The sequence below is a fragment of the Sarcophilus harrisii genome, chromosome 5 (genome assembly GCF_902635505.1).
Source record: "Sarcophilus harrisii chromosome 5, mSarHar1.11, whole genome shotgun sequence".
NCBI lineage: Eukaryota > Metazoa > Chordata > Mammalia > Dasyuromorphia > Dasyuridae > Sarcophilus > Sarcophilus harrisii.
Genome location: NC_045430.1, coordinates 76,044,435 through 76,578,927, shown reverse-complemented (window position 1 = coordinate 76,578,927; position 534,493 = coordinate 76,044,435). Strand labels below are relative to the sequence as shown.

The 534,493-nt window shown below is 37.0% G+C and overlaps 1 protein-coding gene across 1 annotated transcript; it reads right to left on the bottom strand.

Annotated features, from left to right (window-relative positions):
* Positions 1–49,939: 49,939 nt before the first annotated feature.
* PPM1H (protein phosphatase, Mg2+/Mn2+ dependent 1H) lies at positions 49,940–354,387 on the bottom strand. The gene is made up of 10 exons (XM_031940929.1): positions 353,425–354,387; positions 248,435–248,603; positions 219,541–219,885; positions 202,781–202,893; positions 142,929–143,013; positions 123,282–123,400; positions 98,005–98,068; positions 91,894–92,001; positions 68,583–68,734; positions 49,940–53,765 (listed from the first exon to the last, which is right to left on the bottom strand). The coding sequence occupies exons 1-10, from the start codon at positions 353,682–353,684 to the stop codon at positions 53,618–53,620; spliced, it is 1,563 nt and encodes a 520-aa protein (XP_031796789.1). The 5' UTR covers positions 353,685–354,387; the 3' UTR covers positions 49,940–53,617.
* Positions 354,388–534,493: the final 180,106 nt, after the last annotated feature.

Genomic DNA, 534,493 nt, shown 5'->3' with positions numbered 1-534,493 from the left:
TCCAAATACCATGCTACAATCTGTGACAAGAAGTAAATGTTACTGCTCTCCCATCTTGGAAGCTGCTATGATGCAGACATTTAATTATATCTATACATACAAAATGTACATATATACATATACATTGAAATTATTCCTGTTCTTTTTATTTTCAGTTTTGATTATTTCAGTAATAATACATAAATAATATTTCAAAATTACTGTCTTCTGAATCTTTGTTTATATAGTAATTGTAATAGTTTTCCTACATTGTAAATTTGTTTTATATTGTAAATGGCAGTGTCCATCATGAATCATACCGATGGATTTGGAGACAAGACCTGGATTCAAATCCCACTTCAAAAGTCACTTAACCCTAAACAAGTCCACTCTGAATCTTTTTCCTTATATAAAATGAAGATTAAAAAGTACTTAGCTCACAGGGTGGTTATGGGAATAGATACATACTGCATTGATAATGCATAATGCAATTTGCAAGCCTTCAAATGGGAACTATCCAAGCCAGATTATATGTGACTGGCTCCATGATTGTGTTAATACACAATCAAAAATTAACTCTCAACTCATAACTTATTTCACAGAAGTGACAAACCATTTTTGGACCGTGTTATCACGAGCCTATGATTCTTTATATTGGTAACTTCATAAAAAAAAAAAAATCACGTTTGGAGACTCAATCAGCTACTAAACTAAGTTCATGTGAATGACTTGTCAAATTATTTCCTGAATATATATCTGCTAATGATGGGCTTCAATGAAGATTAAAAAAAAAAAAACAGTAGAAACTCAAATCCCCATTGTTTAGAAAATGACTATACAGATTACAGCATATTCATTTCATGAAAATTCACACCATAAGATGTGACTATGGTCACAGTGTTACCTTTTTACCTTCCACAATGAATATTGGTAAATAAGCAATAATTAATTTTATGGTACTCTTTTTTTTAAACAAATACTTATGTAAGACATTTAGATTCATGCTAGTCTTTTTTTTTAAACAAATACTTTACTTATATAAGGTACTATGTGGGACAGTGACTATGAGGGATTCAGCAGGTATATGGGAAGACATTAAATCAGAGTGAAAAAAGATGAAAAGATAAATAGGATACACAATGACTAAGACAATGAATGAAAAATAAAGTGAAACTAAACATTGTGTAATTATAATGACTAGTTAGAACTGTACAAGAGGTGAGGAAATATATCTCTAGACTGTAGACTTTTATATTATGTGATTATGGGGAGATGTGATTGGTTTTGTTTAATTACTTTTTCCTCATTGTTGCAAGGGAAGACTCACTTGGGGAAGGTAGAGAAGGATAAGAGATGAATCCTGAAATGTCTTATATAAAAACAAAAGGCATTAATAAAACTTTAAAAAGCAAAAAAGGAAATTATAATAAAGATTTTGTAGGCCTATTGTTTGTAATTACTAAGACCTAAGAAGGTTAAGAGGATATTTTCCTTTGTTTAATAGATAAAATAGATTTTAAGGAACAGGAAATATGTAGAACAGGAAATAGAGTAAATTATGTGGCCTCCAAAAAGTCTTACTAATCAGGATAAGGAAACAACTCAGCTTTGTGAAAAACTATACCATTAGGATACAAACACTGAAATCCTACAGTATTGGGAAAGTGAACATGATCCTCACAACAGATCAAGTCTAACTTTCAAGAACCTGCCTAGTTAAGTATGTAGAAGCTTATCAGTTGGTGATGAATTGATTCTTTAGCTATGACAACCCACCAAACAAAGAAAAATGCAAAATGGCATGCAGTCCTGGGGTGCTTTCTGCTTCTACAGTGATGGAGGTATAATGGCTGAAAAAGTCAGATAATGCTGAGACTCATTGTTCTTAGATCATCTACAAGCTTTAACTTGGCTTCTGGTACTCTAGATGTAATATTCTTATCCAGTGATCAACCATTAGACTCAAAAAGAAAGAAGTCACGGTTGAGTGAAAATATGCCTCACAGAAACTTCTTGGGAAGCAAATGAGGGAGTGAATGAAGTTGGCTTTATCATGTGTCTTAAGGCAATTGCAATTTCTTGGGATATTTGGTCACTTTATACCTCAGTAATCATGGAATATATTAGTTCTTGTAATGGGTACCTGCAGTACAGCACCTCACACTTCTCACAGAGGGCATATACAAACTTATTCATTGGCTTGCTCAACCTAGTAGGCTAAGGTTACCACAGAAGGACTTACATCAAATTTTCTCAAGGTCCTAGGGATGACTGTGTAAAGGAAGGTATACCACCTACCTACCAGTACTACTCTTGAACCCTTACCTGCATGCTCCATAGACCCAAAACCAACTACTCATACATACTAATGGCACCTTTGGATTTTAAACATAACCGTTTTATTAACAGTAGAACAAAAACAATTTCAAATACTCAAAAAGCAAATGCAGGAATAATAAATACATCCCCAATACACACATGCACATGTGCAAGCACATGTGACAAGGAGAAAAATAAATGAAGAAGACTTATATACTCTGGACAGCTTACAATTCCAGTAGGATATTCTCTTTTTGTCTCAGGAATTTTCTATAAAAGTTATTTGATGAACATAGCTTCTGTATTAAAGAGAAGCTTACAATGTTAAACGGGGCTGTGTTTGGGCATGATGTCTCAGGTAAATTAGTTAATCTGATGGGTGCCTGCTCTAAACTATTCTAAATTATTCTTTTCAGTTGGATTTCCTGAGAAACAACTAGTATCCATTTATCTTCCATTCATTTTGCTAGATCTGGAACTGACCCTTCCACTACACCTTAATTTATGGTTAGTAACTAAATTTTCATCTGAGTATAATCAGATAAATTACACTTTCACATAAAGATAAACCATATCTGGTATCCATATACTACATCTTGTTATGTTGCAAAAGAAAAGAAACTCAGAACTCTGAATCAGAATAATTATTTCTCTCAGAACTCTGAGTAGACAACTCTACAACAAACTTCCATTTAAAAGAACAGTATCATAAAGGGATAGTACCTTATATAAGTAAAGTATTTGTTTAAAAAAAAAGACTAGCATGAATCTAAATGTCTTACATAAGTATTTGTTTAAAAAAAAGAGTACCATAAAATTAATTATTGCTTATTTACCAATATTCATTGTGGAAGGTAAAAAGGTAAAAAAAATTCTACAAAGAGGTAGAGAAATTCTAAGGTAAGTCAGTAATTAGGTAATTAGAAAATATGGGAATAAATGAGGAAGGTTAGAAATATAATATTGGAAGATAGATCAGGATTCAAAAATGAGAGGTTAAAGACTTGTAAATTATGTAAAAGCTTCATAAATATACATAGTAGCCATACATGTATGTATGTGTGTGTGTATACACACATATAATTTTTCTTCAAGAATCAGCTTGACCTATAGATAGTACCAACTAACATCACCAAAAAATTAAATTGATTAAATTTTAACAGGCAAGAAGTGACTCATCATTAATGTGAGAGTCATTCCTGAGCTATCTATATACAGTCAGATCACTGGCTTATTAGAAAAAAGAATGAAAGTGAGCAAGGACTTCAAATAAATTCTTCTGCCCTCCTGCCCCATACTCAAAGTAGAGAAAAGCTGGCATAGAAGCTGAAAAAAGGCCCTTTCCAGCTTCCTCACACTCCACCCAGCGTGAAGGCATTTGGTGATGGCACAACTAAGAGGCAGCTGACCTTTTTCTTTTCTACTGTCCTACATAATCTTGTCTAGCACTGCTGATTATTGCCTCAAAAAAAAATCACCCCATAGAGAATAATAAAAAAAAAAATTAATTCTGATGCATTCTGGGAGCATCATTGAATAGGTCAGAAATTTCCAGGCTTTCCATATTTCCTCTACAAACAGACAGAAAATCACCACAAAATGAATGTAGAGCAACCAAAAATAAAGAGGTAAAGCAGTTGTCCTCCTAAGATAACTTGAGAGGACCTCAGAAAAGACAGGACCTTCAGGGGCTGAGCTTTGGCCTGAGTCACTCCACTGAATCAACAAACAGCAAACCCCGAGAGAGTTCTTTTTTTGGAAGCAGGGTAGATCTCAAGAAATTTCATCTCATGAACTTTTGTCTCACAAACTTTCATATATGGAATAGTAGACAGCTGAGTAGGGAATCAATTTCATTAATGAATATGGATGCAAAAAATCCTAACTAAAACAATAGCTAAAAGATTCTAAGACTTCATTACAAAGATTATATACATTATGATCAAATGGGATTTATACCGGGAATTCAGGAAAGGTTTAATTATTGGAACTTTAGGTTTAACTAAAGGAAAACGATAAACATAATTGATTATATCAGTAATAAAAGTTCAAAAAGTCATGATATATCAATAGATGCAGAAGAAAGCTTTTGATAAAGTACAACACTCATTTCTATTAAAAAATACTTGAAAATATTGGTATAAATGGATCTTTTTCTTAAATTGATAAAAGGAAATTAAAATGATTAACAAGCATTATTTATAATGGGGCTAAGCTAAAAACCTTTCCAGTAACATTAGGTGTGAAACAAGGAGGCCCACTATCATCAATATTATTCAGTATTGTATTGGAAATCGTAGGAATAGCAATAAGAAAAGAAAAAGAAATAAAAGGAACCAGGATAGGGAATGAGATAAAGCTGCTATTTCTTATTGCAGAACAATATGAATGGTTGGAAGACTCTAAGGACAACTAAAAAGTTAGTTAACATAATAATTTTAGCAAAGTAGCAGGACGTAAAATAAATCCACATGGGGCACAGTAGAGAAATCACTGGTCCTGGAGTCAGGAGGACCTTAGTTTAAAGCCAGCCTCAAACAATTGACCCAGCTGTGTGACCCTGAGCAAGATACCTAACTGACTATCTCCACAAAATAAACAAATAAAGTAAATCCACATAAATCATCAGCATTCTTATGTATAACAAACAAAACCTCACAAGAAGAGATAGTAAAAGATTAATTTAAAATTACTCTAGACAATATAAAATACCTAGGAATACCTGCCAAAACACATCCCGGGGAGGGAAGATTCTGGGAAGATGGTGGAGTAGGTCAGTAAATTTCAGACTCCACAGATTTCTCCCACAAATAGAACAAATTTGTGCCTCAGGGAGAACATAGACTGATGAAAAATCAAAAAGACTCAGGCAGAACAGGGGTCTTTTGGGGATAGTCCAAGAAGATCCAAAGAAAGAAAAAAAGACCCTGAGTCGGGGATTAACTAGTGTGAAATGCAAACATCTCCAGGTTAGCTCCACTGAAACACCAGGTGGAGATCCCTGGGGCCAGCTGGGTTTGACTGCATCCTCAGCAGGAACTGGAGGAACTTTTACCTCCTGTTCTACATACAGAGTGAACCTGGGTTGACTGGGAATGTCAGGCTTTAGAATGTCAGGATTAGAGTTGCTTATACTAATACTTCTCATTTAAAAAAAAATTAACCAGCAAAGAAGAACCCAACTATTGAAACTTACAAAAAATTAAAAAAAAAAAAAAAAGAAACTTACTATGGAACCAGGGAAAACTGGGGTTCATCTTCACAGGAGGACACTGAATCAAAAAGCCAAACAAGCAAACAAAAACCTCTTCTACTCCAAAAAGTTACATTAAATGACTCCTGCCCAGAGAGAGTTTATAGAACTCAAAAAAGAATTAAAAAATCAAATGGAAGACATTGAGGGAAAATAAAAAATAAAAACTATCCAAGATAAACAAGATTATGAAAAAAATTAACAAATTAGAAAAAGAGATACAGTCTTAAAGACAAAAATAATTCTTTGAAAATTAGAATTGGGGAAGTCAGTGAAGGTATAAGAGACCAAGAAATAACAAAACAGATTATAAAAAAATGAGAAAACAGAATGTGAAAGATCTTATTAAACAACAACAACAACAACAACAACAACAGACCTGGAGAACAGATCAAGAAAAGAAAATACAAGAATAATTGGATTACCTGAAAGCTGTGACCAAAAAAAGAACCTTCACATAATAGTTCAAGAAATAATTCAAGAAAATTTCCTGCAGTGATAGAACATGAGGGGAAACTAGAAATAGAAAAATGTCCACTAATCACCACTTCAAAGAGGTCCTTTGTAGAAAACACATAGGAATAATATTGAAACCTCCAGATCAAAGAAAAATTTTTGCAAGAAACAAGGAAAAAACTATTCAAATATGCTGGAGTCACAATCAGAATTGTAGAGGAATTAGTAGCAGCCACAATAAAATACCACAGGTCCTAGAATCATATACCATTAATCAAAAGAACTAGGCCTGTGGCCAAAAATAATATTCAACAAAATTATCCATAACATTGAATGAAAAAAAAATGGACATTCAACAAACCTGGAGATTTTTGAAACTTTCAATCAAACCGGAACTCAATAGAAAATTTAACATATATGGAACAAGAGGTTTGGCAATTGTTAATGCTGTAAAGTTACCCATACATATAACTTGTAAATAAAAGGCTATTAAATTTAAAAAAAAAAAAAGAAAATTTAACATATAAAAGCCAATATCAAAGATTAATCTCAACAAATTTTATATGAACAAATTGTTTATGTCTTTTACATACATAAATGTATGCCATATATTTAAGATAGACATCAGCAATTGGGTAGGTTCAAAAGAAAGACTGGGGCAGACTTAAGTATGGTCTGACTCTAAAAATAAAACTGTCTAGGAAAAGGTAAAATAGTAATTATGTTATACAAATCAGATACAGAAAAAGAATAGATACAGAGGCATTAGATGGGGGGAGAGGGCTCATAGTTTTTAAATCTACTCACTTAGGGAATGGGTTAAATAGGTAACAATACATATATATCACATAGGATATAGTACCCTCCAAAATCTATAGAGAAATAAGCGGGGAGGGGTGGGGGAGGAAGAAGGAAAAGGTGGGGAAGAAGACAAGGGAGGAATCCATAGGTGGGGAGAAATTAAGTAAGTGCAAGGCAAGTTAAGGAGAAGAATTAAAGCAGAAGAGTTAGCAGAGATAGGAAAGAAGAGATATTTACAAACACTACAACAAGGCTTAGGAGTAGAATTTATTAGGAAAAAAAGTGCAGCTAGTAATCATTGATCTCAGATTCAAGAGAGAAATCTACATTATATGTCAGCCATAATAATATTGTTCTAGATGCAGGTTTACATATGGGAAAATGCGTGTATATATGTGTGTGTGTGTGTATGAGCATATGTAGATATGTGTGTGGGTCTGTAGGTAAGATAGGTGTAAATGTATGTGTGTGTGTGTGTGTCTGTAGAAAATATATGGGGGTGTATGTATAGATCTACATATGTATATATAATTACATCTGTGTTTGACCATAGCCTGCTTGAGGGAGTTGGGGGACAGGAAATGAAAGGAGAAAAAAAGAATAAAGTAAAAAAAGATGGACACTCATATAAATTGACATATAAAATGACTACCTCTGCAAAATAAACAAATAAAGTAAATCCACATAAATTATCAGCATTCTTATGTATAACAAACAAAACCTCACAAGAAGAGATAGTAAAATACATTTATGAGTGTCCATCTTTTTTTTACTTTATTTTTTTTCTGCAGCGAACTGAAAATTTATTGTTCTGCATTTCAAATCCTCCCTGATGTTCTGCTGGACACATGACAATGTTCTGTTTTGTTTTGTTTTATTTTCCTTTCCTTTTTTTCTTTTTTTCTATTTTTAAAAAATAAACAGAAACTAAAATTTTAAAAAATCCAGAAACTGCATAAACAAAATTATAGAGACTTATTATACAAACAAAATCAGATTTAAAAACTGGAAAAATATTGTTTATGTGCAGGCAGGGACAAAACAATAAAAATGGTATTTTTACCAAAATTCATTTATATATTCAGTGCCATCCCAATTAAAAGTAAAAACAATCATGGAATAAGAAGATATCCTAAAGGTTATTTAAAACTAAGAGAGAAACAAAACAAGTACAAATAGGCCAACTGGGTTGACCACAATGACTATGAGAATCACAAGAAAAACTGAAGAAATAAAGAAGTGACATTAGAGCTGTAGAAGAAAAAAATGTAAGAAGAACAAATGATTTAGAAGAGAATGTGAAAAACCTTATCCAGGAGTAGACTTTAGAAAACAGAATAGAGAAAACAAAACTCAAAGATTTCATGAAATGAAAAAATATTAGAAGTGAAAAAATGGAAAAATAAGAAAGTTACACTCATACAATCAAAAAACAGCTGAGCTGAAAAACAGGTTGATAAAAGATAATCTAGAAATCATTAGATGCCCTGAAAACTATAACCAAATAAACAAAAAACAAAAAATCTCTGGATACCATATTTCACAATATTATGAAAGAAAGCTGCCCATACTATTAAAATTAGAGGACAAAGTGAGAAAGAATCTACTGATTACCTCTTGAAATCAAATCACCTAAATCAAAAACTCTGAAAAAAAATTTCAAGAAGCAAGAAGGAAATGTTAGTTCAAGTTCCCTAAAATCAATCAGGATCACACAAGACTATGCTGCACCTTTTAAGGAAAGAAAATCTGGAAATAGCATATTCCCAAAGTCAGAGCCAAATGCTTAGAAGTAAAAATGATTCACCCTAAAAAAAAAAAACAAAACTGGGCATAAATCTATGGGAGTGAGGACTTTTAATTGAATGGTGAACTTTCAAACAGTCTTAATGAAAAGATGAGATTTGAGCAGAAACTCTGAATCGCAAAATCGAAGCCAAGAGAAAAGTAACATACAAGCACAAGGACAGGATGTGGTTTTGTTATTTTGTTGACGCATTAAAAAATGGGGGTGGGGAGGATAAAAACAAGGAATAAATGCAGAATGGATGAAGTCAGGGCAAAAATTATAATTGGGATACTTGAGAGGAAGAGTATTAAAATAAAGAAAAGGGTAGGGGGAGGTGCCACTTCATGAAATTCAATCCCAGTTGTACAAAGAAAAGGAGGATGGAACACACATGGAGAATTTGGTATGGAAACATGTTTAACTTAGTAGGAAGAGAGAAGTTTCAGAGGAAATAGTCACAAATAACAAACATGTGTATGTTAAAAGGGATTGAAAGGAGAAAGATAATGTAAAAATCAGAGATTGGGGTCTTAGTTTGCTGAAGAGAGGAGTAGGAATATAACACTTCAGTAATAGATTACTAGTACTGGTCAATTTTCTTCTTTTTTTCCAACTATAACTATTATGGTGGGGAATATAAACTTAACAGTCAACTGAATGTGAATGGGATAAAAATCATCAAATAAGTGGAGAAGGCTAATAGGATGGAATGTTTTGTTTACAAGAAACACAAGATATAAAGATTTACAATGAATTAAAAAATTAGAATCTAGAGCAGAATTTATTATGTTACAGGAGAATTAAAAAAACAGGGATAACAAACAATTTTCTCTAAGGTATCAGTAAACATAGATATGGCTGAAAACAATATTATGCTTAAAATAGTAGAGAGAGTTAAATTATATCACTATATAATACATATATATACATGTATACACACACATTAAAGCTCAAAGTATTTAAGTACTTAAAGTTCTTAGAGAAATAGCATAACCATAATTGTGGAGATCTCTATGTTTACTTTTTAAAACTAGACAAATCTAACAAAATAATAATCAAGAAAAAATGTAAGGACCTAAGGAGAATTTTTAAAAATCTGGATGTAATAGGTCTCTGGAAATCATTGACTGAAAACAGAAAACAATATATTTAATGCTCAAATCCATATGGTACCATTTCAAAAGTATGTTAAGTCAGAGACTCTTTATCAATGGTTCGTGAACTTGTTTTGCTTTCAAGATAATGCTTTCCTTTATAATACTATGCATTTTATTTTATGAATTTAAAGAATTCTGAGAAAGGACCCATAGGTTTCATTAGATTATTAAAAGTAGGACACAGAAACTTCAAACAAATGCATAAAAGTAGAAATAAAAAAATATATCTCTTATTGTTCACACCACAATTAAACTATAATAAAAGGATATTTGTAGAAAGAATTCAAGTTTAAATGGGGACATTGTAATTTAACACATAGCCCCCATGTGGGTCAAAGAAAAAATCATAAAGCAATAGATAATTAATTCATCAAAGAAAATTACAAAAATGAGACAATATGCCTAAATTTTGGAGATAGAACTAAAAAATCAAGGAGAATTTTTAAAATGAATGAAATGAGCTTAAAACGGAAAAACTAGAATAATTTTAAATAGATTAACCCCAATCAAACATATAAATTGAAAATTTTAAATCAAAGAAGGGATAAACAAAATAGAAGTCAAACTAAGAACTCTTAAAAATGAATAAAATAAACTATTAGCTAATTGATTCTTGTAAAAAAAAAAAAGAGTAAACCAAATTACCAAGACAAAAATTTAAATAATTCAAAAATTAAGAAGGAAATAATTAAGAAACTATTTGCCCAATTATATTCCTACAAAATTGATTATTTAAATGAAATGGATGAATATTTACAAAATTAAAAAATATCCATAATGGAAAAATAAATTGAAACTTTAAATGAAAAAATCATAGAAAAACAAAATGGACAAGATACAGATACACTCCCAAAGAAAAGGGACACACTACTAGCTAGATTTACCAGTAAAGTCTATCAAATATTTAAAGAGCAATAAATTCCAGTTTTACAGAAAGTTTGAAAGATAAAAAAGGCATCCTACAAAGACTTGATTTCTATTCTATGAAGCTTGATACATAAATCAGAGAGAGAAAAAAGATAAAACTATAGATTACTTTAATGACTATCAAAGTAAAAATATTTAAAAATTAACAAAGAGACTACAACAAAATCTTTAAAGATTACATACAATGACCATGTTGGATTTATATGAAGGATTGAGTCAATATTAGAAAAACTATAAATATAATGGACCACATAAAGATGGTCTTCTCAAACCTATACTCCCCACTTTCTCTCCCAGGCCCCAGGTCTTCATCCTAAAGTTCATTCATTTCTGCCCTGGAATTCACACATGAGAAGTATTTTCACTTTGACCTGTCTCCTCATTTGAGTTACTCCTCTGAGAACCACTATTTAAAGAGATAGACCAGTCATATCTCAATTTTTTCTAGGTTATACTCTGGATTTCCTCCCAGTATTCCTCCCAGTACCTTTGTTACCCAGTCCCCCTTTTCAGTTTCCTTTTGAAGATAAGCTCCTTGAAGGCAAGAACTCTCTCTTCTTATTTCTTTTTGTATTCCTAGCCCAAACTAGGTCATTTGGTTATTATTTGGCAAAGATGATGATAAAGGAAAGTGATCATTGTTGGAGGGGCTGTCAGGACAGGGACAAAAGAACATACATTTAGAACTGGAAGAGTAGAGTATTATCTATTTATCTAAACTCACAATCTCTCACTACAATTCCAGAATTCTTTCTTTCTACTACACTATACTGATTCTCCTACAGGCACCTTACTGTGCTGATTTGGTACTATTCCCCAAAAGTCATTAAACTGGGAAAATACAACTAGTAAGGAAATATAACAAAGAGATGAAAGAAAATGAGAAAGTATATACCCAGATGCACCCAAATATTTTAAAAAAACCTTTTTGTTAAAAAAAATTGAGAAAAAGTGTTTGTACATTTATTGGGGAATCATAACATGAATATAATGACATGTTATTTTAAAGAAAGAGGAAGTAATACCAATTATAACAGGAGTGGAATAATATATTATTGTAATATGAGAAATGACAAAAGACCTGAAAAGACTTCTATTGATGAAAACTGGAATGAGAAAAATCAAGAAAAAAGTCACTACAATGACCACATTATTTTAAAGGAAAACAAATATGAAAGACTTTTTAAAAAATGTATTTAATTAAAATTTATCAGAAATGAGAAAAAAAGAAAAACAAAAAACAAAGAAAACTGTCATGTGTTCAGTAGAACATGCGGAGGATTCAAAATAGATAACAACAAATTTCCAATTTAAGAAAGCATAAATAATAATGTGACTTTGGATTCATAACTGTCCATCTTTTTTTCTTCTTCTTTAAAGGTTTTCTTTTCTTCTCTGCTGTGCACTTTTTACTTTATTCTTTTTTTTCCTCCTTTCTTCACTATCCATCTTCCTCAAGCAGGCTGCAGTTAAGCATGGATACATATGTGTGTATGTGCATGTATGTGCACACCTGCGCAACACACATACATATATATACATGCACACATAAACAATACCTACACACACATGCATATACATGTATCTAAAACAATATTAATGTGGCTGACATATAATATAGACTTCTCTCAATAGGATCTTTTTTAAAAGTTGGACTTTGTCTGAGACTACTACCCCTAATACTTTTTTCTAATAAATTCTAATCCTGACCATAATTATTATTATGTTGTATTTTCTCTTCTTGATCTGTCCTCCAGATCTGTTCTTTTTCTTTTAACATGTTTTACATTCTCTTCTATTCTTTTATTCTTTATATTTTGTTTTGTTATTTATTGGTCTCTTACAACTTTACTATCTTCCCCTTGCCCAATTCTAAGAGTCATTTCCTTTCCTTTTCTAGTTGATTGTCTTTCATTTCATAATCTTCTTATCTTTCTTGGATGGCTCTTACTTTATTTTATTTTTAATTTTCCCCAGTCTCTCATTTGATTTTTAAAGTCTTTTCTGAGATCTTCTATAAATTATTTTTTGGCAGATAACCATTTAATATTACTCTTGTAATTACTTTTTTTTACTCATTTAACATTACTCTTAGGGTAGGAGAGGCTTTTTTTAAACTCCAGTATCCTCCTCTGAATATAAACCCTGGTTTTTCCTATTCCCATAGTAACTTTCTATGGTTGGATTCTTTCTCCTTTGCCTGCTTTCTTCTTCTTCTTTTTTTTTTTTTTAAATAAGAACTTAATAATGTAATCACCTCTAGTCCTGGGCTTGGGGAGGGGGAAGTTCCCTCTGGCAGGTGTTCCCTCAATTCTCCCCTCTGACCTGGAAGCCCAAACCAAGAACTTGACCCTTCCTAAGTGCCAGAAGCCAGAAGCTACCTTGCCCCGCTGATTCTGTAGTCCTGGGTATGCGGGCTCCTTCTTGCCCAAGGCAGCATCTCAGCAGCACAGCAGGACATGACTGAAGTTCCTTATCAGCCGAGATTCTCTAGAGGTATATTGACATTTCATACTGGTTAAATCCTCTGTCGTGGAGTCTTTCTTCAAAGCTTCTCTGTTTGGCCTAGAAGGACTCCTGTTCAGCCCCAAGTATTATTTATTTTTCACCCATCTATGTTCACCCTGAGGTGCCATTTTTTGTGGGGGAGGGGCAGAATCTGGAGAGCTTGGAATTTTCTGACCTATTCTTCCCAAATGCTCCCCCTTGTGAAGGTCTTAAGAACCATCAATGCTATGTCTGCTCATAACTCCAGAAGACTGATGAAGAATCACATGAATTTTTTCTTATGTAATCAGACATGGCGAATACATAGATTTTTTTTCTTTGAATACTTCTTTGTTCTGAGATCTTTTTGTTAGTGTGTATGTGTGTGTTGAAGGGCATACTTAATGACAATGAGAACAAAAAAACAAGAAAGAAAAAAGCTATAGAAATTTTAAAAATACATAGAGGAAAGCAGAATAAAATTCAGAAAGGGACAGAGAAAAGTAGAGTAGTGTAAGAAATAACTTGTTTAATTTAATATTGTACTTTTAAAAACCAAGTTATATGTAACAGATTTTAATGGTATCATACAAAACTCTTTTCCCCCTTTTCTTTATGTAGCACCCCCTTAGAATTACTTCTCTCAGTTTAGCAGTCATAGATTTTCAGATATGGACCCATAAGAGGCAACTATTACCATAAATTCTAGGATACCCTCTGTAGAAAATTAGCTCAAAGCAAAGGCCTTTATTGAGATGAAATAAGTAAAAATAGTGGGTACAACATTTTGTTGGTGCTGAGTCAATTCTGAATCTAACTTGTGACTCCATCTGGAATTTTCTTGTAGAAGTGGTTTGCCATTTCCTTCTCCAGCTCATTTTACAGACTAGGAAATTGAGGCAAACAGGGTTAAGTGACTTGCCCAGGGTCACACAGTTCGGAAATCTGAGGCCAGTTTTGAAGTCATGAAAATGAGTCTTCCTGACTTCAGATTTAGTGTTCTACCCACTGTCTTGTCCAGGTGCTTCGGAGATACAAAATATTCCCCCATAAGTTTAGGTTTCACTTTCCTACAAATATATTCATTTGCTGTGGGAAGAATCAGCACAAACTTAAAAGTACAGTGGCATTCTAAGGCACCTGTGTAAGGAATATGTGGCCAAGGCTAGTCACTTCTCTAGTGTTGCAGGGCCTGAAAGTAAATTTTTTTCCTTAAAGACTATTTTTGGGGCAGATAGTTGGTGCAGTGGATAGAGTATCTGCCCTGCAATCAGGAGGACTTGAGTTCAAATGCAGCTCAGACATTTAATATTAGCTGTGTGATTCTGAGCAAGTCATTTAACCCCAATTAAAGAATTTTTAAAATAGCCCAACTTGAACATCAATTTGCTTTTCTATCCCCAACTTTCTTCTACACTCCTGGAAGTAACTCTTTCTCAACAGACCACTTTTTTCCTACAATGTGAGTCTCTTTTCCTGCTGGTTATAGTGTCTGCTGCTCACTGAGTAAGTTAGTTTTAAAGTGATATGGCTCATACAGATGAACTGATAAACTCATGCAACTATTTAAGGCCCTAGAAAACCATGACCAATTTTTGCTCATCCAATGAAGTTGTTTCTTGTAATTATGGCAGAGAAAGGTGTTCACACTCCTTAAATGGGTCTCAGGCCATTAACACCTTGTTAATTTATAAATATCTCATTACCTCTATTATCTACTCTTTACTAATTTCCTTCATTAACTATGAGGGAAAAGGAGTAGGATTGGGACCCAAATATTCCCTCTTATATTTACATAAGGAAATGTTTGTATTTTTCAAGTTCATAATAATAAAAAATGAAAAATAAAAAAAGAACAAGATCATATTTTCATCTTCTTTTACAACAAGGCTACTAGACTGGTAGATGAAAACAATGGAAACATAATATTCCTGGATTTCAGCAATAATTCCATCCCCTGATTCCCAGATCCTCTGGGACCCCCAGCCCAGAGAGGAAGAGAGCTGGAGCTGTCATTCCTGTAGTTGCTGCAATGGTCTTATCCTCCTACCTGTTACCTCCTACCTGGGTAGTGACAGCAGCAACTGAGGAGAAGAAAAAGGATTATTACAACTCAGTGCAGGTAGGAAATAAGGCTGTCATATCTACCAGCCATTTTTTGGAAATATTCCTTGATAATTTGGGGTCTTTTGAAGTAATATATTTCAATTGTTGATAAGCCTGATAAAGTTTCCTTGGTCCCCAAAAGCAGTCATTGCCTGAACTGCAACTCTCTCCCACTGAGCTGTATGATGGGGCTCCCACCTGCCATTGGCAATGTCCTTCATGGGTAACAATTTCCTGTGTTTCTGCAGTGGCACTAATTAGCTGCCAATAAATTCTGCTTTAGTCTCCTTTTAGTCTTCTGGCTTTAGCTGCCACAGAATAGCTGCCATTCAGGCTTGGCCCACTACTGCCATTATAGTCATTCCCTACTTACTGACAGGATGACAGACTACCACTCAACGTAATTCTTGATAGGTGACAGTTGCCTGGATGTCCACAACAGTATCAATCAACTGCTGATACAAGACTTCTTAGGTGAATATACATCCGTGCTATGTAATGCGGGAAAGGGAGAGTTAATAATGTCAAAAGAAACAGACAAGAAAGCCAAATTCTGAGGCATTATAGACAATTAAAACAATTACATATATACATATGTGTGTGGAAATACCAAAAAAGACTTAGCATCTATGTTGTTAAAAGAAAAGCTAGACAAATTGCAACAACAAAAATGATAATAAAATTATAGGAGACATTAAAATTCTCTTCTTAGAACTGGTAATATTGATAAAAAGTGGGAAGAAAAGAGATCTAACAGTATCAGACCTCAAATTATATACTAGTAGGTAATAGTAAGACTATCTGGTACTAGTTAAAAAATAAAAAATGTAGGACACAATAGCATTATGTTCATTGAACCCAAAGATACTATCTTTTAGACAAAGATTGCCGGGAGAGCTGGAAATCAATGTGCTAGAAATTGGCTTTAAACCAACAGTTATACTATATTCCATGATTAGTTTCAAATAGAACAAGACTTAGATATAAAATGTCACAATATAAATAAATTAGAGAAGCAAACAGATTCTTTCCAGAACTACAGATAGAGGAATAATTTTGATCAAACAAGCATTGGAGGGAATCAAGGAGATCAAATGAATTATTTTGATTACACAGAAATGACAATTTTTTGCAAACAAAATCAATGCAGTTAGAATAAGAAAAGAAATAGGTAACTGGGAAAAAATCTTTGCCAAAAATTTCTCTAATAAATGTCAGATATCAAAAATATATAAGCAAAAGAGACATTGTCCAATAAGTGCTCAAAGGACATGTATAGGAAGGGCTCAAAAGAAGAAAAGTAACTGATCAAATTGATATAAAATCGCTAGTTATATTGGTAGAGCTATGTTGATCAAGCCATTTCAAAAATTAATTTGGGACTATAACCCAAATCCACCAATTTTTGCATGGCTTTTGAACCAGTCCATTACTGGGTTCATACCGAAAAGAGGTTAAAAAAAAAAAGACCCATATGTACAAAAACATTCAGGAGACCAATGATGAACCGTGCTATCCACTTCCTGACAGAGAGGTTATAGACCCAAGACACAGAAAGAAACATATTTTTTATTTTTTTCTTCTCAGTAGTATTTTATTTTTCCAAATGCATGTAAAGATAATTTTCAACATACATTTTTTTGAAAGATTTTTTTGTTCCAAATTTTTTCTCCCTTTCTTCCTTCTGTCCCTCCTCCCCAAGATAGCAGGCAATCTGATATAGGTTATACGTGTACAATCCCTTTAAATACATTTCCATATTTGTCATGTTGTACAAGAAAAATCAGACCAAAAGAGAAAAAAAAAAACACGAGAAAAAAGCAAACAAACAAAAATAGGTGAAAATACAATGCTTCAATCCACATTCAGTTTTCATAGTTCTCTCTTTGGATGCAGATGGCATTTTCCATTCTAAGTCTATTGGAATTGAGATATATATTTTAGACATAGTTGATGCAAGAATTTGGTTTTCTAAAAAAAAATTTTTTTTTGTTTTTTTTTTTTATTTAATAGCCTTTTATTTACTGGATATATGCATGGGTAACTTTACAGCATTAACAATTGCCAAACCTCTTGTTCCAATTTTTCACCTCTTACCCCCCCCCACCCCCTCCCCTAGATGGCAGGATGACCAGTAGATGTTAAATATATTAAAATATAAATTAGATACACAATAAGTATACATGACCAAAACGTTATTTTGCTGTACAAAAAGAATCAGACTCTGAAATATTGTACAATTAGCTTGTGAAGGAAATCAAAAATGCAGGTGGGCATAAATATAGGGATTGGGAATTCAATGTAATGGTTTTTAGTCATCTCCCAGAGTTCTTTTTCTGGGCATAGCTAGTTCAGTTCATTACTGCTCCATTAGAAATGATTTGGTTGATCTCGTTGCTGAGGATGGCCTGATCCATCAGAACTGGTCATCATCTAGTATTGTTGTTGAAGTATATAATGATCTCCTGGTCCTGCTCATTTCACTCAGCATCAGTTCGTGTAAGTCTCTCCAGGCCTTTCTGAAATCATCCTGTTGGTCATTTCTTACAGAACAGTAATATTCCATAATATTCATATACCACAATTTATTCAGCCATTCTCCAACTGATGGACATCCATTCAGTTTCCAGTTTTTAGCCACTACAAAAAGGGCTGCCACAAACATTCGTGCACATACAGGTCCCTTTCCCTTCTTTATAATCTCTTTGGGATATAATCCCAGTAGTAACACTGCTGGATCAAAGGGTATGCACAGTTTGATAACTTTCTAAGCATAGTTCCAAACTACTCTCCAAAATGGTTGGATTCGTTCACAACTCCACCAACAATGCATCAATGTCCCAGTTTTCCCGCATCCCCTCCAACAATCATCATTATTTAAAAAAAAAAATTGTTACAAGGGTTTCATTTTTCTTTTAAAATCATGTACTTTTGTGCTAAGGTGACTACTTGAAAAGGAGATGGGATGACCTGTGCTGGAATAGGAGGTGGTTAGAAAGCAAAGGGGAAATGGGATCTTTGAGCTAGGGCAGAGAGATGTTGGCGGAATTGACTTAAATTTACAGAATATTTTAAGGTCTTCAAAGCACTTTATATTTGCAATCTCATTTGATTCTCACAAACTGATGAGATATCTTGTGCACAAAGTTCAGAGTTGCTTGTACCATAAAGCAAAGACTCAAATCCTAGGGATTCAAACTCAGTCCAACTCTGCTACCATATACTATATACTCTCACAATTCTGCAGAATAAAAGAGAGAAAAAGTACAGAGGGCTTTTGCCAGTGAAAATGACTGTCTTCAGAAGCTCAAATTCTAATTAGGGAAAACAAAACATATGAAGGATTTCAGCTTCATGTTGGATAGAGAGATTCTATGGTCCTTAAGGTACAGTAGCAAAGCAGATGTTCAAGTCTCTTCTATAATGTCATTATTTATTGACATTTACCCTAAGGCTCCCAGGACCAGGCTCCTGGGCTGTCCCTGTCAGGGTCTGAGGGGAGTTAACAATAGAGGGGGTGGGTGGTTCAATGCACCTGGCCTCCACTGCCTCAGCCTTTCCTTCAGGATGTCGGGTTGGCTTGCTGATTGGCAATGGGGGATACAGCCCTCTGGGTCTCCACAAGAGTTGTCTCTCTGGATGATGGCTAGGAGGGCTTCCTAGAAGCAGGAATAGAGCTCACGGTCGCTGCCAGGGTCTGTCTCCTGGTTGGGGGAAGTCGGTTGAAGGTAGTGGGAAGGGGATGATTTCTCCCCTCAGCGATGCTGTGGAGGTTGGGTCAGAAGCCTGGTGAGTCAGGGACAATGCCATTCTCCAGGCTCTCAGGTTCAAGGTTGTGCCCAGCAGATGGAGAGTACTTGTACTGATGGGTGTAGGTGGCCAGAGATGGGGAATTAAATATTCTAACCAGGAGAGGATCATATGCTCAGAGCCAGAAAGAACCTCAAAACCCCTCTAGTTCTCATTTTACAGATGCCTCAAGGAACTGAGAGATAATTCAGTTTATGGCTGGGAATAGATGTAATAAGAACAGGAATCCCAAGGGAGGGATTGTTGTTGCTGTCTGTCTTTTGTTCTCAACATGACATCGGGAAGGTGATGTCATGACTTGCAAGTGGACTGGATTTAAGTAAGGGGGGTGGGCTGAGCAAGATCTCCTGCCTCACCTTCCCCTCCAGAGCCCTCTGGGTCTAGTGGCAAGATAGTGACCAGGATGGCTGGAGATGATCCTGGATGCACTTGGAGACCTTGGCCTTTGTAAGCTACAATCTTCACTAGGTTTCATTTTGAATGGGGAAACATCCATTCAGTGATTAAGACCTACAGGTTGAAAGGAGGAGGCACCAAGCCAGTTGGGTCATCTCTCCCTACATACACCTTCTCCAACGATTTTCCCCTTCAGTAATGGTTGTGGGGGCTGGGTCAGAAATATGACTGGTAGTTTGGGGAACACCATATTTAGGACATTTCAGTTGGATAGGAAATGAGAGGTTATGGTGAAATAGCACAGAATTTAGTAAATTATACATTAGTACAATAATTAGTATATTATACTAATGTACATTAGTACATTATAGTAAATATTAGTTTGAGAATATAAATTGATCTTTTATATGAAAGTACAGTGAATAATAATTATTGGTATTTACATAGAACTCTAATGTTAGCATAGCCTCTGGGAAGCTGTGTCCATTGTCATACTGCTAGGAAAAATCAGAAGCAAGTTTTGAAACTCACCTGACTTTAAGTTCTATACTTTTGGGGCTATGTCATCATTCTTTGAATTGCCTTTAGAGAAGAGGAGAAAATGAGGGAAAGGATATGGTTGAGATATTTAGAGGAAAATCTCCCTTCCTTTCCACCTTGCCCTGGCCCATTCATATTGTGCAAGTGACCACTTTATGGAGGTCTTTGAGCAGAGACAGCTGGACCAAGACATTCTTTTTTTTTAAAATTAATAGCTTTTATTTTCAAAATATATGCAAAGAAAATTTTTAACAATTACCCATGCAAAACCTCGTGTTCCAGATTTTTCTCCCTTTCTTCTCCCTACCCTCTAAGCAGTAAGTAATCTAATATAGTTAAATATGTGTAATTCTTCTAAAACAAATTTCCACCTTTATCATGCTGCATAAGAAAAATCAGAAAAGAAAAAATGAGAAAGGAAAAAAACCAAGTAAACAAGAAAAAGGTAAAAATACTATGTTGTGATCCACATTTCAGTCCCTATAATCCTCTCTCTGGATGCAGATGGGTCTCTCTATCAAAAGATCATTGGGACTGATCTGAATCACCTCACTGTTGAAAAGAGGCACGTCCATCTTGTTGCACGTCCAGTCTTGTTGCTATGCACAATGATCTCCCGGTTCTGCTGATTTCACTTAGCATTGATTCATGTAAGTCTCTCCAGGTTTTTTCTGAAATCATCCTGCTGGTCATTTCTTACTTTCCCAACATTCCTATATCATCACTTATTCACTATTCCCCAATTGATGGGCATCCACTCAGTTTCCAGTTTCTGGCCACTACAAAGAGGGCTGCCACAAACATTTTTGCACATGTGGCTCCCTTTCCCTTTTTTATGATCTCTTTGGGATACAGACCCAGTAGAAACACTGCTGGATCGAAGGGTGTGGATCAAGGCATTCTTAACAACAGGATAGTTAGTTATTTGTATGCTGCTGGTTCCTATTTCTTTCCATAAGCAAATATTATCAGGTAGAAAGCTATAACAAATTCTTTTAACCTCTTTTAGTCATGGACTATATCAGGGCCATTTTTTCTTGTGGGGAAAGTCATACTATAAGGTCTTGTTATGTCGCACATGCAACATTTTTAGGCAGATGAAATTCATTGATCAATTCAACAAACATGAATATGTGTAAGATTATGAAGTCAGGACAAAGTGGATTCAAGTCCTCCATGTCCTCCCTCGGTGATGAAAGCAATGATCTAAAACTGAGTTACAAAGAGTTGCAAACCTGGATTGGTAGGGGATGGGGAAGTGGTTCGGGGAACGGGTGGACCTGGATGTGGGGTGGTTTCCACCCTAGCAATTTTCCATAGTGATGAAATCATAGGTTGAGGGTCCCTCTCTATCCTAATCCTCAAATGTACAAAGCACTCAGCTAGGAGCTAAGAAAATAAATGCAGTTAGCCCTTCTACATCCAGACTCTTCATATCATGGTTTCAATATATCACCATAAGAAATGAATGGGAATCTGGGTGGATTTTGGCAGCAGCAGCAGATGATGTGCAAAGGCCAGAAGATGACATAGGAAAAGGTTTTTTTTATATAATATTTTTCCTTAACATTGTCCTACATATAGCCTATGACCAAACATTTAACATAAATTTTACAATAAAGTACTGTGAAACACTCCATAAAAGGCAAAGAAAAAAATTCAGACTTTTTCTCTGGTATGAAGGGGCAAGGAGCAAAAAACTTTACATATTTTCTAGATTGTGGGGGTACCACGCTCCTAACCACTGAGATACGGAAGGGATAACTGTATAAAAACTAACAATCCCTGCCCTCAAGGAGCTTACGTTCTGTTGGTGTTGGGTGATGGGTGGAGAGAAATGATGTATATGTGTCCAGAGAAAGGACAAATTGAAGCCTGGTGTAGGGCCTGAGAAGGCCGAGGGGGTTGGGGTGGGGGCAGCAGGGGTAAAGAGCCCTCCTCAGTTTCTCTGGTAACTCTAGGGGAGTGAGAGCTAGCTCTCCAAAGCTTGGTGCCCAGATCTGTTGTGGAATTTGCCATAACCTGAAAGCTTCTCTGACTGCCCAGACTGGCTACACTTCTTACTGCTGGACAGAGTCACCTTTCTATTCTAATACTTGAAATCAAGATACTGTCCTCCCAGGAAAACCGAGTCTTAGGAACAGTTTACTTCTGTAAAAGGCAATCTTGCACAGACCAGAAATTGTGGAGGATGGCGCAGCATGTTAAAAAGGAAACAAGTTTATTCTTTGCTGAATTTAACCTATAATGAAATTTTTTTTTCAAGTTTGAAGCTCTGTTGGATTTTTATTTACTTATTTTGAGACACTGTTAGCTTATATTCTGTCTCTTTTTGGTTTGCTCTACATTGAATTATAGTTCAAAGATGCATTTCCTTGGAGAGGGAAGTAAGTCTAGTAAAAGCCAGGGAATGGAAGTCTATAAAGGCCATGTAAGTAATGGAACATCAGGGCTTAATAGTTTCCAAGTTTCTGCTGAGCAAATTCTCACTAAGTATTTCCATGGTGGATAATAAGTGTGCTTTCTTCAATCTCCCCAGGAGGAACAAATTTCCTATAAATGAGGTTCCTATTTTCTTACCCAGATGAGTATGGAATGATCTGATTTAGAGTTGTTCTACCTTATGCATGCACTTTTCTCCCTTCCTCCTTCCCTCCTTCTCTCTTTTCTTCCTTTTCTCTCTTCCTTCCTCTTTCTTTTTCTTCCTTCCTCCTTTCCCTCCCTTTCCTTCCTTCCTCCCTCCCTCCCTTCTTTCTTCTTCCTTCCTTCCTTTCTTCTCTCTCTCTCTCTCTCTCTCTCTCTCTCTCTCTCTCTCTCTCTCTCTCTTTCTTTCCCCTCCTTCCTGACTCAGTAGTGTAATACTCTCTCAAGAAGAAATGATGTAGTTCTGAAGGGAAAAGCCTAGAATCCATGAGGCTGAGAGTTATGACCTTTGTCCTGCTGAAACACTATAGGACTCTGGGCAAGTTACTAATCAAGAAATCAAGAGACAAATTTAACTCCCTAATCAGAGGGTGATTGACAATGAAAGGACCTAAATCTAAAATCTCCCAAATGCCAGGTCTCAATTGCTATTGAGAACAACTGATTTAGGACTATTGTCTCCAAACAGCCTCTGAACAGCAGTCAGATCTTGTGAATGTTTGACTATTCACAGATGGTTACTCAACTTGTAAATATCCCGACCCATTACTGCTTCCTTCAACTTTGCCTCCTCTCCATCATCTTCATTAGCAACTAACTTCACCATGCAAAGACAGCTGAGATGAAACTTGGATTCTTCAATTGCAAAGGTGAATCTGCGGCTTGTAAAACTTTACCTTTTAAAGTAAATTTACTATAATTGTATTGGGTTTTTTTAGCCCACTATTTTTAAAGTATTATTAAAATAAAGTATTACTAAGCAAAATGAAACAATCTATTTCATTTGTGTTTCTGCCACATAGGAAAACAATTATATTTCCTTCTATTTTGTACATATTTCATAGTGTAGCATTTTGGGCTTTCTTTGTATTCCCTCAGCTTGCAGGTGGGTTTCCAAAATGAGGCTATCCTAGCTTCAAAGTATTTTGTCAGTATATATCCACTAAAAAAACCTATAACTCACGAGCCCCCATCTATGTGCTTCCCTTTAGTAATCAGGTTGATGACTCAGGTAATTCAAAGCAAAAGTTTTGAATAATTGAAATAGCACAGTAAGAAAAGTAGAGATAAAACAGTTCTTCAACCTGGAGTATATTTTCCTACAAATACACATATTAATTGGGGGGAAATAGATACAAAAAGGGAATACAAATGGAAAGAATCACATATAAACAATATTTGTGATCAAAACACATGCATAGAAAAAGGTATACCAGAAGGTTACAGAGTATATGAAGTCTCCCCTAAATACTGCTCCACTAGACATTTAGTCTCTGATGTCCACTTCCAGGCATGATTTCACTGAGCATGTGATTGCGGTGCTTCTCTTTGGTTCCAATTGTATATTTCAGTTGAAATCCTTGGATAAAATGTCATTTCTTTCCTTATGAGAAGACTGTGCTCTGCCATGTTCTTTCAGTTCAAAACCTAAAGAATTTTTATGACCCTTTTAGAAAAGTAGCAGCTTCAGCCACGAACCAGCAAAAGGTAAAGCAAACAAATGGAATTTTTCAACATATTCTCCACTGGAATATATCTATCTTTTTCACTTCAGAGTCTGGGTTTGAAAGCCTTTCATTTTCAGATCTAGTAGTGAATTTTATTATCCCTTCTATGATATGGAGTAATCTATAACAAAATTTCTTCACATGTCTTTAAAGGGTTAACTGTTTTCTTGAGTTTTTGTCAAAAGTTTATAGTGGAGAGCTAAGCCTCTGAAACTCACCTTCCCCATATCACCAGCTGTGTTTTATAGAGAATTTAATATACTGTGGAACACATTTATCAAGACCCCACTGAGTTGCAAACTGCATTCTAGGTGTGTTCAAGTCCTCCTGCTTCCTCATCCTACCTCGCAATGATGTCTCCCTTCTCTGGCATTTTATTGTTTTTATCATACTTTTTGCTGTTTTGTTATGTATATTGAGGATTTATGATTTCATGTTGTTTTCTTGACAAGGTTTGCAAACATACTATATTCTTAGTGGATGGATTTTGGGAGTTGTTGCTTAAAAAAAAATTCCTTGTCCAGTGACTGACTTTTTAGTAATAAACTTCTCTGAACTGAGCTGGCTCAATCCTTGGATGACAGACACTGACCTTTTCAAGAGAGAAGAACCTACCACCCATGAGTTTCATCAGCACAGCCTTTGAAAGTCCAGGATCACCACCATGCTACAATGAGACATCTAAGTGAGCCCCAAGGTAACAAGCAAACATTTACTAAGACTTAGTATCCAGGCCACTGTGTTTAAGTCTGGGGACTACAATAAAAGCAAAGACAAAGATAGTCCTGAACTTAAAAAGCTTACATTCTAATAGGGGAACATAACAAGGAAGCTGGAAAATAAGGGTGGAGGGGAGAAAGGAAAAGGAAGACAGTATTGGTCTGGAGAAGAATGTTAGTGAAATATTTTTAAAAATTATTTTGTTTCAAGTAATAATACCTAACCTCTCTGTCTCTCTGTTTCTGTGTGTGTGTGTGTGTGTGTGTGTGTGTGTGTGTGTCTCATTTATCTCTCTATTAGGGTGTGTGTGTATGTATAATACTATGTGTTAGACATTGTACCAAACCCTTTAATTATTATTTCATTTGCTCCTCACAAGAATCCTGGGAGGCAGGTGCTGTTTTATGGTTTTATATAGTCACTATTAAGTGACTATCACCTTAAACACACCTAAAAGCTAGTTGAAATAAAAGGGACCTCTGAGGCCATTCATCTATTTTAATCTCTACCCAAAAAGGAATCTTCTCTACAGCATTCTCAACTACTGTCTTCGAAATCTAGAGCTGGAAGGAACCCCAGAGACCATCTAATCTAACCCTCTCATATAGATGAAGAAACTTCATTTGTTGTTGTTCCAGGCCTGTCTTATTCCCTTTGACCCCAGCTGAAATTTTCTTGGCAAAGATACTGGACTAGTTGGCCATTTCCTTCTTCAGCTCATTTTACTGATGAGGAAACTGAGGCAAACAGGATTAAGTGAGTTAATCAGCTAGTGAGTGTCTGAGGCTGGATCTGAACTCAGATTCTCCGGACTCCAAGACCAGCGCTCTATCCACAGTGTCACCATTGCCAGCAGGCTCAGGCAGGTTAGTTGGAGTGCCCAAGGTCACCTTGGTTGTAGAGTCCAGTCTCCACTTGAAAGAAGGCACAGTGGAAAAAGCCCTGGACCTGTTGTCAGGAAACATGGAATTCAGATCTAGCCTCAGGCGCTTCTGGCTATGTCACCCTGAGCTAATGGCAAGCTCTGTCTTCTGTCCATAAAATAAAGAGAATGATAACTCGTCTTCCTGAGTCATTGTTGAAGATGAAATGAGATAATAATCCTAACTCTGCCAGTCCTAAAGTGCTATAAAATGCTGACCCATATTTATTACGAAGCTTATGTACAGGCTTGGGCAATGTTACCTGGTAGGTCCCAGGATTTCTGTAAGTAAAACCCACAAAATGCCACGTGGGAAAATTTGTTTTCTTTATAAACTGACATATTGTGTAGTTCTTAGTTATGAGAATGTAATGAATAGGGGGGCTGGGGGAAGTAGGAAGGATGAGATGATTGTAGTTGTTGGGATTAATGTCGTAGGTTTTATTGAGTTATTGTAGCATTGTATTTTGGAGTTGTTAGTAGAGGGGAATATGGTAAGGCTAGATGCATAATAAGGCTAGTACAGATTGCATATTGGGACCAGTCATGTAAAAGACCAGTAAATTATGATTATTCAAATATAAAATTTGCAACAAATTAAAAAAAACTGACATCTTTTGCATTTAATCATACAATGGGATTTAATTAGAAGACCTTGGTTTGAATTTTCACCCCGCTATTTACTAGCTATGTTGAGTTTCTTTGGACCTGTTTCTTAATCTATCAAACAAGGAGGTTAAATTAGATGATCTCTTAGAAGGGTTTGGTCCAGCTCTAAATCCCACAAATCTATGTTTTCTGTCTTCTCCGACTGATTTTTCCAGTTTGTTTTGACCACTGTACATTTTTAAAAGGAAGCAAAAATACTTAAAAGAAATATTTGTTGGTGTTCTTTGAGTTTTTCATTATTTTCTCATTTTAAAAACATTCACAGGAGATGCATTCTTTTAACTGACTTTTCCCTGGCATCTTGTAAACATTGAGCTTCATGGAAGATACACACCACAAATTTGACCACACGCACCCAGGGAGCCCTTTAGATGTTACAGAGCTACTCATGGCAGCTTTAAGGGAGAATCCACAGGGCCAGCATGTGCTTATATCCGAACTTAAACTTCGGATTTTCCTCTTACTTCATTTTTCTAAAAGGCAGAATCCGCCTCCTGCATCACTTTGCCCTTGGAATGGGAATAAATGGACCACCTTAGTCTGTGGCCAGGTTGGGTTGGATGGGGACAGTTTATGATGACAGGAGGCCCTCATCCCCTACCGAGCCCATTCCCACAGCAGGATCGCTCTTCCCCATCTTTCTAGGGGGCAGAACAATTACTGATCAGCTCCTAGACCCGCTTCAAAGCTGGGTCTAACCTGGCAGTGAATGAAATGTGCAACCTTCCAACTCAATGACATTTAAGCCAAGCACTCATCAGTTCAGGCAGCAAAATAAATTGGTACTCAGCTGCTCCCAGTCTATTTTTCTGGTTAGAGCTATAAATAAAAGAAATGATAGTGCTTCTGTGTGTGTGACACCAGCCTGCCCCCTGGCTCTCTCCACCCCCAGTCTCTCTTATCCTTTCTCTTTCTCTGCCCCCTTTCTCTCTCCTGTACCCCTCTCTTTCTCCCCCTTTCTTTTTCCTCTGTTCTCTGTCTCTATTTCTTTCTCTCTTTCTCACTGTCTCTCTTTTCTTTTTCTTTCCTTTTTTTTCTCTCACACACATCCTGTCCTGCTTTTGTTCTTCCTGAGAAACAGGTTGATGGGTTTCTATTTGAATGTTGCCCAACAGCCAAATACCCATATTTGGGAAAGCCATACACACATAGAAATATATATAAAAGCAGAGAGACACTATTTATAGATAAACACCAGTACAATATACATACATAATTTGGGAAAGTGTTTTCCACTGAATGCTGTAAATCATCCCCTCCCCACCCCTCATTCCCCTTTCCTTTTAAGAATTCTTTTTTTTTTTTTTTTTTTTTTTTTTATGCAACCGGGTCCCATTACTCAGTAGTGATATTAAAATGACAGGTACTATAGAAGGCAAAAGCAATGACCTCCTGAAATGTGGTGCATTGGTAATTTACCAAATGATTTATACCCTCGATTGTGACGGAGAAGGCCCCAATGTAGAGAACTAGAGCTGTGCAAAGACCTTTTCCCACATAAATTGCTGTAACTTATAGGGACACCTCTGTACCTCCCAATCTTTTCCCTTCTGGGTAATGTTACTGTTTCTGTTGTTTGTGGAATATCTTTCTGCCTGCTTTGCCATTCCAAGACACCAATATCTTTGCTCTACTACCAGAAAAGAAAAAAAAGAAAAGAAAGAGAACTCCAGGAGTCTGGCCATTTGAATGATCAACTAAACTGCCTTTAATGAGGATGTTTTCCCCTTTCTCTACTCAGCAGCATAAACAATTATTCTTTTAGAGAAGGCCCTTCGTAATCTTTTTTGTTTCATGGATCTCTCTGTCAGGAGCCTGTAGATTCCTCAGGATAATTTTTTTAAATGCATCACCTCTATGGAGTTACAAAGGAAACCAATGAGATTGAAACATAGTGATTGAAATGTTAAAAATAAAAAATAAAAAAAATCAAGTTTATGGATCCCGAGTTAAGAACCCCTGCTTGAGAATTTCAGCAAAAACTAAACCTCTCCCAGCCCCAAACTCCCTCTTCGACCCAGAGCAGTCGCCAAGTTGATCTCACTGTCTCAGTCGAGAAACCCTGCTGGAGAGAGTCCTGGAGCCAGAGCCAGAGCCCCTGTTCTAAATTAATAAGGCCAATCAGAGATGCGCAAGGCCTCCGATGACCGGCCATTCTTCTGGCAGCCCCTGCCCTCTCTGCCTCTGCAGCGATGAAATCAATGGCCATAAATTAGGGGGCCTGTCCTCCCGGCCCCTCTGGAGGGAAGTCGGCTTGGCATCAGGCCGAGAGACGGATACCTTGGGCCGGCTCGGGTCCCAAAAACAAGGGGAGGGGGAGTTTTACCTCCCCCTCCCCTCTTTTTGGCAGGGTGAAGGGGGAGAGGGACGGAGGGTGGTGGGGGTGGGGAAGGAGAACCGAGTTATTTGTCTTTACATAATACGCTAGATGGAATTCCTCAGCCTATCCCAGATAATTCATGTTTCAATTGGTCCCAGCTGTTTAAATTGCACGGCTCCAAGATTGCCTTGATCCTCAGGTGCTGGTACTCCATCTGCGCGGCTCGGAGAGACTATTTACAGCAGAGGTTAGGCCAGTGATTGCTGGGATGGAAAACTCATTTCTCAGCCTGGCTTTTATTTACACTCTTATTAAAGATCCTTTCACTCATGTTGGAATGGCAGCTAGTGGCTGCAGCGAGCATTTGGCCCCGCGCCAAGCAGCAAAATTACCATGTCGCTGAAAGATAGCCCGCTTCCATTTTAACCTTTCACTGTTCTCCCCTTTCCACCTATATTTGCATGAAGAAGAATGATTATTTAAAGAGAGAAGGGGACAAAAGGATGAGAGAGACCTTGTCGGAAGAGTCCCGCGAGAGAAGAACCCCACCCCCCAACAAATGAACCTTTAATTTTCTAGCCATTTGGAGAAGTTTAATTGCATTATGGATGGATTTCTTCTTTTTATTATTAGTTCCACTTTGGCTCCTTCTCCTTGCCCTTGTAATTCACTGCTTCCTTTTGTGAACATTGATTCATTCACTCGTTCATTCACTGATTCATTCACTCCTTCATTCATTTATTCACTCAACAAACAATGAACAATGGCTGAGAGAAAAAAAAACAACAACTGAGTGGCTATTTTAACCTCAGCACAAATAAAAAGCCAAGGCGCAATCCTATCCTGAAACACTTTGGAAAAACCCCAAACCATCCGTGGATCGCTTCTTTGATTCGTTTCCCCAGACACTGGGACACTTATTTGTCAGTCTTCTCTTTGCCCCATCCTCCTAATGTACCCCCCTCCCATTTATCCTGTCTATTAGCTGCTCCTCGGGTCTCTCCAGCTTCTCCCAGCACTGACAGAGACTGAGGAAGACTTTGCTGGCTTGTGGGTGTGGGTGTGCATGTGTGCATGAGCACACAGACTTAAAAATTATCCAGAAATCTCAGCACATCTGTTTCTAGTAACCATATACAATTGCTGAAAAGTAATAAAAGCCAGATCAGCTGTTTCCAGACAATGAACAATGTTCTAGAGGGAGAGCCAAGTTCAAGTTCAACAAAATGAAGTCCGTGTTGACCCTTCTGTCCCCTTAATACTCCCCCACCAAAAACGATCAATTCTAAAAACGATGGAATTCCATTTTATTCCTAAAAAAAGTAAAGAAAATGGGGAGCAGTTTTGCTGTAAGGAGGAAAGCAATATTTATGATTCCCTGCTGCTTTGGGAAATTAAGATTTGCTTCTGGTTTCTTGCTCTGCCCCTCCCCTGGCTCTCCTCAACTTTTGGAGGACAGAAGAGGGGAGACCAGGCTTCTCTCTGTCTTTTCTTAATAATTTGTGTGTTTCCCCTGCTCCTTTCACGTTTATCCCCTCTCCTGGAAACATCTTTAGTTCTATGTTCCCCTTTCCAGGAGGATCTTCTGTACTGATCCACTATAAAATCACTATCAGATTTGAAGTCAGGAGATATGAATTCACCCAATGCTCATCTGCTTATTATCTCAGTGACCTTGGGTGAGTGACTTTCCCGAGAAAGCCCTGATCTATAGCATGAGGGCCGGCCAGGGGCTTATTTAGCTTTGGTCTGATCCCATGGTCTCCTTTTCTTTCTTCAAAACAATGTGTCTTCTGCTGCTCCCCCAGGTTGTCATGGCCAGGATAAGGGGCTGAAATAGTCCTTTCTGTGTCTTCTAAAGCCTGATCTTTTCCTGTCTTTCCAGTGTTCTTTCATCTCATCCCTTTCCACTCAACATCAGTCTTCTTGCTATTTATTTCTCCTACATGGTGGGGCTTCTGTCCCTCTGTATTGACTGAGTCTCTATGCTTGCAATACCCTCCCCCTTCCCCTTCACTCCTGGCTTCCCTGGAGCCTCAGCTCAAACCCTGCAGCACTGCTCCTGGTTCCCGTTCTCCTCCTTTCCCGCTCTTGTGTCTTCCCTCTGCCATTCCCTCCACGTTACTCTGCATGTGAACATACACAATGTCTCCCCGTTAGAATGTGATCTCTTGGAAGGCAAGGACTGTATTTTTGCTTATCTTTGTATCCCAGGTCTTAGCACAGAGCCCGACACAAAGGAAGCCTTTCTAAGCTGCCTAAAAGACTTCAGTGGGTTAGCTGGGAATTTGCCCTGGCTCACCAGAGCTGGACCAAGGTTTGGTCTCTTAAGGGAGTTTGGTCTCCTTGGATCAGGAAGCAAAGCAGTGACTTTCCTAGGTTTCCTCAGTTCCTAGGACGATGGCAACTATCGGGCCCAAAACTCTACCAGAGCAAAGGAAGTTTATGCTCGGAGTTCCTGTGACCCACCCATCTCTGGGAAAACCTGTGATTTCCTCTTCCTTTGTGTAAAAAGGCTCAGGTGATGTAGTTTTCAACCAATTCCTGTTCAGAAAATATTTGTCAAGTATCATTCTGAGGCATTTTTTGGTGTTTGGATTCTTATCGGGTTAAATGAGATATTTGTAAAGATCCTACACTGTGCCAGGGACATAGGATGCAGGCTATAAATGCTAGTTGTTGTACTATGTCAACCTGAGTTTCTGAAGCACTTCCTATATGACAGGGCAGGTAAGAGTATGGTGGAGAAAATTGGGAAAGTCATGAGTGGAACCTGAAGAGGAATGAAGCATAAGGGGTCTGGACATTTTTCTTGGATAGAATTCTGGGAGAAACTGAATGATCAGCGGGAGGGGTTATGGAGGCAAAGTCTACTTCTAGGATGAGGGGGCTGCTATACCGTGGTGGAAACAATCCTAGGAGTCAGAAATGGAGCCTGGAGAGGAATGTCTGTTGAAGCCAGAATAAAGTTTTCAATGCATAAAAATTAAAATACACAGAATCACAAAGGAAATCAGTTATACTGAAATACAATTTTATATATATATATATATATATATATATTAATAAAACCAAGGTGATAGACCACAGATTAAGAGCCCCGGTGCTAATTCTCTGTGTGATATGAATGTGATCCTAGGTTCTCAGATTGTTCAGAAGAATACAAGCTCTGACAGGGTTTTGCAAGGAGGAAAGAGCTGGTGACTATCTACAGACATATCTGTCACAGAAGGACCAGTCTGTGTTCAGAGATGTTCCTCACTGCAAATCTAGTCAATGGATGATCCATCTTTTTTCAGACTCAGCAGCAATCCAAGTTAATTTGAGGTGAGGAGGTTTTTCTCCCCCCCCCCCCAATAGTATTTTATTTTTCCAAATACATGTAAAGATAGTTTTTTTGTAAGACTTTGTGTTCTAACTTTTGCTTCTTTCCTCCTTTACCTCTCCTCTCCCCAAGACAGCAAGAAATCTGATATAGGTTAAACATGTGTAATTCTTTTAAACACATTTCCATATCTGTCATGTTGTGCAAGAAAATTCAGACCAAAAGAGGGGAAAAAACACAAGAAAACAAACAAAAAAGGTGAAAATACTATACTGTGATCTACATTCAGTCTCATAGTTCTCTCTTTGGATACAGATGACATTTTTCATCCCAGGTCTATTAGAATTGCCTTGAATCAATGCATTGTTGAGAAGAGCCAAGTCCACAGGTGATCATCACATAATCTTGCTGATACAATGTTCTCTTCATTCTGCTCACTTCACTCAGCATTAGTTGATGTAAGTCTCTCCAGGCCTTTCTGAAATCCTCCTGTTGATCGTTTCCATAATATTCCATAATATTTTGGAACAATAATATTCCATAAAATTCATATACCACAATTTATTCAGCCATTCTCCAGTTGATGGGCATTCACTCAGTTTCCAGTTCCTTGCCACTACAAAGAGGGATGCCACAAACATTTTTGCACATGTGAGGCCTTTTCCCTCTTTTTTATGATCTCTTTGGGATATAGACCCAGTAGTGAAACTGCTGAATCAAAAAGCAAGTGTTTTTTTTTTTTTTTTTTTTTTTTTTTTTTTTTTTTTTTTTTTTTTTTTTTTTTATAGCCCTTGGGCCCATTGTGGAGGTTTTAATCTGTACCCATGGTGGAGACATTCACTCTGATGACAATCTCTGACCTTTGAAGTATGAATAATAACATTCCCATAGCACTTTACATAGATATCATCTGGTGTGCACAATAACTCTGGAGCTAGCGGTGATTATAATCCCCATTTTCCAAATGAAGAAATTTGAGGCAAATGGAAGTTAAGTGATTTTAAACAGGATTCAAAATCAGTTCTTCCTGATCAAAATCCAGTGCTCTATTCCCTATATCAAGGTTTCTTAAACTTTTTCCACTTGCAACCCCTTTTTGTTCAAGAAATTTTTTCCTTGATGAGCAGGATTCTCTCAGGAAAAAAACAAACAAACCAGAAAGTCCTCCATGAACAAAGTGAAATATACTGTATACAAAGTAACGGCAATGTTCTGGGATGACCAGCTGTGAATGACTTTGTTATTCTCAATAGTACAATCATCTACAACTACTCTGAAGAACTTATAATGAAAAATCCTATCCATATCCAGAGAAGGAACTGATTTGATCTGAAAACAGATTGAAGCTTTCTCTATATCTCCCTCTATCTCTTTCTTTTTTCTTAACTTTTCTTGAGGGTTTTTATTTTTATTAGGGTGAGAGATCTGTTTTCTTTCACAATTTGACTTTCTGGAAATGTTTTGCATAACTTCGCATGTGGTTTCCTAATTGTGGGTGGGGATATGGGAGAGAACCTAGAACTCAAAAATCTTAAAAGGAAACATAAAAAAAATTGTTTTGAATGTAACTGGGAAAATATTAAATAAATAAATTTAAAGAAAAATTTTTTTTCTGATGCTGGGTATGTAGGTATATAAAAATAAGTATATAAACCAATCATTTATTGATAATAAATCATGATTTCACAATTCCCACATTCTGGGCTGTTTACCTCAATTTCCCCATATGTAAAATGGGGATAATCATAGCACCTTTCTCTCAGGGTTGTTGCAAGGAGCAAATGAAATAATTTTTGTATATTAAAAAAAAGTGCTTAATATAGTATTTGCATTAAAAGAGTAAGTACTCTATAAATGTTAGCCATTATTATTATGCAAGAGGACATGTTGGCTTTGCTGCTGCTGCTGCTTTGGGACTTTTCCTCAACCTTAGAATTCATCTTTTCCCTAAAGGCTGCTTCTTGGAGCTCAGTCAGACATCTGTTAGGTGATCAAGAAAGATGCTGATTAATGTTGGTCAGTCGGATGTGATTCTTTTACGTCGCCAGAATTGCCTTTACAAGACAAGATTTGACAGTTTTACAGAAAACTGCAGAAAACCTGAGATTGTGCAATAAAGGGCATCAAGTATCCTAGGAAAAGATTTATCTTTTAGCTTTATTTAATCCAATAGTATAAGAGGCAGCATTTGGTGGCTAGAGAGCCAGCTTTGAAGTTAGGAAGAGTTGGATTCAAACTCTGCTCTGGGCAAGTCTTGACATTCTAGACAACTTTCTAGGACTGATTTGCAGAGAAGTGCCCATTTAACAGGAGGAACTACAGTTGGTTCAAAGATTTAGGAGACTGCAACCACTCCCTTCTCAAAGAGGGGACCTAATGCTTTGGACCCAAGCCCACTACCCAGACTAAATTCGGTTTGGGGGAGCCTCTGTACTGTCCAAACAAATTCTCAGTCCATGTGTCCTTCCAATATAGGTCAGGGATTTGCCCCATCCTTCTGCCTAAGGGGTAATTTTTTGATAAATTTCCCTCTCAGCTCAATCTAATGGACTCTAAGACCTCTCAAAATCAAAAGTTCTCTCTAAGCCTGGATATACATTTTGAGAATGATGTTCAGTCACCTGAATTAAAGAGAATGACTAAATCATTCATAGTTGATCATCACACACTATTGCTATCAATCACTGTATCCAGTGCTCCCCTGATTTTGTTTACTTTACTTTGCACAGGTTTTTCTGAAAGAATCCTTCTCATCATTTCTTAGAGTACTGTAATATTCCATCACAATCATACATCACAACTTGTTCAGTCATTCCCCAACTGATGGACATCCCCTTGATTACCATTTTTTAGTCATCACAAAAAAGGTGCTATAAATATTTTTTGTACATATAGGTCCTTTTCCTTTTGTTTCTCATCTATTTTGGATACACTTAATAGTGTTGTTGCTGGATCAAAGGATATACAGTTTTATAGACTGTTGGGCATAGTTTCAAATTGCTCTCAAGAATGGTTGGATCAGTTCACAACTTCACCAACAGAATATTAGTTTTTCTATTTTTCCACATTCCCTTCAATATTTGTCATTTTCCTTTTCTGTCACATTAGCCAGTCTGGTATAAGATGATAATCCAGAGTTGTTTTAATTTGCATTTCTCTATCAATAGTGATTTAGAATCTTTTTTCAAATGACTAGAGACAGCTTTGATTTCTTCATCTGACAACTGCCTATTTATATCTCTGAGGATCATTTGAAGCAGGACTTATTTTTATAAATGTGACTCAGTTCTTTATATATTTCAGAAATTAAGCAATTATCAAAGAAACTTGCCACAAACTCCTTGACCCCCAATTTTTTGCTTTCCTTTGAATCTTGGATGCATTGATTTTTTTTTGTGTAATACTCTTAATTTGTTGTAATCAGAATTATCCATTTTACATCTCATAATGCTCCCTAACTTTTGTTTGGTCATAAATTCTTCTGTTCTCTATAAATTTGACTATGCTCCCCTAATTTGCTTTATAGACACAAATCATGTACCCATTTTGATCTTTTTTTTTTTTTTTTTTTTTTTTTTTTTTTTGGTATATGGTATGAGATGTTGGTCTATGCCTAGTTTCTGCCACACAATTTTCCAGTTTTCCCAGAAGTTTTTGGCAAGTAGGGAGTTCTTGTCCCAGGTTGATTGTCTTTGGAAAGAGTGAGAAAGGGAGCATTGCCCATCTTCCCATCCCTTTCATGGTTGAAATCCAATGAATCCATATCCAAATATATAATGATCCAAATAATCCAAATAATCCAAATGATCCAAATAAATCCAAATAATCCAAATAATGATCCAAAGTTTGAAAGCTCTACTGAGTCCCTGGCTAATAAGAGATGCTTCATCATCTTAAGGGGAGAAGAATGCTAACTCATAGGGAGCCGACAGGAAGCAGCCAGGGAGACGTGGGAGCCAGCACATGTGGCCAGAGTCAGGAAGTATGGCTTTACATATTCCCGGTTCAAGACCCAGTTGCACTTATATTCAGGCCAGTGCTCAAGAATGCAACATTAGTTTTAAAAGTACTTCCAGCTTAAGTGGAATTTGGATGCAATTTTGGTCAGTTCTTCCAAATCCGGAAGAGCTCTCTTCCTTCAATTATTAATTGCCATGTCCAGAGAGTTAAGTTTCTTGTTGCCAAGGACCCCTTAGTGAATTCAGAGTCTCTGGTATACAAGCATGTAGAGTAACAATACTCCATCACTCCATCTCCCAGTTCCATGACTTTGCAGTCCCCATCTCTAAGTTCCTATGCCTGAAATAAACTTCCCCTTACGCTGTAGTTTTATTCCTTTAAAATACAGATTATACAGCATCTTCCAGATGTCATCTTTCTTGATTGTCTGCCAATTGCTGATTCCATCCCTTCCATAGTACTTTGTATGTAACTACATTTTGCATTTATGTATTTATTAACTTTATATTTATGTTGTATTTATTTTCATGTGTACTTGCTTTCCCCATTAGAATGTTACTGAAGAATCGTCACTTTCATTCTTTGTACTTATTTCCCCAAGACATAATTCAGTGTCTGGCACACAGTAGGCTGCAGTTGATACTTGATTGATTGATTATTGATGGTTCATTATTTATAGTTTTTGATAGTTGATCAATAGAACTAATATCCCCTGGGAAATATAGTGGTTAAATGATGAGACTCAGAAGACCAAAACTAGACCTTATTAGCTGTGGGATTGCAAGCCAATCAGTCTCTTAACATCTCAGACTCTCAGTTTCCTCACTTGTAAAATGAGAATAATTAATGCTTACACTACCTACTTTATAGAGTTAGGAGATGAGTTTTGCCAACCTTAAAATGCTTTGTAAATGTGAGACGTTATTATTTCAGTCTTTTGCTCAATGTCACCTTGTAAAAAGCCTACTTCCTATGGCCAAGGTAATGCTAGAAAAACTTTCTAGTTAAGTAAGACTGAATCAGAGAATTCTGGTAAAAAACCAGCACTATGTCTTATGGAAATCAGTGTGGGAGGGTTGGCAGACTACATTTCTGGAGTTTTTTGGAAGACTCCAAAGCTTGGAAATGAGGTCGGAACTTTGCAGCCAAATAGTGTTGAAAAAAGTTAAATGCTATACAAATGAAGACAAGGTTATGATAGTCAGGTTGCTGCTCTGATTAGGTTGCACAGGGACCAGAAGCTATAAGTTCAAATTCTCTTATAGACACTACTAGCCATGTGACACTGGACAATGATAGACAGTTTCCAAAATACTGTTTTCTGCTAGAAATCTATTTCCCTTTTACATCATTGGAAAGTAACTCTAAGCATTTCCTTAGCTTCTACCTAGTGAGATGCCCTCTCCCCTTTCACCTCTGCCTGCTGACTTCATTCAATTATTGTCTCTGGGATCAAATATGAAATCCTCCTTTGGCTATTAAAGCCCTCCATAACCTGGTTTCTTCCTATTTTTCCAAGGTGTTTCCTTCAACCTTATCTCCTTTGTGTGATCCGATGACAGCTCTCTTTGCTGGTCCTCACCCAGGGCTCTCCATCTCCTCAATTTGATTATTTTCCCATGTCTGGAACTCTGTCTCACCTCCACCTTCAGCTTCCTTTAAGTTCTGGCCAAAATCCCACCTTTTGCAAGATGGCTCTAGGATTTTAAGCCTGGGTGACCGAAAGAAGATTTTCAGTGGAAATCAGGAACTTAAGTATTGAGGATGAGTTCAGTCTTTGGACAGATTGAGTTTGAGATACAACGAGGAAAAGGAAGGTAATGTCCAGCAGGCAGTTGGGGATGCTCCAGGGAAAGACCAAAGCTAGAGATCTGCATCGAGGCGATAACTGAATGCAAAAAAAGTCAGCAAGAGAGAAAGCATAGAAAACAGAATATAGAAGCCAGAAGGATCATAGGGCCAGAGCTGGACTTAGAACCCCTTTCTTTCAGCTTTGGAATTAAGGTCAGGAGATCTGGTCCAGCAGGATTTGAACCAGGTCCTGCCCTCAAATCTTGCTCACTCCCCAGTGTTCCACACTGCCTCTCCCATGTTTGGGGGCTGGTCGGGGATGGCAAAGAGGAAATGGGGACTGGGGAAAAGATCATGAAATGGGCAATTATGAGGCACCAGGATGGGAATCTGCTTAGTTGAACATATTTGTTATCATGGTTTTCTTCCTTCTTTTAGTGAGAGGGAGGAAAAAACTGCTTGGCAAGCCGAGTGTGGCAGAGAAACCGGATGACAGACCCGGCCGGGACAAGGGGCAGGGCACTGACCAGCAGCAGCAAACAGTTCCCTGGCTTGGCCTTGGCCACGCCAGGACCGATGCTGAGCTTTGCCTGGCCGGGAGACTTGTTGGCAGTGGTAATTGCAAACACCTGGCTTGGCCATGGAGTTAGATGTGGGGGTAGGAGCAGACACAGTTCTTTGCCAGAGGCATTTGCCTGACACCCACATGTTGCCTTAAAAATAAAAATAAAAAAATTAATCCTATTTCTTAGAGTTGCTGGTGCTGGAGGGCAGAAAACAGCTGTATTCAAGGAAGAAAGTACCTTTTTCAATCTTGTCTCAGGTCCAAGAGCTTTTGTTGTCCTATGAGTAATGCTTTCGAGTTTTGTGACCCTGTGAGATTGGCTAGATGTATAAAAAGGAGTATTGCAATGTGTATTTTTTTCCTTATGAAATATGGTTTATTGAAACATACAACCAACATTCTAGCCAAGAGATATTCCTATCTTATGTTACTCTTCTGACCAAAAGGCTGAATCATCACTGTGCTCAAGAGTCCCTAAGTTTTTAAAAGGTCATTATCTCTACAATATTGCTTTTACTGTACAAATTGTTCTGGTTCACTTCACTTTGTATCAGTTTATATAAGTTTTCCCGAGCTCCCCATCCCCTTCATCATTTCTTATAACATGATACTATTCCATTACATTCATAGACCATAATTTATTCAGCCATTCCCCAATTGATGGACATATTCCTTAACTTCCATTATTTTGCCAGCATGAGAATTGCTACAAATATTTTTGTTATGTAGGGTCATCTTTTTTTAATCTCTTTGGGGTACAGACCAAGTAGCATCTTTGGGGTGTATCAGGGTAGGATTGAGTTGTCCCTTTCTCTAGCTTCATTCTATGATTTGCCTAGAAAGGGCTTTAAAGAGAAGGACCAAGTAGATGAATCAGGTGACCTAAGGGCAAACTTCCTCTCTGCAACCAGCTAATTGTGTGATACTGGGGAAAGTCACCATTTTGGGGTTCAGTTTCCTCATCTTAAATTGGCAAGTCAGACTCTTTGATGCTATGACTTGCAATGAATTGAAGTGAGGAAGGGCTGTCCAAAGTCCCCAGCTTCACTTTTCCCTCCAGAACCATCTGGATCCAGTGGTTAAATATTCTAGGAATACTGGAAGATGGCTCTAGATGGGAGAACTTGGTCTTTTTAAGCTCAAGTCTTAAATAGGTTTCATTTTGACTGAGACAACACCCATTCAGCACTCCAAATGCTTGATGGAAGCCTGGTTACTTTAACAGGATAATTTTAGGAAGGGCTTGGCCCTTGTCTAGAGTTTTCCAGGGACTCTTTGGAAAAGGCATGTGGTAAGAGCACAGGGGTCACATGAGGAACTGGGGATGTAGCTCAGAGACCGGGATGTATGGTAGGAGGGGTGGAGCATGATGGCCATCTTCAACACCAAGGAAGGGCTTCTTGCATATACTTCTTAGCCTCAGTGTATAAATCTCACACCCATGGTAGAGGAAGATTTCAACTCAATAAGAAAGGTATCCCGAAGTATATTGTACCCATTCAGGAGATGGAAGAACAAAAGGAAGATAGAAGAGGGAGGGAGAAAAGGAAAGAAACAAATATTCATTAAGCACCAGGTACTGTAGAAACATTTTTACCACGTACCACCTAGGTATTGTTTGAGGGGCTACTGAACAGGTATTTTATATTTTACCTCAAGTCTGCACTGTTCAAATAAAATCCAGCTCTCTGTCTTCTGGCTGGGACTGATGCAGGGACTGCCCTTCCCTATCATTCATTTCTGGTAAGGGAATAAATAATCCAAATTTCTTGAATTTACCAATTGTATGCAATGAATATATTCATCTTAGGGTCACTGTTCAGTCACCAATACTAAGAAAATAAGTAAAAACCAGGCTCACCTAAGTGCATGCACATGGTTTAGCTACTATATGCTTGTTTATTTCTGCCAGAGGAGGGGGGAACATCAGTCCCATGCCCATCCTTCCGGAGAGAAGCTCTAAGATTCTTATTATATGTATAAGATGGGAAAACATGAGACAGAGGATAGAAACTCCCTCAAAACTACCTGCCATCTGGGGAGGGGGTAGGGAGAAGGAGGGGAAGGTTTTGCAAGGGTCAATGCTGAAAAATTTCTCCCCTCCTGTGGTGTTCTGTATTACAAATTCTGACTATATGCTGATAAACGCTGCTTGAATTTTTTTTTAATCCCGTTTTTTACACAAGGAAGTCAGTCAACCTGTGTCAATACTTTCATGTAGAAACAATCATTAATGGGAGCATAAAGCACATCTAAAACTAGGACTTTAAGATTTGCAAAGTCTTTGATATCTCTTCTTAGATCATCACAGTAACCCCGGCAGGTGGATGCTATTATCATCAGCACTCCCATTTTACAGATGGGGAAAGTAAAGCCCTGTTAAGTGACTTGCCTAGGATCACAATCACCCCGCTCCCCACTGTTCTGCCTCTCCATGAGACCTCTATCTGAAGAAAATGAGAGGGACACTTCAGGGACCTTGTCCTTCCTTAAATCTCCACCTGAATAGCCGACTTCTGGTGATAAACCTTTCTGAAATCTGGGCAATGGGCACGATGCACGGGGAGATCACACTCAAGCCCTTGAGAGTTTGGCAGCTTTTACTCGCCAGAGAACAGAATTCCTCTGCCTTTGGAAGCTGGGGATTGCGCTGATCAGCTGGGACAACCAGGAGGGTTTTTTAGCCAAGTCTATGTTGTTTGGGATTTCGGTCAGAGGACCTGGGCTCAAATCCCGGCTCCCACCCGGGCCCCCGGGGGGACTGGACAACTCTCAGGGCGGGATTTTCTCAGCTGTAAGCGGATGGGCCGGGCTGGAGGTCTTCGATGTTCTCCATCTCTACGACCATCATCGGGATCTATCGGCTCATCCCAAGGAACGATGAATCGGTTATAACGGGCGTGGAATCAACATCACCTGAGGTTGTTAATCTTTGACCAGTGCGAGCAGATGACCAGACGTACCCCTGGTTCTGTTATCCACTAAGGGTGCTTGTCAGGCGTCCCCTGCCTAGTTTTTACGGCCTCTAGGGACGGAAAAACTCATTACCAGCTAGGACGGGGAGAACGGAGGCTACCTGGGGAGCCGAGGCCCCCTTGCTTTTTCCACACTGTGTAAACTCACCATGAAAACGATTTCTACTCTAAAGTCAACACAGGAGAGGCCACAAAGCCCTGGTCAAATACCACGTCCCTCGCTGTCAAACTAAAGGACACATTCGTCCTTCTGCTGACAATCAGTAAACTGGTTTTTGGGAGGAATGTGCTCTCTATGGGGGAACTATTTGACTTTTTTTTTTTTTTTTTTTTTTTAAGAAATGTCTGTGGTGTGGAAATAAAATCTGTTTGTTTGTTTTTTTTAAATGTGACTTATTTGTAGAGAGTGATTTGCAATTGGGGAAATAAGACAAAGGTATCCATCTTTTCAGCCAACTCCAACCTGTGCAGAACTTGTGAGTTTGCATAAAACAGAGAAGCTTGGGGCAGGGGGGATGTTGGGGAGGGGGACGATAGAGAGCCTGAGATAGAGACAGAGACACAAACACACAGAAGGTAAGAGACAGACGAAGCGAGAACACAAGCAGCCTCCTTCCTCCATGTTTCATTTGGTTACTTTCAGTTGGAGGGGACAGAGCTCTGAGAGTCCTCTCAGCCACAACGTTTATCAGTCACAAATGCCTTCAGTAAGTGCCTGCAATGTATTGGATTCAGTACTAACATAAGGAATACAAAGAAATGCAAGACAACCTCTGCTCTGGAGGAGTTCAGTTTAATCTGGGAGATAACAGCAACACAATTGTAAAACCAAGGTAATTTGGAGAAAATTAATAGAACTATACTAGCATTAATGGGGCATCTGAAAAGGCTTCCTATAGAAGATGAGATTTTTTATCTACATCTTGAAGGAAGCCAGGTGACAACACCGAATATTTAGATAGTGCTGGGAGATGGATACTATTCTTTCTCCTCCCTCTCCCTCCCTCCCTCTTTTTCTCTTCCTTTCCCCTCTCTGCCTCTCTCCTCCCTCTTCCCTTTCCTTCTTCCTCTTCCTGTTTCTTCCTCCCCCTTTTTCCTCTCCTGTCTCCTTCTCTCCCTCCCCCCTTTGTTTCTCCCTCCCTCCCTCTTTCCTTTCTCCCTGTCTCTCCTCCCTTTCCCTTCCCCCATCTCTGTCTCTCCTCCTTCTCTCTCTTTTCCTCTTTCCCTTTCCTTCTCCCTCTCCCTTCCCCCCCCCCCAGTCTTTCCCTCTCCCTAGAAGAGATAACTCAGGCAAACAGGACCCCCGTGCCCAGGGTCACAATCCTGGTATACAAGGCACATTTTTTCAGGCTTCCAGGACCAGGACTTCCAACCTAGGAAGAGATGAGGGAGAGAATTCCAGGTACGTACAACAGCCAGTAACCATGCATGGATCTGGGAGACAGTGGAAGAGCAGAGCCCCCCATGCCACTGGACCATAGAAGAGGGAGGAGGTGCAAGAAAGCTGCACTTATGAGGGTCTCCAGGCCATAAAGGGGCTGCGATGCCAGAGGAGCTCACGTTTGGTGCTGGACATTTCAGGGAGCCAATGGAGTTTGGGTGGTGGGGTGTGTGACACGGCGAGACTGGCCCTTTAGGAGGATTAATTTGCCTGCTGAACGGAAGCTGGTCTGTGGTGGAGTGAGCCTGATGCGGGGAGACCAACCAGCAGGATACAGGAGATGCTCGGGACCTGCAAGGGGTGCTGGGGAGGTCCGAGGAGAGAGGAGAGGGATACAAGATATTGTGAAGGGAAAATTTGCAGGACTTGGGAGAACGGTGAGATCCTTAACAGCAACAGGGAAGTTTGGGGGGGAAAAAGAGAAAGGTTTTTTTTTGAGAAATAATGCATTCGGTTTTGTGTATGTTGAGTTGAAGATGTCAATGGAATAACCAGTTGGAGACATCCAAGAGACATCTATTTTCTAATTCTGTATTCTAATAGAGATGAATACTTTCTAACAGAAAGTCAAGGTCACAGGTTAGAAGCCCTGGTTCCAGCCAACTGGGCAGATACAAGAATCACCAAGAAAGCCATGACTGGCAAAGTCTACAGGAGCAGATGAGATTGGTAAGAGAAAGGGTGTTGAGGAAGCAGAGAAGGGAGCCCCAGACAGCCCAGGGGACACTGAAGATCCGGCAGCGGAGACTGGGGAACGGTCCAACAGGAGCAGAGCCCATGTCCCCAAACGGAGAGAGAGGAGCATCGGGGACAAGGGAGATTGGTGGCACAGGCTGCGGAGAATTAAGTAACAGCCAGTGCTGAGAAAAGGCCATTGGGATCCGCAATTAAAAGATCATCGGTAACTGAAGGCAGGTGAATGATGAGCTTGGAATAGACTGAAGAGTCAAAGCGAGGAAGAGAGGAAGGGAAATGGAGGTCCTGCTTCCGGATGACCTTCCCAAGGAGTTTAGCCACCAGGAGGAGAGAGTGGATTGATGGACATGGATGGATCAAGTCAGTTTTTTGGGAGGGGAAGACACCCAATTTTAAGAAATTACTTAATTATTATGTGTAATATAATATACATATTAATTATTTATTAATAGTTTGTAGAATACTACTGGAGAAGCCATTGGAGAGACTGAAGATTAGTGAGTGGAAGCTCAGGAAGGGCAAGTGCTGGGGCTGGGATGGACCAGAATCCTTTGTGCACAGAGAGGGAAGGAGCCATCACATGTGAGATGGGTGAAGGAGCATCTGAATCTTGTGATGTGTGAAGGGGAGAAGGGGGAGCTCTCAGCCATGGACACAATTGCTGCCCCCCCCCCCCCAGCTCCTCAGCAAATATAAGGCAAGGTTCTCTGCAAGAAGGAAATCCAAAGAGAGGATGAAGAGAGGGAAAAGCCGCTGTCATCAGATACGGGGCAGGTATGTTAGAAAGGTTGCTTGGTCCAGTTGAGACTGTGCAGCATAATGTGGGCCCAGTTGGCGTGGTTCCGTGGTTCCCTCCAGCTTTATCCATCGGGATAAGGAGAAGCAGAGGAACAAATTATTTATCAATCATTTGGTCCTTACAACAACCCTTGAGGTAGGTGCTATTAGTGTGCCATTTTATAGATAAGAAAACCGAGGAAGATGTTCACACAGCCAGCGTCTAAGGCAGGATTTGAACTCAGTTTTTCCTGAGAATGAGTCCAGTGCTCTAACCGTCCAGCCACCAGAGACAAGAATCCTGGGGGTCTTCATTCATTGTTTTACCTAAAACCGAACTGCTCCACGGCCACCTCGAGGCCCTATTTAGTTCCTGGTGAGAACTAAAGCTTCCCAGCAGAACTTGGGACTCCACGGGTCCATCTGCGGGAAGCCAAAGTTGCTTCTGTGTCACAAAGCAGACAGAGATGCAGCCTCCATTTTTGTCATCTCCCATCTCGCATCATCTTTTTCCAGGTATGATCGTAGGAAGGATGATGGAGGGATTTCAAAGGTCAGCCTGACCCCCATCTGGGATTCCTGAAGTCTATGAACTTCAAAAAATATCCTGATTTTATTTTGATCTGATTTCTTTGTATGCCATTCTGTTATTTTATATACTTAAAAACACAATATTGAGGGGTCAAAGGGCATTGCCAGGCCCCAGAGGGCTCTGTTACAAATGAAAGGTTGACTCTGACATGGGGGCAGCCGGGGGACAGAGAAGCAGCCATGAAGTTAGGAGGATCCAAGCCAAATTTGGCTCCAGATACCCCGGGCAAGTCCCCGAGTCCTGACTCTGCCTCTGTAAAAAATCGAACAAATAACCCCAAGCTACCACCTGGACAAGCGGCTTCTGTTTGATGACCACGTGACTTCCTAAGGCAGCCTTTTACCTTTGGATAATTCTCATTTTTCCCTAAGTGAACGAAAATCTCCTGCTCTAGCTAGTCTTTCTCTCTAGGGCCAACTAAGTCTCACATCTCTTTCATGTCACAACCTTTCAAACATGGAGATGATGCGCCCCATGCCCCTTTTCCTAAGCTAACTTCATTGGTCCGCCCTGATAGGGCACGGATCTGAATCCCTTTGCCATTGTGTCCACTTTGCCGGACGCTCATTTCTTCCTGAAATGCTGAGCTCAGAATTAAATGTCCTGTTCTCCACGCTATCCGACTGTCACCACATGGAATGGGACGATGACCTCCCTTAAATGCAGCTTATCATGGAAAGAACAACGGGCTTGGAAGTCAGGACCTACAGCTGTATGAGAAGTGGACAAGTCGCATCTTTTTAAACTTCCGTTTTTTTCTTCTGTAAAATGGGATATTTACCTACTTCAAGGATGAAGAGAATCAGTATCTACATGCACTTTAAATGCATTCTAAGTTGTGTCTGTCTGTCTATATAACGCTGCTGACTTGGTTACAATTCTATAAATCCTCGAGCCCTTTTCCACATAATAACTTACTTTTAATGGAACCTACTGGGCTATGCTAAACACGTTACAATTATCTCTTTTTGGTCCTATCTGGGAGGTACGTTATTACCATCCTCATTTTACAGACAAGGAAACTAAGGTGGAGGTGAATGACTAGCCCAGGATTACGCAGGCCATATTTGGACTCAGAACTGACTCCAGGTCCAGTGCTCTGTCTACTGCACCACTGAGCTGCCTCAGTGAACCGACTCTAGCCACGGCTTCTCCATTCGATCCTTGTCCATCCTGCACATTCATCTATATTTTATTTCATCTTTCAGTAGCCTAACCCAACCAGCAAGTATAGACTCTATGCGAGGGACTTTACCAAGTGCCGATTGGATGCTAAATGCTTTATGGATATCTCATCTGAGCTTTACAATTAACTCTGGGAAGTAGGTGCTTTTATGCCCAATATACAGATGAAGAAACGGAGGTGGACAATGGACAATGTGTAGGCTCACAGAGCTAGTAAGTGTCTGAGGCTGCATTTGAACTCAGGTCTTCCTGATTTGAGGTCCTACTTTTTATCTACTATACCATCTAGCTACCTCTACTCTCTCTCTAGAGGAGACAGACCAAAAAAAGGTCCCTGCTCTTACAAAACTTTTGTGATTTTCAGATTAAACCTATCATTCCAGTCTGTGGAGAATTCTTATAGATTCTAATTCTGTTACTTTACTTTTTAAATTAAGCTTTTTATTTTCAAAACATATACGTGGATCATTTTTCAACATAAATTCTTGCAAAACCTTGCGTTCCAATTCCCCTTCCTTCCCCCATCCCCTCCCCTAGATGGAAAATAATTTGATCTAGGTTAAATCCAATATATGCATACAGATTTATACACTTATCTTGCTGCACAAGAAAAATCTAATTCTGTTATTTTAGAACATCCATGTTTGAATTTTGGTTATTGATGAAGTCATTAAAAATCTCAATCTGTTCTATCTGTAAAATGGGAATAAATATTTGAATTTCTGGTACTAATCTGTCACTTCACCTTTTATAAACTTCAGTTTTCTTGTTTGGAAAACGGGCTATTTACCCACTTCAAAGATTATGAGAATCAAACGGGATGAAGTATCTACACATGCTCTAAATGTCATTCTTAGTTTAGTTCTTTTTTTGGGGGGGAGGGCTGCTGCCCACTGCTGATGAGTCAGTCTCTCAGTTACATAAGGTCCCATTTACAACACAGGGTTATTGAGAAGAAAAGTATTTTGTGAACTTTAAATGAGTTACAAATAAGGGACATATGGGATTTGTAAAAGTCAGCTTCAGAGGGGAAATGGGGCACAGTGGGATATCATGAACCCCTAGAATAAAATCAAAGTTTTCCTCAGCAACAGCTGGCACCAAGTTTGGGATTTTTGGCAGCAGTGAGGCGGGTCCCCTCCCTCCCTGGGAGCCGCTGGTGATCTCGGGGCAGGCCCTCCTCCAGGAACTGCCACATGGGCAAGTTTTCGGGGACCCTGCGAAGGAAACATTTATGATCACCTTTCTCTCCTTCAGGGCTGGCTGGGCTGCCTCGGGACTAGGTAATAGTCGCACTATTTCCACCTTGGGCCAAACAACTGACTCACACTGCAGAGCTCCAAGCCGAGCCCGGGTCTCGCTCAGCCAATCGATCAAGCAGCTTGGGGATGGAAGCCCAGTCTGGGCTGACAGCGGTGAGATGTATTGAGTGAGCAGCAGGGCTTTTTTTTCCTCTAGGATTCTAATTACGGAAAAGCAATTAAAAAAGGCAGACTAATTGCTAGGATACCTAATTCACTCTTTGGGCTGTCATTTAGTTAATGGAAGAGACTGCAATGGCAGCAAGCATGAATTTTTAAAGGTGGGAGGAGAGGATGTCCCAAGGAACGCCTGAGCTCCACACGTCTGGGACGGCTCGGACAAGGGATGGCACCTGCGACACGGTTCCCCATTTTGTGATCTTTTTGACTCATTGCACGGAAAGGATTCCCAGCCTTCAGTGTTAAAATCCAGCTGATGGGTGTACGTGGGTTACAGCCCATTTCTAAGGCCCTCAAGCTTTCACCACTTCTGCAATACCCAATGTCTCCCGAGATCAACTAGGGAATCCCAAGGGTCAGGGCCACCTTACCATAAACAAGGAATGAGGTCATCAGTTCATAGGGCTGCAGCTAGAAGGTCCCCGGGGGCACAGGGTCCAGATGTTTCATTCTGCAGGTAGGGAAAAGGGGACCCAGAGAAATGACCATTGGGTCAGTCGGGAGACCGCGGGCAGAAAAGACCGGCTTTAATTGGAGTGTCTTTGTTTTCATGTCCACGGAAGCCCATCATCTCAGAGAAATCCGACGGAGGTAATTTTGTGTTTATGGATGTTCTTCTAGAGCCACTGGAGAAATGGTATTAAGGCAGCTAAGTGGGGCAGTGGAGGTGAGCATTGGGCCCGGGGAACCCAATCCAGCCTCAGACACTTACTAATTAAGTAACTATGGACAAGTCACTTAATCCTATTTGCTTTGGTTTCCCCATCTGTAAAATGAGCTGGAAAAAGAAACGGCAAACTACTGTATCTCTGCCAACAAATCCCACATAGGGGCACGAAGAGCTGGACTTGATTGAAATGACTGAACAACAACAATTAAGGGGGGGAATCTGACATCTTAAGTGGCCCTCCATGTTTCATAGTTTAGAGCTGAAAGTTTAGAGCGTTCCTCTCTTTTTCACAGGTTAGGGAACCAAAGCCAGAGAGGCTGGGGTTGTGTCTAGTCCTTTGCAAATGTTAAAACTCATTTGAAATAAAAACACTCTGTTCATGGACCAGGTGGGTTGCTATCACTTTCATTTTTTGATGAGAAAAATAAGGCGTTAGAGAGTTGACTCAGATTTTTGAGAACAGAGGCCATTCTCCAACTGATAAATGGTCAAAGGATATGGACGATTTTCCGATGAAGAAATTAAAACCATTTCTAGTCATATGAAAAAACTGCTCAGTCACTACTGAAATACAAATTAAGATGATTCTGAGGTACTCCCTCACACCTGTCAGACTGGCTAAGATGGCAAGAAAGGACAATGACGTGTGTTGGAAGGGATGTGGGAAAACTGGGACACTAATACATTATTACTGGAGTTGTGAACACATCCAGCCATTCTGGAGAGCAGTTTGGAACTATGCTCAAAAAGTTATCAAACTGTGCATACCCTTTGATCCACCAGGGTTACTACTGGGCTTATATCCCAAAGAGATGTTAAAGAAGGGAAAGGAACCTGTATGTGCACGAATGTTTGTGGCAGCCCTTTTTGTAGTGACTAGAAACTGGAAACTGGGTGGATGCCCATCAGTTGGAGAATGGCTGAATAAATTGTGGTATATGAATGTTATGGAATATTATTGTTCTGTAAGAAACGACCAGCAGGAGGATTTCAGAAAAACTGGAGACTTATATGAACTGATGTTAAGTGAAACGAGCAGGACCAGATCATTGTCCACGACAAGACTATACGATGATCACCTCTGAGGGACGTGGCTCTCTTCAACAATGAGGTGATTCAGCCAATTCTAAGAGACTTGTGACATAGAGACGTTGTGTGGATCATAACATAGTATTTTTACTTGTTTTGTAGTTTGCGTTTTGTTGTTTGTGCACTTAAGCCCCTCACGGACCAACCAATCCCCTCGAATCCCAGCTCTTTTCTGTTCTATCATAAGCAAGACTCAAACAGCCCACCCTCTCTCTTACCTGAGAGAATGTCTCTTCGCCATTATTCCATCTCCATATCTGGCTTCTAGGTGAACATTTTTAAGGGTCCCAGCCTCTCTGGACACTTGTGCCATCTCTGCAGGCTTAGAACACTGGCTTCATTTTCTCATTGTTGCATTTGCTTTATAGTCAAAGGAAGTATTTAATCCCTGTCGTACTGGAGCATGGAGAACTTTCTCCAGTTGGGTGATCTCAAACTGAGGATCCAGGCTTTGGAATTGCAAAGAACCCTCCTCCCCCCCCCCCCCCCCCAATGACCCTTGGACCACTCTTTCCCTCAGAGGCTAGAAAACTGAGGCAATTGCAATCATAGTCAGAGACAAAAACTCAGCCTTGATGAAGGTTCCTATGTACATATATATAATCTTTTTATTTTAAAATGTCAATGAGCATATACATTTCTCCTTAGCTTCTCCCTTGGGACATTGCACTTCAAGTTTTCAAAATACACACAATAAATCCTTTGTACTAAACAGTTTTTGTTTGGGTGGAGGTGCCTTACAAAAGTCAACACAGTTGAAAAAAGCAGAAAAGTATATTGTTCCGAAAACCATTTTTCTGACAGGCTCTTCTCCCTCTTCGTTGTGCAAGGGTCCTTGTGGGGGGAAAGAGACCCAAAACGATCACACAGCCTTGAAAATGCCATTTCATTTGCTGGATCCCAGCTGAACCAAAAAAATAGCAACAAACCAAGGGGACTGGAAAAGAGTAACCCTCAAAAAGTCCCTGAAAATAGAAATGACAACAAAACCCCCCAAACAGACGGCGACAAACACAAAGTACTTATGGAAGGATAAAAGGGTGGAGGTCCCGGAGGCTCCCCGTCCTTCAAGTACGTCACAGGTAGAAATTGGCAGCACAAGGACAGTCTCATTTGGTCGCTGTCTACGTGGTAGCTACATAAACACATCTTCCTCTACGACAAAGGGAAAAACAAAGAGTGAAGCTATTTACACAAGAGCACGCGGGGGTCGAGACGGTCGCCCCGTCCCAGGGGCACCCCGATCCGATCGGGCCTCCTCTTGCATGGGGCGTCCATCTGCACGCCCTGTCACCGGCCCCCCACGGCCTGGGCCGGGGCAGCACCGCGGGCATTCCGTGCTCTCACTTTTCCAGTGTAGAAACTCTGTCCAGTGGCCCGAGGCCTTCTCTGTTTGTAAAAGCTTTTGGGGGGTCAGCCTGGCTCCTTTTTGTGAAAATCTCACTGCTCACTCGCGCTCTCTCCCTGACTGTCCTGTAAGGGGCTGCTTATGTGGAAACAATCCCATTAAGGCTTTATTATTATTCCTTGAGGGAAAGAGTATGGAGCTGCCTGGGAAGCCGAAGGGAAGGCCATATACCTGGTGACGTAAAACCCCTTCCCCTGATTAATAAGAGCCCGACTGCATGGAGGGGAAAGGCTGAGAGAAATTGAGACTTAATAGCAAATTATTATCAAAACAGACCCCTTCTCAGAGGGTTCCGGCATTGGGACCCAAGCCAGTGGTTCTGACATCCCTCCCCACTGCCACAAGGAAAGCTGGGATGAAGGGGAGCACTGAAGCCGAGGGAAGGAAGGGGGGGCTTCAGGAGGGAGAGCTGTAAAGCCTTGGGGCTTCCCCTGCCTCTGTCCCCCCAGACGCAGGCGAGTGGAGTGTGGGGGAGGAAGCTCAGGGGCCCACTCCCCCCTTATCACAGAGGGGTCTCCCTGCAGCAGCCTGGTTCTGGGCACTCGCTCACGAGGACCCTTGGCCACGGATCTGGGGACCCTGGCTCGGGAGGGGAGGACGGGCTTGTGGGCACTTTCCCCGAGCGGGCCCTTCCAGGAAAACGGTGTTGACAAAGCACAGCACTGGTTGGGGCCAGAGAGTGGAAAGAGGCATCTGAGTTAGACAAGTGGGTAACTAAGGTGGGGGACTCACTCAGAAAAACAAGACAAAAAGAATCCCCAAACCTGGGATAACGGGGATGACCTAATTGGGAAATGAAAAGGGAGATTCCTCTGGGACGGCTACACGGAGATCTGGCTCAGAGACAGACGCCTAGGACTCGGTGGCATCCAAGCAGCGGCATTGGGAGCAGAAGCCTCCTGGGCCCAGGGAAGGCGGCACAAAACCTGGTGTGGTCGGGGCCCCGGCCACGGGGTCTGGGCGAGGAAGGCGGCACGCAGCAGGCTCGGCTCCACCAGGTTACTTCTGTCCCTTTTGGTTTGCCCCCAAGGGCCCGGCGACAAGGCGCTGCTCCTCCCGCGGGGCACGCGCTCTCCCTAGGGCTTGTGAGCAGGATTTCTGAGACAGCGACCGGGGAAAACTCCAGGGGCCTGACTGGGGGCCGCGCTGACCACTCCCGGGGGGGCCGAGCGCCGAGGCAGGAAGTCTGGACCAGGGGCAGGGAACTCCAGACACCCACAAAGAGGAGGGCATGGGGAAGGGGGGGGCAGGGGCTGGGACTGGGGGTGTGAAAGGCCCCAGACAGACGGCTTTCTGCATCACCACTCAGCCTTGGAGCGAAGGCAAGGCAGAAAGGGAACGGTCTCCCCGAGCTTGCAGGACCCCTGCACTTCCTCGTCCGCAGCACCACAGGCATCAGCACGGAAACCACACTGGTAAAAGCAGGCCCCCGCCCCCGTCTCAGCATCAGACTCGAGGAAGGAAGTGGGGACCTCGATGGGGCCCCCGCAGGTGGAACAGCCGGGCCCGGGTGCAACCCCCGGCAGCCCCTCGGCACCGAGAGGCCCCTGGCGGGCGCCCAGCACACAGACCCGGAGCAGCCCCTGAGCAGAGAAGGCCCCCAGCTGATCTCCGCGCCTCCAGGCCCGTGGGAGACGTGGGGCCCAGGGAGATGCGGCCCCAGGGGGAGGGATTCAGACACATGGGAAACGCGGGGGGCCGGCGGGCGCTTTTCAGTCCCACCGACCCCCTCCCCCTCGTCTCCGGCCCACAGGGAGCAGCAGGTGTGGCGAGGGCACCCTGAGCTCCGGGCCCACGCCCCTGGATCCAGGCCCCACACAGCGAGCAAGGGACCACCCGGCAGTCACGGCAGATTTGCCTCATTTTGAATCTTTTTAGGGAAAAAAAGGTGCCAGGGTGGGATGGGGGGTATGGAAGCGGGTGCTTTGGTGTGTGAACAGCCACGTGAAATCCTATCTAGGGTGAAAGGAGGAAGCAGACAGTACTGGGGGGAAGAGACCGGGAAGTCCGGTGGGTCCGAGGAGAGCACGGGGCGCGTTTGGGGGGAGAACCACCGCCTGGGATGGGGGGAGAACCACCGCCTGGGATGGGGGGAGGGGGGGCTCCTTAAAGGAGCTTTGGCCAATGCAAGAAGCTTCCCAGACACCCCGGCTGCTAAATGCTAACAGGTCTCCACGTACACAGTGATCCCTTAAACAGGACGGGCGATAGGAGGAAAGAGGGAGGCGGCCGTTTCGACAAATGGAAATCCCTATTTCCAGGGTCGGGCCCTGACAGGAAAGATCAGTGAGGATAATGGCGGGCACCGGGAAGGTGGAGAGAGAAAATGACCCAGACGACACAATGGGTGCTGTCACCAGGACCCTGTTCCACGCGCCGCTGCAAACCGCATTCTTCTGCGAGGAGCCGTGAAATTCCAGGCCTGGGAGACGGGGATGCAAGGACCGCAAACCCCGCAAAGGCCGCCCCCGAGCTCTCCCCCTAACAGGCTGACTCCGGCCTCCCCTCCAGAGACCCGACACCTGGCTGGGCCGCCCTCCCAGCTGGGGCGTACGGGAAAAGGCCCCGCCACTCTGGAACAAAATAAATACGCGGCGGCCCCGGGGGCAGCTGGGCCTGGGCGGCCGACGGAAGGAAGCGGAGACCCGAGGCACACGGAGAAGCCTTTGCTGCGTGCCCAAGTCCCACGGAGACGGGAGAAGGTAGAACCCAAGGGATACCTGAAGCGTTGTAGAATAGAGGCGTGGGGGGCCCTGCCCCGCGGACGGCGACCTCCTCCCCCCGCTGGCGCGGACCTCCCTGCGCAAAGCCAGGGGCCGCTCTCTCCTCCAGAACCCTCCCAGTCCCTGCCGCCGCCGTCTCAGGAGAGCTTGTTCCCGTGTATTAACGGAATGACGTAGACGGAGATGTCGTCTCCCGAGCCCAGCCGGTCGTTGGATATCCGCCAGCCCCTGTCCTTCAGCACGCCTCGGGCTCGTATGACCAGGTCCTGGGCCGCCAGCGTGTACCTGGGCAGGAAGGAGCGGGAACAACCGTCAGTCAGCGGGCACTTATGAAGCACTTGCTGTGTGCCGGGCACCGGGCTAAGCAAGGAAAATGGGGATACCGAGAGAGGCACAAAGGCCGTCCCCTGCCTTCGGAGACTGCACATCATCACTGAAAAAGTGTCTACACGAGACACAGGGAGCATGGAGAGGAAAGGAGAGGATGGGCCACTTTCAGGATCTGGGGATCAAAAGGGGCAGGAAGCTGTCCCGTTGTACGAACCCCATCCGGACCATGGGAATTCTGGGTAACCTGCAGCTCGGAGACTGGTCGAGCTGACGTTTCTCCCTCCTCCCCTGCAGTTGTGTCCTTACCAGGTCTTGCTTATAAAGTCGCCGATTCCCACAGAACTGAATTCCCATAGAAACCACACAAGGAAATACAAAACAGGAGCCCGACAACTATCATATAGTTGTCGATACTTTCAAGGGCCTCGGCCCGGCCGGTTTGAGGCCGGACAATTTCTTTTCTGGGTCTGGGCCCACGGGCCACTGCTTAGTTTCATGGCTCAATTAAACGACATGTGCCGTTGGTGCCGGCGTCCTCCTAGTGCAGGGGTTTAACCTCCTTGTTGGATCCCTGTTGCCTTCAGCAACCTCGCAGCGCCAAATGCCCCCTTCTCAGAACGCGTCAGAGAGAAGGCAGAGACTCACAGAGAAAAGCGGTGGCGCCGGATACAGTCACGGACACATTTTTCAGAAATCTAGTTTGTGGATCCGAGGTTAAGAACTGCCCAGTAACGAGCGGGAGAGCGGGGTAACTACCAGAATCCTTGTAATTGGGAATGTTCAGAATTCATCACCAACTGAGACCTTCTCTGCGGGGACGGTTAGATCTAAGCTTCCTTGAGGAGACTCGCTCTTAAATGAGCTGAAGTTGAAGAAAAGAATTCTGATTCTTTTATTCCCTCCTGCCTTCCCCAAAAAGAGAAAAAAAAGCAATTTTTTTTTTTTTTTAGTTCACATACTATCGTAATGAGGCAAACCAAATAAATGATCTGATAGGTTTTGAACCAGATTTATAATTACTTACCGTAGTTAGGTTTACAAAAATTTACCTAGGAATCATTCTGATAATTTTCAGTAATGATCTTATCACTCCCCTGTGCCCCACCAAAGCATTTGGGGCCACTGCCTTTAGGGTGATGCTGGGCAGTATCATTTTCTAAATTTAGCAGTGGGAATCTTTATTTCCTCTTTTAGAAATAAAAAAAAAAAAAAAAAAGTTAAAACATGGCCTGACTGTGCTAAAAATAAATACAAAATTTAAAAGCACAGTAACACTATCGTTAACACCTAATTAAAAATTTTTTTTCCAATTTACAATACTATACTGTAAAACCAAACAACTTGAATTCTAATTGACATAATGACCAATAATAATTCCAGAATATCCTACGTGCTTCCTGGTGAGAGATTACAAGTTCAGGAGATGGAATGAGGGAATGTGGCTAACATGAAATTTTGTTTTTCTGGATTACGCATATTTACCGACACACTCTCATCGGCCACTGGAGTGGAGCCGTGGATAGAGCGCTAAGCTTGAAGGCAGGAAAACTTGAGTTCAAATGCAGCCTCAGACAGCCTCTGTGATCCCGCAGGCAAAACACTTGTCCTGGTTGTCTCAATTTCCCCAACCATAGAATGGGAATAATCATAATACCTACTTCCCTGAGTAAAATGAAATAATATCTGTAAAGGGCTTAATGAAGTGCCTGGCATACACTAAGTGTTATATAAATGCTAGCTATTTATTATTATATTTGTTTAAAAAAAGTTTTTTTTTTAAAAATTCAACAGTGGGATAGGGAGTGGGAAACAGAGAAAACTGATTTTTGCTAATTGAAAAAGATAAATTTAATCTAGCGTTAAAAAGATACCCACATTTCAAAAAATCAATTTCAAATTGCTTTCCAGAATGGTTGCCCAATTCACAGCTGTAACAATAGTATATTAGCACAGCTGCCTTTCTTTTTTTCCCTCCTACATCTGCCTTTCTTAAAAGACTCCAATGCTGTTTTTTTCATTTCTGTCAATTTGCTGGGTGTGAGGGAAAACTTCAGAATTGTTTTAATTTGCATTTTTCTTGAAGTGACTTGGAATAATTTTTCATATAGTTGTCGATACTTCGTGATTTTTCTGAGAACTGTTTGTTTATATCTTTTAACCACTGATGAATGGTAATTGGTCTTGTATATATGTACATATATACATACACATATGTATATACACAAATATATACTTTAGATAAATGTACAAAATATATAGTTTTGAATATACACATAGACACACACACACACACATATATATATATATATATATATATATATATATTCCCTATAAATCTCAGATATTCTGTACTTTTACCAAAGATGTCTTTACAACATCTACCAACTAAATTTAATTTTGTCCTCCAGAGCCAAACAGAACGATTGTAATTTCTTTCTCTATATTGAAGGCAGTTCCTCCCCAATCTCTTCTTCTTCAAGTTAAAATACCCTTTGGGTTTTTTTGTTTTTTTTTTAACTAACCTTCACAGAGCCTAATCTTTGAGGTCTGTCCTACATATCTAACCTCGGCACTTCTGTAAATATGGCGCCTAGAATTAAAGACATTATTTCAGACACACAAAATGCAATGTCTCTGAGAACAAGGACTGTTTTGTTTGTTGCTCCACTCCATACACTGGCAGGGTCATCACATAGTAGGCACTTCATAAATGATTGCTGACTGGTCAGATTAGTGCAGATTCCCATGAAGGCTACTTCAGTTTGAAGATCACAGGGCTTTCTTAAGTGCCTCACCACACATTCAGAGAATTTATATTTATATTTGGGTTTGGGGAAGGGGGGAAACAACAAAAAAACATTAAAATAATGAAAAGGCAAACCCCTCTAGTAACTCTGCCACGAAAACCCCAAATGGAACAACAGCAAGAAGAAAAACTCCACTAGACACTGTCTGGGAAGATGACATAATACAACTATTAATAGCTACTTTTGGGATATAGATATTCAACCAGATGCAGAATCCAACTAATTTTGACTGTCAGACACACATCTTTTTTTCTTTTTGATTAAAGCTATCTATTTTCAAAACATATACATAATTTTCATCTTTCACTTTTGCAAAACTTTGTGTTCCCAAATTTTTTTCTTTCCCTTTTTCTACTCCCTCCCCTAGATAGCAAAGAATCCAATAGGTACACATCTTTGTAGTCCATTAAATGCTTGCCTAAAATCGAGGTCAACTGTATTCCCCAGATTTACCACTTTCATAAATGTCCAAAAAGCAAAAGAGGGTTGTTGCCTTGTTACTGACAAGACCATGCTGGTTTTAACTAGATATTTCTTTTTACTATTTGTTTAAATTATACGAGGACTCTTAACTTGGGTCCCGGAACTGGTTTTCAAAATATTTTGCTGTCATTCAATATAATTGGTTTTCTTCATAATCCCATGTGTTTTGGTTTATGCTTTTTAAAACATTATACTGAACGGGGCTCCTGTGAATCTCTCCAGACCCCTTGATTAATAAGTATGTTCTAGAATTTTGCCAGGATTTGAAGTTAAGCTCTTTGACCTTTAGTTTTCCAACCCCATTAATTCTGTTTTTTTAATAAAAGTTTTCTATAATAAATGAATAGCAAAGCATTTTGTTTAAAACACAAAAACAAAAAAGCAAAATTTTTACCTCTTTTCCAAATCACTTAAATATGGTTCCATTTATGAATAAAAATCAACTTTCTAAATAAATTTTTTAAAGTATGAGTTATTTTAGATAATTTCTTTATCAATATGCTGTTTTCTCTCTTTACCTCTCCCATCCATGTACCTTTAGAAATGTGTTACTTAGACCCTGAATAAAAGGAGGTAGTGTATGGAGATTTTTAATCTCTTTTTGAAAATACGTCCCCATATCCAGGTAGGGTAAGAGTGTGTGTGAGAATGGGGGGCATTTCTTACTGAGTGGATTCTGGTGACATAATTAGGAAAACATTAATATCTCTTTTCTTAACACAGTTCTTAAGAATCACCTTGTAGGTTGCCTTAAAATAGTTGTCTTTCACGTCAAATCTCCTTAACAGGAGGACTCGAGAAGAAAAGCAAAGGGAATGGGGTCCAGGTCTTGGTTTTAGGAACGGCCCAATGGGGTGGGAGAGAAAGCCCAAACTGGTTTCTTAGCATGTAGTTCAAGTCACCCACATGGCATCCAGTGAATAGATCCTGAGTAAGACGCAACATCCAATGAGGATACTTCATTGGAACCCTACCCTAAACCAGCCTGAGAGACCCCAATCGCTCTTCTCCCGGCAAATCCCACGTTTCTGTGTTTTGCGGGTCCATCCCCATTACTCTGCAAGACACTGTTTTGAATACTGAGTCTGAAGCTATCATCTCCTCTCCACTACTATGATCCTTTGTGACTCATTAATATAAAAGCTGACTTGCCTGTGATGATGGGTTATGTTCAAGAGTGCTCTAAATTATGCTGGTTTTTGAGTCAATTCAATAAGCATTTACTACACACCTCCCGTGTGCAAGATACTGTGTTAGACTTTGGAGGAACAAAGTAACATGTGCCTGGAGACAGTCCCTGCCCACAAAGAACTTTCGCTCTGCTGTGAGACACAGAGCACAGGCAGGTAAGGGGAACCCCGACTGTGGGTGCTGAAGACTAAGAAAAAGCAGCAGCTACCACCGGGGAGGGGCAACACAAACGTTTTGTACTTTAATCACTTCCTTATTGCCCCCTCTTTTCTTTCTACCTCCAAACATCCATCGATTTGAGAAGTTCACTGTTCCAATCCCAGAGCTATTACGTGGAACTTTATACATTATAAATTGATGTATAAGGATGCTTTGAAAGTGCTTAAAATTGAATAGATTAGGACTTGGCAAGATGAGAATTCTCTTTTTACAAGGCCTACCTTAATAGGTAAGATGTTAGAGGCAGATGTTTCTCTAAGTAATAGGGCTTTTTACGTGGGGGGCTGGGATCTGGCGTGGGGGGAGAACCTAGCCAATATACACCTTTCCCAGAGGTAGAGTCTGTTTTTCCCCACTTAGGGGAATTAAATAATAAAATATGACCACCACACCCACAAAAAAGTATAGCAGTAGAGAAATCTGAGCAGATCCTGAAAAGGAATGGGAAAATCATTCAGCCCGATACCGGAGAGGGGCAGAGACTCTGCTGCTGAGTCTGGCCCGGACCGTGATGGGGTGGGAGTGGGGGGTGGCGGTTCCCAGGAGTTGTAGATGAATAGCAGTTGTGGGTCCATTATTGACCGTGTTTATTCACTAATGCAGCGGATTTCAGATTCAGCTGTCAGGACGGCATCAGAGAACTGCTGAAGTAGTTGTAAAGCAGCTACTTTCTCCTAATGAGGAGTCTGACCGGAATGCAACTTTTGTATTTTGAGAACATTCTTCTTCTCCGGCTGAAGCTTTCAATATTGATCAGCGAAGCTCTGCAGAATGGAGGAGCTGCTGAGGAGGGAATGGGCTTGGCAAACCTCATGCGGCTTGGCCGACAGCCTTCCCTGGGCTGGGGGGAGGAGGAGAAAGGGAAAACAGCAAAGGCCGCCAGATGGATGCCTGGGAGCCGGGGTAAGGAGCCTCGCCGCTGAGACTGGCCGGCAGGGAAAGCAGCAGCTTGGGGGGGGGGGGGGGGGGGCGGGCGGCGGGGGCCGGGGACGCTTCGCTATGGATGGACAAGAAACAGCGCTCTGTCCCAGACTTCCGGATAAAGGGTGCAGACGGGTTATTTCCCATTGTAAATTTTAACTGGCCTAGCATCAATCAACAAGCACTTTCTTTGTGCCTGACACTGGGTTAAGCACTGGGGATGTCCTCAGAAAGAGTGAAACAATCCCAACTCACAGGGCACCGGACCTGAAGTCCAGGTCAACTCCTGCCTCAGACATTTACCAGCTGGGTGTCTGGGCAGGTCAAAATTAAGCACTTTCAGCCTTAGTTTCCTTAACTGTAAAAAGGGCATGGTGATAATAGTATTTCACAGGTATGCTATGAGACTCAAATGAATAATATAGGTAAAACATTTTGTAAACCTCAAAAGTGCTACATAGAGGTTAGCTTAAGATATATGAATGCAACAGAATAATACTATGATGCATGATATGAAGAAGGGAATGATTTTTAGAAAAATCTGAGAAGATTTGTATGATCTAATGCAGAATAACATTAGCAAACCCAGAAAAATCTATACTATAACAACACTGTAAAAAAGACAAATTTAAAAGACTTAAAATCTACGCAATGATCAAGCACAGTCTGGCGGACTTCATGTTACCCAAATCCTTACAGAGAAGAATTGGAACTAAATATGTGGAATGAGATATATTTATGGATGTAGCCAACATGGGAATTTGTTTCAAGACTGCTTATCTGTTACAAGAGTTTTTTTTTCCCTTTCTTTTCTTTTCCCTTTTTTTTTTTCTGGTGGGGGGAAGAAGAATAGAGAACATAAATGCTTGACAATTGAAAAAAATTAGCTATTATTTTTTCTTACCACTATTGCCACCACTACTGCTGCTTCTACTACCACCATCACCACCACATGATCTTCTTCTTCCCCCCTCCTTTTCCTCCTCTTCCTTCTTCACCATCACTCTCATCTTCATCTGTTGTTGTCTTCATGTTTGTTGTTTTTGTCATTGTCTTCATCATCTTCCTTGTCTGTTGTCTTCTTTAGCTTGACAATCTTCCTCGTCTTTGCTATTATCTTCTTTGTCTTCCTCATCTTTACCATCATCTTCTGGTGGGTCGTCTTCATCTTCGTCTTCCTCATCTTTTCCGTCTTCCCCGTCATCTTCTCCACGTTTGTTGTCGTCTTTGTCTTCTCCTTTGATGTTACCTTCTTTCCTCCTCCCCCTCCCACCACATAATTACCCACCACTACCACCACCATGCGATTATTCACCCCTCCTCTCCTCCTCTTACAACATGATTATCATTAACTAGAACGTTGGTTGACTCCAGCACCCCTCCCCCCCCAATAACTCTCTGCGGCTGATGGGTACAGATTTCAGATTGCCTTTTTGACCGCAGAGGATATAGGATTAGGAACAGAAAGCAGAGAATTAATGGATTGAATCTATCTGTACATAAAGAACAGAACGCCCTGTAGGAATACAGTTAGTTGGAAAAGCGAAGGAACTTTCATTTTTATAAATAGACATTTTGGATTTAAAAAGTAGGAGGAATCACCCTCTAGATTCTAGAAGGATATGGGGGTAATTACATGTAACAACTGCTTCTTCCTATAGCATTTCCTATCCTAGCCCAAGAAATGGAAGCCGGTCCTTCCTCAGTTCATGAGTTGTAAGGTTAGTATTGGAGGGTGACAGGAAGGAGGAGGGCTCCCATTAGCATTCCCAGTTAGTCTTACAGTTCTCTGAGATGGTGTTGGGTTAGTCTGAAATTCCCCAAAGCATTGTTTCAGTAAGAGAAAGTCAAGCAGGATGTTATAAGGATTGAGCTTTTTTTTCCCCAAGGGGGAAAGGAAGTAGGAGGGAGAGAAAATAAATGCTTGTTAATTGAAAAAAAAATTAATTAAGAAAGTCAAGCAAACTGTTCTTTTAACAGGCTTGTCATCCAGCATTGGCCAAGCCCTGCAAAACGTTCTGATGTTCCAACAAAATAACAGCCCCATTGCTACTCTGTCTACATAAATATCCCAAAGAAAGTGGGGGATGTCCACTGCCGAAAGGGTCCCAGGCAAAAACTGACCAGTTTACGTCTCCTATGCTCTATCAGCTGGTGCTAAGTTACTTGAAAGAAACAAATCAATCTGCCTCTTATCTATTCATCAAACACCAGATCCCACACTAATGAGTTTGTTCTAAAACTTGTAATAGCCAGCAAGAAAAACCACAAATAAACCCTCCTTTTGCTTTTAGAGCTCAGTCTCTGGAAAACCATATGGCCCTGCCAGTAAACAGTTCAGCCCAAGGGTTTAATAAAAGGAGATTTCATTTCCTTTGCCAAAATAAATGGAATGCTATAGAGGTTTTTGAAAGCCAACATTTAATGATAAAATCCACTACCTGGCATGGTAGGTGTTTTCATGTCAAACTTGTGCTAACTGAGTCCTTCCTTAGGAAGGTCCCTGCACTTCTGGGATGGGGAGGTGGAGACAGGACAAATTTCAGCCTGCAGGAGGCTTCCTTGGCTCTGACCTGTGATGCAGCTGAGCTCGAGGGCCCTTCTTCTTTGACTGTCACACAGAGTGACTTCTTAGGATCCGGGCTAACATAAACCTGCCCCTTATTCCTGCCTCCCGGCCCCCTGTTCACTCCCAACATCTCCAGATCCCTCCGAGAGGCTTCCGCTCCCACAGCATCTTCAGGCCTGGCAGCCCCCTCTCCCACCAACAAATCAATCTGCCTCTTATCTATTCATCACCAGATGACAACACAGGACACATCCTCGCTATGATGCTGCAGAGGAGAGAGGGAGCAGCTTCTGCCGCCGGGTCAGCTCCACTTCAGGGCAAGCTCCAAGATGGAAGGGGCCAGGGCCTGGCTCCCAAGGCCAGCTTCACACCGCTGTTGAGGGAGCCCCCAAAGCAACGGCACAAAGCTGTACTGGAGCCGGCCAGCTCGTACGGCCCAGTTTTCATCACAGTTCTGCTCGAGAGGGCACTGAGAAGGTCAAAGTGCTACACGTGCACCTTTTTGCTAATGATCCCTTCACCTGGTGATCCACCCCAGCTAGGGAGATGCTGCTTTGCATTCCCTGTTGGTGAGAATGTCACCCAAAGAAAATAATGCTTGCAATTTGTTCTGCAGCCTTTTATCATTTCTAGTCTCCTCCCCTTGTCAGATCCTTAGCTGTCATAGTACTTGATGGTGGGGTACTCATTTCTGCAGGGAAAAATTGAGGTATAACTAACAGAAGTGATAGGCAAGAGGGAAGAGAGAGAGAGAAGATAAAGAGGAAGAGGAGAGGGAGAGAGAGAGAGACTAAGAGGAGACAGAGGGAGAGAGAGGAAGAAGAGAAAGAGGGAGGGAGGGAGAGGGAGAGAGAGAAAAAGAGAGAGAGAGAGAGAGAGAGAGAGAGAGAGAGAGAGAGAGAGAGAGAGAGGAGGGAGAGAGAAAGAGAGACACAAAGAAAGAGAAAGCGAAGGCAGACAAGAAAGAGAGAGAGAGAGGAGACAGAGAAAGAGAGAAGAGAGAAACAGAGGGAGAGAGATGGGAGACAGAGAGAGGAAAGAAAAAGAGAAAAGAAAAACAGAAGAGAGCCAAAGAGAAAGAGAGACACACATCAATATAGAGAGAGACACACAGAGATAGGGAGACACACAAAGACAGACAGAGAGAGACAGGGAAAAGGAGAGGGGGAAGGAAAGGAAAGGAAGGGAAAGAAAGAAAAAAGGGAGAGAGAAGAGAAAGAATGAAAAGAAAGGGAAGGGAGAAAATGGGAAGAGAAAAAAAGGGGAAGGAAAAGGTAAAAAGAAAGGGGGGAGAGAAGAATGAGAGTGAGAGCAAAAGAGAAACCACTTAAAACATTGAAGGCAAGAAGACTGGGATTCTTCTCCCTGCAGTTATCAGTCCTGGCGACTCTCTGGCCCTCTCCTGGTGGGGGGGAGGGGGGCTTTGGAGAACTCTGGGCAGCCCTTTGGCCTCTGAGCATCCACGGGAATTTTCTGCCACCCAGAGAGGCCTCGGAGCCAAGCCCATTGTTCTTGGGGCACAAAGGGCTGAGCGAGCCCTGGGATGACCAACCAAGTAGAAAGGCATGTTGGGGTGGGGGGGCAGGGGAGAGGAGGGAGGAGAAGCTGGTCTCCTTGCCAATGGAGACCTAATGTGTGACTTTCCTTAGGGGGAGTGGGGCTGGTCCGGGCAGCTCTCACATTTTGCTCTGCAAGCCTGGACTGAAGCACAGCCAGAAAAGGGGGGCCGGGCCCTGCCCCTGCTTTCCCCAGTCATTCCTTCACAAAGGTCATTGCAGGAGACGAACAGGCAATCTATTCCTTCCCAGCGGCCGCCCCGGGTTCTCTGGAATCAGAGGGGTCCCCGGATGGAAGGACCCTGGGGCATAAGGATAAGTAGCTCGGAGTATGTATCAGACACGTTTACAATGTTATATTAATTCAGCCACCAAGAGTTTCACATACACACAGCAGGCCCAGGGCAGAGAAGCTGTGCAGGTCTCTGACTTTGAAGTGCACTTTCCTGCTTATTTTGGGAGAGCCACGTCAGCTCTCTGGCCCTCAGTTTCTTCTCTGTAAAAATGAGATGGGTCTAGCTGGTTTCTCAGGTTCCCTGCAGCTTCAAAATCTATGAGGCTATTTATCAGTAGGTTTCTTCTTACCATCTCCTAAGTGTCATCAATAGCAGAGTCTCCTGCTTTTTAATGAGTATATGGTGAACAAACTCTTGCCAAGGAGGAAGAACTGGGAAGGAAGAGGGAGCTGGGGACCTGTAGTATTCAGAGCCATAATGAAAAGGGGTTATAGCAATGACACAGGGTTCATTTCCTTTCTGCAGCAGCAATCATTTTTTAATTCCCCCTCTCCCTAATCCCCACACTGGGAGCTGGACTGTCTTTTGGGACTTTTGCCCTTTCTGCCTCTTTCTCCCCGACTTTTTTAGTCCAGGTGAAAATATTCTTAGTTTGATTCTATTTGTCCAAGTCAAACTGAATCCTGTTTTTCTGAAGTTGCAGTTCTTGAAGTAATTTCTTCGTTTTCCTCCTCTTTTACCTGCTCTTTGTGCCCTTGAGGTAGAAGTCATTGCTGGTAGCTAACATCCTTACCACACAGGACAGACCAGTGTTTTTAGTTTTTTCTTAAAAAGCAGAGAAGCTGCGCTCAAGGACTGGTTGGTGCAGCTCACCAAGAGTGAGAGGACCAAAGACCGCCATCAGCGAACCTTTCGGAGCAGACCTCCTTCTGGGTGGGGATGGGAGTCTTGCTGAACCAGTGTTGTATCTTCATGGAGAATCCTTTCCATACTATTTTTTAAAAGTTTTATTTTGTTAAATACTCCTAGTGTTAATTAAATTTCTTTTTAAGTGCTGGGATGGCGTATCAGTGTCTCATTTCATTCCAATTCTGATCCTGAATTATTACTGTCCCAGTCTGAATTGAGCCTGGCTCCTACCCTTCACCTTTTCCCTTTGCTTTGGGTTCCCTTCTTGTCCAAAAACCAGACTTAAAAGTCTTCACTCATTTTTTTTTTTCTTTAATCTGCCCTACACTTCCTTCTATGGATCTAGGTATCCTCAATTCCCTCTCCGTGACTTTCTTTACGACAGAAGTCCTGTCACAGGGAACCCCTAGTACCGACTCTGCCCACACCAAGACATCCACTGTGGCCTCCCAGGCTGGTCGAATCTTTACTAGCTGATTTGTTGCTATGGAGAAGAGTCCTGATGAATAAGGGCAGGTACACAGCCAAACTGCCAACAAATATTACGTGTAAAAGAGGGCTGGTGTCATTTAGCTCTTATAATTCTCGGTTTCTTGATTCTGACCTTTTGTGTTCATAAATGCAGAAAAGACTGTGGCTTATGAGCTCATATCAACATGAGAATAGTGACAACATAATAACAGGCAGAAAAATATTTAACCGGCAAAAAGAACAATGTGCAAATTGAATCTCTGGACAAGGAAGAACCTGAGGTCATCCTGGAAGATGGTGATCCACCATATTCTGGTTTTTTCCCTCTAATTCTCTTTGTATAATATTAATAATAATAAAATATAATATAAATCCCTCATTTTCTATTATAGACATAATAATAAAAACAAATAATCAAACAGCTATAATGGAAACTCAGCATTTAACAAAGTACAATCAATAAATCAGCTGATAACAAAAGAAAAGACTTTTGTTCCATGTTTTCTTTCAGATTTGTCAAAAATACTGCTTCTTCTAGCTGGTTTTTTGCCCCCTTTGTTTTTGTATTTTTTTTTAATATGGAAGCATGGAGCTTCAGTTGTCCTATTAATATGTGTGTGTGCAGGTGTAAATACATGCACATAACTTATAAAGAATATCCCTTGGTTTATCATGAGCAAGAGAGGGGACCCTTTGACCCTGAGCCTGATGAGGGATGTTTTATTTTTCAGGAAGATTTTTTTTCTTCTTCAAGGTATACCTCTGATAGTTTTATTATTATTGCTCTGTTTGGACAATCAAAAAATGTCTTTATTTTTCTTTGCTATTACTGAATTTTGTCCTTTGCTTCATGATTACTATGAAATTTAAGTCGGAAGCTGCCTGAGCAGAGAGGGAATTCTGATTAGCAGAATGAACTCTGCCAGTCTCTGAATCTATCTCCCAGAGGAAATGCTAGTGCATTAATAAATTGTCCTTGGCAATCTCTGGCTAACATACAGTGGAGAGGGTTTTTCTTTCACGTAAATAGAGTTGCAATCCCCTTGTACCTCTCTCTGTTCAATATTTTGTTTAGGTCTTTCCATGTTTTCTGAAATGTTTCACACTTACAATTTTGTATGAAGCAATAATTATATTCTGTTACATTAACATACTATACTCTTTTTGTATTTTCCACTCTGGGGACATGTTAATTCATAGGAACATAGGTTTAAACCTGGAAGGGGTCTCTAAGTTCACTGGCTCTAAACTTTTCATTTTACAGATGAAGAAACTTGCACAGGATCACATTAACTGCTAAGTGTCTGAGGGAGAATCTGAATTTAGGTTTTCCTGACTCTAAACTCACTATTTTTTATTTCAAATAAAACAGAGAAGAGTATTTTGTGCAAATGGACGATTTCCCCTTTTCTAAAATAAAGTCTTAGAGATGAAATCACTGGGTAAAAATGTTTGCTCAGGTATAGCATACTGCCATGTTCTTCCTCAAAAAGTCTGCACTATCTACACCCTCACCAGCAAGACACAGACTACCCATTTATTCACAGACTTAACAACACTAGATTTTACATGCTATTTTAGTGTGGATTTGTAAAAAAGGTTTTGTTGATGACTTTTGTCTTTATCAGTGATCATCCCTTCTCCCCCACAAACCTCCCTTGTAATAAAGAAAAACGATTAAAGCAAAAATGTCTTTATGGACACCTTGTCCATTAATGTATGGGGTAAAGAGCTGAAAAAGGGACCCTTGGATTTATTAAGTTTTCTTTGCTCACTTGATGAAATTTTAAAATGTTAAGTGGTAGGCAAAGAGTTTTAAGCTCTTAAAGTGGGAAGATGTGTTTACATTTTACTATTTCTTTAAAACAGGGAGCTCCCTAACCTTTTTTTGTGACTTTAACTGGCACTGTGACTTTAACTGGTATCTCTAACTGGCAAACTGATGAAGTCCATTCTCTGAATGTTGTTAACACTCCCTAAAGAATCAGCTGAGACAGAAAGGATGCTCTTCAGAATTCCACAAGGTAGAGGAGGGCATTTTTTTTTCTTCCCTATTCCTCCAAAGTAACATCTGGTGGACAGGAATCCAACGAATTGGCCAGGATTAACTCTGGGGGATGAGATAGTTAGTCCTGGCAGAAGAGCACTGAAATGCAGAGAGGCCAGCTGAGTAACTTATCCAGAACAAACAGTCTAGAAGAGAACAGTATGATATCTGCTATTGTGTTGGGACCTCTGCAGCCCTGCAGGTGGGATTTGTATTGGAAACATGTATTCCCTAAGCATGTGCTTCTCTACTAGTCTGTTAGGAGCTCTGTGTATTTGTAGTGTGCGGAAGGAATGGTTTGTTTTTATTATTTTTATTTTATTATTATTATTAATTATATAAATATATTTATATAATTATAATCAATATACATTATTAATAATGTTATATTATATCATTATTATTTATTTTTCATTTCAGCAAATACCTTTGTTTTGAGTTATGTCAACTAGCCTATTACTTAAAGTAAAACTAGCTGTGGGGGCTCTTGGGCTTTTAAGAAGGAAGATTCATAGAACCCCTTGAATCTGGGATAACTGCTCTCTGAGGGACCCAAAACCTGTCAATTCCTATTGGGTACCAATTATATTCTGGTTACCTTTCTGCTATTAGGAAGGAGTATGCTTCATTTTTCTTTTCTCTAGGACTTCCATTGGTTTTTCTATTACTCAGAGTTCAACCCCTTTCTGTAATTTTTACTGTGGGTCTAAAAAAAGATTCCAAAGAAATATCACCAGGCCAGGTTAAGGATAATGTAGGGGCAGTTCAAGTTATCACTATTGATAAAAGCAAAAGGATGAACTATTGCTGTTCTAACTAGTGGGCAATGAGAACACAAAAACTCTCCTAGAATAAGAGATGCCCCTGATAGACCCGAAAAGGCATAAATACTTATAGGTCTTAGGTTTATCTTAAGACATACTCTTAGCTGCCTGGAGGAACGACCCTGATGAGATATCTCCTTTCTGAGTTATGATGTTTAACCATCCGTGTCAGGCTTTATTACTTCAATATTTCAAGGATCTGAGCTTTGGTTGGGGAGGGTGCTCCCACCACTAATGCATATAACAACTCCCTCAGCACTTTAAAAGGCTGTCTTGCTAAGGTTATGTGGCTGGAAAAGAAATCATTTATCTGGTGGCCAGCCCTCTGGCAATAAACATTTTTATACTTACTTAAGCTGGACCTCAGATGACAAACTCACAGCCTATAATTGGGCACGTAACTATAGGTTTTCTAGCGTGTCAGTATGATCTTGAGCAAACAACAGTTTTTATTACCTTCAACAACCACCACCATATTTCGGCTGCCCTCAGGGCCGCCGGACGACCAACCCCTAAAACCATCATACAAAAACACAAACCTGTGGGGGTCATCAGGATCACAGTTAGGAAGAAATTGTGTGATTGCTTCAGCCACTTCTTCGTTCACTAGAACATCCCAGAGTCCGTCGGTGGCTAAAATCAGCACGTCATCTGCCCCGTGCTCATACTGCGTGAGATCATAGACTCTCACCTGTAACCACAAGCAGAGAGAGGATTATGATGGGTGATGCGTACGGAACTTGCCCCTGGAGCCCTCGTCGGGCGACCTCCACAGCTCTGCCAGCTCCCGTAGCCTTGTTCTCTCGGAGACCTGCTTCACTTACACCCTCTCTAGTTTTAAGAGACTCTACTGGATTAAGTGAAAACTTTAGAGGGCTAAGATTGTGCAAATATAAAAGAGTGTAAATGACTTAAACCAGTGTCCGGTGCCCAACATTTGCTTTCATTTTTATGTTTTACCAAGACTGAACGAGGTATGTTCTTGATAAATATCATTGGACACACAACCCAGATGCATTTCTGATATCGTCATGGCGGGTGATCCTTTCAGATTAAGACTCATCCGTGTCTGTCTGTCTTTCCAACTCTTATAACCCATTACTGGCTAACAAAGAAAGCAATTTTATGATGTGATACTTCCCCAAACTTAAGGAGTTCTTTCAAAAGTCTGAAGCAAAGTACTGGAACATACAGTGAGCGCTTAGTAATGTGGTGAGAATAAATCTGTTACACTTTGACATAACTAACATGACTTTGCATTAGGTCACCTTTTTGAGGTGAAGTATTTTGATTTTTCTCCCATGATTAGTTTTTTAATATTAGGATAAGCATATGTGTGGTACAGGTTCACAAACAACATATGTGTGGTACAGGTTCACAAACAACACATGTGTGGTACAGTTTCATAAACAATTGGTTAACACATGGGACCCCAGAAAGGACAAACCATCAATGGGAAAACATGGTGAACAATTTTAAGGTTATGTGATTGGTTTATCCCCAGACATCAATCAAACTAATTGATAAACAAATTAGGTCACTGGCCATCAACCAGAACCATGGAGTTAACTAGTTAACACTCATGTAGGAGACCCACCGGAGACACGGTAGCCTTCAGCCTGACCTTGCATCGAGACCCAAGCCAGCTCCCGAATTCCCTGCACTGGAGACCGAAGCGTTCCCCATGTTCTCTTGAGGGCGGAGCTCATTAGCTGAGTGGGATTTGCTGACTTGTCAAGCAACCACCTTGAAGCGAGGCACATGGCCCACGCCTGGGATGAAAGGGAGTCTTGCCATTAAGTATCAAGATGAGCCACATATACTGGGAAGCCCGAGGAAATTGGGTTTGTGGTTTGATCCTAGTGAGATGAATGATGGTACTGCCCGACAGAGATAATATAAACTGTTTGCATGCATCTGATTAATAAAGTTTGCTAGCACCGAGAAGCATAAATCTAATTTTCTACTGCACTAGTTAGCATAAGTAATGGTAAATCGATTTTGTGTATGCATCTTCTGTTACAAGTAAGTACATCACTTCAACAAACATGTATTACTTACTATTTATAGGAGGCTAGGTGTCTGGGGCACAAAAATTTCAAAATAAAACATGGCAAAGGTCTGTTTATTTAAGGAGATTGTCCTGTGCTTGGGATGGGGAGGGACAAAGTTAACCAGAATATTTACTTACTCAGACCCCTCTTCTGCAACCATACCAGATAAAATTTCAGATGGAAGTAGCCAAAGGCTAGAGGCAACACTGACACTGCCGGTATATACCAACTACATTACCCTGCGATGGCTAAATCTTCCTAGGTCACAAGCTCCTCATCTAGAAAAATGGGGCTAATAATAGTTGTACGATCTACCCTATTAGGTTCTTTGGGAGTCCAAAGGAGATAAGACACAAAAAGCAAGTGGCAAACTTTGACAGGCAGACTCATGCATTTTCGGGAGTTGTGAACTGAATCACCGGTTCTGGAAAATATTTTGGAAATATGTGAAGGGACTAAAATATCCATATCCTTAGATCTGGGGACAACAATGCTAGGTCTATGGGGGGGGAAATTTACATAAATACCAAAATACTTACAGCAACTCTTCTTGGAGAAACAAAAAACTGGAAATAAAGTAGATGCCCATTGTTTGGCAGATGGCTAAACACGCTGAGGTAACATGAATATAAGAGAATATTACTTTGCAATAAAAAATGACTACAGAGTGACTTAGATGACCTGATGTAAAAGGAAGTAAGAAGAGCTGGACAAAGAACACATATAATGACTAAAACAATGTAAATGGAAAGAACGATAAAACAATAAATATAGAGATTATGATCAAGCTTGACTCCAAATAAAGAATATGAGAAGACCATCACCCTACTGCATGCACTGCCCCTATATTTGCGGAGCTGAGGGTATGTGGAAATGGAACACTCCCCAACATTTAGCCTTTCTGTATGTGTTGGTTGGATTTGCTGTTTTTTTAAAATAATTTGTCATTTTAACACTATGGCATAAGGGATGATGCTGGGAAAATAGGAAGGGATAGAGTGGAAAATATAGGTAATGTAAAAATAAAAGTTATTTATAAAAATTTATTTTAAAAAATCCCACTTTCGGTTCCAGCCCATTGTAGCCTCATCAGTGACGGGAAAGGCATTTTTTATAAATGACTCAAAAAAAAAAAAAAAAAAAAAAAAAAAAAAAAAAAAAAAAAAAAAAAAAAAAAAAAAAAAAAAAAAGGACATTTCTTACAAATGACTCAAGAAAAATCCATGAGGAAAGCTGATACCTGGATGGTTTTTTAAAAATAGACACTCTTGAGAGCAAGACTGCTGTGAAACTATAAAGGTTTTAAGTCTGGACAGTCAGCTGCGTCTTATGAACAAAAGTATTGTCCTAAGGAAAAAACCTCAATTCCTGTGTCCTGGCTTTGCCCCTGACCTTCTGGCTTTTGCCACCTCAGCAGCTTTGCCTGCCTCAGCTGCTGTCACACCTGCACCCTGCCTTAGCACTCAGAGGTTCCTCACCCTGCAATGTTCTCCTGTCAAGTGTTCCTCAAGCTGTCCTCTCTCTCCCCTCCCCCTTCTGTATATTCTTCCCCCCCCCCCATTAGCATGTAAGTCCCTTGAAGGGGCTGTCTTTCTCTTGTATTTGTATCCCCAAATTTAGCACAATGTCAGACACATAATCAATACTGTATTTGTAGTCTGCCAATAATCATTTATTGAGTATCTGTTAGTGTTAGGTACTATGCTAGGCAATAGGATTCAACCTATTAATAAGAATTTATTAATCACCTACTAGATGTCAGACCCATCTCAGAAAGTATGGATATAAAACTGAAATAGCCACTGTCTTCAATGAGTTTATATTAAAATGTGAGTGGGAAGAAGGGGAGATGAATACAGATAATTAAATACAAAATACATAAAAAAGTAAATACAAGGTTATTTCTGGCATGAGATGAGGAATATTAAGAAAGGAGGGGGAGTAAGAGCTCAGGAAAGGCCTTGTGTAGGAGGCTCTAACAGGAAATAATCACAGTCCAATTACAAAAATGCAAGAAGTCTTATCCTTCACTTCCCTAGAAACACATTTCTATTTGCATTCGATATTAGAAGAAAAGTAGGGATTTCATCATGTCTGGCCTTTAATGGGTTCTGAAGGATCCATGCTGAAATTGTCATTCTCAAAGAGGGCCAAAGACATCAGAAAGGTGACGTCTTGACTTAGAATGAACTGGATTGAAGTGAGGTAGGACTGTGCAAAGTCACTAGCCCCATTCTCTCCTCTGGAGTCATCTGAGTTCAGTGGCAAGACACAGTCAGGACGGCCCAAGCCATGTTGCAGTATATGGAGAATTAAGGTTCTCAACCAAAGTCACTGGGAACTTAGCCCTGGATACTCAGCCTCCATGACCACGGGGCTATCTCCCAACTCTCCAATTCTGTGACTCTGGTAGCTCCATACATGAATCCATCACCCTAGGGAGCCCCGGTGACACATCAGCCAAACATCACAACCCTATACTGCTGAGCCGAGAACTTGGTGGGACAAGCATAGTTGGAGAAAGTTCATGAATTCAGTAACAAACACTGTTTGCTCCCTATGAGCACACTCCTGCAGGAAGTTCTTTGATGCTCTGTGCACTGTAGGATGGAAAACGTAATTGTTAAATAAGTGCTTGGATCAACAAGGGGGTCAAGTGACTAATTTCTTTGTTATGGTTTAACAGGAAAAGCCCCTCCTATGCCTCTGAATCTCCATCTGGGTTAATAAGAGCACCTGAATTTAACATTATCAAAGTGTCCCAGTACTGAGGAGGCCAGAGTTTAATTCCAAGCTGTCTTTGGAGAGAAGAAACGCAAAGTCCTGAGCTGCCATTGGCTGTTGCAGCCTGCGGCCTAGCCACTAATAAAAAACTGAGGTCTGGCCACTAAAGAAACAGCAAGAGCCTACATTCTCAGGCTCTAGAGAGGACAGCTTCTCAGGCTAAACCTTCTGACAAATTAAATCCTTTCCCTAATTGCATTGTCCTTTTTGCCACGTGGACCCTATCGAATGCCCCTTCGTGGGCCAAATAGTGGAAGACTCTCCCTGTACAATCCTTCAAGTAATTTATATGTAAATAATAAAAAGCTGGCCCCAACCCTATTCCCCTAGGCACGTCCCAATTAACCTCCTTTTAGCTTTTTACGGTTACCCTTTGTTTCCTATCCTTTAGCCAATTTCCAGAGGACTTTGCCAACTTTCCCCTAATTCCATAGCTCAGTCTTACACATTACCTATGAGGTAGAACATTTTTGTTGAACGCTTTTTGAGAAAACAGACTATCCTTTAAGTCAACCCTCTAAACCTTATCTTTTTCCTTCATTTTATTTTTCAATTAATAAGTACTTATTTTTTCTCTCTCCTATTCCATCCCCATCTCAATTAAAAAAAAGAAAAACCAGAACCCTTGTGACAAATATATAGAGTCAAGCCAGACAGAATTCCATAATGTTCATGTCCACAAATATCTCATTCTGTTACCTCTCTCAAAACAGCAAAGAAGGCTGGGAGTGGCAGCACCCCCTCGCCCAGGCTGCCTGTCTCACTTCTAGCCCATCCTGCCTCCACCCCCAATTGGGGAGACACAAAACCGGACCCCGGAGATGTATACAGATACAGACACACACAATGTATACGAGCGGTCCTCTCTGAAGGGGGGCACCAGCAGGAAGGGTCTCCTGAAGATGGTAGCGTTTGAGCTAAGTCTTGAGGGAGACCAGAGAAGCCAGCAGAACGGAGATACATAATCACTATGTGTCAGAAGAAGGATCTGAAGCCGCAGTCTTCTTGCCCTAGAGGCTGCTCCTCATCCACTCCCGATGCTGCCTATTATCTTAGCTGAAGTAAAAGTCTTTTTTTGCACCGTTTCAGACACACCTGCTGAAGAGCTACATAAAGATAATGGAAAGTAGCTTCCAACATTGTGCCTGCTGACTGAGCTATGTGAGTCCTGGTCTTTCTGGATTTCACCAGTTTAAGTAGATTTCCTGATTTAAGCTTCTGCAATAGTCTATACATGGAGATGTGGGAAGCGTTTACCTAACACTTTTGGGCTGTTAGTTTACCATTCCTCTCATCTTTGCTCAGTTGTTACTTAGGATAGCTTAGTCATCTGTTAGAGTATTTTGTCTTCTAGCTGCCATCTTGATCTTGATGGTAACTTTAAAGAACAAGTCATTAATTTTTCTATTTGCTCCATCTCTGACGCTTCTCCAGAAGGCCTTCCCTGATGCTGGCCATTCCCAACTTCTTCACACACTCAACAAATGCTCCTCACTGCTTCTCTCCTAAACACTTACTCTATTAGAATGAGGATCCCTTAATTCAAGGCTACTCTCTTGTATGATTCTGGTCTCAGATGCTCCTAAGTAGGAGAGAAATCAGTAGAAAGCATCTACCTGTTTTTCTTCCTTCTGTTGCCCCAACTACCTAGCACACATTTCCCTGTAGATATTCCATCTCAAATTTTACATGTGCCAAGGAGAACTCATTCTTTTTTCCCCTTCAAAATCCACGGCCCTTCTGAACCTCTTTGTTGCGGTGGAGGAGAACCAGCACCTTTCCACTTATAAGGAAGGGAAGTTACTCCACTATACTGGGTAGGAGTCAATCAATCACCATAAATGAAGTAATTAATAAAGTGTTCTAAGCCCTGCTGTGTTTTCTCAGGTGGGGACAATTCAAAGGCTTACCTGTGGTTCTTCCATAGAACAGAAGGCCATTTCAGAACCTAATACTTTGTGTATCTGGCTACTTAAGAGTAGTTTTGATCAAAATCTTAAGTGGAAAAGGCTTAGGGGGAGACAGAGAAGACCAGTGTAGAACCTTCCTTCCACATCTCCAGCTTATGACTTTAAGGGTCAGAGGATTTGGCCTTCTCATCAGCACCTTACAGACAGTGGTGACTGATGGTCGTATGCATTAAGAGCCAAGCGCAGAGAACATCACACTTGTACCTTGAGGACTCTGTCAGTAGCAAATTACAGTAAACCTAAGGGAAACTTCCCAGATACAATCCCAAAGTGGGGCTGGAAGAGAGAGAGATTTTGGGAAATTAGGCCCTCTCAGGTTTTTCTTGTTTTCTTTTCAAAGTTTGTTGACAAATAAAACACGTATTTCTGTTAAAAAAAAAAAAAATCCAACACATTACAAAGTATCAGAATAATCGGATTTTTTTTTTTTTTTTTTTTGGCTGAGGCAATTGGGGTTAAGTGATTTGCTCAGGGTCACCCAGCCAAGAAGTGTTAAGTGTCTGAGGCCAAATCTGAACTCCTGACTTCAGGTCTGGTGCTCTATCCACTATACCAACTAGCTGCCCCCTAGTTCTTTTCTTAATATAATAAATATCAACTAAAACTCAAGAGCTAGCATTATTTGTGATGGAAAAATCCTAGTGGTCTTTCCAATAAGATCACAGATAAAACAAGATTTTATATGATCCCTATTATTTGAGATAGTTGTAGAAATGTTAACTATAGCAATAAGAAAAAAAAATAAACCAAGAAGCACAAAGAAGAAACAACATTACTACTTTTTGTGGATATGATGTTCTAAGATAATTCTACAGTTTCATCTAAAAATCGGGGAAATAATCATAGTAAAGTAGCAGAATAAAAAAAAAAATAACCCGTGTAAATGCCTGATTCCCTGCCCCCACCCTCCACCCTGGCTATAACAAAGAAGGAAAAAAGAAAACATGAAATTCCATTCAAAATAACCAAGAATGTATGAACTATTTAGGGTTGTCTTTGTCAAGATACACTTAGGAACTCTATGACCAGAAAAATCTGAAACCATTTTTAGGGCACCTAGGATACATGGTAGATACTCTGTTAAGTCTGGAGTAAGGATGACTCATCTTCTTGAGTTTAAATCTGGTCTTAGACACTTACTAATTGTGTGATCCTTGGCAAGTCACTTCACTGCCTCAGTTTCCTCAACTACAAATGATTTGTAGAAGGAAATGGTAAACCACTCCTGTATCTTTGTCAAGAAACCCCCTCTCCCCAAAAGATGAAAAGTCAGACATGACTGAAAAATGACTAAACACCTGCAACTGCAGAAATAAAGGCCAACCTAAATAAATTCAGAGACAACAACTGCTTATGGTCAAACCCTGCAAACACAATAAAAAAGAAAATATTAAATAACCTGCTACGTGTCAGGCACTATGCTATCCTCTTCACAAATGTTATCTTATTTGATCTTCACAAAAACTCTGGGAGGTAGGTATATTTTATAGTTACGTAAACTGAGAGAGAGAAAGGTTAAATGACTGTGATTTTGTCACAATAACAGTTAAGTATCAAAAGCTGCATTTGAATTTAGGCATTCCTGATTCCAGGTCTAGCACTTGAAGTAAGGACTTACTCTCCAAATTGCTGGGAAAACTAAAAAGCAGTCAGGCAGAAATTACATTTAGATTAATATCTCTCACCACACTCAACAATAAGTTACATACAGATATATAATCTACATACAAAATGTTATATTTAAATAGGAGCAAGGAAGGAGATATTTTTCACATCTATGTATGGAGGAACAGTTCTTGACCAAACATGGGATAGAGAGAATCACAAAAAGATTAATTAAATAATTTTGATGACATACAATTGAAAAGTTCCTGCACAAAACAAAATCAATGCATCTAAAATTGAGAAAGGAAAAAGTTAATGGAGAGGAAATTTAAAAAAAAAAATCTTTGCAGAGGTTTAAATTGTAGGATTATAGGATAGGTCTATCCAGCTCTGGGGCAAATTTAGACATTGCCCACTCCCAATGTGCCCAAGCTGTGGTAGAGCCTTCCCAACTTGTAGTGGTCACATCAGTCACAGTTGGATACCCTGTACCTTGAACCAAATATAATAATGTCATTTGGTCTTCTTTGAGCATGAAGGAAATCAACCAGCAACCAATCCTGTACGTCACGGTGGAATGTTAGGACTCCATAAAAAATGAAGAATCAGACTGATTCAGAGAAAGAAACATGAGAAGATCTGTACACAGTGATAAAGAGTGAAATGAACAGAGCTTGGGGAAATATATAGGAAGCCAACAGTGATGTTAAGGACCCTGACTTTGAAGGACCTCAGAACTCTAATGAAAGCAGTGAACAATCTTCACTCGGCCAAGAAGCATTAAGAAACTCCTTATTACGTTCCAGGCGCTGTGCTAAAACACGAGGGATAGAAAAAAGGAGGCAGCTAATTGGTGCAGTGGACAGAGCATCAGCCCTGAAGTCAGGAGGACCTGAGTTCAAATCTGATCTCAGACACTTAAGCTTCCCAGCTGTGTGACCCTGGGCAAGTCATTTAACCCCAGTTGCCTAAAAAAAAAAAAAAAAAAAAAAAGCTAAAATATGTTTTTTTTTGCTCACAAACACCTCACATTATAGTGTATACATGAGATATGTACAGTGTAAATGGAAGGTAATAGAAAGAAAAAGCACTAGTAAAGATGGGGATGGGGGAAGAACGGGGAAAGGACTCTTAGTTGGAATTTGAGCTGAGTCTTAAAGGGAGCTAAGGAAGCCAGGAGGTGGAAGTGGGAGGGGGAGCATGCCAGGCTTGGGGAATAGCCAGAGAAAATGCTTTGCAGCTGGAGATGCTGTATCACATGGAAGAAACAGAGAGAAAGTCAGTGTCCCTGGATCCATAGAAAGGAGTAAAGTATAATTATACTGGAAAAGTAGGAAGAGGCCAGAGTATGAATGAAGGGCTTTTAAAAGCTAAATAGAAGATTTTTATTTGATTCTGGAGGTAAATGGGAGCCAATGGAGTTTATTGCAGGAGTTTACTGTTGCAGGAGTGACAATCTTTCTGGTGGCTGAGATTCAGAATGCATTCTCAGACAGTCAATACCTTGATTTGTTTTGCTGGACTAGGTGGATGTAATGGGCCTGCTGCCAGCTGCCTGTCTTCCCACCCTGTTTATTGCAAATCCTTGACTCTCTTTCCTGGATGGGGAACAAACAGATCAATTTGGACGATCAGAGCTTTTTATATGCACATCCAGGTTTAGTTTAATTAAAAGACCTCTGTTTGCCACACAATAAGCAGGCAGCTAATAGTTACAGAATACCTATACATACTCTGAAGTTGATGCAGGGAGTGCAAAGTACATCAAGTATGCTAATAAAAACTGGGTTTTCTTTGGATAATCTGTTATAGATCATTAAAAGGAAAGGCTTCTATTTAGAAGTAAGGTGGGAGCTTAATGGATAGGAATAGAATTGTCCAAACAAGCATCAATAAAACATTTTTTAAAATGGACAAGAGAAAAAAAATAAAAAAAGAGGACACCATATTTTTTGGTTAGGATACATACACATGCACATTTTTAAAAGTCCATGCATAGTATATTTATGTGGTTTAAGAAACCCTATGTACATATGTGTGTACATATATGTACAAATATAAATATATATGTATGTATGTATGTGTGTGTGTGTGTGTGTATTTTTCCCCCCTCTGGGACTGTGCCTTCTCATTTTGTTTACTGGCTGAAAGTGCATTAATCACTTGTGGTTCCTGTTCCTGATGCTGATCAGCATGGGATCTTTGACTTGATTCATCTCAACCTGGGCCAATTTGCCTCTCCTTAGGTAGCTTGGTGGTTCTTCCAGACCCAAGCACTCACTGAACCGCTTAGTCTTAATACACATCAGAACTCCCTAACCTGAGAGATCCATCAGCCTGAGCATTCTGGACACTCAGGCATGTACCATCACATTGGGCTTCTATTGTACACCTCAGTTCACATTTTCTGCACAATTTTCCTTGTTCTCTGTACATTACAATGTTTATGTTTGCTGACAACTTAGTTCATACTACAAAAGCAAATTTTAAATTAAAAAAAAAAAAAGAATGATCATTGTTAAAACTAATAAGGAGACTGCTTAATGAGTTGCTAACCCCAGCTAATTGCTCTGTTCAAGTTGTAAGAGGCAGCACTAGCTGGAAAATTAACTGCCTTTATTTTACATAATACCCTTGGGCTCAACCAAACAGCAGTACCCCTGAAGAAATGTGCTTGTACTATTTCTGAATTTGTCACACCCCAATTTTAGCTGCAAAATTTTGATAAATATGTACAGAGAAAGGTTGTGGGTACATGGAAAGAAACTTTCCAAAGTTTCTGATGATATCATCCTGAAAAGCTGAAATAAAACAACCAAATGTTTCAGCAGCATCCCCAAATCCTCCAAAAGTTCAACTCCATGCAACATCTTAGATAAGGACCTAGAATTATGCCTCAGTGTATGTGTGTGACTTCTGAATTTGTCCAATTTTAGCTGCAAAATTTTGTTAAAAATGTATACAGGGAATGGTTGTGGGTATATGGAAAGAAACTTTCCAAAGTTTCTGGTGATGTCATCATGCGAAGCTGAAATAAAACAACCAAATGTTTCAACAGCATCCCAAAGCCCTCCGCAAGTTCAATGATGTGCAACATCTTAGGTAAGGACCTGGAATTACGCCTTGGTGTGTGTCTGCTTGTACGTGCACACACGCATGCTTGTCTGCACAGATGTCAATGGGACGGAAACTCCCCGTCCTGCACGTAGGCCGTGGTCTCTGGGCCTGCCATTTTTCACTCCTACCACTTCTACCTCTGGTTGTCAGAATGAATGACTGAGAAAAACCCTCCAGATCCCCTGGACCTTCTCACCCTGGCAGGACCTCACGGGAGCAGACACTGCACAGGGTGACTCTGGAACATCCTGCTGTGCCTAAGGTGAGCCCAGGTTGCTCATCCCCTGAGGGCTGCGCGGTTTGGATCTGCCCAGGAGGGCCTGAGGCGGCTGCTGGGCCCAGGCGATCCCTCACCGGCCTCCCAACTGCATCGGGAAAAAAGCAGTTGTGCGGAGGATAGTTTATGGAATCACGGGGACTTCAGTCAAAATAAACAGCCCATGTTCAGAGGCAGCTTGTTTTCTTCTTTTCTTCGCCAAGATTAAGAACTACTAAATGTCTGATTGGGATGTTTAATCCCAACCTAATCATCTAAGCAATGGTAACTCTTTCCCTCTCTTTCAAAGAGAAAGTTTTGGCCTCTGACTTCAGAAATGTTGAGCACATGCGTAGACGTGGGCTCCGCTCACAAAACCATTACTTTGTGAGTTGCTAAAAGCAGTTCTTTATTAAAATTAGAGCAAGATTTTTGCAGATGATACTTCTGATGGCTTAGAGAGTCAACTGAAAAACCAGTAAAGTTGCAGCATGTAAAATAAAGGCACGTTAAGTTATCCACATTTTAATAAATTACCAACAAAATCATTATAAATTACACACACACACACACACACACACATAAATTACCAACAAAAAGGAAAAGATGGAGAAATTCCATTTTAAAATAACTACAGGGGCAGCTGGATGGCGCAGTGGATCGAGCACAGGCCCTGAAGTCAGGAGGACCTAAGTTCAAATCTGGTCTCAGACATTTAACAGTTCCTATCCATGTGACCTTGGGCAAGTCACATGACCTCACCTGCCTCAGCAAATAAACAAACAAATAAATAAAAATATAAGTGAAATGACTACAGAAAATATAAGATTCTCGAGAATTTGTCTGCAAGCCACATAAGAACCATATGAACACAATGAGAAAAAAAAAAATTTTTTTAACAGACAGATCCAAATAATCATAGAAACATAAATTGCTCATGGGTAGGAGGCTGAATCAATATAATAAAACTGACAGTATAACCAAAAGAAATTTACTTATTTAATGACATCCTAGACTACTACAAAATTACTTTATAATAGTCAGAAAAAACAAGATTCTGGCTTCTCTCCCTCCGCCCTCCAATCCTTGCCTAAGATTATCTTAACACCAAACATGGAGCAAGCACCAATGGTGAGAAGAGCCAATTATCCACACGTACGCTAATAGTCATTATCTCACAGGGAATAGGTAATTAGCCTTAAGTGCTCAGTGGTCTGATTCAAGCACACCTTTTTGGAGTTTCAGTCCTCTACACTGGAGGCATAAGAAACTAAAAATTTCAAGAGAAATACTGGGGGAAAAAAAAAAAACCAGGAAGAAAGAGGGCCTACAGTACCTGATTTCAAACTACTAATTATTAAAGTCAAGTTGATAATGGTTAAGAAAAAGAGGGTTATCAGTAGATTTCTCTGATAAACCTTTTATTTGGGAGAAATGCAGAAAATGGAGTTAAATTTCTAAGAATTAGAGATGATCCTCAACTGTTAAATGGTCAAAACAATATTCAAAGGAAGAAATCCAAGCTATTACTAGCAATATGAAAAAATGTTCTATACTACTAATAATCACAGAAAAGCAAAGTTTAAAAATTCTGAGGTAACACTTTATATCTATCAGATTGGCAAAATTAACAAGCAATTTGGAACCATGTTTCCAAAGTTATTAATTGAACTGGGTATACTTTTTGACCCAGCAATACTACATAGATCTATTTCCCAAAGATATCGCAGAAAGAAGAGAAGGACTCAGATGTGGGAGAGGTAGGAGATATAGGAGATAGAGCATTAGGGCCTGAACTTAAGAGAAAGTGAGTTTAGATCTAGGCTGAAACATTAACTATGTGATCTTAGGCAAGTCACTTGACCCTGTTTGTTTCAGTTTCCTAATTTGTAAAATGAGCTGGGGAAGAAAATGGTAAATTACTTGAGTGTCTTTGCCAAGAAAACCCCATATGTGGTCATGACTGAAAATGATTAAACAACATATAAAAACATCTATAGCAGTTCTTTTTACATTAAAGAACTGGAAACTGCTCATCAACTGAAGGATAACTAAACAAGTTGTGGTATATGCAAGTGATATAAGAATGATGAAACGATCAGTTTTAAAAACCAAGCCAAAACCTAACAAACCTGGGAAGATTTGTATGAATTGATGTAGAGTGAAGTGAGGAGAACCATATATCTATGGAGAACTATGTATCCCTGGGGTTTAACACAAGATCTGGCATACAATAGGAAATAAATAAATGCTTGTTGGCTGCCAGTGTGCTCATCACTACATACCAAGAAAATTACAACCTCTCAGTTGGTTCCCTCAGCAGTTCCTCACCCCTAATCCAAGCAAAACACTTTTGAGAGATTAGTCAATTTATTAAATTCTAATACTAAATACAGAAGAATCTGTGGTGGTTGTTACCTACTGTATAAAGTTCATACTTGGTATTTTAAGTCTTCCAGATGAGCTGGTCTCATCCTATTGAGCCAGACTTTATTTTTTAATTCATCTCTACCGAACAACTTCCACTTTAATCAGATGGGCCTGCTTCCCATTTCTTTAATTCACGATCACTTTTCTTGCTCCTGTTGCTTCCCTTGCCCAGAATTTCCTTTCTCCCTTCTTACCTAAAGCCTCCTCATGCTTCCCCAGGCAAACAGGGGTCACCTCGAGCTCTTTCCTCAGGATTTTCCCCCGTACTGCAATTTGCCAATTATTTTCTAGTTTGATGACTCTTGACTTTCACTGGATTTTCAGCTCCTTGAGGGCAGGGGCTATGTGCCACACGGCCTTTGTATTCTCCAGGCATATAGTAGGCAATAAATACTTGCTGATAGTATGATAGTAAAAAAGACTAGAAAGATGTGGATGGTTGTGAGAGAAAATAGAAAACAAAATACAGCAAAATATCTGCCTTTCTCTAAAGAGAACTTAGCAAGTAATACTAGACAAGGTCAGGGGAGTTATGTGTTAAGCTGCATTTCCAATATAAAAAGCTCACTGCTGCAATGGATCTCTGAGGTCATCTAGACCAAAGAATCCCTGCTTATGGTACATCCCTGACAAGGGATTATCCTGACATCTCTGTTCATGAATTTGAATTATTTAAAACATTTTAATGAAAAACAGTGATGGTATCTCAAATCAAAAGTGACTGTCCCATAATGTTGAAATGTATCAAATATGTAAAGGAATACATTGCTTTGCCTTAAGAAATGACAAATTCAAAGAATACAGCAAGCTTGGGAAAACTTGTATGGACACATGGAGAGAACTCTGAGAATCAATTGCACATCAAACAACAATGAGTTCAAATCCCAGCTCAGATCAGTTGCGGGATAAGCCACTGGAACTGCCCCCCATTTCCAAATGTAAGGTGCTATGCATCCCACCCCCACCTTTCTCCAGGGCAGCGGGGTGTCGTGGACAGAGAGTAACTATTGGATCAAGACCTGAGCCATGTTAACATGAGAAGCACCATGGTTTCAAACTCCCCATTGCTTCCTATAGGGATGAGGTTTCAGTACATACCTGAACCGCTCACAAGCTAGACTATAATAAACAGTGGGAGAAGATAGCATTGTGAGAGAAATGGTTTTGGAAAAAGCCCCATCTCCAGGGATTCTGTCCATTTTTTCTGCTTTTTAAAAAGTTCTAAATTTAATAAACACTAAAATAAAAGAATTATTTCCACAGGCGAATGAAAAAAAAATGATAAAGTGTGAAACAATTATGTATAGATTGCCTAAGGAAAACAATAAATTTAACATATTACTTTTAAAGCAGTTTCTTCACTTCTCTACATACAAAAAGGTTTCAATGACTCTTCCCCATCCTTTTCTCTTCTTCCCCTCAGTCTTTATGTTTCTCTCTCCTTCCTTCTCTTCCTTCTCCTTTCTGTCTCGACATACAGACACACATACATACAAATACAGCTGGTTCCCCTCTTCTCCCTCACTCACAAATGAAAAAAACAAAAACAAATAAGCGGGCAGCTAGATGGCTCAGTGAATGGAGTGCTGGGCCTGGAGTCAGAAAATCTAATTTAGTCTCATTTACTAGCTGTGCCTGGGCAAGTCACTTAATCCTGTTTGCCTCAGTTTTTCCATCTGTAAAATGAACTGGAAAAGGAAATGGCAAATTTCACTTTAGTATCTCTGCCAACAATTGGGGACATGAAGTGCCGAACAAGACTAACTAAGCAGAGTCAAAGAAAACTGCCCCACACATTCACCATGTCCCAAAGAGTCCATATTCCTCTCTAATTCCTAGGAGTTGATGTTGCTCAGGATTAGATTTCCTGTTTTTAAAAGACTTTTTTCTTTATGATATTGTTGTTTCTGTACAAATCGTTCTCCCGTTTCTGCTCACTTCACTCAGCATCAGATCACACAAGTTCAGACACTATCTTTAGAGAGAAATCTTTCCCCTCCTTCCCTTTGGTCTTGGGTAAACTGACCACAACAAAAGGGTCACCTTCTCATTGACAGAGAGACTTCAGCCAGCCTGGCTGTGGCCCACTTCCCCACAAAACAGAAAGGAGACTCTGCTTTAAGCTAGACAGGCCTGAAAAAGGGACAGAACGTTTCTGAACGTTTGACACTGTCCTCCCAGCAAACTAAAGAGACTAAGGCACCGCTGGGTGCCTCTGAAGGAATTTCAAAACGAGTCAGGAAACCATGGCCCCAGAACGTTGTGGGTTGCATGGGGATAGACAAATCTGGCTGTACTTGGGGTTTGGCAAACAAGCTATTTTTCCAGCGTTTCGTGTTCAGTGAAACCGAAAATGTGTTTGGCCAGAAACCTCTTTCTAATTCTTAAAACCCTGCACATTTTTTTAAAAGGTAAATCTGATCCATATGCTTTTGGTTCATTTACTTTTAACTCATCAGAATGAATTAAGAGCTAAGATGATGAATGGGAACAGCTCCGATTTTCCAAGAAGATTGTTTGAGCCTTTTTTCTTAGAACCCAGGCACACTCTCCCCCTCCCAACCAACCCCAAGCCGTTTAGACAACCCTTGACTGTGCTACATTTAAAACTTAAAATTCAAATGTACAATAAAGATCTAGGCTTGGCAAAGGCAAGGCAGCATGGCGGGGAGAACATTTCCAGGAAATACGCAGCTGGGGGAAAGAGAGGGCAAGTTAGCAAAGTCATGAGGGAGAATGAAGGGACAGCTAGCATTCCTTAGGGCCTTTTAGAGGAATAAATGGGGATTCTGAGGTTCATTGATGACAAAATCCAGCTTAGAGAGAACTTTAACAAAACTTTTAAGGGAACTTTATGTTGGCATTTTTCAGGGAAATGTGATCTTTTCTTGGTACTCACCTCTTCTACCCCCCCCTTTGCCAACACACACACACACACACACACACACACACACACACACACACACACACAAACTCAAGGAATAGTGTTAAGAACACTAGGGTTGTGCTACTTAATGGGGGTGGAACCAAAAGCAAGTTACAACCTCTTTGGAACTCAGTTTCCCTGTTTGTAAAACGAAGGGAGTTGTACTTGATAATCTATAAACTAGCTTCTATTAATGAAATGAAATAAAGAATTCTTGAGCAGCGAGCTATTTAAAACAGAAAATATTCTTTTACAATTGCAAGTACACTATGGATGGAAACTACACATGGAGTAACTCAGTGGTCCATTGTCTTCTGTTATTCAATTCAACTTGGCAGTTTCTCACACATATCAGGTTTTTGTAATCCTTCCTAGTTCCGATTTCTGATTGCTCACCCTTATTTCTTCCTCTTCCTTTGCCTTGGTACAAAGCCAAGGCCCAGACTCCTGATTACCACAGGAGGTTAATTAACCGTCCTCCCCGGCAGCTTCACTTAATCACGTGCCTGTTTCTGGACACGTAGTCACTTGGTTGGCAACCCCGAGCCCCATCTCTTTTCTACACCCCAACTACATGGTTTTTCTAAGACCTCTTTTAGTTTCTTTATAACACAATACACACCCTCTTGGGTGACATGGACCTTCTAAATCCCCCTCCCTCATTTCCCTTCTGTATTCTCCCCCTCTAAGGACTTGTCTTTCAAGATCTATTTTGATCATTCTTTTCATAGAAACAAAAACAACTAAAATACAATTGCTTTGATTTGAGCCATACATGATTTTGAGGGGAACTTTTTTTTCCTTTTGAAAGTAAATTACTGTGTTTTTCACAAATTCATCATGAGTGCCTCTGTGAATACATTATATCCTAATTATAGAACGTAAACTCCCAGAGGTTGTAGACTGTCACTTTTGTTTTCATGTCCCTACCACTTAACAAATAGTAGGTGCTAAATAAACCTTTTCTGATCGATGAGACTTTCCATTTCATCACTGGGCCTCTGCACAACGTTCCCCCATGTCTCCTCCCTGAGGGCTGACTCTCTTGGGCTCACCAGTTGCTAGTGTGTCCCCTTAAAATTACCTTATACAAAGATGCACAATCTATACTGCTCTTATTACCTTCCAGACTAATAGATTAAGTGTACAAGAATCTAGCAGACATTATCTCTAAGGAACTGGCTTGATCTGTAAAGGAAAAATACTAGAAAATAGTTTCTCTAATTGCAGTCTAAACCAAAAGAAGAAGAAATAATGTTCATCTTTCTCTAGTAAATCCTAGCAAATCCATCCAAAGAAGAGCCCTAGATAGAGAATCCCTTTAGAGGATCCATTGAAATGGGGGGGGGGGGAACCAAATATCATAAAGGAAATTCTCCTCTAGGTTAGATCCCTGGAGGGTGGCTGCTAACTTGGATTTTAGGGTGCTGTTTGGGTCTAGGATCTTACTACTATAGATCATAACAATGTGACCCCATTCCCAGTGTGCTTTCCATTAATGGTCTGCCAGTAGACACATTTAAAACTCAGAGCAAAGTCATTTACTAAAAATGGCACAGTAAAAACTGTAGCTACAAAGCATTTTTTCTCTTAATCAGGCAATAAGCATTTTTTAATCATCCACTCTACCCCAGATTATGCTAAGTGCTAGAGAGGCAAAGAAAGGCAAAGCAGTCCTTGCCCTGAAGGAGTTCACAATCTAATGTGAAATCTTACAGTGGAAAACATTCCCAGAAAATACATATGGAGGCCACTAAGTTGTATATACTACCAGCTTAGTGGGTCACACACAGGGAGAATAAAAGTGCCCAAGGCTACCCATTGCTACAGAGAATATGTACTTATTAAAAGCCTATTTGGGGCCAGCCACTGTGCCAAGTACTTCACAAGAATTATATAATTTTTGATTTTCACAACCCTGTAAAGTAGATGATCTATTATGATTCCCATTTTATAGTTGAGGAAAATGAGGCAGAGAGATTAATTAACTTGCCCAGGATCATATACAATGTCTGAAAACTACCCAGTGTGCTACCAAGATACTTTCTGTATCTTTTTTTTTTTTTTAAATAGTACTTTATTTTTTCCAAATACATGCAAAAATAGTTTTAAACATTCACCCCTGCAAAATCTTGCACTCCAAATTTATCTCCATTCTCCAAGATGGCAAGCAATCTGATATAGGTTAAACATGTGCAATTCTTCGAAACATATTTCCATATTCATCATGTGACACAAGAAAAATCAGATTAAAAGGGAAAAACCAAGCAAACAAAAATGACAACAAAAAAGGTGAAAAATACTGTGATTTGATTATCCTTTCTAAAAGCCCTCAATTGCCAAGGCTATCCCTATCATAGCCAGTTTACTTTTCAGCTGCCAAAGGCACTGAACCTCTTAAAGCTGCTTTAACTTATTTTTTCTTTAAATATTTTTATTTAATTCATTAAATATTTCCCAATTACTGCCTGTCATCTAGGGGAGGGGATGAGGGGAAGGAGGGGAAAGGTTGGAACAGAAGGTTTTGCAAGGGTCAATGTTGAAAAATTACCCATACATATATTTTGTCAATAAAAAGCTACAATAATAAAAAATAAATAACTAAATATTTCCCAATCTCATGTAAAAATGTCAACACTAATTTTAAAAAGTTTTGACCTCCAAATTTTCTCCCTTCCTCTTGCCTATAAAATGGTAAACAATTGTTCAATTTTAGAAGTGAAATTATGTAAAAGCTATGTCCATATTAGCCAAATCAAAGCAATCAAAGCTGCTTTTAGCCTCAAGTGTCTGCCTTTCTTTAGGACGTGTCGTGGGTCTCTAGTGCCTCAACTGTACTTCAAGCAGCTGCTGAAGGGGCTGTCTCCTTTGGGGCAAATGGCCATGGATTAGTGGATAGGGAGAGGATAGAAAATCTCTTCTAGATCTCAAATAGGGGAAGAACAGGGCTCTCTGCAGACTTTAGGCTCTCGCCTCCAACTCCTGACTATCTCCTGAAGCTCTCCAGAGTATTTAAGTATTGAAGGGACACAGGTGATTTTCAGCATTGCCTCTCTTAACGCCCCTTCTGACTCAGAGAGCTGTCTATACTTTGCAGAGGGATAACCTCATCTCCTATGTCCAAATCCTAAAACATCAATGGGGATGTTGGGAAGGGAGATCAAATCCCTTCTTCCTCTTACTGCTGTTTTCCCATCTGTGAAAGTTCTTTAAAAGAAGAACTCCATTTTTTATTTCATTAGTGAGTGCTTGCAATAAAAAAAAAATTTTTTTTTTGATTGGTTGGAAACAGTACATCTAATAGCACTTGCACATCTAATGGGAATATATGACATCTCAATTCCTTTCATGAGAGAAAAAAACTCCTCTGGAACAATTATGGTATCAAGTGCTCGGCATTAGGGTGTGAAGGGCGCTGTGATTTATTGCCTTGCTTGGCTTGTGGAAGGCGATGGGATTATGCTCCACAGTAACTCATAGGTCCTGATGTCACTAGTTGGCTCGGCCACCCCAACAGTCAAAGTGTCTTTTGTTAGCAAACACGAAAAGCACTGAAACCCTCTGGGATTGTGGGAGAATTTCCAAATTACTAGAATGAACACTGACTATTTTCCTGAAGGTAGTTCAGGGCTGGATTACTATGTGATTATTGGTAAATCATATGCCCTGGGAGTCGAAATATTCTCAACATACACAGGTTCCCTTTGACAGCAATTTCTATCTAACTAGAGGGATAATAGGGAAGTTTAAGTTCTTTAGGTATTTTCAATGCAAACCACTTCTCTGCAACTGATATTTGCCTGGAACGACTTCAAAGAGGTGGAAGTCTTTTCCTATAGTCACAGTCAACGAACTTATGGTCTTTCCTTCAGCCTGTCCATCCCCCTTTCCTGCTATCAGACTGTCTTTCTGCACGGAGCATAACATGTCTCTCCTTTGCTTAAAACCCTTCCTTCAATTGCTCCCTATTGCCTATTGAGTAAAGCACAGGTCTGGGGGGTGGGTGGGGGAGAGACTTAAAATTACCACAGATTTCAGGAGGAAGAAAACTCAGTTCAAGATCTTGGGCTCCGGTGGAGAGAGAGAATTCACACACAACAGCAGCTAAAGACCAACCCATCATCCTCGGACCTGCCACTTCTTTCTCTGACTTATCGCATGTCAGTCTGCATTAGAATTAGGTCTGTGTGCACCACATCTCCCTCTACAAGCTCCGTGAAGACAAAACCTGTATGCGGATTTAACCTCTGTAACTGAGCCGGTGCCTAGGGCCTGTTCCTTGCTTTGTTTCTGGGTGGGTGGGACACGCCCTTTGGTTAGGATGGGGAGCTGGGGTGGGGGGGGGGGGTTCCCATCAACAAAGCAGATTGGTAATTCAACTGTCACTTAAAGGTTACTCACTCCTGGCCACAAGAGTGAGCCAAGAGATGAACAAGGTTCAACTTAGAGCCAGGGCTTTGTGGGTCTTATCTCACAGTTCTCCCAAAGTGGCGCCCATGGACGGCCCTCAGGTACAGGTGTGTGACAGTCAATTGCAGGGCAGGGAGATGGGCAGCATCCTCCTCTCCCTGAGGCACAGGCCAGTGCTGCAGAGGGAGGGACGCCTTAAGGCGGACTTAAGGCTTGGTATGGTTGGTTCCATCCTACAACAAGGTGTTAACTCAGTGGGACTGATGAGATAATTGGTTCCCTAGTGATATGACTGGCTTATACTCAGTATGCTGCATGGATTTAATTGTAACAAGAGTATTTAAGAGTCAGAGCAGAGACTGAGTCATGCACACTGCTGACTGGCTGAGACTGTTGGCACAGACTGGGAGACCGAGGGCGACAATAAAGACTTTGGTCTTTATTCCCGACCATTCCCAGGTGGCTATTCTGCTGGGACCAAGGCCTAGTTCGGAGGGCCTCCAGAAAGCTAGCCCAGACATTACATTTAGTCAGAAAATTGCACAGCTCCTCACCGACCAAGGAACCCCATCACACCCTTCACAACTTTTGCCACACTGCTCCATTTTTTTGCTCAATATCCCCTTCTGTGCCCAGCATCAATAAGGAGGTGGTTACAACCTTACTGCTGCCACTGCTGTTATCCCCAGTACTGAGCCTGCAGGCAGAAAGACAAAGTTCAAATGTGGGCTTAGATACTTCCCAGGTATGAGACTGAGTAAGTCAGTCTATGTCTGCCTCAGTTTCCCCAATGGCGATCATAATAGTGCCATGGTTGTTGTGAGGATCAAATAAATAATAGTTGTAAAAAGTGCTTAGCACAGGCCTGGTACACAGCAGACATTACATACATATTTATTCCTTCTCTTCCTTCAAAATAAAGGTAATATGTTTTACAACATTTTTATTGATAACTTATTTTTATACTGCCTTCCTTTTCCAACATATTTTTTCACCTTCTCCCTCTCAAAGAACCAGCTTTTGTAACAAAGAATAAAAAAGAGGAAAAACTTTCAGCAATATTAATCAAACCTGAAAAGATTTTTCAGTGTTCTAGTGTTTCCTCCACTCTGTGGAGATGGAAAGGAGACCCATATTCCTAGTTCAAGCATAGTCATTATAATTCTATAGCATTTAGCATTTCTTTTTTTTTCTTTCCATTGATGTTGTTGACAGTCATTTTATATAGTTTTCATAATTCTGCTTATTTCACTTTACATCAGTTTATATGTCTTCTAATACATTCCCATTGTCTTCATCTTCATTGTTTATGGTGCTGTAATATATGCATGTACCACAATTTGTTTAGTCTGCTACTCCCTAATTAGTGGGGGTAATTTTGCATCTAGTTTTTTGCTACTGATATTCTAATACATGTTGGACCCTTCCACGGACCCCAGTCTGTGACCTCCCTCCAGTACATGCCAGATAACAGGATCTCTAGACCAAAGGATATGGAGATTTAAGTCACTGTCTTAGCTGATTAGCACCACCCCCCACCTTGTCCCAGAATGGATGGATCCACCCGCAGCTCCATCAACAGAGTATCAGTGCCAGGCCTTTGCTAAATGCTTCCAACATTGATTATTCCCATCCTGTGTCATCTTTTCCAATTAGCTGGGCATGAAGTAAAAGCTTGCATTTCTCTTACTATCATCTCATAATCTGGAATAATGATTCACATACTTGGTACCCAGTTTACAATTCATCTGTAGGAAACCATTCATACTCTTGGATCAGTTCTCCCCTGGGGAAAGTTTTTGGTGTAACATCTCTTTAATTGATTATTAATTAATTTTCTCTATTTCATGGAAGGTGGAAATTTACTAGCTGAATTCCAACAAAAACCTTTGCATAAAGGGTGAATAGGATTGAAAGATGAGTAAGGATGTAAGAGCAGCTCATGATGTACTTTTTCAAACTAGACTTATGAATCTTTTCCAGCTCTGCTAGTCATCAGAACGAATGACCAGAGCAGACTCTATATGTAAACAATTTATAACAAAACCTAAGTCTCCTGGGAGTGTATTAGATTTTTTAGTTAGGTCATATGTGATGAAAGGTCTCTATCCTATGAGTTCTTTCTGGCTCTTACTTTGCACATGGCAGGAGTTTAATGTCTGTTGAAATGGGTAAGTTCTACTAGCAGAAATGAGAAATGCGCACATTTCTAGAGGACATCTAGTTGAATTTTTCTTTTAAAGGCACAGCCACAAGCCCGACAAAGCCCTTCTTCACCCCCCCCACATCATCTTTTACCTCAGGAGCTGAAGACAGGAATGGTTTGATGTAGATGTTGGAGTCATGCACCTTCAGGTCATGGTCCCCAAGTCCCCGGGTTACACCAATGGTTGCCATCACTCGGGCCTAGGAGGAAGAGAAGTACAGGTCATCTAGAGCACTCCACTGAGACCCTCCACTCTAAAAAAAAAACCCAAAAAACAAACTCTCCCTAATACAACAAAAATCCCACTCAAATAGTAGCTATAACACAGCTGCTAAAAGCAGAAACAGAATGTCCCACTTGTTCCTGTTAATCTCTCTACCTCTTTTGCCATCAACTGTCGTCACCTTCTATCCTTTTCTCTCTGCTGTTTTCAGATGTTCATCTTTTGATTCCTTATCTCTGTGGCTGCTATTTACCCATTTTGCTCAAGGTTCTAATTCTCCAATCAACAACAGCTGCTGTAATCTCTTTACAGCTACTAAAGACCAGAAAAAACAGCTCTTGCTATCAGAGACACTGGAACAGTCAAACAATTTAGCATCATAAACATATGGGATTTTATCAATGGAAACGACTTTAAATGAGATGCATTCCCACCTTCATTTCTAATCTTCCCTAAGAATTGGGGGGTAGGGTGAGGGGGCTTTCTATTTGAATTACAGCTGAAACCCTCTATATGTGCTGTCTCTCCCATTAGGATGTGAGCTACTAGAGAGCAGGGATACAGACTGTGTTTTTTCTGTTTGTATTACAAGTGCTTAGCACTGTGCTTTGCATAAAGTAAGCACTTAAAAATGTGTTTTCATTTATTCATTCATTCAACAATACATTATCTCTCCACCCAAAGTTGTGAATTGTTGGGGAGCAACACCCAAACTGGTACAACAAGATGGCCCAGTGGATACAACACCAGGCCTGGAATCAGGACGATCCGAGTTTAAATCCTCAGATACTAACAAGTCACTTGATCCTTTCCTAATCAGTTTCTTCATCTGTAAAATGAGCCAGGAGAGAAAATGGCAAATTATTCCAGTCTCTTTGGCAAGGGGCCATGGAGAATCAGCCATGACTGAAATGACTTAATACCACCACCCAGAATATTTAGGTTGTAATATAAGTGAGTTTTAAGTATATTTATTATTAAAGTATTTATTAAATTTATTTATTTATATATTATTTATTAAATTATTTATTAAATTGTGTAATGGGACTCCCCTTCTCTCACATCTTAGAAGATATGGATCTATACTCTGAAGGCCAGGTTGGCTACCTGTTAAAGATGGTATAGAAAGGATCCTTACTCAAGGAGGGAGATTAAGCTAAATGATATTCATGGCTTCTTCTAAATGATATTCTGGGATTCTCAGTTTATACTGTTTGACTGAAAAAGTTTCGAGTTAAAAGAAATCTTTGCTGCCTCTACATCATGAGTTGTGCTATAAACAGTACAGACCCTACAAACATAAATTCCTAAAAATTTTAAGAAAAAACAAACAATAACTACCTTTGCATAAATTTTCTGATAAGAAAGAAGGAGGAGGGAGAGAAGAGAGAAGAACAAAACCCTGTAGACTATCTAAGGAAAATTTAAAACTATTTAATTTTAATATTTTTGTATTCAAATCAGAAAACCCAACAATGGGGTGGAGACTATTGGGACTACAGAAAAAAGAACAACGGCAGAAAAAAGAAACCTTGGTGTTTTAAAATGTGATCCCAGAACTATGTCTTACTGAGTTTGCTGGGATTTATGTCAATAATTACTATGTTTGTTTACCACTATGCATTTGCTCTCTGAAAATTACTAAGGGTAAAGCTTTGGGTCAACAAAATGCTCAGTGAATGAATAAAGCTTTTTGAATTTTCTGGTTAAATGAGGAAACATTTTATTTCAACCTTTGTTTTAGAAAATTTTGCCAAAATGTAGGAATGACCACTTTATTGCCTCAGGAAGGAAAGTAAATTAAGCCTACATTTGAACATCTGATGAGAAGAAGCTTTTTTTGTAATCCTTTTTTTCATGTCTAGTGCTATTTATTTATTTAAGTAGCATTTTATATTTCTAAACATGTGCAAAGTTAGTTTTCAACCACCTTTGTAAGATCTTGTGTTTCAAATTTTTCTTCTTCTCCTTCCCCCCAAACTCCCTCCCAAATCAACAAGTGGTCTGATATAGGTTAAACATGTGAAATGCATATTTCCAGAGAAGCTTGTTTCTTTAAAAAGAATTTTATTATGACCTTAATAAACAAACAAGAATATTTTGACATACAAAAAAGAAAAAAATTTAAATAAAATGGTAAATCCCTACCTCTTAAAAAAAGCATATATGAATTTTAACATAATGGTATGGATGTTACCATGACTGTCTTTGTCTTCTTCAAAGCTGTTTTCAATTCTGCATATTTTAAAAATATTTTGTTGGTGCTCTTTTCTTTTTTTTTTTTCCTCATCTTTATTACTACCATTCCCCATAGTTGGCCCTAATCTCCCCTCTCTCTCCAAAAGTCCTCCTTTGTAATAAACTAACTAAAGTCAAGCAAACTGCTCCACACACTGGCTGTGTCATTCAAAATTGTTCTTCTTCACAATATCATAGGAATTATATAGAAAATGTTATCCTGGCTTTCTCTGAATCTATCCTTGGATCCTTTTTTCCCTCCTTATCTATTTTTCTCTTTGTCTTTACAAAGGACATAAGAGAAGAAAAAGAAAAGAAAGAAATCGACAACAGAAGTAATTCACTTCTCTGTCCACCATATTCTCATTTCCACGTGGTTTAGAGTACTTGGATATCAAACTGTTACATTGTGCAACCCCCCTTTATCTAGTTTGGACAAGAGTAAGATTCATGAAATGTCCAATGCCTCCCATTCTTTTCTTCATGTTGTATGTTCTGCTCATGCACCTCAGTTATGAGAAATAGCAAATTTCTTTCCCTTCTTTTGCATTTCTTTCCATATGTGTTTCTCTTTTCCTCTATTTCCTTTCCTCTTTTAAAATCACCGTAACAAAAATCACACCCAGTACTTGGGTTTTATGTTATTTAATGTTATTGCCTTCAAGGATCAAAGAACCATTTTTCTTCTGGAAAAAGCTATTTGGTATTTCAAAATTTCTTCTCTTTTATAGCAACTGAATCATATAGCCTTATGTAATCTATACCGTGGTTCCACAGTACTTGAACCCTTTTCCTTCTGGAAGCTTGCAGTATTTTATTTTATTTTTAACATTGAAGCGTCATAATTTGGTTATGATATCCTGAAATGTTTTTCCATGGGGTTTCTCTGAGGTGACCAGTGAATTTGTTCTATTTTCTTCTCTGATGCTATTAGCTCTAACAGACTTCTTTTCTAATTTCTTGACATACAGTTTCCAGGAGAGCTAGGCGACATAATGAATAGAGCACTGGTCTTAGAGGTTAAAGGAGATTAAAGTAAAAGGAGGACTTGAATCCAAATCTGACCTCAGACACTTACTAATTATCATGAACCTAAATTGCCTCCAAGGAAAAGAAAATAAGGTTTCCAATTCTTAGGGAGTTTACTGATACTGAAATAATCTGTCCTTGACATTTTCCCCTGGATTTTGGTAATGGATACCTAACATTTCCTTCGACTTTTTCAAACTTTTGATTTTGTACCAACATTTCTTGTTGCCTCATGGGATTACTGAGTTCTTACCACACCATTCTATTTTTCATGGAATACAATAATGAAATTTATATAGTGCTTTACTAGGTGCCAGATGCTGTGCTAAGCGCTTTACATAAACTATCTCGTCTGATCCTTACACCAACCCTGGGAGATGGGAGCTGTTACTGACTATTTTACAGATGAGAAAATTGAGGCAGACAGAAAGGAAGTGACTTATAACTTGGATAAAGCTGCCTACTTTCTATGCTTATAGCTATATATTCTCTATTTTTTCTACTCTAGAGTTTTATTTTTTAAAAACAAGCCCCCTTGCTTTAATTCTTCTGGTAACTCTAAAAGTGCACTCTTTTCGCCGGGTTCTCTGCACTGTTTGTAGTTCTTTTCTTCTCAACGATGGCGTTTCTTGACCACGCCTGCTGTTCTGTTCCATTTGCTCATTTCTCGCACCCCAGTTTCTCGGCCTGAGGTCAAGTTCTCTCTCCTCTCTCTCGGGCGGAGGGGACGGGCCTTGTTTCCGCCTCATCTCCCTCGCAGCCTGGGCCCTGTGGTCATGGCTGCCCTTCTCTCCGGGAGCCCCACGTGGGTAACCCTCCTCAGTCAGGAGCTGGTTCCGTCCCCGGCTGGGGCCGGGCCAGGGCTGATCCCAGGGTCACAGAAAGGCCTGATGTCCAGGAATGAGCCGGCCGGCCCTGGGCCTCCGTGCGGCCCCGGGGCTGGCTGTCCCCGGCTGTCGCTCCCCCAGGCTGGGGCTGGGCTGCCACTGGGCAAAGGCCTCCATTACTAGAGTTTGCTCTCCCTGGCTTCCAGTTTTGGGCTGACTTCTGTTGGCCCCTTCACTTGGCACTGACCCACTTTCTGCCATCTTCTGCTATTCTAGACTGGATGGAAGAACTTATTCCCTTTGGTTCCCCTTTGGTCTTTCTGATCACTAATGATCTTGTTGCCCTTTAGGAAGCAGCTGGTGGATGGTGGAGTAGCAGAGAGTCTACTTGGTCTAGAGTCAGGAAGCCCTGAGTCCTAGCCTCAGATGTATTGGTTGTGAGCACTGAGTTTATAACTGCATGACCCGGGGCAAGGCACTGAACTGTCTGCCTCAGTTTCCTCATCTGTAAAATGGGGACAATAAGAGCACTCACCTTTCAGGGTTGTTGAGAGGATCAAATGGGATGTTAGTTTAAAAGAAATGTGCGGGCACTATATAAATGGTTATTTCCTTTTCCCCCTTCCCATTTAGACATAAACTGGGGAACATGGGGGACAGATGGGTTCCTCTATGGTCACTCACATTACCATCTTAATCAGAACTGCCCAGAGCCAGAATCTGAGCCCCAGCGCCCCAGAGGAAGCCGCTGTTTGCTGTTCTGGCACTCCTCTCCTGGAGGCAGGGACACTTTGGGGTGAAGGACCCCTACTCATTAATAGTATTTCTGACACTCATTCTCAGTTATAAAATATGCTGCAGCTGTATCAGGGGTAGTAGAACAGAGATTAAACGCATTTTAACTTAGAACAACATCCTGTAAATTCTTGAAAACAAAACCAAACCCATGTTTTCATCTCTTTAAAACTAAGTGCTTAAAAACACAATTCTGCCTTAGCTCAGGTGTCACTTTACTGAGGGCTTTTCCTGAGTGCCGCTCCATCCGCGTTTCCCCCCAAGTTGTTAGTGTCTGCTCCCGTCTGAAACACGGTCCCTGTTTAATTATTTGGGGAAGTGTTAAATCCCCCCAAAGACCAGGGAGGCTGCGTTTTTGTCTGTCTTCAGTGGCTACCGCTGGGCTTAGCACATAACAGATACAGAGTCGGTAACTACTGAGTAATGTGAATTACTCCGCTTTCTGTAGTCACCCTCCGTCTCTTCTGGCTGTATCCACCATCTCATATAAGGGACCGAACATGCTGGTGCCGGTTCCAAGGAGACGGATGGAGGCGCGGTAAAGAGATGGCGGGCTTCTCACTGAAGCGTGAATTCAGATCTCCCCCTTTCACTCTAGGATTCCAGCCCCGAGTCCTTTGTTTACAGACCATTTTAAGATGCAGAGCCCGAGCAGGGGTCAATACTGGTCGACTAGGTCCTCCCCCACCTAACTGCCTTGAGAGGCCCCAGGCTTTCCTAATAGAGGCTTCCATGTCTGCCTGCACATCAGCAGTAATTAATTTAAGTTAATCTGCTTGTGGCTTAATTACAGCAAAGTCTCGGATTTCGTCTTGTGTGCCGGCTGCTCGTAGAAAACAAAACAAACTCAACAGTTAAGTGACAAAATTTGTTGTAAAATTGATTTTCAATCCATTGTCCTTTCCACTCATCACCAACCATATCTCAATAGAAGAGGCTGATTTATGGCTGATATGCTATTCTTTCAGGCTGTCAAAATGATCAAACAGAGAAATACTGAGTGGAAAACAGAGGCCTGCCATGGGCTAAATATAATGGTAGTGAGCACAGAGTACTTTATCCTTTCAATTCTGTGAAAACACAATGCCTACCTTCTTGCCTTCTCCATATATGAGGGGAAACTTCAGGTCATCATCCTCAATGGTTTTGTATGCCCTGTGGGGGGATAAACAACATTAAAAAAGAGAGGTTTGCACTCAATTAGTGACCCACTGCCCTGACACAGGTGGCTAGGTACTCAATTTTCCTAGAGATTCCATCCTTTTTTTCCCCACTGCCAATCTCTGTTGCTCTATGGAACTATTTTATCCAAAGATTTGTGCTGGTGTTTGGGAAAAAAAAGAAAAGAAAAGAAATGGACAAGCTAGAAAATGACAAGTATTTAAATGTGAAATGAGGCTGTTTCGCTGCAGAAAATAAATGGCTACATTGAAATTAGCTAGAGGTTTTTGTCCAGAGCATTAGGTGTTCAGTAAAATAAAATTACAAAAACCAAGGATTAGATGCCTGCTATTAATCTGAAACTGTGAGAGCGCATAGGTGGATGGAGTGTGAAATGGTTCCAATTTCCAGGCTAGGGGCTGTTTACACAAAAGTCAGCTTCCCCTCAAGGTGGTTTGAGAATAGATATTTAGAACTTATCTGACCTTGAGCATGATGGAATGGAAGAGAAGACTATTAAGCGTTTACTATGTTCAGAGGATTGTGCTAAGTGCTGAGGACAGAGACAGAAAACCCCCGACAGCCTATGCAATTATGGCGCTCATATTCTGATGAGGGGAGAGAACACAGGTAGGAGGGCTCAGCAGCAGCACAGAAGGAAAGGCCCCAGGATCTGGAGGGCATAAAAGCTGAGCAGATGACAAGATCTGGCAGGTCTCTGGAAACAATGGGAGGGCAGATAGATGGTGACTGCCCAGGGATTCACACCTCTTACTGGAAGGGCTATGGCTGGTGACTCTTTACTTTTTTAAGTGGTATAATGGAAAATATTCCTAAGGATTGGAATGACTTGGATAACAGTAGGGGAGTTAAACAGGGTGGAGGGAATGTCAGTGTTCTGCAAGTGGATTTCCAGGGCCTGGCAGGAACTGAATAATGGCTGCTATGGTGGTGGAGATAAAAGGGCTCCCCGTGGATAATTCCTGCCGATTACTCACTGGGATCTGATCAGCTACTGAGGGTGGGAGGCTCTGACCTGGCTGAGATATTCAAGGCTTGAATAAATTTTCTGGCTTGCAATTACTCCAAAGGATATTGGACAGAAAGAGAAGCAAATTTATACTTTGAGGGCAGCAGGTTTAGTTGGAGGGAATGCTGGACTTGAACTCCCAAGTGAAAGCTCTGTCACTGGTGATCTTGGGAAAGTTCTCTCTCTCTCAGCCTCATTACTTATCCAGGACTCTAAGTTACTGAAGATAATAATGCTTGTGCTCTATGTCATCATGCTGCTGTGAGGGAGACAAGGTATAAACTGGAACTGGAAACAAATTCATTCACTGTGCTGCCATCATCACTGGCAGATGGAGTTGGTCAGATACCACCTTCCCCCACTTCTGAGGTAAGGCAATTAAGAAAACCATTCTTGGTCATTTTGCTTGCCACGAAGCAAAAAATGCAAGTAGTTTTAAAGGAGGTGCTCAGAGAATGACCCGGAACTTAGGAATGAATGGAAAGACTCACAAAAGCTGACAACACCCTCATTTCAGGAAATATTGTCTGGTGGATAATTAGAATAAAAGGTAGGACATGAGAACCCTGCTGGAATCAATAAGTAAATGAGCTGCTTGGTCAAAGTTTTTCTTTCTATAAAATGGAGATATCAATGTTTCAGAGATATATCGTGAAGGCTAGTTAAATAATGGGTCCAGTTAGTAAGCTAGCATCTTGGTCTAACTTCTTAGAAGCTTTTCCAAAATTCACTGACTTATTTCATTAAGTCAACAGCGAAAAGTAATTATCCCTAATGGCATTCTGAACTCTACTGCCACCTACCATCAAACATCCCCAGCTTTATAGTTTGCAAAGTGCTTTACATTCATCATTTCGTCTGATCTGGGGGAGGTAACTTGCAATTCAGATTTGTGGAGGTCTCCCTGAATGTGCAAAAGAGAAAGCAGTACACATACTTTAAATTGGGAAATTTACACCTCAAAATTGGGAGAAACCTCTTTCTCTAGCACTGAGCCAAGATTTGCCTTTGGAAGCTCCAAAGAGGAATGTGACAGCATTCTAAGAATCACACCATAATCTAAACGGAAACAGCTCCCATTCTTAGTCAAGCTCCTCAATACTTTGTCCACTTCTCCACTTGTTCACCCCTCAGCACTTTGCATTCTTAACTTCTGTTTTCATCACTTAACTGAAATTTCTCTCTCCAAATTACCAGCAACCTCTTTTCACATCTGATAGTCTTTTTTCCCCCTTTCTACCCCCCCACCCCCCTCTTCATCCTTCTTAAACTGCTTGCTGCATTTTATACTGCTGACCACCTTCTCCGGTTGGCTTTTGTGATACTCCCCTCTCTTGGTTCTCTCTTCCTGTCTGTCTAACCACTTCTCAATTTCCTTTGCTGATTCATAAACCAGATCACTTCCCTTAAGTGTGGGTGTTCATCAAGGCTCTAATCTAGGCCCTTTAATCTTTTCTCTCCACACTCATTAGCTTCCAAGGGTTTCTATGTCAGTGACTCCTGGATCTACATATTCAGCCCTAGTTACCCTCCTGAGCATCAGTTCTGCATTAGCAGCTGACATGTCAAACTGGACAGCCTTGAAACTTAAACTCAGTATGTCCAAAGCAAAACTCACTATCTTTCTCCCCCAATCCTACCACTCTTTCAACCTTCCCTATTTCTGTCAAAGACACCATTATTCTTCCAGGCACCTAGGTTGGAACAAGGACCACAGCTGGCCCGAGAGCCCCAGGAAGAGCTGCCCCTCAAGGCCACTGGCTCTGTTTCTGTTCTCTCCTCTCCTTGTTCCTCCTCCTACACCTGCTGCTGCTCTTTGGAGAGTCTGCCATACGTGTCACCACCAATACCAGTCATGGATAACTGCCAACAACGTGCTCAGGCAAACTGGCTTAACCCAAGCAGCAGCCGTCCCAGGAGGAAGCAATCCTGGTGTGCCGTCCCCAAGAAGCCTACGAACACCCAAATCACCCAAGCCACATGCCCAGATTCTTTCTTAGTCCCTGTGGCCACTGGTTATGGTTCTGTAGCCATGGATATTTAGCAACTACAGCTATTGAAGGCCCAGAAAAGAAAGTGACTAAGCCTCTAAGCCCAAAGACAAAAAAGAAAAGATCCCTTACATTCAACTTTTTTTAATGGGAAAAATTTCCAAAATTCACCCCAAAATGGGAAACTTGGGGAAGCCGTGTTTTTAAGGCTACGCTATATGAGCAGGAGATATATATAGTTAGACCTGCCAGGCTGAAAAGGCTTTGATTTTGGACACACTTACAAACCATGTCACCATACGAGAGCCAGTCGTAGGTTCAGAGGTTCATCACCAAAACTTGGTTTCCAGCTGATGGTTTGTTTTTTGTCTACAATAATTTAGGAAGACCATCAAGTAAAATCACATATGGATTGTGACTTAATCAGTGCAGGTTGTCGCAAATAGACGTAAAATACTGAGGTATCTTATGCTTTGTATCATTAGATATGCACCGTGTAGATGGGGAGAAGGGACAGTGATGGTTCCTATTGTATTCTTGGGTTCAAAACACATATGGAGTATTATGGGTTTCCCTAGAACCACAAGGGCTCTCCTCAGGGGAATCCTTCATAACGGTGGGGAACCTGAAACTCATGAAGGCTTAAGAACTGTCCACTTGGATTATAATTGTCCCATACAGATTCAGAGAGCAGAACTAGTGCAAATAGGTGAAAGTTGCAACATGGTAAATATCAGCTCTGGAAGAACTTTTAACAACCAAAACGGTCTAAAAATGGAATCATAATTGTGCACACCCTTTGATGCAGCAGTGCTACTACTGGGCTTATATCCCAAAGAGATACTAAAGAAGGGAAAGGGACCTGTATGTGCACGAATGTTTGTGGCAGCCCTTTTTGTAGTGGCCAGAAACTGGAAACTGAGTGGTTGCCATTCAATTGGAGAATGGCTGAATAAATTGTGGTATATGAATATTATGGAATATTATTGTTCTATAAGAAACAGTCAGCATCCTTATTTCAGAAAGGCCTGGAGGGACTTACACGAACTGATGCTGAGTGAAATGAGCAGAACCAGGAGATCATTATATACTTCCAACAACAATACTATATGATGATTAATTCTGATGGATGTGGCCATCTTCAGCAATGAGATCAACCAGATCATTTCCAATGGAGCAGTAATGAACTGAACCAGCTACACCCAGGGAAAGAACTCTGAGAGATGACTATGAACCACTACATAGAATTCCCAATCCCTCTATTTTTGTCCGCCTGCATTTTTGATTTCCTTTTGTGCAGCAAAATAACTTTTTGGACATGTATGCATATATTGAATTTAATTTATACTTTAACATATTTAATATGTATTGGTCAACCTGCCATCTGGGGGAAGGGATTGGGAAAAGAGGGGAAAAGTTGGAACAAAAGGATTTGCAACTGTCAATGTTGAAAAATTACCTATGCATATATTTGTAAATAAAAAGCTATATAAAAAATAAAAATAAAAATGGAATCATTACATTTTAGGTGATGTGTTCCCCACTACAAATGGTATAGAAAAATCAGTCAGCAAGCATCATGATGCGCTTACTGTGTGCCATATATACAGCTCCTGCTCACATAGCATAGCCTTAGAAACATTTCCCTAAGTTTCCCATCAAAAAATGAACTGCCACAGGCATTTCTGAGTATAAGGGGTCTTGGGTCTTTTCCCTTTTTCTCTTTGGGCTTAGGAACTAAAGTCACTCTCAGAATGGAGACCTGGTCCTAGGGTTTACTTACTCATTCAAATGAAATGCAATTAAATTTAAGAGGGGCCAGGTAAGGTAGTGGTTAGAGAACCAGACCTGCGGCTAGGAAGACGTGGTTTTAAGTTTAGTCACTCATGCTCACTGAAAATTATTAACAACTCTAAGTTGTAGAGAAGGTGCTGACCTGCATTGAGAGAGGCCCATTTCCTTCTATGAGAGTTCCCTATAGCAATGAAATATGTCTAATTCCTATTCTCTACCTCTATTTCCTTAAAAATTTAACTAGGAACATTAGTGCAACCACCTAACACTGCTTACTGATGATTTATAGTTAATTTCAATGCGTTCACTAACCATTTTCAGTCATTTCCTAAGTCCTCATTAGGATTTTTTGTTTATTCATTTATTTCAATTTGCTTTTCCTCGTGTGCTAGCTTGGAAGCCCTTTATCCCTCTCTGGTTCAGCTTTTTCCTCTTTGCATTATTTCACTAATTTCTTTTCAAATTTCTGTGTATTCCTTTTTCTTGCTTATCTAATGGCATTATAGTATTCCATTAATGGATTTAGATTAATCTGCCATGATTTACTTAACCATCTCCCTTTTGTTGGGCAGTTAGGTTTTTCCAGTCTTACTGTGATCGCACATAATACTATAAAAGTCTTGGAACAGACGGCTTTCTTTTTATTTTTTAAGATAATACTTTCAGGGTTTCCAAGGGTTTGAATGAATTTACAGGCTACATAATCAGCTGGCAGCAATCATACTATTCAACTAACTCACTTAGGCCTCAACTATGTGCCTTAGCCTGTGTAGGATACACACAACACGTCCTTCCCGCTCCCTCCCCGCTTTAGCCCCAGTTACTAACCACTGGGGAATGGTTAAATGACAACACGAGGCTGTCAGTTTGCTTACCCAAATAAGGGATTTGTCCCTGTGAGTTTAGAGAAGGGAGGCAACAATTATGGGCCAGGGTGTAACCCTTCCAGGCGTGCGTGAAGCTTTGGCTGGGTCTGAAGGGAAGATTTGAGATGGAGGAGCTGGTAGCCCGGGTGAAGGGAACGGCACAAGCACTGCCTGCTACTGAGGACGGACGGACTCTGGCCTATTCTAGAACAGAAAGAGACTGGCTTCTCTGGAGGAGAGCAACTTGGAACAGTGGGGAAAAGGGAGAAGAACTGGGTTAAATGCCCAGCTTTGCCAAATGCTGGCTATTGTGATTTTGAGCAAGTTACCTCAAATGGGCTGTGCAGTGATTTGAGAGCTAAATCTGGCAGGAAGGCAATTCAAATCTGGTCCTAGGCTCTTATTAACTGTGTGATGCTGGGCAAGTCATTTAATGTCTGCCTCAGTTTCCTTACACAGGTAAGGGGTAAATTTACACAGGTAAAGTGGGAGTAATAATAGCATCTATTTCCCAGGGAGGTTGTGAGGCTCAAATGGCATAACTGACAAACTTTAATGCATAATATAAATGCTAGCTATCATCAATGTTAATATTTTTTTAGGTTTCATAGACAATGAGGCGGGAGGGTTAACTGGACGATATCTAAGATCTGCCTCATCTAAGTAGCGGACAGCTCTGCAAAGCTGTGTTCTGAAAAAAAAATAATTAAATAACAAAATAAAAATTAAAAAAAAAAAAGCTGTGCTTTGAACTGAAGAGTAGTGGGAAATGAGATTACATAAGAAGGATGAGGAGGTCAGATGACAGAGATCTTGGAAAGTCAGGCAGAGGAATTCAGACTTAATATGATAGGCAATACAGAGTAACTACTGGTTCAATGATTGGGAAATGCTTTGAGCTTCATAGAGACAGGCCTAGAGTAGTTTCAAGCCCTGAAAAATTTCATGAAAACTGTTTTCTGAATAAACTTCTAACCCAGGTAAAGTAAATTAAGTCTCACAGGACGGCAGAACTTCTAGACCACTAATGCAATGTTGCCCTATTTTAAAAATGGAAATTTATGCTGGGGCAAGCTCACAGGTAGGAGGGAACAAGCCAACTGCCAACATCAAATATTATATCTTAGCTTCTGTTACCTGTTCAAGTAGTATGTTTAAAAAAAACAAAAAACCTTGGAAAAGAAGAGTTTTTTCTCGCCATTATCTTTATTTTTTTTCTTCAAAAATAAGCCATACGGCCATCACTCGTCTTAGTGAATCATTATTCAGTATGGAGTAAGTGTGAACAAGTGGGAGAAAGTCCAATACATCTGCTCCCAGAGACTTCTTGGGCTGATGTCACCCAGGCAACACCATTTCTCATGTGTTTTTGAATTCTAAGACTTCCTTTCTTGAGGGTTTTTTTTTTTTAATCTCAAAATTTTAGACCAGATGGTTTGATCACTGAATGAGAGTGAGAAACCAATGGATGGTCTATGTGCTCAACTCTTGGTAAATCATATTAAGAGACTATGGGGAAGATTTCCAAGAATGTTGGGTGTTTTCCCTGCTCTGAATTTAGGGGAAGACATGGGGGAGAATGGCATAGGATGAGCAGCAGCATGAGTGGGATAAGACCTTGATGGGTCAAAGAGAAAAAACCTCATTGATGAGACCTGGAAATGGCTCTGAACTCTGGGATCAGTGCTGTAAAATGCTCAGTGACCAATACCAGCATCTTCAGAGAAGTCCAAACAAACAACTAGGTGCATAAACCTAAAGCTTCAGCAGCCATCTCAGTTTCTGGGCCTCTGGCTAGCTAAGGGCCAGCAATGTCCAAGCTTGTGGGCTGGGCCCTTTAACTCTGCCGGACTGCCATGGTCACGAGTCACCTCACCTTGTCCAGCCCCCCCATATGCATCTCGTTTCAAAGAAGGCTGCCTCTGACCCTCCTGGGTAAGCTTCCTCTCTGCAGTGGCTAAGGAAGCCTCCTTTTAACTGCTGAACGATCTGCAAGCATCTCATTTTGTACATTAAACCTAAGCAGGGATGGGCCCGAGTCAGCTGAGACAGGGACAATGTATTTGATTTTCTTGCTTAACTGCATTTCTTTTATATAAGGGGCTTCCACACTACAGCCATTCAAATATTGGGGGGGGGGGAGAGAAGAGAGACAGAGAGAGAGACAGAGAAGGGCGGGGAGCAGACAGACAAAGGCAGAGAATGTATACATATGTCTGTGATTGTTTCCATCTTCCAAATAGTATGGTATAAACAGCACTCAGGAGCTAAGAGTACCTAAATCTGAATCCCCAATTTAACTTATGCCAAGAAAGTATTTTACTTGCCTAAATTCTGTCACCTATGGAAGAACCAGTAGGCAAATGTTATAAGAAAACAGATTTTGTTTTAGCTTAATCTAAGGAAAAACCTCCCACTGGAACACTGAAAGTGGAATGGGCTATCTCATGAGATTATGAGTTCTCTGTCATGGGGAGTGTTCAAACAGAGACTAGATGATCATTTGTGGAAGGTGTCATAAGCTGGATTCCAGAGTACAAACAGTCCATTAGGCTTAGCAAAAAGAGATTGATTTGAATCTTAGTAACTAAGTCACAACCTTCCAAAGCCTCAATTCCTCATCCGTAATTATATTTCTACCATACTAGCTCAAAGGGATACTGTGAGAAAGATCTGATGTATGTCTTAAAGTGCATCTTTTCTATCCATCTCCTTCTTGACATTTACAGTGCTACAACTCTGGTTCAGCCCTTTATCACCTTATATTTTCCTATATAAGAAGAGTTAAAAAGACTCTGGTCTGCCCAAAGCTGAAGGTACAAGCTAAACTTGTACCTGGCTGGGCCAAAAGCAAACACACTTGTAAATCTCAAGTAGGTGTTTTAAGGTTTTGGAATGATTCATTTTTTAAAATTAGGTAGTTTTTTTTTTTTTCAATGAACAAAAATCCATTTTCTCTCCCTTCTACTTCCCCTCTTGTTTTCCTACTATTGAGAAAATCAAAATAAAAACAAAGTCCTTATGATGAATAGTTGAACATGACAAATTCGCTCATTGGCCACATTCAATATATGTTTCATTCTGCACATCTTTTTATCAGGAGTGGAGTAGGATGCTTTATCTTTATCATGGATCTTCTGGGATCATAGCTGATCATTTTGTTGATTAGAGTTCTCATATCTTTCAAGTTATTAGTCTTTTCCATGCTGTTAATAATAAAAAATGTTTCCTGGTTCCTCTATTATTCTTTGCATCAGGGATGTAAGACCTCCCAGTTTTCTTGGAAATTGTCCCTTTTCAGCATTTTTCACGGCAGTATGATATTCTACTACATCCAGAGAGACTGTCTGCCATTCCCTCAGCTTGACTAAAAGCAAACTTGTGATTGAATGGAAGAGGATCCCTACTACTTCCTTCCAAGATATTATTTGTGCACCAGAAAGTGAGGTCATGACTTGTAAGTGAACTGGACTTAAGTGAGAGAAGGCTGCACAAAGTCACCAGCCTCACTCTCTCCCATGAGCATCCAGTGGCAAGATTTAGGTGCAGACTGTAACCAGGAAGCTAAGAAAAGGGAAGACTACTGCTACATATGGGACTGTCTAAAGGCTTGCCAACAGTGCTCAGTTTGAAGGACTATTGGTTTTACTCCTTTGAGGCAATACAAGTAGACTGTATTTCGTAGGTCTGGCCTAATTTAATTAGTAACAAGAACTGCTCACATTCACATGGCATTTTACAGTTTTTATTAAGAACATTCCTCATTAAAGCCCTCTAAGGTAAGTGGAGCCACTGTTTTTGCGAAGTCATTTTGTTGATTAGAGTTCTCATATATTTCAAGTTATTAGTCTTTTCCATGCTGTTAATAATAAAAATTGTTTCCTGGTTTCTCTAATTATTCTTTGCATCAGGGATGTAAGACTTCCTAGTTTTCTTGGAAACTGTCCCTTTTCAGCATTTTTCACGGCAGTATGATATTCTACTACATCCAGAGACTGTCTGCCATTCCCTCAGCTTGACTAAAAGCAAACTTGTGATTGCTATAATTCAAATCCAGATCTCTTGAATCAAAAGCAAACAAACCTTGCTGCATCTCTAAATTTCTGCTTTGTTGGGGAGAGTCTTTAATAAAGGGATTCTTTAAAAAAATGTTCAAAATCCCTTTTGGATTAAACCTCAACATCCTAGAATGATGGGTAAACTGGATGTTGAATCAGGAGTATGAACAGGGACCAAGTTTATAGCAGACAAGAGGGGGAAAAGGAAATTAACTTGCTTATAAACTAACACCAACCGCCCAAGAATACAATAGCCAAGAAAACATACCTGACTGCCATTTAACTCTGTTGTTTTTGCAGAGACCCATTAATGTGATTATATGTAAGTTAATAAAAAGGCAAAGGGCTGCATAATATACCTGGGAGGACTCTGAATGGCTTAGGGGGCAGAGGCTTGGGATTTCTTTAAGTTTATTACATCAGGTTTTGAAACAGTGGATAGACCACCAGGCTTGGGAGAAAGTCATCTTTCTGACTTCAAATCGCACAGACCCTGGGCAAGTCTAGTCCTGTTTACCTCAGTTTCCTCATCTGTTAAATGAGTGGGAAAAGAAAATGACAAACAGTATCTTTGCCAAGAAAACCCCAAATGGGTTCACAAAGTATTGGATGTGATGACTGAACAGAAACAAAAATAAAATATGCTTGAGGATGATATACTGAATCTGTAATGGGGGTATCATATATGGTTCTTAAGTACTCACTAACAAATGAAATGCTCATGAACACAATTAAGGAAAAGATACTTTAAAAAATTAAATTGATCTTTTAAGTACTATATGTGCCCTTAACATAGGAAGAAAACTGATAAAATCTCCAAATACCAAAACACATAACTAAATTTCTGAATGAAAATGAGGGGAAAAGTTATTTTTGATTTTGAAGAAATTCATAAGCTTTGGAAATTATTCCTATATTCCATTATCTGCTTCATGCACTTTAGCACTTAGAAAATTCATATATTATAATCAATACCATTTAAGCTTCCCTAGTGGGTATGAATGTAAGGTCCTCAGACTATGGGAAACCTAATACTGAAAAGTGTTTTATGTTCTTGAGTAATTCCCCTTTTTTGGGGGGAGGGGAGGTTGTGAGTTGCAGTTTTTCTAGGCCAGGTCACTACGCATAAATTGGGAGGTCCACCAGAAACCAAAAAAATCTTGCCATCCTCAGCACACACAGTGATGGACAGATGAAGACAACGGAAAACAAAGAGGGATCCTGAGGTGCAGTACCAAGCCACCTGTCTCCCCCAGCCAGTGGGAAGACAACAGATTTAAATGGCAGTTAGGGAAGTTACACAAGCATCCGCTGGGCGTCTGCTGTATATGCCTGTACAGCATTGCAGGATGTCCAGGTGGAAAATGGGATTGGCCACTGGCAGCTGAGCGGGGACATGATCGCTATGAATTTTCAGCTAAAAGGGAGAGAAGGTCCTGGGAGCAAAGCGGCGTCCAAGGCTTCTGCCTCTTTACACGAACGGAGGAGTGGTCATTTACTTGCCCGATGCCCCAGACCTCCCAACGGTCTAAGGCCTTGATTCCACATCTCATTGGGATCCTGGGGCAGTTAGGTGGCACAGTGAGTTACAACACTGGGCCTGGAGTCAGGAAGATCAAGAAAGCCAAGGCTCACATCTGAGCACTTATTTCACTTAACCCCTGCCTGCATAAAACTGGAGAAGGAAATAGCAATCTAATCCCCTCCCTCTGCCAAAACTACCCCATGGACAAGTGAGTGAAACGCAACTGAATGAATGAAGAGCAACTAACTTGGTAACATGGAGCACAGATCCCTGCTAGGGCTCTAAAAGGTCATCTAATCAGCCTCCACATTTTATGGAAGGAAAAATTCAAAGTGGTAGTCATAAACATCAGATGAATTTAGCATAGCTCCATTTACAGGAAGATGCTTATTTATCAATTAGTGTAAATCCATGGGCCGGTGGCCCATGGCCCATAGTCTAAGCTTTGGCTTAGAACTCTCTGGGAAATTTCCAGATATGGCTCATGTCCAGATCTCTCTCTCTTTTTTCTCTCTCCTCTCCTCCTCCCTCTCTCCTTCCCCCTTTCTTCTTCTTTCTGTTTCTTTCTCTCCCCTTTTTCCTCCTCTCCCTCTCCTTCAGCCTCTCTCTTCAATAATCTTTAAAAAAAAAATGCATACATTGGTTATGGTGTTGTTCAGTTATCTTCGGTTGTGTTTAACTCTTCATGAACCCATCTGCTATTTTCTTGGTAAAGATGGTGGGTTTCCTATTTTTTTTTCTCCATATCTTTTTACAAGTAAGGAAACTGAGGCAAACAGATTTAAGTGACTTGCCTAGGGTCATGCAGTTAGTAAGGGTCTGAAGCTGGATTTGAATTTGGGAAAATGAATTTTTCTGACTCTAGGCCCAGCACTCTACCCACTACACCACTTAACTGCCTTTGTGTACCAGTTTTATTTTACTCCACAGAAAATTCAGAAAACACACAAAGTACTCTTAGTCATCAATAAACAATTGACAAATTTCTCTTTTATCTCTGATGAATCCTATCTTCTGCCAGGGAACTTAAAAAATTATGGTTTAAATTCTCCCCCAGAATGGACATGACTTTGAAGCTGCCAGGGAAGCAACCACTTAATATTTCTGGGTCCCCTTTTCACTCCATGGATCCATACAGGGATCCCAATTTTTGGTACTATTAAGAACTGACATTTTAGGGTATTCCACATCAAAGACCCATAGAGGAATTTAGCTCTATAGGCCAATTCTGAAGGCAGGTACTCTATTCCTCCGGAAGGAGAATGAAACTGAAGATGCTCAAGTCAATCCCCTCTCCCCCTGCACTGGATTTGGACTATCTGAATAACCCAGTTATTAGTAGAAGTCAAAGTTTGGGTCCTTGCTCTCCCACGTGGCTTCTCAGGTAGTGTTTGGTCAACCCTACCTAGGATCAGGAAATCACATGTGCAATTCTCTTTTTCTCAAGAGGCTAGAACTGACCCAGAGAATCCTCTTTTTCTCACTATAATTACACCATTTGGACAACATGGTTTCTCCTTACGTAGCTGCCACTGGTTGAGAGGCAGAGAGACCACTGCCTGCCTCCAAAGATGGGGCCAATAACTCTCCTAACTAGTCAGCCACATGGATAAAAAAGTATTTTTCCACAGTCCATCATGGACCTATGGCACATGGGAGAAATTACTGGCTCCCCTCCCTATCTTCCTCCTCCATTCTAGTTCCACTTTTCTCATAAGATATCACTAGGTGAAAAAAGGGAAAAGGGGTAAAAACTTACTGATTCCCCTTTTCAGGCTAGTACAATCCACCAGAAACACTGGAAAGCAACCAATCATTTTAGGTTCAGCAACAGACACAGAGATTCAAAAAGAAAATGTCCCTTTCCTGCCACGATTCCTGAAAGGATGCATTCTATGAGGTGGTACCAAAGGGCATGACTCCTAACAAAGCAGGAGGCTCTCTAAAGAACCCCCAAAGCCCCATCTCCCTGGAATCTCGTCATGAGGAGCAGCAAACTATCCTCAGAACAAAACCATTTGTTTGCTTTTGTTCTCTAACCTCTCTCAAGGACATCCCAAAATTCAACATCTTTACAGATGTTCAACCTATTCAACCTATAGCTTTTCCCCCTAAATCCACACCCTTCCTAACCTCCCTGACTGATGGGCCAGAGGTGGACACACATAGCCTAACATCGCAATGTCATTCTGGTTCCTTCAAGAACAAGGGATATAATAACGGACCAACCAACGCCAATGCCAGGTTCAGAGTCTAGGAGTCAGCCAACTTCTCCTCCTCTTCACTCACCCAACCTAACTAATCAGTTCCCAAGACCTGTCAATTCTACCTTCACAACACTGATCATTCCATCTCCATTTCTCTGCCCACATGACTGTCACTCTCCCTTAGGTTCTTATTACCTTTGCTGTGAATTACTGCAATAGCCTAATTTGGGATCCCTGCATCCAGACTTCTCCCTTTACAATTCATGCTCTATACACTTGCCAAACAGTTTCATTTGAGAAGCATTCCAATTCTGCTGCAGAGAGCACAACTCCGTGGGGCTGGCCGGGTTGTTTGAGTGCCAAAGGGTGCTTGCTGAAAAGAGACTGCTCTGGAGAATTTCCACAGGACGAGCGCTCACAAGGTGGTCAGAAAAAACAATACAAGGACACTCCCCAGGTATCTCTTAAGAACTTTAAGACTGATTGTGACATGGGAGGTGCTGGCACAGGATGTCCTGCACGACATGCCCTCCCTCCCTCACCTGAGAAGGTGCTGTGCTCTATGAGCAAAACAGAACTGAAGTAGTTCAAAAGAAACAAGAAATGCACAAATTCAGAAAATCCACCCCAATGTCCACATGGACTATTAGTGCCTGACCTGTGCTAGAGCCTTCTGACTCATCCTGGTTTGATTAGCCACACTGCCCCCATGCACTGTGCTCCACCTAAATTCCCCATAATACTCTTCACAGACCACCTTCCATTTCTTGCCTCTGTCTTGCACTCGAATGCTTGGGATGGTCTTCCTAATCATCTCTCATCACCTTCTACAAATTACACTGCTTGATCTTCCCACTTGGAAACCCTTTCCCCAGTGTGACTATTTCTTTTGTATTTTATATTCACGTACCTGTGTGCATTTTATCATGTTCCTCCTGCCCCCCCCCCAAAGACTTTAAGCTCCCCAAGGGAGGATGCCACTCTTTGTCTCTGAAGGTGCAGTGCTTATGTAGCAAGTACTTAATAAATGTTTGCTGAATGCAAACTGCAATGATCTGAAGAGCTTATTCCCACCCTATTCCCTACTCTAATGAGCTAGATTTTATGTGCTTTTACAGAGCACATAAAAAGTCATGTATCATACTTTCCAACTTATCAGTGGCAGGGTGGCTATAAAATGAACAAGACACACTTTGTTCCCATGTGAAGTCTGTTATTTCAAAGAATCACCCTCACATGTATATCTCAAACTCAGGGGCTTTCAGCCACTTAGGACAGCCGGAGTGGTAGCAGTTATTTATCTCTAGGAAAGTAAAAACAAAAGGAACTACTGGTCCCAAAGTCAAATCTCCTGAGTATGTGATTTGTGGCTTATATCACACCAGCCTTGTATTGGGGCCATGTCCTTCAAGGAGAATAGACAAATCTCAGAGAAAATCCAGCCTTCCTAGGCGGGCAGTCAATAACATTTAGGAAGCTTGTACTCTGTGCTATCTTTGCCCGTCATTGGTCTGGCCCAATCATATCTTGCTATCATAACTTGCACTTCCACAGTTCCACTGCAGAGAAGACAAAAAAGCAGTGGGAAGCAGGCCTGATACTCTGTAAGTTTCATCAATAGGATGGGGGGAGAGGGAGGGAAAATGAGAGGAAAAGGGAGAAGGAAGGGGAAGTGGAGAGGTGGGGAAGGGCACGGGGAAGGAGGGGAAAGGAGGAGGTAGAAGTGGAGAAAGGAGAAGGGGGGAAGGAAGGAGGAGGAGGAGAGGGGAAGGTGGGAGAGAAGAGGGAAGAGAAGGAAGGAATAAAGAGAAGGGAGGAGTGAGGAGGAAGAAGAGGGGTAGAAGGGAGGAGGAAAAGGAGAAGGGAAGAAGAGGGGAAAAGAAACAGGAGGAAGGAAGAGAAGGAGGAAGAAGAAAAGAAGGTGAGAAATGAAGAAGCAGAAGAAGGGAGGAAGAGGGAAAGTTAAGTCCACCTAGACTATTTCTAACTATTCTGTTACCTAGCAATTTAGCAAGAACTCCAAGCTGACCTGAAGAGCTCCAGGCTAGGGCTCTATCCATTAGGTTACCCAGCACCAGGCCTCTTGGTATTCTATTTTCCTTTGACTGTATCCTCCTGGGATGTGAACTTAGCTCTATTGGATGAGTACAGAGACTGGGCTGGTTCTGAAAGCATTGAGCAAGGACAATGAGACCAACAACAAAAAGGGCTGAGGAGTTATCCCTTGATGGTTTTTCTGATGCTTTCCCTCTGATCTTCTCCTGAAAAAGGAAAAGGATAGCTGAGAGATCAAATGCTAGCCTCCACAAAAATCCCCTCCAGTGTCCCTGGTCCAACAGAGAGAGTCTGTGCTCCATCCTTCAGAGACGATCGTACAAAACCTCCGCCGGAGCCGGAGCCAACCTTTCATTTACTTGTCTGAGGGCAGCAGCCGCCCAGCGGGCCGGCAGAGATCTTTTTCGTGAAAGGTACTTAGACTGTTACTGCAAAGGGCTGGGAGATCTAGGGTCTCCCGTGGGTCACTGCCTTTGATCTGGAAGAATCAATCCCATCCGTCCAAACTGAGTGAAAAGAGAAGGGCCTGGCAGGGAAAAGTAAATGACAAAACCTTCCCTCGATGGTGGCCATCAATTAAAACAGCATTGGAGCTCCCGGGCAATAATGGCCAAAAGATATTGGAGAAGAAGTGGGTGGTTACTCCCTCTCTAGGATTCCTTTTAAAAAATGATTAGATAACTAACTGCCTTTGAAAATAGAAGCCCAGAGCTATGCAGAGGCAGAAGCCTGGAAGAGATGAGGTTTTGGGAAGTGGCCTTGATACTCTGTAATTCCTTCCTTATTAGGGTGTGAGCTCCTTAAGAGCAGATGGTTTTTACTTTTCTATCAGTTTTGGCACATACTGACTGCTTAATAAATGCTTTATATTAACAAGTACCTCCTAAAGTCCTAGGAAATCTTTTTCTGATCCCTCCTGAATTCCTAGCGTCCTTCCTCCTAATTACCTTGGACTTAGTTGCTTTGTATTTACATGTACCCATTCACGTTATATTATTTATATCTCTGTTTCCCTCCAGGTGAAAGTAAGGGTCCTTGAGAGAAGAGATTGCTGTAGTCTCTGTAATTGTATTCCCAACATTTCGCACAATGGGCTTGGCACATAGTAAGTGCTTAATAAATACCTACTGGATCGACGGGTCTTTCTGGCACGGAGTGAAATAAACTGTGTGCCACGAACCATCTTTAAAGGATCAGAGTCTTTAGGAACAGGGGTACTTTTTATAGTGGCAAGGAACTGGAAAGAAAGGCTGAATAAGTTATGGTATATATATGTTATGGAATATTATTGTTCTATAAGAAATGATCAACAGGCTGATTTCAGAGAGGTCTGGGGAGACTCATATGAACTGATGCTGAGTGAAGTGAGTGGAACCAGGAGATCATTGTAAACAACAATAAGATTATGTGATGATCTTGGCTCTTTTCAACAATGAGATGATTCAGGACAATTCCAATAGACATATGGAGAGAGCCATCTGCTTCCAGAGAGAGAACTATGGGGACTGAATGTAGATCACAACATAGTATTTTCCCCTTTTTGTTGCTGCTTGCTTGCCTTTTTTCCCTCTCATTTTTTCCCTTTCTGATCCGATTCTTGTGCAGCATAATATATGTGGAAATATGCTTGGAAGAATTATTCATGTTTAATGTATATAGGATTACTTGCTGTCTAGAGAAGGAAGGGAGAAAAATTTGGAACCCAAGGTTTTGCAGGGGTGAATGTTGCAGGTAATGAAAACTATCTTTACATGTATTTTGAAAAATAAAAACCTATTATTTAAAAGAAAAGAGAGAATGGGGCTACATATACTGCATTGCCTATGATAATATAAAATTGCCCATTGGTCCTTCTGCCTTATTGAATTGCTTTCTTATACCCACACAGTCTCTCTTTGTTGGCTATGAGAAAGAATTGCAGATTTTTCTGTAGGAATTCCAGTATTCAGCACCCCAACATTCCAAAAAGATTTCTCCCTTTCCCCAAAAGAACACTGGCACTGGGGGTGGGGGAAAGGAAAAAGCTGTTATTTTCCCTTGGTATCTGGATACACCCCCATTAGAGTGCCCTTTCCCTGTTTAAGGGGTTATAGAAGTCAGACCCCCTAGCTCAGGAGACCCCAACAGCCCTTGTTTGTAATTCGCTAACCTTTCGGTGACTGCTGGCCTATGAAAAGCTTCCCTTTACAGTGCTCATCTTCTACTTGTTATTAAAGTTGGAGCAGGGGAGGGGACAAGATGTGCTTGAGCATCTCTTTTCTTGTCCTCCTCCCCCTTGCCGGTCTGACAATGACCATCTGTTTGGGCTTCCGACCACCTGCAAAGACCCTGGCTCTTGCTGTCGCCCCTGTGAGGGGAGGCAAGTCATCCATCACTGTCAGGTGATGTGCTGTTCACAGCAGGTCCGCCCTCCCTCTCCCGCTGTTCCTGCTACTAGAGCCAGGGTTCCTGAAAAGTTGCAGACCATGCGTGTCGCCAGCGACCATTCATCATCACCAGCGCCAGGAGGGAGGCTCTGGGGAAAAGGGCCATCCCGCAGGATGCTGAGCCACCCACGTTTCCTCTCAGTCCCTCCACCTCACAGAGTCCACAGGCCCACATCCCCTCTCTTCCTCCCCTACCTCCCTTCTCACCCATCTAGGTGTGAGCAGTTCTTGATGATAATTCCCACTGCCCAAAATGACAAACTAGTTCCTTTTTCTCTAGAAAGGCTTAATGCTGTCAAGGTGGCCCATAATCATTAAATTATGAAAATGGAAGTCACCGGTAGGAAATTAATACCAGACCTGACTGGGGAAAGGCTGCTTTCTCGTGAAGTAATTATGAAATTAAAATTTGATCTCTCCCTGGTGATTTTTGCAAAGTATGTGGTTGAAACCTAAGGCACAACAATATCATCAGGATTTTGAAGGAGGCAGGACAGAGGAGTCTCTCATTCCATGCCCTAAAGTATTAAGGGAATTTGTGGAAATGGGGGACAGCATGTTAGACTATGAATTATCCAAGTTTGGGTTAAAGACATAAGGAAGTACAAAAATATTTACATTAGTTCTTTTGGTGGGGACAAAGGACCCAGGGGCCACCTATCAACTGATAAAAAATGGTTATAAACAAAATGTAATACACGAATCAAATGGGTACTGGGATGCTAATCTGCTTTAAGAGATAGTGAAAAGGCAGTAACAGCAACATTGTGCAATGTTCAACTATGAAAGGCTTGGTTCTTCTCAGAGGTTTAGTGACCCAAGGCAATCCTAACAAACTTTGGACAGAAAATGTCTTCTGCTTCCAGAAAGAGAACTACAGACATTGAGTACAATTACTTCTCTCTCTCTCTCCCTCTCTCTGTTTTTACCTTTTGTTCCGATTTCTGTCTCCCAACATGATTCATAAAAAATGTGTATTTAAAAAGTCAAAATACATGTATAACCAGAAAAAAAAATACTGAAAAAAAGAAATGGTGAAAGGGGACAGTTTCAGAGAAATATGGAAAGGTCTCATATGAACTGATGCAAAGCAAAGTGAGCAGAACCAGAAGAAAAATTTATATAACATTTTATAAAAAAGAAATGACAATTCTGAAAGACTTTTAAACTCTGGTTAACACGGTGATTAACTTTGATTCCATAGGGGAGATGCTGTAGAATGCTATCTACCTTCAGGAATAGAAGAGACATGGATTATATATGTTGAATGATACATACATTATTGGACAAGGACAACATGGGAATTTGTTTTGCTGGATTATGTTTATTTATTAAAAGGTATTTGTTTTTTCAAATGAGAAAGAAGTAGTAAGGAAAGAAGAAATGCTTATTAATGGGAAAAACTTTTAAAATTTAGTTTAAAAATTAATTAAAAATGAAAAAAAATGATATAAAGAAGCAGAATAAAGGAAGAGTACGGCAGGATTTTTTTAATTACTCTTTGAAACTCAGGAGTCCAGCTGTTAGGAAATTTGGGGATTTCCTGAATACAACTTAATTAGACCCATAGGCATGGCCAGCAGATAAATTCAGGCCTAAAAGAGGGATACTGTCCCTTTAAAACCTGCTTTGGGATCAGTGGAAAAGCTAATCAGGAGTGTCAGTTGGGCCTGTTTTATTAGGTGGCTCTCTGGAGGATAAAGCCTGAGGTTTCTGTAACAGGGCTTCTGTGCTTGATTCAATAAATCAATTTATATTAAATGCGGGTGCAGCGCTGGAGCCTGCTTATTAAAGCATCCTCAATCTGCTTATCCACTCCCCTGTCAGGCAGCCTGGCCAAGGCTGTCCAAAGGACACGGAGAAGAGCAGGAAGGAGTCAGGGAGCAGTCACGTCCGAAAGCTGCGGCCTCTGTCCACTGTGACCTCTTGGGGGGCAAGGCTACTGCTACTGTTGTTTGGGGGTCAGCTGTTCTGAGACCCCCGGGCACATGGCTATGGGAGTGAGGGTGAAAGGTCATCCAAAACAGAGTGGGAGGAGTTGAGAGGGAAGCTGCCTTTTAATCAGATACTCAGGGGCTGAACGACCATCACCTCCCACCCCCACCCCCAGCCCATTAGGAAGCAAAAGACAGAGAGACAAGGACAGGACTGCCAAACAGGCTGGCATGGGTCCAGGTGGCAGCGGGGAGAGGGGGGGAGGGGAGGGAAGCCATTTGACATACAAAATGGCTTAGTGCTCACCCCCAGGAGGCCATCCTGTCTGCTTTCCAATCAGTGACCCCTGGGGACATGCTCTCCCACATAAAGTGGCTGAGGCTCCAAAAGGTCTGAGAGGAACAAACCGCTCCCCAACCACATTCTTGTTGGGGATGGAATAAGGGGGGCATGGAAGGGACATGATGACCTAGTGATTCCTCTATCTCAGGGTGACTGGAGGAAAAAAATTATTAAAATTTTTGTTGCTGAGTATTTGGTTTCTAGTAGCCCCTACTTTTCCTTTCCCATTCTCCCCTCCTACTTTATTTTCTAGGATGGGAAGGGGTTATTTTACATTACTGAACCCAGAGAACGGTGAAATGAGAAATGATGTCATTGAGTTTCCTGGCAAAAATTCCTTAAATTCCATAGCCCAAGCACATGCAGAAAAGAGAAAGAGAAGAAAGCAGAAAAGAGAGGGGAGGAGAGAACAGAGAGCCTTTTCCTGACTTGCTCCCAAGAGATAAAAGCTGGAGCTTAGGGCTCAAGGGGCCATCTTGCCTTCTAGGTACCATGTTTTGCTTATGAAAAAAATAAAAAGCAAACAATCTCGAGGAACAGATAAGTTAAATGGCTGACGCTCTGTCACAGAGCTAAGCCATGGCAACTGTGGAAAGGATGGATTCAGAGGAGAAAAGGACTCTATAGGAGATCGAGTCCAACCGGAAACAGGGAGCAAGTTCAAACCCTGTCCTCCTTCCTCTATGAGGCACAATCTCCCCAAGGAGGGGGGTGCTGCCTTCCACCCACAGCACCCATTCTCCGGAGCTGGACGGGGCCCTCATCCCAGCCAGCTTTTCAGGGCCCTGTGCCAGAGCTCTCCTAAAAGAGCCCTCACAAAGGCCGGGGAGAGACGCCCCGAGCACACGCCTTACAAACTACCTAGATTCTCGATGGCATCATTTGTATGATTAGCATTTCCTCCCCTCTGTGGGGCTTCCCCCCGTCCGGCCCCCTCAGCCCTGGAACAGCTGCTTCCCTCCTGGCACAGATGCCCTTCTTGGCTCCTCCTGGCTCGGCACAGAAAGCGGCATGTGGCTGGAGCAAGAAGAACACAGCCCTTCCGCAGGAGAGACGGGCGACCCCGCGGCAGCCACAGGCTTCGGGACCCGGGGCCAGCTGTGGGAAGCCTGCTCTTTCACAACCAGCCACCCTCTGCTGCGGCCCGAGACGGCTCTGGCTGGGGCCGCGGGAGACAAAAGTTTCTGCAAACCCCACGCCGGCTCCGGCAATGGCGGCTCTGCCCACATGGGGGAAGGAGGGAAGGAGGCTGGGCTTGGCACAGCTGGCACCGGTGTGGATGACATCAGGTACAGAAGAGCGGGCGCCAGAAAAGGGCGGGGGGCGACTCCAAGTAATTACAGGCCAAACTTGGACCGGCAAAGCTGGGTCACAGCAGTTGTCCTAATGGGACAAGGAAAGGCGGGGAGAGGGAGGGTCCTTGGCCCAGATGCTGCCAGGGGAGGCTTTTGAGGTTAAACCACAGTGGAAACTTTATTTGAAGTGGGGGCAGGGGAAGGAGAGGGAAGGAAGTCAGGGGAGAGACCAATGGCATTCTGTGGCCCGCAGACAATGCCCTTTTGTAAGGCCCACAAGCGGGCAGGCCCATCCACTGCGGGGTTTCTAGGAAAGCAAGAGAAAGGATCCCCGCCCTGGCCCCCTCCCCCAAAAAGCCACCTAATCATAGTGAGCTGTGTGGCAGGGCTCTAAGCTCCCAAGCTCTCCATTTCCAACGCCTCATACTAGAGAATGCTGACCTAATAAGTACCTAATTAGAAGCACTCCATTTTTCTAGATATAAAGTGGATGCTTTGGAAACCCATCTTAAGGGAAACAATATAGGAAAGGTTACTCTTGAAAATTCTTTCTGGTAAATCTCATCTCTCTGGTCTCTGCTCCCAGGCCCACCTTGCTCATGTGGGGAAATTCTCTTTCCCGGGGGCTCGGGTTTAGGGAAAAGCTGTTCTGTCCAATTTTGATTGAGGATCCAGAATTTCAATGTTTACCATTGCCTGCATCTCCCCTGACCAACACTGCAGTCACCCAGAAGGCATACTGAGGAGGCTTTCTGTAGGGGGGGTGTTTCAACACCATGTTTAGTTCCCTCAAAATAAGAAAATAACATGTGAAGGTCAAATTAAGGGGAGGGAAGAGCACAAGGTTCTCATCCCTGGTGCCTTCTCTTCCCACTCCCAAGAGCAGTCCAGGATAATCTCCCCTTTTTTTGCCCAATAAATCCCCACAACTTTCTTACTGCCCACAAATCTGTCTGCTCCATCTTCAAGGTCTTCCAATATCCATACTTTTCCAACTATATTGCCTACCCATTTCCTTCAAAAATTATAAATAATTGTAATGTTTATTATATATAATAATTACATAAAATATATAACACATTCTTACTATATAAACATATACAAGAATTATATATAAAAACAATATAAATAATAAACAATAATAAATTTATTTTCTTGAGAATCTCCTTACTGAGCAAGAAGAATCACTGACTCGGTGGATCTTTAAAGTGGAACGGCCTACCCTTAGTTTCTCTCCTCTTCCCATCTGCAATGCATCATGACCATTCCCTCCCTCCCTAGAGGGGTGAGGGATGGAGCTTTGTCCCTGTCTCCCCCTAACCATACACAGCTCACATAGCACTGTCAAGCCTGACCTCGGCGGGATCTTGAGCTTCTAGCTGCCCATTATGTTTTATTGGTTTTTCTTTTTCTTTTTCTTTTTTTTTTTTTTGGTCTGAACACAGATGACTAAGCATTGAAAATGAGATGGGTTGAGTGTGGGTGCCGACTTGTGAGTCTGAAAATGGGAGCCTTCTCTACATTTCATACAATATTTCTTGGGAAAAAATGGCCAAGGACAAGAAAATTAGCCCAAGTCTTGACCCACCTTGGTAAATAACATGGATTTGGAGGGAAACTGAGCAAAACAGAGGTGAAATGTAACAATATCTTTTTAATACTCCTGAAAACTGCTTCATGTTTAAATCTCAACCTCCTCCATCAAAAAATAATAATTATAAGTTATTAATGTTATATTAGCATACTACTAGTTATTAATTATAATGGTAGTTATAAATTATATATGCCTTCTTTTAAGTCTCTATCTTTTAGGTTTAGTAATTCTTTTATGTGGAAGAAATAGCTGTCCCCTATCTGATCTAGAACAAGTAGCTTTGCATTCCCTGCTTTGGGGTAGAACTAGATATAAATCAAAAACTAAACTTTAAGTAATCTTTTCTGGGTCTTCAAGGTTGGGGTGCAAAGAGCTAAATAATACAAGAAAAGGAAAAATAACTGCTTCTGTCTACCGAGGAGTGAATGAGGTCTGAAAGAGAGAAGATGTAATGGTGGTAAGCTGATGACAAAATGGTCTGGCATTTGGCTGGTAAAGTAACCCATGAACCAGTGTCTAGGGGCAGCCAGTACTGACTGAGAATAGTTGGAGCTAGTTTGCATTTACTTGGTCACTAACTAATATGTAATGGGCCTAGGTGACCCAGGGGATATAGTGCTGGGCCTAAACTCAGACTTCAACAACAGGAGTTCAAATCCAGCTTATACACTTACTAGTTGTGTGAGCTCAGCAGTCATTGAACCCTCATTTAAAATGACCCGGAGAAGGAAATGTAGAATCACTCCAGTATCTTTGTCAAGAAAACTCCCTAAAGGGTCAAGATTGGACATGAAAATGACTGAATCACAAAAGGCCCTAAGGGAAGATTTTCAAAAATGTATGAACACTCTCAGAGACATAAGCATAGATCCTGGAGGCCTGGGCCAGGTGGGAAGAAACAAGGCAGCAGTGACCTCCATAAATCTCTGACAGGGGGGTTGGGATGCAAAGGAGAAACCAGGCCTCAGGTCTGGGGAGTACGTAACCTTGACTACAGGTGTTTCCTACACAGGTGTGTCTCAGTACCACTCTACTCTATGTCTAGACTACCCGTTTTCCCCACACATGCTCCACGTATCTGTGGGAAAGTATGCTCCACATTTCTTTTTTTGTAAATAGTATTTTATTTTTCCAAATATAGGCAAAGATAGCTTTCAACATTCCCCTTTGCAAAACCTTGTGTTCCAAATTTTTCTCCCTCTCCCCCTCACTCCTCCCCAAGCCGGAAACAATCCAATATAGGTTAAGCATGTGCAATACTTCTAAACATATTTCCATATTCATCATGCTTACTCCAGATTTCTAACAGGGAATATCCTATGGCTACACTTTGATGCCAGTGCGGTAGTTCATTGGATAGAGCATTGGACCCGGAGTCAGGAAGACCTGAATTGAAGTCTGACCTCAGATATTTACTAGATTGTGACCTTAGGTAACACTTCCCCCTTGTTTGCCTCAGTTTCCTCATCCATAAAATGAGAATGATGATAATAAAAGCATCCACCTTCCGGGGCTATTGTGACAATCAAATGAAATAATTATAAAGCACAATGCCTGCCACATAGTAAGTGCTATATAAACGTCGATTGTTATTATCTTAGCAAATGCTTTTGCTTTGAGTAGGTGTGTCTAAAGTCTGACTGCTAATGAAAAACAGCATCTGAGATTCTTGAGCACTTGGTTTTATTTTATTTTGTTTTTAGACGTATCCACTCACAGGTGGGCACAGTCACCCATCCCTCTGGGAACACAAACTATTTTCAAGAGTAAATGCAAGCTTAAATACTACCCACAGGGGCATTATAAAACAACAATAAAATCCAACACAGCTCTAAACGCTTCCAATCCAGAATGCCTTCTCCTTGTGAGGGTTGAAGGGCAGGCCTCAAACCCCCAAACAGAGACAAAGCACTTCGGATGATTCAATCCTGGGAGCTATGGGGCAGCAGAATAGACCTTTTTCCTTTTCCCTTTTCTCTACCACAAAGACATTTGCAGATGCCCTTCCTCATCCAACTACTGCACAAATGGATTTTTAAAATAGAGGATGCTTCCTTTTCCCATAACCAAGGAGAAGATGTTTTCTTACCAGCCTGTCATATTGAAGTCCCTGTAGAGCATCTTCTTTCCAAGTTCTTTTCTCTGTACTCTCCTTGGAAACTCCAAATGTGTGAATTCGTTTCCCAGCAAGTGAGGCTGCATGAAAGCCTAATATGATGGGAAAGAAAAAAGGAGGAAAAAAAAAAAAAACACCACCTCACATTTAGTGCATGAAACAACACCCACTGAATGTTTTACAAATCTAGGCAGATGTTTAAAGAAACAACAAACCCGACACTTTTTTTTTCCAAGAAGGGAAAAAGATTTTAGAATCTGAAGGCTTTTAGAAAAGTGCCTGGGAATTATAAACTTAATACAAGTTAAGAAAAGGCAATTTGACTTTTCCATTGTTTTTATCAGGACTTGAGATGGGTATTACAAAGCATTCTCTAGTCCTAGTAAGTATACTTAGAGAAAAAAAAAACAAAAAACAAAGTCTGGCGCAGTTAGGCGGTGCAGTGGATAAGAGTACCCACCCTGAAGTCAGGAGGACCCAAGTTCAAACTTGGCCTCAGATACTTAATACTTCCTAGCTGTGTGACTCAGGGCAAGTCACTTAACCCCAATTGTCTCAGGGGTTAAAAATCTCGCTGCTTAGATTTCCTTTAAAAAAAATTTATATATATTTTTCAATTAATAAAAGTTTTTTCTCTTTCTTTCATCCCTCCATCCATGGGAAGGGGATAGAAAATCAAAATTCATCCCAAAATATGTATATTCGAGTAAAACAAACTCTGGCATTGGCTATGTCTTATTGCTTAGATATTTCCTTTAAAAAAAATTTAATCCAATTTTTTTTTTCAATTAACAAAAATTTATTTTTCTCTTCCATCCAGTGGGAAGGGCAGGGGGAAAAAAATCAAAACTCTCATTATAACAAATATGCATAGTTAAGCAAAACCAATTTCCACATTGGCCATCTGCAACAAAGTCCATTTCATTCTGCACTCTAAGTCCATCACTTCACCATCAGGAAGTTGATAGCAAGGTTCATTGGATGTCCTGGGGCTCAGTTGTTTCCTTATCTCTAAAATAAGGGGATTGGATTAGATAGTCTCATCTCTTCTAGCTATCAAATATCAGAAATCTGAGGCAGTTTCTAGCCTCTGCCTGGCTTTACTACTTTACTGAGCTGCAAGATATTTACATTTGGGGTATAAACCTTGACCCTCATATAATAATCTCCATTTTCTCATCCTCCCCCCCCCCAAAAAAAAGGGCAGGAAGGGCAACCTTGACCTTTTTCTCCTTGGCTTTGTGGGTTCTGGGCAAGCTGTCTACACAGAATTAACACTGCATCTTACCATGTGTCTGCATATTTATTACCTAATAAATACAATGGACTAGTGATGCAGGCTGGGGCTGGAGACACCAGGCAGGAACTTTCTATTGGAGCTTCTCCATCCCACTCAGCGGTAATTTGATCATGCAAGTGCAGGGCCATACTGGAGCAGATGGTCTCTTCCTCCCCCCCACCAGATCTCTGTTCGCACTACAAAGTCTTGAACAAACAGCCACTTAGGGAATTACTTTGAGACAAATAGATTCATTGTCACATTCAAAATTCAGACCCAGCTCTCCATGGAGGTGAAATGCTTCTGCAGTGGGCTTCTGTCCCCGGAGACCTCATACCCCATAAATACCTGCATCATTGCTTATCCCCTTCCCTCCACCCCCTTCAGATAGAAGCAGCTAATGTTTACTAATTGGCTGGGTGGAGTACACTGGGGCTTTTCTGCTATTGCTTTGCAGGGGCGTTGCAAGGAGCCAAAAAACGAATGTCTTAGAATAGGGCTGCCGTCTTTAACGGAATGGAAAATGAGCATCTTCATTTGAGGCAGATTTCTGAGTGACCACCACAGGGGCTGTGATGTGGCTAGGAATCATTAACTTGGAAGCCATTACTTATCACTATTTTTGAGTCAAATTGGCAAACAGTTCTTGAGGTAGGGAGCTAGTCTAATTACAGACTTTTAGTGATGGAGGGCAGGTAGGTATCTCAGGGTCTGAGAGTCCTTTTTATCTGGCAATGCTTTCCGGATCTTCTTGGATTGGGGGGCTCAATATAAGGCTTGGGGCCATGGCTCATGATCAATAACCTAATTTTTAGATTTGAAAGATACAACTTCTCAGGGGATTCCAGAATGGGCTGTCTCTTAGATCCTAATTTATTTTGGTATGCTGATAGTAGAGGATGCCCCCTAGGGAAATCCCCAATTCAACCTAAAAGCCAAGGGCTTTGAGGAAGAGCTCTCTAGAAATTCAATGAGTCATTCAATAAACATTAAGTATTTACCTCACGCTAGGCAATGTGCTATAATCCCTTGGGATGCAGAGAAAGACAAAAAACAGTCATTGTCCTTAAAGAGTTCATAGTCTAACAGGAAAGACCATATAAAAACAACTATATATAAGAAATACGTAGGATAAATTGGAGATAATTAATAGATAGAAGGCACTTTTGTTCAATTGTTTTTCAGTTGCGTCTGATTCTTCATGACCCCATTTGGAATTTTTTTGACAAAGATACTGGTTTGTCATTTCTTTCTCCAGCTCATTTTATAGACACTGAAACTGAGGCAAACAGGGCTAGATGACTTGGCCAGGATCACAAAACTAGTAAGAGTCTGAGGCCAGATTTGAACTTTCAAAGATGAGCCTATCTGATTCTGGGCCCAGCACTATTCACTAGTGTCCACAAAGCTGTCTGTATAAAAGATTGGATTTTAATTGGGTCTAGAAGGATGTCAAAGAAGTGAAAAAAGAGAGATGAGAAAGGAGACTATTCTGCAAATGTGGAAGTCAGTAAAAATGCCTGAAATCTGTCGATGTGTGAGGTCAGTGTGCAAGGTGGTCAGTATCCCCACATGGAGAGAGTTAAAACAATTTGTATTCAGCTACTCCTAAACACTGGTTCATTCATTATTCAATAAGCCATTTATTAAGTGCTTATCACGGCATCATACTAGACACTGGTGAAGATGCAAAAGTAACTAAAAATTTCCCCTCTTTCCTTATGCAGCTTATAATGGATAGGGCAATATTTCAATGGATCAGTGAACTCATTAAAGCAGGGTCTCTTTTCAATGATGCAGACTACAGCTGATCCACGACTGTCCATCCTGTCTGCTTGACACTTCACTTGTACATGTCTTTTCATAAATCTCCCCCAGAGTATCCATTCAACCTTTTAGGGCTTCTTCCTCACATTCTTTAAATAAGTGTATGGATTTCAGCAGAGAATATTGTCCATCAAACAGTTATCCTTTATTTTGGTTATGTGGTGGATATATCTTTTTCTTTTTTCCCCTGATTATACATCTCTCTCAATGTTCTGTCCATTGTTTCTTTCATACAGTTCCTCACTTAAAATATGTTATAGCCAGCTCAAGTCCATTGTACACTCTTTCACTGTCCTTTGGGTAAAAGAGGGTCACAAATCTATAAGCATTAGATTCTAGAAACTAACAATCAATTGCTGTATTATAAATTTCAATGTTTCACACTCTCTATAGAATAGAAGCTTATGGTATATTAAGTGGATCTTGGTTTCTAAAATATGATGCTTACAAACATCTGATAAGAAAACCTGTTCTTGTAAGACAACTGGTGGTTCTGGCCAATGTCACTCAGATGTACTCATCCCTTAAATATCCATATTAAATAACAATAACAAGGTAATTCAGGACAATTCCAATAGATTTGTGATGAAGAGGGTCATCTGCGTCCAGAAAGAGGCCTGTGGGGACTGAATGTGGATCACAACAGAGCAAATTTTCATCTGTTTGGTTATGGTTTGCTGGCTTTTTGTTTTCTTTCTCATTTTTTTCCTTTTGATCTGATTTTTCTTGAGCAGCATGGAAAATGTGGAAATATATAAAAGAATTAGACATATTTTACATATAATGGATTACTTGATGTCTAGGGAAAGGAAAGCAGAAAATTTTGGAACACAGTTTGCAAGGGTGAATGTTGAAAACTATCTCTGCATATATTTTGAAAATAAAAAGCTATCACTTAAAAATAATAAAGATTTTTAAAATAGCAAACAAATGAATGAATGAATGACTAGATAAATAACAACAGTGATGGTGATGATTATGGCACCTGCTATGGGCTGAGCCTGACTCGGGCTACTCTATTGGTCATTTAGGTCTATGTTGGAATGAGACAGATAAGTGTTACTCAGTGGTTAACAAAAGGTTAACTTTGCCATAGCAGGGGGAAAATCTACAGCAAGAATACCATACTGATTTCTAGTCATGCTGTTGGTCCAAGGTTGGAAGTCAGAAAGGTAAGTGGAACTCCTAGTGGCCTCTTATAGTCAAACAATTAGGTAGTGAAATAGAACACTGGGTCTAGAATTAGAAAAATTTGAATTTAGATCCAGTTTCACACATTTATTAGCTATGTGATTCTCAGTTTCTTCATCTGCCTAATGAGCTGGGGAAGGACATTGCAAACCACTTTGTATCGTTGCCAAGAAAACTCCAAATGGGGTCATGAAAAGTCAGCAAAACTGAAAAATTACTCAACAACAACAAAATTCAGGCAAAGAGAAACAACCTGAACCAATCAATCTCTTTAGCCAGGCCTAGGTCTCATACTTTTAAAAGAGACTACCTTGCAAGGCCCTAGAAAATCCTGTTTCCTAACCAGGGCCAAAAAAGGTCAAAGGAGCTATCACTCCACATTAGCTCAGGAAGCAGACAAGGGAGGTGTTATGGTGTGGTCAAATGTCCTTCCCAATTGTTCTAAGTCAAACTTAGTTTGCTTTAAAAAAAAAAAAATTGTTCAATTCTCACTCTAAAGAACTTTTCATCATGAAAGCAGCCCCACTGCCTCTTACTGTTCATCAGAGCACTGAGAATAGACTCAAACTCCAGCAAGAGGTTCAGATAGGAATGGATCTTACTTCCACTGTGGTTTTCCCTAGCAGGTGCACTGGCCATCACAAGGACAACTAGTTTTTGGAAGGTGTCTAGAGGCCTCCTCCCAGCCCTTCCCTAGCATTCAAGTGTTGATGTGGCTTTCAACAATCACATCTTGCCTGAGGCAGCATTCTAATCACTATATTCCAAGAAAGACCCCACTTGGTGATTTTTTTCTTCTTCTTCTCTATTCCCCACAGCAAGAAAGTGATTGAATTAAGCCTCTAAGATCTAGGTAATTTTTGAGGCATATTACACAGCAGTGATTCAGGCTGGGAAGTTTATATTTGTCATCTCCTACTATCCATATGAAAATGATGAAACATGGCTCTCAGAATAAAATATTAATTTAATTAACTAATTAATCTAATTAATTAGTTAAAATTAAATATGCATGGACATATTTAATGGCTGACATTGGCATATTAGAAGTCTGGACAATAAAGAACCAGTAGTCTTCTATAAAAGAGACCAAGTAGTAAAACATCATTTAGTGTCTACTATTTTGTGTTTTATTACTATTGTTGTTACTATATTGAATTATTTATGACTCTTATTTACATTATATTTTGGTGTTGTTATATATATGTATTAGTAACTTTCTGGTTAAGATGAGGAACCCAGCCCTCTCCCCCCAACACTAACAAATATATCCAAAACAGTGAAAGAAAAATGATCAAAACCACCCCACAGCAAACAGCAGCGCCATCTCCATCCAGACCAGGCCCAAACAATACACACCCCTGAGGATTGGGGAGGCTGCCCACAGGAGGATTCAGACAGAGGAGGGAGCCTGCAGGAGCTCTGAGAGTTGAGGACAGAAGTAAAGTGAACTGAGATCTTTTGGGGGGAAATGATGGGGTGAACCCTGAAACTGTCCAAACTCTACCCTAAAAGACGCCCACCCTCGGGAGATCAGTTGGGTGGTCTCATCAGTTGGAGATCAGGCCAGGGATATGGTCGCACCCTCTACTGAGTTGAAAATTAGACTCCAACCACTCCCAGTAGCTCAGAACTCCCAAGATAAGTAACCTCTTTTCAATTAGAGATCTAAGTCCAGGGCATTGTCAACAATTGAGGGAACCTCATTCAATTTTGAATGGAAGCCCAAGTCTCATAGGCTAATAAAAGACAAATCTCAACCCCAAATCTTTGCAGACGTCCTAAACAGGGCTGTGTTTGCCAAGGAAGCTGTTTTCTTGGCAAGCTGCCTGCCAGGACTTTTCCCCACTGTGAAGATGTTCTCTTCTCAGTGTTAACCTTTGTTATCCCCCTAACAGGACCTTTTGTCCACTAAGTCTGTCTTAATTCTCAGATGAAGAAATTGAAACTATTTCTAGCCATATGAAAGAATGTTCCAAGTCATTATTAATCAGAGAAATGCAAATTAAGACAACTCTGAGATACCACTACACACCTGTCAGATTGGCTAAGATGACAGGAAAAAATAATGATGATTGTTGGAGGGGATGTGGGAAAACTGGGACATTGATGCATTGTTGGTGGAGTTGTGAGCGAATCCAACCATTCTGGAGAGCAATCTGGAATTATGTCCAAAAAGTTATCAAACTGTGCATACCCTTTGATCCAGCAGTGTTACTACTGGGCTTATACCCCAAGGAGATACTAAAGAAGGGAAAAGAACCTGTATGTGCCAAAATGTTTATGGCAGCCTTGTTTGTGTGGCTAGAAATTAGAAAATGAGTAGACGCCCATCAGTTGGAGAATGGTTGGGTAAATTGTGGTATATGAATGTTATGGAATATTATTGTTCTGTAAGAAATGACCAGCAGGATGAATACAGAGAGGCTTGGAGAGACTTACATGAACTGATGCTAAGTGAAATGAGCAGAACCAGGAGATCATTATTTACTTCAACAACGATACTATATGAGGATGTATTCTGATGGAAGTGGATTTCTTTGACAAAGAGAGGATCTAACTCAGTTTCAATTGATCAAGGAGGACAGAAGCAGCTACACCCAAAGAAAGAACACTGGGAAATGAATGTAAACTGCTTGCATTTTTGTTTTTTTTCCTGGGTTATTTTTACTTTCTGAATCCAATTCTCCCTGTGTAACAAGAGAACTGTTCGGTTCTGCACACATATATTGTATCTAGGATATACAGTGACATATTTAACATGTATAGGACTGCTTGCCATTTGGGGAAGGGGTGGAAGGAGGAAGGGGAAATGTCGGAACAGAAGCGAGTGCAAGGGATAATGTAAAAAATTATCCAAGCATGGGTTCTGTCAATAAAAAGTTATAATTATAATTACAAAAAAAAAAAAAAAAGTCTGTCTTCCCAGAGGCTGGCTTCTCAGTGCCAATAAATCCCCTTTTGCCACGCAGATTCCAGGTTTGCCAATTCTTTTCACATAGGACCTGCGCCTCCGACCAGAGGGGATCCCCCACCCTGATTCTCGCACCTCTTCCCGACCACTGACCGCATCAGCGGGACAGAGCAGTCCCCAAGACAGGAGGGAACACGTAATGAGAGCGCAAACCAGGTCCACAACAGTCAGAGTGACCAAGGCTTGCGGCAAGTGTGATCTTCAGCATCTGACTGGGCCTGTTCAAGTTCATAACAAGGAGTCAACTCCCGGTGGGAGGCTTTTCAAAGGAAAGCAATGGGAACAACACTAGCTACACCGGGCTGACAGGCAGAAGCTGGGGGTTGTGTCAGAGGAACCAGCCGGTAGTTGAGGTGCAAGAATTGAGGGTAAGAGATCCCCTCTGGCCAATGTTGCAGATTCCTTGTGAAAGAATTCGCAAACTTTCGGCAAAAGGGGATTTATTTACACCAAGAGGACAGCTCCACATTAGGAATTTAGCAAAGATGGTTTACACTGAGAAGAAAATACCTTCATCAGTGGGCCAAGTCCAGGAAGGAATTTAGCAAAACTTGGGGTTCAGAGTGGTCTTTCATTAGCCTTCTGAGGTCTGGGGCTTCTTTGATCTTTGGCCCCAAGCTGGGGCCAATCTCTAATGAATCTGTGAGACTGATTTTTGATTCAATTCAATTCAAAAATGAATGAGTACTTATTGTGGGAGTTGTCTGGGAAGGGTGTGCCCCTCCCAGAGGTAGGGAGGGTTTGAGAGTCAGGAGCACCCTTTCCCCCAAAGGGAAAACAGTTTCCCCCAAAAGATTCAAAGGGACACAATTTACATCATAAGGACTGAACCAAAAAACCCAAATGACACAAGAAATATGGCATGCTCAACCCATCCAAAAGTGCAGGAGAGGCCAGAGCCTGACTTTGTTCCAAAGTCCCCATCCAGAAGCTACAGCCAGAGCAAACAGAAGAAATCACCAAACACAGCCAAGGAATATTTTGGGTTAAGAGAGACTTTAAAGGTTAAACCAAAAGAGGAGAGAATAAATCTACAATTTTAAGTAGAAACTTAGATAAAACAATGGGCTGGCCCCAAGGACTCTAAGAGTGGCTGGAAGAAATGAAAAAGAAAATGAGTAACTCAAATTAGTGCTTTGTAAAAGAAAAAAAAAAAAAAAAAAGCAAAGAATTAATAGCTTAAAAAAGCAAAGAATACAGTAGAAAACTGTATTCAAATAAATAGACTCCCTGAAAAACATAATGAAACAATAAGAAATCAACAACCCCAGGTGAAAATTAGAAATAGTAGAACAAAAATCAAAAGTCTGAAAAAAGAAAAAAAAAAGCTTAAAAATAAGATATCTATTATGAAAAGGAAGACAGATTGAGAAGAGAGAGTTTAAGAATCATCAGGTTCCCTGAAAATCATGTCCAAAAAAAAAACCAAACAAACACCTGGATACCTTATTTCAAGAAATCATAATAGGAAGCTGCTTAGACTTAAGAGAACTGGAAGGCAAAGAGAAGATAAAGAGAATCCACTTTCTTTAAAATGTATGTTTTAAAAAAAAATTATACTGGAATAGTAAAAATCAAAATCTTAAAGAGTTGCATGAGATTTTGGGGCATGTCCAAACTGATGTGTGCATACTAATTTTAAAAGTCAATGAAATAACTAAATTATAAATCACTTTTTAAACCAGAAAGTGTTCTTTCTGGCTCTCTCTATATGTACATACTTAGGGCAGTGATATAAAGGTTAGCTAAGGGATTGGGTCTGGAAATCTGGCCTCAAACACTTACTAGTTGTGTGATCTGGGCAAGTCACTTGATCCTGTTTGTCTCAGTTTCCTCTCCTGTAAAAAGAGTTGGAGAAGGAAATGGCAAACCTCTCTAGTATCTCTGCCAAGAAAATCCCAAATGGGGTCATAGAGTCAGATATGACTAAAAAAATGACTAAACAAAAACATGTGTATATATGTATACACACAAATATAAATACAAAGGAAGGAAGGAAGGAAAGGAGGGAGGAAAGAAGGGAGGGAGGGAGGGAGGGAAAGAGGGAAGGAAGGAAGGAAGGAGGGAGGGAGAGAAGGAGGGAAGGAGGGAAGAAGGGAAGGAGGGAGGGAGGGAGGGAAGGAAGGAGGGAGGGAGGGAAGGAAGGAGGGAGGGAGAGAAGGAAATCAGGGAAGAAAGGTGGGAGGGAGAGAGAGGGAGAGACACACAGAGACTATCTCCATCTGATGTCAGGAAAGATTAAAGACAAAAGGGAGAAGGAGATGACTGAGAATAACAGAAAGGGTCACAAAGGTAATGAACTTGAGCTTGTGCAAACTCATGCAGGCGATAATGGAGGATAGAAGTACTTGCTTAGCTATGGTGCATGGTATCATGAAGAGTTGGGTGAACTGAATTAAAAGAATAATATCCACAAAAGAAGGGGCTCTTGACTGACATTTATCACATAAAAAGAAGTCTTTGATTATTGTAATTAATGAAATTACCTCTTGAGTTCTCCTCTAACTACAAAGAAACAAAACTCCTTAAAATATAAGTTCTTAAATAGAATCTCTGGCTACATTTCTGAAGATCCCTGGATTAATAGAGAAAAACACTTTACTTTCACTAACATCTAAGTGAAATTTAGCATTCCCTTCAATTATAAATGAGGCAACAAACCACAGTACCTTTAGCAGTACCTATGACTCTCATCATCAATAGAATTCACATATATTTTCAAATCACATTATTGTTGTTTCTGTATTTCAAGAGATATCCTGAAATACAAGTTTAGACTCAACAGTACTTCAAAATTATCGTGATGACAGCTTTCTTGTTTAGAGATTATATTTCAATATAACTGGTTTGCTTTGTGATATTTAAGTTTTATGCATTTTAAAAACATTATTCTGAGGTTTGTCAGACTACCAGAGAGGTCTTGAACACATAAAAAGAGTTAAGAAATCCTCTTTAAGAAGGAATTTTTGAAGAAGTATTGTATAGTTTTAGGACAATGATTTTCATGGATGCACTGAACTTTTTAGTTACACTCTGAGTCTTTATTCAATTTTGATCATGGAATGTTGTCTATTGTTGGAAAAGATAGAAAAACTAATTCCAAAATGTCTTAGAGCTTTTTATCAAATTTTGAAGTTTTCACTAAGCAGAATATGCTTAGAAATCATTTAATCTAAATTAATAAAACAGCTTCTAGCAGATTTGTACCTAAACCAGAGAGTATTTTCTTCCTGATCGGAATGGCCTCTCATGTAGAAACAAGCAGTCATCTAAAGAAACTAAGGATTCTGAAGGGCTGCAGTGAGAAGAAACTTTTGTACTGAAATGGAGTTTTAAAAAAATGAACGTTTCCAATATTTTAATCAGAGACTTAAATAAATTAGATAACACATATTGAGGATCTCCATCTTGTCTATCCTATTAGGAAAAGAAGGATCTGTCAAAATAAAATGGGGTTATGGGGAGGTATGGGTGCAGTGATTAAAACATTTTTAGTTCAAGACAATTCATGGGCATAGAAAGTCTAAGGTCACAAAAGAAATATAACTAGTGATGCCAGGAAAACTACCAGTGCACTAACATTCAGATGAGGTTGCTCCCTGAGAGCTAGGGCTGAATGTTTGATTTATGGGGACCATAACTTTTCTTCCTCCCATCATTATTATTATTATTTTGGTTTTCAACATTTACTTTTATAAGATTTTGATTTACATTTTTTCCTCCCCTCTCTCCAAGTCAGCAAGCAATCTGATAAAGGTTATTCATGGACCAGACTTTTTTGGAAAAAAAAAAAAAAAAAAAAAAAAAAAAGAATTCTCATATTTCTTACTTTGAGAAAGATAAAAGGAGAAATGTAAAACTGGGGTTTTTCTATTATGGAACCGCTCCCAAGCAGTTTTAACTTGCATCTAAAAACTGTAGGATTTCAACACATTCTTAGGAATTTTTTGCAGGTCACTATCTAGGTCAACATGAAAATTTACACATAAATTAAAAAAAAAGCCATTTGTCTTCTTCATTTCCCCCTTTCCCATACACATGTTTGTCCTCAATTTTTACTTTGTGTATAATAAATGAAAATAGGAAATTCTGTGTAAAGCCCCATACCTATTTCCCTACCCCAGAATTGGCAGAAAACAAAAGCCAGTATATTTGAGGGGAGGGAAAGTTCAACAAGGGCTGCCCCAGGGAAAGGTGGACCTTTTTTGAGAACAGTACCACACTAAAAATCCAGAAAAAATTGGGACTTGTGGTAGATGTGAAAAATGTATCTACCTGTTGGGGGTTTTGCCACTGTGTTTTTTTTTTTTTATTAGAATATTTTTAGACTTGTACAGCTTTAGGGAAGGGAAGAAAAGATGGAGGAAGGACTGCAGTGGGGGACACAAAAAGTGGAATATAATCTTCCATCACACTGCGAACTGCTCTTTTAAGAGCAAAGAGAAGATAAAGCTCTGCCATCACACCTCCTGATTGAAGCCAGGCTCCCTCAGCTTAACAACTCCTTCTCAAGGTTAAGTGGAGCGTAGGAAGGAGGCCGGTTCATCTCCCTGCCACACTCCATCTTTAAAGCGGGACTGGGGCTTCCTGAGTCACTTCTGAGCCTGGAGAGCCAGAGGGAGCGGAGGGGCTGATCCGTGGGTGCCCCATGCCCCGCCCGGCCCTGGCACTGGGGGAAATGGGAGGCACCAGGCTGGCTGCGCAGAGATGGCACCCAAAGTGTACTTCTTAAGGACACTGCAAGAAATCACTTCAAATGACATTACACTTGTGTGCATTAAACGTGCACGGGAAACCAACTTTCATCTGCTCTGTACACTGGCCTTGATGAAAAACAGCTGCAGGCTTGGATGATTCTGCTGGGATAGAGCGCTCTTTGGAGCTTGATGATACTGGCACATCTTAATGTAATCAAATCAGAGTTTATAAATATGTCTCAGCCCAGCAGACGAAAGCCATTACTCTCCCACCTCAGAACTATCAAAGAGCCCAGACTAGGGCTCGGGCCTGACTGTCACCTTGAAACACAGGAGGGGGAGGTTCCAGTCAGGCACTTCAGGAGGGTGCAAAGGGGGTGAGCCCACAGAAGGAAAGGCTGGAGGCAGGACAGGGCGTTCCCCAGAGTTGGCTTTTGCAAAGTCACAGTTCTATTAAAAAAAAGAGGGGCGGGGGGGAGAGAGAATCTCTTTTGATCCACCTTGGAGGACGTCCTCAAAATATTTTATTAATTGATCAATGTGGAAAGATAATAATTAATTGTATTCCTTCCTTCCACCTTCCTCTTTAAATTCTTTTTTCTTTCTCTTCACTCTTTTCTTGCTCCCTCCTCTCTTTCCCTTTCCTTCCTTCCTTTCTTCCCTCCCTCCCTTCTTCCACCCTTCCTTCCCTCCTTTCTTCCATCCTTTCTTCCCTCTCTCCTTTCTTCCATCCTTCCCTCCCTTTCTCCCTTCTTCCATCCTTTCCTTCCTCCCTCCTTCTTCAGTCCGGCACATACTTATAATACAAGCTACAAGAGTATCTCCTGGATGCTTGCCCTAAATTTGGCATCAATATGATGAGCTCCCGATAGGAAGCGGAAATGGGGTGGGGAAAGTAGCCTAAGGTGTAACAAACCAGCCCATATTGGAAATGGAGCAGGTCAAAGTTTCTGATAAACAGTGGGATTGGTTGGGCCCATGAGTAGCCCATTTTTTCAAGCCTGGGTGAGATGAGAAAGGCCTAGTCTCTGGAAAGGGGGGGGAAAGGGGGAAGGAAAGGACAGAAATAAAAAAGAAAGTGATCGGCTATAACAGTAAGGCAATAGAAGTATGATCATATACATGCCACATTCACCAAGATGAAGTCATAATCTTGCTAAATTAGTCCTTTGGCCTGGAAAGCAGCTCATATCAGACTCTCACATGTATCAAAGAAGCCAGGAAACAAATTACCTTGTCACACCAAATAGTTTGAAAAATTTTGGATTCTGCATACAAAAAACAACAATCACTGATTCTTCAAAACTTTCAGGTGTGTATTGTGTATCTCTGGGTATGGCATTTTATCTCATTAGAGCATCAGTTTCTTCATTTATTTCACTGATTCTATGCTACGTGATATAAAGATTCACATTTTATAGATTCTATAAAATGTTGAAGTTGAATCCAATAGTCTCTAATAGGACTCCTTCCATGCTCTAAATCTACGATCTTATGTTTTACATGCAAACTCCCTGAATTCTAAATTCCATTCATTATGATAAAATCACTTTTGGTGAAATCACTAATAATTTACCCAGAGTAAGCAGTCTGTGGAACTTCTGACAGTTTCTAGTAAAGGATATTTAAAAAAAAGAAAAAAGAAAAAAAGAAAAAAAAAAAAAAGAAATACCTGGGTATTCTGAAATGTTAATGCCATAAAAATAAAATGCGATCTAACCAGTGACAAGGAAATAAATGTTTAACTTTTTAGTGGTATTTTAGATAGTCAAATAGGAAATTACAAATCAGAGTATACATTTGTTTAATGCAGCTCCACTGGCTGCCTGAATGACCGAAAACAGTCACTCAATCATTTATCCATTTATTCACACTGCATGCACATCCCAAATGGTGAAGGCAGAAGCAGGCTTGTTATACTCAAGAGTACAGTATCCATGTGGAATACAGTAGTCTGGAATATGCTGCACAGCTAGATGGACAACCAAGAGTTGCCCTCTTATTATACCTATTGTAATGTGCTAGATACTGCAGTAGGTGGGCAATGTTTATGAATATTAAGTTGTGCCAACATTATTACTGTATTAGGAAATGAAAGGGAAAGATTCTGGGAAGATGGCTCTCCAGATTTCCCCCACAAATAGAACAAATTTATGCCTCAGGGAGAACACAGACTGGTGAAAAAGTCAACAGGTCTTGGGGCAGAACAAGGGTCCTCCAGATACAACCAGAGAAGATCTAAAGAAAGACCCTGGGAAGAGCTGAAGTAAGACCAGACTAAACCATGTGAAGTGCAAATACCTCCAGGCTAGCTCCATAGAAACACCAACTGGGGAGTCTCAGCAGGAGCTAAAAACCACAGAAACTTTCACCTCCAAGACTGTTTATGGAGTCAGGGGTCTGAGTCTGGGAAGACTGAGGGAACCTAGGTTGATTGGGAATGCTGAAACGTGGCCCTGGGTATAAAGTACCAGCACCTGGTGAGTGCAGAGGCAGTGGACAGCGACACTGCTGGCTGCAGGCAACTTGCTGGAGGGAGGAGCTCTGGTTTGGGGTTCCTGATCAGAGGGGAGAGCTGAGGTGAAGCAGGAGACACTATTCCCCCCCACCCCAGAATTAGAGATGCTTACACTAATACCTGTAATTTAAAAAATGAACCCCACTATAAAAACCTACTATGGGAAGTTCATCTTCAGAGGACATTGAAGTAAAAAAAAAAAAAAAAAAGCTTCTACCACAAAGAGTAATGTGAAATGACTCCCTGACCAGAGAGAATTTATAGAACTTAAAAAATAATTTAAAAATTAAAAGAAAGACAGTGAGGGAAAAAAAAGAAAAAAACTATCCAAGGAATACAAGATCATGAAAAAAAAAGTTAACAAACTAGAAAAAGAGATACTGAATTTCAGCAATGAAAACAATTTATTGAAAATTTGAATTAGGCAAGGGAAGTCAGTGAAACTATGAGAGACTAAGAAATAACAAAACAGATTATAAAGAATTGAAAAAATAGAACAGAATGTGAAACATCTTATAAGAAAAATGACAAATTTGGAGAACAGATCAAGAAAATGTAAGAATAAATGGACTACCTGAAAGTTGTAACCAAAAGAAGGATCTTGACACAATTATGCAAGAAATAATCCAAGAAAATTATCCTGGAGTGATAGAATTTAAGGAGAAAGTAGAAATAGAAAAAAAAAATCTACTCATCTCAACAAGATCCTTTGTGGAAAACACAAGGGAACATTATTGCTAAATTTCAAAAACCCAGATCAAAGTGAAAATTTTGCAAGAAACGAGAAAAAACAATTCAAATATACTGTAACTACAATGAGAATTATACAGGACATCAGCAGCTACAATAAAAGACCACACATCCTGGAATCAAATCTACCAACAATCAAAAGAACTAGGCCTGTGGCCAAAAAATATTATATCCAACAAAATTATCTATAATACTGAATGAGAAAAAATGTACATTGAAAGAATTTGCAGATTTTCAGGACTTTCTATCAAATCAAACCTGAACTTAACAAAAAATTTAACATATAAGAGCCAATTTCAAAGCTCAATTTCAAGGAAGTCAACATGGGCAAATTGTTGTTGTTGTTTTTTAAACAAAGGGAAACATAGAGCATATGTTTAAGACTAACATCAACAACAGGACAGCCCAAAAGAAAGATTGGGGCAGAGTAAAAGTAAAAATAGTAATTATGTCATACAAATGAGGTGCAGAACAGACACAGGCATTAAAGGGGGAAGGAGGGCTATAGTTCTTAAAACCTACTCACATCGGGATAGATTAAATAGGCAACATATATAATTAACTGAATCACCTGGAGTCCTATAGTTGGTGTTTGAGTTGGAAGACAACTCACCAAAGATTTATAAGAATCCATGCAGAAGGAAGCAGGCAGAATCAGAATAAATTCAATGACTGAAATATAAATGAAAAATTTCACCAAAAGGTAGCTATAGTAGATTTATAAGAATCCATGCAGAAGGAAGCAGGCAGAATCAGAATAAATTCAATGACTGAAATATAAATGAAAAATTTCACCAAAAGGTAGCTATAGTCTGATGAATTGTAATGACCAATCTCAGTCCTAAAGAACAGATGAAGAAATACTCCTCTCAGTAGAAAGGTAAGGGACTACAGACACAGAATGCAGTATACACTTAACAGATGCAGTCACTGGAGAAGGTGATTTTTGCTTAAATAATTTTCTTCATTAGAAATGGAAAGTTCAAGTACATGATTTATGGTCAAAAATACAATGATCCAAGACAATCCAAAAGGATACACAATGACAAGTTATCTGCCTCTAGAGAAAGAAGTAATATTGTCTGAATAAAGACTGAAACATTAATTTTGTTCCTTCTTTCTTTTCCTTCCCACCCTCTTGTCTTTCTTTCTTCCTTTCCTCTTTCTATTCAGTTTTTCTTCCTTTAAGTCTTCTTGTATAAAAAGACTAATATGAAAATGTTTTACATGATTGCACATGGATATCCTACATCAGATAGCTCACCTAATCAGAAAAGAGGAAGTATATAGAATATGGAACTCAAAACTTAAAAAAAAAAAAGTTTAAAAATTGTTTTAATATGCAATTGGGGAAAAATATTTTAAAAAACAAAAGTAGAATTCAATGTAGGAACAGTTTAAGGGAAAATAACTTTAGAATTTAAAAAAACTTTCCAATGATCAAAAATTTATTTTCTCTTCTATTTCCTTTGGAAAAGAAAAACAAAACTCTTGCTACAAATACATATAGTGAAGCAAAACAAATCCCTACACTGACTGTGTTCAAACAATTTATGTCTCATTGTGTGCCCTTAGTCCATCACCTCTCTGTTAGGAGGTAGGTACCATGCTTCATCATAGTGCCTCTGGTTCACGGATAGTCACTGTATTGTTTGAAATTCTTAAATCTTTCCAACCTGTTTGTTTTTATATTGTTGTCCTTATTTGAAGCTGTAACATTTTATAAAACAAAATAAAAAGACAAGGAACGTAGACCAAATTTCCTTTTCATTGTTCTTGATTCTTTTAAAGTTTCTTCTTTGCTACAAAACTGCTAACGTTCTTAACTACTTCACTTTTTTTTTTTTTTTTTAAAAGCAAAGATTTAGGTAAAAGAGGAAGACTTCTACAACATGAATGCCCTTGCTGGACTTGACAGTTTCAAGGCACAGCCTCTTAACAAATGACCAATCCCTGTTGGAACAAAAAAAGTGGAAAACCAGGATGTTTATGCATTCCATTTCTAATTGGACCAACTTACTGGACCAAATGCTCAGAGAAGAGCAACGTGGAGATTTCTGAACTAAGTCAAAAGTACTCTAATCATGGAGGAATTTAGAGGATGCCCAGCTCTTGTGGTTTTACAGATACAGCTTCTGTATTACAGATACAGAAACTGATCATTCAGATATATTTATGTCTCTGTTCCTGGAGGCAGCTAGATGATATGGTGTAGAGAGAACAGGACACAGAGTCAGGAAAACCTGAGTTCAGGTTTGCCCTCAGATACTTCCTCGCTGAGTAACTCTGGACAAATTATTTAATGTGTGCCTTAATGCGCTGGAGAAAGAAATGGCAAACACTTCAGTGTGTCTGCCAAGAAAACCCCAATGGACAATAGGGTCCACTGGCTCATAAAGTCAGACCCAACTGAATGACTGAACAACAATATACATCACTCAAAGTCAACATACAAAGAAAATTAATGACTGCTAGGATTTCTCTAGTGCTCCCTGAAAAGCACTTTTACGAACAGCATCTCATTTGATCCTCATAGCTGTCCTGGGAGGAAGGAGCTGTCACTATCCCCATTTTACAGATGAGGAGACTGAGGCAGACAGAGGCTCAATGACTTGACCCAGATCACGGTGCTAGTAAATGATTAAAGACTTTCTGATTCCTGGCCCAGTGTTCTGTGCACTGTGGTGCCACCTAGCTGTACAGACGAAAGCCATTTGGTTTTATGAGGAGAAAGACTACCCAGATTAGCCACAGGTAACTGGGAAATGCCCCAAAGAAGTCTTTGTCCTGGGAGTTTGGGGGTAAAGAATCCCTCAGGAAAGAGTCTCTTGGACAAATCAAATCTGAGAACATAATAGAAAAGCCCTGAAAAATATAATATTCCTTCAACAAGGCAGTCTTCAGTCCCCATCCCCTCTTGTAAAACAAAAAGTTCCCGGGTCATTTTGATGATCCCGAGAGAGATGCTTCAAAGGATAATCAGCTCTGTCCCCCAGCCTCACAGACACACCTTAAGTGTAAAATGAGTGACTAGAGAAAGGGAACGTGTCCCAGGTTAATGAAATGTGAGCTGGGAGTCAGGGAGAAGCAACATACAGTATTCGGGAGATATTTCTTTTATGGTATCACTCAAAAGTTCCTTTGCCCTTATTCAGGTAGGAGAGTGGGCCGCAAGCAAGGGGTCAGATGTGTGTCTTCCTGTTCTCCCCCAGTGCAGAAAAGTTCCGTTGTTGCTTTTTCCCCCTTTAACTTACAACATACTAGAAACAGATGTGAGAAAATTCCATTTCCCAAGTCAATCCTTGTGGAGGCGTGAACCGCTATACAATAAGTCATCAATACTTGGAGGAGGTGTAAATGGTTCTGAGGGCTCAGGAAAACAAGGGGCAATTAAATGAACAGAGTCACTAAAGTGTCCCTGCCTCTGGCCAAACTAACCCGGGGCATGAAAGTGGGCACAGATTACAAGAGAGTTAATGGGAGAAAGGTCTCACACATGCCCAGGATATCCAGAGCATCCGCCTTTGTGGCAGCAAAACACTAGAACCAAAATGGGGCCCTTTGATTGGATAGTGTCCAAATAAAGTGTGCTGTGTGACTGTAGCACTTACGTAATAAGGAAGAAATGAACATGAGAAATTTAGAAGAACATGCTAAAAATCCTAATCAAGTGACAGAGCAAAGGAAGCAGGACCAAGAGAACAGTGTAAACAAAGACCACAGTCATCTAAATGAAAACAATATCAATAAGCAGCTGAAATCAAATTAACTTGCACTAATCAAGTCTGGTTTTGGAAGACAGAGGATAAATATTTTTCCTTTTGGTAGAGGTGGGGGATTACAGGTACGGAATATTGCGTAAGCTAGGAGATGCAATTGCTTTTGTCAGCCAATTTTGCTCAACTGTTTTCCTTTATTACTAGGGAAGATTCAGAGTGAAATACATCAGGAAATGACAGATGTAAACATATGCACAGACCTCCAAATAGTGCTAAGGTTTTTTAAAAATTAAAGAAAAACAATTAAGAGGAAGGTGGGTGGTCTCATGGATAGAGCACTGTCCCTGGAGTAAGGAGGATGTGAGTTAAATATAACCTCAGATCCTTGAAACTTCCTAGCTGTGTGACTTTGGGCAAGTCACTTAGCCCGGAATGCCTCACCAACAAAACAAAACAATCAATCCCGTTAATAACCATGAAGGCGGACTGGATCACATTTTATGCAAAGCCAACCAGCTTTCTCCAGGCAAAAGAAGCCTTAATATCATAAAACATCAGCTCTTTGGGGCTCCTTGCTATACTGGCAGCACACACTCATGCCCTTTACAAAACGGGCGGTGCACAGGGTCTCTGGCCATTCTGCCACATCCAAATTTTATTCTTACCAGATACTGGAGGCGCTGGCGCTCTGTCTCTGGCGTGAATTCTGAAGACATGGGGATGATTTCTCCATTCCTAACAATGATGGCTCTGAAATGGTAAGAAAACAAAATCAGCTTCTTTCTAATCTGAGCAAAAACAAACAAACAAAACAAAACAAAAAAAAAAAAAAAAACTTGCCCTGTTACAACACACAGCTTGTCTCAGACCACAGATTAAATGAATTTTAAAAATATACAAACAACCATACCACAAAACCCATTAGTAAGCGAATCAGAAAATCCTCAATCTAGATTGTTTTCTTTAGAGCAGAACAAAAAAGCCTTGCCCAGTTCACCCTTTCAGCTCACAAAATGCAAATACCCAAACAAGACAAGTTATTTTAGACTCAAGGACTCATTGCCCCAAACCCAAATGTCCACATGAGATTCTGTAGCAAAGACCATTTCCCTGCCTTGAATCCCCATGATGGCTGCTATTCTACCTTCAGCTTGCTGCTGATAACCACGTTCCAGATACCTGGAGCTGGAGGTTGCCCATCTCAAAACATAGAGAAATAATGCTTTAGTGAATACAAACCTAGTCAGCTCTTTATTAAAAAGAATGATGGTGAGATAGAGAAATATAAAAATTTAAAAAGATCTTTTTCCAAATAGACCTCAAACACTGAAGTTCCTTTATATAAGTGGCAAGTAATTGTTGATAAAATCAGCCATACCAGTCAAAACTGCAGTGGCCAGAAGCATTCTCTCCTTGGTACACTGGCATTACCTGGCTTCCCTCTGCAACTATTTTCTATTTTCACTGACTATATCTTACATGCGTTTTTCCCCCTGTAAATTGCCTTACCCATTAGAATATAAAATCCTTGAGTTTATACTCCAGAATTTGCCACACAAATGCTTAATAAATGTTTGTTTTCTGACTTGACTAGCAGACAACCTCATACATATTACCTTCAGAATAACCTCTGTCTGGATAGTTAGGTGGGTACAGTGGGTAGAGCACTGAGCTGGGAATTGGGAAGACTCATCTTCCTGACTTCAAATCTGGCTTCAGACACTTACTAGCTACGTGACCCTGGGAAAACTGCATAACCCTTTTTTGCCTCAGTTTCCTCATCTGTCAAATGAGATGAAGAAGGAAATGGCAAAATTGCTGTAGTATCTTTGGCTAAGAAAGCCCCCAAATGGGGATGTAAATGACAGCTTCTATCTACAACATTACTCCTCTCCCACCCTATCAATTCGGGCTCTCTCTGCTATTGTCACATAAGGCAATACAGAAGAGGAAAAACCAGAAGCTTTAAGAGAATCTGTGATTTTAAAAAACAGAATAAAGTATGACAGATAGAGATAATCCAAGAGGATGGACCATTGGCAGAGCTGCTGGACCCCATGTTGGAACTGATGCCCAAACAGATCTCTACCCAACTGCTTAAACCCTATTCAATTTACTCAGTAAGACTGCCTGAAATTCTACCAATTAGAGCTTCATTTGGGCTAATCAGGATCCTCTTTAAAAAATGCAAATGGCTCTGGAAGGATTGGGGTCTATCAGTCCTTCATATTACTGTGAAAGCATAAATTAGTTTAATCAGATTGCTTTCTTCCTAACACCTTCCTGTGCCAGCTGCTTGGAAGGAAGGAGAGATTTTCCTGGGGGTGGAAAGAAGGAAGGCAGAGAATTCTGGAACACAGAGCACTTTTGTGTGTGCAGAGGAGCAAGGGGTGACAAGGGGGTGTTTCCCAAGTCCTAAAGAAGCAGAGGGAAACTGGGGACCAGGGGACCTGATGCAGCAGTATGTTAAGGCCAAGCTTTCCCCATTTACACATTTTATCCAAGGCTGTACCCACAGTGGATAAGGAACTGCCCTCTTTCCCTCACGCCTGGTCCTTCCTGTCCTGGAACTAGAACTCAGTCACTCTCCACTAGCACTCTGTAATTACTCATTGTGACAAAGAGGTGGCTGGTGGGCCGTGAGCTCCACTCAACCTTAGCCAAGCTGGGACAGCTCTAAGCTTTGGCCTTGTAACCAGTGCTTTTCTATTGTCTGAGGACCAATCTGGCCGAGTCTGAGCTTCGTTATTAAGTTGGCCACAAAGTGAGGAATTTTTCAGTCTTGGCAACACTCAAAGATCAAGTCTCTGGAGGTGGGGGAAGTGTTTATTATCTCTGCATCAGCGAAGGGAGTACCTCCACTAATTAAATCACTAGTTCAGCTAATATTAGGAGTCAAACAAGCCGAAGAGTGGGACCTTGAGAAGAGAAATTCACCCACCAGAAATCATCAGGTCTACTAGATATAGCTTCTAGTCCTTGCATATATTCAACACAATTATTTTTGTTATTTTTTCCTCTAGCCCTGTCATCTCCTTGATATGGGGAAAATGCCCTCTTTCTCAAATGCAGATTTGTAAGTAACCTGTAACTTATAATGGTAAAGTAATTCTGTGATATAAGGGATGGCTCCCTGTGAGGAGTTGGGGTATAGAGCTACAGGAGGAAACTTAGGGGATGAAAAAATAAAACATATCAATAAAATTTATTATTATTGTTATTGATGGTGCATCACCCTTGTGATGTCATTGTTTCCCTTTGAAAATGAAGGACAAACATTATTATTATTAATTTTTAAAATTGTTGCCTAACATGATAATTATGGAAATATGTATAGAAGAACTGCACATGCTTAACATGTGTTAAATATTAATATTATTTAATTATTAATTTAAAATATTAAATATATTGGATTACTTGCTGTCTAGGGGAGGGGGCATTTAGAACACAAGATTTTGCAAGGGTGAATGCTGAAAACTATGTATGCATATGCTTTGAAAATTTTAAAAAAGCTTTACAAAGTGTTGCCCAGTATACTGACATGTTATATAACTTACCTGCTCAGGATGTGCCCTCACAGCCAGTATGGATAGAAACTTGAACTCTTTTTGCCTCTGAACCTGCAACTACTCACTAAACCTGTCTCCCGTCCCCCTCCCACTCCCTCAGCCCCCAATTTTATAGAAAATGGAAATGGGACTTAAAGAGATCAAGGAACTTGTACAAAGCCATTTACTGAACAAGTGGGAGTCATCCAAGTCCAGTGCTCTCTGGGATATGACAAATGGCCTTGCACAGACTAAACAATAAATCACATTGAATGGAGACATCCAGATGGGTAAGAACAGAAAGAGCGAGCAAAGCAGGAATTTGAGAACCAGGAATGGAGACGCAGCTAGGGGCTAAGAGTGGGCCGGTGGGGGAAGGAGGGGAGAGTCGTCCAGAAAAGGTCAGGTTCTCAGGGCTGGCTTTCCAGTTCTCAAATAGAAGAGATATCACGATTCTCCTTTTTTATTTTTGCAGAGCACATGGCCAGATGAGACAGACCAAGGTGAGAAACTCATTTGTATCATGCCTATTTGTGACCTGATTCCTGTTCTAGTGCTTTTCCCACTATAATAGACAAGAGAAAGTAGTAGAAAGTCAGACTTTTTTTTCAGAAAGTCATTGGAACATAAGAGTTAAATATTTCTTCTGTTTGAGTTAGGAGTCTGCTAATTCACTTTTCCAAACTATGGGCCATACGTCCCCTTGCACCAGAACCTTAAACGAAGAAGGATATAAATAAAGCAATGGGTAAAAATGGTAAAGTCAATAGAAAGTGATCCTAAAACCACAAATGCATTTGAGGTGGCAGGGGTAAGGAAAGGAGGGTAGAAGGGAGCATGTTTTTTTTTGGGAGTGGGCAGCAGCCCCCTGGACAGGGAACAAGTCCCTGACTCCCTGCACCCTGGGGGCCACTGCCACCTGTACGTCTTTCTCTGTTCTTGGCAGAGACCCCTACACTGGGCTACGACCCTCAGCACTCTGTGCATACCCCAATGTCAACTAGATGCTCCCCCCTCCAACAGAGCTAATGCCTCGCTTAGAAGGGGCCTGCACGCATCAGTTCTTCTCACCACAGGGCCAGGCTCTCTGGAATCACTCTCAGACTGTCCCCCCAATGAACACAAGAGCAAAAGTCCTCAGGCAGCTTAAGATCGTTGGCACACACTACTGGGAAACAGGAGGTGGCCATCGATCTTCTGATTCCGGGGCCCACAAGGGCACATGCAGCACTACTGTATTGTACTTTTCTTTTTTTTGCTGAGGCAATTGGGCTTAAGTGACTTGCTCAGGGTCACATAGCCAGGGCGTGTTAAGTGCCTGAGGCAGGATTTGAACTCAGGTCCTCCTGACTTCACGACTAGTGCTCTATCTACTGAGCCACCTGGCTGCCCCTGTATTGGGCCTTTTGACTTGGAGAGGCAACATGGTTCAAATCTTGGCTTTGCCAATTACTTATTACATGTGTTGTGTCCTTGGGAGTCTCACTTAACCTCTCCCATTCTTATTTCTTCTTGACTTCAAAAGAAGTCTAGAATCAGTGGTATCAAGCTGAAATAGAAATAGATCCTCACAGGGTTCTTATTGACTTAGGAAAATATCATAAAGAAAAATCTGTTGTTGTTTTTTTAAAACCTGTTCTTGTTATTGCATTTTTATTATTTTGTTAAACACTTCCAATTAAATTTTAATCTGATTTAGGTAGCATTTCCAGGAGTTTTGCTAGTCCCACCTATGAAGTAAATGAATCCTTTCTGGAGAATTGTGTTGAAACCAGCTCCAAACAACTCTAAAGGCAAATTGCTAAATTTTAGATGTATAAATGTTCACACTTTTACACACATATTTACATTTCAGAAAGCGACAAAGGCTACAAAAGCCAGGGTTTGATGATGTGTTCTGTTGCCTGGCCAGATTTAAGAAAGTTATGGGAGAAAATGTTAATCTATTTTACACATTAAAACTAAAAGTGTCTTAAGAGTCTCCCCCAACTCCAGCCTACTATTAAAATATTTAACTTGATTAACTGTTAATTCTGATAGTGAATGCAGCATAGAGATAATTTATATTACACCTTCTGTTATTTTTATTGTGTTTGAGACCTTTATATTATAAAAATGCAAAAAAATTCTTAATTTTAGTTAAATAAAATACAAATTCAACATTATTTGTATAGGCTGTTTTAGAAAAAAAAAGTGTCAGAGTCTGAGATTTCTTGCAAATTTTTTAAGTTTTAAAATTTTTTTCCCCATAAAAATAGATAGGTGGGTGAGCTGTGATTCTACCTAAAATTTGGAAGCAATTATGCTAGTTGCATATCAAAGGCATCTGGATAATCTGGGCAGATATATCTGGGTAAACATCTAGAAAGATAATTGAGAAAACACTAAAGATTCACTGTAATCTGTTATAAAAAAAGGTTTCCCTTGAAAGTCCCTAGGCCTAATGAATCTGGGCACTGAACACTGTAGTTATACTGCAGCAAAGGGAACAGAAAATAAAATAGTCAGCATTTCAGTAGGGCATGTACCAGTAGACTGAAAAGACTGGCCTATGTTGGTAGTTCTTCCAGATCCAAAAGTAAAGATTTTTAACAGGTGGCAAGAAACACAGAAAATAATGGATGTCAGTTTCAGGAGACAGAAAGGGTGTGAAGGTTGTTCCAGTGATCTGTAAAAAATTACACTCTATTGTTTTTCTCTCAGAACCAAGCTATAGAATGTAAGCTTCAATAATAATTTCTTCATCAAAATGAAGAATAAAAGAAAAGAAAAAAAATCCAGCTATTTTGGAACTGATTCTGACCAGTATGGAAAAGCTGAAGGTGAAAATAAAATGATGAGACACTTGAGATGATATGATAACAGCAACTTGGAGCCTATGACAGACTTACACTTTGGATGATGAATTTTCAAGAGTTTAAGAGAGGGCAGCTAGATGGCACAGGGGACAGAGTACCAGTCCTGGATTCAGTAGAACCTGAGTTCAAACCTGGCCTCAGACACCTGACACTTACTAGCTGTGTGACCCCAGGAAAGTCACTTAACTCTGATCACCCTGAAAAAAAAAATTACAAAAAATGAGTTTAAGAAAAAGGAAGAATAAAATGCTATAGCCTAGCTTTGTATCGCATGCGGGCAGGTAGATGGTGTGGTGAATACAATGCAGATTCAGGAATTCTCATCCTCCTGACTTCAAATATGGTCTCAGACATTTACCAGCTGTGTAACTCTGGAAAGTCACTTAAACTTGTTTGCCTCAGTTTCCGTATCTGTAAAAGAAGCTAGAGAAGGGAAATAGCAAAACACTTCAATATCTTTGCCAAGAAAACATCAAATGGGGTCATGAAAAATCAAACACAATTGAAAAATGACTGAACATCTAGCTCAACAGGATGTTCTCAAAAATGGAATGACACAGGAATAAATTCTAAGAAAAGGAGGCGTTTAAAAGCAGGGAAATAATTGGTCACATGAAATTCTTGGATATAAGAATCTGAGAACTGCAGATTGAAAGAGATGAAATTACAAAGACAAGTGTCTATCAAAAGTTCAGCTTATCCACTATCTCAACCTTACCCTCTCCTTCCCCAACACCTCACACGTCTAAGGAAAAACGATCTAAAGTTGTGTTTTCCTTCAGTACAGTGCATAACCTTTCCTAACATATATCTCCTTGATATATCACATTCAAAGCATAAACCATAAATACAACATACCAAAGTGGTTAACCACTCTGAGTGAAAATTCATTACATCTTCAGATAATTCATTCTATTTTACAGTTTCATTTCTTGGAAAGTTTCTCCTTTTGCTAAACTAAAATTTACCTCCTCGCCTCTTATAACATCTACCAACTAATCCTAGAATTCTGATTTTTCTAAAGCCACGCAGAAAAAAAATCTCCTCCCTCATCAGTAACAGCACTTCAAATATTGGCTGACTTGAGTTTTGTTCTAAGATTTATCCTCTGCCTCTAAAAAGCAATGAAATTATTCTTAAGACTTAATTGGTCCAAGAGAACATCTGAGGTAACATCCCAAGAACCGAAAGCAGAAGAAGCTCAGCACACAATCAATCAGACCTCCTCAGGCTTTTGGCATTTGCCATTCAAAGTTCACTAGAACTGCTTCGGATCATTACATTATTGAGAAGAGCCAAGTCTTATCATAGTTGATCATCACACAATCTTGCTATTGCTGTGTACAGTGTTTTCCTAGTTCTGCTTGCTTTTCTCAGTATCGGTTTTATAAATCCAGGCTTTTCTGTTCATCATTTAAAAATTTTTAATGTATTTTTTTTTTTTTTTTTGCTACCACATTATATTTAGTTTATATGTCCAGTGAAATTCTTGAATCTTTAATGGACTGCAAATCAGGATAACCGGAAATCCAGTCTTGGTTCTTCCAGTGATTTTGTGTAGCCTCTGAGTAAAATCATTTTCTCTAATGATCTAATCATTCTGGAGAGCAATTTGGAACTATGCCCAAAGGACTATAAAAATGCACATACACTTTGATTCAACAGTGTCTCCACTAGGTGGTCTGTAGCCTAAGGAAATTATGAAAAAGGAAAAGGACCCACGTGTGCACAAATATTTGTAACAGCCCTTTTTATATGGCAAGGAACTGGAAACTGAGTGGATGCCCATTAATTGGGGAAAGGCTGAATAAACTATGGTATATGAATGTAATGGAATATTAATATTCTGTAAGAAATGATGATCAGGATGATTTCAGAGAGGCCTGGAAAGACTTGTATGAACTGATGCTGAGGGAAGTGAGGAGAACCAAGAGAACATTGTACACAGCAACAAAAAGATTACGTGGGCTCTTTTCAACAATGAAGTGACTCAAAGCAATTCCAAACAGACTTGTGAGGAAAAGTGCTATTCATATTCAGAAAGAGAACTATAGAAACAGAATGTGGATTAAAGCATAATACTTTCATTTTTTATGTTATTGTTTGCTTGTTTTTTCCTTTCTCTGTTTTTTCTCTGCTGATTTATTTTTTATTTATTTATTTTTTTGCACAGCATAACGAATAGGGAATTATGTTTAGAAGAACTGCCCATTTTAAAAATATATTGGATTTCATGCTGTCTTGGAGAGGAGGAAGAGGAAGAAAAATTTGAAACACAAGGTTTTGCAAAGGTGAATGTGTTGAAAACTATCTTTGCATGTATTTTGAAAAATAAAATACTATTAAAGTTGGAGAAAAAAATCACTTTCTCTTTGATGTACATCAGTTTGCTCCATCCATAAGATGAAGAGGATGGACTTTGTGATAACTAAGATTCAGTGACTCTAAGAATAAATATATGAGTCTGTTCAGGTGAAACTGGGAGACCAGATAGAACATAGTTGTTAGACAAACTGAGACAAAACTATCCCTCTTGATAATCTCAATCTCCTTCTGTTTGGTTTCCTTGCTTCAAGCTCCTCTCCAAACCATCATACACGAGGTAATTTCTTCTAACTGCATGTATGATCTACTGACCTTCCTCCACTAATCCCACCCCATACCCAGCCAATGAGCTCTCTATTGAATGCCAAAAGATTCAAATATGAACTCTACCTCCTATACCTTGCTACTTTTTTTCAGGATTCATAGATATTACTCCTCTTGCTACATGCTTGTGATACAACCATATTGGTCTACTGTCTGTTCTGCACACACACCAATCATGCCATTTTCTAGTCTTTCTACCTTTGCATGAGTATCTTCCAAAGGATGGAATCTACTTCTACCTTACCGCTGTCCAGCACAATAAAAAAGCGATCTCCATGTACAAAATACAGCACCTCCTTTTGTGTGATGACAAAAAAATGGAAATTGGAGGGACATCTATCAATTGGGGAATGTCTGAACAAATTGTGATCTATGAATGTAATGGAATACTATTGTTCTATAAGAAATGATGAGAAGGCAGATTTCAGAAAAACCTGTAAAGACTTACAAATGAACTGACAATCTTAGAGAGACAGGTGTTAGTATTAGCCCCCATTTTACAGGTAAGGAAACAGATTTAAGTGATTTGTCCAGCGTCATACAGTTAGTGTCTGAAGCCATATTTGAACACAGGTCTCCAGGCTCAGTGCTCAATACTGAACCCTAAAAACCTTAGTAGGAATTGTCTCTCTTCCATAAGTACCTTTTACTTACTTTATATGGTGTGTGGGTGTATGTGCGTGTGTGTATATGTACTGATTTCACTGAAACTTAAGTTCCCTAAGGGCAGGGACTTTGTCTTTTCTTTCTGTAACCTAGCACTTAGTGAAAAGTCTGACAAATGCTAAATATTTAATAAATGCATGCTGACTGATTCAATGGTCAGGAGAAAGGTAGAATTAAAAACAAAACTATAGACTTTTTTTATACCACCAGGACAAAGAGGCCCTAAGGGTGAATTCAGGTGATTAGACGGATGGAAGCTCAGAGTTAGATCCAATAACTTGATCATGTACCTGTGGTTATCTACCTAAATATGACATTCCTGGAAAATAGTTTTGTTTTGCTCAAGACAATATTCATTCAATAAGCTTTCTGAGCGCCCATCATGTTTGAAAGGCAGAGTGAGAGGTAAGATGAATAAAGTTTGTTTTGTGCTGTGGAAGCATTTCCCAAACCACTCAAATTCCCCTTTTCAGTTGTATATAGCAATGGTTACCCCAAAGTTCCTGATCTACTCTTCATGAGAAGAATTACCAGTATTTACTTAACAAACCAATGTCTAACAATTAAACTTTTTAGAACATTTCTATCAAAAGCCTAACCAGCTTTTAAAGACTGTAAGGAACGACTTTTCCCTGAAACTGAACAAACTAAGAGTAATAATGACTTTGATTAATTTGTTTAATAAAGTATAGTCAGTTCTACTATAAGAAAATCCTTGTGCTATGCAAAATCACACAATTAAAAACTACAGAGCTTATGAGAAAATGGGAGTTAGGGGCACAAATAGCCACTGGTGATTCTTTTATTTTCACAGCCCTGTTTCTGATGGTCTGGAAGGTGTATTCCTTTATGCCTATTTTAAAATTTCTTTTAAAAGGCTTGATTATTTCAAGCTTCTCTTTGATACTTAAAGCTTTTTTTTTTTTTTTTGCATGAATTGCTTGGTGTTTTTGAACCAGGAAAAGTAAACATGTTTGGGATGTTGAACTGAGTGGTCACACACGCACACACACACGCACACGCACACATACAATATATATTTCTTTATTTTTTGCTGAGGCAATTGGGGTTAAGTGACTTGCCCAGGGTCACACAGCTAGGAAGTGTTAAGCGTATGAGGCCAGATTTGAACTCAAATCCTGGTTCAGGACCTGACTTCAGGGCTGGTGCTCTAATCACTGCGCCATCTATCTGCCCTGAAAATACATAAATATAAAATAGCAAAACAACTTTGTAGAATAATTCTACAAATTAGAATTGTAGAATTCTACAAATTCTAGACTTTGTAGAACTTAGTTCTACAAACTTAGCATTATTTACTTAACAAATCTGTCCTTGACAGATTTGTAGTTAAAATGCATAGTTCAGGGTTTTTCTTCTATTCCTCCTTAAAGGAGCTCCCAGTCTAGTAAAACCAGTTATCAACTATTAATCACTTCTTTGGGAGACTTCTAGGGGAAGGCTCTACTCTGTTTTTCCTTTTTTACTATTGCATGGTTTTTCCCATCATTTATATACCATATATTTTACTGTATCTATCAACGCTGACTATTTTCCTTAACTATAATTATGAAAGTAGAGGTGTCAATCTTTAGATAGAAGCAACAAAGGCAGAAAAGCTTGGCACTTGATCACAATTTCTTTCAATAATTTTAATGAACGAATGCAAAATTGAATGAATAAATGTAAAGCATTTTCATTTCAATTCAGATAATCACTGCTGGCATGATACAAGATAAGTAACCACCGGGTCCTGCAGACATTTACATAAATGGTAATTCACCCATGCACACACATCTATCCCTATTTTGAGCAGCACAACCTTCCTCTCTACCATGCTATTAGAGGGAGAATTAAACAATCAGGGCCCCTTTGAGGTGCGGTGGATAGAGCACTGGGCATAATTAGACTCTTATTAGCTGTGTGACCCTGGGCAAGTCACTTAACCCTGTTTGCCTCAGTTTTTTCATATGTAAAATGTGCTGGAGGAAAAAAAATGGCAGACTACACACACACACACACACACACACACACACACACACACACACACACTTGATTTTATAGGAGCTTGAATTCTAGTTGGGGATGATACCACTAACAGGGGAGTGATGGCCAGGGTGGTCAGCTAGGAATTCCCAGGGAGCGTGAATTACCTCAGGGCTGTTTATAAGAATGGCAGATTAGGAAACTGTTAGTGATCTCAGAGAAAGAAGTGGAAAGTGGGGCCTATATCCTGGGAATCATGGGGGCTATGATATTGCTAAGATATGGTGACATTTCATCAATAAGGAGAGCATAATCCAAGGGCAGAAGTGGAGGACCAGGTCGGAGATGGGCAAGAGATCACAGTCCTAAGGCAAAAGTTAGAAGAGCAGATCAGATTATGAGCTCTTATGAATAACTTTCATATCTTCATTTTTAATAAATCCACGTACACTATGACCTCATGGGATAAGCTTTTAAATACTGAGTAATTTGGCATACTTTGGATAGCCAAGGCAGTTGGACTGGAATTGAAAGGAGGAAACAGAGCCAGTTAGCATTTTCACTCATTCCAGCCTTCTCTCACTACAAAAACCCATCTTCTCATCACTATTCTGGTGACATTAGATTACTACAGTTTCTGAAAGTTTCAGACAGCTGATTGATAGCCAAAGGAAAGAATGCATGGAAGATATAAGCAGGCTACATACAGCAAATAGCCAATAAATATTTGCATGTGAGAAGTCAAATGGAAGCTTTCAAGGGCTGACATCACCCAAAAAGCAAGTGGACCAGCTGTATAGTAGTGACATGATAGATGGGATGGTTTATTGCACTAGGAGTCAAAGCAATGGATACAGAAGAAAATTTCTACAGAGGATCCATGTGAACTCATAGATAAGAATCACTTAGGATGACAAAGCATGGATAGATTGTAATATCTCTGAGTGATGGGAAGACTGACATGAATGAGATCTTATATCTACTGATACATGAATAAGTCATAAACGTTACAAGTAAATTGTTTTTAGATAGGTAGAGTGATGCAGGAAGGAAAAAATGAATGCCTGGTAATTGAAAAAATAAATAGCACCACCAAAAAATAAAAAACAAAAACAAAAACCCAAACCCATCAACACACAAAAATACAATCTTTGGCATCTACTAGAGAAAACAAAGATGAGTATTCTGGAACTGGGGGGACAACACAAGAGCCTTCTTATGAGTCAATGATGCTTTATCAGATTTTTGTCGCATGTAATTCTGTTTAAGAGGCAGTTAAGTAGAACAGTGGGTAGAATGTTGGCCTGAAGTTGAAAAGACTCGGTTCAAATCTGGGCTTGGAGACTTACCACTTTGTGTAAGTCACTTAAACATTTCTGCCTTGATTTCATATATAAAACAAGCTGGAGAAGGAAAGGGCAAACCATTCTGGTATCTTTCCTATGAAAACCCTCCAAATGTGGTCAGATTGTGACACAACTGAAACCCCTGAACAACAAAGCAACAATTCTGTTTCAAGAATATGAATTCAATTTCATGATATCAAAACCATTCATTCAAGAAACACTGAGTACTGTGTGCGAGTTTCTTCTGTGCTTAGGTCTGGGAGAGATGTAATAATTCATAAGGCAAGATTCCCTGGTTGTAAGGAACATACAGAGATAAATACACACAGAATTAGAATCAAAGGCAGTAGGTTATCATAAGAGATATACAACCAAAGAGCCTCATTTAAAAGAATAAACAATGGTTCCTTCTAATGCTATTATAGCACCTATTATGTGTTAGGCACAGTACTAAGTACTTACAACAAATATTTTACCATTTAATTCTCACAACAATCCCAGGAATGATTAAATCCCATTTTATAGATGATGAAACTGAGGTAAACAAGTTATATGCCTTATCGAAGATTACATATTTAGTAAGTATCTGGAATCACATTTGAATTCAGATCTTTCTGATTCTAGTTCTAGTGCTTAATAACTATAAACTTGCCTTGCAAGGTGTATATTTAGTTCAAAGGAGATTGCTAATTTCTACCAGGTTGAGTTGTGTCTGACTCTTTGCGACCTCATATGTGATTTTCTTGGCAGGGATACCAGAATGGTTTGACATTTTCTCCTCCAGCTCATTTTAGAGGAGGAAACTGAGGCAGATAGGGTGAAATGATATGCCCAGAGCCCCCCAGCTAATAAGTTTCTGAACCTGGATTTGAACTCAGGAATATGAGTCTTTGTGGCTTCAGGCCTGTCACCTCTATCCACTGCGTCATCTAGCTGCCCTATCAGGTACCTCAAATTCAATATTAATTTCTCAAAGCAAGGTCAGCCAATGACAAAAGGCTTTTTTAAATCTGTTTTCCTAGAGTAGCCCACATTTTCCTAAGAACAAGGACTGGAGGAGAAGCAGAGCAGTTTACTTCATAGTGAGCTCTGACTCATTTCTGATAAGCATTTGACAATATTTTAAAGAGATCCTGAACTTCTCTAACAGGGGAAAGTTTTTAATCTGACATTTGCAAACTTTTTTCTTTTGAAGTTATACATTTTATTTGGTATTTTAGCAAAATTGGTTTCCTTTGTATTCTCTTGCATTTTCTTTTGTTTTAAAAAATATTATGAGAAGGGGATGCGCACAGGCTTTTTACCCCATTGTTTAGCATAGGGCCTGACACAGAGTTGGTGCTTAATAAATGTTAGATAGCTAACTGACTAAGAGGTCCATGACACAAAATTTCTAATTTTAGTCTGTAACCCCATTCCTGAGTTCTAATTCTCCAATTCAATGGTTAGCCATTATGGGCAGACACTGTGTGACTTTGTTTTAGTAGGGAGATTAGACAGCTACTGGACAAACATTCTGAAGCTTAGGGATTGAAAAGAAGTTAAAAAAACAAATCACCCATTTTTCTCCAAAGGAAAGGCAAGAAATGATCTAGAATTAGTGGTGCTTATGCATGGCTTAAAAGGAAGCCATTAGGAAACCAGCGGAGGACTCTTCAATTTTCCCAAACAAGGTGAGGGGTGGGGTGAGGAGGAGGAAGAGATTTGGAGTGAGGACACTAATTGGGTGACTGAATCAATTATCAGACTGTCCTTTCACAGGTTAGAACTCATTAACCTAACATTAAGGTAACCAAGTTTATACCAGTGCAAAACTACCCACCAGGCAGGGCACTCTAACAACTTAATACACCTGTCTCCTAGGGGAGAAAGGAACTCTGACTTTGATGCTGGCACTTCACTCTGCCCCTTAGGCATTGCCATTAAGCATTCATGTATGATTTCTGCAATGGCACCAGGGAAATTTTCAACACATTAAGTCAGTGACATTGAGAAAAATGTCTGCTTCTCTTCCTGCTGCTTTTGGGGCTGTCCCCTCCTATATCCTACATTCTCTGTCCAGCCAAGAACTCAGGAATATGGATGCGAGAAAAGGGGTGGAGGGAGGCTTCTTCTTACCTCTCACAAAGAGCAAAGGAGCTTTTCAGAGAGGAGAGAGGTTAGGGAAGTTAAATTTAGATAACATGGATTTGTTCCATGTAACAAAAAAAATAAAAAAAACAAAAAAACCCGACCACAACTCTTTCTATTAGGACTGACTGGCTCCCTTTCTCTCAGGGAGAGAGCTACTCTGTATCTTCTTGCCCAACAAGAGATGCCTCCCCATCCCTTACCGGTGAATCCTCTGGCAGAGCTGCCATTTTATTAGGAGTCCCAGTCACGGCAATTTCACCCTCGACTCAATTTACTCTACAATCTAAATCACCTCTTCGAGGGCAACTCTGCCTTTGTTGCTATCCTCTTTCCTCTGCTTTTTAGTTCTCTATGTTCGGTACTCCCCCATCAGAACATAAGCTTTTTACAAGGAGGGCCTGCCTTATTGTCTTAGTTTTATATTGCCTGTGTTTAGCATGGTGCCGAGCCCATGGAAAGCACTCAATTAACGCTTTATTTATCTTCCTGAAGCACAAACTTGCAGAACATTGCATCTCTATTGACTCCATAAAGCATCAAATCATACAGTCAAAGTCAACAAGCATTGATTAACTACTTACTATGTGCCAGTCTCTAGAGATACAAAGTTTAGACTGAAACTGTTCCTCCCCTCAAGGAGGTTATATCTTATTGGGAGAGAACACAAATATAAAGTAATACATAAAATTATTATTATTATTATTTTATTATTATAATTTTTTATTGACAGAACCCATGCCTGGGTAATTTTTTACATTATCCCTTGCACTCACTTCTATTCCAACTTTTCTCCTCCCTCCCTCCACCCCCTTCCCCAGATGGCAAGCAGTCCTATATATGTTGAATATGTCCTAGTATATCCTAGATACAATGTATGTGTGCAGAACCAAACAGTTCTCTTGTTGCACAGGGAGAATTGGATTCTGAAGGTAAAAATAATCCGGGAAGAAAAACAAAAATGCAAACAGTTTACATTTATTTCCCGGTGTTTTTTTCTTTGGGTGTAGCTGCTTCTGTCCATCATTGATCAAATGAAACTGAATTAGGTCTCTTTGTCAAAGAAATCCACTTCTGTCAGAATACATCCTCATATAGTATCGTTATTGACGTAAATAATGTTCTCCTTCTGCTCATTTCACTCAGCATCAGTTCATGTAAGTCTCTCCAAGCCTCTCTGTATTCATCCTGCTGGTCATTTCTTACAGAACAATAATATTCCATAATATTCACATACTACAATTTACCCAACCATTCTCCAATTGATGGGCATCCACTCAGTTTCCAGTTTCTGGCCACTACAAACAGGGCTGCCACAAACATTTTGGCACATACTGGTCCCTTTCCCTTCTTTATAATCTCTTTGGGATATAATCCCAGTAGTAATACTGCTGGATCGAAGGGCATGCACAGTTTGATAACTTTTTGGGCATAATTCCAGATTGCTCTCCAGAATGGTTGGGTATATTCACAACTCCACCAACAATGCATCAATGTCCCAGTTTTCCTACATCCCCTCCAACAATCATCCTTATTTTTCCTGTCATCTTAGCCAATCTGACAGGTGACACATAAAATTATTTAAGAAATAAATACAAAATAATAAAACTCAGTGGTTCCCATATTGGTTCTGATTAAATACAACTAAGGTGTAGCTCTGCAGGTTCTTAAAGTATATTCCTGGTCCCCTAAAATGACTATGCACTGATAGGGTTAAGGCTAATATGAGATATTAAAAAATAATTCTTGCCGAGAGCAGAAAATGGTGCTTTCGCACAAGTAACACTCATGGATGATAAGATAGGGTTGCAGAGGAAGCTTCACAAGCCAGATGAATGCACCAGATTTAAAACAACGCAGTAAATTTAAGGGGAACAAGAGAGTTGGGAAGAAAAATCATCAGGCAGAGAAGAAAATGGAGAAAAACCACAGCTTGCAGAGCCTTCCAGAAAGAAACAACAAACCATCCTCCTCCTCTTCAAGCCCTCAAAATACTAATTCGAGTTGGGTTCAAGTTTTGGGGTGCACACCCACCTTTTCTTTGCAGACACTTCACTAATATATTTTATAGAAATAAATTATGTTACAAGCATACAATTTTTAACAAAAATATCCCAGACCTGGAACCTGGACTGAGCTTGAGAAAAGGCAATGGAAATATCTAAATCAGCAGGCCCCAGACTGGCCTATCTGGTTTTTGTCACGTATTGAGAACTTGGCTCACGACTAAACCTAAATTCACCCTTGCTCCTTCTCTCAACTCTTAAAGATCTTAGTCATTTTTGGAGACGCAGAAAGTCAGCCTCTATCTCACAGCTCACACTTATGTTGTCCTTTGGTACTAAAAATATAATCTCCTGTGTTCTTAAGCCAAAAAGAAAATCCAAAAAAGCATGAGGAGATAACTTGGAATGCTTTCCCCATGTGGTTGCATGTAAATAGGACTAATGTCTGGCCTTTGACACATTTGGGCTGAGCAGAGTGACTTACCTCTCAGGGCCCCAGACAAGGCTATAAGATTATAGGTGGTGGAACAGCTGCTGATGTGCACTGGCAAGAGGGAGTTTCTTCAGTGAGTTTTTTATCTTAATAATGCAGAGATATTTTTGAGTGCCTCCAACACTAAAAAAAAAATTGAGCATATACCCACATATGCATTTATAAATTATATCTATGTACGCGGTTCTAAGTTTAGTTTATTTTGATGGCTGTCATAGTTTTAGAGATATCTCGCAAAATTATCTGTCTTTTAAACGGATTTTCTCAACAGCACCTGCACAGCTGCTGCAGGTGCCCGGGTCATAGCTGTTTAAATCACCCTGAGGGGCTGACACCTGGTAAAGGTGGGGGCAGGAGCTTGTACAAGAATGGGAGAAGGTGGAGCTGGGGGATAATGAAGTAAAGGAAGGAAAAGGATTTGTGTGAGACCAGCTCTACAATTGGTGAATCAGGAATCTTCATGGATCATTTCTCCCTTTGTGGGTGTGTGGCCCTTAATGAAAATGCAGGTTTGGTCCAAAATATTGCTTCCAAATACCACATACTTTATAAAGTAATATTAAAGAGTTCTTTTTCAGCCTCTATATTATAGGATAGACATTTTATCTTATAAACAAAATGGGAGGATTCCTGGGATGCTAGCTAATTGGCAAAACAAAATGATATGGGTTTGTACATAGACTGGTGGTCTAATCTGAAACTATAGCTGTTATTCTCAAATTTTTTTTTATCTTAAAATCAACCATATTACAATCTTAAAAATTTTTATTAATCTTAAAAATTACTGATAAGATTGGCACTGTTTTATATATTTTGGCATACCTCCTTAATATATGGCTTAACAAAAGAGCCATTTTCATCTTTGTTTCTACACAATCTGTTGTGATGTTGTTTTGATTTAATCATATGAAGAAAATCTAGCCTCATACAGATATGTATTTGGAAAGGTAGGAGTATTTAAATGGGCAAATTCCATCTTATTATAGACCTAAAGGACCCCTTGAAAGGAGCCCCTCCTCCCAAGCCTATAGCCACAGTTTGAAAACTACTGAGCTATTTTAATCTGTCTGCCTCAGTTTCCTCCTTTTTAAAATGTGGATGATAATAGTAATAATATCCACTTTCTAGAGCTGTTGTGAAGATAAAATAAGATAAAATTTGTGAAGGACTTTGTAAAAAAGCACTACAAAAATATTTTAATATATAATTCTATCACATAACATTGTATACTGTATAATATATAATAGCAAGTACGTGTTAGTTATTATTACTATTATCTGAGAACCGTGAAATACTTTATAGGACTTTGCTGGGGAACAGGAGTGTACAATTTCACAATGAGAAAATGAATCACAGAAAAGAGCAAGAATTTGCTCAAGATCAAGTCAATTCAAGTTAAATGGAGAGCATTTATTAAATGCTTATTATATTCCAGATACTGTACTAAATGCTTAGAATAAAAATACAAGCAAGGGGGGGGAAAAAAAAAACCCAGGTCTTCCCTCAAGGACATGTATTATATTGGGAAATCAAACAGAAAATGGGGCAGGTACAGTGGATACAGTGGATATAGTACCAGTCTGCAGTCAGAAAGTCTCATCTTCCTGAATTTAAATCTGGCCTCTAACACTAGTTTGATAATTCTGGGAAAATCACTTAACCATGTTTACTTTCAATTTCTTCATCTGTAAAATGGGCTGTAGAAACCACTCTAGTATCTCTGCCAAGAAAACCCCAAATGGGATCACAAAGAGTTGGACATGACTAGCTGTAAATGGGGTGGAGTTGGGGAGAGAGACAAGAGAAGCCTTTATGCAGGAACATGGTAGAGAAAATCCTATGGAGAATCAGGAGTGCAACCTGGAGAGGAATAAAGACATGGCTGGTCTAAGCATGGGAGAGTCTAGGAGGAACCAGCCAATCAGAGTGTGGCCATGGGGCCGGAGAATGCTTCCAGTTGGGAAGTATTCCAGGGATGGAGTGAGCTTCCAGGGAGACAAATTTACTATGGCATGGCAGACCACGTCTTGTGGGAAGTCAGCCTGGAGAGGAAATATGAGAGTACCTGAATAAAACCACTATTTCCTTACTTAGAGATTGACAGGAAGGGGGTGAAAGGATACTGTGGATTTATTCAAATCACAATTGCTGCTTCTACTTAAAATGATCTCGAAATTGGGAATGATAGAGCAACAATGACCAATATAAAATTGAAGTTCCAAGGTTAAGCCAGGAGTTGATGCAGTAATCTAGGAGGAAAACACTTCTGGTTTTTTAGGCCTATTCTTTTTGCAATCGATTTTCTACTACAAAAACTCATAGCTTTCTCTTTCCTGGCATTTTCTTTATTGTCAAATTTGTAAGGAATCTTCCATGTTGGAAATCTCCAGCTCCCATACCAACATGCTGATAGGTACTTCAGTGCCTTTAACATCAGAAAGGAAAGTCATCAGATGTGTATTAGTAAGACAACACCTGGTGGTCTTGAGCAATGGTGAGCAATCCTCATGCTTGAGGTAATGATCGAAAGAGTGGCAAGAATTTAGCATAATGATGCTCCAAGTCCTGGGGAAAAGCCTCTTATAGAAGCATCATGGACTTATGTTCACTTGATCCAACTAACAATGCTCTCTGTGGATTCGGGCTATGTCCTTGTGCAGAAAATGATTGAACATTTAGGCTACTTTTTTCATGCCCAGGAAGGTCCCTTTCCTTGTGAATTAAAAGGTACTAAATAAAAGTCATCTTGCAAATTTAATTTTTCTTTTAGGCTAGAACTTGCAGCACTAAAAAGATACTATTTTTGAAAAAAGCCACAGAGGATGGGATAGATATATGTGACTAAGGAGAGGCAAATGTGATTCTAATTTTGAAAATGGGAAAAAGTTACTTTCAGAGATGATGCTGTTTCTACCTGGTATATCATAAATCTTGGATTACAGGATCACAGATTTAAAAGCTAGACAGGATGCTGAAGTCATCTATTGTAGAGCTTCTTACACTTTTCTCACTCACAACCTTTTTGCCTGAGAAATTTTTACATGTATATAAAATAGGAACACAAATCAAACATTTACAATAAATCATCCCCTATGTTCAGTTACAAGACCCCGTTAAGGGTCAAAATTTGCAGTTTAAGTAGTTGTAAAGTCTTATCCACCTAGAGATAAGGCATCATCAAAGTCAGGGTTCTCAAATTTTTCGTATTATTATGGCCACTTTTGGCAGTCTATTGAAGCCAACAGACTCTTCCTCAGATTGTTTTTAACTATATAAAGTACAGAGCATTACAAAGGTGAAACCAAGGGTTTCAAAAAATAAAAGATGCATTTTTCCCTATCCAATTTTATGAACCCCGAGTTAAGAAGCCCTGATCTAAGTGATGAGATTCTTTTTTTAAAGACCAAAAGTTTGAATAACTCACTTGGATTAGGTAAAAACTAAACCAGTGTTTCTAAAGCTGTGCTGCAAGGAATGTCAAAATACCTCCAAATTGTTCGTTTTTGAAACGAACTTTGTTGTTTATAGGCATTAAAACAAAATTTTTGGCGGTTCTACCAAAGTTTTATTTAACCTGAAGGACTTTGCCACTGTGGAGAAGTTTGAGAATTACAGAAGTAGAGGAACAAATTAACAGCCACAAATTTAGAAAATATTAGTGTTTCCACTAGGAAAGGTAAAATGATCGCAACGGGTAAAAGAATCTCTCTATTCCCTGACATATCACGTAGAGTAAGATGACTTTTCCCTCTTCCTCCTTCCTTTCCTTCTCTCCCTTGTTTCCTTTCTCCCTTTCCTCCTCCCTCACTTCTTTCTTTCCTTCCTCCCTCACTCACTTTCCTCCTCCCTCACTTCTTTCCTTCCTTCCTCCTCTCCCTTTCATTGCTCCTTCTATCCACTCATCCTTTCTTTCTTCTTTCCTCTCTCCCTTCTTTCTTCCTCTCTCCCCTTCTTTCCTCCCTCCTTCTCTCCCTTTCTTCCTCCCTCTCTACCTTACTTCCTCTCTCATTTTCTCCCTTTTTCCCTCCCTCTCTACCTTCTTTCCTCCCTTACTCTCTCTTTTCCTTCCTCCCTATATCTCTCTCCCTTCCTCCTTCTCTTCCTTTTTTCCTCCCTCTCTACCTTTCTCCCCTCCTCCCTGACTTTTCTTCTTTCCTTTCTTCTCTCTCCCCCTTCCTCTCTCCTCTTTCATCCTTTCTTCCTCCCTTTTATCTATCCATCCATCCTTTCTTCCTCCTCCTCCTCTCCCTTCCTTCCTTTTTTTCTCCTTTCCTCTCTCCCCCTTCTTTCTTTCTCTCCCTTTCATCCTTCCTTCCTTCCTTCCATCCAGTGAAAAAACTGATTGTCTAATATTATTGATTTAAGGTTCTTTCCATTAAGGGTGTAGCCAGGGCTTCTCAAGAGGCAGCAGCTTTCCATGCCCCAAGAAATGATAAAGATTTACAAATGCCACCAACAGTCTTTCTTCTGAAAAAAGGCATAGGAAAGAGACACATAGTGCAGATTGTTGTGGGTAGTCATCTGAAGGATAGGTGAAGCAACAGTCCAGAAGACAGTTACCTTCTGACAACTGTCAAACCTGATCACCAATACCCACTTATGGCTAGGGGAGGAGGAGCACAAGCTAATTCAGGAGGAACCTATAAGCCATCTGTGTGCATTATGAAGTCATATGCTGTTGCTCCTTAATGAAATCCAACTTCCAATTCCACTCCTCCCCTTTTCTTCATCCTTTTTCCCCCAGTAATAATGAGGAACCCCTTATTCAAGTCTTGTCCCTTTTCTATGCCCCTGTTCTCTGGCTACATTAGACAACTGTGTGACTTGGCAAGTAAGATTTCTGGATCTCCCAGTCCTTATATGTCTAATGAGGGGCCTCGGAGGTCACGTGCCCATAGGTCTTCTAGCTTTAAAATGAAATAATCCCAAATTGTTAAATGATGTGAAAATTATTACACACCTCTCACAAACACACCTCTCACTGGTTTGATGTAGATGTGGCAGATATTAGCCCCACGACTGTATTTGCTCTTCACTTCCCAGGAGATAACAAAAACTTAGGATTTTGACAGCTACAAACTAAATAGAGAAACTCACCTATGGGGAAGTCATGCTCAGAACTTAAATCATAAAGGACAAGGAACACATCCGGAGCTAAGCCCCAGATGCTTATCATCAGTCTGTGCAAAATGCAGCACTGCAAACAAAAGGCATCTGTGACATTGTTAAAAGAGTATTCATGGGATGCCCCAATTCCATTACATACTTTTGCCACTGAAAGTGATTCTAAACGCAACATTAAACTGCACATTCCAAGAATGGAGGAGAAAATCTTGTAAAAGGTGACAAAAAGAAACCATTCAGAAAACCCTTTTTGACAGTGTCTGTCAATTCTAGGCTTTGGGGAGGTTGTGTCCATTTTCTCAAGAAGCTGTGAACTTTGTCAATTCCATACAGACAAGGCTGACTTTGCTGGCTCTTCCTGAGGAGATATTGAAATATGACAAGGAGAAAATGAACAAGTGCATAGAACAAGGCAGAGTTTGACTCTATTCAAAAGGAAAGCAAGCTGGATTTCTAATTAGCAGGTGTCAAAATTAGATAGGGAGGGAGGTATATTGGTACACCAGGCTAGAATGGATGTAAGTGCATGCATGTTCACTTTATTTCCAAAATGGAATCTAAACGAGGAACAATGCAGGGAAATGCTGATTTCTCCAAGTTCTGGAAAGGTACATCACCACAGAAAATGGCCAGGGAGATATACGGATGTTTTGGCTGATGAAGGGGAAAAGTGACCATTCGAAATACCTTGCTGTATTCTTTGCTTTCCTTACAACCAAGCCTATCTGCATTAATACAACACAGAATAATTTCTCAATGTCATAATTCAGCCCCTGTCGATGAATATCTTGCTGTAGCAGCAACATTCATGCAACCAAAGCACCAGCACTAGATTTTTCAGAATAAACAAATCCTGACAGACCTTAAAATACTCTCTCTTAATATCCACTATTTTTTAAAAGCCAAAGCTGTGGAATTAAAATTAAGTTTCCATAGAAGTAACTTGACAAAATCAAAAGAAACTTGAAATTTCTGAATTCAAGATCTGAGGACCTAGTTCTGTTTCTTTCTTTCACGGAAAGCACCTGAGATCCTTCAGTCTTTTAAGGATCTGTGATTTCAAGGTGCATATTTTCCTGGATGCAGATCTTAGCTTCTCTACCCATTTTTCTAGATGGCCTCTTAGAAGTCCAGAACAAATAAACAAATTTAAAGAGAAATTTTGAATTCTATTCTTGATGCCTCATAATGACAGTCAACCTAGTGATTAGACTTTTCCTATCTGACTGGGCTCCTCCCTCAAACAAGTGACAAAATGATCTCCCATTAGCCCAGTATATCATAACTTGCACTCCAGTATCAAGGTTCCCCTCTATGCAATTATAGGGTACCAGAGGAGGATGCAAAACAGCTCTTTACATTTTAAAAAATATCTCCAGGCTGTATAGCAAAGATCTGTCTACATATTTAGATTTCAACATATACATAAACACACACAAAGTTTTCTTTTGTTGAGTGTCTGTGTGTGTAGTCTTTTCAAATAAAAAGCAATCAATTCTTGAAAAAATCCATAATTCCTTGTTCTGGAGTTTATATCTCAAATTTAATTATCATATCTTAACCCTAGAAAAATGAGAGTTAGAAATGGGGTAGTAGATAGAAAACTGGTCTTGGAGCCCAGGAAAGCCGATTTTAAGTTCTGCCTATAAGTAGTAAATCACTTAATCTCTTAGTGTAATTGGTAACTCTTCAAGACAAAGGTTTTTAACCTGGAGTCTACCAACCTGTTTTTAACTATATATCAATATAATTGGTTTTCTTTGTAATCCAATATATTTTGTTTTATACATTTGAAAACATTAATCTTAGAAGACATTCATGTTGTTGTTCATCTCTATTTTTCAGAGGACTAATGGCAGACCAGGGTGATTTGACTCTCCCTTAAATTGGGCAGAGTTGTTTACAGTTGTCAGCCTCACTTTTTCCAGTTATCAAAATCCAGTGGCAAGGTAAAAGGCAAGATGACTGGTGATGGCCTGGGATATAGTGGATGCTCCTGGTATCTTCAGTTCCTAAGCACTTTGCAGCAGCACCTGTTTCAGCTCTCTCCATGGGCATTTAAACAAATTATTCTCACCCACCCATTCTGACCAGGGAAATCTTCACAAGCTTAGGGTATATGTTCCCTTAATTCACCAACTGTTTTGAGGCCTACTGAATATTCTAATCTGGTTTATCCCATTTGCCAGACAATTTTACTGGGATATGGGCAAGGAGCATGCTACAGCTGCTTGGAGCTACAGATCAGAGCCGAATAACAAGTGGATACCAAAGGTGGATGAGCAGCCCTGAAAAGAACTCAACCAGCCCTCACACCAGAGATGCTAATCCTCCCAGAACATCCCATAAACTCCAACAGAGTCCACTGGCTTTACCAGGATGCCAAAAGGGTCCAGGACACAAAGTAAAGGTTGAGACCTCTGCTCTAAGTCTGCTAGTTGCATGCTGACCTGCATTGGTAAAGGAAATTTGCTCACTTTCCAAGATCAGTAAAAATACAGGTCTAATCTCTGTAACTAATACAGAAATACATAACCAAGTTTTCTAGGCAGTGGGCTGTCTCACTGCTTGGGGAAAAGGAGTAGGAGCAAATATAAGAGACTGTCCTCTTTTTTTCTATGTATCCTATCACTGGAGAGTCTATCTTCGAGTGACATAGGGAAGTACAGCTCAAAGTACGAAAGGAAGGGCAGAGGAAAATTACATAGAGAAGTCAAAACAATTGAGGAGAGTGACGGATTGGTCACCTTGCTGGGGCAGAGGTGCCTAAGTGATATTTGGCTTCAGTTCAGTCATTTTTCATTAATGTCTAATTCTTCATGACACCATTTTGGGGTTTCCTTAGTAAAGGTACTAGAGTGGTTTGCCATTTCCATCTCCAGCTCCTATTATAGATCAGGAAACTAAAGCAATTGGGGTTAAGTGACTTGGCTGGGATCACATAAATGTCTGAGGCCAGATTTGAACTCACAAAGTGAAAAGTTTTCCTGACTTCAGGAACAGCACTCTATCCATGGCACCACCTAGCTGCTCTGATGTTTGGTTATCAAACAACAAAATATTAATTTTAGATTGTGCTTTGCATTTTTTTTAAAAGGGAAGGGGAAAGAATGTGTAAAGATTTAAAAAATGAACTCAAGGAAAATGTGCTTTTCAAAAAGAGGAGGGAGGAAGAATTTGTAAAGCACAAAAATGAATTCAAGGAGGCTACATTATATGAACATGATGGAATATATATAATACCACAAAACTGCTGAGTATGAGAAATTCAGATGAGCATCACAGAAGACCTATATGAACTAATTCAGGATGAAGTAAACAGAACCAAGAGAACAATTTACAGGATAACTAAAATAGCATTAATGAAAATACAGAAAGACAGTTTAACTCAAGTTAATTGTAATGATCAATCTTGGCTCCAAAGGGAAGATATGCAACTATGCTCGGGACAGAAGGAAGGAGGAGGGAGAAAGGAGGAGAGAGAGGGAGAGAGAGGGAGAAAGAGAGACACACAGAGAAAGTACAGGGTGGATGTTAGTATGGGAAAGTGATAAAAATGTTGCATAAGCTTTTTCAGAAAGAGGTAAAGATTTAGGGGGGTTTGTGCATTTATTTTACTACATTATAAGAGAGGGTCAAATATGTTAACAATATATTGGGAAGTGACCCCAAAAAGGGCACAATGTAAAAAAATTTTTTGCAGGAGAATCCTTGAACAATTTATTTCATATACAATCCTGCTCTATTCAGGACAGATGACAAGTTAATGTCCTCACGTATGCTGAAATCACTGCAACTGTGCAGTGCAACTGTGCAACTGTGAGACCTCTTGTGGAGATCAAAAACATCATCTGGTTTCCATGGGAATAATTTTTGGGAGCTACAAAGTCTTTGAAGGGCATCTCTATTTTTACTCTAAGGTATAATGGCCTCAAAGAGTTCATCCCAACCTTGGATGAAAATGGAAAGGCAAGCATGGACATCCATCTGTCTCACTCATGAAGGGGGTGTGTGTATGTGTGTGTGTGTATGGGGGAGGGGAGAAAGGAGTCTTTGTATTTATGCTTCTTGCATAAGGTTATACATAGATTAGCTTTTTTTGGTATCTCTGTTAAGGGAGCAAGATTCGGAGGTGCTAGAAAATGCAGAAACATGTTTCCATAACCTCCATCTACGAGTTGCAATATATAGACAGCACATTTCCTATCACTGGTAATGTGATTAATAACTGGTTATTGCCTAATTTCACCCATCCTTTCTCTCATACGTACATCTGCATAAATTAGACACCAGCTCTGTATAGTTTCTCTCCTTATCTCTCCTATCTCCACCTGCTGAAATCCTTCTCTTTGGTCAAGGTTGCTCAGGCAACTTGCCTCAACCCCTAGCTAGAGAAAAATCAGCCCTCCTCCAAACCTCATCCTTCTTTGCTTGAACTTTTATCATTTATACATTTATTTCTGCACATATGAGAGGAATGATGGAACCAGGGAGCTTGGAGAAGTAGGTTTAAATTATGGCTCTGACATTTACTCACTAGCTATGTAGTATGGCCCTCTGTGGGCCATCTCTTTGAATCTCAATTTTCTCATCTGCAAAATGGACAGACTATTAGAACTACATACTTCACTTGGGAACACAGTGAACACTTAGTAAATGCTTCTTGACTTTTTATGTTGTCCATGATCAAACATTTTCTTTTCTTTTTTTGTGCTGCAAAAGCATTTTATCATCTCCCACCAAAAACAAAATAACAACTGCTAAAAAACAAAACACGCAAGTAACTTTGTGCATACAAGATATATACATGACAAATGGGAGCTTTTCTCTGAAGGATGGCACCAAAAATAAATGAAAATAAGGTCTGAGTTCAAATGTGACCTTAGATACTTCCTAACTCTGGGCAAGTCACTTAACTTCTAAACCTCAATTTATCTATAAAATAAGTATAATACTACTTCCTACTTGGACCGATCATTGAAGAGGTCGACCAAAGGCACCAGAAAAGAGAGCATTCATAAAGCTTTCCAAAAATTGAAAGACATGAATCTGTAGCCAAGGCAATAGTAGTTTAAAGGCAACATTTAAGTTATTGTGTAAATCTTGTTAACAAGAAGAAATGCAATTCTTGTCCTAGAGAATAAAATCTATTTAAAACTGACACCATAAAAATATAGCCCCCACTGCTCAAGGATGTTTTGTGGATCAAATTTAGTTTATATGTATATATACATATATATATATATATATATATAGTGTGTGTACACATACACACACACACACACACACACACATACACACACACACACAAAGTGCTTTGTACAGTTTAAAATACTCTATAAAAACTAGCTAATATTACTATTATTATTGTTAGGAAAGGAGGTAAATTGCTCATGGAGTAAGAATAAAGGATAATAGATGCACAACTAACATCCTCCACTGGTATCCACAAGGGGAAGGCCTGACTACCTTACCCTGCAACCTGTCCCCAATGAATATTTATGAGAAAGGTCCTCCTCAAGGAACGCTAGCACTGTTGTACCACAAAGACACGGAAGTACTGATGAGCATTTATTCAATGTTTACCAGGCATCGTGCTAAGTGCTGAGGATACAAATACAAAGAATGCCACACACTCCTACGGTGTCACTTGTCACTTTTCATCTTTTTTTAAAGCTTTTTATTTTCATTGCAGCATATGAATATTATGGAATATTACTGTTCTGTAAGAAATGACCAACAGGATGATTTCAGAAAGGCCTGGAGAGACTTACACGAACTGATGCTGAGTGAAATGAGCAGGACCAGGAGATCATTATATACTTCAACAACAATACTATATGATGGCCAGTTCTGATGGACCAGGCCATCCTCAGCAACGAGATCAACCAAATCATTTCTAATGGAGCAGTAATGAACTGAACCAGCTTTGCCCAGAAAAAGAACTCTGGGAGATGACTAAAAACCATTACATTGAATTCCCAATCCCTATATTTATGCCCACCTGCATTTTTGATTTCCTTCACAAGCTAATTGTACAATAATTCAGAGTCTGATTCTTTTTGTACAGCAAAATAACGTTTTGGTCATGTATACTTATTGTGTATCTATGATTCTTTTTGTACAGCAAAATAACGCTTTGGCCAATGTATACTTATTGTGTATCTAATTTATATTTTAATGTATTTAACATCTACTGGTCATCCTGCCATCTGGGGGAGGGGGTGGGGGTGGGAGTAAGAGGTGAAAAATTGGAACAAGAGATTTGGCAATTGTTAACGCTGTAAAGTTACCCATGCATATAAACTGTAAATAAAAGGCTATTAAAAAAAGAAAAAAGCTTTTTATTTTCAAAATATATGTAGTAGGTTCATCCTTGTAAAACCTTATGTTCCAAACTTTTTTCTCCCTCTCTCCCCTCTACCCCCTCCCCTAGACAGCGCAAATAGAGGTTACACATGTGCAATTCTTTTAAACACATTTCCACACATCATGCTGCACGAGAAAAATCGGATCAAAAAGGGAAAAATAAGAAAAAAGAAAACAAGCAACACACAACAACAAAAAGTGAAAACACTGCTGCGGTCCTCACTCGGCTCCCACAGTCCTCTGGCTCCCTCCATCACAAGGCCATTGGAACTGGCCTGAACTGTCTCACTGTTGGGAGAGCCACGTCCGTCAGAACTGATCATCGTATAGTCTTGTTGCCATGTACGATGATCTCACTTCCCTCAGCATCAGTTCCTGTAAGTCTCCCCAGGCATCTCTGAAATCATCCCATTGGTCGTTTCTTATAGAACAATTACATTCCATAACATCCATATTCTGTAACTCATTCAGCCGTTCCCCAACTGACGGGCAGCTACTCAGGTTCCAGTTCCTTGCCACCACATGTTTTAAAAATATAAAATGAGGTGGGGAGGTGACATAATGGTTAAAGTGCTAGATTAGGAAATCAGCAAAACTGAGTTCAAAGGGGCAGCTAGAAGGTGCGGCAGATGGAGCACTGGCTTGGAGTCAGGAGGTCCTGAGTTCAAATTCAGCCAGAGCTTAATACTTACTATGTGACTTTGGGCAATATACTTAACCCTAACTGCCTTGCCCAGAAAAATAAAACCAAAATCAAAATAAAACCTGAGTTCAAATCCTCTTAGTCACTTATTAACCATGTTAATTCTTGAATTCTCTTTTTCTTCAGTGGTAAAATGGAGATAATAATAGGGCTTCAGAGGGGGTACTGAGAGGTTCAGTGTCTTGCAAACCTTAAAAGCTAGCTTTAAGGTAAAAGGAATGTTTGAACAGAATCAAAATGAAACATCCATTTTTTAAAAAGTTTGTGCAGCAACTTGCCAACCCAACAACCATCTCACCCCTCCCAATCGATCCATATTATAGTTAAAACTTTAAGTTTGGAGGAAAAAGAATGAACTAAATTGTAAGTAGAGCATTTAGGGCAGAAATCATCAAGCAGCTGATATGATTTCTCCTCATCTCTGGGACGGAGTGGTAGTGGGTTTCAAGGGCTCCCCAGAATGACCTTGAAGGTTCACAAGAGTATGGGTATATATTTATAGCACAGTCTAATAACAAATAAGGATCATTTTAATCCAATAGTATATGGTGATAAGGAAGAATATCTTGACATTCAGGTTATTCTGTTATGACACATGAAAATAGGTTCCCAAGATACGATATAGTTTCTCTTCCATCTCTTATGGCACAAAATGGATTAGTTTCTCATAGATTTACATGTTTAATCACTTCCCTGCCTGAACATGGTCACAGGAAATGTAAAGGAGTTTAACCAGATCTTTTCCATTACAAATGATTACTCATCATCTATTAAGCCAAGATTTGTCTAGAATCCATCCCACCCTCTAGAACTTTATTTTTCCTGAGCCAGACTAAATATACCCTTTCTTTAAAAAAATCTTTTTCCTAGATACAGGTAAAGCAGTACTGCAGGATGCTTAGCTGGAAACCTTGAAGTCAGGAAGATCCACATTCAAACTCTGCTTCTGATGACCCAGGAAAATCACTTAACCTCTTAGGTCTCAAAAGCAACACTCCAAGAGTATAAGTAGGAAAAAACTGTTCATAAGCACAGAGGGCAGAATTTTCACATAGGGAGCTCTCCACCAAGGAAATCATAAGCCTTGACCAAAGCCAAAAGCAAATCCTTATTTGTATAAGTGAATTTCAAAAGTTTGTGGAATTGAATGGATCACAGCTAATAATGAGCCATAGAGCAAAATTTCTTCTTCATATGAAGGTAGATTGGGGAAAAATGCAGTGCTATCCAAAATACAGAAATTGAAAAATGAAAAAATAATCCTAAATTCATTTTCAAAAAAGCAAAGACAATGCAGACAACACTTTCCTCAGACCATTTCCCTTTTAGTTCCTTTCTCAGGGGATAATTAGAAATAAGAGTTGCTAAACAGAGAAAGATGAAATAATAATAGTAATAAAAGGAGTTGACCTGTATTCAACGATTACACCTTACAGAGGACTTCGTATAAAATAAGGAGCTCATCTGATCTTTAAGATAGCCTGGCAGGGTTGGGATTTGTGGATAAACAAGGGTTCCTGTTTGTTTTGCTTAGATGAAGACCAATAACTTCACTTTACCCAGGGCCAGGTCACATATGTAAACCTGAGGGGGAATGTGAATTCAGATTTGCTCTGAGAATGAATATTACAAAGTGGATGGGAAAGAGAGACAGAGACAGAGAGAGAGAGGGAAAGTCAGAGACAGAAGGAGACAGAGAAAGGAGGAGGGAGGGAGAGAGGGAAGGAGGGAGGAATGGAGGGAGGGAGGGAGGGAGAGAGAGAGAGAGAGAGAGAGAGAGAGAGAGAGAGTGTGTGTGAGTGTATGTATGTGTCGGGGGTGGAAACAAAAGTCACCATAACGCAAATATATTCATTTGCTCATGAACTATTTATGAAATTAGTTCCCACCTCAAACAACCTTCCTCATTTAACACTAGTCTGTATCCCGATGGTCAGTTTCTCTCTGATTATTGGTAGGTGCTTCAAAAGAGAATGATTTGAATATCAAAGGATAAAGATAGGCCCTTAGGAAAATAGATGAAGTCCTTGAATATTTTTTACAGCAATGACCCTCTTTGTGATGGTGTTTGAAAGCAAATGTCAAACCTAAGGGGACCTCAGATTCCAGATATCATACGATTTCATCAGAAAAAAAGAATGACAAAAAAAAAAAATCAGCATGGTTCATGATTTGTTTATGCTAAGAATCAGAAAAGTTGCAATTATGATGTGAACTTTATTAAATATAAAATAAAATCAACTTATTTTTATAAGTATTATTTTTCAAGATAAACTTCCAATCAATTCTCCCTCTCCAACCTCCACAATTTATTATAAAATGCTGGTCTCCATTTTAAAAGGATTTCTTTCAAGTCAGAGGTTCTTAATTAGAGTCTATGAACTTAAAAAAAATTTTTTTGATGTCCACACTTCGATAAATTGGTTTCCTTTATAATCCCATGTATTTTATTTTATACATTTAAAAAAAGCCTTTGCCAGAAAAACAAAAAAAGTTAAGGCTTTACGTGTTCTTCCCCCTCCATACCAATTATCTTCACATAATCCTAATCTTCTATGTCAGAGGCAGCACAGTATAGTGGAAAGAGGGTTGAAATTGGAATCAGAAGATTTCAGGCTGAATATCTGATATGGGACTTTGGACAATTCATTAAGTATTGCTGGGTCTCAGGTTCCTCATCTGTGAAGTCAAGAGTGTTGAGCTATGTGACCTTTGGGGTCCCTTTTTAGCTCTAAATCTATGATATGGATAGATATACAAGATGTGCCCAGAGGGTGAGCCTGGCTCATATTTTATGCACACCTTATTATAAGGCCATGATAACTACCATCCCCATTTTACAAGTGAACAGAGGGATTCAGAAAACTTAAATGAATTAAGTGAGATCACCTAGAATGAATCCCAGGCACAGGCTGGATCTTTGTACAATATATTTGCCCATTTAGTAATTTATAATGTGATAGAACTGTCCATTTTAACCTGGAAAGACTTATATGAACTGATGCTAAGTGTAGAAAGCAGAACCAGAAAACATTGTATGCAGTAAGAATAACATTATGCAATGATCAATTATGATGGACTTTGCTCTTCTCAGCAATACAATAATCCAAGACAATTCCAAAAGATTCATGATGGAAAATGCTAGCCACATTCTGACAAAGAGCCATGGAGTCCAAATGTAGATTGAATCATACTATTTTCACTTTTTTGTTTGTTTTATTTTCTCTCATGATTTTTCCCTTTTGTTTCGATTCTTTCACAACATGACTGATGTGGAAATATGTTTAACATAGCTTTATATGTATAATTTATAACAGATTGCTTCCCAACTTAGGGAGGCGAGAGAAGAAAGGAAAGGAGAAAAAATTTGGAACTCAAAATCTTATAATAATGAATGCTGAAAACTATCTTTACTTGTAATTGGACAAATAAAATACTATGTGCAAAAAAAAAAAAGAATTTTGTTAAGAAAACAGAAAAAAATAAAAAAGAACTGTTCCTTTTAAGATTATTTTTAAAAGCATGTAACATTAAAAGCAAAGAATAGGTATGTGACTTTTTCTTTTTTGCAAAGAACCGTAGAATGATTAATAAATTCCAAAGGAACACAGAGATCACAAAACTCAATCCTAACATTTTACAGAAGTGAGAATTCAGCCCTGGGACAATAATGTGCCCTGACAAAGTTCACACACTTCGTGGCAAAGCTGGAAATAGAACTTAGACCTCTGTATTCTCCATTTAGTTGTGAGACCGTACTATGTAATGGAAAGAACACTGGACTAAGTAGGATTCAGAACACCTGGGTGTCTCTAATACTAAGAACAGCTAACATTTATAGAATACTTACTGTGGGTCCGGTCCTCTGCTAAGCACTTATTAATTATTATTCCATTTGAGCCTCTAGGAGGCTTAAGCAACCCTAGGAAGTAGGTGCTTTATTATTCCCCTTTTACAGGTGAGAAAACTGAGGAAAAAATAGATTTAAGTGACTTGCTTCACAACATGACTGATATGGAAATATGTTTAACACAGCTTTATATGTATAACCTATATCAGATTGCTTCCTGACTTGGGGAGGGGGGAAAGGAGAAAAAAATATGGAACTCCTAGCTGCCCCCCAATTTTCTTTAAGTTTCAATTAAAATTCTTCTTTCTATAGAACCTTTCCCTAAATTCTCTTAATTTCTTAACTATCCTGTAGATAGTTTGCTTTATATGTATTTTATTTGCATATATATTTTAAATATTTATTTGCAAATTGTTTTCCCCATTAGAGCTTCAAGAAGTAACCTGAGGGCAGGAACTGTCTATCCTTGGCTCTGAGCACAGTACCTATCCCATAGTAAGTGCTTAACAAATGCTTATTGACTTAACTTTTTTGGGTTTCAGTTTCCTGAGAATGAAAGGGTAGGTGGTACTGTATGATCTCTCAAATTTCAGCTCCAAACACTCAGCATCCCACTCGATGTGCTCGTTTGTACTGTATCTTATTGTTTCCTGCTCATGCTAGGATTTAACTATCTCGGAGAGATGATGCAGCAAAGTGAAGAGACAGCTGACCTTAAAGTCAAAGAAAATCCAGGTTTACGTCCCATCTCCAGAATTTAGGATACAGGATACTGAAAAGTCCCACACAAAATAATACACTTCTCAGTGCTCAGTTCAGCACTCTAGGACTACAGGTTGTTAGGTGTGGAAAGTTTACACAAAGGGGCAAAATCACAGGCAAAAAATAAACTTCTGTGATGGGCAACGTCTCATTGTCTCCCTTTAGTGGATGTGTAATTTATTCTCCAGGTTAACTGACAGAAACACAGATAAACATTCAAACAAGATAAAGGTGGCTGTAATGAAGCTCATAGTTAAAGTTACTTCTCTATTCAAGATGTCTGAAGGTATGTTCTGAAAAAAAGGCATAAAGACTGACTCGGTGGAAGATTTCTCAGTCACTGTTCTCTGAGAAAACAGAAGGGACAAAGGGGAATATTTCTCAGCAACTACCATAGTTGTTGGTTTGACCTGATCACAGCTTCAGCCTATTTCTGACATGATTTTAGGAACATGAAATCAATCAATCAATCTCTTTCTCTGTACTGTTTCTGTCTCTCTTTCTCTCTTGTATCTCACCCTTTTCTCTCTCCCAATAAAGTTACTTCCCCCCTTCTAGGTCCCCAGACATAGGAATCTTTTTTCAATTTCACTTTGAAAAATATTCTATGGGTATCACTCTGTGTCAGGATCTGAGAAGATGACTCTTCTCTCTCATTTGTAAAATCCAATAACCCTAAAAAGTGTCAAGCTCTGTTGAATTACCCTCCTGACAATTACCAGGAACAAAAATAATGAAATGAGGACAAACGGGAGTGACCCAGAAGAAAAGGGAGAGTGAACACCCAGTGAGATCACTTAATCTGAATCCAATATGTTGAGTTACTGTCTGGGGACAAAAAAAATCCCTTGGCTTATGTCCTACATTGTCATGAGGGAGAAACGTGCACTGGATATCTAGGCAAGTCCTAAATCCCAAATTAGTGAGTCAAGAGTTTAGCTGGGAAACTGAGCTTCCACAAAATCCACAACCTGATTTTTTTTTAAAGCCCTCCATCTCAAACTTTGCATAAGAATAGATACCACAAAACAATATCACTCTGTACTTGCACAGGGCCTGGCCTCCAAGGGCACTGTGCTAGTTCCAAATCTGTAATTGTAAGCAAGTAACTAAAATCAAACCCATGGTGACCTTTGAGAGTAATGGGAATGCCAGAGATTCTACAGGGATTATTAATTGAGTCTTAAGTTTTAAAGCCTGGTTTAACACAGACAGCATATTTTTTCCTTCCTTTTCTTCCTTTCATTTCTGCTTTTATCTTTTATCCTCAACACTGCTCCTGAGGGAAACGCCTGAAAAGCCATACTAGAAATTCAAAGGATACCTGCATCTGGGTCTAATGATAAAGTAGTTTGTAACTTGGTTTGACCATTTTGGCAAATTATGTAACCATGTGGTATAATTAACTAAATTGTTCATACCTTTGGACTGAATGAATGAAAAAAAAAGCACATTTTACTATGTGCAAAATACTATCCTAAGCCCTAGGGATGCAGACAAAAAAGTCAGTCAGCCCTTGCCTTCAAGAAGCTTATAGTCTAATGGAGAATAATGAAGGTTTCAATGGCAAGTCAGAGAGGAGGTCTTATCATTCTTAGGGTATAGCGGCAAAGCTAGATAATGTCAGCAATCCCAAAAATAATAAATTGACTAGTAATCCCAGTAACCACTACTACACATTTAATCCCAAAGAAGTCAAACGCAAGAGGAAAATCCCAAGTACTGCCAAAATTTATAGCAGTATTTTTTTTTTATAAAAACTGAAAACAAATAGGTTATCCACATTCAATGAGGAGTGGCTGAACAAATTGCAGTAAATGAACATAATGGAATACTAATTTTAAAAAGACAAATATGAAGAATTCAGAAAAATTTGGGAAGCTTTGTATGATCTGATGCAAAGTGAAGTTAAGAAGAACATCAAGAGCTATACACAGTATAATCAAAATAACAAAAGAAGACAAAATTAAGAGAGCTGAATAAGATAAGGGCTAACATGGAGTCGACTGTGTGGATGGAGCTGTGGGTCTGAGTCAAGAAGATCAAGTTCAGATGCAGCCTCAGACACTTCCTAGCTGTCACTTGGCAAACTATTCTACCTTCTCTGTTGAGAAAACCCCATGAAAAGCATGGTCCTTGAGGTCAGAGCCAGAAACAAATGAACAAGAGCAGCAAGGGTGCTCAGTGCTTCGAGATCTAGCCTTGGAAGGTGAAAATTCAAATCCTGCCTCAGACACTGACAATCTGACCCATAACTTCCTTTCCCTCATCTATAAAATGAGCTGTTTAGAAACAGAAGTCTCCAAAGTTCGCTTCTGGCTCTGAGTCTGGGATTCTACCATCTTATGACATGAAAAGCTGGACCAGTAAATGACTCGTCTTGACTCTGGTCATGACATTAGCTTCCTGCCTCTCAGCACAGGTGGTGGACTACAGGTGCAGAAGGCAGCATAGGAAATCAGACAAAATGTTTTGTTCATTGTACCAAAGTAGGTTGGTACTGGGAAAGGACAATGATGTTGTAGGGGAAAAGCAACATGTTTATAATGATGAATTTGGGATGTTCTTCAATTGGAGGAACTTCCAGGCCTCTAATACTGAGGGACCACCAAGGGCAAAGGTTCTATGATTAAAAACAACAACTACCATTTCCACAACACTTTAAAATCTGCAACATAGTCTGTCTCTTTCTTAGGTCTTCCTGGCTCTTAAGTCCAACATTCTCACCCACTGGGTCATTTAGCTAAAACACACATGCACACAAGCACACACATCCATGTACCTGTACCCACACATGTATCTCTGGCTCCAAGAAAGGTTCAAAATGTTTTAAATATTTATTTTATATAAAATCTACATAAATACATGTATATATGCACATACATATATATAAATGACTATGCATGATCAAATACCTCATTATACAACCCAAAACAGCATTCATCCAAAAGAACAAGTTCCTTTGGGGGAAGGGGAAACAACCAAATGCTAAAAAGAAATGAGCTAGAGATGTATTTTTAAGTTCACTGTGATTTCTTTTAGGACCAAACCCTGGGATACAGCTCATTGTACACTCATGCGAACCCACCCACACATATTATATAGCTTACCCATGTTAGAAAAACCTATTAGTGAAATTTCTCTCTTTTCCAAGCTCCACTGGACACTTTCAGCTTGGGTAAGCCTAATGGTTCTTGTTGAAATGCTGGTTTAACCAGAAGAATGCCTGCTGGTAATTTAGTAATACAGTAATTAAAGCCTTCGTGTAATATAATTATATGTCGACTACAGAAGGGACAGCTGCTGCACAGTAGTCTGCTGCCAAATTCTGCAAGGCGTAATGCTGTCAAAACTGAGTCTCTCTCACAATGAGATCCTGAACAATTCATTGGGCCAAGCAGGACTGGATGAGGGAGCATATCGGGAGGCCTGGTCACTCACTCCTTATTAAGTAATCAGCTTTGTGAATGCAGAATTCTGCAGTACAGAAAATGCACTGGACTAGTGTAGGGTTCAATCCCTAAGCCAAAGGTGGGCCACCCCAGAACCCTGGTAGGTATAATCATGTCTATTGTAGAAGGAGCAATGGTAGGGAATTAACACAAAAAGACCCAAGTCTGCCACTATTAAAATTTACTTGGTTTATTTTGTAGAGGGAGTTTGATGTTACTGGATCTAATGCAATCCAACAAGCATTTATTAAACACTTATCAAGTGCCAGACACAGTGCTATTTATCTTGGGTGATAAAGGGAGAAAATTTTAAATATGTTTTCATATTATGTCTATAAGAAAAACTGATCACGGGACAATGTATAGCTTCACATAATTGTCCAGACTTTCATTTATGTCCCAATTCTTCATGACTTCATTTGGAGTTTTCTTGGCAAACATACTGGAATAGTTTGCTATTTCTTCTCTAGCTCATTTTACAGATGAGAAAACTGAGATAAACAGGGTGAAGTGACTTGCTCAGGGTCACAAGGCTGGTGTCTGAGGTCAGATTTGAATTCACCAAGCCTTCCTGACTTCAGGTACAACACTCTATTCATTGTACTACCTAAACTGCCCTGCTAAGTGTGAGTCAACTCAGAATAACAAAAAACAGTAAATGAGTAGCCTAGGAGTCACAAGTCCAAGTGTTCCTACTATCTCTTAGCCATAGGATTTTAGTTAAATCTCCTAACCTCAGTTTCCTCATCTGTAAAATATGAATACCATTCATATGACTTCTAAATAAAGTGAGTGATTTTTAAATAAATGTGACTTTTAAATAAAATGAGAGAATGTACATTAAAGAACTTCAAAATTCTATATTTAAAAAAACCCTTTGCACTAGAGAATGACTGACAATACTGGATTTTTACACATGTAACTCTTTGCTCCTAAGTGGGCATGCCATTTCAGTGCTGTACTTCAGTTTTTAGATAAAGACGCCATTGCTTGCCCCCTTCTGCCATTAAAGGATTATTTATAAAACATAGGATATACTTGGAAATGTTTTGGCTCTGGTCCTTTGGATCTATGTGTGCTACTTTGATATTTACTTGCTGATAACAGTGCTGAATCAAAGATTTGGGGTATAAAGTAATATTTTACATGATTTAAACTATGTAATCAGATAAAGTAAAAGCAATCTGGAAAAGCAATCTTCTGGGGTCACTGGCTATAACTCCTTAAAATGCTGCCCCCAATTATGAGCTGGAAACTCAGACACACAGTAAGAATATGGCTCAAAGGAAGAAAAAGTCTGGCCAGGGATTAGAGGTGGAATAGGGAACATGAATGTAACTGAGAAATGAATCGGTGGGAACATTAATTATAGTGAATCTATATTTGGCAGGCTAGTTAAATTAGGGCCACTTGCTACAGCAATAGGAGGTGAAGAATTCCTGAATTTAAGATATTTCAAAATGGGGAAGAGATCTGATCCGTTTCTCCTAGGCATTTTCAATCCTTTCATCTGGCAGCAAACGCCTTTCTAAATGAATGATTTAGTGGCAACCCTGGGTACTTACCAGGAAGGAGAAAAGAAAACCCATATACAAGACTTATGCATCCAAAATAGATTCATAAAAGGATATTTTTTGCAATTGGCTAGAGATGTGAGTGGGATGCTATGGGTCTCCAAATCTGTGCTCAGATTAGGGAATGGAATGATGGAGGTTGCAATAAGTACAGAAGTTCCAAAAACTGCTTTCTACCGTTCCTTTTTTGTTTAGGAAAAATTCCTATTTTTGATGTGTATTAAGAAGTTCCTTTGGGGTGGATGTGAGGAGTGAGGGAAGGAAGTGATAATACAGTGATTGGTGAAAAACAAGGTGTTATCTGCCATCTCTGTTTGCTGATCTATGCTTTGGGATCTTTGAGCCCAACTGGCTGAAAGGGATGAATGTGTATAAGCCTTGCATCTTCCTTGGTTAGCTAACAAAGGGGAAGATGGATGTGGGAGGTATTTACAATTCCAGCCAACACTTTATCCATGAGATTATTTCTGGACAAAGGAGAAGATACCTTAAGGGTGAAAACAAAACTCGAGACAATTAACACTTATGGGAGATGTGCCAATTACCCAGCAAGTTTCAGGAAAATCACCTTGAGTTATATTCACAAGTGAAGAATCTAGGGCCTCATAAAGGCGATTACCACTTTATTAATCTTAGTTTTATAAAAGAAAGAACACTTGACTTCTCTGCAGAGTCTGAGAGAGCCTCAAGATTTTCAGTAGAATTATTAGATGAATGAAAAATACTGAAAATGCTGAAAGGCTGAAGCTAAGAGTTTCAGAATTTTAGAGCTGGAAGACCCCATAGAAAGTACAAAATCTGCTCTATGGTACTTGAGACCTCAAAAACGTACCAGTAGACTTTTTCAAAGCCCAGGTTTACAGTGCCTCACACAGGAAGACGGTTAGCTGAGTAGTCCTGATCACAATAATGGATGCAACTCACATGGGGATGTGAGGTTAATTTAATGAACATGCTTTAACTTCTGGTAACTCCACTTCAACTTGACTCCAGTGTTTACATTTCAAAGACTCTATGCTATGGGTCTCCAAATCTGTGCTCAGATTAGGGAATGGAATGAAATTTGGATCTTTTCATCAGAGAAGCTGAAACTTTTCTCCTCTATCCATTAAAGATCCATTTTCATCTCCTAACTTTTATAAAATCATACAATTTTGCAAGATAAATTATCCTTGGTCTTAAATCTTTATGTTTTGCCTTTGGAACACCATATATTCTTTATAGTAGCTGCTGCCAACTGTTGCATGATCCTTATTGTGGTTCTTCAGAATCTCAATTCTTAACTTTTGAGTGTAGCATTATTGATATCACCTGGACTCAGTTTTAGCCACAACATTCCTGGGTGTTTTCAGTTTATGCTGATCAGTGGATTCTTTTTATTTTCATTTTGCACTGATTCATTTATGTCTGGAAAGTTTTAAAAAATTCTTGAAATATTTTATTTTTGGTCATGATGTTGAGTATCCAATAATTGTCTCTATTGATTTGTTTTCTCAGGTTTGTTCTTAACAGCAGATATTGTACAAAATACTTCTGTATTCTGTATACTATCTGTACAGATACTTCAACTTTTTCAAACTTTTGACTTTGTCCTAGTAGTTCATTTGCGACTGATTCTGACTGCTCCGTTCTGTTTCATAGTAATTGTGGCTTTCTCTCTTCTTGCAGCTTTAACTCTTGGGCTTCTTTGAGCCCAAAAATTTTTCTTGTGGTTTCAGTATTTTCTGCTGTATTTTGCTAACATCAGTTCTTGGATTAGAACTCTGGGTGAAGACCAAGGTCTGACCTCTTTGGCATCCTTGGATGGATTGAGTAGCCCCTGTTTGGTCCTGCTTATTCTGTCCATGGTCCACATAGGACTGACTGCCATTCTAGTACTAGGCTCTCCATTCTGCCTCAATCCCCAGCTTCTATCTCAGGCTCCCGGTGACTAGCCTATTTCTATCTCCTCTTTGCACAATCTACAATCAGGAATGGGTTCCAACTCCCTCTAACAGCGCTGATGGGTTGGATACTGGAGATCACACTGCTCTCAAATCTTCTGCACATCTCCACTGTCCCCAGTACAGTGCCTCCTCTGTTTCTTGCTGCAGCCCCTAGTCTCCCTAGGGTACATGGCTGGGCCACGTCCCCCTGCACAATGATCTACAGGGGCTGGTTCTGTTCCTGGCTTCTGTTTTGACCAACCAGGGCAAAGTCTTCTGCCCAGACTCCGATTATCACAGAAAGAGGCTGGCTTCCCTAATTTGACTTCTCTAATGTCTCAATGTTTTTTATCATTTTTGTGTGTTGTCTGCACTGAATGAAAGAACTTATTTCTGGTTTTATTTCGTTTCTTTATTATTTTCTCTGTTGAGAGTTCACCCCCCCCACACACACATATTTCCTGGAGTCTATATGGGAAAGCTGTACTCCCTTTATGACCTTTCATTTTTTCCATTTCATCAAAAATCCTTCTCACCTTAAAGTTCATTTTAGTCAATAAATATGTATTACATGCCTGTTTTGTGCCAGACAACGTGCTAAGCAGTGGAGATACAAAAAGAGGCAAAAGACAGTTTCTGTCCTTAAGAAGCTAACAATAAAATGAGGAAAACAAGCAAACAAATGTGTACAATAAGCCATATAGAGGATAAATAGGAAACAATTTGAGAGAGAAGGCATTAGATAAAAGGTGTTGGGGAAAAAAACATTCCTCAAAAGATGAAATTTTAACTGAAATTCAAAGGTCAAGAAGGACAACAGGCAGAACATTCCAAGCATAGGGTCAGACAGATAGAATACCCAGAACCAAGTGATGGAGGGTCTTGTTCATGTAACAGTCAGGAGGCCAGTATCATTGGAACAAAGAGTGTGTGTTAGGGAGTAAAGTATAAAAGGCCAGGAAAGATTAGAAAGGGGCTAGGGAGAGCTTTGAATGACTAATCAAGCATTTTGAATTTGCTCTTGGAAGTAATAGAGAGCCACTGGAGTTTATTGAGTCGGGAGGTGGGTGATATGGTCAGATCTAAGTTTTAAGAAAATCACTTTGGAGGGAGGGTTGTGGGAAGATGGCAGAGGAAGTCAGAAAACTGCAAGCTCTCAACTTGGAGCAAAACAGGGAGAACCTCCCTAAGAGAACCAGAGAAGCCCCTGGAAGGAAGGATTAACTCTCCAAGTAAAATATAAACACCTTCAGGCTAGTTCCACTGAAACAGCAAGGGAGCAAGCAAAAGGGGAACCCTGGGGCTCAGCCCAACCACAAGAACTTTCACTGCTCTGAATATATGAGGAACCAGGGGTCTGAGTCCAGAAAAAGTGAGGGAACCTTGGCTGATGAGGCCTGCCAGGCCAAGCTGTGCTGCAGAGATGTGATCCTGGCTGAGATGGAGCCAGCACACCTGGAGGCTGGGGGGGGGTGAGAGAGGGGAGGGGCAGCTCTTGGTTTGGGGTTCTGGTCAGAGGGGAAAGCTGAAGTGAAGCTATAGATACCATTTCTCCCTGCTCCCATGATTAGAGGTATTTATACTATTAAATTCTTATTTTAAAAAATATGAAGGGAAAGGAGAAAGAACCCAATGATAGATAGTTATTATGGGAATAGGGAAGACCTTTAACACTCATCTTCAAAGGAGGACACAACAACAACAACAACAACAACAAAAAGTCTCTTCTACCTCAAGGAATAAATAGCTACCTGCTCAAAACGAGTTTATAAAAGAACTCAAAAAAGATTTTAAAAATCAAAAGAGAGAATGAGGAACCTAAAAAGAAAAATAAGGACAATCCAAGAAAAACAAGAATATTATGAAAAGAAAGCCCACCAACTAGAAAAGGAGATCTAGAATCTTAAAGAAGAAAATAATTCTTTCAAAATCAGAATCGGGTAAGGGGAAGCCAGTGAAGTTATAACAGATCAAGAAATAACAAAACAAAATATTAATAATGAAAAAATAGAAGAGAATGTGAATTATCTTATGAGAAAAACAACAGATCTAGCTAGAAAACAGACCAAGCAGAGAACATATAAGAATAATTGGATAGGGGCAGCTAGGTAGGGCAGTGGATGAAGCACTAGCCCTAAAGTCAAGAGGATTGAGTTCAAACCCAACCTCAGACACTTAACACTTCCTAGCTGTGTGACCCTGGGCAATTCATTTAACCCCAAATGCCCCAGCAAAATAAATAAATAAATAAAATTGGATAATCTGAAAGCTATTATCAAAAAAAGAATCTTGACATAATGATACAAGTAAGGGCAGCTAGATGGGGCAGTGGATGAGTACCCTCTCTGAAATCAGGAGGACCCGAATTCAAATTCTGCCTCAGAAACTTAACACTTACTAGCTATTAGACCCTGGGCAAGTCATTTAACCCTAGAGAGAGTGTAAGAGAAAAATGTAAGAAATAATGAAAGAAAATTATCCTGAAGTGATAAGAACATGAGGGAAAAGTAGAAAGAGAAAAACCCCACTCATCTGATCACCACCTCAAAGGGATTCTACAAAGAAAGTACATAGAAATATCACTGCCAAATTTCAAAACCTCTGATCAAAAAGAATTTTATAAACAACAAAAAGCCAATTCAAATATGCTGGAGCTACATCAAGAATTATACAGGATTTACCAGCAGTTACAATAAAAGACCAGAGGTCCTAGAATACTATATATCAACAATCAGAAGTTCTAGAGTGGTGGCTGAAAATATTATATCCAACAAAATTTAGTACGATATTGAATGGAAAAAAAAAGAACAATTAACTGTTATATTTTCAAGATTTTGTCTCAAACAAATCTGAATTCAATAGAAAATTTAATATATAAGCGTGAACATCAAAGACTAATTTCAAGGGACAAATTGTTTGTTTTATATATGAAAATTTATACCACATATATCCAAGACTGACGTTAGATACTGGACAATGCAAAAGAAAAATAGGAGCAGCCTTGAGTATGATGTGACTCTAAAAAGCAAAACTGTTTAGGAAAAGATAAAAAATAGTAATCATGTTATATGAATGAAGTGTGATAGCAAGAATCAACACAGAATAATTAGAGGGGGAGGAGGGCTAGTAGTTTTGGAAACCTATTCCCATCAGTATATACCAATACACACATCTACATCCATACCCATACCAAGAAAGGTAAAGCAACTTCCAAAATAGATTTAAAAATAAAGGGAAAAGAGAAAGAACTGATTGTGTCTAAATACAGATTGAAGCATATTTTTTCTTACACCTTTATTTTTTTTGGGGGGGGGGAAGGGAAGATTCTATGTTTTCTTTTACAACATGACTTTTGTGAATATTTTACATAATTTCACATGTGCCTTCTCAGTTGGGGGAGGGGAAGAGAATCTGGAATTTAAAGTTTTAGCAACAAATGTTAAAAAGTTGTTGTACATATAATTGGGAAAAATAACATAGCAAAGAAAAAGTAAAAAAAATGGGACGAGAACAAGATAAGAGGGAGTAGAGAAGGATATGTGGATTTACAGCAGTGGGACAGACAGGGTATGTAGATTAAAGGGAAAGGGTGGGGATAGGATAAGATGGGGAACAGAAGAATGTACAGATTAATGAGAATGGGATATGGTGTGTAGCTTAAATAGGAATGGGATAAAGAGAGGTAAAAGCGACCTTTTAGGAGGAGAAGATAAGGGAGGGATCTATGGAGATGGTGGGTGCCCTGGGAAGGCTACGTAATAACAAGGCAAGTTAACAAGTAAAGGTAAAATAGAAGAGGGACAGAAATAAGAGAAATACATAAAAATAGTAACAGTGATCAGGATAAAGGATAAAGAATTTTCCTTTTTAGGAAAAAAAGTAGGGATATTAATCATTGATCTCAAGACAATGTCAAACTTTAAAAAAAGATTCAATCAAGAGAGAAATCTACATTATGTCAATCATCTAAAAACTGTTTTTAGATGTACATGTATGTGTATGCACACACACACACACACACTCTTAATTGTAGTCTGCTTGGGGAAAGGTGAGGGGAAGAAAAGGGGGGAAAAGGGATAAACCAAAAAATGCACAGTAAAGAACAAACTAAAATGTACACAGAAGTGAAGAAAAGATGGACAGTTATGGATGTACTGTGTTCTATTGTTATTATATAAGCTTTCTTGAAATAGAAATTTATTGCTATATATTATGAATGTCCCCCAATGTTCTGCTGGGCACAATACAATGTTTTTAAGTTTTAAATACATAAATACATTTTAAAAAGAGAATTTTAAACATTTAGTGGCTTAATAAAGGATGGTCGACAGTGGGGAGAGGCACTCAGATCCACCAGCAGGCTATTTCAATAGTTCAGACTAATGACAGTGACAGGAGAAAAAGGGATATACTGGAAAGATGCTGCAAGAGTGCAATCAACAGGCTTGGATACAGGAGATAAGAGAGGGAGGAATTCAGGATGACTGACTCTTGGATTGTGAGCTTGAGGGATGGGAGGATGACGTTACCCTCTCTAGTAATGGGGAAGGTGAGGACAGGGAGGAAGGGTTTTGGGGGAGAAATAATGAGTTTAAAATGTCTCCCAACATTCAGTATTGCGATATCTCAAAGGCAGCAGAAGATGGGAGAGAGGAAGTCAGCAGAGAGGTTAGGGCAGGATAGGTATATTTGGGAACTGTCGGTATAAAGATGATAATGAAATCTATGGGAAATAATGAGATCACCAAGTGAAGCAGGAAAGTATTTCCAATTATAAAGGCCTGGCTAAGTCACTGCTGTAGGCTGGTTAGTCAGCACCTGATTTGTAGATCAGGTACCGGCTCACTTTCCCTCTTCCTTTGATGAGCTTTAACACCTGGCTCACTGCCTGCCTCTGACCTCTAAACCTACTCTAATTCTCATTGATTCAATATTGCCCTTGATGGCAGTTGCGTTCAGGATAAAATGGATGGCGAGAGATAAGGGATGCAGACTGACAACTTGGAATGTAATAGTCCAGGTGAGAGCTGATAAATGGTTAGGATGTAGCAGCAGGAACACAGAGGAAGAAATGGACTGGAAAGACTTAATCTGCCACATTTCAAGGGTCAGAACCATGTTCAGTTTGACAGGTCTGTATTTTTGCTCCCATAATACAGACTTCTACTAAACTGAAGTCAGTCTTGGTCAGTCTAATCAAAGACTAAGTGTGTGGTGTTAATGAGGCCGACTAATGATGTTCAATTCCCACTTGGGCCAATTAGGTCCAGAAACCACAAACTGCACCGTTTAATCTGCCTTAGCAATCACACACTTGTGATGTGGGCAGCTGAATGGAAACTACCCTCACTAGCACATCATGGGGCATGTCCATGTAAATATTACAAAGGTTAAACTCTATCAGGCTGGATACCATTGTACCTTAACTCTGTAGAACAAAATGAATTATATAAGGTCTAAAGTCATACTTTAAGCTTATTAAAAATAACTACTTTACACACAACACAATAACTTAGACAATCTCTTGAAATTTCCTATGGCTACATTTCATTATACGTTATGTAGTACATCGGAATCATCATTATTATGTTTATCCAAGCAAGCTGTACCTGTTAAAGCATTTCTTATTTGGATTCCAAACAGAAACACTTTTAAAATTTCTGGCAATAATCAGAGCCAAGTCTATTTGAGTGTAGGGATTTTTTACTTGGCATTTTCTTTTACTTCTTTTATAAACAAAATCCATTTTATTTGGAGCTAGGGTCTAGACTGTACAATATTTAAAGCTGACAATACAAATGAATTGAAGAGGATTAAGAGACAGTTAGGTAGTGCCATGGTGAGGAGTGTTGGTTTGCATCAATAAGATTAATATTCCTGAGTTCAGATCTGGGCTCAGCATTTACTTGCTGTGTGACCCTGGGCAAGTCATTTAACGTTCTCAGTTTCCTCATCTGTAAAATGAGCTGGAGAAAGAAATGGCAAACTACTTTAGTAGAAAACCCCAAATGGGGTCATGGAGAGTCTGACATGACTGAAAAAATGATTGAAGAAAAAAGATGGCACAACAGGTAGAGAGCTAGACTCCAAATCATAAAGACCTGAGTTTTAATCTTGCCAATCCACACTTGTGGATTGTGATTCTGAGCAAGTAGTTTTTTAAATCTCTGTCTTAGTTTTCTCTTCGGTTAGATGAGAGTCGGATTTAATCTATGATCCTCTGATCTCAAAGGATAAATTTATGCATCACTGGGTTTCAGGCATTCAGCATCATTGGTCATCTAGGAAAACTTTTACCTAAAAAGTGAATTTCTTTCACAGCACCCTCAACCTATAATCAGATCTTCTCTTCTTGAAGACACATAGTGACCTGGAACTCACTATCTCCAGGCCACTCTAGGATGAGTCAGCTAAGTTTCTGTATATGGCGAACACAAAGCGTTTCCATGACTTCCATACATTGCTTCCAGCTCTACCTTGCGGGGAGGGGCAAGAATAAGAAATTTAATGCTCTGTTTATTTGTCAGCCCTATGAGTATTTGAAGATGGCTACCATGATGATGATGATGGCCCCCTGGTTCTCTGAGTCTCTCTGCCAGGCTACGCAGTCCCAGCTTTGACAACTAATCCTCATATGACATGGTAGTCTACTGTGTCAGTCATTTTCCTAGGGATGTGCTCCAACCAGCTTGTCACTGCTTTTCTTAGTAGGAGCTGCCCACTGAGGACTGGACAACAGAGCTGCTTCATGGGCTTCCTTCTTTCTCTTTCTTCACTTCCTTCTAGAAACCTTGAAGACCTTCTCCTCCCAAATTAAATTTTTTTTGATTAGGTAAAAAAGGGTCATTCTCTGCCTCATTTCTCACCTAGCCTTAATCACAGAATGGGAATTCCCTCAGTCAAACTGACACCTATTGAAGACCTTAGTTCAGTGGTTCTCAAAGTATGGTCTAGAGAATCCTGGGGAATCTCTGAAACCCTTTATTTATTAAATAAAATAGTTTTTATTTCCAATATGGTGAATGTCTGTAAATATAATCCAGATAAACAAAAACGCTTTGGAGAGATCCTCAATAATTTTTAATAGGATAAAGATACTGAAAACAAAAGTTTGAGAACCACTGCAGCTTAAAAAGGCCAAGGTCTCCCACTGCCTCCAGGGACATTTCCAGGCATTCTGATCTCTACCTGGCCCCTGGACCCAGATGGTTCCAGAGAACTAAAGGAAGTTAGTTACTTCCAGAGCAATCTTTCGCTTAATTCCAATTCATTTGTATTTCATGGTATCACCTCCCTAATGTCATGTCATCTTGGAGAATGCAGGAAAAATAACCACTATCCTCCCTGTTGCAAGCAACACCTGGGTAATTACTTTCCAACCAGGACCCCAAGATTATCACCCTTCCTGTTATGGAATATGATGCTTCAATAAATGCAGTCTAATGTTAGATTGTTTTATTTTGGTTGTCATAACTTGTTGTCACAACGTGCTGAAAGGAGTGATGGACTTTTGAGTCAGGAGAACTTGGTTTCAAATCCTGCTTCTGAGATTTACTTGCTGTGTGATGATGGGCAAATTGTTCAACCTCTCTGATTCAGTTAGCCTACCTATAAAAGAAGAATACTTAGAGTACACTATGTCAGAGGGTTATTGTACCTCTCAAATGGAATAATATATGGAAAATGATTTTAATAATAAGGACTAAACAAATGCAAGTCATTTTTATTAGAACATATTTGTATGGGCTCAGATTTCAGATGTTATGTGCATATGAGAACAGATTTGAATTCACAGCTTCCTGACTCCTAGCCTAGGAATCTCACTATGTTATAAAGTCTCTACTGTTCATCAAAAAACTCTAACTAAATATTATCATTAGCCTAATTAATTAATTTAGGCTTGTTTGAGAAGTCTAGCTGCTAGTTCTACTGCTTTGAAACTAATGTCACAGGCAATAACAGTCAGCTTTCCTTCCAAACCTTCAATTTTCAATATATATACTTTTCATTTTTCACATGTACTTCATTTGATGCTCACAAGTCCAACTTCTGTAAGAAGCCCTTCTCCATCCCCCAACCACTCCAGCTCCCTTTTAATACTAGATCCTTCCCTCTGGGATCATGGTACATGTTTGTATGACGGCTTCCCCCCATTAGACTGTAAGCTCCTTAAGGGCAAGGGCTGGTTTGGCTTTTATTTGTTTTCCTGTAGAATTTAGCACAGTGCCTGCTATACAACAAGTGCCTAATAAATGCTTGCCAACTTGCCAAGCCTGCAAGGTTGATAGGGCAGGTATTATAAGTTCCATTTTAGAGATGAAAATAACACTTAAAGAACGAAAATGACTTGTCTAAGGCCAGCGACCAGGTTTCCAGAATATACTAATGAGACGGAACACAAGCCTAAGCAAGAACAGGTCTTTAGATTTGGGAATGTACATGTGGATCCGTTCTTGAACTTCAATAGCTAGGACAGCACTGCTACCTTATTTTGATCGTAAGCTACTTAGCTGATATCTATTCTCTTCATTAGCATCAAAGGAATATGGTATTTCCTGAAAAGCATCCTAAAACTAAAGACTTAGGTGTATTGCTGATATGCCCTAGTCATTATTCTAATTGTGTGTCTCAGTGGTGAAAACTGAGTCACAATAGAGCTGTTGTTCTTATTTATTGTCTTGGCCAATCTAGGCTGCATTTAATAATAAAATCTTCTATAATTAATGTTGACAATAGAAATTAAAACAACAGAGAAAGGAATTTTTTTTTAAAGTAATTTTGACACTAAACTTATCATCACTTCATCACCACCAAAGAGGAAAAAAATAACAGACTAAAATAAACCACTCACAAGCCCAGAAATGAAATATCCTTCTGGCTAATTAAGCAATATGGTCAGCAAGGTGTTAGCCAGAAAGGCTCATCTTCTTTAATTCAAATCCAGTCTCAAACACTGTCTGGCCATATGACCCTGGCCAAGTCACTTAATCCCTATTTGCCTTAGTTGCCCCATAAGTGAAATGACCTGGAGAAGGAAATGGCAAACCATTCCAATATCTTTACCCCCCAAAAAAAATCCAAATGGGATGGGTCACAAAGAGTTATACACAATGAAAAGTGACTGAAAAAAATTAGCAATGCCCATTTGTTATCTTCTATATGCTAGCCATATGAATTTTTTATTCAAGTCTTAAAAGGTATATGACTTTTGTAGTACCATTTAATTTGCTTTACATCTCATAGTTCATATTTGCTCTTTTTCCTATAAAACTAGGGGTTACATTCTGAAATGCATTTTTCAAATAATGATAATGGGTTGGTAGTGATCCAGCAACTCTCCTTTCCTTCCTGGAATCATAGCAATGAATTAATTCTATAACAGGTGGCATTTTTTACATAACACTTTAAGGTCTAAATATCTTCACTTTACAATGATCTCACTTGATCCTTACAACTTCCCAACTCCTACCATTATTGTACCATTTCTAAACTTGTAGAATGACTTGTTCAGGGTCATAAAGCTATTATGTTTCTGAGGCTGAGTATGAATTTATGTTCTCCTGACTCCAGGACTAATGTCTATTTACTGCAACACCTAGTTTCCTCTTAACACAATGAATAAAATTATCTCATCTCATCAGAACATTATATTGCGGAAGCAGTAAGTAGACCTGTCAATGTATTTATATTTAGTGTATAAACACACACACATATATGAAGAGAATATAATACAATATAGAGAATGAATACAATGTTATGTCAGTATGAACAGGAGGTTATGAAAGAATTAGGAAAGCTTCTTCCCTCATAAATGATGGTGTATGTTAAAGTTTAACATAGATTCTTCTTTGAGGGTAAAACTGCTTATATGAAGTATAGATTAAAACCATTATTTTGCTCTGAGTTAGCTTTTGGTGATTATATATGTTATAGTTGACTTAACTAAAAAAATTTTTTTTGCTACTTAAGGTAGAACTTCCTTTGATGAGTTTCTCTTAAAGTTTATTTTTAAAATATATTTTTATGTTACATGGAGTGCTGGATTTATTTCTAAGATATATAGAAGTTAAACCTTTGTCCTCTTTCTCCCCCCACCTTACTGGGTTTCCTTTTTCTATATTGGGAAATGGCCTTGAGTTTTGTATTGCATGTAGAAGACACTATATACTTTACAAAAGCAGTACTTTTTTACATGTTGGAAAACCCAATTTATTTCTTGCCTTTTATTATGTTTGGTTCCAGAGTCAGAATCTAGAGTTATTTGGGTCCTTACCCAATGTAAAAAATTGTTATTGTTGGTTTTCCTTTGTTTCTGAAGAGGACTGATGAATGACACAGGGCCAATTGGACTTCAGTGAGGCAGAGTTGGACAATATTTTCAGTCTCATTCTCTCTTCCCAAGTCATTCCAGTCCAACAGCAGACAAAAAGTCAAGATGACTGACAACGACCCAGAACACAGTGGATGACCTTGGCATCTTCCAAGCCAGACCAAGCTCTAAGCGCTCCACAGAACCGGCTGCCTTTGTAATCATTGGAACAAAACGTTCTCATCCACCCGTTCCTCTGGGGAAAGCCTTCACATGCCCAGGGCAGACAGCCCCTTAACTCACCGGGGGATTTGAGGTCATCCTGTTCCCCTCAACCTAGTTTAGCCCCTTTGCCGAGATGTGGTCACTAAACATGCTACAGAGCTTCCTGGAGCCACAGGAGCCAAGGCTGACAGGTGGTCCTGAAAAGGAGGTGCTAAGCCTCCATGAACACTCTATACAGCCAACAAGGAGAAGTGAGAGAGGAATTCTCCAAGTATGAAATAAGGAATGAAGACATTCTGGGCAGGAGTTTTATCTCTTTCTTGATAGTTCTCTTGATTTCAATATAACCTTAAAAATCCCATAAACAACACTTTTGTCATCCTTGGCATTAAATACCAACAATAAGTCTGTTTCGGCCATAGTTTGGGCCTTTCTCTAAATTCTTTTAAATATAATCTTACAAAGTCCAGAATATTCTTCCTCATTTATCCTCTCCAAATTTAATTTCTATTTAAAAGTAGAACATTGTATAGAGCACCGAAACTGGAATCAGGAAGTCAATCAATCTCTACCAGTTTCCTCATCTCTGAAAGGGTAGCCCATATTACATGAGAGTGTCGTCAAGATCAAATGAGATAATATTAGTAAAGCACTTTACAAACTTTAAAGTACTATATAAATGTTTTGTTGTTGTTATTACTTCAGCAACCAGTTCTTTATGGTTAGAAAGTGATCCAGAATAGCAGTTTCTCTCCTAGCATATAATAGGTGCTTAATAAATTTTATGTAACTAAATCTTTTTGTGTGTATGTGCTGCTGAAAGATTAAGTTACTACTAAAAACATTTGCATTTGTGAATTGATTAATGGTTATAAAATAATTTTGTATTGTTATGTACAAATAATGTAATGTTTACATAAAATTAAACGATAAATGATTACAAAAAGTTACTATGAATTTAGTGACATTTTAATTCAATTTTTATTTTATTAATCAGATAAGTTTGAATTATCATGGTATTAAAAGATAAAATATGTTAATATTATTCAATACTATATATATATATATATATATATATATATATCTTAGGCATTCCTGAGTTTCTAAACTTTTTCTGTGCCATCTGCAGTTTCTGCAAAACTCCCCAAATTCCCATTTAGTTTCTTATGGTGACCCACCAGATTGAAACTATGATGGGGAAAGTCACAATGTAAAAGGGCTAACTGTACATTTTTTTTTCATCTTTTATATCCTGAGTTTGCATTTTCCTACTCTAAATAAGACACTTCTCCAGGTCCCATCTTAAAGCATATTCTTCCCTTTCAAACTAATCATGCACAAGTCTTACACTTTTCTTTTTAAATAGCTGGATCAGAGCCAAAGAACACTAGAAAAGTTCCTTATCTATTACATTTCTCCTCATTATTTGGCATTTGTATCCTTTCATTCATTGCTGTATAAACATTTATGATGATGGTACTGTCGCTCATCTTCTCATGGACTTCTTTGGTTTGTCTTGCCACCTCACATTATACCAGTTTCCTATTTTGTTGGAATCAAGAACTCCTCTTCTTCATTCCTTTGTCTCTTTCACAGTGTCTCTGTTGTACATCATAAAGCACTTTTCAGGCACTCAAAAAAAAAAAATGTGACAGACTACCTACCTCCCCTCTCCTCTGAGCTCTTAAGAATATGGAATTGAAGGTATAAAAGAATGATCAGAAGACAGAGAAAAAGTGAAGAGCTTGGAGCCCTAAGCTTTTTAGAATGGAATTTATTTTGCCCTTCTCCCTACTCCACATTCTATATCCATCTCACAAAGTGTGTGTGTGTTAACCTTAAATTTAATTTGATCATTGAAAGCACATTAAGCATTTTGAACTCAGAGGAAGGCCATTGTCAAATTATAAGCTCATTGAAAAAGCTGGTCTTTTCCTGCTGGGTCATTCTGTGAAGGGTTTGATAGATGAACAATTTCCTATAAGCTAACAATCTCTGGAAGGTCTAACGTTAGGAGACTAGGCAGGGAAATCTGAAATCCATCACAAACAATTTCTTAGGATGGAAACATTTTTATAGAATGCTCACTATTTTTCTCACTATTTTTCTCCTAGGTCTACCAGGATTTCTCTCTCCCTTTCTGTCTCTCTCTCCCTTTCTCTGTCTCTCTCTCTTCCCCTCCCTCCTTCTGTCTCTGTCTCCTTCTCCCTCCCTCCCTCCCCCCTCCCCCCCCCACTCCCTCTCTGTGTGTCTCCCTCTTTCTGTCTCCCTTATTTACCCTGGGTGTTATTTTCCAATCAATCTCGTCTTCATTCACATGACTGCTGCCAATTTATTGTCTGTTTGTATCTTCCCATATTTATTTGAATTTTCCTATTCTATGCCTAAGATCTCAGCAGGTAGATATGGGGGAAGGTTCTCCAGGCCATGGGACAGATAGCCAAGTGCCATGCTAAAAAGACACTGCTTCTCCCCTTCCCCCAGGATAACACCATTATATTATATTATATTATATTATATTATATTATATTATATTATATTATATTACTATTATTGTCTCTCTCCCTTTCTCCCTAGGGATTATATAGCTCCTATATTAATACTCTCTTCCTTCTTTATTATCTGAAAAGACCTCCAAGTGCTAGGAATGTGAGCTTAGATTAGCGGCAGAGAAGAAAGAGAAAGGAAGGTAGAAGGCAAGGTCAGTAGGAGAGGGCAAGGAATCAATAACATGCTTATTGACATGAACAAAGAAAAGCATGAGTTAGGTTGGATAAAAAGACTAAAGAAAAATAAATTCCCCTACAGATCTGGCTTTTAGAAGCACCACTCTTCTAAAGAAAGGGGATTTCCTAAGCAATAGGCCTCTTAGAGGAAGCTGAAAACTGCCTGTGAGATCTGTGCATCTAGAGAAATGGCCATACTGCCCACCTATTTCCTCACCGCCACTACAATGAATTATTCAATCCGTGCAAGCATGAGGGAAATGAAAACCAGAGTAGTCTCCATGAGTCTTAGAGGGACTGAGTAGGACCCTACAAAAGGGCAAGAAAGTTACTGGAATGTTGGAGTGTTGCCCTATTGGCAACCAACCCCAAAGTCAGTTTCTTCTAAGAGGACCAACTTAGTTTATTTCATTTATTTTATCTGTTTATGGGTCCTTCTCAGTCCTTTGTATCTTTTGTATTTTTGGTGGAATGAAATAAAGACTGTCTCAAACCCAATTTTTCTTTAAAAAACTAAGCAAACTAAAAGTGGTGTCATCCCAAAGTACAAGAGAGATTAACCTCATATTGTTTTCATTTAAATGTTACAACAAACCTCCTATCACTTGCCTTTTTTTTTTTTTAAACTCCTGATCCCTTAGGAACTCTCTAAGATAGGGATTCTTAACTCTTTTGTGTCCTTTAGCATCTGAGGAAGCCTATGAACCCCATTCTCAAAATATTTTTTTTTCTTTCTTTAAATTTTTTTCCTAAATATTTTACTTTTTCAAAATGCATGTAAAGAATTTTCAACATTTATTTTTATAAGATTTTGTGTTCCAAATATTTTTTTCCTCTCCACCTCGACAGCCAGCAACCTGATATGTTTAAAAGTATTCCACATGTATAATCTATATCTCCATATCAAAATAATATTTCTAAATGCATAAAATAGAATACACAGCATTACAAATTTCCAGTTATTTACCACTTATTATAAAAAAAATCTGTTTTAAAAACTCAACAACAAAAAAGTCCTAAGCCCCAGGTAAAGAACTCTTGCTCTGGGAAGTGGTTAAAGTAAACCAGTTTAGAAATTAAGAAAAGACTAGTTATCCTTTAAGAAGTTAAACACATTGCTGTCTCACTGGAAAAGCTAAGCTGTTGTTTTTCTTGCTGGATCATTTTGAAGGATCAGATAACAGCTTCCTGTAAGTGAATAGTTTCTGGAAGGCCCTCCAGTAGGAGACTGTAACTGGTTTAGCTGGTTAACCAAAGTGTCAAGTTTAAAGGCCAGAATGCCACGTGGGACAGTTTAGTTAGTGGTGTTTCAGTTTGCCCCCAACCCCTTCATAAGCAGTTTATAAATGACTACCATTGATTGCAAGGAGAACCAGGGTAAGAATAATAGATAGTGCATATTCATACCACTCTTGGGAAAAAGCCTCAAATTATTTAGCTTTATAGCAATAAGTCAACTGCTTGGTAACGCAAGAAAACATAAAAGAAAAAAGAGTTCTTGCCTACCAACAGCTTACAATCTAAAGCACATTTGATTGAAATAATCATACAGACTGCAAGCCTACAATAATAACTTCTCTGACTTGGTAAAAACTGCCAAACATGTAACATATAGCAGCTAGTTATCTGGCAACAGAGAAGGACAAATGGTACATTAATTTAATTAGGGCTCCATTCACACATCTACTGCCAACTCAAATCATTTGTTTGAATTAAGCTCTCTTGCCTTCATTAGTGCCTGTCAGTATGTGATAATGTGCACAAATTTCTACACAAGTATGCTTAAATCAGGGCATTTACCTTTCCTTGGTATTTTTGTATTTCAACACCTCTAATTTCAGCAAAAGTTTCTATAACTTTAAGCCATCAACTACCATTAACAACAGAGTTAATGGATAAGTTAAATATATTTTCTTCACAATCCAAACATACATGCCTAGACATTAGCTCTGGCTGCTTTTTAACCTGACTTAAAAACACAAAGAACTTGTACCTGAGCTCATGAACATTTAGGACAATTCTTCCCTTCATGAATTCCCTCCCCCTTCTCCCTCAAGGACCTAGTGTTATCTACTATGATCCTCAGTTTGAAGTTTTACTATATTATTGATAGTAATTCTAATTTATATGTATGTAGCACTAGGTATTGTTGCATTTGCTATTTTAACAAAAGAATAAACTGAAGCAGATCTCTACTCAAGATAACATTTATTAGCAAGGGTATGCTGCCTATCAATCAATAGATTGATAGCTTGGTTCCATGAATGTCAAAGACTTCAAGCAAAATGACAATTCTCTTTTTTTGTAGGTTTTGGGAACTATAGAACAAAGAACAAAGCTGGGTAGAAGACAGATCTGAGGTTCAGGAAACAACACAATTGACTGGAAGTTTGGTAATGATGGCTAGTAAGGATGCCCCTTCTTCTCTCATGAGACTAAGAAGTGCTCCCTGTCTGAGGGCAGGTGGCAAGACTTTTGGACAGCACACCAGACATCCTTGAAGGATAAAATCTGGTGGAGTAAAGAGATCAGGTCCAAACTCCCTTTTTCCACACATTCTCCAAACTCAGTTAAATTCCTTGAGCAGGGGAGCTGGATTTTTAAACTTAACCAACTGAATGCTGAACTATGTTTAGAGACAAAGAACCATGACTTTAGCAGCTACAGGACAAAAGTAGTTAACAGTACAAAATAAATTACTTGTAAGTAGGATAAACAAGAAAATAACACAGAATCAATTGTAATCTCAGAATCCCTATCTTAAATCACCAATGTACTAAGTAGCCAGCCCTTGAGAGGTATGATGGTGAATGAATGAATGAATGAATGAATTTATTTATTAAGCCCCTACATCAAGCATCCCCTATTATGGAGATACACAAAGAAAACTGAGTTAAGTCTTTACTTTTAAGGAAGTGACAAGCACAGAAAGTGTACACACTCATGAAGTGTATAAAGAGCAACATCAACTTGGAGTCAGGAGAGATCTACCAAAAACACTGACCATCCACGAATCACTTACATCTCTATGAACTGTGTTTTCTTCATTTGCAAAAACAGGAGAAAAAAAACAAACAAACAAAAAAAACAAACTTACTTCACAGCATCCTTATAAGATGAGGGTAGATTTAAATTCTACATCAGGGCCTTCTTAACCTATTTTTATGTCACAGACTCTTCAGGCAGTCTGGAGAAGCCATACTGAGCCTCAGTTTAATGATTTTAAATACATAAAATACACATGATTACAAAGGAAATCAATTGTACTGAAATAAAGTAATTTAATTATTTTTACATGATAGATAACACAGTCACTATGGGGTAAAGGCAGAATTTGAACTCATTCTTAATAGGTCTGAGCCAAGCTCACTCCCTATGCATCTTACTGTTAATTATATAGGATTAAACCCACTAAATGGGTAATAGATGAATGAACAGTAGTACGTAAATGCAGTGGGATTTTATGCAACAGCAAACAATGGATTCAGAGAAAAGGGGAAGACTCATATGAACTGATTCGGAAGAAAGAGAACAGAATTAGGAGAACAGTTTAAACAACAGCAACATTTGAAAAGACTTGCGGATGTCAATCAATATAATAACTAAAACGATTCCAGGGGGCAAAGATGAAACATTCTACTCACCTCCCAACAGAGTAGTAAAGGATTTTAAAAGGCACAGAATGAAACATTTTCCAACACAGCCAATGTGAGGATTTGTTTTGCTTGACTTTGCAAGGGATTTGTTTTTCTTTCTTTTTATTTTTTAAGGGAAAAAGGTAGAAAAGAAGTCTGGTAAGTCATAAAAAGGGAAGGGAAGGAAGGGAAAGAGGGAGAGAAGGAAGATAAAGAAGGAAAGGAAGGAAGGAAAGGAAGAAGAAAGAGAGGGAGGGAAGAAAGGAAGTTGGAAGGGAGGAAAGGAAGAAGGGAGGGAAGGAGGAGAATCGCTGAAACATTTTTAAAAATGCACAGAATAAAATAAAATGCCAAAAAGAAATACAGATAAACAGAGCAGCTTTGACTATTACATGATGAACTATATACTTAAAAAGAAAATGCAAATGGAATGCAATAAAGAATAAAGCTTTTAGGACCAAGCCTACTAAACATAGGCTTGAATGGAATGTTACAATGAGCTGATTTGCCCTGTACGATTCTCATCTCTGTTGCTCTAAATCCAACTTAATTTGTCTTTTTCAGTTGCCATATTTTCCAGAAACACTGGACCCAGAGTGTACAGGAAGTGGTCCTGAATGTGTCAAGGATGAAACTTCCAATCCACCACAATTTGTTGTTTGCCGCCCAGTATGTCCTTTGGAGTTCAAATAGGCTCCAGTCAGTCTGAAGTAGACTGAGAAATGCTTGTGCAGCTTGCACCCTTGTAGAGAAGCAGACCATTCTATCTTCATGATCCAGCAGTTCCCAAGGGAAAAGAAAGCTATTTTTGCCATTACCTTGCTCCTCCCCTTCAAAGAATTTTGTCCTTTTCCAATCTATACTATACCTTTTTTCCACCCATACCATTCCCTTTTAGGAAATTTGTTTCTGCCTCTTTTCTTTCTTGTAGTGCCACAAATATGCAAGCTTTTGTTTGGATTCTGAACTCTTTGCACTTGCTTAGAGTTCTACATGCATGTTCATTTCTTTTAGAATAAACCTACTTTTTCAAGTAAGTTTTGTGAAATTGTGATTGCCTGTTGACAACCCCATGATTATGGTAGCAGCAAACATGATGCTGGATAGATAGAAACATAGGGAACAGCACTACCACATAAATGCACTGATATGAGAATGAAGAAACAGATCAATGAATCACTTCCAAGAAAAGTCATATACAATAACAAATAGCCTCGCTGATCTCAATAGCTCCTGATCATAAAGATGGGCCTGCATCACCAACAAAAGTTTGGAATTACATTTAATATGTTTATGAAAGAGGCTTGTGAATATGTAATATATTTTAGAAAGACAATCAAAAAGAGATAAAATAAACAAGTTTTTATCACAAAGTGGTAAACATTATTCACCTGTAAATTCACACATCATACAGAATAACTATTCCTTTGTGTCCCTTGGATAAAGGGAAGGAGAGGGGAAAAGCATTTTAACTATCTATCATGTGGTAAGCCCAGTGCTAAGTGCTTTACAAATATCTCATTTATTAAATGAAATTTTACTCTCATTTGTACTCCCAACATCTGTTTGCTTTGAAGTATAAATGATTCACACTCTCTAAACGGCTTTGTGAGTAAAAATAATAGTTAATAATAGCTAATATTTCTATAGTGGCACCAGGCTAAGCACTTTATCCTTATTATTTCATTCAATCCTCACAACAATCCCGAGATCTAGGTACTATTGTTATATCCACTTTACGGAGGATAACATGGAAACACAACCAGGTGATCTGTCTTAATTAATCAACAATCAATAAACATTTATTAACAAACGTGGAAATGTGGAAAAATCCCTACCTTCAAAAAGCTTAGATCCCACCAGAAGAGAGAACATGTGTATGTATATGCACACATACATAAACAAGGATATGAAGAATAAGAATAAAATCAACATAGTCAATTAATATTTATGAGACGTCTACCATGTGCCAGGAACCTTATTAAGTGCCAGGAATATCAAGAAAAACAAAGATTTAACCTCTGCCCTTGAGAAGATTTATCCTTATATTGAAAGAGCTAGGAGGAACCTTAAAGTTTATTTAAACTAATACCCTCATTTTAGAAATAAGAAATTGACCTTTTTGCATACCAAAAATTAAGAACAGTCACAAGGTATGGAAGAAAACAACGAGATGCTTACCTGCTATCACCAGCATTGGCTACATACAGTTTTCCCAACAGGCAGACAACAACAAGGGCAGTACAGCCTCCAGATATATTATATGTGCTCCTCTCTCTCTCTATCTGCAGGTCCTGAAAAAGGAAAAGGATCACTTCAGCTCATCCCATTGAATCACTCCATAAGCTTTCTGCTGTTCTGGGATCTCCTTGTATTTATCTCATACACAATTTCACTCAGTCTTTTAAAAAAAATTATTATGAGCTAGAAAAATAACATAATACCTTCTATAATTTATAGAGCACTTTATGGTTTGCCACAAAGATGGGTATTTCAATATGCAAAGAACAGAACAAGAGTGTTGGATATCTGGATGTTTTTCAAAGAAACAAAATAAAAACTTTTTGGTGGTGAAATTCTAACAAAAAATGAACATTAACTATAAAGGTCAATCTTAATTTCAGAGGAAGGATAATAAAATTGTGCTCAGTAGAGAAATAGGGACAATTACAAATAATAAAAATATCAGTAGAGAAATAGGGACTATTATAAGTAATAAAAATAAGAAGAATAGGTAAACTTTATATAGAATTTTAAGCTTTACAAACTTTATAAATAGCTCTACTGATCCTTGCAACACTTTTTTTTTTTTATTACAGCTTTCTTTTCCCCCTCCCTCTCCATTCCCATTCTAGTGCCTCTATTTCAAATACTCATTTTATTCCTGTAGCACCATTTTACAAATGAAGAAACTGGGGCAGGCAAAATTAGTTTAGTGACTTGCCCAGGAAAACAAAACTATTAAGTGTCTGAGTTAAATGTGAATTCCTGAGGCCCAGCACGCTATCTTGTACACCATCCCTGGTTCTGTCACCTGTAAAATGGGGATCATAAGAGAACCTACCTCCTAGGATTGTTGCAAGGATCAAATGAGAAAATAATTATATAGACCACTTTTCACACAAATTAAGTCTGATCTAACCAATTGGAAAAATATTAAATGCTCTTGGATAGGGCGAGCAAATATAATAAAGATGACAATATTACCTAAACTAATCTATTTATTTAGTGCTATACCAATCAGACTCCCAAAAAACTATTTTAATGACCTAAAAAAATAACAACAAAGTTCATATGGAAAAACAAAAGGTCAAGAATTTCAAGGGAATTAATGAAAAAAAAAAAATCAAATGAAGGTGGCTTAGCTGTACCAGATCTAAAAATATTATAGAGCAGCAGTTACCAAAACTATTTGGTATTGGCTGAGGAATAGATTAGTTGATCAGTGGAATAGATTAGGTTCAAGGGATAAAACAGTCAACAAATATAGCAACCTAGTCTTTGACAAACCCAAAGATCCCAGCTTTTGGGATAAGAACTTACTGTTTGATAAAAATTGCTGGGAAAATTGGAAACTAATATGGCAGAAACTAGGCATTGATCCATACTTAACGCCGTACACCAAGATAAGGTCAAAATGGGTTCATGACCTAGGCATAAAGAATGAAATTATTAATAAATTAGAGGAACATAGGATAGTTTACCTCTCAGACCTGTGGAAGGGGAAGGTCTTTATGACCAAAGCAGAACTAGAGATCATTACTGATCACAAAATAGAAAATTTCGATTATACCAAACTGAAAAGTTTTTGTACAAACAAAACTAATGCAGACAAGATTAGAAGGGAAGCAATAAACTGGGAAAATATTTTTACAGTCAAAGGTTCTGATAAAGGCCTCATTTCCAAAATATATAGAGAATTAACTCTAATTTATAAAAAATCAAGCCATTCTCCAATTGAAAAATGGTCAAAGGATATGAACAGACAATTCTCAGATGAAGAAATTGAAACTATTTCTAGTCATATGAAAAGATGCTCCAAGTCATTATTAATCAGAGAAATGCAAATTAAGACAACTCTAAGATACCACTACACACCTGTCAGATTGGCTAAGATGACAGGAAAAAATAATGATGATTGTTGGAGGGGATGCGGGAAAACTGGGACATTGATGCATTGTTGGTGGAGTTGTGAACGAATCCAACCATTTTGGAGAGTAGTTTGGAACTATGCTCAAAAAGTTATCAAACTGTGCATACCCTTTGATCCAGCAGTGTTACTACTGGGATTATATCCCAAAGAGATTATAAAGAAGGGAAAGGGACCTGTATGTGCACGAATGTTTGTGGCAGCCCTTTTTGTAGTGGCTAGAAACTGGAAACTGAATGGATGTCCATCAGTTGGAGAATGGCTGAATAAATTGTGGTATATGAATATTATGGAATATTACTGTTCTGTAAGAAATGACCAACAGGATGATTTCAGAAAGGCCTGGAGAGACTTACACGAACTGATGCTGAGTGAAATGAGCAGGACCAGGAGATCATTATATACTTCAACAACAATACTAGATGATGACCAGTTCTGATGGATCAGGCCATCCTCAGCAACGAGATCAACCAAATCATTTCTAATGGAGCAGTAATGAACTGAACTAGCTATGCCCAGAAAAAGAACTCTGGGAGATGACTAAAAACCATTACATTGAATTCCCAATCCCTATATTTATGCACACCTGCATTTTTGATTTCCTTCACAAGCTAATTGTACAATATTTCAGAGTCTGATTCTTTTTGTACAGCAAAATAACGTTTTGGTCATGTATACTTATTGTGTATCTAAGTTATATTTTAATATACTTAACATCTACTGGTCATCCTGCCATCTAGGGGAGGGGGTGGGGGGGGTAAGAGGTGAAAAATTGGAACAAGAAGTTTGGCAATTGTTAATGCTGTAAAGTTACCCATGCATATAAACTGTAAATAAAAGGCTATTAAATAAAAAAAAAAAAAGAGAGAGAGAGAGAGAGAAAATAATTGTATAGCGCTTAGGATAGTGTCTGGTACAGAGAAAGTGCTTTTTAAAAAAAGTTAACTATTACTATAGTTAGAAAATGCTATATGTGTTTTTAATCAGTCACCAAGTTACTTATTTTTGCTTAAGTGTCTTTTTTAAAAAAAAAAAAACAAATAAGGATGTATGGGGTTGGGAGGGTCATATCTGAATATGAGTGTGATGTCCAAAAAAACAACATAAGACTTATTCTAAAAAATAAAAAGCACTTTACATTTACTTGCCCCCCACATGACTTTCACACAAAGCTGGGAAACCCAGATCAAATGATAAATGTATAAGAGGTAGGAAATAGCAAAGTATACAACTAGAAGTGTGGATCAGCAGTTATCAACTCATAGCTCATCACCAGGAAATCAGTCATTTTAAGGGCTGGACAATCCACCTGAACTGATATAGAGCACGACACAAGAATGATGAGGGGGACAAATAACTGGGTATGTCTAACACTGACTAGCCCAAAGTTTAATCACTGAGTTCTTTTTTCATATGTCACTAAAATAATTAAATATATTCAACATGTCAATGAACAAAACACTCATGACTTCAAAATAAGCTCACTGTTTCTGATCCTGTTTATTCTTCCATCAAAGCAAATGGTGAGAAAGGTAACAACTCCCCAGGAGAACTCAAAACAGAATTAATGGTATCAATAATGGTGAATGTGTTTTATGGATAATTTATCACCAGAAATTTCATCATCAAAGATATAGATAAAATGAGCGGGTTATATTCTAAGACACCATGTAATAAAGGAAGGGGTGGGTTTGGTGGGAAGATGAGGCAACAGCAAAAATTTCACTGAATATTAACTGAAACACTGAGTTCAAAACGTGTCCCAAAAGTCTTATTGGCAGTCTCATAGCTAATAGTTTTAATAGCTAAATAGTTAAAATAGATTTAATGGATTAAATTGCACTAAGTCTTTTGGTATATATACAATTTGGGAAGGCAGAAGATTCAAATTAGAGGTGTTAAGGGAATCAGAAGAGTGAGATAAGGAATAGGGGGAGATGTCAATCTTTGACTTCACTCTTTAGGACAGATCTATAAAATAAAGATGAGAGACTCTACCCATCTCAGCATCCAGGACTAAATCTCCTGTCCCTTTGACTTGGATTTCTCCGAGGAACAGGCGTCCATCATTAGGGGAATACTTTATGTTGCATTACTTCAGATAAGAACAAATTACTTAAATTCTCTGATTCTGTTTCCTCAATTGTAAAATAGGATATTAATAAAAATATCCCTCTACTTCATAGGGATATTGTGAGAATCAAACGTAATAAAAGTATGTAAAAACCCCACAATTTCTGAAAAATCCAAACTACAAGTGGACCAAAAGGCATTAGAAAGATATATAAGGGGTGTAAACAAGATGTGACTGTCACTAAAGAATGATTTGCATAACAGAAATGGCATAAAAATTAGTTAACACTTAAGAATGTAAGGCAGGCTGTTTTGCCTTTCTTTGTATCATTAGCACTTAGAACAATGCATAATAACATAGTCACATAGTAAATGTTTAATAGATGTTTTCTGATGGATCGAAATGTTTGACTGGAAACCAAGCCATTTGATCCAAGCATTTAGAAAAAGAAAAAGAAATAGTAGAATAGCATAGGAGAGATAATGGTATTTATACCATGTTCTAAGAACATGGATTCTTAACCTGGGATTTATGAACTTACCAAAAAAAAACAAAACAACAACACCCAACCCCACAACATTGACAACTTTTATCAATCAATCAATATCATTATGTATTTTAATGGAATCTGGTTTAATTTGTAATCTTAGACATTTTATTTTATGCATTCAAAATGCATGAAAAGGTAGTCCTGACCTACCCATTCCCACAAGTTAATGACTGTTTGCTTTAGAGAAGGTCCCTAGATAGATGACTTCATAAGAGGTGAGATTTGGCAGGCGTGAGAATGACAGTGAGTGGATGGGTTACAAAGCTGTACCTTCAAAAACACCATCCACTTCAATGAGGCCATGGAGCCCCACAAGTTAGCTGACCTGACCCACCCAAAGTCGCATAGCTAGTTCAGATACGTAGCCAGGACTCGGAACAGTAATCTCCCCTTCCACCAGGCTGTCCAGCTACAGGAATACAGCGAGTACTTCAAACAGAGAAACGGGGATGGGAATGGAGAGGAGGGGGGAAAGGGAAGCTACAGTACAAAGAAAGATGATGGGAAAAAGATAAATTTTAAAGACTTTACAATCTCCCAAGGGTCACTCCACTTTATCTTCACTTGGATGGGGTAAAGGTTTGAAGCTTTGAAGAGGTAGTTTTTGTCAAGCAACTACAAATCAGGCAGCTCAGTTTCACTTGATTAGTGAAGACAAGAAAAGTATAAATGAATGAATAAAAAGCATTTACTAAGTGCCTACTATACAAAAAGAGTGATGCAAATAGGAATGGGAGTATAACAGAATATAAATACAAAGAGCAAGGACAGATGAAATAATACTTTGTGTCATTAATCAGTTGTACACCAGTTACAGTCTATATGAGCCCTTGTCTTTTCAAACTCTAAAATAAGAAGATTGGACTAAATGATGTAATGATGGGTGACATAAGTGATGAGGTCCTGGATAGCTGGGTGCAGTTGGCAAAAAGGGACTAGAGTATTGATGGATTTGTTCCCTTGGGCAGGCAGGAAAAGGCTTTCATAGAGATCAGTTTAGCTCCTCTATAGAGGCCGACCAGTCAATAATCCAAGTTATGCCCTGAGACTCACCCTCTGTGGAGGTCATGGGCAGCCCAGCTATGTCCTGCCAGAAATCCCAATCATGTCCCTTAAGGGACATTTTCCCTAAAAATCTGCTTGTGGCCCACCCTATTTTTGTTGAACCTGCTCTGGGTCAGTCAACCATGACACTACCACATGGTATTTCTCTTCTCAACCCCCACCATGTCTCATGGTGCTCCCCTTATAGCTAATGCACCCTTTTAGGATGCTAAAACCCTTTTAGGATCTAGCCTGCCAGCTAAGGGCATGCTCCTGACTCTTGAAGTATTTCCTTTCTCCTGGCTAATTTTAAGTTTCACTCTGGAACTTGCCCTTTCCATCATTAAATATTAAATCCCCTTTCCTGCTAACTATATGCTCTCCCACTCTATTTCATATTTACCACTCCTGGTTTCTATTATAACTCTTCAATTTGTCTGTAACCTTTTCTCCTTTTCTCCTAAGTAAACCTATCTTTTGAAAAAGACAATGGCCATTGTGAATTCTTCACATGACCGAATTCTAACATTTGGTGTTCTCCTCCTACAACCACATCATTTGCTACATCAACTCCATCATAAGGAAACTTTCTGTAAACATGAAATGCTGTGCAAACATTTTCTATACCACTCAACAAATGGTCTATCATATCACCTTTCTCTAACATACTATTGATGTGAAACAGGAACTTTAATCAGTCCATTCTGCTTTCCTAATCAGAACCTTAATCCATCCATCTGTATTCCATAGTCACACAATTAGACTAACTCTTGAGAGTATCTTGATCAGAGTATCTTAAAGACCTAGTTACCTTCACTAACAATCAACAGGAGTTTGTCCTTCACCAGGACCCTCCCTCACTCCCTAGACCCTGCCCTTATTTCCCTTTCCCTCTTCCCTCCAACTTTAAAAGTCCACATCACTCAATGTATGTTGCTAAATTATATACAATTATTATATCTGGTTTCACTCATGTGCCTTTTCATGCAATAAATGTCATTCTTTCATGGCTGTTATGTTTCATTTGAATTTGTCACATATTGAACGGCTCACCCCAAAATTACTACTATGAGTAGTAGTTAAAACATGAGAAATACTATTTCAGGGAAGTTTCTTTCACAAGAGAGTAATCGGTACATCACTATACTGAAACAACTCTACTCAATGTCAAAACTGTAACACTTAAAACAAGTGTATTTCATTAGAAAAGTATATAAACATCATTTAAAAAAAGTAATTGTGATATCTATTAGTAAATATTCTCTTGCTTTATTACTAGAGATGTTGACCCCCTCTTTTCATCAATAGGATCAATATTTGTTAAATGCTTAATTGTTGGAATCTTTACAAACTGTTAAGCCATTGGAGTTGATTTGATCTTAGAAAGAGATATTTTTGGGCCAGAACTTAAAACAAGGTACTAAGTGGAACTGATAGAAACAATGCTTTTGTTCACACCTTTAGAGAGCTCTTAAGTATCTAAGTACTCAATGGAGTTCACACGTTTGGGACAGTTCAGGGTTTAGAAAGAAACACCAAATTCATACCTCCCTTAGGGCTAGAGGGCACTCTGGGAGATGACCCAGAATCCCTCTCCCTCCAGAAGGCGGAGTTAACCTTTGGGAGATCACATATAGGGAGCTCTTGGAGCTGAATTAGTTTTTCTTGTGGGAGTTACTTGAGTTAGTTACTTGAGAGAGGTTTCTTGGGAGAGTTTTTCCTGGGAGCTCCAGAGAGTTTTACTTGGAGTTGAAGAGAGCTCTTGGAACCCACAAGCCCTATCTTCGAGGCAAGAGAGATCCATTGCACCTTCCAATTTGGTGCTGGCTGGAGGCTGAAGAAAGCAGAAGCAGAAGCCAAGGACAAAGCTGCAAGATCTCTTGGAGCCAGGCAGAGAGATAGGCCTGAGCTAACCGGGCTACATTGAAGGACACAATAAGAGATTCTAAACTTTTATCACCTGGCAGTGTTGTGGAAAAAGAAACACCAACACTTAATAGTAGGATGAATGACAGCACTCATTAGATGTTTTGAATACTTGTGCCTTTGCATGCAATATGAGGATTTGAGTCTGAATGCTTACAGTTTAAGAAACAATATTCTGCCTCTTCCTTCTCTTTTTCCCCAAACTTCCCCCTTTCTCGCCCAAGCCTACCAAGTCAATTACAAAACACTGCCCTCCACTTAAAAAAAAAATTCTCTCTGGAACTCTTCCAGACAATCAAATGTAGACATTAAAAGGAAGAGGTCTTAGTCGGTTTAGTTTGGCATAACAAAAATTATTGGTCATATTATTATTCAGCCATTTTAGAAATCTAATCATAAAACAACTCTACAACCTCCAGATTTAACTAGGGAGTAACAGTTCTCACTTTTAATTGGTTGGAAATTTATCATTTATTAGCTTTGCCAGTTGACAATGTGCTGTTATAAATGGAGTACTATAGAAAATCCTCAGGGAAAAAAAAATTTTTTTTGTTATCATTCTTCATCCTTTATTAACTTTTTTTTGAAAGCCTATTTTTGCAATGGCTTTTCAGAAATACCAACTTCACATGATAACCAGTATCTTTACTTTCCTAATGCATACCTACACTCCCCACTGCCATCCCTCCTCTTCTTCCCTCCCCTTCTCTCTCTCTAACACACACACACACACACACACACGTACATTTTAATTGCAAATAAACCTCCTGGGGATCAAACTCACTAGGCACTGAAGGATATTTACTTTCACAAGCTGTGTTCCACTCCAACTTCTCTTACAGAAGAAAGAGAAACAGATGAAAGACCTACTAATATTAAAATATACTGTTCCATAGGTTCCGAAATGGGGGTCCAAGCAGAGTATATTCTAAAAATAATTGCTTTTCTCTTGGCCTTTTCTCTCCAAAAGTCAGAATAGCACATTTGTTTTCTCCTTACAATCCTACTCTTTAAGTACATTTCGGATAACCATAACCTTAAAGGCTGAAAAGGTCTCTAGACCTAATAAATTAGGTACAACCTAAATTATTGAATGTTCACTTAACATATATATATACAGTTTTAAATTTGCCAAGTGAGAGATCCTTTTGTTAAGTCCCTCACTATGTCAGAGCCTGGCATTTCAAACAATAATTTTATTGTTTATTTAAAACAATATTATTATTGTTATTTATTTAATAAGATAGATCTCTTAAAGTAACTTTCCCCACATAGCCAGAAGAGAGTCTTTCTGCTCAAATATTATGGTTAATCTGAGTTTATCTACACATCAATGAAGAGGCTTTTACTATGAGTGTTTCATTTTGCACCATTTTTGTTGGGAGGAGTGAAGAAGAGCTGAAGATATATGGGGGGAAGGGAGGAGAGGGGAGGAGCTTTGAAATAAACACATTGTATTAAAAAAAATTATTCCTGTGACAGCTATAATTTGGTTTGAAATTCCCAAAGATAAAATAATCTCAATATCATCTTTTGTCTCCTACTAATTTCAGGTCATAAGAAGTACCAATTTTAGATAAGAGTGAGGATCCTATAGTTTATTCTACAATTCCTATAGTTCCTTTATCCTATAGTTCCAACTGGACCAAGGTAGGTCTAAGCACAAGGTAGTTTGCATTGCTAATATCGTCTGTCACAAATAATAAGATTCGGCGCAGTTCCAAAGCAGAGGGTCCACTCTCATTTGTTCCAGGAGTAAATTTATCTGCAGGATAAATGGAAAAGCAGAATGGATAGCAGTCAGTGTTGCCTAATGAGGCCATCATCTGGCCAAGTGCTGAATGACATGTGTGTTTTCTTAGAATCGGTCAGGCAATCATCACTTCTCCACTCAAATAGGGTATGAAAATCCTACTTTCAAAAATTAAAAGCTTTATCTTCTCTATCACAGCCAAATATTCTGAATCTCTGTTTTTAAAGAACAATTACAAAATAATGGTTCTTAATTAGCTTTGTATTTATCATCCTATCATTTAACAAATGCCTATTGAAGCAGATACCTCCCCTTACCAGGATAACCTGGTATTTTACACTCTGGACATGAAAAAATAATGGTGAAACAATGGCTCAGGTGTGCTTAAGTTATAAAATATTATCAAAGAGCTACTTCTCCTTTTTACTCTCAATTTATCTCATAAATATTTTAAGTTTGATTTTAAGAATTTTGTGTTAAGTGTGTCAAGGATTCTGGCTTGAAACAAAGATACACACAAATAGTGCGATTCTGTGGATGAAGCCAGGACACAAATTAGGTAATAAATGAAAAAGCCAATCTTAACTTGGAAAACTTAGTGTTAACCTAATCAAAGCACGGCGAGGAATTTGCTAATCCTGAGCAGCTTACTCAAGGACCTGAACAGGAGAGAGGGGAACTGAAGAAAAGGAAAGAGAAAGGTTTTCTTATTTTCATCGAGTTGATCCAATCTGCTATTGTTCTGACTGGGGGGAAAGGCAAATGCACGCAAGAACTGTGATTTTTACTTCCTTCTACTACATCAGCAATGTCTCTATAATTTGTTTGGGAATAACTCAGAAATGAAATGACTTGCTCAAAGCAACATACCTAGTCCTTTCTAGCTCTGAGCTAATCTTCATCATCACACCATGAATTCTTTCTTACCTTGAGCTTGATTACGTGCTTTGTTTTTAAATGTACATATACTTTAATAACTGTGGTGTTTTAATATGATTAGTTTCCTTTGTAATCCTATGTATTTCATGCAGTTAAAAACAATAATCTGGGGAATCCAAAGGTTCCACCAGACTGCTAAGGAGATTTGTGACATCAAAAGATTAAGAGTTCTCTGCATTACCTCATGCAGGTATTAAAAAAAAAAGATGATCTAACTGAGGAGATTGACATGATGACTTCTAACACTTCCAAGGCTTGTGATTTCACTGCTGCCGGTACTTTTCCCAAGACAGTAAACAGATTTTAACTTCTTTCACCCAGTAGATGGTCTTTATTAGTTACCATAGTTGAAAAAAAGGCCATCACCTGGTTGCCAACCTTCTTTTGATAAAGGCCAGTTCTCAAAAAAGGTGTCTTGTCCTAAGATTGATTCTATGACAAAGAACTGAAAGTAGACTTTAGTAGAGATGACACACAATTACTTTAATACCTAGGATTTCATAAATGTGGATGATTCTTTTAATGGTGTAGACTGCAACTCATTTATCCCTTCTTATCCTGTGTAACACACATCCTTCACAGTACGGGGCTCTTTCTGGCTCCTTTTCATTTTTCCAATGTCCTTGACATCAATCTCCTGATCTTCTTGCGGTTTTACACACATGGAGCTTGGTCTCTTTCTAGGCCTTTACAGTAACTATCTCCATGCTTGGAATGGATTCCTTCCTCATCTCCACTTATCAGAATTCTTGGTTCTCTTCAAGACTTGGGTCAAATACCTTTGATTACCTGTCACATCTTTGTATCTACCCCAGCACTCCTCCCCAAACTGCTAATTACTATTTTTTTCCCTATATATTACACATATAATTATATAGCTTCATATAAAGCTTCTTTGGGACAGGAGCTATTTATATTTTTATCTTATGGTGCTTATCACAGATACCTGGTACATAATAAGTTTGTTGACTAATTTAATATTTCTTGGGAGCTAATGGATCTATCTATTTATTATGTTTCATCAATACTCGTTATGGTACTCTGGCAAGTAAAAAGACACAGAGACTGTCTTTTCCTTTTAGGATAAAATTATAATCTGTTCTGTTTAAGCTCTTAAAATACTATCCAACTTAACTCTCTGGCCCTAACTTATCTCTCTTTTCTCCCTCTAATATACATACATATGTGTATGTACGCATATATTATCTCTTTTTTTCCTGTACCATGAAGCCTTTACCAGTTTTCCCCAGTTGCCAGTGCCCTCCTGCTCCATAGGATCTTATATTTACATACTTTACACATACTGTATATATGCACTAACTTTCTACATACTCCATTTTTATAGGTATTATTTGTCTTTCTCTAGTAGAATGTAAGTTTATTGCCAAGAACGATTGTTTGATTCCTTATACTTGAATCCTACTGCCTAGCATAATATATGGCACATAAATAAAAATAGCAAAAATGGCTGGGGAGGGGGGAAGGGAAGGATGTTGGTAAGCAGACCAAAGAATGGGAATGGGAGACAGTACATTCACTTACTAGCTTGTCAAACTATATTCAAGAGTTTTCCAAGTGAAACATTTCCCGAGGCAAGTGCCAAGCTCCAGAAGATTTTCTTTCTGAGCGGCATTTTCTGTTGAGTCTGATAATTTTGGTCCACAGATCAGAGGTACTCAGCATCCTAGACTGAATCTCAAGGAACAGTATTTCATTTTTCATGCCTGCCACAGGAAGGCTAGGATAGTCAGCCCTCTTGCTAGGAAAGAGGGTCTAGATCTCCATTCTCAAAGAAATGATATGTGAAAAAACACCTTCCAAGATGTTTGCCTCTGGGGTTTGGCAAGAACAGAACATCTTCCTCAAGGATAGAGCAGGTAAAATAAACCTGTGACATTTGGTCAAACTGCATTTAGCTCACAGACAAGCTTTCAATTCTAATCATCTCCTCTTTTTTTTTTTTACTTCCTGAATGCTGGGCTATTTTTTCCCAAATGTAGGGGCCAAGAGCCAAAATAATTTGTATACCACAGCCGGATTATATAACCTAAAACACTATTTTCAGGATATCACTTTCTTGACTCAATCTACTAATGTCACCTTTGTGTTTATTTTATTTAATATGTAAACTCTGCTATTCAGTATTCAAGATTCTCCAAAATAGGAACCACTTTTCAATGTTGTCACTAACTATTCCCCAATAAGAACTCTCTGTTCCTTTGGGTCTATAGTTTTGCAGGTCCCCATATAAGCCATGTTCATTCTCAGAGACTTATTGAGTACCCATTAAGAGCTAGGTCCTGAGATTTTGCTCATGGATCTCCTTCCTTCTCTTTGCCTATTTAAATCATTTTTGACTTTCATGACCAGGTTTGAATCTTGCCTCAGATATGAATCTTTTAATTATCCCAGCCCATGCTAGTTAGTTATTGACGAAAACTGGGCATTGATTAAGCACTAGCTTATACAAGAGACAAAAGATATAGAGACAAAAACAAAAAAATCCCAACAACTAAGTCAAGAAACATTTATTAATGCCTATTATATGCCAAACACTGTGACAGAGTTCATACTATACATATTTAACAATTTTATTTCATCTCTCAAAGCTTCTAGAACAGCACTGACCACATAGTACAAGTGGTTGATAAATGCCAGTTAATTGAGTTTTTTGCTTCCTCACTAAAATATGAATTTCAGAAAACCAGCTTGTGACTCAAACACTACTGAACTACTATAGATAAATAAATAAATATATAAATATATATATATATATATATAATATAGATACTATAGATAAAAAAAGTCCCACATCAATCTCTTTCCTCTAGTTCCCATTAAAACAAACTGGAGTCATTCCTTAAACCCTGATTCTAAAAACAACTTTTGCCTTAAAGCTAAGGTGCGTATGTATGTATTTAGGGAGAAGGAAATGAGAAAAGAGGTCAGTCGGCAAAGGGAATAAAATCTGAGTAATGAAGACTTGTGAAATTAACCAGCAGGATGGAAGACCAGGATGTCAGAAGTCAGGTGTGCAGAACATCAAAGGAGGTATACCTGTCCCCAAATTGAGATGTTAAAATAATTTTAATATTGATTCATCTACTGAAATGGAACTAGAATATGTCATACTGGACACAGGTCCAAAAGATTTTTCCCTAGGAAGAAAAAAATGCAGAGACAGGAAGCTAGACCTAGGAAAGCTACTAGGAAGGGAAATATGAGAGTGGTCAAAAATTTGCACACTCCTCTAAGAAGGACGTAGGTAGAGGGGAGACGTTCAGGGTGGATTAAAAAGATATGATGAGGTTTTATGTTGGACAATTAAAAAACCTGAAAGCATACTTGCAACAAAGCAATTAGCCTAAATGAAAGGTAGTAGAGTGAATAAAAGAATCAGCCTCGGGGGCAGGCAGACCTAGTTCCAAGTCCCATCTTGGACATGTACTGTGTCTTTGTGACCACGAGCAAGGGACTTAGCTCTCCATGCTACCAGGCAACACTCTCTGATTATAAATTATAAATGAGTCTATTGATTAGTGAAGGGATTTTCTAGAACAAGAGTGCCTCACATTAAGGAAATTACAGATTTGATTCTCCCTCTAATCAAACTGTCAACACACACACACATACACACATATATTGTATATTACTCTATGTGCACATAGTGTGTATATATATCATATATATATATACATACTAGTATATTACTATTTTAGCTATATTATAAAGTATGTTCATGTATTCTGTGTCAGTGTGTATATATTTGTATATATTATGCATGTATATTATATATACACTGTGTATATACTTTCTAAATGCAATGTATATATACACACACATGTATACTGCATATATGTATATTAATATGCATGTTATATTTATTATACGTTCACATAATAGTATTACTATTTTAGCTATATAATATATGTATATGTATTATGCATATAATGTGATATATATACTATACATGGACTTTAAATGCATAGTGTAAATACAGACATGCACCCAATGGGGGAAGGAATTTGGGTAAATTGGAAATTGAAGCTGTGACTGTAATATAAGGGGAACTCTACTTAGAAATTCATCACAAATCTTACTTATCTCTAAATATATAATCTCTGCACATATACATATGCGTATCTAACTATTCTCAGCATCAAGGTTTAGGGAGTCTTGTTCTACTTTCTAAATTTTGTTCTATATTTTGCAGAATATAGCCAAAGCAAGGTATACTTGATATATATACACACACATATATATGTGAACATGCTCATGAGTACACATGTATGTACATGCCCAAAATACACATGTGTATAGATATGTGACCATATTTACATACTGTGAGTATATGTATATAACAGCTTGCTTTGACTTGCCTAGAAAACTATGGATCATAAAATAAAATTTAAAAAGTACAACTGAGGGGCTTAAATGACATAAGATCCCCTAACATTGGTGCCTATGAGATTAGAGGGGAAAAAAAAGAGGAAGAGGAAAAGGGAGAAGGAGAAGGAGGAGGGTAAAGTGATAAGAGGGAAGAAAAAAGAGAAGGGGGGAAAGACAGAGGGAGAGAAGAGAAATAATAGTTTGTCATAGTATTTAAATAATGAGCAGGGGTGAAGAGGAATAGAGAGGTTAACACTATGGAAAATTGCAATATAAGATGTTGATTCTACTAAAAATTCTACTCTATTTGCACACCTCAGGTTTGCAGCTAGCAGGAGAGTAGGGCAGACTAGTTAGAGGAGGAAATGAGGAATGAAACAAGGCTTTGCAGGGGTACAAAGAGCTATTCTTAATCTTGATTATTAAAAGAGGGAATAGGATATTTAAGAAAGGTGAAACTGCCTGAGACTCCAAAAATAAATAAATCTACTATTTTATTTATGTATTTATTAGTGCTGGCGTCTAAACCAAGAACTCAAAAACAAAATGGCCCAATTAAAAATTGAAAAACAATATTAGAGGGAACTGACACCCTTCTTCTAAGTGTTCTCCTAAAGGATTCTTTCATTTTATTTCCTGTCGTTTCTCAATACACAGCAGAAGCTAAAGGGAGCACAGAGCTGGAAAATGGCTTTGGAGATTTGACTTAATATAATATTGGCCTCTAGTGGATAAAACTGAGAAGACAACAGTTTCATATAAAAGAACATGTTCCATGGTATTGTCAATTAGGCCACAAAATTCAAACACTAAAATTTATTTTGCTTTTCACTCCTATCATGTAAACGGAGGAGGTTTTTCCCTCTAGTTAGGGAGAGTTTTTATTCTAAAGAGCTTAAATTAGTGTCTCTAAAATGTTTATAACTCAAATGGCAAAGAGAAAAGTATTTCTACAGTATTTTCTAGATAGTTGGGTTTTATACCGAGCTTGGACTAATAGAGGTAACTCTTCTCAAATGTCTGGACCATATGGCTATATCCTCTGTCTTTCCCATTCATTTGTCCCATAGATCCAACCAGTGGTCAAATCTTGACAATTTATCTCACAATGGCAGCAGCCAACTTTTCCTTTCTATTCATAGGAATCACCATTATCCTAGTTCAAATCCTCATTCACTTCACTATTTGAAGTCAGGAAGCCCTGAGTTCAAATTCAGTCTCAGATATTTGCTAGCTGTATGACCTCAGGTACCTCCCTTCACATCTCAAAGCCTCAGTTTCCTTATCTGTAAAATGGGGAAAATAATAACACTTACCTCCCAGGTTTGTTGTGAAGATCAAATGAAATAAATACTTGTAAAACTTTAGCATACTGTCTGGCACACAGAAAATACTTAAATGCTTGTTCCCTTTCTCTTCCCTTTCACTAGGAATATTATAATAGCCTTATAAATGGTTTAAGTCTTTTCTCCTCTCCAGCTGTTTCCACGCTGGTGCCAAAATGATATTTCTAAAGAAGAGGTCTAAAAAAACCCTACAGAATCAAATATAATCTCCTCTATCTAGCATTTATAGCCCTTCACAACCTAATTTCAACCTACCTTTCCTACATTATTATACAATACTCCATCACTCACACATTCTATGATCTAGTTAAGTTAGACAGAAACCAAATATTAAAAAGTCAGTCTTCCAGTTCTACAATCCCACTGGTTTCTCCTACTGAATAAATGAAATGAATTCTCTTTTGATATTCCCAGAAAAAACTCATTTGTATTCCAGATCCTGCAGAAAAATGTCTGTTCTCACTCATTGATGCCAGTGGAGGACCACTTAGGTGCTGCTAACCAAGAATGATTCCTGTTTTATTTTGGAAGGCAAACTTCTTCAAATCTCAGTGTGTCTTATCTGGGAAATCACTATACTTTTAGATAACCCATTCTTTAGTTCCCTTGGAAATAAAAAAGCACCCAAGATAAGAAAAAACAGTTTTGAGTTTAAAAGCACTGACTGAACGTAGAGATTGAGGAAGCAATCTGTGGAAGGCAGGGGGTTGGCCTAAATGGCATCCGTGGGGTGCTTCAGGGCCCTATGATCCATAGCAAATTATACCTACCATTTCCTTGAATGCGCTTTCAATGGCCCCAATAACAAGGCACTCATGGGGAATCTTTTTCTCCGTAAAGAAACGCGTGGGAGGGGTGCTCGGGGAACCGGGGGCTCCCACACCTCCTCGAAGGGAGGCAGCCCTGGTCAGAGTCCGACTGTTAGCGGGGTTGTTCTCAGGCTCCTCCCCGAGGCACGTCGGGGGGAGCACCGCAGAGTTCTTCAGAATCTCTATAATGTCCTGTAGCTGCTCCACAATGTGATGCTGCAGCAACCGGGATGCTACAACAGCGGCCCCGGAGCCGGCGTGCCCGTCAAAAAGGGACCAGTAGTGGAAGCAAATGCCATCCGTGTCCTGCGCAGACAAAAAAAAGACAGAGGGAAATGAGACACCTGAGAATGCTGCTCAAGGAATTCCTCTCCAGATGGAAAGAGCATGAGAGTAATGATGAAACAAACAAGGCCACAACGGAACAGAGAAGGAGCTGTCCCCTAGCCACTGGACTCACTTCTGCCCTTGCAGCTGAAGGTGGGTTCAACTCTCCAGCTCTAACTGAGCCCCGCAGCCCACGAGAGGCAGAGCCTTTATGGCAGAAAGAGCATGGGGCCTGAATTTGAGGGAAGGCCAACCACAGTCTGAGATGATGAGCTAAGGTTAAAACCATTGGCAGAACCGAGTCCTTTGTCTACAAATCTAATATTCTTCCCATTATACAATACTGTCTATGCATCCTTACTCCAGGTCAGCTCTGCTTCACCATCAAGCCCAATACCCTCAGGCTTCTGTTCCTGGGGAAAATAGTATCCGTGGTGACTTGTTCCCTCATGAGATCTTAACTTCCTTGAGGTCAGGAATCATTTTTCTTTTTGTATCTGCCTTCCCAGAAGTGCTTGGTTTACAGTACGTCTCTAATAAATGTTTAATGACTGGCTGGTTTTCTCAGTACAATGCCTGATGGAAATATCACAGGCTCATCTATCTTTACTACTTGAACCAAAATGTCCAGAATTTCTGGAATGTTTTTCCTACTATGCTCCAAAATAGATGCTACTCTCAAGCTATGTTCTAATTGGCCCCAATCTCCTTGGATTTCTGTTTCCCACCTTCAAAAGTCTTTTGCTGATAATTCTTGATCTCAAAAAGAGCATAAACCTTCAAAAAGTTTTGATTTATACTACTGTTCTAACTCCTACAAGTCAATTTCTGTCATGATATAGTAACAGCATTTGCAGAACACATAAGCTACTGAAGAGAGAAACAAACTTGAATACTAAAGACTATTCATTATAAGGACCAAGGCCAATTTGAGGACAGGCTTCTTCTATTTAGCTACAATCGGAAGCAGTTGGATAAATGAGATTAAGTTTGCGTATTCTGTTCTGACCATCATCAGAACCACCAATGAACTATAAAAAATATGGTCCCTTAAAGTTAGAAATGGCTCCCTCTGTCCAGCCAGAAAGAATCAGGATGAGTGGATTTGTGAAGGCTTCAACTCAAAGTGGACACAAAACATCTTTATTCAATCCCCAAATTTCTACTCTCGCAGAAAGAGAGAGCTCTGAGCCCATCTGGATGGATTATTTAGTCTTCATGGCAAGAAACTGATGCATGAATAGTTAAGATATAAAAATGCAAAACAACGCATGATTAAATGCTAAGATGAGTGGTAAAAAGAACTAATTCTGTGGCATATTATCATTATTTTATTATTGTTCAATTGTATCTGATTCTTTGTGACCCCATTTTGATTTTCTTGATAAAGATACTGGATGAGGTTGCCATTTCCTTCTCCAGTTCATTTTACAAATGAGGAAACTGAGGCAAATAATTAATGCTTCTTGATTAATTTCCTACTTCAGAGTGTAAAATATAACTGATCATTTTTCTGTAATGTTTGATTCTTTGTAACCCCATTTGGGGTTTTCCTGTCAAAGATACTGAAATGGCTTGCCATCTCCACCTCCAACTCGTTTTAATAGATGAAGAAACTGAGGTAAGGAAGCTTAAGTGCCTTGCCCAGGGTCTGAGGCCAAATTTCAATTCAGATCTTCCTATCCACCATACCACCTAGATGCTGTGCAATGCTGTATAGTATGTGCATGAGTGTGTGCATATGTATGTATCAATGGTTCTTAATTTTTGTGTGTCATGAAACCTGCTGGGAGTTTAGTAAAAACTTTTGGACTTTCTCAGAATCATTTTCTTAAATGTATAAGATAAAATACATAGAATTATGAAGGAAACTAATTATAATGAAATAAACAGTTATCAAAATATTAAGTTCACATACTTTGGGTTAAGAATCCCTGACTTATATACGGCTTGAGGAGACAGGAAAGGATAATTTTTATTTGTCAATGGCATTTACTCAGATCTCATTTTGTGATAAACCCCCAATTTTTTCCTCCCACATATTTTTTTGCAGCCCCTTCATTTTCTTTAGTAAAGTGAAAAAGAATGTAGGGCCTTGAATCAAAGAACTTGACTTTAAAGTCAACCCTGTCACCTATTTCTTGTTTGACCTTGAAACAAGACACAAAACTATTAGGTCTCAATTTCCTTTTTATAAAGAATGAAGACAATGGATGAAATGATCTTTCAATTCCCTTACATCTTAAAATGTATAATCCCACATACATTTCCATGACACCTAGAGGTTGCAAATGATCAAAATAAACCCAAGATGTACTTAGTTTAAGTGTTATTATTCCCATTTTTATAGATAATCAAACAGATACTTAACTGAAATGATTAATTACTTGTATGAGTCATATAGCGAATTTAGCTGCCTGAAACAAGATTTGAACTAGGTTTTTGTAGCTCTCAGGGTAATTCTCCCACCAATACACCATACAGCCTGCATAGCCCAAGTGATAAGTAGTATAGGACTTCAAAGACAGGAACAGTCATGGACTCGAGTATTTAGGCAGGAGGTAAGCAGGCAGGATTAAAGTAGGCCTAGAAGTGGCCAGAAATTGGAAGGATACATAAAGGGAAGTAAGCTGCATGTGATGATGAAAGTGAGCACTCATTCTCCTGTCACATGGAAGGACTTCCAGGACATAATAGGAGGGTGAAGGTAGCTGGGAAATGATGATGAGAAGATGAACAAGGTAGGGATGCAGGAAGAAGATAAGGAAGGAAAGTCAGAGAGTCAGAGATGAACTGTACAATTTGAGCATCAGATAGATTGAATAAAAGTAAGGGGAAAGGATTGTTCTTTTTCTGAATCTAAACTCCACTTTACAGTGATATATCTCTGCTAATTCTCACTATCAAGAAAGGGGCAATAATTTCTAGTTAGTACTTTAAATTAATAAGTAACTAGAAGACTGATTGGTATTTCTTCTGCTCACAATGAAAGCTCCAAATAGTTATCTAGTAGTTCATATGAAAATATATAATTTTCACCAATATAATTCAGTCTTCTTAGATGCAAAAAACCATTTTTTTTTAAATGAAGCTGCTATTGGGGAACATAAAAATATATGTCAGGGCAGGGGAATATCTGCTGCAAAAAGTGAAATACGTGTAATAAGGAACTGTGTTGTGATAGGATTTCATTATTTGGAGAGAGGAGGTTGCTAAATTATTGTGATCCCTTTGAGCCTTGAATTAAAAACAACTGGGTTGTTCTGAGAAGCAAACTAAGCATTCCTTTTAAAAAAGAAAAATATTTCTAAGTTTTTGTGAAAAAAATCAGGTTGTTAAAGAGTATAGACAGGGCTTATATTACTGACCTCTGTCAGTATGGAGAAGGTTATGAAGTCCTTTTTTTGAGTAATTTTTTAAAGCATAAAATACATAAGGAAATCACACAAAATAAATATGTTGCTTTTTAAATCCAAGTTGATGGACCTCGGGCTAATAAGAACTCTTGACCTAGATGAGTTTTGAAAAGGTCAAGCAAAAATCTAATTGAGAAGTTGAGGGGGAAAATGAAAACCCAGAGATGCTGAATATGTTCTCTATTATTATATATTTTTCTCTGATTTATCCAATAATATTAGACTGAAAGTTCCCTTTTTTCCTTGGCATTTACACAGCCTCTACTATGGGTTACCCTCTGTATTAAACACTGGGAGGGAGGGAAAGGAAGGGAAGGAAGGGAAGGAAAGAAGCTGGGAAGGAGGGAGGGAGGGAGGGAGGGAGGAAGGAAGGAAGGAAGGAAGGAAAAGAAAAAAAAAAGAAAAGAAAAGAGGAGAAGAGGGGAGGGGAGGGAAGTGGAGAGAAGAAGAGGGGAGGGGAGAGGAGAGGAGAAGTTTTGCCCTCACAGAGCTTACATTTTCTTAGGAAAGACACATACTCATGTAAATACATATAAAATTACTTTATACCAAACTGATAAAAGGTAATTTATGAAGGGGAGGCACTAAAAACCTTTTAGTAGCATCTAGAATCAGTATCCAATCACAGCCTAAATTCTGCTCCTTATATAATTAAATGAGTAAAAATATTTCTTAGCAACTACTCCAGTAAGTATTAGGGATAATACTTAGACCAAAGTGAAACAAATCCTTCTTGAAATTATTAAATATAGGCAACAATGAATACTAAATCACTTGTGGGGGTTGGAGAATACATAACAAATGAGAGAAATTAGAAAGGGCTTTTTATAGGAGGTGGTATATATATAATCTGAATCTTGAAAGGGAGCTAGAGGTTCCTGTCTATCCCCATTCAACATTTTTTAAGCATCAAATTCAAGGTGCTGTTCCAGCAAATGGAATCATAATCCAAAATACAACTTCTTCTATTTACCTGATTTCATGGAATTAGCTGTTCAACTCAATGGGGAAAATTTCCCAAAATATTAATTATAAAATATCAACATCCCAGTGAGGTTTCCCAATTATATCATTTAATTTGCTTTGGTAGAAGGGACGAAGGTTTAGAATCTAAAATTAAGGATTCAGAGCTGGCATAATCCCAAACAATTTGAATCTGTTTTAATGTATATGATGCATCGGATTTTTTTTTTTCCAGTTGCCAATGCAGACTCATTTGTGGAACAATTTAAAGAAATCATACTTTTTACAGTTTCCTTGGGGGGAAAGGGAGGGAGAGAGAAACATATGGCAGCTTATCTTTTATGTGTCTGGTTTCTTTCTCTTCCCCTCTCTCAAAAAGCACAACAACTATTAAACATAAAGAAACACCTACTTCTTTAGTACTGACACCAAGTAGGAACATTCATTTGATCACCATGTTCCACTGGGTAGAACCCAACAAAACTTTCGATTAGCTCATACTATGCATAGCAGAGGGAAATAGGGATTCACAGATAATCACCACTAACTACCCAAATGTGTTTAGTGATGACTCTCCCTCAGAAAGATGAGTGAACTGGGCTTACATCCCAAAGAGATCTTAAAGAAGGGAAAGGGACCTGTGTGTGCAAGAATGTTTGTGGCAGCAAAACTGGAAACGGAATGGATGCCCATCAACTGGAGAATGGCTGAATAAATTGTGGTATATGAATGTTATGGAATATTATTGTTCAGTAAGAAATGACCAACAGGAGGATTTCAGAAAGGCCTGGAGAGACTTACACGAACTGATGCTGAGTGAAATGAGCAGAATAAGGAGATCATTATATACTTCAACAACAATACTATATGATGATCAATTCTGATGGACCTGGCCATCTTCATCATTGAAGATGAACCAAATCAGTTCCAATGGAGCAGTAATGAACTGAACCAGCTACACCGAGCGAAAGTACTGTGAGAGATGACTATAAACCACTACATAGAATTCCCAATCCCTATATTTTTGTCCACCTGCATTTTTGATTTCCTTCACAGGTTAATTGTACACTATTTCAGAGTCCGATTCTTCTTGTGTAGCAAAATAACTGTATGGACATGTATACATATATTATATTTAACATATTTAACATGTATTGGTCTACCTGCCATCTAGGGGATGGGGTGGGGGAGAAGGAGGGAAAAATTGGAACAAAAGGTTTTACAACTGTTAATGCTGAAAAATTACCCATGTATATATCTTGTAAATAAAAAGCTATAAAAAAAAAAAAAAAGAAAGATGAGTGAGTCATTTCCCAGCTCCAACTTGTTCTGATCATGTCAGTCTTTTTTTTTTAAATTTACTGTCTCTCTTTCTCTCTCCTCCGTCTCCCCCCCTCCCCCCCGCCCCGCCCCAAGGTCCATGTCAGTCTCTCATATGTATGTGTGTGTATATTTTTCCCCTAAGAGCCTAATCATGACCTTAGGCTACTTAAAGCTACTGTTGGAAACCTTAATGGATTTCACGGCAGCTTTGTGCATAAATTCTTTTTTTTAAGAGACCTCACTTTAAATCCTACATTCATTTTTGGAAATTTTTGTTTGTTTTTAAATTAAAGTCTACCATAGTGAAAAGGATATCTGACAATTCTTGTTTACATTAGTTAGTAAAACCCAGTCCTTTTAATATTCAGCTATTTAAATACTGTGTCCATTTGGAACATCAGTGGAAAAATACCTTTTGGGTTAAGAGAATATTAGAGAAATAAGAGACTTCAATGATCATCTCATTTTATGGGTGAGAAAGCTATGGCCCAGAAAGTTAAAAGGAATTTTCCTGGGATAACTTGATTTCCCAGATCTGAGTCCTTTGGTAAGGGTAGTCTCTACACTCCATCTAGTGTACTAGACCCTCGAGGTGGCAAGGCCTAGAAACACCCTATGAGAATGAGGTCGTGCTAATTTTCCTGTTCCCTTTCCATTCCAGGTCAGGGAAAGAGAAATAGCACTGTGACAGTAATGAGCTCTGTGTGCCCAGATGTACAAGTGAAGAATTATATATACAAGGAGCATTCTTCTGGAATTGGAACAAATCAATGTGATATGTCAAGAATTTATTTTTTAAAAGTTCTGCTGATCCCTTTATGTTTGTTTTCAAACATAATTATTTTCTAATATATACCCCAAAGATCTGGCTGCTAAACCTCTCTTGCACCTTGCAACCAAGAAAAAAAAAGCAAGCAGACTGACAAAACAAGACCACATTTGATAATATTCTTTGCAAGGAGGGGCCAGAGATTTCATTATTAATTCTGATTTTCTAGGACCGAGGCTAGTTATCCCATTTAATCCCAAACTGGCTGACTTTCTATGTTGTTGTTTTTTAACAGTCATTGTGTAAAACTGTCCTCCTTATTCTTATTTCACTCTGAATCAGTTCACACAAGTCTTTTTGATACCTGAGCATCTATTACTGGTAAATAAGGTTCTTCTTATAGTGACTTCTTTCTCATTCTGTTACCAAGTGCTAACCCTTGTTGAGAGATGAGTAAAATAAGATGCCTTGTTATTAAAATTTAACTGCACTTTGGATATAACTAGTCCTTGGTGTTATGGAAAAATAATTGGATTCAGAACTAGATATAGTACAGTAGAAAGATATTTTAATTCAGAGTCAAGAAATACTTGGGCTCATATCTCTCCTCTGACACTACCTAGGTCACTATGAGCAAAACTATTTTATCTCTCCCACCACCTCAGTTTCTTATCTGTAAAATGGAGATAATACTATCTGTCGTATCTCCCCAATGGGATATTTGTAAGTATTAGATAAGTAACATCTGGAGAATGTTTTATGAACCTTAAAGGTCAACATAATGATCAGATATTAATATAACTGGAGGGAATAAGTCATGTGTTTTGTTCAATAGGCCCTTCTTCTTGTTCAGAGGTGCTTTTAATAAAATTCTAAAAATAAGTATCCTAGTGCCAGCATCACATAAATGTGAATCAAAAGTGTTGCTACCTAAAACAAAGGTCACAAGAAATCACAAGGTGAGAAGAAGATGATTAAAGTAGTTTGAGTACAGCAAGAAATCAGCATGAGCAAGAGCAAATATAACCCTTGAAGGACAACTGTCTCATACAAGTTAGCCCAATAAAGTGATCCAGTGTGCCAAGGGAATTGGATGGATGCCCATTACAAAGCAATGCATTGTTTTCCATTTGGTACAGTGCACAGAATGCACAACTTGGAGTCAGTTTAAACTCTCCAAACAGATACTTAAGTAGGAACGTGATCCAGGGCTCTCAGCCTTAAGTTTCCTCTTCCATAAAATGGAGATAGAAATACACTGACCTCTCACATGACTGCTGAGATAATCTATAGAAAGCAAGAAGAAATATATATGTCATCTCTATTTCTGGGCTCCAGGACCAAGACTGATTACTATGTTCAACTGGAATTTGGATGCCTTTCTCCTGATATAAATTTACATTCTGCAATTCTTTACTTTACAAACCTTAAAAGGCTGTATATATGATAATTAATAATATTACAATAATGTGATAATTAATCATCATCATTCAGACTTGAGTGAGCTGAAAATTGCCTTCAGGATATCGTACAGTTTCTTTAACCAAGGGTTTCAAATTTAAATAGAAGTGGAGGCCACTAAAACATACAAGAATCCCAACTTAGAAAACCACATATTGACATTATTTATACTCCATTAGAATATTGTTAAATTATTTCCTAATTATGTTTTAATTGTGTTCGACACCTCTGACTTTAAAGATACTAAATTCCTGCTGTTAAGTCATAACTGAGAAGCATCCAACATGACAATCTCCAAGGAACTGAAAAATGAGTATCAACCAGAAAACCACATGGAGAAGCACTTAGTGGGCAGCATCTGAGCACACATCCAAAATAGCACTGAAGAAAAAGAATGGCTGATCCTTTGGAGAGACCAAGGGATAATGAATGGATAGTTTGTGTACTTTACTGGCACTCTTGTAACATCAAGAGAAAATGAGGAAGGGCCCCTGGGTATTCGATATACTTAAAAATGCGTTGGCAAGGCTGAGTGTTTCCATTGTACTATTGAAGGGATCAAAGATTTGGAGCAGAAAGGGAATTTAGAGATAATCTATTTGGATATATGGACATTGAAGCCCAGGCAGGTTAGATAAATCACCTGAGATTACATAGGTGGCAGTCACCTGAAGGAAGGTCCTGCGGTTCCCCCATGTGCCGTGCCAATCACAAAGTCCTTTGTATAGCAAGGCCACATTTTTCTCTCATTTCACTAGTGGAAATTACTGGTTTTAGTACAACAGAATACCCCTGACATGGGCAGCAGAGGAAGGAGAACAGGAAGATTCCCAAATAGCAGTCAGAGAGGCAAAATAAACATTACTAACATCTGAATCTATATACATCTGCCCCATGGACTGTGTAGTCTTATAACCGGTTTTTATCCAAAACAATACAATGGTCCATAAACTCAGGCATTAAAAAATCCATCAAAAGGTAAAGCTCCCCCCTCCCAGTGTGCCGAGCTGTTTGAAGCCTCAGAGCCTCACCCAAATCTGCAGGACCTCTTCTCCCTTCCCCATAGTCAAATGTTGCCCATCTCAGTGTCCTGCTGAGACAGACAATCTGCCTCTTCTTTGTCCTTTGAACCAGCTGGCATTGGGGCCAGTGCACTTTACTGTGCAAAGGGTGGCAGGGGGAGCCTGAAAGCCCAGCTGGGAGCTGTGATCTCCATCTGCTTAATTTAAGCATGACTATAAAAGGAAAGCAGAGCCTCAGATCTAGGTCATCAGTGCCATCCTCTATCTCTTCCTACCCAAACCACTGAGCAGAAGTTTATAACCTGGGGTCTGTAAACTTAAAAAAAAAATATGGATACAGATGTGTGTATTTAAGTGTATGCATATACCTCTAACTATATAAACAGGCTTTCTTATTTGTAATCCTATGAATTTTATTTCATGCACTTAAAAACATGACTCGAAGAAGGGGCCCCCAAGCATCACCATACTGCCAAAGAGGTCCATAAAATAAAAAGATCCTTTCCAGTGTTATCAACCACATTAGATCCAGCAGAGTCACTGATTTGATATTTTATCTTAAAGAAATACTCTGAATTACAACCAAAGAAAGGAAAGTTTTTCAGATTTTTAACATGAGGAGTTTCATAAGCTTTGTAACAGAAAATTAATTTAATAAAGTCTTCCCAAACCTTTGGGGGTCATTGGATGTATTTAGATTTCAGTTAGACAAAACGATTTCCTTTATAAAGTATCATAGAGTAAATTTCCTTTTCTACTTCTTTTCAACCGTAAAGGCCAAGGCAGACATCCAAGCTAGCTAAAGCTAAGAATAGCATATTTTAAACCTGGAGCATCTAAAATCTCTAACTAAGGTCATGCGCTTATGGTGTACTAAATTTCCAGCAAGTTTCAAAACGGCCATTACTATACTTCCATTTTGTTGGGATTTCAAGTCAATCAAATTGAGAAATCCTTTAAAAGAGCCCAACATATGGAATTCTCAAAACTTACATCATTTTAGATGAAGTGGAATTGGAACAGGGGAGAAGAAATGTTTGATTATTTTAAAAACATAGGGATTCACTTTAGTGTTCTTTTAAATAGGGTTCCCTGTACACTTAATTTGAGGACTTACAAAATTCAATCACATACACAATTTACAAAAATTACACTTACAAGAATCTTTCAGAAGAATATCTATAATCACGTATGTTAAATTAAATCTTTATACCAGAAGGATAAATCTAAGAGTTCAGTGTGTCCCTTAAGGATATCACTGGAGAGGGTCCAAATGTGGCTCTGTCCACTTTTACCCAGAAATTTCAGCAGCTGTTTGTTGCAACAACAAAAACAACAAAAAGCACATGATTTTTTCCCCCCCACAATCTCCCTTAGGGTTCACTATAACACTATTACTGAAATCATAAGATCACAGATTTTAGAGAGCTCATTTAGTCCAACTCCCTCAGAGTCCCACAGAGGTCTGTCCAAAGTTGCAAGTTTGAAAGGAGGGATTTAATTCCAAGTCTCTTGTTATCAAATCCAAACATTTTCCCATTATATCACATTACCTTCCCACTAAGGGAAAAGCCTCCACTTGTTTAGGAATTTTTAAAAATGGAAATCCTTACAATGTAGCTGCTTTCACCAGCTTTTCCCTTCTCTCCCGCACCTCCCAGAGTTCCTTACAAGGCAGCTCTTTTGCATGTTGAATCTTTTCAAGACATCTTTAAAATAAGTAGAAAAGCTATTGTAGACATAATGCTTTTTACCATTGCTTAATGAAAGAAATACATACTACTGCTCCTAAGATTCAGGTACCTGCTCCCACTTTAACCTCAGCATCGGGTAATATATAGAAGGGAAAAAAAGATGCTATATCAAGCAAAGCACAAAGAATGCCAAATTTAGAAAAACAAAACTTTGGGAAAAAAATCTGAGTTCAGAACAATATATTAAATAATATCTAAAAGCATTTCTGGTATAATCTGTAATGATGAGACCTTTCCAATAAGATCAAGAGTAAAATAAGGCCACCCATTAAGTACCATTATTATTTGATATGGCTAAACAAATATTAGAAATAAATTATACAAGACCAAAAAAAAGGAGATAAAAGCATAGGCAAAGAGGAAAAAAATTCTCTCTTTTTGAAAATGTTTACTTAACAACCCATGGAGAAAGAATTAAAATTGAATTGAAACTGTTAATAATTTCATAAAATTTACAGGACATAAAATAGTCTGCAATCATGAGCTAACTAAATGAAGAAGATGAGATATAAAGAATTAACACCATTAAAAAAACTACAGAATGCATAAAATATCTAAGAAATGATAATAATAATTATAACAGCTAGCATTTAAATAGAACCCAGTATGTCCAGACAGTATAGTAAGTGCTTTAAATATCTCCTTTGATTTATTACAACAACCCTGAAAGTTAGGTGCTATTATTAACACTATTTTACAGATTAGGAAACTAAGTTAGGAAACCAGTGGGACTGACTAGATGGCAGAATTGATAAAAGTACTAGGCTTGGAGGCAGAAATGGCTGAGTTCAAGTCTGATCTCAGACATATATTAATTGTGTGACCCTATTCTTGCAATCTAACTTCTATTTACCTCAGTTTCCTACCTGTAAAATACAGATAATATCACATCTCTCAGTTCTGTTGTGAGGATCAAATGGGATAATAATTGTAAAATGCTTAGTGCCTGGCATACAGCAGGTGCTATATAAATGCTAATTATTATTATAATCATTATTTTTATTTCTATTAGGAATGCAAGGTGAGAACTTACAAGGTAAGCATTTGATAAATTTGATAAATCTAAAGATGATGACTACTATGCTAAGGATTTATGGAAAGAAATTTGGAGGAAACTTCACTACGTATCTCATTAAAAGTACCACACAGATAATGAGTTAGGTATAAAATCATAAACAAATGAGGAGAAGAAAGGAGATTTTTTTTCTAACGATAAAAGGAAGAATTACTGATAAACAAGGGACAAAGAGGATTATAAGGGGAAAAATGTACAATTTTGATTATGTAAAATTGAAAAGCTTTTAAATACAAACAAAATATGTAGCTAAAATTACAGCAGGGGAGAAGTTGGGGAAATCTTTGTATCAAATTTCTCTGGAAAAGATCTGAAGAGGAAGAAATGTAAAAAACTGGCTTCAATATACAAGAACAAGAGCCACTCCCCAAGAGATAGGTGGCCAAAAGATATTCATAGATAATTCTTAAAAGAAAAGCAAGCTAAAAACCCTATGAAAATTGTTTGAAATCACTAATAGGACAAAAAATGAAAACAACTCTGAGGTTCCACTTTACATATATTAAAGCAGGTGAAAATGACAAAATTGGAAAATGAGAATTGTTAGAGGAACTACAAGAAAACAGGCACATTAATGTACTCCTAATGGATTTGTGAATTGTTCCATATATTTTAGAAAGTCATTTGGAACTACAACTTAAAAGCTGCTAAACTATGCATCTAGCCCAAAGATATCAAAGGTATAGAAGGATGATTCAATACAAATAAAAACATTCATAACAGTACTTTTTGTTTCAGGAAAAAAATAAAAACAACTTGTGTGCCCATCAATTGGGGAACATTCTAATAAAAATGACATGTGAACGTAATGAAATATAATTACTATACTGAAAAAAGTGAGTAAAGAGACAGATTTAGAAAAACCTGGAAGGATTTATATGAACTGTAAGATAGAATTAGGTGTATAGAACTTGGATAATGACTTCTAAATGACTACAATATTGTAAGAAAAACTATTTTGAAAGGCTTAGTAATCTGGTCAATGAAATCGCCTTGACTCAAGAATACTGATGATAAAGTAGTTTCCTATCCCTTGATAAGGATAATAGGAGCAGAATGAGACAGATTTTTTTTTATCACCAATTTGTGGTTAAAGTATAACAACTTGTTAAGAAGAAGATTTTTGGAGGTTGGTGAGGAGGGATTATGGGGGAAAGCAAAACTAGTTAAAATGTTGTTTTTTAAAAAAAGAGAAAAAAATAGGATCAAAGAAATATTTAAAGAAAAAATGAAGAGAACAAAAGGAGATTCATTGGGCCCCAAATTCAAGACAGTTTTGAAGTTAACATGTTAAACTGAAAACACATTTAAAAAAACAACCACAACAAAGTATAGATAATGAAATTCATAGTTCCATACATAATTCATTATTCTGGTTTTTAACACATGGAAATGTTTATGTTTGTTGGTGTTTGTGAAAGTAAAAAAAAAAAAATTTAAAGACAGCTGAAAAAGTAGTTCAGCAAAACTTACCATCCTATCAATTGAATCTGACAGAATATACAATGTTCTACACATCCACAGTCCACCACTTTTACAAAGGAGGTCCTGTTCTACGCTTCCTCTCTCAAATAACCACCTTTCTGTGTCCATCTCAGTCTGTAATGAATGTCCATATTTACTCAACTATATTTCCAACTTTCTCAAACTGACAAGCTCTCAAACTGCTGAATAAGGTGTCTTTCCACTAGGCAAACTATACTCAATACTTTGGGAAAAGGAAAAGAGAGTGCCTTCCCTCCCTACACTTGAAGCTCCTGGCTTTAAACTCCCAGTAGAACTAACAACTTGGCTTTTTTTTTTTTTTTTAAATGGCCCTCAAAGGTATGGTCCATTTTCTGCTCAGCTAATCATGTTGCCCCTTATGACTCAATTAGAGAAGCATTCATACCTCCCTAGTGCTCACATTTAAGACTTTGTTAACACATTAAAAAACTTTTCAACTGTGAGTATATTTTAACTACATCAACAGATTTGGAGAAAGGTGGAGAATGACATGCTCTCTCACTTATAGTTGGTAATATGTTGCAATCTCTTTACATCCACCAATTATGTCTTCTATTGCCTTCTGTGAGATGTACATTTTTATTCTTTGGAGATCATGAATCTCCAGCAACAGGGAGAGTTAACAATAATAATAATAATTATATATATATATATATGAAAAAAATAGTGTGTGAAGATATCCCTATTGATAGTAAATCAACAGAGATGGCCCATCAGGACATATATCTAAGAATAGGAATCTTAACTCTTTTTTGTCATGGATGCCTTCGACAGTAGGGTAAAACCTATGGACCTTTTCTTGGAATGTTTAAAATAAGCATACACACACACACTTACACAGAAGGAAAACCACTGAAATATTGAAACAATTATGAAAATATCTTAAAATTCTCAGATCTCACTCAGGTGAACAATTTCTTCTTAGACACTGACAGATGGCATAATGAATCTGAGCACCATGAACTCAAGGAAAAATTGGGTGGTCTTAGATTGCATATGGGAATTATACAAAGCTTAAAAACTCATTTTTCTCAAGATTGTTCTTGGTAATTTTCCAAAACCAAGGTGCTACATGACGATCACAGAACATTGCAGTTCTATATTTTGCAAATAGCTGTACAAATGGTAACAACTATTCTTCCTATTCCCATTGGTACTCAAACCAACACCATGTAAACGTAACACATTACAAAATAGCTTCTTGTGTGGCAAATTCTTATCCGAAGTTTGAGGAGTTTTCATTTTTCTTATTTTTATTAAGGGCTTCTTTCTAAAGCAATTCTCAACAAGGTCCATCGGCAAGGAGCATGAGGCACAGGCAAAACATTCCAAGACACTTGTTGTCAGGAGACCCAAAGAGAATAATTAATAACTGAAATCCTTCCACAATGCCCTCCCCCAAGGACAGAGGAGGACTGCAGTATTTATACAACAGTTCAATTACTTAGTTTGCTGAGCTGGCAGGATGCTGGGTAGAGAGGAGAAAAGATTTCTCTGGCTCAGGGGTTTCCAAACTCAAGCTACCAATAGCCTAGTTTGAATGCTTGAAAAACAGGATTTTTTTTTTATAAATGGAAAACTTTCTCTAGTTTTCAAAACATATACTTTCAGAGCAGTGTCAAATCTTTTAGAGTCAATTATAACTTTCGGCCAGCCTAATTCTTTTTTAATCTTGACTTGGTTTATCTTAGACCAAAATCCATTCAAATCTGCAGATATAACTAGAAGATAGGAAAGACATTAAAAAGAAATAATAAAAAATCAAATAGATAAATTAATCCAATCTGATCCAAGGAATGACTAAGGGAAGGGAACGTAAAGAATATTTTCTTCCCTATTCAATTTTTTTTTCTAGATTACTTGAATTTTCACATCATATATATGAATAATTAGAAGTAAAGCAAATCATTTCCAAAAAGTTTTATCTCCTTTTCTCCCTGGATTCTTCATAAAGAAACAAGTATAGGATGAAACTGAGGAAAAGAAAAATTTCTATCACATTCCTATTTCTCTTCTTTCCAGATTTTATCATCTATCAGAAATCTCTTCACCCTGGAAACTCTCTGGACTTCATACATTGGAATAACTCTGGAATAATTTTGATTGGCTTCCTAGGGTTCTTCCCAGGATCTTATCTTAAGGAGGAAGCCTGGACCAACCATGTTTTCACTCCTTTCCAAGCTGTACTCCTGACTCTCCAGGTCCCACAAAGGATACTTCCATCTTGCTTTCCCAATTCCCTTTGATAAGCTGTCTTCTCTCCTTAGGATGTAAGCTTTTTGAGGAGCAGAAATTGACTTTCAGTTCTGTATTTACATACAGGGCCTTTAGCACAGTGCCAAGAACATAGTAATAAATGGTTTGGGACTTGACTTGGTGACAATTCAACAGTCCTATAGGGTTACTATGAAGTACAAAATATCTTGGTGATAAAGCTATAGTTACATTTTATTTTTAAAATTTTATTTGAGATTTTATTGATGGCCTATTTTTATATCATCTTGATTTCCTTTTGCTACTCCCTATCCACTCCACAGCTATCCTTTATAATAGTTTATTTTTTAAATAGAGAAGGAAAAATAGCTAAACTAATCAATATACCAAAAAAAGTTGAATATGCAATATTCCACATCCATGGACAGCTGCCCCCACCCACCCAAACTTTTACAAAGAGGAAGTGGGAAGTCTAGTAATGAAGCTTCAGTTGAGTCCATGGCTACACAAGGTCAGATTCAATATTTTTGTCACAGATTCTGCTGGGATTGCACCAGCACCTGCTGGGGCCAGAAGCAGAGGGTTCTCTGGCTGACCTCCACAACGAACTTGGACCTTGTCAATTCCTATTGTGAGAAATCACACTTCTAAAAATCACTGTCAACAGTTCTGGGTTCCCTGGAGCCAGGAGATAATGTACTTAAAATGAAAGCATTCTTTTCCTGCCTCAAAAAGTTCATGATGTGGAAAGAAAATGTGTTGGCTTCGTGTGCTCATTCCCAAAAAAGTTTAATTAATAGTAAACTCAAAGATATTATTAGCAGAAATGAGGGTCTTAATGGTCCAACATATAGTTGAAAGCATTCAGTTAATAGTTAGTGAAGGTCACACTGTAGTCTGCACTATAGAATCTGGGATAGAAAAAGGGGTAGCCCAAGTATCCCCCCACATCCTTCTTTGCTAATTGAATTACTTTAGGGTTTTCAGTTTTTCCTTTTTAAAGGAGAGCAAAGAGAAGGCACAAAATGCAAATATTTAAGGGAGATCAGTTAAGAGAGGAAAATAACTTTGAAATAGTTGCAAATATTTATGCCCCTCCTCCATTTCCTCCAACTTCCCCCTCCCCCACCACCTCATTCCCATTTGATCCTAGCTGACTTAAATTCCCATAGTGCTTCTCAAGTCTCCACTGAGAAAGATAATCAGCTTTTGTGTCCCCTGCTGATGAACTTGGCCAGGATGCTGACACAGCCATCTCCTGTTATTGTAATTAGATACTGAACTAACAGATTTTTCAGGTCCCAAACACTTTGATGTGTTCTGACTAAGCTAAACAACATAAGGATGATCCTAAGGAAATAGGACTTGGAATGTATTTATATATATAACTCTAGTCATAACCATTCCCCCTCATCACTACTCCCCATATCCCACCCCATCTACTCTCCTAAAGCTTAAGAGAACATAAACCAGTTAACAACCTATATATGCTGGACATAAGGGTCACTGCCTGAGACAATTCTGGATACCACAAGAAAAGGTTTTTTTAATGTCCTTGCCTCAGATAAAAATAATGCTCCAGTTTAAAATTTTTTTTCCCTTCCTTTTAGCAAAATTGGTTCATGCTCCTCCCTTCCTATATCTAAAGTCCTTGTATTTTAGCATCCTAAAGTTAAAACAGACCCTCACAAATCTTGTTCATTAACCTGATTAACTGTCCTGTGAGAAAATTCAGGGTATCTCTTCCTGAATCCATGTGTTTGTGAATCACAGAGAGGAGACCTGGAACCCTGGCAGAGATAGCAGCTTAACACCAAGGGCGACTGTGTGTTGAAGACCTCAGTGTCCTGAGATGGGGAAGCAATGCTATTACTGGCCACTGGGCAAAAAGTGTTCTGAAAGGCTTCAAATAAGGGGGCAGGCAAGAAAACTGTACTGGAGGCTGCCTTTTTTGTTTGCTCTTCCTTGATCTTAGGTGCAACTGATAAATGATCAAAAGATATGAATGATTTTTGGATGAAATAAAGCTATCTAGAACTATATTAAAAATGCTCTGATTTGACTGAAAAAATGGGCAAATTAAAATGATTTTGGGGTTAGATTGGCTAATAGGACAGAATAGGAAAATGACATTAATGTATTGTTGATGGAGTTGTGAACTAATTCAATCGTGCTATAAAACAATTTGGAGCTATGCCCAAAGAACTATGGAAACCATACATATCCTTTGACCTAAAAATACCACTAGTAGGTAGATATCTCAAAAGAGAGAAAAAACCCAAAAGGAAAAGAACATATATGTACAATAATATTTATAGCAATATATATATATATGTAGATATAGATATATAATATCTGGGAGCAAAGAATTGGAAATTGAGGGCATGCCCAATCAACTGAGGAATGGCTGAACAAATTGTAGTATGCGATTATGATGGAATGAAATTGTACCACAAAAAATGATATGCAGGATGCTGTCAGAAAAACCTGGAAAAGATGTACAAGAGCTGATGCAAAATGAAATACCAGTTTCATATTGTAAGATAATCAGGCACAAACGACTTTGCTGAATGGCATTATGATCCAAGACAATTCTGAAGGACGTATGGTGAAAAATGCTATTTGTTCCCAAAGAAAGAACTGACAGTGTCTGAACAGAGAACGAAGAATACTTCGTTTCATTTTCTTTATTTTTCTTGAGATTTTGAAGTTGTTGGGTATTTTGGGATCTATTTTCTATTACGTGACTATTCTGGAAGTATTTTACATGACTATACTTGTACAACCTATGTGGAATTGCTTGCCTTCTCAAAAAGGAGTGTGGGGAAAGAGAAAGGGAGAGAATTTGGAACTCCAAATTTTAAAAACGAATGTTAAAATTGTTTTTACATGTAATGAGGAAAAATAAAATATTAAATTAAAAAAAAAAAGATGGATCAGACTTGGGACAAGTATTTGTGAATTCAAGATCTGAAGTCTTGATATTTTGTTGTTGTTTACAAGTAATTAGAAGCAAGAGAAGAAATTTATATTTTAATATATTTAACATCTACTGGTCATCCTGCCATCTGGGGGAGGGGGTGGGGGGGGGGGTAAGAGGGGAAAAATTGGAACAAGAGGTTTGGCAATTGTCAATGCTGTAAAATTACCCACACATATAACCTGTAAATAAAAGGCTAAATAAAATTTAAAAAAAAGAAGAAGCAAGAGAAGATAACAATCACAAAGAGGATGGGCCTGAGGATGAATGAAGTATTTTGTTAGAAGACAGAGGCAAGAAGTTGTTTGGACAGTGCAAAACCAAAGTGAACAGTAAATAGGGCCTATGCAGCAAACCTGAAAGCTGTTATTATTATAAGGATTAAGTATCAAACTTTCACTGGTTTATAACCAGTTATAAACAAAATTACTGAACCAGTCTTATTTCTGTCGATGCAGACTGAGTTTTATGTCATTTAGCATTTTATTCCTGATTGGAAATAAATACCTGTCCCATACATATTATAAATTGATATGAATTAAAAATATGTAACTTTCTCCTGGTATAGAAGCATTTTTTTTTTCCTAAACAAGTCAAGGAATGAATATATATATAAAAGATATCTAGCCCACAGAATTAAAATTAATGCAAATTGTGTGCATGACTTGAGAGCAGAAGAGCCTATTGGTGGGGAAGAAATGGGCTCAGTGCCCAGTGTCCAGCAATCTGGGACCAACAATAGTTATTAATGTTAGATGAGCAACGATGCCTTAAGAACCTTTGAAAAAGAAGAAGATAAAAACAGGGAATGCTATATTTAGACATATTATTCAGAAACTTTTATTAAGGCAAGAAATCAGTAACTTACCCAACTTGAGATACTTAAATAGAGCTGAGACTAAAAACAAGTGGCTTTTTTACCCCAAGGACACAGAACATTTTCTCCCTAAATAATGTTGTCTCTTAATATAAAATGGTGATTAATTACCTTATTGCCTCTACTACAATAACCATGTTTAATTCTTCTCAGGGGCTAAATAGGTCACCTAATCAAGTAGTGAGTAAATAATATTACATATAAGTAACATATTATAAGAACTCCCTAGCCTCAAGAAACTTATACCCACCAGTACTTAGGGGAGGCTTTCCAATGATCTTCACAAAGACAAGAATTTTAGAACTCTTTTCTTCTTTATTCAGCAACTATTCTCCTCTTTTTCCAAATTATCACAGATACAAGAGTATGAAATGACTGGTCCAGTAAATCCTAGTGCTAAAACAATTTCTTTAACCATGAGATTATAATTCATCTCCTATACTGTTACATAGGACTGGCCACAAGGGCCATATATGATATGAGAAAAATACATGTGCTCTTCCACACACAGTCCCTTTATTCTGCTTCTGATATGTGGCCCTCATATTTAGTATCCACTGCATTAATATTCTCATAGGACAATTTTCTCTCTAGTTGGAGAAGGAAGAAAAAGGGGAATCTGTTAACTCTGTTCCTCCTGACGCCAGAGCTAAAGTTTTATACATTGTGGCACCTAGCTGCCCCCAAAACATGTCACTGAATCTTTTTCAAAATGGATGACAAAAATGGAAGGTGGTTCAGAGGGAAATACAAACAAATGGAACAGAACTTTGGAACAAATGTCATCATTGCTGTCATTTTGTCTTTCATTCTCAAAGAGGACCGTGACATTAAGGAAGGTGATACTGTGACTCAAGTGGAACTAATATGATAAGTTATATATATATTACAAAAGTTTTTTTGTTTTTTTTTAAGATTCACAGTCTCACATATAATTCTATGCCTTTATAGGCAGTATGGTCTAGTGTTCTCATTTGACTTTTTGTCTCTCCTAAGGCACATAAATAAATCTAGCGATGCAGTAAACAGAGAACCAGCCCTGAAGTTAGTGCTCCTCAGACACTGGCTGTGTGACCCTGAGCAAGCCACTTAATCCTGTTTGCCTGTTTCCTCATATGTAAAATGAGCTGGAGAAAGAAATGACAAACTTATCTTTGATAAGGAAACCCCATATAGGGATTCATGAAAAGTTAGCTATGACTAAAAAACAAATAAACAACAATTAAGTATTAGCTTCTCTAGTTGGTTTAGCTTTGAAGCTATTTATTTACTCATAGATCAAAAAAGAAAAAAAAATTTAAGTTCCATTAAAGTTGAGAAGTTTTCAGACATTAAAAAGACCCATGTTTGAAATAAACATCAGAGAATTCAAGACTTCAAAAAGAATTTTGAAATATTTTCCCCAAATATTTTTATTATTTCTTGTCATTTTGAATGACCATCAACAAACATGAATATTTTCTTGCCCAAACGAGAACATTAAAACTTTGTCTACAAAGGCATAAGAATTTCATTCATTTCCTTTTATTGGAGTTTTAAGTCTGTATGAACAAAATTAGTTTATCTTTTCCTCATGATTTAGCAATTTTTTCCCCAGGCCTGAGAGTCTCTTACTTTCCAGCTTTTACTGACTAGTTGGTAGCTTGGAAAACGGTAAACAGGCAATGATGGTCTAAGAAGTGGAAAGTCATAAGTGAGTTTAGGAAGACATGATTTCATGTCCTTACTCTAACATATAGTAGCCATAAACTATTCACTTCTCTTCCTTAGCAGCCTATGCAACTTTCTAAAATTATAGATTATAAATGATCTGCATTGGTGAGAGAAGTTTCCACACTGTGAGATGCCTGCACCAATGAAATCATGGATCTGGACCAATGAAAAAAAGAATCCCTTTGACCTGGAAACACCATCAGATTAGTTTATCATTTTCTCTTTAAGAATTCTATTTGTTGCCTTAGCAATTCTCATTATCCAAAGGTCAGTTGAGGTGATTTCTTTGCAAGTTACTAGCATTTCCAAGAGACTTGACACATGATTTTCTGTTCTAATGCCCTTTTTAATTAGGACTAGTATGGAATTTACCCCATGATGAATTTACCATCTCCTGTAGCTGAGGAAGTTTGAGAATGTTCATTCAGAAAAGAAAAATCAAATATGATTGATTTCCTTTGTGATCATATGTTTTATGTATTTGAAACATAATTCTGTGAAAGGGGTTCACAGACATGACCAGAGGCAGAAGGGTCCAGAATACAAATCAATCAATAGTAAAGAACCCCTACAGATTCTCTAAGTTCTGTTTTCAAACCATCCCCTCCCTAGGGATAGAGGGAGAGAAAGACTATGTTCTAGAAGTTAACTGTCAAAAAAAATTCTTGAATAGAGTTCAGGGACTTAGATTTGAATCCTATTCTGCTATTTAATGACTACTATATGAAGGAATTTGTTTTGACTCACTATGCAATATTTAGTGAAAAGGTTTTGCTTTTCTTGCAAATTGTACTGTAAATTGAATACCTTTCTGTTCTCCTTTCTTGGGGAGACCCAAAACCTTTTCATGGGGGGATGGGATAACAGTTGGTAGGGAACAACAACAAATATCTGTCATTTATTCAAACCTCTATTCTCTGCCCTTCATTGTCAACTCCTTTATTGTATTTCCTTTCCAAAATTATGCTGGTAAATATTTAACAATCAGCTCTACAAAAAGGAAAAGGCACCAATGTCTCACTTTTAAGCTAACATTTTCTCCAGAGATAAGAAACTTTCATTGTGAATCATTTCTTTTCCCATTCCTTTTGTCTTATGGCTGTTGCTCTTGATGAAACTGTTTCCCTGGACACCCTCTTCAGCACTGGCTGCATAATGATCCTTGCTCTCCATGGCCACTTCCAAGTTTACCCCCTTCCTCTTACTTATTTATTTTACCAGTAATTTCTCTTCCTTTGAGGATCTACCATCCAATCAAAGTTCTGGTAGCTGTTACCTACCAGTCTGTGGGATATTCTCCCTTTTTCCCCAATTCTTGCTTTATAGTTAACTCATGACATTTTTTCCCTAATCTTTTCATTCTCCTGAAATATCCCATGGCTTTCCCTCCCCCTACTCTCTCAGCTAAGAAACTTGATTCATATTTCTCTGGAAAAAAAAAAAAGATTATTTGTCAAGAGCCTCTTATCTGCTCCTCATCTTGCATCATTCATATTCCTTCTGCCACTATCGTCTCACTTTCACTTCCATCTCATGTGAAGAGGTAGTCCTTGTCCTTGCCAAAGCATACTTTCTTACATGCCTAAGTGATTGATCCCATTCCACTCCATCTTTCCCACCAAATTGCCCCCCACATTATTCCCATTTTCTCACTTATCTTCAATCTGTCCCCATCTATTGGCTGCTTCCCTGCTACCTAAACACACCCAACTCTCCCTCACCCTCAAAAATCTAGCTTCTGCTTAGAATAATTTCTTAATTATGTTTAACATAATTTCTGGCATCTTTGCTACGAAGCACTCCTAGATCTGGGGAACGAGCCAGTAAGGTCATTTTTGGAGACAGTTTCCAATGACTTCTATTCACCAACCACTTCTACTCTTACCTTCCTCAAAAATCTTGGCTTATTCTGACTGATATGATGGGGTGACATGAGATGGGAGGGTCCCACTAGAAAAGCACAGTTTAAAAACCTAACACACAAGTCGGCCATAATATGTTGCCTAAGAAAGGAAGTGAAAAAACACCACCACCCTAAGCTAAAACTCTAAGAGGAACTTGACCCAGTGGTGGGGAAAGGGGGTTAAAGAGAGAGGATCAGAGATGTCATCATTAATTGGCAATGGGCCAAAGGATGAGACTTTTTTATAGCAATTACCAGGAAGTCAGCTTCTCAATTTTATGTCCTACTAGAAAAGAACAATTCTGTTCAGCCAATTATCTCATTTGTTTCTTAAAGCTACACTGTGAGGGAGGTAGCATCAACCCAATTCAATACAAAACTACAAAATTTATGGGGCCTTAGTCATACAAGTTAGCACCAGACTAGAGTTCATTAATCACCTAACAGCAGCAATGGCAAGAACCTAGAGAATCTGTCTAATCCGGGAATTCATGAACTGAGGACTGTGGAATCATTTATTAAAAACACACACACACACACACACACATACATACACACACACCAAAAAAAAAAAAAAAAAAATGGAAAACATGTATCTTTAAAAAAAAATTACTGGTTTCCTTTGTATTTTCTTTTTTTATTTTATGCACTTAAAAACATTAATTGAGAAGGGGTTCATAGATTTCATCAGACTGATAATTAAGAACTCCTGATTAAATCCAACCCCTAATTTTAGAAAGGAGGAAGCTGATGTCTAGAAAAAAAGTGATCTTCCTAAGATCACACATACTGACAGCTTCTGGCCTGGAGCCCAAGTCTCCTGACTCTCACACTAAACACCAAGCCTTTTTCTCTCTTCTTTATTCTGCCTCCTATAAACTTTAGGTCAGCCTTGAGGAAGTTATTCAATGAAATACTGGCCTTAAACCTGTTTTGATATTTACTCTTTTATGGATAGCTACAAAACTTTACTATTCCCCTAGTAAAGGGACACAAAACCATCATATCCAAAGGATGGATGTATAGGGAAGGAAAAGGAAAGGAAAGGAAAGGAAAAGGAAAAAGGAAAAAGGGAAAAGGGAAGAGGGAAAAAGAAGGGAAAAGAGGGGAAAAGAGGGAAAAAGAGGGAAAAAGAGAAAAAGAGGGAAAAAGAGGGAAAAAAAAGAGGGGAAAAAAAGAGGGGAAAAAAAGAGGGAAAAAAAAGAGGGAAAAAGAGGGAAAAAAGGGAAAAGGGGGAAAAGGGGGAAAAAGGGGAAAAGGGGGAAAAGGGAAAAGGGAAAAGGGAAAAGGGAAAGGAAAGGAAAGGAAAGGAAAGGAAAGGAAAGGAAAGGAAAGGAAAGAGAGAGAGAGAAAGAAAAGGACTAACTTTGCTATTAATCAAAAAAAAAAAAAAAAAAAATGCGAGTTCGAAGTTGAACAAGTATTTCTAAGGCAACTGATCTTTCCAAAGCCCATAATAGAATTTTAGGATAAGGAAAGAAAAATCCCAGAAACTAACAACAACAAAGGGATCTCAACACAGTGCCATCATTCAAATCTACAATTATAAACAGCCTCCTTCTATAACATTACTGAGAGCAAACTGCCTTGGGAAGGAATAAGTGTTACCCCAAAGGGATCTCAACACAGTGCCATCATTCAAATCTACAATTATAAACAGCCTCCTTCTATAACATTACTGAGAGCAAACTGCCTTGGGAAGGAATAAGTGTTTCAAAAACACCTTCTTCCACCATCAATATTCATGGTCTCTATGAAGGCCAAAGAAACAACCTAATATAGTGAATAGGCTATCTTTAAGAATCTAGAAGACCTAGATTTCAAGTGTTCTCAGAGGTCATGAGTTAAATCATTCAGCTCTCAGTACAACACTATAAACTTGGAAGCAATTGCTGATTTGCCTTATTAGAAGGGATTTAATCCCTGGAAGCTCTATACACTTACATGAAATCTCAAACAAAACCCCTCAAAATTTTAAAAATAATAATAGTAATCTCACTAGAGAGGAAGTTGAGGCTCATCATTCCCTATCCCTTTTCTAAGTGCTTCTTCAGCAATTTTAAAGGACCCTTCCCTTTCAAACAACAAATGAGCCAATCAGGACACACATGTAGTTCAACCCTAGCAGAAGAACTTTGCTGTGAATTTACCCTATAGTGGAAGTTCTTCTTAACCTTTTTTTAATATCATGAACTTCCTTCTCAGAAGAATGTTTTTAACGGAAATGCTTCATATTTTAGCAGTAAAATCAAACATATAATTTTTTCACCTACATATAATTTTTTTCTTATCCTTCCTCAAAATCTTTAGCTTTTCTGATGGCAAGATGGTATGACAAGACACTGTCCCATTGTCTTCCAGAAGTCTATCCTGGATGCCAAGTTAAGAACTCCTCCTCTATAGGGATGTGTCAATAAGCTTCAAGCCAACTGAAAAACATAATATGGAATAATGAGAGGCTTGAAACTTGGCAAATGAATTAAAAACAAGGAAGTTGAGGGGGGAAAGCAGCAATTTTATGCCAAGAGTAAAAAACTAAGAGGTGGCAGACAGTTTCATTTGACTCCTTTTCATGATTGACAGTTCAGGAGCTGGGGCTCATTTCCTACCCACCCCAATAAACTCCAGAGATGAGACTTCTCATTGGGCATGTGAGTTCCTAACAACTGCTACCTCTGCTTCATATTTATTTGTATTTGGAGTCCAGCTCAAGTTCTCAATCCATTCAATCAACAAGTATATATTAAACATTCACTAGAGATGCCAGAAGTTATTCTTGATGCTGGGACAAAAATGAAGGACCTTGCCCTCAGAGAGCTTTTATTTTACATGTGGAAACAACATATACACAGAAATAATGATGTACAAAAATTTCCTGGGGTGACAACTCTCCTTAGAAATAGTTTTTTCTCTTTTTTAAGCTTTATTATCTGAATTTATTTACTTTTAAATAAGTTTTTCTTGACATCCTCTGTTTCTTATATCATTGTAGTTATCCCAAGCACTCCTTCTTTCCTTCCTTCAGAATGGACAGTAAGATTTTTAGAGGAAAAAAAGGCAACACAATCAATTGATATATTATGTCCTTTCATCTCCATTCAATTCTTCTCTGATCTTTATAATTTTGTTAATTTGCTTTTTTTGGTATGTTATTGTTCTTTTTCATTTACATTGTTGTAATTGCTTTGCAAATTGTTTTCTTGGTTCATTCCACATATTAGTTAATATAAATCTTTACAAGGCAGAGAGGTGGCACAGTGGATAGAGCTCTAGTTCATAAGTCAGGAGGACCCGAGTTCAAATCTGACTTTAACACTTTATACTCCCTAGCTGTATGACCCTAGTCAAGTTACTTAACCCCAACTGCCTCTGCAAAAGATAGATAGATAGATGATAGATCATTCCATGCTTTTCTGTTTTATCACACAATTTTCTACAGAAGATCCATAATGTGGAACAATTTTTTTAGCCATCTGATAAGCACCAACTTTGTTTCTAATTTTTAGCTACCACAAAAAGTGCTACTATAAATATTTTGGAATAGGTAGTGGCTTTCTTATTAATAGCTTCCTTGGATTATAAAGCTCAGAAATAGAGTTTGGAGACAGTTTCCAGTGACTTCTATCCACCAACCACTTCTACTCTTACATTCCTTAAAACTCTTGGATTATTCTGACTGACATGATGGGGTGACATGAGATGGGATGATCCCATTAGAAAAGGACAGTTTAAAGACAAACCTAACACAAGTCGGCCATTTTAGTTTATTAAAAAATTAATTTCAAATCACTTTCCAAAATACTTTACCATTTCACAGCTCTACTATCAATGTATTAGAATGTCTAACCTTCGGTGACCCTTTCAACACTGACTATTTCCATTTTTTTGATCATTTCCCCCAATACAGACAATATTGGCATGATATGAGGTAAAACTTCCAGATTGCTTTGATTTACATTTCTGATTATTAGTGACTTGGAATACTCTTAAGTTTTTTATGTGCTCTGGTATGTTGATTACCCAGATATTTTATGCATTTTTAGAACAGAATTTTCTTTTCCATTATTGTTTCCTGTGTTTTGTTATTATAAAATAGAAAATAAAAAATTGATTTTTGAAGATTTGTAGCCCACAACTTGCTGAAGCTATTGTTTCAATATCTTTGCTAAATCCCTAGGATTTCCCAACAATCATATCATCAGCAAATAGTTAGTTTATCTCCTCTTTACCCATGTTTATAATTTTAATATCTCCCTCTTCTCTTATTGATGTTGCTAATTCTTCTAGAACCATATCAAAAACAGTGAGGAAAATAAGTATTATGCTTCATTTCCAGAATGAATTTTTATACTTACTGGAAAAGGTTCTAGTGTATCTATATTACATGTGATACTTATGGTTTAGATCAATGTTTTATATGATATTTTAAAAGGTCCCTCTATGTCTATACTTTATAGGGTTTTTAGCTCAAAAGAGTATTATGTTTTGTCAAAGATTTTTTTCTGCGTTTATTGAGACGGTTGTGTGGTTTCGAATGCTTTGATTTTAAAACAGAATTAAATATATGACTGATTTTCCTAATGTCAAATTATACCTTTAATTTCTGGCATAAGTCATACATGGTCTTAATGATTTCTTTAATTCTTTACTACTTTCTGATACACATTGTCCATTCTTAGACTGAAGGGCACTATATAACCTTGGCTTTCCCTGCTCTTGAATCTATCTGGATTCCCTGAGTTAAAGATTAGTAATACTCCAATTCCAGATCACCTGTGCTACTTTTTTCTCTCTCACTGTCATTCTATTCCAATACTGAATCATAGTAACCACTCCTTTTTTTTTTTTAAATCTTCTTATCACATTTTCCAAGTGATAAGAGTAAACTTTTGGGGGGTTATTTTCAAGGGAAAAAATACTTACAGAATAATTACAATCTAGATAAAACTGCTGTGAAATATAGATTCTTTCATGTAATATATAAAAAGAGGTCAAAAATAATTCTACCTAAATTCAATGAGATGATTTATAAGCTTCCTCTGTCTTTATATTAAGCCAGATATTTTTTAAAAATTGCAAAAACAATGTGTAAAAATACAATGTATAAAACAATGTTATTTTTCTCATCTTTTTGTTTTGGAAAATATAATTATCTTTCATAAAATTTATAAATGTTAACATATGATAGTTTCATGATTTTAAAGGAAATATTTTGAAAATTCATCAGTTTTCATTTTAAATAAACTAAATGTTAATAGTGTATAACCCATAAACAAATGCTCTTTGGGGATATCTCAATTTTTAGGAGTTAAAGGAACCTTAAGTTTAAAAGTTTGAAAAACACTTTTCTAGGCCATTTTGACATAGTCCATCTGCATTTCCCCATGCTCCTTATACCCTATATTCTCAATTTGGCCCTTGCATCTTAAACTCTTCAGGGGGAAAGTTATTAAGTTAATTTCTTAGATCCCCTTCTATTCAAGCACTATGCTAAGTGCTGAGACAAACAGTTATCTGGCTTATGTGATCAAGATTAAAAGGGATTCTCTTACAGAATTCTCCTTTAGTTGGAGTCCTTCCCCATTAGGAAGAGAGGACCTTCGCTTTGCAGATGAATTTCTGTTTGGAGTTGAAGTAATGACTCCTGGTTTCTTCTTCACAGATAGCACCTCACAACTGGCTTGGTCCTCATTGTGTGTGCTCTTTCCTGCATTGATCACTCTGAAAAAGGAGAAGAAAAAAGCCAGTTAGATAAATGATTTTACTAGAAGTTCACAGTCCCTCCAAATCAAGCACTCAATGTAGTTCCAATCTACCAAAATCTGCCCCCCTCCCCAAAAAAGCAACAAAATACATGGAAGCACCCTTTCCCTTGAAGGATAGTTTTCCAATCAAGCCATTCTCCAATTGAAAAATGGTCAAAGGATATGAACAGACAATTCTCAGATGAAGAAATTGAAACTATTTCTAGTCATATGAAAAGATGCTCCAAGTCATTATTAATCAGAGAAATGCAAATTAAGACAACTCTAAGATACCACTACACACCTGTCAGATTGGCTAAGATGACAGGAAAAAATAATGATGATTGTTGGAGGGGATGTGGGAAAACTGGGACATTGATGCATTGTTGGTGGAGTTGTGAACGAATCCAACCATTTTGGAGAGTAGTTTGGAACTATGCTCAAAAAGTTATCAAACTGTGCATACCCTTTGATCCAGCAGTGTTACTACTGGGATTATATCCCAAAGAGATTATAAAGAAGGGAAAGGGACCTGTATGTGCACGAATGTTTGTGGCAGCCCTTTTTGTAGTGGCTAGAAACTGGAAACTGAATGGATGTCCATCAGTTGGAGAATGGCTGAATAAATTGTGGTATATGAAAATTATGGAATATTACTGTTCTGTAAGAAATGACCCACAGGATGATTTCAGAAAGGCCTGGAGAGACTTACACGAACTGATGCTGAGTGAAACGAGCAGGACCAGGAGATCATTATATACTTCAACAACAATACTATATGATGATCAATTCTGATGGACCTGCCCTCCTCAGCAACAAGATCAACCAAATCATTTCCAATGGACCAGTAATGAACCGAACCAGCTACGTCCAGAGAAAGAACTCTGGGAGATGACTAAAAACCATTACATTGAATTCCCAATCCCTATATTTATGCCCACCTGCATTTTTGATTTCCTTCACAAGCTAATTGCACAATATTTCAGAGTCTGATTCTTTTTGTACAGCAAAATAACGGTTTGGTCATGTATACTTATTGTGTATCTAATTTATATTTTAATGTACTTAACATCTACTGGTCATCCTGCCATCTGGGGGAGGGGGTAGGGGGTAAGAGGTGAAAAACTGGAACAAGAGGTTTGGCAATTGTTAATGCTGTAAAGTTACCCATGCATATAACCTGTAAATAAAAGGCTATTAAATAAATTAAAAAAAAAAAAAAAAGGATAGTTTTCCATGCAAATTAGGAGTTGGCATGATAAGCATCTGCTAAAAGAGATATTGGAAATACCTAAGAGATGGGGGTCAATAGCTCCAATTCATTCTAGTCTGAAATGGGGATACAATCATTCTTTTAAGGGTAACTTAATAACTGATTTTTCCCCCCCAATTACCCCAAGATAGATGGTTTGGCTCAGGGATTTCTCTCTATCTAGTTTCTCCAAGTGATTAAAAATGAATTCTATCTTCTACACTGTACAGCAGTAAAAGAGAACCTATTTTAAGACCCAGGTGAACACTCAGCCATATATTATCACTTCTTTGCTATGTATCACACACAAGACTAAATAAAATTGGCATTTACTCTTTCCATAGTGCTTTCATTTGACATTCATTCACCATCATCTGGCACAATATTTAACACTTTGCCATGAGCCATTCTGTTTGAAATACTAGCACATTGATGCTGCCATTCTATAAATACTCAATATTGAAATGGTGTTCAGTCTGGAAACTCAATATGAAAATGATCCCTCATTCCTCAATTGTCTTATTCTAAAATCAGCTCAGATTTAGATAATAAAGCAACACCAACAGTTACCAAACAAAAGGTACCCCCTTCCTCAATAGAAATGGATACAGGGATGGAGTTGTAAGTTTTTATGTAAGTTTAGAAAAAGGGTTTGTGGGATTTTGGGGCGGTTGCATTTAAATAGAAGTCAGTGGAAAACCAATTCAATAGTGTATGTTTAATGCATAGCAAATAATGTCTCAACAATTTGAGTTACAAAAAATGACTTCTTATAAACATTAATTTGTTTCTAAAGCTGGCTGTTTTCCTTGGTATTCCAAGCAAAAGCAAATTATCAGTACATTAGGGTCAAGGTACAATATATCTTGACTTTAAAAGCTATATAACTAGTTATATTTATTGTAATATTATATTAGACATACCCTTCCCAAATAGGAAGTGATATTTAGAGGCATCATGGTTTTGTGGGACATGTGACAGGCAATGGTTGGGTTTTTTTGTTGTTGTGCTAGCAAATCATCCTGGGAGGAGGCAGAAGTTCATCATAATATAAACTTCCTAATTAGGGTTTGAAAAACAATGTCACAATGGTCAAGAACAAGTATAAATCCAGAGGTCTATCTAGCCTAACTAGTAAAGTCTCTAATGATATTCTTAGAGGAAAGATGGGGAGATGTGGACTGATAAGTAATAAAATCAAGTAGATCTGTTATCTGTGTAAACAGCTGGACCAAAAGAATTATCACAAATGGTGCTATATAAAAGAAGAAACTGCAGTAGAGGGCCCAACGGCTGTGAGTCCATTGCTCCTATACTATTTAAAACATTTTATTAATTACTTAAGGACATAGTGTGCTTATCAAGTCTGCTAATGACAAAAAAACTGGGAAGGATTGTTGGATGACAGAACACAAAAATATCTTTACAGATAAGAACAATGAACTGAAATGAATAAAGTGAAATACAATAAGGACAAAAATAAAATTTTACATTTCAATTAAAAAAATCACAAATGCTTCACAAGTATAAGATGGTGGAGTCATGAAAGAGAACAATTAACCTGAATTAGATACATATATGTCCGTGTGTATGTGTGTGTATATGAATAACTAGTGGAAGTATAGGGATTACAGTGGATAAAACACTGGTTCTAGAGTCAAGAATACCCGAGTTCAAACTTGGCCTAAAACACTTACTAGCTATGTGATGCTGGGTGGGATTCATTTAAACTCTGTCTACCTCATCCCTAAAAAGAGAATAATAATAGTCCGACCTCAATAGTGTTTCAGTCAGGATCCAATGAGATAACACGAGTACTTTGCAAATCTGAAACAGTGCTGTAAATGTGCCCGCTACTGTTAATGTAATATGGTAAGTAAAAAAGTCAAGCTAGCCTTGAGCTGAGCCAAGAGGCAAAGCATCCAGTAATAGGAAAGTGACCTTCTTGCTGTAATCAGCCCGTGTCAGATCTCATCTGGAATATTTTGTTCTGGAAGCTCATGAAACCGTGCAGATAAAGTATTTTATACCATATACCACAATAAAAGCTCCAAAGCCAAATATGACCATAATAAAAAGTCATATCTTAAGCAAACATGAGGAGAAAGATATCTTTCACTATGGAAGAAGACCAAACTTGGGGGGGAGGAGGGAAAGAGACATAAAATGAGCAATTTTTCCTGTAGCAAATTGAAAAGATTTTGTATAAGCAAAATTAACAGAATTAGAAGGGAAACAGTTACTAAGGAAACAATTTTGGCAGCAAATTTCCCTGATAAAGCTGATATGTAAGATAAAAAGGGAATTGATACAAATACTTAAAGACAAGAGCTATTCTCAAGAATCAAAGGTTATGAAAATGTTTTTTTTTTTTTAATGAAAGCTATCACACTATATTAAAAATGCTCCAATTCACTAATAAACAAGCTAAATGCAAAATGAAATGACTGGCAGAAAGAAAGTTCTGGAGTGAGGGGGGGAGGACAGGATACTAATTCATAGCTGGTGGAGCAGTGAAATGGTCCAATCATTCTGGGAAACAATGTAAAATTATACCCCAAAGTCACTAAATTATTCATACCCTTTGACGCAGCTATGATACCATTATTAGGAATATACTACAAAGAAATGAAAGATAGAAAGTACTCATATAAACAAAAATATTTTCAGCATCTTTTTCTGTTGTAGCAGAGATCCAAAAACAAATAAGTACCCCTCTATTAAGGAAACCATGGTACATTACTATATCATATTATATCAAAAGAAATGACAAAAGGCAAGGATTCAGGGAAACTTGGGAAGGTTTATATGAAGTCATAAAGAGAGAAATAAGCAAAATAAAAATTTATACAATGTCTACAATAACAGGAAACTAACTTTAAAAGATACCCCTAATCAAGACAGTCCAATTTTGATTTAAAAAAAACTGATCATAAAAAGTATGCTTCCTATCTGATAGAAAAATAATACACTAAAACTACAGGACAAGACATACATTTTCAAATCCACCAATGTGTTAAAATGTTTTATACTTATTATTACCACTTATTTGTTATGAGAGAGCTTTTATTTGTTTGGAGGAAGGAACTGGGTATTGATAATGATAGCAAGAAAAAGGCCAATGAAACATTAAAAAAAAAAATCCAAAGAAAGAGAAATTATGTATATAGGACAATTTTGATACTAATTTACATTTTATTTTATTTAAAATTTAATACCTACTTTAAAATTATAAATCTTATAATTATTATAATGTTTTACACAATTATAGATATATAATAGATTTTGGATTGCTTACCATGATGGGAAGAGAAGGGAAGGGAGAGGCAGGGATAGAATCTGAAAGTCAAAACTTAATTTTAAAATTAAGAATAACTTATTTTCAAATAAAATTTACATTTACATGTAAATTGTTTTCTTTTTCATTTTTTTCCTTTTTGATCTGATTTTTCTTGTGCAGCATGATATTTGTAGAAATATGTATAGAAGAATTGTTACTTTGTTAATATAATGGATTACTTGCCCTCTAGGGGAGGGAAAAAGGGGAAGGGAGGGGAAAAAGGGAAGGGAGGGAAAAATTTAGGACATAAGATTTTGTAAGAGTGAATGTAGAAAATATCTATGTATTATTTTGAAAACAAAAAATTTAATTAAAAAATACATGAAAACAGTTTTCAAAATTCACTCTTGCAAAACCTTGTGTTTCAAATTTTTCTTCCTCCTTTCTCTTACCCCTTCTTTTAGGCAGCAAGTAATACAATATATGTTAAATATGTGCAATTATTCTGAGTGTGTGTGTGTGTGTGTGTATCCATCCATCCACATTTATCATGCTGCACAAAAAAAAAAAAAAAAAAAAAAAAAAAATCAGATCAAAAAGACAACAAAGTAAGAAAAAAAGCAAGCAAACAACAACAAAGAATGTGAAAATACTATGTTGTGATATACCCTCAGTCCCCACAATCCTCTCTCTGGATGTAGATGGCTCTCTTCATCACAAGACCATTAGAACTGGTCTGAATCATCTCATTGTTGAAGAGAGCCATGTGTATGAAAATTGATCGTTTAATCTTGTTGTTGCTCTGTATAATGATCTCCTGGCCCTGTTCATTTCACTTAGTATCAGTTCATGTAAGTCTCCCCAGGCCTTTCTGAAATCATCCTGCTGGTCATTTCTTACAGAACAATAACATTCCATAACATTCATATACCACAACTTATTCAGCCATTCTCCAACTGATGGACATCTAGTTTCCAGTTCCTTGCCACTACAAAAAGAGCTTCCATAAACATTTTTGCACGTGTCCTTTCCCCTTTTTTATGCTCTCTTTGAGATACGGGTCCAGTAGACATTGCTAGATCAAAGGAATGCACAGTTTGATAGCCCTTTGGGCATAGGAACTCAAAACTTTAAAAGAAAATGTTAAAAATTGTTTTAATACGTGATTGGGGAAAAATAAAATATTGTTTAAAAATATACATTTTAGAGATGTTCCATATACAAATTTTTTTTTTCCTGTTCTTGGAATGCTGAAACATTTGTTCTCCTATTTATTACTTGTCAATTAAAAAAAAAATTTTTTTTTAAGAATTTATAAGAGTTTGATGTTAGTAAGTTTGAATATTCAGGAGAAGACAATCAAGAATTCCTGACATAATTTGAATCCTATGGGAAAAAAATAGGAATATATAGTATGGAGAAGAGAAGAATTGGGGTGGGAAAGAGGTAATTAATATTTGGGTCATCCTTCAATAGTTTGAACAGGTTTTTGATTAATCCAAGGTCAGCAAAACTTGGAGCAATGAGAAAGCAAAAATGTTTATGGCAGTTCTTTTTGTAGTGGCAAGGAACTGGAAACTATATGTCCATCAGTTGGAGAATGGCTGAATAAGTTATGGTATGTGAATGTCATAAGAAAGGAGTTATGACAGCAAGCTGCAAAGAATTAGCCTTAGAACTAATGTAATAAAAAAATTTTTAAACTTAGAACTGTCCCAAAGAATGGACTGCCTAAAAAGGTAGTTGCTTTCCTTCTCTGAGCTCTTGAAACAAAGGCTCAATGACCATTTGTCAGTAGGCTGTAAAGGGAACTTTTATTCAGGTAGATGACTCCTGAATCTTGCCCCACTAACTCAAAAATTCCTCCAGCAGAGAAGCTGGTGACAACGGGTAAATGCTGATTTATTTCTCAATTAAATAAAAAGGAAAGACTCCATGGTAAAGAATAACAACACTGTGCTGGAATACAGGCTATCTGGAATTCCTAAGTTACACCACAAATGACTTGTGGGACCCTAACCTTCTCTCTGGAAAATCCCACATTTCAAAGTCAATTGATATTTATTAAACACTTACATGTTCCAGGTACAAAACTAAGCCCTGGGGATACAAAAAGAGGCAAAAAGACAGTTCCTGCCCTCCAAGAGCTTATCATCTAATAAATAGTTCTTTAAAAGCATACCCATCAACTGGGGAGTGGCTAAAATACAAAGTTATACATGAATAAAATACAATGGAATTATTGCACTCTCCAAAGATGAATATAAAGAATTTGGAGAAGCAAGATAGGAAGGATATTAAGTGATTCAGAGATCAATAAGCAGAACCAGGATAAGAAAGTATACAACAATGGAAATGGACTGAAAACCTCACCAAATTGAACCCTGTTTAATTATAATAACCGATTTGGCCCTGAAGAGATTAAATCAACAAGCATTTAAGCAGCACCCACAGTAAACTAAATGCAGATTCAAGTAATGAAGTATCTGCTCTCTAGAAGCTCACATTTGACTGGGGGAAACAACATACATACATATAAAATGATTAAAAACAAATGAAAAAAAGAAAATACAAGGTAATTTTAGGAGAGGTGAGGAGGGGAAAGTATTAGCATATCTAGGAGGATCAGAAAAGGCCTGATGAACTTTGAAACAAAACTAGGAATTCTAAAAGTCAGAAAGGAAGGAGGAGGCATCCAATGATGCAGCAGATCCAGTTCTTTCTAGTCCTGTAGTCATGAAGACCTGAATTCAAATACTTCCTCACAAATGTTTACTGGCTGTGTGATTCCTGGCAAGGTACTTAACTTTGTCAGTCCTGGGGTTGTACAATAGGAAGATATTTGTAAAGCATTTAACAGGATGCCCAGCACATAATAGGCATTTAATAAAAGCTTGTCTTCATTTTTCCTCCTCCCTTCTTTCCTTCCTCTTTGTCCCTTCCCTCCTTCATTCCTACTTTCCTTCATTTCTTCTTCTGTCTTCTACTTTCTTTATCCCTATTTTCTTTCCTTCCTATTTTCCCCTTTTCTTCCTTTACCCATCCTTTCCTTGCTTGCTTTGTCCCAACCATTTCTTCCTTCCTTCTTTCCTCCCTCCCTTCTTCCTTCCTTGGTCTCTTTCTTTCTTCATTCCTCTTTCTTTCATTTCTTCTCCTGTCTTCTATTTTCTTTGTTTATCCCTATTTCCCTTCCTTCCTACCTTTCCCTTTTCTTCCTTTACCCCTCCTTTCCTTCCTTGTTTTGTCCTATCATTTCTCGCTTTCATTTCTCTCTTTCTTCCTTCCCTTTTTTTGCTTGCTTTTTTCTTCCTTTCCATTTTCCCTCGCTCTCTTCTTTGCTTCCTGCCAGGAACAGGGGTATATTGCCTCAAGATGAGAGGGGGGATATATTGTGTGAAAGGACAACAAATAAACGAGTTTGCTGGTGGTGATAGGGAATAACATGGGATATACCTAGGAAAAGAGGCTGATTGTAGAGGGATACTTAGAGCATAGGCAAAAGCTAGGTATATTTGCTTAGGGGACCAGAGCACTCAACCACCTATTTACACACCTGAGAAGGGGTCTCTGGACCATCCAGCATCATGGACAGATGCCGAGATTGTTCAGGAAAGGGACAGTGGAGAGTGAACTTCCCTGCTGTCTTCTCCCTCCCCCCACTCCTGTCAGCAAACATTTCCCACACAATTTCTCTACTCCTTTAATCTGTTTATAATTCCTAATTCTGCTTCATATAAAATTATGACCAGTCATAAGCACTATGATTCATGTCTGTTACTGTGAACTGAGGGATCTCAGTGGAAAAAGCCAGGGAATAACTTGGAATGCAAATAACAAAGCCAGCAGGGGGTTGGATCTTAGCCTAAACTTTAAAATACTATTTTTTCAAAGTCAAAAAAACTTTAGCTCAGAAATGTATTTTTTATACCAAGAAACTGATAAAATGATACGAGGAGGTACAATCTGTAGATCAGTGATAACAGGGTTTCTGCAACAAAAGGTAAGGTGCATGCATACCAGACTATTTCTCAACTCCAAGGCTAAACCATAAAATTCAACACTTAGGTGCCTACCAGACTACTCCTCAGTTCTACCTCTAAGCTATAAAATTAACATATCAGTGATATGAAGAATCAAACCTCTCTACCTTTTCCTATATATATATAAAATGTCTTTTTGCTCCTGGTTCTTTGCTAAATACTTTTGGAACTTAGTCCACTTCAATGGGTGTTACAATTACAATAAACTCTGCCCCATGACTTGGAGATGAATTCAAGCTTGCAAATTCTTTTGACAAATCTGGCAACACTGGTCTGCAACCCCAACCTTTTGGGGTCTCCTTTTGAACCTCAACATTCTGAAATGCTAATATTTTGATCAGTTATGTGGCAGGTGACCAGGTGTTAATTTCATTTCAACAAACATTCACCCAGTGCCTACTTATGTGCAAGGGATGCACTAAGTGCTGAGGATATAAAGATGAAATTAAAATGTAAATTTGCACTTTTCCCATCTTGCACAAAAAGGCACTTTCCTTTCTTTAAACATTATGTGTAAACTTTCACATATCTGGCAGTTGATGTGCTGGTTAGTTTTGCATAATTGTTTCTCCCCCTATATTTCTTTGTTTATTCTTTGTTATAAAGGATGCCTCACTGAATATGGAAAAAGGGGGGACACATTTAGAAATTAAGCTCTGTCTGCCTCAGATTTTTTGAATGTAAAAGAAAGAAAAATTATTCTTTTGGGCTTTGACCCTGATTAACAAGATAAAATTCAGGACAAAGAAAATAAAAAACTTTTTTTTGTTTTAAGTGTGTGGAACCAGTTGAGTGCAAGAGCCCCTTCCCAATTAACTAATCAGAGACATCATCAAGTACAAAGAGAAAGCATTTGTTTAACTCTGCAGGGAGAGGCCCAGACACACACCTGGAAGCCATCCCAACTCTGCCATGTGCACCTGGAACCTGGCCAGCTTCCAGCTTGTCCAGGGTTTAAAAGCAAAAGGCTCGAGGCTTCTCATTGGATAGACTAAAAGGAACCAATGCTGGCTGCCTCCCACAAGTCACATCACTTCCTGCAACTTCCTGTATCTCAGGTTCAAAACTGATTCCTCCAGAGAGTAAATGACCTTCCCCCAGCCCCAAGATCCGAGAGCTGCAGGCGAGCCTGGCCCAGCACAGGGTGAGCCCCAGAGAAACAGCCCCCCCCCCCCCCCCCCCCCCCCCCCAGTTCTGGAAACAGGGATCATGTGACTCAATAATGAGAAATACTTCATCCAATCAGTCCCATTCATAAGTAAGCTCTGGTTAACAACATTATGACAGATTGATCATTGAAGATCAGCAATGGCTTCAGGTGGGGACAGCTCTTGTAGGTAACTTTAAAATAATCCAGAAAGACTGACCTCAGAAAAAGATGGGCCCTTGCATCTCAGGTCCTCCTCTAGGGTAGCAAGAATATGACACTTTACTAGTAAGGGCATTTGACAAAAACCAGGCAGATTTGGGTCCTCTTTCCCACCATATCTTCCCCCAACACAGATTGATAAGCAGGGTTGGGAACAATGGGTAACTGTTGAATCAACATAACTTTCAATAATTGCACCTACTTCTCAGGATTGTGAGGATCAAATGAGATATTATTTATAAAGTGCTTAGCAGAATGCATACAGCATGCACTTAATAAATGCTTCTTCTGCCCTACCTTCCCCACCCAATAAAATTCAAAAACAGAAAATCTTGGATTTTATTTCTTACCCTTATTTTTCTTATTTTGATATTTATATAATGTAGCCTTTTATATATTTATATATTATGTAAATGTAAGCATTTTCTAAGTGTATTCACACATATACATATACTATATACTATATGTGCATATTTGTGTGTATATATCCACTATATATGCGTGTGTACACACACACACACACACACACACACACACACATTATTCCTAACCTGAAAACAGGGTTAAATCATCAATCAAAACGACTGAAAACCTCACCAAATTGAACCCTGTCTCAGTCTGGGAAAGCCAGGAACTAGAACTACAAAAAAGGATTGTGTGTATTCAACTGAAAGAGAGACCAAACACAACAGGAAATCTCAAATTATATGATACATTATAGAATTTCTTATAGAGGACCAGCCTGTAGGACAAGGCAAGACTCTTCTTATTTCAATAGGGGAACAATAGCTTTCTTTTTCCTGCCAAAAGGGCTCTGGGAGTAACTGAAAAAGTGATACTTACTAGAGATGACTTTCCAGAGCAACAAGTTTTAAATGAATTTACTTTTGCTGGGGAAGGGAAAAAGCAAAGATTACTTTCACTCCATTAGTAGCACAAAGCTGTACCCATAATAGATACTTAAGTGTTGTTAAATTCAGTAAGTTAAGGAACTTGTAAGTAAGTTGTTAAGTTCCGTCTGGACTGAATTAAGTTGTGGGCCACCTATTCTTATTCCTTTATTTTATAGGGAACAAAATGGGAGAAGGAAGTTACAAAGTCCACACAGTAAACAGCAGAGCCAAGTTCTGAATCCAGAATTCTTGACCCCAAAACCATTACCAAGATGGCATTTCTTTTTGTATTTAGACCTTTTTGGACAATGGGACGAGAAGATGCCAAGGCCTAAGTGTGATATGCCATTGTTGTGCCACAGTTCCCTTTTGATGTCCTGACCTAGTTTCCCTAATTGTCCTATTTACAGGTTATAACCTTTCTCTCTTAATGTTTGATGAGATAAAGATCTACCTCAGTTGCTCTGCCCCAAAACCCCAGGCTATAATCATTCCCTCTTAAATGGTTGATAAGATAAAGGTTTTATATTTTTAGATTATAGACATTCCTTCTTAATGTTTGACATGATAAAGTTCTATCCATTTTACACATCATTAGAATATCAGTAACCTCTCCAGTACCTCCCTCCATCATGTCATCCTAAGTGCCTCTCCCCATTAGGTTATCCCCATCCAGGCACCTCCCCCATTATGTCATTGTTCTTGTTATCCTATAAAAATCTTGCTATCCCGATACTCAGGGCTGGATTCTTTGACATGATAGTCTTGTGCAGCCCTGGGACCAAATATGGATCCATTTGGTCCCAGAAAATCTCTCCATTTAATAAACTATTAAATTGTTCTCTAATCTCTTTCTTGCTCAATTTCTCCAGCATCATACCATTAAGTGAGAAATCTGTTGGAGGGGGAAGGGAGACAGCTGGATACAGCACTTAGCCTGGAGTTAGGAGGACCCAAGTTCAAATGTGACCTTGGACATTTAATCGTGTGACCCTGAGCAAGTCACTTAAGCCCAACTTCCAAAGGAAAGAAAGGAAGGAAAAGGGAGGAAGGAATCTGTCATGTCCTGAGAACTGAGAGTCTGGAGAGAACAAAGGGGGGGAGGGGGGAATCAAAAACAAAAACAAAAGAACAAATGGGTCTACACCTGGGACCTGTTCCTGGTCATTATACACTTCAACGTAGGGTTAAAACAAATTATTCTACTTTTTCTTTTAACTTCAAAAGCAAGCAAAATTTCTGGTCTTTTAAATACATCCAGCTCAAATAGGAGGAACAAGACCCAAACAGATTTCTCTAAATTTGATTTGCTTTACTTTATCCAAATAGTATTCTTTGCTGAAAAGGGAATTTTATTTGTTTTGCCCAAAATAAGCAAAGGAAATCCCTTTTTAAAAAAAGCTTTTTATTTTCAAAACATATGCATCGATAATTTTTCAACATTCATTCTTACAAAATCTTGTGTTCCATTTTTTTCTTCCTCTCTTACTCCCACCCCCCTTCCCTAGATGGCAAGCAATCCAATATATGTTAAACATGAGAAAATATATATTGAATTATTGCACAATCATCATGTTATGCAAGAAAAATCGGATCAAAAAGAGAAATAAAAAGCAAGCAAACAAAAACAAAAAAATACAAGTAAATCCCTTTTGACATCTCCAGAGCAACAGGGCACTTTGGCGTGCTCATTTATCCTCAATCACATTTTTTTATAAAACTTTCTATAGCATATGGGATAGTTCTTTAGTTAACATCTGGACTTCTATTTCCCACCTGCTGTTAACAAGGATTCCTTATGCTTCCACATCAATTACTGTTAGTACCACTGTGGGATAGATGAATAAGCAGGAGATTCCAAGCCAAGAATTTCAAACTCAAGAGTAACTGTAACATCCACATTTCCAGCGAATTAAAAAAAACCCTACATGTTTGTGTCCTCCAGGTACTACATTTTTAGTGCAGTGAAAACATCAATTTTAAACGAAAAGTTCTTAAATTGAAAAAGTACATGCTCATTGATCAGGGAGGAAAAAACTAAACAAATTGCTGTACAAAAATGTCAGAAAATTTTACTGTGAACATGATGAATATAGGAAAGCATGAACTGATTTACATGAACTGATGCAAAGTGAGGCACAGCCAGAAAAACAACATATACACCGACTATCACATCAGATGTTGCAAAATTAAAAAAAAAAAAAAAAAAAAAAAAGCTTGTTTTCAAAGGAAATATGATACAAGTTCCCTATCTCCCACTTCCACACCTCTGAAGGCAAAGGTGTAAAACACTGAATATAACATTAGACTTTTTCAATGTGGTAACTGGTTTTCCTGATTTTTCTTTTCTTTCTTATTAAAAAAAATTCTTTGTTATAAAGCATGGCATGAGTTTTATTGTGGGGAGCCGGCACTAATCTACAGGCCATAAGACCATACAGGTGATAAGGCCACATTCCAAAAGACTGCCCTAACTTTGAATAGGAATCTCCTGATCACATCATGGAGTTTCTTACATGACCAAAGACCACCTTAACCTTGAATAGGCAGATATCTAGGCACCCCTAATCACATCATAGGGCTTCCTACGACCAGAGACACCTGAGTAGCTCATCCTTGAGTGGGATACCAACCCTTTGTCTAGGACCCCCACCCTGTACTGTGTTTGCACAACCCTGCCTCCTTTCCTACTGCTATATATATCTGTACTATTGCACCCATTAAAATGAGGCTTGATCAGATTGTTTTGTCTTGCCTCCATTCTTCTGCGCGTCCCCTTTCTCTTGCCCTTATTTCTTTTCTTCCAGGGTCTTCCAGGGTCTCGCGGGCTGAGGCATTTTATGGGAAAGGATAGGGAAGGAGAATAGGACCAGAATTCCTTCCTACTCCCTCTAAAACAGGGGTTTTAGTTTTTCCCCTACAAGGTGATAATTCTTTCTCCTCAGAACTTAATTGACCCAGGGGTACAAAGACCTCCTTCAACATAGCTTCTTGATGGCTTCAGAATATAATGTAGTGGCTTCCAAGTCACCAAAAGGAATAAAAAGACCTATTCCCAAAGAGTTGGACCCCTGTACACGGCTAAAAATCTATTTAAAATAAATTAAAGGGAAAAATTCAATTTTTAGAACCAATTTCATCTACCTGCATAAAGAATCTATCATAGTAAGAATGAAGATATATCTCTGTATCAATGGAAATTCTAACATTGCAAATCAGGGAGAACCTGGGTTCTGATTTTTGTCTCCTAAGTTAAGTAGCCGTGACTTCAGGCAAGGTACTTCTCTCTGGGTCTCAAATTTCTTCTGTAAAATAAGTAAACTAGCCTAATGATTTGCTCTAACATTCTTGGATGTTAGGATGCTGAACAATCAATGAGTACCTTCAGCTAGGGTCTAGATAAGAGTATGGCTGTTATCCTCATGAACTAAAAATTTAGTTGAGATTTCAAGACAGTGACTAAGTATCAATTGAGTAGAACAGATAATAAGTGCTAGAGGGATTAGAAAAGAACAAGAGCTCTAAGTCAGATATGACAAGGGTGAAAATGGCTACCTTTATCTGTGAAAGTCTCTCCTCCTCCTCCCCCAATTATCTAGATAATCAGAACTGCATGAGGACCTGGCGTGACAAACCAGCAATCTTTTGCTGTGACAGAGTAAACCTAACTCTATGTGCAGAAAATCAACAAGTCTGAAGCCGGTTAAGCTCATATACTTTGAAACAGACAAATACTGTACTATGAAATAGACAAATATACTGCTGAAAAAGACATGCAGTTTACATTTCGTTATCTACAAGAACAGTATGAGAACTGTCAGCTGCTATTAAAAAAATCCATGACTATGGTTTTCTCCCAACATACTGGTCCTATAACCTTGTCAAAAAAGACATATGTTGCTATTCAACAAAGTCTGACTCAATGACCCTTCTGATGCTACTGTCCACAGGGTTTTCTTGGCAAAGATACTGAAGTAGCTTGGCATTTCCTTTCTCCAGGGGTTTAAGACAAACAGAGGTTAAGTGAGTTACCCAGTAAGTGTCTGGGGCTGGATTTGAAGTGCAGCTTTCTTGATTCCAGGCCCACTGGACTCTATCTATTGAGCCACTTAACTGGTTCTAGTCATACTGACTTTTAATACTCAATACGTCCTTATATAATCTGATACATTCTAGAATTTTTTTCAGAAGATCTGAAGTTCGAAAAACCCATCTTTCGACAATGAGGACAGTATTTGTCCCATTCCATGGTTTTTCAAAGATCAGTGATGATGGCAAAGCAATCATATTTACTAGTTCTTGCAGTAATTTGGGAAGCAGTTCACCCAGGCCAGATGGGTTATCAATTTGCCTAAGTATCATCTTACAATACATTCATTTAAATTTTAATTCTCTAGTAAGTACTTAGGTTCCATCCTCTCCCACTAGGGAAAATTCTTCTCCTTTGGTTTATAAGATGAATATAAATATAATATATAACGTAATAACTTTATGTAACATACACACACGTAAAACAGTCAAATTAAGAAGTAAAAGAGTCATTCCACAAAGGATATAAATGTGCAATTTTCAGAAAAAGAAATATAAATTATTAACATTCACGAGAAAGTGCTCTAAATCACTAAGAAATATAAATTTAAACAACTCTGAAGTACCACCTCATACCCATTAGTTTGGCTAAGATGATTAAAAAATGGAAAATGATAAAAACCAATGGAGCTGTGAAAAAAATAGGTACACTAATGAATTATTGGTGATGCTGTAAACTAATTCAACCATTCTAAAAAGAATTTACAACTGTGCCCATAAAGCTATTAAAATATGCATACCTTATGATCTTGAAATACCACTAGTAGATTTATATCCTAAAGAATTCAAAGAGAAAAAAAAGAAGAGAAGGAACCAAATGTACAAAAATATTTATAGCAGCTCTTTGTGGAGGCAAAGATGTGCAAATTGGGAGGGATGCCCATTAATTGGGAAATAGTTGAATAAGTTATGCTAAATGAATGTGATGGAATACTAATGTGATATAAGAAATTATGAAGATGTTTCAGAAAAGCCTGGGAAGATTTATATAAATGGATGCAGAATGAAGTAAGCAGAACCAAAGTTGGTTCTGCTTACTTCATTCTGCATCCATTTATCTATTTAATAGGCTGAGGATAAAATCAACTTTGAAAAGACCACTAGGTGTGATGTGGACTTTGAGCTTACTCTCTTCCCTTGTCAAGAAGAAGTGCAACTGGCCAAGTACCAGACTACCCTGTTACTACAGAGAGACTGTAAGAGGGCAACTTTTGTCAGTCTCCACTGCTTATCCCTCCAAAGATATGGGGATCTTTAAACAACCTTTGAGATATTGATTTGACTATCTTTAGACAGATCTGGGACCTGGGCCAGGTGCATTCCATCTGGCTCCTTTTGATCCCTCCCAGTGAGCTACCAAATTGTTTTCCTAGTCCTTGCTCTCCTCCCCGAGAAACCCTCAAGGTTATGTTTTTTCCTATTAAAAACGTGCCCAAGATGAAGATCTTTGCTAAGTGCTTTTCAGAACTAAGCCTGCTGTGATGTAGTGTGGCCCTCTGCCCGCCCATGTTTCCCCTTTAATGTTATTTTCCTTACTGTAGATAACTCTGGTTAGTCTGCTAAATCCCTCTATGGATTTAGCGTGCTAGTCAAGGGCACTCAGACCTCATGACATTTCTTTAAGGTAATCTTCCAAACTCCTTTCCTTGATTGTAATGCCAAAGGTCACTTTTAATGGGGTGACCAGTTCCTCCATTTGTCCTATTTCATAATTCTGCCTTAAGGTCAGGACCATCCCCTCTTAATGGTTGAGATAAAGGTGTTATAGATATTCCTTAATGTCATTAGAATATCAGTAACCTCCATCTATGAAGCTATCCCCACCTAGGTCTCTGCATTATGTCATTGTTCTTATTATTCCATAAAAGGCTTGCTGTCCAGATACTCAAAGCTAAACTCTTTGAGATGATAGTCTCCTCTAGCCCGATCCATTGGTTCCAGTATTTCTCTCCATTTAATAAACTATTGAATTGGTCTCTAATCTCTGTCTTGCTCAGTTTCTTTTGGCATTACATGGTAACCCTATTACTCTGCCAAATCTATTTCATATTTGCCATTCCTGGCCTTATCTAAATAAACCCATCTTCTGGCAAAGACAATGGTCATTGTGCATCTGTCACATGTTTATTTTGAATCAGGAATTTCTACGCCAACCTCATCAGATGGCACAATATATTGAGCACTGAGCCGCAAGTCAGGAAAACTTCAGTTTAAATTTGCCCACAGACACTTATTAGCTATGTGATCCTGGCAAGCCCCTTAATCTCTTCCTCAGTTTCCTCAACTGTAAAATGGGGATAATAGTGCAGGGCTATTGTGAGGACTGAATGACATAATATTTGTAAAGTGTTTAGCATAAGTAGGGCCCTTCCCTACTTAGTAACTCTGACCAATGTGATGACCAAATGTTCCAAAGGACTCATGATCCTCCTTCAGATAGAGAGGGGGTGTACTCAAGAGTCCAAATTGAAGCACAAAGTCTGTCTTCAACTTTCACAGGGGTTACATTCCTAGGAAATAGCACAAAAGTAAAAATCAGTAATGTTGATACATTGTACTTATGGAAAATAGGGAGTTAAATTCCTGCAACCACCAAAAAAACTGTAATATTTTGCTGAAGATTGGCTGAAAATACTATTTCTAACCCAGGGTGGCCTATCCCTCACTCACTAGATTAGTGTTTGGGATGAAGCTAACTACGAAAATTGACTACTCACAGATCACTCATAAAAAGCAGAATTTATGAGAAGTGGATCCCATCCTGGTCTGTAAGCCAAATTTCACAGCAAAAGAGCCACTCTCTCTTGAGACGGCTCACAGTTTTTATACATTTCAGACAAAGAAGCCCAAAAGTCCCACTCTCTATATGGTGTGATTGGTCACATAAGTCCCTATTCCCTTATTTGGTCAGTGGAATGCAGTAGATAAGATGTTGTAGAGCTTCCTTACCATTATCCTTCTTTGGACAATGGAATGTACTCCAGGCTTTAATCTAAAATCACCTGCTTCTGGAGATGCCAAAACTGAGGTCTTTAAGGCTTCAATTAATTTAGCTAACAGTCTCTGACCAATATGTGCTTGATTTATAAGTTCTTCACCTTTTCCATACAATAATTATCTGCCATGGCTAAGATTATACAATACTGTAATCCCACTATTGATTACAATTTGATCGTGGAATGATTTGTGTTAAGAATTTGTTTTTAAGAAATTATTTATAATTTGTGTCCTAATCTACTTTTAGAAAGGTTCTGTGTGATAATGAGATATATTTACATAAAGTGCTTGTTCAGAGGACTCCCAAAGATTTGAAATTTTGGGGGGAGGGCATAATTGAAGCACAAAATTTAAATTTCAAAGGGCAAACAATAAAAACATGCAAGGAATGTTCCAGGAGCTCTTTTTTCCATAACAGTAGGATGAACAAGAACAGTGCAAGGTCTACTAGGATACCAGTTGCTCCACAAACTTACACAGCTCTCATTTATTTTGCTATTGCCTGCACTGACAAAAATTCATGGTTTCCAACATCAATGTGAAGACAAAGTTACTAATAAAATCATGAAAATGCTTTAAATTTCCAATATTAGATAAAAATGTTGAAAATTGACTGTATCTTTCTCTCTGGCATGGCTATGATCTTTTGTTTTCACGACTACAGTTATTTGTAATGGGTTTTGTTTTTCTTATCTTTGGAATGAATGGGGAACAAAAATTACAAAGAAAAGATTTCAGAACTAAAAATTAAATTAAATTCAAATTAAAAAAAAATCCATCATTCTAAGAAGGAAGGCTAAATAAGCTTCAACCAACCAAAAGGATCTGTGACAGATGGTAAGAACCACTTAGGTATTTAAATGTATAGCAAAATAGCCTTTGGATGCTATATAATCTCTCTGCATAGAGTCTAAGAGAAACAGTGAATCAATACAAATACACTTGACATCCTGACTCAGGAAGACTGGAATTTTGAAAACCCTGACTCAAACACTTAACCAGCTTCGTAATTTTGGACAAGTCACTCCTGTTTCACTTTCCTTATTTGTAAAATGAGAATAATAACTCCTACCTCCCAAGATAGTTTTGAGGATCAAATGCAATAAAGTGTTTAGAAAACTCTAAATAAAGCATTAAATAAACGTTATCTTTATAATAACACTAATCACACTATTGTTATAGTAATTATATTATTATATAATAATCAAAATGTTGTTATACAGTAATTATAATTATAATAATTTGCTATGATAAAGCTAACATTTGTTCTTGATATTATTATTATTACCACCAAGCTAAGTCCCAGAGAAGAGCAGAAAAAATTTGTTGCCCTACCTTAACTATAGAGGTGGGGGGGACTAGAGTTTGAAATGCTACATGTACTGTGAGATGCAACTTAAATGTAGGTTGGTTTTGCTGAACCTTTTTTTTTTTTTTTTAAATTTTCTTTCTTAATCTCTGTTATTAGGGCAGGCTTGCTGAATATGAGATTGGAGGAATTATATTTGGAAATGAATATGATATAAAAACAAAAGACATTGATTTAAAAAGAATGGCAATAATCCATTAGGTATCTTTCCACTGGCATTTAAATGGGGAGGTGGGTCAACGGTTTAGGTCATTTGCCTTCAACAATGAAACTATTAGACATGGTCCACCTCCATCAACTAAATAATCAGGAAATTATTTACCTCCCCCAACCAAGGTGGCCAAGTTAAAATGGCTATGTAAAAGGAACACAAAGCCAAATTGTTTTTTTCCTGCAAATAGTTTTTCCTCTAGAGATTTCAAAAACTGGGTCTATAATCAGATTTTATGATAGTAGAAACTCTGAATTGGAAGGAACCTGAGCAACCATCTGGATCAACCCAACTCATACTTGGAAAAGAATTTTCTCCACCAAACATCTGATAGGTATATCTTTGTTTAAAGACCTGCAACAAAAAGGAACCATCTATTCCCTCCAATATAGCTCTAATTTTTGGGAAGTTTCTTCTTATCCACCAAAAATTTGGCTACTTACACTTTCCACCCACTGCTTGCTCTTAGTTCAGTCCTCAAGTGCTAAGGAGGAGGAAGGCAAAGACAAAAATTCTAAACAGCACTGGGGCTATGTAATTGACACTAAAACTTCACAGTGTGAGAAATAACTCCATTGGACTTGGGAGGAGTGAAGTTAAAGTCTTTAATCTTTAATTACAAAACTGGTGAAATGTGAATCCTATAGAATGAGAATGCTGCAATCAATTCTCTATCTGCAAAACTCAAGCCCCTCCCTTGATGCATCACTGGTTGGGTACCAAAGATCACAACCAATTAGGAGTCATAATCCCCATCCACCCACATATATGTATCATTCTCCACTCCTGATTACATCATTACCTCTCCCTAATTTGAAAGTAGTTCAATCCTTCCCCTTATTCCCTATTGGCTGAGTATTAACCTATCTTTAGAGTCTAGTCTCATAATCACATCATTTTATCTGCCTCCCTCCTCCAACACCTGTAAGTGGTTCTCCATCTCAAATTACATACTACAATAGTGCTTCTATTCTAAGTCTTTCACCTTACATTTCCCCTATTTTAATTTTTATTTAATTCTCCACTCCAATTGTATTTCCCCCTCTTTTATTTTTATTTCTGTATTCTTATCTTAGCCTCCTATTTCTTAGGTTTCATTTTTCTAATTTAAGTCTCATTTCTCTAATTTAATTTTTATAACTTTGCAGAAACTAAATACCCCATCCAATTCTCACAACAAAGGGTGGAAAGGAGAGGTGATGGAGGGGGAAAACAAATGCTTTTTTGATGCTTAAAACCCTTTTCAATTTCGCTCCAATCTACCTTTATGAGTTTATTATAGGGGGAAGGAAGGTTTAAAATTTCACTAAGACTTTAGGGATCCACTTTCTATTACTGTTCTTTACAATCCAGCCAAACTGGATTTCTTGCTGTCCTCTGAAGACAATAAGGGAAGCTTCTTGAGGCCAGGGAGTTTTATTTCTGTCTTTGTATTCCTAGCCACGAGAAAAGTACCTGGCCCATGAATAGGCAGCTTGCTTTATCAATGTAAATGATTGACTGACAGAGATAAGAGAAACATCATTTTTAATATACTTAGCCCTTACTAAGTGCCCTACTAGCAACTAAATGCAAATGTCATAAATAAATTTTGGAAACCCTCTTCTCTCCTTTCAGATCATGAAATACTCTGCTAAGGACATTTCCTTTATTTATTCCCCAATAAACTACTGGAGCTTCAGTTGAAAGGTCCAGCTGGTAATTATAGTTATTAAATTACCAGGCTATCTTTCTTCCTATTGATTTCATTGTGAAGCATAATGGAAATGGCCCCAAACTGGCACAACTCTAATGAAAAGAGAGGGACTACTTTCCTACTCTCTTTTGTCATCCACGTCAGAGACAGATGCTTTTAAAGAGAAAGATACTTCCCTAGACTCACAGGTCTCTGGAACAAAGGACTACAGGTTGGTCAGTTTCCAAAAAACTTCAGTGTAAACAATCGCTGACCCTATGACAAAAGTATTAGTAGTCTGCATGCTCTTGGCAAAAATATAAAATAAAATAAAATTTACCTAGAGACCACAGTCAGTTATAAAGGAAAATACAGAAAAATTCCACATTGAAGAAGCAATTTTGGGAGAGTGGTTCTATCTGTGAAGAGCTCTCATGAAATACATTTAACACAGCCACAAGAGATGTCATTTATTACATGAAACTGCTGAGGGACTGAAAGAGATGAGGTGAGATCTTTCAAGACAGTTGTGAAAATTGAGTAAGGCTTCATCTATTTCAAAGTTTGCGTAGGCCTGAAGGACTTAATGCAGGGCATACTTAAGTCCCTTTGTTATCCTCCCTATTTCAGTCAAATATGGGCAACTATGTACTTACTGGACAAGTTCAATTTCTTGGGTAGTTGCCGCGTTTAGAATGTAAGATCCTCAGCCAATAAGGATGAGGGTCAGTGGTGGGAGGGGGTATTTGTGTTAGGCATAAAAAGTGTTGACCCTTCCCCCAAGGATTGCTTCCTCCCTTTGATTGTCTGCTGGATGGGTGGGACGCCCAATTCTCGCTAGAACTTTGCTTTGCTTCTAGAGATCTCTCCAGCTTTTTATTAAATGGTATCTGAATCACACAGGACTAAATTAAATGTGGTAATTGTATATGGTTAAGCAACAAGTTCTGAGTGATGTGGACTTTTAAAGTTGGAAGGGAACAAGGAAGAAATTAGGGAGAGTTTGGGGAGGGATCAAGGAGGGACCTGACAGAGAATAAACTCACATGCATATCATCAATTGACTAGATACATATCTTAGATACACTAATAAAAAGTCTCCTGAATTGTTCTATCTCTATGTGACAATGAGAACAGTATGGGTGGATTAAAAGTCTTACAATGGAGGTTATCAGATAGATTAAAGTTTTATTCTACATCACAAAGCATGGACCATCTTGTGGAATATGAACAGGCAAAGCTTGATGGGTCAGAAATTAGGAGGATCTGAATTCAATTTTGATGTTAGACATTTATTCACTATGTGATCCTGAGGAAATCATTTAATCTCTGCCTTCTTCAATTTCCTCAATTGTAAAATGGGGATAGCAATAACTTCCCAGGATAGTTTCAAGGAGATAATTGTAAAGCGCTTTGCATAGTGCTTGGCACATAACAAAATACTACATAATAGTTATTTTCATTTCACAATGGAAACTGGTCAAATCGTAAGGAAAGGTACACACTGATAGGGATTTTTTAAGCTAAAAAGGCCATCAAAATTATCTAATTCAGAGAATATCCAATTTTTTTTGGTGTCATGTATTGCTCTGATTGTCTGGTGAAGCCTACAGACTAGCTCAGAATATTTCTAAATAACACATGTGTACACACACACACACACACACAAAGATACACAAAAACATAATGTGGATTTTGTGATTGAAACCAAGTATACTGAAAAAAGTAAGAAATTTTTTATTGAAAAGTTCATAAATTGACAATTCCTGATCTAATCCAAACTCTTCATTTCAAAGTTGAGGAAAATGAAGCTCTGAGGGGTTGAATGATTAGATGACTAATAAACAGTAGCTCTGGGATTATTCCAGATAATATTGATGTGGAGAACCCTGAACCCATACTGACTCAAACTGCTCCCAGCCCCTAGCCAAAGTCTCAAATTATAAAAAGGGGCATCTTGAGGCACTTCTTTGCAGAGGCCTAAGCAGTTTGCAAGGACCCTCTGCTGCCTGCTGAGAACACAATCTTTTTTCAGCGTTAACCCCTCTTTATCTCTCTCACCTTTTTCCCTAACAGGATTACACCCCTCTTTACCTCTCTGTTGCCATTTCTCTGCTAGGAACTTTATATCTCTTTGTAAAAGAGAGAACTGCCACTGTGAATTGTCTTCCTAGCAAAGGCCAACTTCTTAGTGCCAATAAACTTCTTTTTGCTTTTCGACTTCGTAAATTCTTTTACAAAGCGTGTGGTTCAGACAGCATTTAATAAAAAAAGCTGGAGATCTCTAGAAGCAAAGCAATGTTTATTATACGTTCTCATGAGAATCGGATGTCCCACCCATCGAGTAGACAATCGAAGGGGGGAGGCACCCTAGGGGGCAGGGTCAACACTTTTTATCCCTAATGCAAATACCCCCTCCCACCACTGACCCTCATCCTTATTGGCTGACACGGGAACTACCAAAGAAACTGAATTTGACCAATAAGTTAAGTACATAGTTGACTATATTTGACCTAAACAGAAAGACACTGATGTCATAGGAGAATAACAAGGGGACTTAAGTATGCCCTTAGGCGAATAGCAGGGAGGGGGCTTAAGTATGCCCTTGACTTGTATGCTTAAAGTCCTTCAATAGGAAATAGATGAAGCCTTACTCAATTTTCACAACTGTCTTGAAAGATCTCACCTCATCTCGTTCACAAAGGATCTGCACTGAGCAGAAGGGGTTCCCACAACTCTCTGCCTTATGCCAAACCTCATCACTATAGGCTGTACTACTTCTTCCAGGCCCCAGAGTGACTCTTGGAAAGATAACACATACAACCGACTTTGGCAAAGCCAGAAAGTTGGATAATATGGAAAGGAAGAGGGGCCTGGGAGTGAAGTCTCAGTGCCAAAAGTCTTTTATTTTGGAGAAGTATCTAAAAATATAGACAACAGGGTCAGTCCTTGTCAAATCATGACACATTAAGCTTTCTCTTCTCAAGTCTCCTTAACACCAATCTCATCCCTTGTTTAGCAATGTGGCAAGAGGATATTGAATGTTGGACATGGAGTCGAGAAGATTCATCTCCCCAAGTTCAAATCTGACCTCAGATTTGAATTTGAACTCGTTTACTAACTGGATGACACGGGACAAATCATTTAATACTGTTTGACTCAGTTCGCTCATCTGTAAAATGAACTGGAGAAAAAAAATTAATAGCAAACCACTATAGTCTCTTTGTCAAGAAAACTCTAAATGGAGCCACAAATGGTGGTAGGATCTATTACAAAATCACAAGAGTGGTAGGGCTAGAAAGAGCAGAACTAGAAAAGAAAAAAGCTAGTAATGCCAGAGAAACTGAGCAAGACAGAGATTAGAGACCAATTTAATAGTTTATTAAATGGAGAGATATACTGGGACCAAATAGATCCATGGTTAGTCCCAGGGCTGAATGAGCCTATAGTCTCAAAGAATCCAGCCCTGAGTATCGGGACAGCAAGATTTTTATAGGATAATAAGAACAATGACATAACGGGGGAGATACCTGGATGGGGATAACCTAATGGGGGGAGACACCTATGATGACACAATGGAGGGAGGCGCTGGAGAGGTTACTGATATTCTAATGATGTCTAAAACGGATAGACCTTTATCTTGTCAAACACTAAGAAAGAATGATGATTATAACCTTTATCTCATCAAACATTAAGAGGGAAAGGTTATAACCTGAGGCAGAGTAAACAGGACAGCTAGAAAGAGGAAAGATTTGAATGCAGGTCTTTTGACTCCAAATTCAGCATTCACTCACCAGTGATTTTTTAATAACTGTAATTACATTCACATTCTTTTGTAGGTAAAATGTTTCATCCATTCTCTCATTACTTACTCCACAGAGTTAATTTTAGTGATCCAAAATTTACAAATGGGAAAAGGTCTAAGCTAATGGTGTTGTGCCACAGTTCCCTTTTAATGTCCTGAACCTAATTGTCCTTTTTAGTTACTCTGCCTCAGGTTATAACCATTCCCTCAATGTTTAATGGGATAAAGGTCTTTATCTATTTTAGATATCATTAGAATATCAGGAGCCTCCCCAGTATCTCCCATTATGTCATCTTAGGTGCTTCCCCCCATTAGATCATCCTCACCCAGGTACCTTCCCCATTATGTTATTGTTCTTGTTACCCAATAAAAGAACCTCGTAATCTGATATTGAGGAATGGATTCTTTGAGAGGGTATCTCTCCATTTAACAAACTATTAAATTGTTCTCTAATCTCTGTCTTGCTCAATTTCTCTGGCATTACAGTGGCAGAATAGAAAGGAGATTTTCTGGGACTCTGGCAATTAATTTCTCCTCTCTGAGAGGAAGAGGGTTCACTTATGTGTTGATTTTTCCAAAAGAGTTGGGGAAACAGTATTTGGTTGAGCCAGGAAAGCAGTTGGAATAGTTCAGCTCTCCAAAGGAGATGAGAGTTGGATTCCTTGGATAGGAAATAGGAACTTGGTGGGAAAATGCTCTGGAAACAGGAAGAGAAAGCCGCTTAGTTTTGATTCTGTAAAACAATTCCAGGAGACCATAGCAGTGTCCTGTTGGTGGCCATGAGGGACACAGCTACCAGAGGGTCAGATCCTACTTTAAAAGAGAACACAATGATTACCCCAAAGAATGTATCAGAATCATTAAAAACCATAACCAAACCAGAATTGCTAGAAAGCTCCTTCTACACAGCAGTGAGGTGTGCAATATACTCTATTAATCTGATGAATTGCTTAATATTTTAAAATACTTTTCTGTTAATGAAGACGGACATGGGGGGAAGGAATTTGAGAAGTAGAAATAGGGGGTCAGTTAAAGGGAAATTATTAGCTTGTAAAAAACATAACTTTTTGTTTTAAAGAAAAGTCAAAACTTGAATCTGTAAGAATAGTAGCTTAAAGTTTATTTGAAAAAAATATTGACAGGAATAGAAAGCTCTTCCAGAGGCATGTTCTCAAGAATTCTTGACATCTCCCTTCTGTGGAGAACCAGCCCTTGACCACCAACTGTCTAATGCCATCTAAATGACCTGCTGATGTCTGAAACTCAACATATCCATCCCAATTCTCTACCCCTATATCTACTTTCTTTTTGATTTCCCTTTTTCTGTCAACCACAGTCCCAGTCACCAAGCTTAAGCAACCTCAGAATTACCCCTGATACTTTACTTGACTATAATTTATACTTCCTCCTCTCCACCCCCTATCAAATAAGATGCCAAATCTTTTTGATTCTACTTCTACTTTTTCCCTTTCTCCCCACTAACAAATTTATTCATAAGCTCAGGTGCTTTAAAAAAAATATTTTCAATCTATAGTATTCTTTTTATTCAATCTTGAACCTTGTTTCCCACCATCCTTTCAATTTTGAAGGCAAACTGAATTCAGGATTCTCATTATGGCATAAAAATTATGTGATTTCCTGTTTAAAATACAGTTGAGCAGATAAAGGACAGAGAGGACATTTGGGTAAATGTAAGGAAAGGAAATCCCCAAAGATAAGTATATCTTGAGACAATGATGTGCCCCCTCCCCACAAAAAACATACTAAGCTTAATGGAAAGCAATTACACTGAATATAAGGGAGCAGTATCTTATAGAAAGGTGTAACAGATGAAGTTAAATATTACTTGTAATACAGGTGTTCATATATAATTGATAGAATGCATCAAAATGCCTTAGGAAGATTAATCATTTATGAAAGAACTTTCAGCAGTGAATGGGGATAATTCTGTTACTGGCCTAACTTCTAATGGCCCTTGAAAGCAAGTTTTACTGACTACCCATAAATGTAGGAACTCAAAGTTAACTTAGATCCTGGCTGATCATAAGGAAGGATTGGTGGAGAAACTAGCTCTAGAGTTAAGGATTCTACCTTAATTTCTCTTTATCAGAGAACCTCTGGAGGGTTTAAGTGGGAATCTGGACTAGATATAGCTACTGAACTTTCCAACTGCTGAAATTAGGTTGCTAGTTTATTTGCAATGTCCCTTTCATCTAAAACCCCAAAGTCAATGCTATGATTGTGATTTATATAAGACACTTAAGTAATTTAAATTATAAGGATTAAGATAGAAACTGTGGTTTCATTGGTATAGAGAGCTCTGCATGACCCAATGTGATAGTATTTTTATAGTGCTTGGCTCACAGTGGATAGTTAATAAATGTTAGTTTCCTTCCTATGAGGAAATTCCTATTAATGGAGGTTGGAAACCGCCCTCCCCCCATGCAATTTGTATCTTAGAAAGTTGTCTAGCACAGAGCTTCTTAAACTTTTTAAACTCATGGCCCCTTTTTCACATAAGTCCTTACATGCTTTTTCTTTACATGCAAACCTTTACATGTAAACTTTTACATGCTAACCTTTACATGCTTTTTTACATGTCCATCTTTAAATCTTATATTACTATTGACCAAAATTTCTGGGCCAATATCTTAAAGTATTTAAGTATTAATAACCCTGGGTAGGATTTTATTCATACTAGCTCATCACATGGATGAAGGGATTAGCTTTAGAAAGATAGTATTGCTATTTCTTTCCATAGAAATTTCAGGAGAAAAGCCCAGTTCTTGAGCTATTTCCTTGGCAAAGGAGAACTAGATAACTAGATAACACAATCCATTCTGCAGAAACCCCAAGACAGGAACAAGATGAACACTTAATCATTAGCAAATAAAAATGGGTCATTTTCCTTATTCCTTTCCCCTCCTCTTCCCCAATTTCTTAGGAATTAAATCATTATGGATTCAGAAACATACAATGGCCAAAGGAACCCCAAGGTTCCACCAGTTCCTACCACAGAAATATTAATATTGTTCTCTAAGTACTGGAAATTTAGAAGTGAACTTTTCAACCTTTATGAAAACAAAAATCAGAAAGCCCAAATAGGCTATAAACCCTATTCAACTGTTCTCTCTGCTCAGCCTGAGACCATTAATATGAATGTTCAGCTTCTGTTCAGCTTCCTTATTTGAATAAGAAAGTCTGCCAGTAGAACAGAATGCCTGCTGTCAAAAAAGGGAGAGAGCAGCTTAACTAGGGCCAGGTTAAAAAAATCAAGATAAATGGTTGCTACAAAAAGGAAAAGCTCTAAAGCCCAGCATCATTTATTTTAACTTCAGCTGAAACTGAACTCTTTTATTGGACTGTAAACTTTAAAACACAAAAAATTTTCTCCAGGTGGAGTTAAAATGGAGGCAGATTGCTAAGGCTCTTCTTACTTTCTTTCCAACCTTGGTTGTCATATTCAGTATAAGGGGAGAAAACAAAAATAAAGAGGGGAATTCCTAGGCTTTTTGGTTTCCTTTTCCCATAGATTTCTTTGTTTTGATTTGTCCAAAAACCTCTTTTGGGTTCCCTGATTTGGAGTTCTAATCAGGAATTTTATATCTAGACTCTATAAACTTATTTTTTAAATATTTTAAAATACAATCGGATTTTTAAGCATTTAATTAAATTTTATATTTTTTTAAATGAATCAAAATTCACTTTCTCTCTCCCATCCAAGCTCAATTTAAAAATAAAAACAAAGCCTATATAAGTCTATTGTTATTGTTTGTCCTTCTTTCTTAAAGGGGACTTATATAAGCATTTAATAAGCACCTATCATGTTCCAGATACAATGCTAAGAGCTGAAGATATCAAAAAAAGGCAAAAGACAGTGCCTCAGAGAGCTCAAAAAAAAAAATAATGGAGACAAAGTACATATAGAATAAATAGGAAATAATAAAAGGAAGGCATTGGAATTAAGAAGGGTGAGGAGAGGGTCTTGTCTAAGGTAGGATTTTTGTTGGTTCTTTCCCCCACAAACTTTAAAAATCCTACCTTACTTTTGTTGCTTTATTTTTTTTAATTTATTTTTATTTTTATTTATTTGTTTTGTTGTTGTTGTTGTTGCTTTATTACATATCGGATCCAAACTCATCCTTGGAAGCAAACATCTTCCCTAAGAATTCTGAACTCCGACATTAGAACCATGGAAACATAATGTAATTCATAATCACAATATTAGACTCAAGGGATCTTCAGGGGGACCTGTTGTGACATGTGCCTCTAACTTCAAGTGTCTCTACCAAATGTTATGTCATTATTTTTTTGCCAGCATTAGTGAAAATACAAATAGCTTAATATCTGTTTAAAACTTGTGAACTTTTTTTTTTAAGTCTACATAACTTGTGCTTTGGAAAGATACATCCGTCCACTAACAATTCTTGGGGCCTGATTTCCCTAACAAATTAGGATTTATTGACAGACTGGAATAAAGTGAGCTGTACCATAAAGTTGATCATCATAATCTCATATAATAAAGTAAATGTAATAAACATCTGCAAATTTGACATTTAATTAGCATTGAGGATAAAGGATCATTATTGTTAATTAATGCCCTTTTCCCTCCTAAGACCTGCAACAAGTTCTACATAAAGTCTTAAGAGAGTTTAATTTAGACTATCTCGGGAAACTAAGAGGAGGTTAGTTTATTTGGAAGGCAGGTCTTAAAAATCCTCAACTCCCAAATCAGACATTCATTTCAGGTTGCCTCTGCCTTTCTATGTAATAAGATAGTGTTTAATCAAAATCTATTGAACTGAATTGGAGAATTTTTTTAAGCGGGGGTGGGATGGGAGGGACATGACATAATGAGACCTGTATTAGGAAGATTGTTATCTTGGCAGCTTCAAATAGGCTGGATTGGCAAGCTGGGGGATGAGGAGACTGGGAAACCAGATAGAAGGTTATTACAACAGTCTGAGTGAAGTGATAAAGACTTCAACTTGAATCTTGGCAGTGTCTGTGGAAAAGGGGATGGATCCTAGATCTGTTGAGAAGGTAAAGTCAATAGGATTTGGCTACTCACTGGATATTATCAACAAGAAAGTTCAGGGGACCCCTTAACATTCCTTAACAATATGTATGGGGTAAGGGAAAGAAATGAGCCAAAGTTAATTCTGATGGTTGTTATCCTTAAAAGAGCTATAGTGTCATTAACACAATATAGAAATTTGGGAGGAGGAAAACTTTTCAGGTAAAAAAGGGGAGTTCATTTAGGGACAATGATAGATGTAACACTAGGGTAGAGCAACCAGAGCTTTGTCCTAGGGCTCCAATATCTGAGATACTTATTCTCCCCACTGAAGTGTCTAAAACTACTTTTCTCTGCACCATGTTGTTTGTCAGTCCCACCATCTGTTGTCAATCCCAGAGAGTCCTGGCTTCCTCCTAAAGCCCATCCATAATTACCCACAATTTCTCTGACATCTTCCCCTTCTCCCTGTGCCTCTTGGTAAAGCTAAATGTTCAGGAGTTATTCAATGTTCTTTGGAAGCTAGGATCAGTTCTTTCTAGGGACATAACAAGGTAGACAGAAAACTAGATGCAGCATCCGAAAGATTTGAATTCAAGGCTGATTTCAGACACTTGCTACCTGCATGACCTCAGACAAGTCACTTAAGCTCTGTCTCACTTTCTTAAAATGTAAGACAGGGACCATAATAGCACCTACCTGACAAAAACTGTTGAGGGGGATCAAGTGAAATAATGTTGTTAAAGCAGTCAGCCAAGTACCTGGTGCATTATCAGTCACTGAATGAATGCTAGATATTATCATCATCGTTATTATCAGATGGAATCTCTGATCTTGGTGCAACTCCTCCCATCCAAAGTAGATTATCTAAATGTCTCTTGTCAAATGAATCTGGCCAAAGTTCTAGTATTTCTAGTTATGATAAGACCAAGAGAAAATATTTGCAAAAGTGCCTGGCACACAGTAAACATATAAATGTTTATTCCCTTCCCTCAGGCTCTGCATGTTGAATTTAAGGTGTCAGTGGGAGAATTGAAAAAACAGGATGGGAAGGTGTAAGTGGAGTCAAGGTATCCATGTTTAAGGATGAGAAGATGTTTTTAATAGGTAGAGAGGGAAAGTAACAAAGTCAGGTACTGGAGGAGAGGGGAAGGGATCCAATTCTTTCCCTAATGTCCGTGGTTTTTATCAAAGAGCACCAAGGAAGGCACCCTTCCAATTTCCTGAGTTAATGTCACCATTCTTGCCTTCCCTTCTTCCTCACCTTTATCTGCAAACAGCTGCCAAATATTGTCAATCCATGCTGTCTCCCACATGCATTCCCTTCTTTCTCCTCACACAGTCATCAGGCTCAGTCCCTCATTACTTCTCACCTGCATTATTTTAGTGGCCTCCTAATTGGTCTTCCCACTAGCTTCCCCAATGGCCAATTCATCTACCAGGTGGCTTGCAAAGCCACTTATAGATCTGTAGTGGAATTCCTCTCTCCAACTCCAGCGGATCCCTGTTAGCCTTAGCATCAAATACAAGCCCTTGACTGGTATTTAAAAACCATCACAACTTGCCTTTCCAGCCCTTTACACATAGTCTGTTGTTCTTCATATACATCATTCTAGTTCTTATCTCTCTGTCTTTATATAGGTTGTTCCCTCAACCCTACCTTGCTCACTCCTCAAGATTCCCAAGTTCATCTTGAATCAGTTCTCGCATGAAGCCCTTCTTCACCCTCTCAGCGCTTCCCCTTCCCCTTTACAAAAATCACCTTGCATTTATTTGGTATGTATATATCTCTAACCCTTACTCCCAGTAAGGGAGTCTAAAATATAAGCTCCTTGGAGGCCTTCATTTTTATTCTGAAATCTAATTTTTCCCCCGTTCCTCATCTCATCACTCAGTCATCTGCCATAATCTCTACCTTCTTCCCAGTCAAGTAAAGTGGGAGGTTTTCCTTGCCAAAGCAAATCCACCTCTGTACATAAGGGATTCTATTCCATATCATCTCCTGCAGCAGAATGTTCCGCCTCTCTTCATTATTCATTCAAAAATCTTCATTCTCTCCTTGCTAATTGCCTATTGCCTACAAATATGACAATGTGTCCTCCATCATTAAAAAACAAAAAATTCTCAATTGATCTGTCCCCAACCTCCAAGAAACCCCAACTGTTATTTGATTTGTCCCCCATTTTCAAGAACACAGACCCTTCACTTGATTTGTTCCCCTATCCTCAAAAAGAATAAACTCTACTTGTTCATCTCCCCCCCCCCTCCCCCCCCGAGCTATTGTCCCACCTCTGCTCTTGCACAGCTACGTTCCTTGGGAAGACCAGTTCCTTTCTTCAGACTCTTAGCTCTTGGCATTCTAGCATCTACACTTTTATTTAACCAAAACTTCTCTCTTTAAAGTTACTACTATCTTGATGGCCAAAACTAATGGCGTTTTCTCAGTCTTCATTCACCCTGACCAGTTCCATCTTGTCTTTGATCCCCTTCTTCTCTATGGGACTGTTCCTTCTTTCTCCTTGGTGGATTCACATTCAAGTCAAGCCAACTGTGGAGGTCCCCTTAAGGCTCTATCTTACACCCTATTCTTGGTGACTTCATCAGCTCCATGGATTCAATGATCTCTATGCGGATGACTCAAATTTACTTATGCATCCCTAATCTCTTCCCTGACATTTTTTCCCTAGTAGACTTCTCAGACTAGATGCTCCATAAACACCTTAAAATTCAATGTGGCCAAAACTATCTCCCCCCAACATCCATCCCTCTCCTTGATTTCCCTACTCACCCCTTAAACGTAACTTCCCCGCTATTGTAGAGTAGACACTATCCCCAGTTTCTCACTTATGTTCTCACTTCCCATATGCAATCAGTTACCAAGGCCTGCCATTTCTCCCTCAGTAACATCCCCCAAACATCCCGTCCCCTTCTTTCTTCTTGATTCTGGTACAGACTCTTATCCCTGGACTATTTTCTTATTTAAAAAAAAAATGGTGGGGGGAAGAAGGCTTGACTGGAGAGATTATGTGAGAGTGAAGTTTAAAAAAAGGTAAAAAGATTTCTAAATTTCCCTAAATTTCAGTTTCCTCCTATTAAAATGAATAATTCTATCTCTAAATACCAATTTTACAGGGTTTTTATGAGACTCAAATAAATATTTGAGGCAGGAGGTCAAAGTGGGAAATAAGTATTTGGAAACAGAACCTAGAGTCAAATCTTAATTCTTGTATAAACTGAAGCAAGTCACTCCAACTCCTTTGACTTCAGCTTTCATATCTGTAAAGAGGATTTGGAAAATGATAGCTTTGGTGGTGAGTCCCTGTCCCCAAACCTACCCTTTTATGATCCTAATGTGTGTCAACATTGAATTAATCTTTAAACTCTTAAATTTCTATGCATATAATATATGCATAAATATATGTTTATATATGCACATCCATGCATGTATGCATATATATATGTGTAGATATATCTCAGTAGATATAATATACACATCTATGATTATATATGCACATCCATGCATGCATGCATAGATATGTATAAATAGATAAATATATCTCAGTTTATATGGGTACTAAGTGGAAAAATCAGAATTTAAATCTAGGTTAGGTTTCCAAACACCCCCCCACCCCGACCTCCTGCCTCAATTATTAATTTGAAGTCCTGTAACATTAATACTCAGAGGAGACTGAAGTTAGGGAAAATCAAAAAGAAATATTTTCTTGATGTATAAATGTATATATATGAACATCTATAAGATGATATATGTGTATATATAAAGATAAAAAAACATGCATTTGTACCCACACGTAAATATATAAGCACAACCTAAATATTTATATACACATATGTGCATGTATCTAATGTGTAAGATACATGCATGTCTGAGTTATAAAAGCATGTGCACACACTATGGTATCAAGTACTTGTGTGTGTGTTAGTATTATCCTGCCCACTCTCTGTGGGAAAATTTTCCCAGAGTGCCAGGCCACATTTCCCTTCTACCCCTTCCCCACCCCAGCTCCAGGAAGCAGACGCTCTCCCTTCCCCCATTCTCACAGCACAAAGCACTTAGGATGACCCAGAACCCTTGCAGTGGTCCTTGCAGTATGGGGGATAAGGGATCCTGGGAGTTTCGCTTGAACAGCAGAAGGGGCAAAGGAAATCCAGTCCCAAGCAAACCAAGGATCTCGGCTGCAACCATGATTCCATAATGTGCTGATTAGGGACCTAGTAAATTAAAATGTTAAACTGGCTGCACAGAAGGAAGGGGGCAATTACCAAGAATGCCAGTGGATGACACCATAAAAAGTGTTCTGAAGAGCAAAATCGAGGGAGGATCAGCCAGATATCATTGTTATGCCTCGCTTTGGGTTGAATCTGATTTGTATTTTTAACAAAGGACAATGCCAGGGAAAGACAGAAATATTCCTGAAATCCTATTCCTTCCTTCCCTAGGACAGTACCCAGTCTGGAAGTGAGATTGCTAGAATGAGATGCTGGCTCTTCACAGGGCTTCTAAGCTTTAAATTGATGACGGAATGAAGCTGGGATTGTTTGGGTTTAAGTTTTAGATAAGTCTATAACATCTCTCAAAAATCTTCCTTATTTATTAAGGATCTATTCCCCAGTAGGCATGGTACTCTGGCACACTTTTTTAGGAAGAGGAGGGAAGAAAGAGGTAAAAGGATACAATATTGCAGTGTGACCTTTTCCTCTGAGGGAGCTTTCCAAAAGCAGTCACCTCTGAAATAAATAAATACCCATATTCCATGGAAACAAGGTCTGCGTGAGGCTGAAACAAGCTGTTCTTCCTTCAGGCAAAGATAAGTAGACAGCACGCACCAAATACAAGGTGGTCAAATTACTACCCTCAATTTACGGTATCAGCATTTAGAAATAGGAGACCCTTTAGGACACTGCATTTTACACTGCAAGGGATTTTAGTTCTGGTCTAGAAGTTGTTAATCTTCAGGATCTTTGCTAGCCTATAGAGCCCTTCTCAGAATGTTTTTCAATGCAAAAACTATATAGTGTTATAAAGGAAATTAATTACATTTAAATAGTCACCTATTTTTTAAGTTCACAGATTTCCTTCTCACCCTCCTCCTTGTTCCAAGCCCCTGATCTAGTCAACCCACATCATTTTATATGAAGGAAGGGTTGGGGAGGATTAAATAATTGGCCATAAGTTGTACAAGTAGCAAGTAGTGTTAAACGTCCGGATTTGAAAACTAGTTTCCTTATTCCAAACCTACCACCCATTTCATTAGGCCACATTTCTTGTTTGTGTTTCTAAGGAAATCATACAAATGTGCAATTGGCTCTTTCAACTCCAGTTTATTTAGGACTTTGTTCTGGTTTTGCCTCCAAACTTACCGAAAATAACATTTTGATAACAGGAATCATGAAGCAGGAAGAGAGAGGGAGGGAGGATGAAAGGGACGGGAGAAAGGAAGCGGGGAAGGGAAAAGGGGAGGAAAAAGGGGAAGGGAAGGAGGAGGGGGAAGGAAGAAAAGAGGGAAGAGGAAAGAAAGAAAAAGGGGAGGGGGAAAAGAAAGGGAAGGAGAGAGGGAGTAAAGAAGGGAGAGAAGGACAGAAGAAGGGAGGGACGGAGGAAGGAAATGAGAGAGAAGGAAAGTTAGGGAGGAAGATTCAAGAGAGGGAGAGAAAGAAAGAAAAGAAAGAAAAGAAAGAAAAGAAAGAAAGAAAGAAAGAAAGAAAGAAAGAAAGAAAGAAAGAAAGAAAGAAAGAAAGAAAGAAAGAAAGAAAGAAAGAAAGAGTCATCAATAACTGGTCTTGAAGACCCTTTGTGTGATTTTTTTTTTTATCATTCTTTCTGTGACAAAAATGTGTGTGTGTGTGTGTGTGTGTGTGTGTGTGTATACATACATATATACACGTTGCTGCACCTACTGCCTGCCTAGCTATATGCATTCCTATTCCTCTTTGAGTATTCAAGAGCAATTGGTGCTATTTTCTACATAGCGCAGGAACTAAGTCTTCTAGATTTGTGCTGATGTGACTTTAAGGCAAGACTAAAAAAATAAAGCCCAACCAACCCACTGGATGCAAAGCTAGTTTTCTCTAGCTGCCTGTTGCTTCCAATCAGCTGATTAAGTCTAACCTTGGAAAACTAGATATTAAGGAAAACATGTTAGTTAAAGAAGTGTACACACATTCTGCAAGATTGCCCTCAGGAAATTAGAGTCTACTTAGCTCACAATCAATCAGCAAACATATATTAAGTGCCCATCCCTTGCCAAGCACTGAGATGAGTGCTATGGATAAAAATACTAAGCATGGGCAAGATTTGGCAACTGATTGGGCATGAGAGTGGGTGAAGGAAAGGAGTGAAGAATGAAGGGTAACAGAATTTGGAAAAGAAGATGGTGCCCTGTCACAGAATCAGGGAAAGTAAATGAGGGAAGGAGGGATGTATTAAGCGCACTGTCAGACATAAAAGTCAACTGAGATAATGGATATAAGTGCTTTGCAATAAATATAGCTATATAATTAAGATGACTTTTTTTTCCCCTCAGATTGAACTGTTTGGCTTTTTTTTTTTTTACATGCTTATTGATGGTGACCTAAAATTTAAAAAAACCTTGAAAAGAGTAAACAAATTTAATTTTCAAAAGGAGTTGGATAAGTCAATGAGTCATACAATGGGACTATTTTGAAATAAAAATGCAATTTCTCACAGCTCATAACACAACTAAAGGTTTTTGCCAGCTTGCGACCAGCCTACTCAACTAGTGAATATTTTAAAAAAACAAAAAAAACAAGCTGCCCTGTGTTCTAGGCAGCCACTAGGGAAAAAACATCAAAACAGCACAAAATACAAGAAAAGTGAGTTTTGAAAACAAATGTCTTGGCTAGACTATGCTGCTTTCCTCTTCAGGAAAACATCACCATATAATCTATAATCCATTGAAGATACATTCAAACTTAAGAATTTTACGTACAAAACAAACCTCATTATCTGCAAAATGTAAAATAAAGAATTCAAGCTAACTTGCTCCCTTCCCCACAAGCCCATCATCCTAATTTCCTAATTCTGTCAAGAGCATTACCATTTTCCCACAATCCCTTTCATTCTCCACTTTTCAACTCCTCTCCCACCCACCTCCACAGCGGATGAGATGCCCACATGGATGACTCTCGCATCTCTCAACCCATACATAGCCACCACCTTAGTTCCAACCTCCACCTCCCAAGCTAGACTACTGCAATACCTAACTGGTCTCCCTCCTCCAGGCTCTCCCTTCTCCAATCCATCTTTCATAGAGTTCCATAAGTACTATTTTAAAAGCACAGACCCCATCTTGCAATCTCCCTTCTCAAAGAACTGATACTAACTCCCTATATCTGTCAACTCCTCTGACATCAGAGCCCTTCATCCTCTGGTTCCAGGCTACCCATTCCAGACTTAACATAACTTGTGTCATTCCACAGTCCAGTCAAAACGCAGCAAAAAGAACACGGGCTCTGGAGTTTCTTCTTAGAGCTCTCTGAGGTCTTTGATATTTTTCCCACATGGCATTGCATTTCTTGTCTCTAATTCTACATAACACCAAGCCTGGGATGCACTCCCTTCTGCCCCTCAGAAGACCTAGCTTTTTCTAGCACTTGGCTCCCATGCCCATTTCTGTAGGAGACTTTTCCTGATCCTGATGCGGGTGTGGTCCCTTTAAGAAGTGATTTATTCCTTTCTTTCTGATTCCCAACCCCTCCTAGATGATGCATTATCACAATCAAGAACCTTTTGAATTCCAATAGAAGATCCGGGCCTGTCCCAGCCCCACCCGGATCTGAGCCAATTTGGGACTCCACCCACAGGCCCCTCCAGCTGAATCTCTCATTATAAAAGAGCCAAACTACAATCCTCTCTTTGCAGAGGGTCCAAACGTGCTGCACCCCAAGGACCCTCTGTCCACTGGAATCGAGTTTCCAGTGTCCTCTTATCTCTCCCTTCACCTATTTCCTTAATTATACTTTAACCTTACTTGCAAACCCCATAATGAATCTCTTTTGTCAATCTAGCTTTTCCGGCCTATAATTCCTTACAGGGAACTCTACACCTCTTCTAGACCTCATTTAACTCTGTATCCTTGCACCAAATCCAAAGGGTTTGCAGGGGAGCCCTATTTGACTCCCTGTACCCCAAACCTGCCACTAGACCTCAATGAAACCCTAATTTCATTTAGGTACCCCATATCTAGACCTCATCAATCCTACCCCCAGACATTGCTTTTATTTCCCCAAATTTGCATTCTATTTTACATCATGTAAATGCACATGAGGAACTTCCATGTTTGAGGATAAGTTCCTTGAATAATAGAATTTCAGAATTTTAAGAGTCCTCAGTGACTACTTGGTCTAACTAATACCTTAAACCCTCACTTTAAAACATCAGACTCTACCGAGTCTTGTTGTCAACTCCATTCCACTTTGAAAGAACAAGCTTTTCCTGACATAAAATCTAAATTTGCCTCCTCTGAAACATCTACTTGTTGGCTCTGGTGACATCTTCTGAAACAAAGTACAATAAATTTTCCTTTTGACCATCCAACAAATACCTAAAAAGACAGATTATCAAGTTCCTTCCCAACCCAAGTCTTCTCTTCTCTAGGCTAAACTCCCTTCAACTGTTCACCTGACATGGACTCACAGTATCTTCTGAATTTTATACTTTATCCATATTATTCTTTTTTTTGCATAGTAATTTATTTTCCCCCAATTGTATGTCAAAACAATTTTAGCATTAATTTTTACGAGATTTAGAGTTCCAGATTTTTCTCCTTTCCTTAATCCCCCCCTTTCCTCTTCCTAAAATGATCTGATATAGGTTACATATTCACTTACGTAAAACCTATTTGAAGATACAGATCAAAAAGAAAAAAAAACCAGAAAATGAAGTAAAATTTTAAAAGTATGCTTCAATCTACATTCAGATGCCATCAGTTCTTTATGGATGTCATTTTTCCATCTTAGCTTTTCTCAGTATCACAATAATGCAAGACAAGTCATTCATAGTTGATTATCATAAATTGTTGCTGATATTTTATGGAATGTTCCTGGATCTGCTCATATCACTTTGAAACAGTTCATGAAAGTTCCTATTTTCCTGAAATCTGCCTGCTCATTATTTCTCATTGCACAAGAATACTCCATATACTTTAAATTGTGCATCCATCCCCCAAATGATGGAAATCTCCTCGGTTTCCCATGTTTTGTCATGAAAAGGGCTGCTATAAATATTTTTGTATATGAAGATCCCTTTTTTATGATTTCTTAGAGATACAGAGCTGGTAGTGGTTTTACTGGATTAAAGGAAGTTTTATAGCCTTTTTGGGTATAGTTCTAAATTGTTCTCCACAATGGTTACATCAGTTCACAACTCCATCAATGGTACATGAATAGCCTAAGTTTTCCACATCTTCTCTAACATTTATCATTTTCATTTTTTCTCCTATTAGCCATTCTGAGAGGTCAAAAGTGATTTAGAGCACTTCTTCATATGTCAATAAACACTGTTGCTAAGTACTAAGTACTAAGTGAACTTAGTACTCAATGTGTGATCTGATCAGGGCTACAGTGTGAAGGACATATTACATTCTTATCCCCAGAAAGTCACGTGAACTACGTCCAGAAAATTATAAAACTGTGAATATTCCGACTCACTGATACCATTACCCTAAAGAGAGCAAAGAAAAAAGAAAATGACTTGTATGATAATGTGTATGCATCCTGTATGTGTGTTCTGACAAAGAAGTGGAGATGAAAGGAGTATCCATCAGTTAGGCTGAATAAATAATGGAATAAATATGGTGGGATGCTATTATGCTGTAACAAATGATGAAAAGAGCAGTTACAAAGAAACCTGAGAAGATGAGCATGAAATGACACAGAGTAAAAAGTACCAGGATTTAGACAATAAAGGATATGAGAGCTCTGATCAATGACATGAACAACCACAAATCAAAAAGGTCAAAAATGGAAAAAAAAATGTTACCTCCTGACAGAGGCAATAAACTCAATGTGCAAAATGAAATGCCCATGTGAGATTTGTTTTGCTTAATTATGCATATTTTAAACAAGGGTTGGTTCATTTGTTTTTCCAGAAGTAGGGGTGGGAGGTGAAGGGTAGGTAGGAGGGAAAAATTGAATCTACTTGAAAGGTTGTTAGAGAAAAATTAATTTTTTTAAATGTCATGTACAGATCCTTATGGCCCACCACTGAAATGACAGTGAACCATTAATGATTATTGTTTGAATCTGGTCATTCAACCAATTCTGAATTATCAAACTATCTAGTCCACTTCTTTTCATCTTTTCAACTAGAATAGTTTGAAATACTTTTGTCAAATGCTTTGCTACGAAGCAGATAAATTTTATCTACCAGGTTAATAACTCTCATAAAAGGAAACAGTCTGGCACAACCTGTTCTGAAGGAAGCCATGCTAGGTAATCACTGCCATTTGTTTTAGTTCACTGTGCATCTTTCCAATAGCTGAGTCGAAAACGTTGTTAAGAATCTAAGACAAGCTCACTGGCCCAGGGTATGAGAACACAGACTGTTTTGTCTCTAATCTTTGTAATGTCAAGCAAAATGTCTCTTATATAATAGGCACTTTTCATAAATATTTGTGAATGTACTTCCTTTTTTTCCTTGGAGAAATGAGATATAATAGTGGTAGAATGCTGTTTGTGCTACACAATATGTTGGTATTGATTTGCTGTTTGCCTGTTTTTCTTTGATATTAGAAAGATTCAGAGAATAAGAGTGACACATACTGGAAATGGACATTTACTGGGAAGCCAGGCACCCTCCCCTTTCACCTGGGACTCAGCGGGTAATCTATTTGGGTTTAGAATTCTGCTTGAAATCTGAGCTATCCTGACTCATCAATGGGGTGAATAAATAAAAAAACTTGCCTAAACTATATCTAGTCATTCCCACACCATGCTTTATGTCTCATTCTGCCATCAACCAGGGAACTAGGGCTATTTCAGCATTTTGCCATCTCATCTGTTTTTACATTAGATCTTTTTCTTTCTTCCTTTATTTTTTCCTTTTTCTTTCTTCCTTTATTTTTTCCTTCCTCTCTGCCCTCCATCCCCTGAAGAATGCATTCATTCAAACTTTAAATTAAAAAAAAAAAAAACTAGATTTCAAAGAAATCCAATAGAGAACTTTCTCCAGATCACAGATTTAAAGCTGGAAGGAAAAGACTTTATTCTAATCTTATGGATGACCAAATTGAGCGCCAGAAAGAGTAAGCATTTTGCCTGGGTTTAACATAGATAATAAAATTCCGGGCCCAAATTCAGATTTGGATTCAATGACCAGGGAGCCAGTGACACTCCACTGTGACCCTTCTCTTCACATTCCTGTATTGAATCTCCAAGGGATACTGATGTTCTAAATGGCATTTCACCTATATTATGGGAAGTGAAATGATAATAGAAAGATAAAATCAGGGATTCTTAACCTTTTGTATGTCAAAGATTCCCTCTGACAACTTGGTAAACCTGATGGAGTTCCTTTTAAAATAATTTATTTAAATTCATAAAATAAACTGTTTAGGATTAAAAAGAAAACCAATTATAGTGAAATATAGTTACCATTTTTTTTTTTTAAAGACATTACAGACTCTAGGTTAAAAACTCCTAGGATAAATAAAAGAATTATAAAGATTCTAGAGTCAATCTAATACTAACTTGTATCCTAGTATCCTCCAATGAAGATAGAAGTGCAACATTATCCTATCACAAACATCTGCTCCACTTAGCAAATTAAGATAAGGATACCTGTACTTGCATTATTCACTTAAACCTCTTCCTTGCTCCAATGATTCTTAAACACAAGTATGGCTTCTCTGCACATTACTCAAAATCTATTAGATCCAAACCCTACAAGAAAAAACTTTGCATGTCAGTTGAGTGCACTTTCCCAAAGGGCAGAGAGTAAAGAGAATAAAAGAAAAGCTATTCTGAGCTTAAAAAAAATTAACTATATCTTTTACAATCCAAAAATATTTCAGGTCCATCCTTCCACTCCAGGTTATTCTTAGGAGCATCATATTCAACAAGGATGAATTTTTGCTTTCATAATGGTATTTTGTTCTCTGGCTATCTAATTAATACTTAATACCTAATAATAATACCTAATTATGAGATTTATTGGTCTGGGTAGAATAACCACAGACACTTTTCTTTTTAGATAATTTCTAATTCTTCATGCTGAAGTTTAAGCTTATTTCACTGTGTTATGGTTCCCATTAGTTTACCACTTAGTTGTCTCTGCTTTGGGATGAACAACCTAACATCTTTCATCACAGATTTTTCTTCCAATACCTGACCTTTGAATCTTAAATAATTCCATATTCATTTTTGTTGTGAAGCCCCAAATAGACCATTTTCCTAATTATCTTCTCATTGATAATTCACACTTTTTCAAAACAAAATAGGAAGATTATACAACAAATTTGTGATTTTTCTCTTCCAAAGCTATCCTGTAGATCTGGTCCTTCAAAATTCACATCCTATTGATTTCTAAGAGGCTTAAAGACACCTACATGAATTGAAATGAGCAGAACCAGGAGATCATTATACACGGCAACAAGAAGACTATTTGATGATCAATTCTGATGGACGTGGCTCTTTTCAACGAGATGATTCAAACCAGTGCCATTTGTTCAGTAATGAAGAGAATCAGCTACACCCAGAGAGAGAACTATGGGAAATGAGTGTGGACCACAACACAGCATTTCCACTCTTTCTGTTGATGTTTGCTTGCATTTTTATTTTACTTCTCAGGTTTTTTTTTCTTTCTTTCTAAATCTGATTTTTCTTGTGCAGCAAGATAACTGTATAGATATGTATACATATGCTGTATTTAACACATACTTTAACATATTTAACATATATTGGACTGCTTGCCATCATGGGGAGGAGGTGGGGAGAAGGAAGGAAAAAGTTGTAACACAAGGCTTTGCAAGGGTCAGTGTTGAAAAATTACCCATGCATATGTTTTGTTAAAAAAAAAAAAAAAAAAAAATTCACATCCTATAGGGTATTTGTTCCTTTCTTTTAATACAGAGAAAGACAATTAAATATGGAGAAATAATTGCTTGGTTTCAATAATGGTCTTTAATAATGTCTTAAAATACCTTGGTTTCATTTATACTCTTGTGTCAGCCAGATGGTACTCTCCTTTATTTATTTTTTTTGGCTGTGGTAATTGGGGTTAAGTGACTTGCCCAGGGTCACACAGTTGGGAAGTGTTAAGTATCTGAGGTCACATTTGAACTCAGGTCCTCCTGACTTCAGGGTTGATGCACTATCTACTGTGCCATCTACCTGCCCCAATGGGAGTATTTCCCATCCCCAATGGCTAGAGTGATGGCTCTAGCTCCCTACCTACACCTTGACATAGAATCTTCATGGTCAGTTCTACCTGGAGAAGCACCTCCTTTTCTTTGAGGGTCATTTCTGACGTATCTCCTTCCAGTAAGCTTTCCTAGACTGGACTTCTGACCCCACAGAATAAAGAAAGAGAAATGGAAGCCTATTAAAAACCTTTTTTTTTTTTTTTGTAGTACTGAAAAATTAAAATATTTTTCTTTACAGCCCTTTCTGTCCGTTCCTAAAAGGCCCCTTTAATAAAATGGGTAATAGCACAAAAAAGCTTTTCACGGGTTAATGGATTGGGGGCAACATGAAACCTTTTAACAAAGAAAAATTCTTAAGTTCACATTCTTACCCTCCTTATCACCTCTACCCTTCTCCATTGAGAAATATTTGGATAGAAGGCAGTCCCTTTGTATAACTACAAGAATTAAGATAAATAGTCCAGAAAAGAATGGGATGGGGAGCTGGTTTAACTCAACAATTCTGGAATGTTAATCCAAATTGTATATTTATATAATTTTTCCCTGTTCAGGATTCTTACAAATATTATTACCCTGGAGCAAAAGGTCACATTGGAGAGATATGTGTGGATATATTTCTCTCCAATCTAAAAATTATTTTATTATAGATTAATGATAAAATCATTTCTAAAACACTTGAGACAAAATCACAGAGAATGTGAGGCAAATCATGAAGAATAGGATTAGTATTAATATTTTCCTTTAATAGCTGTATCGCCCTTTTCATATTTCCTCATCTAGCTTTCCTCAGCTCCTATTAACCTCTCTTTACCTTATATCACATTTACTTATATAAATATTTCCCCTTCTCGTGCATTACAAGTTCATTAAATACAGGATACATATAATTTTTTTAAATTCCCAGTATATGAAATGGCATCTTGACAAATAGTAGCCATTTAATAATTATTTGTTGACTTGAAATTAATCCATTGTGAAACATTAACCAAGTATTTTTTTTTCTTTTTTTTTTTTATATTATAATAACTTTTTATTGACAGAACCCATACCAGGGTAATTTTTTACAATATTATCCCTTGCACTCACTTCTGTTCCAATTTTTCCCCTCTCTCCCTCCATCCCCTCCCCCAGATGGCAAACAGTCCTATATATGTTAAAGAGGTTACAGTAGATCTTAGATACAATATATGTGTGCAGAACCGAACAGTTCTCTTGTTGCACAGGGAGACATGGATTCAGAAGGTAAAAAAACCCCAGGAAGAAAAACAAAAATGCAAGCAGTTTACATTCATTTCCCAGTGTTCTTTCTTTGGGTGTAGCTGCTTCTGTCCTCCTTGATCAATTGAAACTGAGTTAGATCTTCTCTTTGTCAAAGAAATCCACTTCCATCAGAATACATCCTCATATAGTTGTTGAGGTATATAATGATTTCCTGGTTCTGCTCATTTCACTCAGCATCAGTTCATGTAAGTCTCTCCAAGCTTCTCTGTATTCATCCTGCTGGTCATTTCTTACAGAACAATAATATTCCATAACATTCATATACCACAATTTACCCAACCATTCTCCAATTGATGGGCATCCATTCAGTTTCCAATTTCTAGTTACTACAAACAGGGCTGCCACAAACATTTTGGCACATACAGGTCCCTGTCCCTTCTTTAGTATCTCCTTGGGGTATAAGCCCAGTAGAAACACTGCTGGATCAAAGGGTATGCACAGTTTGATAACTTTTTGGGCATAATTCCAGATTGCTCTCCAGAATGGTTGGATTCGTTCACAACTCCACCAACAATGCATCACTGTCCCAGTTTTCCCACACCCCCTCCAACATTCATCATTATTTTTTCCTGTCATCTTAGCCAATCTGAGAGGGGTGTAGTGGTATCTCAGAGTTGTCTTAATTTGCATTTCTCTGATTAATAATGATTTGGAACACTCTTTCATATGAGTGGTAATAGTTTCAATTTCATCATCTGAGAATTGTCTGTTCATATCCTTTGACCATTTATCAATTGGAGAATGGCTTGATTTCTTATAAATTAGAGTCAATTCTCTATATATTTTGGAAATGAGGCCTTTATCAGAACCTTTAACTGTGAAGATGTTTTCCCAGTTGTTGCTTCCCTTCTAATCTTGCTTGCATTAGTTTTGTTTGTACAAAGGCTTTTTAATTTGATGTAATCAAAATTTTCTATTTTGTGATCAATAATGGTCTCTAGTTCATCGTTGGTCACAAATTTCTTCCTCTTCCACAAGTCTGAGAGATAAACTATCCTATGTTCCTCTAATTTATTTATAATCTCGTTCTTTATGCCTAAATCAAGGACCCATTTTGATCTTATCTTGGTTTACGGTGTTAAGTGTAGGTCCATGCCTAATTTCTGCCATACTAACAGTTTTCCCAGAAGTTTTTGTCAAGTAATGAATTATTATCCCAAAAGTGAGGATCTCTGGGGTTTGTCAAACACTAGATTGCTATAGTTGACTATTCTGTCTTGTGAACCTAACCTGTTCCACTAATCAACTAATCTATTTCTTAGCCAATACTAAATTAACCAAGTATTTTTGTTTTAAATATGAAGAAACATCTCACACATTAAAAAAAAAAGGAGGTAAACAAGATTTTCAAAATTTAGAACTTCACTGATTATCAGAAAATTGAAATTTTTTAGAATTAATTAACTAGGCATAAAGGATATTTTTAAAATCATCCAATCAAAATAAATTTTCTGGAGAGGCATCTAGGATGTTTTAACACTAAAAGTCCGAGGTTTTAGCTCTCAGGAATAAGACCTGAATAAAATAGCAAAATCCAAGTTCAATGCAATCTATAATACCAATTACCAAAAATAAGCCAGAGATCATAAATTAAAAACAAAACAAGCAAACAAAAAAAAAAAACCCACTTGTATGAACCCAGATGAATGCAAATGTTTCATATTCACTTTCTTCTGGGTTTTTTGGTAGCTTATCTAATAATGAATTTATATACATTTAGTTGTCTACCTTATAAACTCAAAGACAAACTAATTGCTTTTCTTCAACCTTTGTTCTAAAAAGGGACCAGTGACATCTGGAAGGTGATGTTTTGGCTTGCAAGTGAATTATATTTAAGTGATGTGAAGCTGTGCAAAGTCATCAATCTCACTCTCTCTTTCAGAGTTATTGGAGTTCAGTGGCAAGTGATCGTTCAAGATCCTGGGTAATGGATCAAGATACAGTGAGAAACCTTGACCTTTTTAGCTAAGGTCTTTCCCAGGTCTCACCAACTAATTTAAAGACCCACTAAGATAATTTCAGACATGAAAAATTAAAGTAGGCGTGGACAAAAGCTATTGAAAATTAATTCTATATTATTGTTCCACAAGAAACAATCAACAGGATGATTGCAGAAAGGCTTGGAAGGACTTGCGTGAACTGATGCTAAGAGAAATGAGTAGAAGCAAAGGAACATTGGACACAGCAACAAGAAGGCTTTGTGATAATCAGTTCTGATGGATAGGCTCTTTTCAATAGCAAGATGATTCAGGCCAGTTCCAATGGACTAGTGATGGAGACATCTGCACCTAGAAACAGGACTGTGAGGACTGAGTGTGGATCACTACATAGTATTTTCACTTTTTTTTGTTATTGCTTTTAGTTCTGTCTCACATTTTTTTTTCTTTCTGATCTCATTTTTCTTGCAGCATGATAATTGAGAAAATGTGCACAATAGAATTGCACACACATTTAAGATATACTAGATTAGTTGCTGTAAAGGATAAGGAGTGGAGGAAAGGGAGGGAGAAAAAATTGGGAACAAAAGGTTTTGCAAGAGTGAATTTGTTAAACTATTTTTGCATATGTTTTGAAAACAAAAGACTTTTATTTGGGAGGGAGGGAGGGAGGAAAGAAGGGAGGGAAATTAATTCCAAAAAGACAGCATAGCATAATGGATAGAAGTACTGTTGGAAGAAATATCAGGTGAGGGTCTACCTCTAACAAACACTAAGCATGTGACCAACACTTATATTTTAGTGCTCCAGAAAATTTAAGATTACAAACTGGAGAGAGGGTACCAAACTCCCTTGGGTGGGAAGAGTTTAAGCTAGTATTCCCTAGTGAGAAGAAAGAGCATAAATGCAACATTAAAAAAGACAAATAATCAGAGGGGAAATACATCTAAAACAGTTTGGTGAGAGAAAATGGCAGTATTTCTCTTCCAAAAGAAACCCTAAGATTTAAGTATTATATTTGGAGACCTTGAAAACCAACATGGATTTAGGAATTAAGACAGATGTGTGCTGGTGTAAGCAAAGAAGCATCCATGGAGTGAAGGGTATAGTTATCCCTTCCACATCACGTCTTTCCCCATCACTGTTGTGATATATTATTGCAGGTCAGCTTAAGAAATGTAATGGGGACTTTTGGGGAGTTTTGTAGATTCATAGAGGTCTGACCACATACTTAAACCAAAATTTACAGGAAGATACTGTAAATACCCCATAAAAGAAAAAAGAAGAAATTCAAACTTCTTCAAATTTTTTTTATGTGGATTTTCCAGATTGTGGGGGCACTGCACCTCTAACCCCTGCAATGTGGAAGGGATAACTATAGTTTCTTTACCTGGGATCTATGAACTGTGTGTGTGTGTGTGTGTGTGTGTATTTTGATAATTTCATTTTAGGCAGCTTGGTGGCCCAGTGGTTACAGCTAGACAGGTGGGAAGACCCAAGTTCAAATCAAAGCTCAGATAATTTCTAGCTATTGGACTCTGAGCAAGTCACTTAGTCCCCCTTACCAAGTCTCTGTAAAATGAGGAATATAATAGCACCTCCCTCCAGAGTTGTTGTGAAGATACAATGAAATAATGTAGAGTGCTTTGCAAAACTTAGAGCATTATGGAAATGCTATTTATTATGTGTATTACTATTTTATTTTTAAATATGTTAAGAGCATGACGATGAAACCTCTGAACAAGGAGGTTCATTATACACAAAATGGTTATAAAGAATATTAGCTTGTGGGAGACAAGTGGATGAATACTGAATTTTGACAACCTGTATTGGGTGACCTGTTTTCTTCTATATCACATAGCAGACAACATTCTACCACCATTATTTCTCATTTCTCCAAGGAAATAAAGGAAGTATATTAAAAATATTTACAAAAAGTACCTATGATGTACAAGACACTTTGCTTGATATTCGAAGACAGAAAGAAACAAAACAATATTTGCCCTCATACCCTAAGCCAGTAATCTTGTCTTATATTCCTCATAACAATTTGAACTCGATTATTACAAAGATGCATAGTGAATTCCTAAAATAAAAAAAAACCCTGATTAAGATATAGTTTGCCTGCATTGTAGCAAAGCAGTTGATGAAAATACTCCAGTGGGAAGATGGAAAGAGGTGGACTACATAGTAATATAGTTGATAATTCAGAAATGGATGAATGACTAACTAGATTCAAATAGTAGTCATTAATGGTTCAATATCTTCTCAGTAAAGGACCCATAAGGATTTTTACTTGGCCTTTTTTAAAATTAAATTTTCTTCATTTAATTACCAACTTTTCATTCAAGTATCTACTCTTCATCCCCCATTTTGGAAAATCAAACCAACCCTTTTAACAAATGTGTGGTTGAGCAAAACAAATTCCCACATTGGTCCTGCCCCAAAATGCATCTTATTCTGCATAATGGGTGGTTTCTGTCAGGACAAGGATAATATTTTTCACTTTTGATCTGCTTGAGTTGTACTTGGTCATTTCACCAATCAGAAAACTTACATTTTTCAAAGCTATTGCAGGGTCACTATTATTGTGGAAACCATTCTACTTGTTCTCTTCATTTTATTCTATCATTTCATGCAAGCCTCAGATTTCTTTGGAACCAACCTTTTCACTTTTCATCATTTTTTATGGTACAATAGCATTCCATTACATTTATATACCATTACTTTTTCAGTCATTCCCCAACTGATGGGATGATTTCATTACATTTACATACACACACACACACACACACACATACACGAGTGATGGTCCATTTCCTTCTCCAGTTCATTTTACATATGAGGCAAATGTCCGTATATAAAATGGCGTGCCCACAATCACACAGCTAGTAGGTGTCGAAGGTGAGATTTGAACTTGGGAAGAAATGTTCCTAACTGGTGTTTAATCCACTGAGCCATGTTGTAGTTCTTAGAGATACTGGGGAAAAACTCATCTTTTAAGCTAAGGATTTAAACTGTTAAAGATAGTCTTACTATCTTATTACCATCTGTTCTAAGGGCCAGCTGGATTATTCCACTATTTGGAGATAAATCTGATTTCACCTAATTTTATTCATTTTATAATCTTTCTACAACTCAATTTATAATATTCACCATAAAAAAAAAAATTCCCCCTCCAAAAAAGACGAACTCCTCCCCCTTACCCATTAATACAGTGTACATATTTCCCTCCTTAAAGTCATCATAAGTTAGACATTTCAATTAGTGTTTATGGCAAGAATAACTTCCCAAGCTGCAAGCCATTTCTAATTATGTCTATTTAAATGGGGGGAAGCTATATTTTTTTGCCCTCACAAGAAGGAAAAATGTAAATTATTATTAGTAGAAAAGCAGGTTAATTGTTTAAAAGAAATACAGAATAGCAAGTAAGCATTATGACATGTAGAACTAAAAGATATATTTATCATTTTCTGTACTTTCTGTCATACCAAACCACAATGCTTTCATAATGGAACTGCTCACTTCGAGTTCTGGCAGCATTCTCCCTCTGTTTGGACAAAAGCCTCGGTTTGGTTATTAATAGATTTGTAGAGAAAGATGATGCAAAACTAGTTTAAAGCATGTTTTTCTTCCCTTCATCCAATTCTTCTTGATATAAGAAACAGCCAGCTAGCTTCATTTAATTCTTTGCCTCAAAATGATATCCTAAAATATTTTGATTGTGTCATTCTTTTAAAGGAGGCAACTTTAAACCAAAAGCTTTCTTCTCAAAGATATACAATGATAATGGAGCATTAAAAGTGGGCTATGTGGATTCTCTAATCTGGAACCTACTTGGTAGAGTAGATCTCAAAGGGGAAAATTGAAGGAAGAGGCTTTGTTCAGACTCTATAATGTAATCGAGTTTCTCATTAACACTGATCATGGAAACACAAAGACAAAGAGATATTGCTTAAAAATTAAAACAAACCAAAAAACTCCAAAAACTTGGAATTAATTACACTCCTATGTAGGCAGGGCACAATTTCTAAATCTGCCCCAGGCCCAATAACTTGATGGCCCAATTTCTTTTAGTCCTCTTGCTGTAACAGATAAATCAAGCTTGTTGGGATTTCGGTTCTCAATGTGAAACCTACATCTGATCACATTCTACCCTGGCCTCTCTCACCTGTCCAGGTTTTCAAGGCACTGTTCTCTGCTAGTTTTTATCTGAAACATCTTGGTTTCCGGTCTCCTTTGCTCATGCATGCAATGCTTGCTAACTTTGTATGGACCTCCATAATGTTTATTCTTTTACTCACTCATTCATTTTTTTCATTCAATTTATTTTTTGCCTCTAAACTATGTCACTTGGTGACTTCACGAGCTCCCATGAGTTCCATTCTCTCTATTCCGATCCATGTGTCCAACCCTGGACCCAGGGTCCAAACCCGTTTGGTTTTTCAGTCATGTCTGACATCATGATTCCATTTGGAGTTTTCTTGGCTATGATAATGGAGTGGTTTGCTATTTCCTTTTGCAGTTCATTTGACAGGTGAGTAAACTGAGACAAACAGGGTTAAGTGACTCGCCCAGAGTCACACTGCTAATGTTTTGAGGTCGAACTTGAACTCATGGCCAGCACTTTATCCACTGTATCACCTAGCTGTCCAATGCAGAATGGGCTATGGTACTTCATTACCAACTATCATTTGAACATCTATAACCAGATGCCATATTATATATATATATATATATATATATATATATATATATAAACTTAAATTCAATATTTCCAAAACAAAGCTAATTATGTCTTCCAGTCCAAAATCCCCTTCCCCAAATTTCATCATGAGTATCAAGAAAACCACCATCCTTCCCTCCCCCCCCCACACCAATTACAACTTCCACTGACATCCCACTGATTCATTCCAAATCTTATCATTTCCACCTTCACAACAACTAACATTTATGTCTCCTCCTTTCTACTCACATAGCCACAAGCCTAATTCAAAGGTTCATCATTTCTCTGGATCACAACAGCCTTCTAATGGGACTCTCTCCAGCTTTTCAGAAAGCTTACCTCTGACCACGTCATTCCCTGCTCCCAGGGCTTCCATTATCAGCTTCACCAGCAAACAGAAACGTCTCTGTTTGGCATCTAAAGTTTTTCATACCCTGCATCTTTCTCCCTATAAGTTATACCTGAATATCCTTCTTAAACTCTACCATACATTCACTGGGATACTGGGTTTCATTGGCAACCAACACCTGGAAAGCTCAGTCCCCTTCATCCATCCCTCTGGATTTCCTACTTCCATCAATACTCAGTTAAAAATACAATATTCAGGTAGGAGCTAATTGGGATTGTCCCAGCTGCTTAATGCTTTTCCCCTCTCATATTGCTTTTTACCTTTACTCTACATACACTTATACATACCTAATTATGTCCTTGTTATATCCCCCACTAGAATATGTATTTCCTGAAGTCTTAGGGTGTTTTTACCTTTTTATAACTGCTGGGTGGATGGCAATCATCAACGTGCATTTTAAATACTGTTTTGATGGGTAATACTGGCCATATTATGCAACCAAAAGAGAGAAAAGCACATTCACATCTGTTATCTAGTGAATTACAGTGCTTTTGTATCACTTGGCCAAGCAATGGCCTGATTTATTTTCCAAATCCGCATTTCTCATCTTCTTATATAAGAAGCACAAAGAGACAACTTCAACACTTTGAGTTCAAAAATTAACTTGGGAAGCTGGGTACCTGCAAAGAAATAAAGTCATCACCTGATGCTAAGCTTGGCAGGGTGCCCCTTCCAGTCCCAGGGCACAATACAGAGCCCACAGAAACCATCTGGTGCAATCTTCTCTTGCACTATATTACCATAGGGGCTGTGTGGTTAGAATTTCTTAAAGAAGATTCTCTTTCACTTATTGAAAGCCCCATTTTCAATGAAATTCAGAAGTCAGCAATTCAGAGCTGGAAAAACAGAAAAAAAACTGTTCCAGTAGCCCAGATCTCCTACTTAGATTGAAAGAGAGAATATGGAGCAGAGGATCTACATTCTGGAACTTTGAGAGCTAAAACTTGTCAGGCTAATACTCATTGCAAAACCTAAATATGGATAAAACAGGAACACAGATCTATTTCACTTTGATGGAACAGGGGTCACTCCCCTCAGTACCGCTTCTCCAAATAATCCACTTAAGAGTGGAACAGAGGAACCAGAATTTTAGTTGCCAACATACATACCAGTCCTCAAAATGGAATCAGTTAATAAAATTATTAGATAATTTCATTTTCCTTATCTAAAGTTGGAATATAAGGTTGAGTGCTACATTATCTTGGCCAGTAAAATGATATTCCATCAGCTATATGTAGTCCCACATATCTATTAGATCACTCTTTGAAAGATTCTAGGGGGAGGGGGAAGAGAAAAACCCTGGACCTGGGATTTCATCATGGAGCAACTCCAGCCAGATCAGGCTACTATGAATTATGTCTATAACTAAGGCTATGTTACCCAGGGCCTTGAAAAATGCTGCAGCGATTAGCCCATGGACACATAATTAATGTCATAGGTGGAATTCAAATCCAGGTCTTCCAAGGTAGGTTATTAATTTTTATGATGTCCTAAGACGCTAAGCATCTTCAGGAAACAAGAAACATGAGAACAAAGCAAAGACTAGAAGAACAAAATAGAAGAAAATGTCAGGAATCTATTCTCCAAAGCAACTCAACCTGGCAAATAGTTCAAGGAGAGATAATTTAGGAATCATTAGACTCCCTAAAAACCGGGATCAAACAAAAAGCCCTGAACATTATATATTTCAAGAAATTATGAAATTGCCTACGTCTATTAAAATTAGGAACAAAGTGAACACAGAATATATGAATCCATTCCTCAAAGTTCCAGATTCATATGTGACAGAACATCCCCTTCTCCATGATGGCACTTAGGATTATTTGTTCACTATCCCTTCCTCTTTTCCCCATGGGTTGCTTACTCTTATGAGTCTGTGTAAAAATGTATGGATACGAATTAGGTAAACTTATATGTGTATGAGTGTCCAAAGGCTAGCCTACTAGACAAAAGATTCTACTTTAGTCAATAAATCATTAAAAGTCAAAATTTTGCATCTCTTGATGGTTTGTATTAATTGCTTCAAAGATTCTTTAGCCTTATATATTTAGCAAAAGCCCAGCAAAAAAGCATTTATGGCATTGATGACTGAATAAGTTTAGGCAGTATTTGCATGTATATGAAAATTCATGTATATGAAGTAATGGGTCACAAGATAAATATATGCTTCTGATGTGAAAAATAATAAAGTTGGATTCCTAGTTTGCTAATAAATTCCTTGCTGTAGACACTAATTTTATCTCATATGGGTAATTATTTCTATGCAAATATTTCTGAGCAATTCTATGCAGATGACTCAAAAAATCTATAATTTCTCTCTTGAACTGATTACCTGCTCATCTTCTTCACCTGAATGTCCTAGAATCAACAGGTCCAAAAGTTGAACTCAATGTCCTTTCCTTCAAAACTCCTCCCTCCAAATTTCTCCCTTTCTGTTGGAGGTTCACACTGGCTTCTAGTCAACAAGGTTCTTGACCTTAGGATCATTCTTAATTCTTCCCTTTCCTTCAGTTGCCAGTCACCAAGTCTTGTTCATTCTACCTTCCCAGCTCTCACATATGTGCCCTCTACACTCACACAGCTTCATCCCCCCTACACTAATACAACAGTCTCTTAATTAGCACCTCCATCTCTTCTCTAATTCATCCTTTGCTCAGATACTAATGTGATTTTCTTGAAGTACAGAAGACTACACTTCCCTCTTCAATAAACTCAAGGTGTTTTGTTTTTTTTAACTGAGTCTCAGATTCCTACACTTACTCTTGTAAGAATGTAAAGCCCTTCATAAGCATCCCATGGCTTTCCAGACTTATTCCAGCATCCTTGTCATTCTCCACATGATCGTCCATTTTCCATCTCAGTAGAATGCATTCATTTCTCAAGTCTGCTTCTTAGAATCCCCTAGTTATCTTCAAAATCCAGCCCAGGTGCCCCTCGTGTAAACAGGTCCTCCTGACTTCAAATTTGGTCCCAGACACTTAACATTTCCTAGCTATGTGACCCTGGGGCAAGTCACTTAACCCCAAATGCCTCAGAAAAAAAAATTTACACACAGATTAAAAGCCAGCTTTATAAAAAATTATTTCCAAAATTCTTTAATGCCAGTCATCAATGAGGAAAGAAAGAGAAAAAGACAAGGAAACAGACAAAGAGGAAGAGGAAAGTGAATATACTGGAGAAGAAAAAGGTAAGGAAAATGTAAAAGAAATATCTCGACAAAGAACTGCAATCATTCTCTCTGCTATTATAATATTCCACATTTAGTAAAGATTTATTAAGAGCCTAATGTGCTAACAGGTTCTGCCTTCAAAGGGCTTACACTCTACTGAGAAGGTAAAGAGTATGCACATGGAAGATTAAAAAAAACAAAATATGTGACTTTTGACTTGAGCTAAGCTTTGAAGGGAACTAGGGACTCTGAGACAAAGATGAGGGAAAAGTAGATTCCAGGAATGGGAGGAAACAGCCTATGCAAAATATGGGACAGATGGAAGGAAATGTATAGGGAACAATATATACAGATCTACATCAATGTAGATGTCTGTATATACATGCGTGTCTGTAGACAGAAACAGAAATATACACAAAAAGACAAAGAACATCTTTTTTGTAGTAGCAAAAAAATGGAAACCAAGAGGGTCCCCCTTAATTGGGAAGGAGTTGAATAGCTTCAAAAGAAAATCCTATTCTGAGAATAAGGGGTCACTGCCTCCTACTCCTACAAATCAGAATCTCTAAGGATTTAACTAATGTTGACCTCCTGCTCTCTCAGGACCTCAAATATATTACAATGGAGCACATCTGTGTGCATCTTTTAAAAATTTTTTAAAGTTTTTTTATTTTCAAAACATATGCATAGATAATTTTCAATAATCACCCTTGCAAAACCTTGTGTTTCAATTTTTTCTTCTTCCCTGCCCCCCTCCCCTAGAGGGCAAGTAATCCAACATATGTTAAATATGTGCAATTCCTCTGTATATATTTCCACAATTATCATTTGTGGCTCTTTTGAAAATTTGGCCCCAGCATGCCTGTGACACTTCTATTCTACATATGTGGTTAAGGCAGGTGACACCTCTGGTACTACAGGCCAGCATCATTTCTCCTACATCCTCACTCTGCTACACTGCTGCTATATGGGTACCGTATACCTGCTATTTGCTTGGGGGGGGGGAGGGAGAGGGGGGGTCACTAAGCTGGATTCCCTGCTATGTTTCCCACCTGAAAGCTAGAGAGAAATCTCTAAGTGTTCAATTGTTTTTCAGTTGCATCTAACTCTTGTGACCTAATTTGGGGTTTTCTTGGCAAAGATATTGGAATGATTTGCCATTCCCTTCTTCAGCTCATTTTACAGAGGAGGAAACTGAGGCTGGATTAAGTAACTTGCCTAGAGACACATAGGTATTAAGTATCTGAGGATGGATTTCAACTCAGGAAGATGAGTCTCTCTGATTCCAGGCCCAGCACTCTGTCCCACTGGATTTCTTCTCTTGTCACCAAGAATCACATTTCTTAGAGAGGCTTCCAACCTTAACTGCTTTAGTCTATTCTGTGGCTGGTGCAATAATTCCTATTAGGCAAGCAGTCCACCTAGAGGGGGAAGAAAGGGATCTCCTTATTCCCTGTATCATCCCTTCCCTTTCCCTTTCCCCTTGGTAGTGGGGTAAAAATAACAAAGACATCCCTTTCTAGAGCTTAGTTCTTTCTCTTCTTCATATTACCACGTTTCACATTCCATAAGGTTCTCCTGTCTCCAACAAGCAGCTAATTTTTCTTTTTTTTAATTAAAGCTTTTTAATTTTCAAAACATATGCATGGATTTTTTTTCAACATTGACCCTTGTAAAACCTTGTGTTCCAATTTTTCCCTGCCTTTCCCCCACCCCCTCCCCTAAATGGCAAGTAATCCAATATATGTTAAACATGGCAAAAAAAAAAATGTTAAATCCAATATATGCATACATATTTATACAATTATCTTGATGCTCAAGAAAAATCAAATCAAAAAGAAAAAAATGAGAAAAAATAAAATGCAAGCAAACAACAAAAGAAGTGAAAATGCTATGTTGTGAACCACACTCAGTTCCCACAGGTCTCTCCCTAGGTGTAAATGGCTCTCTTCATCACAAGATCATTGGAGCTGACCTAAATCATCTCATTGTTGAAGAGAGCCACGACCATCAGAATACATCCTTATACAGTATCGCTGTTGAAGTATATAATGTTCTCCTGGTTCTGCTCATTTCACTCAGCATCAGTTCATAGAAGTCTCTCCAAGCCTCTCTGTATTCATCCTGCTGGTCATTTCTTATAGAACAATAACATTCATATATACATAACTTATTCAGCCATTCTCCAGTTGGAAACACTCAGTTTCCAGTTTCTTGCCAGTACAAAGAGACCTGCCACAAACATTTTTGCACATGTGGGTCCCTTTCCCTCCTTTAAGATTTCTTTAGGATACAGATCCTGTAGAGACACTGTTGGATCAAAGGGAATGCACATTTTGATAAGCCCTTTGAGCATAGTTCCAAATTATGGTTGGTTCAGTTCACAACTCTACCAACAATGTACCCAGTTTACTCACATCCCTTCCAATACTCATTTACCTTTTTCTGTCATCTTAGCTAATCTGAGTGGCATCTCAGAGTTGTCTTAATTTGCATTTCTCTGATCAAAAACTATTTAGAGCACCTTTTCATATAACTAGAAATGGTTTTAATTTCTTCATCTGAAAGCAGCTAATTTTTCAAAGACTACTAGGGACACTGCCCATCTTGAGCCAAACAACAGGCAAGCAAATCTTTCTGTTTCTGAACAAAGTATCTTTACATTTCATAAGAAAGTGGCCAAGAGAATCAAAGGCAGCAGAATAGGCCAGACCTGGCAATTAAGACATCCTTCTTTAACTCTGGAGAGAAGAATTTGTTTGAAGTAGGAAGCGAGATTGCAAAGGGCTGAGGTGTGAATTAAAGAGGAAGTATACTACTTTCCTTAAATATTTGGTCAAGGAAGGGAGGAGAAATATGGTAGGGTCCAAAGAAAAAATTTTGTTTATATTTTTAAAGGCTTGGGGAGATTTGGGAATGTTTAAAGATAGTAGGAAAGAAACAAGAAGATGGAACAGTGGTGAAGAAATAAGGGTAGGGGCAATATGTTGGACAACACCAGGGAGAAGGGAGGGGATCCTGCTTAAGAAAAACCAGCTCATTCTCAAAGTCCCTTTGGGGAAAAGGAAGAGAAAGTGAAGGATGCCAGTAATTGAGTTATGAAAAAAAGGGGAAAACAAGCATTGCACAGAGAATTGTCTCAATTTTCTCAGTAAAATAGGAGATGAGGTCCATGGCTGACAGGAGGAAAAGAGAAGGTGTGAGAGGTTTGGGGAGAAAAGAGAAGGCTTTAGAATAACTTCTGAATAACATGAAACCATGTTTCCTTTGGGGAGATATAAAAGGTCAGCTTGGCTCAAAGGGGACTCAGTTAAAGTCAGATAACAAAGTGATGGTTCATGTAGTCGGCATGGTTGGGCTACTGCCTCCAGTTCATTTCATGTGCACTTGACAAGGAGCAGAGGAGCAGATACAATAAAATGCCAATTTTCTATTTAATGTTTAATTTCATTCTATTATAGTGCATTTCAAATTCTTTGCTAACAGCTGAATAGCAGAATGAATGAGGATTCTCACTTCTTTCAGTACAGAAATGTGCTGTACAATCTTAAAAATGACTCAAGGCTTTCAATTCCCTGTTTTTTCTTCCCAGACTATATAACAACTCACACATATCAGTCAAAATCTATTTATTAAGTGACTACAATGTTCTAGGAACTGTGGCCTAGGTATTAAAGATACCAATACAAGGAATAAAACAATCCCTACTCAAAAAGGGCATATATTTTAATGGGGAGATTTTTTTTTTAAATGTTATACTATGAACCACGTACTATAGTCAGGGTACGGGGAATGCAAAGAAAAAAATTGAAACAGGATGAAAAGCTGATAAAGGGGACAAAAGAATCAAGAGTATAGAACAGTATAAAATTGGTAGTTATGGTCAGGAGGAGACCATTGTCAATTGACTTGGGGATTTATACCCCCAGTCCCTAGCTCAGGGTTTGGTATATATTTATAATTGTTCTCTAGTTCTTTCAGTTATGTCTGATCCTGTGAGATTTGGGAGAGCACGATATAAGGGGGGATACTGTAGTGTTTTGCTATTTCCTTCTCTAGCTCATTTTACAGATGAAAAAACTGAAGCAAACACTGAATGAACACTTCTTGATTTGATTTTTCTACTTCAGATTGCAATACAATATGCATTTGCCCCTTTGCCAAAATAAAATTATTCTAATTATCAAATTAACTTAAAGTTGCCAAATTCTACTAGAAAGGAAGAGAAAAGAAGTTCAGCAAAAAGCCTCAAATGGTCTGTCGCCAAGGGTGAGGGGCAGAGGCAATGGACAGCATGGGATTCCTGATGGCAATGCAACCCACTAATCTACACAAGGCAAACAGTTCAATGTGGATAAGACTATTCTGTCAAAGCTGCCATGGAATTCATTTTGACCGAGTCACTTGGGTCGATTAAGCCCAACAGAAAAGATACATACTTGAAAGGCATTTTCTCTTCTCCAAAACCTCTGAAAATAACCCAGGTTTGAAAAGGCCTGATTGCTTATTTTAGAGCTCTTTCAAAGCTTTTAAGGAGGCAATTTGAAGACTTGAAGCAAGAAAATTATAAGCTGCCAATAATATAATGCCTCCAGCATCAGACTTAAACTGACAGCCTTTTCACACCAGGGTGTCAGGAGGATTGTTTTGGGAGGGCAGGAGCAGCCCCAGGGTCAGAGTACATTTCTATCATTAGGGAAGGATTCTGAAGAGCCCTTTTCCCTCTTATAGCTTGCCAAGGAAGCAACTAAAAGAAGTTATAAATTTGACACAGCCATGGACTATGGATGAGATTTAAACTCTTTAAAATATCTTTCAAAGCCCTTTGATACCTGCCCTCCTCCCTCCATCCTATTTCCTGCTAATTCCAAAACAGACTGGAAAGGCAAATACTGAAAGAAAAAAAATCAATTGAATTCAGCCAAGTCATTGGAGATGAATCTCATTTTCTATTTGTTGGGATAGGACTGCTACCTGACAGAAAGACAACTAAGTGGAACACTGGATAAAGTATCAGGAGGACCCAAGTTCAAATCCAGCCTCAGACTCTTACCAGCTGTGTGACCATAGGCAAGGGACTTAACCTTATTTGCTTTGTTTCCCATCTGAAAAAAAGAAATAGAAGGAAATGGCAAACCATTCCAGCATCATTACTGAGAAAACCCCAAATGAAGTCATAAAGAGTCAATGGGACTAAAATTACTAAATAACAACAACAATAATAGCAGCAATAAGCTGACAAATTAGAACACTGGCCTCGAAATCAAAACACTAGGGTCACTTACTTAGCTTTTCTAATCCTCAAGTTTCCCCTCTGAAGAAAGGAGAAGGCTGCTTACTCCACAAGGCCTGTTGGAATGATGGATTGACACAAAATAGGTAAAGTGCTTTATAAATTTTAACAAGCAATTTTAAAAAATGCAAGCCTTGGTCCAAAGTTTCCTGAATGGACACATAGACAGTTATGGAGGAAACAAGTTTTCCAATATCCCCTCCCCCTTCTTGAGAAATGGAAGTTCAGGAGAATTAAGGTGGGCTGGGCAGGCTTAGACCAGCCTCAGAAAGTCCAGAATTGGCCTGGAAGAATAAGTAGTTAAAAGTAAATAAAATAATGATAAATGAAGGCAGAAGGTGTGGGCAGGTTAGCCTTGGGGCAGTTCCTGGCAATCAGAACTAAGGCCAGAGGTTGGCAGCAATCTTTCATTTTATGATTTTTTGCTGAGAAGCAGCTAAACTCTAGTGAAAAAATTATGAGGAAGCTGCATAAGGGTCTCTCTCCAACTCCCATCCCTGTTTTGTTTTCTTATATCCTAAACTATTCCTTTATACTGGCTTTGCTCTTTCTTCACATACAATCAATCTCTAGTTGACCAAGAAATGTGTATTTTACTGTGCATATTTTGGTCACATCCGAAGATTGCAAACAGGGAAGTTTTTTGGCTATTTGACTTTGAAGAATTTAACTGGCTAGGAAGTTGCCTATGGAAGTTAGTGAGTAGGTATTATTTGGAAATGGGGGTGAGCTGTTATTTTGTCAATAAATCCCTAAACTTCCCATTGGGAAAACTTTAAATTAACATTATTCAAATCAAAAGAGGGATCCCTCTTTTAAAAAAAAACTCCAAACCACAAACTGTACAAAGAGAAGGGGAAAAGGAAAAAAAAATAGTACAGATTCCTTAGACAAATTACCCATTCTAAGAGGAGGTTAGACAGAAAAAGTAGTTACCAGAAAAGAAAATTCCATCTCTAAGCTAACCTACAGATACAACCAGGTAAGGTCTGGAAGAATTCAACTCCATCTCCCTTTAAAGAGCAGTAGAGGGAAGGATGGAAAGTACCTAGCTAGTAATCAACCCAACCTCACCTATCAGTTATTTATCATCATCATTACCAAAATGATCTAATATCCACCAAACCAAGATCTGGAGAAAGATAATTTATTAGGAAATGAGGGGATAACTTATTTGGATCTTACATAGGAAGAACATTCCACCCATGCTTGCTGTAAATACAAACACTGTGAAAGCAACAAGAAATTAAGAACTCTGAATTTATATCAAAGTGAGTTATTAGGGCTGATGGCCTGAGGGAACAGAGTTTAGTTTGGGTTTTCTGTCGGGATACAAGAAGTTCTTATTCAGGAAAAGCTGCAGGATATAAAACAAAACCCCAAAATGTTGAACTTATTTTCTTTGCTTTAATATCTAGAAAGATTTGCTTTTATTTTTATATGATTAAGAACAAAATTTGGGATTTGTTTTGACTGTGCATATTTCTTAAGGAAGGAATTGTTCTTTTTTTTTTTTTTCTAATGATGAAAGTAGGAGGAAGAGAAAATAGATTTTAAGTGAAAAAAATTAATTTAATTTTAAAAATTATTAAAGCCACAGATGTACCTTCTACTGCTTCTTTATTTTTTGGAAATTTGCTCATCTGAAAAATCTATTAAACTACCTGCAGAGATTATAAAAACAGGATAGGAATGGTCTACCTCAAGGGTTATCTAGCTTGAAAAATAGAAACTGCTTGTATATTCTAAAGCTAATTCATCAGTTGGGTCATGAGGTGTTGAATCTGGAGTCAGGAACACTCCTTTCTGGACTTCAAATCTGGTCTCAGATACTTACTAGCTAGGAGACCCTGAGCAAGTAATTAAACTCTGTCTCAGTTTCCTCAGTTATAAAATAAGCTAAAGAAAGAAATGGCAAACCATTCTAGTATTTTTGTCAAGAAAACTCCAAATGAGTTCATAAAGACTGACAAGACTGCAATGAATAAAGAACAACAACAAATTCATCAGAAAACTGAAGTTTCCCTAAATGCAACCTTAAATTCACCCACCCACAACCCCAAACCCCATCCCTACTCAAACTCCATGCACCTACTCATGCACACTCAATCGCTCTAAATTAACAGCATCTTACTTTTGGAGAGCATCCCAACCCAGACTGGGTAGGGCTCTTACCTATACAACAATCAATTCCAGCAAACAAAGTTAAATTTATGGCACACTTAACTGTAGGAACATTTTTGTCCTTCATCTTTTCCCTCTAAATTGTTTCACTTTGTTGTTCACTTCTAGTATGAAGTACATCCTTCCTTCCCCTTGTGTTTGTTAATTCCAAATATAACTGCTAGGGGGGACACTCCAACTTCCACTCCTTCCCATATATTTCTGGACAATTTAATGGCTTCAGCTCACTTCCTTCTGGAAAGATCTTATCAATATACTTACTAGGCAAACAGGAAACAAGCAGAACTTGAAGTTACAATGTTGTTTGGTCATTTTTTCAGTCCTATCTAATTCTTCATAACTTCATTTGGGGTTTTCTTGCCAAAGATCTTGGAGTAGTTTATCATTTCCCTCTTCAGCTCATTTTACAGATGAGGAAACTGAGGCAATATGATGTCTCAAATGAGGCACATTCTAAGCAAGATCAATTCTACTATTTACTTTGTGCTGCATAGTTAAAAAAAACTCTGTGGGACAAGGAACCCAGGTCAAAAGCAACAGCACCAGAATTTCAGAGGTGAGAGGAATCCTAGGGGTCATCTAGGATTCTTGCTGTTCAAGTGATTTTCCCCAAGTGCAGACCCGTCCACCTCAAACTCCAGTGGTTCCCTACTGCTTTTGGAGCATACAGACGCCTGACTTTTAAAGCCCTCATATGCCTTTTTTTGTTATATATACATCTTGTCCCTTCCTGGCCCTTGGTCCAGCCAGACTGGCTCTCCCACGGTTCCTCACACATGCTTATCCATCTCACCCTCACCTTACCCGTGCCCTCCATGTCTGGGATGCACTCCCCATCCTCACCATCCTGCTTTTCTACCTGTCCGGTGGCTGAACCTTCTCCTAGGTGCCCTCCCTCCTAACTAAAATGGGACCTTATTAAAATAAAAGCGAGACTCACTAGCTTTTTCTATTGCATTCGGACTGTATAGCAGGGTTCTTTGTGTGTAACTCAAAAATGCTCTTCCCTTCCCTTCCACTCAAGACTCTGGAACAAAGTTCATTTCTGGTTGAGATCCAGTGTAAAAAATATCTGGTGAGGGAGCTTCTCATGACCATTAAAGACAAGTATACCGAATCTCAGAGGGGTGCTAATGACACTGGGAATTAAACGACTTGTTCATGGTCATACAAGCCATCAGGAGAGGCAGAAGCAGAACCATCTCATGACCATTAAAGACAAGTATACCGAATCTCAGAGGGGTGCTAATGACACTGGGAATTAAACGACTTGTTCATGGTCATACAAGCCATCAGGAGAGGCAGAAGCAGAACCAGCATCCAAACTGCAAGACTGGACCTGTATCCGCTATACTAATCACTCCAAAGAACAAACTTATGAGTCTGGGTATCCTGCAAAGCTATAATCTTAAACCATTTGGATAAGCCATCATCTGTCTAACTTGCAAATTCAGCAACTGGCTCATGGTGTGAATAATATTAATGATGATGGTGATAATAGTGATAGCATTTATTTACATGGCATTTTGATATTTACGAAGTGATTTACAAATAATCTAGTTTGTTACATGCTCTGCCAGCCACAATCATATCAGCGCAGAGTTCCTAATGAGCCATCCATCACCATGAATACAAACAATTAGAAAATGAACCAATCACAGATAACTCCAACTACATATATTCAAATGGCATATGGCTTTCCTACTCCAAGAAGTAGGTAGGTAGAGACACATTATCAATTTATATATGTGCCCACTGTTGAACATTATCAGCTTGACAAGCTGGTCCCAGCTGAAAGTAGAGGTCTAAAAAATTCAATTCTTATCTCTTTACAGCCAAGTATATTGTCACAAAAGCTACCACACTACTATGAGAGACTGCTTAAAAACAGGACAAGAAGGTGGAAAGGAAGGAAAGAAATGGTTACTTTAATTATTATTTTATTATATTTTATGACATGTAATAATAAAATTATATATTTTATCATATTAATAAAACTAAAAGTATGGAGGTATTCTTTAACACTGCCCTTACTTGTTAAAATTTATCCTGATCATCCTCTGAAGAAATGGTCTAGCACACACAGCCTTACATAAAAAATAAAAATGATAAAAAAAAAAAAAGTCATACTTACCTGTACTACCCAATCTGTGTCCCATGAGTTAATATTTGTGAAACCGGTGCTTAATCAACAAAGAAGTCAATAAACCTTTATTAAACAACTATTTTGTTGGCATCGAGGTGGTGCAATAGAGAGAGTTCTGGGTAGGAGAAGTCATACTTACCTGTACTACCCAATCTGTGTCCCATGAGTTAATATTTGTGAAACCGGCGCTTAATCAACAAAGAAGTCAATAAACCTTTATTAAACAACTATTTTGTTGGCATCGAGGTGGTGCAATAGAGAGAGTTCTGGGTAGGAGCTCTCGGCAAGTCACTTAAACTTGTTTCTTAGTTTCCTAACCTGTAAAATGAGCTAGAGAAGGAAATAACAAACTAATCCAGCATCTTTGCTAAGAAAATCCCAAATGGGGTCACAAAAAGTCAGATACAAATGCAACAATGACAAATGGCACATAAATGTAGGAAGCTTATTAATAGACTTCTCCAAGGCACAGTAAAGAGGCTGACTTATTTGTTGCTGGTATTGCTGATTTTGGATAACTGATTTGCCCAAAGTCACACTACTAGTAAGTATCTGAGGTCTGCTTTGCATTCAAGTCCTACCTCCAGGGCCAGCGCTCTATCCATTGTGCCATACAGCTGCCCTATGGTATCACTTCACTGCCCTTGTTGTTGTTAGCTGAAGGCACATATTCTAATCTGGTCTTCCAATTGCAATAAAATGCTAAATGGATGTTCATCTCCTTTCAAACTCAATTTCCAGCTTTGGTTTTAATGTGATGACATTCTAGTTGCTTTTAGTAGAATGTATTTTTGCTACCAAACAAAGAGCATCAGAAGAATTTCAAATACTCATCAGATGGGCCACTGCCAGTCTAATAATGAGGATGCATAGAATATCTTAGTTATGAAAAATATTTTCTGAAAAACCTACATGGCCTCAATAACATATATACAACTTAAAATCAGATCACACAAATAAAAACATATTACAACAAACCACAAAAAAGTAACTGGAATATTAAAAAAGACAAACAATGTGTTCCTATATTTTTATTTTTAGATGGGTTTAACTTATTCTATATAAGTCCAGAGAATAGAAAAAGAATCCAAAAAAGTATATAATTAGATAAGCAAAAACTGAGTAAGCTACCTCACAGGATGAAAAGCATCCTTTTCCTCACTGAGGATTTTCAAGCAAAGCTTGGATGGTGGTCATAAAGCTTGCGAAAGGGATTTCTATTTTGGTTTCAGATATAAAGTTGGGCTGGATTATTTCAAGGTCATCAGCAAAGCAAAGCAAGGTCCCCTTGGTCATCTATTCTACAAGATTACAGGATCCAGATCCAGAAGGAATCCTTAGAGACTAGCATATCACGCCATCTATGAACCTATGTTAAAACCTCAAAATTACGCCTATACTTTTAGCAATCAAGCAACACCAAAAACCTGTTCTACCATGAAATTCACCTTGTACACAAAAGGCCTTCAAAAAAGCATTTGTTGAATCAATTCTTCTACTGACTAGATGTGGAATTTTAGACATAAGGTAAGGTAAAGGCAGATTGTGAATGCATCGTTCAAAGGAGTGCCCACAGATGAGACTACAAAGTTCCCTTTCAAAATTCTTTGTTTTAACTCACCTCATATGCTCACATCTTTTTTTTTTTTAAATTTTTATTTATTTATTTATTTATTTTTATTATAGTAACTTTTTATTGACAGAATCCATGCCTGGGTAATTTTTTTTTTTACAACATTATCCCTTGCACTCGCTTCTGTTCCGATTTTTCCCTCCCACCCTCCACCCTCTCCCCTAGATGGCAAGCAGTCCTATATATGTTGAATATGTCCTAGTATATCCTAGATACAATGTATGTGTGCAGATCCAAACAGTTTTCTTGTTGCACAGGGAGAATTGGATTCATAAGGTAGAAGTAACCCGGGAAGAAAAACAAAAATGCAAACAGTTTACATTCATTTCCCAGTGTTTTGTTTTGTTTTTTTTCCTTTGGGTGTAGCTGCTTCTGTCCATCATTGATCAACTGAAACTGAATTAGGTCTCTTTGTCAAAGAAATCCACTTCCATCAGATTACATCCTCATACAGTATCCTTGTTGAGGTATATAATGATCTCTTGGTTCTGCTCATTTCACTTAGCATCAATTCATGTAAGTCTCTCCAAGCCTCTGTATTCATCTTGCTGGTCATTTCTTACAGAACAATAATATTCCATAACATTCATATACCACAATTTACCCAACCATTCTCCAATTGATGGGCAGCCACTCAGTTTCCAGCTTCTAGCCACTACAAACAGGGCTGCCATAAACATTTTGGTCCCTTTCCCTTCTTTAGTATCTCCTTGGGGTATAAGCCCAGTAGAAACACTGCTGGGTCAAAGGGTATGCACAGTTTGATAACTTTTTGAGCATAGTTCCAAACTACTCTCCAGAATGGTTGGATTCGTTCACAACTCCACCAACAATGTATCAGTGTCCCAGTTTTCCCACATCCTCTCCAACACTCATCATTATTTTTTCCTGTCATCTTAGCCAATCTGACAGGTGTGTAGTGGTATCTCAGAGTTGTCTTAATTTGCATTTCTCTGATTAATAATGATTTGGAACACTCTTTCATATGAGTGGTAATGATTTTAATTTCATCATCTGAAAATTGTCTGTTATATGCTCACATCTTTTAGTTCCTACCAGATCAAGACAGTTAAGCAGTGGACAGAATATGTAATTGGAAAGAGAGGCCACAGAGGCTTCGGGCCAAGCTGTGACTATTCTATTCCTCCCCTGTAAAATGGAAACGTCTGAGGCAGACAGACTACAAAGGACTCCCATCCTCATGCCAAATTATGTAACCCTTCTACAAAAATTAATCCAAGCCAGTTAGATGTTTAAATTTATCAACTGTGAAACTGGAACTCAATTATTCTGGGTCATACAACAAAAAGAGTGATAAAACCTAGAAAATATCCAGTGACCATCTCTTCTAGATCTCATTCATCATGATCTCAACAGAAATTCATGAAATTAACTACCCCTCAATCATGCCTAAAGGCTGCAAGCTTTCATTAACAGTCAATTAAGCCACACAATAACTTTAGGGTGTAAGCTTGGTGCCTGTCTAAATACAGGTCTCTTCTCACTCTCAAAAACATGCTACTGCCTGATATTATTGCTGTGAATATAACATCCTTACCTAAGATAAAACCCAAGACCTCCCAATGCTCAATGATTAAAAATAGCTTATGCTCCATCTGAAAAACAAAAAAACCCAAACCAAATCACTCTTCAGTTATAACCTTTGCCAAATCCTGCAAAACCCTGACATCATCTTCTCCCCAGGACTTAACATGCTGTGTGGACAGCCTGTTATTATGGGCTGTTCTCTCAAGTCTATTGTTATCTACAGACGCACTGTGCCCATTTGCAGGGATTTCTGGTTCCTGAACACAGATACTCAGACACTCATTACCAAGGCAAAGAAGCATTAAAGATTACTCCTCGAGGAGCTGAAATCCAAGGGGCAGTTCATTTCACATTTGATACTCTATCTCCTAATCCAATGGACCAGCGAAGCTTGAGAGCCTCTGATAGAAACTTGGTGATTGGATCCGTAACAACCTCTCTCATAATTCTCTAAAGCTATAAGCTATTGAAGAGACACTAAGTTACTGAAAGAGGGAAGAAGAGTATACATTCCTAGTGTTCCCCACACGGATGGAATTATAGGTTAGCTTGGGAGAAAAACCAACCAACCAACCTACTTCACCAAATCTTCTACCAAACTCGGAGATGGGGATCAATTTCTTGACTTGTTGTATTTTTACATTCCATTGGTTTCTGAATATATTCTTGCTACTCATACTCTGTCTCTACATCACCCTGCTTTCAATCCCACCATTATTTATAACAAAGAAAAATTTAAAAAGCTATCCTGAATCACTCAGTTACTTCACTGAGAATTTGTAAGCTGTGGGGAAGGTCACCTTTCCTAAGTTGAAATAACACACCAAAGTAAGGTCTATTTTAAGGAAGTGAAGGGAATAAGCATTTATTAAGTTAATAACTCATTAAGTTATTAATAAAATCCACCAAATTTACTAATATTTATTAAATGCTAATAATACATTTATTATTGTGTCAGGCACTCTGCTAAGTTCTTTACAATTATCTCATTTTATACAACAATCCTGTGAGATACATCCTAATTTAATTTAATCATATTTCTCATTTCCAGAGTCACTTTGAAATGAACTGACTAATCTTAACAGAAAATTGTTGCGTGTCGTCTATCACCAATTCAACTTAAAGTTAGGTTTGTATTCTTGAAACAAAATGGTAGTTGACATTTTCAAATGGCCCCATATTGTCTAATTTTTTATGCTGAATGAATGTTCTGTCACTGAACTAGATAGTAACACTTAATAAATGCTTACTGATTATCAATTAAAAACATACCACTATTCCAAGGCACTCAAAGTACTAAAGAGCTCTCACTGAACTTATTACAATCTACCCAGTTTATGAACTAGGGGCTTATTCAATTTTCCCATCACCTTCATAAACAATAGTTGCTGAACCATAAAATCTGCTTTCTATCCTCTTAACCATCTAGTTGGCATTAGTACAGTGGAAAGAAGTTTTGATTGAAAGGAAGAAGGGAAAAAAAGTTAATTTTGTAGCAAGGGGCATTTCTCAGACAGCAAGCTGGAGCAAGATACAAAACCAAAAATATTAAGGAGGTCATTCTTGAGGATGGCACTCATAATAGCATCATAATGCTAGGCACTAAAAGGTCCAAGGAAAGCAAATTAGGGAGGACCCATTGAGAGAGACTGACCTAAAACAGGATGTGGTAGTATCACATTTCCTTTGGCATACAAATCAAAGGCAAGTGAAAGTGACCAAGATTTTTAAAGAAGACTATACACTTCATTAGTTTTTTTCAGTTATAACATTTAAGTTAGTCAGTTTCACTGATTAATATATTAATTTTTAAATTAATTTATTTTTATTTAATTTTAATTTTTAAAATTAAAAATACTTAGATGGAACTGTTTTGCATACTGCACTTGTACAACCCATGTCAAATTGCCTTCTCAATGATGAGGGAAAGAATTTGGAACTCAAATTTACATGTAAGTAGGGGGAAAATAAAATATTAAATTTAGAATCTAAATAAATAAAAGTACTAATCAATCCTTATAAAATGAGACAAAACAGGGAGTTAGACCATTCAATCCTACAATCTGAAAGCCTACCTTTTATAAATAAAAGCAAGAAGACTATTTAACTGAGAAACTGTGATTCTAACAGACATACGTCTCATTCTCACACTATCCTTAGAAACTGAATTTAGCAAGGAAGTTGGCTGCTCTACCTACCAGATTTTGTACATATTCTGTTTCTTCTATATATGGTATTTGGGTCATTTTAAAAAAAAAAGTTATTCTTGATAAATTTTTTTTTAAATCACTCATTTCCCAATATATCCTTCTCCCCTGCCTTAATCAACAGTCAGCCATTGAAACAAAGAAAAAAAAAGTAATTCAGCAAAATCAAGTAGTTGGGTCATTTTAAGTAATGGGATAATAGAGATTCAGAATGGTACAGAAGTGAGAATATTAAGCTTGGAATCAGGAGTGTTGGGATCACATCTTTAAAAAAAAATAACCAGAAAACTGATGAATGCCTATGAGTTGAAAAATGGCTGAATAAGTTATGGTATATGAATGTAATGGAATATTATTGTTTTCTAACAATCAATCAATAGGATGACTGCAGAAAGGCCTTACAAGAAAGACTTACAAGAACTGATGCTGAGTGAAATTAGCAGAACCAGGAGATCATTATACAAGGGAACAAGAAGAGTATGTGATGATCAACTCTGATGGACATGGCTCTTTCAACAATGAAGCGATTGCGACCAGTTCCAACAGACTTGTGATGGGAGAGAGACACCACAGAGAGAGGACGATGAGGAAGGACTGAATGAACATAATATTTTCACCTTTTTTTTGTTTGCTTGCTTTTTTCCCCCTTTCTCTTTTTTCTGATGCAGCAGGATAAATATGGAAATATGTATAGGAGAACTGCATATGTTTAACCTATATTGGATTGCTTGCTATCTAGAGAAGAGGGAAAAAAAAAGGGAGAGAAATTTGGAACACAAGGTTTTGCAAGAGTGAATGTTGAAAACTATCTTTGCATGTATTTTTTAAATAAAAAGCTATTATTAAAAATAAAAAATAACCAAAGGATCTAAGTAGTTACCTTTTGTCTCTGTCCCCACACAAGCTGAGCCTACATTAGTTGTCTGATGATGTATAAATTAATAGTATTTCAAAGCCTCATTTTCACTACCTTCTTTACCAGGTTGTTTTAAGAATAAAAGGAAAATACACAGAGTGCTTTGTAAACTATATATACTTGTCAGTATAATAGTAATGATAAAAAGGAGACTAAATACTGTTTATTTTAAAGAAAACAGTAAATCAGGATTTGCTTCACTGTTGTGAATCCAAATGGTTTTTGAACAGTACAACTGTGACACTGTCCCACCGGATCCCTCTTCTTGAGGGAGGTCAGGTTCTGTGGAACAAAAATACTTAATTCTTTCTGTGTTCATCACAAGGATAAAATTGCAGGTGGGATGAAGGAGGAGAGAAGAGTGGATTCTGGTCTATACCAGATTCAAGTCTAGAATGAAGTGGAACCCATACAGTCCCTCTGCTCTTTGGCAAAGGAAATTTAGCAATAGCATGGAAAGAATACTCAGCAAAGTACACGACACAGATTCAGCCTGGCACAGCTCTTAAATGCCCATTCAGAACCATACCTTAAGCCTGGGGAACCCCTAATCATTCTATGACAGGTTTTTGGATGAAAGAGACCAGGAAATTATAAAATTAGGTGGAGTCTTGGTCTTCTAGACCAATTATATGTCAATGATGGTTCCATTACCTATTAGGGGGAAAACTTCTGTGGCTCTGAACACTGGGGGGGCTTTTGTTCACATTAGAGACAGGAGACGCAGGTACCAAGTGAGTTGAACCACTACCATCACCATCTTTACTACTTCTAATACAATTTTTCTTCGAAGACAGGAGACGCAGGTACCAAGTGAGTTGAACCACTAACATCACCATCTTTACTACTTCTAATACAATTTTTCTTCGGATCCTTACTAGAGACAATCCTGGATCCATAAACCAAGAAAGAATACAGGCCATCAGACCTACTTCCAGCCCAGCCTCTGAAGTCATCATTGAGAAAAATTATTGTGGAGAAAAGACTTACCTTCCTCATATCAATAATAATAAATTATTATCAATACATTAGTTATTATAGCATACAATATTATAACATATAACCATATATTATATTAACGTGTTATTAATATTATAACAAGAATAACTATTATCATAATATTAATATAATTATTAATATATTCACATAGTACTTCCTATGTTCAGACACAAAGCTTATGTTATTTTATTGATCCTCATAACACTGTAAGGCAAGTACTATTATTATCCCCATTTTACAGTTAAGGAAACTGAGGCACACAGAGGTGAAGTGACTTCCACAGCTAGTAAGTATCTGAGGCCAGATTTTAACCCAGGCCTTCTTGACTCCAGGCCCAGCCCTCTATTTTTTGCAGCACCAGCTGTTTGCGGAAACAAGATATTGAAGGAAACTAGGATTGACCATGACCAGAATGGCATGGTGGATGGAGAAATGGCTTCAAAATCATTAAGTTCTAAGGATCAAATTGCAACTCCGGCACATAGTGGCTTTGAGACCCTGAATAAGTCACTTTATGCTCTAGACCAGGGTCCTCAAACTACAGCCCGGGAGCCAGATGCAGCAGTTGAGGACGTTTATCCCCCTCATGTGGGGCTTTGAAGTTTCTTTATTTAAAGGCCCACAAAACAAAGTTTTTGTTTTTACTATAGTCCGGCCCTCCAACAGTCTGAGGGACAGTGAACTGGGCCCCTATTTAAAAAGTTTGAGGACCCCTGCTCTAGACCAGTGGTTCTCAAACTTTTGTTCTCAGTATCTTCATGTTGTTTAAAAAAAAACTATTGAGGATCTGTTCAAAGAGTTTTTGTTCACATGGGTATGTTTATAGCTATTTACTATATTAGAAATAAAAAATAATTTTGAATTTGTAGACCCTCTGAAAGGGTTTCAGAGACCCCAACAATTCTTTGGACTACACTTTCAGGACCACTGCTCTAGACAAATCTCTAAGACTCCTAAGTTCTAGAGAAGGTGCCAGCCTGCACTGGTAGATGAAATTTCCTTATGTGGGAGGTTCCCAATACCCCTGAAATCACAGTCCTAATTTTTATTCCTATTAAAGCTGAAAAATGACACAACCAACTGGCAACAGAGGACTCCTAAAGATGTTGCTTTCTGCAATTATCTGAAACACTGAACACTTAAAGGAGAAACAATCAGGCCTAATCCTTATTCCTTTTAAAGCTGAAAAATGATACTGAACCAACTGGCAACAGAGAACTCCTAATGATGTTGCTTTCTACAATTATCTGAAACACTAAACACTTAAAGGAGAAACCAAGAATTGATCACCAGAAAGCTACTAAGAACTACCTACAAAGAATATTTGGAATTGAAATGCCTTACACAACACTTAGGTCTCAGATAGTTTGCTCCAATTTATTTTACTAAAAAAATAATTTATCAAAGAATCTCAATGACTAGAACCAGTAAAACCAGTATAAAGAAACAGGATACATATATAAAACAAAATTATACAGTGATTTCTCATGAGGAATGATGACTACAGAGAAGCATGGAAAGAGTTATATGAACTGATACAAAATGAAGAAAGAATAACTTGGAAAATAATATATTCAAAGACCACAACATTGCAAGTGAATATAATAATCACAATAAAAATTACAAAGTAATGTTATGGAATTATTCAGAACCCAAGAGGAGAAGGAACCTTCTTTATACCGTCTTGACAATTAATGTTTTTAAAGTCAAACAAATAATCATTGCTTCTATCCAAAGAATTTTAAATACAGCATTTTTAAAAACTCTGGACCCCCAGACAAAAACAACCACCTCTATGAGCAGAGGTACCCCACAAACCAAATTGGTCAGTTGGGAAACTCCTTCCTTCTTCCCAGATTCATTGTTAGTTAATTGTGGGTTTTTTTGATTAGGTGAAAGATTTTTTTGCTTCAATTGCAACCCAGCTTTATACTAAATGGGTATAGCCTCAGTCAAACTGAGATCTGTTAAGACCTTAAATTTAAAAAGGCCAAAGTCTCCCTCAGCATCCAGAGCCACCTCCAGTAGTCCTGATCTATGTCTTGCCCCTGGACCCAGATGGTTCTGGAGGGGAAACTGAGGCAGGTGACCTCCCTCACTTCAATCCAATACTTGCATGTCATGGCACCTCCTCTCTGATGTCATGGTCTTCTTCAAGAATGAAGGACAAACAACACATGCTGGAAAAGGAAGTCCAAGTTTCCAGACTGATCTGAATGAAGTCCCATTCGTGGTAGCTGTACTTTCAGGGTATGTGAGATAGAGAAATTTACTCTTAAAAAAAAAATCAGTGAGGAGAAACTGAGAAATGAACAAGACAGCTTAGAAGGGATATGATACTTGTCTTCAATATCTGAAATTGTCATATGCAAGATATCTGTACTTAACATGTTTGTGCCCAAAAAGACAGAAACTTGCAGAGACTCAACCTACATTTAATCTGACTTAAGTAGTTTCCTCAGTTAGAAGGGCTTAAAAGGTAGAGAGTTCCCCATCTTTAGAGGCCCCCAGATAGAGCTGGATAACCACCTGGTAAGGACTGTTGTATATGAAATTCTTGATCTGTGTGCAGCATTAAGATGAGCCCCTCGAAGACCTAAGGGCGATAGGGTAGATACAGCCCTAGTCTTTAAGTCTAGGAATAGAATTCAAATCAGACTTCAGATACTTACCTAGTTGTGTGACTACTAGACAAATAACTTCATCCTGACCCTCAAAAGTTTTCTATGACCTTGCTCATTTATCTTAAACTCTATTGAAAATATTTTTGTTATACACATTTTTGGACATGCTCAACGAGGAAATATGTTTTGTTTTATTACATTTGTTTTTAAAAGTTGGGTTTTTTTGTTTGGGAGGGGAAGCAGAAAGGGAGAAAAGATGCTTAATAGAAAAAATTAATTTAAAAATATACATACGCAATAATTTTGACTGTGCAGAGTTGTCAAATTGTCCAGAACTTTGCACTAAATAAAAACAAAGTGGAGTCCCAACATTCTTTGGAATTCATGACCTGTAAATTATTAATAGCCTCAGAAATATAGGTATCAGAGAGGCCAATTTTAATTTAAATTATTTACTTCACGATCACAGATCCATTTAAGAATTAGCAATAGGTTTGGGGAATTTTAGTGATGAAAATTTCAACATAAAAATCACTATAAAAGTCAAATTTAATAGGTCAATTCAGACGCGAGCACAGTGAGGAAAGTAGATGAAACAATCCCAACTAGCTTCAATGTTATGTCTCAACGAAATATGAGGGGAATGAGTATGTTTGTATATAAATATAAAAAAAATTTTTTCAGGTTAATTATAGGAATCATTATAAACTTCTCAAACTGAAATGATCTATTTTGCTTTTCTCTTCAAAATAAACCATCTGTTTCCTCAAGGAATGTTCTGTAAGCCTATTAAGTTCAGAACCAAAAAGGTCTTCCACATAGCCACTTCACAATTAATATTTACAGATAATTAAGAATGCTCTGTGTGGCTTCCAAGTTTATTAAAGCATGTGGTGAGTGTAAAGGAAAAAAAGAACTAGAGAAGGGGGATGAGGCAGAGGGGGCAGACAGACCAGCCAGGTCCTGGCTGAGTAAGCCACTTAGCTTCAGACAAAGAGACTGACCCCAGCAGATTCTCCACCCAACACCGTGATGCGATCAGTGTTGTGAACACCCAAGGAGCCAAAAACCCCAAATGCACACACCTAACAACACTTCAAAAGCATCTCTGGGTTCTCTCATTAAGTTAAATTAGATCAAAAGTAATAAGAGGCTTGCAAACAACTCTGAAGTGGTTGGGGAAAACTTCAAATATTTAAAAATGTCGAGTTATAACCCACCTATTAAACTGTCCCTCTCCCTCCGCAAGTGTTGCTAAGACACCATTCTCAAGGCTCCAGGAAAAAGATAAATTAGACAAAGCTGCACTGAGACTGCAAAAAGCAGCCATGATTTAGTAATGAAGAGATAACATTTTTCTGAACAACTTCTTAAAAATGTATTATTAAGTAGTAGGATGATTCACGTTTCTAAAATCTACCATCTCATCAGTTTATATGACAACCTCTTTTGTGAAACAAATTGAAGGAAAATTTGGGATGCTGTTACAACTTCTAAAAGTCAGACTGGAAATAATTCTTTTTAGAGCCAAACTCGTATTGAGATACAAAAGAACAATAAAGTTGTCAGGTGACTTTCATTTAAAAGTTAAAAAACAAAAACTCGGGGAAGCCTAAATCTCATTTTTTGAGGTGATTTGGTCATTACAAGGCATGTGTCCCTTACTTGGTTATGGCTTGCATGTAGGTGACATATAGTCACCATAAATTAGGGTGACGTCTGTCATGAGGAGATATAAAGGCCTACAAAAAGGCTTATAAGCACCCCATACAGTGTCTGTGGCTCAGTAGGCAGTCAGTGTTTATTGGAGAACTGATTGATGATTAATTATGCTCTCCCACTTCCCACGATGACCCTCAGAGCTCCCAAAAGAGCAGAAGTGGGAAAGTTGCTTCCAGTCCTAGAAAAGTCCTGATTTTTTCTGAAAAGGACTACACTGGTCTTGGAGACTGAAAAGGGGGAAGGCTCAAAGAAGCCTCATGGCACTAGAAAGAGTTGCAAAAAGGCAGCCTCCAAAACATGGGATCATAATTCAGAAATGGGAAACTACCTGGATTGTAGGCCATAGAGTAGGAATGCTCTGTCTCCTTTCAGATCTTTTATCCAGAGCCCCCAAACTCAGTTTAGCATTCTTTGTTTTAAATAATCATTTTCCCTCTATTTTTTCTAACTTTATAGAGTGATTTTTAGCAGTTTTGTATAGCACTAAATAAATAGATTAATTTAAGTAGAATTGTCATTTTTATTATATTAGCTGGGCCTCATATAGCATATCTTGTCCTAATGATTCCTCACCTTTCTTTTGGGAAGAGATATTGTCAATATTTTTTCTCTGAGATCTCCATAGATTTTTCTTTTCTATTAATTTTTTTCTATTAACTTAAGTCCTCAACAAACAATATTTCAGTAAAGAACAACAAAAATTGTGTGTGAAACTGTGAAGTTCTTGTACAATTCTTCACTTTTCAGATGGGAAAACTTGCAGTTTGTGTGCCCAAGCTCAAATAGCAAATGGAAAAAAGAGAATAAGGCCCCACACATTCTCTGATTCCAAATGTAGCCCCATCTCAATCCATGTACCATTTATGATTTGGATTAGGAAAATATTGTAGACAGTTTACCTCGATTTTAGGAAAGCATTTGAAAAAGTCTCTCGCATTCTAAGGGAAGAGAACTGAGTTTTCATGAGCGAAATGAGCAGGACCAGGAGATCATTATATACTTCAACAACAATACTAGATGATGACCAGTTCTGATGGATCAGGCCATCCTCAGCAACGAGATCAACCAAATCATTTCTAATGGAGCAGTAATGAACTGAACTAGCTATGCCCAGAAAAATAACTCTGGGAGATGACTAAAAACCATTACATTAAATTCCCAATCCCTATATTTATGCACACATGCATTTTTGATTTCCTTCACAAGCTAATTGTACAATAATTCAGAGTCTGATTCTTTTTGTACAGCAAAATAATGTTTTGGTCATGTATACTTATTGTGTATCTAAGTTATATTTTAATATATTTAACATCTACTGGTCATCCTGCCATCTAGGGGAGGGGGTGGGGGCGGGTAAGAGGTGAAAAATTGGAACAAGAGGTTTGGCAATTGTTAATGCTGTAAAGTTACCCATGTATATATCCTGTAAATAATATCCTGTAAATTTAAAAAAAAAAAAAAGAATTCCTAAACTTTTAATTTAGTAAGTAGCAAAGAGAATATTCTACTAGTTATCTCAATACTCTATTGATTGCACAGTATTTGGACTGCCACAACACAGGATTTCCTGCAAGTCTGCATATCAGATTTCTTGCAACAAATTGCCTGTCAGTCACAGGTATCTTTTTCTTATCAGCTTAGATTAGTGAGCTCTTTCTGTTTTTGAATGGATGGCATATCGATTATTGATGCTATATTTTAAGAAGATAAATTCTAAAGTATGCAAATGCTGCCTTTTAGTGAGAAAGATTTATTTTCCCCATGAAATAACATTGCCCACTGCCACACATTCTGTTTCTGGTGGGTATCAGCCAAATTTTCAATAGATGCTCATTCAAAACCCCTAAGAGGCTGAATTTATATTGATAAGAAAGCAATAAGAAATATCAACCACAGATATCAAACAGTTGACAGATTCACTTCTAAATTACTTGAATCAAAAAAAAAAAAAAAGAGTGAAATTCATTAACATAGTTTAATTCCAAAGCATAAAATTAGATCCCCATAAAGGCATTGCCAGCAGTACTAATTATAAATATCTTCACACAATCTACCACTAAAAAGTAAAATTACTCATCTACAAATGCATTCAATATTACCATCACCAAGGGGAATGAAATCATTATGAATGGCATTTTCCAAGTAACAGGGTCCCATGATAAAGGTAAATATGAGAAGATAACTAAATCCTTATAGCAAATATCTAGCTTTGTTAGGTATTGGTGTGGTGGGGTTGAGAATCCCAAAACATAAGGATCTTCTAATCTTCCTTAATTTTAGGAAAATAACTAAGCTACTATACTCATGGCTATCTTGCATATCCCAAGCTGAGAAAAAGATTGTAAATATGCCAAAATACTCATGGCACTACCTATTTTTGTGGTAGTGGGGGGGAAAAACAACCAATGATTGGTACCAATAATAAGTACCAATGATTATGGGGGAATATATGAACAAACTACAGTATATGAACAAAATGTATTATTATTGTACTGTCAAGAAAATAAATAAGACAAACTTGGAGAACCACAAGCAGAGGAATTAATCATTGTAGAATGAATAAGCAGAACCAAACAGTATATATAACTCCTATAACAAAAATGAAAACATTACTTTAAAACCAGCCAAATTCAAAATAATTGCAATGACCAATTGTAGACCTTAAACTGGAGATGAACATAATCAGAGAGCCCTGGGTGAAGTCTCACTTTGAATGGTACTACCTATATGACAGGTAACCCACTCTCCTTGGGCATCAGTTTCTTTATGTGCAAAAAGAGGGGTATGTACTGGAGGACCTCTAAGTTCTCTAACTGCATATTTATGATCCTTCACATACTATCTTTTCATTTTGGGGGGAGGATGGAGGAGAGGAACACTAGGAATACAGATTATACATGAGGATACATCTTGTGGGTTGGTCCATTTCATGTCAATGTCACCCTTACCATACCTTTTACACATGTTCTCCACACTGCCCCCAACCCAGAACAGGCTCTTCTGGACTTCTGCAACACCCACCTGTTGGTCAGTTTCCTTGCTCCAGGTCTCTCCCACTGGGGTCCATCTTCCACTCAGGTGGCAACTCGATCTTCCCCAACTCTCCTAATTCAATAACCTCCAGTGGCTCCCTATCCCCCTGAGATCAAATACAAAATTCTCCAGCGTTTAAAGCTCTTCACCATTCCTACCTCTCCAGCCCTCTTAGATCTCATTCCCTCCATGTACCCTAAGACCCAATGACAGACCCATCGGGTCTCCTTTTGTTTCTCCTGACATCTTCACTGATGCCCCCTATGTGTGGAATTCTCTCCCCCATTTCCACATCTCAGCGTTCAAGTTCATCTACAAAAAGTCCTTCCAAATCTCCCTTAAAACTAGCTATTTTCCCTGTGTTGACTATCTCCAATTTAGCCTATACTGATCTTATTTGGATATGGTTGTTTCATGTTGTCTCCACCCCCCCCCCCCCCCCCCCCCGGCACAATGAGAACTCTTGGGAATAGAAACTGCCTTCTGTCGTTATCTGTCCGGGTTTAGCACAGTTCCTTCTATACAGCAGGTACTTAATAAATGCTGAAAAGGAAGAGTTAAATGAAAGGTAGGTAATATATTGGGAATTAACTGGCATTAAAAAAAAATACTCCAGTGAAATTTTTAAAGATAAAACATTTTCAAAAGATCACTTAAATCTCCACTTAAAAACAAGACTCCACGTTCCCAAACTTTATCTAGCCCAGAAGACTATAAATGGACTACCACAACCTTCACCTGGTTAATACAAAGACTGAAGGCATAATAGAAAGAACAAGCAAAAGTTGCCTTTCTAGCATAGGGATTTGGACAGTGAGCTATTTGTGCATTTGTTTTCACAGATTCTAGTTCAGTGCTCTGCTCTTAGAAGACATTTAATAAATATGTATGAAAAGGAGATGATCAGCCCTAATCATTCTAAAGATGCTGCCAACTTTCATCTTGGTACAAACATTTAAAGTAACTAAAAAGTTCCAAGTGCTTTTACTATTTCTTCCAAGCCGTGAGGAGGAGAAAAAAAAAAAAATCACACTAGTATATAAAGTCTCTGTTGTTGCTTTATAGGGCACTCCTGAGAGCACTCTAATGGGGAGCTTTGGGGGAAACAGTCCAGTAAGCCCTGCCCACAAGAGAAAGCAGTTCTAAGGCTCAGGGCCACTCCACACCTACGTGACAGGCCCACATCAACTATTAACAGGCCATTCTTCATAAGAACCACAAATAACAAGTATCTCTGTGATATTAACAAATGTGATTTATCAAGGACATCCCAAATATTTGATGATCAAAATGAGAAGATCCCTTAAATGCTTTAAGAACTAAAATGCTATACAGTTACAGGACAAAACACAAAATGTACAGTACATGATACTTACAAACAAAAAAAGATGTCACTAAATTACAGGCATGATAAACATACTGACAGCACAAGACTACTTGAAAGGCTTTAATATTTCCAAACTTACTACAGTCTCAATTTTTGGTTATTTTCTGATGCCTATGAAAGATTCTTGAAAAACAACATTAGTAATTTTAAGAGAGAAAGGCTGGAATAAGAAAAACTAGTACTAAAGACTCACAAATTTTTCTTTATTGAAGCCTTGAAAGGGATAATTTTACCTCATGGTAATGTCCAAAATAATCATCAACATCAGAAATTTTAGCAAATTAATTGTACTGCCAGAGATCAGAGGAGACAAGTATTTCTCTCCCTAGTAAAAGGTGGAGAAATAAAGGTAAGGAAAACACAGGGGCTAATTTTGCCTAGGACAAAGTAAAGGACACAATGAACATTCAATAAAGTGAATTGAACAAGGCAGAATCAGATCTGAGACCACTCTTTGGATAACCAAAACTGGGTGCTTATACCCAAGGATAAAAGTGCATTCTGTGGAAATCACATGATCCCACTGGATACACTAAATTATGCCATTGAAGGTAGGTATTCTGAAAGATCCAGAAAACTCATTCCCATGCACACTGTACAAATATTCTATTAAACAACCATTCTCTTCATTTTATCTGACTGGGAAGTACAATTTGTTCTTTATTTTTGAACCCTAAAGCAAAGAGACTCAGTAAGTAAACCTTGCCTATGGGAATAAACAGTGTCTTAACTAACAATTCTGGCATCCTGGACAAGAAAACACAAAAGATGCTCATAAATTAATTCTTTAAGAGAAATTCAATAAAAATCAAGGCAAAGACCTTGGGAGAAAAAAAGCACTATGATGAAAAGAGAGTCCCCAGGATATCCTGAGGCCCTGAAAAGGCCACTCCTATGAAAAGGAACAGATATAAAAAAACTGGGGGGAAAAGAAAGATAAAGGGAAAAGGGATCTAGATTTTGAAGGCTTTTGATACTATGCAGCTAAATTACAAGATCTCTAAATAAAACAAGATTTGTAAATTAGGTTCAGAACCCGAGTATCATTCATGAAAGGCACATCATTCCATTTTAAAATAATTTAAATTGTCCTGTTAAATCAATATTTGAAAATGTGGAAATATGTTTAGAAGATTTGCACGTTTAACTTATATTGGATTACTTGCTATCTAGAGGAATTTGGAACGCAAAATTTTACAAGGGGGAATGTTGAAAACTATCTTTGCATGTATTTTGAAAAACAAAAATATATTATTATAAAAAAAGTCCAACCAGAAAAAAAAAAAAACATATTTGAGTCAAGAATGGCTCTCCACTTAAGCACTCTGAACTCTTGCAGCCCATAAAATTACAAGGAGTCCACAAATCCATGAATATTTGGGCATACTTTCTTTAGATTTTAATTTAATATTTTTTTCCTCAATTACATGTAAAAATAATTAACATTAATTTCTTTAAGTTCCAAATTCTGTTCTCCCTTCTTCCCTCATTGGGAAGGCAAGCAATTTGATAGAGATTATACATTTGCAGTCATACAAACCACATTCCTATATTAGACATGCTGTGAAAAACAGACCAAAAAAAAGAAGAAAAAGAAAGAAAGAAAGAAAAAGAAAAGAAAAGAGAAAAAAATCATAATTTTTTTTTTTTTAAAGAAGAAAATTTCAAAGCATCATTTATATGTGATTCATCATTATCTTTAGGTTCCAGTGAGGTCAACGTAGTAAAAAAAATGCTTCTGGAGAATTTGACAGTGTCTTTTGCCAAAGTAAACTAATTCAATTCACTGTCAAAAATAACAATTAAATGTGAAAAGAATTTTGAAGCAAGTTTTTCTGATGAAGGGTCTTCTTTTCTTAACATATAGAAAACTGAGTCAAATGTATTAAAAAAAATAAGAGACATTCCCCAAATGATAAATGATCAAAGATATGATCCTTGGCCAAAGGGCTACAAAATCATGTATATTGTTTGACTTAACAACACCATTACTAGGAATGAATCCTAAAAGAGAATTTTTTTAAGAAAGAAAAGGATTTATGTGTATAAAAATATTTATAGCTGTTCTTTTCTTAGGGCAAAGAATTGGAAATTGAGGAGGTGGTCCATCAATTGGTGGGACTGGCTGAATAAACTGTGGTATGGGATTATGATGGAATACTACTTTTTTGTAAGAAATGATGAGTAAGATGCTCTCAGAAAAACCTCATGTAAAATGAAATGTACTATGTACAAAGAAATAGCAATGTTATGGAATTGATCAGCTGTGAATGACTTGCTATTCTCAGGAATAACAACGATCCAAAACTTCTCTGAAGAATTTATGATGAAAAATGCTATCCATACCCAAAGGAAGAACCGATTGTGTCTGAATACAGATTGAAGCATATTTTTTTTAACTTTATTTTTCTTAAGGTTTTTTAGGGGGAGGGGGAAATCTATGTTTTCTTTTGCAACATGACTTTTGTGATAATGTTTTATATAACTTCACATTGCATTCCCAATGGTACTGAGTAGGCATAGGGAAGGAAAAAGGGAGAAAATCTGGAACTCAAAAGTTTTAAAAACAAATGTTTTACAAGTAAATGGAAAAATTATACACACATTTATAAAAATTGTTCTAAATGCTGGAAAATAGGGAGAAGAGGGTGTTCAAAGTTAGCCTTAGTTAGCCAGGGTATGGCATAACCAAAGAGATGAATTTAATTCTGTATACAATATAGGAATAATCTCCTACCCTGGCATCAGGAAGTTGAAGCGCCTAGCAATGGACACCACTCAAGGTCAATCCTTACAGTGTTCAAATGAAGTCTTTTAAAAGATTGCACATTTATAATCTATATCAAATTGCCTGCATTCTCAATGAAGGATAAAGCAAGGAGGGAGGAAATTTGAAACTCAATTTTTAAAAAAACAAATGTTTAAAACATTGCTTTTACATGCAATTGAGGGGAAAATGTTAAATTTAAATGAAACAAAGAAAAATGCATCTTACTGAAAATATCCATAATATGTAAATTATTTTAGCAAATAAAGAAGCATAAGTATCTTGTTTTGGCGATTGTGATCAAATTTCTAATTGTATGGTAAAAATATGCCCCAAATAATTAACATTAGCCTTTGGCAATGATGAGCAGCTGCCAAGTCACAGTTGAACTCTTTGAGACAAGCAAGGAGGACAGAGGTCAAAGCATTCTATCCTACCTAAGACATTGTTTTTATAAATATATATAAATTATACACACACACACATACACACATATTATATATAGTGTGTATATATAAATTATATATCTATATGGATGCAAATATGTATGTGTATTTATAGGGGTGTGTATATAATTAATACTAATTAATACATACACACATATATACATATACACACACACATATATATACACACACATACACATATACATGCATATAAATTGCGCATGTATATTCGGTTTATGATCAAAAGCATATATTCACCTGGTTTCTTTGAATTCTAGCCTGACTTCAAATTGGCATATTTGTCTTTTGAAATGACTATACACTAACCTAGACCCCAGAAACAGCCACCTCCTACCAGACTCCTGAAAACAGAGGTCTAAGTCAATCTGGAAACTGAAGCTAATGACAATAAAATAAGAATTATAAAGCATTTAACACAGTGCTTGGCTATCATCATCATTAATAATTATTAGTATGATTATTGTTACTTGTTATGCCTTGCTTTCAGCATTTGGTCCTGTGGGGAAGTTTTTATTTCTACTGACCCTAGGCTAGGCCTTCAGACCACAGACAGGACCATGGAGAACTGGTGGCCCTAATTGTTGGTCAGTTCCAACACTATAATTCTTTTTGTCCTGGGTAATCCTTTATTTCCTAGTATCTCCAAGTATACCATTCAGATAGCTTTTTTGGGGGGGGCCGGGGGGGGGAGAGGTTATTTACTATTCTAAAGAAACTTTAAAATGAATCTAAGGAAGACATAAATACATTTCTTGAAAATATATAGCATATTGGAGAAAGATGAAGTGAGGGTTCTTAATGAAGAACTCTTTCTACCAGTGCAGGTTAGTACTTTAACTTATAACCAGAGAATTGTATGGGACAATGAGAGGTCATTTACCCAGAATCACAACCAGGTGTGTCAGATTCAGCACTTGAACTCTTAGTCCAAGGCCATATCCTCCATCATGCTACACAATTTATACCTTAAGATAACCCCAATTGATACATATATGCTCCAACAGCAAACAATGCTTTTTGCAAAAAATATTAAAGCAAAGTTTTTCTGACTAGTGATTTAGCCATATGTTACATAGATCAAATTCATCTTGGTCTAGAGAGGGATATTCCAATACTGACAGACAACGGGGAAGAGATAGTGCAGATATAAGAATTAAGTGCTAGATGATATTCTCAATCTTTTAAATGAGGCAGGAAATACTACAAGCTCATTAAGGAGGCCTGCTTTATAGGCAGAAACTCAAATGCCCCAGTAAACTACTTACCAGTTATAGCCTTCACAGGATATATTAGAAAATCTATAAACATTCTCAAGAAGCAAAATGTAATTTTGCCAAAAAAAAAAAAATTACTCCTCTAAGGTCGAGTTCTTGCCCTTTCTCTGTTACTGATTCCTTTTCAAAATCACATTTCTTAAACATATAAAAACAAAATACAGAAGATTACAAAGGAAACCAATTACAGTTAACAAAATATATTCACGGATTCCAGGTTAAGAACCCCAGCTCTAAGTCCTGATTCCTTAATATCTTAGCTATCTCACTATAGGTATTTAAAAGCTCAAGAAATGCTAATAACCTTTATTAAATCGGGTACAATGAATAAGGGCAGCAAGGTGGGCACAGTGGAAAGAGTGCTAGGATTGAATCAAGGAAGAATCATGAAGAGACAGACATGACTGAAAAAAATGACTGAACTGAATAGTTATCAAAATATGTTTATGGATCACAAGCTAAGAACCCTAGCTCTAGTCCTTGATTCTTTGATATCTTAGATATTTCACTACAAGTGTTCAGTTGAAGAAATGCAATCAATATTTATCAAACAGGGTACAATGTTTCTGAATGGATAGAGGATGCAGAAGAGTTAAAAAAAAAAAAAAAAAAGATGGGTAACATTGTAGAAGACCTAAAATTTCAGTTTGACTATAGCATAACACACACGTGTGTGCATGCACACACAACATGCAATATGTGTGTGTGTGTACATATAACATGCACACATACCTCACATATACATGTTCGTATCACACACACTACATATACATGAGTTTAACATAGAGGTAACAGTCTTGAAAATTTTGAAAAGTGAGGAAAAGGGCAATAGGGTCAGATCTATTTTCTACTTTAAGAAAACCCTGTCTAGTAAATATCCAATACCTCAACACATTAAAGACCTTTCTCTTCACATCAGAGATGCTGAAGACATGACCCTGCCTGCAAGATATTTTTATCCCCACAAATCAAATACCATATAAGTACAAAGTATTGATTAAAATGACATCAAGGGCACAAATTGCTCCCGATATCAAATTTCGCAGCAAAACCAAATAAGCCACTGGCTCAGCACCAGATGGGCAGAACATCTGTCAAGAGGTTAGGATAAAACGGTCTCTACCCAATTATGAATTGACTATAAGGTGAATTTCAAATTAAGCTCTAGGAGCTACACTGTTGTTGCCAAGTCATTTTTAGTTATAACTGACTGTGAGCCCTGTGAGGGTTTTTGGGGCAGAGACATTGGAGTACTTTGCCATTTCCTTCTCCAGTTCATTTTACAGATGAGGAAACTGAGGCAAACAGGATTAAACTACTTACCCAGAGCCATACAGCTAGGGAGTGCCTGAAGGCAAAAAGCTAAATACCCAACACAAAAGTGTTACCTATAAGAGATCCTGGGGCTTGTTGACTCTGGCTGCTGTGTGAAGGACTGATTAAGCACTGCAATGGGTCCAGGAGATGAGGATCTGGTAGCTACGTGATGAAGAGAAGGGAGCAAATCCAAAAGATGGAAGAAATTACAAGATATGGCAAACTGCATATTTATAAGAATATAAACTGCTCCCTGAGGGGAGGGACTGTTATTGCCTTTTCAAAGTCATTTTATGCTTAATAAATGCTTGTTTAGTGGAGTAACTGAACTTCAAAAGTTAAGGGTTGATACCAAGGTGACAAACCTGGATGCTTGGAAAAATGGCGGCACCTTTGACAATAATCAAGAAGTCCAGAAAAAGGGAGAATTTGGACAAAAGAAGCGTGGCTTCTGGTTTGCAGATACTTTATAGCCTTTGGAACATCTAGTTCAAAATATCCAAAAGATAATTAGTGTAATGAGACCCATTAGTCTGTGAGCTCCTTCAGAGCAAGAATTTTTATGCCATTTAAAAAAATATATCTCCAGTGTTTAGCACCATGGCACATAGGTGAACAAAACGAATCATCTTATTAAGTAATCAGTTATTAATAGAGATATATCAAATTGTCATCTGTGAAAAAGCGGGTAAATTCCCCTTCCCAAAATGCTTCAGAAATACAGCAGACATAATGAATAACTTTAAAACTTGAGATTAGGGAGGTTAAAAGAACAAAAGACCACAATAATCATATAACTAACAAGTAACTATTTACAGGAATTTATACTCAACTTAGTTCCTTGCTCCTCCCCTATACACATTATTTTGTTAAAAAAAAAAATACCCCTCACCCTATACCAAGATAAGGTTAAAAGGGGTTCATGATTTAGACATAAAGGATATTACTATGAGCAAATTAGGAGAACAAAGGACAGTCTACTCCATTCTATGTCAAAGGGAGAAATTTGTAGTCAAAGAACTAGAGTACATTATGAAATGCAAAATTAATAATTATTTTATTAAATTAAAAAGGTTTTGTATAAACAATACCAATTCAGAGAAGATTAGAAAGGAAACAGAAAGCTGGGGGTGGGGGAGAATTTTTATATTCAATGTTTCTAATAAAGGCCTCACTTCTAAAATATAAAGAATTGACTCAAATTTATAAGAATACAAACCATTATTCCCTAATTGATAAAGGGTCAAAGGATACAAACAGACAATTTTCAGATGATGAAAATAAAGCCATTTCTAGTCATATGAAAAAATGCTCTAAATCATTATTGATTAGAAATAAGCAAATTAAGGTACCACTTCACACCTCTCAGATTGGCTAAAATGATAGAAAAAGATAATGACAAATGTCAGAGGGAATATGGAAAAATATATGGATTCTAATACATTGCTAGTGGAGTTGTGAATTGATCCAACCTTTCTGGAGAGTAATTTGGAATTATGGCCAAAGGGCTATCACACTCTATTGTGTCTGAAAGCCAAAAGGATCTTAAAGGAAGGACCCACATGTGCAAAAATGTTTATAGCAGCCCTTTTTGTGATATCAAAGAACCAGAAACTCAGTGGAAGCCCATCAGTTGGGGAATGGCTGAATAGGTTATAGTATATGAATGGAATAGACTATTAATGTTCTATAAAGAAATGATGAACAGGTTGATTTCAGAAAAAGCCTAGAAAGACTTACATGAACTGATGCTGGGTGAAGTAGATAGGACCAAGAAAACATTATACACATTAAGATTATACAATTATCAACTTTGATGCACATGGCCACATGAACTGATGCTGGGTGAAATAGAAAGGATCAAGAAAACATTATACACATTAAGGTATGCAATGATCAACTTTGATGGACATGGCTCTTTTCAACAAAGAGGTGACTGATCCATGGCAATTCTAATAGATTTGAGATGGAAACAGCTGTCTACATTTATAGAAAACTATGGAGACAAAATATGGATCAAATCATAGTATTTACAACTTTTTAATTGTCATTTGTTGCTTGTTTATTTTCCCCTTTTGTGTTTTTTTTAACCTTTTCATCTCATTTTTCTTGCACAGCATGACAAATATGGAAAAACACGTTTAGAAGAATTGAAAATATTTAACGAATATGTTGGATTACTTGTTGTGTAGTGGAGATGGGGAGGAAGAAAGAAAAATTTGGAACAAAGTTTTGCAAAGATGAATACTGAAAATTATATTTGCATAGATTTGAAAAAATAAAAAGTTATTAAAATATTTTAACATGCCATTTTATGATTCAAATCAAAAAATGTCTTAGAATTCATCTGGTTTGAATCCTCTCATTTTATATTTTTTATACATTTTATCAGTTTCATTTTTAAAAAATAAATTTGTGGGAGAAGAAGCAAAGAAATATGAGCATCATGCCCAACACATAGCAGAAGCTTAACAAATGCTTACTGACAACTCTGTGATTTCATTAGTACAACTAAATCCAGGAGGAGAAAAACTTATCAAAAGTGCCATCACCTTCTGCAACTTAAAGAGTTTGCCAAAGAGGATGGACAGGGAGGAAAAAAAAGTTTATCAGAATAAAGAGAAAAAAAGTTCAATGACAAATCACAGAAGACAAAGGACTTTAGGTCTTCCTGCCTCTAAAGACTTGCTCTCAATTTCACTCAATACACCACAATGCCTTTCTAATTTAATCTATACATAAAGCAAATTTTCTACAATTCATTTTGGGTTTTTTTTTAATGTATTTTCTTAAAATTCTCAAAATGCAAAAACCTCAAACTATAAGACACCTTTCCTTCCTTGCCCCCAACCACATTGCTAGAAAAAATGAAAAAATCCCATTTCAGTTAATCTTTCTCTCAGACAGATTACACATCTCTTATTTGCAGCATGTTGTCCAAAATCCTGGCTAATACTTTCATGATCCTAGCTTCCCACTGAAGGGACAACAGAGTTCTAAAATCACTTTTTAATCGACAGGAAATCCTGAAAGTCTTTAGAAGATAATAAATATGGCCCAAGGTCACACTGTCCTTTGCAAATAATATTCTCAGCACGGGTGTAATTAAATCACTGATGTTGGGAACCTCCTTAATATTAAAATCTTTAATGTTTTTCATTTAAAAAAAAGAATCCATTAGGCTTGGAACTAAAGAGGTAATGGAAAGCCATATTGCACATTTTAATTAAAAACCATACATATATGTATGTATACTGTATACATATTGTATGTACACACACACACACACACACACACACTCAATGATGTAGACTGACAACTTTGGATAACATAAAAATGCTAGATCTTACTGTATCAGCAAGTCCAAGAGGTATACGGGTATCTCCTACTCAAGGGCAATCCAGTGGAAAAACCATTCCCTTATTCATTTATGTCATTAACTCAGCTTGAGAGGTTGGCTTTTCAGCATCCAAGTCACAATGCTAACAGATTAGTTTTGGTTCTGGCCCTTGCTTATACTTGTGTAATATTTTAATAACTTTTTATTTTTTCAAATCTATGCAAAGATAATTTTCAATATTCATCTTTGCAAAACTTTGTTCCAAATTTTTCTCTCTTCCTCCCCATCTCCACTACACAACAACTACATACATGAACTTTAGATTTGCCCCACTATACACCTACTTCTATCACTTATATTTCCTCCTTCTCCTACATGGCACAGCCCAGGCCACTTTGAAATGGCATGAGAGCCTCCTACAGCCCAACACAAATAAGCCAGGACAACAAAGATCATCCAAGATTTCTAACCATTTTTCAAATCATCTCAGCCACAAGCAATTAATTGCTTAAAGTTCTTCCATATCTGAACCATAAATGGTAGCAATTCAATAGAACATTTCCTTTATTTCCTATAAAAGCTTCAAATTATAGTTCTTACTTTTATTAGAGTTTTCCCCCCATATCCTTTTATGATTCATCCATGTTCATTAAGCCACAAAAATGTGTTGCCTATTGGGCATTTATTTCCTTTCCTTTGTTCTAGCAGATGTATTCTAAACATAACCTCAATTGCTTTTTTTGTTGTTGTTAAAGCCTGAAGTATATATATCTAACTCCACGGTAATTATTTGATTAAATATAGAAGCTCAATTATCTATACCATATGTCTAATCAATTTCCATATCAATGAATATTTTTCTTCTATTTTGTAATATGAGATAGACACTGTGCTAATAAAGAAATGTCATTTCTCTTTATGATTTAATTACCTATTTGTAATGTCCCTTCAGGAAACTGAGATAATAACAAGGTATTTTGTCCTTCCCAACTTAGCAAAAAAATTGATTTCTTCTGTTCTCACATACCCCTGAGCTAATACGGCAATTCAGCCAAAATAGTTCCATTAGATCTGCTATCTTTATGTACACATTGGTGATGTATGCTAGACCTTAAAAGCAATGAACTACAGTTATACAAAGAGTATGAGGATTATTTAAGTATATGCAAACATAGACACATACACATCTAACAAAAATTATGTGGACCTAATTGATCTCATTTAATCTGGGAGTAATTTCTAGAAAGAAAAGATATGATATAAAAAAGCTGCTTATACTGCTACTCTGTTCCTTGTCAAAGGGGAATACTTCTCAATATAAAACCAGACTAGATTGTAAGCACTTTGAAAGATCACAATTTCAAGTTTGCAAAGTAAAGCATTTTCCATCTCTCATTTTTACATGGATTCTAGGAGATGAGACCTGGTGATGCTTTCCATGAAGCGGGTAGTGGATATTGTTTCATAAGTATAAGTTGTTGCTATTGGTTTTCAAATAAGGAAATGTGCTTGTTAATACACGTCGGGTTCATGATAACAAAAAGGAAATTTTAAGTTTTTAAAGAAAAGTTACAGCTGAGATCCCACAGTGTCAGAATCCCACAGAACCAAGACTAGGATTAGAACACCCTCATCCAGTCTCATATCATTTTGAAGATGAGAAAAATAATATGGAGATTAAAGAGCCTCACAAAATTAGTAACAGGCCTGAGTTTTGAACCCAGTACCTTGACTCCAGAATGAAAGCTCTTTCCACTGTATGTCCTTTGTATAAAATGTTCCCCAGTGCTTCTTACATGGTTTTCAACCTCCTGGTTGAAACTAAAAACATTTTGCCAAACATTTAAATAACTTTTTAAGTCTTTAATTAAAGTCTCATTAATTTATATTGAATCTTGCCTGCCTGCTTTCTTGACTGTTTTAATCAACTCAATTTCTGATCATATGGAAATAGAAGATGGACTGTTAATATTTGAAAAGAAAAAAAAATTAAATGTATTTGAGAACGCTATTTTTAATCATTTTATAAAGGAGGCTTTTAACACAATCGATATGGATTCATAATGTGAACAGAGAGAAACAGGGGAAGGTTGATAGTGTAAGAGAAATGACTAGCAAGTCTAATAGCACTACCTCAAACATTACAAGCAAAAGGCCACCAAATGCTGAAAAGTCAACATGAACAGCAGGGGGAAATTGCAAGAAGCCATGACAGGATAATTCCTACAGAAAAAAAATAAATAAATAACTGAAAATTGAGTCACCAGTATGAGCTCTAAGTTATGCACACTTAATATACAAACACATTCATAGGAGATAGAGGCAGCAATTTTGGCATTAGTCCTCTGACACTGTCCTGAGGGAAGGTCCTTTCTCAGAAGTAGCCTGATGGCCCCAGCCAGATATAACCAAAATCTCTGGCACAAGAGCAGGAAGGGAAAGGTTAACTGTACAGGTGTTGAAGCAGCATAAAGAATAACTGAGGAAGGAGGGGCCCTGAAAAGCTACACTAATACAACTCTAAATCAGGCTTCAGGCCAAAAGAACAGAGTTAAACATGTTTTCTCTGCAAATTTCTAGGGGAGCCTTTGAGATGCCTTTGGGAGCAGACCCTGAAGCCTGGGCTAGACAAAATCAGTTTCACAAAGGTCTTTTATTCCGGAGTGTTGGAAATCTAAAGTCTCTCTTATCCCTTACAGTATTCTTGCAATAGCATCCCAAATGGTCACACTCACATACTGGAGGCAATAAACCTTGTCCAGCCCTGGCAATATGAGAAAACAGAACAGATGGAAAGTGTAGGGAAAGGAGCACAATACTGCAAAAAGACTGGCAGGATGAAGCTGGGTTTCAGCAAAAATGTCATGCAAAAAAAAAAAAAAAAAAATTTAACAGTGATTAATAAACTGGGGAAGAAAAATGAATAAAAATTGGAGGGGAAAAGCCATTTAAGTCAGAAATTCTTAACCTAAGGATCCATGAACTATTTAATTTGATAATTATATTTCAACATAATTGGTTTCTTCTATTTTCTTATATATATATGCATTTAAAAGCATTCCAAGAAGGGTCAATAGGCTTCAATGGTCCACTAAAGGAGTCCATGAAACATAAAAAGTTTAAGACCCCACATCTAAATGGATCTTTTGGACAAAGGAAATAGTCAAAAATCCTCTGAGGAAGACATAGTACAACAAATTCTGCCAGGCTCATTGAAATGATAAAGTAATTTCAAGAATCTCCACAATAATCAGAATGAACAATCAAATGATTAGGTGAAATATTAGAGAAAATAAGGCAGAAGTTAGAAATCTTAAGAAATCAGAAAAATCTAACCAAAAGATCACAAAATTTTGAACAAAAGCCAGAAATGTTCTCTGTAACTGTAGATTATCTGAAAAAGAGAACAGAGTTGTAATATAAAAATGCTGGGGGGCAGAGTGGGGCAGTAAAAAAAAAAAAAAAAAAAAAAAGGAACAAAAAAAATTTTTTTTAAACATTGGAAGAACACAAATAGCCCTACAAAACAACATGGAATTTGAAGGTTAATATGTGAAAAGATAATCCAGGTTAGGTATTACAGGAAAAAAAATTACAAAAAGTTAAATTGAATGCTATACTTCGATAATCCTATTGAAAATGTAGAAATATTACAATCTCATTGAAAAGAGAGGAAGGCTTTATGTACTACAAAGATTGCTGTGTTTGGAGTCAACTACCCAAATTTGAAACCTATTCTTCACAGGACTAATATCTACCAGTAATGTTCCTGGCCAATATGGGAAAGATCCAGTCCCCTCCTTCTTCCAACTTGTGAATATGTTTAGCTTTCCCTCTTAAGGACATAGAGCTGTGTACAAACAGACTTCCTTGAGATTCAAGTCTTATAAAATAAGGGGAGGAGGGCTTAATGACATCTGAGTTCCCTTCCATCTTTTAAAAAAACTCTGATTCTATGATACATATGGATTACAAGAATCCACAGAACATCAACAGAAAGAAATGTAATATTTAAGTTACAAAGAAACACTTTAATCAAATTTCAGAACTACCACAAATAAATAAATAAATAAATAGTCAGCAAGGAAAAGAAAACCCTTCATATTTCAAGAAGACTGAATCAGAATAGTTTGGACTTTCTCTTTCCTGAGAAGCAATCAAAGAAAAAAGTTGAAAGTTATATCCTCAAGAATAATGGAATTATATTATATATTTTATATCCCCAAACTTCAAAGCTAACAATTCCACATCAAACATTTGCCAATGCTGGGAATCCTAACACAAGCAAAATAAAAGGAAGCTGAGAAGTGGTAAGAAGCTTATGAAATGGAGGAGTTTGGATCACTGCTTTGTAAAAGAAAAATGAAGAAAAGGCATCCTGTCCTCCTTTAAACAGAGGTACTGGGAGGAGCCATTAGTCTAAAGATGTAGAGAAAAGGGCTGAAAGTAATTCTCAGATGTAAATTCCAGGATTAAAATGTTCTTCTAGGATAAAGTAATATCTGGGGTATGGTGCAAAGGTCCAGATTGTAATCTGGTGAGAAATGGGAAAGAAAAAAAAAAAAAAGGACTTAAAATAGAGATTCTGGAAAGGTACATTCAAGAAAAGGAGGAATTTTAATCATATCCACAAAAGAACCTGGAGGTAAAACAGGCTTATGCAGCATGCAAACTGACCAAAGAATAGAAAGTTAAGAACTTTCAGAAAACAATCAAAGCCCTTTCCCTTTTACTAGATACAGTTCTAAAAATGCTAGCAAAAACGAAGAGAAAGTAAAGGCAAAAGTAGATAAAATCATCCTTATTTGCTGATAACATGATGCATGTTCATTTATAAAATAATAGGGGATCCACAGAGAAATTAAGGCTATGTTTCAGCAAAGTTACAGGCTACAAAATAAATCATAAAAATCAATAACATAAAAATATGCAATAACAAAATCCAAGAAGTGATATTAGGGAAATCCATTTCAAATAACTAAAAAATGCATAAAATATAAGCAAGTGAATCTAACAAAACATCTATTGAGATGATCGTGTGGTTTTGGATATTTTTATTTTTAATGATTATTTGTTGATTATTGAATCACTCTTGGCATGAATAATCAATTCCCTAAAGTAGTCTCATTTGCAGTATTCGAAGTTACAATTATGCAAAATATAGTCATCAGTTCCAGTCCAATGGAAATACTCAGTATGAATTCAAATAGCGCAATCCCTTGGGAAGAAATCATTATTCCATTCTTCACACAAACTGGGACCTAGCTGTATTCCTACTGAATTTCCTACATATATTTATTTTAGGGGACGAAATGCTTACAATATCTTCAGGTTTTCTGCAAATCTGATAGGTATGCTGTCTAAGACTTCATGAAAAACCGATAAAAGCCATAAAAGAAGCAGGTAAGCAAAAAAAGGCAAGCACTTTGGAATTCAGAATTGGGGAAAAGGGGGATAGGAATTGAGCCAATGATTTCACAAGTCTTTGTTGTGCTCAGATGTAGAAACTCCTTACCCTCATAATCATAGCTTCCTATTTATCCTGTATCTAACTTATCTGAAAATAGTTATTTACGTATTTTATTCCCCATTGGACTAAAAGCTCCTTGAAATCAGGTGATTCTTTTTTGCTTTTCTTTGTGTCCCCAGGGCTAAACCCAGTGCCAGATTATAGGAAGCACTTAATAAATATTTATTGACTCACTGAATACCAATGAAAGGTCAACCACATTCTTAGTTTTAGATAGCTGCCTTAGAGCACTGAGAAGAAATGATCTGCAAAGGAGGCAGGATTCTTGAATCCAACTCCTTATCTCCTCTGCCATGTTATTGTGGTTCAGTCATTTCAGTCACGTCCAACTCTTTATGATCCCTTTGGGGATTTTTTTTTTGGCAGAGACATTGGACTGGTTTACTATTTCCTCCTCCAGCTCATTTTACAAATGAGTAAACTGAGGCAGAGTTAAATGACCCCCGCTAATAAGTGTCTGAGGTCAGATTTGAACTCAGGAAGATGAGTTTTCTTGACTCCAGACTATCCACTGCTCTTCTACTATCTCATACTGCCTTTCATATCTAGTAAATATCTATGTCTTTCATTTACCAGTGGAAAGCTAAGCCAGAACAAAAGTAAGAAAGAAAGCTAATGAACATAAATCACACAAGAACAGAATGAACCAAACCAGAAAGCCAAAAATAGCAACCACAATTCAAATTACTGAGTGCTCATTTCATAACAACCTTATGACATAAAAGAATGCAAGGACAAAGGCAATCAATTTTTTCTTCATACAGTCCAATTTAGGGGCTGGAAGGAGACTTATAGGTCATTTAGTCCACCCCTAACATACTGCAAATAAGGAAATTGGGAGTCCAAGAGACTGATGACCAAGGTTGCAGAGATAATAAAAGGTAGGAGAATAAGGATTTAAACTCAGGTTCACTAATACCAAACCCAATCTCCACCTCCCTTCCCCCTACTTTACCATACTGTACCATATTGTACCATATTGGCCTTTTACAGTGGCCAGTATCTACACCTTCTGTTAGTCACTGCATCAATATGCATTTATTGAGCACATCAAAAAGAAATGTCCTACAAAGGTATTTTTGGTAAACTGCCAAATCCAGTCCAAAAAAATGGGTTTTTAATTTTTTTTTAGTTTATCCTTTAACTGGATTTAGTATCACACACTATCATGCCAAATGTAATTATACAGTTCTTTCAATTTTACCTTTAGTCTTAAAATAAAGATACTTCTAGGGAATAAATTCACCCAACTCACTACATGTTAAACATCAAGTCAATTTTAAATTCTTGTTGATATAAATAACTCCCTCCCACTTACTATGAAGAACCATTTAAAAAAAAAAAAAGTAGCATCTATTATTTCTACTGACTTTAGTTGAGGTTTATGAGAAACTCAGTTAAGTGAAAACCTGAGGTAGGCAAATTATATCATCTCAATTGGCCTTTTCAGACTTTCAATATACTGTGAATGGGATTCTGGGGGGAAAAAAGTCTTGAAGGGGCGTCCCACAGTACAACACTGGGCTTCTCACAGAAGTAACTCAATTCCAAATCTTAAGTTAACACAAAAAGCTGTGCTCTCCACCCAAAACATGAAAAATTGTACCTCCCTTTTGAAATTAACATGAAAGAATTGTGCCTTTGCTATCAATTACTTCCTATTTTTCCTGTCCCTAGCTTCCTTTGTACATATGTTTGTTTGAAAGTCATCTCCCCATTAAAAAGCTCCTTAAGGGCAGTCTTTTGCCTTTTTTGTATCCCTAATGCTTAGCACAGAACCTGGCACATAATAGTTAAAGTTTGCTGACCCCCCCAACTTAATTCCACCCCCCCATGATGCTGATGTCCTGTATAGGGGAACATGTAAATATGTGGTGAATGGAATTTAATTGCATTAGGACCTCCTCCTGTCAATTAATTCTTCTATACACTTTAGCCAACAGTCTTTATGGCTTGGTCTACCAGCCAGTTTTATGTGATGAGTCTCTCTGAACTTGCCAAGTTTGATCCTTAAACAGATGACCAGTTACCTGGCCCATACGTGAAACCTTTGTTACGTATCAGAATTTATTCTCCAAAAACAAAGGTCAATCTTAGCACTAAGAGGAAGCAACGAAGAAAGCTTTAGTGAAAGTTTCAAAACTCTATTCTCATCAATAAAACCACTCATCAAATGGTATCCAGAATATCAAATTAATGGAAGCTCCCAAATGAACAAGGAGTTGAGGGACTCATGAAGGGTCATAACAATTTTCAAAGGCTGGATGACCAGTAGGGACATTGTAAATGACAGTCAAAGTACAGATTATGAGTTTAAGGATTCTCAAACTTCTTTTATGCTATTAGGACAATACAAAACAGTGTTTCTTGCCATGAAGAACTATGACATATTGAACATTTAAGGTGATAATACTATGAGAGAATCAAATGTACATTTTTCCTTCAATCAAAGCAGTTATTTTTGTGGAATAATTTGTGCATTTAGGATGTATGCAAGGTAGATTGAGGTTAATGTACATGTGTAACAGGCAATACCCTACTTATGATACAAAATATTGTGGCTAAGTAAATGAACATTAAATAAAATTAAATGCAATTTTTATCCATAACATCCTAACATACTAGTATAACTCATACATAACTAGTATAACTCACACTGAGGGACGCTTCTCAATAGACCATGACCTCTAAAAGATGTCTTTCATATCACAAGTCATATGATACAAGTCCGGATGCACGAATTATTATTTCAACACTAAAAATCTCAGAAATAGTTGGATACAAAGTAAAAACAGATTTGGTTCTATTAAAAATTACTGGACTTTCAGAAAGAAAAGGTCTGGTGAAAGGACTCTAGGCAAGTAGCTAATTAGATACAGAAGTTTAGACTTCCTTTATAATTCTAAGCAAAAATTATTCACATTACATGATCTCCTTTGCTTACATTTATGAAGGCTTTGGCAAAGCTCAGTAGTGAATGTTAAAAAACATTTAAATGATCATTATTTGTGTAACAATGAGATTGTAAATACACATTAAAATAAGGCTCACATTAAATAACATTTAACCTCATGGTGCTATGTAAACATCTCTGGGGAAGATATCATTAAATCCTATGAGGGCCTCAATCTCTGGAAAATTATTCAAATTTGAAGATAAATACTAAATGTTGCAAAAGTTAAAATGGTTACCCCCAGCAATGCTTGGTTTATTGTTGATATCCCTGTCATAAAACAATGTGAAGAAAAATAATTTTAGCAAATAGATAAAATTTAACACTTCCTCAACATATAAAGAAATAATTAACTCATAGCCCAAGGCAAAGTTGGCTTGGCTTTTCAGTAAGATAATACTCTGCTATTATACACTTGTGACCCTTAGCCAATCAACTGACCTCTTTAGGTCTCAACTTTCTCAGAGAAGTGAAACTATGGCCTTTCAGGGCCTTTCCCATCTCTCTATGATCCTTTGAACCCTAAATCTGTAATACAATGATCAAATGAAAAAAAGAGAAGAAATAAGGCAAGCCTTAGGAGCAACCATCTGCCCTACACACCAAGATACAAAATCTAGCCCTCTCAGATGAATGAATACCTCATGGAGACAGGTAGTTGTTTACACAGGACCTTCTGGTAGACAGAAGCTCCTGCCTTTTGTCCATCCAAGCAACCTAATGTGATTTAATAATCAAGCCAAAAGATGGCACACAGTGAAGTCTTCAGTTTTATTCTCTTAACACATTGGCTTAAAATCCTATATCTACTCAATCAAGTACTTCTTCTATTTAGAAATTCTGATAAATAAATGACCAACTGTGATTCAGAGAGACCAATGATGAAAGCGTGGTATCCCATCCTGATACCAAGGTGATGGACCCTCAATACAGAACAAGATCCCTATATTTTTGGATATGACCAATGCAGGAAGGTTTTGCCTGATGAATATTTGCTGAAAGTTTTATTTTTCTTTTATTTTTCCTAAAGAGATAATAAGTAGGTGGGAGGGAGAGAAAATATTTTTTTTTCCAGTTGAAAATAACAGAATTTAATTTTTAAAATTGAAACAAAAATGCAAGATAAGTATTTTTAAATGCCTACTATGTGCCAGACACTGATAGGTGATAGAGATTCAAAAATAGCCCCTTTCCTTAAGCTTATGTTTTCCTGAAGGGAAAAGAAATATTATATAAAGAAAAGTGGGGTTTCTGGTGTCTGTCTGAATTCAGTGTCTGATTTGTGATCCTTAGTTCTGCTTAATGCATGCATCTGAGTAAGCAGCAATGACTAAGAGGCCATCTGACGCAATGTCACCACTTTAAAGAATAAACCCATCATCTGATACTTCTATTTTCACCGAGTGATTCTTCCAGCCAAGTGGCAAGTACAGAACTTTACACAGTTTATACAGGATAAGTGAAGGACCCTATGTATGCACCTGATAAAAGGAGTCAAAAATAACTTTAAAGACAGACTTCTAGCACAGATCTGGTTTCAGAAAGTCATGTTCAATTTCTTTTGAGTTAAGAAATATTATTTACATTCTTGCATTTACATTATTAAAATTATCCAACTCTTTTAAAAAACCCAAATCTGGCCCTATGTATATTAATAAAGATCAAATGTATTCAAGTAACCAAAAAGATAAGAAAAATCTGGGGAAAAAAAAATCAATTGTTATGCTGGAGTAAAAAGCTGCAGGATGAACATCAATCCGTCATTGATGCTTGTTACTTAGCTATATCACAGCCTTCAGTCCAATGGATGAAAGACAAGGGTACAAAAAAAGAGGGGTTAAGAGAGATGATGGATGGCTAGAGGTATGAAGCATCAATAACTCAACCTAGACCAAATCAATAGGACCGGTACCCATTTCCTGCACTGTTAATTTCAGTGGCTGGTTTAGTTCCAAGGCTATCCTACAACAATGTATTTATTTCTAGGGCATATCTGGAAAGAAAGGAAAGATAAAGAGGCTTCAATTAAATAATAATAAAAATAAAAGCTAGCAATTTTAGAGCTCTTTTACAAATATTAACTCATTTTATCCTTACAGTGACACTGGGAGGTAGGTGCTATTATTATTCTTATTTTACAGATGAGGAATCTGAGGCAGATAGAGATTATATGAATTGACCAAGGTCATATACTTAATAAGTGTTTGTGGCCGAAGCAGAACTTGGGCCTGTCTGATTATACCACCCAGTTGCCCCTATGACCGAGGAAGATATTACCAAGGAAGACAATCTGAAAAGAGCCATCTCTGTTCCAATCAGACTTTAGTTTTGTATCTGTCCATCAATCTGAAGGGGAACGATGCTTGTTTCCATAATGGATTGTGACAATGGGAAGTAGGGCAGAAATTCCCAAGTCGAGTCTTCAAAAAGTGGCTTTATTAGTTTGAAGAGTAAAGAATACTTCCACATTTATGTAATGACTTTTAGATAAATCCCAATGCAAGAGCTTTTTTGTTATACTTCCCCCTAGTAAGGTTTTAAAAATTGCTAAACCTACATGTGACATTCCTGTAGGGGATGAGAATATGGCATTTTAAGGTTTGCAAAGTTCTTTTACAAACCTTTAGAGGGAAGGGCCTTACTAACTTTTTAGTAAATTTAGCAAATTTACTAAATTAGCAATTACTAAGTCAGGAAGATCTCAGTTCAAATCTAGCCTCAGAAACTGTGTGACTCTGGGTAAGTGACAACTCTATTTACCTCAGTTTCCTCATGTGTAAAATGAGTTAGAGAAGGAAATGGCAAACCATTCCAGTATTTCTAACTTAAGAAAACCCCAAATGGAGTCAGAGTCAAACATATCTGTACTAAATGAACAACAATTTCAAGAACAATTAGCTCTCTATTCACTACTACTTCCATCTAACTGCCTTTAAAAGCAATCTTAAAAAGCCTGCAATAATCTGCAAGATCACCAAGAAAATCATGATTCTCTACTAAGAGAGAAAGAAGAAGAAAATAGGAAGTCTAAGGGGAAAAAAGGGAAAGGTTGAAATGGTAGATGTGAAAAATACAATAAAATTAATTTGAAAAGGCTTGTGCCAATAAGGCCTAGTTGAGATGAAAAAACACACATGTGAAGGAGACTCACAATCATAGTTCTATGACTTTCTCCAGTACAGACTGAATGTGATTCAGGGTTGAGGTTTGGGAAAACAGTGATCAATCTAGCAATCAATCAACAAAGCTTTTTAAAACGCCTACTATGTGGGGGGACTATGTTAGATGCTGGGCATAAAAGTAGAAAGCCCAGAGTTAGTAAGAGGCTGGAGGTCATAGTGAAGATTAAATTTAAAAAAAAAAAAAAAAAAAAAAGGAGTTTAGGAGGGAGAAGGTACGGAAATAGAAGGATAGATTACAGATAAATAAAGGAATTTCAGAGATACTGATCGTGAAAGTAGAACACTTGGACTTGGGGACAACAGCAAGATGAAATAGGATGATGAAAGGAAGCATCCCGGTATAAGTCATGGGAACTAAGGAAACTAATGAACTGGGAAACTTAAGGGTTTGAGGAGACATCATCATGTATATTCAAGTCCCAAAGGGCAGTGATTGGGATAGAAATGAAGACCATGAACACAAGAGACTGAATTCCTTGAGAAAGGATTAAGAATAACCCAGGGATTAGTAGATGACAGCAACAGAGGTCACTCCTATATTCAGAAGAATAAAGGGCTTGGAGTAAAGATAAGTTCTGTTTTGACTATATTAACTTTGATATGCTTATAGGGTATTAAAGGTTCAAATAGGCTGACTATTTGAATAGGTGACTGAATCATCACAAGAAAAGAATTCTTGTGATAATATTCTTGTGATAATATAAAATTCTTGTGATAGACAAGTTGATAGATATTTTTGAAAGATCTGTATAAAATGATAACCAAACCCATGGGAACTGATGAGATTTACACACACACACACACACACGACACAGACATGGATTATACTCCTAGCTAGACAATGGACATAGATAAGGAGAAACAAGACAGTGTTATAAAAACGAAGAGAAGAAACATATGGGGGAAAGTATAATTAACAATGTCCAATGTTCCTAAAAAGTTAAAGGATGAAGGCTATGAAAAAGTTAGTGGATTTATCTGTTAAGTGATCACTACTAACCTTCAAGAGCAATTTCAATTGCTTTATGAGGGTCAGGTTGCTAAAGACTGAAAAGAGAGAGAATGATAAATAGAAGCAATAAATATAAACTTTTTCAACTATATCTGATTGAAAGAAAAGGTTATCTTGCTGTCTGCTTTAGGAGGAAAGCCGAAGGGGATGGTAGCAAAGGTTTCTTTCTGACTCAAGGCCCAATGCTCGATCTGTTGATATCATTTAACATGAGGCAATGTATTATGTGTGCAATTTATGCACTGTAATACCAATCTTGAATTCAAAAGACCCATGCCCCTAATTCTTTTACATTAATAATAGCCCCAAAGCACAGGGTACACTAAAAAGAGAAGTAGTCATAATAGCATTTAAGTCACATGACAACCATACAGGTAAGTTTTACCCATTTTAGAGGTGAATAAATTAAAACTCAAACTATATGACTTGTCACAAGGCTAATAAGTGTCAGAGAGTTGGGATATAAATGTAAGTCTTCCTGATTGTAAGTAAAACACTTTGGCTAGGTTAATATACTCAGGGTTTTTGATGGCTTTGAAATAAAATAACAAGTGACATTTTTTCATCTTACTCTCTCGTTACCTGCTTTTTAAATGCTCTTCTCCACCTAGCAATTAGGTTTTGCTTCTTTTTATTACTATAAATACTCTAAATTAATAATACTGATCCTTCAAGATTTTCAAAATATTTTCCTTAGTTCAGCCCTGCAAGGTTAAGTAAATTTCTCATTTTACAAACCAAGTGAAGAGATTTATGTCCAAGGGAACACAGATCCTACAGTATCAGAATAGACTCAAACCCACCTGTCTAAAATCAGGAGACCTTTCTAAGTCCACATTCTATTTTGAATCCTTCCTTCTTAAAACCATCACCTGTGCCCACATAAAACCCACCATTTTCCAGCTTGATTTTTCTTTTTCAAAAATCTAAGAATTTAGGTTTTCAGGTGGCAGGGACCCTTTTACTAACTGAACTTGTTAAAGGACACCATTTATGATCAGGATAGCTGAAGAACTATATAATAGCTTAAAGGTGAAGACATGGTACTGATCTATGTAACTAGCCTTCAAGGGAGATGACAGGGTTAAAGATTAAAAGGAAAAGGGGTCAATATGGTCATGGCTTGGCTTAATAAGGACACAACATCCCCCTCGGCTTTCAGCTCCATTCATCCTAGCTTTTAGGGGAGATGTGTGTAAGGCTAAGGGAGGGGGCTGTCAAGGCAGCCTCTAGAAAAGTCACCTGGCACAGGCATCGCAAGAGCTGATTGGTTCTTCCAAGACCCAATCAGAGTATGTGCCCTGCCAAGCATCGGTGTCAGAGGGAGATGGGTTAAGGGTTAGGGTGCCAGGGGATGGCTAGTGCGGAAGGCCCAAGAGCCAGTTGGGTTTCACGGGCAGCACAAGTTCCAGTGGCACCCCTGGCACCCGCACTTGGCGTTACCGACCCCTTCATTCCACCTTCCACCTCTTCTCAGCTCCAGACAGCAGGGGACCAGGTGAATAAAACAGAACGTAGCACCGGCATCCAAAGAGCCCAAACAGGCTCATTGATAAAATCCATGGAGGGCTACCCGTGAGGGGGGAGGAGGGGTCGATTAAAACACGAGCTATTTCTATCGCTGGTTCTCCCCCATCCTTAATCCTCATCGAGAAATCCAAAGCCCACGATTTATTTCCAAAACAGCAAAACCCCTCTCCCTACTCTCAGCCCTCAACGGCTTGGTCTCAAAGATGAAAGAGCGATGGTGCTGAGGTTAGCCACTTGAAATTAACTTCTCTCCAGGATGGACCAGGAAAGTGGTCCTGAAATCTCCCAACCCCCCATGGAGGGGGGGAGGGGAGGAAAGTATAGCAACTCTCCCAGCAATAAGGTCCGAGATCCTCCTCCGTAACACACACCCTGACTGACACCCGCAGGCTCCCCCCTCCAAGGCGGAGGCAAGAAACGGGAGGCGCGCATAACCCAGCGCCCTCACCTCCCCCCTCCTTTCCCTGGTTCCTAACTTCAACAGTCGCGCTTCCTGCTCAGGTCCAAAAGGGCATCTTCCCCACCCCCGCCCCCATCGCACACACCCCCCCGATGCCTTTCCAGCCCCTCTCCTTCCTCGGGGTCCGGTTGTTGCCTCTCACCCCATCTCCGGGGATGGAGACGCAGCGTCCTTGGAGCGAAGGAATGAGGGGACGGGGGAGGGGAAGGGGGAAATGCCCAGCTGGAGCTGGGAGGCCCGGGGAATGGATGGCAGCTGCAGGGGCAGTCCGGGAGGCAGGGAAGAAAGGAGTACGTGGGGAGGAGGCTAAGGGAAGGCAGGTGATGCATTTCCCCGGCACGGCGGTTGCACTCACTCTGCGTAGCCCGTGGTCCAGGGCAGCCGCTTGGTCTCCTTGAGGATGAGGATGGGGCGGGCGATGTGGTCGGCGCTGCACTCGACCTCGTCCTGAGACAGCCCCAAGAACTCCGGTCGCCCGTAGGGGAAGCGCAAGGGCAGGTCGGAGCCGGCCCCGCCGCCGCCGCCGGCACAGCCTCCGCCGTGCTCCAAGCCCGAGCCACCAGCCATGATGCCGCCCATGAAATTGGCCACCGCAGATTTCACGCGAGTGAGCATGTTACTGCTCCCGCGGCCGGCTGCGGGGAGAGCAGCAGCGGCGGCGGCGGCGGCGGCAGCGGCGGGAGGAGGAGCGGGAGGAGGAGGCGGGGGAGGGGGGAGCCGGGAGCATGCAGCCTGGGGACGGCGGCGACGGCTGCGCCGAGGAAGGAGGAGGAGGAGGAGCAGGAGGGAGGCCGGCGAGCAGCCGACCTGGCTACTGGCAGCACGGGCTCAGAACTATTTGTTGCCCTCGAAGCAAAAAGGGGGCGGGGGGGGGGAGCGGGTCGGGCCCCGGTCTCAGATTCCTGGGGTCAGCGTAGCCGCCACCGCCGCCGCCACCTCCTGGTCCACTTCCGCAATGGAGCTACAGGGAGCGAGGCTGGGAACCGGCTGGAGCGGGGGGAGGGGGCAGGAGCAGTGGCGGCAGGTTCTGTTTCCCCCCCGCCCCCTTCTTGCCCTTCCTCCGTGCGCGGAACTAAAGCCACAGGCTGAGCCCGAGGAGCTAGCGCTGCCCCCCCTGGGCTGCGGCTCCCGGCGCCCTCCGAGTCACGTGACGATCGAGCTGGGAGGGCTCGCCCGGGCAGCGGTTGGACCAGTTGCACCAGCCCTTCTCCGACCCGGGGGAGACTAGGTGCGTGCCCCTCCTTTACCCTTCCCCTTTCAACTGCCTTCAACCCCAGGCGTGAGAACTGCGAGGTCCCTGGGCCAGCCGCAGGTGGACAGAGCAGGTGGACAGAAATCCCACCCGAGGCGCGGGGAGAAAAAGGAGAGAGGGAGAGCTTAAGGTGTACCGGGGAGGGAGCCCGGGTGGGCGCCCAGTTCCCCGGCGCCGGCCAAAGCGAGCGGTGGAACGCGTGGAGCGGAGCGCCTGCAGGAGGAAATGCCCAGGGAATGCTCCGAAGCTTAAAAAAACAAAACCCGCCACCCAGCCCTAACGAGTTACCCAAGAACCGCGGAAAATCTCCTCCCAGGCCACCCTGCAGTAGAATTCTCTTCCCCGCTCCCGCACACATTCTTCAGCTCGGGGTCCCCAGGGAAGACCGTATTTGAAACTTAAGCCGCTCCGAGCGGGAAGAGAAAAGATAGGGAAAATTTTAAAAACGATGCAGTCGCTTCACGTGAGCCTTAGTTGTTTAAGAGAATTCGAATGTTCTTTTCTAAAACCTCAAATCAATATACAAATAGTTGGCCTGTTTAATATTGGATCATGCCATGATGTCTGTCTTAATTGCACTGTACTTAATAGAATCAAGAAAATCCACGCACAAAAGCTGACAAATTTAAATAGGACTTGTTTCTATCAATAAAGTTCCCAAATAAATGATAGAATGCTTGTATATACTCTCCCTGCAATTTAACAAGCATTTAAGTGTGCACATACAAATACCTAAACAAAAGGGTTTTTTTCTTCATAAAAAATTCTGAACTTAAAAACCATAAAAGTGAGTGTTTCCATATAGAGTGGAACAGAAAAAATAGATACATGAAGTTGCAAATTGGTTTTACTTGAGCTTTTTTTCTCTGAAGTTTAACATCAATACGATTTTTTCTTTTTTTATTAATTTATTTAATATTTTCCCACAGTTATATTTAAAACTTTTTTTTTTTACATTTATCTTTAAAGCTTTTGAATTCTGGATTCTCTCCTTTATTCCCATCCCAATGCCCCGTTAAGAAACTATATGAGATGTATACTTATTGTGTATCTAATTTATATTTTAATGTACTTAACATCTACTGGTCATCCTGCCATCTGGGGGAGGGGGTGGGGGGGTAAGAGGTGAAAAATTGGAACAAGAGGTTTGGCAATTGTTAATGCTGTAAAGTTACCCATGTATATATCCTGTAAATAAAAGGCTATTTAAAAAAAACTATATGAGAAGTTATACAAAATATTTCCATAAATATCATGTCATCAATATGATTTTTTAAATTATTTGTCTTGCTGACCCTCCTGTTCTTTTAAGCCTTACACAGTGACCTTTATTACATTTCCTTTTTTTTTCCATTTTCTATATATTTTTTAAACAAATACTATGTTTCTACCCAAGAGTGCATTTGGTTATGTTTTAAAAATTTGTAAGTTTAAAGTTAACAAAGTTATGTTTAAAAACTATGTGAAAAATTGATGGAAGCAGAGTTCAGAGGTAGTAAAAATGGATAGAATAGGATCTTTTGTTGTTTAGTTGAATCCCACACTCCCACTCTATGGGGACTCCAACAGGCCAATGCTGCTCATGGGGTTTTCTTGGCAAAGATTCTGGAGTTCTATTTCCTTCTCCATTGGATTAAGGCACAGGTTAAGTGACTTGCTCAGCATCACACAGCAAGTAAATGTTTGAAGCCAAATTTGAACTCGGTTCTTCCTGACTCAAGGCCCAGTGCTCAATCTGTTGATATCATTTAATATGAGGAAATGTATTATGTGTGCAATTTATGCATTATTGTAAGACCAATCTTTAATTCAAAAGACCCATGCCCCTAATTAATAATTACATTAATAATAATAGCGATATGAGGCAGGGTAGGTGGAGCAGTGAATAGAGTGCCAGGTCTGGAGTCCAGAAGACTTACCTTTGTGAATCCAAATCCTGCCTCAGATACTTACTGGGCTGTGTGAATAAAGAAATAATTATTAAACAACCAAATATTGGAGAAATCGAGTATTTTTTCCCTTCTTCATTTAGAGATTGGGTCAAAGCTTTGTTCTCTAAAGAACAAGACAGATGGAGATGAAATTTTGGAATTCTGATGCTACCCAAAGAACCTAACAAAGAATTTAATCAGCCAGTTCTGATCAGAAGTAGACTGTTTTTTGTCTAGATTGCCACAGGCAGGGGGTAATCTGGAGTCAGGTCCCCAAAGCCTTACTAAAATAAACCCACCTGTCATAATATTCATTCTCTCATTACTTGTTAACCAATCAGAATTGTCACCCTCAGAACACCCACTCTTCCAATGTAAGTATTGGAATTCCCATATAAATTCCCACATAAATAATTATTGGGTTTCATGAAGAGTCTTTGGCATTTGAGAATGCCACAGACCCCTTTTATTAATTATTGACTACCCAGCATAAAATGACTACCCAGAAACTATGCTTCTCACACTTTTATGTCATATGACCCTAGACAAGTCACTTAACCATTTACCTCAGTTTCCTCATTTATAAAATGATCTAAGAGAAGGAAATGTCAGGTCACTCCAGTCCAATATCTTTGCCAAAAAAACCCAAAAGGGGTCCATAGGCTACAACTCAACAACACTCATATATGACTGCCACTGTGGGAATTGCTTTATAATTATTATTTCATTTTACCAATGAAACTAAGGAAAACTCAGGTCTTGCTAAACCAAGATCTGGATCTTCCAAGCCAGCCAGCTACATTTTGGGTAAGGAAATAAAGAAGGAATGACTCTGAAAGGCTAAGGAGGAATTGGAGAGTAAAATAACTGGGCAATGGAACAAGATTGGAGTATGGCTCATTTGACTCCCTCCCATTTATTTGTTTCAGTCCTATTTCTCTTCTTTTTACTTTCCCTTGACCCTTTTCACTGAAATCATGAGTACAAATAGACGTTCAATCTGCAATACGACATGCAAAGTTATAGCAAAAGATTGGATTCAGTAAAAATTTCCATCCTTAACCTTACCATTGAGTTCAGGCTGAACTATGGTTCACAAAGCACAATAAATGCAATGATGGGGTACTTTTTTTAAGCCTAAGTTTTTTCCATTTCATGATCCTTTGCATGGCATAGACCTTTAGCAAATGTTTGCTGAATTTGAAAATTGGCCAAGTGCTTTAATACTGGGAATCCAAGGAAATCATCTTTTCTGAATGCTTTTTTTGGTTGTTCAGTTGTAAATGCTACTTGGGTGAGAAATTCTCTTATTAATACCAAGCAATTTCTCTAATACTTTAATAACTACTGCTTATAAACTAATCCTTATAACTAGGGATATAGAACTAGGAAAAGTACAGAGGGACCATTTATTTTACAAAGGAACAAACTAAGGCCAAGAAAGGTGAAATGATTTGCTGGGGTCACAGAGGTAAATGACAGGATTCAAATCCAGGTCAAATGACTCCATGTATAATATATTCAAACCCTGCTGTTCACAGGATTAGGGATCCACTCTATAAGAGAAATCCTTTCATAATATTTTTTTTCTTGGTTCTTTTGTTAACTAATCCCCCTCGGAAAAGCTACCCTGTGCTTTGCACAGAAGAGTTGACATCTAATAAATCTTTGCATTTATTAAGAGATCTTATTGTGGCTGGCACTGAGAGAGATGTTAAGTGAAAAATGAAACATTTTCTACTCTCAAAGAATTTACATTTTATTGGACTAAACAATATGTATACATATAATTTGTGTGTGTGTGTATGTGTGAGAACTACAACATATATATATTAAATATTTTTGATATTGTTTGTGGTTTTTTGCAAGACAATTGGGATTAAGTGACTTGTCCAAGGTCATACATCTAAGACATGTTAGTGTCTGAGGCTGGATTTAAACTTAGTTCCCCTTGACTCCAGGACCCATGTTCTATCCACTGTACCATCTAGCTGCCCTTATAGTAAGTATTTTTAAGGAAAACTTGTTAATAAACAAGTTAAAAATTTTACTAATACAATTTGGAATTTCAAGATGTGAATTCTTGAATATCCCAATTTGCAAGTCATATTTCTTATAGATGAGGAATATTAAAAAATAATATTTACACATATATTATACAACACCTACATTCATGCATAATTTTAACAAGTTATAGTAAAATAATTTATATCAGAATTTTATACTATTGAAAAATAATATTTTGAAATGTTCTGTATGTTTTCACCAAGCATTCCATATATAAAAATACCTGTTAAAAAGTAATAAATTATCAGTGGGTTACTAATCAGTTTAACTATTCTAACTAATTTCTATGACTCTGATAGGTCTAAAACTCCTACATAATATAACAGAGTAGTTAAGAAAAATTAGTGCAATCATTTAAGTGACTTAACTAAAAGGGCAATAAAATATAAATATCATATTTAAAACTGTAAACAGAACATAGTTCTTAATACAGATCAATTGTAGCAGGGGAAAAAATTGAGTTTGATAAACTTCACAAAATTGCACTATAGAAGTCCTTTAAATAGTTTTCCATAATGAACCATTTCCCATGCTGTTAAATGGTTATTTACTATGATTCAGTGGAATCTTGTGTGTAAATTTTATCATGTAAATAGCAAATCAGTAGCAATGATTAAAAAGTGCCTCGGCAGGCGAGGCAGAGTGTGTAGACCCTGGAAGAAAAGAGATAAAGGCAAGAGAGAGGGGACACGCAGGAGGAGGTAAGACAAAACAATCTGATCAAGCCTCATTTTAAAGGGTGCAATAGTACAGATATATATAGCAGCAGGGTTGCTGGAACTTAGTACAGGGTGGGGGTCCTAGACAAAGGATTGGTTTCCTGCCCAAGGATGAGTGGTAGGTGTCTTTGGTCATAGGAAGCTTCATGATGTGATTAGGGGATGCCTAGATAGTTGCCTATTCAAGGTTAAGGTGGTCCTTGGTCTAGGTTAGGATGTGATTAGGAGATTCCTCCATGATGTGATTAGGAGATTCCTATTCAAGGTTAGGGCAGTCTTTTGGAATGTGGCCTTATGTGGCCTTAGATTAGTGCGGGCTCCCCACAAAAAAGAAATAAAGAAAGGGAAGTACCTGCATTCCAGACATGCAGAGACATCTCCTAAAGGCACAGAGATGGGATAGATTATTAAAAGAAAAATTGTTGTTCAGTTATATTCAATTCTTCATGACCCCATTTGGAGTTTTCTTGGCAAACATATTGAAATGGTTTGCCATTTCCTTCTCCAGTTCATTTTACAAATGAGGAAACTGAGGCACCTAAGGATAAGTAATATATCTAGAGCCATCCAGCTAATAAGTGTCTGAGCCTGAATTTGAACTCAGAAATATGAGTCTTCCTTAATCCAGGCCATCTAGCTGCCCCCAGTGGATATATAAAATTTAAATATTTTAAGTTAAATATTTTATTTATGTTAAATATTTTAAGTCCAACAGAAATATCGTAGACTTAAAATATTTAAGATACTTTGATTCGGTAGCATTAAACCTTATGGTTAAAATATTACTCTGTGAGTTACTATTAAAAATATCAATCTGATCTTTAATAAAAAGATTATGTACCATAAAAAGGACCTTGTAATATCTTTAGATTTGTTTATATAGTTCACTGGTCCCAAGGGCATGGAGCATATGATTGATTTTTATCTTCATGTACACTTTTACTCTGGCATTTGGATTTTACTGGTAAATCTATATAACCAGCTGAAAGTTCAATGCTCTTTGAAATTATGCTTAAAAGGAATTTCTCCACAAGATTTTGTATTTAAAACAAACAAACAAACAAACCCAAAACCCAGATTTTGTTTAAAAAACAAACAAACAAAACCCCACTTAATCTAAAATCAAAAGACCCAGATTCAAATTCTGGCTTTCCAATCTCCTAATATTTATGTGAGTTTGGCTAAGTCATTTCACTCCCAAGCCTCATTTGTAAAATGAGGGGTTTGGATTATATTATCTCTATTATCTAGAAATCTAGATATCTATTATCTAGATAGATAGATAGAATAGATAGAAATCTATTATCTAGAAACTTATTTAAAAAAAAAAGAAAAATCCCTGTGCTTCTATTGGACTAAGTCAAACATTTTAAAATAGCACTAGGTGCCCTGCATTGTGCAATTAGAAACAACTGAGAATGGAGAAATACTTAACATCTGGAAGTCCCAGTTACCAAGGACTCTGCTAGCAAGATTGCCCAGTGTCTCATAAATGTCAATGCACTGAGATGCAAGGTCCATGTAGTGATTCCCCACATCCTCTTGGTTTAGTCATCACGAATAGTCAGTGAAGCTCTGCAAAGCAGAGGCAGAAGTCAACAATTTCCTTTTATTTGTTTTAGTCCTGTCCTTCATTTCCTCCTACAACATGAGCTTATCGAAAGCAACAGTGCATACATTAGGGGGATAGTTCCTTTAGATATTATAGAATCACTCATTGTTAATGGAAACACAACCACTTGGGGACTTGTAGCTCCCCTGTGTCATCCGTATATCTATTTTTAGGAAGGAAATAAAGGTTAATTTCTCTAGCTAAAACAACAGGGAGAATTTAAGTGGAGAAGATTCAATATACCATTGAAAATTTGGCTAGGAGTCAAAAAGGGAATAAATCTCCTCATCCCTACTCCCACCTGCCTAGGTAGATTACTGTAGGCAGCTAGTTGGTTCAATTTTGGGCCTGTGGTCAGGAAGACCTCAGCTGAATTAGATTTTGCTTGCTAGCTGTATGACCCTGAACAAGTCCCTGCCTGCCTCAGTTTCCTTATCTGTAAAATGAGAATTATAACAACTATCTCCTAGGGTTCTTTTGAGTTTCAAATGAGGTAATAGTGTACAAAATAGATGCTGGCTGTTATTGTTATTGCTAACAATCACAAGTGGTCAAGATAGCATTTTTGTGTTTTATTCAGTTGTCATTCAGTTGAGAGTATCTTTCAAAACATGGTATTTCCCTAGCACTGGATGAAGGCAAAGATCCACTTTAAGAAATGAAAATATCTTCTCAGTGAATAACTCAAATTTCCACGTCCTATGTCACATCTAAGAAAATCAAAGACCAAGTAAATTGGGTGAAAACTTGTACTGCCTTTTTTTTTTTTTAAACAGACAGCATTTAAGCTTATATAATTCTGTATTTAACTCTCATCTTATAGATATCATATGTAAAACTTTAAAAATTGTAATTAAAATAGTCAACATAAAGGAAATGTTCAACTTTCAGGTATAAAAGAATTGAGGAAAGAGTATTTTTGTACAGAAATATTTATAGCAGCTCTTTATATGATGGCAAAGAATTGGAAACTGATGGGAGTAATGGAGATAAGGTATTAAGACTAAATAGGGTGGAGATTGAATGTAAATCAACATATACTGTGTTTACTTTTTTTCTTTTTCTCCTTTATTTTTTCTCTCGTGATTTTTCCCTTTTGTTCTGACTTTTCTTTCCTAACATGACTCATAAAGAAATGTATATTTTTAAAAATTTAATGAATATATATGACCAGAAAAAAAGAAAATCAAAAAGGGGGAAAAAAGTAAATAGGGGATAGTTATAAAAGGCCTTGAATGTTAAAGACAGCATTTTGTATTTTATCTTCGAGGTAATAGGGAGTCACTAATTTATTAAATAGAAATTTATGTTTTGATTGACTTTAAAAATGACTTACTGAAACCTGTACTCCTTAGTGCCTGAATGGAAGATGGATTGTAGCAAAGAAAGGTTTGAATCTGGCAGACTCACTAGCAGAGAGAATATTGCAATAGGGAGTGAGGAGGATGCTGTTAGTGTAATTAGAATGATGTCAAGTACCTGAAATGTAAAACTTTTTTTTTTTTTTTTTTTTTTTTTTATTTAATAGCCTTTAACTTACAGGATATATATACATGGGTAACTTTACAGCATCAACAATTGCCAAACCTCTTGTTCCAATTTTTCACCTCTTACCCCCCCCCACCCCCTCCCCTAAATGGCAGGATGACCAGTAGATGTTAAATATATTAAAATATAACTTAGATACACAATAAGTATACATGACCAAAACATTATTTTGCTGTACAAAAAGAATCAGACTCTGAATTATTGTACAATTAGCTTGTGAAGGAAATCAAAGATGCAGGTGTGCATAAATATAGGGACTGGGAATTCAATGTAATGGTTTTTAGTCATCTCCCAGAGTTCTTTTTCTGGGTATAGCTAGTTCAGTTCATTACTGCTCCATTAGAAATGATTTGGTTGATCTCGTTGCTGAGGATGGCCTGATCCATCAGGACTGGTCATCATCTAGTATTGTTGTTGAAGTATATAATGATCTCCTGGTCCTGCTCATGAAATGTAAAACTTAAGATGTGCTCAGAGTCCCCTTCCAGCTCTGAGTTCTACATGATTCCATATGTAATCTATGTAATCTCAGAAGTTCAGATAATAAATATTCCCCTCTAGAAGCCAGTTATGGGGGGGGTAATTATGAACACCTTTCTTCTGTGACTGAACCTTCAGCCTCTTTTTGTATTCCCAGTACTTAACACAGGACCAGGTACATAGCAAGTGCTTAATTTACTTGTTGACTCGCTGAAACCCAAAAAAGAGACATCCTAAAGAGTTTCTCTCTTCACTTTCTCTTTAGCTACCACCTATTAATACTAAAACTAAAAAACTTTGACTGGTCCTCCATAGTCACTAGATTCACTTAGAATATTGGCAAATACATCTTTGTCTTCATCCAAGACAAGAATGTTTCAAAAATTCTACTAAGGAATGAGACTATCATAAAGCAAAATAAAGTTTAAAAACCTTCGTTCATAAAAAAATAGAAATGCTTTTTTAATTTAACCATAAATGCTGTCAAACAAGCTAGGTCGTGAAATGTTCAAGAGATATTCTTTTTTATTTTTCTTTGAGGCAACTGGGAATAAATGACTTGTCGATGGTCACACAGCTAGTAAGTGGTAAATATCCAAGATCACTTTTGAACTCAGGTCTCCTGACATGATAGTTTTGGACATTGAGGTTACTTGCTCAGAAACTCACAGCTAGTAAGTGTCCTAAAACGATCAACTTTGTTACCTAACTGCCTTCTTATGAACTATTGGGTAGAAAAACATGTTCTAAAATACCAACAACTGATTTTAAAAAATCAATCTAGTTAAAAGTTGAGAATTGCTTGTATCCTTTTAGAACTTAGATGGATATTCTCAATTCTGTCTAGTCCAAAAAAAATTCACTCACTTTTATAATCTATTAGATTATTATTAATCTAGTTCCAAGTATCATGTTTCTTTTCCATAACAATTTATTCCCTTTCATCAAGTCATTTTACAGTATCTACAGGCCTACCAATTATTCTGTTTTTCCAAAACTATTGTGGTCACTGTAAATTAGCCAAGGGAAATCATTGATGGAACAGAGATTGATCTAAGAACCAGAGGGTACGGTTTCAAACGCTCTGTTTGTTGGAGCTGGAACTAGCCTAGCAAGCTGTTCAGCTGACTATTCCCTGCATAATTGTTGTTAATTTTCTTGGAAAGATTAGTCTTCTACTCCACTAGATATGTCAGCTAACAAGCATGTGTTGGAATGTAGAACTGGTTGATCTGTACTTATTATCATTGGGTAAGTTGAGAGCCAAATCTAGACAAAAATAAGAGCACATATTTGAAGCTCAAAACAAAATTCTAATGGTTGTCCTTCCATGGGTTAAGTGGAATGGACAATCATAGAAATAAGTTATCCAAATAAGGCAAGAATATATTGGGTTGTGAAGGGAATCAAAATGGCAGAATAAAGTAAGAGATTCATCTGACCTCTCCCATATTCTTCTTCAAAGAAGTTTAAAATATTGCCTCAAAAATAAATTCTGGAGCAGCAGAATCAGCAAAAAGATGGGGTGAGACAATTTTCCAGCCCAAGAGAACTTAAGCTTGGCTGAAAATGTCCATGGCCTTGGGGTGAGAGTGATGAGCAGCCCAGCTCAAGCTGCACTCTACATGGGCAGTGGACGTTTCCAGAGCTCTCAATTCTTAATAAATCAGAAAGACCCTTTGCTGACGTTGGGTACAGGACTCTGTTATATTGCCCATACTTCATCCCAGGGCTAGGAGGAGCTCCAGCACATATTGCTTGCCTTCTCAGTAATGGGGAAGAGAAGGAAGGGAGAATTTGGAACTTAAACTTTTGAAAAATGAATGTTAAAAATTTTTATATGTAATTAAAAAAAAAAAGATATACTTTTAAAAGGGAGCCAGTTACATTTTCTCCTCAGAATTGCTTCATTAATCGCATATAACATTTAACCATCCTTCCTACCAAAACCCTGACAAACCAATTCTTAAATTGAAATTTGTTTGCTGTTTTCTTTTGTAGAGGAAGGGGATTGATTGTTTGAAATAATTGGATAATTGTCTCTATTTTTTTTGAATTGCTTTAGCTGTAAATTCCTGGTCTGTGGGAGGCTTGTGTTATATACTTAAGGGACAGCTGAATGTGGGAGTAGAGGAAGTATGTCAGACATGAAAATAAGGATTGGTTGGTTCACATGCCCAGAAGGAATAAAGGCAAGTCAAATGAAAATCAGAGACTGAATCTTATTGTAAATATAATATTTTCCTTTTCTTTTCTGTTCTCTATATGATTCTCATGGGAGATTATTAATGTAGAACTCTGTATTAATTCAAGCTAATGCTTATTTTCTTTTAGTATATAGATGTTAGATACTTACCATTTCAGAGGATCATACATCCACACGAGACCTTAGTGATCAAGCAGTATAAACATAGCCATTTTTAGAGTCAGCTATCACCTGTAGCCTATACAGTCTGATCATCCTCTCTATTACTGACTTATTAATTTATTTAACTTCTCATCTCAGATTCTAAGGCAATCAAGATATATATGACTATTCCTCAATAATTACCAAAATTGTAATATCTTGCTAATCAATTAACTCTGAATCTTCTGACCCAGTTTCTTTTAAAAAATGATTTAACATGGAAAAAATTTTTATTTTCCAAATAAATTCATGTAACTCCTCTCTTCTCTTTCTCTCTCTCTCTCTTTCTCTCCCTCCTCCTCCTCCATACACACAATGATAGATACATAGATTGAGGTATGTATTATCAAACCCCTTGATAAACAATTTATCAACACTATGGAAGAAAATTCTATATTCTATATTGTAGGCATAAGTTGCCAGAAATAATTTTTATTAATTTATCATTATTCTAATCCAAGTGTTGTTTTGCTTAGGGAGAGAAATATCCAAACTGACAGAGTCCACTCATGCCTTCAAGCATCTGTCCGCACAAATCATTTTTAAGTCTCAATTTATAGAATTCTTGAATTCTATCAGGAATATTGCATTCAAGATGGAGCAAAGGTTCAGAATTTAGGTAGCATTTCAGTTGACAGTTTACTTCATTAAATAGAAAATCAGCCACAACTTTCAGCACACCCTTGCTGATAATCATTTTCCTAAAAATTATTTAATCCTTCTTGGTTCTTACCCTTATTACTCTCTAGCTAATCTAAGGTAAAGTTACTTAAAGTGGGGTGGTGAATGCCTGTAATTCCTGTTGCCAAGGAGGCTGAGATTGGTAAATCCACATGAGCTCTGGAATTCTGAGATGAAGGAGGGTTGAGACCCAGTGGGGATCCACATTAAGCCTAAAACCAATATGGTGCATTAGGAATGGGGGCGGGAGGCACCAGGCTATCTAAGGAAAGCCAGCCCAATTTAGGTCAGAAATCTTTAGAGCTTTCCTGTTGATCAGGTGGGATCAGGCCCAAAGTGGTTGCTTTACTTCCAAACTATTATTGTTGTTCATCTTTCATTCTGGAAGAGGATCCATGACCTTAGGAGGGTGATGTATTGACTTGTACATAAATTTAATTTAATGGAGGCAGAGGTGACTCCAGTGGGTAACCTCGGCCTTTCTAAATTAAGTTCTTTTCTAGATCTCAATTTGAGGCGTGCTCATTCAGTGATTAAGGACAAGGTAAGGATTGAGACAAAAGATAACCTAATTTACCATCACAAAATATTACTTTAGGAGAAGATCCTCAAAGTTTCTGGCCAGAAAGAAAACTATTTACAGTCATTCTAACCCACCAAAACCTATGCCACTGAGGTTTGGGGAAGGAGCTGGGCCATTCAACAAAGGTGGAGTAATTTGGTTTTAAAGGGTAGTTTAGTCAAGTAGGTTCATTTGCAACACAATGAACTTTTTAAAGCCTGCTTTTCAGAGCTATAGTTCAAGAAATTAATACATGAAAAGTGAACAGGACAAAAAGTAAATTGTTCAAGGCACACATACACATTTTATATATATATATATATAGTATATAATGTATGGGTGTATTCATACATATATATGCATATATAAATACAGCCTCAGAACCAAGCAACGAAAAATTATACTATGGACAGAGCATCCACGTCTAAGGATATGGCATCCCAAGTGGAGAGAGAGATCATATGTGGTACAAAGTGAAGGAGAAGGAGGAAGAGGAAGAGAAGAAAGAAGAGGAAATAGAAAAAGAAGAAATAGAAAAAGAAGAAGAGAAAGAAGTCTTTGACATTCTAGTACTACTCTCAGAGTTCTAGAGTAACTAATCTAACTCCAGAGTCCATATAAATGTTTATTGATATCAAAAAGTGCAAAGTAATATTACACACATACACACACACACACACACATACACACACACAATTAAGCAATGACCTATACCTGGTTCTTTGAATAACTTCTTTCTCCATAATATTACCTTGTAATCCAGTTATAGGTTGAATGATTCCAGTTTTCTGTGACCAATTTATCCTAGTACTTAAGTCAGATTGGTGGTAGAAGCTCAATACAAGCTTTCTAATAAATTTTATGACTTGTCTATTAACCCTATGAGATACTACAGTGAAGGTTCTGAGCAGGAAATGTATTGTCTTGGTTTTATCCATTCTGGTTCTCTGAACATGGGCCCTTTTCAGTCCTAGCCAAAGTTACGGAGTTTATTTTACACAATGTCTGTCTCTTTCAAAAACTCTCTGTGCTGACTCAGAAGTCTGACTCAGCTAGGTTTTAATATTCTTGGGCTGTCTCTCAGTAAAGCAGTTTCTTTGACTTATCTTGTGATAGTATATTTATATCAAGGTAATTATTTGTTCTTAGTCTCTTTATATATACAATATCTTGTTTCTTATAAATGTGTAGCTTGCAAATTCATGTTTTTCTACCTAGTTATGAAGCTTGTTTAGTTCCTATTTCAAATGTCTCCAATCATTTCTGAACTTCCAAACTGTGGAAGTTTCCAAAGCTTTTTCAGCAAAATTGTCATCTTGCCTCAACTCTTGATGATAAACTTGGGTGTCATCCTATCATTTGTTTCTCAGTACTGCTTCTTTGGCCAACTTCTCCCAAACCAAGGGGTAATTCTCTTCTTGGGTGCACTTGATATATTTATAACTACTACTCTTGTCCAGTTACTGCCATAATTACTTCAAGGGAAGAGTCCTTCCTGGACTTGTCAGAAAAAAGAGAGCAAGATATTGTTTCTGAACTGATAAAGAAAAGACTGATAAAATTTCAATTTGAAATTAGTCCAATGGCTTCAGACTAGAGAAAAATAATTAATGCTTCCTTGATATTTCTAAAAAATATTGTAAAAATTCATAGAGGAATCAGTTTGTAAATCTTAAAGCTGTATGTAAACATGAGCTATGGAAGCGGACCACACTTTTCTATGACAAATTGTATGTTTGTACATGTAAGTATATCTGGAGAGTTAAACAGATAGGGTTCAAGTAGAGCTGCTCTGTTTGCTTCTGATTGACCACGTGGGCTAGCTCAGTATTTGAACAGGATGGGGACGATAAAGTAATTTCCATATTGGTCACTGATCATGAAGAACCAGTCACTGAGAGCCCTTCAAAAAGGGAGTGAAAATGCCTGATTTTCTATTCCTTTGATCCTCCAAGGTCAAGTATCACATATCGTTGGGAATTACTATGAGGTGTAAGGGAAGGGCAACCTGCCCCTTTACTGACCATGACCACCACACTGATGTGAGCATATAAGCTTGAGCACATTTCTGCCTGAAACTGGCTCTTCCAGCCCTAGCTTTATGTTGTTTTCTGTTTCTCTCCTGAGTGCAGGCAATTAAGCAACTCTTAGCACAGTATTTGAAGTATAACAAGTACTTAATCAATGCTTTTTGACTAACTTATTAGTAATGAGCTTGAGATGGACATATTTAGGCAAAGATCTTTGGTCCATCAGTCAGAACTGACTAGTAGCAGAGAGAGTTTCTCTATTAGAAAAGATGAGCACCCCCAAAAGAAGAAATTTAAGCTGTAGCCTGGCTGGCCAAAAGATAATGGTCTTTGAGGCATCAGAATAGAGCTGAAGTGAAATGTAGTAATACCTATTGGCAGTTTCACAAAATGCTTTACATTCTGCTGAGGTTTAAGTCTCATCTTCCCATTACAAGATGATGTCAGTTATAAGTTACCAAATCTTGTTTTAATTCTTTCTGTCAGTTTGTGCTTGTGAGTATTTTGTTTGCATTTCTTCTGTGTGTAGGAGATAAATACCTTTCTCATATCTGATTTGTATTCTTCTACTTGTATTCTTTCTACTTTTATCTATTTGTTCTACTCTTAACATGTTAACCAAATCTAACTAAACATTTAACAATTTTTCCTAATGTCATTGATTTGGGGAAATGGGAATGAAATGAACAAAAGAGTTGAGAAGAGTCTTTTCTGCTGGACTGAATCCAGCATGGACTGCCATGTATTCAGTGAAAGGGTCCCCTTAGTAGCAAAGAATAAGACATAGCACCCAGTCACTTGGATCCAGTATTATTCATTACTGTTAGATATGTATGTATTCTTTATATTAATGAGAATACTATCTCCAACCACACAGGTTGCTGAAACTCCTTGACCCTAAACACATGATGGTTTCATAAGCTGACAATAGTTTCTGCCAGGCTTTGGCAAATATATTCTGTGGGCTAAATCTGGCCAGCTGCCTGTTTTGTACATCCCACGAGCTAGAACTTGTTTTTAACATTTTAAAAGAAAGTTTTTAGTTCCCTGGTCATTCAAAAACAAGTGCAGTCCAGATTTGGCCATAGTTTGCTGACCCCTAGCCAACCCCTAGTATTCACACAAGCACTTTGATCTCTAAGGCATGTTTTATCTTATGTTGAATATTAACATAGGAGAATACTACATTCAATGGGCTTTGAGGCAACAAAGGTGTCAAAATTGAATGCAGTGTAAATTTGCATATATTTGCAACACCTACTTTCAGTACTTTTCAGTAGAACTAAATTTATGGAGAAATAGAGCTCCTAATTTATTTCGGAGCATTTTGTATTTTATATATCAAACAATACATTTTCAAAAAATTCACCATTATGTAGCATGCCTTTGGATGGGTGGAAGTGAGGGTGGAGGGGTACCCTAGGACATCCCATACGTCTGCGGAGGAGGCCAGCATGTGAGGAGAAGGTAAATTAGGGGCTCATTCCATCTGGCACCTTCCTATTTTAGTTAATTATTTATTGGTAAGAATAACAGGTGCAAAGCTCTTCTATGATGCTGAAGAGTGCAAGTGCTGTCAGCGTCCTCTAAAAATGGGGACCTGGGACAAAGCTCTGCTCTCCCTGTCCTAGTTTGAGATCTGGGAATAGATTTAAGTTATACTAAGCGAGTTTAGACTAGAATATCTTAGTGAAAAGAAAAGAGGCTTTTTTGATGCTCTCACATGCTATAAAAAAAGATTATAAAAATGTTACTTTTAAAAATCCTTAAGGAGAGGACATGGTGCTAAAATAATTATAGATGATATAATTCTGGAGAGTAAGTGATACAAAAGACATATAAATATAAACATAGTGACTTAAATATTTTTCAGTATAATTTCTAATTTATTTTTATATATCATCCTACTTATAAATGATAAAAGTCCTAAAGAAATGAGAGCTGTTGTTATTAACATTATTCAGCTAGAAAGCTCAAGTGCCACACTAGGGCCAATAAGAATTTTTAACATAATTTTTGTTTTTTGTTATTCTAAACTTGACAAACATAAATAAGCATGAGTATTTCTAAGTACAAAGATAGAGAAAGAAGATTGTATATCTGTCTATCAGTTAAGGAATATTTAAGTGACTCCATATGCCAGGTTCTATTCTAAGTGTTAGGTACAATAAAAAAGAAAGTTTCTGACTTCTGATAGTTTCTGGCAATGTGCTTGTGTGTGTGTGTGTATGTGTGTGAGATCATTCCCCTGTTATAGGGCATCCCTTTGTTTCTAGTTCTTTGTTACAACAAAAAGGCTACTATAAGTATTTTTGTACATACGGTTTCTTTCCTTCTTTGTTGATCTCCTTGGGCTGTGACCTTAGATTGTTAAAAGACCTAAATGAAGGCCTTCAATGCTTTGGGACAGATTGTTAATAGACAGAGATATAGGTAAAAACAGTATGAAAACAGTATGAAAAAATATGAATATCTTTCCATCTATATTATCAGAGGAAGTACCACATTAATGAAGTCATGAATCTACTTAAGTACTAAAGTATCATTGCTCAATCAGTATTTTTATTAGTCTCTCAGTGCTAATAACATATTAAATCATAATAACTACATCTATCTAATAGCAACTAGACAGCACAATGAATAAAACAATCTGGAATCAGGAAGATCTGAATTGAAATCCAATATCTGAGATATTCTAGCTATGTGACCCTGGGCAAGTCACTTAAGCTGTGCCTCAGTTTCCTCATCTGTAAAATGGGGATAATAACCTCTCTGAGCTGTTGTAAGGATAAAATAAGATAACTTTAAAAACTGCTATTGAAATGAGTGTTCACCAAGAGATTAAGTGGTTTAGGAAAAGGATTCTCCAAGATCAGGTGACTGTTATTTTGTATTGATTAAGCAGTTTGCCCTGAGTTTTTGTAACTATGCTCTATCATACTGTGAAATATTCCTTGTTCAAGATTCACATAAATGTTACTTCAATTTGTGTTAATGAAGTGTCTGAGACTTTTCTATGATCTGGTAATAGAGAGTATTATATTGGGGGGAGGGGGGGAGGGAAACCATGACTTTGGATAATAGGCAAGCCAAAAACAAAAATACTGAACCTGGGAAAAAGCAGTAATAGGTTCCAAATCCAGAATTCTTAGAGGTTTCAGGAGTCCAGTATTATGAAGATAATACGCCTAAAATGTACCAGATCTTATTGACAATACTTAGGAGAAAATGAAAGGAAATTTTCTAAATATTATAGTGCTATTGTTGAATTTTCATGGAATCTTTTTGTCTTTCATTTTAAGATATGCATGTTTCAGGTATAATAGTGCTGTGTTTATGTTTCCCTTTTTAACATTCTCAAGCTGCTGATGGGGGGTCTCTTTTCTTGGAAGATCCTTGCTCCTAATATATGCTGAGAACTTCTTTTAATCTTTTGCCCACAGAATAATGTTTTCATTTCTCAAATTTCTGCCCTAATAATTGGGTGTACGTGTGTGTGTGTGTGTGTGTGTGTGTGTGTGTGTGTGTGTGTTTGTATACACACATTCATATATACAGGTTTTAATAATGGGAATGACAGATAATAGTAGGAAATAGTTCATTATACTCTGCAAAAAACATTATTGTGATGAGCTAGGCGATCTATAGGAAAGTTCTGTTTCATGGAATAGGTTTATTTGCTTGTTTGAAATAAAATAACATATTTCTAATCTTGTCAGAATATTGCTGTCTGAAAAGGGACATATTTATAGAAGAAAAATGATCTTTATAGGAGATTCTACCATAAACAATTTTTTGAATCAGAAAACACAAACATTTTTGCAAAATGCTAGAATATTTTGTAGGAGATTGTGTGTATTCTCTATGAGAAGAAAGGAAGTAGGAAATGAGAACAAAACCTGATTCTGATTAGTATTATGTTTCAGTATATTTTGGTGTCTGGGAATACCGGAAAACTTTGTAATTTGCTTTATTATTATTATTACATTTAATTCTTTGTGTATAACAAAATCAAACAAAAACACATTTCAGGTTATAAGCAGCAATGTCCACAGGCATAAAAGAGATTTTATAAAACAACAACCAATGTAATGTTATAATCAGCCAGGCAATATGCTCATAAAAATGATAACATAATAAATAGCTTCCTTTGTTACCCTACTGAACAATTCCATAATCAAGAGCAGAGGCAGAAAAATAAACAAATTCCTCATCATTCCCTTTAAGAAAGCCATTGACAGACAAAATTAGTCTGTATCAGTAGGGATTAATATATAGCATACAGAAATGCCAATCAATTTTGTTATGATAACAATGACAAAGACAAGTTTGGATAATAATGATGATGATGAGAGCTAGTATTTATATAGCACTTTTAAGGTTTGCAAATTGCTTTATGTTTTTCAGTTGCTCCTCAAAATAATCCTTTGAGGTTGGTACTATTATTTGTCCCATTTTATAACTGAGAAAACATGCTGAGAGAGGTTAATTGACTTGTCCAGCACCACATTGCTGTTGTGTCTAAGGACAGAATTCCAAATCAAGTCTTCCTGTCACTAAGACCAGTACTATAATAAATTGGCTAAACATGTGAAGATGCAATCCATGGGCAGGTATATCTCCTTAAAACACTGCTAATCCTGACATTATTGAGGGAAATGCTTTTGAGGGAAACTTCTGAGTCATTAAATTTCATTTACTACACTATCTATCTTTCTCACAGCATTCACTCTATTACTATATTTTATGTTGTATTTGTCTTATGTCATGCTCTTTTCTCTATAGCTTCATTTTCTTCATTGGTGTGTGAGAGTTTTGCATTAGGGAATGAAATAGAAAGTAAATAAAGGGAGTGATTTGACTGAACCCAGTGAATAATCATGCTCAGAGTAAGAGAGAGATTTCAGAGTACCATGGTTGTAGACTTTTTTTCCCCCCTTTTGCTAGGGATGGCTTTTCCACAGGATCTTCCATAAGAAAGAGAATAAATATTTATATAACACTTGCTATGTGTCAGGAATTATGCTAAATACTTTTTAGAAATATCATTTCATTTGATTCTCATAATAACCCTTTGAAGTAGGTACTATTATTGTCCCCATTTTACAGTTGAGGAAACACATAAATAGTTTATAACTTACCATGGGTAATATAACTTTTAAGTTTCTGAAACTGGATCTGAATTGAGATTTTCCTGACTTCAGGTCCAGGACTCTATGTGTCCAGGGCACAGTAGTGCCACCAATTGTCTCTAAGGAATGATTCAGAAGAGTTCTAAGGTACCTATGACCAGACAACCAGGACCAAGTATACCACAATCTAGGGAAGGCTTCTGTCTTCTACACTTATTTCCTTGGACTAGAGAAGGATCCAAGATTCTGAGAACATTTCCTGGGGCATGAATCCTGGCTTCAGAGTACCTGAAGAATTTTTGTTTATACATCTAAAGACTGGTCCTACAGGAAATGCCATTTGAATATTGTATGAGAACTGAATTGTATTTTTCTCATTTCTTTGTTCATTCATGAAGACACATGGAAGGAAACAAACTCAAACTAGATATTTCTTAGAACTGGGTTTGGACTACACTTGGTAGGCAATTTATTATGCATTGCATATTGCTTTTGTTGTTCACATACTTTAGTATTTCTTTTTAAAGAAATTGCTGCATATTGCACGCAAACATTCTTATTTTTTTTTAATTAAAGCTTTTTATTTTCAAAACATAGGTATGATTTTTGTTTTCCTTCTCAGGTTTTTCTATCTTATTTTTAGATGTGATTTTTCTTGTGCAGCAAGATAACTGTATATATATATATATATATATATATATATATATATATACATATATTGTATTTAACGTATACTTTAACATATTTAACATGTATTGGACTACTTGCCATCTAGAGGAGGAGGTGGGCTTAACGAGGGGAGACATTGTAACAGAAGGTTTTGCAAGGGTCACTGTTGAAAAATTATCTATGCATATGTTTTGTAAATAAAAAGCTATAAATAAAAAAAAATTTTAAATAAATAAATAAAAACACATGCATGAACAACACTCAAGCATTCTTATTGATTCTGTGGGTGGTTGCTTCAACCCCAGTGAAGTCATAGAACTTGAAGGGAAGAAAAGGAGGATGTGGACAAGTCCATTGACAATTCCTATGGAGAAGTGATGTACTTGAGCTCGGGGTGTGTGTGTGTGTGGGGGGGAATTATGGAAGGCAGATACGACTTTCTGTGATCTCCTCTGACCTTCTCTCAAACCAACAGCAGATTATGCCTCTAAACTGGTTTTGGAGTCAAAGAACCCACAAATATTTGAAATACAACACATTCCCAGAAAAAGATACCTTAGAAGAACTTCAGAACAGGTCTGTTTCAAATGGGCAGGGGGACAATCTGCCAAGCCCAGACTGCAGCACAGGGAGATCGGGGCAAGGAGATGGGATGGGGTGCCAGAGCATTGCTCAGTCTGTACACTGGTAAATCTTCTGTGAACCTCTTAGGCTTTTCTGTGCTGATTGCAAGCAGGGGTTAGCAGATTTGCTGTAAAACACCCAAGAGCTAATACAAAAGGCAAATTGTAAGCCACAGAGCCCTGGCAGAATTGGGAACGTGGCTGTGATTACCCAGCACCAGAACTCAGGCAGAAACCCCAGCCCTAGGGCAAACTAAAGAAGTTGTCACTCTTTTGTCTTAAAAGCAGATCTCAACCCTTAAAAAAATGAACAAAAAAGCAAAAAGAACTCTGACCATAGACAACTTTTATGGAGACAGAGAACAGACCTTAAACCCTGTGGTTCCTAAAGACCAGTCAACAACAAATGAAGCCCCAAAAGGAGACATGAGTTGGTCCCCATTTCACAAGGATTTCTTGGAAGATTTCAAAAAGAATCTTAAACGAGATTTAGAAGAAAAATAAGGAAAGGAAATGAACTCTTTGTAAGAGGGTATGGAAAAGGAAAAACAGAAATGTTTCTGAAGAAAACTCTTAAAAATAGATTTGATGAAATGGGAAAAGCATGTAAGTCCCTACAAAATAGATTTGATGAAATGGAAAAAGTATATAACTCCTTAAAAATAAGATATGAAAAAAATACCAACTCATTAAAAAACAGAATTTGTGAAATGGAAAAAAAAAAACTGCAATGAAGAAAACAATTCAATTGGCCAAATACAAAAGGAGCTAAAAAAGGAACTGAAGAAAATAATATATTAAAAATTAGAATTAGAAATGGAAGTGAATGACTCAATAAGACTTCAAGAACCAATCAAACAAAAAAAAAAAAGAAAAGAAAAGAAAAAATAGAAGAAAATATGAAATACCTCCTAGGAAAAACAACTGACCTAGAAAATAGATCTAGGAGAGACTATCTAAGGATTATGGATTTCCTGAAAGCTATGACGAAAAAAAAATTTATCTTACAGAAAATCATAAAAGAAAACTACCCTGATGTCCTAGAATCAGAAAATAAAATAACCATTGAAAGAATTCACCAATCACCCCTTTAAAGAGACCCCCAAATGAAAATTCCAAGGACTATCATGGCTAAATTTCAGAACTATTGCATCAAGGAAAAGATATTGCAAGCAGCCAGAAAAAATCAACTTGAAAAGCAAGGAGTCATAATCAGGATTACCCAGGACCTAGCAGCATCCACTTTAAAGGATTGAAGGGCCTGGAATCTGATATTCAAAAAAGCAAAGAACTAGGATTACAGTTAAAAATAGATATCCAACTAAAATGAGCATGAAATTTCAGAGAAGAAGATAGACATTTGATACCAGTGAATTTCATCTATTTCTGATGAAAAGACCAAAGCTGAAAAAATAATTTGACCTCCAAACACAGAACTCAAGAGAAACATAAAAATGAAAAAAAAGGAAAGAACTCTTGAGAACTATATTTCTGTTATGGGTATACTGAAAGAGTGTGGGTATAGTTTGATTTTATTATGATAATATGAAAAAGAAACCAGAGGTAGAAAAAGGATCCTACTGGAAAAAAAGGTAAAATAATGGAAATCACATCTCACAAAGAGGCAAAGAAGACCTCTTATAATTGAGGGAAAGAAAGGAGGAGGATGAGCATTATATAAATCTTACTTTCATTAAATTTTGCTCAAAGCAAGAATATAAGATATTTATGGTTTCACAGAGAAACTTGTCTCACTTTATAGGGAAGTAGGAGAGGAAAGGAGAAAAGAAAAGGAAAGACTAATAGAAGGGAAAACAGAAATATTAGGGGAAAGATATAAAAATGGGGAGGGGCTCTAAAGGGGGAGGGCAGTTTGAGGGAATTGGTGATCAAAAGCAAAATACTGGGGAAAGGAAAGAGAAAAGCATAACTTAGAATAAATAAGATGGCAGGAAATACGGAATTAGTTATTTTAACTGTGAATATGAATGGGATGAACTCTCCCGTAAAACAGAAGTGGATAGCAGAGTGGGTTAAAAGCCAAATCTTATAATATGTTGTTCAGAAGAAATCCATTTAAAGCAGAGTGATACAGAGTGAAGGTAAAGGGCTGGAGCAGAATCTATTATACTTCAGGTGAAGTAAAAACAGAGATAGTCATCCTGATCTCAGATCAAGTAAAAGCAAAGATAGATCTAATTAAAAGAGATAAGGAAGAAAACTATATTTTGCTAAAGGGTACCATAGATAATGAAGCAATAGCAATGCCAAAAATATATGCACAAAGTGGTATAGAATCCAAATTCCTAAAGTAGAAGTTAAGAGAGCTGCAAGAAGAAATAGACAGCAAAATTATACTAGTGGGGGAATCTCAGCCTTGCTCTCTCAGAACTAGATAAATCAAACCACAAGATAAATGAGAAAGCTGTTAAGGAGATAAACAGAATGTTAGAAAAGCTAGGTATGATACATATTTTTAAAAAATGGAATGGATACAGAGAGTTTACTTTTTTCTCAGCAGTTCATGGAACCTATACAAAAATTGACCATGTATTAGGACATAAAAACTTCAGAATCAAATGCAGAAAGGCAGAAATAGCAAATGCATTTTTTCAGATCATGATTCAATATAAATGCAAATAAAAATCAATGCAATAAAAGGCCAGGAGAAAATAGATCAAAAATTAATTGGAAACTTAAGTGTTCTAATCTTAAAGAACAAATGGATAAGACAAAAATCATAGCAACAATTTCATCCAAGAGAATGACAATAATGAGATAACATACCAAAATTTGTGGGATGCAGCCAAAGCAATTACTAGGGGAATTTTTATATATCTCTAGATGCTTACTTGCATAAAATAGAGAAAGAGAAGATCAATGAATTGGGGTTATAACTAAAAAAGCTAGAAAAAGAACAGATTAAAAACCCTCAATTAAATGCCAAATTTGAAATTCTGAAAATAAAATTGAAAATAAGAAAACTATTGAATTAATTAAAAAAAAAAAAAAACCTGAGTTGGTTTTATGAAAAAAACAACAAAATAGATAAATCTTTAGTAAATTTGATTAAAAAGGGAAAGAAGAAAATCAAATTGTTAGTCTCAAAAATGAAAAGGGAGAACTTTCCACCAATAAAGAGGAAATTAAAGTAATGATTCGGAGTTATTTTGCTCAACTACATGTCAATAAATTTGACAATCCAAGTGAAATGGAGGAATATCTACAAAAATATAGATTGTCCAAGTTAACAAAAGAGGAAATAAATTATCTAAATAGTCCCATTTTAGAAAAAGAAATAGAACAAGTTATTAATTAGTTTCCTAAGAAAAAATCTTTAGGGCCAGATGGATTCACATGTGAATTCTACCAAACATTTAAAGAACAATTAATTTCAATACTATATAAATTATTTGAAAAAATAGAGAACTCCTACCAAATTCCTTTTATGACACAGCTATGGTTCTGACAGATAAACCATGTAGGATGAAAACAGAGAAAAAAAATTACGGACCAATTTCTCTAATGAATATTGATGCAAAAATATTAAATAAAATATTAACAATGAGATTACAGAAAGTCATCCCAAGGATAATACACTATGACCAAGTAGGATTTATACCAGGAATGCAGGGCTGGTTCAATATAAGGAAAACTGTTAGCATAATTGACTATACCAGTAACCAAACTAATAAAAATCATATGATTATTTCAGTAGATGCAGAAAAAGCATTTGGTAAAATCCGGGACTTATTCCTGTTAAAAAGACTAGAAAGTAAAGGACTTTTCCTTAAAATGATCAGTAGTATGTATTTAAAACCATCAGCAAGTATCATGTGTAATGGGGACAAAGTAGAACCATTCCCAATAAGATAAGGAATGAAGCAAGGTAGCCCACTTTCATCATTACTATTCAATAATTCAATAATGTGTTAGAAATGTAGACCGAGCAAATATAATAAAAATGACACTACCTAAATTAATCTACTTATTTAGTGTTATACTAATGAAACTCCCAAGAAATTTTACAGACCTTGAAAAAATAATAACATCTGGAAAAACAAAAGATCAAGAATTTCAAGGGAATTAATGAAAAAAAAAAAAAAGCCAATGAAGATAGCTTAGCTGTGCCAGATCTAAAACAATATTATAAAGAGCAGTCATCAAAACCATTTGGTACTGGCTAAGAAATAGAGTAGTCAATCAGTGGAATAGGTTAGGATCACAGAACAAAATAGTCAATAACTATAGCAATCTAGTTTTTGACAAACCCAAAGACCCCAGCTTTTGATATAAGAACTCAATATTTGACAAAAACTGCTGGGAAAATTAGAAACTAGTGTGGCAGAAACTAGGCATTGATTCATACCTAATACCACATACCATGATAAGGTCAAAATGGGTTCATGATTTAGACATAAAGAGTGATATTATAAGCAAATTGTAAGAACATAGAAGAGTTTGCCTCTCAAATCTGTGGAGAGAGAAGAAATTTGTGTCCAAAGAGCTGGAACTCATAATTGAATACCAAATAGATAATTTTGATGATATTAACTTTAAAAGTTTTTGTACAAACAAAACTAATGCAGACAAGATTAGAAGGGAAGCAGTAAACTAGGAAAACATGTTTACATTTAAGGGTTCTGATAAAGGCCTCATTTCTAAAATATCTGGAAAATTGACTCAAATTTGTAAGAATTCAAGCCACTCTCCAATTGATAAATGGTCAAAATATATGAACAATTTTCAGATGAAGAAATTAAAATCACTTCTAGTCACATGAAAAGGTACTCTAAATCACTATTGATTAGAGAAATGTAAATTAAGACAACTCTGAGATACCACTACATACCTCTCAGATTGGCCAAGATGACAGGAAATGATGATGAATGTTGGAGGGGATGTGGGAAAAGTAGGACACTGATACATTGTTGGTGGAATTGTGAAGAGCAATTTGGAACTATGCTCAAAAAGTTATCAAACGGTGCATACCCTCTGATCCAGCATTATCTCTACTGGGTCTGTATCCCAAAGAGATCTTAAAGGAGGGAAAGGGATCCACATGTGCAAAAATGTTTGTGGCAGCCCTTTTTGTAGTGGCAAAAAATTGGAAACTCAGTGGATGCCCATCAATTGGAGAGTGGCTGAATAAGTTATAGAATATGAATGTTATGGAATATTATTGTTCTGTAAGAAATGATCAGGAGGATGATTTCAGAGAGGTCTGGAGAGACTTACATGAATTGATGCTAAGTGAAGTGAACAGAACCAGGAGATCATTGTATATGGCAACCAAAAAATTATACAATGATCAGTTCTGATGGATGTGGGCTCTCTTCAATGATAAGATGATTCAAACTAGTTCCAATTATTCAGTGATGAAGAAAGCCATCTATACCCAGAGAGAGGATAATGGGAACTGAATATGATTCACAACATAGCATTCTCCTTCTTTTTGTTGTTGTTCACTTGCATTTTGTTTTCTTATTCATTTACTTTCTTTTCTGATCTGATTTTTCTTGTGCAGCAAGAGAATTGTATAAATATGTTTATATATATTGGATTTAATATATAACATGTATAATGTATATTGGATTGCTTGATATCTAGGGGAGGAGTGGGGAAAGGAGGGGAAATTTTGGAACACAAGATTATGCAAGGGTCAATGTTGCAAAATTATCAGTGCATATGTTTTCCAAATAAAAAAAGAGAGAATTTACTACTCATGGTGCAGAAAAAGATGTACACTTTAAAAATAGCACAACTATATGAATTAATTTTGCTTGAATATGTATATTTGTTAAAAAGCATTTTTTCTTTCCCTCAATTTTTTTTTTTTTAAATTGGGAGATATGAAGGGGGGAGAAGTTACTAAAATGAAAAATCACTGAAAAAAATTAAGGCATGGAGAACAAAAGGAAATTCTCAAGGAAGCACAAACAGGGCAGAAACTTCATTTCTGTCTTTGTATCCCCAGCTTTAGCATAATTCCTGGCACGTAGTAATTGTTTGATCAATGCTTGTCCACTTGTTGATTGATTGCCTGTTGGTTCATAGTCATTAACACCTCAGTGAGGATGAATGATTAGACAGTGATTAGGGATGAATTGATTGACTGAGCCTATCACTCAGGCTTTCTCCCTTTTTTCAACTCTTTGTGTTTCATCCATAAAAAGAATCTTCAGTGGAGACTGGCCCTTTTTTATGAGAAATTTTTGGCAGCTGAATTGCAGTCTAAAGAACCAAGGCAGAACTAAGATTAAATCTGGAATCAGGGATGGGGGAGGCAGGGAAAGACTATATGTAACTGAACAATTTTTCTCCTTCCCCCATGCACATATTCAGTAAAACCAATGATGTCATAATCCCCAGAAAGAGTAGCAGTGGAATGGTATCTGGAAAGACACATGCTTTCTACCACATGGCCTTAAGGAAAGGGAAGTAAATCACAAAATGGCCCAAGTTCCAGAATCAGTCTTTTTTTAGAGTTCAGGAAGTCACTCTTCTGAATAAGGGAGGAGGAATTTTCTGAAGAGGATCAATTTCTATAGAATTCCATGACCAGCTTTCTAGAGAAGAAATAGGAGTTCCTGGAAATTATAGACTCCTGGAATGAAAAGGATCATATATATGATCTTGGAGCTAGAGAAGAAATAAGGAACTACATCACAATATAGAGGAGCTAAAACTTGGACTCTGTTCTCCACTACTATTTTTGATGGAGCAGATCTGTTAGAAAAGGAGGGTTACCTCTACATTAACTATGAGTTTTTCTGTATCTGTGGGGGAGTCCAAGCTTTTGGAGTAGTATCATGAGGTTGATGTATTGTATGTATTGTATTCCACTGAATATTGCCTTTCTAGTCAACCAAAATACTGTTCTTTTCAAGGGCAATCCAAACCATAGTGGTGAAATGAGTCGGGAATATTATATAGATTTCTGAGGCAAGGTAAGGCTCACTGGAAAATGATTAGAATTATTTCAGTTATTTATGAATTAGTATGAATCCTTTTTCTTTTCTTTTCTTTTTTTCCCCTGTTTTTGTCTATAGAATGAAATAAAGGCTACCTCCTCCTTAATATGCAGTTATCCCAAATGTTAGGGTATAAATCATGGAAATTAAGTAGCAAAACAGAGAACTCTATGTAATTTGCCTTTTATAGAAGAGATTAGGCTTGTGTCAAAGCAATTGTTTTCACCACTGGAATAATACTTTCTATTGAGAAATGTTTTCTGGGTGTGCTCAGTGGCAATCAACCAAGACTCTCTCTCATAGAGGTTTCTAGGATGTGTAGTCAGAGGATGAAAGACATCAAGGAGAAACTGAGGTAATCATTTCTATTTATAACAAGAGATACAGAATAGGGAGAAGTAAAAACTATGCTAAGTCACTGGAGATTCAACAAAGGGCATCAGATAAAGAAAAGCAAGGTTTGAGTTGTTCATAGGCAGGATTGAGTTGCTTGGGAATTGTTGGTATAATCCAGTGGAGAGAAAAGAGAATATATATAATTCACTTTATTGTAGATTATAACATTAAAATTTTTTTAAAATAAAATTTAAATATTACCACAAACACGCATAATATAAATAGCAGAACACAAAAAGGGGATTTTTCAACTCTTCTCCCCCTTCATATCTCTCAATTTAAAAAAAAATTGAGGAAAAGAAAAAATGCTTTTTAACAAATAAGCATATTCAAGCAACATTAATTCAATATAGTAGTACTATTTTTTAACTGCACGTCTCTTTCTGCACCTTGAATACATCACTTATCTATCAGGACCATAAGTAATACTCCTTTGCTTTTTTCTAAATGTGTATTTCTTTTATTGTTACTTTCTTCCCCTACTTAAAATCTGTTTTTATTACTTAACCCTCAATACCTTTTGAAGACATTAAGGATTTGAAGGAATATTTATTTCTCCCTAATTAGAATGTTATTCTATAATACTAAATAACCACTTCCAATTATTTATATAAATTTACCTTTCTAGGTTTCTTTGCATTGTTGCATTAATAATAAATTAATTAAAAATTAATAATAAATTAATTAAAAAGGACTTCAGAGTCCTTCTCAGCTCTGGTCTTTTCATCATAAATGACAAAACAAGGTTTTGTTTTTTTTAATTTCATCAAAGGATAAGTGATCCTTATGTTGTTTGCTCTTTGGAATATCCAAATCTAAAATTTCCTTTCCTTTTTATAGAAACTACCACGTCTTATGTGAACCTGGCTACAATTCCTCAGAAGTACATGAATGCTTAAAATGGTCCCAGATTTGACTAAACCATTTCTGATACTTTTCTTTTTTTGGAATTGCTTTTAAGAAATGATAAATGGGTTCTTTTTTATCTTTACTTTGCCTCCTGTTTCTAATAGTTCTAAGTAGATTAAAAAATATTTCTTGAAATATAATGTTTAGGATTATTTTTTTTGTCGTTTTAAGTAAATCCAATTATTCTTAATTTATTTCCCTTTGACCTATGTCTTCCAAGTCAGTTGTTTTTTTTTCCCCCAGTCTTTTGATTTGACCCAAATATCCTTACCCAAGATGATAAGAACACTAAGATTCTCAATATTCAGTTTCAGTTTGGGGAAAAGGAAAAACTATAGCAAAAATAAGATCTGGGGTAATTTTGCAGAGATGAGAGAATCAATACGAAGATGATGGGGCATTTAGCCGTGGTACCTGAGAATTAAAGATTCTGAAAAAGAGGGAAGGTAGTAAAGACAGAGATCTCTAATTTCCTAGAAAACAAATCTACAAGCTAATTCCCTAAGTTCCAAATAAAACCTAAGAGAATTTCACCAACTTTTTCAGGGAGAAGTATGATAGAAACCAAAAACAAGTCTAGCAAACTCACAAACTTTCATAGTTCTTTCTTGCTCTGTTGTATAAATATTTCTTCTTAGAGATTTTGTATGCTTTTTTTTTTTTTTTTTGCTTCTATGGGACCAAGGATATGTGCAGATTACCAGCATTTGAAGAAACTCTTGATATTATCCAATATAGCACAATTACTTTTACTTTCACTGAAAAGATTAGAAGCTACTATCTCCAGTCATTGTCCAAACTGTTGCCATATATACATGTCTTCCTATTTCCTCTTTTTGCATTATGTAAGTTTTTTTTTTTTTTTTTTTTTTTTTACTTTTGCTGTTTTGCTGCACCCAACATAGACATCCATCCCCTATTCTTTAGTTTCTTTTGGCTGAAGCTCCTATATCAGCAAATATGGACTCAGAAGCTTCTACCTTTGATAACTAAAGTACACTCTGGAAAGCATTTTGCCCTTCTGCTTCCCTTTGTCAGCCTTCCTTGATCACAACTACACTGTATAAATACTTTTCTCATCATTGCATTAAAAACAGAACTTGATGGTCAGCCTATGCTTTCCATGGCTATTATAATACCTTAAGTATTATAATATTTTTTATTCATAGTTCTTGATTATTTCCTGCCCAAGGCTTCATTTGAGAGGAAAGGGACAACTCCTTGTTCTCAGAGAATCAGAGCTTGCCTTTTGCTCCCATTGGAATTAGAAGTGTGCTACTCAGATTCAAAAAAGGCAGCTGAGGGTAGAGATGTTGATTCTTTGTTCTATGCCAAGAGTCACACATAGCAGCATTTTTTAAAGGACTGGTTCCAGCACTTAGCTCTATTCATTGCTGTCTAATGAGTGACACTCACTCATCCACTACTTTAGTCAGAGTTGGGGATGATTTCTAATTGTTCTTCTTTGCAAAAGACACTCAATAAATCAGATGCTCTTAACCTTTGGTGCAATGAACCCCTTTGACAATCTGGCGAAGTCTATGGACATCCTCTGAAAATAATGATTTTAAGCTGCATGAAATGAAACAATTATATTCAAATAGTTATAAAAATATTAAAAAAAAAAAACTCATTCATGAACTCCAGGCTAAGAACACAAAGACTAGAGAAGCTCTTAAAAAAAGAAAAAAAGGAAAAGAAAAGGAGAGGGAAGGGAAGGGAAGAAAAGGAAAATTAATATGATGTGAAGACAAATGATAGCAATAAAAATAAAATAAGTTTATTTTTTTTTTTTAAAGAAAAAAAGCCAAGTGTGGTGAAGCATATTTATAATGTCTGCTTCCAGGGAGGTTCAATGCTAATGTCTTTCTTCATGAGTTCTGGGATTTTGAGTTTTAGTCAGTTAAGCTGATCCACACCAAGTTTGCTATCAATAGGATGAAACCCCAGAATCAGTCAGACAAGAGGTTGCTTAAGGAGGAATGAACTGGTTCAAGTTACACATGAATCAGTTCAAGGCTCATTAGTGGGATTGGTTCCTGTAAATAACCATTATACTTTTAGTCTAGGTGAGATACAGAGGCCCAGTTTTTTATTTTTAAATTAAATTTCATTTTTTCAAATAAATATAATTGCAATGATCAATATTTTCAAGTCTTTACAATTTGTGTTTATATTTTTGTTGTTTTATATAAATCATTCTCATGGTTCTGCTTACTTCACTTTACACTATTTCATACAGGTTTTTCCAAGTTCCTTTGAAAACACTCCTTTCAATATTTCTTTTATTAGAAAAATATTGCATCACTTCCATGTACCACAACTTTTTCAGTCATTCTCCAATTGACTGGCACCAATTCTAAACACTTCAAAAAAAAAAAAAAAAAGCTGCTATAAATATATTGTTACATATGGTTCCTTTCCTTTTTTTGGTTTCTTTGGAATATAGACACAGGAACAGTATTTCTAGGTTAAAGGATATGCATGACTTAATACCTTTTGGGCATAGTTCCAAATTACTTTCTAGAATAGCTGGACTAGTTTTCAGTTCTACTGGCAGTGAACTGATTTTACTTTTCCCATAGTTTCTCTAGCATTTCTTAACTCAGTTGTTTTAATCTATATTTTTCTTGATTATTTATAACTTGGATTTTATCCTTTGAAAAATTGCCTGTTCATATCCTTTAACTATTTACCCATTGGAGATTTTCTCTTACTCTTATAAATTTGAATCAGTTCCTTTATATCTTTAAAATGAGACTTTTATACTGCAAAGATACCCCCCCACACACTTATTTGCTTCTCTTTTAATTTTAGCTGCATTGATTTTATTTATACAAAAAATTTAATTTCATTAAATCAAAATTGTTTATTTTACCTCTTTATTATCTTTTTAAAAAAATTCTTATTTGGATATGAACTCCTCTTTTACTCATAAATCTGATAGGTTATTTCTTCCTTGTTCTTTTTTTTTTACCCATTTATGTCTAACTGTATAATCATTTGGAGTTGTACTGTGTAAGATATTGGACTATATCCAGTTTCTGCAGGACTGCTTTTCAGTTTTCCCAACAGCTTTTGTTAAATATCGAGTTCTTGACTCAATAACTAGATCTTTGAATTTATCAAATATAAGACTATTGTCCTTATTTGCTTCTGTATATTGTGTCCTTAATCCATTCCACTGATCAGCCTCTTCCTTTCTTAACCAGTGCCTAATTGTTTTAATGATTAATGTTTTATAGAGTAGCTTGAAGTCTGTTATTAGTAGACTCCCTTCTTTCTCATTTTTTTTCATTAATCCCTTTGATAATCAACTTTTTATGCTTTCTACTATGTGCTATTCACTGTGCTAAGTGCATTACAAATATCATCTTCTTTGCAAGAAGGGATGGGAAAAGTATATAACTCCTTACAAAATAGATTTGATGAAATGGAAAAAACATACAATGCCTTACAAAATATATATGAAAAAAATACCAGTTCATTGAAAAACAAAAATTGTGAAATGGAAAAAAATGCAATTAGCAAAACAATTCAATTGGCCAATTACAAAAGGAGATAAAAAGGCAAGTGAAGAAAATAATACACTAAAAATTAGAATTGAATAAATGGAAGTGTATAACTCAATAAGACTTTAAGAATCAGTCAAACAAAAACAAAAAAATGAAAAAAATAGAAGAAAATATGAAATACCTCCAAGGAAAAAAACAACTGACCTGGAAAACAGGTCTAGGAGAGACAATCTAAGAATTATTAGACTTCCTGAAAGCCATGATGAAAAAAAGAACCTAGATATTATCTTACAGGACATCATAAAGGAAAACTGCCCTGATGTCTTAGAATCACAAGGTAAAATAGCCATTGAAAGAATTCACCAATCACCTCCTGAAAGAGACCCCAAAATTAAAACTTCTAGGAATATTGTGGCCAAATTTCAGAACTATTGCACCAAGAAAAGATATTGCAAGCAGCCAAAAAGAAACAAGTTCAATACTGAGGAGCCATAATCAGGATTATCTAGGACCTAGCTGCCTCCGCTTTAAAGGATCTGATAATCTTTTTTTATTATAGCTTTTTAATTACAAGATATATGCATGGGTAATTTTTCAGCATTGATAATTGCAAAACCTTTTGTTCCAATTTTCCTCCTCCTTCCCCCCAACCCCCTCCCCCAGATGGCAGGTTGACCAATATTTGTAAATATGTTAAAGTATAAGTTAAATACAATATATGTATACATGTCCATACAGTTATTTTGCTGTACAAAAAGAATTGGACTTTGAAATAGTGTATAATTAACCTGTAAAGGAAATCAAAAATGCAGGCAGACAAAAATAGAGGGATTGGGAATTCTATGTAGTGGTTCATAGTCAAGGATCTGATATTTTGAAAGGCAAAAGAACTTGGAATACAGCCAAGAATAAGCTATCCAACTAAAATGAGCACTGCCGTTCAGGGAAGAAGATGATCATTCAATGATATAGCTAAATTTCACTTGTTTCTAATGAAAAGACCAGAAATGAACAAAAAAATTGATATCCAAACACAGAACTCAAGAGAAGCATAAAAACGAAAAAAGAAAAGAACTCTTGAGAACTATATTTCTGTTATGGGTATACTGAAAGAATGCAGGTATACTTTAATTTTATTATAATAATATGAAAAAGAAACCACAGGTGGAAAGAGGATCCTAGTGGAAAAAGAGGAAAAAGGAGGTAAAATAAGGGAAATTACATCTCACAAAGAGATAAAGAAGACCTATTATAATTGAGGGAAAGAAGGGAGGAGGATGAACATTGTATGAATCTTACTCTCACAGATTTGACTCAAAGAGAGAATATAGGACATATTTGTTTTCACAGAGGAATTTGTCTCACTTTATAGGGAAGCGGGAGGGGAAAGGGGAAAAGAAAGGGAAAGACTAATAAAAGGAAAAACAGAAATATTAAAGAAAAGGTATAAAAAATGGGGAGGGGCTCTAAAGGAAGAGGGCAGTTTGAGGGAGGTGGTGATCAAAAGCAAAATACTGGGAAGGAGGCAAGGGGGAAAGGAAAGAGAAAAGCATAATTTAGAGTAAACAAGATAGCAAGAAATACAGAATTAGTTATTTTAACTGTGAATATGAATGGGATGAACTCTCCCATAAAACGGAAGTGGATAGCCGGCTGGATTAAAAGCCAGAATCCTACAATATGTTGTTTACAAGAAATCCATTTAAAGCAGAGTGATACATACAGAGTAAAGGTAAAGGGCTGGAGCAGAATCTATTATGCTTCAGGTGAAGTAAAAAAAGCAGAGGTGGTCATCCTGATCTCAGATCAAGCAAAAGCAAAGATAGATCTAATTAAAAGAGATAAGGAAGGAAACTATAATTTACTAAAGGGTACCATAGATAATGAAACAACATCAATACTAAATATATATGCACCAAGTGGTATAGCATCCAAATTTCTAAAGGAGAAGTTAAGAGAGATGCAAGAAGAAATAGACAGCAAAACTATACTAGTGTGGGATTTCAACCTTGTTCTCTCAGAACTAGATAAATTGAATCACAAAATAAATACGAAAGAAATTGAAGAGGTAAAAAGAATGTTAGAAAAGTTAGGTATGATAGATAATTGGGGAAAATTGGAGACAGAAAGGAGTTTACTTTTTTTCTCAGTAATTCATGGAACCTATACAAAAATTGACCATGTATTAGGGCATAAAAACTTCAGAATCAAATGCAGAAAGGCAGAAATAGCAAATGCATTTTTTCAGATCATGATGCAATATAAATGCAAACAAAAATCACATGCAATAAAAGGTCAGGAGAAAATAGACCAAAAATTAATTGGAAACTTAAGTGATCTAATCCTAAAGAATGAATGGGCGAGACAACAAATCATAGACACAATCAATAACTTCATCCAAGAGAATGACAATAATGAGACAACATACTAAAATTTGTGGGAAGCAGCCAAAGCAGTTATTAGGGAAAATTTCATATTTCTAGATGCTTGCTTGCATAAAATAGAGAAAGACAAGATCAATGAATTGGGCTTATAACTAAAAAAAAATCTTTAAAAAGAGCAAATTAAATCCCTCAATTAAATACCAAATTTGAAATTATGAAAATAAAATGGGAGATTAATAAAATTGAAAATAAGATAACTATTGAATTAATAAATAAAACCAAAAGTTGGTTTTGTGGAAAAACCAGCAAAATAAATAAACCTTTAGTTAATTTGATTGCAAAAAGGAAAGAAGAAAATCAAATTGTTAGTCTCAAAAATGAAAAGGGAGAACTTTCCACCAATGAAGAGGAAATTAGAGCAATAATTAGGAGTTATTTTATCCAACTATAGGCCAAATAAACTTGATAATCTAAATGAAATGAAGGAATATCTACAAAAATATAGATTGCTCAGGTTAACAGAAGAGGAAATAAATTATTTAAATGATCCCATTTTAGAAAAAGAAATAGAAGAAACTATTAATCAGCTCCCTAAGAAAAAATCTCCAAGTATTCATATGTTAATTCTACCAAACATTTAATGTAGAGGGCCAGGAGGTAAGACTCCATTCCAGGTTTTGAGTCTTATAGTAACTTGGCTCACCAAAACTCCCTTATTGAAATAGCAAAGACTGCTTGTCAATATAATAAATTAATAATCTAGCAACTGAAACAAAATGCAAACACTACTCTTTGGATTAAAAGCTAAACCTTTGAATTTAGGATAGGAAAGAAAGTTCACAAGGAGACTAAAAGTATTTGGGAGAAAGATACCTGAGATAATGGTATAATTTACTCTGATGTGTATCTCAACTATTTACATCTCTAAGTAACCAAGATTCGGGCCTTAAGGGGTTTAATCATTTACATCATAGCAGAATTTTGTTAGGCCATAGGAATTTTAAAAGAGTGTACTTTGTATCAAACTTCTGAGCATTTGAAGTATATATATTTGTGGTCTGATCAAAAAACTTCGAAGAGTCCATACTTCTCTACCTGGCCCTGGTATGTTACATCCTTCATCATTACAGGAGCTGACTCCAACAATTTAAAGAACAATTAATTCCAATACTATATAAACTACTGGAAAAAATAGGGAAAGAAGGACTCCTACCAAATTCCTTTTATGACACAGCTATGGTGCTGATACCTAAAAAAGGCAGGATGAAAACAGAGAAAGAAAATTGTAGACCAATTTCTTATTAGAATCCTTACAAAGTGTTAATTCACTGGAATTGATAGAAACAATGCTTAAGTTTACACCTTTAAGAATTCACACATTAGCTCACATGTTAGAGTTCACAAGTTCGGGAGATTCACAAGTCAGGAACCCACAATCCCACTCTCTCAGAGGAGGAGTCAACCTTTGGGTTCACACTTTTAAGAGATTATATATAAGAAGCTCTTAGAGCCTCAGTCAAGAGTCAGTGGAGGAGTCAGTTCGGAGTCAGTTCAGGAGATTGACAGAGCCAGAATTCAGTCGGTAGATTGAGAACGAAGGATTTGGAAGAAGAGAGGCTGAAGCTGGCAGAGGCAAAAGACTAGCAACGAGAGCTCTCGGAACCAAAGAAAGCTAACCGGTCTATTTTGGAAGAGACAATAAAAGATCTGGACCTTTAACAGCTGGCTGCATTTGGAGTGATTATTGATTTGAACTGAAACTAAGACTGCCTCCAGAAGCCCCCCAGGAAACCTGCTTGCAGAGAACCATCATATTTTAGAAAAGAAGAGAACATTACAATTTCCTTATTGGGTATTGATGCAAAAATATTAAATAAAATATTAGCAATGAGATTATAGAAAGTCATCCCCAGGGTAATACACTATGACCAAGTAGAACTTATACCAGGAATGCAGGGCTAGTTCAATATTTGGAAAACTATTAACATAATTGACAATATCAATAATCAAACTAACAAAAATCATATGATTATCTCAATAGATGCAGAAAAAGCATTTGATAAAATCCAACACCCATTCCTATTTAAAACACTAGAGAGTATAGGAATAAATAAAAAAAATCATTTTTTCCTTAAGATGATCAGTAGCATCTATTTAAAACCTGATCAGCAAGTGTCATATGTAATGCGAACAAACTAGAATCATTTCCAGTAAGATCAGGAGTGAAGCAAGGCTGCCCACTATCACCATTACTATTCAAAATTAACAATTTAGAAATGTTAGCTTTGGCAATAAGAGAAAAAAAAAGAGAGAAATTAGAGTAAGTAATAAGGAAACCAAATTATCACTCTTTGCAGATGATATGATGGGACACTTAGAGAACCCTAGAGAATCAACTAAAAAACTACTAGAAATAATTCACAACTTTAACAAAGTTGCAGAATACAAATAAATCCAGATAAATCATCAGCATTTTCATATATTACCAACAAAGTCCAGGAACAAGAAGTACAAAAAGAAATTCCATTCAAAATAACTGTTGATAGTATAAAATATTTGGGAATCTATCTGCCAAAGGAAAGTCAGAAACTATATAAACACAACTACAAAACGCTTTGTACACAAAAAAGTCAGATCTAGTAAGTTGGGAAAATATCAAGTGCTCATGGGTAGGCCAAGTGAATATAATAAAAATGACAATACTACCTAAATTTATTTATTTAGTGTTATAACAATGAAACTCCCAAGGAATTATTTTACAGACCTCAAAAAAATAATAACCAAGTTCATCTGGAAGAGCAAAAGATCAAGAATTTCAAGGGAATTGATGAAAAAAAAATGCCAATGAAGGTGGCCAACTGTACCAGACCTAAAAATATATTATAAAGCAGTGGTCATCAAAACCATTTGATACTGGCTAAGAAATAGATCAGTTGAATAGGTTAGGATCACAGGACAAAATAGTCAATAACTATAGCAATCTAGTGTTTGAGATACCCAAAGACTCCCATCTTTTGGGATGAGAATTCAATATTTGACAAAAACTTATAGGAAAATTGGAAATTACTATGGAAAAAAAACTAGACATTGACCCACAAACACCACATAGCAAGATAAGTTCAAAATGGATTCATGATTTAGACTTAAAGAATAATATTATAAGCAAATTAGAAGAACATAGGATAGTCTACCTCTCAGATCTGTGGAGAAAGAAGAAATTTGTGTCCAAAGAAGAACTGGAATTCATAATTGAAAACCAGATAGATAATTTTGATTATATTAAGTTAAAAAGTTTTTGTACAAACAAAACTAATGCAGACAAGTTTAGATAGGAAGCAATAAAGTGGGAAAACATTTTTACATTTAAAAGTTTGGATAAAGACCTTATTTCTAAAATATATAGAGAACTGACTCAATTTTATAAGAATTCAAGCCATTCTCCAATTGAGAAATGATAAAAGAATCTTACCTTCATTTTTCAGATGAAATTAAAACCATTCCTAATCATATAAAAAGGTGCTCTAAATCACTATTGATCAGAGAAATGCAAATTAAGACAACTCTGAGATACCACTACACACCTCTCAGATTGGCTAAGATGACAAGAAAAGATAATGATGAATGTTGGAGGGGATGTGGGAAAACTGGGATGCTGATACATTGTTGGTGGAACTATGAACAGATCCAGCCATTCTAGAGAACAATTTGGAACTATGCTCAAAAAGTTATCAAACTGTGCATACCCTTTGATCCAGCAGTGTTACTACTGGGCTTATATCCCAAAGAGATTATAAAGAAGGGAAAGGGACCTGTATGTGCACGAATGTTTGTGGCAGCCCTTTTTGTAGTGGCTAGAAACTGGAAACTGAATGGATGTCCATCAGTTGGAGAATGGCTGAATAAATTGTGGTATATGAAAATTATGGAATATTACTGTTCTGTAAGAAATGACCAACAGGATGATTTCAGAAAGGCCTGGAGAGACTTACACGAACTGATGCTGAGTGAAATGAGCAGGACCAGGAGATCATTATATACTTCAACAACAATACTAGATGATGACCAGTTCTGATGGATCAGGCCATCCTCAGCAACGAGATCAACCAAATCATTTCTAATGGAGCAGTAATGAACTGAACTAGCTATGCCCAGAAAAAGAACTCTGGGAGATGACTAAAAACCATTACATTGAACTCCCAATCCCTATATTTATGCCCACCTGCATTTTTGATTTCCTTCACAAGCTAATTGTACAATATTTCAGAGTCTGATTCTTTTTGTACAGCAAAATAACAGTTTGGTCATGTATACTTATTGTGTATCTAATTTATATTTTAATATATTTAACATCTACTGGTCATCCTGCCATCTGGGGGAGGGGGTGGGGTGTAAGAGGTGAAAAATTGGAACAAGAGGTTTGGCAATTGTTAATGCTGTAAAGTTACCCATACATATAACCTGTAAATAAAAGGCTATTAAATAAATTACAAAAAACAAACAAACTGTGCATACCTTTTGATCCAGCAATGTCTCTGTTGGGCCCGTATCCCAAAGAGATCATAAAGGAGGGAGGGGAACCCACATATGCAAAAATATTTGCGACAGCCTTCTTTGTAGTGGCAAGAAACTGGAAACTGAAAACTGAATGGATGCCCATCAATTGGAGAATGGCTGAATAAGTTATGGTATTTAAATGTTATGGAATATTACTGTTATGTAAGAAATTATCAGGAGGATAATTTCAGCAAGGCTTGGAGGAACTTACATGAACTGATTCTAAGTGAAGCGAGCAGAACCAGAAGATCATTGTACATGATAACATTAATATAATAGGATGATCAATTCTGATGGACATGACTCTTTGCAACAATGAGATGATTCAGACCAGTTCCAATGATTTTGTGATGAAGAGAGCCAACTACACCCAGAGAGAGGACTGTGGGAATACGGATCACAACATAACATTCTCACTTTTTTTGTTATTGTTTGCTTGTATTTTGTTCTCTTATTTATTTACTTTCCTTTTTGAGATGATTTTTCTTGTGCAGCAAGATAATTTTATAAATATGTTTACAAAAATTGGATTTAACATACATTTTAACATGTATAACATGTTGGATTGCTTGCCATCTAGGAGAGAAGGTGGGGGAAGGAGGGAGAAACACAAAGCTATGCAAGGGTCAATGTTGAAAAATTATTTGTGCATATGTTTTGAAAATTAAATGTTTAAAAAAAAACAAATATCATCTCCTTTTTAGCCTCAAAACAACCCTGACAATGAAAGGGGAGGGTGGGAATAAGTACTATGATTATTCCCATTTTATAGATGAAGAAAGAGGCAAAATTAATTTCCCATAGTCAATAGATGTCTGAGGCTAGATTTCAACACATCTTCCTGACTCCAGGCCCAGAGCTCTATCTATTGTGCCAATTTAAACTGTTCCTATTCTTGACTTTCTTGACTTTGTCCCATATTCTTGACTTTATATTCCTTCACATATATTTTGTTCTATATTGATAGTCCTATAAAGTAATCTTTTGATAGTTTGCTTCGAATGACATTGAATCAGTAGATTAATTTAGTTGCAATTAATATGAGCAATTATTATTTCTTTTTTTCTCTATAATATTTTCCCAAATACCTGTGAAGATTGTTTTCAACATTAATTCTTGTAAGACTTTATATTCCAAATTTTTTTCCTTCCCTCCCTTTTCTTCCTTCTCCCCAAGACAGCAAGCAATCTGATATAGGTTAAATATGGGCAATCCTTTTAAACATATTTCCATATTTGTCATGTTGTACAAGAAGAGCCAGGATTGCAGATTAGGTATATGGAGCTGGTCATCCCATCATGAAACCCCGAGAAGCCTTTGTACCTGGGACTTAATTGATGCTCAGATGGCAATTAGATTTACACCTGGGATTGTTACCTAAGGGAACTAAGCTAAACTGTGAATCTAGTCCTTCTTCCTCTCCCCAAATACTAAGGTGATACTGAGGGGAGGGAGGTATGCCTTTTACATTTTGGGAGGAGTATGTTTGCATATTAGTAACTTATTTTTTGAAGTAAATATACCTCTTTATAAAAAGCTGGAACTGTGTAATATACAAATCAACAAGAAAATCCAGCAGGAAGAGATAGACAGATATATTCCTTAAAAATAACTAACATAATTATATCTTAAAAGAAGCTAGGAATTCTAAGAGATAAAGGGGAGGAGTAAGAGCATTCTCAAAATAAAGGAGAGGGAAACCCAATCAGGGCAGGAGATTAAGAGTCAAATGCAAGAGACAATAAGTAGATCACAATGAGGGAACATTAGAATATTTGTCCCCCAAATTTATTTATTTATTTTTATTTTTTAAATAACTTTTTATTGACAGAAATTTATTTATTTTTAACATCCATTTAAAAGAATTTTGAATTCTTTCTCCACTTTCTACCCCTCCCTATCCTTTGAGAAAGCAAGAAATACAATTATCAATGATACTTGTGAAATCATACAAAATATATTCCATATTAGCCATTTAACAAGAGAAAAAATTTAAAGATGAAAAAAAGTCCTTCAATTCTGTCTCTTAATATAGACTGCATTTTTTTTTTCATGAATTCTTAGAATTGTCTTAGATCATTGTATTGATCAGAGTGTCTTTTATGAAGAGCTTTAAGTGACAAATAGAGGAATTTATCATCTGTTCCTAGGGGTAACAGGGAACTGATCAATGTAGTTTGTTCTATATGTATGTGTGTGAGAGATATGGTCAGAATCACACTTTTGTAAAATATTTGGAAGATGGATTTGAGTGGGGAAAAAATTCATACCAAATAGGGAGCTCCAGGAGATTCTGGGACTTGCTGGTGGGTATGAGCAGAAAGAAGGGGACATATCAAGGAGAGGGTGTAGAAAAAGAAATGGCATAATTTGTCAGCTGATTAGATATATGGGGTAAGTGAGTCAGGAGCTGAGGATGGCATTGAAGTTATGAATCTGGGTGACTGTGAGGGTGGTGGTGAATTTGTCAGTAATGGGGAAATTCAGAAGAGAGGTAGGTTTGAATGAAACAAGATAATGAGTTCTATTTTGGATGGGAAGTCACTTATTGTACTGTTTCTTTCTTCCTGGCCACCCGTGTACAAATTTTCCTGGCAGGCAGTTAGATTTCTAATACCAGATATCTAAATTAAAGATAACAAAGGAGAAGAAAATAACTAAGATATGTATAAAGAATATGATTAGGGGTAGTAAAACATAGGAAAAGATGAGATGATAAAAGATTATGATCACATAAAAGATTTTTGGAGTTCACAAATGGAATCCATGTGAATGATCAAAGTTAGCTAAAGCAGAATAAGAGTTCAGTAGATTGGATAACTGAGAAATTAAATCTCTTTCTCTCCTATTCCTTGCTACTTCTGGCACAACTGTGAGACCTGACACCCTTCAGATGACATTGCATCCCTAACCATCTTTCTTAATATTAGTTACATTTTTCTTGTCTTTCTGACTACAAGTTCATCTATCAAGCACTTATTGCCTAAAATAAGTCACAAATTCTGGTCATACTGTTTTATTGCCTCTGCCATTCCCCCCCTTCATCTCCTAGTCTTCCAAATACTCCATTTGATTATTAGATTTGAGGTAAAGTGCCTTGGAAGGTGACCATGTAAATGGAATCATTTACAAAAATTTCCTTTGTTTGTGACAATAAAAATTACTCCCAAAACCCTGAGCACAAGAAGTGAGACAGAAGACTTAAAAAAAATGAAACAGACATAAAGGAATTTAGTAAGCTCTACCATTCTCTATTTCCCCCTTTCTGGTTTGTTTTTTCAATTAAATTTTATTTCATTTGTCAATGAATGAGCATTTATTTTCTCTTCCTTCTACATCACTCAGATCTTCTTTGGTTTTCATTGAAATTTCTATTTGCTCTCTACCCTCCTCATATTTATGATAGGCAGGTATCTATGCTATTTAAGTAAGGAAAATAATAAACAAACTTATTAAGTGTGGATTACATACAAAACACTGAATCTGGCTTTGGAAGTTATTATTAACATTTTTTTTAAATGGTGAGATAGAGTCTAGGAGAGCATTAAGTGATTTGTCCAATGTCATATAGACAGGAAGAAGGACTTAAACCAAAATCCAAGAGCTCTTTCCATGATACTACTTTGGATCTTAAACATGAGGTAAGAAAAGTCAAGGTAAGTAGCTGGTCTGGATAAAAGCTATGTAGGTGGATTGAGCATAAATAAAATTTCAGTGTCCTACCTATTTTTGAAAATTATAAAAATGAATTTTGTTTGTTACAACTTTCTCTCAAAAAACCTAAGCAAGAACTTCAGTAGATGATTATCATTTGTAGTTGTTCAAAGAAAAAGCTTTCTTTTAAAATGAACAAGAACCCTGTTTAGCAATTTTTGGGGGGGGGGTGAGACAGTTGGGGTTAAGTGACGACCAGGATCTCACGGCTAGAAAGTATTAAGTGTCTAAGGCCAGATTTGAATTCAGGTTCTTCTGACTAAAGGGCTAGTGATCTATTCACTGTCATCCAGCTGCTCCTGTTTAGTAATCTTTAACAGTGACAACTGGAGTACTCTCTCAAGCCAGGTACCTTCTCACTTGAATGGAACGGACATTTCTTTCTTCCTAGAAGCCTGTTTGTAGGCTTTCCTGGTAGGTAGTTGGATTTGCAACGCTAGATATCTAGATGAAAGATAATAGGAGAACAAAGGAGTTATGGTATACTTGTGAAAAATCTTCCCAAATGATGATTGCTTCCCTTGGTAACATTTTTTAGCCTAGAATTTAGTTATTGGAGGTAATAATCTGTGCATTATTCGTATTATTTCAATTTGAGCCTTCATTTTTCGTTTAATTCTGAAAGTGAAGATCCAGCCAAGAAGTTTCTTGTACTTGGCAGAATAAACTTTATCTTGATGTGATAATGAATTCTGAATTAGAGTCAGATAACCTTTGGGAAAGATTGGCATACAACCTCATCTGATAATTGTGCTAATGTACAAAGAACTTGGTTGTATCAGCCTGGACTGTTGCCATTTTACTATAAAGATATAGAAAGCAATGCTCATACTTTAAGTGGCCTTACCCATAAGTACTGTTGTCTTATCTGTTGTTGTTGTTGTTGTTTTTTTTTTTAACTTCCTAGTCTCCTCTGTTCCTCAATTAATATAATCACAAAAAGCCTAGACAACTCAGTTGAATAAATCAATAGTGCAAACCAATTTTGGACAAATCTTATTTTTGTAAAACTTTATTGTATCCATGCATAAGTCAAACAGTTAAAAAAAATCAACTGTGTAAATTATTTATGTTTATTCCTCACAATAGCTTATAGTTTAAAAAAAAATTTTAAAGCATCTACCATTTACAAAGGATAAGGCAGGAGTTGAGTTCTAGTCAATCAATCACTCAATGAGAATTTACCCCAGTTCCATACAAAAACAATTTTTTTACATTTGTTTTTAAGATTTTTGAATTCTAGGTTCTTTCCCTTTATTCCCCCCCCCCACAATTAAGAAACCACATGTGATATTATACAAAATATTTCCATAAAAGCTGGACAAATTTTTAATCAATTTGAGAGAGATACAATGCTTTGATAATTGAATAAAAACACAATGAACCGCTGGGAAATATCTTGTGATTGGCTGAAAGACATTCCTTTGGTCCTATATCTAAAATAGCAAGTCAGGCCAAGATTAGAATTCTAGCTGCTGGCCAGTCATGTGCGTTTAAGAGATTCAGCAGGGCCAGCCTAAGTGCCATTAGAGGAATATTAAAGGTTGATGGAAGCCAGGGTTCACGCATGCACACCCATATTGCCACATCAAGTGGAAAAGTCTCAAAGATATCCCCAAGACTCAAATAATACCCCCAACTAAATACATCCATATAAAAAGTAGAAATATGAGCTACATGCTGTGGATATTTGTAATCTCATGTTTAATCTTTTTTTTTTTCAGTTCTACTTTTTATATAGATGCAAACATCTTTGGGTATTATTTCATTCTTGGGGACAAAAAAAAAAAAAAAAAAAAAAAAAACCTAGGGGAAAAAAAGAAAGTGACCAAGACCATGGAAAATAACCAAGGCCCTTTAAAAAAATCATAAGGAGCTTGACTCCCAGAATGAGACTACAAATGGATCCATATATATATTCCTATTCTTGAGACTTTTTCACTGTAGCAATATGGGTATAAAAGCATCTGGGTGGTACAGTGAATAGAGTTTAGGAAGACCTGAGTCCAAATGTGGTCTAGCTATGTGACCCTAAGTAAGTCCCTTAATCCTGTTTGTCTCAGTTTCCTCATCTGTAAAAATGAGCTGGTGAAGGAAATGGAAAGCTACTCCAGTATCTTTGCCAAGAAAACTCCAAATGGGGTCATGAAGACTCAGAAATGATTGAACAATATGTGTGTTGTTAAGATGGGAACCAGTCAAGCAGGATGATGGCACTCAGACATTCATAAGAACTTGTCAATCAGGTTTACAATGTTAGCAATCTCTTGCAGTAACAATAGGTGCCTTTCAAAGAGCTTTATTCAAACAGCTAGTTTCTTTTCCTTTCTTTCTTATTTTTAAGGGGATTCAGTTTTTTCATTTATTTATTATAATAGTTTGCTTTAATCATGTTTTAAGAGAGCTATGGAAGAACCAACTATAGAGGGGCCAATGAAAAATAATAAAAAATGATGAAAGGTTTTCAATATTTGATGAAAGGCTGAAAGAATTGAAGTTAATTCTATAATTCAAAAGAAAATTAATAGAGAGGCTTAATTCACTGTATTAGTATATGAAGAGGACATAGATCAAATTTCCTCTGTTACTGCAGAACTAATAGACATAGAATAATTAACTTGGTCTTCTGGCTCTCTCCCCTCTCTGTAACCTGAGGAACTAAGCCAACTTAACGCTCATTTTTTTGGTTAAATTCTTTCTCACTTCCTGATGGTTTCTGATTCTGAGTGAGGTAAGGGTAGGTATAGTCTCATTGGTCAATCTTACTCTAATATTAGTATTTGGCAGTTCTTGGATATGTAGGTTCCTTCCATAGTAAGCACTAATTGAATTCCCACAGTTACTGTCCAAGTTATTACTTTTTGAGTCAAGCAGGAAAGGTCTTGGACAGAATTATTTTGTCCTTAAGTGGGTCTTTGTTGAACAATTCCTAGTTGAATTTCTTGCATTCACAGTATTATCTTGACCCCCACAGTTACTGTATCCAATCTGGAGGCCAAGTAATAGATGTCCACCCTTGAGGTTATTCTTTCATTATATAAGGATTTACCCTCCCCCTTGTTAATTGCTAGTTTATTAGGAACTTAGCCCACCTTATGATATTAACACCTTTTCTTTTGTTGTTGGGCAAGTTCTTTAGGAGCTTTGCCTGCTACAAAGTATCACATTTGAGTTTATTAGGAACTGCCCATTTCATAACAGCAAGTTTTCTAGTTACTTTCCCTGCCTTCTGGAGACTTACCTCTTATTATGACGTCTTTCTTCTTGTTAATGGTGACTACTACTAGGGAACTTAGTGTGATGTGAGACTTTCCCCTTGTTAGTTGCTAAATTCTTTTTGGAACTTGGCCTGCTAGTCAATAGCATAATAATAAAATCTTTGTCTCTTGATTTGAAGATGGCCTAAACCTACAAATTCTTTTGAAAGATGGGGTGACACTGACCTGAAATCTATATATATATATATATATATATATATATATATATATATATAGTCAGCTCCTGTATCACATAACTATTGTTATCCCCATTTAGATGAGAAATGAAGGCTTTATGCATTTGTAGAGCTTTTGAGAACATTTGGGGTGGGATTCACCTGACTCCTGACTTTAAATTCAATTCTCTATCCATTAGACCCAATTGTTTCTGATGCAGTCAATAATCATTGGTGAGGTGAGATCATTTAACTGAGTCTCCCAAGAAATTCAAGAATTCCTTCTACACGTCATCACTAACTTCTGTAGGACTAGATAGTTTTTTTCTCTAGCCTATAGATTACCCATATATTCAACTTCTTTTAAATTCCTTCTGGGCTGGTCTCCTTATGAGTCTTCATTAAAAAGGAAGAGGAGATATAAACAAATGAAATTAAATTAATTGATTGTACTTCTTATAGAAAGGTTTAATAGGGAAGACTGAAGTTGCTGTCTTAAATTAGGTTTGTAGTAACGGCCATTATCAATGATTCATTCTGCTTTGTAATTCCACTCACTAATTGTGACAATTTTTTTTCCTTTTTCAAAAAATTATGTTTACATTTTGTTTTGACACAATAGATATTTGCTAAGAGAGATTAAACAATATCTCTTAACTCCTTATCAAGTTCATTCCCTGAAAAACATTTCATCAGTCATTAACAGAGTAAATTAATGAATGACAAAGAATTTATTATAATTTTACTCTGTTCAAAAAACTGTGTTGTGCTAGGAATATAAATTTAAAAGTGGAAATAGTTCCTTCTCTCAAAAAGCTCACATTCTAATAGTATTTTATTGTTTCCCAATTACATGTCAAGACAATTTTTTAGCATTCATATTTACAAGATTTGAGTTCTAAAGTTTTCTACTTCCCTTCTTACCTAATTGTGTTACTGAGGAGAGCTGAATTATTCATAGTTGAATAATCACACAATGTTGCTGGTATATTCTCCTGGTTCTGCTCATTTCACTTTATAGAAGTTCCTACAAAACTTTGCAGATTTTTCTGAAATCTGTTTTTCATTTCTTATTGCACAATAATATTATATTAATTTCATATACCACAACTTATTCAGCTATTCCCCAATTGATGAGCATCTCTTTAGGTTTTTTGTTTGTTTGTTTGTTTGTTTTTGTGCCATCACAAAAAGGGCTTCTATACATATTTTGGGATACAGACCTACCAGTAGCTTTGCTGGAAAGCATTGCTCTTCTAGGAATCTTGGGATTATTTGCCCATTGATTCAATTGATTTGGAGTTGGTTTTGGGGGTGGCAGGGATGGAAGACCCCTTTGTACAAAAGTGGTTCCCTTTGATGATGGTTATAGGGACAAAACTGAGAGTATGTTTTGTATTCTGAAGGGTACTATTAATCCCAGGACTCTTGAGTTTAGGATTCTGGGCTTTATTTACTAGGATCTAAAGAGAAAGGTTGGTTAAGATGATTTGTTCTGCTTGTCACATACCATATTTACCTCTCCCTCAGGGTGAGCTATAATGGAACTGTTTTTGGAGGTATTTTCATTTTATCAACATTTATGTTTTTCAACAATTCAGTGCTTCAGTGATTTGTGCTTTCACCAGAGCAGTTTACAACTCCTCTATAAAGAATTTCAAAAGCTATAATGACCAAAACATCACTCTCTGACCATCTTGGTGATGGTAGTCCCTTAGCTTACATGGTCTGGTTCTTGGATGAAAGATGTACATACTGTTTAATAATTCATCATATTCACAACCTTGATGAGACACAACAAAACTTATGCTTCATTGTGCAAGTCCATGACAATTTATGTCACCCTCATATCATGATTAAACAACAGCCAAGAACTTGAGTGGAAGTAACATTTATTAATATTTTTTAATGGAGTTTGGGTTTTTTTTAATCTCTCTTTTTTTTTTTTTTTTTTTTTTGAGGTAATTGGGATGAAGTGAATTGACAAGGTCACACCGTCAATAAGTCTTAAGTGTCTGAGGCTAGATTTGAATTCAGGACCTCCTGATATCAGGGCCAGTACTTTATTCACTGTACCATTAAGCTATCCCCGAGGGGTTTTGCCTCCAGAAAACCTCATCTATATCAAATGTCTTGTTTTGTTTGGTTCAGTACCACATATTTATCTGTACAATTTTTCTACTTTTATGTTTCTTAATCACCACAAATTCAATATACCTAAAACCCAACTCCTCCTCTTTTCCCTTAGATCAGTTCCATCTGTAGAATCTCCATTTTTAGCAATGGTGCCATCTTTCTTGCTGCTACCCTGGTATAAAATCTTGGAATAAAACTTTAGTCCCTTCTCTATATCTAGTCTTTAAGTATAGTCAATTCTGCTAGGTTTATTTTGAAGTCTGAATTTATTCCAACACAATTGATATATTAGGAAACAATCTGAGCATACATTTGTCTATAAGAAACAATTAAAACAAAGAAAACTGTACCACTTTAAAAATGCTCACAAGCTGCAATCTTTCCAATACTCATTTTCACAAGCAAACTTCAGGTCTTTGTTGAAGTAAAATGCCATAATGTACTGTATATCTTCTGATGCAATAGGGGCTGTTAGTAGAGGAATGCTGATCTGTAGCTGGCAACTCCTCATCTTTTCCCCAATTCCTCCAAGCCTTCCTTTCCACTTTCTACCATAGGGGCAGCTAGATGGAGCAGCCCTGAAGTCAGGAGGACCTGAGTTCAAAGCTGACCTTAGACACTTAACACTACCTAGCTGTGTGACCCTGGGCAAGTCACTTAACCCCAATTGCCTCAGCAAAAAAAAAAAAAAGTTAAAAAAAAATTTAAAAAAAAAATCACTTTCTACCATAGCCATGGCTCATAGCTTTTGACTTTGCCAGCCCAGACCATGTGGTACTTGGGAACAAAGATTGAGTAGCAGATGTCTGAGGTCTTGGAATTCATTACTATTTGTTGTAGTATTTTTGGATTTTTTTTTTAACCATTAATATGTATAAAATTACTGCTTTTATTAGATTCTTATTTTTTTTAACTACTGATAAAGTTTTTAAGTGTTATATTCACAGCTTCATTTCCCCCATAAGTTCTATAATTTTTATCATATTATTTTGTATAATCAATAATTTTTAGGAAAGTATATGTCAACCTCTATTATAGATTTTCCTTTTACAATGGTGCTTATAATTGTCCTGCTCTTTCCATTGCCATTGCCACCATCTTTGTTGGATCAGGATCTATTGGTGCTAGATACCTTTGTCTATATTTGAACAAGATTCATTTTGAATAGTCATCTGTCCTTGTACAGCTGAAACATATACAGACTGCATGAACCAAAGTTAAAGTAAATTAGGCAGGGCTTGGGGAAGGACTGAATTAAGTTAATCATGTCCTTTTACTGATCAGGATTGTATTGTCAATGTCATTACTGAGCTTGATATGTAATTCAGTAATTTGTCTATCATTAAACCTCCCTTGATGCTAGCTTTTTTCTTTCAACTGCTTCCTTTTCTGTCTTTTAGCAGCCCTGAATTCCAGTCACATTAATTATTGATACTTCCTCTTCATTTGGAGCATTGTTGTTTGGCAAACCTTTTATTCATTTCTTGTTGATTCTTCAATGCCTTCTCTGAGATGCTATTCTAAATTCTTTCAACTTTTGAGTCCCCACCCTAATTGCTACCCTACTCTCAAAGATTTCTGTTTTATCAAGGAGTTTTCATCTTTTTGATTGGTGGTGTATTGCATATTGTATCTAATTTATCTAATGAGAGCCTGTCACAGAGTGGAGAGATTATTGCACATAGAATCAGTGAGAGCTAGATTCAAATTCCCCCTCCTCTTCTTCATAACTGTGTGTCCCTGAGCAAATGTCTTGACATATCTGAGTGAATTTGGACTCGGTGTTTCTAAAATCCCTTTAAGTTTTATATCTGTAATCCAATGATAATCATGTTAATTATTAGGCAGAAAATTGTTATTGAAAAGAATACTAAGTTTGGGAATTTGGAGTTATAGAACTGGGTTTGAATTCTAGCTTGGTCATGGCTATGTCATTTAAACCCTATGAGTCTCTGTTTGGGAAGAGACTAAATTAGATGATCTCAAAGATCCTTTCTGTTGCTAAGCTGAGGATGCTATCAATCTCAGAGGAAGAAGAGTTATTCTGTTTCTCCAAGGCTTCCAGGCTCTTTAATTCTCTGCCTGTGCTTTCACATCTACCATGGCTTTGATCACATTTCTTTCTAGACTCTTCATTTTTTCTCCAGGTTCATGCTTTGATATCCTCAAAAAATCGCAAATCATCCTTGTCTCAAAAAACCCTTTCTTCTTTACTGCATTGTTCTCTCTAGCTCTTATCTTTTCCAGCCAAATTATTCCAACTTTTTCACTGCCAAGTATCTTTAATAAATTTTATGCCTTCATTTTGAGAATCTATCAAGCAAGCATGACATTTATTAAGCATTTGCTATGTGCCAGGTATTGGTACTAGCTACAAAGGATACAAAAACAAGAACGAAACAATTCCTGCCCTCAAAGAAATTATAGTCTATTAAAAGAGACAATGTGTATATACATAGGCATATACAAAATAAATGAGATACTTGTTGTGTGACCCTCTTCTTAACCCTATTTGCCTCTGTTTTCTCATTTGTAAAATGAGCTGGAGAAGGAAATGGCAAAGCACTCCAGTATCTCTACCAAGAAAACCTCAAATGGAACCAGGAAGAGTCTGTAATGAATGAAAATGACTGAACAACAGCTAAGAAAGGTGATGCTTGAGCATGATTTTGAAGGAACCTAAAGATCCTAAGGGAAAGAGAGAGAGAGAGACAGAGACAGAGAGAGAGAGAGAGAGAGAGAGAGAGAGAGAGAGAGAGAGAGAGAGAGACAACAGAGAGAGAGAGAGAGACAGAGACAGAGACAGACAGAGAGACAGGGAGACAGAAACAGAGAGACAGAGAAAAAGGAGACAGAGACAGCGAGACAGAGACAGAGAGAGAAAAAGGAGAGACAGAAAGAAAGGAGAGACAGAGAAAGAGAAAGAGAGAGAGGAGACAGTGAGGAAAAAGGGAGAGAAATGGGAGGAAGGGAAAGAGATAAAAGAGGGAAGAAGGGAGGGGGAAAGAAAAAAGGGGGGAAGGAGAAGGGGAGAGGAAGAGAAGAGAAAAGAAGAAGAGAGAGGGGGACAGAAGGGGAAGAGGGAGAAAGAATGTGTGTGTATTTGTATGTGTGTATGTGTATGTATGTGTGTGTTGCAAAGTGGGGTATGCATTGCAGGCACAGAGAACAGCTTAGAGTCTCAAGGTTTAGAGATGGAAGATAGAATATTGTATTTGAGGAACAGTAAGAAGCAAGTTTGATTGAATTATAAAATGCACAAAGGAATGATTGTGAAGGTCCTTAACCTTGGGGTTCTGTCATGTGAATAATTCACAATGGCCATTCTCTTTGGCAAAAGGTAGGTTTGTTTAGGAGAAAAGTTACAGACAAAATGAAGAGATACAATGAGCACTGGGAAGTGTAAATATGAAACAGGGTTGGAATAGCATATAGTTAGCAAGGAAAGAAGTTTTAACAATTAATGATGGAATTAAATGCCAAATATTGAGTAGAGGAGTGAGATGGTCAGTCCTATGTTTTTTGAAAATCATTTGGCAGTGGTGTGTAGAAAGGAATTATTTGATATTAGGTGATCAGTTAGGAAGCTATTATACTAGTTGGGATCCCCTCTTCAGTCTGACTCTAAGTAACAGATAATAAGAGTATGACCCAGGGTGGTGGCCACATGAGTGGAGAGAAGGAAATGACTATGACAGATGTTGTGGAGATAGAATCAATACAACTTATGCCATCTATCTATTCTATTCTTAATTCACTACAGCCCGGATTTCTTCCTCATAACTTAATTTCCTCATTATACTCTTGAAGGTCAACCATGATCTGTAAATCATTCAATGAACATTTATTGAGAACTGCTAGTGTGCATGACACTATGCTCGAGGCATGAATCATAAAAAAATGAAGATGACATAGACCCAGTTTTCAAGGAGTATAAGACAACAAATGATGAGGTCCTTAGTAATTGGGTGAGGTTGACAGAGAGGGACTCAAGCATTTATGGAATGGCTTCCTGGGGCAAGCAGGGAAGAGCACTGATGGGAACCAGTTTAATCTCGTGGTACCTCCCTCTCTGGAGGTTGTGGATAGCCCCACCTTGCTACGTTTGGTCAGAAATCTGAGTTATGTGAAACTCCTAAGGTTAAATTCCCCCTATAAACCTGTCCATAGCTCATTGAATCCCTCTTGGAATTATATCCCACCATAGCACTCTGCTTCATAGTGTCTCAGCCCCTCACCATGGCTGATGGTGTCTTTCCCCTTCTATAAGATTAGGGTGCTAAATCTCTTTTGCTATTTAGTCTGTCAGCTAAGGATAAACTCCAACCTTATGGGGTAAGTGTCCCCTTTCTCCTAAAAAATTATGAGTTCCACTAGGAAACTTGGCTTTTCCCATCATTGATTGTTAAAGCTTCTTTCCTTGCTAACTATATGCTATTCCAACCCTTTTTCATATTTACACTTCCCAGTGCCTATTGTATCTCTCTTCATTTTGTCTGTAAACTTTTCTCCTAAACAAACCTACCTTTTGCCAAAGAGAATGGCCATTGTGAATTATTCAACATCACAGAACCCCAAACATATAATTTGGAACCAGCATTTTCTTCTCCGAGATCACACCACTAAGATTGTTCAATCGTTTTTCAATCATGCCCAACTCTTCATGACCCCATTTGGGGTTTTCTTGGCAAAGATATCATAGTGGTTTGCCATTTCCTTCTCCACCTCATTTTACAGATGAGGAAACTGAGGCAAAGTGACTTTTTTCAGGGTCACAAAACTAGTAAGTGTCTGAAGCTAGATTTGAACTTAAGAAAGAGGAGTCTTTCAAATTCCAAGCTTGGCACTCTATTCAATGCACCATCTAAACATATCATTATTCTGCAAAGCAGGTGATAATCTTTCAATTGAGTCAAATAAGCCTTTACTAAGTGCTTATTATTTGCAAGGCTCTGGGGATACAAAGACAAAAAGAAAAATGGTTCTTAACCTCAAGAAGATTACATTCCACTGGTGGAGGCATGGGGGGAAAGGGACATAATTTAAACAAATTAGTTTATACATGATAATTTTGGGCAAAAGATGGTACTGACAGTAGGTGCCATAAAAGATGTACAAAGTGCTATAAATTCAAAGAATGAGAAATTATTTTTCACTGGGCAGGACCAGGAAAAGATGCAGGAGAAGCAGGGAGAAAAGCTTAACAATAATTAAGTTTGGCTTAGAGAAAGAAAGGTAGTAGAATTTCAATAGCCATGAATAAGGCAGAAAGGTATTAAATGTGGAAAGAACTGGGCGATCAAGACACAGAGTCAGGAACATATGGGAATAATATGGAAAAGAGTGAAACACTTTGATGACTTGGATATATTGTAATTATAAAAATAATTGCTAACTTTTATATGACACTTACCATGTGCCACTGTGATAAGCACTTTAAAATGATTTAATTTGATCCTTACAACTACCCTGGAAGATAGATGGTACTATTATTATCCCCATTTTAAAAATTGGGAATCTGAGACAGAAGTTAAATGACTTGCCTAAAATCACTCAACTAGTAATTATCTATGGGTGGATTTGAACCTGACTTCAGATCCAGCACTCTTTTTCCATACTATCTACCCTTTTTTTCCCTTTCTTTTTTAAAAATGTTTTTTAATAGTTTTTTTGGTTTCAATTTTTAATGTTACAATCAAATACAATAAAGGTGAAATACAAGTATAGAAATATAATATCTTTTTAGGGGCTGTTGGTTTGGAACAAACAAATTAGTGTCCCTTCCCCTAGGGTTGTCTGCAAATGCAGTGTTGGTTGAACATTAAGTTTTATGTAAGTTAACATTAGCCTTAACCTTAAAAAATCTTATATATAATAGCAGATTTTCAGTTGTATACCACTTAGCCTTAAACATAGATATGACCATGCCATTCCTCTATTTTGTTGTTGATGTTTGTCTTTCATTCTTGAAGAGGACCATGACATTGGGAAGTGTTGCCATGACATGCAAGTGAATTGAATTTAAATGAGGTAGGGCTGTGCAAGGTCACCTATCTCACTTTCCCCTCCAGAGCCATCTGGGTCCAGTGGCCAGATATAGAACATGATGATTGGAGATGACCCTGGATTTAATAAACTCCAGCCACTCCATCCTCTAGGATCAAATGTAAACTTCTCTACTTAGTTTTTTAAATTCTGAATAACCTGACCTAGATTGATCTTATGCAAACTTATTGTACATTACAACCCTTCCCATTTTGCAATCTAGTTGAAGAGGTAAAATAGCACCAGGAATGGTAAAAAGAAATAGATTTGGGAGAGTAATAAATTTGGGAGAGAATAATTGTAAAGAATATTATAAAAATAGCATAATAGAGATTTGGCTACAGTTCAATCAACCTGAAGTTAGACATCTATCACAGATTACAAAGGGGTGCTATTTTATTTACATGAAAAAAGTGTCACAAGCTCAAGCAATTGCAATGTAAAGTCATGAATGAAAGAGCAGTTTGCATTTTGGGGCACACAGATTTTAAGATCTCCGGGAAGTAGAATTTATGCATTAAGGGAAGGAACCAGGAAGGCGTTTGAAAGCTTAGAAGGAGGGATCAAGGAAGAGCCAGGTGGAATCCACCTGCCAGACCTGTCTAAAGATATGCTAATCAAGATCTCAAAAGTTATTTAAACCTGCTCTGAGGTTGGAAGGACTATAGTGACTGATAAAGAGTTCTATCCTTACAATTACTCTGTACAAAGGGAACAGTCTGGGGTGCCTGATAATTGGACTCCTTCTGATAAGGGAAGAGAATAAACTGATTTAAAGTCTACATCACAGTTATATGGGTCTTTTCTTTTTTTTTTTTACTGATATATGACACTCTATCTTCGTGATTTTGCATGTGATGTCCCTCAAACCTGTATTGATCTTCTCTAGATCTCTGCATTGTAGATTCCCTCTTTTTCTTTGAGACCAGATTTAGGAGAGACCTACATGAAATCTTTCTTGGTCCCCTCAACTGCTGTATTTATTACCTGCATGTTATATATATATATATAAAAAGATAAAGGAAGTAAGATATTGAATCTTTCATAAGAAATAGTTTGGTACCTGACTGCATTAGGAAAAGAGCTTTGACTCAACATAAACTGTTAAAGTCTGTCTAAAGCTTAATTTTCAAATAAACTGTTAATGTTTTCGTTGAAAATGTGCAGAAGATGAATTGTGGCATAAATATAAAGACTTAAATTACCTTTATGAGAGTGGTTCTTTTATATGTGAATAATATCATGGTTTAAAGTGTTAGAGGAAGAATACTGATAAAATATGCACATAGTTTTCAGAGACACAGCCTGTTAGACCTTTTTAAAGATTTTGGAATGGCTGGAGTTACAGGGCATTATGGGTTTCTAGCTCATTGCCATGTAACCATTTTAAGGTTTAAGATGCTAAAACTCACAACAGAAAAGAATCAGGTATTTGTATGATTGGAGATCTGCAGATGACTAAATGCAAACTATTGATTTTGTAGGGAAGATTTGTGAGTTTTTATCTCATAAGTGAAAGTAAGTCAGTCAATACCAACAGGTTCTGATTTAATCCACTGAAAGTAGCAAGTGATGATTGAAGAGTCTGGCAAGTGAAGATTGAAGACACAAAAAAATAGCAGTGTCAAAGGACAGATCTGTTAGAGCTATATGAAGAACCATCAGCCAGAGTAATCAGAAGAACTGAGACTCTGGCTGGAAAGGCTCAATCCCACTGGACAAAAGCTTCAGTGTTAAAGTTTAGTATCTGCTATTTTGACCTTTAATGTCACATAGAGTTTGAGAAAGGTCAAGTTTCTCTTGTCCCCTATGATTTGAGACAGAAAAGCAGGGATGGAAAGACAAGATTTGCATCTGTTTTGCTGAGAGCTTTCTTTGCTAAAAAATGAATGACCTGTGCAATATCCCAATGAGTAAAAATCTGGCTGGCCTTGCTGCTCTGCCTAGAGAATAAACCTGACTTGTTTTTCTACCAATGATTGGATCAGCAGTATCCTGGTGAATGAATAGCTTCTTGCCATATGTATACGCATACACACATATGTATGTGCACACATGTATATGTATGTACATATATACACACACACTTTTTATATACATATATATATGTATATATACATATAATACATATAATATAGTTAGCAGGGAATTATAGTACAGATGTTCCTGAATGGACCAATGACAATAAATCTTATAGTCCATAGAGCACATAGGCTTTCCAAAGTCATTTAATTTTGTGCCATGTTTCTATAATTATGTGTCTACTTTTCCTTATAGATTCTGGGTGCATTAGTGGGAAAGCGTAACTGAGATTTTACCCATGTATTGTAATGTGTTTATTATTTCTGAATTTGCTTTACATATGCCCCTTTAATATTATTATTAGTAGTATTAGCATTTTTTTATTCCTATCTTAATTACTGTTTAATATCTAAATTTGTTAACATTGTGAGTGGCATATAGATGGTCTTGAGAACTAAAGTTTTAAGTAAAAAAAAAGTAAATATATATATATATGTATATATATATATATATACTTACATATCACAATATATATATTCCTTTCATAATAGGTTTATCCCTACTGACCTATAAGAGTTTTAGTCGTGGCTGTGTTTCTTGGATAAAAATCTCCTGAAAAGCATTAATAAAGGTCTGAATTAGGGTAGTAACAATGGGAATTGGGGGTGTGTGTGGCTAGCTGGTATTGTGGTATAGCTTCAAACCCGGAGTCAGAAAAACTTGAGTTCCAATGTGGCCTCAAAGCCTTACTCTGTGATCCTGGGCAAGTCACTTAACCCTGTTTTCCTCAGTTTCCTTATCTGTAAAACGATGTGGAAAAGGAAATGGCAGACTATTTCAATATCTTTGTTAAAGAAAGAAAATCCCAAATAGGGTCATGAAGAGTTGAACATAACTGAAACAAATGAACAATAATAATGGGAATAGAAAATACTGGATAATAGAGCCAGATCATTTGCTATAAATGACCAAATTACTAGTGAAAAATTGTCAGTCAACAAAGATTTATTAAAGTTTCATATATTCCAAGTGTACAAGGGCTTCAAAGAAAGGCAAAAAATACACAGTCCCTGTCTTCAGGGAGTTCATAGTCTAATGGGGAAGACATAACAGATAGACAGTATAAATGGAAGATAATCTCAGGAGGAAAGCACTAGCAGTGGGGAGGACTGGGCAAGACCTCTTATAGAACATGGAACATGGAATGTAGAACTGGAACTAAGTCTTAAATCTGAGTCTGGGAAGCCATGAGGAAGAGGGAGAACATTCCAGATATGGGAGATAGTCCATACAAAAGCATAGAGTTGAAAATAGTTCATTTTCATGAACTATCCTGTTCAAAAATTAGCAAATAGGTTAAAGTGAATAATTATAGAATATGTGGAAGGGAAAAAAGTATGCTGTTCAGTTTTTCCAACTCTTCATAATCCCTTTTGGGGTTTCTTGACAAAGATAGTGGAAAAGTTTGCCATTTTCTTCTCTGGCTCATTTTACAGATATGGAAACTGAGGCAAATAGGGTTAAGTGACTTGTCCAAGGTTATCCAGCTAGTAAGTATCTGAGGCTGGATGTGAACTCATGAAGATAAGTCTTTTTTAGATGCTCCAAGTCATTATTAATCAGAGAAATGCAAATTAAGACAACTCTAAGATATCACTACACACCTGTCAGATTGGCTAAGATGACAGGAAAAAATAATGATGATTGTTGGAGGGGATGCGGGAAAACTGGGACATTGATGCATTGTTGGTGGAGTTGTGAACAAACCCAACCATTTTGGAGAGTAGTTTGGAACTATGCCCAAAAAGTTATCAAACTGTGCATACCCTTTGATCCAGCAGTGTTACTACTGGGATTATATCCCAAAGAGATTATAAAGAAGGGAAAGGGACCTGTATGTGCACGAATCTTTGTGGCAGCCCTTTTTGTAGTGGCCAAAAACTGGAAACTGAATGGATGTCCATCAGTTGGAGAATGGCTGAATAAATTGTGGTATATGAATATTATGGAATATTATTGTTCTGTAAGAAATGACCAACAGGATGATTTCAGAAAGACCTGGAGAGACTTACATGAACTGATGCTGAGTGAAATGAGCAGGACCAGGAGATCATTATATACTTCAACAACAATATTATATGATGACCAGTTCTGATGGACCAGGCCATCCTCAGCAAAGAGATCAACCAAATCATTTCCAATGGAGCAGTAATGAACTGAACCAGCTATGCCCAGAAAAAGAACTCTGGGAGATGACTAAAAACCATTACATTGAATTCCCAATCCCTATATTTATGCATACCTGCATTTTTGATTTCCTTCACAAGCTAATTGTACAGTATTTCAGAGTCTGATTCTTTTTGTACAGCAAAATAACGTTTTGGTCATGTATACTTATTGTGTATCTAATTTATATTTTAATATATTTAACATCTACTGGTCATCCTGCCATCTAGGGGAGGGGGTGGGGGGGTAAGAGGTAAAAAATTGGAACAAGAGGTTTGGCAATTGTTAATGCTGTAAAGTTACCCATGCATATATCCTGCAAATAAAAGGCTATTAAATTTAAAAAAAAAAAAAAAGAAGAAGATAAGTCTTTTTTTATTCCTAGCCCAATGCTCTATCTACTGCATCACTGAGCTGTCCCTCTTTAAACCTGAGGGTCTCTCAAGTGGAAGAAAAATTATATTTGTTCTGCTTGACCCCAGAAAACCAAAGTAGAAGCAATGAGTGGAAACAACAGGGACAAATTTAGTATTAAAGTATGGAAACAATTTCTAATCATTAAAGCTGTCCAAAAGAAAAATTGTCTTCTTTACCACATAGTGATTTCCTTCTCACTAGAGGTCTTTGAGTAAAAGTCATAAAATTACTTGTTAGAGAGGTTGTAGAGTGGATTCTTGCTTCGGTAAAGTCTGAATAGATGCTTCTATGCTCTTTTCCAAATTAAAAATTTTCTGATTTTGTGAAATGTAAAGAATTCAACTCAGTTTAGTTACATTCAACAAACATTTCTGATTTTAATTGAAAAGCAAAATTGCATATTAAAAATAAAGAATTAAGCTAATTTCTCTTAACAAACCATTGTCTTTTGAATACAAACTGCTGACTCTCCATCTTTTCTGTCAGCGTGAACTGCATTGCTCTTCTAGCAACCAGAAGTATACTTTTAAATTCCATATTTGTTTATGCTACCTATACCCTAAGATAAGCTAAAGGACAAAAAAAATTTTAAATAGATTTGACAAATTATAAATCAAACAGAGCAGAAGGGAATTGCTAAAAAGTGAAGGAAAATAGGAAGTGGGGGAAATTAAGGATAAGAACATTTGTAAGTGTAAGAGGAATTTTCCCAAAAATTAGGTCAGCTCCCATAAATCATCCTCTAGGGAAATTTTCAGGTCACACTGAAAATATCTAAGCCTACTGGAATTTTAAATAAAGGCCAATAAAGGTTCTGGCAATTTAATTCCTTTTATTTGGTAACCCACACATCAATATTTCTTTAATAGATATTGTTTGGAAGTAAACTAAAATTCTTTGAAGGTGAGAACGGTTATATAAATGCTAAATAGTAAGTTTAGAAAATATTCCTGTATTTCATACATATATTTATACAATTTTGTGGTTGAAGTTGTGTCTAGTTTACTCATGAGCAACAATTCTCCTTAACTACCAATTCCAGATGAAATGTGTTGTAGTAGAGTGAGGGCCATTCTTGGAATCAGAAAGATATGAGTTAAAATTGTCTCTGACACATGCAAATTGTATGGCTTATGGGTATTTAACTTAATCTCTCTGTATTCCAGGTAGCACTTTAGGAATATTACAGGTGCACCTGCACACACACACACACACACTCACACACTCACACACACACACACACAGACAGATTCAGAGAAAGAGAGAAAGATAGAGGGAGACAGAGAAATAGCATTAATTATAGCCTGCATTCAGATTTTATACAAGCCAGTCTTATATAAATATGCATTTCTTTGGTATAGGCAGTGGCATTGAACTTAGAATTATAAATGATGACTTACATTTATATAATTCTTAATGTTTAGAAAGAATTTTATAGACATTATCTTTTTTTTTTTTTTTTTTTTTTTTTGTCCTTATTTCAATCCTCTCAAGCAGGTTCTATTATTATCCTCATTTTACGGATAAGGAAACTTTCTTTTAAAAATTATTTGTTGATAAATATCCTTCCTACTACTTCTTCCCCTTTTTGGACACCATCACCATCACCACCACCACAACAACAATAAAAAGGAAAAAAAAAGAAAGACAAGAAAAAGAAAACCCTTATAATAAATACATATGGTTTGGAAAAACCAATTCCTCTATTGACCACAGTCAAAAGTATGTCTTATTCTGAATATCCAACTGTCAGAAGATGACTGATGTGTTAGGAAATGGCTGGCTAATGCAGTGGCTTGCTTGTAGGTGTTTAAAATATTTGTTAAATTGAATTAAAGTATAAAATAAGAAGATGACAGGAAAATAAATCACAGAGGTTGTGTATGTTTCTAAAAACATGCACTCCATATTTGGGGGGAAAATATTTCATAGCTATTGTTTTATGTTGACAATGGAGCAAATGCCTTTTCTAAGTATTAATCTTGTCTAATGCCTTATTATTAATGATAAACATTATGGTGGGAACCCAGAAGCTATAGCTACAGAAGGACAGCCTCATGTAGGCACATCCTTGAACCCAAGATAGCAACTGTTCTTTGGAGATCCAATCTGTGAGTGTACACAATTGGGGAAGTAACTCAAAGGGGTTACTACATTTTGGGGGCTTTAAATTTAAATTTCTTTCTTTCTTTTTAAATTGCAATTGAAGAGTTTTCTGGTATATTTCCTTTAAAGATTAGACTAGTTTCTTTAATATTATTTTTATTTGGTTGAATACTTTAAGAATATATGTCCATGATTTCTTTGACAAAGAGACCTAATTCAGTTTCAATTGATCAATGATGGACAGAAGCAGCTACACCCAAAGAAAAAAAAACACTGGGAAATGAATGTAAACTGTTTGCATTTTTGTTTTTCTTCCCGGGTTATTTCTACCTTCTGAATCCAATTCTCCCTGTGCAACAAGAAAACTGGATCTGCACACATACATTGTATCTAAGATATACTAGGACATATTCAACATATATAGGACTGCTTGCCATCTAGGGGAGGGGGTGGAGGGTGGGAGGGAAAAATCGGAACAGAAGTGAGTGCAAGGGATAATGTTGTAAAAAAAATTACCCTGGCATGGATTCTGTCAATAAAAAGTTACTATTAAAAAAAAAAAAGAATATATGTCCATGGATTTTGTATCCTGAGAATACTGGTGCATAACAATTCACCTAGTACACATTTTTTTTTTTTTTTTAAGCCTTCAAGCAGATCTGGATAACTTACATTATCATGACATGAATCCAGAAATTTGATCTGAAATTTTACATGCCATTGCCTATTGGCCTAACAACCATGAATAATTAAATACCCTACCAAGTATTTAATCTGTTTTGGGGTACTCTATGCCTCTGGAGCAATTTTCTTCTTATATAAACCTGCTTGTCCTAATCAAGGAAATCCCTTTGGAATAATCTATGGTCCAATGGAGAAATGCTTGATGATGTGCATATTGCAGGATACCCTCCTATTGGATTACCTAGATGCCCTCTGTATTGCCAAAATTCCTGGAGATATTCCAGGTCACTTATATATTGTATATTCCTGGAGGAATTTTTGCCCAGGATAGTGTTTTTTTTTTGTTTGTTTTTTTTTTTGCCTGAAGGTAACTGACTTTCAGTCAGACTTAGTTCCTTATCCTTCTAGGATGGCTTAGTATAATATTTCCCACATAAGCTTAAAATTTACTCTCCCAAAAATATACCTTATATCCATATGAAGAATAGGTTTACACTTAAGAGTACAATAAGAGTCAAATGTACATATCAAGACTATGTAGAATTCCTCTTAATAGAGTTCTTAGGTTGTTTCCCTTGGGCAAAAGCATCTCTGCTGGGCATATTGCTCAGCTGGATTACAAAGACCTATTTCTCCCTCCGGTTTGACTCTTTGTTGCCAGGTGCAGCTCTCTATTAAGTCCATAACTAGCTTTATTCTCTTCTTTCAGGGCTTCTGTTTCTCAAAAATGTTTCTTCCCTTGAGTGACTGTCTTTCTGTAGGCAACTTTGGCTGGAGTGTGGTTCTCTCAATTGTATTTTCAATTCTTGAATTGATGAGCTCTTTCTTGAAAGGCTAAATAAGATGTCATCCTCAGAGCAAGTTGATGTGGATATTGGGGGATGGAGGAAGAGCTATATCTCATTCCCTCCTGTCAGTGAGCATCATCTCCACAAAGTTGGTCACTTTAATTCCTTAAAAAAAAGAGATTCCTGTTTCATAAAAGGATCTCTGAGTATGGTCCCAATTTTGCAGTTAAATACTTTGTTGCTACATTAAATTAACTGTGACTAAATTCTATGACTACATAAATTGTGTTGAGGTGGGTTATCATATTCTCCTTTCTTTAAACATAAATTTCTTGTAAATATTTTATATAAACAAGAAAACAGGCACAGGAGTCAGGGACTGCTGATGTTCTAATTTTTTTTTTTTTAATAACATATTAAGGCTATTTTCATTCTTTTGAAATTTCCTATCTTTGATCTATTTTGAAAAGTGATATCTGAATAACTTTAAAATTGAATAACATCTAACATGGATTTCTTTTATACATATTTATTCTGTTTCAACTACTTCTATTCCATATTTATTAAGTGTTATTTTGACTTCCTTATATAGCATCCTAGAAATAGATGTGATGCTTGTTGAATTGAATTAGAGTCCAAACATGGCTGTTAAACCAATGTTATACATGAGAAACATTGGCAGATCTGTTTTATTTTGTTTGTTCTGTTTTTTGCCTTTCTTCCAGATTCAGATGCAAAGTAAACAGCTTAATTAAATAAGTTTTTATGGAATCACTGAATTTGTGAGCTGTATGCTGAATACATATAGCTGAATACATATATGAAAGGGAGTTCTGCTATAGCATACTTACCACAATCTTTGCTTGGAGGCTTCTAAGGTGGGGGAACCCACCGTTTTTTTAGTTAATCATTCTGTTTTGGGACAGCTGTAATTGTTAGGAACTTTTATCCTGACATCTAGCCTAAATTGCTTTTTTTGTAACTTTTACTCATTGCTCCTAATTCCTTTCTGGGACCAAATGGAATGATCACATGACAACCCTTCATATCTTAAACACAGCTATCATAGCCCCCCCTGAATTTTCTTTTCATCAATCTTGTTCCTTCAGGTGATGAACTCAAGATCCTTCACAATCTCACACACTTTCCACCTTATCAATGTCCTTCTTAAACAATGGTACAATACTGAACATGATACTATACATGAGATCTGGTAGATCTGACAATGGAATGATCATTTCCCTATTCCTGGAAGCTATACACTTTTAATATAGCCAAGATCACATTACATTTTTGGTTACTGTCTCACACTAATAACTCATATTGCACTTACAAGCTCTACTCCATCTTTCTAATCCTTCTTTCACACATACTTCATCCTTTTCAGATCAATTGCTATCTAGACATACTTCTCCATTTCATATTTGTGAAATTGACTTTTTTGGAGCTACCCAAGTGTAAGATTTTACATTTTGAAGTTTCATTTTCTTAGATTTAGCCCTATGTTCTACCCTGACAAGATCCATTTGAATTCTGACTCAGTCATCAAGTATATTAACTAAACCTCCTAGCTTTTTTGTCACTCTGCAAATATGGTGAACACACAATCTTTATTTAAGTCATTGATCAAAATGGTAGGCAGCAGAGGACCACATTCAAATTCCTGGAGTTTCCCATTAGGAATCCCTTTACCATATTGACACAGATTCTTGAGTTACCCTGATGGAGCCTTCCTGTCACTGAGCCATTAACAACTATTTTTTGAGTATGACCATCCAACTGGTTCTCAATCTATCTCATTGTTTTATTGTAAAATTTATATCTTCCCAAGAATAGTATGAGATGCTTTATCAAAAGTTCTAAGATCAAAAGATCTAAGTAAAGTATACCCATGGTGTCCCCTTATTTAATTATTTAATAATTTTATCAAAAAAGGAAATGAGGTTAATTTGGTATGATTTGTTCTAGATGACACCAAGCTGGTACATTGGAATCACCAGTTTTCTTTGTGGATATTCACCAATCCTATATTTATTGATTCCTTCTAGAATTTTTACAAGGATTGAAATCAAGTGTATGGTCCTATAGCATACATCTGTATTTTTTTCCCTTTTTTTTGAAAATCAGGAGGATATTTGCCTTTCTCCAATCTTGTGATATCTTTCTCATTTCTCATACTATTTAAGATATCATGAATGGTTTCTCGGCAGTCACATCTTCCAGTTTTTCCAGTCCCTGAAAATAGAATCCATCTGGGTCAAGTGACTTGAATTCATCAAGGGCAGCTCAGTGCCCTCTTATTATCACCTTACTTGTCTTAAGTATCAACCTTCCATTAGTCTTGTTTGTTCTATTATTTCCCACATTAATGTCATTATTCTTTGCAGAGAAAAGAGAAATAAAATACAAGTTTATTTAGTCCTTACTGTGTATAAAAGGTCTGGGCTAGGTTCTGGGGCTCTAGAAACAAAAACAAAATAATCCTAGCCTTTAAAAAACTTACACTGTACTTGGGGCATAGACTTGCACAGAGAGGTTAATAAAAGGTAATTTGGTAATGGAAAGAACATGATCCATTGGTGGGATCAGGGAAGGCTTCACAGAGGAAATTATACCTGTGTCACAAATTGAAGAAAAGTAGATAATCTGAGAGACACATTGAAGAGGGAGAGTATAATAAGTATAGGAGACAGCACCACCCATATGAGAAAAGAAATGGAATGCCAAATTAGGGAAGTGATTAGCTAGCGTTTTGGCTGGAATGCAGAATTCATGAAGGTCAGTAATGTGAATTAAAGCTGAAAAGTGAGATTGGAGTCAGGTTCCAGAGGAGTTTAAATAATGCTAAAGTGAGGATTATGTATTTATTCTAGAAACCAAAGAAAGTTACTAAAGGTTTTTGCATAAGGGAATAGATGTCATGGTACTTATCCCAAGATATGAATACTCTTTGGATAATTTGACTTAATTTGGTCTTATATTAAGTTCTCTACAGGTTCATTTTCCTTAATTCCCTTTGCCCCCTTTTTTTGTGAGAGGAAACTGCATAATCTATACAAAGGATAGTATCTTAGAAGTCCATTTTCTTTCTGATATAAATATTCAATAAATGAATTTGAAATAAGCCAGAGATCAAGTTTGTAAGCAGTAATCACCAAAATGAAAATAAAGCCAAAAAGAATGGCTGAATAAATGGTGGTATATGAATATTATGGAATATTACTGTTCTGAAAGAAATGACCAACAGGATGATTTCAGAAAGGCCTGGAGAGACTTACATGAACTGATGCTGAGTGAAACGAGCAGGGCCAAGAGATCATTATATACTTCAACAACAATACTATATGATGACCAGTTCTGATGGACCTGGCCATCCTCAGCAACGAGATCAACCAAATCATTTCCAATGGAGCAGTAATGAACTGAACCAGCTACGCCCAGAGAAAGAACTCTGGGAGATGACTAAAAACCATTACATTGAATTCCCAATCCCTATATTTATGCCCACCTGCATTTTTGATTTCCTTCACAAGCTAATTGTACAATATTTCAAAGTCTGATTCTTTTTGTACAGCAAAATAACGTTTTGGTCATGTATACTTATTGTGTATCTAATTTCTATTTTAATGTATTTAATATCTACTGGTCATCCTGCCATCTAGGGGAGAGGGTGGGGGGGTGGGGGTAAGAGGTGAAAAATTGGAACAAGAGGTTTGGCAATTGTTAATGCTGTAAAGTTACCCATGCATATAACCTTTAAATAAAAGGCTATTAAATTAAAAAAAAAAAGATATTATATATAAATTGCATGTGAACATGTATACACATTAGCAAATTAATCCCAGATATTTTATTCATTTTGCAATTATTTTTATTGAAATGTATTGCCTGTCTTCTGTTTCAATTAGTTCTACATAGAAATGTTAATGGGTTCTAGAATTAATAATAATAATAATAAATTGTGGATTAAAAAAAATAAATTAAAAAAAAAAAGAAAAGAAAAGAAAGCCAAAAAATATATTGGGAATAATCTCTCCTCCCCCCCCCCATTTTTTGATATTTAAATTTAAATTTATTTACTTTAAATAGAAAAATTTAAATAATGTTGATTCAACTTAATTCAATTCAGCAAAGATGTATTATGTTTAATGTACTGTGCAAAGTACTGGGAATACAGAGAGAAAAAGAAGTCCATGCTCTTAAAATAGCTCATATAAAAAGCTCAACTTGTACACACATAAGTAAACACCAAGTATTTACAGAGTTACTGAAAATAATTTCAAGAGGGATGGGACACTCATAGCTTGGGGGTGTGGAGGTATGAAATTAGCAAAGGGTTTTTGGAAGACATGGTACTTGACCTGCAATGAAGACAGCTTGGGATAACGAGACTCCCTAATTATCTTCCTGCTAGCAGTATTCTTATCTTTAGAGAGGCAAATGTTGTTGTTTATTGGAAAGATCAGAATTAAAATTCTGACAGTGGAAGATATAATAATTCAGAGGGAAAGAGCTAATTTGCAACTTAGTGTACTTAATATTCAAGCTCTACTGTGATTTTTGGATCAGTCATTTTGTCTTTCTATCTGTAATATAGAATTAATACTAAATCTAATACTAAGGTTTGGAGGATTAAAAAATAACAGGAGTATTTCTTTTTTCAACTTTACTATAAGTGCTTGTTATGAGATTCGTTTTTGGCTCCATTCTATAATAAGGAATATAAACACTGCAACTATTTCTATACAACATAAAGAGACTTATTATTTATTTAGGTACAATGAGATGCATGAATGCAAAGAGAATAATTTGGGTCCAGAGGAAATTTTTTTTGGTCTCAATTACTAGGCACACCACATCATTGATCTTATGAATTGGGCCACTACCAACAGCTTGAATGTTCTTACAGATGGTTTGATTCTACCAAGTTAATCCTCCAGAATGCATTTCCAGAATCTTCTCAAGATAAGATGCTATTGCATTTTCACTCTTTCTGCTGTTGTTTGTTTGCATTTTTGTTAAATTCTTTCTCAGGTTTTTTTTTTCCTTCTTGTTTTGATTTTTCTTGTGCAGCAAGATAACTATATAAATATGTATACATATATTGCATTTAACATATACTTTAACATGTATTGGACTATCTGCCATCTAGGGGAGGGGTGGGGGGAAGGAGGGGAAAATTTGGAACAGAAGGTTTTGTAAGGGTCAATGTTGAAAAATTGCCTATGCACATGTTTGATAAATAAGAAGCTATAATTTTAAAAAAGGGAAAAAAAGAAAAGATGCTAATATCAGGGGACAGAGTGAAGGTATAGATTATAAAACATAATGAAGAAAAATATATATGAATCTCTAGAGTTATAGTATTGCACGAAAAAGCAAGAGACAATGCTGTTACTCTTAAATGGATATTTTATAGGAAGATTATTATAAGCCCACTTTGGGAGGGATTCTGACTCTCTCTTCTGCTGGTCTCAGTGCACTTCAGTGCTTAGGGAATAATAAATACAATGATATTAATAGATTTTGAAGAGTCACAAATCCTGTCGAGTTATCCAGCATTATGGATGACAAGGGGAGATTGAGTCCTTGAAACCTTTTAAAGGGTGTCCTCTGCAAGCTAAGCATGGGGTGAAGAGGTTCAGAGGGTATTTTTCCTTTCAACACAATTGGACCATGACAGACTTGCCTTTGCCTGGAAGTCTTTTCATGTATACAAATCCTACACATCCTTCAAAGTCAAGATCAGATTTAATTTTGAATACTCCATAAAGCATTCAATCCTCATGTTTCCCTCTTTTCTAAACTTTTAACCACAGCTAATTTAATAGCACTTTATATTGTTTGCTTTTATTTTATGCATTGCAGCACCTGCGGATACTTGAAAATTGGGGGTCCTGGCAAATAGCTACTCCAGATTCCAGGTAATCTATGGGCCACTTCAACTCATAAATTTATATCAAGAGCTTCTATTGATGTCTTTACATTTAATAGTGAGCCAGTGGATACAATTAATTCAAAGCAATGGCTTTTAATGAAATGGCATAAGAAAAGTAGCAAGAAAGCATTTACCTCATAAATCTGGGGTGCATTCTCCAAGAGATGCAAAGTGGAAAGAACAAACCCACAAGAAAAACATGTAAGGAACATATGCTTGTCAAGGAACATATATAAAGGGGCTTCATGCCCATGATCCAGTCTTTTAAAGATGTTGTATTGTTCCTATATCTTGTGTTTTCATTGCCAGATGCTATTCTGATTGAAGGAAGAAAATAGACATTTATTGGGTTCATGATTTAAACTTAAAGAGTGATAATATAAACAATTTAGGAAAACAAGGGATAGTTTGTCTCTCAGATCTGTGGAAAAGGAAGGAATTTATACCCAAAGAACAATATTATGAAATGCAAAATGGATAATTTTGATTATATTAAATTTAAAAGTTTTTGTACAAACAAAAGCAATGCAGCCAAGAGTAGAAGGGAGGCAGAAAACTGAGAAAATTTTTTTACATCCAAGGATTCTTATAAAGGCCTAACTTCTAAAACATATAGAGAATTGATTCAAATTTATAATACAAGTCATTCTCCAATTGATAAATGGCCAAAGGCTAAAATGACAAGGAAAGATAATGCGGAATGTTGAAGGGGATGTGGAAAAACTGATACGTTGTTGGTGGAATTATGAATACATCCAGCCATTCTGGAGAGTGATTTGGAACTATGCTCAAAAAGTTATCAAACTGTGCATACCCTTTGATCCAGCAGTGTTTCTACTGGGCTTATATCCCAAAGAGATCTTAAAGAAGGGGAAGGGACCTGTATGTGCAAGAATGTTTGTGGCAGGTCTCTTTATAGTGGCCAGAAACTGGAAACTGAGTGGATGCCCATCAAATGGAGAATGACTGAATAAGTTGTGGTATATGAAAGTTATAGAATATTATTGTTCTGTAAGAAATGACCAGCAGGACGATTTCAGAAAGGCCTGGAGAGACTTAGATGAACTGATGCTGAGTGAAATGAGCAGGACCAGGAGATCATTATATGCTTCAACAACAATACTATATGATGATCAATTCTGATGGATATGGCCATTTTCAGCATAAGATGAAACATAACATAGTAAACATGTATTGGTCTACCTGTCTCGTGGAGGAGGGGGTGGGGGGAAGGAGGGGAAAAAATGGAACAAAAAGTTTTGCAATTGTCAATGCTGAAAAATTACCCATGCATATATCTTGTAAATAAAAAGCTATAATAATAATAAAAAAAAGATAAATGGCCAAAGGATATGAACAGACATTTTTCAGACAAAGAAATTAAAGCCATTTCTAGTCATATGAAAAAATACTTTAAGTCATTATTGGTTAGAGAAATGCAAATTAAGACAACTCGAAGGTGCCACTTCAAACCTGTCAAATTGGCTAAAATGACAGGAAAAGATGTTGACAAATGCTTTAAGAGATGTGGGAAGATTGGGACACTAATACATTGTTGGTAGAGTTGTGAACTGATCCAACCATTCTGGTGAGCGATTTGAGAGCCTAAAGGGCTCTCAAAGTGAGCATATCCTTTGATCCAGCAGTGTCTCTACTGGATCTGTATCTCAAGGAGATCATAAAAAAGGGAAAAGGACCCACATGAGCAAAAAATGTTTGTGGTGGCCCTTTTTGTAGTGGCAAAGAACTGAAAACTGAGTGGATGCCCCTCTACTGGGGAATGGCTGAATAAATTGTAGTATATGAATATAATGGAATATTATTGTTCTATAGAACAATCAGCAAGCTGATTTTAGAAAAGCCTGATGAGACTTACGTGAATGGATGCTGAGTGAAGTGAGCAGAGCCACGAGATCATTATACACAGCAACAGCAAGATTATATAATGATCAATTCTGTTGGATGTGGTTCCTTTCAACAGTGAGATGATTCAGATGAAATCTAATAAATAGACGTGATAGAGAGAACCATCCACATCCAGAAAGAGAATTATGAGGGCCTAATGTGGATCACAACACAGTATTTTCACCTTTTGTTGTTGTTTTACTTGCTGTCTTTTTTTCTTCTAATTTTTTGTTTCCTTTTTTGATCTGATTTTTCTTGTGTAGCATGATAAATGTGGAAATATGTTTAGAAGACTTGCACATATTTAACCTATGTTTACTTGCTATCTAAGGGAAGAGGGAAGGTGACAAGAGGGATGGAGAAAAATATGGAACACAAGATTTTGCAAAGGTGAGTATTGAAAACTGTGTTGAACGGCAACACAACTTTTTAATCTGATTACTTGGAGATTTCTCAAAGTGAAGATCAGAAACTATTAGTATCTCCTGAGAAGCCGGCAGTCCACTCATTGGAGTCTCAGAGAGAGAAGGCTGATTTTACAAAGGCTAAGAGATAATTAAATAGTCAGAAAGCACAGGAACCCATGACCCCCTCCCCTCATCTGGTTAATTTTTACTGCCTGCTCAGATGGAAGTAGCAAAGGTTTGCTAAATTCTAGTCAAGGCAATATAGTTGACTTATTGCAGATGTGTTTGTAACAAGCTGACCACAGTAACTTAAGCAATGTTTGCAAAGGCTTGCTTGAGCTTATATGAGCACTCTATTGTAATGTTTGTACAAAGAATTTCATTTTTCCTAAACTTTATCTACTGTCTCATCTACCTGCTGGGTTTATTGTATGTGTAGCATGCGATTGAGCTTTAGTTTCCATTGCTTCCAGCTTTCCTACCAGTTGAAATTCTTGGCCTTTTGATGTAATAGAATGATGTCCCCTAATCTTTGTGGAGGATGGGCCACCTGACCTGGGGAAATTCCTAAAAATGATCCCTACCCACCTGAATCTCCTTAGGGAAAGCTACTTGAATTTCCCAGGGGAATTTATCTCTTCCAATTGATCTGATAATCACTTTGGTCTGGAAAACAATTCCCACCTTTTATTGAATTGAACATTAGTCCCTAATGGCTCCCTAGCGCCAAACCATAGAAACCTAATATAATCAAAAGCTGTACCCCAAATCTTTGCTAATTTCCTGTCAGGGTTTGGCTCACTGGGAAATTGTTTCTCAGTGTAAACCCATCTTTGCCAAAAAAAAGCTACCTTTGCCAAAAAATCTACCTTTTCTAAATTCCAGTTTGGAACTAGCCCTCTGGGAAGTTGTTGAAATCGTTTCTTAGTGTAATAAACTTTTTTTTTTTTTTTTTTTTTTTTGCCAAAAACCTGGCCTGCAGATCAGGACTGCGGATTCTTTCACAAAAACCTGTGACACAGGCCTGAGGATTCCATTGCTGTTAGGGTATCTCTTGTAATGCGGGAGAAGCTGAGCAAGACAGAGATTAGAGACCAATTCAATAGTTTATTAAATGGAGAGATATGTTGGGACCAATGGATCCATGTTTGATCCCAGGGCTAGAAGAGACTATCATCTCAAAGAGTCTAGCCCCCAATATCGGGACAGCAAGCTTTTTTTATAGGATAACAAGAACAATGACATAATGGAGGTACCTAGGTGGGGATAACCTAATGGAGGGAGGTTACTGATATTCGAATGACATCTAAAATGGATAAACCTTTATCTTGTCAAACATTAAGAAGGAATGTCTATAATCTAAAGATATAAAACCTTTATCTCAACAAACATTAAGAGGGAAAGCTTATAACCTAAGGCAGAATAACTAAATAGGATAATTGGAGAAACTGGGTCATAAAAAGGGAACTTTGGCACAACACTCTCACCCCTCATTTCTCACCTCAACATTTTGACTCATGTAGAAGTCTTTAGCTCTTTCTACTGATTTCATGAAGAAAGCTTTTGATCCAGGAGACTTAGCTAACAGCCTCTTCAGGCAGATAACCTCAGTCTTAGCTTCTGAGGCCTCTCATTTCTTCCCTTGGTGATTCTTAGCCTCAAACAGTCAAATAAATTCTTTAGGACAAAAAATAAAATTCTCTTTCTCCAGTAGCAAATTCCCTTAGATTTAATCTTTTTCTTTGTTCTCTTCCTATTTCAGAACTTGGGCAGTTTGGTAAGAATCCTCACCCTAGTTTATGATGAACATTCCATATATGTCCCTAATTTTTTTTATTTCTGAAAGCTAGACTATCAGCCAAGAAATGATCATTTGGGCAGCTAGGCTGCATAGTGGATAGTGCTGGGCCTGCAGTCAGGAAAACCCTTTCTGAGCTCAGCTCTGGCCTTAGCCACTTACTAGCTGTGTCACCCTGGACAAGTCACTTTACCCTGTTTGCTTCAGTTTCCTTATAATGAACTGGAGAAGGAAATAGCAAACCCCTCCAGCATCTTTGCCTATGAAAAGTCAAATGGGGTCAGATGTAAATGAACAACAATAAAATGATTGTCTAATTATTGCCAAATTGATTTGGGGTTTTCAAGTTTTTAAACCCTAAACTTTTTTTGGTTTCTTAATTAAATGAGTGGGGAGAGAGAGAGAGATAATGTCAAGTCCAAGGATCAAGGACATTGACTCATTTACTTGATCATATTCCTGACTCCTTCACATGCAGATGCTGTCAACTGAAATGCAGTCAATTTACCTAACAATTAAGGCAAGGAATCTCTTTCACCTAGTTAAGTTAAAAAAAAAATCTAAATAAATAAATTGGAAAGGGGAAGACCCTCAAGATTTCTGGACAAAGCAGAAATGATTACTGAGTTATCTTAGTGATACCCACTTCTGGAACAAATCAAGATGTGTTTCTCCTCTCTTACCACCTTTTTCCCATAAAAATATTTTTGAGCTTCCATGAAGGGGAGAGGAAGATAGTATTCATTCTTTTATTCAACAAACATTTATTAAACATCTGTTGTGTTCAGAACATTGTACTAGGAGCCGGAAGAGATGCAAAATTGATATGATACATCTCTGTTATGCAAGAGATAATATATAAATGAGGGTTATAATATATAATACAATAAGTACATCAGAAAGTTGAGAAACAAAATGATCTGCAAGATATGACAAAGGGAGAAGACAATGGTATTGGTGGTAGTTGGATTAGGAAGGAAGGTTGAGGATAGATCTATGAAGATGAGCTTTTGAGGGTAGTATTTGAAGTAGAGACAAGAGGAGGTGGGGTTATTGCATGGTTGTGCAATAGCCTCAGATTTATGGACTAGCTCTTTGGTTCTGATTGCCTTTTCCCTAAGGGTGTGAGATGACCATTGCCAGCATCAAAAGTTCAGAGTCTGAGTTGGAGAGCAGAAAAAATTCTCTATTCTTTCTCATGAGAAAGGGCACAACTCTTGCTTGGGCAGCAGCAGCCAGGGAGTGCAAAATATGAAAGCTTGTAGGTTTCTTTTGTCCTAATCCTAATCAAATCCTAAATCCTCTGTTTTGCTTCACCATTGGTCAGTGAAGTAAACTCACAATCTTCTTGCTAATACTAACCAATTGGAGCAAAGCATTTTCAATCCTCCATTGCCAAGATTATTCATAGCTAAACTACAACCTATCAAAAGACTATATGCTACAAAACCTCCTTATGTATTTTCTTTCACCAAAGTTGGAAGTGTTTAATTAGAAGAGGGTTAGAGTGATTCAGGAAATCATGAGTTACTCAGGAAACAAAAATAAATTTGTTTGTAGAGATAAGAATATAGCAATGAGGAAACTTCACTGAATGTTATTTCTCACATTATCAATATTAAGACCCTCTATAGAGTGAGATGGGTGATGATTCCATTTATAGGGCCTTGTGGAAAGTATTGATAATGATGTAATGTGATTGTGGGGTCTCCTGACCTTGGAGCTTCTGTTCTAAAGAGTCCTTGGTCTTCAGAATCTGCCTCAGAAAACTGAGCACACCCAATCTATCTGAAGAACACTTTTAATTCATCTGGAGATTACTTCCTATGCCTTACCCTTGGGTCATAGAATTAACATATCTATGATTGAAAGCTATATAAGCATATATCCTTGCTTCAATCTCTGCTGGATTCTAGATTTTGTTCTTAGAATTCAGTCTGCTCAATTATGGTGTCATATTGCTTTTAATAACTAGGACTTTTAATGACTAGAAGATGGGTTCAAGTCTGTAAATTCCTTTGAGACACCTTGTGACACCGATCTGGGACTTTTGGGGTCTCCCTTATCAATCTCAGCATTGCTAGTATACACTTCTCAGCTTTCCCATAGTGACCATACCCTTATTTTGCTATTGTTTTCAGTATACTTCAGGTGTTAAGGAATTAATAAATAATGATATCAAGATTTCTAAAAGTAATAAGTTCCATTTAAGCATGAGGAGATGAATGCCAGAATGCCACAAGCTAATATTGAGTATAAAGTAGAAGTCCAGTGCATTTTTCTGTCTGAATGATTCTCACTTTACATTTTTCTCATCTTATATATTTGCTAGAGTAGATTGGGAAAAACAAGAGGGAGGAGTGAGAACAATTAGAAGAAAGAGAACTTATAAATAACTAAGGAACTGTTTTCTTTCTCCCTGTTTTAATTTCTTCCCTTCTGGTCTTCATCTTACTTTTTTCTTCTCTTCTTTCTGAGAAAGGAATAGGTTTTAGAGTCTCCTGGTCCTGGGTTATTAGGTGGGGTGGCAGAGAGAGTCTGATAGACTAATAAAATTATTCCCTGAGGCAAGCAGAGAAGGGCACTTATGAGGATCAGTTTGAGTGAAACTGGAGACTGAGGATTTCTCAGAATAATAGCCTTTGGTAATTCAAGACTCAACATCAAGGATCTATTAATCATTAGGTTCTGGGAAGAAGAGCAAAGACTTGCTCTCCCAGCAGAAAATATTTAAGAGATAACCCCTTTGGCCTTTACTCAAGTGCTTAGAGAAGAACCTGACTAATTATTTAATGACCTGGAGATATTCCAGAAACCTCCAAACTGACTATTTCTATTTGTTGATTGAAAAAAACCTGAAGTAAACCAAGTCTCCTTAGTTATTTTAGAAACTTTTAACCACTCTGGCTTAATCAATAACTTACCTCTAAATAAATCTCCTTATTGTGAGAGATTATGTGATTTCTCATAAAATCATTAACTAAAGTAGATTGAATTTATAACCTAAATTTTAGTATATGAAGATATGATAGGTTTGGGAAAAATGAAATTCTGTTTTACAATAGAGTGCTCATATCAGCTCAAGCAAACTCAGTGAGCAGACAGCCTGCTTCTCCCGAGATTCTAATAAAAACTTCTGATCTTCACTTTTAGAAATCTCTGAGTAGTCATTTTGAGTTAGGGGTTGCCATCCCACACAAATTTAACCTTACAGTCCTACTCTCTGTAGAGGTCATGGGTAGCCCCATCTTGCTGTGTCCAGTCAGAAATCCAATTTATGTCAAACCCCTGAAATTAAAATTTCCCTATAAATCTGCCTATGGCCCATGCCATCTTTGCCATCTAGAATCCCTTTTGGGGTTATAGCAACTATCATGGCACTTTGCCTTATGGTATTTTTCTCCTTTTATACCTCTCTTTTAGGGTGGTAAACTCCTTTATAGACTTAGCTTACCAGTTATGAACATGCTCCCACTTCATGAAGTATTACCTTTCTCCTGGTTAATTTTGAGTTTTATTAGGGAACTTGCCCTTTCCATTGTTAATTGTTAAAACCCTTTCCTTGCTAATTCTAAGCTCTTCCAATTCTATTTTATATTTACCACTCCTGGTGTCTATTGTATTTCTTCACTTGTTTGTAACCTTTTGCCAAAGAGATTGGACCTCAATATTTGGAGCTTACATCAATCACATCATTTGGTGCTAAATCTCAAACACATCATTTGGAACTAGGAATTGCTGCCCTTAACACATCAATTATCAGTGGCAGAGACAATCGAACTGCCTTTAAAACCCCCCCAAAACTATTAGTTCTGGACAAATCAGTTCTTCCTTTCAATGTGTTCAGGTGATGTGTTCAAAGCAATTCATTTCAGGATTCTATTAATTTCTACCAAACAAGAAGCCCAATGCCATATGTTTATTTGATTAGGATGAACAGGATATGACTTACTTTTGCTTTCTATTATTAGAAAATATAACTTTTTTTTTTAAAGAAAATATAACAATTTCTCATGGCTTGTTTGTGATAGCTAAGATAGAAAGCATGGGGCAGTTCGGTGGTACAGTGGATAGAATATTAGTTTTGGAGTCAGAAAGATTCATCTACTTGAGTTCAAATGTGGCTTCAGACACTTACTAGTTATGTCATCTTGGGCAAGTCATTTAACCAAGTCTGCTTCAGTTTTTTTCTTTTATAAAATAAGCTGAAGAAGGAAATGGCAAACCATACCAATATTTCTGTCAAGAAAACCCTATATGGGGTCATGGAGAGTCATACAAGACTAAAAATAACATAACACAACACAAATAAGACGAAGAACCCAACTTCCACAAACAGAAAAAATAGTTAGCATTATTCATCAATTAGCATGCTATTTGTAGTTTTATGATGAAGGATGGTTCACCTGTCTTTTGGTTGAAACACACCTGCTTGGAACAGCCTGAATGTAAATTTTACATATGCTTGGGAGGTTCAAATTCCCGTGCCTTTTATTGACCGGCATTCATTTGTATGAGAAAGCTAGGAAGATTAAATCAGACTGAGAATTAGAGTTAAGAAGGGTCCTAGTGGATGGATAGATTAATTGAACTCTCTTCTCCTTTCACTGTTTAGCCCCTGACAACTCAATTACTTTGGGGTGCATATTATTAGCTAAGGGCTTTTGTTTTTCTAGAGTCTTTCTTGCCAGGGTAGTATGAGCTGATTCAAAGACAAAATGCCATTTTGTTGACTGACCCATGCTCAGAAAGACTGTTGCATATCTAAAATTTTTTACATCTTCATCTTCAATTCACTTTAAAGAAATTCAATTCAGTAAACATTTTTTAAAGCACATATTACTTAGATCTCTTGCCAAGTTTTTTTTTTTTTAAACTGTATTTCTCTTTACTGATTCTTTCTGCTTTTTATCTCCCCCTTCTTTCCTCTAGGTTTTTTAGAAATATCTTCTAAACCTCCCTTTGTATATTCTATTTTTCTTTTTGGCTATTGCGTATTTGCTGAAAAAAGTGGTTTCTAAGCTCTTTTGGTCTCTTTACTATGATGATTTTTATTGGTCAAGTATCTATAGGAACTTTTTAAAATTGTTGCTCTCTGATCCTGTTTTCCATTTTGGGGAATGTTTTATTTAAATACATCAGGTTAGATTTTTAATCTCATGCAATATCTATTTCTCTTATTTTTTTTAATCTTCCTGCTGGTATGCTTTAATTTTAATTTTTTTCTTTATAATGTGGTGGGATGACCTATTTCTGAGGTAAGAGTGAGGAATAATTGGCAGGTAGGTCATATGCTCCATTGGTGTTAGCACAATATGAATGAACAAAAATTCCTGAGCATATTTGGTCCTCCATGTTGTATCTGTGGATATGCAAGAACAAGAATTGCACAAGATCCACAGTCATGAATAGATTTATATCACTATTATTTGAAGGAAAACTGATGTCCACTAGAACACAGAAACATTGGAATATTGAAGTATCATGTGCATTGGATATATATTTATATTAAGATGAAAATACATTTAGTTCCTGCCCTCAAGAAGCTTATAAGTTTAGTAAGCAGGATGAAATGCATTCACAAATAACTGCAATTTGATAATTAAAATTAATTAGATTTTGCTAGTTAGAACTTAAGAAGAGCACAAGTAGGGTCAGGCAGATTAGACTAAAAAATTCAAAGAGGAAGTGATAACTACCAACAGGTAGAAATCAGGGAAAATTTCATAGGTGGTGCCTGATCTGGAATTTGAAGACGGCAAGAATGAATGATGGGAAACAGAAGGTTGTTTTGATGTAATAGAATTCTTTGGTCCCCTGATCTTTGTGGGGGGCTTGGTTCAGAAAAACTCTGAATCTTCTGGCTTTGGCTCACCATTACCCCCATCCTTAATTCACCTGGAGATTACTTTCTAAACCACCACCTTCCACCCCTGATTCATCTGGAGATTGATCTCTAGCCCCGGACTACCTAGAACCAGATAAAATTAAACTGTCTCTCACTTCCCTGCTGCTTTCCTAGTCAGGATCTTAGCCCACTGAGAACTTCTCAGAGTTAACAATACACTCTCTTTTGCCAATCTCAACTAGGAAAATGGGGCTATGAATTCTTGCAAAAAACCTGCGACACCAGCCTGGGGACCCCCAAACATTGTTAGGGTGTCTCATCCCTCAAGACTTTGAAACATTGGGTCAGAAGAAGGTAGGATGACACTAGAAATAATTAATCCAGTTCAGCAGGAATGTGGAATATGCTAAGAGTAGCATTATACACATGGTGTAGTGGATAGAATACCCTTAGAATTACAAACATTTGAGTTCATATCTTGCCTTTAAAATATAATAGTTATGTGATGATGGGCACAGCCCTTGTCCCCAGGCAATGTTCTAAGAGTAAGTCTTAGTAGAATTGCTGATCTGCTTTAGTCTACACAGTTTCTATACTGGCAATGACTCATTTGGATAAAAACCACAGGTCCAGGGTGATCACCATCCCTTCCCTTACACAAAATAAACCAACTCCCCTCTCTTTCTCTCTCTCTCACACACACATACACACCCAACACCCAACAATAACAATGATAGTATGGAACTTGATGGTTTATGAAATCTCTGATATTGTCAGGGAAATACATGTAAAGAAGGGATCTGGTTCAGATACTGGTTGAACAGACTCAAGTCTTTTCTGTAAAGAGCTTAAACTCTTGAGTTCATGCACTGAGGTTGGACAACCCGAGCACTTAAGTCTAATTACCGATTGGACAATACTCTATAAGCATATGCTTGGAAAATGGCCCTTCTCACTATTCTGTGCTGGCTCAATAATTGGTGTATACAGAGAATTGTAGGAGGGACTGGGGGGTGGAGAAAGACTAGCCAGGGTCACTTCTGGGCAGGAGACGAAGAAGGAAGGTTACGGAGATTCTGCATCCATCCAATTCACTCCTACCTCTAAAGATCAAAAATAAAGACTAAGGACTTTTGCTTATCCTGACTCTGGCTGATTCTAAGGTATCCAGGGTGCTAACGCAGTCATCACACTTTTCCATTCAGATTTTATAACACAATTGTAATGCCGTTTATTAAATGGAGAGATTTACTGGGACCAAATGGATCCATGGTTTGGTCCCAGGGCTGAATGAGACTATTGTCTCAAAGAATCCAGCAGTGAATGTCAGATACAAGATTCTTTTATAGGGTAACAAGAACAATGACATAATGGGGGAGGTACCTGGATGGGGATGACCTAATGGGGGGAGGCACCTAGGATGACATAATGGGAGGTACTGGAGAGGCTCCTGATATTCTAATGATGTGTAAAATGGATAAAGACCTTTATCCCATCAAACATAAAGAGGGAATGATTATAGTCTAAGGTTTAAGATATAAAACCTTTATCCTAACATTAGGAGGGAACCTTTATCCTAACATTAGGAGGGAAAGGTTATAACCTGAGGCAGAGTTAACTGAATAGGACAATAAAGGAAACTGGGTCAGTCAGTAAAAGGGAACTGTGGCACAACATAATGATGTCCCAGAAACTGGAATATTGGTCTCTGTCATATCAACTGTCACTGAAACTACACTTATCTCTGAAAAGTTTGTGGACAATTCCACTGTGACAGGTAAAAAGTTTGAGGACTAATTTCTGGATAAATAATTATTTAGGGGTCAGTGACACTCTTGAATGACAAAGACCCCTCATGGAACCCTCCCAATACCTATATGCCCTTCTAAAAAAGGGGGTTCCTGAGGATGGCAATCAACCCTGGTTATTAATGAGAACAATGAATATTATAATGAGAGGTGAACCTAGTCAAATAAGGGGCTGGGGGTGAGGTGGGGTGGGGAGAATGTGATTTTGATCATTTTTGCTCTCAGATTACCCTCAGCCTCAGGCAATCTAGACAAAGGTTCTTCTCTCTCCTCCCCAAAGCCAAAGTAGAATGCAGTGAATGGGTTTTCCCCACTGTGGAGTCAGCAGTGTCCTTCACATGCTGGCTTAACCTAGTAGAGAATGAGGAAAAATAGAAAGTGGACAAATCCTGTATCTTTCCATAATTGGTTAATTTAATAATCATTTATCTTACTAACCTGCTTGGATCTCTTGGGGATGACCTGGATAGACAGCCAGACAGAGATGATAATAGACTGACAGACAGATAGATAACAGCTATATATTAGACAGACAGATAGATAGATAGATAGAAACAATATTTACTAAGCACTTACAATGTGTCAAAGATCTTTCCCGTTGACCTCTAAATTGTCTTTGGCTAGAAAATGTTCCACTTCAACTTTTAGTGTGTTCTGACACTCTAAAATTTGTTAAGTCATTATTTAAAGAAATTTGTAGAGATTGGCAAGTCCCTAACTTTACTCTACCATTTTGGCTCTATTCTTTTTCTTTCTTTAAGTCTTCCAGAAATTCTTGTTGAACTTGAGTCCAATTAGCCTTTTTAATTATATCTGTTAATTATATTTTAATTAATTAAATTAATTATAATATAATTGATTGTGTTTAATTTAATTAATTATATATGTTTGTCATCTTCTGAGTTTATGTCATGGTTTTCCCTGCCATTGTAGTGGCTTTTTATGTTTAATCTTTTTTGTTGCTGTTTTCTCATTTTCCAGCCATTTTCTTAACTTTGAATTTTACATTAAAATTAGATACTGCTTATCTAAGGGTCGTGGGGCACTATTCCAAGCTTTAAGCTTTTTGTGTTGCTGTTTTCAGAGCTGGGGATTCTGGGGATCTACAAGTTTTTGCTATCTCCAAAGTGGTGTGATAAGGGAAGAGGTATGGTCACTATTCTCCTGGTCAGGTTGGTCTTTATCCAGGAAGCATCTCTGTTTTCCTGAAGCCATAAACCCTAGCACTCTTCTTGGCTCTGGAACTGTGATTAAGTACTGTGGCTATATGTTCTAGGACTAAAACCTTTTTAATTTAATGTAATAGAAATTCATTTTATACCTCACTCTACTCTCCATTTCTTGTTTATTCATAAGTTGTTTGCCTGTCCAGCATCATACACACACACACACACACATACACACACACACACACAAATGTTCGTGTCTAATGATAATCTCTTAAGGGAAGGAATGAGGAAAGAAAAAAGTTACATGGAAATTTTATTATATATTTGAAAGAGATAGCAAGTTGTATAATTTTAATTTACAGTTTCATGTACAATTGCCTCTCCACCCCCATTCTACTGTTATGCAAATGTGTGCTTTATTTTTTTAAGGTCAGAATAAAATAAATAATATTTTTTAAAATAAATAATTCTCCAGATTGGCCTAATTAGTCTCTTACGTGAGAATATAACTCTAATATTTAACTTGAATCAATAGTAACAGAATGAATTAATTTCCTTGTATCTAGTAAAGAACCATGTTGTATATATACCTAAATGTATATATGTGTGCATGCATGCATGTGTGTATGTGTTCCTGTGGGGATTCAGTGGTTATTATGATGGATATATGATTCTCATTCATGTTTTTCATTAATGTTAGGTTTTACTATCAAAATGTTTTTTTTTTTTTTTTTTTTTTAATGAATTCTTGTCTTTGAAAACTACTAAGTGAATTTTGTAATAAACTTGTTTTGGTAGTAAAATTTCTTTAAATTGAAAGGGTCAACTTCAATTTAATTAAATTCAAGAAGCATTTATTAAGCATCTCCTATATGTAAAGACTTGCACTGGATGGGTGCTGAAAATATAAAGAGAAATAAAATCAATACCATCTGTACTTTCAAGGAATTGGGTAAGATTTTACAACTTGTATACAGATAAATTTAATATGTAATCTGAAGAGGAAAAGAACATTTGACAGCCTTGGGGAGATCAGGGAATGCTTCATGGCAGAGATGTCCCTTAAAGAAAGATCAGAATTGTGAAGAGCTGGAGATGAAGAAGGACAATATTGAAACCATGTGCTTAGAAGCAGGAGATAGAAGGTCAAGGGATAGAAATAGAAGTTTGTTCTATTGATGGTCACAGAAAGAGCATCACTGTGGGATGTCCTGAGTGGATGCCTGCAAGATTTCCTATCACTCTGTATAAGGTTTTTTTCCTTTCTTTATTTCATTTGATGTCAACGGATAATAAATTATGGCTCTTATTTACATTTGCTCTTATTTATGGATAGGTTGAATTAATCAGGAATATGTTCTTGGTACTTTTTTTTTTTTTTTTTTTGGTTACAGGAAATCTAAATGGGAGTGGTATCTCCCCCTGTTCTACACTTTAGCTTATACTGAAATAATGTCTTTTATCTCTTTTAAGGGATCAGCAAAAAAGGGAAAATGACCATTGATGGAGAGGTTAAGGGAGGACAGACCTAACAAATGTGTTGTCAGAGCTGTGGACTGATCCAATTATTCTGGAAAGTAATTTGGAACACTACTCCCAATTTCACTAAACTGCATGCCCTTTGGTCTAGTGATATGCTTAATAGGCATATACCTCAATGGGATCAAATACAGAGGAAAAGGATCAACATGTATAAAAATATTTATGGCTGCTCTTTTTATTTTTGCAAAAAACTAAAAACAGTTTGTACCCATCAATTGGGGAAGTGACTGAATATATTATGGTATATGAATGTAATGGAATATTTTTGTGCCTAAAAAATGAGCAAGATGATGAACTCAGAGAAACTTGGGAGTAATTGTATGTACTGATGCAGAGTGAAGTGAAATAGGACAATTTATGAAATAACTATATTATAAAACTAAACACCTTTCAAAAATTTAGGAATTTTGATTAATGATAATCAACAATCATGGTTCTGACTCATCATGAATTGTTTCCCACTTCTTGGTAGCAATGGACTAGAAGTATAAAATGAGATGAGTTTTCAGACCTGATCAATGTGGAGATAGATAATTACTTATTTGTTATAAGGAAATGATTTATTTTTTGGGAGGGGGAAGGAGAGGAAGAGTTAAAAAGGGAAGAGTGGATGAAAATTATACTGATACCAAAATAAGAAGAAACGAAAGAAGCAATAATGAAACATTAAAAAGTATACATGAGTGAGCAAAAGAAAGTTTAGAAGGAGACACAGGCAAGCAAGGTAGTGTTGGGACTATGGTGTTAAAATCTAAAAAAAATAAACTGTATGTAATAGAGATTATTTCTCTGTTGTTTCTTGTGGAAGTGGCTTGCCCTGGGCATGTCTAGATCACCTAAGATGGAAGCACCTTGCACCCCTTGTTTTTCTGTAGGGTATGACCTTTGATTAGTTGTGTGGTCAGAACAGGCTAGATCTTTAAAAATGACTAAACTGAGATAATTTATCTCTTATTGTTTCTCTCTCTCTTTTTTTTTTTCTGCTGCGTCCAGAAAGATTCAACCACATTCAACCTCAGTATAGGAACCATGAACTAAACTGAGAGGGGTTGATGCCTTTTTTCTCCTATATTACCCAGGTTCCAAGAAATGGAGTTGGAAGAGTCTTTGTTTCTATTCTACTTTATTTGTCCTATTCAGTTTTAGGTTCCAATGGTGTCCACCGGACCCTTGGGCTCAAGTCCCAGGTATCTTGGCTTCTTAGAGCTTCCCTGCCAGGCTGGCTGGCTACCACATCCTGTCTGTGATAATAGCGCCAAGGTTGCCATGGTTCAAGTTTCCTGTGGGCACAGCTGGAACCAAAAACTGAGAAGGACAAATGACACAGAACAGAGACAAATGTCTCTCAGGACCATTTTGTGAAGCCAGGGGAGGTGCGAGCAAAGTATCTCCTCTCTACTTCTGGATCTGTTCTTGGCATCTGATATGTGGGTAAATTCTGATCTTTACCCTATGGATGCATCAGGAAAGAGTGAGCCAGAAAAGCCTATTTTAGCCTGCCCTGTTTTAAGGACATTCTCTTCTAGTGATTCAGCCAAAGAAGGCTTCAGCCACCCATGAGGTAGGAAAACACAGGATAAAGGATGCCTCTTTGTTAGGCATTCTAAGCATATACTGGGCAAGCCCTTTGCATAAGAAAATATTCATGTTTGTTGATAATTTTCAAGTTAATAATAACAACAACAAAAAAGGACCAGCATCTCTTCCCAAATTTCTATACACTTCCATATTGATTGCACAAACTTAGATATAGGAATCTTCCAGATTTCACATTTATTAGAGGTATTGATTAGATATGCATAAAGTATGCAGAGGGATACAGTCAAGAAGTAAACAATGTAATTAAATACTGCATTATTTGGGTTTAGCAGCTAGGAGGGACAGACTTCTGGGTCTTCCTCTCCTAACCTAGGAAGAAGGTGGGACTAATACTGATTATTCTACAGGTAATCTGTGAATTAAGGGAGAGGAGGAGTGGACTAATTCCTAAATCACTTAAGTGTTTGCTGAGTAACATAATATCTTTGTTTGTTTGTGAGTTTGGTTTTTTTTGTTTGTTTTTTTTGGTAAATAGATTATTTTTTCCAAATACAGGTAAAGAGTTTTCAACATTCACTTTTTAATAAGATTTTGTGTTCCAAATTTTTCTTTCTTTTTCTCATCCTTTCCTCTCCCTGAGATAGCAAGCAATCTGATTAGGTTATACATGCATAATCATATTAAAGATATTTCCACATTAGCCATATTGTGAAAGAAAAATCAGAACAGAAGGGTAAAGCCATGAGAAAGAAAAAAAAAAAGCAAAAATAATATGCTTCGATCTGCATTCAAACTCCATAGTTCTTTCTCTGAATATAGATAGCATTTTCTGTCCTAAGTCTTTTGGAATTGTCTTGGGTAGTATACCTGAGAAGAGATAAATCTTTCATAGTTAATCATTGCAAAATGTTGCTGTTCTTCTGTTTCTTCTCACTTCATTCCACATTGGTTTATGTAAATCTTTCCAGGCTTTTCTGAAATCAGTATGCTCATCATTTCTTATACCGCAATAGTATTCCATCACATTCATATACCACAACTTGTTCGGCTATTACCCAATTTATTGGCATTCTCTCAATTTCCTATTCTTTGCTATCATCAAAAGAACTGCTATAATTATTTCTGTACTGGTTGGCTAACTACCATATCCTCCAAGGTTGCGATGGCTCAAGTTTCTGGTGGGCACAGCTGGAACTTTTCCCTTTTTTATGATCTCTTTAGAATACAGACTTACTGGTGATATTTCTGGATCAAAGAGCATGTATAATTTTGATTGCCCTTTGGGCATAGTTCCAAATGAGAACTATACCATCCTGATATTCCCAGTAATCCAACCCTCACTAATTTGCCAGTCAGTCTTTATTCATTTCTGTTCATCCCATCAATCCTTATTTATCACTGTACTGCAACAGCAGCCCACCAGACTCCAGGGAATGGAGCAGAAGGGGAAGGGTGCCCCATATCAAGGGATTGCCTCGATAACATCCCAACCCATCTTATCATTTCTATGTCATTTTCAGAATGGAATCTCTCTTAGCTTCTTCTTTCTTAAATCTAAATGACAAGTTAAAAAAATATCACCAAACTGACAAATGCTTGAAAAAAATCAGTTGAACTCTTTCTATAGTCTGATATCTCCATAGAAACATTCAGTGACCCAGTAGATAAAAGATTAGACTAGAATGTAAATGAAACAAGATTCTAGCTTTAGATGCTTTCCTTTTTCTAAATTCTAAGAATAACACTCAACATATGTCTGGGTGGTTTATAAAAATACTGTGGCATTGCTATTGCATTAATGGAAAGACATCTTGATAAGGGCAAAGGAAATTCTGGGCGAATTCTTAAAACAGACTAGTTGAATCCATTTTTATAGCCACTCAGATTGTATTTATGCTTATTTCAAAAAGCTATCTTAAAATAATATGATTGTTCTTTTATTTCCATATCAAAATTATGTTCTATGAGATATTACTGGAACATCATACTTTCTATTTCTAAAATAAGCACCATTAACAATGACTTGATTTGCTAGCTCTTCATTGGAAAATCCTCATGTTGACAGGCCAACAAGAATAGTCAGGTTAAGTAGTGAAACTGCATTTTATTCATTCGACTACAGTGTAATGTACTTGACAGACTTCAAGGACATAAATGAAAATGGTGAAAATTGCCTGAAAAATACAGAAAGGAAAATTACCAAGAGGAGATACAACATCCAAAGGGCAGAGATTATTGTTATTATTTTTTAATGATACAGATAATGTGTGAAGAGAACCATTCAAACTAGAATGTCAGAGGGTTGGGTTTTTTTTTTTTTTTTTTTTAATATGTCAACTAATTAAGTTTTTAAGAAAACTAACCTTGCATTAATTGAAGTTATCTCTAGCCTTCATTGTCATTGCTACTACTCTTGTCCAAGCTCTTATCACTTCCCATTTACACTATGTAAATAATTAATTGGTCACCATGACTCCCGCATTTTCCATATGAATCCATAGATTAATTTTCCTAAAGCACTGTTTTCATCATGTCACGATCAAAACATTTCAAAGAATGACTCCTCATTGCCAAGAAGATAAAATCCAAACTTGTCTTCTTGTCATTCAGTGGATTTCATTATTTATCTCCAATTTATCTTGGAGTGGATGTCTATTGGATCTGACAGGATCTCTCTGTGCTTTTCCGTAAGAGTCCTTCATTCTGGTTACACTAGTTTATTCATGTCCCCCTCAATATTTCTTACACATTCTCACCATTGTATCTTTGCCCAAGCTGTTCATTTAACTTGCACTCTGTCTTCATATTCAAATCTCCAACTTTTTTATACACTACCTTCTCAAATGGATGTGGGCTTTTTCCTTTAGGTCTAGCATTGCTCAGCCATTAGCACTACTTTAGCTATTAAAAATTATTCATTAGTTTTTTGACATTTAGTTTTATAGAATTTTGATTTTCATTTTTTCTGCCCTTCCTCCCCTTCCCTCTTCTCTACAGCAATCTATCTGATATAGGTTACACATGTACAATAATATTAAACATATTTCCATATTAGTTATGTTATGAAAGAACAATCAGAACAAAAGAAAAAAACCATAAGAAAGAAAGAACAAAAAATAAATTGAAAAGTGAAAATAGTAGGCTTCAATTTGCATTCAGACTCCATAATTCTTTCTCTGGATGTGGATTGCACTTTCCATCATGAGTCTTTTGGAATTGTCATTGTGTGGCCAAGAAGAGCAAAGTCTATCAAAGTTGATTTTCTGTACAATGTTACTGTTACTGTGTACAATGTTATCCTCGTTTTGCTCACTTCACTCAATATCAGTTCACAGAAGTCTTTACAGGTTTTTTTTGAAATCCACCTGATCATCATTTCTTACAGAGCAATAGCATTTCATTACATTCAGATGCCATAATTTGTCCAGCCATTCCTCAATTAATGGGCATCCCTTTGATTTCCAATTCTTTGCCAGCACAAAATAGTAGAAACATTTTTGTACATGTGGGTCCTTTTCCTTTTCTTATGATCTCTTTAGGATACAGACTTAGTAGAAGTATTCATTAGCACTACTTTAACTACTGCTTTCCATCATTGTCCACAACAACAAAAACAGCCACTTGGCACACTGGCTAGAGACTTGGACTTGGAGTCAGGAAGACTCAGGGCAAGGAACTTAACTCTTGTTTGCCTCAGTTTCCTGTAACATGGGGATAACAATAGCATCTATCTCATAGGGTTGTTGTGAGGATCAAATGAGCTTCCAGAGTGAAAAAAATTATATATATTAAGTTATATATTAATATATATTAAGTTCCACCTAAATGTAGTTATTGTTATACTTTCTAGCTATGTGACAAGTTTCTTGACCTCTCTCAGTCTCAGTTTATTCACATGTAAAATGAGGATATAATGGTAACTGACAGGTTTGTGAGGATCAAATGTGATAACATATGTAAAGTGTTTTGCAAATTTTAATGCAATATACAAATGTTAGTCATTACTGTTATTCTCTTTCCCTTTATTGTTAATTGTTATTATTTTATTTTATAGTAGATTCAAGTTCCGTTATATCTATTACTTCCAGAGCAATACTCATAATATAAATCCCTTGTGGGTGGAAACAAAACCTATACATACTTTTTGTTGTGCTTTGTGGTATTTAACACATTTCCTTGTTCAATAAATATTTTCTGATTCATTTGTCATTCATTGAAATAAGGGTAGAGGTGACATAAGTAATTTAAATAACCAAATAATTTATAAAAACTCTCTACAAGGCATTGGCTTTATCCTCTCCTTCTATTACCAGCTAACTATGTGATTTTGGGTAAATCACTTAAGTTCTCTGTGTTTTAGTTTACTAATCTATAAAATGTGAGATTGGAGTAGATGGTATTTTAAGTCACTTTTACCTTGAACATTTTATGATTTACTATATAAACTTTTAAATTGAACTATTAGGATAGAACTGACTGAATTGATTAGTATTCTACCACCTTTTATTTTTGTGATTTTTCCTTAATCTTTTGTAGAAAGGAGCTATAGATTGGCCAAAAACTTAGAGGAGGGAAAGAGAAATAGGAGGTGAAAGATGAAGATAATGGGGGAGGGGGAGATAGGGAAAGAAAGAGGAGGAAAAGAAGAGGAAAAGACAAGGAACAGCATTTCTAGAAAAATTGACAATGGATTATATAAACAAGAGGGGAACTTTAGATTGGTCAATAAATTAAGGAAATACTTGGGACCTTATTTGGTCCCAATTCATTTGGTAGATGAATGAATAGATTTAGAACTTTTTCAGGCATAGGTAAGGACTTTTTATATTTTAAGTAGGAAGTCATGGTAGAGTTCCTTCCTTTCTGAATCTGTGAAAGTTTTGTCTTTATAATTTGTTCTTTGTTGATGTCTCATGGAGTCATTAGCTTCCACTTAACCAATTTTTATCTTTAAGGAGTTTTTCTTCAAAAAGGATCTCTTTTGTACCTCTTTTACTATTTGGTCAATTCTGGTTTTTTCCATTAGTATTTTTTTTTTTTGGGTGCTACTTTAATAAAGCTATTAATTCCCTTTTCATAATTGTTTTGCATAGTGCTTGTTTCTTTTTTCATTTTCCTTCTCTCTCATCTGATTTTTAAATACACACACATGCACATACACACACATATATGTTTTTGAAATCTTTTCCTTTAGCGCTTCTAGGAATTCTTATTAGGTTTATGTCCACTTTGCATTTTTTTTTTTTTTGAATCTTTGCTTGCAGATATTTTCAAGTAATGGTTTTCTTTTAAGTTTGTTTATTGAGCTTTACTAAAGCAGTTTTTTAATGGTCAGGCTCTTTTTGTGTTGTTGTTATTTACTATTTTTCCAGATTATTATATTTTTTTATTTTAGACTTTATTTTAGAACTGGGTTCTGCTCCCCTCTATAGGAGATAACTGACCAGAGTTTCAGTTTTTATATCCTTATGCTGCTTTCACAGCTAAGTCTGTGGGCCTATAGGTTTTCAGTGCTAAAAAAATGTTTTGAAATGAGGAAAAATTTGGGGTCCTGACTCTTGGCTTGTGTTCTAATTTTTACCTAAATATGACCTCTGCTCCCTTGTGACTGTAATCACTCCACTCCACTCCATGTTGCAACTGAAATCTGGAATGGGTAATGGGTAATGTCAAATGGCATCTAACATTGAGCCCATATTTGCATCAAGGTTGCCCAGAGACTCTTTCTAATCAGGTGTTCAATCCCCTTATCATTCTAAAATGCCCTTAAATAGTCCCAGGGCCACCATGACTGCTACTGCTGCCATTTCTAATGCCCACAGCTGGTGCTGATTCTGTTACCTTGTGTTCCAAACCAGCCCCCACAGTAGCATGTGAAGACCTTTCTTTCTATCTTCCTCAGCTGCTCTGGGCTAGAAATATGACTGTAACTTTTTGTTGACTTTTCTACTCAGAATTCAGTTGGATATGTTTCAAAAATTGTTATGGTCAAAAGTATGCTCTTAAAAGTTTTCTCTTTCCTCTCTCTTTTCTTCTCCTTTGTTCCTCTTCCTTTCTCTATTAGGTTGTTGAAACAGCATAGCAAGAATGCTGGTCTTACTCTGCTATCTTGGCTCTGTCACCTGTCATAATTTGTTCTTTGTGCTTATTTACTAAAATTGGAAAATGGAAAAGTAGACACTAGATTGTGAAATGGTAATTTTCTAGCTGAGGACCTATAGTTTCCTTAAATGTCTCAATCCAGCACAAAATGAAATCTGATACATTGTCTATCTCTTACAAGCCTGGTATTTGGATACACCATGAGGTGATTAATTCTGACCATAATTACATATTATTAAACCTTCTTGTTTTAATAGTCCATTTTTTAAAGTACTAAAATGTTACTTACCAATATCTCACATGTGCCCAAAGGGAAGCTATAGTCTTTGTGATGAGCAATAGCCATTCTAGGGTTTTATAGTATTAATATCCTTTACCCTACATAGACTTCTCTTACATAAGAAGAGAATTGCTTTTGATGTATTTGATTATTCCCTTTCATTTTTGTTTTAAAGTTTAGTGGCTGCCTATCCGCAAGTAGAATGTATAGTCAATTCAGGCTAGATCCTTTCTCATTTCATAGCACCTCTAAGAGGACTATAAGGTTTTAAAAAATAATATGATGTTTTGACTATCAACCTGACAATTTCAAGAGAAATGGCTCCTTTGATTCTTGATAATTAACTTGTTTTTGATTTCTTCAATAACACTTTATTACAATGTATTGATTAATAATCAGTAGAGTGCTTAGTTTTTTATTGTTTTTAGGCAGGAACTTAGAATAATGGATCCAGAGATGGAGACAACTTAGGTGGTCACCTAATTTTACCTGTACCTAAAGTATGAATCCTCTTATATAGTTTTATGCACAGTAGGTATTTAAATGTTAAGTGTTATTGAAGGAATACTCACCTACTATCTTTTGAATTATTGAATGAGTATTGCATTTATGATCAGGTCATTATAATTTATAAGCACCTTCACATTTTTACAAGTTGCTCACTCAGAATTTAAACTTTCCATTTGTGGAAGAGATTGTATATGTGTATGTATATATTTATGTTGTTCTTTAGTCATTTTAAATTTTAATTCTTTTTATCAATTCAGGAATAACTAAATAAATTGTAGTATATATATAATGTATAGTGACTATTATTATAACAAAAGAAATGATGAATATTAAAATTTAGAGAATCATAACACATATACATGAATATGTGCATATGTATGTGTATGTGAACTGATGCAGAGTAAAATAAGTAGAATTGGGATGACAATATACTAGAGATGTTACCCAAGATTTCTTTTCTTTTTTTCAGGATTTGTAATTTTAAATATTTTGAACTTGTCAAATAACAATAATATGTAAAGACCAGAAGAAAATTATATATAAAACAACAAAATTCTATTACAATTTGTTTTTTGGAAACTAGATAATACCTGGAGAACAATTTGAAATTATTTCCAAAGGGCTATAAAATTATACATACCATTTGACCCAACAATACCTCTACTAGGTTTGTATCCCAAAAAGATAAAAAAAATGGAAAAGGACCCATATGTACAAAAATGTTTTTAGCAGGAAAAAGGTGAGGGGACTAAAGGGAGGAAAAAATGGAAACCAAAATATGATAAAAGTAAATGTTAAAATCAGATTTTATAAAACCTAGATAATAAACTAAACATAATTCCAAAGCTATCCTGCTGAACTTCCTTCTGTTCTCTTTTGTACATTTAAAAAATACTTCTTTGACCCTTTTTTCTTTTTATAGCTTCTCTTTTTTTGTCCTCCTTCTTCTAAATCCACTCCTCCAAAAAGACTTTTCCTTTGTAATAAATATGGATAATCAAAAGAAATCTGTAATTAGCCATGTCTGAAATTATCGTTGCATTCAAGATGAAGAAGTATACTTGATTCAATGATCTTCTGTAGTCATGACTGTTCATTGCAAGGATCAGAGTTTTTAAACTTTCCAAAATTCTCTCTTCTCATCCCTTCCCCTCCCTTCTTCTTTACTCCCATACCTTCCATCTCCTCCTTCTCCTTCTTCTCCTCTTCTTCCCTCCTCTCCTTTCTTCTCCTCTCTCCTCTTCCCTCAGTTATTCTCTCTGTCTTTTGAAAATTGGGTTTCCCTATCTTAACCAGGTTGAAAGCACAAAGATAATGGTATGATCTCCTTGCTGATCAGAATAGAAGTTTTTCCTTTCTCTTTTTTCTGGCTTGGGCCCCTTCATAGATAGCTAGATAGGCAACATATAACCCTACTTTTTGCTCCAGAGTCTCACCTAAATTGGTGCAGGACTCTTGAGGGTACCAAATCAGCTTTAGCCTTGCTGCACCTCGTGTTCTGAGCTCATGATATACTAGGAGCAAGGATGACAGGTATGCTCCAAGCATCATTCTTGGTCAATTTTTTAAATTTTGTGGTTGTAAAAATTGTCTTACTTTTTTTCTTTTTCTTTCCTCTTTTAAATCCGAGAAAGAAAATAAAGGTCATCCAGATATTTCTTATGATGCAAGAATATAGATTCTACTGAAAGGGAGTATCTAAGCCACCTCAGCCTTTGGTGCACAATAAGTTTCCTGCCACATTGCAGAAACACCCTTGTGACCATGGGAACGGGTGTGAGCCAAAGGGTCACAGCCAGTGGCTCATGAACAGGAATGCCTGAACAGGCCCTCTTGCCTGTGAGTGAGCTGGTGAATTGCTAGATTGGCTCTCCTCCCTTTGGTAGATACTATGCATACATAATGCTCATGAGCTGCTTCTCTGAATGGTGATTGAGGATTGCCTACTGTTCAAACGCTGATCACACTTGCAAAAATGTCTATTAACAAGGCTGTACGGCATAATAAACTGGAGCTCTTTTCACACTGTGAGTCTCCCACCACATTCATCCCCCACCATCTTCAGCCCCACTTTATTTTTGTGTCTATCTAGACCTACAGCCTTTCAAAGGCTCTCCTAAGGTAAAAAATGAAATGAGAATCGAGGAAAAACAGGATCAGAAATATAAATCAAAGACCGCAGCGATACTTAGAGGACAAAAAGCAAAAGTTAATCAGTTATATTCTTTATTTGCACTTCAAAAAGTTTTGCAGCTGACTAGAGATCAAGGAAAAGATATGGAGGGGCGGGAAGAATTATATCCTGTTGTAGAGGAGGATGACCCTTTTAACCCAGGGCAGAGAAGATGCAGACGTGAACTACTTCTTTTTAAAGTTCTAATGCAGCTTAAGGACTCAGTTCAAAAATATGGGCCCATAATACTTTTTGTTATGTTACAACTTGAAACTATGAAACAACTAGAACAGACTCGGTTGACTGCCATTCAGGTTACTCCAGGAGCAAACATGAAGTTATATTTTGACCAACATAGCATCCCTGGGCCCATGCAGACGCTGAAGATCAAATTCATTTTACTGAAGAGACATATCTACGAATATCCCAATGTGCCAGAATAGCATGGAGTAGGATTCCTGTAGAAAAGGGTGAAAAGGAAAGTTTTACCCAAATAAGACAAAAAACTGGGGATCCCTTCACTGATTTTGTGGCTTGATTACAGTCTGCTGTAGCCAAAGCCATGGAAAATGTAGGAAGTATAGTTAGGATATTAAAGGCATGTTATGGAAGAACTGTAATGAAGATTGTGACAGAGCAATGATTGGATTGAAAAGAGATTATACCATAGAAGAAATGATTCAGAGGTGTGACAGAGTAGGTTCACAAGTATATCAAACTGAGATTGTGTCGGATTATGTGATACATGCTAAAAAAGGGCCAAAAGGGAATTGTTATAATTGTGGTAAACCAGGATAGTTTAAGAAAGATTGTCACTCCCAAAGTAAGAAAGCAGGTAATGGGGGTTGACCTAAAACACCATGTCCAATATACAAAACAATGGGACATTGGTCTTCAGAATTCAGGAATGAGGGAAAAGGGTCAGGGACCCACAGAGACCCTTGAAACCAACCTGGGGAATGACAGCTCAAGTAGGGACAGATATAAATCAGGAATGGAGGAACAGATATGCAGCTTTAGACACCAAGGGGCACTCACAGTAATAAAACTCAGGAGTAATGATTATTACCACCTATCCCCTCATGCTGTTTGTGAAGTGCCCATTCAACAGTATCAAAGAGGAAAACAACTAAAAATCCTTGTTATAAATCTTACACTGCCCCAGTATTCATCAGCTATCCCAGTCATACAAATATATGACAAGTACCTGTGTCTGTAACTATGATTAACATTGACAATATTGAAACATATCTTAACAAGGGATAATGTATAGCTCAAGGAATAGTCATTCCATCTGAACTTACAGTTAAAAGAGAAGATAATAATTGTTAATGAACCTCACAGATGGATCCAAATTCAGAGGCCGTTGTACAAATATATTTTTCAAAGGCTATCACACTTACTTGGCCAATACTGACCCTTACTTTGAATAACCAACAGTTTGAAGGATTAATAGACACTGGAGCAGATGAGACTGTCACGGTTGCTTCTCAATGGTCTTGATGGCAGAGATAGGAGTCAGTAAGGAGGCTTTGATATCCATTGAACCGGTAAATTGGCAAAAAGATGGAAAGAGAGGAACCATTTTTCCTTTAATAATAGATGGCTTACATATTAACTTATGGGGTAGGGATATATTATATTAATTTAGGGATGAAATATTACCACACAATTTTTAGGAGGGGTCATTGCTGTTAAGGCTTCCACCACATCAGTATGGGTGGAGCAATGGACCCTGTTCAAAGAGAAAACAGCCATTCTATATCAATTAATACAAGGACAATTAGAATTAAAACATATTGAGGAAACAAAAAGCCCATGGAACTCCCCTGTATTTGTTATAAAGAAAAATCTGGTAAATGGAGAATGGTAAATAGATTTGAGACAAGTAAACTCAGTCTTGAAAGACATGGGTTCTTTACAGGCAGGTTTGTCATCCCCAAACATGATCCCCAGGGAATGGCCCTTATGGATAATAGATGTTAAAGATTGTTTTACTCTATCCATCTTCACCCTGAGAACAGGGATAAATTTGCTTTCTCAGTACCAACATATAATTTTCAAAGACCTATAAGGCTGGGGACAAACCCCAGAGGCGACAGGCCAAATGATATATGGCAAATGGATGTTACACATATGGGAAAACATGTATTCATGTTACAGTTAACACTTATTCAGGCTTTGTAGCTACATCCTCTCAATGAGGGGAAGCTACTGCTTCATCTATTTCACTTTTTGCCTCTGTGGGTATCCCACACACTATTAAAACTGATAATGGACCCTAATATACTTCAAAAATATTAAAACAGTTGTTACTGGAATTCTTCAGAATTTGAAAACAGGCAGGAATATTTTTTCCCTCTTTTTATATCCCCAGTGCTTAGTACCATGCCTGGTATCTGGCAGGCACTTAACAAATATTTATTAATTGACTGTTTATCTGGTCCTGTTTTGGTTTCCCAGTAGTGAACCCTCTCTAGACTCTACTGGATTTTGGCTTTTTTTGTTTTTTGTCTTTGTTTTTTAAATGTTTCTTGATGAGATGGTATTTATTTCTCTTAGTTTTCATTTGTTTTTCTGTGGTTTATGTGTAATAACTGAGCTCCTCTAGCTCTTTAATTTCATCTTTATTTTGTCCAATCTAGGCTTAAAGATGAAGCCATTTTTTATTCAATTTCAACTTTAGAAGTTGAAATACATTGGTATGTGATAGATCTGAAGTTTCCATTGGAAAAAAAATAGTATAAAGTCCTCTATAACTGATGAGATCTTTCTCTTTTTTGATTGTAAGATAGTATTGCACATAATGAAATATTTATTGTGTTCATTTCATTTCATGTGCTTTCTTTAGTACTTAGAGCCACCTTCATGAAAGGATTACCAGCAGGTGTGGTATTGTTATTTGTTATATAGTCTGCATCCTCTGCATTTGCATCCTCTCAATGAGGGGAAGCTACTGCTTCACATGTAATAAATCACCTATTTCATAGGATCTTCTCATAGGACCAAATAATAAAAAGGGAATAATTGCTTTTCTATCCTCTGGGTCAAGAAGTTCATCATTATGGGTTTGAAAAGAGCAGCGTACAATACCATACTGCCCCATTTAATTTTTAAATGCTTATAAGGAATTTAATCATACTAAATGTACATTCCTCTGATCACATTCCCAGCATTCCTGACTTTGCCATTGTCCATACTCCTCATGACAATTTAATTTTCCAAGTATAAAGTCTCGGCTAGAGCTGCTCATGACTTTTTGTACTCGGGCAACAGGAAGATGTATCCATGGTGTGAGCCTCAGTCCCCTAAACCAATTAGATTTCACAGAGAGTATCAATGCCTTTTATGGATAAAAGAAAACAAAACAAGACCTAGTTTAAGCTATAAGGTAAAGGACTCTGACAGATATTCCTTCTATCACACTACATGAATAATGGGGTTGGACCTTGATCAGATGGTGGTTGTTGTCATCAGCATTCCTTTGAATCCCCAAGAACTTAATTTCATCCAAAAGAGTGAGTGAGTAGTAATATTGGTCCTTTAAGAGCTTATCAATTGTTACTGAGTTCCCATTTTTATCTCAGACTTTGAAATTTGTTTCTTTGTAAACTATATCCTTGTATGTATGAATATATCATTTATCCATTGTAACCTACAGATAATAAATGAATGAACTAAGTATTTATCAAATATTTACTTTGCATGAAACACTGTGCTAATGTCTGGTATACAAATGGAAAAATAAGACAATTCCTGCTTTTCCATATTCAAATAGCAAAGATGATACATATGTAAAGTTTAAGCTCAAGTCAGATGGAAAAGTTCATTGATAAAATAATATCTGTTTCTGATGTCAAATCATTTGACACTGACAAGGATTTTGGTGACAAAAATTTTCTTTCCTGGGTCTTTGATTGCTAGGCTGCATTTTCACAGGGCTGCTGGCCAGGATAATCATTAAGGGCACTGGGCTGAAAGAATTGCTAATCCCAAGGCTCTTGCCTTCAGGGCTGACACCATTAGAATATCAAGGGAAGTGCAAGTCAAGGTGGTGGTCTAACTTGCTGGACACCTACTTCCTTCTGTCTTCTTTGTCTGCTCTCTATGTGACAATTGGTTGGCAGGGCTGATCGCAGCCTGGGAGTGGTGGGTGCTGCAAATATATAATAAACAAATGCAAAGTTGCTTTTTTCTGGGCAATGATTTGTACAGGAGAAATTGACAAATATAGATGAAGGGGAAAGGAATAGGACAAGAGTTCTTCCAGACAAAAACTAAATAACGAATTGAGTGCCACACATATACAATTAGTTGGGACTTGAAATAATAGGTCAAGATCAATGCCATCTGAATTTTCAAGCAGGGCAGCAACCTGGGTGGCTTGTGTCAGCTTATGTGAATGACTGGTATTTATATATAAAAAAAAAAGCTTTTATTAGTCTGAAATTCAGTTTCCAAGGAGCACTTCAGAAGCCACTTGAGAAAATTATACTATTGAGAAGTCATAATTGTTATGCTACGGGATCAAAATGACAGGGAGAGGAGAATGGCAGTTAATTACTTGTGCTGCTCGGTGACATTACTAAGATTTTTGTATCATCTTCTTTTGTCCTTGATTAGTCAGCTAGCCAGTTATGACACATTATTATTGCCATGAACTTTTCATTATCTGAGAGCTAATTATCTAGTTTGTGGATTATTCATGTCTCTTTGGTTCTCAAAAAAATCTTCGTTTTCCCTTTTGTCTGTCAAATTGTTAAGTAATTTCCCAAGAGATGGGAAGTAGAAAGAAAATGAAAAGCAAAAAGATGAAGTTCAAAATCTGGCATTTTGCTGTTAATTAGCAACATTAATAAATATTTGAAGGGGAATAGGTGAAAACTAATGACAATTGAAGTTTTAGTATTATCTATGTTACAGATAACGCAAATGAGCCAGGCTCAGAACTGAATTAGAAGATGACTTTTAGAAAATTGTCCAGTGATTTTAATGACCCCAAACATCTCCCTCAAGCTTTGCCCATATTTTAAATATTAATATTCTTTTGGGTTATAAGGTTCTGAACTTGAAATGCTGCATTTTCTTAGCAGAGTTAAAGATTAGCAAAGGACAATGGAAAAGTCATGAGAGAAGTGAGTAGATTATAATATAGAACAATTGAGCAGTTATGCAGAAGTGGCATAAAGAATGTCATAAATAAAGTTATAAGAATGGCATAAAGAATGTCACCAGAGGTTTTCTCCATTGTGTTTCAGGTTTATTCCTTTACCGAGTTCCACTTTATTTCCTGTTCCTTTGTGTACTTGTTAAGAAGACATCTCTTAATGACCCACTGTTGTTATATTGTGGTTGTTTTGTTTTTAAGTCCATAGGTAGTTTTCTTTTTTCTTTTTTTTAATATTTTCCATTTTTTTCTGCTATAATTAATTTCATTTCTTCTCCTGCTTCTACTTACTGTTTGGATGTTAACAACTTGCTTCAGAGGGTTTATTATATTATAACTTCTCGTAGAGTCTGTCATCCTGTTCCTAAAGCCTTTAGCTACCCTTGCCATCTTCTCAGTCTGGAATATCCCCCTGCCAGGCCATTAGTTAATTCCTCCAGTGGCCTCCATTTTGTGGAAAGGCCCGGTCAGTCAACCTTCATTTCTTTCTGGTTATAATCCTTACTTATGCACTTTAAAATCAGGCTTCAGCTGCTTGTCTCCTTCTGGAACATTTCTCAGGGCTCCATGCCTTAAAACATCACCGTGGATCTCTCCTTGCCAGTCTGACCCCCTTTTCCTATACATGAGATCCTCCTAAGGCCTAAATTTTATGGAGGAGTCCAGAGTAGCTAATCTTCATCTGTCACTTAGATATGCTTTTAACTTTTGGATCTTTAAAATCATGTCCCCATACCGGTACCTTAATTTCACCTCTCTTCCATCCTTTAAGGTCCCCTCATTATCTTCTCTCATTAGCATTTAAGTAACTTGAAGGCTAAGGACCCCATATTTTTGCTTGAATTTGTATCCTCAGTGCTTACCATAGCATCTGGTAAGGTATGTGTTTAATAAATTTTATTTATTTGTTTGCTTATTTTTCTATTCATTTATCATTCTTCCTTCCTTCCCTTCTTTCCTTCCTTCCTCCCTCCTTCCCTTTTTTCCTTCCTTCCTTCCTCCTTTCCTTCCCTTTTCTCTTATTTCTATTATCTAAGATATTTATGAAGCAAATAATCTGCTTGTGTCTTTATTATTATTTTTTGATTGCCTTTATTTTATGAAATAGACATTTAAAAAATTGATGGTTAGTTGCAGGTTTCCAGGATATATCAACTTGGAATGCATATGGAGCACTTTTGCTCTTTAGAATACACTATTCAATTCCTTTCTGCAGTTTCTATTAGATATAGAATAGTCTTTTGTTATTTGAACTTTATTTCAATTATTTTTAAAGTTCTTTGTTCTGGATACTTCCAGAATTTGTTGTTTGTTGTTGGAATTGTCAAATTTAGCCACTTTTTGTCGTGGAGTTCACAGTACAAAGTTTATTTTTTCTTCTGGAGACAGTCTGTGAATTCATTCAATTAGCTCTATTTTTGATGTTCAGGTTTAAAAAAAAATTTTTTTTCTTGTATTATTTCCTGCATTGTGTTTTTCAGGTTTTTTTTCTTTTTTTTTGACCTGTCATATACTCAATAAGATCAACATGCCTTGCTTATATAGAGATCATGTTTTCTTTTCTTTTCTTTTTTTTTTTTTTTTTTTTTTAATAATAGTCTTTTAGGAAAAGGACCTGTATGTGCAAGAATGTTTGTGGCAGTTCTCTTTGTAGTGGCCAGAAACTAGAAACTGAGTGGATGCCCATCAACTGGAGAATGGTTGAATAAATTGTGGTATATGAATATTATGGAATATTATTGTTTGGTAAGAAATGACCAGCAGGATGAATACAGAGAGGCTTGGAGAGACTTATATGAACTGATGCTGAGTGAAATGAGCAGGACCAGGAGATCATTATATACTTCAACAACAATACTATATGATGACCGGTTCTGATGGTAGTGGCCATCTCCAGCACTGAGATGAACCAAATCAATTCCAATAGAGCAGTAATGAATTGAACCAGCTACGCCCAGCGAAAGAACTCTGGGAGATGACTATGAACTATTACATAGAATTCCCAGTCCCTATATTTTTGTCCACCTGCATTTTTTATTTCCTTCACAGGCTAATAATACAATATTTCAGAGTCCGATACTTTTTGTACAGCAAAATAACTGTTTGGACATGTATACTTATACTGTATTTAATGTATACTTTAACATATTTAACATGTATTGGTCAACCTGCCATCTGGGGGAGGGGATGAGGGGAAGGAGGGGAAAAATTGGAACTAAAGGTTTGGCAATTGTCAATGCTGTAAAATTACCCATGCATATAACTTGTAAATAAAAAGCTATAATAAAAAAAAAATAGCCTTTTATTTTCAAAATACATGCAAAGATAGTTTTCAATATTCACCCTTGCAAAACCTATAAAAATAGGCATAATAAAAATCAGATCAAAAAGGAAAAAAATGAGAAAGAAAACAAAAAGCAAGCAAATTATAACAAAAAAAGTGAAAAAAAGGTTGTGATCTACATTCATTGATGATAGTCCTCTTTCTGGATGCAGATGACTCTCCGCATCACAAGTCTATTGGAATTGACCTGAATCATCTCATTGTTGAGAAGACCCACGTTCATCAGAATTGATCATCACATTACCTTGTTGTTGTTGTGTACAATGTTCTGCTGGCTCTGTTCACTTCACTTAGCATCTGTTCATGTAAATCTCTCCAGGCCTTTCTGAAATCATCTTGCAATCATGTTTTCTTTTTTTTTCCTTTTCTTTCAGATTCATCTTCACTTAAGGTCTTCCAGATCATGTGACTAACAAAATAGAGAACTAGATATTTTTTCATCATCATGACTTCTCAAAGCTTTCCAAATTAAGATTATATGCAAGAGGCAAACTACACTTCTATGTATATCTGCATCCCAATCACTTTTTCTGTCTTCCACTTCTTCAGTGACACTTGTCACTGTGGATTCAGGTTTTTCTATTCTGCCAATTACTTCTGTTGGGCAGCTCATAGATCATAGGACTACTTCCAGAGTTCTAATTTTTCTTTTAAACCGTTCTCATTTAAGCCATACCCTAATTTGTTTTCTTACTCACTTGGGAATCCTTAGGCTCCACTGACTCATCAGGTTGTGATCCATTTTCCTTTGTCTTGCAATATTTATTCAGAGATGTTTGCTTTCATTTAGTTGTGCTAGAAGCCACAATCCCTTCTGTTTTTAATATTGTCTTTGTTGGTTTATCTATCTATGTTCAAAGTGAATTGGGTTTTTCTCTTTTTTATATTTATGGTAGTTTTAGTTCTCCCCTCTCCCTTATATCTCTTGTCATTGACTTTCTGACTCCTCCTTTGATGACAATTTCTCAAGTGTTGCCCCTCAAAATTGCTTAAGCTTCCTTCATGCTGTGGAATTCACTTTTTACTGGTTTCAGGTTATACTTCAAATAGCTTCTGTCTACTTGATGCCAGGAAGGTGCCAGTCCTCTTATCTTTGGCTTGATGCAACCATACCTTCACCCCCAGCCCCTGCTTCGTGTCCTGCCCTACTTTCCTACTTTCTTAGTTCAGTACTCAGCATGAGTTGCTACCAAAGACAAAATGAGTTTTTGCTTTCCTGTGTCTCTATATCATCATCAGTAGCAAGGGAATTGTTGAATAAATTCAAAACATGAACTTGTGGGTCCTATTGTGAAGTCTTGCCAGAGTGTGGGATCTGGTGGGAAAGGCTGAGTGAGTCATTAGAAATTAGGGATTTGTTGTTGCTACTGTTAATTCATTAGCTGTCACTTATTAGAGTTTTTGATGTCTTAGTTTCTGGATTCAGCTGCCATTAGTTTACCTCTTGCAAATAATTCTTATATTGGAAAGATTTAAGAGGTCATAATAATGGGAGAAAATGTACAGTTCTCCATTTTGTTAGTCATATGATCTAGAAGACCTTAAACAATGCTTTAAAATAATATTTATAATATATTAATTCTGCCACATCTCCTAGCAATACTTCTGATTATATTGGAGAATTTACTTAAATAGTCATTTGTATTTAGGATGATAATATTTACATGTGAAAGTAAGCTTATCTATTTTATAGCTGAGGAAACTAAGGGCTGCCCAGAGAAGTGAATGTCCAAGATTACACAGATTATAGATGTTGGATTTAAACTTCTTTTATTCCAGTTCTTGTGTTCTCTCCTATGTCTCATGAGAAAGAATGAAAGCTGTGTCTAATGAACATATAGTTCAATAAAAATTTCTGTCTTTTCCTTGCATCCTCTGAAGGAGATTTTAGGGAACTGTTTTAATTTGCCTTTGCTGAGATGGACTTTGAATAAGTTTCCTCTTCCTTGGAACTAGGCAGCAGTGTCTCCTTTTACTTGTTTGTTGATTTTTTCCCATCACCAATTCATGAGAGAAAATAATCCCTTAACTTGATTGTCATTTTTCTTTATTCCCTTAAATGCGGGTGTCTCCTAAGAATATGTTCTTGGGGTTCTCTCCTGTCCTGCCCTGTCTTGTCCAACCCTATCCTGTCCAGTCCTCTCTAGTCTGTCTTCTCTTACCCTGTCCTGCTCTGTCCTTTCCCATCCTGTCTTTTTCAGCCCTCTTTTGTCTGTCCTCTTCTACCCTATCTTGTTCTGTCCTCTTTTGTCCTGTCTTGTCTGCCCTCTCCTGTTCTGTGCTCTTCTGTCCTGTACTCTCCTCTCCTTCCTTCTCCTGTCCTCTTCTATCCTCTCATTCCCTTCTCTCCTTTCTTTTCCCTCTCCTGCTTCTGTACTCTCCTTAAATCTCTTTCTTTACAATAATAAAAATTTGCAATTTGAAATCTGTCTTTAGACACTTGCTAGTTGTGTGATCCTAAGCAAGCCACTTAACTATGCTTGCCTCAGTTTCCTTATCTGTAAAATGAGCTGGAGAAGGAAATGGCAAACTGCTCTAGTATCTTTTCCAAGAAAACCCTAAGATGGGGTCACAAAGACTCAGATATGACTAAAACAACTCAATAACAAAAAGTAACAAAAAGAAAAGCTGAATGCTATACAATTATAATGGCTATACTTGATTCCAAGGAGAGACAGGAGATGTATTTCACTTCTTTCTTTTCAGGAGTGGGGGACTCTAGGCATGGAACATTACATAAAATGTTGGGTTTGGTTGATATTGTTAACATTTATAAAAAATTGTCCCCCCCTTTTTATTATTTGTTAGTCGATTGATTGGGGATGAGGAAGGCAGAAGAATATATTGGGAAATATTGATAATGTATAAAAATAGAAATTAAAAATGAAAAAATATCTTCAAGGAACTTTTTTTCACTATTTGTTCTTAATCCAGAAGGATTACAGTTGGCTTTATATGGGCATTTAGAGCTGGGTAATCAAAAATATGTCCCAGTGTTGGAGAAGATACAGATTTATACTCCAAAGAGATCATACAGCAAGGCTCTTATTTCCACAATAACAAACTCTGATGCTAAAACACAGAATTATGTCTTCAAGGTGTGGATCAAACACACTAGGAAAAGATGATCCATAAATAAACAGTGGTCTTATTTGTGCTCAAGTCATATTAAAACCATCTGTCACTGCAAAAGCAAACAAATAATAAATGTAAAAAATAGAAATCACTCCAGATGGATTCCAACCTTTCCCTTCCCCCCCCCCCCCCTCCCTTCAGTCCTTAATTTAGTCTGGTATAATGCCAATATATTGTTTAACATCTGGGATATCAGACTTTTAAAATAAATTTGACCAACATTTATTTAGTATCATATATATATATATGTATATATATATATATATATATATATATATAATTTTCAAGGCTAAGTGTGCAGAATATATAAGGATATACACAAAAATAAAGCACTTCCTGCCCTCTATGAGAATTACATTTTGAAGAACGAATGAATGAAAAAGTCTTTATTAAATGCTTATTTTGTGTCAAGTACTATTCTAAGCATTGGGATGTAAATAGAAAAACAAAATATACCATGTTCTCAAAGAGCTCACACTCTAAATGGGAGAAGGGAACAAATATTCTTTAAACATTTATTATTTTCCAGGCACTGTTCTAAATGCTTTACAAATATTATCTCAATTGATTTTCACAACAATCCTGGAGGGGAGCTGCTATTATCATTTCCATTTTACATTTATAATCAGCAAATAAAAACACTGAGACAAAAATTAAAACAAACAAACAAACCAAGGAATACCTTTTTTTCTCTTTTTCTTCTTCTTCTTCTTTTTTTTTTTTGGTTGTCCAGTCTCTTCTGACACATCACAATACCAATGCTATTCAACAAGCTTAATGGTAAGTGTGTAAGGACCTCCTCCACATGTCAAACTATTCCTTAAATTCTATAATTACCAGTTCTCCCACTAAATCATATCATATCCTTCGTCATCTCCAAAATTTTTTCATAAACAGAACCTTAATTAGAGAGAATAAAAGGAGAGGAATTTGTTTTTCAGACAATAAAGTAGAAAAGCAGAGAGTGTCTTATTATATAATGTCTTTAGTGAAAAAAAGAAATAGGAAAGAAAATATTTTATTTCCCTTGGCATTTCTACATTGCTACTTTATTTTTTTGCTGCAATTAGTTTTTAAAATTGTTCTGACCTATAATTTTGTAGGACTATATATTTAGAACTGGAAGGAAATTAGAGATCAATGAATTCCTACTCCTTGTTTTAAGGATAAGTATATTGTAGTTTAAAGAGGTTAAATGATATTCCATGGTCCCACACAAGATGGAATTTGAACTCAAGTCCTCCTGAATTTTAGTACAGCATGCTATCTATTTCCTCATGCTGCAAATCAAATATTTTCTTTTTTACAGCTCTGAATCTTTAGGATCACTAAATCTCAGAACTAATCTAATTCACATCTGAACAAAATCACCTCTACAACATACCTGACCAACTAACAAGCAATCATTTATTAAACTCTTATGTGCCAGGCATTGGACTTCTTTTCTTCCAGACTAAGCGTCACCTCTGCCTATATTTGCATCTCAACTAACTTTTCTCTTTTATTTCTTTGGTGAGACTTGCCACTATGGATTCAGGTTTTTCAATTCTGCCAATTATTTCTGCTGTGCAGGACGCAGATTCTGCCCAGATAGCAAGCCCACGTTTGTTCCCTCATTTTTTTTTTCTTATTTCTAAAGGCCTTTATGTACCACTAGATATAATTATATTTTTCCTTTTGTAGATCTGTATCAGACTGAGTGCTCTAGAAATGATGTCTCTCCTTATTGAAGAGTCTTTGATGGCAGAACAAATAAGTTCAAAGCCAATGACTTATTCAATCGCCACATTAATAGAGGTCTTCTGAAGCAGAATGGCAATTTCTCTGTTACTGTTATGCATATGAAACTGATGTAAGCATCAACATGGAAAAGTTTTTTCTGTCTTGGAAAAACCTATGACAAAAAAACTTGGAAAAACTTATGACAAAGTCATATAACCTGATATGGGGCTGATGTTATTCTCAGAACAGTTCAGTAAGATAGATCTGAAGCTACAAGTGTCAGTCTACTTAAAATTTTAATTGGTTTCCATTTTCCCTGTTGAACAGATAAAGATAAAAAATAAAAAGTATGTAGAAGGAAATATCACTTTGTCTGTTTTCTTGTTTTAACTACTATTTCCAGTTGTCTCCTAAGGAATTCTTGCCCAAACCCCTCCTCACATTGAAATCTGCAAATATTGCCATGCCCATCTCACATCACATACTCTGACTCTTCTCAGAATCACACTTTCCCCAGTTTCTATGCTGTTACTACTGATTATTCAACAAGAATCAATGACCAGGAATATAAGAGAGAATAAACAATTCATTGACAAAGGAAAGAGCACAAAGGCAAAGGGTTACATATCTTTGGTTATACAGTATCTGATACCACTCATGTCAGACTGCAGGAGCAGAAAATTGTCTTTTGGCTTAGATTCTTTCTCTTTCTTATGAAAGAGGTAGAAATAGACCCCTACTTGATACCCATTTTGAGGGCTAGCATCTTGAGGTGACAACTGGGTGCTTCAATTGTTTCTTAAATTGAATTCAAATCTGGCCTCAGACACTTCCTTTCCCCATGCTTCTTCTGCACCCATTCAAATCTAAGTCTTTCCTTATTTCCTTGTGTGCTACATATTTATTGTTTTGCCAATTTGTTGTGTGAAAAATGATTGCACTGTTCCATTACTCTCCCGTAATTTGTTCAACCTCTCTCTATTTGTTGAACATAGAGGTTATATTTTCTTTTCTTCTTCTCATTCCTATTATAAATGATACAATTAGTTCAAAGCAAAGAAGCCATTTAATGAAATAAGATAACAGAAAATTTGCAATAGGACATTGCCACTAGTGGAGATAAATTTGAATATAATTATGTACACCTTCTAGGAAAAAGTGAGCCCATGGAGAGATCACACTTAAAGAATATATATATGGGAAATGTGACTAGGGAACACATATAAATGGGTAAATCACACATTTTATAGGCTGTACTGGTTTCTTCTGTTCTTATGAACATAAAAATCTAATCTTTGCTGGTCCCTCTTGGTCTCATGGTGACTACTGGTCATTTAGTCACAATTTAGTCTTGTTTTGGTAGTGTCTAGAAGAATATTGTTGGGAATAGATTTCCAATGATAGCTTCTGAATTCTTCTCTCAGGGCCACTCAAGCTATTGTTAGCCAGTCTTCCAACATATAAAAATCTTGCAGACTTCAGACAAAAAATTCAGTTGCTACTAGAGAAGTTAGAAAATCCTATACAAAAGTGGTAGATCTCCAGGTATACCTAGAATGAAGTACAATAATAATGCATCTTGATTGATAGATTTCCAGGCTATATGAGGAAACAAGATGGCATTTTTTCTGATCCCTTTTTCCTCTCTAAAATAGAAATTATGCCCTAAAGATAAAGAAACTTCAATTGTCTCCATGGTCTAGGATATCGAGAATCCAAAAAAAATACAATCCTCCACCCCCAGCCAAAAACAAGGCAAAACAAAAAACCAAATCTCCAAAGCAGGCACTGACCCTAAGCTCAATCAGCACCACTCTTTCACCTCCCAAACTATTAATGGCAAAGTGGCACTAGCAAGCCCAAGGACAAACACAGATTTACATCAAAACCTGCTTCTATACCCTGGACCACCCCTATCCCTACTCCAACTATCTTTCCAATGCTGTAGAAACCCTGACTTTAGACCCTTTGGCTTCAGAAGTTTGCATAGACCTTGGTAGTTAAATCAGGCAAAGTCTCTGAGGAAGCTGCTGGTGGCAGCAGCCCAGAAATGCTAATGCTGCAAAGTTCTGAACTATTAGGACTGGGGAAATTAGGCTCTGAGCTGCCAATGCTAAGCCAGAGAATGAGGAAAAGATGGAATGAGACAGGTCACCAGTATAGGATACTGTGGGATAGCTATGTGTCTGGTTAATAGACTGCCTGATCTGAAGTCAAGAAGACTCATGAGTTCAAATCTGGCCTCAGACACTTACTGGATGGTTGCTCTGAGCAAGTCACTTAACCCTATTTGCCTCAGTTCAAGCTGGAGAAGGAAATAGCAAAGCACTCCAGTATCTTTGCTGAGAAAACAAAAAACGGGCTCACAAGGAGTCACAAGGAGTTTAGTTTTATAACTAAAATAGTTCAACAACAAGAATAACAACCGGGGGGGGGGGGAAGGGGGGAAGAAGGGGGGGAGGACTCCACCATGCCTAAAGGAGAGAGTATAGCAGCTCATATGAGGGTACTTGTGTCTACCCAAAAATCACTTGGGGGCAGTAACCTAGACTGGTGAGCCATGAATTATCCAGTGTGAGGAGAGATTAAGATGTCTTGAATTCCAACTCCCACAGAAGTTACAATTAGGGGTGGAGAGTCAGAAGTAAATAATAAGGAAAGTAAAGGGGAAAAAAGATACAAAGTATCAAAGATTTCAGGAAGAAGAAAACTTGGAGACTTTGAACACAAATAGTTAAAGCAATAGGAAAAACAGTTACAACAGAAAGAAATATAGCCTCTAGCTCTAATAATGAATTAATTCATGTACCTATTAATAAATACTGAAAAACAAAAAAAAAATGTTTTAATGCTTGAGGAGACAAAAGATTCTTGGAATTTGAGGAGAACATGGAACCGCAATACACCATTCCTAAGTGGTTTAAAAGAGAAATGAAAACTATGAGGACAAAATATATGTCATGCATGGCCAAAAAAAAAAAAAATGAACAGAATAGGAAAATTTGAATCTGCAATGGCAAACCTTTCAAAGAAACAAAAGAGAGAACAATGGATTGAAAATGCAACATATACACAAGAGAAGGGCAGCTTAAAAGAAAAAAAAATATTAAATGAAAATGTGATCATTTCAGAGAAATGCAAATGAAGACAACTCTGAGATACCACTACACACCTCTCAGATTGACTAAAATGACAGGAAAAGACAATGATCAATGTTGGAGAGGATGTGGGAAAACTGGGACACTGATACATTGTTGGTGGAATTTTTTTTTTTTTAATTTAATAGCCTTTTATTTACAGGATATATACATGGGTAACTTTACAGCATTAACAATTGCCAAACCTCTTGTTCCAATTTTTCACCTCTTACCCCCCCCCCTCCCTAAATGGCAGGATGACCAGTAGATGTTAAATATATTAAAATATAACTTAGATACACAATAAGTATACATGACCAAAACATTATTTTGCTGTACAAAAAGAATCAGACTCTGAATTATTGTACAATTAGCTTGTGAAGGAAATCAAAAATGCATGTGTGCATAAATATAGGGATTGGGAATTCAATGTAATGGTTTTTAGTCATCTCCCAGAGTTCTTTTTCTGGGTATAGCTAGTTCAGTTCATTACTGCTCCATTAGAAATGATTTGGTTGATCTCTTGCTGAGGATGGCCTGATCCATCAGAACTGGTCATCATCATAGTATTGTTGTGAAGTATATAATGATCTCTGGTCCTGCTCATTTCACTCAGCATCAGTTCAGTGAAGTCTCTCAGGCTTTCTGAAATCATCCTGTTGGTCATTTCTTACAGAACAGTAATATTCCATAATTTTCATATACACAATTTATTCAGCCATTCTCCAACTGATGGACATCCATTCAGTTTCCAGTTTCTAGCCACTACAAAAGGGCTGCCACAACATTCGTGCACATACAGGTCCCTTTCCCTTTCTTTATAATCTCTTTGGGATATAATCCAGTAGTAACACTGCTGGATCAAAGGGTATGCACAGTTTGATAACTTTTTGAGCATAGTTCCAAACTACTCTCCAAAATGGTTGGATTCGTTCACAACTCCATATTGTTGGTGGAATTGTGAACACATCCAACCATTCTGGAGAGCAATTTGGAACTATACTCAAAAAGTTATCAAACTGTGTACACCTTAGTGACCAGAAGTGTATCTTACTGGAGTTAGTACCACAAAGAGATCTTAAGAGGAAATGGACCATCTATGTGCATAAATGTTATGGATACTCTCTTTGTAGGCCAGAAATCGAAACTGAGTAGGAATAGATCCAATCATCTGAGAATGGCTAATAAGATTGTAGTATCATATGTCTATGGAACATCTATGCTTCATGAGATGATTCAGCCAGTATGATTTCAGTAGAAGGCAGCACTACACTGAGACGACTGCTGAGGAAATATGAGGATCACAAATAGCATTTCATTCTTTATAATTGTTGCAACAACATTTAGATTTTCTTTTTACTTTGATTCAATTTCTTGATGCATCAAGATAGCTTGCTACAATGACGTATGATATATTTAGACCATTTCTACAATGATTTACATGAATGACAGCCATCTACACCATAAGGAGAGGACGGGAACTTAATGTGGATCAACATAAGTTTTTATTTTGTTCATTGTTGAAATTATCTATGCATAACTTTGAAATTAAAGCTTTTTTTTAATGGAAAATAATTGTGATCTATGCTAAGCATCAAGAATAGTTAAGAATGCTACAGATATGCATAAACATCTTAAGTCTTTCAGAATACAACAGGATTAAAATATCATTGTACAACTTCCATTAGGAAGAAATATATAACACAAGGTTTTGCTAGAAGGTTCTATGTTAGAAATAATTATCCAATGAACATAACTGAAATTAAAAACTTTAAGCTGATAAACCTCAAATGCATCATATGCTAAAATAGTAATCATGTAAACAAATTCTGCAAACCATCAGAGATGACTTAAATACAAAGAAAATCTATATCTTAAATCAAGCAAATTATAACACATGGAGCAGGAATAAAATAATACCTATAGATACACATTCATGAACTTAGAATATACTAAATGACCTATCTTGACCATAGAACTTCTATATGATCATAGAAAATTGGAATTCTAATTCCAAAGAAAAAATCAAATTAAAAACTTAAGTTTTCTTATAAATACCTCAACAGCAAATAATGCAGCATGAATAAATGTTAATAATAACATTGTAAAATCAAATGATACTAAACACTGCTAGGAGAATGACTTTCTAAATGTACAGAATAACATAAAGTCATTAAATCTAATCAAATTATAAAATGGCAGGAGGGATATAAAATATGTAATCTCCTCAGACAATTGAATGAAGCTTAGGATACAACCCAAAGTGACCTATCTTGCAAGCCAATGTTTAACCATGCTGGACAAAATAAGGATATTGAATCATAAAGAAGAATTTGAATTCAATTCAATTCAATAATAAAGAAAAAATCTGAATTCAATTAAAAAAATCAGAATTGAAGAGTTTTGCTTTTCAAATACTCCAAACACCAAAAATGCAGCAGGGGTGAAAAAAATGTAGTAAGTAAAAACAGTAACAACAATAGAATGATAACATAAACACTGCTAAAAGACTTCTTTCTAAATGTACAGAATAACATAAAGTCAGAAATCTAGTAGAAGTAATAGTGAAGAGGCAGAGAGGGTATTATGGATAGAATTTAGCAATCCCCTGCCTCCAGGGGAGTGTTTCTTTTGAGTGATTACATTTACAACATGGAGAGGTAATAAAGCAGAGGAGTAAAGTAGGAGAGAGAGGAGTGAATGAAGTGCTGGGGTTAAATGAAGGTCTAACTATGAAGGGGAAGATGACCACTTTGGTTTCAGAAAGAGCTCAGCCTACAGAGAAGGGGAAGGGAGGGAAGATTGGAGGGGGGAAGGACAAGATTGAAAAGGGGGAAAGAAAGAAGTAAAGCTTATTTTGGAAGTCGGAAGGGATTCCATTGAGAAATGCTCCTTTGAGTAAAGAATAATGATCAATGAAGGGAGATGAAGGCCTTGCACGAGGTGAGTCCTGAGGTATTTGTTGCCTGAAAAAAATCTCTACTTTAGAGGAAGAAAGCAGGAACCCCTATGGCAACTGGTATCTGGAGCTGTGAGAGACTATAGACACAGAGAAGAATTTTCTATACAAATGTGGGAAAAGGGTCAAGAAAAAAGGGGTATATATCAATGGTGAGCTTATAATTAGAAACATTGTGGGAGAGGGGTCCTACCATAGGACAGTAGCCTGTCCAACACCTGCAATAACTGGAAATTTTCTAGATATGAGGCACATGGAAAAGAGAATATATGAGAAAGGTCCTAAAAAAGATGTAGAAGGGAGAGTCTAGGATACCAGGGGAAACTTTGATAGCATGAAGGATATAGAGAAAAGAGAAAAGCCAAATAATTATAGGAATCATGAATCAAGGAATGAGGGTCTAGAGTACACAGAAAGAGATGATTCATAAGAAAGAGAATGAGAAAAATCCTTTTTGGAAAGGAGCACATACACACACACACAAACAAAATGTAACAAAACAACAACTAAGGAATAGGACTAGCTGAAGAAGAAGAGAGGAAGAAGGAATATCAAATAAGAAGAGGAGCTCAAGGTGAGGGAAAGAGTCAGTGGGAACAGAATCACCTCAAAAAAAGATTAAAATAAAGTAAATGAAGAAACTGTGTTTTCAGTAGAAGTAACATGAAACTGGAAAGCTGGATAAATTAAAGTATCTAGAATAAGAAGGGATGTCATAAAATTGTTTTAAAATCTTTATATCAAAAATTTCTTGTAAGGGTTTGGTACCCAAGATATATGGATATCTATCTATCTATCTATCTATCTATCTACATATATTCAGTAGCTATTCCCTAAAAGATAAATGGTCAAAGGATACAAACAAACAGCTCTAAAAAAAAGAATTGAAAAGTATTCACAACCATGTGAAAACAATGCTTCAAATTACCATCAATAAGAAAAATGCAAATCAAAACCTCATACTCTGCAAATTGGCAAAAATGTCAAGAAATGGTAAAGTTAATATTGATAAAGTTAATGTTGAATAATAGAAACACACTAATATATTGTTGGATTAGCTGTGAAATGGTACAATATTTTGAAAAGCAATTTACACTTATGAAAATAAAGTGACTAAAATGTTCACATCTTTTAAATAAGAGGTTTTTTGTGGGTCTTTTGTATTTAGTATTTCTTTTTTTAAATTATAGCTTTTTATTTTCAAAATATATATATGTAATTTTTAACATTCACCTCTACAAAACACTGCTTAATTTTTTTCCCTTCCTTCCCTCCCTCCCCCTTGTCAACAAGTGATCATTGGATCAAATATGTGCAATTCCTCTATACACATTTCCACAATATCATGCTGCAGAAGAAAAAGCAGATAAAAAAAGAAAAAAAATGAGAAAGAAAACAAAATGCACTCAAACAACAACATAAAGAGTGAAAATAATATGTTGTGATTCACATTCTATTCTTACTGTCCTTTCTCTGGTGCAGATGGCTTTCTTCATCACAAGATCATTGGCACAGGTCTGAATCACCTCATTGTTGAAGAGAGCCACATCCATCAGAATTGGTCATTGTATAATCTTGTTGTTGCTGTGTGTAATGATCTCCATTTTGTGCTCATTTCACCTAGACTTACAGGTCTCTCTGAAATCATCCTGTTGATCGTTTTTTATAGAACAATAATATTCCATAACATTCATATAGCATAACTTGTTCATCCATTCTCCAGCTGATGGGCATCCACTCATTTTTCCAGTTTCTTGCCACTACAAAAAGGGCTGCCACAAACATTTTTGCCCATGTGGGTCTCTTTCCCTCCTCCAAGATCTCTTTGGGATATAAGCCCAGTAGAAACACTGCTGGAAAAAAGGATATGCACAGTTTGAAAAGCTTTTTGAGCATAGTTCTAAACTGCTCTCCAGAATGATTGGATCCATTCACAATTCCAATTAGTTTCCCAGTTTTCCCATATCCCCTCCAACATTTGTCATTATCTTTTCCTGTCATTTTAGCCAATCTGAGAGGTATATAGTGGTACCTCAGAATGGTCTTAATTTGCATTTCTGTGATTAATAGTGATTTGAGCACCTTTTCATATGACTAGAAATGGTTTTAATTCTTCATCTGAAAATTACCTGTTCATATCCTTTGATCATTTATCAATTGGAGAATGGCTTAAATTCTTACAAATTTGAGTCAATTCTCTCTGTATTTTAGAAATAAGGCCTTTATCAGAACTCTTGAATGTAAATTTTTTCCAGTTTATTGTTTCCATTTTAATCTTGTCTGCATTGCTTTTGTTTGTAAAAAACCTTTTAACTTAATATAATCAAAATTATCCATTTTGCACTCAATAACATACTCAAGTTCTTCTTTGGCCACAAATTCCTTCTTTTTCCACAGATCTGAGAGGTAAACTAGCCTATGTTCTTCTAATTTGCTTACAATATCACTCTTTATGTCTAAATCATGAACCCATTTCAATATTAATTTGGTGTAAGGTGTTAGGTGTGGAATAATGCCTAGTTTTTGCCATACTAATTTCCAGTTTTCTCAGCAGTTTTTGTCAAATAGTGAATTCTTATCCCAAAAGCTGGGATCTTTGGGGTTGTCAAACACTAGATTACTATAGTCATTGACTATTTTATCCTATGAATCTCACCTATTCCATTGTTTGATTACTCTGTTTCTTAGCCAGTGCCAAATAGTTTTGATGACCACTGCTTTATAATATAGTTTTAAATCTGGTACAGCTAGACACCTTCATTTGCATTTTTTCATTAATTTCCTTGAAATTCTTGGCCTTTTTTCTTTTTCCAGATGAATTTTGTTATTAGTTTTCCTATCTCTGTGAAGAAATTTTTTGGGAGTTTGATTGATATGGCACTGAATAAGTAGATTAATTTAGGTAGCATTGTCATTTTAATTATATTAGCCTGGCCTACCCATGAGAACTTGATTTTTTCCCCAACTGATTAGATCTGACTTCATTAGTGTGGAAAGTGTTTTATAATTGTGTTCATATAGTTCCTAACTTTGCCTTGGCAGGTAGACTCCCAAATATTTTATATTATCTACATTTATTTAAAATGCCACTTCTCTTTGTCTCTTGCTGCTGGACTATGTTGGTAATATATAAAAATTTGGTTTCCTCATTACCTAATCTAATTTCTTTAAGATCTTTTTCTTTTCTTATTGCCAAAGCTAACATTTCGAATACAATATTGAATAGTAATGGTGATAGTGGGCAACCTTGTTTCACTCTTGATCTTATTAGAATGGTTCTAGTTTGTCCCCATTACACATGATGCTTGCTGATGGTTTTAAATAGATGCTACTGATCATTTTAAGGAAAACTCCATTTATTCCTATACTCGCTAGTAATTTTTAATAGCAATGTGTGTTGGATGTTGCCAAATCCTTTTGTTGCCTCTATTGAGATAATCATATGATTTTTTGTTAGTTTGGTTATTGATATTGTCAATTATGTTATTTTCCCCCAATATTGTACCAGCCCTGCATTCCTGGTAAAAATCCTACTTGGTCATATTGTATGCTGGGGATAACTTATTGTACTGTTTGCTAATATTTTATTTAAGATTTATGCATCAATATTTATTAGAGAAATTGGTCTATAATTTTCTCCTCTGTTTTCACTCTACCTGGTTTAGGTATCAGCATCATCTGTGTCATAAAAGAAATTTCATAAGACTTCTTCTTTCCCTATTTTTTCAAATAGTTTGCAAAATATTGGAATTAATGTTCTTTAAATGTTTGGTAGAATTCACATGTAAATCCACCTGGCCCTGAAGATTTTTTTCTTAGGGAAGTTGATTAATACCTTGTTCAATTTTCTTTTTTCTAAAATGGGACTATTTAAGTAATTTATTTCCTCTTCTGTTAATCTGGGCAATCTACATTTTATAAGTATCCATCCATTTCACTTAGTTTATCAGATTTATTGACATATACTTGGGCAAAATAGCTCTTAATTATATTGCTCCAATTTCCTCTTCATTGTTGGAAAGTTCTCTCTTTTAATTTTTGATATTCACAATTTGATTTTCTTCTTTCCTTTTTCTAATTGATTTAACTAAAGGTTTATCCATTTTTCTGGTTTTTTCGTAAAACCAACTCATAGTTTTTGTTTATTAATTCAATAATTTTCTTATTTTCAGTTTTATTAATCTCTTTTGTTTTCAGAATTTCAAATTTGGTATTTAATTGAGGGCTTTAAATTAGTTCTTTTTCTAGCTTTTTCAATTGTAAGCTTAATTCATTGATCTTCTATTTCTCTATTTTATTCAAGTAAGCATCTAGAGATATAAAACTTTCCCTAAGCACTGCTTTGGCTGCATCCCATAAATATTGGTATGCTGTCTCATTGTTGTCATTCTCTTGAATGAAATTATTGATTGTGTCTATGATTTGTTGTTTCACCCATTCATTCTTTAGGATTAGATTATTTAGGTTCTAAATAATTTTTGGTTTATTTTCTTCTGGTCTTTTATTGCATGCAATTTTTATTGCATCATGATCTGAAAAAAAATGCACTTACTATTTCTCCCTTTCTTCATTTTATTTTGAGGTTTTTATGCCTTAATACATGGTCACTTTTTGAATAGGTTCCGTGTACTTCCAAGGAAAAAAGTATAGTTCTTTCTGTCTCCATTCAATTTTTTTTAAAGGTCTATCATACCTAACTTTTCTAAAATTCTATTTATCTCCTTAACTTATTTCTTATTTATTTTATAATTCAATTTATCTAGTTCTTAGAGAGCAAGGTTGAGATCCCCCACTAGTATAGTTTTGCTGTCTAATTATTCTTGCAGGTCTCTTAATTTCTCCTCTTGAAAGTTGAATGTTATACAACTTGGCGCATATATATTTAGTATTGATATTACTTCATTATCTATAGTACATTTTTGCAAGATTTAGTTTCCTTCCTTATCTCTTTTAATTAATTTTATTTTTGCTTTTGCTTGATCTAAGATCAGGATGGCTACCTCTGCTTTTTTTTTTTTTTTCTTACTTCAGCTGAATCATAACGGATTTTGCTCCAGCCTTTTACCTTTTACTCTGTATATATTACTCTGCCTTAAATGTCTTTCTTGTAAGCAGTATTTTGTAGGATTCTGCCTTTTAATAGAGTGCGCTGCTTCCATTTTATAGGATAGTTCATCCCAATGACATTCACAGTTAAAATTACTAATTTTATTTCTCATTGTCTTTTTTCCCCCAAGTTATACTTTTCTCTTTCTTTTCCCCCTTTCTCCCCTCCTAAGTATTTTGCTTCTCTGTGAAGCTAGATATGTCTGATATCCTTTCTGAGCCAAAGCTGATAATAATAAAATTCACACAATGCTCATCCCTCCTTCTTTCTCTCTATTGTAATAGGTCTTTTTTTTTTTTTTGCTTCTTCATGAGATGTAATTTACTCCATTTAAACTACATTTTCTTCTTCTTCCAGTTCAATCCCTTTTCCTCCCCTAGTTTCTTTCATCACATCATATCATCACAATAAAATGAAATTATACCTGTACCCTCTTATACCTTTCTCCTTCTTTCAATGGCTATTTTATCTTCTGGTTCTAGGTCATCAGGGAAGTTTTCCTTGATGATTTCCTGAAAGATAATGTTTAGGGTCTATTTTTCATCATGATTTTCAGATAATCCAATAATTCTTAAATTGTCTCTCCTGGATCTATTTTCCAGGTCAGTTGTTTTTCCAATGAGGTGTTTTACACTTTCTTCTATTTCTCCTTTTTTTTTTTTTTTTTTTTTTTTGGTTTTGTTTGACTGATTCTTGAAGTCTCATTGACTCATTCACTTCCACCTGTTCAATTCTAATTTTTAGTGAATTATATTTTTCAGTTAGATTTTTAAAAAATTTTCTTTTGCATTTGGACAATTGAACTTTTAAATGAAGTGTTTTGTTCATTGGATTTTTTTCCCATTTCACAAATTTTGTTTTTCAATGAGTTGGTGTTTTTTTTCATATCTATTTTGTAAGGAGTTATATGATTTTTCCACTTCACTAAATTTATTTTTTAAGGAATTTTAAAAATTTAATTTCTGTGTTTTCTTTTCTAAATTCTTTTGAAAAGTTCTCATTTCCTTTTCCCCATTTTTTTTTTTCTAATTCTCTTTTAAGATCCTTTTTGGATTCTTCCAAAGGAGCCTTGTGAGCTCAAATCATTCTTTGAGGATTCATCTGGAGACAATTTGCTTTTTGTGCCCTCAGGTTTTGACGTTATATTCTTTGTTTCCATAAAAGCTTTCTATGATCAGAGTTTGCAATTTTGCTCATTTTTTGAAAGTTGAATTCTGCTCTTTGGACAAAGGGGAAATTGTCCCAAGCTTCCTCTACAGGTGACAGCAACTTTATGCTGCCCTTGGCTGGTGCTGCTGACATTCTTCCAGTGCTGGGTGAATGAACATGGCCAAGTCTCACATTATTCTGGGGTTCAGATGCTTAGAGCCTCCTGATAGATTCCCTGGGTGCAAATGCCACACCGCCCTGGTTTTCTTCACTGTACTTGCACCCAGACACTCCACAAACAGCCTCCTCCCCCATCATGTGTGATTGAAACACTCTTTTTCTGAAGTTCTTCCAAAATATTTTCTGCTGGAAATTTGTTATACTCTAAATATTTGTGGGTTTTGTCACTCCAAAACCAGTTCAAAGGCTTGATCTGGTGTTGATCTGAGGAATGACAGGAACAGCTCAGATAAGGGCTTATCTACCCTTTACCATCTTGCTTCTGCCCCTCCCCCCTCCATATTATGGTGATTTGAGAAACAGAAATTTTTTTAAAAAATAAAGTAATAAATTTCCTTTCCAAGATACTTTGGAGTTGCAAATTTTATTTGCATTATTTTGTTTGAATGTCACAACAATTCTATGAAGTACAGGATAAGATTCTCCCTACTTTATAGGTTTAAAAAAAAAAAAAAACTCTTGCTAGAGAGATTAAGTGATCTGTCTATGGTCACATAGCTAAAGAGTTTCAAATTTAGAATTTAAATTTAAATATTTCTGACTCCAGCTCTAGCAGTCAATCTACTCTATCACATTACCTCAGAAATCATAAAATTGAGATTGGAGGATAAATGCATGAAGAAAGCAGGAGAACATTACAAGTGGCAGGAAGAGCATGAACAAAGGTTTAAATTTCAGCATGAGCACTGGATGAAAAGGAGACAATAAGGCTATGACAGCTGCGCTATGGCAGCAGTATATTTAATAGATTAGAGGAAAAGGAGAAGCTTAAAGCCTATTTCAGTAATGTGGGCATGAGACAATGAATGGTTTGATATCAGATGTGAGAATATAATGGAGAAAACTGGTAAATTTAAGACATAAAGATTTTTCACACACACACACACACACATTTTGATATTCTTTTTTTTTCCTTTGCAAAAGGACTCTAGGTAGAACCAAGATGGCAGAGAGCAGATATGACTTTCTGTGAGCTCCTCTGACCTTCTCTCAAACCAACAGTAGATTAAGCCTCTAAATTGGTTTTGGAGTCACATAACCCACAAATATTTGGAGTACAACACATTTCTAGAAGAAGATGCATTAGAAGAATTTCAGAACAGGTCTGTTTCTAACAGGCAGGGGGATAATCTGCTGAGCCCAAACTATAACCCAGGGAGCCTAGGGCAAGGAGCTAGGGTGGGGAGTCAGAGTGTTGCAGCTTCCACACACCTGGGAATCTTCTGTGAGTCTCTTAGGCTACTCTGTTCTGGTTGCAAATGGGTAATCTAGCAAATTTATGACAAAAGACAAATAATAAACCATTGAGTCTCAGAAGGGCAAACTAAAACAGGTGTTGCTCCTTTGCATTAAGAGCAGCCTCAGATTCCAGAGGTCCTCAAACTACAGCGCGTGGGCCAGATGCGGCAGCTAAAGAGGTGTCTCACTCTGCCCAAATATTGATAAATGGAAAAATAGCTTTTTAATCAGTATGGGGCCAATTTTTAGATAAGACATATGGGTTCCTTGAGATGTATAATAGTGAGAAAACTATCAATCTTTGAATCTGACTTGGTTTCTGGTCAACATAACTGAAGTCCTTGGTTAAGGATCTCTAAGTAGCAGGTAGAGGTGATTCAGCTTCCAAACTAGAATAAAGATTTCTCCCAATATCCCCAATCAAATTAAGTTTTCTCATCAGGCAGAAATTGGACTCATAATTGAATAGATAGAAAACTGAGCTAGCTCCAGAATTGAGTCATAAGATGGAGTCAATAAAAGTTCAACCAATTCCCACAATTAACCACTTGCTCTCCTGATCCCCTCAATTTCTTCAACGATAGGACAATGAGGTCTGGCCTTCATTTAGATTTTTATTAAAACTGTTCAATTTATTCTTCTTTTGTCTTTTAAGTAAACCTTCATCAATATGACAGCATTTATTTGTCTATATTTCCTAACTTTTTAAAGCATTTGGAAATAGCTCAATCCAGAGATTGTGACTTTCTGCATTTAATTCACATTTAGTTCACTGTACCCATTATACCCACTGGGGAGATGGTTAATAGTGTTCTGGAATTATGACCAATAGGGATAAATGATTGTGAGACAGAAACAAAAGTAATCTTAGGAGAAAGCGAGCAGTTCATCTTATATATGATGTAGGATGGGAATTCTGGGCATAGCCACAAATGTACATTTTTAGACTTTTGAAAAGAAGATTTAAAAAATAATTAGAGAGAGACAGAATAACTCTGATTCCATGATCTAAGTAAGATCTGCTAAGAAGGATTAGGAGGCTGACAGAAATAAATCTGTTGATAGCGAATAACTCCCCTGATAACAGAAGAGGAGAGTTGTGCAAAAGGATAGAAAGGATTGCTTTTAGTCTGGCATAACTGGTTTTTCTTGTGGTGGTGGTTGCTATTTTTAGTTTTATTAATATTCTTTATTTTGACAAAGTACACATTTCCAAATAAATTTTCTGAATAATTTTTCTTCCAAAACATTAAGTAAAACCAAGAAATAGAATGACAGCAGTAGAAAATTTCTCATTTTCAACTTTTTAGCTTATCAATTGTTAACAACAGAAAGGAATGATGTATCCTTTAACATGATATCTGGTATGCATCTTGTCCATTGTATTTTTGACCTGTTTTGTTCCTCATTTATTCATTTTGTTGAGTCATTGTTTATATTCTAGGGCGGGGTGACAAATTTTTAATATCCTACTCTTTGAAAATTAAATGTATTTAAATTGCATTTTTCAGTTTAATCTGCTGTATTAACATTTTCCCCATCACTTTCTCAGGTCTAGAGATCAAGAAAACAATAAAGCAAGCCCTAATTTTTAATATTTGCTGATTTTAAGGTGTAAATACTCACACTAAAAATTTAACAACCATCTCTTGAGGCCTGGTTTGAGATGCCTCCAGCACTTCCTGGTGTATATTATTCTTTTGATTTTGCTTCCATCATTCTATATCAGTTCATACATCTTCTTATGTTTCTCTGAATTCTTTGTATCTATCATTCCTTATGGTGAAATAATAACTCATTCCATTCAAATTACAGGGTTTTATTTTTTTTTTAGCCATTCCTTAGTCATTGGGCATATACTTTGTTCCCAGCTGTTTGTTACCACAAATAATGCTATTATGAATACTCTCTCTCTTTTTTCTATAATAAGCATGCTTTACTTTATCTCAAAGCCAGGATGAATATACATTCCCTCAGGGTTCTAGAGTATAAAGAGGGATTAGAGTTTCTTTCTTTTCTAGACTTTCTTTGATTTGGCCCCTACTAGTTGGATTCCTCCCATTGTTAGTCTTCCTGACTCCACCCCCAGTGCTCTATCCATTGTACCAACCAGCTGCCCATTATCTGAACAAGATTATAGGATCTTAGCATGTACCTGACTACCATTACATTTATTTATTTATTTTAGTAATAGCTTTTTATTTACAAATTATATGCATGGGTAATTTTACATCATTGACAATTGCCAAGCCTTTTGTTCCAATTTTTCACCTCCTTACCCCCATCCCCTCCCCTAGATGGCAGGATGACCAATACATGTTAAATATGTTAAAGTATAAATTAAATACAAAAAAAGTATACATGTCCAAAGCGTTATTTTGCTGTACAAAAAAGAATCAGACTCTGAAATAGTGTACAATTAGCCTGTGAAGGAAATAAAAAATGCAGGCAGATAAAAACATAGGGATCTATGTTTTTTATATTTAAATAAAGTGTTATTAATGCATTTAGTTCTTACATCACAATCATTTTGGATGTATTCTACATCAACTGATTCTAGTGAATATTCATTTCTTTACTAAAAACCTGATTTGTTAAGCATAACATAAGTGTAGGTGATATATTTTGGCAACCAATGGGTCTTTACCCATTTCCAATAATTTATTTGGGGTATAGTTCTGGAAATATTGGGGTCATAGCAGTGTTTCTACAGGGCTTCTATCCCAAAGAGATCGTAAAGGAGAGAAAGGGACCCACATGTACAAAAATATTTGTGGCAGCCCTGTTTGTAGTGGCCAGAAACTGGAAACTGAGTGGATGTCCATCAATTGGAGAATGACTGAATAAATTGTGGCATATGAATGTTATGGAATATTATTATTTTGTAAGAAATGACCAGCAGGATGATTTCAGAGAGGCCTAGAAAGACTTACATGAACTGATGCTGAGTGAAATGAGCAGAACCAGGAGATCATTATACATGGCAATAATGAGACTATACGATGATCAATTCTGATGGACATGGCTCTCTTCAACAAGGAGATGACTCAAATCAGTTCCAATTGTTCAGTGATGAAGAAAGCTATATACATTCAGAGAAAGGCCTGTAAGAACTGAGTGTGGAGTACAACATAGTATTTTCATGCTTTCTGTTGATGTTTGCTTGCATTTTGTTTTCTTTCTCAGGTTTTTTTCTTCCTAGATTTGATTTTTCTTGTGCAGCAAGATAACTGTATAAATATGTATACATATATTGGATTTAACATATATTTTAACATATTTAGCATGTATTGGACTACCTGCCATTTAAGGGACGAGGTGGGGGAAGGAGGGGAAAATTTGGAACAGAAAGTTTTGTAAGAGTCAATGATGAAAAATTACCCATGCATATGTTTTGTAAATAAAAAGTTTGAATTAAAAAAAAATTTGGGTCAAATGGATAGAAAAACTTAATGGAGAGGTTCCAGGGATGGAGCCAAGATGAAGGAGTAAAGTTAGGAAGCTGCTTGAGTCTCTCACTGTCCCTCAAAAACCACATGAAATCAAACCAATGAACAAAATCTGATGGAAGAAAACCATTCTCTAGCGCAAGATAGACTGAAAAAACTTCAAGAAAGGTCAGTTTTAATGGGATGAAAAGGCAATGAGAACTATGATTGTTGCTAAGGCAGAGTTGATCAGGAGAGTTAGAATTAGGTTAATTTTTTTTTCTGATTTTACCCAGAACTTAATGATTGGAAATCAGTAGTACTAATTATACTAGAAAAATATGAGCCTCATCAGTAAATAGACACATATAGTAATAGTCATACTACGTCTACAAAGTGTCAGTATCAGGCAGTGGCTTGAAAGTCAAAATGATGAGTGGATGTGAAGTGGTAAAAGAGTTGTAGGAAACATCAAGAACCAGTCAAGCAAACTAAAAAGAATGAAAAAAATGGAAGAAAATGTGAAATACTTCATTAGCAAAATAGCCAATTTGGAAAATAGATCCAGAAGAAACAATTTAAAAATCACTGGCCTACCTGAAGGCCATGAACAAAATTAAAAGCCTATAGAACATTATATAAGAGGTCATTAAGAAAAACTGAACTGATATTCTATAAACAGAGAAGGAAATATTCATTGAAAGAATCAACAGATCACTTCTGTAAAGAGATCCCACAAGGAAAATCCCATTGTTGCAAAACTCCAAAACTATAATCTCAAAGAAAAAATACTGCAAGCTTCCACACAAAAGCAATTCAAATATCAAGGAGCAACAATCAGGATTACCCAGGATCTGGCAGCTTCTGCAATAAAGGATCAGAGAGGCAGCTAGTTTGTGTAGTAGATAGAGCACCAACCTTGAAGTCAGGAGGACCTAAGTTGAAATCTGGCCTTAGACATTTAACACTTCCTGGCTGTTTGACCCTGGGCAAGTCACTTAACCCCAATTACCTCAGAAAAAAAAATAAATGATCAGAAGACTTGGAATACCATATTGTGATAAGGCAAAGGACCTGAGGTTACAACCAAGAATTAACTACCCAGCGAGATTCAACATCATCTTTCAGGGAGAAGATGAAATATCAATGAAGTAAAAGACTTTCAATCATTTCTGTTGAAAAAACCAGAACTAAACAGGAAATTTAATCTACAGAGTACTTAAGAAAACCATAGAAACTTAATCGTGGGGAAAATATATATTTAAAAGTTAAACTCTTTACATCCCTAGTTAGGAAAACAATATCTGTATGTAACTCTTGCAAACTGTATCTGGCATTGAAGCAGACAAATGGGGGCATCACTTGGATGGAGTGTATAATTGTGAATGGAGTTTGATGTGGTGACATCAAAGAAAAAGATATCAAGTCTGTACTGGAAAAAAGAGGAAATGCAAGGTATAGTGAGATAATTAGTTCACATGAAGTAGTGCAAAAGACCTATTACAATCAAGGGAAAAAAGGGAGGGAGATGAGCATTTTCTGAAGCTTGATCTCATTGGGTTTTGGCTTTAAGAGGGAATAACAATCATTCAGTTGCAGATAGAAATTTATCTAACCCTATTAAAAAAAAAGGAGAAAGAGAAAAAGAAAAGGGAGTGACGATAGAAGGGAGGACAGAAATACTAGGGAAAAAGGGAAGAGAAGGAGATAAGGTAGTGGGTGGGGTGGGTAAAAAATACAACTAAGAACAAGGTAGAAAGAGAATAAAAGTATATATGGGGAAAAAATAGGATGAAGGGAAATACAGAGCTGGTAATCAAAACTTTAAATGTGAATGGGGTTCTGAACTCTCCCATAAAACAGAAGCAAATAGCAGAGTGGATTAAAAAAAAAAAATCCTACAATATATTGTTTACAAGAAACACTCGATTCAGAGAGATACACACAGAATAAAAATAAAAGCCTAGAACAGAATGTATTATGCTTCATTCAAAGAAAAAAAAAAGCAGGGAGAGCAATTTTGATCTCAAAGGAAAAGTAAAAATATATCTTATTAAAAGAAATAAGGAGGGAAAGTGCATCTTAATAAAGGGTACAGTAAATAATGAAGTAAAATGTGTATGCACAAGTAGTAGAACAAGCAAATTCCTAGAGAAGATTTTAAGCCAGTTACAAGAAGAAATAGAGAGGAAAACTATTCTAATGGGGGACTTCAACCTTCCCCTCTCAGAATCAGGCAATCTAACCACAAAATAAACAAGAAAGAAACCAAGCAGGAATAGGATCCTAGAAAACCTAGATATGAGAGACCTCTGGAGAAAACTGAATAGGGACAGAAAGAAATACACCTTTTTCTCAACAGTACCTGGCACCTACACAAAAATTGACTATGTATTAGTGCATAAAAACCTTACAATCAAATGCAGAAAGGCAGAAATAGTAATTGTTTCCTTTTCAGACCACAATGCAATAAAAATTTTATTCAATAAAGGGTCAAGGAAAGATAGACTAAAAATCAATTGGAAATTAATCTAATTCTAAAGAATGAGTGGGTCGAACAACAAATCACTATAGCAATCTATAATTTCACCCAAGAAAATGACAATAATGAGACAATATACCAAACCCTATGGGATGCAGCCAAAGCAGTTCTTAGGAGAAATTTTATATCCCTAAATAACTACACAAATAAAATAGAGAAAGAGAAGATCAATGAATTAGGTATGCAATTAGAAAAAGAACAAATTAAAAACCCTCAATTAAATACCAAATTAGAAATTTTGAAACTCAAAAGAGAAATTAATAAAACAGAAATTAAGAAAACATTGACTAATAAACAAAACTAAGAATTGGTTTCATGGGGGAAAAAACGTAACAAAATAGATAAATTTTGGTTAATTTGATCAGAAAAAGGAAAGAAAAAAACCCAAATCACCAGCACCAAAAACAAAAGGGGGGAATTTACCACCAATGAAAAGAAATTAAAGAAATAATTAGAAGATATTTTGCCCAATTCTATGGCAACAAATCTGAAAATCTAAATGAAATGGATGAATATTTACAAAAATATAAACTGCCCAGGTTAACAGAAGAAAAAATAAAATACTTAAATAGTTCTATTTTAGAAAAAGAAATTGAACAAGTCATCAATGAACTCTCTAAGAAAAAGTCTCCAGGGCCACCTGTATTCACAAATGAATTTTACCAAACATTTAAAGAACAATTAATTCCAATATTACATAAATTCCTTCTATGACACAAATATGGCACTGATAACTAAACCAGGAAGCACCAAAACAGAGAAAGAATATTGCAAACCAATCTCCCTAATGAATATTGATGCAAAATAAAAAAAAAATTTGGAAAAGAGATTACAGCAACTTATCAGCAGGATAATACACTATGACTAAGTGAGATTCATTCCAGGAACGCAGAGGCGGTTCAATATCAGGAAAATTATTGCCATAATTGACCCTATCAATAACAAAACCAACAGTAATCATATGATAATCTCAATAGATGCAGAAAAAGCTTTTGACAAAATACAGTACCCATTCCTATTAAAAACACTATAGATCATAGGGATAAAGGGAGCTTTCCTTAAAATAATAAGCAATATCTATCTAAAATCTATAGCAAACATTATTTGTAATGGAGAGAAGCTGGATGCATTCCCAATAAGATCAGGGATGAACCAAGGATGTCCATTATCACCACTATTATTCAACATTGTACTAGAAATGTTGTCTTCAGCAATAAGAAAAAAAAAAAGGAAATTAAAGGAATTAGAATAGGTAATGAGGAAATAAAACTATCACTCTTTGCAAATGATATGCTGATATACTTAGAAAAACCTAGGAAACCATCTAACAAATTTACTGGAAACAATTCACAGTTGTAGCAAAGTTGCAGGATATAAAATAAATCCACACAAATTATTAGCATTTCTATATATTACTGACAAAGCCCATCAGCAAGATATAGAAAGAGAAATTCCATTTAAAATTATTATAGACAAAATAAATTACTTGGGGGTATACCTGCAAAGACAAACCCAAGAACTATATGAACACAATTACAAAATACTCTTCACATAAATAAAATAGGATCTAAATTGGAAAAATATAAATTGTTCATGACTAGAACGAGCCAATATAACAAAAATGACAATTCTGCCTAAATCGGTCTATTTGTTCAGTGCCATACAAATCAAACTGCTAAAACCAATCAAACTCTTTATTTTATAGAACTAGAAAAAATAATAACAAAATTCATCTGGAAAGACAAAAAGTCAAGAATATGAAGGAAATTAATAAAAAAAAAAATTACAAAGGATAGTGTCTTAGCAGTACCAAACCTAAAACTATATTATAAAGCAGCAGTCATCAAAACCATTTAGTACTGGCTAAGAAATAATAGTGGTGGATTAGTGGAATAGATTAGATATATATGACACAATAAGCAAGGCCTATTGCAATCTAGTAGTTTCTGGAATAAGAACTCATTGTTTGAAAAAAATTGCTGTGATAATTGGAAAATAGTCAGAAGTGTGGCATAGATCTACATCTCACACCTCATACTACAATAAGGTCAAAATGGATACATGATTTGTGTATAAAGGATGATGCCATAACCAAAGGGGAACAAGGCATAATTTACCTATCAGATCTTTAGAGAAGGGAGGAATTTATGACCAAAGAAAAACTAGAGAACATTATGAAAGGCAAAATGGACAACTTTGATTACTTTAAAATTTTTTGCACAACCAAAACCAACAGAAACAAGATTAAAAGGAAAGTACAAAGCTGGGAAAAAATCTTTATAGCCAATATTTCTGATAAAGATCTAATTTTTAAAATATATAAGGAATTGTGTCAAATTTATAAGAATATGTCCTTCCCCAATTACATATGCTCAAAGGATATCAATAGACTATTTTCATATGATGATGAAATTAAAGCCATTTATACTTATATGAAAAAATGCTCTAAATCAGTATTGGCTAGTGAAATGTGAATTAAAACAATTCTGAGATATCATCCCACATCTCTCAGATTGTCTAAGATGACAGGAAAGGATAATGATAAATGTTGTAGGGTATGTGGGAAAACTGGGACACTGATACATTGTTGGTGGAGTTATGAAATTATGCAACCATTGTTCTTATTCTGGAAAGCAATCTAGAACTATGTCCAAAAGGCTATAAAACTGCATACTCTTTGACCCAGCAGTGCCATTACTGGGTCTATATCATAAGAAAATCATAAAGGAGGGAAAAGGACTCAAATATGCAAAAATGTTTGTAGCAGCTCTTTTTGTGGTAGCAAAGAATTGGAAAAGGAGTGGATGTCCATCAATTGGAGAATGGCTAAACTAGTTGTGGTATGGGAGGGTCATTGAATATTATCATTCTATAAAACATTATGAACAAGCTGATTATAGATAGAAAGGCCTGGAAAGATTTACATCAACTGATGTTGAGTGAAACAAGCAGAATCAGGAAAACATTGTACACAATAACAGCAAGAATGTGTGATGATCAATTATCAAATTGTTTTTCTTCTCAGTAGTTCAGTGATTCAAAGAAATCCCAATAGACTTTGGACAGGAAATGCCATCTACAACCTGAGAAAGAACTAAAGAAAATGAATGTAAATCAAAACATGCTATATTTATTTCTTTTTTCTGTTTTTTTTTTTCTCTCTCTCATGGTTTTTCCGGTTTGCTCTGATTTTCCTCTCCCAATATAATTCATAAAACAAAGTGTATTAAAAATAAATAAACTAATTTTTTTTTTAAAAGAAAACTTAATGGGGCAGAATGGTGGTAGATAGATAGAGCTAGATAGATAGCTAGATAAATAGGTCAATAGCGCACTGGTCCTGGAATCAGGTGGACCTAGGTGTAATGTAGCTTCAGACAATTGACACATTAGCTGTGTGACTCAGGGCAAATCACTTAACTCCAATTGTGCCCCCCCTTCCTTCCCCCTCCCCTCTGAAATTTAATTCCTTTTCTTTATAATTGGAAATCATTTGAATTAATGATTGAACTAATGATGTGGTCTTTTCTATGTGAAACCATGCTCATTCTTGATTTTTGTGTCTTTCTTTTCTAGATGTTCCCTGAATATCTCCTTAATAATACATTAATGTTTAATATGTATTTTGAGAATTTTGATAGAAATTGAAATTGAGCATACCAGCCTATGGCTTGCAGACCTTAGCCTCCTTTTTCTTTCCTTTTTTTTTTTTTTTTTTTTTTTTTTTTGGAAAATCAGATGATATTTGACCTTCTTCACTCCTTTGATCTTCCATTTTTCATGACCTTGGCAGCTAGATGTGTGACAGACCTAGGGTCAGGAAGAATTGAGTTAAACTCATGTATTTACTAGTTATGTGACTGTGGCAAGTCATTTAAATCTGCCTCCATTTCCTCATCTGTAATGAACCAGAGAAGGGAATGGCAAACCACTCCAATGTCTTTGCCAAGAAAACTACAAAGGGGGTCAAAACAAATCAGGTAGTACTGAAAAAAAAAAAAAGAATAATAACAAAGGCTCAGAAACCACACCCATCAGTTCTTTCTGTAATTGGGACTTAATGACTTAAACTCACCACCTTATTTATGCAATATACTTATGATCTACTTTCTTATCTTGGGCTATGATTTACCATTGATATTTTTTATTATTCCCTTCTCAGTCCAATGAACATTCTTTTTGGCAGAGAAAACAAATGCAAAATGAGAGTTGAGTCATTTTGTTTCCACAATCCCCCCAACCTTGGTTAATAATTATTTTTCTATTCACATGTATTTATTTATATGTTATATCTCATCTGGTAAACACATCAAGGGTTTCATTTTTGTTTCTGCATCTTTAGAATATAACACAGTATTTTGCACATAATAGGTGCTTGATAAATGTTTATTTATTTAAAATTGTATTGAATCCATCAATTTTCCCAATATAACTTAAAAAAAACTTTTTCTTTAAATTAGTCATATTATTATTCCTTGCTTGCCTAAGTTCTTTTCAAGCCTAAACACTCTTGACACAATTTATATAGAACCTTGCCATGCTTTTTTTTTTCATTTTATGTTATCTGCCCTTGTTTTGATCTTTTTTTTTCCTTTTAATTATCTAATTCCTTTTAATCCTTCCTTTTAATTCCTTTTAAATATCTAAGAAGGATACAACTATATTTGTCTTAAACATCTCTCCCTTTTCCACAGTGACTTGGATAAGAAAGTTAATGATCCCTTATGAATTACACATCTAAAGCAAAGCTTCTTAAACTATGGATTATAACTCCATAATAACTGTTTGATTTGCATAACCTATTTTATATACCCATATATTTGGGGTGCCCTAAAAATTTCTTGGGCAAAAAGAAGTTGCAAGTTGAAAAAGTTTAAGAAATCCTGATTTAGACAACTTCATTACAAAATGAAGTCATCTAAATGAATTTATACCTGACATGACATTTTAAGAGGAACATTGACAAAGCTGAAATGTGTTCATAGGTTTCTCACAATCATGCCATAGAAGGTATGATTGGAGTGAGGGATATATGGACTTATAGGAAAAAAATTTAGTGGTAATATGGCTTCTTTATATATCTGAAAGACTTATTTTGAAGAGGGAGTAGGGACCCATTCTAGAGGTCCATTCAACTCTAAATTTCCATATTCTAGGACAGGACCTTTGTTCTCAGTGGATTTGTATTGAAATTTTATATTGGACTGGAATGTTTTTGACTTTTTGGTGGCACTGATTTATTTTTTATTTTTTTTACTTTTTACATGTTCTTCATATATTCTTTTTTTTTATTTATTATAGTAACTTTTTATTGATAGAATCCATGCCACGGTAATTTTTTTTACAACATTATCCCTTGCACTCACTTCTGTTTCGATTTTTCCCTCCCACCCTCCACCTCTTCCCCTAGATGGCAAGCAGTCCTATATATGTTGAATATGTCCTAGTATATCCTAGATACAATGTATGTGTGGAGATCCAAACAGTTTTCTTGTTGCACAGGGAGAATTGGATTCAGAAGGTAAAAATAACCTGGGAAGAAAAACCAAAATACAAACAGTTTACATTCATTTCCCAGTGTTTTTTCTTTGGGTGTAGTTGCTTCTGTCCATCATTGATCAATTGAAACTGAGTTAGATCTTCTCTTTGTCAAAGAAATCCACTTCCATCAGAATACATCTTCATACAGTATAATTGTTGAGGTATATAATGATCTCCTGGTTCTGCTCATTTCAATCAGCATTAGTTCATGTAAGTCTCTCCAAGCCTCTCTATATTCATCCTGCTGGTCATTTCTTACAGAACAATAATATTCCATAACATTCATATACCACAATTTACCCAACCATTCTCTAGTTGATGGGCATCCATTCATTTTCCAGCTTCTGGCCACTACAAACAGGGCTGCCACAAACATTTTGGCACATACAGGTCCCTTTCCCTTCTTTAGTATCTCCTTGGGGTATAAGCCCAGTAGTAGCACTGCTGGATCAAAGGGTATGCACAGTTTGATAACTTTTTGGGCATAATTCCAGATTGCTTTCCAGAATGGTTGGATTCGTTCACAACTCCACCAACAATGTATCAGTGTCCCAGTTTTCCCGCAGGTGGCACTGATTTAAACAGAGCCTATTTTCTATCAATTATATAAAGATTTTCAGAGCCTAAACACCCAGGATAAAGGTCCATGTGAGCAAATTATTAAGAGGTCAATTTTAGTTTCAGGACAAGAGCCAGAATGATGACTGGATGAGTTGGATCTAGATTCTAGCCAAAGGGATCCTCTGACTAGTCTTGTATTCCATAGTAAATATTTCTTCCATGTATTAGGTTAGTCCATTAGCATGCTGGCATTCTGAGAAGCCCAAGAGAGCTCAGGCTAAGAAATTTTATGTTTTGTCACATCTGGGTTGTGATAAGTGTTTCCATAGTGTTAGCTTCCTTGGGAATAATTCCCCAAATGGGGAAAAGAATGGTAAGAACAAAATCATAAAATGCGTTTATATAATTTCAATTTAAATGGTCAAAAATCTAATCAGCCTCTATGCCTAAGGAGTGTCCTTCTTCCGTAATGATCCTCATGTTTAATGCACCTTATGGAATGCAAAACTAAAGCAGTTACCATTCTTATGTTTACCAACATTATCACAATTATTTAATATAGCCTGAAGACAGATGGGAATGTGCTTTATGAGGGAAACACATGCACCAAAGGCTCATTTGAAGGATGGCAATTACCTGAAGTAAGTGATTTTTCTTTCAAGGTATAAGAGGGTGGAGCTAAAACTCTGCAACTTGATATGTATGTGGAAGGATTTATAATATTATTTATAGTATCTTTACTTATGTGATACCTGTCAGCTCAGTGACATCAAGTATTTTAGAAATATTATTTTATCAATCTTCATAACAGCAAGTTCCTATCATAGAAGGCAAAATCAAAACAAGGAGAGGTTTGAGCTGTTTGCTTGTAGCTTGAGAATAAGTCATTGTCAGAGATAATGATAATAAAGGGAATAGCCTTCTTTTGTGGAACAAAGCATTTTTAAGATACATTATCCTCTGATTCTGACAATAACCCTGGGTGATAGGTACTATAAATCTTGTTATCCTTTGCACAGTGTCTCAGAGAAGTCTATTAGCTTGCCTCTAGTCCCAAAGTTACCAAGTGTCAGTCTTTCACTATTTTATGCTGGAAATGAAATTAACCGGTCAGAGGACCTAAGTTCAAAACCCAATATGGTCATTTACTACTTATTTGACCATGGACAATTCTACAAAGCTGTTAGGGGAGAGAGGGCAGGATTAAAGTTAGAGAGCCATTCAGTGTTTTTTAAACCTTTTCCACTCCCTTTTCACCCAAGAAAATTTTACATGACCCCAGTTATAAAGGTATATAAAATAGCTACACAAATCAAGCATTTACTGATAACAAATCATAATTTCACAACCCCCAGTTATGAGACTCCATGTTGTGACCCACAGTTTAAGAAGTTTGCACTAAAATTTCTTCACTTTATTTGTAATATTATGTCCCAAAGTTAATAGCATTCATCTTTCCTCTTTAGTTTTACTACTTTGCCTTAAATTGAGTTTGAAAAAAAGGTACTGTGATTTGTGTAGGGGAAAAATCAATTTATTTTTTAACCATTAAACTATTATTATTATAATGCAAATGAAAACATTCAGCATTATCAACTGATAATGGAACCCATTGCAAACAAACTTGTGGCACAAGTTTCTTATGAGTCTCTAAGCAGTCTGTTCTTAGTCACTCTATCCTCATGGTCACATTACCTCACTCAATTACCCAGTGACATTGGTTTATTTGTAGCACCTTTAATATAACAGTATTTCCCATCTCTATGATTGCACTAGCTATGATACTCTGGTTCCTGACCACTATTTTTTAGGTTACCAGATTTTCTCCAAAACTGAGCTCAAAGATCACTTTTTTTAAAAAAGCTTTTCCTATCCTCTTATTTGTCCCCCACAGCTGATGATGCTATTTCTTTTAGATTGTTCTTATTGTTTGTTATCCAATTATCCAATGCTCAGTGACCCCATTTGGGATTTTCTGGGCAGAGATATTGGAGTGCTCTGCCAATTCCTCCTCTAGCTCATTTTACAGAAGAGGAAACTGAGGCAAACATGGTGAAGTGACTTGCCTAGGATCACACAGTTAGTAAGGGTCTGAGGCTGTATTTGAACTTAGGTGCTCCTGACTCCAGGGGTTTTCTCCACTGTGCCTCCTAACTGCCGTCTTCTTTTAGATAATCTTCTATATATTTTATATCTTGCGTGATCCTAGATATTTGCAGGCTTTCTTCCCTATTTGAATGTGAATTAATTGAGGGGAGGAACAAATTTCTTTTCTTTTCTTTTTTTTTTTTTTGTATCTCCAAAGTTTAGCACAATGCCTGACCCCTAATAAATGCTTATTAATTGACTAACATCTCTGCACAGGAATATTCTTGCACAAAAGACAGAGGTAGTAGCCTGACCTGGCAGTCAGGAGTTTACTTTTGTTGGTCATTTTGTCAGTCTCAGAGTCATCTGACTTAAATGTTGGAAAATGCTCTGTTTGGTGGTTCTTAGTTTCCTGTTTGCTCTCTCCTTGTTCCTCAGAATCTATTTAAAGAGATTTTTTTTTTCTCTTTATTTTTTAAAAATAAAATCAGCCTAATGTACTGTTCTATGCTTGCTTTTTTTTTTTTTTAAGAGTAGTTTATTAAATGAGGGAAAATACTGGAAAACACCAGTACATTGTGTTCCAATAAGCTTCTAATAATTAGATGATCATTTTCTTGGCTTTCACAAAGGTTCACAAAAAATGTTTTAGTTTTCACAAAGGTTTACTAATTAAGAGGATTCAGCTCAATTGGTTTTGAATTTCTTTGGAGACCTTTTATTCAGGTACTTACCCTATTAATAAAGTAAACCTCAATATGTAAAAATCATTTAAAAGTGGTTTAATGAACATCCCCCAAACACATTTTGTGCAGCATAGACAAAATGATAGATAAAGCATCATTTATTAAGTGCTTATTATGTACCAGGCAAGGAACTTACTCAGGATGAAAATAAAAGCAAACAAGAATTTAAATTCTAATGGAAGAAAACCAGATATAAAGGACAGCTGGAAAGCAAGTTTGTAGGTATGGCTGGAGACATCCAGGAAGGCTTAAGAATGACTAGAACCAAGCAACATAAGGTCAAAATTGGCTTTTCAAAGCTTTGAGTTGTTTAGAGGGTGCAATTAAATTTTCTTTTCTGGAGGGAGTGAAAATAGTAGCCTGAGAAAAGTAAAGTGGAGCCAGTAATGGCTGTTATATCTAGGAAGTTACCAATGATGTAACCCCATCACTATCACTCCTGAATTTTACTTAAATTAAACAGTCTGGAATTATAATTAAATATATTTTAATGCCAGGTCAGAAATTCAGAACTTTTATATGTGTAGGTTCTTCTTTGCAATTCCCCAAGTAATACTGATTCTTAACATTGAAAAATGTGATCAGGAATCAGGTCTCATCTATCCATCCATCCATCCATCTATCCATCCAATCCTTTCATCACTGAAGATCCAGTGCATGATCAAACCCCATACATTTGCTAAAATGGTGTCACCTATGTGGAGAACAATAGGAAGCTGCTTGTGAGAGAGTGACGAGGACTGAAAAATATATTGACATTTTATAATTGATTCTGGTTGGTTTACCATGTGGTTAGGAGGAGCCTTTTCCTATTGGTGGCTGGACCTGTTAGCATCTTTAATCTTGAATCAGCACATGCTATGGCTTTTGTTGCCTTCACATCTGAAAAAGCAAAATGATTCCTTTGTTAATACCTTCTAGTGAGAGAATTATGCTGAAAAAGGAAAGGCCATCCCCCCAAAGGGAACATATGGCCCCTGAGAAATAAGCTTAGTTCCTTAGTTTTTTCTTTCATTCTTTTCTGGTTAGGTATAGGATATAAGCTTCTAATCTGGGCTAGATCCACAAGGCACAGGAATCCTGGAGTCTAAGAAGCTAGACCAGTGTTGCAGTCAGTCCTAAGTTCCTGAGGAGGAAGGGAGAGGGACTTTTAGCCCATTAGCTATGAATCTGGGAAGATCAAGGTAGTATAGGAGCTAAATGGTGAATCTTTTCACATCTGACTTTCCCCCCACCTAGGTGGGTTTGGGGGATTATATTCTGAAGGTTTTATGAGAAAATGTTTGTATGTTTGCTCTTGGTATATCTGTGAAGTAAATATCCTTTTTGTAAAAACTGATTAATATTAGATGGTTTGATGGAGTTAGAGTGTTAATTATTAGCCTCTTACAATGGTAGAATGCTTGTTGGAATCTAGCCATTTGTAATAGGGAAAGAGACCCTCTCAACTCTTCAGGATACCTGAGAACTCTTATGGGAAGATTTAATAGACACGACCCAGAACATATAAAGTACTCACAAAACAATTATTAATAATTTTTGTCTTCATTTTTCCATTATCTTGGTTTGGTTTTGTAATGATCTCAGTCTGTAGAAAAATAATAACAACAAAATAAGTTTTCTATATATTTTATGATTTCTAGGTATGATGAAACATGCTACCCACCAGATGACAGAGAGGGAATGGATTGATGAATGGCATTTATTTAAGACATGCTTTTTGGACATGACCAGTGTGGGACTTCCCCCACCTTGATTATGCATTTTTAAAACAATTTTTGGTTGGTTTTTTTTAAATGATGCAGAAAGTGAGGGGAGGAAGAGAAAAAAAGATTTTTGTTAATTGAAAAAATTAAATTCAACATTATTCATAGAGCAATTTTCTTCATTATCTCATTTCATCTTTAGAACAATCCTGGGATAGAGATACTTTTTCCTTTCTTTTTACAGTTAAATAAACTGAGACAGAGGAAAAAGTGACTTGACCATGGTAAATATCTGAGACCAGATATGAAATCAGATTTTTCTGACCCTAGACCTGGTTTTCTGTCCACTACATCACCTAGTTGCCCATTATGTTGATAGGGGAAATAACTTTGATTAGGCTAATTAGGAAAGTAGAAATGCTAGAGCTCATCTGTGATTATGGAATATAATTTAACTGATCAAAGGCAGAAGATTTGATTACTAATCATCAGATGATGTAAGGTTGGTTGTAGAGAACATTTGGGGTCAGAAATAAGAAAAATAAGAAAGATAAAATCACATATTTCAGAACTGTGTTAAGGAAAGATAATTATACTATATTCTTACATATTGTTGCTGAGAGTAGTAAATCTGGCTGAACAGAGAAATATCTTGGGAGCAGAGAATCAGAATTCACCAAATGAATGGACTGTTTTTACGGTAATGTTATGCTTAGTGAAGGTTTGTTTAGTCAAGCTTGGTAGGAATCAACTCAATGTAGTTGTAGAAATGTCTGTTCAACATAAAAGCTATGTTCATCTATGGACAGTTACTGAGATAGAAAGAAAACACTGAAGGTTAGTGTTCCAGATTTGTGTTGTGAGTTTTTTTCAGTAATACAAGGTTGCTATGTACCCTGGGAGAGAATGATCTCAAGTTATAAGTGAATAATGATGCTTTATTATTTTTTCATTTTCTTTAAAGTGTGGACATCTATTACACATGTGTGTGTTTGTATGTGAATATGAATGTATGTATATATATGTGTGTGTGCATATCTTTATTCCATAATTGCTAAGTAATTCACAGAGCTAAATGTATCCTAATTTAGAATTGTTGGTCTGAGTGGAAACGCATTGATGGGGGCTTTAGAGCTAACATGGTAACTAAGATCAATATTGTCCTACAGAGTTACTTCCATAATCCTGAGAGAATTGGAGCATAATAATTCAGAAATATGGCCTGCCAGCATGAAGGCAGATTGGAGTTAGCCCAGACAATAACTATATGTACATACTATACGAGAACGGGTCAATCAAAACATGTACCTATTTCATTAAAATAGTTTTATCTTTTGACCTTGAGTCCTCAGTCAGAAATCTTGCTCTGACATTTATAGCATTTTAAAATTTCTTTCCTCTCATGAATTAGGTCATTCCCAATACCTCCATCTCCCATATCATTGCTACATTCATGTAATTTGACAGCCCAGTTGATCAAGAGCTTTAACACACTTTCCTGGCTTAAGAAACTTTTAAATATGTATGAATAAATGCATCTTAATTCTGAAGATATCAGGTTCAATAAGTGTTCACTTGACCTTTTTGAAAGAGAAAGAAGATGGCATAAGGGGTCTGATGAGAGATGAAAGGATTTGGAAAAATCAGAGAAGATTTGGAATGTCATTGGGAATGTTGTAGAGAGTCAGTCAGAGAAGGGAAAAAAAAATTTCCCTGAAGCAGTGATGGCTCAATTGAAACCAGATAACATAAATTTGTAATGGACCTAGTTGGCAGAATTATATGACTTACTCAAATACAGTGCACAAATAGGAATGGCAAAGGTAGATGGATTTGGAAAGGTATGATTGGTCATAGGAAAAGGGGAAGAAATTCAAGGGCAGCAGATAGTTCATAGTTGAACTTGTCAAGAAGAGAAAGAAAGAAGAAATGTGAAATCAAAGCAGAAGTAATATATTGGAAGAAGAGGGATCTGTAGAGGTCATAGAGCTCACAGCCCAGATATTAAGAGATGCAGTAGTTCTGCTCTGCCTACATGGGCCACTTGCTTCTGCAGATCCAAGGGTGACTTTGGGAGTCAAGGTCAGCACCTCCTGCTGATGGAAAATGGTGATTCCTTCCAACTTACTTAAATCATTTTACCACTGGGACTTGGCTAAAGGCCCAGAACCAATAGTTTGGCTTTAAATTACTTTTCTAGTTTTTATTTCACACTCTTCTCTTTTATGTGCTATATATAACTGTCAGATTAGTCTACTAGTTTACTCCCATGCCTGAAATGCATGCCCTTTTCAACTCTGTTGATAATCTATATCAGAATTGTCAAAGACATAGACTATGGGTCATATGCTCAAATGCAGTAGAACTAGATTAAAAGGTGATTGGGGAATACTTAACAAAATAAATAAAAATATAACAAAATATAGATATTTTAAAACTGCCAACAGACCACGAGAATGCTTATATATTGATTTGTGGTCCCTGTTTCTATTTGAATTTGATACCATTGTCTTATATGAACTATTTCCTGATTCTCCCAGCTGAAAATAATTTCTTCCTCTTCAAATTTTTGTAAAGTATTTGTCTGGATTTTTCCTTTATCTATCACATTCTGTTTAAAACCCTATTCTTTTTTTTTTTTTTTTTTTTTTTTAAATCATTGTTCCTATTAGGATATAAGTACCTTCAGGACAGGGGTTGTACTTACACATAGTAGGTACTTAATGTATGTTTTATGTCTTGTTTAATTAGTCCATTTGAATTAAAGCAATATAGGTTTTGAAGATCAATGAATATTTTTGCACCTTAAATATGATATTTAAGAATTAATGACAAAACTATTTTAGAAAGTTTTTGTAGGTGTTAATTAGAAGATACAAGGAGGAAAATGAGTATTAATATAAATGGGAGTCATGGTGAGTAATTATCATAAAAAGTTTTCTTTTTCTCTTTAATTAAGATAATTGCAACTTCTGCTGTTAACCTAACATTCCATTTTCAGTATGACTCTGAAACATTGAAATCTGAACAAGACAGCTTGGTATTATATCTAGCATATTTTCAAGTACTTAAGACTTGTGAAGGAAAGACCCCATCTGCATCCAGAGAGAGAACCATGGAGACTGGACGTGAATCAGAGTATAATATTTTCACCTTCTTTTGGTGGTGGTTGTTTATTTGCTTCTTTTTTCTGTTTTTTTCTCTTTAGATCTGATTTTTCTGGCACACCATTATGAATATGGAAATATATTTAGAAGAACTGCATATTCAACCTATATTGGATTGCTTGCTGTCTAGTGGAGGAGAGGAGGGAGAGGGAAAAAATTGAAACACAAGGTTTTGCAAAGGTGAATGTTGAAAATGATCTTTGCATGTATTTTGAAAAATAAAAGACTGTATTAAAAATAACATAATGAGCTAAGTCAAACCCCTTTATCTACACAAGAAATTCTCCTACAACAGATCACTTTTTCTATCATCCTATGCTCTCACTTATCTTTACTCTCTTTTTGTCTTCTGGCTGCTTCTTAATCACTTATAAACATACCCATGTCTCCTCCGTCCTCAAAAACCTTTCATCTGTTCCATCCGGCTACCAAACTCTGAAAATGTAAAAATGACTAAAGAGCATAGATGTTATTACATTGTCAACTCTGAAAATCCCAGAGTTCTCAGAAGTTATACTCCAACTATTAACTTTGAAAAATAAAATAAAAAATAACTAACAATAATTGTAAGCAAAAAAAATTCTTTATTCCATTGGAGGAGGAAATTAGCCCATTTGGATTAAAGCAATCTAAGTTTTGTAGATCAAAGAACATTTTTTGTACCCTAAAAGTGATATTTAAAAATTAATGACAAAGCTATTAGAAAGTTTTTGTAAGTGTTGATTAGAAGATACAAGGAGGAAAGTGAGTATTAATGTAAATGGGAGCCATGGTGAGTAAATTATCATAAAATAGTTTCCTTTTTCTCTTTAATTAAAATAATTGTAACGTCTGCTGTTAACCTAACATTTCATTTTCAGTATGATTTTGAAACACTGAAATCTGAACATGATAATTAGACATGTGTTAGGGTTTCCTTTAGGAGGAGAATCAAGGGAATGGGCTAAGCCTTAATACATATAGTTATAGCTAGACAGAGCTGGGCCGTGAGATGCAACCATAGTAATGATGGGGATAATGATAATGAGGCAAGATATAGTTTTCCTAATGGAAAAAAGTCTATTCATAGCAGGAATTCATGACTTGAACACGGTTCCTGCAGGTGGTTGTTCAAAGTCAGGGACCATGGCTGGCTTGAGTCAGTTCTATGATTTAGCCCCTGCAGATTTAACAGCTTGCCACTTCATTCAGAAGTGAGTGCAAAGGATTGTTGTTATGTCAAGCTCAGGGAACAGCTTGCTGGGCCTTAGCTCTGGAAAATAAGATGTCTCCTAATAGTAAAAAAAGAAGAATAAAAGGAGAGAGGTGGTCTTGGCCTGGGGATCCTGATATTTTCTTGCTACTGTCTCACATCGTGCCTCTTTTAGGGCTAAACTTCTTGACAGAGTCCAATTCAGTAGGTTCCTCCTCTTTCATTTCTCTCATTCACTTCCTTCTCCAAAGTCTGGGTTCTAGTCTCATCATTTAACCAAAACGGCTCTCTGATGTTACTAACAGCTTTTCCATTGCCAGATTAAGTTGGTGCAAGCTTTTTTTCAGACCTCATCCTTTGTGATTCTCTACAATCTTTCACTCAGTTAATTACCCTTTTCTCAAAACTCCAAGTTCTCATGGTTTTCTTCTTACACAACTGATGCTCTTTCTCTGGATCTCTCATCCAGATCATGTTTGCTAATTATGGCTGGCCCACAGGGCTCTGTCTTGAGTGCTGTTCCCTTTTCCTTCTCTGCTATTTCATTTGAAGATCTCATCAGCTACCATCAATTCAGTTATCTCCATTCTGATGATTCTCAAATGCATTTATTTTAACCTTTCCACTGACCTAAAATCTCACATCTTAGACTCAAACTGGATGTCCCATAGACAGTTTAAACTCAACATGTCTAAAATGGATCTTACCCCTCAAACACTCTCTCTTTCCAAACTTCCTCATTACAGTCAAGAGCACCACCATATTCCTAGTCTCAGGCTCATAATCTAGATTTCTTCTTCAAATACTCACTTTCTCTCACTTCCTTATCCATTCTGTTGCCAGGTTCTGTTAATTTTACCTTCATAACATCCCTTACAGATGCCCTTTTTTCTCCTTTGACATTGCCCCTTGGCTGGTTTGGGTTGGAAGTAGGAGTGTTGATGGACTGAACGGAAAGAGAGCAGGACTCAAAAATGAGACCACTGAGATAAACATGATTAGGGACGAAATTGGTCTAAATTGATATTCTCACCATTGTCTTCCTCAAATAAAGTATTCTGTTCTTTTAGGATTTTCAATATATCTCTGACTTAAATGTGTTTAGAAATTCATTTACAAAAGACTGAAACATTAACATTGTGTGATGATAAACTACAATTGACTTAGTTCTTCTCAGTACTGTAAAGACAATTTCAAAAGACTCATAATGGAAAATACTATCTACATCCAGAGAAAGAACTATGAGGTCTGAATGCAGATCAAAGCACATGATTTTCACTTTTTTTGAGTGGCCTTTTCCTTTTGTTCTGTTTCTTATTTCACAACACGGTTAATATAGAAATATATTCCCATGACTGCATATGTATGAGTAATATAAAGTTGCTTTTCACTAAATAAATGTACCACATATATTTTTAGTTATCTTCTAATCTATGAGCATAAATATTTTTTCCAGTTCTTTGCTATCATCAGATGGATTTCTGCAAATATTTTTATGTGTATTAAAGCTTTATTTGTGTCTTTGATCTCTATGGATTATTTGTCTACCATTCTGGGTCAATGGTTTTGGACATTTTCATTACTTTCTTAGTTTAATTATTAATTGCTCTCAAGAATGCTTGATTCAGTTCATAGCTCTACTAATACTGAATTATGATACTCTTATCCAGTATATTGAATCCAAAAACTTTTCTTATCCTAGTTACTTTGACCTTTAAAATGCCTGCAACTGACATTTATCTTTTATAATGTCCTTTGTTTACAAACTCTCTTCTAGCAATAAATATGAAAAGTAACTTAAAACTAATATCAGGTTGCTTTCCATCTTGAAGAGGGGAAAAGAGAGAGTATGAAAAATTTGGAGCTCAAAATCTCACAAAAATGAATACTGAAAACTATCTTTACATGTAACTGAAAAAGATAAAACACTATGTATAAAAAAAGGCACTGAAAGCAACTAATGTGATTCTCAATGCACTTTTGTAGTTCATCGACTGTATTAAAGAAAAAAGAAGGGAGAAATCAAACACAAAAACAAAACTCATTTTTTTTTCTTCCAACAGACTACATATGGATTACTATGTTTGATTTTTAGGTGCCATGTTTTCAAGAAGAACATTGACATTTCTAAGAAGAGTAATCCTTATGAGATAATTAAAAACCTTACTATGTGAGCAAAGCTTTAAGAAGTAATATTTACTTCTGGAGCAAATAATATAAGGGGAGAAAATAAATATAAAATAAAATAAAATAACAACTAGCATTTATATAGGCTTTTAAAGTTTGCAAAGCACTTTGTAAATAGTATGCTATTTAATCCTCACAATAGGTAGGTGCTATTATTATTCCATTTTACAGATTAAAAAAAAATTGAGGTAGATAGGGTTTAAGTGTTTTGTTCTGGTAAGAGTCTGAGACTGGATTTAAACTTCTGTTTTCCTGACTTCAGGTCCAGAGATTTATCTACTGTACTACTTAGCTTCTTCTAGGGACTTCTGAATTTTCTTACTTAGAGTAATGCCTGGTTCACTTGTCCTAGACACAGCTCCTCATATAAAGAAATAGTGTGATATAAAGGAAAGAACATGGATACTCAATATAAATTTAAGGAGTTTTTCAGTTGATAAAGAATTAGAAGAATTGGGAGAATAGAGGCAACTGACCCTCTGGCTTAAAACTTGCATGTCCTCAGGAGATCATTATATACTTCAACAACAATACTAGATGATGACCAGTCCTGATGGATCAGGCCATCCTCAGCAACGAGATCAACCAAATCATTTCTAATGGAGCAGTAATGAACTGAACCAGCTATGCCCAGAAAAAGAACTCTGGGAGATGACTAAAAACCATTACATTGAATTCCCAGTCCCTATATTTATGCACACCTGCATCTTTGATTTCCTTCACAAGCTAATTGTACAATAATTCAGAGTCTGATTCTTTTTGTACAGCAAAATAATGTTTTGGTCATGTATACTTATTGTGTATCTAAGTTATATTTTAATATATTTAACATCTACTGGTCATCCTGCCATTTAGGGGAGGGGGTGGGGGGGGGTAAGAGGTGAAAAATTGGAACAAGAGGTTTGGCAATTGTTAATGCTGTAAAGTTACCCATGTATATATCCTGTAAATAAAAGGCTATTAAATAAATAAAAAAAAAAAAAAAAAAAAAAAAAAACTTGCATGTCCTGTGAAATAATTTTGTGTATGACAAATTGCTTTCATGGACTTAATCTAGTCTATCCTCTATCTTCCACTAGTCATTGGACTTTATTGCCCCAAAACTCTGACCTTGCCTTTCACTAACATGTATTTTGACCATATTGAGATTATGTGGTTTTGACCTTGTTTCTTCCTCTAACACTCATCTGGTGGACCTGACACTGAACTCTTTATATGCTGACATTTTATTATTATCCTTTTCCAGAGATGTAACTAGGGTGAGGGAAATGGTACTTTTTTTTTTTCCCACCAAATACAAAAATTTAAAGATACTAACTTAAATTCCCATAGAAACTATAGAAACAACTGTCAAGACTTAATTGGCAAGAGTATTAGTTAAAATATTACTAGGTTTGTTTACTAAAGAGATTAAAAAGATCTATACATTCAAAAATATTCATAGCAGCTCTTTTTGTGGTGGCAAAGAATTGGAAATTAAGGAGATGCTCATCAAGTGGAGAATGGCTGAACAAATTGTGGTATAAGATTTTGATGGAATACTATTGTGTCATAAGAAATGATGAGCAAAATACTTTCAGTAAAACCTGGAAGGACTTACATGAACTGATGCAAAGTGAAGTGAGCAGAGCCAGAAGAATATTCAACACAGTAATAACAGTACTGTATGATGATCAATCATGAATAATTTGGCTATTCTCAGCAATACAAGAGTTCCAAAAAACTCATGATGAAAAGTCCTATCCACCTTGAGAGAAGAACTGATGGATTCTGGATACAAATTAAAGCATATTTATATTTATTTTTTTCAATTGTTTTTGTCTGTATTTTCTTTTTCAACATGACAATATGGACATATCAAAGTGCTTGCCATCTCAGAGTGGGGAGGAAGAAGAGGGAAAGAATTTATTACTCAGAATTTTCAAAAAAAAATTAAAAATAGTTTTTACATGTAATTAGAAAAAATTAAAATATTAAAAAATTAATAAAAATGCTAGTTTTAGCTCTGAACCTACTTTTCTTTTCCAGGGCTAGAAGAGAATTCGGTCAACACCATGAGCTCCACCACTTAATGTTTTATGATGGACAGACTGGATCCTCAGCCCTTGAATGGGACAACATTCTTTGTTATTCAGTTTACAGTATTTGGCCAGCCCTTCCTAAACCAGCTATTCTAATCATTGCTCAGCCTAAATTCCCTCGCTGAATTTGCCATTAACAACGGAGAAGACTCCATAACAAGGTGGAAGACACCATAAGGAAGGCTAAGTTTCTATTTTAAGGAGTTAGTAGAGGATTATACCAGTCTGGTGGGCTAAGTGCCCAAAAAAGAGTCAATAAAGAAGTGGGGAAGAAGTAGATTCTTTGATAGGAGAAAAATCTGGGGTTAATATCTGTAAGTTGGCCTTCTGATTGGATACAGTAAATATAGGGTCATGATAATTTTGTTAATACAAGAAATTCAACAAGGGCCCAGTGTAACAGAGGCCCACCTAAGGATAACAAAGGCCCCTTAAGGACAAGGGAATCCTGTCAATGCTCTTTCCTACTTGCCTTGGGGAGTAGCAGTGGAAATTCAACTAAGGACTATTGCAGCAAGGGTCCCCTTAAATTCCACTTAAATTTATTTTTACTTTTATTTTATTTTTTTATTTAATAGCCTATTCCACTTAAATTTAACAAAAGCCTTCTCCTGCCAATGCCCTTCCCTATGGTCCATCTAGACACTGAGTTGCTGGCAGGAATCTGGCCTTTTGCTGGGGCCTATTCACCCCCTCACACAGATATTAAGGGCTTTTCTAGATCTAAAGATATGATGCTATGAATTGATTTAAATAGTGATTTGTTTCCCCCCACCTCTTTTTTTTTGGACTGGACCTTTGATTTTATTATTTTAGAGATTGCCTAGTAAGGAAACTGCTTTGGATAATACAGATCAGCAAATATTCTGCCACAAATATTCTATATTAGAGAGCTGCTTAGGGCATGGAGGCACTAAGGAACTTAAATACTCAGCTGGAGCAGTTAGTGTTGTCAGAGTACCAGGTCTTCCTGATGCTGAGATCAGCTAAGCATCCACTAATCCCTATCTCCTCTTCTACCTCTATTCCCTTATTTTTAAAATATGACACTTACAAAAGTTTTATTTCTGTGCAACTTTTCCAGGGAAGCACTTATTGATTAAGAAGAGATACAATTAGCCACAATTAGCACAAGCAGTGCCCTTGAAGTGGAGAGGAAGTATCACCCTTTGACTTTGTAACAGATGACAATATCACTCCATTTAGATTTTTTGTTAGAGTCTTAATGATCATATTTTGTCTTTTATCTGGGCTCATTTCATTTCCACAATTTTGAAAGTCAGTCATTTTGATTTATTTTTACCCAGAAGAAATTAGAATGACTCCCTAGATAATAAGAGGGGAGAAATCCCTATAATCCTAAATGCCCTTTGTAGAATAGACACATTTCATTATACATATACATAACACTAGATTTGGAGAAAGCTATGACTCTTTTAGATATTTCAAAGAAATTTTTAGTACCTAATAAAACCAGAAACTAGATTAAATTAGAGATCAGAGAGGAAGAGAACATTTGAGGATTAATGGGGGTGAGGGATATCAAGGACACGTCATCATATTATTTTCTTTGGTTTAATTTTCCTACATGCTATTTCTCTACTTTATTTTGTATTGTAATAAATTAAGCTTGATGATTAGTTAAAACAAAATTACCTGCCCTCCAATTCTGAAATCAGAAGGATTCTTATAGGTCTGAATGTTTTTCTTTTTTCTTTTGTTTCTCACACTTAGAATACTTAGTTGATCAAGTTATCTGGTTTCATTGTGCTCAAATAAATCACCTGAATAAGTTCTGTTGAAGATACTTATAGCCATTCTAATTCTGCGGTGGGTTTTTGTTGACAGTGTAGTGAGAGCTTGGAGCTACATTCATATTAAGCTTTTTCATAGAGTGTCCAAATAGTCCTGTACAATTCAAGGAAGAATATTATTGAATATAACAAAGGGAGTGCTTAGATTTAAGAAAGGGGCTGAGGGAAATGTGAGAAGGGAGAGGGAAGGAGTGATATTCCACTGAGTGCCTCTTTCTTTTCTGTCTGCCTGGCCTGGGCCATTCTACCGAGGAGCATATCCTGCATTATTGGGTCAGCAGCTCAAATTAACTTGAATACACTTGAAACATTCTGGTAATGGAGAAATGGAGACAGTTGTAGAGGCTATAAATCCTATACATCATTCTCTTGAATAGAAAACTTAGTGTTTCAAGTTCATGAAAATTGAAACAGAATGAACATCAAACCACTGCAGAAGCTTTGCTGTGAAAAGGAAAAAAAATTAAAATCTTAGACAAATATTCTTCCCAGGTGCTAAGACAGTCTTTGGGGAAACTAATCTTTGAGAGTTTGAAACCAGTTTGTTCCTGGGGATGGCAAGAGATTGATCACTGATCTGGGGAGGATCCTGTGGTCTGGGTGAATTAATGTTAACTTTCTCTGAACTCTGAACAAAATATTAATTTTGACTAAAGTTTTATATATGTTATTGTCATAAATGATATAAAATGACAACAATAAATAAAATCACATACATAATATGTTATTGTCACAAATGACAATAAAAACACAGAAGAGCAAGGGAGAAAGATAAGAATTTTCTTAGTAAATTGTGGACTTCTGAGTGATGATCTGATCAGATAATCCACACCAAACCCTAGAGCAAAGTTATAGTGGGCTTTGGGCAAGCTTTTCTATTAACTCCATTAAGACCTGATTGTTGTGCAATGGTTAAAGAATGTGTAAATACTCCAAAGTTAGTGGGTTATAGTAAGAATTTAACTAAATGGGAGCAGGAAAATAAGGCCAAAATGGGGACAGGGAGAAAGTCCATAAAAACAAGGTTATAAAGTAAAGATGAGGTAAAGAATAAGAAAAACAAGACTATAAATAGATGAGGGGAAAGGCAGGACTTTAAGTTATGTAAATCCTTATCTAGCCAATTGATTGAGCTAAAAGCAGCTCAGAATCCAGGATTTGGGGATAAAAGCAATTACAGGGAAGATGGATCACTGTCCTTTCAATTTAGTAAACTGTTCCTACTGACTACTATAATCAATATAATCAGTGGACAGAGAGGCACAGGGAGTCAGCTGCTGATTGCAATAATTCTTGGGTCCAATTTTGAATCCTGTATCCATGGCTTGTATCATACAACTGCATCCTTTTTCACTCAATAAATCTTTACATATTCCTTGCTGATGTGGGTCATTTATACCATTCTGATGCTGTTTTAAGGTTATTGATAGAATTTACAAGACAGTTGTCAGCTATTTTCCTTGGTTTAATTTTCCTACATGTTATTTTTCTATTTTAGTAAATAATCTACTATTATTTTCTACTTTAATATAAATATTAAGCTTGATGATTAATTAAAACAAAATTAACTTTCCTCCAATTCTGGAATCAGAAGGATTCTTAAGATAAAAGTAGAACTGGGACATCATGACCAAAGGGAGAGGGCGGCTAGTTCTTGTATCTTTTCATATTAGGTGATTAAGTTGTTGTTCAGTAATTTTTCAGTCAGGTCCAATTCTTTATGATCCCATTTTTTTTTTGACAAAGAAACTGGAATTGAATGCTATTTCCTTCTCCAGCTCATTTTACAGGTGAGAAAACTGAGGCAAATGGTTATGGTTAAATGATTTGCTCAGCTAAGTAAATGTCTAAGGCCAGATTTGAACTCATGAAGATGAGTCTTCTTTATTCCAGATCTTTACTCCAGTGTACTCTCTCCAATGCACTAGCTGGCTGCTCACGTTAGGTGATACTCCACTTGATTGGTAAAGTGGGCACTTGACTCATAGTGAATACCCTAATCCTTACTACTAAAGAGAAACAGGTACAAGTCATTGTATCCCTCCGTGTCAAAAAAGTAGCAACAAGAACATTTTGAAAAATTCAGATTTATATGAAAGATATACTAGTCTTGGTCTAAGAAATAAGACCATTTTGAGACTATACAATGAAGGGGAAAGAGAATTTTATTTTGAATTAAAGAAAAGACAAATTATTTCCTTTTTCTTCTCTGCATTCATGTATGAACACATATAAAGCACAAAGTTAGAGTTTGGGGTAAATTCTCTGTCTTTTTTAAGAGTCTAAACTAGAAGAAGATTTCATCTCAGTTTCTTCAGTTGTAGAACAAAGGGCTTGTCCTTTTCTGGATTTATGAATGTATGATTCTTATAAGTTTTTCTCAGTTCAGGTTTTATGGTCATTAGTGCTGTGGAGAGATTTGCTTGAGAGAATAATGTTCTTTTTTGTCTCTCTTTGAAGAGCATGCAAGTAAATTTTATCTGGGGGCCATCAAATGGTGATTCAGGCATCTTCTAATTTGGTAAAATGTGTATGCATATGTATTTTATCCTCAGGAAATATTTCTTGTTTCCCCTTGAAAGAAAGCTCTCCATTTGTGGCATTATTTTCAAGGGTCACTTCAGACCAAACTGCTTTGGGTAAAGTTCCATCTTAGTTGGCCTTTCCATTTGTTTGTCCAGAAGGAGATTGTGTTCCCAGCTTTAGGGCTGACTTTGAAAATAAAGTTAATCCACATAATTGAAAATAGTTAATTTGCTCGAGTCAGCTAAATCTAATATTGTTGGTTTCTGTGTTCTTGAGACAAGGACAGAGGAAAGAAAATGATAGTTTGTTTTACTTCTGTGGCTTTCTAAGAGGTAGGTGCTCATATCAATCAACTTTAAACTCTTTTATTAAAAATCATATTTATGCTTTTTCTTTTTTTCCTGAACAATATAACTTTGTTCTGACACAGGTTGCTTATCCTTTTGTACCAGAGATAAACAATTAAGCAAAATTAAATGATAAAGTGATTGCATGTGAAAATATATGTAGCATTTCACACCTGAGGTCTCTCTCCTTTCTACAGAGGGTTGGAAATGCACTTCATTATCTCTTCTCTGGGACTGATTGGCCATTAACAATCAATCCAAGCAATTATTTTTCTTTTTAGTTTAGTTTTTAATTTTTACCATTACAGTCTTTGTGAATATTGTTCTTTTGGTTCTACTTGAGATGGAGAATTCATTACTCCCTAGTTAATTCTCAATATCTTCTGAGATCATAATTTAATTCCTTGTCTAAAAAAAAATTCCTTGTCTAGATTTCCAATTTCCATTGATAATATGCGATTGGAGATACTTGAGAAAAACAACCTTAGTACATTATTATAAAAGATCATCTTTAGTCCAGAAAGGCACACATGCCTTTTTAGAGTCACAAAACATAAGTTTAGCAAGTGAGGGAAAAGATATCTTTGAAAGTTTGGTGGTTTTGAAGTGAGAGGTACTCCCTCCCATTCTTAGAATGTGGACATCATCTTCTCATCTTTCTTCTCAAGTTTTTATCAGGTATGACATACTCTCTAGTTGCCATCCTTGACTCTGTTGGGAGAGAACAATAGAAAAAGTACGATGATCCAATAGCCCAGTCCTCATCAGAAAATCAGCTGTTAATTTTGTTTATTTTTTTTTAGTAGTTTAGTGGAAAACAAAGGACTAGATTCATCTGCTATCATCTCACTTTGGGGAGTTTGTAAAACATAATAATCAATAAAATTTTCTCTCAGGGACCATCAGTTGTAACAGCATCTTAACAATTTAGATAATCAGTTCCCTATTCCATTTCACTTGCATCTACAAACCTTGCTATCATTGCCCCTGTCATCATACAATTTCCTACTCACAAATAATAAATTACACATATCAGAAGCATTAAAAAAATCCATCTCATTTTATCTAAATGGATTTCAAACTAATTAAACAAAAATTATAACTGTAACTTTACTTTAAAAAATATTTTTATTTCATTAAATATATCCCGATTACATGTACATTTTTTAAAGTCATTTTTTCAAATTTTGAGTTCCAAATTCTCTCTCAACCCTCTTTTTCCGTCTCCCTTCTTGAGAAGGCAAATGATATAATCTGAATTATTCAGGTGAGGTCATTCAAAACATAATGAATGTAACTTTGAAAGATAGTGATATACTTCGAGATGGAAACATTCCCTCTGGGAGAGAGAAAAGTAGGAGAAAAGTTTCATCATTGTTTTTCTCAGGAAATTCAGAGTCACATTTTCTCTCATCTCAGTCCTGGGTGATATCTGCAAGATTTAGCTCTGCTTATTGTGATAGCAGAAATAGCTACCAGAGTAGAGGTGCCCTTCCTTCTGTCTTCCACTCCCAATTTCTTTAACTCTTTAGAAACCAAAAGCAAATAATTGAATCCTCATCTGAAGACGGGTCAATACAGAAATTTTGTCCAATTTTCTATACCTCTCCATATTATTTCTTGCAAAAGCCTCTCCTCCAGGGTGAGGAGAAAATGTATTTTTAAGGGACACAGCTCAGGGATGTGCTGGTAAATATTGTGCACTATTCTAAAAATTACCATTTTTTCCCATCACTTTTTTAAGTCTTGGAAAACAGTAAGACTAATAAATCAAACCCTAACTTGTAATATGTGCTGATTTTAGCAGTGTAAATGCTTGCATCAAAAATTTAATAATCTGCTCTGGCAAGCTAGTTTGAGCTGGGTGTAGCCTCCCTCTTCCATCCTTGGATCATAGCAAGTTAAAAAATCCTATTTTAACCCTTAGAGCTTCATTTTCCCATGTGCATTTCTTTTTGTCAGAGAGAAGTACCAAGGATGACATTCCTCCCCCTGTTAGGAATTTTGCTGTCTTTTACAAAATCAACTATGGTATGCTTAACATCAGGAATTATAACATCAAGGCATTAAAATAACATCAGCACTCAACAGAAACCGACAATGAGCCTAGTGTCTCAGACAATGATCCCAGATGCCATTCACAGCCAATATGAAATACACCTGTAGCGCATCACCTCAGAGGCCAGTGACTTTCAGTCTAAATTATATGCAGGACATATCACATACATCTGCCACAGCTGTACATGCATATTTATGGAACATGAGCAAGTAGACATAAAAGCAAAGTAAAGCAATAATCACACCAGCAGGAATACACAATAACAAAATCTGTAGAAACAGCAACATATGTGCAATTAAGCAAATAGCAAAATCGTGCATAGTTAATGAACAAATGTAATTATAATACATGCATGATAAAAACTTAAAATAAATAAGTATGGGCAAGAAACTTTAAAAAGCATATTTAAATATGAAATAACTAACATGGACAGTAATGAACTTGTGAAATGTCAAGCAAGGTATTTTTTTATAGGTAAATATTGATGTCGTTTTGGGTGAAATATTGTAAATTGTCTATTATAAGTTCTACTAGACTAACTCAACTTACCTTTATTTCCCTAGGTCGGCATGATATGATAGTATGGACTGATGATAATTTTCATCAGAATTATATTTCAGCAATGCAGAACCTAAAATGGACCCAGGCTCACTAACAACGTTACTATGCTGTGTGATATGTGTTTATACAATAGAAGTATCCATAATTGAACTACTTGGCAGAAAAATAATCCTTCTGTTATTTTTGTTGGTCATTGGTTTAAAATACATAATATTGTCTTTACTTGAAATCTCTCTTTCCAAGCTTTTTCACTGTCAGAAGGTCTTTGTGAGACTCACAATGGTCCTATTTGCTCTTGGAACTTTAAGTGTTTACATCTTTATCTGCTCATCAAGAAATCCAGCCTACTCATCTATAGTCAACAGGTAGATGTAGCAATTATAAGTTGTAGTGATTGCCCTTGCCAGTTTTGGGGGTCATTTTATAAATATGCAAGTTGTCCTGTCTCTCTACAAGTAAGAATGGAGAAGCTTTCCATTGATTACTAATGTGTATGTGTCACAAATAACACAATTTCTGAGCAAAACTATTTTCTTGCTGAAGGTCTTAACATTGAGTTTAGACATTATAGGATTTGTTTCTGTCAGCATTATTCTGGGCTGAATTTGGTGCTAGATGGTAAATTCTTTCTTATTTCTCTTTTTACTCAGGACAGGTATACTTGTTGTGTCTACAAATTTTCTGTCTGTCCCAAACACAAATCAATAGGAGGGCATAGCTCACCCCCAAACATCAGCAGGTAAAGTATATTCCTGGATCAGATGTACACACATGACTAGGAAAGCCACATAGATTCCTCTCAGATTTTTATTCTGAGTTTACAATCTCTTAGAAGTTAATTTGTGGGCAATTGAAACATATAGATTGTGGACTTCCTTGAGAGTGATGGATAGTTCTTAATTTCTTAAAGTTTCCCAAGCTAGTATTTCTTTCAGAAGCATGTTTTTTCAATGTGTTTGCTTTGATTTAAATGGATCCTGGCAGTAAGTTTGTATACTGAGAAATATTTCTTCTACAATACAATACAATACAAGTTTTCTGGTTTCTCAATAATTAGGTTGTATATACCTTATGAAATGATCTGTCTTTACTCATAAATATGTAGCATATGTTTTTACTATCTCCTTCCTGAGACAGAAAAGTCATAATCAAGTCTCAAAGAACTGTGCCAGTGCTTGAAGCAGCCTAGATTGGTAGTACTTAATAACTTTTATATAGCATTTATAGCTATTTGAGTCCAGTAAAATCTGTTTTTCACTAGTTAAAGGACCTCCTTTAACCCATGCTCCTAAGTCATAATACAAGAAAAAGAAATGATAGAAAAATGAATCTAATGTCCTGAAAATAGTTGTACATCACTAATAGAGGCCCATCTGAATAGGAAATGTAGCCCCAGTGTTACCTATCATTCTTCTGGAATTGCTGTTCTGTAAATTAATCCAAACAGATTGGATAAGTTGTTTGTCCCTTGAGTTAGATTATATTCTTTGTTACATTCAGGGTTTGTGAAAATCAAGAACATAGTCTTATAAAGTTCAATTAAGAGAAGTAAAAATAATTGCTTGACATGCAACAGAAAAGCTGGACCTTTCCTCACTCTTTATCAACTGAAACTGGAAGATATATTTTGGGGTTTTGTGCTCAAATGGAATCTAGCAAACCAGATTTATTTTAAGAGAGTAGACAGGTCGTGATGGGCTATTCTTTATACTAAAGAGAATTCTTCATGTAGAGCTAAAAGGGCTCCCTCAGGATGCCTTACTTACAAAGAAAGCAGAGTGCCTCAAGCATGTCTATATAAAGAACATAGAAGATGGAATTCAATAGATGTTTTCCTTCTTTGGAATAAATTAATAACACTTTTGTTGGCCAATAAAATCTGAGATAGGCCCTGCATTCCCTAAAGCAAAAATAATTTTGGAGACTTTTCTGCACATGTACTCTTTCTGTGTCATTTTATATGGTTAATAAGAGCACTCCCCAGAGTAAAAGCAGCTATAGACCTGTGAAAAACTGATTTTTGGCTCTTGATGTTGTTAGGATATTTGCAGATTCTGATATTGGAATTACTAGGATGTAGGCCATGATTTAGGGTTATTTCCATTTTGTGGTCATAACATATTAGTAACTCTAACAAAGAACTCCACCATGTTCACGAAAGGTAAGATAGTGAAACATATATTCTGGCCAGATCTACCAAGCTGGAAGAGCTTTGCTGACGGTACCAGTAACAAACTGCCTGAGGATCAGAAGAGGTAAGTATAGAGAGATTCATAGCAGAAAAATCATCTAGAAGGTGATACTTGTTTTGACTACACAGATAAGAATAAAAAATTTCCTTGGTTCTCAGTTTCTTCTTTCAGCTTCTAAAATGAGAGTAGAAGATAAATGGGATGCTAATGTGAGTCCTTTGTCCAATGACAAAATGCTGATAAACTATTATTGAAGAATATGAGCTAAATGAATATTGGTGCTCTCACTACAAATGAAACCAGAAGACACAAAGAAATGGCAGATAAAAGTCTCAGTCTCTTGAGAGAATAAATGAAAAAATTGTTAACTGTTTCTTCTTTGAGAGATAAATACAGGAGTTCATAGTTTCAACATGAGGCTCCAAATTATTAAGAAACAGCACAACCATAGGATGCTTGATTATCTTGCTTTGTAGTATTTGTGATGAGGCATAAGCGTCATACCCATTGATAAGAAAATTAAGTTTTCCATGAGGCTCAGGGAAAGCATCTGATTGAAGTTCCTAGGATTTCATTTCCCAAAAGATTGTGTGTTTTCTCACATGGTAATTGTATCATGGAGGGCATTGATGGAATAAGAAAAAGAGGGTACCATGAACATGACCTTGAAGAGTGTGCTGAGAAGTCATGGAAGCTCTACACATCCATAAGAATGGAGGATTAGCAGGGAGATAGCAATTTTGAGCTACAGCAGCAAGACTAACTCTTTTCCACATTGGAACATGAATCCTGGAAGAGATTATTTCCCAATTTATTCAATGGAAAAAAGGAGGCAATTGTAATTACTCAGAAATATGTTTCAAATCATATCTCAATTATTTTACTATTCATTTTAGTCTCAATGAAATAATTTAATTTTCTACATCTGTCTCTTGCTTTGGTCTTGTGAGCATGGTGGACAACTAAATATTTAGATAGTAGGATTTCAACTTCTGTGGGAAAATAAATAAGATGATGCAAATTATCATTTCAAACTTACATGAACTGATGCTGAATGAAGTGAATAGAATTAGGAAATCACAACAGCAAAATTATATGATGATCAATTCTGATGGATGTGGCTCTTTTCAACGTGGTAATTCAGGCCAGTTCCTATGGTCTTGTGATGGAGAGGGCCATTAGCATCCAGACAGAGGCTGTGGAGATTGAGTGTGGACCACAACATAGTGTTTTCACTTTGTGGTTGTTTGATTGTATCTTGTTTTCTTTCTCATTTTTTTCCTCTTTTTGTGCAGCATGATAATTGAGGAAACATATAGAAGAATTGCTCTCGTTGCAATTGGATTATTTGTCTGGGGGAGAAAGGAGGGAAAAATTTTGGAAAACAAGATTTTGCAAAGATGAATGTTAAAAATTATCTATGCATATGTTTTGAAAATAAAAAACTTTAACTAAAAAAATTATCATCTCAAATACCATCCTCCCTCCCCCACATAAAATACTAATACACATGAACCTACAAAAGGGGAATGGTACATGGATTAAAAGTGTAAGCAACGAATGTTTGTGGCAGCCCTCTTCATAGTGGCTGGAAACTGGAAACTGAGTGGATGCCCATCAGTTGGAGAATGGCTGAATAAATTGTGGTATATGAATATTATGGAATATTATTGTTCTGTAAGAAATGACCAACAGGATGATTTCAGAAAGGCCTGGAGAGACTTACACGAACTGATGCTGAGTGAAATGAGCAGGACCAGGAGATCATTATATACTTCAACAACAATACTATATGATGACCAGTTCTGATGGACCTGGCCATCCTCAGCAAGGAGATCAACCAAATCATTTCCAAATGGAGCAGTAATGAACTGAACCAGCTACGCCCAGAGAAAGAACTCTGGGAAATGACTAAAAACCATTACATTGAATTCCCAATCCCTATATTTATGCCCACTTGCATTTTTGATTTCCTTCACAAGCTAATTGTACAATATTTCAGAGTCTGATTCTTTTTGTACAGCAAAATAACGGTTTGGTCATGTATACTTATTGTGTATCTAATTTATATTTTAATATATTTAACATCTACTGGTCATCCTGCCATCTAGGGGAGCGGGTGGGGGTAAAGAGGTGAAAAATTGGAACAAGAGGTTTGGCAATTGTTAATGCTGTAAAGTTACCCATACAACCTGTAAATAAAAGGCTATTAAATTAAAAAAAAGTGTAAGCAAAAAAAAATTTAAAATAATGTAAAAATAATTGAAATTTTTATGTCAAAACCTATTTAAGAGGATGTAAAATTAGAGCAATTCTATTAATAACTTGACAGACACCTTCTAATTAAGATTTAATATTTAGTGACTTTGATATAAAAGCAGATATGGGGGAGAAAATTGAAACATACATAGGAAAATATAGTTCAGGACTAAGAAATAAAAAAAAAAAAAAAAACTCCCTGGGCAGCTAGATGGTACAGAGGATAGAGTGAAAAACCTATAGTCAGAACACTCATTTTACTCTCTTCAGATCTGGCCTCAGATACTTACTATGTGACCCTGGGAAAGTCTCTCATCTGTAAAATTTTCTCATCTGTAAAATAAGCTGGAGAAGTAAATGGCAAATCACTCCAGTGTTTTTACCAAGAAAATCCAATGAATTCATGAAGAGTTGGATATTACTGAAAGGACTGAACAACAAAAGAGGCCCAAATTTTATTATTTATTCTGATACCCCTAACTGAACATTTCCTGGCATTTATTAATATAAGTTAAAAAGGAAACTTAAATTAAAAAATAAATACATGAGAAGATTAGTAGATTAGACTGGGCATCACATACCTCTATATTTGGTTTTATCTTTAAAATTTAGAAATGATGCTATAAGTTCACCTAGGAACAAAGGAAAGCTTTAGCATTAGTGAATTAATATATACTAAGTAAATATACAAAAAACTAACAGAAGCCATTATATTTTGAGGAGTACAACTACCATTTAGCCATGTGTTGGCAAGAAAATTTATTGTATTTCTTTCTATGTTCAAAACTACTTCAGGAAATAAAATCAAAATGAGAGGAATTTGTAATGGGAGTACTTAAGGAGAAATGTATTGAGGATTTCATTTCAATCAATTTATGATAGGAGTTTGTTGAGCTATCAATAAATCTTAAAAAAAATAGGCAAGCATTTATATTAGGAATAGGAAAAGTTATTAGTCTTCCTTATTACTTAGAAGTGAATACTTTCTAAATGAATGTATTTCATAGTGTGTTAGCACTGTGCTAGGCTCTGGGCACACAAAGACAAAAGACAGTTCCTACTTTAAGCTTTTGTGTATGTGAGAAAACGTATACAGAAAAGAACAGAGCATCTTCACAAGATCTTTGAGATTCCAAAAGACAGTTCCTACTTTGGGCTTTTGTGTTTTCTCACATACCGAAAAGAATTGAGCTTCTTTACAAGATCTTTGAGATTTCAAAAGACAATTCCTACTTCAAGCTTTTGTGTTTTCTCACATACAGAAAAGAATCAAGCTTTTTTACAAGGTCTTTGAAATTCCTATTAGTTTTCTTTGCATCAAAGGTTTGTATTATGTGCAGTCCATGTAGATAGAGCTCAAACAAAATTTAATTTTAAAGTGTCCATGGGCCTTGATCTCTCAAAAGGTAGTTCTATCTGCCTTCTGATCAGTGATGGTCTTTTAGATGGTCATATTGGTCATCTACAACTTCAAAACTTTTGTCAAAAACAAACAAGAAGAAGAGAGTGGGCTGACCTGCTTTCAGAAACTTTCAGACCGCCTTTAGTAACTCCAAATTTCTATCAGAAATACCTTTTTAATAATATAATATTCCACTGATGATATCTGAGTGAAACATGGAGCCCTATAGTCTCTGAAGAAGTGAAAATGAATTCCATGCTCACAGAGAAGAATGGAGAAATACATTATGAGTATGAGAAGGCTGCCACAGAAAGAAATGAAATGAATAACTGAAGAAGAACAGGAATAAAAGATGTCATCAGGGAAGTGTATAAGAAAAAAAAGGTATCATATGGCAAATTCAATTGCTGCCCTAGTATTATGTTATCAGGAGAAAAGCCTTCAATAGATTGGATGGACCCTTGGTAGTGAACTTAGGAGGGCACATAAACAAGAATTTCATATGGTAGGAAAGTATGAACAGGTTATAATCTGCATTGTTGGAAGGAAAATACTTATTGATGAAATCATGTGTTCTTTTGAGTATATAATGCAACTATGTATTGTGAGTTCTTCAGATTTTCACTGAAAGCAATCTCTCCTTACTGATTTTCTTTGAGAGTGGGTAAAAATAGAATGGATGCCCATCAGTTGGGGAATGGCTGAATAAATTATGGTATATGAATGTAATGGAATATTACTGTTATATAAAAAACGATCAGCAGGATGATTTCAGAAAGGACTGAAGAGACTTATGTGAACTGATTTTGAATGAAGTGAGTAGAACCAAGAGATCATTACAAGTTATGTAATGATCAACTGTGAGGGACTTGATGTTTTTCAACAATAATGTGATTCAGGCTAATTTCAGAAGACTTGTGATGGAGAAAACCATCTGCATCCAGAAAGAGGACAATGGGGATTGAATATGTACCACAACATAGTATTTTCATTTTGTTGTTGTTATTTGCTTGCTTTTTTTCTTTCTCATTTTTAAAATTTTTGATCTGATTTTTCTTGTGCAGTATGAGTGTGGAAATATGTTTAGAAGAAATAAAAGAAAGTGGATAGAGATAAATGAAAACCACAACTTTAGCTGGTTTTCTTAGAAAGCAAGAAGACTTTTGTCAAATGATTCCTCAAAGTGATTTTCTTAAATAGCTGGAAATTTAATATGAGAAAGAGAAAAGGAAAGGAAGCCAGAATTGTTTACATGACCAAATTCCCCTTCTTTATTTTAACATACTTTCCATGATATTTTGTAGTTTCCCAAATTGGCTATATATTTGAGTGACCACTTCACAATGACATTTTGTAGCAAATTTTAATTTCCTTAGTAACCTAGCTATAAATCATATCTAGTGACTAAATATATTCCAAGGTGATGAAAGAATTGGCCAATAAATGATTGAGTCACTGTTAGTGATTTTTGAAAGATAGTGACAATAGGAGAGATGTTGTGGGACTCAAGAAAGAAAAATATTGTCCTGATTTTCAAAAACAGGGAAGGAAATGATCCATAAATTGTAAACTGGTAAACTTAATTTCTGGTAAAATTTTGAAAATATATTAGTTAGCATGTTGGAAGGGAAGTGGTGACTTCTAGTCATGATGTTTCAACAGTAAGAAGGACAAGAAGTCATATGCTTCCCAAACTCCTTCATCATCTATGAAAAGTCATTGAATCTCCTTCTCAGCTCCCAAAGTAAATGAGAGAAAAAGAGATAATAGAAATACATAAAAATAAAGTTTAGAAAGTCAACTAGAAAGAGTTTAGTACTGACTAGTGTCATGGGAACCACATAGTCGAGTGAAGAACTTCTTAAACTTTTTCCATTTGTGACTCATTTTTGCTTGAGAAATCTTTACACAACCAAAGATATGTAGGTATATAAAATAGGTATTTTATTTACTGATAATAAATCATAAAGAAATTTATTTATTCTTTGATGTATATATAAATTTACCATTTATTAAAGATGAAAGCAAATTTGCATACTAATGAGATAAATGTGCTTGCTTATTTTTACATTGAGAATTAAATCTTTGCAGAATATTTGATACCTTTTAGTGTTGTAAAGTTTTTAAAACTTTACACATTCAATTATAGGACCCCATGAGGACCAAGGTCTAATGTGGAGTTGGGTTTTGCAATCCACAGATCTGTTTTAGGGCTAATATACCATCCCTTTCTCATTCTAGTGTTTGCTGCCCTCTAGAAAATTTCCCCATTCCCACTTTTTCTCTGTCCAAAAGCTAAGTAAATACCTTATCTCTTCCCCTTTCTCCTAAAAACCCAGACCACAAGTAGCAGCAATCCTTTTTTTAATCCTGAGTTGTACCAAACCTTCTCTCTCTTTGCACAGTAAGGCCAGCTCACATTTAGAATACTTTCATTACTTTTATCTTAGAAAAACGACACCAGGAATAAATTTCTCCAGTAGCTCAAATTGAAACATAGATGGATGGGATAGAATCAGTGCCCTTGAAAATATTAAATTGAATAATAAATAGTCTAAAGAAATACTTAAAGCATTTTTTTTTTAAAAGATGGATGAAATCACTACTAGGCAGTTTACAAAATAATATCTGTCATCTAAAAACATCCATGAAAGAATCAATGAAATCAAGAAACTATCAGTAGGTAATCAAAAAAAAAAATTGAGTAACAAATCTAAGAATAATAAACAATCTCCAGCCCCTTCCAAAAAAAACAAAATTAAAAAAATAATCCAGCTGTAGGTTATGCTGGTTAAAATAGCAAATTTGTAGCACAAAGCAAGAATTACAAACATTAGATTAATAGAGATCCCTGAAGATATTTTTTTCTAAACCCAGCTAGATGCAGTATTTACAATCTAAACAGAAAAATTTTCCATACTGATCTAGTCCAAGCCCGAAGGGGTCCTCAAACTACGGCCACGGGCCAGATGTGGCAGCTGAGGACGATTATCCCCCTCACCCAGGGCTATGAAGTTTCTTTATTTAAAGGCCCACAAAGCAAAGTTTTTGTTTTTACTATAGTCTGGCCCTCCAACAGTCTGAGGGACAGTGAACTGGCCCCCTATTTAAAAAGTTTGAGGACCCCTGACTGTATAAAGAAAGAATATAAGGAACATCATCAAAGAAACCCACTTGAGTTACCAAGACACCTAGTTATACAACTAGTGTTAAAAAAAAAAAACAAAACACATTTTTTGGAGAGTTAAGAAAGAAAAAAGAAGTCATATTTATAGTAGCAATTGGAATAATATCAAACTTTCCAAAAGTAAAGAAAGAAAAATTTCAACCATTGAGCAATTATATAAGATCCTTAAAAACTAGATTTGGAGCCAAACATTATATACCTGCAAATAACCATTGTATTTGAAAACATAACAATTCATTAAAAAGTCAAATAAAATTTGAAAGAATTTACTAATTTAAAATCCCCCATGAAAGAGCTCCTAATAATCAGAGATAATCCACACTCACTGAACAATATAATCTGATAAAAATAATAATGTCTTATGACTATTATTAGCCTTAATTACAATTTATTATGAGTACGCAATCTTTCAAAAATGTTACAGAAACAAATTAACATTTTGGATAAAAATGAGTCATAATAACCAATACAAAAGGTAAAAGAACACTAAATAAATCTATATCTAATTTTAAAAAAGTATTTAGCATAGATTAAAAATACTAACAGCAATTTTTAAAAGAAGGATAAAAAGCTAAAACTCCTTTCATTATTTTAAAAGGGGATTATACTCCAGGAAACTGTAAGAATTAATAGCTTCTTAAAATTGTTTTATGCATTAGTTTTAGTGATTGAAATACTTATAGAATTTTTCTATGGATTGAACTCTCATTAGACAAGAACAATACACTGGAAAAAAATTCTGGAAAACAAATCAGATTTATAAAAATAGGTGTGAATGATCCAAAGAAAAATAATAGATAGGAAAATATTTATAGTGAATATGATATAAAAACAGCATCTGGAATATGTAAGGGATTATTTTTAAAAAATCATAGCAATAATTACCAATTCAAAATAGATAAATGATACAAGGAATATGAACCAGGTACTTTTCTTTTCTTTTCTTTTTATTTTGATAATAGCTTTTTATTTTCAAAAATATCTTCAAAGATAGCTTTCAACATTCACTCTTGCAAAGCCTTGTGTTCCAATTTTTTCTCCCTCCCTTCTCCTCACTCTTTCTCCTAGACAGAAAGCAATTCAAGATAGGTCAAACATGTGCATTTCTTCTAAACATATTTTCACACTTAGGCTACAAAAGAAAATTCAGATCAAAAAAGGAAAGATGAAAAAGAAAAAGAAAAACAAACAAACAACAACAAAAAGGTGAAAATACTATGGTGTGATCCACATTCAGTCCCTACAGACCGTTCTCTGGATGCAGATAGCTCTCTCCATCATAAGTCTATTGGAATTGACCTGAATTACCTCCTTGTTGAAAAGAGCCACGTCCATCACAGTTGATCATCACATAATCTTGTTGCTATGTTCAATGTTTTCTTATCTACTCTATTCAATTAGCATCAGTTCACGTAAGTCCCTACAGACCTTTCTGAAATCAAACTGCTGATTTACAGAGGTAATTTTCAAAAGAGGAATTCTTTTTGAAAATTGTTTCTTTCATTATTAGAATCAACAATGAGCATTTTAATATGTATAGAAAAAAATGGGATTTGACAATAAAACTGTAGACTCCTGTGTAATGGGGAACTGTTTTTTTGAGCATAGGAAATATATTCTGCACAATATTGATCCAAGTGAGGTTGAGGTACTCAGCTTCTGAAAGCATGTGATGAAGGAGCATCTCTTTACTTCCTCCTTCCAGATGATGTGCTGATTTCTTTTGACTGTTTCTCAAAGACTTATCCTGAGATGATAAATAAGTTTTTAATACCTGGTTGCTGAGCCAGAACTGAACATCTGTTATAAAAAGCTCCAGTGGCTTAATTTGATCTCTCTACTTGGCTAGAAATGTTCAGAAAAACATCCACAGACAGCCGCCCAATAGGCAATATCTAGGATAGCAATTCTTGTGGAGAAAGTGCTCACCACTCTATCACTACTACTATCACTAATGGGCAGACAATGCCCAGTGTAGGCAGTAAGGTATTATGAGGGCAAGATAGGATATAATATGTGCTAAATGAGTCAAACTTTCTCAACCACTCTTTCTCCTTTGACCTTGGTGGAGACAGGCCAGGATCTTGAGCCCAAGAGTCTGGAAATAGCAATCTTCTGAGATCAAAGCCTTGCTTCCAGCTTGGTTCTTGCAGCCTGCATCAAAGGGAGCAATTCTGGGAAAGAAGGGGCCATTCCTATCAACTGTTGACCAATTACCAATGACAGGTAAATAAGCTCAAGAGCCTGTGAACAATGGCTCCTCCCTAAACAGCTTTTCTTCCAGCCTTTCTCCCATAACTATTAGTGAAGCAAGCCTTGTGGGGCTCTCTGATCCCTTCATAACACATGCACAGTTATTCAAAAGCCAGAAAAAAATTATTTTTCCAACCAAAATCTATGGTATTGTCAAAGGGTTCAATGTCAGATATCTATATGGATTTGCAAGGGAAATAATGTTAAAACAGATGAATTAACATCTTTTCTGCTGTACATTGAGGACCATTTAAGCTTTCTATCTATAATTTATAGCTGGTTCCCTTTGTTAGAATGTGAACTTGAGACCTGTATTTCTGTTTGATTCCTCAGCATTTTGTACATAGAAATCACTAAATTATTTTTCATTCATTCATTCATTCATTTACCCCTGACTGATATCACATTTCCTTTCATATGTAGAAATTTCCTTGTACCCTTCCTCGTTCTCACATAGGGAAAAACAGGATGATACAGTATATGAGATTTTCAAAAGAATCTTGAAATAAAAGTTTCACTAAATGGCCTTTGAGATCTCTTCTAACTGAGATTCTGTAATTGTTAGAAGCTTGTCACCTAAAAGAGTATCATACTATCTGTCCTTTGTATTCTATCTTTAGACTCTTTAGAATTATTCCCCTGATACAGTCCTAGGAATTCTTTTTTTCATAGGCTCTGTGTTTAGAATGAGTAATAAAAATTCCCTGATTTTTGCTTTAAGGTTTTTTTGCTTTTTATCTTTAAATCCCAGTCTCTGATAAACCATTGCTTCCTGGTTCACAAGCTGATCAGATATTCCATTTGTTCCTCTATTATTTTTCTTGATATCTAAGTAAGATTACATAAATCATTTAAGTTACTAGCTACATACATGAGGGAGACGTGGGCAGGGCCAAACTATTCAGAACCCTCCATTAACCTATACAGGTTTAAATTTAGAGTAAGAGGATCTGGAAAGATGAGTTAATTGAGTTTTTAAAAACCTTGTACATTAAATTTTTAAAACTATTTCTGACATTTGAAGTCATGGGGTACTTATACAGATCTCAGAGAAGATAATTCTATAACTCAGTATAATAATCAATTTATGGTCTAAGAACTTCCTTGGTCAAATTCTTCCTTGGGGCTAAAACCAGATCATTCTGTCTGGAATCTCAGACTATTTCCACTTTTTTTTTTCCTTTAGAGGAAATGGAAGACAACTGGGTACTAAATTCTAGATAATAATTCCTCTTTGCATGTTAAGACTACTGCCAAGTCAACTGTCTTTATCCTTAAAGTAATTCTCCTAGTTCCTTTAACCATTCCCACAGCTCTTATTTATAAGCCAAAATTTCCATGATAATCATTATTATTAGGTTGAAGAATTAACCTACCTTGGACCTGATCCATTAACTCATGGTTTATATTACTGATTTGATTGTCAGAAATGGTGGTGACCAAGGGCTGTAGGAGAAAATATTCCTACTACCTATCAGACTTACCATAGCTTGGGCTAATTTGGACCCAAAGTCATGGAGCTTCATTAAAATTGGGCCAGTTGTAGATCCAAGGAGAACCAAATGGTTGTTCACTTACTTTTTCATTTCTTAAATTATATCTTCGTTATAATACCAGAAGATATTAGTTGCTAAATAGGGGATTTACTCTAAAGAAGTGAAAAATAAGGAGTTTCAGCCAGATCATTGTAGTGTTGACCTTTAGAAACTGGCTATAGTACTGTAGACCAGTAAGTTTGATATGGTGGTTCAGACTGAGATGAAACTGGAAATTATGTAATCATTGGTTTTGACACTTGGTAAATCTTAGCTTATATTTCATCTGTGTTAGATGAGGAATGAGGGCAGAAGAACCCAGCTGAGTCCATGGAGATAAGCTTGAGAATCTAATCATATTTGTGTCAAGAGAAGTAAAAGGAATCAATTAAGGTTAGTTCTGCAATTAAATTAACTATGATACTCATGTCAAAGTTGTCAAGCTAGGTTCATGGAATTTGGAAGAGCATGGGAAGGAGCATTGAAGTAAGGCTTCTAGAATTTATACTGGTGTTTCTTCCCATTTCTCTGTGCTTTTTCTGTGTGACTCCAGCTGCTCAAGAGAATACTCTTGACTCACATGCTATGGCTATGTTCCTCCAGTTGTCTGAGTGTGGGTCTGTGGTGGGGTTTTGTGCTGCTCCACTGCCTGTACACAAAGTAGGAAGACTGGAGTGATGTCAGTATATCCTAGAGACTGGGCTTGGGATCCTGTCTCATCCTCCACTAATGAGCTTGGTCCTCTGTCCCTTGGAACAAGTGCTAGGTGATTTAGATGTTATTTAGTCCAAGCACATCTTTTATAGATGAAGAAACTGAAATCCAGAAAGATATAATAATTTGTCCAAGACCATGAAAGTGGTCAGTGACAAAGCTGGATTTTGAACTTGTCTACTGATGTCAAATCCAGAAGTTCCTTCCCTTTCTCTCCTGTCCTTCTTTCCTTCCTTCCTTCCTTCCTTCCTTCCTTCCTTCCATCCATCCATCCATCTTTTTTTTCTTTCTTCCGTCCTTCCTTTTTCTTTTGTTTCTGAGTCTCTTTATTTTGAGGTACTAGAGTCAGGAAGATTCATCTTTCTGAGTTCATATCTGACCTCAGACTCTTACTGTGTCAGTCTGGGCAAGTTACTTAACTCTATGTGCCTCAGTTCTTAATTTATAAAGTGAGTTGGACAAGAAAATGGCAAACCACTCTAGTATCTTTACACAAAACTCCCAAATGGAGTCATAAAGAGTTGGACATGCCTGAAACTACTTTTGTTGTTTGACCTTTGTTTTCAAAGAAAACCAGACCTAAGTCAGGAAGACCTGAGTTTGAATATTGTTTCAGATACTATGGGAACTTAGGCAAGTCACTTTTACATCTGCCTGCCTCAGTTTCCTTACCTGTACAACGAGGAAAAAATGGCACTTACTTTACAGGGCTTTTGAGAGAACTGATTGTAAAGCACTCTGCAAACCTTAAAGTGCTATATAAATAATAATTATGACTATTATAAAGAATTAAGAGAAGGGCAGCTACATAGCACAGTGGATAGAGCACCAGTGCTAGAGAACTGAATTCAAATTCTGCCTCAGACACTTAACATTTAACTAGTTATGTGGTCCTGGGCAGGTCACTTAACCCCAATGGCCTCACCAAAAAAAAAAAAAAAAAAAAGATTTAAGAAAAGGACCCCAAAGCTCAGTCTTTACCCAAAGATGCTGCTTTTGTGTAGGTTTGACTAAGCAAAAATCAAAATCAGCTTTCATTGAAAGAATCCAAATGTCTGAACACCAATTATACATTCTTTGGATTGCATGTGGTATTAATGGTGGTATTGTTTGTTTTTAAAATAGTAACAAAAATCCCCTAATGTACTGCACTATGTAATGAGCTGAAAATTCGTATTTATCCTTAGAGGTTCAATTCATGAGGTAATTTTCAAGCAAATAAGTTTCAGAGATTGAGTGAAGTCATAAAAATTTAATAAGCTTGAAGCTCAACAGACACTTTGACTGTGCTTGGAAATTGGATTGACTGAGGAGTATTACTGAGAAAGCTGTGGGAATTTAAAAGCACCTAAGTTCTGCTTAGGAAACAGACTCAACTAATAATCAGGCTATGTTTAAGCGGCTATATTCTACAGGATTAAGAATAAATCTAGTAGGGGAACACAGGAAGAAGATCGGTTTAGAAGAAACTTCCATATTTTCCATAACCCTCTTCAAGATACCCCTTTGTTATTCTTTGCTGGATTGTATGATGATTGTATATTGTACAACCATGACAAGTGATTTCCTTCCCTTTCCTTGCCACTTCTACTTAAACCCTGCAATTAGAGGGTAGGGGAATAGAGCTTTGGATACAGAGGCAGGAAGTCCTCAGCTAGAACCTTGCCTCAGACACTTGTTAACCTTGGGACCCTGGGCAACCTTTCTCAGCCTCAGTGTTCTCATCTGTAAAAATGGAATAATAATAGCACTTACCTGACAAGTTTGTGGTAAGGATCAGATGGCATAGTGTGTGAAGCATTTTGCACGTCTTAAAATGCAATATCAATAAATATTACTTGTGTATTTCCTTTTCTTATTTCCTCTTCATTTTTTTCCCCTCTTACTGATCTTTGAGTGATAAATTCTTAAAGCTGAGTTAAAGGCAAATTCTTTTTCTGATACTAAGGCTTTGATGGTGGCAGTTGAGTCCTATTTCAAAGACAGCATAGTAGGCAATCTGCTAACACCCATCAAAACCAATTTTTTGAATGTTATTTTTATATATTTGAAATTTTAAAAAATTAAATGGAACATAGGGCAGAGAAATTGTGGGGAGATGGTGGAATAAGGCAGAAAATCTGGCTCTCCCAAATTCTTCTTTTCCCCCCAGAGTCCCCAACCCAATATCTTATAATAATGCCTCAATGTGAATTTTCAAGCAGCAGAAATAATTAAAAGTTGGATAAAGTAGTTTTACAGCCTAAGACATTTTGAAAGAACATTAGAAGAGTTCTGAACTCCCAGGGCTGGAGTGAAGGGCAGATACTGCCAATCAATAAATAGTAAGTCCTGGGGGCTGATCTGTTGGCTGCAGCTTTAGCTTCTGGAGGTTTTACCTTCACTAACGCTGTGGAGGTAGAATCAGGGAAGGATGGAGCTCTCCATTGGTTTGGGATGCCTGGCCTAGATATGTTGACCAGACTGAGTCCGAGGCCATGGCTTCAGACAAAGAGAAGTGAGTACATACCAGTGACTATGTTAACAGAAGGACAAGGCTTTGCTGGTTGTGCTCACTCCCAGGAGAGTGGAGGTCTTGGTTTTGGTTCCAGGGAAGAAGAGCAAGTTGATGCTGGTAGTCTCTGAAGGGACCACAAGGAACAAGAGTATTTGTGATGCTACCATCAGTGCTAGAAGTCTCAGTCAGATTCAGGGGTGGAGAAGCCCTATTATAGAACACTGGAAAAACCAAAACGCCAAACATTCCCAGATAAATCCCAGAGAACAACTGCATGAAAAACCCAAAGCTTGAGACATTGTTTCTCATTATCTCCTGGGGAGCAGAGCCTAACCTCAACAGCCAGTAGACTGAAATAAGAGAAAGGAAATTATAGATCAATTTTACTAATGAATATTGATTCAAAAATCATAAATAAAACACTAGTTTGGAGACTACAACAACATATCACAATGATTATACATTATGACCAAGTGGGAGTTATAACAGGAATGCAGGGCTGTTTCAATATAAGGGAAACTATTGATTTAATTGATTATATCAAGAACAAAGTAACAAAAATAATACAATTATATCAATAGACACAGAAAAAGCTTTTGACAAAATACAACACTTCTATAAAAATGTTCCAAAGTGCAGATATAAATGAATTTTTCCTTAAAATGCTAAGAAGTATCTGCCTAAAACAATCAGCAAGCATTATCTGTTACAGGGATAAACTAGAAGCCTTCCCAATAAAATCAGAAGTGAAACAAGATCAGTATTATTCAATATTGTACTAGAAATGCTAGCAATAGTAGTAAGAAAAGAAAAAGAAATTGAAGAAATCAGAAGAGGCAATAAGGTATTAAAATGCTTTTTTTGAAGACAATATGATGATATACGTAGAAGAATATTTGTATATGTACATATTTGGATACATACATATACAAACATATGCACAAATATATACATACATATATATATATATATATATATATATATATATATAATACTATATAAGCTATTAAAGCTGCACTATAAGACTTTGGGAAAACCAAAATGTGTGAGGTGCCCAGGATTATATAGCTATCTGTCATTACACCAAACTCAGTGCTTTTTTTCATGTATATATGAGTATATATGTATATATATATATATATATATATATATATATATATATGTGTGTGTGTGTGTGTGTGTGTGTGTGTGTGTTTGTGGATATTTGTATATGTTTACAGGAATATGTATGTATATACACATATGCACATCTGTGTTTATAAATATATAAAATATATTTTCTTAATATACTATATTGCCTTATAAGAGAGAAAACCTCTTTTTCAAGAAGTCCTTTAAATAAGAAGGATCCTCATTTGTTTAGTCTTCAAAGGGAGGGAACAAACACAGATTAAAGGCTCCCCCAAAATACTTTCTAGTTCCACGATCAATTCATAAGTACTTAGTAAATGCCTACTATGGGCCAGGCACTACATTAGATATTGGGGAATACAAATATAAAGTACAAAGAATGAAACAATCCCTTCCTAAAATGGACATTTCTAATAGAGGAGACAAAATATGCATACTTATATGTATAACAAATACAAATATGAAGAGCATAAATAGAAATTTAATAAATACAAGTATGTACAAAAAATTTTAAGGTGTTTGCTGGTCATGTAAAATGCATAATCCACATGAAATATTTACTGTATAGGCAAGTGGCTGTAGGGGAGACTTTAATATACATCTCTGGAATCTTGTCCATTTTACTCCAAGGGACATTGGGTTTTCTACCTTGAAGAGACCAAGGGAAGAGGCTGGCCTCTGATCTCTTCTGAGGAAGAGGTATACCAGACTAAACTATGTATCTGTTCCCCTAAAACTGGATGTTTTAAAGTGATGATTAGTTTAGAACAAAAAATTGTCATCCCCTAAGGGCAGACAATGTCTCAAGATTACACCAGCAGATGCTTCCCTCAAAATGCTGTTTACAAAAAAATACCATCCTAAATAATGAGTAAATTCTTTTATATTCAAGCAAATAGCAAACAGAAATTGAAGTTTTACAGATTAGAAAATAGTAAAAAAAATATATGAATAAATAAGTTCTTCATATGAGAACAAGGAAAGCTCTCACTCAACAGAGAGAGAGAGACTTTGGTCTTACCAAAGAAGAAATTCCCCCAAACCTCCAGTGAAGCAAGATGAAAATAAGGGACATGTTGAGGAGCCAGCTTCCTCTACATGTATGCAGTTGATAAGAGTTTGGAACTCCTCTACTGAGAAAGAGAAAAAAGAATGTCTCTTCTCTCCAAAGCTCTCATGGCCTTTTTGCATTTTTACTTCAGGCATTTAACATCTTGTCAACACTCTAACAAATAGGAGAGTCTCATACAAATTTTCCAGTTTTGGCTAGAAACTCAGATTCTACAGTGAAATTCAAGGTAGTTTGAGAGTGAAGGCATTAGTAGTTGGACATGATCAGGAAAGGTTTCCTGCAGATGTCTGTCTGTTCTGCATCTTAAAGGCAGAGGACTATGTAAAATGCAGAGGACTATGTGAAGCTGAGATAAGGATTGAGGGCACTGCAAGCACTGGGAATGACCAGTGCAGAGACACAGAGATGAGAGCTCAATATGCCTATATGATAAGCAAGTCTGGCTGGATCATGGAGTGTGAGAAACAAAGTAATGTCCAAATTCCATGGTTTCAAATATTTGATATTGTGTAGAAAACTGACCATAAAGGGAACTTGCTATTGCCGAAACTTAAACTGACTCATACTGACAAAATATTGAAAGTGAATCCAGTTGATATTGAAAGAGTGTAAAAGCAAGACAAAGTAGAGAAAAAAAGTAAAATGTGTATTTGGGGTAGGGGAAGAGGGAGGAAAGAAAAATATAACAGCTAACACTTTAAAGTTTGCAAAATTCTTTGCAAATATGATCTCATTCTATCATCAAAATCACCCTGAAAGATTGGTACTATAATACACCTTTTATATATGAGAAAAAATGAAGGAGGTAAAAGTCAAGTGACTTATAGAGGGTAACATAGCTAGAGTCCAAGGTCAGATTAGTATTAAGATCTTTCTTACTTTGGGCTCTGTGTGCACTTCTTGTAGGATTAATCTAAGTTTGGAATTTGCATTCAACAGGCATAGTCTTTTTTTTTTTTTTTTTTTAATTAAATAACTTTTTATTGACAGAACCCATGCCAGGGTAATTTTTTACAACATTATCCCTTGCACTCACTTCTGTTCCGATTTTTCTCCTCCCTCCCTCCACCCTCTCCCCAAAGATGGCAAGCAGTCCTATACATGTTAAATTGGTCACAGTAAATCTTGGATACAATATATGTGTGCAGAACCGAACAGTTTTCTTGTTGCTCAGGGAGAATTGGATTTAGAAGGTATAAATAACCTGGGAAGAAGAACAAAAATGCAAGCAGTTTACATTCATTTCCTAGTGTTCTTTCTTTGGGTGTAGCTGCTTCTGTCCATCCTTGATCAATTGAAACTGTTAGATCTTCTCTTTGTCGAAGAAATCCACTTCCATCAGAATACATCCTCATATAGTATCGTTGTTGAGGTATATAATGATCTCCTGGTTCTGCTCATTTCGCTCAGCATCAGTTCATGTAAGTCTCTCCAAGCCTCTCTGTATTCGTCCTGCTGGTCATTTCTTACAGAACAATAATATTCCATAACATTCATGTACCACAATTTACTCAACCATAACAGACATAGTCTTAAAGAGGGTGGGTACATATTTATTACTGCTCACAACCTTGTTTTAAACAAGATATAAGAAAAGAAGAAACTTATAGCATAAAAGAAAGGCACAATTAACAGACAGGGTCATCACCAAGACAATAAGAAAAATGTTTCTTATAAACAGACAACATACAACATACATCATCACCACTGCAAGGAAGCACCAACATCTGAATTCCTTTAGCTGGGAGAACCCCGATCATAGCTATTCAGAGTCTCTAGTGGGAGGCTGTTAGGCAAGTGGCACCTAATTTCATAACTGAGTTCTCAAAATCCCTTTACACTAAGGGGTTTTTATAGACTGAGAACAGCATATACTAAATATTCTCATGTTCTATTGCAAGAGGTCCATCAAAGAAAATATTTATTTATTCCTTTAGGAGGATTATGTTTACTCCAGGAACTGGCCAGATTTCTGGAATTAACATAAGTCTGCCATAAAGAATATTCATTAAGTCAGCATGAGGATGGCCAATTCTCCTAATGCTTTCTGAGATTTTATCAGATAGCTAGAAGCACATTTCAAAGCTCTCAGCAAACAAATTTACACAAAAACATGCCTTAGACTCACTGGGATTTCTCACTAGGATTCCCTACACTTCCTAGCAGAAAACAGAATTTAAATAGGAAAAGGAAGGGAAACTGCTACTCTTTCCTAAAAAAATGCTTTTTAAACATAAAGGAAGTTGACTAAGGAAAATTGGGTTTCTGTACCAAGCAGATGGGAGTATGGGAAGTTGTATTGTAATCTGAGGCATAGATAATTTATAGAAACACTGAATTGTAAAGCTGGAATAGACCTTCTCTAGCTCAGTAATCTAGTTTTCATCTTACATTGGAGGAAGTTAAAGCCCATCTCCAAATGTTTTAGAAGTAATTCCAGAACTGTAACTCGGATTCTTGGACTAGCATTCTTTATAGTAACTCCCTGACACACTCAACAACACTTTGAATTTCTCCCCAGGCAGGCCAATTAAAACCCCAGCATATTACAGATAAAGAATTTGAAACACATATGTCACAAAAAGCAAAATGAAATTGACCACAGAATACTCAATCCCTCAGTAGTGGCTACTCAAGTTCTTTGAATAAGCCTTAGAATATAATCATAAGTAATTTTTGTAGGGACCATTTTTGGGTCATCTACAGTATGCTTTGTATTTTTACTGAAACAATACAAAAATTTTGTATTCCAAGTGGAACTCACAATTCACCAGGAGAAAGGGAATATGCCATGATGTAGAAGCACATCACTACCTGGCAGGTTGATTCTACAAAAGAGTTTAGCACCCTAAAAGAGTTAGCTATAGCAAGGAGAAAGATACTATGAGATGTGGGGGTGGGGGTCAGAGGAAAGATGTCATGAGGGAGAACATCGTGATAGGCTAATCCAAAAGGGGTTCAGAAAAGAATGGTGTGAGCCACAGACAGATTTATAGGGAAAATTTAACCTTGGAGGTTTGACAGCATAACTTGGCTTTCTGATTGGATACAATAAGATGGGGTTATCCAAGACCTCAATAGGGGATGGATCCATCCCCTGTAAGGTTAAGATGATCCCCATTAGTTCCCTTCCCTGTTTGCCTCAGGGACTAGGTTTTCTTTGTCAACTCCACCTACTTACCCAGGATCTCACTACTAGTGGTAGTAGTAGTGGTAGTAGTAGTAGTAGTAGTAGTAGTAGTAGTAGTAGTAGTAGTAATAGCAGCACCAGTAGCATCTTATTGTACAGTTAAGGTAAACAAGAGCCAGGAAAGGATTTGGTTTTTTGTTTTGTTTTTTGTTATACATGTATACTTATTTAAATTTTTTTTACATATTTCTGTATGAATCACGCCAGGAGGGAAAAATCTGAACAGAAGAGAAAAACTATGAGAGAAAAAAAAAAAACAGAAGAAAAAAAAAGTGATCACAGCCTATTTTGATTTATATTTAGTCTCCATTGTGCTCTGTCTGGATTCAGATGGCATTTTCCATCCAAAGTTTATTGAGATTGCCTTGGATCACTAAACCACTGAAAAGAACCAAGTCTTGCACAGTTGATCATCACCTATATTGGCTTGCTCTCTTGGAGAGGAGGAAGAGGAGAGGGAGGGAGAAAAATACGGAACACAAGGTTTTTGCAAAGGTGAATGTTGAAAATTATTTGGGCATATATTTGGAAAAATAAAGTGCTTTTTAAAAGAAGAAAGAAGGAGAAGGAGAAGAAAAGAAGAGGAAGAAGAGGAGGAGGATGAAGAAGAAGAAGAAAAAAAGGAGGAGGAGGAAGAATAAGAGGAGGAGGAGAAAGAAGAAGGTATGTGTGCATCTCTGTGAGGACAGAGAGAGGAAGGGAGAGGGTGGGGGAGGGAGAGGAAGTAGAGTGGGGGGAGAAGAGAAGAGAAGAAAAAGAGAGAGGAGAGGAGAGGAAAGGAGAAGAGAGAAGAGAAGAGAGAAGAGAGGAGAAGAAGGGAGAGAGAGGAGGGGGGAGAGAGAAGAAAAGAGGGGGAGGGAGAGAGAAGAGGGAGTTATAGGTCATTTGACTGTTTCACAATGCAGAGGCTAGTGATTGCTTAATATAGCCAGTCACTGCTGTGACTATAAACTTAAAAGAGAAAGTGAATTGCATAAACAGAAGGCTGTAGACTCTAAAGGAACTTCCGCCTTTCTTTTTAAAATCACCTCTTCATCCACTTCTACCCTTTTATATTGGCTTCCTTCTTTATATTGGCTATATAAAGCCTACTTCCTATTCCTTGTTTCTTTCAGGAAGTTTGCTTTCTGTTTGGCTAAGTCTCCTAAAAAAGAAAACTATTTCTTTAGGTTATATCAGAGAGAGAGAGAGAGAGAGAGAGAGAGAAAGTGTGTGTGTGTGTGTGTGTGTGTGTGTGTGTGTGTGTGATGTACTTGAGGAGGTTAAAGGAAGGTGGGGAGTAAAAGATCTATAGTCACTAAGGAATACAGAGAGGAAAGGAAAATGTCTCCTGAGATCTCTCTGACAAGGACCAAAGAGGCAGAATTATATAGTGACTTTCCCAAAAGCAAAGCAAAGAAAAAGTCAGTTAAATGCAGGTCTCCTGGATCTGTCTAGGGCACACCTAAATTAAGCAGTGATGTCTGAGGAAAAGTTCTGATAAATAAGGAGCAGAATTATTTCCTCAGAGACAGTCAGTTGTCTTAAATGTCTCTGAAGGTTCTGTCTTTTCAAGGTTAAAGAGACTGGCTAGTTTTTCTCCTTCCCCAGGATCAATGAAGAGGGTGGTAACTAAGGGACAATACAAGCCCATGAGGGCAGCTGAAGGGAGTTGGGGCACAGAGGCTCCACTACACAGGGATGGTGGGTAAAGACTAGAGGGGGGTTGAAATTAACTCTCCTCTTCAGGCGCAGTAACTAATAAGACAAAATTAGAATGTAATTTTTCCACATAAAAGAAAACCATTCTTTTCCTGGGGCAGCTGGGTGGTCTAGTGGATAAAGATCTAGGCTTGACATCAGGAAGCTGGAGTTCAAATCTAGACTCAAGTATTTACTAGTAAGTGATTTAATTTTGCTTTGCTTCAGTTTCTGTAAAGTGGGGAGCATAATAATGTATAGCTTTTAATGTTTTTGTGAGTATCAAATGAGATAATAATTGTAAAGTCATAAATTTTGAGGATCAATTGAAATAACAATTGGATTTTTTTGAGTTATTATTCCTATTTTTATTTTTTAAAACATTTTAATAGATTTTTATTTACAAGTTATATGCATGGGCAATTTTACAGCATTGACAATTATCAAATCTTTTGTTTCAATTTTTCCCCTCCTTCCCTCCACCCCCTTCCCCAGATGGCAAGTTGACCAATACATGTTAAATATGTCAAAGTATAAATTAAATACAATATTAGTATACGTGTCCAGTTATTCTGCTGTATAAAATGAATCGGACTTTGAAATAGTGTACAGTTAGCCTGTGAAGGAAATCAAAAATGCAAGTGGACAAAAAATAGAGGGATTGGGAATTCTATGCAGTGGTTCATAGTCATCTCCCAGAGTTCTTTCCCTGGGTGTAGCTGGTTCAATTCATTACTGCTCTATTGGAACTGATTTGGTTCATCTCACTGTTGAAGAGAGCCATGTCCATCAGAATTGATCATCATATAGTATTGTTGTTGAAGTATATAATGGTCTCCTGGTCCTGCTCATTTCACTAAGCATCAGTTCATATAAGTCTCTCCAGGCCTTTCTGGAATCATCCCATTGGTCATTTCTTACAGAACAATAATATTGTATAATATTCATATGCCACAATTTATTCAGCCATTCTCCAATTGATGGGCATCCACTCAGTTTCTAGTTTCTGGCAACTACAAACAGGGCTGCCACAAACATTCTTGCACATACAGGTCCCTTTCCCTTCTTTAAAATCTCTTTGGTTATAAGCCCAGTAGTAATACTGCTGGATCAAAGGGTATGCACAGTTTGATAACTTTTTGAGCATAGTTCCAAATTATTCTCTAGAATGGCTGGATGTGTTCACAATTCCACCAGCAATGTATCAGGGTCCCTGTTTTCCCACATCCCCTCCAACATTGCGCATTATCTTTCCCTGTTATTCTAGCCAGTCTGACAGGTGTGTAGTAGTATCTCAGAATTGTCTTAATTTGCATTTCTCTGATTAATTATGACTTGGAGCATCTTTTCATATGGCTAGAAATAGTTTCAATTTCTTCATCTGAGAATTGTCTGTTCATATCCTTTGACCATTTATCAATTGGAGAATGGCTTTATTTCTTATAAGTTAGAGTCAATTCTCTCTATATTTTGAAAATGAGGCCTTTATCAGAACCTTTGCCTATAAAAATGTTTTCCCAGTTTATTGCTTCCCTTCTAATCTTGTCTGCATTAGTTTTGTTTGTACAAAAACTTTTCAATTTGATATAATCAAAATTTTCTATTTTGTGATCAATAATGATCTCTAGTTCTTTGGTCATAAATTCCTTCCTCTTCCACAGGTCTGAGAGGTAAACTATCCTATGTTCCTCTAATTTATTTATAATCTCATTCTTTATGCCTAGGTCATGAATCTATTTTGACCTTATCTTGGTGTATGGTGTTAAGTGTGGGTCAGTGCCTAGTTTCTGCCATACTAATTTCCAATTTTCCCAGCAATTTTGTCAAACAGTGAGTTCTTATCCCAAAAGCTGGAGTCTTTGGGTTTGTCAAACACTAGATTATTAAAGTTATTAACTGTTTTGTTCTTTGAACCTAACTTATTTCACTGATCAACACAAATTAAGTCTTATCTAATCAATTGGAAAAAATATTAAATGCTCTTGGATAAGGCGAGCAAATATAATAAAGATGACAAAACTACCTAAACTAATCTATTTATTTAGTACTATACCAATCAGACTCCCAAAAAACTATTTTAATGGCCTAGAAAAAATAACAACAAAGTTCATATGGAAAAACAAAAGGTCAAGAATTTCAAGGGAATTAATGAAAAAAAATCAAATGAAGGTGGCCTAGCTGTACCAGATCTAAAATTATAAAGCAGCAGTTACCAAAACCATTTGGTATCGGCTAAGGAATAGATTAGTTGATCAGTGAAATAACAATTGTAAAGTATCTAACATAATACATAATAACCTCTATAGAAATGATAGCTATTATTGTTAGCTATTATCTTCTTTGTAGCTGGAAACATTAGCTCTACAAGTGGACTCAACATAATCCCATAATGACCTTTGAATATTATTTTTTTTAACTGAATGTTTTAAAGGAACAACTGTTTCATTTCTTTTTATTTCAAGTGCTTTTCTACACAATGATACTGGCTCACATTCTTCACTTTCCTTCTAGTAGGACTGTGTTGAGTAAGCCTGGTGATGGTACTAATTTTATTTTCCTAACAGAGACTAGGGTCAAAGGCTCAGGTGCTCAGGAGATTATATTTCCCTTCTGTAATATGCATTCCTTTATTTAGAGGTAATATTCTTGAGCCCTTCAAATGAAAGGAGGTTGCATTTCCTAAGTTCTTCAACTCTTCTCCAGTTACATCATCTGACTTCTGTCAAGGTTTAACTAGTGGCTCTGATGGTGGGATTAGTAGATAAGCTCCTCCAAACGCAGGTTTTATGTGGAACAAGAGGCTTTTACCATTCTAAAATGAGAGGTGAATGTTAATAGGTTGTGATAGGTGAAGGAAAAAATAACCTGACAAATGAATAAACAGAATTGCTCTATAAAAACCGAGGTGCATATCACATTAAAGGAGCAATAAAATGAATCAAGTTTAAAATACTATAAAAGTACTTTTAAAAGTAGAAAAATAGTTTTTGTTCTCATTGGGTTATGGAGAACATAACCTTAATTTATTGTAATTGTACACAATATTTGTGTAGCACATAAAGGTTTTTAAGGTGTTTTCCCCACAAGTTAGGAATTAGTGCAGGAAAAGTTATCTCTTATTCTTTTTGTAAATTTGGTCAGAAGAATAGAAGGAGAAAGACCCTGAATGAAATAAGAAATTATATAATTGACTTGGGTGGACTTGTAAAGAAGGCCTCTTGACAGATCTCTAGTGGAATGGCCCAGGGATCTGGAATTGGTTCTGTGTTGTTTGACATTATTATCATTGAAATGGAAAAAGACTTAGATCTTATGTTCATTTACTATAATGCAAAAATGGGAGAAACTGCTAAAGATGTCGACCAGGTTAGAGTATGTACTGAATCTAATAAGATAAAATTAGGAGGGACAAATATCAAGTCTTATACTTGGGTTCCAATATTCACCTTCATAAAAATGCAAATCATGTTTAATGATCAGTTTGCTTTATAAAGATTTAAATATTTTAGTGAATTCTAGATTTTATATGAGTTATCTGTGTAATATTGATGAGGTATAACAAGTCATGAAAGTGCAGTCTTCTGGAATGAATTCATGAACTTAAATCATCTTCAAGTCAAAGAGCAAATCTTTATTATGATACCATAAGGAGGACTAAGTTTCTTAGCAGAACTTGAAAATAGCAAGGAAAGAAATGGTACTTTTTTATGGGAAAGAACCCAGAGCAAGGTATGTTAACTATGCTAATTGTGTGCATCAGAAAATCAGTTGGTGGTTGTGGTAATACTGTCTATACAAGATAGCCTCAGGAATTCACATCTATATTTTCACTTCCAGATGGTATAATAAGATTACAGTGGGTGTCACTACAGGATAGCTCTGTCTGTACAAGACAGCTTCAACCTATTGGCTTGCTTTTTATGGCCTCGCAGATACTGGGTTGCTGCCAGGGGATGGTCCATTGTTGGAGTCTATTAACCCCATCAATATGACCATCAGAAAAACTAATGTAACAGGTTATATTAGGAAGGGTGTATTTTCTAGGGGTAGCAAGGTCATGCTAGGTTTGGAGTCAGGAAGACTCGTCTTTATGAGTTCAAATCTGTCCTCAGAGCTCTGTGATATTGGGTAGATCACTTAACCCTCTTTGAGTTTCCTGAGCTGAAATGGGAAATGGAAAACCACACCAATATCTTTGCAAAGAAAAATTCCCAAATAGGACCAGGAAGAGTTGAAAGCAACTGAAAAACAACTAAACAATGTTTTTCAGAATTACTAAGTGAAGGTCCATTTTGTACTCTGTCTTGATCAGACTGCCTTTGGAATGGTCGTCTGTTTTTAAGCATAAAAGTTTAGGAAGGACAGTGACAAATTATAGTGCCCAGAGGAGGGCAACCAGGATGCTGAAGGGCTTACTAAATATAGGAGTTGTCCACAAGTGAAATAGGATTTTTTTTTTTTTAAGGAATGATGAATTCCTATTCAGAAGTCTATAAGCAGAGACTAGATAAGGATGATATTGTAAGGATCCT

Coding starts and splice junctions, on each gene's coding strand:
- PPM1H (XM_031940929.1), bottom strand. CDS start 353,684: ATGCTCACTCGCGTGAAATCTGCGGTGGCCAATTTCATGGGCGGCATC. Junction 248,604..353,424: donor TGGACCACGGGCTACGCAGA/GTGAGTGCAACC, acceptor CTCCTTTTTCAG/AGTGATCAATGCAGGAAAGA. Junction 123,401..142,928: donor GCCAGCGCCTCCAGTATCTG/GTAAGAATAAAA, acceptor CCATCATATTAG/GCTTTCATGCAGCCTCACTT.